At 41.8% G+C, this 576,716-nt stretch overlaps 2 protein-coding genes, 1 long non-coding RNA gene and 2 other non-coding genes across 24 annotated transcripts; 2 read left to right on the top strand and 3 right to left on the bottom strand.

Annotated features, from left to right (window-relative positions):
* Positions 1–91,134: 91,134 nt before the first annotated feature.
* On the top strand, positions 91,135–91,239 carry LOC115030914 (U6 spliceosomal RNA). The gene has a single exon (XR_003836515.1). It is a non-coding gene; the product is annotated as a U6 spliceosomal RNA (small nuclear RNA).
* A 68,908-nt stretch (positions 91,240–160,147) lies between these two features.
* Positions 160,148–350,477, top strand: Clvs1 (clavesin 1). Its single transcript, XM_021161296.3, has 6 exons — positions 160,148–160,293; positions 172,294–172,921; positions 240,341–240,515; positions 327,230–327,340; positions 332,340–332,575; positions 350,254–350,477. The coding sequence occupies exons 2-6, from the start codon at positions 172,467–172,469 to the stop codon at positions 350,339–350,341; spliced, it is 1,065 nt and encodes a 354-aa protein (XP_021016955.1). The 5' UTR covers positions 160,148–160,293; positions 172,294–172,466; the 3' UTR covers positions 350,342–350,477.
* Positions 330,335–330,475, bottom strand: LOC115030978 (small nucleolar RNA SNORA48). The gene has a single exon (XR_003836571.1). It is a non-coding gene; the product is annotated as a small nucleolar RNA SNORA48 (small nucleolar RNA).
* On the bottom strand, positions 337,154–348,072 carry LOC110293481 (uncharacterized). The gene is made up of 2 exons (XR_002377800.3): positions 348,003–348,072; positions 337,154–337,215 (listed from the first exon to the last, which is right to left on the bottom strand). It is a non-coding gene; the product is annotated as an uncharacterized LOC110293481 (long non-coding RNA).
* A 1,683-nt stretch (positions 350,478–352,160) lies between the features above and the next one.
* Positions 352,161–561,943, bottom strand: Asph (aspartate beta-hydroxylase). Of its 20 annotated transcripts, XM_085839501.1 has the most exons (27): positions 561,401–561,757; positions 531,033–531,182; positions 529,513–529,557; positions 527,748–527,816; positions 522,704–522,883; positions 516,760–516,801; positions 503,228–503,323; positions 500,204–500,278; positions 496,846–496,959; positions 494,768–494,800; positions 493,676–493,732; positions 492,046–492,093; positions 491,588–491,620; positions 488,762–488,800; positions 488,098–488,133; positions 483,567–483,611; positions 441,890–441,975; positions 437,331–437,417; positions 431,513–431,663; positions 429,485–429,621; positions 417,622–417,720; positions 414,477–414,566; positions 408,609–408,746; positions 385,358–385,493; positions 378,636–378,727; positions 378,146–378,279; positions 352,161–354,314 (listed from the first exon to the last, which is right to left on the bottom strand). In XM_085839501.1, exons 1-27 carry the CDS (start codon positions 561,528–561,530, stop codon positions 354,164–354,166), a joined length of 2,493 nt encoding a protein of 830 aa, XP_085695627.1. In that variant the 5' UTR covers positions 561,531–561,757; the 3' UTR covers positions 352,161–354,163. The 20 variants fall into 20 exon arrangements, with proteins under 20 accessions (XP_085695627.1, XP_029332030.1, XP_029332019.1 ...); XM_029476170.2 differs by lacking the exons at positions 522,704–522,883; positions 561,401–561,757 and adding an exon at positions 561,776–561,943; XM_029476159.2 differs by lacking the exon at positions 522,704–522,883.
* Positions 561,944–576,716: the final 14,773 nt, after the last annotated feature.

Genomic DNA, 576,716 nt, shown 5'->3' with positions numbered 1-576,716 from the left:
AAGGGGCTCGAATCCCCAGTGAGCAGAGGTCCACTCGGCTCCACTCTTACAAGTTCTACCACCTTTCAGCAGTGCCACCGGCTGAGGGACAGGCTCCAGTGACCCTTTCCAGGTTCCAGTATCTGATAGTATCTAGCTCTAGTAGGACTGAATGAAGTTTCAGAGATGACCCAGGTAAAGGGAGATAATTTGAGTATGTCCTCTTAATCTGTGTGTCCTCCTAAGGACGGAGCAGAGGAGGCAGAAAGACTGTGGGAGGGACTCTGTCATAAGTTCCTGTCACTCAAAACCACTCACATACACTCATGATTGCCTCATATACAAAGTACTCATCGCCACAGGTACGGCAGGGGAATAAGACCTGTACTCATGGCCCTCAGAGTTGTGGTAAAACCAGATTATTTCGAGGTGCTCAGGCTGGGAGTAGAACTTGCCTGGTTTTATTCCTGCAGCTTAGGGGCCAGCTTTCCAAATTCATCATTCGGCTCCCTTGTATCCTGAATCCTACTTATTATTTCTTACGAGTAAAACCTACTGACACCTGCCCGACTCACACCTGCAACTCCAACCCTAAGAAGTCTGAGTCTTGAGGGCTGTGGCAAGTTTGAGGTCAGTCTGAGCTGCAGAAAGACACCTTAGGTGGGGGTGGGGGTGAGGCAGGGGGGGTGGGAAGAGGAACAAAGAACAGCAAACCAGGAAATGAAAGGCGACGTGAGAGCTTGATCTTATGACTTCTCAGAAGGCGGTGAATGTGATAAGGCTTTCCCACCAGAGGAAGGGGCAGTTCCGAAAGAACATGATTAGATGGTGTTAGTCACCAAGGGAAGGCTCTTGAGAGAAGCCACAGCCCCTCCCCCACATCTGTTGCCCTTTCTGAAAGACTCTGACAGTTCGAAGCACCAAAATGTTACTGTCTTCCCTATTAACATTTGTGGTTTCTTCTAGTTTTATGAGTTTGTCTGCTTTTTAACAAATTAGTAAAAACCAGAGAGATACGTGATGCTTTAAAAAGTTTATAATTCAGACCTTCTTGTCTAGAAAAAGAGAACATTAATTCCACCAGTGATTTTGTAACTTCCTTAAATCTCTTGTTCCTGATACAGAACAAAAGTCATTGACGTTTTAAGACCAGAAAATTGCAACAAATACATTTTTAATTATGGCAAACTAAAAAAATATGAATAGTGATGCTTTAAATTATTCCTCAACCTCTCATTTCTAATGAACAATGTTTCAAAGAAAAATACATTTTAATTCTTAAAAAAGATTTATTTATTTATTTATTTATTAATTTATTTACTTATTGTATATGAGTACACTGCAGCTGTCTTCAGACACACTAGAAAGGGGCATCAGATTCCATTACAGACGGTTGTAAGCCACCATGTGGTTGCTGGGAATTGAACTCAGAACCTCTAGAAGAGCAGTCTTAGCTGCTGAGCCATGTCTCCAGCCCTACATTTTGGTCTTTTTTTAAAAAAAATTCTATGGTTTTGAAATTACTGGAAATAGTCTCTTATTATTAGTTTAACAAGAATCTTTTTACACTCCCAAATTGGCAAAGTATCTGTCAGGGTGATTTTATCATTCCTTTGTAGAGTATTATGGATTTTATTGTTTCATTTTTATTAAAAAAATAAATTTGAATATAATTACATTTCTTCACTTTATCCCTGTCCTCCATGCAATCCCTCCCATTCCCCTCCCACTTCCTCTCAAATTGATGGCCTCTTCATGATTATTATTGTTACATATATATGCATTAATATATAAATATATCCTGCTAAATCCATGGCTTGGATGTATATGTTTTCATGACAGACTCACTTTGTATTGGACAGCCCATTAGGAAGCTGATTGGCCAGAGGCTAATTCCCCCTCTCTCCACAGTCATGAGTTGCCTGGAGTTCTTTGTTTAGGAGGTGAGACACAGATTTCTCCCTTCCACTTACCGGGTCTATTGATATTTACTTTATAGCCATATTGTTGAGGTATCATTACGAAGCGTCCGTGCCTTTTCTAAGAGGCATAAGCTCACAGCAGACTTTCTGGTCCTCTGGATCTAATAATGCCCAGGGATTAAGCCCAACAGAGAACAGTCCAGTGCAAGGCAGCAACCACAGCTGTATTTTGGCCAGCCTGGGATTCTAGCCTTTTGATCCATGTTTACACTAGAGCTTTGCCCCTGTGCTGGAGTGGCCCCATGACCACACCAGACAAAAAGCAAGTTGGAGCAGGGCGGGGTAGATGTGGGGGAGGAGGAGGGTGGGTGTGGGGGTTGGGTTTGGGTGTGGGGGATGGGGGGCAATGGTGTCTTTTTTTCTTCAATCCAAACATAATAAGAAGAAAGAATGGACTTTGGTTTGATTCTCAGAGATGGTTAAAAAAACAAAAAACAAAAAACATCTTGTTCTGATACAACAAAAGCAGAGACAAAAAGACTTACCTTCAGTGCAAATGTTACTTAATCTTAAAAGAAACGGACACAAGGCAGTCATTAAAAACAGGGAGCCAGTAAAATATCTCCAGGGCAAGTAGCTAGCAGGATGGCTTTCCCCTGGAGGCTACCTTTTCACACTTAAATCTTATTAAAGAACAGCACTGGAAAAACCTTTGGTCACTGACTAAGTTTTAAAACAGTGTTTCTAACTAACACAGGAGACAACATTTACATTCAGAGCAGCTCATAGATTACAGGACTTGATGCTGATGTTGCAAGGAACAGGGTGTGCTGTCTGTGTGTAGTCCTCGTCTGACTGGCCATGACTGCTGTACATTGCCTTAAAGACGAGGAACTTCCTTGCTTGTACATGGAACATAATTGTCTTTATCTGTTAAAAATCATTGGTTTTAGCCATTGATCTTTTTTTCCTCTTAAATTTGTCCATTTTCTCTAGGATTCCAGACTCCAGTGAGTTAATTTTGTTCGTGGAGATCCTTCTGTGAACACTCAGACTCTGGCACATAAAATGCCCCACTCGCAAGTAAGCAGGACCTGAACGAGAGGGGCAAGGGGAAAGGGGAGCTCCTGCAAGAGCTGACAGCAAACAGTGGCAGATGTCAGTGGAATGCTGGCTCACTGGGACAGAAGCAGGGTGCCGAACACTTCAGGGACACTTCATCAGAGCTCTCCAGCATGCCTCTCGGCAGCTAAGGCTACTTCTCCAAACTGATGGCAATGTGGATGAGGACGCATACAGAGACGAAGCAAACGTCACAGGGTCATAGGGTCAAAGGACAACCTGGGATAATAGAAAGCCAGGGCTCTCTTCTGCAGCCAGTTCCCTCTGCTGCCTTCTCCTTCCTGAGCCCTATACAAAGCACTCAGTTTAGTATCGAAGTGACCCTTGTGGCTGTCAGGGGTGCTGGGGACAAAGTAGGAGCAGGATATGGCAGCTAGATTCAGAGAGTCACACACAACAAGACTTATGCAGAAAGGGTTCCTCAAAATGACAGGGAGAAAGGCAATAGCTGGGTAGCCCCACATTTTGGCTTGTTTGTTTCAGTTATGTTACTTTCCTCATGAAGTTTTAGTGGAAAGAGACATCACTGAGATTTCCTCGAAAACCCCTTTAAAGTCCAACATCCCATGTTGCCTCAAAATATGGCTCTCAAAACAGAGGCAAAACCCTCTCCTTGTTAGGACGTCTGAAATAAACAGTCAGCAATTTTCTAACACTTGTTTAACTTAGTCCAGAGGGAATTTTTTCTAATGACAAAGGCTTCATTGGCTCACTGTTTTATTTCAGGGTCAGAACAAGAGCCTACTTAGTACCCACAAGGCTTGCTAGGAGGGAATCTTAACAGGGGATATGCAAATACGCCACAGAGATTAATAGTGAGACCCAGCGCTGAGCCACACAGGATGAACTATGGTGACAGATAATATATTTCAGTTTGAATTTTCAACATTATATAAATGTTCTTAATTAATATTAAAACAACAATTAATGATAAATGAAGCAGTGTGTCTTTCAAGGGCATTAGGTTTTTTGTTTTATTGGTTTTTTTTTCTCCCCTCTCTGATTCCAAATGTAATACAGATTAAGATTCAGCCATGGCTTTCAGTCAGTATACAAGGAGTTAGAGATTACCTGCTCTGACACTTCCCTGCATCCTGTGGAGGTTTGCCCTCCCATACTGACAGAGACTACCCTGCATTTCCACTTCCTTTCTCCTTTTCTTCATCCCTTTCTCTTATGAGAGTACACACCATCAGAACATAGGAAATAGTCAATGAATTGTCAACATTGTCCAAACTGTTATGTGCAGCAGCATTTTTTCCAATATCGAGGCCATAGATGATAACTAGTTTTGTGTCCAGTGAAATTGTTTGTTCTTAGAAGCAGTGAAGTGGAGTATAACATATAACAATCATAGAACCTGTATTGATTTTTGTATTATAAGGGCCAGAAACATAACTTCTTCTTCTTTTTTTTTTTATTTTGAAAGAACAGAGTTTGCCATGCACTTCCACATCGCTTTTCATCACTGAAGGAAGTCAGGACCGGAACTCACACAGGGAAGAAATGATGTGGAGGCAGTGGAGGGGTACGGCTTATGCTGCTTACTGACGTGGTCTTCTTGTTTTCCTTAGCCTGCTGTCTTATGGAACTTAGGACTACATTCCAGGGGTGGCCCCAACCACAGAGGATCAGGCCCTCCCATGCCAATAACCAATTAAGAAAATGCCCTACAATCTTACCTGCAGCCAGATTTTTTCCCATTGTTTATTAGATATTTTCTTTATTTACATTTTAAATGTTATCCCCTTTCCTGGTTTCTCCTCTGAAACCCCCCCTGTCCCATCCCCCCTCTCCCTGCTCACCAACCTACCCACTCCCACTTTCCTGTCCTGGCATTTTCAAACACTGGGCCATTGAGCCTTCACAGGACCAAGGGCCTCTCCTCCAAATGATGACCAACAAGACCATCACCTGCTACATATGGGGCTGGAGCCATGGGTCCCTCCATGTGTGCTCTTTAGTTGGTGGTTTAGTCCCTGGGAGCTCTGGAGGTACTCGTTGGTTAATATTGTTGTTCCTCCCATGGGGCTGCAACCTCCTTCAGCTCCTTTGGTCCTTTCTCTACCACCTCCATTGGAGACCTTGTGCTCAGTCCAATGGTTGGCTGAGAGCATCCACCTCTGTATTTGTGAGACACTGGCAGAGTCTCTCAGGAGACAGCTATGTCAGGCTCCTGTCAGCAAACACTTGTTGGCATCCACAACAGTGCCTGGATTTGGTGACTATATATGGGATGGATCCCCAGGAGGGGCAGTTTCTGGATGGCCTTTCCTTTAGTCTCTGCTCCACACTTTGTCTTTGTATCTCCTCTCATGGGTAATTTGTTCCCCCTTCTAAGAAGGACCAACATATCCACACTTTGGTCTTCCTTCTTCTTGAGGTTCTTGTGGTCTGTGAATTATATCTTGGGTATTTCAGGCTTCTGGGATAATATCCACTTATCAGTGAGTGCATACCATGTGTGTTCTTTTGTGACTGGGTTACCTTACTCAGGATGATATTTTCTAGTTCCATCCATTTGCCTAAGAAATTCATGAATTTGTTGTTTTTAATAGCTGAGTAGTACTCCATTGTGTAAATGTACCACATTTTCTATATCCATTCCTCGGTTGAAGGACATCTGGATTCTTTCCAGCTTCTGGCTATTATAAATAAGGCTGCTATGAACATAGTGGAGCATGTGTCCTTATTACAAGTTGGAGCATCTTCTGGATATATGCCCAGGAGTGGTATAGCTGGTCCTCAGAACTCTGTCCAATTTTCTGAGGAACTGCCAGACAGATTTCCAGAGTGGTTGTACCAACTTGCAATCCCACCAACAATGGAGGAGTGTTCCTCTTTCTCCACATCCTTGCCAGCATCTGCTGTTACCTGAGTTTTTGATCTTAACCATTCTGAGAAACTCAACTTAAAACAACTTTATCATGGCCAAGGTCTTGCTGATAGCTATAGCTTGAAGTCCAGAGAAAGGCTCACTCTTCTGCTCATCTGATGCCAGTGGTTAGACCACGACATCACCTCCTACAGCACCCACGACATCACCTCCTACAGCACCCACGACATCACCTCCTACAGCACCCATGACATCACCTCCTACAGCACCCATGACATCACCTCCTACAGCACCCATGACATCACCTCCTACAGCACCCAGGACATCACCTCCTACAGCACCCACGACATCACCATTACCTCCTACAGCACCCCCCCCCCCGTCTGTCTCTTCCTCCCATTCCCATCTCTACTTGCTTCTGTTAGATATCTCTTCCCATGCTTCCTTTTCTCTTCCTCTACATTGCTGAGCAATCTTGGGCTGATAGCTGAGCCTACCAGGATCCAACAAGAGAAGGCGACTTTCTAGCAGCATAGAAAGCTGACTAGCTGAAGTTGCAAGTCTGCTCTGAACTGATTCTGCTTCCTGAGTGTGGCTCTGACATTGGTTGGCGACTCTGTCCTCCTGATGGGTGGGTATGGGGCTGCTGGTGATCCTCCATTTCCTAGCAATGACTTTGCCACAGTAGAGGTTCTTTCCACAGGAATCAAGAGATAAGACTTTCAGGTCCATGGGCTAAACAGTGAACTGTCCCCGAAGAGTTTTCTCCACCAGTTTAAGAGTTTTTCTTAAATGGATTCAATTTAGGATTAAGTCTCAGGTTGACCTGCTTTTATTAAAGAAAGATGTTTATGAAGTGAAGGGAGACAGAATGACTTTTAGTTGTGGAACACTGGCTCTCGTCTAGAATGCTGTCTATGCACTTGACAGTCCACTGATTACTATCAGCTGAGTTGGTAACTCATTGAGCTACGCTACACCGAAGATTTTATGTGCAGTCCAACTGGCTATTTGTTTTCAGAAAGTGCCTTTGCTCAGTTCAGACAACCACAGCTTCTTCTCACCAGCTTTTCTTAAGCCATGGTAGTGGGTGGAAGGGTTATGAAACCTTGCTTGTGGAAGCCTTGTGTCATTTTTTTCCCACAAATGTCCATTGTCCCCATCTGTCCATCGAGCTAGGAGACATTTGTCCCTTAGGATCTCAACCTCAGGGCCAACTGACTGCCCATTGGGAAGGCTTCACTGCCCTTGGAAGAGACAGAAAGAAGCAACAAGGAAAGAATAAAGTCTTGAAGACACTAACCAGCTGCCATGGACCATTCACTCACATGATTGATTTCACTGCGTGTTTTAGAATTCTTATTTAGCAAGTGACACCACTTTTGGTGTCCACATGGCCAATCTTGAGCATTTGGAGTTCCTGCTGCATGACAGTTTAGGTTGAGTGTTCTGAAAGCCGTTCCCAGGTGGTGATACCATAGCTTCAGGAATCAGTGTTCACTTGATGGCCCGGCATGGATGGTCTTTCCTATGCTTTCAAACGGATGATAGGTGCTCCTGGATTTATGGTGGGGTCACGTCCCCAAAGACCCAATGTAAGAGGAAAATATCTTACCTTGAAAAGAAAATATGTTTAGTTTACTTAGTCAACTGTACATCCCGGCTTTGCCTAGCCAGTCTTAAACACTCTCAGAGCACTTTTGCTAGGCAACAGCTAGGCCGAATCACGTGACACAGAGCCTGCATCATAATGAAGTATGACTGTCTTACTCAATTGATTGCTGGACAGAAAGCCGCGTGTTGACCTATGCCATGTGAGGAAGCGTCTGCATTTTATAATCTCTCATAGTTGGAACTGGTTCCCGAGTTTGTTCCAGTTCCCTTTTGTCATCTCTGCCCTGAAAAATCTGTCCCCAGATGAGGCTACTGTTCTGTATCCCCTTTGCCTTAGCTATTGTTACAGTCTGTTGTCGGCTCCTGCAGCAAGAAGCCCTGATCAGTAAGTTGTGGAACATGGCCTGAAATCCAGGGCTCTGGACAAGGTCAGCACAGGCTTCCTGCCAGGGCAGGGGCTGCAGCGGCCGTCTCCATCTGTGTTTCTCAGCCCGTTCCAATGCTGAGGGTAGGATGGACATTTTGAGACTTCACTTAGACACAAATATGCTTTGAGTTTCTCTAACGTGGAGCTTTCTTTTCATTCTCCAGCCCAACCACTGAAAACTGCAATGCCAAACCAGTGCCTTTCCTGTCAAGCTGCTCAGGGCACTCATCTGTTTCCTACTGCAGCGAGTCGGGTTCCTTCTAGAATCATTGCAAAAGGCAGGCCTTTAGTCTTCCCATGCTCCTTTTCTTAGAGACTAAGCCCACAGCTCTCCCATCGGGTTTCTTGTTGTTATTGGTATTTTTGATGCCTTTGAGACTTCTTCTTTCATTGCACTGGTCACGGTTCCAGCCTTTTCCTGAACACTCCTGATCCACCTGTGTTTCTGCACCAAGAAGTTCCCATCTCTGAAGCACATCAGACTTCCTAAGAGTGATGGCCCTCAGCCGATTCATTTGTTGGGAGGCACGCCACAGGCAAGTCATCTGGTGAGATGGAATTGTCTCCAACTAAATGGAACTACACTGGTAGTAACTCATGGTTGTTGTTGCCCAGACACCTTAACAGCCATTTGTCAAGTCAGTCACTCTGTCTTTGAAAAGGAGAGGCAGAGCAGAGTGTTTCCTGTGGGGGAAGAGAATGAAGGCCGGCCACGCAGGCAGGTTGTGCTGTGATTAGCGAGCATTGATTTGTGTGCTTGCTGTGCTGCTGTTCTGTGGAGGACAAAGTACCTCAGATGATCTCTCTCTCTCTCTCTCTCTCTCTCTCTCTCTCTCTCTCTGTTCTGGTCTGGTAGGAATTTGCTGGCCAGAATTGCAGATACTGCTTCTTCCTCCCAATCTGTCTCTCCTTAAAATGCAAGCAGGTTGGAGCCTGCCCGAGCCCATCCAGTTACTACGATAATCTTCCAGACTCAGAATCGAGCGGCTTATAAAGAAACAGAAATGATTTCCTCCCAGTTCTGGAGGCTGTAAGTCAAGGGTCACAGCACCACAGGGTGTGTGCCCTGTGAGCATCTTCATCCACAGGGTGTGTGCCCTGTGAGCGTCTTCATGGACGGAGGGCACTTTTGATCGGCAGCCTTGCTGTCAAAGCCAAACAACACTCCCTGGACATTTTATAGGGCATTAACTCTGTGCACCAAGGTCCCACCCTAGTGACCTCACTTTCTTTCTGAAGGTCCCACTTCTTCCCATCATCCCAGGCACTGGGTTTCAGGATATGACTTTAAGGACAACATAAGCATATAGACCTTAGCATATAGACCTTAGGAGTCTCTCCCTGCTGTGAATATTTTTCTTAGCTTCAAACGTTAAGAAAGGCCCCGTGTTACCTAAGGAGCAAAGAGTATTACCCAGAAAAGAATCGGTCAAACATTAGAAGAGAAAGGTGGGGGGTTTTGTTACAGTTAAGAGAAAACACTTTCTGGCTCAATCCTGATGATCTCCAGGAAGATTCACAGCCCCATGCCCTTCCTGCTCTCTAGTGTAGATTTCCATGTGGTGAGCCACTCCTGAACTTAATGGCCTTTGACAATAATCATCTTATAAGCAATCACCAGCAGTGAAGGTCAAGGTTCAGGATGACTCAGATAAATCTAGCCCAGGGCCCCAGGATCCACTGTAGCCCAAAGCAGGAACAGTGGGGAACTGGAAGGTGGGTGCTGCCAAGGCTGGCCTCTTTTGCCTCTCTCCCTTTGGGCAGTTTCAGAGATTCCCATGTAGCCTTCTCATATAGGCCAGCTTGAATCCCCCCTAGCACAGTGGCTTTTGGGTTGCTAGAATTATTAGCTGGATACTTAGTGTCCCATAGCGAGTGCTCCAGGGGTCACCTAGAATTCCCTGCTTTCTAAGCCTCCTAAGCCCAAGTGCTCTTTTTGCCATAACCTGTTGGCCAGCCATGCAAGGCCACACTGGGTCAGGCTGTAGGGAACTATTTATCACTCACTTCTCAGTTTCAGAAAGATTTGCAGAGATATGTGAAAAGTACCTAATCTCTTTAACACTAACATGCTAATTTGTGTCTTAGTTAGGGTTCCTATTGCTGTGTGAGGAGGAACGGTTTATTTGGCTGACACTTCCATAACATGTTCATCACTGAAGGAAGTCAGGACAGGAACTCAGGCAGGGCAGGATTCTGGAGGCAGGAGCTGAAGCAGAGTCCATGGAGGGCTGCTGCTGCTTACTGGCTTGCTTCCCTGGCTTGTTCAGCCTGCATTCCTATAGAGCCCAGGTTGAGCAGCCCAGGGACAGCACTGCTCACAATGGGCCTCTGTTGATCACTAATTGAGAAATTCCTTGCAGCTGCATCTCATGGAGGGATTTCCTCAACTGAGGCTCCTTGCTCTCTGATGACTGTAATTTACTCCTGTGAAGTACAATAATCTTTATATTTTAATTTAATTTGTGTGTGTGTGTGTGTGTGCGCGCCTGTGCAGGTGTAGATGGGGGTGTCTATGGTGAAGGTGCATATGTGGAGGTCAGAAGAGAGTGCTGGAGAACCTGCTCTCTCCTGCCACCTTGTGGGATACAGGGATTGAACTCAGATCATCAGGCTTGCACTTCCATACTGCGTTGAATACCCACTGAGCCACCTCACTGGCCCCATCCTTCCTATTTTAGTATAAATGCCCACAGCCCTTCCTTTAAAACAGATCCCAGTGGATCAATTGATTCAAAGAGTTAAAAAAATGCTTACCATAAGGTTCCACGTCAGGTTGGTGTGTCGGGGCATGGCATGATATCGCACAGACCCTGCTCCTGTTCCTGTGGACAGTTAGTGGAAAAGTAACCGAGCAAATGAATGAATGAATATATAATGAATAAGTTCAGAAATCTGCCATCAATCAAAGGAGCTTTAAAGCTGAATTGATTAGAAGCCAACAGAATGAATTATAACTTGGCATCTTGGGTGAAAAAATATGTCTCTAAAACATAATTAGTATAGCATTTGTTTTACTTTGTTTTGTTTTATTTGTATATATAATTTAGTTAAAAGACAGCTAAATATACATATTTACGTTACTGTCTGGCTGGATGAGAGACACGAGGGTAGAGAATATTTTCTGAAAAGCATTTGGAGGCTCCCTGGAAGGACCTGGAGTGTGCGGGCTGCTGCTCTCCCACTGTCAGGGAGGGAAGTTTGGAATACTGATGATGCTGTAGGCTTCATGGGGCTCCCCATGGGCTTCTTCCTTCTTTGCAAAATTGATGTCAGAGCTGAGGACTACAGAGTTATTAAATTTCTAGACATATAACGTCCTATTCTCATTGGCCCTAAGGTTCAAAGGGGTTTTAGAGCATCTTTCTTTAGTCTGGCCTCCATTTACACAGTGTTGTCCTGGGTTCTTTTCTACACTGAGGTTATTCTGAGGATTTCCAAGTGGCACACCAGGGAATGCTCTATGTATGCACCAGTCCTGTGTCTGGGCTCCCAATGGCTGGTCCTTACCACCATGTCCCGGTCTTAAGATACCCAACAGTGTTCTCTAGGGATATCTTTCCAACTTTGTTCCCAACTTGGGTTACAGCCCTATATATGAGAAGACTTTGCCACCAAACATGTTTGACCTGAATCTGTGTACATTTCAGGTAAATTTCTCAGAAGCAGTGGGGAAAGCCTAGAGATGGGAGGGATGGTGCATTGTCACTCCAGGTGGAGTCACTGCTGCAGCATCCAGGTGACGTTGGTTCTGTAGGTGGCCAGCAGTGCACATACTCAAGTCTGTGGGACACATTTGAACTGATATCAATTACATGGGGCCAAGGGACAATGCTGGCGAGGAGAGATCTTATATCTGAGAGTGTTTCTCTCTGCGTGGGGCAGAGTGTGGCCAACTGAAACAGACACCAGAGGAAGAATGAAAGTGCTTAGGGAGGGCAGGGCCAAAGGGTTACCTTAAACATTTATTACCAATGGAGAAGAAATGGAGGCTCACAAAGGTGCTTACCCATTGCTAAGAAGTTTCTTTCCTGTGCATCTGAGAAGATTCAGTGTCTGACCATTGTTCTTTGCATAACACGAATGAAGGAGTGCTACTTGTTTAGACCCAGATATGATTCTTTTTAAAAACAGGGTCTCATTGTGCAGCCATGGCTGGCCTAGAGCTCACTATGTAGACTGGGCTGGCTTTGAACACACGAAGTCTTTACTGCCTCTGTCTCACAAGTGCTGGGATTAAAAGTGTGCCCCATCTTACCTGACCTGGTTTTTAAAAAGTTACTTCTTTTATTTTTTGAGATTGTAACATAATTACATCATTCTTTTCTTCCCTTTTCTTCTTTCAAATCCTCTCATCTACCCCTCATTGTTCTCTTTAAAATTCATAGCTTCTTCTAAAAAAAAAAAGAGTTAGTTATTTTATGTATATGAGTACACTGTAGATGTCCTCAAACACATCAGAAGAGGCCATTGGATCCCATTACAGATGGTTGTGAGCCACCATGTGGTTGCTGGGATTTGAACTCAGGACCTCTGGAAGAGCAGTCAGTGCTCTTAACCACTAAACCATCTCTCCAGCTCTCATAGCCTCTTTTAAAATTAATTGTTGTTATATGTATGTGTATATACACATACAAACATACACACATAAATAGGAATATACATGTGTGTGTATGTATATATTTCTACATACAATCTACTCAGTCTGTAGAATGTTTACTGTATTTATGTTTTCAGGGCTAACCCATTTGGTATTGGGTAACCCATTGGTGTGCTCTTCCCTGGGGAAGACTATTTCTCCCACTCTCAGTGCTCCTTAGCTGCCTGCAATTCTTCGTGTAGGATTTTGTGGTTTTTCACCTATGAAAGTTAGCATGATTATTGCTGTTGCTCTTGTTCAGCTTGTGTTTGGGCAGTCATCTTGGCAGACTTTATGGGTGTTGTGTCTGACATTACTAGGAGACACAGTCTTACAGAAAATTCCCTGGTCCACCCTCACTTCCAAAGTGTTCCCTGAGCTCTCGGTGTGGGGGTGTGGTACATGTATACAGTAGGACTGGGCCGCCACGCTGCATTTAGATTGGTTATGGTTGTCTGTACCGACGTCTGTCTGCTGCAAAGAGAAGTTTCCTTTATGAGGGTCGAGGACTGGACTTATTTCTGAGTATAAGGACAAGTATTTAGAATGGGGTTAGGGATTATGCCGGCCGAGTCTAGCAGTGCAGGTTGATTCACTGTCAGGATCTATGACGTCATTAGCCCTGGGTGGTTGGTTGGGTTTCTAACACCAGGCATGGCTTCCCGCTTAGTGAGCAGGTCTTGACTCCATTTAGAGAGCTGCTGGTTACTGCCAAGATGTGAATACTGCTAATGTACCATTGGAGGGCTGTGCTAGGTTGGTTGTTACTGTGGTTCACAGATATCACATCTGGGTAGGGCTGTGAGCTGCTGTCTTCCTTTGGAAGTTTGCACAGTGCCTTTTGGTAACACAGAATCTAGGCCTTAGCAAGGAGACTTTCAGATCAGGTCCGGTTCCTGGGCCTTTGGGCCCTGCTTCAGATGTATATGGTGTCTTCAGCAATAGGGATTTAACTTCTGCCTCTGGGGGGCAATAACAAAGTTTACAATGATTTTAGAAGTCTCTTAGACAACCCACCAAGAACTCAGAAGAAGGCTTCTCATGCCTGGTGCTTTTTTTTTTTTTTTATTAAATAGTCTTTTTCTGGTCCTGATATTTTCCTTTTAAAATGAAGAATTTATAAAGGTGGTGGGGAAGAAATCTAGAAAATGAGTGATTCAACTTCAATAAAATTTTAGTTTTGGAAAATCCTGCTGATTAATCCTCTGATGAACGAATCAGGGCAGAACAGGCGCTGCTTGCAGGCAAAGGCGCCTCTACTGCAGGACAAGTAGAAGGAGATGGGAAGGGTTCTTTTGTTGTGCAGTTGGCTGTTGCCGAGGATAACTAGGGAACGGTGAGTTCAGCCGTGTTGGATGGCGGGTAAGCATTTCTTCTGGCTGCTTGTTACTGGCAGATGAAATGGAGCAAAGACAATAATCCAGAGAAAAACCTTACATTAGTTGTGAAAACCAAATCACTTTAGTTTTGGGAATTGTCACAGCTTATGCAAAGTGGGAGGACTTTATAAACATGATGTGGCCCTGGCTAACAGAACCACCTTAGAAGGTGAGAACAAAGGGAGAAGATAGGACACGAAGAAATTACTTTTCACGGCAGATCAAATTTTGCTCAGCCAGAAGAAACACACATGACTATGACTTGGAGGTCTCCAAACCACGTGGGCTTCCTTTGAAGGAAGGGGACATCCTCTAGCATGCTACAGGCTACCTGGGGAAGTGAGTGAATCATGAGTGTGCCACAGTGACTAGGACCTAGTTACCTTGTCAGCTTATCCTAGATAATAAGTGATCTGGCCACTCATGGAGATCCATTGCATTTGCCAAAAGAGAAAGAACAGGGCAGACTTGACCAAAGGAACTCACCCTTAGGACCATTGCTGGGATCCCTTAAATAATAGAAAGATTTATTGCAAAATTGTTTTTGAATTAGCAAAACTAAGACATGAAAACCCTGAACTGGTCCAATCTTAGGTAATATTCCTTTTCTTGGAGGGCGAGTTTAAAACGTGGTCAGGAAGGAGATTCAGTGTGGGAGAGGGAACACTGCCAATAGTCACTAGAGTGTGTCACCAGGAAACCAGAGAAGATATAGGGCGCAGAATGGTCCTTCAGGGTTGTTAGTACCTGCCCCCAAGATGCAATCCCAAAATTCCACAAAATTGGAAGAGGAACTCTGTCTAATGGCCCCTCTTCAGCCATATATTTCAGCTCCTGTGGCATTTGCCCATCTGTGTCTTGGAGTTCAGGTTTTTTTTTTTTCTCTTTCTTTTCTGTTTTCTTCAGGGGACCAGCCTTTCTCTTGGGACTGGTGAGTGATGAGCCTCGTGTGACTGAGTCATTGCTGCCCTGAAGCCCAAAGCTGTTGAGTCCTGCAGAACCTCAGATGCCCTTAGAACAGGGTGTGGGCTGATTTAGTTGGTGAGTGATGGGGGCTCTGGTGTCCCTACTGGCACCCTGTGGCCAAGTTCATGAGTAAACAATACCAAAGGGATGGGTTAGCATGCACACAGCATGTCTCCGTGTAAGGTGACACTGGGTGCTTGGTTTCATCTGTCTGACAGGACCCAGGCATTAGACTGCTGCTTTGCTGTAACCAGGCATGATATGGAGCCTTTGATGAGGAAGGCCCCACAGGGAGAGCCTTCCCTTATCTGCAAACCTGGCCAATAGTTGTCTCTTCTCTTCATGGTGCTAACCAGCAGGGATCTGGATAGAGGACATTGTGTGACTGTGTCTGAAGTGTGCAAGAACCAGAGTTCTCCCCTGACCCTACTGAGGGCACTTCTCTGAGTTCACAGCTTCCATCATAAACACTCGTCAGAGAAGCATTTTTGAAAGGGCAGGGCTTTGATAACCCTGGGACAAATACCATACATCGTCCTCAAGAGTCTCGTACTGGGAAGGCAGACAGGAGAGAAAACCATTTCAGTGGAGTCAAACACTGAGTTACAATATATAAATTAGATAAATGCAACACACACTCACACATGCACACACACATGCACGCACACATGCATGCGCTTATGTTTACAAAGAATGGAATCATTGCAGAGGAGCTAGGACCAGGGACATGTCCCCATAGTATTCTATTTTTATGGTGCCAGCAATTGAACCTAGGGCCTCATGAATGCTAGAAAAGAGTCCTCCCACTGAGCTGTATCCACAGGCCTTTCCACAGGGTCTTGAAGAATGAGCATAAATTAGCCACATAGGCAATTATCTGCCAAAGTCCAGGAGGAAGCCATGGTGTAGATAACAAAGGATATGGTAGAATAATACTCATCTTGAAGTGGTGAACGTCATGGTACCTTCACACACACAGGTTCCACACACCTGGATGCAACCATTAGGACAAAAAATATTTTAACACATACATCTATACTGAATACATGGAGACTTCCCCCTCCTTAATCAGCACAGTGCAACAGTTGGAATGCATTCACACTGTATTAAACTGTATTATAAATAGCTTGTAGGTGATTGAAAGCCCGTGGGAGGGTGTGTGCAGGTCACTTGAGAACACTATACAGTTTTACATGAGGGCTTGGAGCACCTACAGAGTTGGTGTTTGTGGAGGTTTTGATGCTAACCACCCATGCATAGTGAGAACAACCATAGCTCCTTACAGCTAGACATAGACTGTGAGGATGGAGCTGTAGGACTTGGTCAGCCAAGGATGGCAACATCCTGGGGGACTTTGCTGCCCTGCTAAGCAGCTGGAAACCTCAAAGGCAGCAGGGAAAAGAACAATGTCTGCTAGACCCACAGTAGTGCTAGAGAACGGGTCAGAAAAGTTGGTGATATGGACCTTACAATTTGCAAGGTTGGTTTGGAAGCCACCTCAGTGGACAGTCTCGCTGATGAAGGCAGGCTTGAAGTTCCGGCCACGGGTCTGTGATAACTTGAAGGGTTATAACAGGCTCTCGTGGCCAGTTGTGACATCTGTGAAGAAAAGGCAAAAAGTGGCTTTGAAGCTTTGGAGCCCTGGACCGGCAGCTTCAGCATGACTTGGGAACTGCCCTGAAAGGAGAAGTCTTGTCATGAGGCCCAGCAGTCTGCGGTTTTCTCGGGGCCCCTTTGCGCTGTGCTATGCTCCAAAGCTTGAGAACCACGGCTCTAGGTTGCCGTTTCTGACTATCTCCAGAAAAAGGAAGTATTAATACTATCAATAAAAAAGGCACTATTAACAGGTTTTATTGGATGCTCGTGGAATCTAGGGATTTTGAGATGCAATCTCTCTATTGAAAACTGGAAACATTCATAGTTTTCAGTGCTTGCTTCACCTGAAATTGCAAGAACATGACTCTGTGACATAGGTTAAGATACACTCCCCCTTCTTTTGCCTTGGAAAAGTTAAATCGTCTGTCAGGTCTCCCTAATCACTACGGTGGCACGGTGGGACAGAGCAATGAGGCTCATCCCCCTTGTGCCCGCAGAAGGGGGCGAGGGTGGGGCCTTCTGTGTAGGCTGGGAACAAAGCTCTTTAATTGTGTTTCCCAGTTCTGACTATGACTCAGTGAGGCTGGAAGCTCTAAGGGATTTGGATTCTAGGAGGGTCTCAGTATTAATGCAACATGTTTGAGAGATGGGATGATCCACCAGGACCCCCCAGTGAGGAAGTGCAAGGTCCTTTGTCCATCAGTAGCCACACCCCACCCCTGCTGTCTTTGGATCTCTTTCCACAGCAGAGGAAGCTTTCTAGTGAAGAAACACGAGCAGGGAGAGCAGGGGCATCAGAGGCTGAGTTTGAGTCTTGGGCGTGGGTGTGTTCTCAGGGGCGGGGTCTCAGACACAGGATGAGATTCATCTGAGCCTCTCGCTGTGTTCACACTTAGACGCTGCCTGTCTTTCTACTTTGTCCCGAGGCCTTAGAAGGGATACATGCTAGCTGGACCTTGCCTTCCAAAGGTCCACTGTTGGAAATTCACATCCTAAATTCACATGTGGATATCCTTTAGGTGTGCGGTCTTGGGGCGGGGGTGGGGGTGGGGGACAAAAGGAAGGATCCTGTGCTGGACCGTGTCAGCTGGGAAGATCTTCCAGTGAGCACTATTGCGCTCTTTGGTGTTGAGTTCCTCTACCATGTTGGAAGAGAGACAGCCCCTTGCCAAATGCTGGCACATTTACATTGGAATTCTAGCTTCTATAACTTAAAGAAATGATTTTTTTTCTGTTTATCAATTACCCACTCTGTCCTATTCTGTCATAGCAACAAAATGACTCTGAAGCAGAATGCAAGAAGTTAGCACACAAAATCCACAGTTAAGTTTTCCTTTTCCTGAGCTGTCTATTAACTTCGGCAATATCCTTTTGTTGTGTGCCCAGTGCACTGATGTGGCCCTCCTGGGTCTTCAGTATTGCCGACCTGTCAGCCTGGATCTCTGCCACGTTTCCGAGCCTCTGGAATTGCTTTCTCCCTCTCCTCCAATGATAGCCTCCCTTTTCAGGGCTAAGCTCAGTGCTACCTTGCCATCTAATTAAAGTCTGATGCTCTAGGTGAACCTGACAGGCCAGAGACTTCCAAGTTTAATTGCTTTGCCCCCTCCAACTCCCAGTGGAGCCCAGCAAGCTTCAGCTGGCAGGTGGAAGCAGACGGCTGGGGCTAGTAGGCACATCTGAGACTTCCTGCAACGAGACATCTTCCCCTGCCTTTATTTACTCTAGTGATGAAGATGTAGGGATTACTCAAGTATGACTCATGTTCCGTGCTAGTTCCAGGAGCTATGAAGGTGAATCAGATGGTGCTGACATGCAAGCAGCTCAGAGGAGGAGAGCAGATGGACACATAAACAGACTATTAAGCAGCCCTGCAAAGTTATAACAAAGAAAGGGGTATTTGGGACATGCAGAATAGACATCTAAATCAATGGGACTAGTAGAGAAGATGCTTTGGGGGAAGTCTGAGTCCTGAAAGACAAACTAATATGTGAGGCAAGAGAGGCCCAGCTGTTACCAACAGCAGCAAGTCAGACCCAGGCATATTTTTTGAAACTCAGAAAACCATAATCTGGCCTATTGTTTTGAATGGGAATTTTCCCTGTAGCCTGGGATATTTGAACACTTGGTCCCCAGTAGACAATGCTATTTAGGGAGGTGTAGCCTTGCTGGAGGAAGTATGTCATTGGGGGTGGGTGGTAAGTATTTATAGCTTTGCCCCACTTACAGTTTGCTTTTTCTGGTCCGTGTTCATGGTTGAAAATGTCATCTATCCAGAATGCTGGCCACTTGCAGCCATGCCTCTCCACCATGAAGAACTCGTATCCCTCTGGAACTATATAAGCCAAAACAAACCCTTTTCGTTCATCAGTTTTTTGGTCTTGGTACTTTATCACAGCAACAGAGATCAAGAGTGTGGTGGCTCAAGTCTTTAGTCCCAGCCATTGGGATGCAGATGTAGATAGATCTTCATGAGTTCAAGGCCAGCCTGAAATACAGACAAGGTTCCAGGACAGCCAGGGCTACAACTTGAAACCTTACAGAAGCAAAACAAAACAAAACAAAACAAAACAAGGCATGAGAACAGAAAAATACCTGATTTGTAGAGTTTGGAGAGTGTTTACAGTGAGACTGACTGTAACTCATATAACTCAGAGTCATAATTTTCACTTGTAATTGCTGTCTTCTTCTTTGTTAGACAGGTCTACAACTAGACCAGGCTGGCCTCTAAGTTGCTATGAAATTGTGTCAATCTTGAGTTGTTTCAGGCCTCTACTACCCAAGCTCTGGGATTACAGACGGGTGCCACCATACTCCGTTGACACCTGGTAATTTTAATTAGTTTATGAGGAATACTTAAAAGTACTCACTGAATAACCAGATTTAGTTGAACGTATAAGGCTTTCTTCAATGTCATAATAAGAACAGCCTGTCAGTTCACTTGTTCAACGCAGATCTCTTTGCCATAATGTGGAGGATGGGCCTGAGAAAGCCAGGACTGAAGGCTGGGATGCCTGGCAGCTACCAGATGTGGCTATGATTGGACATGGAATGGAGAGGAAGGGTTGCTGAGACCTTCCCCCAGCCCAGCTCCAATGGAGGCAGAGAGAATAGAGTATACCCTTTAATCATGAAGGGTACATTCTAAGACCCTCAGAGGAAGCCTGAAACTATTCATCATACTGATACATATGTCTTTAGGTATATTTAATATATTTCTACATATACACACCTAGGACAAAATTTAATTTATAAATTAGTAAGTTAAATCTATAAATTAACCTACAACAAGGTTCAGGAAAAGGTTAACAAGACTAGTAAGACAGAAAATTACAACAAACGTTAATAGTCATCTTCTCTTTTTTTCTAAATGTCTTACCGAAAGTGTAGATCTTAACAACGTTACTAGACATTTTGTTCTTTTCTTATTAAGTTTATTATTATAGCACCTTCCCATTTATCAAAAATACTTTACAGCTTGTCTTTGGCACGCCTAAATTTCTAGCATTGCCTGTCTTGCTCGAAGGGGTGGTCGTACAAGTAAATTTGGTTTACTGAGCACAAACTTTACGATACCGTAATAAGCGAGCCACGTAATAAGCGAGGTCACGTGACTAACAGGAAGGTAGCCTATATAGTGTGGATATAGAGAACAAAGGTTCGATTCTCATTCCAGATAGGAAGGGACTGGATACTGTGAAGTGTCATTGCCCCACTTCGAATAGCATTCAATACAAAACGTACAACTTACTTATGTATGGAACTTTCCACGTAACATTTTCAGAACGTGGTTGAAGACAGATAATTGAAACCCGGAAAAGAAAGACTGCTGGAGTGATGTGGGTTGGGCTAGCTGAGTAGTGGGATTGGGTTTCCATTGTGAGGATTTTATGGGGCTGGTGGCATACGTTTGTATTTTATCCTCAGATCCGACCTGTCCACCCTATGCACTGTCGCTCTTTTCAACTTGACCTCATTTGACCTTGTCAGGCATCTTCCACATCCATTAGTCCTTCAGGGAGGAAAGCCTTTGGACACATGGCTTCTTGCCATTGTTGGTGTTCAGACAACTTGAAAATTGGCAGAGGAATCCATGCTAGCGAAAGAGCAGTTGAACGACCCTCAGAAGAGGTCGGGATGCCCTCGGAGGAGGTAGAAAACTTCATGTGTTCCACGCTTCTCACAGCTCGCTGGGCTCCTGTGGCTTCTCAGTGTCTCATTTCCAGGCTATGCCGGTGCTCCATTCGCCAGCAGAGGGCAGCATTGAGACATCAACGAAGGCAGACTTGGGCTCGAGACCGCCGGGAAGCAGAGCCTCAGGATGGCTGCTTGTCGGAAGCTTTAACCTTTTAAGCAATTCTCCGGGGAGCCCTTCCTGTCATGTGTGGGCTGCCCTAAAATGAGCAGGTGATAGAAATGAAATATTAAACAATTCTGTTCTGCAAAATGAAAATGAGTTGTCATTTAGCATTTTTATCAGTCGATGACACATTCTTCCAGCTTCAGAAGGATTTTGTGAAAATGCAGGAGACAGTGAACTCATTTACCACCAAATCCTCAAGGATCACACGTGGGGGTGCTGCCATCAGCGGCAGGGGTGCAGGGAAGGCCAAGGCTGAGCCTGCAGGGCCGAAGGGCTGGGATCTGGGACCTGTGACGCAGGCCAAGGATGCAATTGTCCTGGATAGCAATACGGGGGGAAGCAGGCACATCTCCAGCAAGGCTGTGTGTGGCCAGGCAGAAGGCAAGTCAGCTCACAGAAAAATGAAAGGAGCTGAAGGTGGTGAAGTGAGGGTGGCGGGCTAACTCGCTGGTCGCAGGGATCTCTGCTTCCGTTTATCAGAAGCACCAGCAGCGATGCTGAGCAGGGTTTTGTTTTTGTTTTTGTTTTTGTTTTGTTTTGTCTTTCACTGTCTTGGTGGACCTGGGTGGCCTCCCTGGGGCTCTTGTGTTGGGGCAGAGCCGCTGGAACAGCGGAAAGCTGAGAATGGGCCTGTTCCTTTCTTGTGTGGCCTGAGCAAGGGAAGGAGGGTGTTTTTGTTTTTGTTTTGTGATTTTCACCTAGTGGCTTTGGTGGCAGCGATGTCCACTCTGAGCTCAGGCTGTCAAAAGGGCTCTTTGCAGGAACCTGAGAGGGTCTCCAAGCAGAGCTGCAAGGGAAGGGTGGGCCCCAGCCTTCCCCGGAAGCTCTTCAGCCGATTAAATCATGTCGTCTTTGGTAGAGGATTCCTGGCTGCCACACAAACAGCCCTGCTTCCCCGTTCCCAGTGCGATTTATTTCTCAACAGACGGTATTGATTCTTTCCTCTATCTGATCGCTCCTGGGCCTGTGTAAATGAAAGCCCTCTTGTGTAATAATCATGCCTATAGCTGGGCGATTTGGGCAGGCAGTTGCGTGTTACATGACCCTGTGAGAAGCGATGCATTTTGCTGGATAGGTACAGTCGAAGCAAATGTTTGTAACTCAACTAGCAGCCCAACCTGTATTTACGAAATATTCACCCTGTTTTTTTTTTTTTCCTTTGAGTCAAAACAGCTCAAGAATATTTCTATTATAATATTCATATGAAGGGTCTCACGGCAGAATGAGATTATTATCTGTTGAGCCAGGTGCTGCCCTCTGTGTTACTGAGGGAAACAATCCAGACTTGTGCTCAGTTTGAGTTCATTTGAACTCATCCAGATGGGACAAACAATAATACCTGTTTCAGGTGGATACAGATGCATCTGAAATAAAATGTACACAAAGCATCTGCTCCCTTTGGGTCCTGCATAGTGTGAACCCCATTCTCCATTAGCCCCTCCTTTTCCTCTCCTTTCCTCCTTGGCCTCTCCCTTCGATTCAGTAAAGTGATCTCACTGAGACATTGACGCCAAGAGAGCCTTGACCTCGCTTGGATATTTATTACTTAAGAAAGGTCAGTGCAATCAATAAAGGCATCAAACATATTTCTGGCCTTTTTTTTTTAACTATTTTATTTCTGCATTTATTTATATAGTAGACGTTGACACACACACACACACGCACGCACGCACGCACACACCACATTCTCTTTTCCTCCCCACACCCTCATAGCATGTACTACTGGGTATTTGTTAGCTAGCCACTACCCACACTTGCAAACCTCTTGTGAAGCCAGGTTGTATGAACACTGACTGACATTTTTACCTTTGCTTTTCTGTTTGTACATAGTATCAAGATTAAATGAGATTTTGTTCACTTCTTTCCACATCTGATTTGATAATTTAAACCAAACCAATCCAAACTAAACCATCTACTTGATCCTTGCCTTCCCTCCACAGTAAGGGTGGAAGTCAGCTGCTGATGCAAGGGCAGAGCTCAGCCACTGTGTGATGATAAAAAAAGGTCTTGTTTCGGGCTGAGCTCCTGTGGGCCTTCCCTCACTTTGTAGAATACCGGAGGGTCTGAAGGTGGCCATCTATTTTAGCCGTTTAATTTCATTAGCTATGACTGTTTTTAATGTGTTGGGGCTCCTCACATGTGCCCAGTGTCTCATGTGTCCAGGTCTCCTCTGGGTCATAGACTTGTGTGTTATTTTTGCCAGTTCCCACAGTGCCCATGACATAAGCTTGCCAGGAGGAAAGGACCCAGGAAGAGCCACTGACTGAGAATCATCCCCGGAAGGAAAGGATGGGAAAGATGCCTGGTTCTTGCCTAGCGAATGAGGGTCATAGGTCACCAGGGCACTGTGTTGTCTCTTTCCTCCTGAGTTGTGTCTGGTCCTGGCCTTGTGGGAAGGTATGGGACTACCATCTGCCTTCTCACTTCTAAATTAGAAAATGAAATTTTCATGAGAGGTGAAGAGGTAGGGACCTCTTTAATGTCAGGAAGGCTTGCTTCTCTATGCATGTTTGGATCTAGCAATACTTTCACAAATCAAGTGAATTTATTCTTTAGGTTCTGGACACACTTGTCATTAAAATGAGGGACACGAGGCAGTCTGCTCATGTATGCCACATGGCACTATAACATTTTACTGAAGGACTGCAGTCAGTTTCCTTCTTTATGTGAATACCTAACTAGTTGAGCTAACTGTAGGCTTATATTTTTCTCTAAGCCTACTTTTTTTTAAGGGGTTTTGAATGCTTTAACCTCTCTTTTAGCCCACCGACCAGAGGGGGAAAAGAAGGTTTCTAGGAAAAGGGAGTAGTGGACCTATTTAGAAGTTGTTCTTTGACTTACAAGGGCTGGACCTGGGCCTCCTTGCACATATGTAGCAGATGTGCAGTTTGACCTTCACGTGGGTCCTAAACAACTGAAACAGGGGCTATCCCAAAAGCTGCTGCCTGTATGAGGAATATTTTCTACTAGCTGGGCTGCCTTGTCTGGCGTCAGTGGGAGAGAAAGTGCCTAGCCTTGAAGAGACTTGAAGTTCAAGGCTGAGGGGGGTGGATACCCAGGGGAGCCCCCACCTGATCAAAGGAGAAAGGGAGTGGGGATGGGGGAAGGACTGTGAGGGGGAGTGACCAGGAGGTGGGCAGCAAGCAGGATGTAAAGTGAATAAGTAAAATAAATAAATAAAATTAAAAAGAAAAACCATAGTTCCTTGGGGGCGATTCTACTCTTTGCTGTCAGGATACCAGCAGTCCAGGCCAATAGCAAACAGCAAACATGAATCAGTAGCAGCGGCTCAATCCAGCAGAAACCACAAGGTTCCGCTGATCAGCATGAGTCAGAGGAACTGCGGGAATCCGCCTGAATCCCATGAGAAGTCCCTTAGCATGTTTCCCTCTGTGAAGTGAAGGCCAGCGAAGTGCTGCCAGGTATAGTTGATTTTTTATTTATTTTTATTTTTATTTATTATTATTATTATTTTGGTGTTTGGTTGTTTTTTTTTTTTTTGAGACAGGGTTTCTTTGTGTAACCCTGGCTGTCCTGGAACTCACTCTGTAGACCAGGCTGGCCTTAGAAATTTGCCTGCCTCTGCCTTCCAAGTGCTGGGATTAAAGGTGTGTACCACCATGCCCCATGAAGTTGATTTTCTAAAACAATGGGCGCAGAGCTTCACCTTTGGTGAGTACAAAGATCTACCAACTCTTTGTATTTCAAAGCACTTTTAACATCTGTGGAAAATACAGAGAGCCGTCCCTGCCTTGCTAGTTTGTCAGCGGGCCAGGCAGGTCCTAAGGGGCGTCTCCTAAGAGGCGTTTCTTGCTTCTCCTTTCACCCTTCACTACCTCCTAATGCATCTAGGCTTTTTAGCAATCAGCTTCTTGCCTCAGACACGCCAATAAAATGGCCCCACTCCTAGAAAAAAAAATATTAGTAGATATGTTTAATGTTGTAATTGATGCCTTTTCAAGATGGGGCACTTCACAGACTCTAATGGGGTTTCTTTGTTCTCTTTTGTCTGCTGACACATTTTCCAGTGGATATCCACACTGCTATCCTCTCAAGGTACTGAAGCAGAAAATCCCACAATTCCCAATTCTGTCCAAGGTTGGTGGAGGGGATTTTGATGTAGGTCCAGGTTTTCCCTACCTCACCTGTTTCCTGCGATCGGTTGGTGTCATTGTGAATCCAAACATTCGTTGCCACACTTAATGTAAAGTTTCAATGTTGCTCTGGAGAGGAAGGGATGGGTTGCTTACACACTGGAGGGCATCTTCTGCGAGAGTGTGTCCAAGTTCTTTGCCTCAGAGAACAGAACATGAAACAGAGCAGCAGTAGTGTAGTTTAGTTCCATAAAAGGGTGTAAAAGCAGAGAGTGTACTCCACAGAGCAAGCAGAGAGCGCACTCCACAGAGCCGGGCACAGGCACACCAGTGGCTCAAAGCCCCATTCTTTCCAGACCCAGGATCTTTCAGTTCCAAAAGGAAAGGAGGTGTTTTCCAAAGGCGGGGTTCTTTCTCAGGCTGTGAGGACTTCTCGTTTATTGCAGGCTGTGTACACATTCCTGTGGCGTTCTAGGGCTGTCCAGCCGAAAGTTTTCCTCGGTTGTGGGGCCTCAGAATTAACTTTCCTAGGCACCATGTTCACAGACTCTGTCTTTCCAATTCAAAATGAGTCTGAGGTAGGCCTTCAGGAAAGAGCTTTGGGTGACCTTAGACATTGGAGAGAAAGTTCTTGGAATTGTGAGTTACTTTTTCCCCCCTCCCTGAAATGTGAGTTACTTATGATACACACCCCATATACATGCAAACACACCCTGGACACTCACTCTCTTGCTAGAGAATGTAAACATTCCCAGCTAGGACACCAGAGATCTGTGAGCAGCATTCAAGCGAACCCCACGGCAGTCTGCATAGGACCTTTAATATCAGCTCCTTAGCAGACGGAGGTAGGAGAATTACCAAAAATCATCTCACAGAGGAAAAGGATTATTTCTTCTCACTGTTCTAGTCCATCATCCGGGGAAGTCAGGCAAGAACCCAGGCAGGAATCGGGGAGCAGGAACTGGCACAGAAACCATGGAAGGCGCTGCTTACTGCCCTGTTCTCAGCGTGCTCTTCCAAGCTCCCCAAGAGCAGCCCTGCAAATTCTGAGCCCTCGCTGGTTGATAGTCGCTGACTTAATCACAGCATCAGGAACCTAGTTAAAAGTCTGCCCAGGCTCCAGGGAAATCAAGGTCATTTGGGCAACCTAGTGACATCCCGTCCAAAATAATATACATAAACAGAACTAGACATCTAATTCAGCAATCAAGTTCCTGCATAGAATGTGTGAGATTCAAAAGAATCAAAATGGCAAAAAAAAAAAAAAAAAAGGAAAAAAGACAAGAGAAGAAACATGTGCTATATTCATCTTTAAGTGAGAAAACTCTCCTTGAAGGGCCACAGCTTCAGCAGGTGGAAGGCAAATGGGGTTCTGTGTTTGTTTGCACAAGCACACATGTAATAAATGCTTTTATTATGAAGTATAGAGTTTACATAGATCCTGGCACCTTGGGAACTCACATCTAACCATCAGTATGACTCTGTCTCTGTCTCTGTCTCTGTCTCTGTCTCTGTCTCTGTCTCTGTCTCTGTCTCTGTCTCTGTCTCTGTTTCTCTCTCTCTCTCTCTCTCTCTCTCTCTCTCTCTCTCTCTCTCTCTCTCTCTCTGTGTGTGTGTGTTGAGTAGCTATGGAGTCTTAGGTTTTGAACTAGGAACACTTACCTCACTTGTAAGGTTACTCTTGGGGGATGGGCTTGGTCAGATCATGTTCACAGGAGTCCTGGCCTTCCTGTATCAGAACTAGGACTTTTACTGGAGAGGACCCTCTACAAGATGGAGATCTTATCGTGAAACATGCGAAGAGGAAACAGAAGAGACATTGTAGGTGTGGGTTGGAGTTTCAGCCTAAGACTTGAATGGGATTGTGTCTTCAGTGAAAATCTGTGATCCAGCGTGGGGGGATGCTCTGAGTCTGAGCAAGGGCTTCAGACAGCCACGTGTCCTCTGAAGTTCTCATTCCTGCAGGACTTAGCAGCTGGCAGGCTTTACTTGTCTGAAGAGCAGTTCTATGTCTCAGAAGTCAGAGGGAGGTATCATTGCTGTTGCTGTTGCAAGCCTAGTGCAAGCTGAAAGGGACACGACCTGATAGTCAGAAAACCCAAGAAGAAACCTGTCACCTCAGCTGTGGCAAAGTGTCTGGTCTCGGTATACAGACAAGTGAACTAAGAGACTCAGTTTTTAAAATATTTTAAAATGATAGAAGGTTGGAAGAGAGGGAAGGAGGCAGATCTGATGAATCCTGATGGTATTTGAACCAATACATCTGGAGCCTGCATCTTCTGTTGCTGTTTGTTAATCTTTTTATTTTCCCTCCCTCCCTCCCTCCCTCCCTCCCTCCCTCCCTCCCTCCCTCCCTCCCTCCCTCCCTCCCTCCCTCCCTCCCTCCCACCTTTCTTCCTTCCCTCCCTTTAAAAAGGTTTTTATTGGGTCCTTGTGAGAAGAATCACACTTTTGGGTGCCTTCAGGGGCACTCCAATCCCATTGGTCTTTCTGTCCCTCCATATTCTCTTCCCACCTTTGCAGCTTTCCACCCAGAAAGAAAACAAATATTTGTTGAAGCAGTGTCACACAGTGCCCTTTTGTCTGAACAGCTTTTTTTGAAAGGTTCATTGCAGCGAGTCATTGCCTAGTTTGAAATGGCTGGATTCTGCTATACTCTCAGTTCTAGATCCTCACTGGGACTCCTCTCAGATACACTGTTGTCGTCCTGTGTCTTTGAAATCCTGTAGCTTTGGTTCTGGGGGACTGGCCCTTCACATGTTCTTAGATGGGGTAGATGCTGGGGTGAGCCAATTCAAAGCCCTGGATCTGGGCCTGGGTGGTAGCTGAGTTGGTCAGCCTGACAGATCTCTCATGCTCATGCCATCTGGGCCAGCTCTCTCATGCTTACCCAGCCAAGTGGCAGCTCAAACTAGGGACATCCACATGGCCTTTGGTGCAGGGCCAAGGACCTCACCCCGGCCTCAGATAGCATCACTGGCTACTCATATCAGGCTGTTCCTCACTTCACTGGGGTCTCCAGTCCCATCTCTCCTCACTGTGCGCACACTCTTCTGCTTCTCTCTCCCTTCCATCTCTCCCTTGCTTATCTTAGTGGCACAAGGGCCTCTGGGTATCTTCAGTGTGATGCCAGGTGGGGTCGTCTCTGGGCTTAGCCCGCCCAGGCCAGTTTTGCTTAGTTTTTAAGGCAGAGTCTTATTCTGTAGAGTGCCCATCATACCAGCACAACCCCAGTGCTGGTGGCATTACAGGCATCCCCTGGGTTGCTGGCAGCTCTCTCTACTGCCACCAAATACAACCAAGATAGCCAAAGAGAGTGCTGCAGTTCGAGACTAGACTGAGAAGAGCATCAAATGACCTTTACAGTTTATCATAACCTTGAGCTTAGCCGTACTTCATGTTTCAAATTTCTCTTTCTCCATACAAATTTAGCATGCCACAGTGCACTGGAGCCCTATCAGGAGAAGCCATGTGGACTTGGTGGGGGCTGTTTAGGACGGGGTGTGCTTGCAGGCCGAGGAGAGGTGGGATGGGTTAGGGACCCGTGGCTGCCACACTGCTAATGACTCATTTCTGAGGCACTTAGGGAAAGCCTTTTTACCTTTTTGTTTTTGTTCATATTTTATGGATGCAAACTCTAGCGTCTTCCTTGCAGACACGTTTTTGAGAGCTAATTAAATATTTTCAAAGTATCCCTGTGATCCAAGATAAAAGGTACCTAATACAAGCTCAAATAACCAGAAGCTGAGTGTGGAGGTGCAAGCCTGGAATTGCGGTGCTTAGAAGGCTAAGGCAGGAAGATTGCCAGGAGTTTAAGACTAGCCCAGCCTGGGCATCCAGTGAACAGCAAACCCCTCAGGGTTATGGTGTAAGGCACCTCAAAACAAACAAAAATGCCATATAACCCTGGCATTCTCTTTAATACCTGTCCTGTGATAACTGTCCACATCACTTGCTAATGAATGTGTATTGGTGCGTGGCGCATGTCCCTATGGGAAAAGAGAAGCGGTCTGCTGAGTGAGAGGACCTGGTGGTGACATGGAATTACTTGGAAGACCGGCTTGAGTGTCCAGCATTATACTTCTACTCATCGCGTACCCCAGCAAGCTACGTTTCCCAGCTGGAGAAAGCATGGGCTTTGACCCCAGAAAGCAGCAGATAGGACAAGAGACATGGTCCTATCCAGGCATTAGAGTGGTTTTTGGTGGCTTAACCTCCTTTTCGTGGTTCTATCAGCTCTACCCCCTCATGTTAGACGCTGCCTTTGTCCCCTGCAGTGGCCCACAGTTCGTGGGGAGCATGTGGGCCTTCTGGCCTCATTTGGTTCTATTACCAGCCCAGAGCAGACCTAGGAGCTTGCCAGTTGTACCTCACTGCAGATCTCCAGGGCAGCAAGACCTCTTCAGTGATGCCATTGTGAGGTTGTGCGTGGCTGTGGGTAGGGTTCTGTGCTGACACGGGCATATGCTCTCTTGTCTGTGTGACATCTGCCCTCTGGGACATCAAAACAGCACCTCCTTTTGCTGTGGTACTACGGGAAGCCCCTTCACCACCCAGGTCCACAGGGAAGTGGCTCCGATGTGCCAGTCAGACACACTGTGGAAGCTGTGTTGAGATCACATTGGTCTCTGTTGTCAGTGACTGCTCACTGTGTAAAATCAGCAACTGCTCAGTACACGGCTTGCCCCAGGTGATTCCATTGTGCAAGGAGCATGTCCTCCATTTCGCAATCAGTGTTTTACTCCATTTGAGGACAGAGGACTTTATCTGCGTGGACGTGGGAAGGGCACCATCTGTTTGGTACCATGAAGTATAGATTAATAAATGACTTACTCCTGGGAGTAGAAAGGGTCTCATAAATTCTGTGGGAGAACTGGGACTGCAGGACATGTGGGTGCATTAAAACCATATCAGGAGAAGCAGGCCTGAGAACTGGTGACCATACAGACTGAGGAAAGGAACAAGTCCTTCACCTGAGTCCTATTAGGAGGAGGACACCTAGCACCATGGTGACAACGGCTTCCCTGACCTGCTCTCTGACCACCTGGTGTGTGCATCAAGGAACAGACAGAGAGGAAACTCCAGACTGTCCCAGGAGTTTCAGGTCAGTTGGTTGCTGGTCTTCAAGTGACCCACTTGTGTCTGCTCGCCCTCTTGTTTGTCTGTCTGCTGTCCATCTGTCTGTCCATTCACTTGTCTGCTGTCCCTTTGTCTGCCCATTCATTATCATGCTATCCACCCACCTGCCCATTCAATAGCTTGGATGCAGTGCTGTACTGTTATTTATTCCATGCCTGCAGCTCAGCTTTAGTTCTGCAGCCCAACTAGAAGACCTGCAGCAGCTTCCCCAGCTGGCCGGCTTTGTCATCTTACCCCTTAGACCTCTGTAAAAGTCCAAACTCTTTACCTCTTTAATACCACACTTACACACACACACACACACACACACATACACACACACATTCACACACACACATACTCACACACACCCACACACACATACACTCACACACACACTCACACACATACATTCACACATACACACTCACACACACACATGCACACACACACACACATACACTCACACACACACATACACCACAGATTATAGTAATATGTTACTATATATATTACTATATAGAGTGTATAGTATGTGATTTGAGAATTAATATTAGCAATCAAGATTGAAATAAATAAACCTGTGTTTGCCTCAGCCTTGACTATTAAGGAAAGTGTCTGGCAAACTGCTGACACTGAAGCTGCTGTACCTTGGGAATTTTTAGTTATTCAATAAATTCTGACATTGTAGAAAGACAAACATGTTTGCCTGTTTTGACATCTGCCATGTAGACTTTAAGAGTGACTGCTTCTCTGTGCTGGGAGGATGTGAATCTGGGCTTTCTAGAAGCCCCCTTTTCTGACCATCAGCAAAAAGCTGTCTGTAGAAGGAGAATGAGGCCAGTCCACGGAGGAAGTCAGAAACAAGAAATCAAGGCACAGTGCATGGATATTGTGAGGCGTGCCCTGGACTCTGAGTCATAATCTCAACTGTGAGACTCACTGTGTTGCAGCAATCAGATAGCTGTCACTGGAGAGCAAGGACCCCTGATGGCTGAACTCACTGGTTGCTGCTGGTGGCAGGGATGAACTCTTAAATGTTGATGTAGACAATGGGGGAGGAGCAGCCATGAAACGATGGGAAGTGAGAGGCAGCTTCTGAGAGAACATTTCATAGCCCAGACAGCTTAGAAAAACAACTGCTTGGTGGGGAACAACTGAAGTTATTCTTCAGAAGATGCTGAAGACAAACTAGAGCAACTAGTCTTTAGAACCATGATGTTCTCCCAATGTCCATGTGTTCAGGGCGTGGCCACTAGCTGCTGGTGCCTTGGGGATGTAGAGAACCTTTAAGATTGTGGTCCCTCCTTGGGGTATGATAGGTCTATGGAGTGTGCTCTTGGGGAGACTATAGGAATCCTAGTGCCTTCCTCAATGTTTTGGCTGTCACAAGGAGAGCATCCTTCATCACCACTTGCTTCTACCTGGATGTGCTATGCAGCCCATGCCTGGAGCAACACGGTCAAACAGCCATGGACTGACACCTCCAAAACTCTGAGCCTAAAAAGTTTCCTCTTTTTAAACTGATTTTCTCCCATGTTTTGTCATATCAATGAAAAGTATGTATTAATATTTTACACACACACACACACACATGTATATATATATATATATATATATATATATATATATATATATATATAATCAGAATCTAAATTGTTTACCTGCCCTCTTGTTTGCTTGTCTGGACCTGCTGTCCAGAAGTCCATCCATCTGTCTGCCCATTCATTATTTATTATTATGTTATTTATTCACCTGCTCATTCATTAGCTTGGAGCTAGTGCTGTACTTTGCTTTATTTTATACCTGAAGCTCAGCTTTAACTCTGTGGCCTAATGTGTGTGTGTGTGTGTGTGTGTGTGTGTGTGTGTGTGTGTATTTTTTCTGTGTTTCCACCCCACATCACAGCTGGGGTATCAGAATGCCACTTGGGGAGGCAAAGCACAGAGGTGCCAAGCTACATTCCTTTCTCCTGGTTGGGGCGCCCGGTTTCTGGGATGGCAACACCAGCTCAGGGGAGATGAAACACAGCCTAAGATAGGGGCCCCAGCCCATTTTTCTCCAAGTGTGAAATGGCAGGGGCTGAGGCAGAGGCTATGGTTCTCAAGCTCCTGGGCACCCAGATGCTGCTTGGAACCTTGGAGAGTTGAGAAAGAAGCCCTCAAGCCTGAGGTGAGCTGGGCAGGGGATCTGGCTTAGCTCAGGGTGAGTGCCAGCAGTGTGGAGGTGCCTTCTGTGGGAGACTTAGGCATGGCTCAGTATGAGGAAGGACCCCCACGTTGGCCCTTGATGGGAGGAGACAGTCCTTCCTGTCCAAACTGTGGACCAGAGATTGAACACCTTTGCAGGAAGGGATGCCTGGGAAGGGAAGCTCATTGGTTAAACCCTCCAGCCCATCTAGATACCTCATTAGCAGGGAGAACTCCAGGCTCTCTGCTATGTGACCAGTTTTCATGCCCCTCTTAGTGAGGCATCATAGCCGTGTGCTCCAGGACAGGAATCTGGTCTGGAGCCTGTTCAATCTGCTTGATTTTACCAGATTCTGCCTGGTGACAATGGTTCTACTTGCCTTACAACTCCTTCTTTTTCTTTTTATAAAGGGGAGGTGTCATTGGAATGACTGTCTCTTATGTTATTCGTAGTTAAAATTTTGGGTACAGTGGGTATAAGTATTAAAATAAAACACAACATAAGCCAGAAGGGAAGTGAGGGGTGGGGACTGGGAAGACAAGGGATTATTTAACTTAATTGTTCAGTGGATTGAAATTGAGAGTGATACTATACAGAGTTTGTAAGGTTATTAAAACTGGTCTTAAACAACATTTGATGAATCTACATAGCCATAACGTTTTCCCAACTATCATGCAAGTTCCCCAAGTTTAGTAGCTAGTAGGCTCCACAAAGAGAGTCCATCTGTTGCTGGAAGGACCCAAGGCTGTCAGAGAGAAAAGGGAAGACTTCAAGGCCTGATGTGACTCTCACAGGGCAAAAGGAGTTAATGAGGGGTGATTGCAGTTCTGCATACCCTGGCTTTGAGGCTCCCTGGTAGCTGGCCTAGGGCCTCCTGCAGTATAACTGGTTGTGGAACTCAGTAGCTGCAGGCAGGGGCTGCTTCCCATAGTTCTGGAGATAAGTCCATCAAGCTATGAGTAGGTCGGGTGAGTGAGGGCCTCTTCCTGGCTGTGGATACTAGTCTTCTGAGAGGGAGAGAGGGAGAGAGGGAGAGAGGGAGAGAGGGAGAGAGGGAGAGAGGGAGAGAGGGAGAGAGGGAGAGAGGGGGAGAGGGGGAGAGGGGGAGAGGGGGAGAGGGGGAGAGGGGGAGAGGGGGAGAGGGGGAGAGGGGGAGAGGGGGAGAGGGGGAGAGAGGGGGAGAGAGAGGGGGAGAGAGGGGGAGAGAGGGGGAGAGAGGGGGAGAGAGGGGGAGAGAGGGGGAGAGAGGGGGAGAGAGGGGGAGAGAGGGAGAGAGGGAGGGAGGGAGGGAGGGAGGGAGGGAGGGAGGGAGGGAGGGAGAGAGGGAGAGAGGGAGAGAGGGAGAGAGGGAGAGAGGGAGAGAGGGAGAGAGGGAGAGAGGGAGAGAGGGAGAGAGGGAGAGAGGGAGAGAGGGAGAGAGGGAGAGAGGGAGGGAGGGTCAGCCTCTTTTTCCTTCTATGGGTACTAAATCCATTCTGAAGTCCTCACTCTTAAAGCACTGTCTAAATCTAATCACCTGTGTGCGTCTATAACAAATCATCACAGAACAGGTCATTGCAAATGACAGGAATTCAGATCTCACAGTTCTGAGAACAGGGAGTCTAATATCAAGGTCCCCAGAGAACTCAGGGTATGGTGAAGGGTGATGCTGTTCTCACCCCAGCCCTTCCACACAAGAGGAAGACTCATTCCTCACAAAGTGGGAGGTAGGTAAAGGACTATCTAGGTGGCTCCACCCTTTCATAAGGGGCTGATCCAAGGTGCACAAGGCAATTGCTCCGCAAAGGCCCCTGTCCCTAGTCCTGTTGCCTTGGGATTAAGTTCTGAAGGGAATTTTGAGGCACAGAAGATCTGCAGCATCTCAAAGGCCCCACCTCCACACACAGTCACACCGTGACAGACCTTTTCATACTAACTTTAAAGAGATAGTTTCTTCAGGTAACTGAAAACAGAGGACCAAGATCCAAGATGCGGCTCTCTGCATAGTGTAAGCAAACTTCAAAACGGGCAGTAACAAATTCAGCTCCTGACAGAGGCAGATTTGCATTTTAGAATTGCCAGTTTGAATGCTCAAATTTGAATTTCTGATCCCAAATCAAGGAGCCACACTTAAAATGTGAACTCTCAGCATTCTCAGAACAGCAGTCACAGCGCTGTGTCAAATGGCTGGCTTCAGGGGCTTTCTGACAAGGTTTACAAGCCAGAGGAAGGAAATGGCTTTCCAAGATGTCGATTGCATGCAAGGCATTTCTCCAGGGTCAGAAGGTGTGAAGAGAATCAGGAGTGCTGTTTGGTTTGGTTCGGGCAGTTGGCAAGGTAGATGGAAAATAAAACCCAGGAAGAAGGAGAAGCAAACAGGAGAGTCGGATTGCACCACAGCAGAGAAGCTGGGAGACTGGGCCAAAATGCTGCAGGTCCTCGGGGCTCTCAGGCAGCTCTAACGAAGGTGCCCTGTGGCCTCGGGGCTTTGGAAGGAGCTTGGGGTTGCCTGGAAACCGAGAGCTGCCTACTGCATTCATCTTCCATCTGTCCCTGTAATTCGATGGTTTCATACTTTGTCTTGTGATTCAGGTTACTCTCAAGAATACTGAAAGGAGGGGCACATTCGAGCCTCCTGCCTCGGTCCTGAGACTGGTTCTACAGAACTGCACCTGTACCCATGAGGAGGAGGCCAGGCCAAGAGGCAGAGCTAGATCTTTCTAGGCACTTCTGAAGTCGTTTTTTTTTTTTTTTTTCTTTTCTTTAAAGAGTAAATATCCTGGGAGCCAAAAGACAAATCTATAAATCAAATGTGACTTTCTTCTTCCCCACAAAGCAAAGAAAGCCAAAAAGGCAAAGGGAAGCCAGGAAGGAGCACAGGGTCTCAGCTTTGCTTGTGTTTGCTGTTTTTTCTGCAATTGCGATTTTCTTCCCCCTGCTGTTTTTTTCTGCAATTGCGATTTTCTTCCCCCTGGTCGTCTGTGCTGCAGACCATACTAACATGAAACCAAGGTAATGTTTGCTTTGTTATGGTTTTGTTTCCCAAAGGAACTAGCGCTCCCCCTCCCCCACCCCAGAAATTTATTTTTGTCTGCTCCACTTAAAGGTAAAATCAAAATGGTACCCTTCAATCACAAAATTAAAATCAATGGAAATAACATGTTAAAAAGAAAAACAAAAACATTCCAATTCAAGCAGCACAAATGACCAGGGCAATACACCTGTCTGAAAACTTGTAGCCCCTGCCATTTTGGAAGATGCTCGATCACTTTTGAGAGGGGTGAGGCAGTGGGAGGGGGAAGAAGAATGCTCAGCTTTGCTTAACTTGTGGTTTGAGCTGGCTAAAGGATACAAAGTAGAGAAAAATGTAAAGTCATAGCCCAGAGTTTGCTCTGGAGTCTAGACTGCCGGATCCCAGCAAACCTGCAAGCCTGCAGTCCTCTCTGTGGGAGCTCACAATCGCTTTGCTCCACAGGACATGCTAGAGATGTGGTTGCTGTTCTTCATCTCGCTCCCAGATCCTCTCTTCTGGATGACTGTGAGAACTAAGGTTGTCTTTCTTTAAGAGCCATGACAACACCCAGGCACTAGGCGGACCTCAGGGAATTCTGCAAAAGAGGGCGGGGTGGGGTTGGGGGTGGGGATGGGGGTGGGGAAACCTGGGCCATCAAGGACACTATAAGAAAACCCCTCAGAATCAACTAGCCTGGGCTCATAGGGGATCATAGAGACTGAATGGACAACTAGGAAACCTGCATGGAACTGTCTAAGGCCCTCTGCATATATATGACAGCCATGTACTTTGCTCTTCTTGTAGGACTCCCAGCAGTGAGAGCAGAGGCTATCTCTGACTCGATTAGTATTGGCTTTTGGGACCCTTTCCTCATACAGGGATGTCCACCAAAATATAAACAGGAGATGTGTTCTGTATTGTTTTTGTTTGGAAAGCTACTTCTCACATTACTAAATACTTAACATGCTTTTATAAAGCCCAAACACTATGACTTTGGCAATTAACATTACTTCCAAATCCAAAAATAATAAAATAAAATAAAATACCCCAAAACATCAGAAAGATGTATTTATCATGGATTAAAGAGGTTCTTAAAGACGCTAAAGTGTCAGCTTACATGTGGTAAGAAATTACTTCAGAATTTATGAAGGAGAAATAGAGTAAAAGTTAAAATTAAAAATAAATTCTGTGTGCATTTGCATGGGGGGGGGGAATGTAGGTGTGGGTGCAGTACTTTCAGAGGCCAGAGGGGGCAGTCGTTTCTCTGGAGCTGTAGATATAGATGGTTGTGAGCTACCCAATGTAGGCACTGGGAATTAAACTTGGGTCCCCTGGGAGAGCAGTGTGTGCTCTTATCCACTGGTCCATCTCTCCAGCCCGGCTACTTACTTCTTATTTCAGATGCAGTGCAGTCGTGATGAGGTTTGGAGCAATTCTCTAGAAATGAGTTGGCAGCCCCATATTTCTGATGAGAAGCGCCCATCCTTCAAGCCTCCTCTTTGACAAAGGGGAGAAGACAGTGACCTGCGAGAACCTAACTATGTAAATTCCAATAGCTGTTGGCTTGATTGTTCTCACCAGAGACCTTGGCCACTGTGGAAATCAGGTGTCGGCTGGCTAAGGTCATCTTTGCACCATTACTTTCCTGATTGAGCAGGAAACTGGCCCTTCTTGCTGGCTTCTTCCTTTGGCACCTGAGCTCCCAGTGTTTGTCAGCTTACAGTGGACTAGGCACAGCCCTGTTCCATAGACACATTTTTTCCATGCCTTTGCTCTCTTCACACCTCCACTTGATGGAAGTGGATATCTTTTCCCCATAAAACAACTGAAGTAATGCTAACTCTACAGGCAACATGTACTCCATATACAACCTAGTGATTGTCTTAAAAGGCACAAGGACACTTGCTGGACACAGAAAAAACTGAGTTGAAAGCTTGCTTCTTATTGGCTACATAGTATCCCAAGGAGCTATGCAGGCTGTTAGAGAAGAGCAAGTTATTAACAATCACACTTAGCTGTAGATCCTTTCTGCTACAAAACTTGACCTGCCTGGACCAATATGCCCACTAGTGCAATAGAGGCATAGATATTGTAAGTAATAGCCGACAACTTCTTCATTGAGTTTGAGGCATGCTTCATGGGAGAAAATACACGCCTGATACCATAGATTGGTTGACATCTTATGTGGGGCAGGCAAGATGGCTCAGTTATAATAATAATAATAATACATAAAAAACAAAACCCAAACCAAACCCTCCAGAGCCTATGGCTAAGGAGGTCACAGGCCCTATAGAGATCCCTACTTCTCCAATCAGGCATGTATTAAACTGCCTCCTAAATATTTATATTTATATACACACAGTAGCCTAGATCTCTGACTTGGTCAGAAATCCTCTTGTAGTAGGTGATGGCAAAGCCGAGACTCATAATGGCCAAGTGACAAGAATAAGTGATTGCTGAGTTCTTGGCTCTACACTGGACATCCATGTCATTCTCTCTGAGGCTGCAGGAGCCCAAAGACGTTGAAGAGTGCAGGAGGCACTGTCTTCTGGATACGCCTTGGGTGCTGTAGTGACGAACACACAGGAGCTATGACCTGCAGGTGGGAAAAGGATCCTGGAGGGTGAGTGTGATCACAGTGCCTTGAATAGAAGTATTATATTGTCAAAATGATCCAATTGAAAAAACTCAACAAATTGGTTCATGTACTGCAACATGCATACTCAGAACAAAGAAACCAACTATCTCACATCATCTACAAAAATCATTTGAAGGCAGATCATGGACCCACATAAAATGTAACATGGTAAAGCCACTGGTCTCAACAGAGGGGCATCTTCATTTTAAGATGCATATTTCTTGTACAGGACCCCAGGAGTCACAAATTGCTAGAAAACACACATGGATAAATTAAGCTGTCAAAATAGAGTGAATCAAAAACCATATAAAATTAATATAGGAAATGCAAAGATTTGAAAAATAACCCCACAACTCACAGAGTGACAAATGTTTGGTACTTGGTGTATAAGGAATTTCAGTGTAAAGACCAAGCAGGACCAGAGAGAGAGAGAGAGAGAGAGAGAGAGAATAAATAAATGGGAGAATGACTCAAAGCCTTCTGGAATGAGAGTGTGCTGGTAGCAGTACCTGGCAGGCCGCATAGCATCCTTCAGGGAAGGCAGAGGAATGACACAGACAAACCATACACATGCTGTAGTTCTAGGCAGCTGCAGGAGAGAGCACTGGGCTGGGTATTCTTGCTATAGGGATAGCGGGTTGTGTACCTTGCTTAGCACTTCCGTTTTCTCCCCGTGCTCAGCCTTCTCCCTTTGTTTCTCTTGCTTCCTCTCTTCTTCCTCCTTTTCCTTCACTTCTTGTTTCCTGTTTTGTGAGCTTTTATGACATAGGGTCTCTTTATACAGCCCAGGCTAGCCTCAAACTCACAAAATCATTCTCCTTCTGAATGGTAGAATTGCCAGAATGAGCCAACACATCTGGAATGTTTAGCACATTGCTGGAAGTTTAACATCTGTCAAACCTGTATGATCTAAGTATTTATCCAACAGGAAGGGAAATAAAGTGTTTGTAGGAGCTTTATACAATTTCCCCCAACCTAAAACTTCTTGGGTGTCCATCACTGGAGTAAGTAAAGAAATGGATACAAGGAAATGTTACTCGACAATGAAAAGGAAAAAAAAGCTATTTTTCTTAAAAGCTTCAGAAGGTGGCCCCGGTTTGTAATCTGATACTTTGGAATCCTAAATTCAAGGTCAGCCTGGGTTACTTAAGGATCTGTAGTCTCAAAGTAAAAAGTAAAGAGCCGCGAGGACATGGGCCACAGCTGGATGCTTGTGTGAAGTGTGTCAACCCTGAGTCCTCAGTGCAGCCAACAGATCAACCAAAGAAAGAACCACAACAAAACCAACCAAACAAAACCTTTGCCAAGTGAAACACTACATCTCTTGTTTTTCTTTATCATGTCAATTCTGCTTATGTAAAATTCTACATGAGGCCAGATGGCTTCCATGATAAAAATCAGGTCAGAGGTGGGATCTGGAGGATAGAAGAGGAAGGGACACAGACTTCAGGGCCACGAAAATGTGGCATTTTTTCATATGTGCTCATTAAGACCTACAAGACTTAAGCTAGGAGCCTTCTACTGTAAGCTCAGCCTCAGTAGGAGGCTATGAGTGCTGAAGGATCACTGAGAGGCAACTAGCGAGTTTAGAGAGCTTCTGCACAAGGCTATGTATACCAAAGGAATAAAGACAGATGGCCTGGCTACAGGGCAGTGTCAAGGAGAAAGAAAAATAAAGACAGCGTCCAAAACAGATTTGGGAAGAGTGACTGATGATGCTGTCTTGGTCTGCTTCATGTTGTTATAATAAAATATGTGAGACTGTGTGACTTATAAAAGGTTTGTGTGACTTATGATTCTGGAGCTAAATAGCAAGCATTGGTGTTCGGGCTCATCAGCGTCCCCTGGCTACATCACACTAAGTTAGGAAAGGGGCAAAGGAGCCACATGAAAGCAGAAGCAGCCAAAGTGCAGGGTAGCCTTAACCTATAGAATCTCCTCTCATGGGAAATAACCCATTCATGTAACAGCTGCATTGGTCCTTTCACAAAGGAGGGGTCCCTGTGGCTTTAAACGTCTACCGAACTCCACTTTTAAAGGTTTCACCAAGTTCACGCTACCACACTGGGGATCCAGCTTCTAAGACTTAGGACCTTTGAAAAGATAAACCAATATAGAGGACACTTTGTATCCCATATCATAAGAACATGTTTATACCTCATTTTGTAATGTTGATATCCCTGTGTGTACATACTGTTAACGGTTTGCTTGTTATGAGTTAACCTTTGTGTGGGAGAGTGTGGGTTGTGGTACATGTTGTATGTGGTTGTGTGTGCTTGTACCTTAAGTTATTTTTGACACAGGGCGTCTCCCTGACCCAGAACTCACCAACTGGCTAGTGTCTTAGCATTTCCATTGTTGTAAAGAGACACGATGACCAAGGCCACTTGCAAAGGCAAACATTTAGAGATTCATGGTGAGAATCATGGTGTCCTGCAGGCAGACATGGTGCTAGAGGAGCTGAGAGTTCTACATTTTGATCTGAAGGCATTCAGGAGGAGGCTCTCCTCTGTACTGGAATGAGTTTAAGCACTAGGAGCCCTCAAAGCCCGCCTACACAGTGACACACTTCCCCCAACAAGGCCACACTTCCTAATCGCGCCACTTTCCACGGGCCAAGCATATTCAAACCATCACAGCTAGACAGGCTGGTCAGTAAGACCCTGGGATGCCCTGTCTCTGCTTCCCAGCACTGGATTGGTAGGCTCGCACTGGCCTTTTTACATGGGTTGCAGGGGTTGACCTTAGGCCTTCATTGATATACAGTGAGCGCTTTACCACAGAGCCATCTCCTAAGCTGCTGTGGGCCATGGGAACCTGCCCTATACAGAGAGAAGAAGAGCTGACGGGAAAAGGACAAGCGTCATCAATCTCCAAAGCATGACTGACAAACTAAAGTTTGTCATCACCGATTCCCTTTGCTTTGTCTTCCAGTGTCATCTGCTGGCTGAAGATGACAGGGTGGGTCTTCCATCAAAGGGAAGGAGTTTATTCTAGAGCCAATGGGAATGATCAAGGCCTGGGGACACAGATTCAGGCCATTTCTATGTTCCGAATGCTAACAGTCTCATGAGATTGTTTTTACAGTAACAGAACTGAGAGAAAAATGCAAATCCATGCTTTTTCAGACACAGTAGTGGAACAATCAGGTAGGTGAATTACAGTGAAGCTGGGAAGCCTCTGTTAAAAGCCTATGATACTACCTGATGACACTGTGAGCATTTGACTTGGTCGAAGCTTAGGGTTGGTTTGTACATTCCAAATAACAGACACAAGGGCATCAGTTCACATAAGAAGGTGAGCAAACATGGCCACCAAGAGGGCTAAACATAGCCATGATAACTTTGCCTCCCAATTTGTAACACCCCTACTCTCTATGTCCAATCAGTATTATAGGTGTATTTTTGTTTGAAACTTCAGTTCACACTGGTGAGACATGGCATAAGGATGTCCATCCATTGTCTTCTCAGGCTGCCAGCTGTCTGAATAAAGGACATCGTTAGCATTCAACCGCTCTGGCTGCTCATTGGCTTCTGTGACAGGCTGCATGGACAGAATTTTGGTTTCAAAGTCACATCAAAACCCTATCAGATGATGAGGATACCAAAGAAGCAGTTAATACTGTGTAGCCATGACGTGCTGATAATAGAAACCACTGCTCTGTAGTCCTGGGCTATGCTTACCAATGAATGGTTACCTAGGAGAAGGGGTGCTCTGGTAGCGTCTCTGCTTCCCTTAACCTGCCTTACCCCCTCAAACTCCTACTGGTTTAGTTAGTTCTGGGGCCAGTATGATTAATTCCAAGCTGCAAAGAAATGACAAGGGAGATATTGCTGGCAGACAAGGTTGAAATGAACCCTGCCACAGAGAAGATGCTGAGAGGATGGCTGGGTGTGAGGGAGACTGACTCCTCCCTGGCAAATCATTTGAACAATGGCTTGCTGTCTCCATTAGCCAAATTGCATTTGAACCAGAGAAAAGGACTTTTATTTCCCCAGCCTCCAGAACCATCTAGTCCTTCCCACCAGGCCTCTTCCTGACCAGGCACCTCAGTCATTTGTCATGAAGGAAATAGCTTGCTGAGACTATGAAATGGTGGCAGTCCAGGCTCAGGCCTAAATCAATTAGAGAAAAATTGGGCCTTCATGCCCTTGATTTATTGCCTGGAAGAGAAACAATGACTGGTGTGACATGCCTCTGGGGCTTTGTCTATGCCCAACAGAAAGTGAGCTGTGTCCACAGCAAAACCCAGAAGACACACAAGACCCCTGTCCTCAGAACAGAAGTGCAGGGTCATCAGGGAGCCCCTTGCTTCCCTGTATTTTCTCACAGAACTTACAGTCTTATAGAAGATTGCTGTTCTTGCTTTTTATGTAGACTTAGATTTTCACAGACACCAAGACTGGCTGGGTCTTCCTATCGATTCTCTCTCTCTCTCTCTCTTTCTCTCTCTCTCTCTCTCTCTCCTTTTTTTTTTTTTTTTTTTTTAAAGATTTAGTTTTATGTATGAACATACCGTTGTAGCTCTCTTCAGACACACCAGAAGAGGGCATTAGATCTCATCACAGAGGGTTGTGAGCCACCCTGTGGTTGCTGAAAATTGAACTCAGGACCTCTGGAAGAGCAGTCAGTGCTCTTCACTGCTGAGCCATCTCTCCAGCCCTGTGGATGAACTTTTGATGTATGAATTGGGAAGGGTAGGCACATTTCTTCTTTCTTTCTAGTCTGGGCTGCTAGCTAGAGAGTGTGAAGGACAGACTGAGCATCGGAGCCTGGAGGATTCTGTTGGAATGATTTCCCAGACTCAGCTGGATTGTAGCCTCACTTGTATGTTGATGACGGTTATTAACAGCATGTTCAGAATCGCTATCAATAGTATCAGCCATTAGACCGACAGATGACAGCTTGTGAGAAATGCTTTCTTTTTTAGCTTTTATTTTCTCATTATGATTCCTTCCCATGCAAAGGAATCTACATTTAGTCAACAAATAAAATAAACAACATTCCTAAATAAAAATAATTCAGTATATATCATGAAACTATAGTAACTCAATTAGTATGATACCAGATAAAAGCAGATGTGTATATTAGTGGAACAAAGTACAGAGCATAGAATTAAACCAACATGTTGCCAGTCATGGTGCAGTCATTGAGCGCACACAATGGGACAGGAAGGCTGAAAAGCCAACAGTGGTTAGAAGATGGCATCCCTGTGAGGAAGAACAAAACTGGTCCATATCTTATACTTACATCACCTTTGGAGTGTGGAAGAGTTAAGCCAAGACCAGACATTGAAAAGGGCTCAGAAGAAATGGTAGGGAAAATAATCTTGATCTTATTGTGAGCAGTGTTTTGGTTAGGACCCCTCCCCCTAGGTAAACAAATGAAAAACAAACGAGAGAGTTTCAAACTGAAATGCTTGTGTACAGCAAAGGAGACAGTACACAGAGCAAAGAGACATGCCGCTGTGTGAGTTTGTGTGTTTGTGTGTGTGTGTGTGTGTGTGTGTGTGATTTGTAAGCCAAACATCTGAGAGTGGGTTATTTGAAAAAATGTATGAATAACTCAACTCAATAGTAAGAAATAATAGCCCTATAAAAACACACAGGGACTTCAGTAGACATTACTCCAAAGGGATATTTTAAAAACACCACCAGTGGTATTCAGTATTATTAATTATCACAGAGTGCAAGTCTGTACACAAAGAGACTTCACATATTTAGGTGACTGTCATCAAAACCAGAACAAGTCCTGCTGAGGCTGTGGAGAGGGAGTTCCAGGTATTGTTGGGAAATAATCAGCAGTTTCCTCAGCATCTTAGAAATGGAATTATCACATAATAAAACCATCACAGAGATCATGAAACCAGTGTCCTGAACACATACCTGGTCCATTATTGTCTTGGCAGCATTATTTACAAAGGACAAGATGTGGAATCAACCTTCAAATCCACCAAGAAAACAATCAAGATGAGCTGTATTACCAAATGAAACCTTATTTTGCCCTAAAAGAAGGAAATCCTGCCATTTTCTTTTTCTAAATTAAAAAAAAATTTCTAGTTGTTATATATTTAATTTTAATAATTTAAAATTATGTGTATGTGTGCATGCACACAGGTGTGTGATATGTATGTGATGTGATAGATTCTGTGATTTGTGTGTATGTGTTTGAGTATGTGTGTGTGTATATGCATGTGTAGGGTATCTGCATGGGAGTGGAGGTCATTTTGGAGGCCAGAAGAGTTGGTCCCCCTGGAGATAGAGTTATAGATGGTTGTAAGCCACTCAGTGTAGGTGCGAAGAAGTATTGAATGTGAATCCCTTGTAAGAACAGTATGTGGTTTTAACTGCTGAGCTGTCTCTCCAGCCCATAATTCTGTAATTTAATAACAGATAATTTCGAGAAATATGTTAAGTAAAATAACGCAGGTACCAAAAGACAAACACCATGTGATCTTTCTTACTCATATAAGGAAGCTAAAACAACCATATATATGCCATAGAGTGCAAGAGTAGAATGTTGCTTGCCAGGTGCTTGGAATGGTTGGTGCTGGGTCGTGGAAACATGCCACGTAAAGAGTGTGACATTTATTACTCAATATTAGGTTCTGGACCAGCACTGGGATTATAAATAATTTTACTAATAATTGTGTTTGTAATTTACTAAGAGAGAGGCCAGACTCTGCACACATACCTGCAGAGGTGACTATCTGATGTGCTAGATATGCTAATTCACTTGATGGTGTCCAGCACCTTACTTTGTATACATGCACCAAAACATCAGTTCGCCTTCTGGTTTCTGTCTGCTCTCGGACTCTGTGCCACAGCTCTCCATACCCAAATACTGCTGGGAGAGAGCTGGTCTCCCAGGAGTGCTGACACACCTGAGAGCACAGGTAAGACCACCATTGCTGCTCTGAGGGACCTGCCTGGAGCCCTCAGGACACAGGAACAGAGGAACATCCTGGGACAGGATCCTTTTGGTTTCTGTCAGCACCTAGAGCAGATCCTGTACCATAACTCTCTATACCCAAATACAGCCAGAAGAGAATTGGTCTCCCAGGAAAGCTGATAAACCAAAGATCACTGGCTCACAGGACTGCAGGAGGGACAAGCTCCACTCAGAGACAGCAAGACCAACTACACCAGAGATAACCAGATGGCAAGAGGCAAGGGCAAGAATCTTACCAACAGAAACCAAGGCTTCTTGGCATCATCAGAACCCAGTTCTCCAATTACAACAAGTCCTGGATACCCCAATACATCAGAAAAGCAAGACTCTGATTTAAAATCACATCTCATGTTGATGATAGAGGACTTTAAGAAGGACATAAATAACTCCCTTAAAGAAATACAGGAGAACACTGGTAAGCAGCTAGAAGCCCTTAAGAGGAAACACCTCTACCCAGGAGGAGTAGAAAGCAGGAAATAATCAAGCTCAAGGCTGAAATCAACCAAGTAGAAACTAACAGAACTATGCAAAGAATCAACTAAATGAGGAGCTGGTTCTTTGAGAAAATCAACAAGGTAGATAAACCCTTAGCCAGACTAACCAGAGGGCACAGAGACAGTATTCAAATTAACAAAATCAGAAATGAATAGGGAGATATAACAACAGAAACTGAGGAAATTAAAAAAGTTATCAGGTCCTACTACAAAAGCCTATATTCAACAAAACTGGAAAATCTGGATGAAATGAAGAATTTTCTAGACAGATACCAAATACTAAAGTTAAATCAAGATCAGATAAACCATCTAAACAGTCCCATAGCCCTTAAAGAAATAGGACCAGTCATTAAAAGCCTCCTCCCCCTCCCCCCCAAAACCCACCCCAGGATCAGCTGGGTGTAGCACAGAATTCTATCAGACCTTCAGAGAAGACCTAAACCCAATACTCTTGAAACTATTCCACAAAATAGAAACAGAAGGAACACTGTTCTATGTTCAAATTCATTCTATGAAGCCACAGTTGATACCAAAACCACACAAAGTCCCAACAAAGAATGAGAACCTCAGACCAATTTCCCTTATAAATATAGATGCAAAAATACTCAATATAATTCTAGCAAACTGAATCCAAGAACACATCAAAATGGTCATTCACCACTATCAAGTAGGCTTCATCCCAGGGATGCAAGGATGCTTCAATATATGGAAATCCATCAACATAATCTATTTTATAAGCAAACTCAAAGAAAAAAAGCCACATGATTATCTCATTAGATGGTGAAAAAGCATTTGACAAAACTCAACATCCCTTCATTTTAAAAGTCTTGGAAAGATCAGGAATTCAAGACCCATACCTAAACATAGTAACTGCAATATACAGCAAACCAGTAGCCAACATCAAATTAAATGCAGAGAAACTTGAAGTAATCCCACTAAAATCAGGGATTAGACAAAGGTGCCCTCTCTCTCCCTATCTATTCAGTATAGTACTTGACATTCTAGCTAGAGCAATTAGACAACAAAAGGAGGTCAAAAGGACACAAATTGGAAAGGAAGAAGTCAAAATATCACTATTTGCAGATGATATGATAGCATACTTAAGTGATCCCAAAAACTCCACCAGAGAACTCCTAAACCTGAAAAACAACTTCAGCAAAGGGGGTGGATATAAAATTAACTCAAAAAAAAAAAGTAACCTTCCTATACTCAAAGGATAAACAGGCTGAGAAAGAAATTAGGGAAAGGACATCCTTTACAATAGCTATAAACCATATAAAATATCTTGATGTGACTCTAAGGAAGTGAAAGAACTGTATGATAAGAACTTCAAGTCTTTGAAGAAAGAAACCGAAGAAGACCTCAGAAGATGGAAAGATCTTTCACGCTCCTGGATTGGCAGGATTAATATAGTAAAAATGGCCATCTTTCTGAAAGCAATCTACAGAGTCAATGCAATCCCCATCAAAATTCCAACTCAATTCTTCATAGAGTTAGAAAGAACAACTCTTAAATTCATTTGGAATAACAAAAAACCTAGGATATTGAGATAAAAACTGCCTGGTATTGGTTCAGAGACAGGCAGGTAGATCAATGGAATAGAATTGCAGACCCAGAAATGAACCTACATACCTATGGTCACTTGATCTTTGACAAAGGAGCTAAAACTATCCAGGGGAAAAAAGACAGCCTTTTCAACAAATGGTGCTGGCTCAACAGGCAATCAGCATGTAAAAGAATGCAAATTGATCCATTCTTATCTCCCTGTACAAAGCTCAAGTCTAAGTGGATCAAGGAACTCCACATAAGACCAGAGACACTGAATCTAATAAAAGAGAAAGTAGGGAAAAACTTCGAAAACATGGGCACAGGGGAAATTTTCCTGAACTGAATACCAATGGCTTGTGCGCTAAGATCAAGAATTGACAAATAGGACCTCATAAAATTGCAAAGATTCTGTAATGCAAAGGACACTGTCAATAGAACAAAACAGCAATCAATAGATTGGGAAAAGATCTTTACCAATCCTGATAGAGGGCTAATATCCAATATATACAAAGAACTCAAGCCAGGTAGTAGTGGCACATGCCTTTAATCCCAGCACTCAGGAGGCAGAGGCAGTTGGATTTCTGAGTTCGAGGCTAGCCTGGTCTACAGAGTGAGTTCCAGGACAGCCAGGGCTACACAGAGAAACCTTGTCTTGAAAAACCAAAGAAGAAGGAGAAGGAGAAGGAGGAGGAGGAGGAGGAGGAGGGGGAGGAGGAGGAGGAGGAGGAGGAGGAGGGGGAGGAGGAGGAGGAGGAGGAGGAGAAGGAGAAGGAGAAGGAGAAGGAGAAGGAGAAGGAGGAGAAGGAAGAAGGAAGAAGGAAGAAGGAAGAAGGAAGAAGGAAGAAGGAAGAAGGAAGAAGAAGGAGGAGGAGGAGGAGGAGGAGGAGGAGGAGGAGGAGAAGGAGAAGGAGAAGGAGAAGGAGAAGGAGAAGGAGAAGAAGAAGAAGAAGAAGAAGAAGAAGAAGAAGAAGAAGAAGAAGAAGAAGAAGAAGAAGAAGAAGAAGAAGAAGAAGAAAGAAGAAGAAGAAAGAAGAAGAAGAGAAGAAGAAGCAGCAGCAGCAGCAGCTAGATGCCAGAGAATCAAATAACCCTATTAAAAATGGGGAACAGAGCTAAACAGAGAATTCTTAACTGAGGAATACCAAATGGCTGAGAAGCACCTAAAGAAATTTTCAACATTCTTAGTCATCAGGGAGATGCAATCAAAACAACCCTGTGACCTCACACCAGTCAGAATGGCTAAGATCAAAAACTCAGGTGACAGCAGATGTTGTCGAGGATGTGGAGAAAGAGGAACACTCCTCCATTGCTGGTGGGATTGCAATCTGGTACAACCACTGTGGAAATCAGTCTGGTGATACCTTAGAAAATTAGACATAGCACTACCTGAGGACCCAGATATACCATTCCTGCAAATATAACCTGAAGATGCTTCAACATGTAATAAGGACACATGCTCCACTATGTTCATAGCAACCATATTTATAATAGCCAGATGCTGGAAAGAACCCAGATGTCCCTCAACAGAGGAATGGATACAGAAAATGTGATACATTCACACAATGGAGTACTACTCAGCTATTAAAAATAATGACTTCATGAAAGTCACAGGCAAATGGATGGAACTTGAAAATATCATCCTGAGTGAGTTAACCCAATCGCAAAAGAACACACATGGTATGCACTCACTGATAAGTGGATATTAGCCTCAAATCTCAGAATATGCAATATGCAATTCTCAGGCCATATGAAGCTCAAGAAGAAGGAAGACCCAAGTGTGGATGCTTTAGTTTTTCTTAGAAGGGAGAACAAAATGCTCACAGGAGGAAATATGAAGACAAAGTGTGGAGCAGAGACTGAAGGAAAGGCCATCCAGAGACTGCCCCACCTGGGGATCCATCCCATATACAGTCACCAAACCAGGACGCTATTGTGGATGCCAGGTAGTGCTTGCTGATGGAAGCCTGATATGGTTGTTCCCTGACAGGCTCTGCCAGAGTCTGACAAATACAGAGGCAGATGCTTGCGTCGGACTGAGTGCAGGGTCCCCAGTGGAGGAGTTGGAGAAGGGTCTGAAGGAGCTGAGGGGGTTTGCATCCCCATTGGAGGGAGCAACAGTGTCAACTGGCCAGACTCCTTGGAGCTCCTGGGGAGAGAACCAGGAACTAAAGAGTACACATGGAGGGACCCTTGGCTCAGGCTGCATATGTGGCAGAGGATGGCCTTTCTGGACATCAGTGGGAGGAGCAGCCCTTGGCCTGAGGGGGTTAGGTGCCCCAGTGTAGGGGAATGTCAGGGTGGGTGAATGGGGGAGCACCCCCATAGAGGCAGAGGAGGGGGGGTGGGATCGAGTGTTTCTGCTGTGGAGACCTGGAAAAGGGACAACATTTGAAATGTAAATAAAGAACATATCCAAACATTAGTCCATGCACCTAAAAAGTAGCAAATTCCATTTGCCAGGTACTCCTCAGCAAACCCTGAGAGTCCTGAAAGAAAATAGAATTTTCACAGTCAAAATATCTTTTGATTAAAATAAAAAAGAAAAGATAGGACACAAGTAAGTTAGAGAAGTGAGAAAGAAGGAGGAAAGGAAGGAAAGGGAAAGTGGAGGAGAGAAAGAGGGGAGCAGGGATAGAGGAAAGGGGGAAAGAGGAGGGAGGGAGGAAGGAAAAGGAGAAAGAAGGAGGGGAGAGGGGAAATGGAGATAAACACTGAAGAAATCTTTCAAAATTAGCAAGATTCCTTCATGTGAGCATCTAAGTATTTATTCACTCTGTCCTGTGTGTTTCTTAGTGATGGCTGGGCTCCTGCAGTTCTTACTGTTTTGATAGCTTTATTGATGTATAATGAACACACAACAAACTGCACCCATGAAGAGTGCATTCGTAAATTTTGACATGTGTATACACTCGTGAAATATCTCTACAATCAAGATAATGAGTGTGCCATTGTTCCCTGAAGTAGCTATTATTATTAGCCACATCAATTTTACAGGTAAAATAGTTGCTTTCATTTGTTTGCCATGAAACAGGTGTACAGAGGGACGATGGGGAGGACTTGAAACTGGGTCTTTTACAAGATCAACCAGTGTGTGCCTATTGATCCATTTGTCTGCTCTACCCTATTTTCTCCCACCCTCCCCACTTGTGGCCACCTACTGGATGTTAAAGTACATATATTTGTATTACTCACAACGACTCTCCTAAGCCAATACGAAGACAGCTACAGTGTTTGACAAATCTGTCTCACAAGCTCTTTATATGGAGCTGGACAGAAACAATGTGACTTAAAAATTTGGCCTCTCTGGCATCCTTGCTGGCCAAAGGAGAATAACAACACCAACTCAGAAATGTAAGATCCTTACTGTACAATATACTTATTATAACATTTTACAACAGCTATTGCTCTGAAAGGAGCTACGGAATTGAATGCTTCCTAGCAACTTTTCAAAATGGTGTGTCTCACCAAATGATTTTTTTCTCCTTCAGTGGAGCTGGTGTACATTTGTGTACATGTATGTGCATGTATGTGGGCATTGGCACTAAGAGGTAAATTAATTCATCTCTTTATTAGTTTTAATTTTTGGACAAAATATGACTCCTTATACATTAGTTATTTGATCCAAGAAAAGAGAGAACATGGCCAGCACAGCACTGAGAGTGACCTCCTATCAGACCGAATTACTCATTTCAGAGCCACGGCCATGTTTCAGTGTTACATGTGACTGTTACATGTGACTGTAGGGCACAGTCGTCACTGAGCAGATCAACAAGAAATTACAAGTTTTTTCTTCTGAGTCCTGTGTTCAATACAAAAATCACATTAGTGAACTGTTGGAATCAATAGTGAATTGCAATGATGAGGAGACCATGGGAGAAAAGAATCAGCTCAAAGCCTGCACTGGAGGAGTGCTAACTTACGTGCATCCCCTCCCTCTCCCATCACCTTTCTTCCGTTCCTCCTTCCAACGGAGGAACGATCGCTGCCAGAGTTCCTCATCCCTTTTGGATGTAGCTGAAATGTCATCTTGGAAATGTAGACATGCTGCAGGCACTGCACTATAGGATGTAAATAGCCCTGCTTTGGAGACTTGGTCAGTTGCTGTGTCTTCAACAGAGGAGAGGTTTTAGATGTGAATCCAGTGCCATCTGCTCCTGAAGCTTCCTAGATGCTTCCCAGAGACAGGCGCTTACCTCTACTTCTGTTCTCAAGCAAGCATGCTAAGGAGCAGGAACTGTACTAGACCCCGAGTGCACAAAGGGATGGAGTCCACCTTCTCAGTCTTCCCCAAGCTATGCCGTGCTAACTAGCACATGCCACTTATTAAAGATGAATACTAGTGTGTGGCTGAAGAGAACTATCACATGGAAACCACATGAACACTACGTACGAATAAGAAGCATTTATGTAAGGGAGAGGTTATTTGCATTACCGTCAGGTTGCTGTGGCACGGAAGTTGAGCATAACTTGATAGAAGAGATTGATTTTGAACTTGGCCTAGGGTCAGAATCTGGTTGGTATTCGTGTGAGGAACACTAAAATTGAACATACAGAGAATGAAGGCCTACTTCACACACGAGTTCTTGATGACCAAGCCCTCTGGTCTGCTCTTCTGTGTCATGACTCCTTTCAAGTTACACCCATTCCAGGACAGGAATACTAGATTTCACTCTTTTTCTGACTCCTCAGTGGAATTGTAGGCTTTATGTATTGTTTTTAATTTATAAAAATATTCTTTACATTCTATGAGACTGGAACTTTTGCTGGACCTTACAGCCAGACTTAATAATATACCTTGTGTTATTAAGAATGAAGATGGCTGTCCTCCTCAGCCTCTTTGTGTTTAAGGGAACAATGTAACAGCCAACTTCTCTTGCCTTGGATTTCCCTTGTAATCAGGCTCTACAACCTAAGCTAATGGACAGCTGCTGTCTTAAGTTATGCCTGCCTCCCTTTCCCTGGCACAGACAGCACACATGCGTTCTGATAATCATTTGCTGAAAGCGGCAGCAATAGAGGTTGGAGACAATTTTATAAAACTAACCCACCACAATTGTTGAAAACATCATTTTGATGTTGATTGATAAACAATATTGTTTTTTTTCTACTGTTTATTGATTCCTTGTGAATTATCACATCATGTATCCTAATCCCACCCATCTCCCTGTCCCTTCGGAGCTGCCCTCTGCCCTGTGAGAGCAAAAGAAAATACAAATTAAAAAAAAAAAAGAAAAGAAAAATAAGTAAAAAACCCAAACATCAGTGTGTCAGGGTGTGTCCCACAGTGTTCCCTTTTGTCAAACAGCTTTTTTTTTTTTTTTTTTTTTTTTTTTTTTTTTTTTTTTTTGCAAATGTTCATTTCAGTGAGTCATTGCTCTGGTGCAAGGCCTCTGGCTTCTGCTACATTATCAATACCGAATCCTCACTGGGATTCCTCTCAAATATCCTGCTGTTGCCCTGTGTCAAGGACACAGGGGATATTGCAACTTCATATCTGGATGTGTAGAACTGGCCCTTCATATGCTCCAGCAATTCCTAAGAAGGTATAGATGTTGGGGTGGGCCAACTCAAAACTCCAGGTCTGGGCCTGGGTGGTAGCTGAGTTGATTAGCCTGACAGCTCTTCCATACTCTCACCACCTGGGCCAGCTCTTCAGCATTTCCCAGTTGAGAGATGGGGCCAGCTGTCTCACTCTCCCACACTTGGGCTGGCTTTCCCACACCCATGCCACTAGGGCCAGTTCTACTGTGCTGCTCAGGAAAGGTTCAGGGCCCTCTCCCAAGTGTAGTAGCTGTCAAGGGACGGGGCCAGCTCACCCGCACTTCTCAGGCAAAGAATAAGGCCAGGTCTCCCAAGTGTCACAGAGGGTGAGGAGTGGGGCCAGCTTTGCTCAGTCATCAGACATCAACATGACTTCAGGCAGCAGCCAAGACCAGTGGCATCCACATAGTCTTTGGTGATAACATGGGCTATGGACATAGAGGCAGACCTCTTCTGGTGCAGAGTCATGGACCTATACATGGCAGACTTCACCATGGCCTCAGATGACATCCTAGGCTAGTCACATCAGGCTGTTCCTCACTGACTTCTAGTCTCCACTCTGGTCTCTCTTCATTGTTCTCACACACTTCTGCTTCTCTTTCTCTCCCATCTGTCCACCCCTTACTTGCTCCTCTTAGTGGCACCTGGGGCCTCTGGGTATCTTCCAAGTGTCACTGAGCAGGGGTGTCTCAGGCATGCTCTGCCCCAACCATGATGTTTATAATACTGTTTGTTGTTTGGGTCAGTGACTTCATCTCTTGCAAAGCTCTGTTGAAGATTTCAGTAAAGTATCTCACTCCTTCTCCATGGGATGCTTTCTGTTCTGTTCAATCAATACAGAGCAAATCCCTTTGTTAGACACAGACCACACCCAGCCAACCAGTCACACAGACATACAGGGCTAGACACAGTGACACATTCACAAGATGACCTTTAGGTAGGCACAGACTCACACACATACAACAGATACAAGATGGAAGACAAAGGGAGAAGGAAGTGAAGAATTTAAGTTGGACCTGCTCTTGTTTAAATGACTCCTGGGGAAGTACTTTTACTTCTTTCCTTAGGTGACACCAGTGTATTATTGCTGACTTAGAGTTAGTCAGTAACACTTAACCTATGAACGGGTGTGTGTGATGCAAGTTGTGTAACTACTTAGTTTTACAAGTTTTCTTCTAAAAGTTATCGTGTGTGTGTGTGTGTGTGTGTGTGTGTGTGTGTGTGTGTGTTAGCATTCATGTGGAAGTCAGAGGACAACGGTATGGTGCCAGTTCACTATTTCCATCTTTATGTAGGTGATGGACTCCAAAATCAGGATAACAGGCCTGTACAGTAAGCCTCTCCCAGCTGAGCCATCTTGCTGTCCCCACAAGACTTCCTCCAGTTTATAATCCACACTAAATTTTGGCTGCAAACAGAAATAATGACTCACAAATACAAATGACACTATTTTACAAATATATAAGCCTGCACAAAGTGGTGAGATAAACAAAATGTAAATTTTCTTCAAGGGTCGATGACCTTACAGCAGCTTTTACAATGAATATTTTGCTAATGAATTGATAAGGACGCAGTTACTAGTGAGCAGTATAAGACTGTCCATTTTGAAAAGACATTATAGTTTGTGCTTCCATAATAAGATGAAATTACAAGAAAAGGATTTAGATTCATATGAGAAACTGGATAAAGTGCACAAGCCATCATTAGTGAGATAATAGATTACAGATTGAGTTGTGCCATCCCTTCACATGGTGAAGCTCTTACTGCCACTGTGATATATTTAGGGCTGGCTGTTAAGATTTGATAATTGTGAGGAGAAGGGGTTGTAAAGAAGAATTGGTACCTTTATAATAAGATAAGCATGTTATCTCCTCCTTTACAAACATTCACTGAGGAAAGATATGTGAGGAGACAGTGAGAAGTAAGAAGTTCTAAACTGGAGCTTAGGGCTCACCATAATGTAACCTCACTGAAACTATGGGCTTTTAGCCTTTAGAACTGCATGAAAAGGAGTCAGTGCTGTCTAAGCCATTGGTCTATAGTGTTTTGTTACAACAGCTCAAATAGACTAAACATTGGGCATGAAGACACAGTTGGTTTGCCGTCTGAAAAATGGGAAGCAAGCAAGGGGGGCCCAATGATTGCCACATGTGTTGGCTGCTGCTATGTCAACCTAATACACAGACGAGAGGTATTTGAAAGGAGGGAAACATACTTGAGAAAATGCCTCCATAAAAAGTAGCTATAGGTATCCACACTTTGGTCTTCCTTCTTCTTGAGTTTCATGTGTTTTGCAAATTGTATCTTGGGTATTCTAAGTTTCTGGGCTAATATCCACTCATCAGTGAGTGCATATCATGTGAGTTCTTTTGTGATTGGGTTACCTCACTCAGGATGATACCCTCCAGGTCCATCCATTTGGGTAGGAATTTCATAAATTCATTGTTTTTCTGTATCCATTCCTCTGTTGAGGGACATCTGGGTTCTTTCCAGCTTCTGGCCATTATAAATAAGGCTGCTATGAACATAGTGGAGCATGTGTTCTTATTACCAGTTGGAACATCTTCTGGATATGGAATAAGGAGCAAAATACCCACCGAAGGAGTTACAGAGACAAAGTTTGGAGCTGAGACGAAAGGATGGACCATCCAGAGACTGCCCCACCTGGGGATCCATCCCATAATCAGCCACCAAGTGCAGACACTATTGCATATGCATAAAGATTTTGCTGAAAGGACCTTGATATAGCTGTCTCTTGGGAGGCTATGCCAGTGTCTGGCAAATACAGAAGTGGATGCTCACAGTCATCTGTAGGATGGAACACAGGGCCTCCCAATGGAGGAGCTAGAGAAAGTATCCAAGGAGCTGAAGGGGTCTGCAACCCTATAGGAAAAACAACAATATGAACTAACCAGTACCCCCTGGAGCTGGTGTCTCTGGCTGCATTATGTAGCAGAAGTTGGCCTAGTCGGCCATCATTGGGAAAAGAGGCCCCTTGGTCTTGCAAACTTTATATGCCCCAGTACAGGGGAATAGCAGGGCCAAGAAGTGGGAGTGGGTGGGTAGGGGAGCAGGGTCGGGGGAGGGTATAGGGGACTTTCGGGATAGCATTTGAAATGTAAATGAAGAAAATACCTAATAAAAAATTGGGGGAAAAAAAGCAGCTATAAGGCATTTTCTTAATGAGTGATTGGTTGGGGAGGACCCAGTCCATTGTGGGTGCTTCCATCCCTGGGCTGGGAGTTCTGGGTTCTATAAGAAAGCCAGCTGAGCAAGTCATGGGAAGTAAGGCAGTAAGTAACACCCTTTTATATCTTCTGTCAGGACCACCTTCTGGGGATCCTGCCTTGTCTGAGTTCCTATCCTGACTTCCTTCAATGGTGAACAGTGCTGTGGAAGTGTCAGCTGAGTAAATCCTGATCTCCCCAAGTTATTTGGTCATGGTGTTTTGTCAAAGCAATAGAAATCCCAAGTAAAAGAACCACAGCTCTGGCTTTGAGTGTTTCCTAGTTGTTACCAGGTCAGAAACTGTGTCAAGTGAACCTAAAGGCTTGGAGTTCAGAGGCCAGGCGACCAAACAGTGGAGAATTGGTATAGGGAGGAGAGCCTGCATATCGGGAGAGCATGCCCCAGACTATCCAGCACCATAGCACCAGCACATGTATGTGAGGAAACCACCGGGTCTAGGGACGGACCCAAGAAGACCAGAGGCAACAGCATTTGATGCACACAACTGAAGGCAGCGTCTGTTTCTGCTATCCAAACTAGAAAACCTCAAATCACAGGGCAATGAAGGGTATACATGCAAAGTCTTACTTCTGCACGAGAATAATTAGCCTGCAGAGGTCAAGCTTCAGCTCTTCATGACAAAACATAAAGCGAAATCTCAAATGATCATATGGCCTTCATGAAACTATTTTATTCTGGAGCAAATCTCTAAGATGCTTGGAAGAAAATAAGAATCTAATGCTCAGCATCGTAATAAGTGCATTTTTTAAAATCCAGTAAAAATTTCCCAGGTGGTTGAAAAATCAAGAATATAAGACTTAGTGATATTAAATCTATGAAACTGGCACAAATGTTATATTAATAGGCAAGGAGGTTAAACTACTATTATCATTACTCTGCATGTCCAAAAGCTATGTAAGGGCATGAAAAAATTTAGGACCCAAGTATGACATTGAGGAACAAAGCCGTAACATGTGATGTGGAAGATCCACAGTATAATCAGTGGGGAAGTCTCTCTGCCCAGAGATTGTTCTTGAGGGAATCAAAACGACTCCCTGGCCACTGCAAGGGACCTGGCCTTATTGTAGACTTTGGAGTTGGAGAATACTTAAATCCAGGGACATTAACTTCTCAGTGTGTAAGGCTCCATTTGTATTTACAAATATGAAATTGAACCTGGCTTCATGAACCTACAGTTTGAAAGACTGAACACTATGGGGACAAAGGGGAGACAACTACAGGACCAAGTGATGACATGAACTGAGATGTCTGTCTTCTTATTAGCTTCCCTCCCCGTCACCTGATTGTTTTAGGGGAGTTTGTTGATCAAAAGTTCCACTATTTTCCTAAGGAAATATAATTTCTAACTCTATTCTAAATCCGTATCCTTATTCCTGCACAGAAGTATAGGTCTCACCTCTCACCACGGAAGCTTCTTTTTGTAGTAGATAGTCCATTACAGAGATCCATGACTGGTCAAACTGAAGAGGATTAGTGGCCATAGGCACCCCACCCTACTTACACATCTACAGTGCTCCTCAACCTAACACTGCAGAGACACTGTGGAAAGGGGTATAGGAAGATTGTAAGAGTCAGAAGACCAGAATGAATGCTACTAGACAGTGTCTTCTAGACATGGCAGGGATACTGTATACTTAAACATCTCAAAAATATTGTTGTCTAAACAAGATTCCCATAATGACAACATCAGTAGACATGCCAAAAGGACAAGGGAGTCTTCATAAGGCTCTGCTCTTACAGCAGAAAAAAAGTTCCTGATCAAGAAAATAGGATCTCTGGCCTAGGTGGAGACCTAACACTCCGATTGTGTAGTTTTGGTCACGTTGGCTAAGGGACTACACTTAGGAAGATGGCCTAAGTGTAAGTCATGCAAGACAGCAAAATAAGTCTGTTTTCTTCTTCTTTTTTTAATTTTTAATATATTTTTTTATATTTTTATTACATATTTTCCTCAATTACATTTCCAATGCTATCCCAAAAGTCCCCCATAGCGCCCCCCACTTCCCTACCCACCCATTCCCATTCTTTTGGCCCTGGCATTCCCCTATATTGGGGCATATAAAGTTTGCAAGTCCAATGGGCCTCTCTTTCCATTGATGGCCAACTAGGCCATCTTTCGATACATATGCAGCTAGAGACAAGAGCTCCAGGGTTCTGGTTAGTACATCATGTTGTTCCAACAATAGGGTTGCAGATCCCTTTAGCTCCTTGGGTACTTTCTCTAGCTTCTCCATTGGGAGCCCTGTGATACATCCAATAGCTGACTGTGAACATCCACTCCTGTGTTTGCTAGGCCCTGGCATTGTCTCACAAGAGACAGCTATATTTGGGTCCTTTCAGCAAAATCTTGCTAGTGTATGCAATGGTGTCAGCGTTTAGAAGCTGATTATGGGACGGATCCCTGGATACAGCAGTCTCTAAATGGTCCATCCTTTCATCACAGCTATGAACTTTGTCTCTGTAACTCCTTCCCTGGGTGTTTTGTTCCCAATTCTAAGAAGGTGCACAGTGTCCACACTTTGGTCTTCATTCTTCTTGAGTTTCATGCGTTTATCAAATTGTATCTTATATCTTGGGTATCCTAAGTTTTGGGCTAATATCCACTTAACAATGAATACATATTGTGTGAGTTCTTTTGTGATTGTGTTACTTCACTCAAGATGATGCCCTCCAGGTCCATCCATTTGGCTAGGAATTTCATAAATTCATTCTTTTTAATAGCTGAGTAGTACTCCATTGTGTAAATGTACCATAATTTCTGTATCCATTCCTCTGTTGAGGGACATCTGGGTTCTTTCCAGCTTCTGGCTATTATAAATAGGGCTGCTATGAACATAGTGGAGCATGTGTCCTTTTTACCAGTTGGGACATCTTCTGGATATGTGCCCAGGAGAGGTATTGCTGGATCCTCCGGTAGTACTATGTCCAATTTTCTGAGGAACCGCCAGACTGATTTCCAGAGTGGTTGTACAAGCTTGCAATCCCACCAACAATGGAGGAGTGTTCCTCTTTCTCCACATCCTCGCCAGCATCTGCTGTCACCTGAATTTTTGATCTTAGCCATTCTGACTGGTGTGAGGTGGAATCTCAGGGTTGTTTTGATTTGCATTTCCCTGATGATTAAGGATGTTGAACATTTTTTCAGGTGCTTCTTTGCCATTTGGTATTCCTCAGGTGAGAATTATTTGTTCAGTTCTGAGCCCCATTTTTTAATGGGGTTATTTGACTTTCTGGAGTCCACCTTCTTGAGTTCCTTATATATATTGGATATTAGTCCCTTATCTGATTTAGGATAGGTGAAGATCCTTTCCCAATCTGTTGGTGGTTTTTTTGTCTTATTGATGGTGTCTTTAGCCTTGCAGAAGCTTTGCAGTTTCATGAGGTCCCACTTGTCAATTCTCGATCTTACAGCACAAGCCATTACTGTTCTATTCAAGAATTTTTCCCCTGTGCCCATATCTTCAAGGCTTTTCCCCACTTTCTCCTCTATAAGTTTCAGTGTCTCTGGTTTTATGTGAAGTTCCTTGATCCACTTAGACTTGACCTTAGTACAAGGAGATAGGAATGGATCGATTCCCATTCTTCTATATGTTAACAACCAGTTGTGCCAGCACCATTTGTTGAAAATGCTGTCTTTCTTCCACTGGATGTTTTTAGCTCCCTTGTCGAAGATCAAGTGACCATAGGTGTGTGGGTTCATTTCTGGGTCTTCAATTCTATTCCATTGGTCTATTTGTCAGTCACTATACCAGTACCATGCAGTTTTTATCACAATTGCTCTGTAGTAAAGCTTTAGGTCCGGCATGGTGATTCCACCAGAGGTTCTTTTATCCTTGAGAAGAGTTTTTGCTATCCTAGGTTTTTTGTTATTCCAGATGAATTTGCAGATTGCACTTTCTAATTCGTTGAAGAATTGAGTTGGAATTTTGATGGGGATTGCATTGAATCTGTAGATTGCTTTTGGCAAGATAGCCATTTTTACAATGTTGATCCTGCCAATCCATGAGCATGGGAGATCTTTCCATCTTCTGAGATCTTCTATAATTTCTTTCTTCAGAGACTTGAAGTTTTTATTATACAGATCTTTCACTTCCTTAGTTAGAGTCATGCCAAGATATTTTATATTATTTGTGACTATTGAGAAGGGTGTTGTTTCCCTAATTTCTTTCTCAGCCTGTTTATTCTTTGTGTAGAGAAAGGCCATTGATTTGTTTGAGTTAATTTTATATCCAGCTACTTCACCGAAGCTGTTTATCAGGCTTAGGAGTTCTCTGGTGGAATTTTTAGGGTCACTTATATATACTATCATATCATCTGCAAAAAGTGATATTTTGACTTCATCTTTTCCAATTTGTATCCCTTTGATCTCCTTTTGTTGTCGAATTTCTCTGGCTAGGACTTCAAGTACAATGTTGAATAGGTATGGAGAAAGTGGACAGCCTTGTCTAGTCCCTGATTTTAGAGGGATTGCTTCAAGCTTCTCACCATTTACTTTGATGTTGGCTACTGGTTTGCTGTAGATTGCTTTTATCATGTTTAGGTATGGGCCTTGAATTCCTGATCTTTCCAAGACTTTTATCATGAATGGGTGTTGGATCTTGTCAAATGCTTTTTCTGCATCTAAGGAGATGACCATGTGGTTTTTGTCTTTGAGTTTGTTTATATACTGGATTACGTTGATGGATTTCCGTATATTGAACCATCCCTGCATCCCTGGGATGAAACCTACTTGGTCAGGATGGATGATTGTTTTGATGTGTTCTTGGATTCGGTTAGCAAGAACTTTATTGAGGATTTTTGCATCAATATTCATAAGGGATATTGGTCTGAAGTTTTCTATCTTTGTTGGGTCTTTTTGTGGTTTAGGTATCAGAGTAATTGTGGCTTCATAGAATGAGTTGGGTAGAGTACCTTCTGTTTCTATTTTGTGGAATAGTTTGTGAAGAACTGGGATTAGATCTTCTTTGAAGGTCTGATAGAACTCTGCACTAAACCCATCTGGTCCTGGGCTTTTTTTTAGTTGGGAGACTATTAATGACTGCTTCTATTTCTTTGGGGGATATAGGGCTGTTTAGATCATTAACCTGATCTTGATTCAACTTTGGTACCTGGTATCTGTCTAGGAACTTCTCCATTTCATCCAGGTTCTCCAGTTTTGTTGAGTATAGCCTTTGGTAGAAGGATCTGATGGTGTTTTGGATGTCTTCAGGATCTGTTGTTATGTCTCCTTTTTCATTTCTGATTTTGTTAATTAGGATGCTTTCCCTGTGCCCTCTAGTGAGTCTGGCTAAGGGTTTATCTATCTTGTTGATTTTCTCAAAGAACCAGCTCCTTGATTGGTTGATTCTTTGAATAGAAACACAGGAGTGGATGTTCACAGTCAGCTATTGGATGTATCACAGGGCTCCCAATGGAGAAGCTAGAGAAAGTACCCAAGGAGCTTAAGGGATCTGCAACCCTATTGTTGGAACAACATGATGTACTAACCAGAACCCCGGAGCTCTTGTCTCTAGCTGCATATGTATAGAAAGATGGCCTAGTTGGCCATCAATGGAAAGAGAGGCCCATTGGACTTGCAAACTTTATATGCCCCAATATAGGGGAATGCCAGGGCCAAAAGAATGGGAATGGGTGGGTAGGGAAGTGGGGGGCGCTATGGGGGACTTTTGGGATAGCATTGGAAATGTAATTGAGGAAAATATGTAATAAAAATATTAAAAATTAAAAAAAAAAGAAAATATGGTACATATATACAATGCAATTTTATTCAACCATAAAAAATAAAACCATATCCTTCCTAAGAAAATGAATATAGTTGGAAATTAGTATATTAAGGAGAAAGTGACCCAGATGCAGCAAGAAATATCCCACCCACCTTTTGTGTCATATGTGGATTCTGGGTTTTAATTTTGTGAGTGTGTAGGTGGCTCATAAGACTAGGAGAAGACTATGAAGTGGAGAGGAGTCTTTGGGAGGAGAGGAGAAGCACGGTCACTAGAGTGTATGTTAGAAATGTGGAATGGGATCTAATGGTTAGAGAAAGATAAAGAAAGGTGAAAGAGGGAAGTAAAGAACAATAAAGAAAGCCGGGCGTGGTGGCGCATGCCTTTAATCCCAGCACTTGGGAGGCAGATGCAAGCGGATTTCTGAGTTCAAGTCCAACTTGGTCTACAAAGTGAGTTCCAGGACAGCCAGGACTATACAGAGATACCCTGTCTCGAAAAACCAAAAAAAAAAAAAAAAAAGAACAATAAAGAAAAAGAAGTGTGTATGAAAATGCCAGAGGGAAACCCAACTGTATTGTTATTTAAAACATACGTTTTCAAAGTGCTGCTTGTAGTTACGTTTAACTCAACTGAGAACTGAGGTCAAGAGCGATCTGAGTGATGTAAACTATAATGGAGTTTTGAGATAGACAATAGCATTGCTACAGTACTAGGAAACAGTGCATTGCATAATCCATGCCAAAAACCTTGCTTCCTTACATTACATACCTAGTGTATAATTAATGCATGGAATTACTTGAACTAGGTCACATGTTAAGGATAGTCCATCCTTATGCTCTGCAAATCAGCTGGCTGATTCATCACCAGATGGTTTTACACAGAATAAGGTTCATCTTACCCTATAATCTCTGCTATTGCAGAGAAATAAATAGCTGGCTTCACAATAGGACTATCACTCTTCAGAGTGGAAAGGGCTTTTCTCTAACCTTATTTGATGATAAAATATCATTTGACAACTCTTTTTTCAAGTTACCAGGAAGCATGAGAGATAATGACCTGTAAAGATTTGACTCACTGCCTAGCTGTTTCCAGAGTATGTTTTTCCTAATAAAATATGTGAAACTTTAAACAAAGAGGAATAAAGTGTTGCAGGATATTTGGAAAAAAAAAAAAAAAACTAATGCAGTCTCAGGTCCCGCGCGCAATTGGATTGGAGCAGAAGCTGTGTTCCACTCACCAGAAGTCTTAAGATCCTGTGGTGGGTGTGGTGGGCAGCTGGCGAGTGTCAGCCGACCCTGCGCCCTAGCTACCCTGGCGCTTTTCTGACAGGAAGAGGCTTGTGGCCCTACTCAGGCCGGATTTCTGCCTCCCCAAGCAAAGCAGTCTCAGGTCCCACGTGATTGGACTGGATAAGAAGCTGTGTTCCACTCACCAGCAGTCTCAAAATCCTGTGGCGGGGGTCGTGGGTAGCTGGCGGGTGTCAGTCGACCCTGTGCCCTAGCTACCCAGGTGCTGGTCAGACCCGAAGAGGCCTGTGGCCCTACTCAGGCCGGTTTCTGCTTCCCTAACTAATGCAGTCTCAGGTCCCGCGCGCAATTGGATTGGAGCAGAAGCTGTGTTCCACTCACCAGAAGTCTTAAGATCCTGTGGCGGGTGTTGTGGGTAGCTGGAGGGTGTCAGCCGACCCTGTGCCGTAGCTACCCCGGCGCTTTTCTGACCGGAAGAGGCTGTGGCCCTACTCCTATGTTTTCTTCTTAATGATATAATGTAATTTTTCTTTCCCAGAATCCCTGCCCCCAATGCTACAGATCTCAGCCAGGTAGAGTTGTAAGTCTGTCTCCTTGTCTGAATTTATCAGCAAAGGGTAAATAAAAGTTCCCCTTTCCTCTTTCTATCTCTTTACAAAGCATGCTTTTCCCCACTTTTTACTTTTTCTCTTTAGCTTCTCTCCTATTTTTCGGTTGGTTGTTGGCCCTGTGTCTGAGCTCCATGCCAGCTTACATGGCACGCTGTTGCCCTTTCTCTCCTCCATTCTTTTCCTTGGGCAGGAGTCAAAGTCTAAGCTCTAACAAAACTGTCTTTTTGCTTCCAGGAAATACCAGTTTACATTATTTTATTAATAAGTCTAACCCCTCTGAAGAGGTACTCTAGTTTGCCTGTGTCACAACTGCAACAGGAAGAGGTTCAGGAAATCAGTGGCTACCGAGAGAGGAAGAAACGGTCTTCTCAAGGAACAAGTCCCAAGAGGAGTTACCTAATCCCTAGTGGCCAACTCTGAGCATACGTGCGTATGAGCAGTACTAAACGGACTCAGCAAGTTACACACACACACACGCACATGCAAACACACATGCAAACACACACACACACACACACACACACACACACGCACATGCAAACACACACGCAAACACACACACACACAAACACACACACACGCACATGCAAACACACATGCAAACACACACACACACACACACTTGTAATGCACATGCTAATAATTATAGAATTAAAAAGTCATGAATTTGAGAGGAGTAGGGGAGGGAACAGAAGGAGGTTGAAGATGGTATAAATATTACACGCATCTATGGAATTTTAAAGAAATAAATAAAATCTTCAAATTGTAGAAATAGAACGACCTTCCCTTTTCTGTTTATATGGGATGTTCTTTACATCTCTAGGGCAGAGAAGCAGGAATCAGCACACGACGCTTCACCTTCTCACTCTTGGTTATTCTCTGCTGCTATTGGCTTGTACGTCCTGTTGAACCATTGGTGTCCTATATTGTTTTTGTTCAGTAAACCACAGGCAGATACAGTGGATTGAGTTTTATTTTCCCAAAAAGGCATGCTGAACTCTTATTCTCAGTACCTATGTTATATGGGATGCATATTTCTGCTTCCCCCAAATTTCTATGTTGAAACTTAATCACAAACATAATGGTTATGAAGAAGTAAGACTATTGGGTAGCAATTCTGTCCTCAGGAAGAAGGTCTCATGCAAGGAATCGGTGCTCTTATAAAAGAAACTGTGTTGTCTCTCTACCATCAAGTTACGACACACTTTATATTGCAGAGAAATGTGTCTTTACTATACACTGAATCTATTGGTATCCTTGTTGTAGGTTCTCCAACCTTGAGAACTGAGAAAAATAATTATTTCTCAGAAGCCACTTGTTTTATTTCATTGTTATAGAAGCTTAAATGCACCAGTGCACTATGGCTAGAACTTATTTGGGACCATGATTCTGTAGTTGTCATTAAGTCACTATGGACTGCTTTTGTTACACTGTTCTTAGGGAGGCATGAATGATTATCTACTCATCCCAGATAGGGAACCGTCTTAGTTAGGGTTTTATTGCTGTCAAGAGACACTATGACAAGATACTCTTATAAAGGAAAACATTTAATTGGGGCTAGTTTACAGTTTCAGAGATTTAGTCCATTGCCATCATGGCAGGAAACAAAGTGGTGTCCAGGCAGACATGGTGCAGGAGAAGGAGCTGAGAGTTCTACATCTTGATCAGCAGACAAGTAGCAGGAGACTGTGTACCACACTGAGTGTAGCTTGAGTGTAGGAGACCTCAAAGCCCACCTCCGCAGTGACATACTTCCTCCAATAAGGCCACATGTACTTCAACAAGACCACACCTCCTAATAGTGCTATTCCCTATAGGCCAAGCATTCAAACACATGAGTCTGTGGGGGTCATACCTGTTCCAACCACCATAGGAACCAACAAGAGACTAATGTATAGACACTATCAATGTTCAAGTTGCTAAATCAATGGGTTTATGGAGTGACTTTAACGAACACAGACGACTGAAGGACAGCTGCATCATCACAAGCTCACCCCAGGATGAAAGGTGCACACTGCACAACCAGAGGCATCTCAGGAGGTTAGAGCGTGTCCTTTCCAGTAGCTTAGTTGGTCTGAGACCCTTCCAGGTAGCTAAGCTGGCCACTGCTTCTTGTAGACAGTTTGTCTGGTTTCTGCTTCTCCAGTTTGCTGGTTTGAGCCTCTTGTAGGCAGCTCGGCTTATCTGAACATGTCTCTCAGCAATCCTCATAGCTTGTATATGCTTGGGGAGAGAAACCCTAGTGTATCTGGTCAGTTTCAATGATTTCCTGGAGCCTTCGAATTGTTTACTGTGAGAGCTTAATGAATTTCCCTGTAGGACCGAATGCATCATCTCCCCTTAGAACACCCTGCTGCTCATCTCGACTGACATCCTATGTCTTAACAAGCTTCCCTCCCAGATGGATGAGATGGATGGGTTTTAACCTCAAGAGAAAACTGCTACACAGCATGGGGTCATACTAGATTACAGTGGGTCTTAAACACAATGACAGGAGGCACTGGCCTTGTATGAAGAGATCTCAAGATTCAAGGAACACGATGAAGATGGCTAGCTAAAGGCAGAGGCAGAAATGGGAATTATGCCATAGCAAGTCAAGGCATCCAAGGCTTGTTGAGAGGACCAGAGTGAGAAGCTTTAGCAATGTCTCCTCAGGGCGGCCAGAGGAAGCACAGTCTTAGTGATGTTCTGAGTTCCCTTACTTTGAGCCTCTGGAACTGGGACACAATAAGTTTCTGCTGTAAGTCAGCCAGCTAATGTGACAACTGATCATAATGTTCCTAGAGAAAGCGTCCCATGGAGAACAGTAACAAAATAGTCCCTCAGCTCCTAAGTCCACACTGCTTCTCCAAACTTGGAAGCAGGCAAAGAGTGGGGACTGTGCCTTCCCCACACCTCAGGACTTAACAGCTTTCTCCACATCTTTGGAGAATGATCCCCGTAGCTCCTTCATTCACTGGTGCCCTTTAAAGAGTTCTGTCCTCCTACTAGGTTTGGACTTGCAGGACATTTATGTCATTCTCCCCTCACTGGGTGTGAACAGAGTCAGGGTCTGTTTTGAGCACTCGAGTTTGACTTTCTATTGCCTGGAGCTGATTGCTGTGGAGGAAAACTTCGTTGTCACCCAGAGGGGCTCCTGGGAAATAAGAGTACAGTGTGAGGTGGGTGGGTGGGGTGAAGGGGCTGGGGCAGGGAACAGGAGGCAGCTCAGTTACTCCAGCTGACCATTTTCCAAGCCACTCAACTCCAGGTTGATCTCTAAGCTACTCCTAGACTCATAATCCAGTCTATCTACCCCAGCAGGACGAGGTACACCCTGGACCAGAGGAACTGTTTGATTGACACTAATCTAAGCACAGTTACATTATCTGAATATGTAGATACTGAAAATATAGCTACGATCAAGTGTGATTCTGGGCATTGTTAATTTTTTTAACAGCAAATCCTCACATTAAAAAATTATTTATCCCATGAATTTTCATCATTGGGTCCTTTTAAATTATTATCTTCTATTTTTGATTTTTTAAAATGGAATAGCTTGGAAGTTGCTATGTAGCTCAGGCAGGCCTTGAACTCACACTATTCCTACTTCTGCCTTTCACTATTGGGATTATAGACATGCATCACCGAATTTGCACACATTGGCTATTGGTGGCCACTAATGATACACACACATTCATGTATAAACATACACACCTACACACACACACACACACACACACACACACACACACACACACACACACGTATTTTTGTCAGGATAGTAACGTGCTTTATTGACTATAAACATCCTAAGAGACAAGATGAACAGACACCGTTGGTATAAGCCTTTGGATTGGGGGTGGTTGTTATGTGGTAAGTGCTCTTAACTGACTTAGAAAGGTTGGCAGATTTCAGAGAAGCTACAGCTACCTCCCGCCCCACACAAACACACTGGGGAGACGTATAACTGTTTTATCTCTCTTAGAATCTAGTTCTCCACATTATCAGGGAAGAAAGAGATCTGAATATGACGAAATGTAATTGTATCTAACACCTCTTCTTCCACTAATGAGTAAGTAGGGGTTATGGATGTTAAAACACTTCCTGACACATCTGACAAGTTCAGGCAACCTTTCCTGCACCAGTGTCAGGAACAAGAGAGGATTTGCTAGCAGGGAAATGTGTGTTTTCCTCACATGAGAACATAACATGCTGCTTTCAAGAAGGTCCTGTTCTTTTTAGGGGAATGTGGTTGCTTCACAAACAAATTCTAGACCAGTGGTCCTCAACCTTCCTCGTGCAGAGACCCTTTAATATGGTTACTCATGTTGTGGTGGCCCCCAAGCATAAAATTATTTTTGTTGCTACTTCATAACTATAATTTTGCTATTGTTGTGAATTGTACTGTAAATAGTTTTGAAGACAGAGGTTTTGCCCAAGGGGCCGTGACCCACAGGTTGAGAACCACTGTTTTAAAGGAATGTATCATAATTGCCAAAAGCAGAATTAGGCCTGACTACATCATCTTCTTCCAAATAGTGCAGAGTCTACCTTGTGACCTTTGAATTCGGCAAAAGAGACATGGCATCCAGTCCAAATGTGTGGACCCTAAGTTAGCAGGACATGGGAGGGATGGAGATGGGGCCTCATCCACCTGAGGAGAGGTGGAGTCAAAATACTGAGTGGAAGACACTGAGACTGTGGGAGTGGAACTCTGAGGAAGAGGTTGCTATCCGAAGAGCAGGAGCCTTTGGGAAGATGGCATCATCCTACCTGAAGGTTCTCCTTCCATGTGAAGGTGTGAGGAATGGTATGTAAATTATATGTAAAATATAGGCCAGATCTCACCAAACTGCCTCTGTAGGGCATCTCAAGCACAAAGGTCATTTGGAGAAGGCTTAGAAAAGCTTTCTGTTTATTGTGTGCGATTAGTAGAAGAGGGTGAATCACGGAGTAGCCACAGGTGCTTTGGCCACTAGGCAGTCTCTACTGGAGAGAAGGCTGCAGGGGTTGGGGTGGGCGGGGAGTGCTGGCAAACACCACACTCATGCCCATGCCTATGCAGCTGCCACTGGACATGCCTGGGTGTGAGAAAAAGGAAGAGGTTTGGCAAAGGTAGGTCACCATGTATCTACGGACACCAGTTATAACAGGCCCTTGAAATAAATAATGCGTAATTTTGGCAGTAAAAAAGTGCTCAGCAAGATAGGAGTATTTGGCAAGCATTTGGAAATCAATTTATTTTTGCTTGATAAAATTAAATTAGTGCACATTAAAACTATATCATTTTAAAACTTCACAGAATACTTAAAGATAAAATTTGTAACATTTTCATGAACGTATGTATTTCTTTATTTATATACGCACAAATGTGACAATATTTTCTGTCTTACTTTGAGATGTGCTTGGCACACATTATTAGAAATCGTGTCTACATTTCCAAAATGTTTTCATTTTTATTTAATACACAGCACTCGTTTTTAAATGTCATTTGAGACTAGTGTTAACAGCTCTGAGGTATCTTATATTATGAAATAGCCTAATATTTTACACTATCCTTTATGTTTAAATACCATTTAACTTGTAACTATATCATGTTCTCACGTTACACTTAAAATTCTTGTAGATAAATTTTATACAATTTATGATTTTTTTTTTTTAGAAGAAAGCTGCTGGGAGGTTTACACAGTTGAACAAAGCACATTCATGACTTTCCGGCTTCCATACTTGCCTAGTTATTCTCCAAGTAGGTTGCACTGACCTGAAAGTATAGGTAGGTAAGGTGTGATAATTGGAGAAAAAAGGAGCCCCTCATTAGAAGCCCGGGTTTTAAGCTCACTTGTTTATTTGCAGGGTAGTATCATTTCAGAGTTCTTCAATTTCTCTATTTTCAAGCTGGAACAAATAACAGAAACTAGCTTCTAAAATGGCTGTAATGATTCAATGAGTGCAGACGGAAGCCCTTTGTAAGGTTTTAAAGGCTATCCAAATGTTAGCTGTTTATATTACTGCCATGTTTCCAAATTGTGTTTCCTCTCTAGTTGCCACTTGAAAAAATGACAGCCATAACTTGGTCCTGTGCCCAGCCATAGAGATAAGGACAGAGAAAAGAAAGCCATTCTTTAGTGCTAACAGGAATGGGGGAGGAGGTTTCCAAGCCGTCGCCTGGAAATCTCACTAATGCAAGTTTATATCTCTGACACCTCACACTAACACCGTGCCCCTGTGGGGAAAGGGGTCACAGGGACGCCTAGAGCCAGGCTAACTCATTACCATAAGTGTGCTCAGAATTAGCGGAGAGAATCCAGGAAGGGCAAATGGGATAGAGTCACAGTGCAGCTGGCATTTACCTTCTGTGAGATTAAAGTGCTTAGCTGAAAGGACCCATGCCTCTCTGCAGATGCGCAGAAACTCATAATGAGATGAAAATACAATCAAAGGAAAACTGTTCAGCAGAGGGCAGGGTTCCCCTCTCTGCTCTTTGTTTCCCAGGAACTGTAAACAGGGAGGAAAGCCAAGGCTTCTGCAGCCAGCAGGGCAGGCAGGCAAGGGAGGGGCAGCAGCCACGTCAGGATGGAGGGTGAGGGGTAGGAAGTGTAAAGAGGTAAACCAGATACCGGAAACTAACCAATGAGGAATGAAGGGCAGGAAGAAACAGCACGAGGGTGGGGGTTAAAACCGAGGAGTGTTAAACACATGCCTGGAAACAGTCTTGAGAGTCTGACAATTGAATGTTTTAAAAATGTAAAACTTAAAATGTTTTTATCCAGTTTGAAAATTTCAGGGAGGATTCAGCTGATGTGAGAGGAAGTCTTTTGGCTAGAAAGGGCAGTGGATCTGAGGAAACCGTCTCTGAGACCTTCAGTTTGTCTAAGGTTCTAGAATTTTGAATGGGAATGTCTGTGGGCGTGGAGGTCCAGCTACAACCACCACACAGCCAGACTTTCTTACATAAGCAGCAAGGTGAACCTGAAGCCTGATCCAGAGACCGTGCTTTGAGCATTTTCGCAGAAATGTACCTCACCTCAGAAAATCATCCGCTAGAGCTCCATGCATTCAGTCATTTAATGAGCATTTTAACTGTGATGACATTCCAACTAGTCAAGAAAAGACAAAAATAAACTATGCAAACAGGCAAAAGGAAGCGAGTTGCCTGGTCAAGAGCAGGACGGGCAATTCTGTGTGTATTATAGCTCCTTAATCAGAGTGTTGTGACAAAATCCAGGGCTCCAGGAGCCTAAATAGGCTAGATTTGACCATCTGTCCTCAATAACCAGTTAACAAAAGGTCTGCTCTCAGCGGCCTGGTTTCTTCATTTTCAGTATCCCGCCTGTGCTTCCAGACCCGAACCACCTCTCTTCTCTTCAATATTTGCTTTCAGCTAACATATGGTTATCCCCTAAAGTGACTTGACATGAATAATTTTCTTTAATTATATTCACATTTTCTGTGCCAAATTCAGTGAGATAGTTGCAATATAATTTTATTTTTATACAAACTTTACAACAAGTGGATCTGATAAGTTAACTTGTTTGTCAAAGGCCCGGATTTTGAACCCCTCTTCTGATAGTACCTTTAGACTTTGTTCAGTCCACGTCTTGGAAGGCAGTCTAAGTGACTACAGTGTCTCACTGAAAATGCCTTAAAACTCATACAATACACATTATCCCTCTATGTGATATGTTCATATAACCTATGTCTAAAATATATCTTCATAAATATATTAACTAGCCGGCAAACCAATAATGCAAAAGAACACAGCTCAGAGAAAAATGGCTTGTGCATCTCGGGGCCACTTTTTTCTTGAGATAATTTGCTGAGAATGGTGAATTTAAATTTTGTTTTGGTGGTTTTACAAGATATGAAGATGGGAAATCTAACAAGGTGGTAGAAATAACAGAATAATCTTCCAAAATGAGTGGTGGATATAAATGGCCAGAATCTTATTATTGTAGTATGAAGTAGACCAATGTTCCCAAAGCATTGAAGCCCATGTTTGGCTTGCCTGGCTCTGATGTAGAACTGCATATCTTTTTTTATTAAGGCAGACCTGTTACTTTCCAGGCCCTTGGAAGAGGCAATGTCACATGTTTCACTTCCTAAAGTCTGTTTTTATATTTTCCATTTCTTATCTTATATAAACACACACACACACAGACACACACACACACACACACACACGAACCATTTAAAGTACAATAAACAGAAGCAACAAAGAGCATAATTATAATTGAAAAGCAGCTACTGAAAGGATCTGAAACAGTTCATAACCCAGTTACTGTTACTGTACTTTGAATTAGGACAAGACACAAAACCTATCTCTGATTAAGCAGTCCTGGTGAAGATGGGGTCTTGCTGTCACTGCCTAGTTCTGGTTCTATAGGGTGTTGCAAAGAGTTCTTTATTCCTGTCATCACTTCAGGGGCTCAAGCTGCTCTGAATGTGTATCAGACAAACACAAGCAAGCTAAATAAAGTCAAGGAATTTACATAATTGGAGTAATTTATAAGAGAAACTAAAACATCAGATAAATAGAATTGCTAGAAATAAAAATGAGAATTGCCAAAATTAAAACTTAAGGGGATATTTAACAGTGATTAGTCAATAAAAGAAATCAATGGATTGTAAGCGAAATCAGACAAAATTTCCCTGCACATCATGCAGAGAAATCAGAAGTGGGAACATACACTTAAGGTAAGCGATGCAGGAGACAGGGGAAGGAAGCCTCATTGGGAATGCACTAAAGTAAAGTGTGCACATAGATCCCCTTTTAAGTAGTAAACACACGTGCCATAATGTAATATTTCACTATTCAAACTAGAGAATGATAACGAATTGCATTGCAGAATAGGAGGTGATCTCCAGGAAGGTGAACAACATACATTTAGCTACAGAACTAGTGACAAGGAAAACACTCTCACTCACCCTGCGGTGCTCAGCCTTCCTAGTGCTGAGAGCCTTTAGTACAGTTCCTCAGGTTGTGGTGATCCCCAACCATAACATTATTGTCATCACTACTTCCTAGCTGTAATTTTACTGCTATGAATTGTGTAAACATCTATGTTTTCTGATGGTCTTAGGTGACCCTTGTGAAAGTCTCCTTCGACCCCAAAGGGATCACCAACTACTGCTGTAACCAGGCTTGAAACAGCTATAGTAGACTCACCAGTGAAGAAAGTCAGAGACATAGAAACCCAACAAAAACCTTCCAAATGGGATTGTCCACGAAGGAGGGACTCAAGTACCTCTACTATTCACTGCGGAGCTATATTTCACTTACAGATTCAGGGCAACAGCAATTATGTTCCCACTGAGAACTCCATTAGGCTCCAGCAAGTAGTTTGAATCCAATTGTCACATAGATGGATCTGGTTAAGCCAAATATATCACAAAAACCATGTGGGGGATTCCTGGAAAGGAAGTGTTAAAGAGGGGAGGGTGTCAAGAAATGATTGATAGGTGTGGGAGGGAGATAAGTGAGGGTGGAGGGGAAAATGATCAGAATACTCTATATACATGTATGTATAAAATTAACAACATAACTAATCAATAGAAAGATGAAATAAGACTGTATGTTGACATTTGAAAATTATGTGAAATAAATGCTACTGAAAACCCAGATCGAGGATAATAAAATAGCATAAATGTATATGAATATTTGTATATGTAGTATATGTATGTGTTTAAGATTACATATAAAATCAATAAACCAGTGAATACAAATAATTTTCAAATTATTTACATTTTAATATTTTATTTATTTATTTTCTGATCTTTTAAAATTAATTAATTTATTTTTATTGCTTTACATCCCAATCCCTACCCCATTCCATTCCCCCCTCAGAAAGTCTTCACCCATCTTTTCCCCTTTCCTCTGAGAGGGTAGCTTCCCACCAGCCACATTTCCCTACCCTGTCACATAAAGTCTCTGCAGAGCTAGGTGCATCCTCTCTCACTAAGGCCAGATAAGGCAGTACTGTTGGGAAACGGATACCACAGACAGGCAGCAGCTTTAGGGACAGCTCTTACTCCTGTTGTTGGGGGACAGACATGGAGACTGAGCTGTACATCTGCTACATATGTTATGAAGGTCTCAGCCATCTGTGGGTGTTCTTTCGTTGGTGGCTCAGTCTCTGAGAGCTCCCAAGAGTCCAGGTTAGTTGATTCTGTTGGTCTTATCCCCTTCAGAGTCTTTATTCTTTCGCCCCAACTTTTCCTTAAGAGTTCCCCACCCAGAGATCCATCCCATAAACAACCACCAAACGCAGACACTATTGCATATGCCAGCAAGATTTTGCTGAAAGGACCCTGATATAGCTATCTCTTGTGAGGCTATGCCAGTGCCTGGCAAATACAGAAGTGGATACTCACAGTCATCTGTAGGATGGAACACAGGGCCCTCAATGAAGGAGCTAGAGAAAGTACCCAAGGAGCTAAAGGGATCTGCAACCCTATAGGTGGAACAACAATATGAACTAACCAGTATCCCTAGAGCTCATGTCTCTAGCTGCATATGTAACAGAGGATGGCCTAGTCGGCTATCAATGGAAGGAGAGGCCCTTGGTCTTGCGAAGATTATATGCCCCAGTACAGGGGAATGCCAGGGTCAGGAAGCAGGAGTGGGTGGGTTGGGGAGAAGGGCAGGGGGAGGGTATTGGGGACTTTCGGGATAGCCTTTGAAATGTAAATGAAGAAAATATCTAATAAAAAATTTGAAAAAATAGTATTAATAAAAACAAAACTAAATTTAAAAAAAAAAAAAAGAGTTCCCAACTCCCACCCAATGCTTGGCAGTAGGTGTCTGCATCTGTGTCAGTCAGCCGCTGGGTGGAGCTTCCCAGAGAACAGTTATGCTAGGCTCCTGTCTGCAAGCATAACAGATTATCATTAGCAGTGTTAGGGACTGGGCTTGCCAATGGGATGGGTCTCAAAGTGAACCAGTTATTGGTTGGCCATTCTCTCAGTCTCTGCTCCATATTTGTCTCTATATTTCTTTTAGACAGGACAAAATTTGCCTCCTATGACTATTTGATTCCCCATTTCCAAGTGAGATTTAAGCATCCTCCCTTGGACTTTCCTTCTTGTTTAGTTTCTTTGGGTCTATGCAGTGTATCATGAGTATCCTGTATTTATGACTAATATCTATTTATCAGGTTGATAACCAACTCTTTGGGGTTAGGTGCATCCTCTCCCATTGAGACCAGGCAAGGCAGCCGTGTTGGGGGAACAGATAACACAGAGTGTCCCAAATTTCCTGAACATTTTGTATTAGAAACATTTTTAGATTTGGCATGTTCTTTGACTGATGCACCGAATTCTATATTCTACATCCGAGATTCTATCTTCTATCTCTTATATTCTGTTGGTGATGCTTGTATCTGTAGTTCCTCTTCTCTTTCCTAGGTTTTCCATCTCCAAGGTTGCCTCCATTTGTGTTTTCTTTATTGTTTCTCTTTCCAACTTTAGGTCTTGAACAGTTTTATTCACTTCCTTGTTCTGTTTGTCCTTCTTCTATTTGTCTGTATTTCTTTAAGGGATTTATTTGTTTCTTCATTAAGAGCTTCTACCTGTTTGATTATATTTTCCTGTATTTCTTTAGGAATTTATTTATATCCTCTTTAAAGGCCTCTATCATCTTCATAAGATGAGATTTAAAGTCATAGTCTTGTTCTTCAGGTGTGTTAGGGTATCTAGGGCTTGCCGTAGTAGGAAAGCTGGGTACTGATGGTGCCATGCATACTGCACTTGCTTCTGTTGATTGTGTTCTTGTGCATATGTACCTTTAGCCATCTGGTTGTCTCTGGTATTGGCTGGCCTGGTGTTGGGCAATGGGCTATACACAGACAGTCTGGTCTCCAGTAGAGCTGAGGTGTGGGGTGATGATCCATGATTGCAATTAGAGGTGTACACCAGAAGAAAGATGGATCTCCAACAATATTTGTATTTTTAATATAACTTTTGGCAGATAATCTCACCAACAAATATACAGAATATATTTTAAGTAGAAGAAAGTAGGTCTAGTTAGAAGCAAAGGAAAACTTATTAAATGTTAAACATTTGGGCTAATTTAAATGTTTAGTCAACAGTTGAACTGTTGAGAGGCTACCTTGAGAGGCTATAAAGAATATACAAAGGTAACATGTATAGAAGCAGAAGTGGAAAGCAGGAGATAAAACCAATTTATTTTCAGTTATGTGTTAGAGTGGAAGAGAACAAAGGTATCAATTAATATTAAAATTTGGAAAAGATATGTTGGAAAAGATATGTATGGATGTTTGTGATGCAAAGATAAATACTGAAAAAAATATGTGTTCATTTCAAATGAGGAGGGGACTAACTAAGCAGGGGTGCTCATTCCAAGGAAAGAAAAGGAGGAAGAAAAAAATGACAACTGTGGCCAATGGAAAGAGAAGAATGCATTGGGGAGGGTTCACCACTGCTTCTCCCACCATTATGGACTCTCCCTCTGGAACTATAGGGCACAAAAGAGTCTTTCCACCATAAGTCACTTTTTGTCATTGGTTTTTATCAGAGCAACTGAAAGCGACTAATAGGTAGATGATTAAGAATTGTAGTGGAAGATTTTGACAGACATGTCTAAGAAACTAGAGAAAGCAAAAAATAGAATTAGTACAATTACAGAAGATTTAAGGTAATCCGACAATTGATATTTACTATTAACATTCTTTACTGGTGTGTGTGTGTGTGTGTGTGTGTGTGTATGAACTCACCTTTGCATGTGTGTGTAGATCATAAATTGATGCTGGGTTTCTTTATCTATTGCTCTCTACCGTCTCCCCATCCATTTTAATAATTAATTGAATGTTTTCTGAGTCAGTTCCACACACGTATGTAAAACGCACTGACCGCTCTCACCCCTGCCCTCTTATATCCCATATTACGTCGGTTTCTCCCCTTTCGTCCCTACAAATCTCCTTCTCACATCCATGTCTACTCAGTTTGTTTGTGGTCTACAGAGTTTAACCAGGGATGTCTGTGTGGTCATGGGATTGGGGTTATCTGTTAGAGCCTGGTGGGGGTAGCAATAAGTGTACAACTAAAGATAATTTCTCCTTTCCCCCAAAATATAACAATAATCAAGAGTTCAGCAGTAGGAGATAGGGTTTCACGAATATTTTCCCCACCCTTAGGGAGTAATCAGGGTAGTATTATTTTTTGAGACAGTGTTAATAGGGCTTATTATTATTATTATTATTATTATTATTATTATTATTGAGACAGCAAACAAATTGAGCAGGTCTACACAGGTTACTTTTCTACAGAGGGCACAATAGGTAGATATTCAGGAAGGAAACCGCAGCTCATATGATCACATTATGCTAGGGATGTCTGGCTAGGTTTTCAGGTCTGTGTATACAAGTTGTTTACACTATTAAGAACATAACACATGGAGAGTTTCTCACTACACCTATCCAATTTGACTCTTTTTGTAATAAGCTGTTACATGTAGGAAGAATATAACGAGATCCTCTAAACCTTCCACTGATGGCATTGACTATATTGTTGCCTTATTAAAAAGCAAAGACTCAAGTCCATCTAACAAAATGAATGAGAGGCACCACACAGCTGCCTTCCTATGATGCTGCTCTCTCCATGGAAGGGATGCTAGTTTCATTAAGTTTTCATGAGGTCAAGCAGTCCTGCTAACTGATCACCCACAGAGCTTAGTATTTTCTTTGTTTCTTTCAAGAGCTTCTTGCTGCTAAAAATGACAGAAATGCCAGCCAGTGGAAGCCAAACAGGAACCGCCCACGACTGTTGAATTCAGAAACTACAGCGAGGACATACCCATGTTTTTGAATCTGATCTCCAAGACAAATCAGCGAATTTTCAAAGAAATTCATTGTTCACAGAAGAAAGCTTGGGGAGGGTAGAATTATTTAGCTCCTAGAGACAAATGGACAATCTACCAGATTCAGAATTTATATACAACAAGCAAATTAGACAAGGCATCCTTTCCCAAACTCAGTCAATTAACTCCATATGGGCTTTTACAAAATGTGGCAACAGTAAACGTTTCTGAATGCAGAGTGACGGATCCAGAGGGTCTTCAGCAGTGCCCACCTGGGCTGCATCAGGAGCCTCCACTGTCACTTTATCTTTGCACAGGCAACATGGGCACTTTGCTCTGTGCGTGCAGTCACATCACACAGTGTTAACGATCACTGCCTGGAAGCCCTGTGTCAGGATTGGAGACTACTGTGTGTTATAAGTTGTGTTGACTGCATGTGCAAAGTGTTTGCCCTTACGAAAACGTCTTAGTTTAACTGTAGAAAATAAAGGTGGTCGGTATTTCTCTCCCATCCCTCCGAATGGTAGGCAACGAAGCAGTAGGTGCTCGATAGTTATTGTGCTTGAGTGTTTTTCAAATTTGCTGTTTGAGTTTTTAATAAGTTTAAGAAAAATCAAAGATAATTTTGAGTTGCGATTAGGACAAAGTTTCTGGATATAATTCTGCCATTTTATGCTAAAAGCAGTTGTTCTCATTGTTGGTGATAATAAAGTCACCAGAATAGTGCATGACTCCAAAAATTTTTTGAAAATAAGTTATGTCCTGCAGTATTTAAAATGTCCTGCCAAGATGGAATCCTTCTGCAAAGTAAACAAGTATGCCCACCTCATCAGGAGGCAAATTTGCTTTCATTTTAATAAATGGCAAAATTTCATGTATATCAAAGAACTATTTTAAGATAAAATTTACTATGATTTATCAGTAAATGTTTGACTTGTGTGTGTATTTTATGTACCTGTCATGCCAGATATTGTATACAGATTTCTGAATGAGAAACTGAATTCCAAACGGGAGGACCTGACTTCTCCAAGTATGATGGAGGAGAAGGTTTATTATAGAGATCAGTGAGTCAGAGGCATCTGGAAGGGTCTGGAGTGAACATGACCCTGAGCCAGGTCATGAATTGAGAGTGGTGAGGAGAGAGGGGAGAATGGTTTGTTGGCCAGAGGTGCACAAGGGCCAAATGGACCAGTGCAACTAAAATGGCCGAGTTACACAGGGAAACGCAGATGGGCAGAGGGCAGCTCAGCCCATGGGCTGGAGAGTTCAGGGTAGAGGGCAGGGTATGGCAATAAGGAGGACCCTGTAACAGGTAGGGACTGAAGGATGCTGGGAGAACCTGGCCTAGCTGCCAAGTTCACTTTGCTATGTTAACACACACTTCAGCCATTTGTCCTGGGCTTGAAACAATACTTTCGTTTTCTTTTTTTTAAAATTATTTACTAATACATATGAGTACATTGTAGCTATCTTCAAACACACCAGAAGAGAGCATCAAATACCATTACAGACGGTTGTGAGCCACCATGTGGTTGCTGGGATTTGAACTCAGGACCTCTGGAAGAGAGGTCAGTGCTCTTAACCGCTGAGCCATCTCTCCAGCCTTGAAACTTAATACTTTCTTAGGTAAATAATGTCTTCAAGCTTATCCACGTTGTAGCATGTGTCAGGCTGTCCATCCATCCTTTCGGAAGCTGTATGATACTCCATTGTCTGTACCTGTTCTTCACTGAACATGCAGGCTGTTCCCATGTACACTCCATAGGTATAGGGTTGCTGTGAACGAGACAAATGTTTGTCTCCCTGATGTTGGGGAGATAGCCGGAAGTGGAGCCACTGGACCTTACGGTAATTTTGGGTGTACTTTTTGTTGATTCCTATAGAGATTACATGATCTTATATTTCCACCAGAAAGGAGCAGGCATTCTGACCTCCCTACATTCTTAGCAATATTTTCTCTTTAATGCAAAACCAAAATAAAACAACAACAATAACAATAAAGACCCTTATTCTTGAGTGTGAGGAGGGTTCTTTTTGTTGTTGTTTTTCTTTTGAGACAGGGTTTCTCTGTGTAGCCCTGGCTGTCCTGGAACTCACTCTGTAGACCAGGCTGGCCTCGAACTTAGAAATCTGCCTGCCTCTGCCTCCCAAGTGCTGGGATTAAAGGCCTGTGCCACCACGCCTTGCTGAAGAGTGTTTTAATACTAAAATCTCTGAGTTTTTAAAACCATTTTCTTTTGATGGTCTCTACTTGTCTTAATTCTGCTTATTTTCTTCAGCTGTAGTTTTATATTTTTGGTCTCTCTGTTTAATTAACCTCATTTCTCCCACCTGTCTGTAAGCATAGCATGCACGCAGTGAGTCTAGCTGGCAGATAGTTCAAGCACGAAGTACTTATTAAAGCAGACAATTGATGAATATATAGGCAAGCTAGTTTAATAAGTTAACATGCCAGAATTTTATAATTAAATTGCACTCTAGTTAGAAAATTTTATTATCATTTATTGTTTGCCAGATCTGGGGTTTGATCACATCTCTAGGCTACCATTGACTACCCTTGCTCAGAGATTTTTCCCAGATTCCCTGGCATCACCTTAACCTCCCCATAGGAAATAAAAGCAGCTGAGAAAGTGATGTCCTCACTCAGGTCTCTGACCCAGGAAATGTCTGCTCAGTTCTGGGTATGAACAGCAGGAGATCTGCAGTATGTTATGAGCAGGAGACTGTGAGTGTGTGAGTGTGTGTGTGTGTGTGTGTGTAAGAGAGAGAGAGAGAGAGAGAGAGAGAGAGAGAGAGAGAGAGAGAAAGAGAGAGAGAGTCTATGTGTCTGTGTGTGTGAGTGTGTGTATTTGTGTGTCTATGTGTCTGTGCTTGTATGTCTATGTGTCTGCATGTGTATGTGTGTTTATGTGCCTATGTGTGTGTGAGTGTATGTGTGTGTGTGTGCACATGTGAGTGTGCATGCAGGCTTACAATAGGCAGAGTGACTGGAAACAAGGCTGGCAGCTTTTTCTGCCTGGAGTGCTTGAGAATCTCCATTTTCTATTCATTAATGTATCACTCAGCACTCAGGGTAAATAACTGTCGCATCCACAGAGAAAACCTAGCTTTCCAAGCTAGATTTGGCTTTCATGCACTCTTCCTTGGGGCTCTGGACAGCTCCCTAACCCTGTTGTTAAGTGTCTCTGGCTATTGAATACTTTACTCCCTATGACGGAGCCAGGCTGCACTGTGCTTTATTTGTGGGGGTCTCTGTTCTCTGCACAGTGCCTGTTCTGCACAGTGGGGAATGCTTTGATGAATGAAAGAGCTCATGAGGCATCTTGAACCCCAGGGAGTCTGCTGTCTAATAGCACAGATACAAATGACTTGGTGTCCAACTATTGCCATCAACAAATTGCTGTGCAAGCAAAGAAAAGGAAAATGTGGATCTGAAGGCTTCACAGTGGAAGGTGTTTCTGAGTTGGACTGTAGGTGTGAGTTAAAGTGAATTATGGAGCAGGGTGCACTGTGGGATGTGTGGGATTGGGAGGAGACAATGGATCAATCCAGTCACACACAGTACATGGACAGAGATTTGTAGGGTTAAGGAGACTTCAGCTCTTGGGAATCCTATATTCATTGTGCTGACTCTGCTCTTGTATTAGGCTATCTTTAGTGGTGAGGCTTCTGTTAGTGTTAGAAAAATATTGATTGAGACAGATGATAAATGCTTTCTGAGTCCAATGGCCTTGACCTTATTGGCCTTGACCCATGCAGACGGATGCATCTGCTTCTGAGTATGGGGTTGTCTCAGCTTAACATCGCTATAGATCTACGTTCTGTCTGTGCTAAACAACAGCAGCCGACATGAACATGGCAGTTGATAACTCAATTCTCAAAGAGTAAAATTTCCCTGAGAGGGAATTTCTTTTTAAAGGAGAGTGACACATGTGCCCACCATCCTTGAATCCTGGTCCACGGCACTTTCTATGCCTTTCCTTCACTCTGCCATGTTTGTGAACCAAGTCTTGTGGTTTTCTGTGGCTGAATTATATTCCATGAATTGACCTGCCACAGTCAGCTTGGCCATTAAACATCTTTATTGAAGACATCAGACACTTTCTTCTGGTGGCTGTGAAACCTCAAAGCCCTGCCCTATCTCAGTTCTGTGCCCAGGGATGCTGATATCCCAAGCAGTGGGGTGGGGTGGGGGGCGGAGCTCTGCTTCCCATAGGCTGGTGTGAGAGCTGGCTTACTTGGGTTGGACACTGTGGTGGTTTGAATGAAAATGGCCCCCAAAGGCTCATAGGGAGTGGCACTACTAGGAAGATTGGCTTTGAGGTTTCAAGTGCTCAAGCCAGGCATGGATGTGTTGCCCATGGATCATGACAGATCTCTCGGGTACTCTATAGCACCACATCAGTCTGTGTGCCACCATGACTATCATGAACAATAAGTCAGCCCCTATTAAATGCTTTCCTTTATAAGAGATGTCATGGTTTCTTCAGAACAAAAGAACACTGAGTAAGAAAGAAGTACCCCCAGAGCGCATGTCTCTAGCTGCATATGTAGCAGAAGATGGCCTAGTCAGCCATCATTGGGAAGAGAGACCCCTTGGTATTTCAAACTTTATATGCCCCAGTACCAGTACAGGGGAATGGCAGGGCCAAGAAGTGGGAGTGAGTGGGAAGGGGGGGGGGGAGTATAGGTAACTTTCAGGATAGCATTTGAAATGTATATAAAGAAAATATCTTTAAAAACAAAACAAAACAAAACAAAAACCAAAACACTACAGGTTGCAAAGTCTCCAGTGTGCAGAGACCAAGCCAGGCGACTGGGATCCTAAAATCCCTTCAGTGCTACTGATGCATGTTTAGATCTGAAAGTTACTGATAAATATGTCCTAGAGCCTGGTTCTACCATTGGCCAGGTGTGTGACCCCAGGCCATCTCCTATGGATCCCACCTGTGTATATTGGGGTTTTCCAAGGAAGGCATGGTGATGAAGTAGTTGGTTTGTAATATGGTAACTTGAGGCACTGTTCAGTCACTTGGAACAAATGAAGCAAATGTTTCTTGTAACATTGTCTGCCCTGAGTCCCTGCTTTCCTTCTGTGCATCCCCAGGGAGGTGCTGGAGGAGTGTCTTGCCAGAGAGCTTGTCTATCTGCCTTTAAAATAGAATCTTTCAGCCACTGGGGGTCCTTGAAATTACTCTGCACTGGTGGTTTAAGGAACTTGCTAGCAGTGCAGGTAGGGCAAACCTCCCTGGATGCTGCAAGTAGGTGAGAGCAGAGGAGGCAGGGCTGGGTAGCCACAGGTAGGGCTCCTACCTGAAGTTCCATCCATCCCTTCTCCTTCATCAGGGAGCAGAGGCTCAGGCTTAGCAATGAAACTAACAATGCAAAGCCTGAGAGGAGAAATACCTGAAATATTTTATTGCCTCCTGATAGATGAGGTAATTCCTCTTTGTGCTCCATCTCCTGTACACTTACTGAGAAGGAATATTTATTGGTTTCATGGAATGATAGATTTCTTCCAGGCACACATGCTGATTTAGTTTCAGGCATATGGCAGAATTCCTTAAAGACTCTATTTTTCACGTACTTCGAAAACAAGATATCTAGATCATTAATTTTGAAGAAACCGCTCTGACAAAATAGGAGATAAATCAGCATGCTGTTACAGTCATACCCTTTCCTGGCAGGGGTCTGTGGTGGCTGAAAATACCAGCTTAAGGGAATTGCCAAGCCAAAATGTATTTTCTGTCTTAGTTACTAGGGCATTTTGTAGAGTTTTAATGTGAACATTAACTGGCTGTCAGTGCTATCGGAACACATGTGCCATCCTGGGGGAGCAGGGAGGGGGAGGGGGAGGGGGAGGGGGAGGGAATACTTAGAAACCACCGCTCCAAATAGGTGAGTGTTAGCAACTCTGAGAACAGTGTTGGTGACATCACAGGTCCCGACAAGCCCAATCTTTTGGTCTTTTCCCTTCTATCTTCCTATTATATGGTTTCTAGTATCTTTTCAGAGAGCTTCCAGTGAATTTATGTGAATTCATTCCTGCGCTATGACGTAGGAGTATTCATTCTTAATGGAAGCTCCCATGCTTAGCACACCTAAGCACTGTGTAAATTGTTAGCCATCATAATAGACCCATGAGTTAAGTGCTGAGTTCTGTGAGCTGCTGCAGTGAACTATTGCCCTAAAGTTGAGGCAACTCCAAACCCAGTCAACTTGTGCAGTGGTCACATGAGTTGATGCTCCCCAAAGGTATTTGTGTCCCTCCAAAATTCCCATGTTTAAGTCCTAGCCCAAATATCTCACAATGTAGTTGCATTATAGAAAAATGCTTTAAAGGGATATTTAAAATGAAATGAGGTCATTGGGATGGGTTCTTCTCCAATGTGATGTTTGTCCTTATAAGAAGATATTAGGACAGAATTGTGTATAGAGGGCGGAGCATATGAACACACAGAAGAGATGGCCAGCCATAAGTCAGGGAAGGAGACTCAGAAAAGCAAACTGTTAACACTTTCAACTTCAGCACCATGAGAAAATGAGTTCTTCTGTTTAAGCCTACTAGTCTACACTTCTTTATCATGGCAGCCTGCGACAGGTAATGTTCATTGTCAAGTTGACTGGGCTTAGAGCCACCTAGGAGACACTCCTCTGGGTGGCTTTGTGAGAGCTTTTAGAGAGGTTCAGGAAGGAAGGAACACTGCCTGGAACATGGGTAGCTCTACCCCATGAACTAAGGTCCAGAGTTGAATAAAAGGGAAAATGGAAAAGCCAGTGGAGTGCCTGCATCTACCTTGGTGATGTAGGGCGTATCGGGTAGGGTACTTTCTGATCCACCAAGATGTGAACCTGCAACCTTATATACCTGCAACAAAGCCGCCAGCCATTTTTCATTACTATGCCTTCTGCCATGAAGGCCTGCGTCTTCAAACTGTGAACTGAAAGAAACTTCTCCTTTAAGAAGCTTCTGGCCAAGTCTTTAGCCACAGTGATGAGAAGAGGGAGTAATCGTCCTAGCAAACTAAAGCCCATACCACTCCCCTCACGCGGGCTTTCAAACTCCAGGGGAACCTTCTGACTGGAGTCTGACTTTCCCACAGCACTATCATCATGTGGAAAGATGGCTTCCTGAAACCTCAGTACACTTGCCTGACCTGTTGTGAATTAGTTAGCTGGAATTCTGATTAATGCACCCATCTTTAATATATTTAGGATGGTGCCACCTTTAAATCCTTCTCATATTTGAGAGTGGTGGTAAAATTGAGTTTCTGAACATAAAAGGGCATTATTTTTTCACTTAAAATATTTTTATACTTACTCTAATTGTGTAACATGAAGTGCTCAGGCTTCTTTTTTCTTTTCTTTTCTTTTTTCTTTTTGTTTGTTTGTTTTTAAGAAATGTTTCTTCCTAAGAAATAGGCACAACAGCTGGTCCTGTTCTGTTTCTAGCTCCTTACACTTATGTGGACAAAGGTTGGACAGAGGGAGGGGAGAAGTTAAGATGTAGTATGCAGACATTACATAGTCAAAGAACATCATTAAACACACCTTAGACTTCTTTTTAAAGGGATGTGTTAAAATGGCAGCAGTTCCTTTAAATTGACAGTATAAAAGCAGTAGCATTGAATTGCTTCAACAAGAACCTGTGGTCCAGTCAGTGGGAGTGAACACTAACAGTAGACATGGTAAGTGCGAGAGTTAAACTGTGCACCTGAGCTTGGCAGCTTGTGGGTTAAACCCCTGTACTATGATGGCCTCATGACAAAGCTTGTTTTTCAGTGAGCAAAGGTGAGGCTGAGTCACTGACATTTTAGATTTTTTTCTCCAATTAACACTATGGAGAAAAATCATTTGTATTTGAATTTTCATTTATCTATATATAGGATATTCCAGGCTGGAAAAGATTTGAAACATCATATTTAGCACCCCCCCCTTTATGTCCCAATTGTGCCAAATGCACCCTTTATAGCACTGAGATTGGAATCATGTATATCTCCCATTTTGTTTACACATTCCAAAACTTATAGGTTGCAAGGCTCTGTGGAGGGAGGCGCTGTTAGAAAAGCACTCCTGTCCATCAGCTGTTTTTGCTCCCACACACATTGTCAAGGATGCCATTTGCTAGGCTGGCCCTGGAAAGAAATTCAGTCCTGTGGAGGTGCCTACAGGTAGAGGAATGCAAATGCTGTTTCTCCCCTGGAAACTGACCTTCCATAGAAACTCAGAGTTCTACTGTCAGGGTCTTATGAGTCAGAAAGGAGACTGAGTCACATACTGTGAACAAGACAGGCAAATGTCCTTTAATACAACTTCAGTCTGAGCCAGCTGTCTCCAGCCAAAGCACTGCCCATAGATGACCAGATTACACATATAAGCAGAGGAAGCAACAGGCTTTTATTGATTTTTTTCCCCTAGGGTGACTACAGTTTGGTAATTGTCTGATGGGCACAGGCATTGTTTCCAGAGATATTTTCCTGCTTCTAGAACATTCTGAGCTCCAGGTGTGTGGGCTAGCAGGTGGTGATGGTCATAAGTCAGTGTCTATCGCCGTGATAAATACCATGACCACATGCAACTTAAGGAGAAAATGAGTCTATTTGGCTTAGATATCCCAGGTCACAGTCCATGGAAGGAAGTCAAGGAAAGGACTCAAGGCAGGAATCTGGAGGCAGCTTTCTTACATAACACAGGACTACAGCAGTGACTCAGGAACTGGGTTATATCCTGGTGCTGGTGTAATCATCTTTCATAAATATTCTGGCCTCATGGTTTGGTTTTGGCTTTCTGGAAGGCTGATCTAGGTGCCCGAGCTCCTGAGAAAGCATGGCAAGTATAAGGTACCAACGTGTAAAGGAAGGCAGTTCTGGTCTCCACATGCACATGCACAAGTGAGCACAGCCTCATATTACCCCTGTCCCCAACCCCACACTCACTTACTCAAAGAAAAGTGTATGTGGTTCAAAAGGAAACAGGCCAAGTTAACTCTTTCTTATAGTTTGGACAAAACATTTCTCAAATGAGCAACCTGTCTGCAGGCAGAAGAGAGGAGTATTGGACTCACAGGTTCAGATAGCAAAACATAAAGCCAGCCTTTCATACTCAGTAGTAACTCTTATGGACTGTGAGAAAGAGTCAGTTGTTTTTAGCAAAAGTGACTTCAAGTTTCTGTAAGGAAACCTAGTCAATTGCTCTGTAACCCACTTATCAGGGGTTCTGAGGTCAGGGAAGCCAATAACAGATTTCTCAGCTATGTGACTTCGAATATCAGCTGTATGTAAGAACCGAGTAAGCAAAGCTGAAAGGAGCTATTACGTTTTTCTGCTCAGTAACAATTCCTCTTGGCCCTATTTGTCCCTTGTGTGACCCTATTGACCAATACTTGCCTTAGGTTATGTAAACCCTTACATGAGGGGCTCCTGGTCTTTATGGCAATGGTGCTACCCCCCAGTTCCCACCCTGAGATTCTCATATTGTATTGGATCCTCACAATTACTTATAAGGAAAAACATTCCCATGGCACACTTGACAAGTAAGCTTTTAGCCACAGAGATGGCTGTAGTCACTGACATAGCAAAGGAAAACATCTGACGGTATTCTCAGGTGTCATTTGGTGCTACCATTTGGTGACTGGGGAATATTTTTATTTTCCACATCTGCACCTTCTTTATAATATGGTTTATTTCAATTTTAACTAAAGTATAGTTACACCATTACCCCCTCTTCTTCTCAATCCCCACCCCACCCCATCTCTCAAACTAATGGTCTCTTGTTCCTTTTACCTTTGTTTAACACACACACACACACACACACACACACACACACACACACACACACACATCATGCTAGAGGATTGTTTCTGTCTATTTCACCTGAGTCATTTCCTCATCATTCCCTCCACTTCCTGAGTCCTTCCTGACCTGAGAATACAGGATCTCAGTGGGAAACAGTTATAAAGACCAGATCAGACCAATGTGGTAGAGTGTGAGGGGACACTCACTGTACCCTGACTTTATTTTGTCCTCATCCAGCCTATATTGAGGTTAGACATCTTTGTATACCCAATCATTCTGGATATTGAGTCATCTTACTAAAGAGCTGGTTTGTATACAGGCTTCTATCACAGATTCAACATTAGCACAGGATCCCTAAGCTTTATTGAGACCTCATTGTCACATGGCAGATGGTGGGTGGCATGTGAATAAAACTGAGAGGAAAGAGAGATGATCCCCAAAGCCTATTGATCAAAACCATGTTCTGGAAGCCACAGTTTGCTCTAAGAGGCCTGTTTGAATTTCTTCTACTCTGCCTGCACCCCAATCTCCAGTATACCTGCAGGGACTTGGGTAGCACACTGAATCTTATAATTTCCCCAGAGAGATGGAGGTAAGGCCTGGGAAGCTTGGCTCTGGTTCACAGATGCTGCAACTCCAGTGTGTGTTAATGGAGAAGACGAATTCTCTTTTCAGTATGAAGATATAAGATTCAGATTTTTTTCCCACCTTCAAAGCAGAAGGTTGTAGGTCTTGGTTTAGGAATGATATTTGACCCAAGGTAGTTGAAGACATGTAGACAATCCAAGATCTAAATTCACAGGCCCTGTCTTTACTATGATCTGGTTTTGATCCTTGTTCAGCAGGGGACAGTTTATCTGAGTTTCAGCTCCTGTCTCAGCTTAGCTCTGGCATGGATCTCTGAAGCTTGAACATTTCTCATTCGAATTTTATTTCTTCATTGCATAGCGAACACATGAGTCTATATACACACACAGACACAATTAATGACAAAAAGCACAGATTTTGGTAGGAACTTTTAGATTTTCTCATTTATCTATTATGTAAAATGCCTGCCCCTCCCAAATTGTCTCATCTAAAGCATATCACTTAAAAAAATTAGTTACATTTACTCGTGTGTGTGTGTGTGTGTGTGTGTGCATATTGGGGGAATCAGTTCTCTCCTCCTACTGTGTGAGTCCTGACATACTTTATAGGTTTGTTAGCCATGGGTTTGGTCATTGTGCTAGATAATTTTATGCCAACTTGACATAAGCTAACGTCATCTGAGAGGAGGGAACTTCACCTGATAAAATGCTTACATGGGATTAGGTTGTAGGCAAGTCAGAAATTTAAAAATGCCCTACAGACCATGGTGGGTGGTGCTGTTCCTGGACTGGTGGTCCTGGTCTCTATAAGAAAGCACCTGAGCAAGCCAAGAGGAGCAAGCCAGTAAGCAGCACCCCTCCATGACCTCTGCATCAGCTCCTGCCTCTAGGTTCCTGCCCTGTTTGAAATCCTATCCTGAGTTCTTCAATGATGAGAAGTCTAAACCAAACAAACCCCTTTCTCCACCACTTGCTTTTGGTCCTGATGTTTTATTGAAGCAATAGAAACCTTAACAAGACAGCCATCAATTAACAAAACAAAACAAAACAAAACAAAACAAAACAAAACAAAACAGAAAATGTGGTCAGGTGACTGAGGCCAAGTTTCTCAAAATTGTTACAGGTGAGAGAGATGAATAGGCAGGTAGAAAATGGCACTGGAATGTACCCATGCATTGGAATAATCCAGCTGTCACTGCAGGGAATTTTCTTTACCCCTTTCTTTACATCTTTCTGCAAGGCCATAGATCCTGAGATCATGGCCATTTTGGTCAGAGGACAAAATTCATATAGCAGTCAGGACAAAAGTGGCCCCATCTAAGCTGAGTGTTCATAGTTTAACTCAAACTAAAGTCAAAGATGTCAGGTATGCACCCGGGGCTGATGGCCTGGGTCTGGCATAAAGCCCTGTGTACCACTCTCCTCCAAGGCTGATGGCCCTGGGTCTGGCGTGTAGCCCTGTGTACCACTCTCCTTGTTTGTTTGTCCTTTGAACACTGAAAAATTATGAGAAGAAAATCGGGTAGTCAGGTGCACAACTGGGATTTTGACTCAGGTGGCTTCAGTCAGGTCAGTCTGAATGCATATATATTTGTATTCCACCAAAGTAATTTTATAGTTTTGAATATGGAAATAAAAATATGAGTATAAAGCTTCATTGTCTTTTATGCATGGTATAGTCTTAAAGATTTATTTTACTTTTAGGTGTATATGTAAGTGTGTGTATGTGTTGGTAGTGTGTGTGTCCAAGGAAGCCAGAGACACTGGGTTTCCCTGGAGCTGTAATAAGAGGTAGTTATGAACTGCCTAATACAAGTATTAAGAACTGAATTTTGGGTTTCTAGAAGAAGAACAACCCCTCTTAACCAGTGAGCCATCTCTCTAACCCTCCTGATTGTTGTGACTAATGGTGCTCTTCCTCTGTTTATACTTACCAGATCCTAGGAGATGGTTTCTTTTTAAAGGACCATTTCTATTCTCTCTCTTGGTATGTATGTCTCTTTCTCTGTCTCTCTCTCTCTCCAAGACAGGATCTCTCTATGTAGTCCAAGCTGGCCACACACTTCAGTCTCAGTCTCCCAAGTTTTGGGATTCTAAGTGTGACTTGCCATGCCCATCAATAATCTTAGATTCCTGTCAAGGGAAGTCCTTGGCTGTCTTTCAATGCTCTGGATAGATTCAGATTGGATAATGAGATTTTTTCTCAGAATTCTAAGATCTTGGTGAGCCAGTTTTTATTCCAAAGGATTATTCTAAGTTCTCATCTTTTTTTTTTATAGGAATGGAATAAGACCACGAGACTTGAACCAGAAGCAAAAATTCTTAGGGCTCCTTTTTCCCCCCTACAGAATACAGTGTTCGAACAGTAAGAGGAAAATGCATTCTGACAACAGTCATGTACTCCAGGCTTTGTGTACAGCCTACAGTGATCTGAGCCACTTAGCTGGGCATTGTCCACATTGTAGGACAAAATAATTAGTTAGACTTAAAGGGAACTGGGGCTTCAGCTGAGCCCACAGGCACCTCACACGCTGTGTTAATTTCAAGTTTCCATTTGCTCCTGTGATGGAGTGTCCTCCTGGCTAGGAATTGCTCAATGTAGCATATAGAAAAAGCGATGTCCACTACTTCTAATTATGCTGTGGGATACACTGGCTTCTTTTCAGATTATATAAATCTTTAGTCTTTTACAGTTCCATCAGGAAGCTGAGTGGAGCCACTGAGTCCTGTATGATTCCCACAAGGTCACCTTTCCCTAGTTCTGAAAGCATTTATTTCATGCAGGCTTTCAAGAAGGAAATGAAAAAATCAAAGTCTGAGTTGTAGTTATAGATACAAGGGCAATAGTCACTAACTTTAATTGTGGTGAATATAATCACTAGGTTCATTTCGCCTTCAGAGCATTCAAATGGAGTAGAGATGTTCATTTGGGTAAAATTAATATGTGTCAGAAATTAAGAGGCAGATGTTGGTCATATCAATATAATTACTTTTTGAAACTCATTGAGTCTTTCAAGATAGGAGAGACAATTAGTGAAAAGTAAGTTACTTTCAAAAAGAAACTCTTCCCACCGTTTATTGTTCAAAGGTATTATTAGAAAGTGTATTTTTGAATGGTGAATACATTCTTAGCTTAAAAATAAGACATTTGATTAGGAAAAAAATTACAACAAACCACCAGGTACAGTGATGTGTGCCTGTATCACATGTAGCTATTGGAGAGGTTGAAGAAGTATGGTCACTTGAACCCAGGGGATCAAGTCTGACTTGAACAACATAGTGAGACTTTGTCTTTTCCAAAAAGGATGATTAACTTTTCAAACTTTTGATTGACATGCTGTGTTCACTTGAAACTTGCCATCAAAACAGGATGGCGTGTTTCACATAGAAATGATTTAATTGTGTACACAGCTGAGTTTGAACCACTTGATGTCTTAAGTAACATAAAATGAACAGTAATCCCAGAGGAGTCCTCCTCCTCTTCCTCTCCCTCTTCCTCTTCCTCCTCTTTTTCCTCTTCCTCTTTCTTCTTCTTCTTCTTCTTCTTCTTCTTCTTCTTCTTCTTCTTCTTCTTCTTCTTCTTCTTCTTCTTCTTCTTCTTCTTCTTCTTCTTCTTCTTCCTCCGCTTCTCCTTCCGATTCTTCTTTTTCCTTCTGCTTCTTCCTCCTCCTCCTTCTCCTTCTCCTCCTCTTCATGCTGACTTAAAAAATCAAAATGGGGCACTGTCTCCAGAGCACTTATACTAAAATTAAAACAATGCAGGGAAGATGAGCATGATCCCTGCACAAGGATGGCATGAAATCCACGAAGCATTCCATATTTCAAAAATAAATAAATAATAAATCAAAGTTAACTTCTCTTTAAGATGATGATGATAGATACCCTCTAGCACTGATTTTCACTTTAATATTGAGGGTGGGGCAGAAAGATGATGAAATCTGAGAGTGGGCATGGGAGAGGGTAAGTGGCTTTTCTTTGCAATAGTTGGGTTGGTGCTGGATAAAACCCAGCATCCATGTGGCTAAGATCTGAGATGATAAGGTTAAGCATCCACAGGTGAAGGGGTGAGCAGAATGAATGAACAAGAACTGCTTTCGGAGGATCCAAATCCAGGGTTTTAGAATCACAGGTGTTTGCCTACCATGTTCCACTAATGTGCCTTTCCTTCTTGGGCATCGGTGTTAAACTGAGCTGCTCAAAGGCAGCTCCATATCTGCCTCTCACAGGCTGTTTCTAAATGACAATAGTTTCTGATGATAGTTGGGAGGAATGTTGTGCAAGAAAGGAACTTGTCAACAGGACATCGATGTTTGTGTGTCTTTACCATGTAATCATGCCCTTATCATCCATGAGCATCAAGGCACAGCCCCATGAAACAGGAATCTGTCTGACAATTAGTGCCACACAGTGTTCGTTCTCCTAAAGAGCAAAGTTCACTTGGATAAGTTGGCCTTGCAAGGAGTAGGGGAGAAAGACTGATTGGTCCTTTCTCCTGTGAGGGGCTTTACAGTCCTGATTCACACACAGGTGTAAAATTGGATTATGGGAAGCTGCAAAGTCACATTTCCCAAAAACCTTTGAAACCCTGTACATTGAAACCACACAGTCTCAGTTTCAGGGGAACTTGTCCATATTTAACTCATTATAAGGTTGATTTCCACTGTTGAAGCAACCCCACTTAAGAGACAAAACCTTGAGGGGACAAGAATAAATTTCCTATTATGATTTATGCAATTTATTATTTACATTTTTATAGACTTACCATTTGTACTTATGTTTACCTTTTTGCTCTTTTGATCATATCCAAAGTCAGTGGAAAAAAGCAGAGCTTGCCTATGGCAGACGGCAGTCTCAGAGAGATGAGCTGTGGAGACATTCTGGATTGGAGTAACTGGTACCCAAAGTTGCACCTTCCTAGCTCAAAGGCGTCTAGGTGCCAGCTGGGTGAAGAGGACTTTCCTGAGCACAGAATTTCAGCCCTGGAACTGAGATTCTGGGAATACCAAGGCTCTGGGCCAGCATCGAATAATGCAGTGGGAAGGAGCAAAAGAGAGTGACCATTGTGGAGAGGAGGGATCACCTGTTTGGAAAGAAAAAAGAGAAGTACACGTCAGGAGGAGGGTATATAGAAGCTAAAACCCTCACTTTAGCAGTTCAGTGCCATCCATGTTGTTTTCAAAAAAGTCTGTTTCAAAAGTCCTGAAGGGCTTTTCATATGCTGTTACTTTATTGAATTTGCCTAGTAACTATTTTAGTAACGTAAACTTTCTTTGTATTTAATTTTGAATCTCTCGATGAACAAAATCATAGTATATCGTAGCCTGTGGTATCTTATTTTCATGGATGTACCCTGGAATGACTAAACTTAGGTTCTCGTCTTGTCATTGAGACCTTTTCAGATCTTCCCCTTAAACAACTTGCAAGGCCATGATGTAACTGAAGTTCCTGTGCTGTGCATCGTGCAAGCCAGTTTCTTTCTGGTATCTGATATAACTTTGGTATCTTTTGACTGACATCTCTCCAGTCTCCCTACAGTCCATTTCTTTCTGCTTCTATGAGACCTGTTAGTTTTCAAACACGGTGGATAAAGGTGAGACCACTCGATGTTTGCCTTTTAATGCTTGGTTGCTTTGTCTGATGACTCTTCTATGTACTTATGTTGTTAAAGCTGACAGCTTCCTTTTTGAAAGGCTGAATGATATCCCACTGTATAGTTACACCACACTGTCTATATCTCTTCATCAGCCGCATGGGAACCCCATTTGATTCCGTGTCTCAGCTATTGTGAATAATCATGGGAGTCAGATACCTGGATACATCCAGGGTCAAGACCACTGGATCACTTGATATAGGCCTATGGGAGTGTAGGGTTGTGGATCCCACATCTGGTCTGCCAAAGGACATGGCTACTTGGGGAGGTGGAAAGAGGGACGTTTGACCATACTTACTCTATGCTGACTCAGGTGCTGGGCAGCAGGGAAGCCCCAGGACACCGCTCCAGGGAGAGAAAGCCCAGTCTGCGGTTCGGGCAGTCAGAGCTGTCTCGGGGGTCCCCGGGCCTGAGATGAGGCCAGGGCCATCTGGTTCTCAGGCTCTCAGATATCTGGTCACTGCTGGGAGCCATAGAAGGTGAGAACAGAATGGGGGCCCGCAGGCTGGACTTAGGCCGGGGCCAGGAGAAAGGAGAGAGCTATGGCTGGTCCCACTGTGAGGGTCCTTGTCTCGACAGCAGCTTGGGCTTAGTGGCAGTTGTGTCTGGAAGTGTAGAGAGGCTTTCTATGAGAGATTATACAGCGGCTTCCCTCAGCAGATCCTGATGAAAAGAGACAGTTTTGAGGCGTTTATTGTCATGGCAGAAAGTGGATGAGTAAAACCATCCCCTACTTCTCAGGGTGGGCCTGAAAATAAATACCTTTTGCAAGGAGGGATGTTTGGGAAGGAAAGCTTATTGGCCAAGCCCTCCAGGCCTCTAGGCATCTCACTAGAATGGAGTTCTGTCTTAAGCATATGTGACCTGTGGTCATGTCTCTTTTCTTCATCTAAATGTGGGGGACTTTGGGTGTTGCCCTTACATGACTGATGGCCACAAATCTATCGGGGCTGTGACTAGTGACAGGGCCTGGTGCCTGGGATCAGACAAAGCTCCTATCATCCCTTCAGGGTCTCTGAGGCTTCTAGCCTTAGCTCAACCAGGGACCAGGCTACCTCTCATGGTCCCACATGGGAGGACTGCATTTTTTATTTTTGGAGAAGCATCCCACTGCTTTCCATATGGCCAACTTGCCCCCATCCTCACCAGCAGTTTTGTTTGTCTTACAGTGGAGATTGAACCCAGGATCTCATGCATGCTAGGCAAGCGCTCTACTTCAGAGTGACATTCCCAGTGCCTCATCTTTATATTTATCACCTTTTAATAGCAGTTTTTCTGGTAGGTGTGGATTGATGGCTCATTGTGATTTTAATTTGTGTTTCCCTGGTGATTAGCAATGTGGATCATTTTTTCCCCATGTACCTGCTGGCCACTTGTATGTCTTCTTTTGAGAAATGTCTGTTCATGTCTGAGTTTCCTGAATTTCAATGAACAAGTTAAAGCTTGCAGCTAAGTGATTTGTCTCATCCGTTCACTCATTAATTCATTAAAAAATATTGAGTGTCTGCTCTATGCCAAACACTGTCAGGACAAATATATCCAAGGATGAAGCCGAGTCTCTCTTTTTGTGAGATTTATATTTAAAAGGACAACATTGGCTCTTACTGAGCCTTTGCCTCATGTAAGACAGTTCCCTCGTGTTCTCATTTGCTGCCCACAACTCTATCCAGTTCCCTGTGTGTCCCACTTTCTACATAGAGAATTAGAATTCCATAGAGTACCTTGTCCAAGTCACAGCAACAAATGCAAAAATCTTGAGTCAGAATTCCCAGTGACTCCCTATGTCATGATGGAGGAAGGGCAGTTCCAGTGCCTGAAGCAAAGCCTCAGACATAGGGAAAGCTAAGGAATACATGCCTGTGCTGAGCGCAGCTCTCAGCCTTCATGTGAGTCCTCCTATCTGCTCATGCCAAATGGGAAGATACTGTGCTATCTAACAGGAGCTCTTATGTCCTGGTCAGTTTTTATTGCCTACTTGATATAATACAGAGCCATCTGGGAAGAGGCAACATTAATTGAAGACTTTTCCAGATCATGTTGTCCTGGACAGTCTTGGTTGATGCTTGACCCAGAACGGCCCATCCCACTGATGGTTGTGCCATCCCAAAGGCAGCTGGGCCTGAGCCAAGGAGTCTGCTGGTGAGCATCTTCCTTGTGGTCCTTGATGGATTCCTGCTCTGCAGAATAGTAAGCCCACTTGCCTTCAGGCTCTTGCTGAGCTCCTACCTTGACTCTTCTCAGTGATGACCTATGATCTGGAATTGAAAGATAAAAAACCTTTTTTGGGGCTGGGGGTGGGGATGGCAGTGGGGTTAGGGTTGGGGTGCAGTAGTTTCAAGACAGGGTTTCTCTGTGTAGCCCTGGCTGTCCTGAAACACAGTCTTTAGACCAGACTGGCCTCAAACTCAAGAGATCTATCTGCCACTGCCTCCTGAATGCAGGGACTAAAGGTGTGCACCGCCACTACCCAGCTACCTTTCTAAGTTGCTTTTTAGTCACAGTGTTTCACCACAGTCGGAAAAGTAAACTGTAGACCACTTTCTCTAGGACCTGAGACTCTCTCTGTTGATGAGGATCTTTGAGGACTCAGGTGTGACAACCAAGAGATGATGGGTGAGAAAGGAGAGAACAGCAGCAGCAACAACAGGAGGAGCAGTGATGGGCGAGAATTTCAGGATGACTTGCTGGCCCCCAACACACTCTCTTGTTACCCATTTCTGGTTTTGTTTGTTTGTTTGTTTTTGTTGTTGATGTTGAGTGATCACACAGAATTTAAGAGCCAGATCTGCCCTGTGTGGCCGTGTGGTCTTGAGTCTGTGACTAACCTCTCTGAACATCAATAATGTAACAATATGTAACAATAACAATATCATATCTTTAATCATTAATAGGATATTCCAATGCCACTGAAAGAAACAGAGATAACACCGATAAAAGTCTCTGGCACACAGAATTATTCAATACCAAAGCATATTTTTATTACTTATAAGGCAATTCTCTATTATTTACATGAGCATCAGTATATTATCTAAGCTATAGCGTTTTCCCCATACTTTCTCTCTTGCTTGTCTAGCTGATCAAGCTTTGTGTTAGAGTTGAGAGGATTAGGTCTTTGGCTTAGTCCGTGTCCTAACTGGTTTGCATTGCTGCAACTGGCTCGAGTCGAGTACTACAGACTGAGTAGCTACATACAACAGAACTTTATTTCTAGAGGCTAGAAATTCCTCAATAGAGAGGCCCGCAGATGTGGTTGACGGTGAAGGGTTGTTTCCTGGTTTATAAATGACGGCTTTTGCCAGTATCCTCATGTAGTGCAAAGGGCAAAGCTGTGTAATCTCTGTATCAGGTTAGCAATCCAGTTGGTGAGGATCTCAGAATGAGAATCTAATCATCTCCCCAAGCCACCTCTTCCTGCTTCCCATCAAGAGGTTAAAATAAAACTTATGAAGTGGTCGATACATCTAAGATGTTTCTGAGTGAGAGAAAGCCTGCTACACCCATAGTGTCAGTCTTTTGTGTGCTCTGCTGTGGAAAATTTGACCAAACATCAAGGGAATAAATATCATGGCAACAACCTGGCCATGCCATTGTCTCCTTAAAATAAGCAGGGACACTTGGGTAAACTTGATATTTGCTTAGACTTTATTTTGACATTTTTTTTCACTGAAACTGGCCATCTCTTTAATGATTCACTTCATGTCTGGAATTTTCTTCACATTTAGTCTCAGTTTTCTAGATCAAAGGAGATCTAAATATATAAAGATCACATAAAATAAAGATAATCCCATAGGAGGTAAATATTTTATATTATATGTGAAGAACAGCTTTGCTAATGTAAAACCATTATTTACTAATCAAATGAAGAATTTCTTGATATATGGAGCTCTGCCTACAAGGCCCTTCTGAACTTTTATGAAGAAATCACATAGAAGAGAATTGTACACACTTTTCTGTCTCTCTCTAATAAATGAAAGATAATAGGGAATATTAGCTCAGCTGCTAGACAAGCTAAGTGAGAGCTAGGCAATTTATATTCCAGTAGGCTAAATGAGGATTTGAAGAGGGTGAATATGGTAGCTTGAGTGAGGCTGTCCCTCTAGGCTCATGTATATGATGAGCATTTTGTCTCCAGCTGGTGGTGATGTTAGGGGAGGCTTAGGAGGCATGGCCTTGCTGGAGGAAGTTCATTATAAGAGATGGGTTGAGAGCTTTTAAGGCCTCACCTTACTCCCAACCTTTTCTGTCTGCTTGGAGCTTGAGCTTGAGATATGAGCTCTCAGTTTTCATTTCTTGGCACCATGGCTGCAGCCATGCCATGATTTCTGCCATGATGAGTCTTATCTCTCTGGAACTATAAGCTCACAGAAATCCATTCTTCTATAAGCTGCTCTGGTCATGGGGTTTTATCACAGCAACAGAAAGTTAAGTAATACAATAACCATATCTGAACTTATTGGATTGTAAGGTATACAAGCTAGCTATAAAGACTTGTACATGTAGGATAAGGTATGAAAAAGGAATGGATTAATTTTCTGTTGTTAGTCATTTTCCATCAACTGTCTGTTTCTCAGTCCTTAGTGAAGTCTCAGAAGTGCTTTCTGTAATGTTGTTACTAAAAAGTTCAGGTCAGTCTCGTCTAGTTTATGGACTTAACTTTAGACTCACTACTTTCTCCCTAAATCAGTTCTTTTGTGGTCCTGCTTCTTCTCTGCCTCTTCCATAGGTGTACTCCTCAGTCTCTAGTTGCTGAAGCCACCTCTCCTAGAATCGGAGCGATTGTCTGGACACAGGGAGTGCTCAATTCAAGGAACCATGTGTACCTTTACCCTGTCCACCTATTTGCCACCTGCCTGCCATCTGATGCACAAAGTTAATGTCTACTCATAGCCAATGAACCCCGCCTCTTCTCTGTGTATACACTGTGGGTTGTTTTCTTGTGGACTCTCCTTCATGCATGGCTTAGTCTCTCTGACTTTGGTCCCTAAAGAGAGGACTGTATGATTAGAGGGTGTAAGTGGTCTTTCTTTCTATCCCCATCTTAGTTCAGAATGGATAAGAGAAGGAAGTGACTTCAGAATGGGTATCTGAATTGGACAATCATTTTATAGGAAGCCACGGATAGGGTAACTACGTTGAAAAATGAGGGGAGGGTGTTGTGGGTTTCCCTAGTGCTGTTTGTATTCTGATGTTAATTCTCCTTCATCAAGAGGGGCTGCTCTGATGAGGAGTTGATCGTGTACTCAGATGATTTCATGTGAACCTTCTCCCCATTCTGACTGGTCAAATAAAGGCTAAAGCCTGTGATTGGGCAGTGGAAGGGAAAGGTGGGGCAGAGGTTTTAGAGAGTGGGAGAAGAGAGGGAAGGAGAGAGGAAGAAGATGGAGGAAGAGGAGGTGGAAGGAGATGGAGCAGGACCACATGGCTTGGAGAAGCCACAAGTAGCAAAAGATCTCAGAGCTGGGGAATGGAGCAGTGTAGTGGTCAATCTGCCCAACCTAGGCATGCAGCTTATAAATATTGTAACGGAGTTGTGTTTTTGCACAGGGTTGTTGGGGTTGGAGATTTATTGCAACAGGAGGGTAATAATATCTCTTTGTATTTCCTTTTGGACTCAGCCTCCCTCCTGAGGCAATAGTTAAGGCTGTCTCAGTACATCTCTCATTACCATTGCCCTGGAACACCTCACTCCAGAATCTCACTGCAGACCATGCATCAGGGCACACTATGCCAGGAGTCTGCTTGGGTGAAGGTGTGGAGAACAAGGACGTGTGGCATCTGTCCTTGGCTTGCTGAACAGTGTGCACAAAGTGGTTTGAGGACAGCACCTGGCCTGATTAGCACTTGCTGTGCTTCATTCCACAGTATCTGCTGGAGTGGGTCAGCTTGGCAGAGGAGGCCTGTGTCTGTGCGTAAGTCACTGTGCATAATTATTTCAATGGAAAAGGTGAATTGTCCCTGCCAGGCCCATCTGTACAGGCAGAGCTTGTACATGTCTGTTATCTGAGTCTAGGCAGGCAAAGGCTAACCACATTGGAGCCTTGCTCTCATTGGATGTGGCAGCAGGAGGGAAGGCAGCTTCTCTGCCACCCCACACCCAGTGAGAAGGGACATAGCAATTTAGAAATAAGACTTTCCTGTCAGTGACAAGTCATACAATTCTCCACTGCCTCTGCTCGTGTGGTGACACACTGGCTCCTATCCAGAGCTCTCTGAAGTTTTGACATTTGTGAATCACCTTTTTTTTTTTTTTTCTTTTTTAATGTGGAGTTCGTTTTATGTGCAAATTTTATGCTAGGTGTTCCAAATACAAAGTATAAAGACACAAATTCCTGTTACAAGTGAAGATATTGTGAATCATGTAGTCAGTTACCATATTAATCCTGGGCTATCTAATCAAAATGGGCACACGATATGGGGCACACAGCACGGCATTCTATGGTTTTTCATGCTCTAGCCCAGGTAATAATAGTAACAATATTTGTATGAAAGCATAGAATTAGAGTGTCTCCATCCTTTAGATGACAGCTGAGGCTTAGTCATGATCATATATTGCCCATGACCCAGGAAAGTGACTGCAGCGAGCTAGGGGCCAGTCGGAGACTACCGCTGTTGACAGTTGCTGCTAACCTGCATGTAATGAGCTCTTATCAGACCAGAAGACTTTTTCCAGTAGTTAAATGGGGCATGACTAAGTGTCACCAACCATAGATGGGATGACTTTGGATCTGTTAATAGTGGGCTCTTCAAAAATGACTGAGCCAAAGGGTGTTGTGGTTATTTTCTACCCTAGGTCTCAAAAAGCAGGTGAGTATCTTCACGGGACATGTAATTCTAGGCCATTGCCAAAAGGATTATTGTTACCCTAACCAAAGTAAGATCAGCACACTTCACAAGAGGCTCACTGCACTAAAGGGATGAATTTAGAGGCTACTTAAATGGAAAATCTTTGGAGCTTAGAACACAGAGGCACTGATGGTGTGTGTGTGTGTGTGTGTGTGTGTATCTCAATGATTGGGCTATGCTGTAAGTGATTGCTGCAGAGGCTGTAGAATAAATATTCCAAAAGTCATGACCCAGAATGTGAGCTACACACAAAACTATTCAGCTGCCAAGAGAATGATCTCTGTCCCCAAAGGTGAGATGACTCCATGGCAATGCTTAGGCCCAGAGCACAGAGAACTTCCTCCAGTATCCTACCAGCTGCATGGCTCTGAAATGCCTTAGTAAACCCTGCCTCAAAAGACAAGAGTCTTACATTACAGAGTTGTCCAGTAGAATGTGGTTAGCAATAACTACAAATACCTGAGAAAAAATGGAACGTAGCAGAACACATCTTACATGCTTTCTAAAAAATGATGCCAATGAAGTCTACAACATAATTTTAATTTTTAAAAATTTGGAATGTGATCCCATAGACCAACAATACATTTTGAGGACTGTACAGATTGGAAAAGGAGAGGAGAGTTCCCTGCGTGTACACAACACTTTCTCATCCCCTCTCCAGCTTATATGCAAAGAAAAGGAGTCTTCATTTGTAAGGGCGTGGAAACTCACACGTTTCTGGTGATTTGAATGGAAGGTCAGTATATAAATGTCTTCTTCTCTGGCATATCCTATGTCTAACAGTTAAAACTGCATGTATAAGCCACTTCCTGTTGCTGGAAATATAGATTGTAAGGGCCAAGATTTTCTGAGATTTCACCTCTGTGTTAATTGTCCCCATTTCTAAGCTGAAAACCCAACTGACAAAGGCAATGAATCATTTGGCTCCTAGTCAGGTAGATGGCTCTGGCCCTATCAAGCAAGCAGGTTTCAGAACCATGAAATCAGAAGCTGGGGTCCAACTGAGGCTCGCTATTACTCTCAGGATCCCTTGTGATGCTCCTGGCTTGCTTTCCATAGTGGGCGAGAAAGCAAAGCCTGCTGGTAATGAGTTGGCTGTGCCACATCGCCCTTCCATCTCTTTTGGCTATGCTAACATGATGTTGAAACGAGGCAGCATGCTGCCTGGATGAAGAGGAGACAGCATTGGCCATGTGCTCTGCACTTCTCAAGCTCAACAAGGGGTGAAGGAGAGGAGTGAAGAGTGAGCTTCTGATGTTCACACAGTGGCTCAGGAAGGTGACAGCTGGCAATTAGCAATGAATGTGGGCAACTCCCACCCCACAGGGTCCGCAGTGCAACCTAACAGGCTCCATGTCTGATTTTAGTGGCAGCAAGCCGAGAGGAGGCTTCCTTCCAAAATGTGGCCTGTGGGGGAGTGTGCAGTCCTCCCTCCACAAGTCTCCCTTTCCTCAGGCTTCCCTCTGGGGCTGAGAAATCTGACCCTCAAACAGCTTGGCCCAGAGAGTAAAGCTGTCCAAGCACAGCCGTGTGACACTCTTCCTGGTTGGCACCTTGGCTTTTGGTGAAATCTTATCTCTCCGTCCAGCCTCCACACCTGCTCTGATCTTTAACAGCTCCCTGGGGCCAACCTCCAGCTGGGCTTCATTTAGGAAATCAAGAAGGAGGACAGGTTTCTCCATAGAAATGACAGTAGGGTTCACTTTGTTGATATCATTTTAAAAAATGAAAAATGGTGGCTAACGTTACTTTCCTAGGTCATCCAGCTACTGCATGAAATTAATTTAAAGAAATGGGTCTGTTCTAAGCACCAGGTCAACTGAGCCCACACCTGCATCCCACCATCCATGCCTCCTCAGTGCTCACTCGTGAGTGAACAGAGGGCAATTCACAGGATGGACACAGTGAACTATGTCAATATGGCAGGATGAACAATTTGTCCAAAGACCCCAGGGACACTTTAATTTTGCCTCCAACCCATCGGTTCTTCATATACCTATTAATTCAGAGATCTGCTGGAGAAAAACCAATTCCAGCATTTTGGTCCAAATTTGAAGCAAGATTTATTAAATATTAAACCCTGACCAGAGATGGACTTTGGTCAAGATCACTTCCTAAAATTTCTCAGCTGAGTGGCCCCAAGACTGAAGGGACTGAAGGGGCTTTTATGGAGAATAGCACATAAGCCGCTTCACTTTCCCATTAGTCTGTCTTTGTTATTTTTCCATGAACTACAACTCCCAGCATCCCAGAGGATACCTGGTCCTTGGGCTGGTGGGGCTTACAAGTTAATTTGGGGTCTTACAGTATAGATTGGGAAGAAGCAGACCCATGGGAACATGATCAGGAAGAAAGAAGAAGATAATTTTCTGTTAGCTGGGGCTTGTCTCCAACCTAAGAGAAATCTGTCAGGCTGAATTCAAGTCACAGCATGACTAGTATTTGAACAGAGATCACCTGGATACCTAGTTCTAACACTCAGCAAGCCACTGGCCATAGCAAAAGAGTGAGCTTTAAGGATGTTGTTCATAGTTCTGCAAGGGAGGAAATAGAAAAGGCGGGGATGGTCTGTGGAAAAGACAGATTTGGTATTCTGCCCTTCCACCCCACCAAAACTGGAAGAAGCTTCAAAAGTCATTTCTTGAGTTTCCAATTATTAATTCAAGTCTAAGGGTACAAAGTAAAGACAAATAAGGAGAATTTGCTTACACCCTGACAAAGGTTTAGAACTTGCTGTAGACCCTGGCTCAGCATCCACTCCAGTTGCTGCTCATTTGAATGGATCCTTCAGGGCTCAGAGGTCAACAAAGAAGTGTCGCTCTATTTAAGAACCTACAATATTGTTCTTCCTATGGGATTGCAAACCCCTTTAGCTCCTTCAGTCCTTTCTCTAACAACCTAAATAACCTAATTTAAAAAGGGGGTACAGAGCTAAACAGAATTCTCAACAGAGGAATCTCGAATAACTGAGAAGCACTTAAAGAAATGTTCAAAGTCCTTAGTCTATCGGGGAAATGCCAATCAAAATAACTCTGAGGCTCCATCTTACACACACATGGTGGCTTAAATATGATTGGCCCAAGGAGTAGCACTATTAGGAGATGTGCCCTTGTTGGAGGAAGTATGTCCCTCTGAGAGTAGGCGTTTGAGACCCTTCTCCTAGGCACATGAGAGACAGTCTGCTCCTGGCTTCCTTTGGATGAAGATGTAGAACTCTCAGCGACTCCAGCACCATGTCTGCCTGGACACTGCTGTGCTTCCTCTTATGATGATAATGGACTGAACTCTGAACCTGTAAGCCAGCATCAATTAAATATATAAGAGTTGTCTTGGTCACGGTGTCTGTTTACAGCAGTAAAACCCGAACTAAGAGAACACATCAGAACGGCTAAGATAGAAAAACTCAAGAGATAGCACATGCCTGTGAAGAAGTGGAACAAGGGGAATACTTCTGCATTGCTCATGGGAGTGCAAACTTGTACAACCACTTTGGAAATGAATTTGGCATTTTCTCAGAAAACTAGGAATAGTTCAATCTCAAGACCCAGCTATGCTACTTCTGGGCATATACAAAACAAAACAAAACCAACCAACCAACCAACTAAACAAACAAAAAACCCAACAAACCAAACAAAACCAACCAACCAACCAACCAAACAAACAAACAAAAAACCCAACAAAACAAAACAAAACAATCGCTCCACCATCTCACGGAACCTGAGAATATTGCCCTAAGTGAGGTAACCCAGATCCAAAATGACATTCAGGGTATATGCTTATTTATAAATGGATATTAGCCATAAAATACAGGCACCATGCTATTGCCCGCGCTTTTGTGTTCCCCTGGTAAGAACACGCTCAGGGCAACCGGAATCTTCTGCAGCACAAACTTTATTGCTTACCCCATCAGGAGCCAGTGGAGAAAGGAGCCAGAGAGAGAGCCAGAGAGAGAGCCAGAGAGAGAGAGAGATGGCGGAGCCCCCTCCCTTTTATGGAGGACTGTCCTCCGCCTCGGACGTGTCACTCCCTGATTGGCTGCAGCCCATCAGCCGGAGCTGTCATCACGGGAAAGGCAGAGCACATGGCGTGGAAAGCTACCCCGGCACATGCGCAGCTTGCTTGTTTACTACTTAGAACACGGGTGTCAGTGCCATCAGCGCCATCTTGTAGTGGCGAATGTGAAGGCGGCTCCTTACACCATGCTACATTCCATAGACCCCAAAAAGCTAAACATGAAGGAAGGCTCAAACAAGGAAGCTTGAATATCACTTAGAAGGGGGAATAAAATAGTCATAAGGGACAGATGGAGGAAGGGAACTGGATAGGAGGGGATGTGGGAGGGAATAGGGCAGGGATTCAGGATCAGGTGTAGGGAAGGACAGGCAAGATGGCCATGAAAGTGAACGGAAATAGCCTCTGATGAGGGTGAGGAGGTGGGGACATCTCCAGTACAAGACAGAGACCAGGGATAAAGGACATGCCTAAGAATCAGTGGGGGTGGCCTTAGCTGTTACTCTCTACATTGGGGATACAGAACCAGAAGAGGCCAACTCCTGTAGCCCAGCTGGAACTCCAGGGGTGGAATAGAGACACCAACCCAACTATAAAACTTTCAATCCAAAGTTTATCCTGTCTACAAGATATGCAGGCATGGGGGGGGGGGTGGATCAGAAACTGAGGAAATAAACAGGAAAAAAAAAAACCAAAAAAACAAAAGAAGCTTCAATATTGAGAGACTGAGGCAAATGGGAAACTTACCCCTTGCCAGAGTCATCTAAACTCTGGTAGGCTTTCTGCCATTTTTGTTCCCCTCAATCTCTGCCTATCGAAGAGCTATTGTGAGGAATAGAGACAGGACAGAGCTCTCTGACCCCAAGAATCTACCAAAGTCACATAAACAGGCTAAGCTAGGAAACCACTGCTTGGCCAGAGAGCCAGATCTACTAAGAACCTAAGCATATCTGAGGTTCTTATTTTCATATTTATTCCTCAAGGCCTGAGTTTCTGCAAACCACACGGGCATGTGTGAAGGAACCAAACAGTGAAGAGACCTTTGAGATTAGGCTGTAAATATTTTCAAAAGGGAAACACATTTATACTTTAGACATACAAAAGCAGTCTTCAAACACTTCTTCTCCTCTCCCTACTCCCCTCCCACCTCCATCCTTTCTCCTCTCCTTTGCCTCACCCTATTGTTCTTTCTTCCTTTCTTTTGTTCCTTCCATTTGTCTGTCATAAAAGGGTGTAATGGGGTGCAGAGAAAGTCCTGAGTCATTATGTTCTGGATGAACATGCTGTTGACCAGAGTATGGCCATGTCAAGGACCAAAAGCCAAAGACTTGTGAAAATGGATGGCAAAGCCTTTCTCTGGTCCATGTGTGGATGTTGAGAGTGTGTGCAGAAAAGCCCACCACAGCTATCTCCCCACATCCCCTACCAGCTACTTACAGCCTGGAGACTATTCCTTTAAGAGCCCACTCCTACAGAGATTAGATAAACCTGCCTGTTTGTCCAGCCATATGCAATAATCCTGCCTTTCTGTTCAACTGTATATTGTAAATGTATTCTTCTGATCTCAGGTGTCTCTGATGAAGAAAATCACAGTGCTCATCAGACACCTGATTTCACTGCTTCTCGGGGTGACAGGTAGAGAGAAGGTCAATAAAAAGAGCTCTCAGTTCTGCCTGCAGCCAATTCAGTCTATCAATTGGTATAACGCTGCCTACAATTATATCGTATCATGTGCACTTGCGCAAGTTTTTACATGTTCTTCAAAAGCATGCTTTGAGAATATTCAGTCAACCAAAGATAACATAATTTGTTTAATCAGTCTGCTATTGAGGCCATTTATGTAGTTTCTAATTTTTTAATTCTGATACACATTTTTGTATGCATGGTCAATACCAGCATTATTTCTGTGTAGTAAACTCCCACATGCTGAGAAGGGAGACTTTGATTTAAAGCTACATGTTCTAATGGACTTGATATATTTTGAAGATTGTTTTTCTTAGAAGATGCAAATTAATTCACAGCCTTTCACTGCCAGCAGGGTACATGTCCATCTACAGAGTCCTCAGAATTTTATCTTTCTCGTTTTGATAGTTGAAAAAATACTAGTTTTCATTACAATTTCTTCCCATTTTTTGAGATTGTATTTACATCATTACTACTGCCTTCCCTTTCTTCCCTCTAAACCCTTCCATATACAGCTCCTTGACATATATCAAATTCATGGTTTATCTTTTTATTAATTGTTATTACATGTGTGTATGTGTGTGAACATACATATCCCTAAGTATAAACTGGTCAGTGTGAATAATGTCATTCATATGTATGAGTCCAGGGCTGACCATTTGGTTTTGGGTAACTCGTTGGCATACTCTTCTTGGCAAGATGAGTTTTCCTGCTCTCATGTTCTTTAGCAGCCTGTAGATCTCTGTGAAGGAAGGGTACAGCCCTTACAGACTTTCCCCTTCCTACTAGCCAATTCACCTTTTATAAAAAAAATCCTTTTTTTTTTCTTTTACACTCCAGACTTTATCCCCCTCCAGCTCCACCCTCTACTGTTCCATATCTTATATCTCCCTCCCATCTCCATGTGGATGTCCCCATCCCTCCACTCCACCAGACCTCTCCTCTCCCTGGGGCCTCCAGTCTCTTGAGGGTTAGGTCCATCTTCTCTGATTGAACCAAGACCTGGTAGTCCTGTGCTGTATATGTGTTGGGGGTCTCATATCAGCTGGTGTATGCTGCCTGGTTGGTGGTCCAATGTCTGAGAGATCTCAGGGGTCCAGGTTAATTGAGACTGCTGGTTCTCCTTCAGGGTCGCCCTCCTCCTCAGCTTCTTCCAGCTTTTCCATAATTCAACCACAGGGGTCACCAGCTTCTGTCCATTGGTTGGGTGTAAATATCTGCATCTGACTCTTTCAGCTTCTTGTTGGGTCTTTCAGAAGGCAGTCATGATAGATCCCTTTTTGTGAGTGTTCCATAGCCTCAGTAATGGTGTCAGGTCTTCAGGCCTCTCCTGGAGCTGGATTCCACTTTGGGCCTGTTGCTGGATCTTCTTTTCCTCAGACTCTTCTTCAATTTTGTCCCTGCATAGCCTTCATAGGAACAATTATGGGTCAGAATTTTTGACTGTGGGATGGCAACCCCATCCCTCACTTGATGCCTTCCTGCTGGAGGTGGGCTCTACAAGTTCCCTCTCCCCACTGTAGGGCATTTCATTTAACGTCCCTCCCTTTGAGTCCTGAGAGTCTCTCACCTCTCAGGTTTCTGGTGCATTCTGGAGGGCCCCTCAACCTCCTACATCTCAAGGTTGCCTCTTTCCATTCTATTGGTTGTTGCTCTTTTTTGTGTGGTTGTTTTTCTTGTGTCTTTTTTTTTCTTTTCTATATTTATTTTTTATTTTTATTGAAAATATTGGTTGGACACTCCCATAGATTTTGTGCCACCATTGCCACAGTACATCTTCCAGGCAAGGCAGATTGTAGGAGGAGATTTTGTGGCTGGGTTTGTGTCCAGGTTTCTCCTTCCCTGGCCTGCAGAGTACTTTGTCCTGCCAAGGGTACCAGCTCACTCCATGCAGGTACCAACTTTACCTCAACACATAAAATGTGCTGTATGGATGTTGTCCTCAGCAATGAAGTCCCATTGTCAGTTTTCAGAGAGTGACCTTCTGTTCTAGCATCAGCCTGGGTCATTCAGAGATCTCCACAGGACCCCCTCTGCCAACAGCTCAGCCAAAGCAACCCAGTCCCACCACTGGAAGACTTGCCAGACTACAAAAGATGGCCAGTTCAGACTTCATATCCTCAATTACTAGTAATTCTCACTAGGGTCAGATTAGATTGCTGGAAGTTCCACTGTACTAGGTTTTCACCCCCCAATACTCCCTAATTCCAGTGGTCTGATCTCTCTCACTCTCTCTCTCTCTTTCCATCCATCTCCCCCACCACCTGTCCCCAACCACCCCATGTCCATCTTCTCAGGGAAGTCTGTATGTTTGCGCCTAGAGTTCTCTTTACCTAATGACCTCTCTGGGTTGTAGCCCGATGATTATCTACTTAACCAGCTAGAGCCCACTAATAAGTGAATACATACTACATTTTTAGGGATCTGGGTTACTGTGGGGCAAGTGGACTGTGCCACCAGAGAGAAGACCTGGTAAGGTTGAAGCATGTTAACCCCCCGACCCCCAGGAATTCCCATAATTCAGAACAGTCCTGTAACACATAGCCTGGCATCCCATTGAGAGGGCCATGACAACTGGTCATGTAGCATAAAAACCTAGAGTTCTCCATGCTAAGGAGGTATCTAGATAGACCCCAAGTGTTTAGCCAATGAGCTTCCCTTCCTGGGCAAGGTATTTAATCCCTGGTTCACCCTGAGTAAGACTTAACCCCCTCCCTCATAAATAAAGCAGTTTGGACAAGCAAAGACTGTCTCCTTCATTAAGGATCGCTGCTGGGGGGAGGGCTTTGGCATAAAGAGCTGTGCCTAAATCTCCCGGAGAAGAGCTCTCTTCCTCTATACTTTTGACACTCATTCAGAGCCAAACCGGAGTCTGCCCCACACGGGGCTCCACCATCCCCTTCCTATCTGCTTCTTAGTGGAAGCGGGCCTGAGGCCCACCGTTCTCAACCCCTCGAGGTCCCCAGCAGCATGTGGGTACACAAGAGACTGAGAACCACAGCATCTGTCCCAGGTTTTGTTGTTTCTCACCGAGGGGAAACACGGGTTGGGATCCCCTATCTCGGATTGCATTCTGCAACCTCCCGGCATCGAGGCGGTGAGGCAGAAAGACAGCCCGACAGTTTACCTCACTCAGGATGGTTCTAGTTCTATCCATTTGTCTGTAAATTTCATAATGTCAGCAGCTGAGTAATACTCATTTGTGTAAATGTACCACATTTCCTTATCCATTCTTCTCTTGAGGGACATCTATGCTGTTTCCAGTTTCTGGCTACTAGGGATAGAGCAGCTATGGATATATGTCCAAGAATGGCATAGCTGCATCTTGAGGTAGATCAATTCCCAACTTTCTGAGGAACTGCCATATTGATTTTCAGGGTGGCTGTACAGTTTGCAATCCCACCAGCAATGAATGAGTGCATCCCTTATTCCACATCCTTGCTGGCATGAACTGTCACTTGTGTTATTAATCTTAGCATTCTGACAGGTGTAAAATGGAATCTCAAAGCAGTTTTGATTTGCATTTCCCTGATGGTTAATGATGTAGAACATTTCTTAAAATGTTTTCCTAATTTCTTGAGTTCTTTCTATAGTTTAGATATTAGTCTTCTATTAGATGTGGCGTTATTACAACTCTTTTACCATTCTGTAAGCTGCCTCCTTGTCCAGTGATGGTGTTCATTGCCTTAGAGAAGATTTTCAGTTTCATGAGGTCCCTTTTACTAACTGTTGATCTTAGTGCCTGTACTATCAGTATCAGAAAGTTGTCTCCTGTCTTAATGTATTCAAGGTTGTTCCCCACTTTCTCTTTTAACTTCTAAAATAATCCAGTGTGTCTAGATTTAGGTTGAAGTCTTTAATCCACTTGGACTTGAGTTCTGTGCAGGGTGACAAATAAAGATATATTTGTATTCTTCTACATAAAGACAATTCACTTTGACCACTACCATTTGTAGAAGGTGCTGTCTTTTTTCTAGTGTGTATTTCTGGCTTCTTTCTCCAGTGTTCATGGGCGTGTGGGTTTGTTCATATCTAGGTTTTCAGTCAGATTCCATTGATTAACTTGTCTGGTTTTTGCCAATACCATGCAGATTTTACTACTATTTCTATAGTGCAGCTTGAAATCAGGGATGATTATATGTCCAGCAGTTCTTTTATTGTTCAGGGTTGTTTTAGCTAATCTGGTTTGTTTGTTTGTTTGTTTGTTTTTCCATATGAAGTTGACAATTGTTCTTTTAAGGTCTAGAAAGAGTTGTCTTCGAATTTTGATAAGGATAGCATTGAATCTGTAGATTGCTTTTGTTCCCATGGCCATTTTTACTGAGTCAATCCTACCAATCCAGGAGCATGGGAGATCTTTCTGTCTTCTGATATCTTCTGCAATTTCTTTCATCAAATTCTTGACATTTTTCTCATACAAGTCTTTCACCGGTTGGTTAGAGTGACCCCACGATATTTGATATTATTTGAAGCTACTGTGGAAGGTGTTATTTGCCTGAGTTTTTTACTCAGTCCATTTGTTTTTTGTATGTAGGACGCCTATTGATTTTTTTTTTCTGTGAGATGGATTTTTATTTTTTTATTTTTTTTTTTAGGTTAGGATTTTTTATTTTATTTTTTTTGATTTTTAATATTTTTATTACATATTTTCCTCAATTACATTTCCAATGCTATCCCAAAAGTCCCCCATAGCGCCCCCCACTTCCCTACCCACCCATTCCCATTCTTTTGGCCCTGGCATTCCCCTATATTGGGGCATATAAAGTTTGCAAGTCCAATGGGCCTCTCTTTCCATTGATGGCCGACTAGGCCATCTTTCGATACATATGCAGCTAGAGACAAGAGCTCTGGGGTTCTGGTTAGTACATCATGTTGTTCCAACAATAGGGTTGCAGATCCCTTTAGCTCCTTGGGTACTTTCTCTAGCTTCTCCATTGGGAGCCCTGTGATACATCCAATAGCTGACTGTGAACATCCACTCCTGTGTTTGCTAGGCCCCGGCATCGTCTCACAAGAGACAGCTATATTTGGGTCCTTTCAGCAAAATCTTGCTAGTGTATGCAATGGTGTCAGCGTTTAGAAGCTGATTATGGGATGGATCCCTGGATACGGCAGTCTCTAAATGGTCCATCCTTTCATCACAGCTACGAACTTTGTCTCTGTAACTCCTTCCCTGGGTGTTTTGTTCCCAATTCTAAAGGGCACAGTGTCCACACTTTGGTCTTCATTCTTCTTGAGTTTCATGCGTTTATCAAATTGTATCTTATATCTTGGGTATCCTAAGTTTTGGGCTAATATCCACTTATCAGTGAATACATATTGTGTGAGTTCTTTTGTGATTGTGTTACTTCACTCAAGATGATGCCCTCCAGGTCCATCCATTTGGCTAGGAATTTCATAAATTCATTCTTTTTAATAGCTGAGTAGTACTCCATTGTGTAAATGTACCATAATTTCTGTATCCATTCCTCTGTTGAGGGACATCTGGGTTCTTTCCAGCTTCTGGCTATTATAAATAGGGCTGCTATGAACATAGTGGAGCATGTGTCCTTTTTACCGGTTGGGACATCTTCTGGATATATGCCCAGGAGAGGTATTGCTGGATCCTCCGGTAGTACTATGTCCAATTTTCTGAGGAACCGCCAGACTGATTTCCAGAGTGGTTGTACAAGCTTGCAATCCCACCAACAATGGAGGAGTGTTCCTCTTTCTCCACATCCTCGCCAGCATCTGCTGTCACCTGAATTTTTGATCTTAGCCATTCTGACTGGTGTGAGGTGGAATCTCAGGGTTGTTTTGATTTGAATTTCCCTGATGATTAAGGATGTTGAACATTTTTTCAGGTGTTTCTCTGCCATTCAGTATTCCTCAGGTGAGAATTCTTTGTTCAGTTCTGAGCCCCATTTTTTAATGGGGTTATTTGACTTTCTGGAGTCCACCTTCTTGAGTTCTTTATATATATTGGATATTAGTCCCTTATCTGATTTAGGATAGGTGAAGATCCTTTCCCAATCTGTTGGTGGTTTTTTTGTCTTATTGATGGTGTCTTTAGCCTTGCAGAAGCTTTGTAGTTTCATGAGGTCCCACTTGTCAATTCTCGATCTTACAGCACAAGCCATTACTGTTCTATTCAGGAATTTTTCCCCTGTGCCCATATCTTCAAGGCTTTTCCCCACTTTCTCCTCTATAAGTTTCAGTGTCTCTGGTTTTATGTGAAGTTCCTTGATCCACTTAGACTTGACCTTAGTACAAGGAGATAGGAATGGATCGATTCGCATTCTTCTACATGTTAACAACCAGTTGTGCCAGCACCATTTGTTGAAAATGCTGTCTTTCTTCCACTGGATGTTTTTAGCTCCCTTGTCGAAGATCAAGTGACCGTAGGTGTGTGGGTTCATTTCTGGATCTTCAATTCTATTCCATTGGTCTATTTGTCTGTCACTATACCAGTACCATGCAGTTTTTATCACAATTGCTCTGTAGTAGAGCTTTAGGTCCGGCATGGTGATTCCACCAGAGGTTCTTTTATCCTTGAGAAGAGTTTTTGCTATCCTAGGTTTTTTGTTATTCCAGATGAATTTGCAGATTGCACTTTCTAATTCGTTGAAGAATTGATTTGGAATTTTGATGGGGATTGCATTGAATCTGTAGATTGCTTTTGGCAAGATAGCCATTTTTACAATGTTGATCCTGCCAATCCATGAGCATGGGAGATCTTTCCATCTTCTGAGATCTTCTAGAATTTCTTTCTTCAGAGACTTGAAGTTTTTATTATACAGATCTTTCACTTCCTTAGTTAGAGTCACGCCAAGATATTTTATATTCTTTGTGACTATTGAGAAGTGTGTTGTTTCCCTAATTTCTTTCTCAGCCTGTTTATTCTTTGTGTAGAGAAAGGCCATTGATTTGTTTGAGTTAATTTTATATCCAGCTACTTCACCGAAGCTGTTTATCAGGCTTAGGAGTTCTCTGGTGGAATTTTTAGGGTCACTTATATATACTATCATATCATCTGCAAAGAGTGATATTTTGACTTCATCTTTTCCAATTTGTATCCCTTTGATCTCCTTTTGTTGTCGAATTGCTCTGGCTAGGACTTCAAGTACAATGTTGAATAGGTATGGAGAAAGTGGACAGCCTTGTCTAGTCCCTGATTTTAGAGGGATTGCTTCAAGCTTCTGACCATTTACTTTGATGTTGGCTACTGGTTTGCTGTAGATTGCTTTTATCATGTTTAGGTATGGGCCTTGAATTCCTGATCTTTCCAAGACTTTTATCATGAATGGGTGTTGGATCTTGTCAAATGCTTTTTCCGCATCTAACGAGATGACCATGTGGTTTTTGTCTTTGAGTTTGTTTATATACTGGATTACGTTGATGGATTTCCGTATATTGAACCATCCCTGCATCCCTGGGATGAAACCTACTTGGTCAGGATGGATGATTGTTTTGATGTGTTCTTGGATTCGGTTAGCAAGAACTTTATTGAGGATTTTTGCATCAATATTCATAAGGGATATTGGTCTGAAGTTTTCTATCTTTGTTGGGTCTTTTTGTGGTTTAGGTATCAGAGTAATTGTGGCTTCATAGAATGAGTTGGGTAGAGTACCTTCTGTTTCTATTTTGTGGAATAGTTTGTGAAGAACTGGGATTAGATCTTCTTTGAAGGTCTGATAGAACTCTGCACTAAACCCATCTGGTCCTGGGCTTTTTTTAGTTGGGAGACTATTAATGACTGCTTCTATTTCTTTGGGGGATATAGGGCTGTTTAGATCATTAACCTGATCTTGATTCAACTTTGGTACCTGGTATCTGTCTAGGAACTTCTCCATTTCATCCAGGTTCTCCAGTTTTGTTGAGTATAGCCTTTGGTAGAAGGATCTGATGGTGTTTTGGATGTCTTCAGGATCTGTTGTTATGTCTCCTTTTTCATTTCTGATTTTGTTAATTAGGATGCTTTCCCTGTGCCCTCTAATGAGTCTGGCTAAGGGTTTATCTATCTTGTTGATTTTCTCAAAGAACCAGCTCCTTGATTGGTTGATTCTTTGAATAGTTTTTCTTGTTTCCACTTGGTTGATTTCACCCCTGAGTTTGATTATTTCCTGCCGTCTACTCCTCTTGGGTGAATTTGCTTCCTTTTGTTCTAGTGCTTTTAGGTGTATTGTCAAGCTGCTAATGTGTGCTCTCTCTAGTTTCCTTTTGGAGGCACTCAGAGCTATGAGTTTTCCTCTTAGAAATGCTTTCATTGCGTCCCATAAGTTTGGGTATGTTGTGGCTTCATTTTCATTGAACTCTAAAAAGTCCTTAATTTCTTTCTTTATTCCTTCCTTGACCAAGGTATCATTGAGAAGAGTGTTGTTCAGTTTCCACATGAAGGTTGGCTTTCTATTATTTATTTTGTTATTGAAGATCAGCCTTAGTCCATGGTGATCTGATAGGATGCATGGGACAATTTCAATATTTTTGTATCTGTTGAGGCCTGCTTTGTGACCAATTATGTGGTCAATTTTGGAGAAGGTACCATGAGGTGCTGAGAAGAAGGTATATCCTTTTGTTTTAGGATAGAATGTTCTGTAGATATCTGCCAGATCCATTTGATTCATAATTTCTGTTAGTTTCACTGTGTCCCTGTTTAGTTTCTGTTTCCATGATCTGTCCATTGGTGAAAGTGGTATGTTGAAGTCTCCCACTATTATTGTATGAGGTGCAATGTGTGCTTTGAGTTTTACTAAAGTTTCTTTAATGAATGTGGCTGCCTTTGTATTTGGAGCATAGATATTCAGGATTGATAGTTCCTCTTGGAGGATTTTACCTTTGATGAGTATGAAGTGTCCCTCCCTGTCTTTTTTAATGACTTTGGGTTGGAAGTCAATCTTATCAGATATTAGAATGGCTACTCCAGCTTGTTTCTTCATGCCATTTGCTTGGAAAATTGTTTTCCATCCTTTCATTCTGAGGTAGTGTCTATCCTTTTCTCTGAGATGAGTTTCCTGTAAGCAGCAAAATGTTGGGTCTTGTTTGTGTAGCCAGTTTGTTAGTCTATGTCTTTTTATCGGGGAGTTGAGTCCATTGATATTAAGAGATATTAAGGAAAAGTAATTGTTGTTTCCTGTTATTATTGTTGTTAAAGTTGGCATTTTGTTCTTGTGGCTGTCTTCTTTTAGGTTTGTTGAGGGATTACCTTCTTGTTGTTTCTAGGGCGTGGTTCCTGTCCTTGTATTGGTTTTTTTCTGTTATTATCCTTTGAAGGGCTGGATTCGTGGAGAGATAATGTGTGAATTTGGTTTTGTCGTGGAATACTTTGGTTTCTCCATCTACGTTAATTGAGAGTTTGGCTGGGTATAGTAGCCTGGGCTGGAATTTGTGTTCTTTTAGTGTCTGTATAACATCCGTCCAGGATCTTCTGGCTTTCATAGTCTCTGGTGAAAAATCTGGTGTAATTCTGATAGGCTTGCCTTTATATGTTACTTGGCCTTTTTCTCTTACTGCTTTTAGTATTCTATCTTTATTTAGAGCATTTGTTGTTCTGATTATAATGTGTCGGGAGGTATTTCTTTTCTGGTCCAGTCTATTTGGAGTTCTGTAGGCTTCTTGTATGTTCATGGGCATCTCTTTCTTTAGATTTGGGAAGTTTTCTTCTATAATTTTGTTGAAGATGTTTGCTGGTCCTTTGAGTTGAGAATCTTCATTCTCATCCACTCCTATTATCCGTAGGTTTGGTCTTCTCATTGCGTCCTGTATTTCTTGGATGTTTTGAGTTAGGATCTTTTTGCATTTTACATTTTCCTTGATTGTTGTGCCGATGTTCTCTATGGAATCTTCTGCACCTGAGATTCTCTCTTCCATCTCTTGTATTCTGTTGCTGATGCTGGTATCTATGGTTCCAGATTTCTTTCCTAGGGTTTCTATCTCCAGTGTTGCCTCATTTTGGGTTTTCTTTATTGTGTCTACTTCCCTTTTTAGGTCTAGTATGGTTTTGTTCATTTCCATCATCTGTTTGGATGTGTTTTCCTGTTTTTCTGTAAGGACTTCTACCTGTTTGATTATGTTATCCTGTTTTTCTTTAAGGATTTGTAACTCTTTAGCAGTGTTCTCCTGCAATTCTTTAAGGGATTTTTGTGCTTCCTCTTTATTGTCTTCTGCCTGTTTAGCAGTGTTCTCCTGCATTTCTTTAAGTGTGTTATTAAAGTCCTTCTTGAAGTCCTCTATCATCATCAGGAGATATGCTTTTAAATCCGTGTCTAGCTTTTCCGGTGTGTTGGGGTGCCCTGGACTGGGCGAAGTGGGGGTGCTGGGTTCTGATGATGGTGAGTGGTCTTGGTTTCTGTTAGTAAGATTATTATGTTTACCTTTCGCCATCTGGTAATCTCTGGGGTTAGTTGTTATCGTTGTCACTGTTTAAATATTGGAGCAGAAGCTGTGTTCCACTCACCAGCAGTCCCAAAATCCTGCGGCGGGGGTCGTGGGTAGCTGGCGGGTGTCAGGCAACCCTGCTCTCCCGCTACCCTGGCACTGATCCGGCCGGATGAGGCCTGTGGCCCTACTCAGGCCGGTTTCTGCTTCCCTAACTAATGCAGTCTCAGGTCCTGCGCAATTGGATTGGAGCAGAAGCTGTGCTCCACTCACCAGAAGTCTTAAGATCCTGTGGCGGGTGTTGTGGGTAGCTGGCGAGTGTCAGTCGACCCTGCGCCCCAGCTGCCCCGGTGCTTTTCTCGCCTATTGATTTTTGTTGTTGTTGTTTGTGAAGCTTTCCTCTGCAGGTCCTGTATGCATTCCTAAATTTTTTATTTCCTGAATTTCCTCTGTTTATTTTTTCTTTATTGCTTCGACTTCCATTTTCCAGTCTTGATCAGTTTTATTTGTTTTCTTCAAATGTTTGTTTTTTTCTTGGCTTTCTTTAAGGTATTTATTCATTTCCTCCAATTGTTTGTGTTTTCCTGGCTTTCTTTGAGGGATTTATTTATTTCCTTTTTAAGGACCTCTATAATCTTCACATAGTTTTAAAGTCTTTTTCTTGGGTTTCAGTGATGTTGGAATATTCATGGCCTGCAGTGATAGGATAGACAGGCTCTAGTGAAGACACACTGCCCTGGCTGTTATTTTGTTCTTATGCTGACCTCTTGGCATCTGGGTTTGTGGTGAGTAAAGGTATAGTTGCTGATTTTCTTGGTTTGTCTTTATTGGGTGGGTGTTTTGTTCCTTGTTTTTTGTTTCCTTTCTGGATTAGGCTGTTTGTTGCTTGTTTTACTCACCTGCTCAGCTGGTGTGTTCAAGGGGAATGCGTACTGGTGCTGAGGTTGGGGAAAGGAGAGGCTGGGGAAGATGGTCTCTTGCAGCACTAGGGGTGACCCTTAGAATTGGACCTTGCAGAACACAGAGAGGAGAAGTGTAAGGAGCCGCCCTCATATTCGCCATTACAAGATGGCGCTGATGGCACTGGCACCCGTGTAATCAAACCATCTGTGCATGCGCCGGGGTAGTTTCCCACCCCATGTGCTCTGCCTTCCCCGTGACAACAACTCCGGGCGATGGGCTGCAGCCAATCAGGGAGCGACACGTCCGAGGCAGAGGACAGTCCTCCATAAAAGGGTTTCCGCCATTCTAGGGATCTCTCTCTCTCTCTCTCTCTCTCTCTCTCTCTCTCTCTCTCTGGCGCTCTCTTCTCCACTGGCTCCTGAAGGGGTAAGCAATAAAGCTTGTGCCGCAGAAGATTCCGGTTGCCCTGAGCGTGTTCTTACCAGGGGGAACAAAAGCGCGGGCAATAGAGAAGGTCCATGGGCAGCCTTCCTGGTTATCTGGCAGGCTTGGCCTGTGGTTGAGCAGGGGTTGTCTGCCAGAGTTGGAGCTTGGGACATAGAGATGAGGCAGAGAGAGAAGGCCAGGGTGGGATGGTCTGTGGGACCCGCAGAGGGTGTGGAGGGAGAGGGCTTGAAGCTGCAGTGATGTTCTATTGTAGCACTAGGGACAACCCTGAGAACTGTGTCTAGGGTAAAAGAGTGCTTGTGTCCTTTTTTCTGTCACCTTCTTGTACATTCCTTGACATTAATTTGTAGTTATGCCTCCAGCTTCCAAAAATGTATACTTGACTCATTCTTTTTAAGAGCCCTATATGGTTTGTAATCTCCTTATTTCATCTGTCTGCCCATCTGTCTGTCTATCTATCTATCTATCTATCTATCTATCTATCTATCTATCTATCTATTGTCTATTTCAGTTTTTCAAGATAGGGTTTCCTGTGTAGCTCTTGCTGTCTTAGAAGTCACTCTGTAGACCATGCTGACCTCAAACTTAGAGATCTACCTGCTCTGCCTCCCAAGTGCTGGGATTAAAGGCATGTTTAGTTTTAATTGCTTGTGTGATGAATTGGGAAATATTTATTGGAGTTTGGGCTATTTATCAGTGGCTATATCACTAAAAATAATCACTCCCCCTTTCCAGTAGCCGTTAACAGTACCTCCTGGATGGCCCAGAAGGACTGTAGTCCTGAATTCACTGAACAGTACTTGTACAAGATAAGGCCTATTAGCATTTCATCCTACATGTATGACAGACTCCTGAGACTCACCATTCACTGAAGAACCATGAGGGAAAAAATGTATGCTATCAGCACATAGAATACTTCACACTTTTGAAGGGAGGGGGCAAGTGTCAATAGCAGATTATTTCTGTGGCTAGACTTTTGTGGGGGACAAATTTACCTGCAAGTCATGTTGATTTCTTTTCTTTCAGGAGGAGAGATTTCTGGACATTGGTACATTTAACTATCTTGCTATGAATGCTTTATACTGTGGAAAAATTTTAATTCATATATTTTCTTTTCATTCTACCATCAGTATATATTTAATTTACCCTGAAGACCAAAGACCTGCTCAGCTTCTAAAGTTGGTGTTTCCAGTATATCAGATGATTGAGATTGGGCCCTGACATCATTTTTTTTCTAAGATCAAAGTATATGTATAAGAATGTTATGATGAAACCCAATACTATATGTATACAACGCATGGTATCAAAACCCACAAAAAGATTATGGGCCTTCATATTCATAATATTGCTATTTTTACTTTAGATTCTAGGTCATGGGCTTGTAAAATCTGTTAAACAACATGGTGCATGGAACACATCTGTGTCTGCTCTAAACTGTCCCTGCTTAGAGAACCAAAAGAAGATTTTACTGGATTTTTCAGTAGCCTCCAGATTTTTATATTCCATAAAGAGAGTGTCTGAATGTTGTATACTGTTAATGAGCCTGCAGGAGTGTCATGATTATGAAGATACCTTTAATAAAGCTACATGTAGTTTGTCTTAAGAAAATAACCCCAAATTGGCCTTACTCTAATGATTCATATGCTTTCAAATCTAAATACCACCTTTGGCTTAACAATATGTGGCCCAACTTTCTTTTACATATATTATATACTATTGTTTTGAGAAAAGACTAGCTGACATATTTTCATTTTTAAAACTTTTTATTGACTCTTTGTGAATTTCACATCATGTACCCCAACCCCACTCATCTCCCTGCCCCTCACATCCAACCTCGACCCTTGCAAAATGCCATCCAAAAGAAAAAAAAACTTGATGTGGACACTGTAGTATGTTACAATGTGTCCCACAGTATACTTGTTTGTCTATACTTCTTTGCTTACAAATGTCCACTGCAATGAGTCATTGGTTTGGTTCAAAGCCTATGGCTTCTGCTATACTATCAATACTGGAACCTCCCTGGAACTCCTCTTGCATATCCTGTTGTTGCCCAGTATTATGGAGATCCTGTAGTTCTGGATCTATAGAACTAGCCCTTTCGTGTGCTCCAGTCATTCATCAGTGAGGTCAATGTTGGGGTGGGCCAACTCAAAGTCACCAGTGCTCCCACACTCACACGCTCAGGGTTGGCTCACCTGCAACTCTGCTACCAGAGTCAGCTCTATTGTTCCTGGGTAATATGCTGCTCTCCAGAGAACTACAGCTGATAAGGGGTGAGATCAGCTCTCCCAGGATGCCCAGGGGAGCAGTGGGGCCAGTTCTTCATAGCTATCAGACGTCAATATGGCCCCAGGCAGCAGCCCAGAGAAGGTACATCTGGCCTTTGGTGGTAATAGACCTTCACTGCTGCAGGGCCATGAACCCAGAACAGGCCAGGACTTCACCATGGTCTACTCACATCAGGCTGTTGCTCACTACCCTTGAGTCTCCAATTCTGCCTCTCCTCATTCTGCACAAATCCTTCTGTTTCTTTTTCTTTCATCTCTCCAACACTTGCTTGCTTATCTTAGTGGTGCCTGGGGTCTCTGGGTGTCTGGGGTCATCTTAGAAGTGGTCTCAGGAGTGCAATGTCCAATTCATGCAGTGTGGCACCAGGCATGGGTCATCTCAGGCATGGTCTGCCAGCCCAGGCCTGCACAGCGATGGGCTGGTGGTTGTCTCAGGCTAACTCCTTGTCCAGAGCCCATGGTGCTAGGCTTGGGCTCACTCCCTGCAGCCCCAGGTTGGGGTTGTCTTGTTTAGGGCTCCCTCCTACCCAGGCCGCATGGTCCTAGGCAGGAGTCCCATAGTTCCATTTTTTAACATAGTAAAATACAGCAGACTCAAATTAATTTTTGAGTCTTAAGTATAAAGTGGCCTAGGACATTCCCTCTGTTGAGCAACTGCTCCTGTTGTTACTCTCCAGAACTTTGTGCCCGCCCACACTGAATGGGACCTGTGACACAGTGACTTTCTCTAGCTCCTCACAATAGACTCCAATCTGCTTTCTTTTTTTGAGACAGGTTCTCACTATGCAGCCCTGGTTAGCCTGAAGACTAAACTGGTCTTGAACTCACAGAGATCCACCTGCCTCTGACTTCTGAGTGCTGAGAGCCATTCTATTTTCTATCTCTACGAATTAGCCTATTAGGCACTTTACATATGAAGGCATATGATATATATTAAAATACTGTTTCAAAGCTAAGGACTCACAAGGTATGAAAACACCAGAACGGGCTCTGTTCTGTTATTGACTGTGGTTTTTATGCATCCTGCTGATTAGATTTGAGAGGTGGTTTTAGCGAAGGAGGCGATTTTAGAAAATTTCAAATCAAATAAATCACTGCAGCCTTCTCGTGTCACACAGAGCTTCTAAGTGGATTGAAGAAAGCAAGTTTCACCACCAGGCCTGCTTATCTACTTATACACTGTTGTTATTGATTTCCTAATTGGAAATGTAGGTTTCTAAAGACCTTCAGGGTCTGACATCACATGGCTATGGGGTGATGGTCCTGATGCAGGGACGGTAACTTCCTTGCTGTTCAGCATGTTCTTTCCCCCCTGAACCATCACCAAAATGCATTTGATTGATCCTAACACAGACATTCCAAACTGACCAAAACTGATTACTGCTGCACTATTTGATTTAAACAGAATGCATGTTGTGGGGGCTAATTCCAACAAATGCATTAGCAGTGACACTTTCATTTACTGTCACTGTGCTAAGTGAGCGGAGAGACATTTCCTTTGCTGTTGTGTGCTACACTCTGCAGCAGACAAATATTGATAAAACATCTCTCGTAGTTCTCTCACCCATTAAGTTGATGTTAGGCATGTCTTCAAGGCCTGTAAATTTGATATTTATTCCACAAAGCCCCACAGTTAAGATCTTGATGTTTAAGATTTTATGAGCTTTAAATAATGTCCTAACTCCAGACCATAAATACTTAAATTATATGTGACTTGTATATACATGAAAAAGGTGGCAAAAAATCATTTAGAAGCTTTCATTTCTCTGTCTTCTGAGTAAATCAGCTTTGGAAATAGAAATTTTCCTGTCTGATGGCAAAGTCGGTTGTGGTTTGCTTACCTTAGGGCTCAGGCTTCAAGACCATCAAGATTTCTACCCGTGTCCTAAGGAGATCATAGAACATTGAGTGTATCCTATCAAATTAAAGGGATGAAAGCTGGGTGAAAGAGGAGCGACAAAGGGTAGGAAGAGAAAAATTCTGAGCCAATGAGGCAAAAGGATAACCTAGGCTACAGAATTCTGGTTACAAATCAGCACATCACTTAGATCTGCAGTTGAGAAGTCAAACATGACAGCTCACCATGCACTGCTCACTCCAGAGTCACTGGGTACATTTGATTGTATGTCCCCTTCCTACATCAGCGAGCCTGGGTTTGCATGGCTGTTTAGTGCATATGTACTTATGGTTATTAGCATTAGTGGTGATGATGTAATAAGTCACCAGGTAATAAGTCACCACAAAAGTCAGGAAAAGAAGGCAGGTCAAGACAAAAGGAAGATATGGGTCAGGACCTGGGGCAGAGTGAGAGCAGACACTGGGAGGAGCTTCCCTCGTCCTGAGCATTCTTCTCCAGCTGCACCTCAGTATTGGCAATGCTCAGGACTTTCACTGTTTTAAGTTGGGAATGTATCTCATTTTAACTTCAAAACCCTTAATTCACAGTGAACTCAATAGGGACTACGAAGAAAGATTTTCACCACTTTCTTGATAAGTCAAATGCATAAAAATGCCTCAGCATTTAAGGAGTCAAGACATAGCATTCAACAGTACTGCCTGTGGTTTCCAAAGCACCGGGTGCTTTATATCTTAACATTACAGTGCCTCCCCTTTGTAGACATGACAAAGCACACCACAAACCCTGCAAAAAGAAACTGTGTTACTCACACAGCTGAGCAAGGGTGTGTGACCTGGACACTTTGAGTCAAGCTTTAGCCAGAAGGCAGACAAGGCAGCACAGGGGAGGTAGAGGACCACAAGGCAAGGTGATCTGTGCTGGGAAGAGGAGCCAGCCCTTGCCCTGTGTTAGGGAGGCCCACCCCGGCCTCCAGAACAGACTCTTGTTATTTATTTCCTTCCTTTTCCAAGACAATGAAACCACTTTCACCTGAACCGCTTATTGTCCTTTATAAGCAAATTCCAGACCACCTGTGAGTCTCTGTGGGACAGGAGATGCTGGTGAGTTTCTGTATTATTAAGACAACTCAACTAGTCAATTGATCTCAGGACTAGTATTCTTGTTCCCATAGGTGCTTACTCAGCACAACCACAAGTGGTGTGTGTGGGGAAGGTAATGTCTAATTGTAGTTTCATTTTATACATTATAAGGACAATGCAGAGGGTGATGCGTAGGGTGGGGGTAAAGCCTTTTCTCTAACTCTGTTGTCCCTTTGGTATAAAAAGTTGACAATCTCCTGTGTCTGCAAAATGACATACTGAAGATTATGGCAAGGCCTAGCAAGAGTGTCGCAGCCGAACTATCACAGTTGTCTACTCACAGCCTATGTTATGAGCCACTCAGCAAGTGAGTCAATACACTCTGTTGAAATAAAAAACCCACACAGAATATCATTAGCAAATGGCTTACAAATGAAATACGATTCAATTATGTTGGCATGTGCCTATAACCCCTATACCTGGGAGGCTGAGACAGGAAGATGGTTGTGAGTTCAGGGACAGACTGAGCCACATCGTAAGGTGGAGACCAGTCTGAACTGTGCAGTGAGGTCCCATTTCCAACAAGAAGGAGGGAAGAGGGGAGGGAAGAGGGGAGGGAAGAGGGGAGGGAAGAGGGGGTGAGAAATTAAAGAATCATTGTTAGATTGCTAGGAAATGGAGCTGTCTATCTGGGAAAAAGGATAGCAAGTGTCAATGTCCCTTTCTGTCATCCTTCACAGGGAACTACTTTATCTCAACAGCCTCACAGTACACTCCTTGTAAACTATTTCAGCCGAACATTATAAACTCAGAAAACATAGCCTTTCAGTAACTCCTAAACTGTATGAGCGTTCTATACAATTGGAATATCTATAAAGATCGTTGTCTGGCATGGATATAATTATTTACAAGGCAGCTACCATAGTCACCTGTGGCACTTAGTTCAAAGTGCACAATTAAAAAACAAACAAACAAAAGACAAAGGTCTAGATTTTTGCCTCCCCTTCCCCCCAGTACTGGAGATAGGATCCAGAGCCTCATGCCTGTGCTGTGGGTTCTCCTGAACCAAATCCCTGCCTATCAAAGAATGAGACGATGTACACTGGATGTTGCTCACCTGCCCTGCACGGACAGAGGTTCCAAGACTTAGCACTGTGGAGTCATCATGGCATTCAGTCAAGCCTGGCTTCACTTAGCGAACGATGCATTTGGCTCTCTAGAGTACCAAGTGCCTTGATTAATTCCATGCGTACTCAGGATGAACAGCTGGTACTGAGCAGAGTTGTGCCTGCGCATCAGGCTGCCTGGCTACAGCTGTTGGCAGAGCATTGTGTGTAGAGTGTGCTCCGACCTGGCTCTCCCAGCTGAAGTAGAGCATTTGCTCCACTACCCTGGATCTCCTCGTTGCCCATCCCCAGGGCCCAGCTGTTGCAGAACTTCAGGTTTCCTCCTTTACACAGATGGTCCCTCTGCCTCCAATGTGCGAGTCTCCTTTCAGCTTTCTCCCAGTTTGCTCTCAATTTCAATGTCACACCTTTCTCTGCCCCCTCTCTCATGTAAAGTACAGCCTCTTCTTGGTGTCTTTCATTGTATTCATGTGCTACGTGTTATTGATGTGTCTATCATTCTACTGACTCCCATCTTTTTTATGAACAAAGGTGTTAATGGCCAAATTCCTTAGAGAGGATGCTGGAGGAGGCTCAACTTCATTAACAATGGCAATAGGGCAGGAACATGAGAAAGTATGTTTGACTTCATATTCATCCACCCATTAAATGATGGAGCAAGCACAGTCCATATAAAGAGGCAGCATTTTTTGCTTTCTCCCCCTTTGTCTCTATCTCTAGCAGAGCCTGTCATGGTGTCCCATTTTTCTCATATACCCACAGAGCAAGTGTTTCACTCCTCTCATTGGTCCTGCCAGGGCTCTGTCATTTTGTTCTCTTACTTGCAGCCATGCTGTTGCCTGAGGATGCTGGGCTGAGACTGTAGGGTTCAGGGATCCTTGCATTCACTCAGAGGAGGATGTAAGAAGATGGGCCCTCCCTGGCCCAGGCCAAATATACTGACCCAGGGCCTAGGCCCCGTGTTTGAAACAGTAATTTATCTTTCCATTTCCTGTTATTTGCACTTGATAAGAGTCTGCTCCACACTGGAAGCTTCTCTTCCAGGAAGTGCCAAAGGAGGGAAAGACATCAGTGCTGGAAAATTCCTGGTCAGCGTGATGAAACACAAAAATTTGCAAATAACAACAAAAACAATTCCTCCCCCTTTTCTTCCTCCTCTTCTCTTCTCTTCTCTTCTCTTCTCTTCTCTTCTCTTCTCTTCTCTTCTCTTCTCTTCTCTTCTCTTCTCTTCTCTTCTCTTCTCTTCTTCTGCTCCTCCTCTTCCTCTCCTCCTCCTCTTCCTCGTTCTTCAAAGAGAATTTTAGTACATTACATAAGTCAACCATGAAATAGCAGTCACCTTGCTTTAGCTGGCTGAGATTATAATCTCACTACCATACTCAGGAAGGAACTTTTTAAGATACAAATTCCCAGGCTTTCCTAGTTTCCTGGGTCTCAGATACAACTGAGGGAAGTACTTTACAGGATGCCCTGCTCAATTGTCAGATCAAAACAACAAAAGATCCTACTCCCTCTTGAAGTTGAACTCACTAGGTCTATGCAGTTATAGATCAACCTTGAGATCACAAAAGCAAGTCTATTATCTTTGCCAGTCACAATGGCTACAGCTCTGTGATCGAGTCAGAGTTTCCATAACACAAGTGCTCAGACAGTTTCCCAGAGATGGCGAAATGATCCTGTCCACAAGGCTAGACCTTATTCAGCCTTGCTTATAGACCTTGCTGTGTCTTACAAATGCTATCTTTGATTCTGAAAGTCCTGATGTGAAAGACTAAGTCCAGTCCCCCAGAACCCAAACAGGCCAACTATCCCCTAGAGAGGAATTGCAGAAAAAGGACATAGTCCTCTCACAGTGTCCACAGAACCTGGCGCTCCATGACCCTCACGGATATTCAAATCCTCATATAGTCAAGTTGCTGATAGAAAGTGGCATTGTGCTCACACACAGGCCAATGCTTGAAGTCATCCCTAGAGTACTTAGAGTAATAGATGAATGTGAGTACTGCATAAACTGTGGAAATGCACAGCTTCCTAGGGAATAAATAGCAGCATGACAAATAAATGGCAGACACAATCGTTTTCGATGTTTAGATTTGTAGTTGGTTAGCTTTTCCGACGTTGCGACAGCACTTCTGTGACTTAGATTCAAGGGAGTCCAGCAAGGACCTGTTTCATATCTCCAAACTCCTTGCACATAGAGATACAAAGGCTGGGGTGGGAGTGTAAGCTATAGTCCAGATGGATGCTTGTGCTCCTATTGAGTGTACATTCTGAAATCCTGACCCAAAATGTGATGATAGCCTTAGCTGGCGGAGGAGGCTTTGGGAGGGGATGGATAGGAGAGTGGAGCGTTTGAGCATGGAATCAGTTCTCCAGCATGAAATTCTAGAATGTTCGCTGGGTGTCTTCCACTACATGGAGTTGGGACTACCTGTGAACCCTCCTCAAACATCAAGCATTAACCTTGAATATCCTCTAGGACTGGTAAGGAAGATATTTCTTTTGTTGATGAGCCACTGTGGGAGGACTATGCCCTTTTTCTGCAATTCCTTTCTGGGGAATAGTTGGCCTGTTTGTGTCCTGGGGGACTGAACTTAGGCACCACTCTTTCATATCAGGACTTTCAGAACCAAAGATATTATTTGTAAGACATAACAAAGTATATAAGCAAGGCTGGATAAGGTCTAGCCTTTGGGACAAGTTCATTTAGACATCTCTGGGAAACTATCTGAGCACATGTGATATGGAAACTCTAACTCAGATCACAGAGCTGTAGTCATAGGTGACTGGTGTTTTTGTGACTGGCATAGATAATAGACTGGCTTCTGTGATATCGAGGTAGATTTATAACGGCTAAGATCTAGTGAATTCTACTTTAAGAGGGGGTAGGGTATTTTGCTGTTTTGATGCTGAGGATGGAGAAGATATTGAGGATTGAGCTTATTCCCTCAGCTGAGTAAGGCAATGGAGGACACAGTTCATGTTCTTCACATAAAGGACTCTCCATTCATCTACATTTTGGCAGCAAGAACCATTGCCTTGTATTTTGAAAGTATGCTGTTGGGTGTTTCTTGGTGGTCTAAAGGAACAGTGTTCATGCTTCAAACATTTAGTTTCCTGGCCATACCTGGTAAGAACTTCCTTTCCAGTAGGGAATTGGCACCATTTCAATGAAAGTACAACTAATAAACTTTGATGTCAGTTCCAGAAAGATGAAGATTGGCTTTCCACCAAGCCGGCCAAAACCCAATGTCATGCCCAGTCTCACCCGAGCACTTGGTTTGTCCTTGACACAGACAGAATGCCCTGTCTCCTAAACTGCATTGGCAGAATGTCACCTCTTCACTCCAGCCTCGTTCTCATGGATATGCCAGTTTCTGATGTCAACCTCAAGAGGCTTCGGGTGTACAGCTTTGGATTGATGTAGATACGTAGGCGAAGGCAGGTGTAATGTAATACTTGAGTCTGTGATTGGACAGTGAAAAATGAAGGTGGGGCTAAGAGTTTCAGAGAGAGAGGACAGGGGACAGACAGGGAGAAGGACAGAGAAAGATGGGGGAAGAGGACGAACTGGATCCATGTGGCTTGAAATAACCACAGGTAGCTATGAATATCATAGAAAGGACAGAATAATATAGGACAATTTGTCCAATCTAGGTGGGCAGATTCTATCAATATCAATTGGCTCTGAGTTCATTGTGTGGGCGTTCTGTGGGTAGAGAATTTACTGATATAAATCTGACTGATAAATTACAAGCCTCTGGAGTTTTGATTTTACTGGGGTATGGGGATTTGTGACAGCTAGCAGCAATAAGCAGGTTCTGCAGTAAGCACACCATGAGTTGGGCGGGAGTGGGGACACCACATTACTAGAGTGTAGCCGGCAATAACATGGATTGCTTTTAATATTACACGCAACATATGGCAGCAAAAGGTATGTGTTGCTTTAGAAGCCAGCAAGCAGCACCTGCTATAAGGCTTAGAGGTGTTGGAGTGGGTGGAGCATGCTGTGATTTAAGGCGGGCTCCCTGGAAATTTACATAATCAGCATGGTGTTTGAATGTGTTTTAGTGGTTAAATCCACTGGAATTAAGAAAGGAGAGAAAGATTGAGATCAAGAGATCATTGGGGCACTTTATGGGTGAAAAATGGCCTGGTTAAATGGTCCTTGGCTTAATAGTCAACTCACCTATACAAGATGAATGGCTCATACTTCCCTAGTTTGCCTAAGATTTGTGCTACAACGTTCTCGAGCATACAAAGTAAGACTTGGGTTTCACATATTACTTACTTTTAAACACATGCTCAGTTACTTATTGTCAGAACTGGGACTGGGAAAGGTGGGGTAAAAGCAGAGATGGAGCCCACAAAAATGCTTGGATTTTACTTTCCAGAGACCAGCATCAAGGTGCAGATCTAATTTTACTATTCAGTACAATAATTTACAGGCAACTTCTCAGCTAACAAGCGTGCAGGTTACATAACCAAGGACCAAATGGGACATCAAACTCATTGTCATGTTGAATCTAAGAGGTCCATGACCCCTTTACTGTAGGGGATCAATCGCCCAAAGGTATTTCTGAGGAGACAGAGGAAGTGACCACCACCCTAGACTCCTTGTTCTGTCTCACTTTTATTTTGCTAGGAGCCATTTCAGATAGCAACTGTTTGTGGCTGGATCAAGATTCCACAAGTAAACACAGGAGACCAATGTGGAATTTATTTTGGGTAGGTGGGTGGTGGTGTTTGTTTGTTTTTGCTCTCCATCCCATGTTTTCTTCTCTTAGATTAGTTTCCACACCCCCCCCCACAACTTTTTTGTTTGTTTGTTTGTTTTTTGTTTTTCGAGACAGGGTTTCTCTGTATAGCCTTGGCAGTCCTGGAACTCACTTTGTAGACCAGGCTGGCCTCAAACTCAGAAATCCGCCTGCCTCTGCCTCCCGAGTGCTGGGATTAAAGGCGTGCACCACCATGCCCGACTTCCCCCACAACTTTTAACACTTCAGTTATGCAACTGTGGTCTTAAAAGCAGTTGATTAGTTTTGTTCGACTTTTGGACATAGTTTTGTATTTGCAAAAGAAAGTGGATGAGTTTCATGGTTTGAGAATTTGTGTTTGCAGAGTAGCTCCCATAAGTGTGAGAAATCGTCCAGTTCCTGTCTGACTTTTTCTATGGGCTCTTATCTATAATCCATTTGTCTTGGCATTTTGGCTAGTCAAAGAGATAAGGTTAAGGGATTGTATTTCTACACTTCTCTTGGTAAAAGGAATGGGAGATGCAGACAGCTCTGGAGCACACTGGGGTGCTGAGTGAGCACATCCTAAGATGTAGCTGGAGTCTCAACTGGTCTTGCCACTGTCCAGTTGAAAGCAGGTCATTTAGTGTCACTGAGCACTAAGTCAGTAAAGGGCTCTTGTCAGTATGCTGCGCACTACAGGGATGGTTATAAAGGTCAAACAAATGAAAACACCCAGTAAGTCATAGCGTGCAGCCCTTTATATTTCAGAGTCTGGGGCTCCCACATAAGCAGACATCTCAAGTGGAGAAACTATAATTATCAGAACAATTGAGAAGAAGATTTCTCTATATTCTACAAGGAGAAAATGTGCAGATAGCCGCTACTGTACTCCCCAGGTGCCGTCAGCAATTTCTCTTCATTGTAGTATGGAAATGATTTCTTATGCTTGGAGTTTAAGTGTCCCCAAGGAACATGGGTTGGAGGTTTGGTCACTAGTTTGTCACACTATTGGTTCAGCTTTTAGGAAGTGGGGCCTAGAGGAAGGAAGGTAGTTCACTTGGGGAGTTAACCTTGAAAGACACGTTTGGACCCTAATAACTTTCTCTCTCCCTGTTTCCTGTCAATCATGTGATAAACAGATTTCATTTAATGTGCTTCCATCATACTCTCCCCCTTTACACACCCAGCATGTGGAGAGTGACCCGTAACCCATAAAGCCTCCAAGCAAAGCAAACCATTCTTCCAGTTAATTCATTTTAGGCATCTTATCATAGAAACGGAGAACCAGATCACACAGAAGTGGTCAGAACATACAATCTCATACTGCAGTCAAGAAACCGTAGGGCTGGAGGGTGAAGGCAGGCAGTGTCTCTGCCAAGCCTTGGAGTACCCAGTATATTCCTTGTCTCTTCTTTCCTAGGTGATCTCATTTGGTCACATGCTGTTTAGTGTTGTCTGTATAGCAAACATGCTCTAAGTTACAGGTTCAATTTGAGAATTTCCCTGAGCCCCAGACTATGTCCAATGAGACTCTCAATTCCATCATTTGGATGTTTAGTGGACATTAGAAAATTAATAACGCCATTGTGAGTGGTCACTGTCTCAAATCCACTTTCTACCATACCCTGACTACCTTACCAAATAGTGCTACCATTCATTCCATGCTTCAGATCCACATTATAGGAGCCATTTATGCTAGATTCTGCACTGGGGTCGTTCTTTAATCTCCATGTGTTATAGTTTCCAGAAGAGAGAGAGAACAGTGACATATGTATCTGTCTGCATGGGACTTTGTGAAGACAGTGTGGCACACTGAAGAGCCTCTGAAGGTTTCCTTGCTGGCACGTGTATTTCCTTGTGTCTCAGCAGTATTTGGACAGCTCAGCTCTTAGTCTGTATTAGCTACTTTTTTGTAGTTGTGATTAAAGACATCACCAGAAGCAGTTTCAACAGGGAGCAGAAGCAGGGCGATAGTTGTATGCTGTTAGGATTCCTCTCATCTCAAGACATCAGGATGCGGAGGACAGGGTCCTCTACTAATCCACTTGTTCCAGGTAGGTTTCACATCCTAAAGGTTCCACGATTGCCCCAAATAGTTCATGGGAGACAAGTGCTCAAACAGCAGCCTGTGAGGGATGTCACAGGCAAAGGTCATACTAAATTTATTACTTCTTACCATCCTGATACCACAGTTCTGCTTAGATAGCTTTTGATCGCTATTCAAGTCCTGGACATTTTCTATTCCATCTCCTGTCTTTGCTTTCCCTGACTATAGAACAGCCAGAGCCCAGTTCCTCACAATGCCTTTTCCTGTTTGGTTGTGCCTTCCTTTCATCCTCAATGCTGCTCTCTGTGCTAAGAATAAAACAGGTTGATAGGAACCTGGAGATGTGATTGGTGGACTTGTGACTACAGAAGTCTCCTGGAAGAGGATGCATTTAAGCTGTGGAGTAACTGATGACCAGCATGGCGGCTTAGACCAAGCTGAATAACAGAGAGCTGACAGAGTGCTTGCCAAGCTGACTCTAAGCATCCCATCAACCGCATAATGATACACATCTATAACCCCAGCACTCAGGAGCAGGAGGCAGGAGGAACAGGAGACCAAGATCGTCTTCTGCTACATAGCAAGTTGAGCTAAATGAGCACTGTTTCAAGATAGTGTTTAGAAATTATAGTCAACTTTATGCTCCATGCTCATGAGGGAGACTAGCCTTATGTTACCTAAACCAAAGAAACTAATGGTAGAAGATTAAAGAGATGTGTTAGAGATGATTCTAGTATTTATGGTTATTACATATTGTTATTTCTCTTGGTTTTAACTTAAATACAACCAGAAATATAATATAACTTTATATGCACATCTAAAAATGACAAATCCTGCTTATGTAATAGATTTCCCATTTTTATATTTTTACTAAAGATCTTTGATTTCATGGGGTATTCAGCCTTTTCTAACTATGAAGGCATCCCCTCATGCCCTTTTCATCTCTTTCACTGGGTATGCTATGGCAGATGTAGTGGTAAACATAGGAGATAAAGTTCCAGATAGCCAGAACATGTTTCTTTGCCCTGTAAGTGAATAAACATGAATGAGTTACTTCTTACCTAAGCGACCTATTCTTGGCTGAGTGACAATTTCCCCTGGTTTTCTTCTACCTTTGCTCTCTAGGATCAGCTCTAAGTGAAACTGTCTCTTTGTGGAAGCCACACAATGATGGAAGCCAAACAATCAATATTGGGATTCACCAGCTAGAAGGACTGACATTACATAGCTACAGAATTTTGGTAGAATCTCACATAGCAATCTGCTTTTTCTATATAATAATCACCCATTAGGAACCCATCCATCATGTACCATGCGCTGTTTGGACTCTTTTGAACAGAAATATACCCCATAGTCTTGGGCACTTGAACACTTGTTCCCCAGTTGGTGGTGCTGGCTAGGAAGGTTATTAATTGCACTCTCCCAACTGAGCCACATCCCCAGCCTTAGATAAGGATGACTGTAAAACTTATTATTTCTAATATAAATATAAACAATTAATTAATTGGATGGTTATATTTCTTTACTTTGCTAGTTCCCAGTAACAATACAGAGAAACCAAAACTTATTTAAATCTGTGCTTCAATACCTGGGCAGCTTAGTGATCTACTTTAACCCCCTATGCTAACCTGGTTACCTCCCTGCCCTATCTCCATGATAGAGCTTTAAATATATCTCTGCCTTGTCAGTAAATGCTGATCACCCAATGGCTGGACTGAAGAGCAAATATGGCAGAAACTTCTACCAGTCAGAGGGAGAGAGAGGAAGGAGGAGTTAGCATTGGAGTCACAAGAAGAGGGTCTGAGAAGACAACATGAGGAAAAAAAAAAAAACAGCTGAAGCAGAGAGAGCCAGAACAATGTTCCAATTCCTCCTCCTTCTCTCTCTCCCCCTGGCTGGCAGGAGTTTCTTCCCTATTCTCTCTTCTGCCCAGCCATTGGGTGATCAGCATTTATTATCAAGGCAGAGAATAGATGGTAAGACCTGTTTATACAAACTTGAGACAAGAGATTCTTGACCTAAGCATTACAATGCTGAGTCTGGATTGAAACAAGATATGAGGGCAGAGAAGTCAGCCTTTGAGTAACACAAGGAAAACATTTACACAGTGCAAAAATCATTGTGCCTACAGATGACTTTATAGGAAAAAGTATCTTCAGCCTTAAAAGATAGCAGCTCATATTTCTCATATCCTGTTTAAACAACTCATTAAAAATTATGAATTTCTATCCGAATTTAGCTTTTCCTCTTCTTGTGACTAAGCATCCTTGTCAACCGTACAAAAATTAAATGATGATCATGACTGAGGTGTATAGCTAATTTGCATTTATTGCCTTCTTGTATGGATAACAAATATAAGCCTTCACAGATAGTTTCATTTTATTTCAAGGCCCATAAAATGTGCTCCGATTTATTGTAACTTTATTGTCATTTTAAGTTAATTTACATAGGAAAATTCTGTTCACTGTGATTAAGGAATCTGTCTCAGGACTGAAGATGGAAAGGCCATTAATTAGATCTTTATTGATAGATTGATCAGATGAAAAGACTGTCCTTCACAGGCCTGGGATGACCTAACAGTGGAAAAGTCTTGACGGCAGCAGCTTCAGGACTAGATGGCCATTTTAAATCTGCCAAGACTAGATATGGTTAATTATTCTGTCCACAATCCTTAAAGACAACATTCAGAAGTGTTTTAAATATTCTGACAAACAGCAGGGATGCCACACTAACTCACTGATCAGTGACACTGTACCTGGCCCTATGTTAGAGCTCAGGGGTGATGAAGGAGGAGAGCCTGTTCTCAATTCCCATTCAGGAAAACTGCACTACTTTGTCATTGTCTGCTTAGATTACATTAAATACACTTTGGCTCCATTTCCCCCACATTGTTACCTTATGGCTTACTTATTTCAGGTGAAATTAGCTTTATTTGCCCAAGTCTAAATCTCCTTGATAGTTATTGATAATGCCATTTCTCTACCCTGATGAATCACTTAAGCAAGGACATACTTAATTCTTGAGACTCTCTCCTCCTGTTCTTTTTTTTTTTTTTCATTCTTTCTACTCTTCTATTGTAACCAAACTCTGATTAGTGGGCTTATTGCTTTCTGTGCCTGGATGTCTCTACACACGTAACAAATTTGAGATGTTTCATCAAAGCAGAGAAATTGCTATTTCCCCTTTTCATTATGCTGCAATTGATTTTCAAGCCTCAAGAATTTATCCCCATTTTGGACATGCATCATAACAAATGATGCACACAGTCACTCATTAATTCTAAGTTTGGTTGACTCAAAACACATATCTTTTGTCCAGATTAAGTTGCTTGAAATGAGGTATCACTTTCTTCAATCGATTAACCTCTGCAGTCTCTTCTGTCTTCATAATTAATATATTTCTATTTCTTCAAGTATAAATAGGCCTGTCAGACATCAGTCTGCAATCATTGAGCAATGTATTAATAGAGCCACTGGTGTGTGGCTCTGTTCTGAGGTGATGCAATGAATTAATGACATTATCAAAGGTGCCTAATTTGCAATCAGAGGATACCTTAGGTCCTGAGAAATCAGAGTCATAGAAATAATTCCTATAAAATTATTAGAAATGGAGTGGAAACCAAAGAGTACACATGGGGCAACCCATGGCTCCAGCCACATATGTAGCAGAGGATGGCCTTGTCAGGCATTAATGGGAGGAGAGGCCCTTGGTCCTATGAAGGCTTGATGCCCCAGTGTAGGGGAATGCCAGGGTAGGGAGGCTGGAGTGAGGGGTGGGTGAGGGAGCACCCTCATAGAGGCAGTAGGGGTGAGTGGAATGGAGTAGAGGGTTTCCAGAGGGGAAACTGGAAAGGGGGATAACACTTGAAACACAAATAAAGAAAATATGCAATTAAAAAAAGAGAAAGAAATGGAGTGGAAGTAAAACTTCATCTAACCTGGAGATTACAACCATAAGGCTTGATCTGCTTGCTATACAGACAGCTTGCTTTTCAGTTTTGATTTTGGGTGTCTTTAGGAAACACAAATGAGTGCTAGTTTACTATGCTCCACCATCCACACACACACACACACACACACACACACACACACACACACACCCCTCATTTGCCAGGCACTTGAATCTGAGACTTTGTTAACAGCCTAGGGAATGAGCAGATGATGGCGGACTATTGCCAATCGTGGGGACTGATTAGCAATAGGAGTTTAGCTTGCATGTTGAGAGCTTCTTGAGCCTCAGAGCTGACATCCGCATACGTGAGAAGGCATGTCACACATGGCCTGGTTTCACATCCCGAGCCCTTTCCACCTTGTATACAGTTGCGCTCATCAGAAAAGTTTAAATTCAGAATGGGCTAAAAATCTGGGCCATTAATATAGCATTGATACTTCAAAGGTATTTTAGAAGAACAGCCAACCCAAAGGTAGCAGTACTTTCGCAGTCAGAGATGGACTCAGATGACCAGACTGAGGTGGGAGCTGTGTCTTGAGTCGTGTGTCCAATCCATCTTCTGGGCTGATGTTTTGTTCATTTGCACAGTGATGGTAAAGCCAATAATTACTAATTAAATTTGGCATTTCTTCTTGCAACAGTAAGATCACAGCTTCCAAGGAACACCACACCAAATTAAAACCATTGTGGCAGGTGGAGAAATTATTTTCTTAGCCTCTGTGTTACTTATCAATTATTCCCTTATTTCAATATAAGCTTCTATTTTTAAAAGATTTTTTTGGGGGGGTGGGGAGATCACTCCCTTGGTAACGTTGCATTACAAGTCTGCAGATGAGTTCTATCCCAGCAGCCACATAAGATTTCTAGGAGTCATGGTATGCCTTTAATAATCCCAGCTCTGGGGAGGCAGAGACAAGAAGATAATTGGAAGGGGTTGGTCACTGACCAGACAACATAACTTAATTGATGAATCCCAGACTAATGAGATAACGACCCTCAACAGAGCAGAGGGCATTCCTGTGGATGACAAATGAGAGTGTACTCCAGCCTCTATACATGCACACACACATACACACACACACACACACACACACACACACACACACACACCTCCACCAGACACGCTCAGTGCCTCCCCTCCCCCACCCCAGTGTATATACACACACACACACACTTATAAACCAAAAAGATCATTTGTTTTGACATAAGAAGCAGAGGCATTTCTTAACCCATGCTGCCACTAATATGGTCAACCAAAAGCCCTCCTGCATCTTGAAAGACTGAAAGGAAACCAAGAAGTTTGCATTGGGAACTACTGGATTCCTTGAACTTTCCGATTCAGAGCTAAACAGTATTAAGAAAGTGATGCTTCTGTGAGCTCTGAATGGAACACACCATTAACAACCAGCAGGGAAGGTGACTGACCACAGGATGAAGGACAAAGTGCAGTCTGCTAATGAGAAATGCTCTCTCATAATTCTTGACCCTATGGTGGCATCAATCATATTAGTTTACACTCCATCTCCAGTCTCTTCCCTTCCCTTCTCATTTCTTAGTCACTGTGCAGTTGATGAACTTAGAATTGGTCTCTTCTCGTTCGTCTGTTTTCTCTTCTACAAGGTGATCCTAAAAGCGCCCCAGCAGGAGATGCATACGGGTTAGGAAGATTGCCCAGGAAACCCTTGTGTTTATGTACTGTGAGGTTGTGTTTCCGGCAGTGTGCTCTGGTTTGTTTTAACATCTTCATTAAGCTAGACTCTTGGTGTTTAAACCTCCTCTGTACACTATGTCTTTTCTTCACACCTGTAGTCAGCACTTTTTGATTGCCTTATAATTATTTTCTCACTTATTCAGTGCCTTCATTTGACTCTCCATGCCTCGAGGGTGAAGGATTAGATCTCAATCAGTTTTATATTCTTAACACCTAATGCAGTGTGTGTTAGATTATTGAAAGAAGAAAGAAAGGAATGACTTAATGAAACCTCACAAGGTGAGTATCTGTGAAGAGTCCTAAGTTTAAAAATCTCCAAGTGTTAGTTAATGCATTAAAACAGAAGAGAGACACAATGGTAGACTAGACAGAATCAGAGACGGTGATTTATGCAGGGGCTGGTACCTCCAAGGAAAGGGAAGTTGAGTCCAGGCCGGTGGCCATAGCAGATGAGAAAGCAGAGAGATTGCAGCTGTTCTCTCTGTCAAGTCCCCTCCTTATTCTGTGCCTTGCTCCTTACCCTCTCACCACCTCATTGGGTCTGGGGTGAGCTCTTCAGTTCATTCAGATCTGCCTTTTTCTGGCTCATTATAATACCACCATAAGAAATGTTAGTCTTCTTTATCCACAGGTCTGTTTTGTTCTATTATTTGCTGTTTAGGTTTGTCTGTTCACCTCTTTCTCCCCCATCAACCTGTCTTTCCTTCTTATTCTGTCTCTGTCTTGGTCCCTCTATCTCCCCCCACCCCAACCCCCATCATGAGTTAATTCTAAGCACAGATTTAAAATTGGATACTTAGGCACGGGAAGACTTGAGCACATTATTCTTCTGAGATGTTCCTGTCCCAAGGGATATGTCCAATCAGAATTTGAATCTTCTTTCCATGTTTTGAGGATCCAGCATATAAGAATTTTCTATCTACCCCAGCCGGAGGACAGTGACCTGCCCTGCAGGGAGCGCCATCTTGGCTCCGGGACTCCGCCGAACTTAGTCTGTACAGGTCAGAGTGAGGACCACAGAGGCAGACAGCTTCTGGGACAGTCGGGAGCCACAGAGCCGCTGAGGCAGCACCCTTTTGGGGCCGCAGACATCCGGCACCCTCCCAGCCGGAGGTCAGTGACCTGCCCTGCAGGGAGCGCCATCTTGGCTCCGGGACTCCGCCGAACTTAGTCTGTACAGGTCAGAGTGAGGACCACAGAGGCAGACAGCTTCTGGGACAGGCGGGAGCCACAGAGCTGCTGAGGCAGCACCCTTTTGGGGCCACAGACATCCGGCACCCTCCTAGCTGGAAGACAGTGGTCTGCCCTGCACAGGAGCCCTCTGCCTCAGGAGCAGGGAGCACATCTTGGATCCAGGACTCCACTGAACTTAGGAACTTAGTCTGCACAGCTGAGAGTGTGCACCACAGAAGCCTACAGCTTCTGTGACCTGCCAAAGCAACACAGCATCTGGGAAAGGTCCTGTTTTCTGCCTTCTTCTTCGGCCAGGAGGAGGTCCAAACGCCAGATATCTGTACACCTTCCCTTTAAGTGGAAAGCTTGTCAGCAGGGAGTGCTCTAACCACTGAAAAGCAGAGGAGAGAGCCTGTCTCCCAGCTCTGCTGACAGAGGATACTCAGAATCACCAGAAGAACAACCTCTGAACAGAGACAACTATAACAACTCCAGAGATTACCAGATGGCGAGAGGTAAAGGTAAGAATCTTACTAACAGAAACCAAGACCACTCACCATCATCAGGACCCAGCACTCCCACTTCGCCCAGTCCAGGGCACCCCAACACACCTGAAAAACTAGACCTGGATTTAAAAGCATATCTCATGATGATGGTAGAGGACATCAAGAAGGACTTTAAAGAACTACAGGAGAACATGGCTAAAGAGTAACAAGTCCTTAAAGAAAAACAGGAAAACACAACCAAACTGGTAGAAGTCCTTAAAGAGAAACAGGAAAACACATCCAATCAGATGATGGAAATGAACAAAACCATACTAGACCTAAAAAGGGAAGTAGACACAATAAAGAAAACCCAAAATGAGGCAACACTGGAGATAGAAACCCTAGGAAAGAAATCTGGAACCATAGATACCAGCATCAGCAACAGAATACAAGAGATGGAAGAGAGAATCTCAGGCGCAGAAGATTCCATAGAGAACATCGGCACAACAATCAAGGAAAATGTAAAATGCAAGAAGATCCTAACTCAAAACATCCAAGAAATACAGGACACAATGAGAAGACCAAACCTACGGATAATAGGAGTGGATGAGAATGAAGATTTTCAACTCAAAGGACCAGCAAACATCTTCAACAAAATTATAGAAGAAAACTTCCCAAATCTAAAGAAAGAGATGCCCATGAACATACAAGAAGCCTACAGAACTCCAAATAGACTGGACCAGAAAAGAAATACCTCCCGACACATAATAATCAGAACAACAAATGCTCTAAATAAAGATAGAATACTAAAAGCAGTAAGAGAAAAAGGCCAAGTAACATATAAAGGCAAGCCTATCAGAATTACACCAGATTTTTCACCAGAGACTATGAAAGCCAGAAGATCCTGGACGGATATTATACAGACACTAAAAGAACACAAATTCCAGCCCAGGCTACTATACCCAGCCAAACTCTCAATTAACATAGATGGAGAAACCAAAGTATTCCACGACAAAACCAAATTCACACATTATCTCTCCACGAATCCAGCCCTTCAAAGGATAATAACAGAAAAAAACCAATACAAGGACAGGAACCACGCCCTAGAAACAACAAGAAGGTAATCCCTCAACAAACCTAAAAGAAGACAGCCACAAGAACAAAATGCCAACTTTAACAACAAAAATAACAGGAAACAACAATTACTTTTCCTTAATATCTCTTAATATCAATGGACTCAACTCCCCGATAAAAAGACATAGACTAACAAACTGGCTACACAAACAAGACCCAACATTTTGCTGCTTACAGGAAACTCATCTCAGAGAAAAGGATAGACACTACCTCAGAATGAAAGGCTGGAAAACAATTTTCCAAGCAAATGGCATGAAGAAACAAGCTGGAGTAGCCATTCTAATATCTGATAAGATTGACTTCCAACCCAAAGTCATTAAAAAAGATAGGGAGGGACACTTCATACTCATCAAAGGTAAAATCCTCCAAGAGGAACTATCAATCCTGAATATCTACGCTCCAAATACAAAGGCAGCCACATTCATTAAAGAAACTTTAGTAAATCTCAAAGCACACATTGCACCTCATACAATAATAGTGGGAGACTTCAACACACCACTTTCACCAATGGACAGATCATGGAAACAGAAACTAAACAGGGACACAGAGAAACTAAGAGAAATTATGAATCAAATGGATCTGGCAGATATCTACAGAACATTCTATCCTAAAACAAAAGGATATACCTTCTTCTCAGCACCTCATGGTACCTTCTCCAAAATTGACCACATAATTGGTCACAAAACAGGCCTCAACAGATACAAAAATATTGAAATTGTCCCATGCATCCTATCGGATCACCATGGACTAAGGCTGATCTTCCATAACAAAATAAATAATAGAAAGCCAACCTTCACATGGAAACTGAACAACACTCTTCTCAATGATACCTTGGTCAAGGAAGGAATAAAGAAAGAAATTAAGGACTTTTTAGAGTTCAATGAAAATGAAGCCACAACATACCCAAACTTATGGGACGCAATGAAAGCATTTCTAAGAGGAAAACTCATAGCTCTGAGTGCCTCCAAAAGGAAATTAGAGAGAGCACACATTAGCAGCTTGACAACACACCTAAAAGCACTAGAACAAAAGGAAGCAAATTCACCCAAGAGGAGTAGACCGCAGGAAATAATCAAACTCAGGGGCGAAATCAACCAAGTGGAAACAAGAAAAACTATTCAAAGAATCAACCAATCAAGGAGCTGGTTCTTTGAGAAAATCAACAAGATAGATAAACCCTTAGCCAGACTCACTAGAGGGCACAGGGAAAGCATCCTAATTAACAAAATCAGAAATGAAAAAGGAGACATAACAACAGATCCTGAAGACATCCAAAACACCATCAGATCCTTCTACCAAAGGCTATACTCAACAAAACTGGAGAACCTGGATGAAATGGAGAAGTTCCTAGACAGATACCAGGTACCAAAGTTGAATCAAGATCAGGTTAATGATCTAAACAGCCCTATATCCCCCAAAGAAATAGAAGCAGTCATTAATAGTCTCCCAACTAAAAAAAGCCCAGGACCAGATGGGTTTAGTGCAGAGTTCTATCAGACCTTCAAAGAAGATCTAATCCCAGTTCTTCACAAACTATTCCACAAAATAGAAACAGAAGGTACTCTACCCAACTCATTCTATGAAGCCACAATTACTCTGATATCTAAACCACAAAAAGACCCAACAAAGATAGAAAACTTCAGACCAATATCCTTTATGAATATTGATGCAAAAATCCTCAATAAAGTTCTTGCTAACCGAATCCAAGAACACATCAAAACAATCATCCATCCTGACCAAGTAGGTTTCATCCCAGGGATGCAGGGATGGTTCAATATACGGAAATCCATCAACGTAATCCAGTATATAAACAAACTCAAAGACAAAAACCACATGGTCATCTCGTTAGATGCGGAAAAAGCATTTGACAAGATCCAACACCCATTCATGATAAAAGTCTTGGAAAGATCAGGAATTCAAGGCCCATACCTAAACATGATAAAAGCAATCTACAGCAAACCAGTAGCCAACATCAAAGTAAATGGTGAGAAGCTTGAAGCAATCCCTCTAAAATCAGGGACTAGACAAGGCTGTCCACTTTCTCCATACCTATTCAACATTGTACTTGAAGTCCTAGCCAGAGCAATTCGACAACAAAAGGAGATCAAAGGGATACAAATTGGAAAAGATGAAGTCAAAATATCACTTTTTGCAGATGATATGATAGTATATCTAAGTGACCCTAAAAATTCCACCAAAGAACTCCTAAGCCTGATAAACAGCTTCGGTGAAGTAGCTGGATATAAAATTAACTCAAACAAATCAATGGCCTTTCTCTACACAAAGAATAAACAGGCTGAGAAAGAAATTAGGGAAACAACACCCTTCTCAATAGTCACAAATAATATAAAATATCTTGGCGTGACTCTAACTAAGGAAGTGAAAGATCTGTATAATAAAAACTTCAAGTCTCTGAAGAAAGAAATTATACAAGATCTCAGAAGATGGAAAGATCTCCCATGCTCATGGATTGGCAGGATCAACATTGTAAAAATGGCTATCTTGCCAAAAGCAATCTACAGATTCAATGCAATCCCCATCAAAATTCCAAATCAATTCTTCAACGAATTAGAAAGTGCAATCTGCAAATTCATCTGGAATAACAAAAAACCTAGGATAGCAAAAACTCTTCTCAAGGATAAAAGAACCTCTGGTGGAATCACCATGCCTGACCTAAAGCTCTACTACAGAGCAATTGTGATAAAAACTGCATGGTACTGGTATAGTGACAGACAAATAGACCAATGGAATAGAATTGAAGACCCAGAAATGAACCCACACACCTATGGTCACTTGATCTTCGACAAGGGAGCTAAAAACATCCAGTGGAAGAAAGACAGCATTTTCAACAAATGGTGCTGGCACAACTGGTTGTTAACATGTAGAAGAATGCGAATCGATCCATTCCTGTCTCCTTGTACTAAGGTCAAGTCTAAGTGGATCAAGGAACTTCACATAAAACCAGAGACACTGAAACTTATAGAGGAGAAAGTGGGGAAAAGCCTTGAAGATATGGGCACAGGGGAAAAATTCCTGAATAGAACAGTAATGGCTTGTGCTGTAAGATCGAGAATTGACAAGTGGGACCTCATGAAACTGCAAAGCTTCTGCAAGGCTAAAGACACCATCAATAAGACAAAAAAACCACCAACAGATTGGGAAAGGATCTTCACCTATCCTAAATCAGATAAGGGACTAATATCCAATATATATAAAGAACTCAAGAAGGTGGACTCCAGAAAGTCAAATAACCCCATTAAAAAATGGGGCTCAGAACTGAACAAAGAATTCTCACCTGAGGAATACCGAATGGCAGAGAAGCACCTGAAAAAATGTTCAACATCCTTAATCATCAGGGAAATGCAAATCAAAACAACCCTGAGATTCCACCTCACACCAGTCAGAATGGCTAAGATCAAAAATTCAGGTGACAGCAGATGCTGGCGAGGATGTGGAGAAAGAGGAACACTCCTCCATTGTTGGTGGGATTGCAAGCTTGTACAACCACTCTGGAAATCAGTCTGGCGGTTCCTCAGAAAATTGGACATAGTACTACCGGAGGATCCAGCAATACCTCTCCTGGGCATATATCCAGAAGATGTCCCAACCGGTAAAAAGGACACATGCTCCACTATGTTCATAGCAGCCCTATTTATAATAGCCAGAAGCTGGAAAGAACCCAGATGTCCCTCAACAGAGGAATGGATACAGAAATTATGGTACATTTACACAATGGAGTACTATTCAGCTATTAAAAAGAATGAATTTATGAAATTCCTAGCCAAATGGATGGACCTGGAGGGCATCATCTTGAGTGAAGTAACACAATCACAAAAGAACTCACACAATATGTATTCACTGATAAGTGGATATTAGCCCAAAACTTAGGATACCCAAGATATGAGATACAATTTGCTAAACGCATGAAACTCAAGAAGAATGAAGACCAAAGTGTGGACACTGTGCCCCTTCTTAGAATTGGGAACAAAACACCCAGGGAAGGAGTTACAGAGACAAAGTTCGTAGCTGTGATGAAAGGATGGACCATTTAGAGACTGCCGTATCCAGGGATCCATCCCATAAGCAGCTTCTAAACGCTGACACCATTGCATACACTAGCAAGATTTTGCTAAAAGGACCCAAATATACCTGTCTCTTGTGAGACGATGCCGGGGCCTAGCAAACACAGGAATGGATGTTCACAGTCAGCTATTGGATGTATCACAGGGCTCCCAATGGAGAAGCTAGAGAAAGTACCCAAGGAGCTAAAGGGATCTGCAACCCTATTGTTGGAAAAACATGATGTACTAACCAGAACCCCGGAGCTCTTGTCTCTAGCTGCATATGTATCGAAAGATGGTCTAGTCGGCCATCATTGGAAAGAGAGGCCCATTGGACTTGCAAACTTTATATGCCCCAATATAGGGGAATGCCAGGGCCAAAAGAATGGGAATGGGTGGGTAGGGAAGTGGGGGGCGCTATGGGGGACTTTTGGGATAGCATTGGAAATGTAATTGAGGAAAATATGTAGTAAAAAAAAAAGAAAAAAAAAAGAATTTTCTATCTAAATGGTTTCCAAATCTGTTTAGAGCTTGTGTGGAGTTCTTTCAAAGATGACCCAGTATCTCTGTGCTGTTGGTTAGGGATGAGCTCTGATATGCTTCCCAGTGTGTAGTGCTCATATGCTGGCTTATGTACCCTTCAAAGGTGCTATGGAAGGCAACTTCTGTAGGAGGGGCCAAATGACTGTTTTCATTTTAAAGGTTGGCTTTATTTTTAGTTTTGTGTGTTGGGTGTACCAGTAAGGATACAAGTGTGCTGGGGTCTATGGAGGCCAGAGGCACTCGACTCCCTGAAGCTGGGGTTACACGCTGTTGGAAGCTGCCCAACATGGGTGCTAGGCCACTTCCTGTAGCCAGACAAGACTTCCAGTGGAAGGATGGGAGCATCAACCTACCCACAAAACTTTAAACTCCAAATTTGTCCTGCCTACAAGATACACAGCGATAAAGATGGAGCAGAGACGGAGGGAATAGACCACTAATGATTACCCAACTTGAGACCCATACTGTGTGAGAGAGCCAACTTCTGACACTATTAATAATACTCTTCTATGCTTGTAGACAGAAGCCTAGCATAATTGTCTCTTGAGAGACTGGGTCTAGCAGCAGATAGAAACAGATGCGGAGAAACACAGTCAAACATCAGGTGGAGCTTGGGGAATCTCGTGAGAGATTGGGGATAGAAGTGAATGAGACAGAGAGGTCCAGGACACCAAAAGAAGATTTATAGAATCAACTAACTTGGGACCAGAGGTGGAGGTACTCACAGAGACTGAATCACCAACAAAAGAGCTTGCAAGGGCTGTACCTAGGCCCTCTACATATATATAGCAGATGTGCAGCTTAGTCTTCATGTGGGTCCCCTAACAATTGGATCAGGGGCTATGTCAGAGTCTGTTACCTGCCACTGGATCCCCTTCCCCAAACTGCACTTTGTGTTTCATCCTCAGCGAGAGAGGATGTGACTAGTCCTTCTGGTACTAGATGTCACACTGTGGGATGGTACCTACAGGAGGCTTCCTCTTCGCTTAGGAGAAGGGGAGGGAGCAATGAGTGCAGAGATTTGTGAGGGTGGGACTCTGAGGAGAGAAGGGAGTGGGTGTGCGATTGGGCTGTAAAGTGAATTTTAAAAATAAATTATTGAAAAAAAAAGATGTAGTAAACCTTTTCTTATATTGCTAGGAAATCTTTATGTTCTCCTGCCTCTAAAATTTCAAATGATTCTTGTTTTAGAATAAGTCTTCTTTTTTTTTTGCAACCTTTTAATTGATTCTTCATGAGTTTTACATCATGCACCCCAATTCTACTCTCCTTGTCTCTTCATATCTGCCCCCAGCCCTTGCAACCTCCCCTACAAAAGAAAGTAAAAATTAAAAACAGAAAACTAACTAACTAACTAACTAGCTAGCTAACTAAACAAATAATCAGTCTTGCCATGGAAGGGTGTCCCAACAGTCTACCCTTTTGTGTGAACATCTTTACTGCAGGTGCTTATTTCAGTGAGTCACTGGTTTGGTTCCAGGCCTCTGGCTTCTGCTGCATCATCAGTACTGGATCCTCACCAGGACTCCTCTCCATTATACTGCTGTTACCCTGTGTTATGGAGCCCCTGCAGCTTTGTATCTGCAAGACCAACCCCTTCACAGGCTCCAACGGTTGATAGATGGGGCAGATATTGGAGTAGGCCAACTCAAAGCCCTAGATCTGGTTCTGAGTGGTAGATGAGAGTCTCCCAGCTCTCCTATACCCACACCCCCAGGGCCAGTTCTCTAGCCCTGTCCCAGCTCGCTCACCCAACTACAGGATCCATCATGCAGTGGGCCCAGCTCTCCTGCTCCCATGCCATTGGGCAGGCTCTATTGCTGCCACCACCGAAAGGTAAGCAAGGGATAGAGCCCTCTCTCCAGAATGCTGCAGCCCGTGCAGGGCAGGGCCTTTTCTCCACAGCCCTTGGACATCAACACAGTCTTAACAGCAGGCCCTAGCAGGCATGTCTACAAGGCCTTTGGTGGTAACATGAACCATGGACATTGTCACAGTTTGCTGCTCTGGGGTCATGAACCTAGTCATGGCCTTCAGTGGCAGCATGGGACGAGACTCACCACAGTCCTTGGTTGCAGCACAGGCTAGTCACATCAGACTGTTCCTCACTACCTCAAGTCTCCAGTCTCGCCTCTCTTCAGAGTCCACAAGCTTTTCCAATCCTTTCTCTCCTATCTCTCCACAGCATACTTGCACATCATAAAGGCTACAAGGAATTAGAAAGGTTTGCAGGCATTGCAGCACAGGTGGGCCTCCGGTGCCTAATGGCAGCAGGCAGGCTTCAAAGGATTCTTAACTTTAAAAAAGTGTGTGTGTGTGTGTGTGTGTGTGTGTGTGTGTGTGTGTGTATGTATGTGTGTAAGAGAGGTCAGAAAGCACACAAGAGCCAGGGTGGTGGATAGCTGTAAGGAAACAGTCTCTCTGGACACAGTAGGACAGCTGCATACAAAGCCCCAGCAGTGGTTACAACACACACAGAGCCTGTACAAGCTGGAGGCAGACTTCTAGATGGAGACTCCAGGCTACCAGCATGGAGAAAGAAGTTGGTCATGGAATTCTACCCCCTCTTATGAAGCTATTGGTGGTTTATGGTTGCTGAGAGAAGAAAGGTCAGGTTTTTTTTTTTCCCCAAAAGTGCAGCCCTTAGTAAGTTACCTGCAATCCTGCAAAAAGTCAAGAATGTTTGTGCAGCACAAATTTGTGTTGATGCTTTTTTTAAAGGATGTGTATTTAGGTGGTGGGAAAGCAGGGTTGGTCTGGGAAGGGTTGTGAGGAGCTGATGAATAAGAGCAAAACACACTGACAAAATTCTCAAAGAACTAAGACAATTATTTAAAAATTCCTAAAAAATGTAAAAAAGGTTTATAAATGTATTTTTTTCTTGTGAGCACTATTTCTCTGTTTCCCAAGCAGCTACTTGGAAATCTTCTGATTTACGGCGAAGTTGTGGGATACAACTTTCCAAGCTCTTTGGTGATGTCAATAACAACATTTCATTTGTATTTGGTGCTAGTTGTCATAAGAGATGAAATGTGTGTGTGTGTGTGTGTGTGAGAGTATGTATATGAGATGACATATGTGTGTGTATGAGTATGTCTATGCAGCACACATGTACTATGTGTTATACTTTTCTTTTCAGTGAGGTTATGTACATGTATGTGTGCATATATATACACAATATAATATACACATATACATATTATATATACACATACAGTGTACACAATTACATATTATAGATACACTCATACTACATAAGAGATACATATTATAGGTACATTCATAAATATAAGATATACGTATTATATACATGTGTACAATATGTACATATTGTGTATACATGCATAAAGTACACACAGATACACATTTATTCTTCCAGGACAAAAGAACCTTGAAATCATCTTCTTCCAGCACTCTTCCGGAAGGCAGAGGGGCTTTCTTGCAAAAAGCTCTCATCTTGAAGTCACTAAGGATAACTTTGCTCTGGAATATGGACTAACCGTCTCTTACCCAGTTCCATGATTCAGGGTTCTTCTGGGTCCCCTGGGTCAGGTTGGTGCTGCACACTAGAGCACTAATAGCCCCAGTTTAGTACAGAGACCACAATAGTGAGGCAATATTCTCACTGACTGGAGCTGCAGCCTCTTTGTAGGGTTAGGTCCCATAGATCATGTACGACTGACAGACACACTGGCTGTGGTTTTTTTGTGGATTTTTTGTGGGTTTTTTTGTGTTTTTTTTTTTTTTTTGTGGATTGCAGCTCTAGATTCCAAATACTGGAGACACATCCCTGTATCTAGCATCTGGGGTGTGGGTGCAAGACATGATATGCTTGAAGAAACCCAAAAAGTGTTTCCCAGTTCTTCTCCTTACTTACAACACAATTCTCCTTCTACACTAATGTGGAGAACTTTTGCTTCAGAGCTGGTTCCTCTGTTACACCCCAGCTTCACCTTCCATGTGGCAGGAGATCAAGACCACTCTGTCTAAGAGGCCTTTTCCCCAAGTCTTCATGCAAAATTCCATCTCTCTACTTTCTGTTTTGTCTCCTTTCTCTGCTCCCAGTGACGTTGTCCCTTTGTTTCTAATGGCCTTTTAGAGTAATGACTTGCAAATGACCAATTTAGCAATAAAACTCTTCTAGATGCTGAAATGATCTGCAGAAAAATATTCTACAAGATTTGAATAATAATATTCAAATTCTGCAGAAGCCAGAACATGCAGTGGCTAGAATCACTTAAAGCTAATTTGTGCCTTAATTTCCCAAGCCATAACTCTAAATCCCTGCTATGTTACCCACTGAGCACTCTGGGAGGCTGGAAGGTTGTAAATTTAACCTATATCAAAAGAACATGAATCTGTAATATTGGCCCAATAAGATGTGCATGTAAATTAGTCATTCATGAATATATGTATAGAATATACCCACATATATTATACAGATTTTTAAACCTGTAAGATATGTTGCTCAGGTTCAGAATCTCAGTAATATTTGTGGGAAGATCATTGTGAAACAGAAATGATCATAATAATTTAAACTTAATTTTTTAGTGTAAAGTTTCAATTTAAGTCCTGGGTCTGGGAAAATAGCTCAGTGGGTAAGAGCTCCTGGTATCCAAGCATGAGGACCTGAGTCAGATCCCCAGTCCCTATGTAAAACCATGGCGCCAGACTTCATGGTATATGCCCATAACTTCAGTAGTGTGTGGGGAGGAGGTAGAAGGATCTTTCAGGCTTGCTGGCCTCCAGGCTAGCTCCAGGTTCAGTGAGATACCATATGTCAAGAGAATGAGGTGGGTGGGTGGGTGTATGCGTGTGCGCACCCACACACACACTCACACACACACACACTCACACACACACGCCCCCCATACCCACGCACCAAAAGAAATAGAAAAAAATCTAGTGCGACAATGTTTTTTATGAAGGTATAGTTTTATTATTTACAAGACTTGAAGTTTTGAGGGAGATGGGAGATATGTTGGGAGGTGGGGAAGATGGAATGAGGGAGCAGGAGAATAGTCATGACCAAGATACTTTTCATGCATGTATGGAATTTTCTGAAAGGAATCTACCTGAAAAAAGATGAGTATAAATTATAAATATTTTATTTTTCATATGATAAAAATCAGCATAAACATTTTCCATTTATGTTATCGGTCACACTATTTAAGGAATAAAACAAAAAGTTTAATTTAGGCTGGTAAGCAACAAGCCTAAAGTTCACAATTTCCATAGTTTCTCTTCTATATCAGATAAACATTTCCTCTGGGATCAATTTGATCATTCATTTTAGATTAGAATATTGGCTTATACTGAAATTGAAGGTGAACATGTTTTTGTTTTTTTTTTTTTTTTTTTTTTTATTTATTATATGTAAGTACACTGTAGCTGTCTTCAGACACCCCAGAAGAGGGCGCCAGATCTCATTACGGATGGTTGTTAGCCACCATGTGGTTGCTGGGATTTGAACTCTGGACCTTTGGAAGAGCAGTCGGGTGCTCTTACCCACTGAGCCATCTCACCAGCCCCAAAGGTGAACATGTTAAGAATATTAAATACCTACATTAACATATGACAACAAAGTAGTTTTTAAGAAACCAGGTCTTTTCTTCACCCAACCCCCTAATTTTAAATATAATAGCTCAAAAGAAGGATGAATTCTTAGAGCATCTCTATATTATAGTTCAACACAGTTGGTTACTTATTAGTTCACACGCATACATTTTCATAGTTCTTCCCTCTAAAGGACATTACAATTCACTTGAGAAATGCATGCACTCTTTAGATACGGAGTCAGTAAGAAAAGGTCCTCAAATGGCTGCCATAGGACACATTTGTTGCATTTATTTCGTGTAGATTCTTCCTCTTGAGCAGAATCAACAACAAGCACTTCTTTTTTTCTAGTGTCCAAAAACTCTAGAGGAAATGCTAAGTTCAAAGTCTGTGAAAGACCCAGTATCAAATTTTAAAAAGTTAACAAAGCAGGGAGTGGGAGCTAGGAATCCACTCTATGGTAGAGTGTATGGCCTAGGAATTATAAGGTTAGGAGGTGGACCTCAAGGTCTTTCATTAGTCCTGAAAATGATGACTTGCTCTGAAAAGCTGCATCAACTGATGAGCTGAGTAAGAAGGAGGAGAGTGGATTGAGGGTGTGCTATTTATAACCTAGAAGGTAAGGGGCATTGTGGATTTAACTACATCCCCTCCCAACTGCGTGCTGCATTGCTGTTCCCCAATGTTAGAGTGAGAACAAAAGTCATTATAGTATCTTTAGACAATCAGATCACAGGAGCAAGAGAGGGAGTAGACAGAGCTCAGCGGTGGAGTGCTCGTCCACCTAGAACAAGAGCAGAGGTCCTTGCTTCAGTTATGAACACAGAAAGATGATCACAGAAGCTGTTCTCCAGGAGCCCAGATTGCTTAGTCATGGACATCAGGGGTTGATGGGTAACCACTGTGATTCTTGTGTCCTAAAGCATGGAACTAGACAGAGACACAAACACAGTAGCAAGAGTGATAATATTTTATCTGAAGAAGGACACACAGTCTGCAAGAAGCAGACTGGAGCAAAGATAAACATTTGTAAGTTCAACTATAGTGCTGTTCAAAGCACTGTATAAAAGATGGGAGCCTTCTTTGTAATTTGGATTTTTTGGGAGTGTTGATTATAGCATGGTTATCCTGTACATTATGGCTAACATCCACTTATGAGTGGGTACATTCTATGCATGTCCTTTTGGGTCTGAGTTACCTCACTCAGGATGGTCTTTTCTAGTTTCATCCATTTGTCTGGGAAATTCACTATGTTCTTGTTTTTAATATCTGAGTAGTATTCCATTGTGTAGATATACCATATTTTCTGTATCCATTCTTCAGTTGAGAGAAATCTAGGTTGTTCTCAGTTTCTGGCTGTTACAAATAAAACTGCTATGAACATAGTGGAACATGTGTCCTTATGATATGGTAGAGCATCTTTTGGGTATATGCTTAGGAGTAGTATGGCTAGTTCTTGAGGTAGAACTATATCCAATCTTCTGAGAAACTGCCAAATTGATTTCCAGAGTGGTTGTACAGTCTACACTCACACCAGCAGTGGAAGAATATTGTTCTTGCTCCACAACCTCGCCTGCATGTGCTTTTCTTTGAGCTTTTGATCTTAGCCATTTTGATGAGTGTGAGGTGGAATCTCAGAGTCATTTTGATTTGCATTTTCCTGACGACTAAGGACGTTGAACCCATCCCAAAGGCAAACAGCAATCCCCAACAATATTAATGATATTTTGTTATGCTTGCAGATAATAACCTAGAATAACTGTTCTCTGAGAGGCTCCATCAAGCAGCCAATGGAAAGAGATACTCAAACTCATACCCAAACATTAGATGGTGCACTGGAGTCTAACAGAAGAGTTGGGAGAACGATTGAGGGGCTTGAAGAAGACAGGGACTCCACGGGAAGACCAACACAGTCAACTAACGTGAACCCTTGGGGACTCCCAGAGACTGGATCACCAACCAAAGAGCAAGCACAGGCTGGACCTAGACCCCCAGCACATATGTAGTGGATCTTCATGTGGGTTCCACAAAACTGAAGCAGGGACTGTCCCTGAGCCTGTTGCCTGCCTGCCCCTAAATGGACTATCTTGTCTGGCCTCAGTGGGACAGCATGTGCCTCATCCTGCAGTGACTTGATGTGGGGGTGAGGGTTGCGGGACTGGGGGCATGGGGAGTGGTATTCGTGGGGGTGACACCCATGGGGGCTTTCCCTTCTCAAAAGAGAACAGGAAGGTGGAATGGGGGGAGGACTTCAGTGAGTGAGTACTGGGAGGAGAGGAAGGGCTGATGTTGGGTTGGAAAGTGAATACATAAATTACAAACAAAACAAAACAAAACAAACAAAAAAACCCAACAAAGCAGTGGTTACAAAAAGAGACATCGTTTTGGCAGCTAGATTTGGCAAATTCCTGTAAAGGGACTTACTCATTGTATGTTTATGAAATAGGAGAAAGTACAAGGTGTATTCACTTTAAAAAAAAAGAATACTGTTCTTGGGAACAGACAGTTATGGATTATGACCCCAACTGCCAAATTATTGAGGTATAGTACTTAAATTCCATGACTCAGTTTTCCTAACAAAATGGGAACAATAAAAATACCTGGCTCACGAAACTGCTGTGTGTGTGAAATGAAACAGAGTTTGTAAATTGCTATATAGTTTGTATCTAGGTATTGCTGATAAATTTGAGCTGTTATTATTATGTATTGTTTAACTGTTAAAAAGGGGTTCTATTCAATGAATTAAATAAAAGTCATGTCTGTTTCACATTATCAAAGAAACTAAGACGTATCATAATGCAATAATTCCTCTCTAGAATGTACTTTCATTGGGAGTGGTTTCATGGGAATATAAATTGCAACAGTTGGGTTTTTTTCCCCTCACAATGTAAAATCTTCTTTAATAGAAGTTAGGGTTCCCCAGAGCATGTAGGCAAATCCCAGCAAAGGGTTGGTGGCCGTTGTAGCTCACTGCTCATTTTCTTCTACCAAAGGTAGGCAGCCATTAAGAGGGTCTATTTCCTCAGAGGCAGGGTTGCCTCACAGAAGCAGGCTTTATAGGGAAATCAGAGCCCAATGAATAAAACAATTTCAGAAGTCAGTCAAATGGAGCTAACACATTTCAATATCAGCGACAGAAATACATTTTAAATTAGTGTGATGGGCTGGTTCACATGGCTAGAATAATTAAAGAGCTATAGAAAACAAATCCTTGGGACAGGAGACAAATCCCACAGTAGTGTTCCTAGGTCTCAGAATCGTCTGCTTCCAGCTTTCGTTGTTTACTGTGATGCTCTACTAAAATGAGTGACAGCAGTCTAGGGCCTCTCAGGTCTGGAGAAGATATTTCTTCAAAGGAATATTGGCTAGGTAGGAAGCATGTGCTTGCCATTGTAATTAATTCATCTGGGATCTCTCAGCTAGAAGAGATTTGAAGGAGGGCCATCTCCAGTTTTTATGCTCTGTCCTTACTCTACTGTTATGGATTGCTGAGCCTGTTTGCAGGTTACAGAAGTGATGGTTTTGGTAACTAGAAGTGGTTGGGCTTCCTACTCTGATGCTTTGTGGACATGCAGGACAGACTGGATGACTTTATTCTTTCTTTCTGTAAAGAACTTCCAACCTTTGGCTGTTAGATGCTATACCACGATCCTCTGGGTAGGTATCAGTATATAATGATGCACTATTAATCTGTGTTTCAGCTTCCCCCGAGTGAGCCTGTACGTCCTTCTGAGCCTCTCTTGCATACTGAACCACCTTGCCTATCTCTATGTGCTTAAGAAGAATGCAATGGTTTATTTTGGACAAGATGATACAAGGAGTGGGTGGGAGTTCTCAAGTACCCATTTCTCCCTTCATGATGGCCTTCACAAGCTCTGAGTTTGACTTTGCAGAGTGCAGGACTCTTTCTTCCCCAGCTCTGCCTCCTTTCAAGCTAGCATTGATATTCTAACCTGAAATAATTTTTTTTGGATTAAACTTCTGATATCTTTGGTGTTATTTATTGTTGTAACACAGATATAATGTCTTGAAAATGATTTCTGAAGAAAAAGTCATGTACTGTTGACAGTTGCTAGCAATATGTGCTTAGGAAGTGAACACAGAAAGCAAGTCATTATGCAAAACACTTCATAAAGCTGTCACTCTGGAGCGGAAGAGATGACTGAGCAGTTGGGACTGCTTGTTGGTCATAGCCATCTGTAACCTCAGTTCCAAGGATCTGACACCCTCTTTTGGCCTCTGGAGGCATCAAGTACATACACAGCATACAAACTAATAATCAGACAAAACTCACATAGACAAGAAGGAGGAGGAGGAGGAGGAGGAGGAGAAGGAGAAGAAGGAGGAGGAGGAGGAGGAGGAGGAGAAGAAGAAGAAGAAGAAGAAGAAGAAGAAGAAGAAGAAGAAGAAGAAGAAGAGGAGGAGGAGGAGAACAACAAGAACAATAAGAACGAGAAGAGGAAGGAGAAGAAGAAGAAGAAGAAGAAGAAGAAGAAGAAGAAGAAGAGGAAGAAGAAGAAGAAGAAGAAGAGGAGGAGGAGGAGGAGGAGGAGGGGGAGGAGGAGGACAACAACAAGAACAATAAGAATGAGAAGAAGAAGGACAAGAACAAGATGCAGCAGTAGAAGGTTACAAGAAGCTTTTAAAAATCTTTTACATGCAATATCTTAGGAGTAAGATCGTGTGTTTATAGAGTTTACACAACATCTTAACATGTACTCCATATTATTTACTGCACTTTTCAAGATAACAAAGAAAGAAAATGGTCTGATTCTTGTAAAAAAAAAGACTACAAGCTTCTAGAAATCAAAATTTTGACATGTTGTACAAACCAATTAATTCATGATTTCAAAAATTGAGGTAAATTAAGAAAGCATTTGAAACCTAGCCAATTGCTCAGGCTAGTGAAGATATGAATCTTGGAGAAGAATGTACAAGCATCATTTTATTAAACCTACACAATTCCTAATTATAGTGTATTCTTTGGCCTTACACCACACATAAATGTAGTCCTCCTGTCAAGGACTTTTCACCAGAGACCATCATTGAAAATCACAATCAAAATTCAGAGTTTTGTAGCCCAGTTTCGATGGATTCATCTACAAATTATCTTGCACACCTAAACCTTGGGAACATTGTAGAAGTAAGACTCTGTAAGAGTCAGAGGACGGGGGAATTTTATGTGAGACTGTATCTCTTAACACTATCAGAAGTGACTCATAAACTCTTGCTGACATGACTACATAAACATGAAAAACAAGAATAGACATGCCAAGGTGGATGAAGTAAGAAGCATGAGGCCTCAATCACCCACAAAAAACTACAGGGAATTAAGGGATACTGGGAGTGGGAGAAATAGTCTACCCAAGGGAACAGCACACCAATTAGATATCTGATATCACTGGCTAGCCCTGAAAACATACATGCAGTTAACACAGTTAGTAATCTACAGACTGAGAAAGTCATATTTAGTTAGACATATGTGTGTGTATGTATGTATATATGTATGCATGTAACAACAATTAATGAAAAAAGAGGCCTTAAATTTGGAAGAGAGATGGGAGAGGTTTATGAAAAAACTTGGAGGGAAGAGAGGGAAGGTAGAAATGATGCAAGAATAGTATAATATCAAATATTAATATAAAATATTCAAAAAGAAAGAAAATGCTTGAGAAAAACACCCTTGAAACCCCTACCCTCCATTTTTCCCCAAAAATCATACTTAAGATGCATCATTTCTGGCAACTTAAAACCTCCTGGTAAGCTAGATCATTTCAACAAAATGTGAAATTAATTCGATCTTAAACTTGGTGTCTGCAGATGGGATGGCTTCCTAGGTGGAGCAGTCTCTGGATGGTCTTTCCTTCAGTCTGTGCTCCACTCTTTTTCCCTGCATTTTCTTCAAACAGGAACAATTCTGGGTTAATATTTTTGAGATGAGTGGGTGGACCCATCCTTCAACCAGGGGCCTTGCCTAACTTCGAGATATGGTCTCTACAGGTTCTCTTTCCTCTTTGTTGGATATTTCAGCCAATGTCATTCCAGTTGAGTCCTGGGAGCCTATACCCATGATACCATTCACAGACCATATGAAGCTCAAGAAAAAGGAAGACCAAAGTGTGAATGCTTCAGTCCTACTTAGAAGGGGGATCAAAATAATCATAGGAGGTAGAGGGAGGGAGACACCGGGGACAGGACTAGGTATGGGAGAAGAAGAAGAAGAAGAAGTACAGAGGGTAAGGAAATTGAATAGAGGTGTCTAGCAGTGGGGGATGGGAACATTAACCATTAATGTTGTGTTTCTAGAGAAAATGTTTATTTATTTGTATGTGTACATATTTGCATGAGTACACATTCATTATATGCTTGCATGTGCCTGCAGAAGTCAGGGGAAGGCATTGAACTTCTTGGAACTCGTGTTACAGAAGGTAATGAGCTGCTTGATGTGGGTGCTTAGAACAAACCCAAGTCCTCTCTCTGCAAGAGCAGCAAGTGCTCTTAACCATAAGGCATCTCTCCAGCCCCTAACCATGTAACTGCTGACTATACAGTTCTACTCAAAGAATTTAGTGTTTGCTTTGATCTCAGTTCTACTGCAATTGAAATTCAACTTGGAAACTGGAATTCAGCTGAGGACATTTTACACAATTGCCATTCTATATATGTCTGAGTAGGGTGATGGAAGCCAAAAGATTCTCCCAGACCAAACTGCCATCCATCACAGAGAATAAGTGAACAAACCTCATGGTAATCTTCTCCCACAAAGCTAGTCTTCTAGCCTTCTGCACAGAAAGTCTTCCCTCATACTTCCTGGTGAGATTTCAGAAATGAGAACTCAATGAGATCCAGATGTCTATCTTTTCCTTCTTAGGTTCAAGTATTTATCATCATCTACTATGCCATTGGCTGCTACTGTGTGTTGGTCTGCTATGGAAGGGGGTTGGAGATTATTGGTATTTTTAGATTCTACATCTTTAGAACAGGAAGTTCTACATTTGGGAACAGCAGGCATAAGGCAGTCACATAAAATCCAGAGATCTGGGATTGCAAACGGGTATAGGGGTTGAAGGAATCTTTGGGGATGCATTCAGCATGTTTTCCAACACTTCCTAGCCTCCTTACATGTAGGCAGGCCATTAGACTAATTCTGGTTATATGCCATGTGCAGAAATGGTTTGTGCTGAAGCATAAAAGCAGGTGCAAATTCTGCAGGCATTATTGTTCCCCACTGCAATAATGGCACTTAGGTGACTGTGCAGCTCAGGCCGCTTTCTCCCTTCATGCCTCACCTTTAGTGAGAATAAGAAAGACCCCATTGTTACGGGAAGACACTAGGACTGCAGAGGTAGATTTTACTTTCAGTATCTCCTAGGCCATTGTGACTAGTATACTGGCTTATACACTACATAATAAAAATATCGGTGAGAGATATTATGAGACTATATTGAGATAGGGCACAGAACTATGAATGGAATGAGATACGATCTAGGTAAATTAGAATGTTCTCATTGTCATAATTTGACCTTAGTCCTCATAAGTTCTTTCACCTCTTAAACATTTAAACCAGGCAGATGTCCAGAAACAAATTGCTTGGCCATTGTAATATCATCCTATTATCTCTTTCATACACAGTAGAATTTTTCTGGGTGCTAATCCATTCTTGCACTTTCAACTTCAGGTAGATAAACCTTTAAATATTGCTGACCAACTCGTGTCTAGATCATAGTGCACTGTATCTCATTTGGGGATCCCACATCAAATATCCTGATTACCAGATATTTACATTATGATTCATAACAGTAACAAAATTACAGTTACAAAGTAGCAACATAATAACTTTATGATTGGAGGTCACTACAACATGTGGAACTGTATTAAAAAATTGCAGCATTAGGAAGGCTGAGAGTCACTGGAATAGAGAGATGGGGGTTATAAAAATATAGAGGTAGCAAACAGAGTGAGAAGGGAAAGTATACACTGTTGTTGGCACTTTGGGGAAAAAGCAAATGTTCACATATATCAGGTGCATCTGGTTTAATTATCAGTGTAATTGATATCACTGATACATACCTATAATGCCAGTGCTCAGGAGGCAGAGAGGAAGAATCATGAGTTCAAAGCCATCTTTTGGCACACTAGTAAATTCTAGGATACCCTGTGCTACATGCAACTCTGTCTCCCAAATGAATAGAACCAAAACAAAAGGCCTTTTTACCTTATTTTCAGTGAAACTGAATTTTAAGCTTGCATATTTAAACTTTATGATATATGATTGTACTCTTCTAGCTAGTTTGCATCTCTTTACCATGCATCTCTCTTGATGCACTATGGGGTTATGGTGTCCCCAATAAACAGTATCAGCACTTATATGATCAGCATATTATGATCTCATACATATGATTGTCCCATCACTTAGAATGTATATAAAACCCACCTTTATTATTGATGGTGTCATTCAAATGTCTTTATCAATATGCATCAAAGTACAGGGCAACTTCAAGCAAAACTTTTCTCTTTTTTCAGAACTACACACTTCTGAAATGCCCATGTCTTGGCTTGCATTTCTCTTAGCAGGAATAGAATTGAAAAAGTGAAGTGTGTGTGTGTGTGTGTGTGTGTAGGGGGAAAACAGGTGTCAATAAATATTACACCACAGAAGAAGGGAAAGTGTACAACCCTTTTTAATAAATATATAGTCCAGGCTGGCATTCCATCCCTGTCAGGTTCCTAAGGTATGATGAAATTTTAAGCCTGTGCCACTGCATCCAGTCCACAGAAGTGTTAAGATGGCATAAATCAAGAGCAAATGAACTATTAGAATGGCTATTATTAAGAAAAAAACAAAAACAAAAAATGCTGGCAAGAATTGGGAAAAGAAATCTTTGTGCATTTTGGTGGAATGTAAATTAGTCCAGTTTCTATGAAAATAAACATGTATATTATTCAAAAACCTAGCATAAAGCTACCATGTGATTTAGCATTACCTTCTCAGGAGATAGACCTGAGGGGATCTAAGTCAGCATGCCACAGGAATATCCACACAACCATGTTTATTGCATCATTATTCATGGTAAGCAATATATGCAACTGGCCTAGGTGCCCCTTAGGAGATTAATGGATAAAGAAAATCACATTATTTTAGCCACAAGAAAGAATGAAGTTATGTCATTTGCTGGAAAATGGATGCAACTGGAAATCACCATGTCAAGTAAAATTAGTCAGGGAAGACAATACAAATATTACTTGTTTTTTCTCATATGCCGACTCTAAAATAATGGAAGGAGAATGACATGAAAGAAGACAGGGACTACTCCAGTACAGGAAGTAGATCAGAGGTGGAGAGAGGCAGAGAAATGATTAAAGTATGCATGTACATGACTGAAAACAGCATAATGGGAATTAATTAGGGAAAGTGTTTTCTTTGGACAGGTTCTCCTTTAGTGTATGCACATGTCTACGATGCGCTGAGCTGTGCCTTTGAAGACATCCCTCTAAGTAAGCTTAAGTAATGAAAGCTCACCATTCCCTGCAGGCCATTTTGATGTGCCAAGCCTGTTCAGATCAATTTCTATACAAAATTCATAGCATCATAAAATACTTTAAATACACATATATGTGTTGTGGGTTATGTCACTCATCCATTTACTCTCCCACTCAGGACATTTATTGAAGTACTGTGAAGTTCCAGGCAGCCTTCCATGGCTTACAAGCAGCAGTGGACAAAGTGGAGCTTTCCTCTGCCATGAGAGTTATATATACCACATGTGGGGGGAGGGGAGGGGGTAGGGAGGGGGGAGGAAGAGAGAGAATGCAATAACGTGGGATGTGGGAGCTGGAAGATTAAACATCATGATGAAGTATATAATAGGAATATTGGAAAGAGACCCATCAACGTTAAGTTTTTAAATAGATGTGTCAAGTTTAGGCAAATGTATGGAGGAAGACTGAGTCATGGTAGCAGATTTACTTATGTCTTCATACTACCCAATGCTCCTACCAACCTGAGGAGCAGAGGCTGCGGCTGGATGCTGCATTTGTGTCTTGTCTCCATCCTTTCTGTTTTGCAAACATTTCTCTTTGTCTGTCCTCTTCAGAAATGAGGCTTTTATCAAGAAGATCTTGCAGCCTATATAAAATTAAGTTTATTGTTTTTGATAATTTCTATTATCTTCAATGAAATTTATATGCATAAATACCTACACAAATTGCTGAGTAGAATTAGAAGACTGTATATCATATATATTTTCAGACTCTTGAAGTACATTTTGAAGTGGATCTGTAGGAAGATTATACTTTGTCACTTAATGTCTTAGGATATGGGATACTGTATGGATTTAAATGTTTTTGTCCTAAACCATACATCATTGCTCCTTTATCTTTCTTTCTTTCTCTGTTTCTCTGTCTTTCTTCTTTTAGCATGTCTTTGGTGCTTTATTAAATTATGCATTGCGTTTTAGTGGTAAGCTGACTTTTAAAATGTTTGTTGGATCTTCAGCATTTTATTTTTATTATGAAATAGCTATGCATGAAACACATTTGTTGTGATTTTTTTCAAGTGATAATTTACATGCACAATTCTTGAGATTAAAAATATTTTATGCATTCAAATTTGTTGATCTCTTTCCTGTGATTTCTTTTATTATTCTGCTTACAAAATGTTTCATATCCAGAGATCACTATAGTATACATCTTGTACTTGCTTGTTAAATGTTTTAATTTTCATTGATGTATTTAACTTACCTGTTTTTATTTTGACAAGATAGAGCCTTAATTTGATCCTTTTCCAACAGCCCATTTTCTGAATGTCATGTCATTTGTTAATAAAAATAATTATTTTTCCATAGGCATATGGTGCTTTACCATTTGTTTGAAATTTGAAATAATCTGCCCAAAAGAGCCTGCTTTAAATGTGGAGAGTGGTGGTTTCCAGTACTTTTTGTCCTAGTTATTAAAAGATTACAACAATCCTTAGACTGTATTGCCGGAATGGGTGAGTCCAACCTGCGGAGGCATTTAGGACCCAGGGGAAAGCCAGGCTTGGTACGGAAGGACAGAGTCTCTGGCGCACACGCCTCCTACCCAAATCACAGCCCCATGCAGCCCGGGCTCTCATTCACAGCTTTCTAGAGAAATCTGAGCTCCAACTGCCAGGATAGGGGATCTCACCCACCCAGTTCAGCCGCGAGGACACCTGCAGAAACACATTCTCAAAGCAAGCCTGGGCGGCGGTGTGAAGGTATTTGTTGCCTTTTTCTTCCTTCTGTGTTCGCAGAGCCTCCCCGCCCGTCCCCGCTCTAGCGGTGCCATGGCTGCGGCGTTTCAGCACTTCGGCGCGTGGACAGCTCCCATCTGCAATCCCACTGCACTCCATCCCTTCTGCACCCCACTCTTCACCGCCTCTGCGGTCCATCCTCTTGCCACGCCACACAGCCTGCGCTCCCCAGCCATCAGCACCCCATCTCCACCATCGCCGTCATCATCTCCACCAGCACCGGCGCGGTAACTACAGTCCACACAACTGTGTCTTGTCACTTAGACAAAGCCTGAGGTCAGCAAGATAGAGAGGGAAGAGCTCAAGTTCTCAGGCATAGAAGGGAAAGTTCAGGTGGAGAGACCCCCTGAAAACAAAGAGAGACGCCTGCTCGAGAGAAAGGGGAAGTGGAGGCAGCAGGAAGAGACCCCAGCAAAGGGACAGATGGGGACTTGCCAGACACCAGCAGTTAGCCAGATGCCTTTCAGCAGATTAGAGACTGTTTAGTTCAGGAAATTAACATGGCCTGAGGCATAGTATGATTCCAGGAAGAAATGTTAGCTCAGTCCTGATATTCTGGTTTTCCAATGGAGAGTCACCAGGAAGCAGGGTGGGGGATGATGGGTGACTCACAGCACCCACATGGCTGTTTTTCTTCCTAAGCATTTACCATAGAAACTCTGAAATTAAGTTTTTATTGAACTGTTTTTATAAAATGAGAACCCTAAAGGTTAACTCTGTGGCCAAAATGAAAAATAAAATGACGGTCGTAAGAACCTAACAAATAAGGCTTCCACTAGGAAATTCTATTTGCTCTAACATCTCCTTTTCTTGTCTACTTAGTTCAATTACCCAATCTTAAACCTCTCCTAGAAGGAGAACAGATATACCCCTTGCCCAAATGGCCAAAGTGGTAATGATATTCAGAGCAGATGGCCTGGCTTTGTTCATTACTAGTCAAGGACTGGCTCAGATTTGGAAGGCGAGATTTTTGTGTGCTTTCTCAGTAATCAGGCGATAACACCATTTTCCTATAAATAGTAAAGGGTAATAGAGTGCAGAAATTGAAAAGGCATTTTATGTAACCGTGGTTTGCCTGGCTCTGCTTTGCAGTGCTATCCTTTTCTATCAAAGCTGATGGGGAGTTGGAACATCTTTCAAATAGCCCATTAATTTGGACCTGATGGTCCGGGCCTAGGTCACAGCGCCTATTTGATTTAACCAGGATCGTTTGCTTTATAAGAGCTAACAAAGTACAGCAAACAAGTGCTTTCACCTGTCATAAAGAAGTGTCTGGAAAGGGACTCTTTGAATTGATTTTACCGAACTGCAAAGTATTGTAGTTTCTTTTGCTGCTGTTTTTGTTTTGTATTTTTTTTTATTGTTTTTGTCAACATAAAATTGGAATCTTAATTTCAATGTGTGGTATCTAAGTAGAAATGTTGTTAGGTCATTGGTCACAAGAATATTTAAACTAAAGCATAGAAAGCCCCACTCAACAGTACCCTGGTGTATTTAATCTGTCTCTTGGAGAAGGGACACTGAAGCTAGTTTTGTTCTTGCTTCTCTTTAGAGGCACCACCCAAAAGAATAGAGACTCACAAACAGATATGTTCTGGAAGAAGCTTTGTGCAAAATTTTATGCTCAATAAGCTTTATGGATGAGGACTAGTCATGTCATGACAAAAGTTTGTGTATAGTTACTAATTATATGAACTTAGGCTCAGTTCTATTTCTCTCTAAATTTTATTCACTTTTTAAGCTTAAAGCATGAAAATATTTGGCAAAGCCTATGCATTTAGTCACATAGCTACTGTCCTTAGACTGATAATATGCACAACAACCAGGGACTCTCAAGACTCTGGGAAAGATTTAAAAAAAAAAAAGTCCCTTATCTGTGTGCAAACAATGGTCCAGACCAGGAGGTTGGAAAATGTGTACGTGTGGCCAATTTGAGCTGCTTCACCAGAAACACAGGCCCTGAATGCAAAGCATCCAAAGATGCTGTCTTCCTGTACTTAATGCAATTTCCTGAGGCTGGTGAGATTTCAAAGCAGGGCTGCTTCAGGGGGATTCACAGGCACCTGTCTCAGAAGCAATGCTTCTTTTCCCTATCTGAAATATGCCAAGCTTATTAATTTTTATAGCGTGCTACTGTTGTGGCTTTCACACATTTCTTAGCTAGGTCTGTTTATTTTTCATATTGATAATAACAAAACTTTCTAATTTAAAAATGTATTTAAAGGCAAAAAGAAAGATTTTTTCCCCATGCCTAGTGCCCTTTTTGTGGATGTGTTTATGGAAGGGTACAGAATTTTAGAATCTGAGTGTATAGCTGAGAGGTCCATTTCCTAGAGAATGAAGTCTTGTACTCTGAGAACTGGTTATGTCGGCCTACATATTTGGGCTTGCTACTAGAAACACCCTGTTATCTGAGAATCTGCCCCTGACTTCACAGACTCTGTTGCTGCTGAACCACCCTTCATAAACGGACTCTGGCTGGCTTTGATCTTCTCTCTCTTGTGACACTGTGACTCAGGCAGAGGAGGTGACACACAGCACAGAGATAAAAAGCATGGCAATTGTACAAATATATTAACTCAGAGAACCCCCCCAGGGTCATGGAGATAGCTGGTCCTCCATTCTTACACCCTTCCCCAAACAGTCATTGTTTAGATAATTATCACTCATCCAGATTTCCCGGGAAGGAAGCTTTAAGAGAGGGCCCACAGTGTGAATGACCACAAGTCTGTGACCCTCATTTGCCCAAGTGCTGTGTCTCTTTAGAGAAAGCTGGACTCAATTTCCAATCCAAGTTTTTCTTGGCTTAAAGGAAGTTTCACCTGACCAGCTGGTCAGACACTGCCCTATAAAAAACCTTTATGCATTCAGATATAAGTTCATTATTCCCCCACCTTCTCTTAGTTTTCCCCATCAGGTCACCCTGTGTTGTTTATTTTCTATAGACTTGCTCTATGTCAGGACAAATGGAAAATGCCCTTTTGTGGTAGGCTAATTTCCCAGGTGCTTTTGTTCGGCTTGACTTCTGTTAGAGGAAGAATGTTTCAGGGTGAGGTATTCTGTGTCCTGGGCACTAACAGCTGAATCTCTGATTCTTAGATATCATTCAGATAACTGGCTATCCCTTGCCTATTTCTGTTTCTTAAAATAGCATTGCCTCAATTCAGACTCTATTATTGCTCAAACACTATTACATAAACGTCCATACCTTTATATGTGTCACATGCATAGGTTCCTTGATGTTCTGAATTTTACAGATTTGGAAGAAACAGGAACAAAGCAGTGGGGCATGGGAGAATGGAGGGGCTCAAGTTACAGGCTTTATAGGCAAACTTCTCAAAATGGGGTCAGCTGACATTTTCCCACACTTCCTTTTTTCATTGTCTTTATTTCTCCCCTTTATTTCCCTCCTTCCTTCCCTCTTCCTCTTTCCCTCCCCATCATTCTTCTTTTTCCCCACTTTTGCCTTTCATTGTCTCTTTAGCCCATCCTTTCTTTCTTCCTCTGTTCCTTATTTTTAGGTGCTATATAGTATGCAAGCACACGTGGATGTAATTTATAGGGTGATACAGTAAGCTGCCATGAAAGCCATTGCCCATGTGAACACATATGCTAGTGACATGTTTATTTTTCTATTACTGTGGTACTGATGTCCACAGACATTGTGAAATTTGCTTTGGGACAGGTCATTTATCCCAGCAATTTGAGGTCATTGCTTCTCAGGTCTGATTTTATTGTTCATTCAGTGAGTCAGGGGTACATCTCAGTAGTCTTGTGTTCCCAATAACCTATGACCTTATGAGATTGCTACTGATTAATGGGCTACCTTTGGTGAAATTCTTGATTGATACATAAAATTTACACATATTTGTTGGACACAGGGTGATCTTTCAATGAATGTGTATAATGTGCAGTGACCGAATCAGGTTAATTGTCAATTCCTTGCATTAAGAACCTTCCTACTTTTCTGCTGTTGTTAAGATTTTGTTTAATTTGACTTAATTTGTTAAGTCATTGTAAGCTGTAGTTGACCCACAGTGCTCTGGAATAATGGAGCTTGTTACTCAAGTCCAGTGATGTTCTGGTACTTGTCTCAACTCTCCATTCTTCCTTCCCTTTGCAGCCTCTACTCCTATTCTCTTCTGCCAAATCAATGTGTTTTGTCTCTTATATGTGAGGGAAACCATATTTAGTTTTTCTGTGTCTGGCTTATTTCACTTAACATGGTGAATGGACCTCCCTTGAAAAATGAAGGACTACAGTTATCCTCTTATTTAAATTTTGTACAGCCAGGTGTAATTAGTAATGACCTTTAACTGCAATGAAAGGCAAACCATTCTAACTTCTGAGGCAGTTCCAAGGTCAGTTGAGGGAAAAGAAGTCTGAGTTCTTCTTTCCTCTCATGCAACTCTGGAGCAACTTTCTCCATTCCACGTTTGCCTGGTGGGTTTCTTCATTCTGATCCTTGCTGGGCCCATTGTTGTCCCAACTACATTCATAAGAAGAGTCCCGGTTACTTAGATGTCCTGGAAAAGCCAAGTAAATTACCCCAAATTGGGGTAATTTAATCCCAATTTGGGGAGCCTCATTGCTCATCCACCTCTATATTATTTTTCTCAAACCATGGAGTCTATTTGGGGAAGCATCTTTTTCCTTTGAGACAAAGTAGTTAGGCATTTCCACCTCCTCTCTTCCTCTCCCAGAGATATGCCTACCAAACACAGCTGATCCACTTTGGCTATGGACTGCCAACTGCTTGGGGCTTCTTCATATGGTGATGGAGCAATATCCTAGGATGACATTTCAGTCTAATTTTTAACATGCATGTAACCCTCTCCCCTGTGCACCATTTTCCCCAAGCTTAGAAAGTGAAAAGCACCCTAGTAAAACCCTTGTCCCACCCTAAGCAGTGTGGAGGCAGGAGGAAGAGCTTCTGTCCTCTAGCTTGCCTAGCCTCCTCTTGCCTGGTCAGACAAAACCATCAAAAATGACAAAAGAGTGTTTTAGAACTCAGGAGTCAACAGTTTGCCAAATTGCTCCAATGTACCTGAGGCCTAGTCTATTTTCATTTTGATCAGAAATCTATTTTGGGTAAGAAGTTCTCAGTGTCTCTATGTTGATGGAACTCCTTCCAGTTTCCTTTTAACCTTTCTCCAGAACAGGAGCAAATGGAAGCACATGACTGTGTTTGGTTGCTATTTTAAAAGGATCCAAGGGAGTCTACACAATGAATATTTATGGGGAAGGAGTAAGCCCTGGGTTAGGGCTGAGGTAGAGGTGATGGAATGCTGACAGTGAGCCAGGACTAAATTCTGATCACGCTACACTTTCTGATGATTAAAGGTCTCCACTCTGTCCTTCCAAACTCTTCCCAACCCTGGTATGGAGAATTCCTATCTGAAAGTAGGCAAAATTTGATGAAAGTCAGTGCACACAGCAACATAGGCAAACTCAGGGCTTTGGTCCCTTGGTCTGCATAAAGGAAGAAGTCCCACAAACCATACCAACCCTCCTGACAACCCAACAACTGCAAAGAACCATTTCGAGCACTGACACACTCTGAACGTGTAACTAACAACCCTGAGCTTGAAGTGTGGGTCCCACTAACAATAAGAGAACATGGTAGCGTTCTGGAGAGATCTCAGTTAGAATTGTCCAGAGGAAGAGGCTTTGGTCAGTGTGATTGTAAGCATCGGTCTAGATGGTCCAGTATCATCTACATTGACTTCACTTGGTATAAAAATTTCTTGCACTGAATGTGGTAATGCATATAATGTGAACAATCAAGAAGCTGAGGCAGGAGGATTGTGAACCCGAGGCCATATGGGCTACATAGTAAAACCCCTTCAAAAAAACCCAGAAAATTAACAATAAACCACTAAAAGATAAAACTATCAAAGCAAACAAATTAAAAATCTCTTTGGCATCCCTTGGTGAATATATGTGCAATTTACATAATTGGAATGGAGTTTTAAACAAAATAGTTTTAAATGTTCTTTTGTCCTAGTGGATGAAGTAGTGGATTAGACTTTAATAGATAGGGTTCATAAAGATTCACTTTTTCCTTTCTTTTGTAAAAGAAGAAATCTCACAAAATAAACATGATTTTCTCATTTCATATTTATAGTAATAGGCATGTGAAATTCTACTTATCACTAAGAACACACAGAAGTCACACTAATCTGGTTTTATTTTTTAGTAATTTGTGTCCACATGTCTTAAAGAATATTAAAGTTGTGTGTGTTCTGTTGTTACTGTTTTTTTAGATAGGGTCAAATTTTGTATCCCAAGTTGGCCTCAGATTCATAATCCTTCTGCTTCAGTCTCCTGAATCTTGTGATTACAAGTTTAGTCACTATGCCTGGTGAGGTTTTGTAAACATTATCTGTCTGATCATGATAATGTTCCCTTCTCTCTCCCCACTTCATGCCTGATGTGTGAGTGATTGAGTGAGTGAGTGAGGGTGTGAGTAAATGTGAGTGTGTGTGTATGGATGAGTGTGTAAGTGTGAGTATGTGAGTGTGTGTGAGCAATTAAATGTGAGTGAATGTGTGAATGAGTGAGTATGTAAATGTGTGGGTAAGTTTGTGATTGTGAGAGTGAGTGAACTAGGTGAGTTTTTGATGAGTGCGTAAGTGTGTGAGTGAGAAAACATGAGTGTGTGTGCATGAGTGTGTGCATGAGTGTGTGTGGCATGAGTGTGTGTGTGTGTGTGTGTGTGTGTGTGTATGTGTGTGTGTGTGAATGAGTGTTTGTTAGGATGCAGCTACCAAGAATGTGTTGTTAAAGATGGCAACACCTCAGAGTTAATGGACAGCCATGAATAAAACATGGATGGGTCATTTGTAGTATGAAGGCTTGTTATATGTATATGTGTATATGTGTATACATCCACATTTTGGTCTAAGCTCTCAGTCTCTCCTTTCACCTAATAATTAATAACTTGACTTTAGAGATTGGCTGGAAATTAGATAATGTTATGTTAAGGCCCTTGGCACATAACAAGCAGTCACAAGTATTTGTCTTTTCTCATGCCGCCACTAGCTCATTATTTGACTTTAAGCCCGCCTGGAAGCTACTGTGCATCTCAACATCTTTTATTTATTGAGAGACAACATAATTATGATATTAACAAGAATACCACAGTTAATGGCAAATAGACTCTTTTCATTTCATAAGCATCTTCAGTTGTCTCATTCCACAAGACTTTACCTTGGTGTTTCCTAGGAAATTATCTTTCTTTGGCACACTGAAGGACCTTTGTAACAAAGGAAATGTAACTGATGTAAAATGCTTTGAACAGTTATATATTTTTAGAGGGGACTTTGCTATGATTGTTCTGACCTCTTCCAGGCATTAATATGGGTTTCTGAAGATGATAACAAAATTCATGGGAATAATTGGTGATAAAGGACCTGAAATAAGTTAGACTTGAAAATCTCTGCTTCACTAAGAGGCTTATTATTATTATTATTATTATTATAGATAAAAATATGCTATGCATTTATAAGCCACTTCCTTAAGAATGAATTGTGGATGAGCAAATAAGTACATAGATTTATTTTTGTCTTACTTGAGATGAAATGCTTGTCTGGAATTTAAACTCCTAGCAGTAGAGACTTCCTTTTCTCCTCATTTATACAAAAATAATACAACCCAAATTTATAGCTTATTAGAAAATTTTGTGGATTATAGGCACAAGCATTCTAGCTTGGCATCCCAAGAGATATTCCTCTTTCAGAGTACAAACTCACGAAAAACCCTGTAAGCACCGGGGAGAGCTGCTTTCTGCACCTCCCTTTCTGCTTGGTGAGCAGACCTCACTGTTGATGCCACACTTGGCCTTCTTTGAGGTATGGTAAAGAGTGAGTCTTTCCAAGACAATGGCAGGGTCTTTGATCTGTTATATTGGCAAAGGAAAATATTAAAGAGAAGAACAAATTATTAGTGATAGCTGGAAAGGCACAGCCAACTGAATCCTAAATAGCTTCAGCCATTTCCCAATGTTAAAAAGAGAATAGAGAGGGTAGGTATCTATCTGTAAGGTACAGCACTGTTTAAGGCTGTCTAAGACCACCCAGAGGTAGATTTGGGCTCACAGAAGGGTTAGTATGAAAGAGATATGAGGGACAGAGAGTGGGGGGTCTAGAGCATTGAGAGGAATGTCAATCAGATGCTAAATAGCAAATCCTTAAACCTCTGCTACACAACAGAGTCGAATCCACACATGAATGAAGAACATAGCCCAGAGAGGTTATTTGGATTATCTTCCCATTCCTACCTCTTGGCAAGACATTTAATTTCTTCACATCTCAGATTCTACTCATTTGGTCTAGTCTTTCTAAAGTGTATTATAGTATATAAAGAGAATATGTGTGTGTCTGGGACATAATAAGTACAGCAATAATAAATAATGAATTATAGATATTATTATTGTGAATACTGTCAGGAAAGTAAACCACTCTCACTTATGAGTAGGACATCAAGTCCAATGTAACCTGTTCATAATTCAGAAAAGCCGAGTGAAAACACAAGTCTGTGGTTGACTGAAAATGCCACATTGTGATTAAACATTCTTCATACAGCTTTTCCTGTGCCTTAACTAGCATTGATTGGTGTTATTTAAATAGCAGTTGGTTCAGGATTCCAGTATGAAGAATTTACCTTTAATGACATATATATATATATATATATATATATATATATATATATATATATATGTATGTATGTGTATATATATATATATATATATATGTATGTATGTGTATATATATATATAAAATATTAAGCATGAAATCCAGTGACCCTGGCTGGACTGTTCTCACCAGAAGCCTCTACTGCATGCTGAGCACAGAATAAAGATGTAGATTGGAGCAAATTTATTTCAGATATTATAGATTGGAGGCATAGCTATGTATGGAGGCAGGGCATGAAATATGCGACCTCAATTCTCCCCTTGAACCCACAGTAATTTATCTGGGAAACATTGTTGAGTTCCTTGGACTGTGAGGTAAGTAACTTGCTCCAAAGCAGCTTTAAATCTTCTTCAGGGAACAAGCTGTTGCTATGCGTTGTGCTCCTAGTGCTGTGTTCCTTGGCTTGGAACTGTGAGCATTACCCAGAATGCTTCAGTGAGACTAGGATCTGAAATACAGTGTCCTAGAGGAAATTCTCTAGGGGCAGGAAGTGGGATTCTTTATAGATAAGGGAGGGAATTAAAGGTGAACTGCAAGGCTTTAAGAAAAATTAGCCTGAGCGGGGCGTGGTGGCACACGCCTTTAATCCTAGCACTTGGGAGGCAGAGGCAGGCAGATTTTTGAGTTCGAGGCCCGCCAGGGCTACACAGAGAAACCCTGTCTCAAAAATAAAAAACAAAACCCCCAAACAAACAAACACCCAAAACAAAACAAAACAAAAACAAACAAAAAACCTAACCTGCCCAAGATATGGGAGAACCACTGACTTATTAAAAAATGGCATTTTGACTGCTATTTTTATTGATGCCTTTATAACTGGTAGCACCTGCTGCATCATGTATACTGTCCTAGGCACTGAGAAATGTCAGAGGTCACAATGAACTTCGTTGCTCACAGAGCATATACTGAGGATTCACAGATCAATAACAGACACCCTCCTTTTGTAGGAGATTCTGAATAAAAGGGAGAAGGAAGATGCTAATAAGACATGGTATGGTTAAATGTGTGTGTATCATCTGATTTCTGATTTCAGAAGGTTGAGGAGGGTTTCCTGGGGTGAGTGACTTTCAGAATGAGTCTGAAGAATGGGGAGTTGGAAGCTAATAATGGATGTTAATCACAGTGCAATATGAGTTTATTTCAGTTGTAATACAGAGTAATGGGAATGTAGAAAATAAATTGGCAACAAAGGCCATGGTAGAAAGCCTGTTTCCAGTCTAAACACTGGAGTGGGTGATGGTCTCAGTTATGCCAACAACCGTGGATCTGAAAAGATGGGAAGATTTGAGAGCTAATAAAAATGTGACTGCCCAGTAGTGGATGGAGAAAGAGAGGGTATAATAAGAGATGTCTCTCAGATTTCCAAATGTGAACTTTCATGGAAGTTGTTGTCATTCACTAAGAGATGAAACTGGAGGATCAAATTGAGGATGGGGAACTATGATAGTTCAGTTTGAACATACTATCTTTGTTATACTATCTTTGTATCTGTAGGTTATTTGCAGGAAGATGCTCTGTGGGCAACTGAATAAGGAGCCTGGAGATCAGAAGAAGGCTAGGGACTGGAGTTATTTGCATGCAGGTAGACAGATCATGGGGCAGCATCCTGAAAATTTTGGTATTGGGCTTGCACAGAGGGAGAAGAATGAGCAGGGGAAAGCAAGAAGCAGGGGGCAGGGATGGCCAGGGCCTGTGGACAGAGAAAGGAATGAGGGAAGGAGAAGATGGTCTAAGGAGGAAAAGGTCGGTGTCCAATACTGATGGATGTCACCTAAAATGGAAACTGAAAACTGACTTTTGGATGTAGCAACATGAGTGCCATTCAATACTGTCTAGACAGCTTGGTATCCTTCCAGTTTGTTTGTTCCAACATCATCATTGTTATTATCTATCTTAGCCAGGGTTACTATTGCTGATACTATTGATGAAACACAATGGACAAAAGCAACTTGGGGAAGAAAGGAGAACCACAGTCCATTGAGGGAAACCAAGGCAGGAACTCAAAGAAGGTGTGAACTCAAAGAACGTGTGAACCTGGAGGCAGGAACTGATGTAGAGGCCATGGAAGGGTGCTACTTACTAGATTTCTCCTCATGCTTTGCTCAGTGTGTTTTCTTACAGCACCCAGGACTATCAGCCTAGGTGTGGCACCACCCAAAATGAGCTAGGCCTCCTGCGTCAATTATTAAGGAAATTCCGTATAGACTTGCCTATGGCTTGAGCTTATGAAAGGAGTTTCTCACTTGATGCTCCTCCTTTCAGATGACTGTTGCTTGTGTCATTAGTGCCTATGTTTCTATAACAATGATACATCCATCTTTGGTATGTTGGTGAGAAGATGTTGATCAGGATATCTAGGAGAATGGTGAATGTAGAGATATCTTGGATCAAGTATACAAAGAAAGATTCAAAGAATACAGGTGATTTTCTTCTTTTGTTTATCATTTACAAGGAGAAATGAGATGATAATCAAAACTCTTTTATTTTCCTGTGTAAAACAGTATCTGAGGACAATAGAAAATTTATAGAAAATGGACAGATTTAGAAGTCCATATGGGTGAGGTAGAGAGCAGATTGAGAGCCTGGGGTGCCTGGGGTTTCTTAGCAGGAGAAGAAGAAGTCAAAACAACAAGTTCCACATGAGCCTGCAAACCTTTCTCATGGCTTAAAATGTCCTTCCTGAAGGTCAAGCTTCCAGCCCTGAACTTGTCTGGCATAACCTAGCCTGTGGAAATACGCTTTCTACTAATTAGGCACCTTAGGGTTAGGTTAGGGTGACCTTTAGTAGTCTCAAGCTGCGAAGGGCTGCCTTTAAAAAATGTGAGAGACAGATTTATGTCTGGGATACTTGTGTGAGAAATGAGGCTAATGGGAACCCATCAATTGTATAGCAGCCATAACATCTCTGTTGTATTTAGGCCCATGAACAGCCACATAAGCATGCTTTAGCATCATCAACAACAAAACCATTCATTAATAAAATATCACTCTATCGCTAATCTGACTACAGACCATTATCTTAAGGAGTCACTCACTGTAACTAAAAATTTTGTGAATGTATTTCAAATATTTGTATATTAACTATTCAAGTTGTTAATAATATGGCCAAATGTCCTATCTAAGGATTATATGTGCTTAGTTACAAGGTATATGCTCATCAGACCCACACTTCAGTGAACTCTTCTATCTAGACTTCAGTGAATTTGTCTGGATATTCTCCACTTCATCTCTCTCTCTCTTGTTTCTCCTGTGTGCATCTGTTTTTCAGTAAGCAATGGCTTCGGTTTCCCTCCTCTTTTGGATGGCCACCACCACATAGGGCCTGAATGTCCTGCTGTTCTCCAAGGACAGAAAGAAGACCCTGTTGTACCTGTCTGTTTGGGGAGCAGTCTTGTAGCAGAGCCATCGAATGGGCCACGGATTCAGCACACTTCCATGTGAATGGGACCAGTTTCTGTTCTTCCCACACCTCAGAGCTTAAGCACTTGGGAAGGAGATTTGGCCAAGATGACGCATTTGCAGGCTGGGCTCAGTCCAGACACTATAGAAAAAGCTCGTCTGGAACTGAATGAAAACCCAGATATTTTACATCAGGACATTCAACAAGTCAGAGACATGATCATCACCAGACCAGACATTGGGTTTTTACGTACAGATGATGCCTTCATTCTGCGATTTCTTCGAGCCAGGAAGTTTCACCAAGCCGATGCCTTCAGACTCCTGGCCCAGTACTTTCAGTACCGCCAGCTAAACCTGGACATGTTCAAAAACTTTAAGGCAGATGATCCTGGGATTAAGAGGGCTTTGATCGATGGATTCCCCGGAGTGCTGGAAAATCGTGACCACTATGGCAGGAAGATTCTCTTGCTGTTTGCTGCCAATTGGGATCAGAGTAGGTAAATGTAGATAGCGTCTTTACTTGGCTTTGCTTTGACATAGCATCATCAGTGCATGCTGGGGTTGTATTGCTTCATAGGTCAAAATTCATTCCACATGCCCTCAAGGAGGTTTTAGGACCTTGATGTAATGTCACCCAAAAGCAAAACGACAAGAGGACCATAGCCTCTGAGTTGCCCTGGACTTTAGAAGTAGGCATTTCACTCATCAAATTGGGTCAATTATTTTAATAAATCCCAAGTTGATGTCCCAATCTGTTCTCTTTGACATTATCTCCTTAAGCAGCAACAGCACAAAACCCAGCTTCTTTAGATTGCTTTCCATACAAAATAGTCTTGTGGATGCTCTCTGTAACTTTAATATCCTCCTCTTCTGTATGGCAGATTTTTCACACAAATGAACTCCCTCAATAAATGTCCTTTTTAGAGCCCCAGACTCTACATACCCATATATCTGTCTTCATCTCTCTACCTAGTCCCTCATGCCAAAATATGGGATCATCTTTGGCATTGGTCCCATTATCTGACTTCTTCCCAAATTCCACCCACCTCCACCTTTTCCTTTAAAAATCATTCCCAGTATCTTCACTTCACTGCCCCCATCGCTATCGATCAAGTTTTCGTCCACATTGTTTTGTGAAAACAATTATAACAGAAATGTAAGATCACACTGCTCATCAGATAACCTTTTTTGGTGCTTACCACATTTTCTTTTATTTTCCATTTTTAAAATTTTCATTAGGTATTTTCTTCATTTACATTTCAAATGCTATCCCAAAAGTCCCCCATATCCTACCCACCCACTCCCCTACCCACCCACTCCCACTTCTTGGCCCTGGCGTTCCCCTGTACTGAGGCATATAAAGTTTGCAAGACCAAGGGTCCTCTCTTCCCAATAATGGCTGACTAGGCCAACTTCTGCTACATATGCAGCTAGAGACACTAGCTCTGGGGGTACTGGTTAGTTCATATTGTTGTTCCAGCTATGGGGTTGCAGACCCCTTTAGCTCCTTGGGTACTTTCTCTAGCTCCTCCATTGGGGGCCCTGTGTTCCATCCAATAGCTGACTGTGAGCATCAACTTCTGTGTTTGCCAAGCACTGGCATAGCCTCACAAGAGACAGCTATATCAGCTGTATTTCAGCAAAATCTTGCGGCGTATGCAATGGTGTCAGCGTTTGCTCACCACATTTTCTACTGGGTATTTGTATGATCTCATCTAGCCACCTAATACTTTAGAATTATAAAGGTTACTGCCATTTCCCATACTTCATATTTGATGGCACAAGAATATGAGAAGGTACAGATCTGGATTCACTGTCACATAGCTAGTGAAGCCAGAATGGAAGTTGTGTCCTGGTTATGTGACTTGAGAGCCAGTTGTCATAGCCCAGCTATGCAATGTCACTGTGTGTCATGAGATCAGGGAAGATGGTGCTTTTTGCATGTTTATCTCTTTGCTGGGTAGCACAACTATCAATGTTGATTGGGAAAAATGAAAGGAGCCACTTGCTAGAACGCCCACTGTGGCTGGGACTTTCACAACAATATCATGGATAAAAATTTTATGTTCATAGGAAGACACAGGCTTAATGGGAAAATATACCAAAACCTTACCAATGCCATTTAAAAGAACTTCTGGTCTGCCTTTCTGTTGCCTCATGCCACTGTTTTTTCTAAGAATATCAGAAGTCCAAGGAGGTTTCACGATCATTGGCCATTTCCTGGTTGATAAATCAAGGCAGGGCCATCTGGCTCTGGAAAGTACACAAATGTCTCCACACAATCAGCCTAGACTTGAGTCAGATCTGTACCTGAACCGATAATAGCGATGTGGAATAGAAATCATGTTTATCAAGTTCACATTGCAGTTCATGGTGAGCCTTGCCTTACATTGCTCCACTGATGAGAATGATGGATGGATTTTTGCATCCATCCATCCATCCATCCATCCATCCATCCACCCATCCATCATTTAATCAACAAGCATGTAGAGGTGTGAGTTTGAGTCACTTAAGACCATGATGAGAACATGAGGTCTTCATTAGTGAAGACCCATGTGCAGGTCATGGTCCAATAGATGGTGCAGTACATAAAAGGCTAGATGCTACCCTCTACTGAACAATTACTCCTGAGACACAGGGGACATAGACACAGTGTCTAAATTGAAGGGAACAGTCCGACTTCCAAGAATGGTACACTCACATTTTGGCTCTGGAGCCAGACGGTTTGGATGGTTCTGGAGAACAGCCCTGTTGATGTCATTGTGCTGAATTGCCAGTGTTCTAAGGCTTCCATCTGCTGGGACGGACTGTGTGCTGAGCACCACTGTGCGCTGAGCACCACTGAGCCGTGCTGTTCATATAAAGAAGTGAACCAGAGTACGATGTTTGATTTCGTTTTAAGATTTGGTCTGTATATATCCCCAAATATGCCATGAAGAAATAAGAGGTAACAAATCTCTGAGGAAATAATGAAAATGTTTATAATTATAATAACCTTGGACAAGTTACTTTCTTCTCTGTTCCTTGAATTCCTCATGTGTAAAATAAGATTCTAATTCTAATGACTCATGAGTGAGAAGCCCATTCAGCCTCATCCGATGGATGAGAAGGGATTCTCAGATTCACTTTATAGGCTCCCCATTTGCTCCATTTAAAAAAATAATCTCTCTCCTCTCCTCTTTCTCATAGTCCCATGACCTAATTTTCACTTACTATACAATTTTATCTAAACCATTTTGCTTCTGACCAAGTGATATTGATAAATCTATCCACTTGACATTAAATCAGATGCAAACAAACCAGTTTGAACATGAATGTGACCATCCCACTTGTGGTTATATGCCCTCAGACAAGCAGCCTCCTTCAGACCAATTCCTGTCCTGCGAGGCAGAGGATAAAAGCAATGCCTTTATGTGGAATGGAAGAGAGCAATGTCGCACTGAAGTTCATTGGCATACAACAAGCATTCAGTAGACACCGGCTTCTGGTATTATCACTACTATTTTAAAAATCTGACTTCAAATATAATGGCAGACAGATGGCAAGTAAATTAGAACTGGATCCAGGAGGACACTATTTCAAAGCAAAAGTGGGATTATACATGCAAGAAATCCTCCCACTTGACTAAAGCACCTGCTTGCTTTCCCCAGATACCTGCCACATAGACCCTACCCAGACAAGGTCCAAAAGGCCAGGGAAATTCTCACAGCCTTGCAACGTGATTGCGTTCTCTCTGGGGGTGTCAATGATCATGCAGTGATTTGAATAGCTCATGTGAAAGGTTTCCTGAGATTAAGATGATTGTTAATATTTATGGAAATGATGTAAACTTTCCTCCATCTTGACCTGACACATGTATAAAAGTGAAACAACTGGGAGCAGGTCACAGCAAAGGCATGAGAGCAATTGTCCTACCAGAATTCAAGCTGGTCTTGCTCAGAGATGGAGGCTCCAACAGCAGAAATCTGTGTGGTTTCTGAGTTTTCTGCAGCTGCCAGGCTGAGCTGAATGAGTTAAATACAAAAGAACCACATACTAATTCATAAAGTAAACATGGCCAGCACTTACAGAGCCAGCAGGGTTGTTATACTAGTGTACCAGCTTCATATGCATTGGGACACAAGTTGACACCCTTATTCAGTGATTCCTCTGATCATACCTTACCTTACAGCAGCATTAGCAAGACTTCACAATCTGCCCCTTTAAGATCCCTAAAGAAAATCCATTTCTTGCCTGTTTTTTCTGAGCTGCAAATTTGCATGTGAGTCTTTGCTGTCAGGACTCTGGTGCTGCAGAGAGAAAGACAAGCAGAGAGGCACGTGTGTATTTATTTCTGGATTCCACTTCAGTCAAAACCAAAAGTTAAGCTCGGGTCCCATTGTTTTGCTGTTTGGAGTCCCAGTTTCTCAAGTGGAAACTGTATAAGACATCAGGCCTGTCAGACTGCTGCTAGGACAAACACAATCTTGGTAGAGTCCCAGAGGCAGAAGGGATTGAATGATGAACTCTGAAGTCAGGTGGCCACCTTTAAGCAGCCTCCTGAAAGTCCCATGCCTTAAGATGTAGCTGAAATCCTATCATGCAGTCTCTCACCTGTAAAGTAGGAGTGGTGACCTCAGGGTTACACTGGTTGATGCGCAGAAGTACTTCTTTCTTAAGAATAAATAAGCCAAGCAGGCAAAGAACTGGGCTACCAGGTCAAAAGATACTTTCTAAACACTGAAACCTTTGATCAAGTTATCAACATTTTCCCACTTGGGAAACTGTAAAAACAATAACTGTGACAGATCATAACTCCAAAATTATATTGAGCTGGAAGGCTCTGTTATTCTTATATACCTGGTTTAAAGGCCTCTTCCTATTGTTGGTCATAGGTTGTAAGAACAACAATCAGGGGACTCCTGACACACAAGTCCCGTCACACACCATAATCAGGGGACACACAAGTCCCGTCACACACCATAATCACATCCACAGTACTATGTGCAGACCAGCTCTTTCCACCTCAAATTTTGAATGGGGGACCACAACAGAGGAACTAGTACAAGTCAGAAAGTGTGGAGAGATAGAGAACATTCTTCCGTCAATATCAATACCTCTCACACATCAGATATCAGCAAGCAAGGTTCAGATATCAGCAAGCAAGTTGAAAACTAGACTAAAACATTGTTTCTTCAACAAAGTTGAGGCACTGTAAGAAACACTTAAATTTAGATAACTCCTAAAGAGTAAAGGAGGCTGGTGAGACGCTTGTTTAATGCCTTCAAACATAGGGACAAGAGGAAGGCCAAACATCCAGCGGGCTGCTTCTCCCCACAACATTCGATACAGAACAAAAGGTCTATATTGAAGATTAGCAAGCTTCGGGCAAGGTTTAAGACACAGAGCTGGGGCAAAGCTGAGAAAGTAGAGAAAAATTTAAAGAGGGACCAATAAAACCTCAGTAATTTACTCAAAGTAAATCATATTCCAATGAAATGGCTTAGAAACTCACACTTAAAATAAAAATACAGAGATAATAAAATCAACATTTCTAAAGGTCAGACAGCACGTCTGTTTTGTTCTGGTTTGACTGAGCATGGCTCTGCTCTGACAAGCCAGCTATCTTGGGGAAAGAGCCTTCATTAAGTTGTGTCCTGTTATTTCAGTTTCAGTCCCTACAACAACAACAACAACAACAAACACACACACACACACACACACACACAGAGTGAGAGAGAGAGAGAGAGAGAGAGAGAGAGAGAGAGAGAGAGAGACAGCTGCAAGTGCCTTACTTTTCCAAAGCATTTCCATGAGCATTTTCTCAGTTAGTGCTAAGAGCTGTTGAGGACACAAAGCATCAGTAACTTACTGATGGCAGTGAGAGGGGTTTGGGAGGAGACAGTGCTGTCTTCTCTAGGGAGCAATGTGACTCACCCATGGAAAAGCTGAGGCTCACAGCTTCCATTCCAAGTTAATTCCAATGACATCTGGAACCAATTACTCAGCCTTGGAATTATTAGATGTTTCAAAAATACCATTGGAACTGCTGCAAGGCTCTCTCTCTCTCTCTCTCTCTCTCTCTCTCTCTCTGTGTGTGTGTGTGTGTGTGTGTGTGTGTGTGAGTGAGAGAGAGAGAGCGCGCATGCGTGTATGCAATGTGTGTCAGAGGCCAGCATTGGGGGTTTTCCTGGATCACTCTTCGGGGTCTCTCACTCAGTTTATTCATTCAGTTAGGTTGGCTTCGCCGTGAACTCCATGAATCTGCCCGTCCTCTACTCTCCAGCACCGGGATTATGAAATTGTATTACTATGCCTGGCTTTTATGTGAGCTTTGGGTACTGAACACTGAACCCAGGTTCATAATCTTGTGTCGCATGCACTTCACTGACTGAGCATCTACCCAGCCCCTAGACTTGGTATTCTTTAATGTGATAAGGAAGAATGCATTCTATAGCAACCAGAATAGCGGCGATTGTCTGGCCTGCCGTGCTTCCTGAAGGTCCCAACATGGTCCTCCTGTCCTGGGCTCTGATAAAGCACCACTTCTCACAGCAGTGCCCCAGTCATCCCTCCCCTCCAGCCATGTGTGAGGAAGATGAGTGCTCAGGTGTCAGGTGAGGACATGATATTTCCTCCTGATGGTAGACCCAAACTAAGACACTTGGATCTCTGTCTGTGCTTAGAAATGGTTGCCTCCCAACTCAGTATGGTTTCTGGAAAGGTGTTCAGTTGTTCCTTGTTCCCTGACACTGTGCAGTAGTTTAATCTGGTGAAATTTCTAGAGATAGTCGTGCTCTCAAACCTCACTGGTGATTGCCTACCTGCAACAACCTCTCCAGTGCTAGTGTAGAAAAGGTGCCGAGTTCAGCGGTGTAAGAGGACTAACATCGCTATTGGGAGAAGAGTTTTAAGTCAGTTCTTTCTTCTGATTGAAGTCCTGAGACCATAGGTGAGGCGTACTTCTTAAAACTACAAATAAGCTAGCTGACTGAGGCTCTCCTTTAGCTATTACAAAGGTGTTCAAGGACCTTTTACATCTGGAGAGAGTTCTGTGTCTCATCCAATTTGATTTTCCTGAATGATAGATTGTATTCTCACATATCCATGCTGAACACTTGTGAAAAAGAAAAAAAAAAAAGAGGTGGGGCTGGGGAAGTGGCCGGATATCTCACTGGGGTCAGGCGAACCATGTTCTCCAAATCCCAAAGGCGATTCCAAGGGAGATGGAGCAAAATGCTGGATTCTGTTCCCTCTATTCTTTAAACAGCAACAGCAACTCGGAATTCCTATGGCAGTGGTCAATTCTCCAATTGTTAGGAGTTTGGAGGTGAGCCTGAGAGTGAGAGTAACCAAAATACAAACTAAGCAATGCTGGGTATTTATTAAGTGTTTATCATATGCTAAGAAGAAATGCTCTTGGTAGACACGAGTAATAACTATCTGGCAGGTGATGGAATTAAAGCTCAAAGAAGTGAGATCGTCTATCTGAGGTCTCCAAGCTGCAAAGTGCGGACATGGGCTAAAATCTCAGCCCCAATTCCTTAGGTACAGTAACAGACCATGCAACTTGTCATTGGAATCCTTCTTCCCATTTTGGGGCTGACTAAACAGACATTCAGGAGAGTGCTAAGGAAATTGTGAGGAAGCATTGCTAGTCGCTTCTGCTCTGAGAGGACATGGAAGACCTCGTGATCTACAAAGCAGATCCTTCACCATATTCTACTCTAATTCTATAGAAGCCTGGAAGATCACAGGTTGAAAATCCTTACCAAATATACTAGTTCGATTTTTTTCTTGCTGTGATAAACACCATGACTGAAAGTAACCTTGAGTGTAATGTTCTTGTTTGTTTGCTTTTTTGTTTGTTTTTTGTTTGTTTGTTTGTTTTTTACCTTACTGGTTATTGTCTACCATTGAGGAAAGAAAAGGCAGGAATTCAAGGCAGTAGGCTGAAGGTAGTAATTAAGGAGAAACTGGGGAAGAACATGGCATATTCCCTTGCTTTCGTGGCTTCCTCAGCTATCTTTCTTAAATAGTCCAGGCATACCTTCCTAGGGATGGCATCACCCACAGGAAGTAGGGCCTTCTATGCCAATTAACAAGTAAGAAAATGTTTCAAAGACATGGCCACAGGTCACCTGACCAGGACGAGTCTCTAGCTGATACTCCGTCTACTCAGGTATGTCAAGTTGACTATCAACTTTAGACATCATACCCACTTTCTGCCAATAATACTTGACAAGGTTAACTGTGACAACAGAAAAATAAAACAACTTTCATTTTCAAAAACCCATTGTCCAATAAAGGAAATTTGTTATTACTTGAAAATTATTACAAAACAAAAATGACCTCAATTTGAGCCAACAATAGGGGCCAGCTTTGCCTACCCATTCCTTTGAATTATTAAGTAAGTGTTCTTGTAGATTCTCATTTGACATCAGAATTTCAGCTCTTTGGCTTGCCTGTCTTCGGCCTCAGGAAGCTATACTTGCGATACTTTCTGCTCAGTGTGCTGATTGGAAACAACTGCAAGTGCTCAGCAGAGCTATCAGGGTGAGATAAGGTGCAGGAGGAAGAGTTTCTCACACAGTGCAGCCTTCCTATCTCTTTTCACAGGTAAGAAAGTTTTCTTACGTTGATGTAATTCAGAGCCTCAGGTATCCAGAACAAAATTTCCCACTCAACTGAAAGATAGTAAAATGTGCTATGCAATTCTAAAAGCTACTGATTGATGAAGGGATAAAATTGGAAGGGCTTATAATATGACGTCACTGCCTCTTCTTTAATGTAGCTTGCAATACTAGATGACCAAGCGATTCCCTGTCTCTTTCAGCTCTCTTCCTGCACAAGCACTTGTTCATAGACACAACCCACCACTTTTATTGTAACCAGTCAGCAAATGCTCAGAAGATTCTGCTGTCAACACCTCTATGTCTGGTAGAAGCCATATCTCATATAAACTAATGGATGAGAGAGCCATAGGTCTGAGCTTAGAGATAGTGAGTGCAGTAATCATGCCTGTGCAAGCAGAGTGATACTTCCCAGGGAGGCATTAGTGTCTCATGTCCCATGACAATCACTTACAAAGGCCAGTGGACTTGAGCTTAAGGAGCTATAAAGATTCAGTGAACACAGTTTGATTGACAGAATGTCTTCCTCTGTCACTGCTCCTCCCAAATTCTCACTTTGTAGATAAAATACTCATGAGTGTGGACATAAGAATAACTTCTTCCTTTTTAAGGCAGGATCTGGTGAAGGCAACTTGAGAAAACTTGGTGCCAATTCCTCCATTTGGAATGGTCTACCCTCTGAAAAATGACTTTTGTGAAGCTTGTCTTAATTAGCTTTTCACTGATTTGATGAAACATCAAGACTAAAAGCAACGTGGGTAGGGAAGGGTGTATTTGGCTTATACAGCCCCTCCTGAAAGAAGGCTCAGGCAAGAACCTGGAATGAGGAACCTGGAATAAGAAGCTATTGGGGAACACCCCTTGCTGGCTTGTTCTCTATGGCTTGCTCAGGCTGCTTTATTATATAGCTCAGGACCACCTGACCAGGGGTGACCCTACCACACCTATCATTAATCAAGCAAAATGTTCCACAGTTCTGCCTAAAGACCAATTTGATTGGGGACATTTTTTCCAATGGAACTTCCCTTCTCCTAGATGATCCAAATGTGTCAAACCAAGAAAAAAATGTTAATCAGCACAAGAATATTATTTTTAAATTTTTATTTATATTTGTTTGTGTATTATATAAATGTGTATACTATAGTGTGTGTGTATGCATGTGTGTGAGTGTGTGTGTGTAGATCAGAGAGCTGATTGTGGGAATCAATTTTCGTCTATCATGTAGGTTCTAGGGGACAGGCTCAGCAATCGAAGCCTTTAGCTTAGTCATCTTGTTGATTTCAGTGTTAGCACTAAAAAAAAAAAAAAAAAAAAAAAACAAAAAAAACCTGTCACTAAAAGAGAGCACATAGAAAGAGCATTGCTCATCATGGCATCCTGCATTCACTTGGAGATTTTCCAGGAAGTGTAACAGGCACTTGAATGCATGTGTTGCTCTCTAGTCCTATGTTCAAGTGCTTCAGATTTTCAAGAAACCTGGACAGCATTTTGACCACTTGAAAAAGACAGTGTCAAACTGAAGAAACCCCATGGCACATGCCCAGCCTTAACACCCCATACCGCAGCACTGAACCTCTTCAATATCCAACCGGCAGCTCTCTTGCCCTTTAAATATGGTTCCCAGATAATCACTCCTGAGCGGTGATATACAGAGCCTTAAGCAGCTGCTGGAGATGATTAAGTGGCCATGCTTAGCCGAGGCTGTAAATCAAGCTCAGAAGCCATTTATTGTGAGTGTACAATAAAGCAGCTGAAGTTAGTGCTGCTCTACTGCAAACTGTAACATTAGGCAAGGAAATAAAGAGAGGCTAAATTTTGTTGTGAAGGTTTTAAGGTAATGTGTTCTTCTTCCTTGGTCCATTTTCTTCGTGCTTCCTATCATCTTCTTTGCCTTATTTCTTCCTGGGCACTAATATTCAATGCTGAGTGCATTATGCTGTAATTTAAAGTTCCTCTTGGAATAACAACCAGTGCCAATCTGGGTTGAAGGCACTCGCATCAATGATGGTCTTAGGCCTGTGTGTCTACATGTTCCATTGATTTAGTTAATATTCATGACAGGGTCTGCAGAAGCTGCTATTAGCTTCATTTTATTTGATATTTCTTCCTTTTGTTGAAAATAGATTTTAATGTAATATATTCTGATTATCTTTTTCTATACCCCCTCCCAGTTTTTCTTCACCACCCCTGTCATCTGAATACAGCCCCTTTTGTCTCCAATTAGAAAACCACCAGGCTTCTAAGAGATAATAATGAAATAAAATATAAGATAAAACAAAACCTAACACATGAGAATATGATAAAGCAAATATAAGAAAAATACCCCAAAATGATGCAGAGATGCACAAGAAACAGCTACAGATGCAGAGACTCACTCATTCGCACATTCAGGAATCCCCTAAAAACATTAAACTAGAACCTATAAGGCATACTCAAAGGATCTCTAGGATAAGAGAGAGAAATATACATAGATTAAAAATTAAAATAAGATAAAAAATTTAAAAGTCCTGACATGATATTATTAGACAAGAAAAATCCCCCAAAGATGTCTTTGAGTTTGTTTTCAACAGGGCATCTACTGTTGGGCTTACAACCTGCCCTGAGCAGTAGTTTGTGTTATTAGTGAGAGTCCTTTGGAGAAAATGAAATTTTAACTTGCAAGAGGTTATCAATTGAGGATTGCTTCTGGGTTAGGGATGAGGGACACGTGTCCACTTCTTTCAGTTCTAGGATCCCATGTGTTGCAAGCCTGTTCAGGCCCTGTACATGCTGCTTCAGTCTCTATGAATTCATGCGCTCATTGATCCTGTAGATTTAGAGGGGCTCTGTTTCCTTGGTGTCTTCCAACTTCTCTATCTCTTGCACTCTTTCTGCCTCCTCTTCTGTAGGGTTCCCTGAGCCATGAAGGGAGGAAATTTATGGAGACAACCCCTTTAGGCATGAATGCTTCAAGGTCTCTCATTTTCTCTGCACATTCTCTGGACGTTGGTTCCTATATTTATTCCCATTTACTGTAGCAGGAAGCTTCTCTGATGATGGCTGAGCAAGGCACTAATCTGTGATTATGGTAGAATGCCATTAGGAGTGATTTTATTGCTATGTTTTTAGCAAAACAGTAGGATTAAGACTCTGGGCTATCTAGTGTCCCAGGCAGAGCTGGGTATGGTTTTCATCTCATGGAATGAGCCTTAAGTAAAATTAGATATTGATTAGGCAATATCTATACTGCACAGATCTGAAGTGCTTGGATAACTTTTCCTTGTTACTGATTTCAGTAGAATTGCTTTAAATTTCTTTTCATTTAAATTGATATTGGTTGTGGGTTTGCTGTAAACTGCCTTTATTACATCACTTATGTTCCCAATCTCTCCAGGACTTTAATCATGAAAGGGTGTTAGACATAGTCAAAGTCCTTTTCTGAATCTAATGAAATGATTATGTTGGTTTTTTATTTTAGTTTATTTATATGGTGGATTGCATTTATTACTTTATATGAATTGAACCACTCATCTCTGGGATAAAGGCTATTTGATCATAGTGGATGATCTTCAGATATGTTCTTGGATTCAGTTTTCAAATTTTTTCTTTTTTAGACTTTTTCCAACTATGGTCATAAGGAAAATTATGTATACTTTTCTTTTGGGCCTTTATATGGTTTAAGTATTAGGGTAACTAAGGCAATGTTCCTTTTGTTTCTGTCTTGTAGAATAACTTGAATTAACTCTTTTGGGCATTGACTCTTTTTGAAAGTCTGGTGGAATTCTGCACTAAAACTGTCTAGCCCTGGGTTTTGTTGTTGTTGTTGTAAGATATTTACTGACTGCTTCTATTTCACTAGAGATAATATGTGTTTAAATTGCTTATCTAAAGTGGTATGTATTGAAAACATTTATCTATTTCTTTTAGGTTTTCCAGTTTTGTAGAGTACAAGTTTTTGAAGTATAACCTTACAATTCTCCACATTGCCTCAGCGTGTGGTGTTATGCCCCCCTTTCATTTCTAAGTTTGAATATTTGGACAGCTTTTCAACCACTTAGTTAATTTTAGATAAGAGTTTGCCAGTTTTATTGGTTTTCTCCAAGAACCAACTCTGTTTCATTGACTCCTGGTATTTTGTTTTTATTTTAGTGGCTTCATCCCAGCATCATTTGATTAGTTCTTGCCATCTAATTCGTTTGTGGATAACTTCTTCCTTTTGTTCTAGAGCATTCAGGTGTGTGATTAAGTTGCTAGGACAAGATCACTTCAACTTTTTTTTTTTTAATGGAGTCACTTAGGGCTACAAAATTGCCTCTTGGAACCACCTTCATTGTGTCCTATAAGTTTGGGTATGCTGTGTATTCATTTTTCATTCAATTCTAGAAAGCATTTTGCTTCTTTCTTAATTTCTGTCTTAACCCCCTTTTCATTCAGTAGTGAGTTGTTCAGTTTCTATGAGTGTGGAAGCTTTCTGTTGCTTCTGTTGTTGTCGATATCCAGCTTTAATCCATGCTGATCAGATAGAATTCAGAGTTTTATTTCAACTTTCTTGTATCTGTTACGACTTGTTTATTTGTACCCAGTATATGCTCACATTTGGAGAAAGTTTCACGTGGTACTGAGAAGATACACTCTTTTATGTTTGGGTGAAATGTTTTTGTAAAGAAATGTGTGTTAGCCCCTTTTGATTTACAACATCAGTTAGCTGCAACATTTCTTTGTTTAGATTTTGTCTGGATGGCTTGGCTACTGGCCAGGGTTGGTGCTGAAGTCTCCCACTGTGAGTGTGTGAGGAGCAGTATTAAGTTGTAGTAGTGTTTCTTTTAAAACCTGGGTGCATCGATGTTGGGAATTGCAATGGTAGATTTTTTTCCTTTAATGACTTTTCCTGTTTTGTTTTCTGATTAGTTTTGGTTTAAAGTCTACTTTGTTAGATATGAAATGGCTACACCAGCTTGCTTCTTAGGTCTATTTGCTTGGACTATTTTTTCCCAGCCCTTTATCCTTAGGTAGTGTCTATCCTTGATGTTAAGGTGTGTTTTATGGATGAAGCAGAAGGATAGATTCTGTTCTCCTACCCCATCTGTTAGTCTCTGTCTTTTGTTAGGGAATTGAGACCATTTGTGGTGAGAGGTACCAATGCTCAGTATGTTGATTCATATGATTTTGATGTGGTGCATGTCCCTCCTTTTGACTTGCTGGTACAAGGTTATTTACTCCTTATTTTTACTTGGGGGTGGCTAATCTACTTAGATTAGAATTCTCCTTCTATTCAGCTGGATTTGTACATAGATCTTACCCAAATTTGGTTTCATAGGGAATGTCTTATTTTCTTCATGTACGTCAATCAAAAGTTTTGCTGGGTATAGTGTTCTGAGCTTGCATCTGTGGACTATTAGGGTTTTTAGAACATCTACCCAGGCCCTTCTGGATTTTAAGTCTCAATTGAGAAATCACATGCTAGTCTAATACATCTGCTTTTATATGTTACATGGTCTTTTTTCCTTCATGATTTTACTATTCTTTCTTTGTTCTATATTATACACTATCTACTAAACATATTCTATATGTTTAGTGTTTGATTATTATTTGCAGAGAGGACCTTGTTTTCTGGTTCAGTATATTTGTTATTCAATTCGCTCCTTGCACCTTATTAGGCATCCCCATCTTTAGGTTAGGGGAATTTTCTTCTATGACTTTGTTGAAAATATATTCTGTGCATTTGACCTGTGTTTCTTCTCCTTTTTCCATTCCTATTATTCATAGATTTGGCCTTTTAACATATCCCAGATTTGATGGGTGTTTTGCACTAGGAGTTTTTTAGATTTAACATTTCCTATGACTCAGTATCCATTTCTTCTATCATGTCTTTGATGTCTGAGATTCTCTCTTCCATGCCTTGTATTATGTGGGGGAGGCTTGTCTCTGTGGGTCTTGTTTGAGGTCCTACATTTTTTATTTCCAGATTTTTCTAATTTTTTAATATAATTGATTCTATTTCCACTCTCAGGTTTTGAACTATTTTATTCATTTCCTTCCACTGTTTGTTTGTGTTGTTATAGATCTACTTAAGGTATTTATTAATTGCCTCTTTAAGAACCTCTATGATATTCATAAAGTATATTTTAAGGTCTTGTCTTGTGCTTAAGCTATGTTGTAATTTTCAGAGCCTGCTGTTGTAGTATTGCCGGCCTCTAATGGAGACATATTTCTCTGATTGTAATTGATTGTACTTTTATCCTGGCTCATAGTCATTGTGTTTGGGAAAATTGTAATTCCAGGGACTGATATCTGGTCTTGTGTTTGGGGGTGGGTGGGTGTTTTGTTCCCTGGTTTCTGTTTTCTCTCTGTCCTATGAGGGTGTGGTAACTGTATTGCCTGGTCAGAAATTTCTCTGGGATTTTGCTGGGTGTGGCTACTGAGGGTTCAGGGTAAAATGTGTTTCTCAGTAGCTGGTATCTGACAAGTAGAATTGGGGGTGGCATAGAAGGATGCTGAGTAGTGGTCCACAGGAGGAAGGAAAGCAGGGTGTTCCACTATTTGCTCCTTAGTCTGCTGGGAATGAGGACTAAGACCATGAGGAGAGGCATCTGGGAATGAGACTGGAACATGAGATTTGGAGGTGAAGAGGGAGGGGTGAAGGTCTGCACTTACCCTACCTGGGAACTAAGTGGCCTGTGGATACACAGGAAATGAATGCTGTAGTTGGGAGCTGGGATAAAGGGATTCATGGAGGGGGTAATCTGTGTGATCCACTGGATGTGGGAGGCAGGTGGTCTGCTACATTGTTGGGGTGAGATTTGGGGAAGATCTTCAGGTAGTCTATGTGCCTCCCTTGCTGGAGTCAATTATCTCGACTTTAATCAGAGGATATTTGATCTGGCCCTGATCAATTCTGATTAGAGGTTTGATCTGGAGGATATCTTTTTCCCTCTCTACTTCATCTCATCTCCTAAGTTTGGGATCTGATATTAGGGAATGGGCCACCCAAATCTCTAGATGCTCAAAATGTGCTGTAAACTCTTGATCAGAAATCCATACCACTCCCTAATACAGTTGGTTCAGCCTCAATGTTATACATTTTGCCTTTTGTAATCCGACATCACTTTCCTGATTTAAAGAGCATATTCTGGTTGAGTTCAATGCGCCTCTCTCTCATACTCTGTCTCCTCCCCTCAGTTATTCCCCACTTTGCTTGTATAGTTTCTCCATCTTTGGTCCCATGAGAAGGGCATGGGCCAAGCAGAGAAGAAACACCTCACCCAACTGAGTACATTGGGGCCTCAAAGAGATCTTTCTCTAGAGGTTTTCTAGGTTGAAAGAAAACCAAAAGCAAGCAGGTGAAGGAGGGGAATGCATTGGAGGCCTGCTGGAGACAAAACTGCCCAACACAATGATCCTCAGGAGCAGAGCATGTCAATATAGGAACACCTATACTGGTTCCATGGAGCACAGAAGACCAAGGTTTACCTGGAGAGGGGTGAGGCTTCGGAGCTAAGCTGAAGCCAGGAACAGGAAATCTAGTTTTATGCCAAGGACACATCAACTCCCACCTGTCTTTCAAGTCCCACATCTGCAGTGAGAAGCTTTGATCTTCCAGTGTGTGCCCTGATGATCTTCCTTGTGCACTCCCTAAAGGAAGCTAGTGGAGGATGCTCCTCCCTGGTATCTGTGGCTCAAAAGCATCCTGGCCGGGGCCCAGAAGCATCCTGTTGGCTGCCTGACCTTATGGGAGAGTAATCTGAAACAATGGAAAGTCTGGACGAGTCAGCACATTCTGGGCTCTTCTCAGTAACATCATTGCTAAGGTGATTGTATGTGCAATTGAATTTGAGAATAAAGGAGAAAGAGTGTAGAACACTCATGCAGATCCCCAGGCTTGTGGTCCTCGGCAAAATCCAGTGGACATAAGAGTAGAAGCCACAGCGGGATGAGGGCAGGGGCAGGGAGTGGGTGGAGCAAAGATTGGACAGGCTGTGCGCCATGAGCTCAGTTGCCTCGTTGAGTAATAAAGCTATGGAAGGATATGACGTGATTGTTTCCTTTCAGCTCCTATTTCACACCCACACCCAGTGTCACTGTGTACCACACACATTTAAGCAAAGGCTTCATGTTGTAGATGGCGCCATTGTTAGCGATGCTAAGTATGTCCAGAGACGAGGGCATATGGAAGGCCGGCTCGCTGCCTCGTTCTCAGTGAACAGCTTCCTATTTCTACTCAGCATTCCCTCGCTCTGAAAGGCTTGTGTAAATTCTGGCAAGAACCCACTCCCTCGCGTGTTTTGGAGAGGTTAATCCATCATGTAATTTCATCGCACGCATGCAGATGGGCTAACCGCACCTCCCACGGGCAGAGTGCTGCAGCTGGTATTTGATCTGTGGAATCTTCCCGTACAATGCCTCACTTGCTTTATATCTTTGGAAAGGAAAAGTGTATTCTGGACATACTGAATTTCCAAATAATCAAGGAATGCCTTATTCAATTCACCTCTGTTTAAAGTAAAGAAACCTTGTTACACAGTGCTTTGTGGAAAGCACTGCCTATAAGAACTGTAAACAACCATAATGATGGTCCCTCAGGCGTGGGCTTTGGCCCCTGCTACATTGCCCACCCTACCACACTTTCTGACTAGGCTAATACTTTTAATAATTTCTTCTTTCTTTTTTAGCAGTAGTCATTAGCGGTTCTATTTCAAAACTCTTCTTTCATTTTATTTTCTTCAGTTTGGCAAGTCTGGAAACAAAACCTGCTGAAGTACATGCTTTGGGTGTAGACTGATAGGGAGTCCCATGAATGAAGGAAGTCAGCTGTAGCTGGGCATGGATTTACAGCCTCTCACCTGGATGCCCAGAAGTACAGTCTGCCCAGAGCAGTAATAGGTGGGGCAGGAGACATCCCACACAGCCCCTATATTCTAGACTCTGGATTCTAGAGCCTTGAAGAACCGAGACACTGGCCAGTTTTTCTCCCAGGACTTTTTCATCCTTGCACTTTGCCATCCAGGACAGTTGCCTCTTTCTTCTTTTTAGTCATCTCCCCAGCCTTTCAGAAAGCGATCTATATTTTCATTTAAATCTGGACTAAAGTTCACCCCCACCCCCCCGCCCAAGGTGGTGACTTCCTTTTGTCTCTTCATTTTTAGATTTTTTTTCTCATTTTTAAATATAGGACTTTGTCTCTCAACAAGGCTATATGGGGGAAGAAGGTCACGTTTCTGGCGTTTGGTTTACTGCTGTCACCTCTTTTGTCTCTTCCTTTGGTTCTTCCTCAGAGCTGCCACCACCTCCTCTTTTCTGAGGGTTCATTATGACATATGTGGCTGTGGCCTACCACTGAAATCACACCTTTAATATTGGCACGTTTGTATTTGTACTGCTTTGATCTCTCCAGTATTGAGATATCCACATAGAGAGTCAGAGAGCCCCAGCACAGCATAGAGAGAGATAAACCTGAATGAGGCTTTCTTCCCTGGTACCAGGTGTGGACTGGGTAGCTGACATTTCTGGATAAGTAGAACACTTTAACTTCTTTTTTCCCCCTGTTTGTTTGTTTGTTTGTTTTTTGTTTGTTTTGTTGTGTTATGTATAAGGTAAGGTCTTGATAAATAGCCTATGCCATCCCTGAACTTTGTATCTGCCTGCTTTAGCCTCCTGAGAGCTGGGATTACAGACACACATTATTGTCCTCCGCCTACCCTGTTATTTTTTTCACCCTAGGACACAAAACCTAGGGTCTATAGTTGAACATTGGGAATATATGGATTTCTTGACACTACAGATTCAGATATATCAGTAGAGGAGAAGGTAGTTTGTAGTAGATTCTAATCAAGTCACATCCGAAGAAAGTTTAAGAATCATCATCTATTACCCTACTATTGGTTAATGCAAATGTACAATTCTGTGGTGTTCTGGGGAGACCATTGTTCTATTAGTATTATATGTATTAATTCTATTCTAAAAACAAAGTAATATGTGAGTGTTGAAGTTAAATACTCCCCTGAAGGGAAATTCTGAAAATAGAAAAAGCATTTGGATATTAAAGTTCACCTAAAATCTGGCCACTTTTAGGTAGCCACCGTTTTTATTAAGAACTAAGGTATATTACACAGGAGGGTAGAGGACTTGTGAATCTGAATCCAGACATACCAGCATTGTGGTAAAGACTACCACAATGCAGCAAGATTGTCAAGATTGGGGTCGGGTGGAGCACAGCACCCACACCTCACCTGTCAATGAGAATAAAGTTGTCTTCTGCCTTGAAGAAGGGAGATGGGGAGAGATAAACAGGAAAATGTGACTGAAGAAGGAAAACATTGGCGCTCAATCAATGTCAGTGCTTTTATTCTCCTATTCTTCACTTAAAGCTATAGCAGAGTTACTTTAATAGCTTGCTGAATCTTTGTCTTATTGGACCAGATTTTGGGATTACAACAGAACAGCCAAGCTGGGGTAGCTTATAAAGAGAAGAAACTCATTTCTGCCATGTCTCGGGGAAGGCCAGGATCTAGACAACAGGGTTGTCTGGCAACAGCAACTGCAAGGTGGGGCTTGCGGCCTCATGGTGTGGAAAGAAGATGCACAGTGCCTTTGCATGGTAGAACATGGATGGGCAAATGAGCCGGATCGTAGTGGGGTAGGTTAGTGCTTTTACCTATTCTTTTCATGAAAGAAGGGACTCTTGAGTGCTGGTTGCTTCTAGGACCCATCCCTTTGTTCTGTCACTTTGGCCATTGAGCTTCAACATCTGAATCCAGGAGCAGCTTCAACTACACGAAGCTACAATTAATGCCAGACACAGGCAATCTCCATTTGTTACTTACAAAAGTAATGGTAAGGAACAGCTTAATATGTACGCATTTTCCACCTTTCCAAGGTTTCCTCTATAGAAATTCCAAGAAGTTCAGTTTGTGAACAGAGAAAGCCTTTTGACTTGTGCCACACGTATTTTTTTCTACAATGTTGCTCTGGTCTCTGCTCTCGCGGAAAATGCCCATCTCTTCTTAGCCCTCATAAAGTGTACTCAGCACTTTTATATTGTGTTGCCTTCAGTTCTGTATGTGGAACGAGGGACTTTGTGCAGGGAAGTATTATATCTCAGAGTTACACCTCCAGCCCTAAAATATGGCTTTTTGTGGGTTTGATCACATTGCATTTCTCAACTTTACTTCTACACTTCCAGTTTAGCAATTACTAATTTCTCTGGGTACTTCCAACATTTTAGTGTGGCTGTTTTAACAACATAACTTTTTTTGAAATTAAAAAAATGAGCCGAGCCGGGCAGTGGTGGCGCACGCCTTTAATCCCAGCACTCCGGAGGCAGAGGCAGGCGGATTTCTGAGTTCGAGGCCAGCCTGGTCTACAGAGTGAGTTCCAGGACAGCCAGGGCTACACAGAGAAACCCTGTCTCGAAAAACAAAAACAAACAAACAAACAAAAAAAAAGAGCCAACTTTTATGTTCTCATTCAAAGGAGAGGAGGAGGAGGAAGAGGAGGAGGAGGAGGCGGAGGAGGCGGAGGAGGAGGAGGCGGAGGAGGAGGAGGAGGAGGAGGAGGAGGCGGAGGAGGCGGAGGAGGAGGAGGAGGACACCCCTAGACTTTATTTTAAACTCTGTGACGTCACAGCCCTGGCTGCCGCTGTTCTAGATCTACTGTGTCTTCAGTGGTTGCTATTATTGTTATTGCTGTTATTCAAAATTTGTGCTTGTTCAAGTTTCCCAAGGTTTCCTACCTTTCTTTGCTCACTGTTACATCTGACACCCACAATCCTCTCTATGGGTTGACCTCCCTTATTTCTGAAGTAGGGGCTAAGGCAGCAATTGATAAATTTAACATGTTAGGAGATACAGTTCCTCTTAAATAACGTTAGCAGTGAATATAGTTCTACAGCAAAATGATTTTTTCTTTAACATGTGAAGGTGTTGACTGCGTTTTGGTATGTCTTTACAAAGGGCAGTTAGGGCCTGACTCACGTTTCTGATTTGTTTTTCCTCTTGTGCCTTTAAATCTGCTGCTCTGTGAAGGCGCTCTGTTTATGTTCTACTGCTTCCTGGTGTTCTCTATCCGTCTGTCTCTCTGTCTGTCTATCATCTATCTATCTATCTATCTATCTATCTATCTATCTATCTATCTATCTATCTACCTTTACAAAAGCATTTACTGCATGCTGCATGTTTGCTAGATGCCAGGGAATAGGGCCCACCGAGGGCTCACAGCTGGTTTTAAGGACCTTAAGAATGAGTAGACTCACATTCAGACTTTCAATCTCAGCACCCACAAATCCCTTTAATTTCTCAAATAAATTCTATTATTTCTTCAGCTATTGGATTGTTATTATTTTATCATATTCATTTCAAACTCCCATTAATCTAGTATCAGAAGTTCTCATTATATTTCTATGACATTTAACTTTCCCTTATATTTTCTATATTTCTATCTTTTAAAATCAGATTTATGGAATAGCTTTTTCAGTTCTAGGTTATAGTTTCTTAATGTTTTAAAAGCCACATCAGCTCTGTTTTAACTTGGCATATCTTTTTTTCTTATAATTTCTCTTTCATTTTTCAAATTTGCTTCTCCTCCTCCTCCTCCTCCTCCTCCTCCTCCTCCTCTTCTTCTTTTTGGCTTAGTCTCATTCTGTAGCCCTGGCTAGAACATTTAGTATGTCCTTTAAGGTATCTTTGAATTCAAAGCAACTCCCAAGTACTAGGATTATAGGCATATGGCCACATCTTCCTTTTATCCACTGTATCCCATTCTTGCTTCTGTGAATACTTAACATTTTTTTCTTCTGGATTCAATGAGCTGGAATTTCCAAAAGCTTATTTGGGAATGCAGCCCTTACTCAGGAAAGAACAGCTTATCCCTCAGAATGCAGAGTGAACGGCCTCGCTGTGCCCTCACACGGGGGCACCTGACTGGGTTTGTCCTCATTTGCTAGCTGCCTGGTAGCACTCCTGTTCATAAGGACCCAGAACAAACTGGTTTTGTCACAGACTGCTTTCTGGGTGACCTGGTTGCTAGCTTCTAGATTCTAACACACTCTCTCTTTTGGCTTCTCCTCCCCCCTCCCTCCCCCTCCCTCTCCTCCTCCTCTTGCCAAGTCCTGGGAATTGCTCCCTCTTTGTGCTATTATGACATTTTATTTTCTTGAGACATAATCCACAATAATTTTCTAAGTTGAGCACTTTTCTGTGTCAGGGACGAGCCCCCATATTGTAACTGTTGATTGCTCTCTTGTTCCTTATTATAATAATAGGAGTTTTTTAACAATGAAATTCTGCTTGCCAGGCTGATGTCTTTTTATCAGCTTCTTAACATTCCAAAGATGAAGATGAAATGTTCTTTGTTATTAAAAAGAGAAATTTCATTTTAGTCTCAAATATTGTTTTTTTCCTCATTATGGACTTCCATTAGCTGTTCATTCAATATATCTGATATATTCAATATCTCTGGTATCTCATTCTCAGTGAGGTTTCCCCTGACCACCTACCTTAGCACTACAATGTCTCCTCTGGCATTTACTTTCTGATTCTGTTCTGTGCTTTTCTAAAACACCACCTTTTCATTAGTTTGTTTAATCTCCTCTTTATCATTGTCCTTCCTTTATCCTAATTTCAATGTCACTAAAATATAAACTTCTAGAAGGGGAGTAGAGATCTTTAGATTCAGTTCTCTGTTGGATCACAAGTAGGCAAACAGCCATGGGCAAACTCTATTGGGTGCTCATTAAGGTAATGTTGAGTGAATGATGGAGCTCTCCCGCACGTGGCATGCTCTGCTCATATTTATACAAGCAAATATGCTCTTCTCTAATCTGCAGGTATGGAGGAAGGGGTATGGTATGGATTTTTGGGAAGCCTAGGGTCCTGATCACCTAAGAAGGAGAAACGATGCATTGACTGAGAATTGGAACCATCATCCCAAGGATCCTCACCCTGGGGTAAAGCATGGCAGAGTAACTACTACCTGGGGTCGCCTCCCTTTTGAAAGTCTGCTCTTCTAGGGCAAAGTTTGCATAAACCTTAGGGACTCCCAGAGCCTTCCATTGGTGTCAGTGTCCTCTCATCCCACCTTAACATGACTTTTCTTACCAAAGAGTGAAAACGAAATAAGCTGGAACCAATGGGAAAACAGAGGGTAAGGCAGCTGTTATTTTCTTCTGGGAACAGAAGGACAGACTATTAATTACTATTAATGGAAATATTCATCTCATCTTCACGAGCCAATTCTTCACATTCCAAATAATAAGTGAACTCATGACTATTAATGCTTTTAGTACAGCTTGTCCCTGCAGGTCCCATTGTGGCTGTAGCATGGCACCATTTCAAAGGTGGAGGCTTAGCAAAAGGAAAAGAACTACAGTATAGGTTCTATGTAATGCTGGCCTTACAGAGAGGCTTCATCTTTTCTTATAAGCAAGTTGTGTTAGAGAGGCTACTCCATGTGTTTGATTTCCTCTGTATCCAGCCCTTCTACTTCTACTTTCTACTACTTTCTACTTCTCCACCACCAAGCAAGGTCATTGCAGGGGGCAGTACCATTCTGCTCAGACTGAATGTTTCCACAACTGTGTCAGACAAACCCCTCAATAGCATGAAGACTCAGGTCTTTTGCTAGTGCAGCAACAATAAGGGAATACAACAGTCCTCCATGCTTTCAAAAACATTCTGGATTTCTGCTCATGATTTCCCTAATCTAAATGCTCTTCAAAATTTAATATAAAATTGTCTTTAGGCATTCCTCAATGTTTTTTAGACAAAATTGAGTTATCACTTTGGTCCATTCCACCTTAGTGCTTAATCTGTTACAACACATAGCAAAAGCATCGTTGAATGCATTCTTAAGTGGCCATTTCTCTTTCCTAATACATTTCAAGTATTCAGAGAACAATGGCCATCTCTTCTATTCACTGCTGCATAAAAACCAACAAAAACTTACTGTCTCAAAATATGCTATCTATTAACAATTCTGAGAGCGGACTTCAAGGTTCTTGCATGGATTTATGTGAGCCTGTTCTGACAGATGTATTTAGTTGGAAGCAAGAGGTGTGTCACTTGGTCAGTGGGTTCAGCTGGAATGGGTAAACATTTGGACTTTTGTTTTATGTCAGGTTTCTTCAGGTGGCTGGCTTTTCCAGGGAACTTCCTAAGAGGTCAAAGACAATAGAAACCTTTACTCTCAAGATCTGTGCACTAAAAATGCCATATTCTCTCTCCCTGTTTTTCCATCATCCTGTCATGTAAATAATGCAGTGGACACTTGTAATCAGGACAGGGATGAGATGGTAGTGCAAGGTAATCCATAGACTTCATCAGTCCTGAAACCTCACTGGTCAGAGTATGTATGATCCCTGGCTCTAGAGGCAGAAGGTACTAATTAATATGAACTTATTTCTGATCTGTTAAGTTTATTTCCTCCTTTATTACTCTCTTTGAGATTTTCTCTGTCCCACGGCTCTTGATTCTTTCTTTCTGAGAGACGAGGATTGGAGAGATGGCTTTGTAGTTAAGAGAATTCCATATTCTTGGAGCGGATCCAGGTTCAGTATCCAGCACCCACATCAGCTCCTAGGGTTCTCTGTGTGCACCAGAGACACATGTGGCACACATACATATATGCAAACACTCATACAGATAAAATAAAAATAAAAGTCTAACATGACTGCATTCATCCACTATAGATTAATGAAACTAAAAAATTAAAAATTAGTAATGGGTTGACAAATGAATAGTGTTCTCAGTCTTCTTTTCATCCAGTAATGGAAATGGGTTGGGGCAAGGATCCTCTTCACTTTGAACTTTGTCTATTTTTATCCAATTTATGGTATTTTATCAATACAGAGTTCCTGAAAACCTCTGAGTGCTTTGTGCACCTTCTTACTATTTGTCCTGTGCTTTATCAGCCACATGAACTGTGTTTGAGGAACAGACGTTACCATTAGATAAGTAGCTGCTGTGCGGCAGTAACTTGAGGGTCTCTGTCTACTGAGTATCATTCAAGCATTGCCAGGCTTTTAAGGCAAGCCTCAGAATCATGTCCTTGTTTTGATCTTCAGTCGAGGCCACATTGCACACTGATCATTCATTCGCTTTTGGGACAGATTGGAAGTATGAAACAGTTCAGTTTTCCAACTCAACAAATTCTGGGCCCATTTATCTTTCCTTAAGTTATACTCAAAAGTTGAAATCTTCCTTCTTTAGTTCATCTCTCTCGACATAATTTATCATACACAGCAGAGTGCCAATTGATACTGTCAGCTTTCTGCCAGATCCATGAACTCATTAGGTAACGTTTTTGATGCTCTATGGTGTCTCAGAAAATAGTCTTGTAAATGTTCCATCATTCCATAAATGGATTGCTTTCCCAAAGCTTTTAATGCCAGGCTCCTTCCTACACTTCTACCCTAAAAAGCAGCCTTTCTACTGTCTTTTAGCTTTTGTCCCCACCCCCACCTGAACTAAAGCCAATGCCAGGTGCTTCAAGGCATGGCTAGTCTATGATGAGTCCCTACTTCCTGGTACCAGTGTGCATTTGCCTTGTTGTGGTTTTGGTATCATAAACTCTATCAAAACTGAGTGGCTTATAGGAGCAGTGAGTGAAGATTTCTTGTGATTCTGTAGCTCCATTGGGTGGTTCTTTGCTGGTTTTCAATGGCTTTTTTCACATGGCTGCATTCAAGTATAGTGTTAGCTGTGAGGTGAGCTCAGTGGTAGCAGCTAAAGAGCTGGACCCTGTATCAATGATTTTATCATTGTCTATTTGTTTTGCAAGATCATACTGTGTAGCCACAGGCAGGCTTTAAAATTGCAATTCTCCTGCCGCAGGCTTCTAGGTGCTGGGATTGTGGAGGTATGTCACCACATCGGGCTTTTCTATGCAGTATATCTGGTTTCTTTGTGGAATGATGGCTACATGGTTCTAAGAAAGAAGGAGCAAAATTTACCAGATCGGTTGAGGTCTGGAATCTAGAACTGAGCTGTTCCTTCTAGTATATCCTGTTTATCAATATGCAAGTCACATTGCCAGGTTGGCTGTAGGGAGTGAATGGAGACCATGTTTCTGTGTAGCACAGTCGCATTGGAGGCAGATGTGGCATGAGATGGGAAGGGTTTGCAGCCATTAGATAATGTATTACAGAAGCCAACTGCAATTAATTTTATTCCTTATGTCATGAAGAAGATCATCTGGTATAAATATGCACTATAATAGGTTCTTGTGGAAGAGAAGGAGGAAGAATTGAGGTCAAATCTGATGCTCTATTTACAACAGGCTCAGCTTCCAATACTCTCAACGGCGTTTTCTTCTGGTGATTTAGGGATTTCTCTCCACATAATAAATGCAGCCGGAGAACTGCTGATTTTATCTGTTAATACTTGAAAACCCTAGAAACATGGCTCAGCTGCTAGATTTTGGATTTAACAGCTCTCATGAATATGATATTTGGGTGATTGCCGAGAATGGGATAAAATAGAATTCTAGGGCCAGAGAAAAGGGAGATTTACACACATGTAAATACACCCGCTTTATGCTAGTGTGATTGTAGGGAAATGTAGAGAGAATTCAATATGCACCCTATGATGGGTGATTTTACTTCAACTTGAAACAAGCTCAAGTCGTCTGTGAGGAGGAAAGCTCAGTTGAGAATATGCCTGCATGGGATTGTATCCGGTAGGCAAGCATGTAGGCAATTTTCATAACTGGTAATTGATAAAGGGGGTGCACCCTGGGCTGGTGGTCCTGGGTTCTATAAGAAAGTAGGTTGAGCAAGCCATGAGAGTGAGCCAGTAAGCATCACCCTCCATGCCTTCGGCATCAGCTCCCGCCTCCAGGTTCCTGTCCTGCTTGAACTCCTGTCCTGACTGCCTTCAGTGACGAACACTGATATATGGACGTGTAAACCAAATAAACCCTTTCCTCTCAACTTGCTTTTAGGTCATGGTACTTATCATAGCAATTGAAACCTTAACTAAGACAAACCCTTCAAAGAATAAGACCATTTTGTTCCCTTCAGCAAAGAAACATCACCCATCACACATTAGGTACATTATAGTAAGATTTATCCCGAGGCTTCCTAAGTGATTTGGCAATTATCCATGAACACAACTGTGTAGATGTTGGTGTAGAGCTTTTTTTCTGTCATGACCATGTCTTTATGTTTCACATCAATTACCTTCTTTAACATTTCTGCTCATCAATAAGCAGATCAATAAACAGACAATTTCTTTAGGTTTAGTGGCTCCCTCACCCATCAGAATATAGAGCCAACTAAGTTAGGAGCATGGATTTCTTCTCTCATCAACAGACTCTGGTGTCTTCCTCAATAGATTCTTCAAGAGCTGTGGTGAGAGGCTGTGGAGGGGCTGTAAAGAGGGGGCTGTGATAGAGATGTAAAGGAATAAGTAAATAAATTAATGGAAAATAAAATAATATGGAGACACTTAGAGGCTTATTCTTTTACAGAACTTATGACAAATAGATACTTTCTGCAACAAGAAGTAGTTATAAACAGAAAACCTTGAAAGAATCAAATTTCAGTAGCCTAAGGCTCTCTAGGCTGTGGTAGCCCCAAGAATAACAGTAGCCCTCAGGACAAAAAAAGAAAATTTAGAATTAATTTCACAATTATCAAAACAACCACAGTAGGTAGTAGAGGGGAGGGCTGATGCCATGGTAGGAAGGCTATGACTCCAAGATCTGCAAGGTCTCTGGAAGTGGCTAAATAAGGCTAGAGAGAAGCAAACATGGGAAGGAGAATGAGGGTCTGGCATGGTGACCCAGCACATCAGAGCCTGCTGCTGCGCCTGTGTGGAGGCTGCAACTGTATGCTGGCTTTGCCAGAAACAGAGGCTTAAGGAAAGGCAGAATCTAATCCAGATTTCTTTAACAGGCCTTTTGTTCTGATTCATCTCTGGAGAAAAGCAGCTCATCTAACTATTAATGAGGAAAAGGACAAGCCTTGGAAGGGGCTGCATCCAGCCTGGTTCTTGCTAAGTAAGGGGTTGTCTGTGGGAGTCTTATCCTGAGTTCTCTGGGAAGGAGGTACTTTGCAATCAGCTGGTTCTCAAAACACAAAGACTGGTGGGATTTCTAAATTGCTGCTATTTTTCTAGGATCTTAAGAATCAGGTCAATTGAGCATTGTCAGTGTAAATAGGCAAGATGGCTACGGCTGGAAAGATAAGAGGAGAGGTTATGAAAAGACTGAGGAAAGTATCTCAATATAAGGCAGTTAATGAAAGGACAAATAAACATGCAGGTTGCCGTGGCGATGCGGGGAAGGCGGAGCAGTTGGCCTAGGCTAAGCTAGGTCTTAATGCATGACCATGAATTTACTCAGGTGGAGACTAGGCCATCAGCTCCAAACTAGAATACGGTGAAGGTCATGAAGGCAAATGTGCTTTGTAAACTTGGGGCAACCAGCTTACCTGAGACTTGATGAGGAAGAAAATTGGCTTTGCTGGCTGGTGGAAAATTTCTTTCTCGGGCTGCTACTCCATTTTCTTCACACCAAGAGTGTATTTGTAAATACGTACTAAAAACCCAGGGAATGCATGGGTGTTTATTTTGAGCTTATCTTCCAAAACAAGGCCTTTGCTGTCTCTCTGCAACAAACTCATTGTCTCAAAACTATCAACTCTTGCTTTATCAAAGCAAATATCAGAGCAACACATCACCGAACTCTATTCTTTTTGAGCAACAGACTGCTGTAAAGACAGATTGCCTCTTTATACCGTGGAGGGAGTAAACAGGCCACTTCCCTTTGCTTGCTGTTGAGTGCTGGCTGGAAAGAAACCTATTTGTGTGACCCAGCAGGGGCATCCTATATGGTGGAGAAGGGCACTTTGGGTTCCCCACAGTGTGGGGAATAAAGGAGGGGTCTAGATGGAAAGCTATCCAGGTGGAGGAGCAATCCCTATGGTGATAGGTTTCAAGGAAGAAAATAAAGCAAGTCTGTATTCACTCACCTGCAGGGGCCCTCCTGTCTGCTTTCCCTTATGCACCTGGGTCAGGAGCCTAGTCAGCCGGTGCTATGGTGTCACTCAATTTCTTCCAAGGACACTCACATTTGTCCCCCTTGAGAAGAGCTACATTTTCTCCAACATGAGGCCCATTGCCCAACCTGGTGCTTGGGACTTAATCTTTGTGACACATATGCCATCTTAACATGCACTGTAAGGCTTATGACAAGAGGGAAAAATATCCTCTTTCTTGACAACACTTCAGTGACCTTCCATTTGCTATCATGCCTCTTGGGCACCATGGACATCTTTAGCTCATCACATCACATCAGTGATGTGAGCAGAAACTTCAGTTATCCTGTCTCTATGACTGGGAAGGTGTGTGTGTGTGTGTGTGTGTGTGTGTGCATGTGTGAGTGCATGTGGGTGTGAGTATGGGATGTGGTGTGTGTGTGTGTGTGTGTGTGTGTGTGTGTGTGTGTATGTGGTGTAGGGTTTGGTGTGTGTGTATATGAACAATGAATAAGCAAACAAAAACAGGATATTAGGAGACTTACGGGAGCTAAATATCCACCATCCTAGTAGGAATAACATGCAACAGTGAAGGGAGGAAAGAAACACAACTCCCTAAAAAAAAAGTCAGTAGTAGAGCCCAGAAGAAACCCATTAATATGAAATCTCTCAAGCACTGGTTGAAGTCAGCTCAACAAACTGCAGACCATTAATGAAAGATTAAAGAATGAATGTTATCTACCAGTAGTAAAGAGAACAGAGAAGGCAAAGCAAGCAGAAAAATCCTTCTGGATCTGAAAATATAATGAAAAGAAGATACAAAAGGAAGAGCAGACAGGGAAACAGATGTTCAGTGTCAGCCTTTTCAGAGAATCTGGTTCCAGGGTGAGGGTTACATAGCTTGTGCCACTTCTTTCTCACACTGTGACATCAGTCATTTAGAGTCAGCCTGTCTATGTTTGACATTAGTTAGGAAAGGTGACGGCTTGCTCACACCCTTGTGTGTTGACACAGGACCACAGAGGCTAGGGTACTTAATCCTTATCTACTCCATCCCCCTTGCAGCCCACAGCAGTGAGTGAGACTTGCTCCTCTTCCCTTCAGGTGGGGAAGCTGTGTTGCCCTGCTAGCCACCAGGTTTTCTGCAACTCCTCCTCCCCTTAACACTACAGTGGTCTGACACACTTGGCTCCTCGTTTCTGATTGCTGACACAGGCTCTCTTAGAGCCCTGAACAGTCTTTCTATCCTGTTTCAGATGAAGTCCCCCCTAGATTTCCCATCATTCCAGAACTTCTAAGGCGTCTCCCATCTTTTAGAAATTTCCAGTGCTATGTCCCACTGTTCAGATCTACCTCATCTGACCTAACCAGATGAATTTTCATAATATGTGATGTGTTTGTGTGCAACTTTTTATTTTGGAAAATTAACTTATGAGTTAGAATATTGTTGTCTTTATTTTTTAAAATGAGAGGATCAAAGACTAGACTCATTAAATACATTACTCACCCATGGATAAGAGAGAGAGGCAGGATGGTAGACTGACATCTAGAAATTACATGTGACATCGTCTTCTTAATGGACCCTGCTTGAAGGATGCTCCTGTGCCTTTCCTTTTATAGAACATACCATGGATGCTCAGAAATGCTAGGGGAATTCTTAAGATTACCCAGCTAAATAAGGCAGGTGCCCAGCCCCAAACAGTCTGGTTTCCGAACGATCCCTTCGTTCATTCTCAAATCTGTCTTCCCTCACCACGGGTTCTTTCAGAAGGAGCTCCTTATCAGTGTCTCTGCCTCCTGCCTCTGGTGTGGAATGTACACATGGGTCTCTCTGGCTGAGTACAGGCATAGGAAACATTCCCAGGGTCCTTAGCTAGGAGTTCCTGCTGCCTGTACACTGAGTCGATGCTGGTTGCTTAGCTTCCCAGTGTATTCATGGCCTGTTGCAAAAGAGAGCCAGATAGGGTCTAATTAATTCCCTGTAACATCCCAGCGCTACAGTTAGGGTGGGACTGGTGGTGAGAGGAACTGGCTGCCATTAGTCTGAGGGGGCTGAAATGCTTTGAGGAAAGAAGAGGAGTGTGCCTGCTGTCCTTCGCTGACTCAGGCACACCCAGTGTAAGGTCAGCCCTGCCCATCCCTTAGCCTCTGTAAGTAGAAATGAAGGGATTGTAGAAATCCAGTGAAAACCCTTGTCAAATCTCAGGCCCACGTGCACACCAGCACCTGGCATACATGCCAGAGCTGCATAGACAGAGCTTCAAGGTGCTTGGAATTTTGCTTAAGATGCTAGAGATTAAAAAATAGTAATAATCAAACAACTAAGCCTAGGCAGAGTCAGGCGATTGGTGGTCACTGGCATCCCTTTGTAAGGTGTTCAGAGGTGAATTCCTGAGCTGAGCCAGTGAGCTATGCCCTTAAAGGTCACCACATGTCCCTCAAGGGGTGTGATAACTGAGTCGGTTACTAACCTGTCCTCTGAGGGGACATATTGAGAGTGACTCCTCAATGTGAAGTATTTGGCCACATCTTATCAGTAAACAGACATTCAGAATAGCTAACCCTGAGGCAAGACTGTAAAATATTAAAATGTGAGAGGGAAGATTACCAATTTATATTAGTGTTCTTGAAATGAACTTAACAGAATAAATGCATATATTAAAGCAGATTTATTACACTGGCTTATAGCATATGTCTGGGTAGTACAATGTTGGCTGTCTCACACTGGAGAGGCCCAGAATCCAGTAGGTAGTGACTTAGCTCACGCACAAGGCTAGTGGCATGAGCAGTTCCAGTCTTATGCTTATGGCTCCCCAGAGTCCTGAAGAGCTTCTGGTCTTCAGGGGGCATTGGGAGCCTAAAAAAGCAGGTTCTAATATCAGCTAAGGAGTACCAGAATGAGAAGACGGGTACACTTGACAGTGAGGGTGAGGGCAAGCAGGCAGGAAGCAGGGTCCTTCTTCCATGTCCTCTTACCTGGGCTGCCACCAGAAAGTTCACCTGTGCTCAGGGTGAGTCTTTCCGCTTCTGATGATGTGTTTAAGAAAATCTCGCACCAGAGAGCCCAGAGGCTTGGCTTCAACAGATTATAGATTCAGTCAAGCTGACAACCAAGATTAACAGCCACATCCTCCTAAATTCTGGACTTCCTCCCTTCCTCTGTGGTTATTTTAATTGATGAATTAAAATTGCATGTATTTATGGCAAACAACATGATTTTTTTAAAAAATATGCATACATTACAGGATGGTTAAATCATCTAATTAACATATTCATTATCTCACATACATAGTTTTATGAGATGTAAACACTTAAAATCTAATCTCAGCAATGTTTAAAATTACATTATTTAATTTCAGTCGAGTGATAGTTATTAACTATAGTTATCACAAAATATAACAGACCTCTTATCTAGCTAAAATTTTATAACCTGGACTAACATCTTTCCACCCCTCCTCTCCATTCCCAGCTCCTGGTAACTCCATTCTCCTTGGCTTTTATGTTATGCACATGAGTAAGATGGTATTTACAGGGCTTGTCCTGCATCTAGCACATTTCACTTCATATCATGTTCTACCAGTTCAGTAAACCATGTTGTCAAAATGGATAGGCTTTCTTTCATTCCAGGAACACTTAGAGTCCATTCTCATATACACTGAGCTTAATCCTTTCATCCATTGATGGAGACTAGCTTTGATTCATAGTTTAACTGTTGTAAACAGAGCTATAATAAACATGAGCGTGCAGTGTCTCTTCAGCATGCTGGTCCCTTTGTCTTGATTATATACTCAGAAGTGGGCTTACTAGTCAAATGACATCCCCATTTTTAATACATCTAAGGGATTCCTATACCATGGTGGCTGTCTTATTACTGGGCACGTTTTTAATTTGGATGAATTTCAATATTGTAGTCTTTGGAAGCAAACAAGAATTTTGTTCCTGAATTACCTCCCTGTTTTGAATTGCCTCAATAACTTTAATCTCTGCTGTGGGATGTTTTTGAGTTGGCACTTTGAGGAATGTGAAAACAATTTGATACTGTGGATCTGATATGCTGTGTTTTGAGTCTTAGGTATCCACTCTGTCAGCTCAGTGAAAGAGTTATGGGTAAGATGCAGGCATGAGGACAATAGGCTTAAAGGTATTGATAATAAAAACATATAATTTCAAAATGTACTGAAAAGAATAAACAATGCCTAGTAGGAAAATAATAGAAAAATATCTCCTTTCCAGCTTCAAGTCGCTTTATTGTTAGCCATTTCCAGACACCACAACAAATAAACTCCATCCCACATGTTGCTAAGAGCACTGTTCTGTCTAGAAAAGGCCAGGTTTGCAGATTGCTTCAAGCCTGAAATTGGATGGCAGCATGAAGCCGTTAAAGATAATAGACCTGCGTTAAAATGCACAAATGAGCGTAGTCATCCTCTGGCTTGCCCAAGCAAGCTCTTTGTCATCCATGTACAACGTGTTCACAGCTGGCTGTCCAATCTCTTTCCGAGACCTTTGTGAATATGCATGTTCAAATTATTGCCCTAGCTTCCAGACCAAAAATTCATGTCTATGTGTATTTCCTCCAACATCTATCAGGAGGCTCCTAATCAATTTAGGACTTGCCATCTGGTGTGGTCACTCTGGTGGCCCTCCCTGCTGAGGCTGCACACCCTGCAGACAATCCAGCTTGATTTGTTCTGAGGAGTCACTTGGATGGACAGTTCCCTTGGGGTTGGGAACTTTGTTTGCAACAAAAAGGAGTATACACAAGAGACAGGCTGGCAATGTTTTCTCCCTTTTAAATTAAGGCTGGAGGAAAAAGCCAGTGTTGTACCGGCAGATGGAACAGTGCTACCTGAATCTGATTGATTGCTTTTAAGAGGACTCTGTGAGACCCAGCGTGTGAATGTTCCTGTGTGAACACAGCTGCTGCCTCTTTTCTTTGAATGAACATGGAATCCACTGTCATGGGACATGGGGGATATATATGGGGAGCATTCAGTGCTCAGCAGGTTAAAAAAGTCATGGAGACTTGTTAATTAGTTCTTTCATAGAAAGAAATAGATTTTTTTCAACCTTCAGCAAGCCAGAACCTGTGAGCTTATAGATTTGTTAAGGATATTTGCAAGGCAGATACTTGGTGGCTTGGTGGTGTACCCAAGATCTCTCTGGTAGATCTGAAGGTGCTAATCATGACCATTCTTGCCCCAACCCTTAGGACTTTACTACATGTCCCTGCTTTTCAGAACCCTCTTTTATTTGCTTCCAGTCCAACATTGCTTCATTTTGCCTCTTGACGAAGGGAACAAACATCCCCCAGTGGACCAGCTTAGGATTCTTCTATTTGCTCCATTGGATTGATAGAGAAAGATCTTTATAAAGAGGAGAGAGTTCTTTTCTCCCAAAGAAGGAGAAAGATAGCCTAAGGAAGAGAAGGCTCAGTTCCTACAGTCTTTAGTTAATAATTTTGAATTTGGACACTTGCTGCCTAGATTTCCTCTACCCTTAACTCCCTGAGGAGAAGAATCTGTATGATGTAGCCCATCTCAATAACCACTTGATTTTCCCACCCCAGTGGTGGTGTGTGTTTAATTCTACTCTTTCTGATTGGTGGACTTAAAACCAGACATGATGTTTTCCTCCATTCCCTGGCCTCTCCATCTGACATGGTACTTGGCAAACAGAACCCAGGGACCTCTTGATGGAAACCTGAGTGACAGTTGTCACTCCTTTCAAAGTTTGGTTTTAAGAAGTCATAATGATGCAGTGGTTCATGAAGACTGCTCTATGCATCCAATGGAACCATCTAGGTAGGCACTCTGCCATCCCTCCTAGCGAAGCAAATAATGAAGGGACACTGTCTGTAGATTTCAGCAGTGTGGTGGGCAGATTCTTCTCTAGCCAGACTTCATTATTATATGTTTTTAATTGAACTTTGGAAAGATGGAACAACATCCAAAAGAGCAATGCTGGGTGCCAATATGATCAAAGGACACAATGATTGATAGAAGGGTAAAGAAGCGAGGGAAATGGAGATGCCATATTGTATAGGCCTGAATGTTTTCAAATGTCCATCAAAGTGATCTTAGGTTCTTTACACAGGGGCAAGAGAGACTTCAGTGTTCTACTCAAATAACGAGATCTCAAGTGAATTTCACTAGTGAATCATGGGTCTCTTAAAATACATAAAGATGGGTCTGGGAGATGCCTCAGTTGTCTAAGTGACAGCCATGATGACCTGAGTTCAGATTCCCAATGCCCACCTTAAAAAGTCAGATGTAGTGGTGCTGATTTATAAGCCTTTTATAAGGAGGCAGAAACAGGAGGATTTCTGAACCTGCTGGTCAGTCAGTCTGGCCAAAGCAGTGAGCTTCAGGTATAGAGAAATCTCTAATACAAGGCTGAGAGTGACTGAAGAAGACATGAAAATGGACCCTTGGTCTCCATTTATGTGCACAACACTTCTGAATCTGTACCTTCATGCTTTGTGCAATGTTTGTGCACATATGCACAGTATGGAAGTGCTTTTAGCTGGTTGATTGAATCCATATATATGTGGATTTTATTGGTTTATGGTTTAGCTTTGTATTAACAAATAAAATCTACTATGCTTCTAGGTGGCTAGCAACAAGAATCTTGCTTTTCATAAGATCTAGAGTAGAGGTTATTAAATATTGGCAGGTCTGTTGCTTAACAACAACCAAAATCCTGTGTCAGCCATAGAAGATACAGCCTGATCCATTTCTTGCTTCCTTCCCTGGGCATCATCAGGGCAATGTATGCAGAGACAAAGACAATGTACTGGGTAATGAGAAAATCTGAATGAGCACAGACACCAGAAGCAAGGAATTGAAAACTCAAAATGTGTGCACCTGTGCAAAGGTGTGTCTGGGTCTTGGAGCCAATTTCAGAGTTTAGACCGAGTAAAGTTTTCCATCCCCTTTCCAATTACTCAGTGTCTCCAAAACAAAATTCTCAGAGGTCACTTCACTTCCTAGCCATGACAAATTTCATTTTGGCGATACCCTTCAGGCATGGCCAGCATCCTAGGAGAAAGAAAAGGCTTTTTAAATAAAATTAGACATACATGCTAGTCTCTTCCTCAGTTTACTTCAAATCTCAACAGTAGGGCTGGGGGGGGTCGGGACTAAACAAGTATGCAGTGCTTGCTTTGAAGATCTATAAAACCATGATGTATTACACAGGTTATTAATAAAGTCCACAGTGTGGCAATCTCCAAAAGAACAGCACATACATAATAAAATGCCAACACTCTGTGCATTCTATGCTAGACCCTGCTCTTTAGGTCTTTGAAAGTACTATTTTCTCTACAGTATCCTAGAGACTCGGTTCTATGATCTGAGTATACAAATGCAGAATCTGAAGCACAGAGAAATTCAAGATAATGAAACAGCCCTGGCCATGTAAGAGCTCGTTAAGTCAAATACAATCTTCAGACCCCGTGTTCTGCCCCCAACTGCAACATGTGCTGAAAACGGTCAAAAACCAACCAACCAACCAACCAACCAACCAACCAAAACCTGCCACAATAACCATCCTTCTTCAACCAGCAGAATCAGGCAGGAAATCATGCCCAGTGCACTATCATAGACAGCACCAGGCCAAAAGCAATCCAGTTCCCTAGGATAATCTCCCTCATTTCCACACTGTATGAGCACTTGAAGCATAGACTGGAATTTGCACAGCTGACCTATCTCAGCTGTGTCAGAAGGGAAAGAGAGCCTGGACATAGTCCTTACTATGAAAAAGAATGAATAAGTGAATGTCCACACAGAACCTGAGATATTTTCCCCTACTAGAGGAACCAGTTTTACTCTGCCTTAGTTCCAAAACTTGCTATAACTCTTTGGCTATGAAACTAGCTTCTTTGGCCATTTGGCTCCTTTCCTCACTTCTAACTGTGGTTTAGCAGAAAGTGTATTCAGTGACTAAAATGAAGGGAAACAAAGTAATCTTTCAAAGAGTAGGAATGGATTAAAGTGGAAAATTGCATGTGTCTCCTGCTGTGGTATCAAAAAGGAAATGTGTATTATGTTGGTTGAGGTCTGTGCCTTCCTGGTAGGGCCTCTTTCATGGTAACATGGGTTATTTTCTAAACTGTCCTTATGATCAAAAGAGATTCCTGTGTTGGAGACTGTGTTCCTGTGGATGACAATGATACCAGACTACATCCGCAGCAGTTGAAGGGTAGCAGGTTTAGAGTCATTACTCATGACCCTCTGCCCCTGTGCATGCCTTACTGATTTCCTTTTGCTAGAGTCCTGTGCTAATTACATTTTCCCATTACTGCTAATGGCTCTTAGGGTACAGTCAGTCACTTCCAAATCACATTTGTATTTGCAATTTTGTTCACAAAGTGAGTTAGTATGCATTCTGATATTTGCAGTACCAGGAACATTTTACTAAAGAAATTCCTAGGACACTTTCATAGGTTGAAGCACTGAGAGACACAGAACGGCAACTGACGACCTCTCCTGACAAGTAAGGATGTACCCAGGCACAGAAATGATGCTTAAAGAAGTCCTGGAGAGAGAGAGAGAGAGAGAGACTCTTTTGTTTGCCAGTAGTTTGATACACATTAGGATGCTCTCTATGAAGCCTCCCATCCTTAGTGTGTGCATGTACGTGCCTCTCTCTCTCTCTCTCTCTCTCTCTCTCTCTCTCTCTCTCTCTGTGTGTGTGTGTGTGTGTGTGTGTGTGTGTGTGTACCCTCACTTGGGACTTTGAATGGCATCATGGTATCACAGATGATAAAGAGAGGAGAGGGGAAAGAGAGAGGGAAAGAGAGAGGGAGAGAGACAGAGACAGAGACAGACAGAGAGAAAGGGTACCTTGTTTTCTTAGCAGGCAAGGTGGAAGTTATGAGGGGAAGAATTGGACTTTGTGGCTGGTTTTCTCCTCTAGCTAGACAGGAAGCGGGATTGGCTTGAGTTACAGGGCATTCACTTAAGCAATCCAGGCAGAATCACCAGGGAAGTGACTGAAGGGCTCCAAACATACCTGTACTAAATTGCTGTTTTAGAGGCAATGAAGAGAGAATGCATTTAGATTTCTTCTGATTTAGTTTAAAATGAGGCTTTTGGTTGGTCTAATGGCCTAAACAGTATCTCTTTGTTCATCAGATCTTAACAAAAAATATTGAAATATGAGTATCCATCTAATTTCCCCAGCATAAAACACTCCCTAAAGACATCTTCGCATCTGGTATAAAATACCAGTCAGCATTTCTTTGCTCAGGCAGCTTGAGAGCTCTAAAATGATTTTACCAGTGTATTTGGGGAAGAGACAAGGGAATTTGTATTCTAGAAAACCTTCCTGTATACAAAAGCTGGGCTGAGCTCTACGTCCCTAAGTGGATTCCCTATAGAAAAAGCAGATGAGGAAATGAAACAGTGGAAGAGTACATAACAATAGGAATCTCATGAGTACCCTTAAGGTGTGTATAGATAGATGTGTTATAGACAGGGCAATATAATAAAAATTCCTACCAAACCCTAATGATAATCTTTTGTATGTCCCTAATTAGTTAAAAAGCGGTGCATAATTAATTTCCATTTGGCATCATCTCTCCCTAGGAAACCTACCAATATGGTGCCCTCTGGAAATTTCTGTGTGAATTGATTTTCCTTTTCCCCAGATAATGCATCCATTCATTTGGCCAGCACTGAGTACCTCCCATGTGTAAGGCACAGTGCCAGAACCGAGACAGATGATCGTTCTGTACTCATGGGGTTTCCCTGCTAATAGCAAAGGCAGTCACACAAACAACACTCCATCTGTCCATGCTCTTGCTATTGTGAGGTGAAAACCCAACAGATCTGGCCACTTACTGTATATTGGTTAGAGGAAGATGTAGTCAAGAATGCTCCTTGGATTTCTACATAGGAACCATGTTTGAAGTGGTCCCATCTCCTCCAATGGAGGAAGACCAAAGGAGGTCAGATATTTCAAGGCACACACTAAGAAACTTCATTTAGATTTATTCTCCCTCCCTCACTCCCCATACTCCTCTTTTTCCCTCTCTTCCTGTCCCTGTCCCTCCCTCCTTCTCTTACTCCCGCCCCGTGTGTGTGTGTGTGTGTGTGTGTGTGTGTGTGTGTGTGTGTGTGTGCGTGCAGGCACACACACACATAAATGTTCTGGTTGTTTTGTTTTATTTTGTTTTCCATTACAGCCTCAATCTGAGTGCTGAGAATATTCTCAATTTCCCAACTGGAGTCAGTAAGAAACAATTTCATATGATTTGCAATTTCAGTAATTGATCCCAAGCTCTCCTGGCTTGAAAATGCCAAAGAGAAAAATTATGTAAATAAGCCTAAAGTATTAACGTTACCCACAGGAATGATCATTGTTGGGGAGGAGTAGACTCCAGATTCTAGAGTACTCGCCGGCACAGCACAGCACAGTGGACTATCTATCTACTAGTCACTTCTTAGCCCCAGTCAACCCTAGATCTCATCATTGGTTGATTTGATATGCAAGGAATTTTTTCAGGAAGGTTTGACTTTGTATACTTCATAGACTAATAAATGTGTGGAATAGAAAATTAAGCAGAACTCATTAAGAGGTTGTTCCTATTCTGCTTGTTGCCCCCCTGAGAGTTTTTGATCACCGAGTGACATGTCCCATGCAGGCCATTGCTTACTTCCTTCGCCAGAGCTCTCCTTACCATACTCACCTAGTAATTTTGCTTCAGTTTCTCTATTTCCCCAGAGTGCTATCCTTCTCGAAAGTCCGTACTTGGCGTTATCTGATGCTGTTCTGGAACATATTTTTCTCTGTGTTGAAAAGTACTGTGATAGTGTATCACAAGTGGGAAACCACTTCAATAAACCATTAGAAGCCCATTGCCTCTGAATGGTGGTTTTTATTACTCCAAGGATAAGCTTGTATTGTTATCCACCATCTTGTTAAATGCACGTTTGGAATTGAACAGATTTTATTGAAATAGACTTCAGACTCCAGGCAGTTTAAAAAGGTGTTTTCTTTTCCTGTCTTCTAACTAACTGGTGGTGCACTGAGATCAAGGACAACACACAAATGCACCGCCCCCATGTAGAGGACACAGAACTGAGTGAAGTCTTGAATTCACTGGAGACTTCCAGTCACCCTCACTGTGATGCTGCATTGAGCCCAGCACTGGTTATTTCCTGTGAAGTCATCACACCGCTCTCTCAGGATGTGGATTTGAATAGAAATGTTGCCTCACTCGTCTTAAAAATGTTAGAAGGTTCAGGGGCACTGGAAGAACATGAATGGGATGATTTTGTCTCCCAGGAATATATGACTAATTAATATGTCTATGACAGCATTACCCACATAGAACACACTTAGATACTCATAAATGCTTTGGTAACTGAGTTATTGACTTAGATGAAAGTTCCAGGTTTCTGGATGCTTTCAGTCTCCTTAAACTTGAGAGAGGAAATATCAGGCACACCCAGTAAAAGGGAACAGTCAGGGCAAGCAGCAATGACCAGGAAGCCTTTTTGTACTTGTGGGCCCAAGTTTTGTTTTGTTTTGTTTTGTTTTGTTTTGTTTTGTGCATAAAATACTCTTGTAGTCTTTGAGCAATAATGAGGAAATTCCAACTCGCCTTTCCACCTGGGCAATACAACAGCCTGTGAAAAAATTTTCCCACATAAAATAGGGCAAGCCAGGACCAGTGGGAACTGCAGCCATACCAGGTAACACTGCAAGAGGCTCTGAAGGAAAACTTCTGTTGGGACCACAGGTCAAATTATCAGCATGCTTAACAAGGTGTGACCGCTGGGTGTGGTGGCTCACATGTGTAATTCCATCATTTAGGAGAGTAAGGCAGAAGGCTTCTCATGACTTCCACATCAGTGTGGGCTGCAGAGTGACTTCTTGTCTCACATAATCCTGAGAACAAAATAAAACCAACAGCACTGAAACTTATGCAGGAGATGGAGGTTGCCTGGTAAAATAAATGACTTAATAAGACGTGGAGTCTCATACCATAACAACCAGGATATTATAGCACAAGAAACAAAAAATCTGCGCAAGCTTGTTTTCCAAGGGTGAAAAGGGAGGCACTCCCTGCTGCGACCTTTACAGCGGGTGTAAGGGCTTTTCTAATATGAGAGGACATGCAGATATTCTCAACAAACACAACTGAAACTGCGCTCCTGGCAGCTCTACTCTTAAAAACTGGCTCAAGAAATGTCATCCAACAGAAAGCAAGTGGTAAAGGCGAGAACTGTGAAGTCTCACTAAGATGGGACACAGAGAAGACTGGGGTCTCGTTAATCAATTTTAGAAATCATACTTCATGATTGATGGTGAAAATAACAAGAAGGATTTTGGGCCGATCACATTCATTCCCCTGTTTTATTAAACATAGATTCTTCTCTCGTATAGTATAATCTGAATACAGTTCCCTCCCCCCCTCCTTCCAGTTCCTCCCCACCTTCCCTCCTATCCAGATCCGCCCCTTTCTCATTAGAAAAGAACAGACTTCTAAGAGTTAACAACCAAACATAATGAAATAAATTATAAGAAGATACGACACAAACCATCATATCGAGGTTGGACAAGCCAAGCTAGCAGAAGAATAAAACAGTCCCAAAAGCAGGCACAAGAATCAGAGAACTGCTTGTTCACATACTCAGGAGGCCCATAAAAATACTAAAGTGAAAGTTACAATATATGCAGAGGACCTGGTACTGACCTGCATAGCCCTGTGCTTGCTGTATCAGCCTCTGTGATTTCATATAAGCTATGCTCAGTTGTTCAGAGGGCCTTGTTCTCTTGGGGCCCTCTATTCCTTCTGTCTCCCCTATCTCTTCTGCCTTTTCTGTGGAGTTCCCTAAGACACCTCCTTTAGAGGTGTGTTCCTCCCTCTCCCTTCCCTCCCTCCCTTTTTCCCTCTCTCCCTCTCTTCCTCCCCCTCCCTCCCTCCCTCCCTCCCTCCCTCCCTCCCTCCCTCCCTCCCTCCCTCCTTCTTTTCCTCCTCCTTCATCCTCTCTCTTTCCTCTTCTCTCTCTGTCTCTCTCTCTGTCTCTTCTCGTCTCTCTCTCTGTCTTTCTCTCTCTCCCTCCCCCTCCCCCCATCTCCATATTTATTCCCATCTGCTTCAGGAGAATGCCTCTTTAATTATGGGTGAATAAGGCACCAATCTATGAGTATAGCAGAGTGTCGTTGGGAATCTCTTTTGATATTGAGGGTTTTGATCCAGTTGGACTTGGTTTTCATGCAGGGAGATAAATATGGATCTATTTGTATTTGTCTACAGCAGACATTCACTTTGACAAGCACCATTTGTTGAAGATGCTTTTTTATCCAAAGTGTATTTCTGGCTTCTTTATTTAAAAAAAAGTCAGGTGTCCTTATATGTGTGGACTTAGGTCTGGGTCTTCAATTTTATTTCATGTCTGTTTTATGCTAATACAATGTGGTTTTTATCATTGCACTGTGTAGTACAATGTGAAATTAGGGATAGTGATAGCTCAAGCAGTTCTTTTATTATTCAGGATTGTTATGGCTATCCTGGATTTCTTGTGTTTCTATATGAAGTTGAGACTTTTCCTTTCAAGGTCTGTGAAGAACTGTGTTGAAATTTTAATAGGGGAATTGCATTGACTTTATGTATTACTTTTAGTAGCCATTTTTACTATACTAATCTTACTAGTCCATGAATGTGGGAGATCTTTCCATCTTCTGATTCCTTCTTTAATTTCTTTCTTCAAAGAGTTGAAATTTTTATCAGACAAGAATTTTGCTTTCTTGGTTATAGTTACCCCCAAGGTATTTTACATTATCTGAGGCTATTGTGAAAGGTATTATTTTTCTGATTTCTTTCTCAGTTAGTTTGTCTTTGGAATAGTGACTAGTGATTTTTGTGGGTTTATCTTGTATTCATCCACTTTGCTGAAAATGTTTATCAGCTCTAGGAACTCCCTGGTGGAATTTTAAAGGTGACTTGTGTACACTATCATATTATCTGGAAATAAAGATCCATTGAATTATTTCTTTCCATTTATATCCCCTTGATTTCCTTCAGTTGTCTTACTGTTTTAGCTAGAACTTCAAGTACTGTATTGCATAGATATGGAGAGAGTGGACAGCCTTGTCTTGTTCCTGATTTTTGTAGAATAGTTTTGAGTTTCTCTCCAGTTAATTTGATGTTGGCTATGGGTTGCTCCAAATTGCTTTTATTATGTAAGGTATGTTCCAGGTATCTCTAATCTCTCCAGAACTTTTATAATGAAGGAGTGTTGGATTTTATGGAAGGTTTTTCCTGCATCTAATGAGATGCTTATTTATGTGCTTTGTCTTGTTTGTCAGTTGGGTTGTATGATACTTTACAATGACTGATCTTCATATACTAAACCAGTACTGAATCTCTGTCAGGAAGCCTACTTGATTATGGTGGGTGATCTTCTTGATGTGTTCTTGGATTTGGTTTCTAAATACTTTTGCATCTATGTTCATAAGAGAATTTTGTTTTCGCCAGGTGTGGCCTGTGAATTATTAGGGGGTGCCTGCTTGAGTTGGGGGGTTAGAATAAAGGAACAAGTAGGTTAAGGGAGGTTAGGAGGAGATGATCTTTGAGAACTACAAAAGATGTGGACCAACAAGGGTATCATTATTATGATGTAGATACTGTAATACAGCCACAAACATACAAATACACAAATCATAAAGAAGGACAATGAATTCCACTGTAAGAGAATCAAGATGCAATTCTAAAAGGTATCTAAGAATCTAAGAAGCACAGAGGAAAATAAAAAAAAAGGGAAAACTGAGAAGTGATAACCAGAAAAATAAAACAGAAAACCATAAGTAAAATGACAAGGAAGCACAAATATGCCAATATTTATGTTAAATGTCAGTAGTCTAATGCACTCATTAAAAAATGAAGATTTTTTCACGGGCTGGCAAGATGGCTTAGAGGGTAAGAGCACTGACTGCTCTTCCAAAGCTCCTGAGTTCGATTCCCAGCAATCTCACAACCACCGTAATGAGATCTGATGCCCTCTTCTGGTGTGTCTGAAAACAGCAACAGTGTACTTATTTAATAAATAAATCTTTAAAAAAAAAAAAAAAAGCCAGGTGTGGTGACTCACGCCTTTAATCCCCGCACTCGGGAGGCAGAGGCAGGCAGATTTCTGAATTTGAGGCCAGCCTGGTCTACAAAGTGAGTTCCAGGACAGCCAGGGCTATAGAGAGAAACCCTGTCTCGAAAAACAAAACAAAACAACAACAACAGCAAAAGATGGAGATTTCTCAGTGAATTTTTAAAATGACCTAATATTTTGGTTATAAGAAATTCTCTTGAAATTCAGTCATACTGGTATATTTAAAGAGAAAAGATGAAAAATATGTCATATGAAGATGATTAAAAATTTTTAAATGGCTAAATTAAGATAAATTAGATGAAAGAAAAGGATATTACTGTAAACAAAAGAGAGGTTTCATAATTACAGAAGGATTAATCTATTGGATTATTAATAATTTCAATAGCCTAAGTGTGTGCAAACTGAATAAGCATCTCAGGATACACAAAGCAAAGATTCATAAGCTTAGAGATGTGGATACATCTATAGCTATACGTGGGGATTTCAAAGTCTCTTCCCAGGCAATGCTACAGGTGCGCATGGGACTCCGAACCTCACCGGTATCCAAGGTCTCATTAACAAATGTAACAGGGAACATCTTCCCAACAACGGCATGATACACAGTTCACACATGTATTTTATTTCTAATTACAATATAATTTATATCACTTCTTCCCCATCAGTCGAACTAGAACTGTGTTTCCAATTTTCCCCTAAAATTCATTAATTTTCTTCGTATATAATAAATATATAAGTAGAACTTGCTGAGTCTGTTTAGCATTGCTTGTATGTATGTTCTTAAGGATGACCACTTGGTATTAGAAAACCTATTTCCAAATGTTTATGGGACATTCATCAAGAAAGACTATATGTATGGGCATAAAGTAAGGCTTAACAAACTAAAACCTTATATTGTGTGAGTGTGCTCTTTCACCATGGTATAACTGAACTACAAATAAGTTGAAAGATAATAAAGAAAAAGTTGAAAACATAGAAATTAAGCAACATATTTGTAAGTAGTCCCCAGATCAAAGGGTCAAACTCAAAGAAAATTTAAAAAGTTGCATTCATCCAATAAAAATGAAACAAGACTGTATCTGGTAAGGGGAAAGAGAGTTTCATCTGTTTTTAGGAAAGAAGGTATCCATGGGCAGTTTCAGTATAGGTTCTGATGGGAGGGTTGAGGTTAAGAACAGAGCTAGGAGGAGCCTTTTTCCTGTTCTCTGTCTTCAGGCAATATGGAATTCTATTTATAAAAGGTGGCCAAAGTGACTTATCAATTAAATGTATGCTTCCTAGTACATAGTTCTTATGTGACAATTTTGTTTTATAATACTAGGCAATTTATACCTATTATTCCTGCAATGTGTCAGTGTTTGGATGTGTTCCCCAAAAGGCATGTCCTAGAAATTGAACCCCAATATACCTGTGTTAAAAAATGGGCTTTAATGAGGGATCATTAGTCCTTGAGGGAAAATGGGCAGCCGAACTGGATTAATGACATTATCTACGGAGCTTGCTTGATACAAAAAGAGAACTTCACCTATCTCTCGCATAGCCCATCTACTGTCTTCTCTCTCTCTCTCTCTCTCTCTCTCTCTCTCTCTCTCTCTCTCTCTCTCTCTCTCTCTCTCTCTCTCTCTCTTTCTTTTACTTTTCCCCATGATTTGAGATATCAAGAAGGCCCTTACCAGAGTCTAGTCACTGTAGAATTAAGGTAATGTCCTTAGTTTGTTGTCTTTGAAGAGGAAGCAGACTAGAAAGGGAACCAGATGGGAGGAGGTTGACGAAAGGCAGAATGAAGAGATGAGTGCACTAGCCATGTTTCCCATTCTGTAACAGAACACCTGATAGAAGCAATTTCAGGAAGGAAGGATTTGTTGGCTCATAGTTTGGAGGAGAGTCCACGATGGAGGAGGGGGAGCCATGGCAGAGTTCCAGTTGGTGGGAGAAATTGGCTGGGACTCTTTCCTTTTGGATGAAGCAGAAAGCAGAAAGAGGGAAATTCCAGATCTCAGCTGCTTATCTTTCAAATTTAGATCAACAATCTAGCCTAGGTGGTGGTGCCACCAACATTCAGAGTGAATCTTGTTTCCCAGTTTTCTCTGGAAAAGCCCTCATAGACACATTCAAAGGCACACCTAACTAATACACTAAGCATTTTAAACTTACTCAAGTTGTCAATGACCCTTGACAAAGCAGAGACTCAAGAAGGCAGCATGGCCATTTAGGGGCAAGAATCAAGGAATGGTGTTCATGCAATCCAGAAGGGAGCTATAGGAAGGCTGAAGAACAAGAATCCATAGGTATTTGCCTATGTCTTTTCATGACTCGCCCAGGATGACATTTGGAAGGATGTAGCAGCTTAAACCATTTCTAGATGAAGCCAGTTTTCCCATGTTGTAAAATACGAAAATGTGGAAGAGAGTGATCCATGTTCTGATTCTTAGGAAATCTATGACTAGGCTGGAATTGTCTGGCTAATTTTGGATATTTGTGAAAATAAAGGATAGTATAAGTTATATCTTAAAAAGAAAGAAAGAAAAGAAAATAGACTGTATCCACAAACACAAATAATGCAAAACACTCCTAAGAGAGGGCTGGGGATGTGGCACCTTATACAAGTGCTTGCTGCCAAGCCAGAGGACCTGAGTTAAAATCCCCAGAATTCAAGCAAACCAAAGCCAGATGTAGCCCCACATATGCACCAGTAATCCCAGCACTGAGGAGTCAGCAGCAGGAGGATTGCTTGGGCTTATGGTCATTAGACTAGCTCTAGCTTTAGTGAAAGAGCGTGCCTCAAAGGAATACAGTAGAGTGTGACACTTGACTTCCTCCTCTGACCTCCATGTGTGCAGGAGAACATGCACACACATGTCCTAATATCACACATATGCACATGCAGGCACTGCTGAGAGTCAACCAGCACAATATACTAATGGAAAAATGAGGAAGGATGCAAAGACAAGATTCTAAGTTCCCTCAAGAAAGTAAAGGGGAGAATGGAGTGAAAATAAACCCATGAAAGCAGAAGAGTTATAACAATGAAGAAAACCTCTTGAAATGAAAAGAAGTACAGATAAACCAACACAAAGAGGCAGCTTTAGAAGTTGATGAAATCGGAGTTGGAGAGATGGCTGGGCCATTAAGAGCACTAGCTGTTCTCCCAGGTGACTGAGATTTGATTTCCAACATCTACATCGTGGTTCACAACCAATAATAATTCTAGTTCCAGGGGATCTAGTGTTCTCTTCTGACCCCCAAGGGCAACAGACATGCAATGATGCACAGACATACATGAAGGCAAAACACTCAAACACATAAAATAAAAATAAATGCCACTATAGAGTGTAAGTAAAGATGTCAGTGAGAGAACACTGTTCGTCTATCAGAGGGTCTCAAATAAAATATATTAGGCTGAGGATACAGCTCAGTGTCAGACGCTCCCATCTCTACTTTGAGGACACAGCTCCAAAAAGAAGGAAGGGCAGAGCCAGTGATACATACTGGTGAAAGTGCAACAGAACCAGGGTACATACAGGGAGCTGGAAAATGCTCTCTCAGCTTGGCACTTTCTTAAATGTAACAAACATACAACTATTATAAGGCACAAAAGTTTTACTCTTGAACACACAGCTCAGATAAATTATAACCTATACTTACATTAACCCTGTGTACAATCGGTCAGTTTTGTCTGTAACAATCCCAAATTAAATCATTTCAGTCCCTGTCTATAGGTTTAATGATTCAGCAATAAAAGGAACAATGTTATTACACATGCACCAGCTTGGATGGAATTTAGGAAACAATGCTGACTGCAAGGAAAAGTCAATCTGGAAAGGTTTAATGACATTATTTATATGATATGTCAAGGATAATACCACTTTAGAAATGAAGAACAGCTTAGTAATTACCAGGCTTTATGGGACATAGTATAGATCTGGCAAGTGAATACAAGACGAAGTACAGCTTCATCTTGTACCGGTTGATGCTAAGCTTTGATGCTGCCTTTGACTTTGTTGGTTACAGTTCTTGTACCAATTCCCCACTAGTTGGGGTAGGCAATGAATTCAAATGCTGACATATCACCATCTATACCGAAAACATTTGTCCAGAAAGACTCAACCTGAACAGGTGTTAGCCTCCAGAACCCACTCTAGTTCAAGATGAACAAGCTCAGGAACATCAAGGGAAAACAAGAAGACAATCCAAGCAGAACACACTATGGGGAATATATTGAAAAGGTTGTGCTAGGCAGGGTTTTTGTTCAACTTCCCTTTAGCTGTATCCACACAGCTATGTAGATGCTCATGCAGCATACATCAAGCAGCTCTACAAAATGTTGACAATTTTTTGAATAAAATGCTAACTGTGTTGTTGTACTGTCCTTTCAACTTTTCTGTTTGCCTGCACATTTTCTTAATAAAAAAGTTGGCAAGAATAAACCTTGCTGTCTGCCTAGGGATGATATGATCTTTGCTGTCCCTTCCCATAGCGATATTCAGACGCTGAAGTTCAAATCGTGGCTCTGATATTTATTAGCTGTGTCCTCTGGGTCTTAGCTTTTCTCATGTATAAAGATGAAAGCTTTAGAAGAGCTCTAAAATTCTGTATATCTTAAGGTCACCGGAGAAATTGATTTGAAATCCTTGGGTAACCCATTCACATTATGAATAGCCCTTTGTGACAGTACATTCTTGCTTCCAATCTGTATCTTTCAAATAGTAATTTAATAACTTCCTTCTTTTCAACCCAAAAAGCAAAGGAGGAAGATGAGCAAGTCTTCTTCGAATGCTTGAGAATCAGTCTTCCCTCCCTGCTGCCTGCTTCTCTCCTGAGTCAGTTGTTCACACCCAGCCACATCAATGTGGCATCTCAATTCTGTATGCCAGCCCCATTTGCCTTTTCACTGGCCACGGTCAGCCATATTTTATTTTCCACCATATCTTTTCCAAAGTGTGTCAGACCAAAGTCTGGTTGATCCTAGCTAATTTACTTCCTTTGCTCTGAACTGCCCACTATAAGTTCTCTATTTATAGGTTCATATTTGTTTATGATTCCACGAATCCTAATTTGTTTTTTTTTTCCAAAGCATGATTGTGCAGACTTACACTGAAGAATGTGTTGAGTCTGTATGACAGTAATACTAGAGCCACAGATATTAAAGCCAATGGGAAACAATGGCATAGTATTTACACATGGCCCAAGTCCATCCTTGAAGGTCTTTAAACCATCTCTTAACTGATTATAATACCTAGTGCATGTAAATAGATGACTATTGTATTGTTTAGGGAGCCATGGCAGAACAGGGACAGTTTATTCTCAGTGCCATCCTGTTTGTACTCGTGTGTTCTTATATTCACTCCAGTTGGTGGTTGTGAGCTAATGAAATGGGGTGTGTGGAGCATGGGGTACATGGTACTGGTACATAGAAGGTAATTGTTAGATATTGTCCTTGATCTTTCTTTTAAGGCCCAGCTAAGTGAAGTGAAGTTCACTCAGGATAAAGGTATATCTTGTGCGTATATACTCACTATCTTCTGAGATGGCTGTGCTCTAACATGGTACTTTGCACACTGAAAGAAAAGACCCTGTGTATTTTGTTTCAAAAGTAACCTGGAGAGCAATAGCACTTCTTGGTGGTGGTTTTGCATTAGGTGGAAATAAGAAATATATGCATTGTCTCTTCAAGGTATCTAGTGTGGAACATCAAAATTCTTCCAATGATTCTTGAAAAAGTCTGTGACTTTTTCTTAAATATTAATGCTACAGTTGAGTTTCTCTCAGAGCACCATTCTGGATCCCAGTGATGACCACTAAGTTAGCAAGGCATATGCAGATGAGGAGAAGTGAGTGTGTCCATTTAATGAATGAGGGATAGTACAGGAAAGGCTTGACCCATGTGATGTCCACCTGGCCCTTTATTTCATTCATGTAATCCTAAACTACTCTAGTCAACCAATTTACTCAAAGTATATTCTCTGAAGCTCAAAGAAACTTCGCCTTTTCCTGTCTCAGAGACTCATTTAACTGATGATCTGGGATCTAAACAAGGCTCATTAACACAAACAAATACAACCAATCTTCCTTGGTGTCAGTCCCTGGGGAAAGCTGTTCTGTGTTAATGGCAGACAGAACAACCCAGTCTCTACTGTCTACAGTCTATGAGGGATGCTTTGATGTCACCCGCAGAAAAGAGAACTTCTTTGTCTCAGCCTAGGCCAATTTAGGGATATTTATTCATAAGACTTGTGCCATGGACTCGTCTATTTGATATTAACTTATTGTTCTCTAAAAGAAAAATTATTCACCAGACATTTGTTAAGTGTGGTAAAAACAACAACAACAACAACACACAAAACTACTGCAGTGGGGATCAAGGCTATTATAATAGGAGAGAAAGGTTAAATTTGACTCTAAAAACAAGAAGAGCAAGTGAGCATTTGTACACAGCAGTACAGTGGAAGAATAAATGAACATTTACTAAGAAGAAGTTAGTTAGGAGTTCAAAGATGGAACGAAGGAGAACAGGAATTCAATTATCTATCCACAATGGAAGATTCTCAGGGAATAGCTTTTCAGAATTCTTCATAAAAACTGGTGTTGGAATCAGAGATCACAGGCATAAAGGGGCATCAAGGTGGGATAACTGGTAAATAGAGTGTGAATTCCTGAGTGTAGAAGCCTCCTTAAGAAAATGAAAATTTTCTCAAGACTTACAATGTGATGAGAGTCAGTACTAAGAAAAGAAGAATGTCCTTAAGGGGTGGGCAGAAAGAGAAGAAATGGTCTTGATTCCATGCATTGTTCAGCCTCCTCTTTCAGTTACTATTTCTTCCCTGAATTGTTGTCTGAGACTCAGGAACACCAGACACTAGGCGCCGACGTCATGATCCTTGTTCCAGTTGAGCAATGAATTGTTTCTTATAGTTCCATTGAGTTTATCTGAAACTGGACTTCATAGTGTTATCTAAGATAAAAGTGGGCTGACATTTGGGATCTTTTACTGGTTTTATTGTACTTTGCAGGTTATTATTCATTCCTGACTTCAGCCAAACAAATGCTGGGTACATTCCCAGTATTGTGAAAATCATCAGTGTCCTTTCTCTCTGTGTACAGTAGCAGATGGACCCGAAGTGGGGAAGAAAGGGGAGAGGAAGACAAGGGAGGGGAGAGGAGGAGAGGGAAGGGGAGGGGAGGGAAGCAGAGAGAAGGGGAGTCCAGCTCCTTTTAAAAGTCACTGTAATCATACATTTTTAACTGCTTTATTATATTTTAATTGCAAATCTATTCTGTAAGAACCAATCTTAGTCATGATCCCCAACCTCTGTACTTCCCCAGTCCTTGAGATTTCTATAGTCAGCGATTACTTAGATCATTTATATGTTGTCTCAGGATGCAGAGAGTTATACAGGGGTTGGAGCAATCAATGACTCCTGAATGCAGAAGAGAGACAGAAAAATCTAGTGTGCTCTCTTGGGAATGGACTGTGTGAACAGTTAGGGAATGTATCATTGTGGCTGGATAAACAGATAATTATTTGTCAATGTAAGCATTCACGTATTAAAGCAGGAAAGAAAATTTAAGATAGACTTTTCCGAGGCAGAACATTAACGTTGTCCCTCTTTGGATACTAAACTAGTTATCTTCTAATGTAGGTCCCAAGTTTTTAGTGGTTTCCAGTTGTTATCAATCTCTGATTTTGTAACATGAAGGGATCCAATTTCTTCTATGGAAAAATCCCAAATTGAAAGATACACCTTGTCTTTTTATGAGAATTTAAGATGTAGGTGTACTTATATGCACATGCAATACATTTCCCAAGTTCTGTTTTGCTATTCAGGGTGTGAACTATTTGGAACCTGTTTTGAAGATAAGACAAATGTTGCTGTGTCTTCACAATGTCTCCTACAGAGTAAATGGCAGTAACAAATAAGAACTAGTGGCTCTAGTTGCTTAGAGAACTTTGAAGTGATAGTCTATGATGTAATTAAAGAAACCAATGTTGTCTTTAACCACTCCTATAATATAAGTTCCCAGAGAGGCATCAAAGTTTCCATGGGAAAGTTCCCTGTGGACAAAAGGAGCCCCTCTTCAGTTATGCTGCTTACTTTCTGTTGATAGGTGAGGTGCATTGCCCTATGTCCATTATTTTATATTAGAATTTTGATATTAACATTTAAACATTCTCCTCACCCCCGCTCTTTCTGACTTATAAAAAGACAGGGAAGAAAGCAGGGCCACACAACTCCCAACTCACTGGTTCATGAGACAGTGCAGAGAACCCATATGGTCAACAGTGAGTAGAAGACACCCAAATCTTTCACGATATCTACTGACCTCCTCCACACATGCAACCCTCCCCCCGCACACACAAGAAAGTTAACTGATGAACAAATAGTATACATTTAAAAAATCAAATTGTCACTTTTATTTAATTTGTTTGGCTCAACTGTGTGTAGGGGGTACCTAGGGCTCCTTTTTATGGTAAACCTAAGATCTCCATATGTCTGCCATAATGTAAATACGCAGATCATCTGTGTTTCTGTGTGCCAATTTACTCTCGTAGTTACAGTATTCTGGGCTCTACCCATTTACTGTCTTTCCAGTTTTAAAAAAAATAGCTTCCATTCCTGAAGCGATGGTGGAGTTTGCTGAACACTTTTTTCCTCTGGCCTATGAAAGTACATGCAGTTTGGCTTCAGGGGACAGCCAAGCCATGGGTGACAGTTGTTATTGTGGAACCTTAAGCATAAGAGATGGTCAAGACAAAGAATTCCTTCATTAGATTTGTTTTCTGGCACTGTAACTTGGAAACAGTGTACTCAGTGAGCCACATCGCTCTGAGTCTGCGAGCTGTAAGGTCACACACATCTCGAGGTGTCACTGAGGAGTGTGGTGTCACTGAGGAGTGGCAGCAGGGAGAAAATGGCAACTTAGAAAGCAGCACACAGGTTGCATTCATTATGAAGACTGTGAGGCTAGGCCATGATGTAAGGATAGTAATACTCTCTTGTGGCTTCTCTGTGCTGTCTCATGAACACATCGATTGCTGTTGGTTCCGAGGCTTGTGATTAAGGAGGCCAGATGCCTTAAAAAGGAGACATGACAAACTGACTTTGTAAACTTTATTCAGATGGCAGAGTCTCTAAGTTCAGAGCCTATTTATTCTTACTGGGGGAATTACTCACAGTTTGGAGGGCTCAGATATTTAGTTATAGACAACTAATTTTAGAGCCTGAGTTTCTCTTGATTTTTGGATCGTGTGACTCTTCCAGAATGTATTGATCTCTTTACTGAGGACAAAACTGTGGAGATTCGTTTTCAGTAGGGAATTTTCTGAATCAATTAAAATACTGAGATGGGATACAATAGACTCTCAGCTCATTACTGGTGTGCCTTCCATGACAGTCTGTATTATAGGTCATTTTTCTAGTGTACTATATAACTTGAGTTGCCTTGCACGCTATTTTTAGAATTGGTTACTTGAGAAGCTATTTCCTGATTGCTGATTGCAAGCAACTGCCAAGTGTCATCAAGAGGGAAGGGTCTCAGAGTGCAGAATCACGCGAAGCACCGTGGTACCATCGACAAGTCTTGGCCTCACAAGCCTTCTCGCTCGCTCGTTATCGCGTCTCTTAGCTTGAAAGTGACTTTATGGTTCTGAGTCAGATCAACTCAGGAAAAAGAGTATGCTGCTTTAAGGAATGACCATAAACACAGTACTAGATCTGTACATGAACGCTGAATTCCACCAGTGCCTACACAGGCGGTGATGTTTGTGACCCTGCTCTGGTGAATATGATACTAGCTGTCTATCTAAAGCTCAGTAAAGATTTGTGGAATATCAGTGAAGAAGTACGTGAACATGATGGTGGTGGTGCTAGTGGTGGTGGTGGCTATGGTGGTGGTGGTGTGTGTGTGTATGAGAGAGAGTCAGAGAGACAGAGAGAGACACACAGAGACACGCAAAGACTGACAGAACTCTCTACTGTGAGATCACTCACAGTGATTGTACAGGAAGGCCAAGGAACTTGGAAAGTGGCCCTGTGCTTTTGGATAATAAATGTAGGAAAGTCTTCAGCTGAGAAGCTCTAGTTGGAGGCAGAGTAGCCAGAGCAGAAGAACTAAACGCAGTGCTTATTTAACTATATTAAGTGCTCATTTGCATTCTTGACATCCTTCCCAATTCTTACTTTTATGATATTTCTCATCCAGGGAGTTACCAAAATAGACAAGCATGAAATCAATGTTGCATCCCACTTCAGTATGGATAGAATGCTCACTTCCATGGAAGCTTTTATTTTTTATTTATTTATTTTTTAATTCTCTCTGCTTAATGAATATTGCTGAGTGAGGTCACCCCATCCTTGGTTTCATTTCGGGTGTCATGACGGGGCCTTTGGGGGGACTAGCTCTTTTTCGTCAAACAAAATATTTTGACACACCAGCCTTCTTGTGTATAAAAATGTACAAAGCATTAACTGTTCTATTGTATTGGTTCCTCAGTGACCTCCCACCCAAACCTTGTGAGAATGTAAGTACAGTCATTTTAATCACAATCAAACTCAAGCCAAGTACGGTGGCACTGAGCTACTGAGAGACTGATGTAAGAGGATCTCCTGAATAAAAAGGTTTGAGAACCGCCAAGTGACTTAAGGAAAAGAAAAAAAAAAGACTTGTAAAAAGAAAACAAGCGATGCACACCAGAAAGGCCTGCTTCCTTTCTCCTGCTTGTGCCCCTGGCGCTCAGTAGTACATCACTCTCTGGTAATCTGACCCAGGATCAGAAAAACAATAGAAGGGCATGCATCAGGCGCCAGTGACACACAAGGAAGGCAGTGACCTAGGAGAATGCAGCTGCTGCATTGAATGAGTCCCGCGTGGGATGGCTCTGTCTGCAATGTCTTGAAATACGTGAGCATGCTGCTCGCCTTGCCTTCCTTCCTTCCGTCACTAGCAATTATTTATTGAGCTTCCGCTGTGTGAGAGAACTGGCGATTGCTTAGGACTTAGAGGGAAATACACAAGGCTTCCAACTCCGCTAGAGCTCATGGAGCAGCTCGCCAGGCAGGGATGCTTATGGTACAATAAATCATTTCCCTTGAAGACAGTGCCGACTTACAGTGGCTTTCATCTCCTGTGACAGGAATGCCACCTGGTCACATTAATGCTAAAGTACCATAGTGTGCTGCAGCCGTTCTACTCACTTCCTGCCTTCTGGAGCCCCTCTCGTCCTCGGCAGTACTGCCATGCATCCCTCTGCATGGACAGTCCTGAGGACTGTCTTGGTGGTTTATTTTATTTTATTTTATTTTATTTTATTTTATTTTAATTAATCGTTCCATTTGTCTACATCTCAAATGATATCTCACTTCCTGGTTGGCCCCCCCCAACCCCCCAACCCCCTCATCCCACATCTGCCCTCTCCTCCTTCCTCTTTTCCTCTGAGGATGTTGTTCTCCACCCATCCACCCTCTCCTGCCCCACTGCTCTAGCATCCCCCCTACGCTGGGGCAGCAAACTTCCACAGGACCAAGGGCCTCCCCTCCCATTTATGTCAGACAAGTCCATCGTCTACTACATATATATCCCTCCAGGTACACTCGTTGGTTAATGGTCTAGTCCCTGAGATCACTGGGTGGTCTGACCAGCTGATTTTGTTCTTCCTGTGGGGTTGCAATCCCCCTCAGCTCTTCCAGTCTTTCTGCCAACTCCCTCACTGGGGTCCCTGGGCTCAGTATGATAGTTGGCTGAGAGCATCAACATCTGTATTGGTTGATTGCTAGACAAACCTCCCAAGGAACAGCTACACCAGGTTCCTGTCAGCAAGCACCTGTTGGCAACAGCAACAGCATCAGGTTTGGTGTCTGCAGACAAGATGGATCCCCAGGTAGGGCAGTCCCCAGATGGCTCTTCCTTCAGTCTCTGCTCCATTGTTTTGTCCCTGTTCATCCTTTGGACAGGAACACATCTTGGTGTTTCTTACATCTCCCATTTCCTGTAGTTCTTGTGAGGCAGTCTCCTCCTAACTAGGCTTGTCTCTAGACCCTGCTCCTATCCAAACCCCAGCTGACCATCTGGGTCTCTGTGTGCCCAGCTGCCAGCATTGCCCTTCTCCTTATCACTCACTAAGGACAGTCCCAGAAGGCAGAATGCAGGTGGATCTGAACACACTTCTGGCTCACTTTTAATAAGTGTTTGCCTCATGCCACAGAACTATGTTGTTACAAAGAACAAGGTTTTAACTGGATGCTTGTTCATATAGCTCTTTCTGCCCTTGGCTTTTCAAGTCCAGTGTCTAATCCTTCCCATTCTTCCTGGACCGATTAAAGAATTTCTGAAAACTCTCAGTCTGAAGTGAAGTCTTCTTACCCCAAGCAGATTGTAAACCACTAATACTTCCGGTCTGATCCCATATTTCCTCATGCAAGATTAAAAGTCATCAGAGCACCAGTATCTTCCAAGCGGGAGCCAGCCACTCTATGTTGTTCTCATGTGCTAGGGCATTGGGTGGAGTGCTCTTTCCTCAGAGATGCAGCTAAGTAAGACCGCTCAAGAGTAGCAACCATGACTCGAATCTGAATCCATCAAACTCCAAACATCCTTTAATGACCTTGTTACCCTCCATGCCCAAAGGTTTTCTGATCCTTTATACAGATTGAGTTTTTCCAGTTTTATCAAATACTGCTTTGGTTTGGGCCTTTTTGGGTATTATAGGTAGGTTTTACTTGTATGTTATGGTTTATATAAAACAGATCTTGTGTTTTATGGGTTTAGTGTTTGTTCTTTTGGTGTGTCTGTGTGTGCATCCGTATGAATGTTTCTTCTTCCTTTTTAAAGGCTTCTGGTTTGTTTGGTTTGTTTTTGTTGTTTTCCTGTTTATTTCTTAAAGAGAGATGGAGAAAGGGCATGGAGTTGGGTTGGTAGGAAGGTAGTGAGGATCAGGGAGCAGTTAAGTGAAGGAAAACCATAGTGAGAATGGATGGCATGGAAAACGGTTTTATATGAGGTAAAAGACATTGACTATTCGTGCACTGAACTATTGAATAAGAAGGCTGATGCACTCATTATGCAGTGGACAGACTGCTAAAGTAAGTGGGCAAATGCACTCATTTCTAGGAAATTCTAGGAAGGGTGAGAAGATCCAATGTGACACAATACTGTGTCTTTATTTATTCAACCTGGTCTTCATTTAAACCAAAGGGGCATCAACTATAAGTGAAGTTATTGTGCATGACATGCATGGGCATACCCACCCACCCACACAATTTATATCACTGTTCTGCACACAAATGCAAAGAAGGAAACAGCAGGTTAGAATCACAGTGCTTCATTTCAAATGCTTCTGAGTGGCAGGTATGAAAACTGTGCTTTCTGCTGTCTGTAAGGAGGCAGAGCCTGCCAGGGTGCTCTGCAGAAACTTCTTATGCCCTGCTTTGCATCAGTGAAGAAGCAATTTCTTTACCATTTTCTTTCTTTTTTTTTTTTTTTTTTTTTTTTTTGGTAGCAGAGTTTTGTCATGATATTGCTCAGTATCATTTTATGCCATTTTATGTAAAACTTTAAAAATTAAAACTTTCATTTGTCTTCGTTTGGATTATTGCTGTGAAGAGACACCATGACCAAGCCAATTCTTATAAAGACAAGCATTTAATTGGGGCTGGCTTACAATTTCAGAGATTTAGTCCATTATCATCAAGGTGGGAAGCATGGCAGCATGCAGGCAGACATAGTGCTAGAGAAGGAGCTGAGAGTTCTACATCTTGATCTGAAGGCATCCAGGAGGCCTCAAAGCCCACATGTGGAGTGACACACTTCCTAATAGTGCCACTCCCTATGGCTAAGCACTCAAACACATGAATCTATGAGGGAATTTCTTTTCAAACAACTATAGTATTGAGAATTTCATACTTGAATACTGTGATTATGTAATTACTATCTTTCCCTCTTAACTTCTTGGTCCTCTTCCTCTCTTCCAAATTTATGGCCTTTTAAATAACTGTGTTGCACATGCATACTTTTTTCTTTTCTTTTTTTTTTTTAAAGATTTATTTATTTATTGTATGTAAATACACTGTAGCTGTCTTCAGACATACCAGAAGAGGGCGTCAGATCTCATTTTGGGTGGTTGTGAACCACCATGTGGTTGCTGGGATTTGAACTCTGGACCTTCGGAAGAGCAGTCGGGTGCTCTTACCCACTGAGCCATCTCACCAGCCCACTTTTTTCTCTTTTTATTGAGCTCATTTAGTGTTGCCCTGTGTATGTATGTTTAGAGATGACTACTATGGATTGGATAATCCATCATGAGGTTTGTGTCTGGAGAAGATTGAGTCTCCTGTCAATAGCCATTGACTGCTTGTAGCTCTTCATTTAGGACTGACCTTATGAAATCTTCCCCATCTACAACAGCACGGTAACTGGTGGTGTCATTATTCTGGTCTTGTTTAGGGAACCACAGTGTTGAGATTTTGTGAAAGCACTATCCCTGTCATTCCATTCTCCAATTTCTATCCTACTAGACTTCATGTATGTAGTTTTACATTGAGGTCTTTGATCCACTTGGACTTGAGTTTTGTGCAGGGTGATAAATATGGATCTATTTGCATTATTCAATAACTGGCCCAAATTAAGACCCATCCCATCAGCAAGAACCAAGCGCTGACACTCTTAATGGTACTGTTATGTTTGCAGATAGAAGCCTAGCATAACTGTCCCCTGTAGGCTCCACCCAGCAGCATATGGAAACAGATGTAGAGATTCATAACCAAACATTAGAGTCTTGAGGAAGCACTGGGGTAAGGATTTCAGGACAGGGACTCTACAGAAAGACAAACAGAATCAACTAACTTGGATATTTGAGGGCTCCCAGAGACTGAACTACCAACCAAAGAACAGGCATGTTCTGGATCTAGGCCCCCTGCACATATGTAGCAGATGTGCAGCTAGGTTTTCATGCAGAACCCCCAACAACTGGAGTGGGGACTGTCCCTGAATCTGTTGCCTGCCTGTGAATCCCATTCCCATAACTGTGCTGCCTTGTCTGGCCTCAGTGGGAGAGGATGTACCTAGTCCTGCAGTGATTTGATGTGCTGCAGGTGGGGGATGTGAGATAGCAAAGCAGATGCCTCTCCCTTCTCAGAATAGGAGCAGGGATAAGGGAGATGACTGTGTGAAGAGGCATTGGAAGTAAGAGGGATGTAAAGTGAATTAAAAAAAGAAACAAAGAAATGGGGAAAATGCTTGGTTTTTTGTTGTTGTTGTTGTTTGTTTGCTTGCTTATTTTTGACTTCCTTATAACAGTCAGGAGTTATAGGTATGTGATTGTACTTCTAGGTTTTTTTTATTCAATCCCAGTGATCCACCTGTTTGCCTTTATGCCAATGACATACGTCAGCTTCTAGTATTGCTCTGTAATACAGCTTGAAATAAGGGATGGTGATCTCTCCAGGTGTTTCTTTATTGTACAGAACTGTTTTAGCTGTCCTCAAGTTTTTGTTTGTTCTTTCAAGATCTGCGAAGTATTGTATTGGAACATCGGTGGGGAATGTGTTGAGTCATAGACTACTTTTTGATAGATGACTATGTCATACTGATCTTTACCGATTAGTGGACATGGGACATTTTTCTATTTTCTGATATATCTTCTTTGCTTTTCTTCTTCAAAGACTTGATATTTTAATTATACAAGTCTTTCAGTTGCTTGATTCAAGTTACCACGAGGTATTATCTATTATTTGTAGCTATTGTGAAGGTTGTTGTTTCCTTGACTTCTTTCTCAGCCCCTTTGCCATTTGTTTATAAGAGGGCTACTGATTTTTTTGAGTTGATCTCTTGTCCAGGCATTTCACTAAAGATGTTTATCAGTTATAGGAATTCCTTGGTAGAATTTTTGAGGTCTCTTATGTATACTACCACATTATCTGCAAATGACAATACTTTGACTTCTTCCTTCCCGATTTGACTCCCCTTGATCTCCTTTAGTTGTCTTTTTGTTTGTTTGTTTGTCTATTTTTTTCTCGAGGCAGGGTTTCTCTGTGTAGCCCTGGCTGTCCTGGAACTCACTCTGTAGACCAGGCTGGCCTCGAACTTAGAAATTCGCCTGTCTCTGCCTCCCGAGTGCTGGGATTAAAGGCGTGCACCACCACGCCCGGCACCTTTAGTTGTCTTATTCCTCTAGATAACACTTCAAATACTATACTGAATAGATATGGGGAGAGTGGACAGTCTTGTCTTGTTCCTAGTTTTTGTAAAATTGCTTTGAGTTTCTCTATGTTTAATTTGATGTTGGCTATAGGCCTACTATAAATTGCCTTTATTGTGTTTAGGTATATTCCTTGTATCCCTGATCTCTCCAAGACTTTTATCATGAAAGGATGTTGGGTTTTGTCAAAGTCTTCTTCAGCATCCAATGAGATGATCATGTGTGCTTTTTCTTTCAGTTTGTTTATATGATGGATTGCATTAACACATTGTTATTTCTTAAATCATTCTTGCATTTCTGGGATAAGGCCTATTTATCATGGTAGATGATCTTTGATTTGCAAGTATTTTATTGAGTATTTTTACATCTATGTTCAGGAAGGGAATTGGTTTGTAATTTTCTTTGTTGAATCTTTGTGTGATTTGGGTATTATGGTGACTGTGACTTCATAAAGTGAATTTGGCAAAGTTTTGTCTATATCTATTTTGTGGGATAGTTTGAAGAATATTTGTATTAACTCTTCTTTGAAAATCTGGTATAATTCTGTGCTAAAGCCAACTGCCCCTGGTTTTTTTTGTTTTTTGTTGTTTTGTTTTGTTTTTGGTTGAGAGATCTTTAATAATACCTTGTATTTTCTTGGGTATTATAGGTGGATTTAAATTGTTTATATGAATTTAACTTTGGTAAGTTTTATCTATCAACAAAATTGTCCATTTCTTTTAGATTTTTCATTGAATGGAGTACTGGTTTTTGAAGTATGAGCTAATCATTTTCTGGATTTCCTTAGTGTCTATTGCTATGTCTCCCTTTGTTTTTTATTTTGTTAATTTGCATATTTTCTCTGTGTCTTTTAGTTAGCTTGGAAAATGATTTAGATACACTTTTTTTTTCTAGAAAAAAAACACCAACTCTTTGTTTCACTAACTTTTTCTGTTCTTCTCTTTGTTTCTATTTTATTGATTTCAGCATTTGACTATTTGCTATAGTCTACTCATCTTGGATGTGTTTGCTTCTTTTTGTTCTAGACCTTTCAGGTGCGCTGTTAAGTTGCTAGTATGAGATCTTTTACAACTTCTTTACAAAGGCACCTAGTGCTGTGAACTTTCCTCTTAGCATAGCTTTCATCATATCCCATAAGGGTAGGTATGTTATGCATTCATTTTCATTGAGTTTTAGGAAGTCTTTAATTTCCATCTTTATTTCTGCCTTGACCCAGTAGTCATTCAGTATACCGTTGTTCAGTTTCCATGACTTTGTAGTCTTTCTGTTGTTTCTGTCATTGTTGCAATCCAGCTTTAATCTGCGATGGTCTGATAGGATGCAGCAGGATTTTGGAGAATGGCCCATAAATTACCAAGAAGAAGGTATAGTCTTTTGTGTCTGGGTGGAATGTTTTGTAGATATCTGCTAGGTCCAGTTGGCTCATAACATCTCTTAACTTAATTATTTTTCTGTTTAGCTTTTGTCTTGGTGACTTGTCCACTGGTGAGAGTAGAGTATTAAAGACTCCCACTATTAATATGTGAGATTCAATGTGTGGTTTAAGCTTTAGTAATGTTTCTTTTACAAATGTGGGTATCCTTGCATTTGGGACATAGATGTTGAGAAGTGAGACATCATCTTGGTGGAGTTTTCCTTTGATGAATATAAATTATCTCTCCTCATTTCTTTTCATTAATTTTGTTTTGAAATCTATTTTGTTAGATATTAGAATAGTTCTATCAGCTTGCTTCAAGGGTGCATTTGCTTGGGAAATCTTTTTCCAACCTTTTACTCTGAGGTAATATCTATGTTTGATGTTGAGGTATGCTTCTTGTATGCAGCAGAAGATTGGATCTTGTTTTCAGATCCTTTCTGTTAGTCTGAGTCTTTTTATTGGGAGTTGCATCCATTGATATTGAGAGATATAAATGACCAATGATTGCTAAGTCCTGCTATTTTGTTATATTTATTGATAGTGTGTGTGTGTGTGTGTGTGTGTGTGTGTGTGTGTGTGTGTTTCATTCTTTGGGTTATGTACTGGTATGAGATTATATATTAATTTATTGTCTGTGCTTTCTTGGGTATAGTAAACCATCTTGGGTTGTACTTTTATTTCTAGTACATTCTGTAAGGCTGAATTTGTTGATAGATATGTTTAAACTTGACTTTATTATGGAATATCTTGTTTTCTCCATGTATGGTGACTGTAAGTTTTGTTGTGTATAGTACTCTGGACTGGCATCAGTGGTCTTTTAGAGTCCAGGCCCTTCTGTCTTTTAGATTTTACATTGAAAAGTTGGGCCTAATTCTAATAGATCCATCTTTATATGTTACTTGGCACTTTTCTCTTTCAGCATGCAATATTCTTTCTTCTCTAGTGTTTGGATTATTATGTGGTAAGTGGAATTTCTTTTCTAGTCCAATCTATTCAGTGTCCTATAAGCTTCTTGAGCCTTTATAACATGTCATTTAGTTAGAATATTTTTCTTCTATGATTTTGTTAAAAATATTTTCTGGGTCTTTGAGCTGGCCATGTTCTCCATCTTCTATTTCTATTGTTTCTATGCTGGTCTTTTCATATTTTCATGGATATTTTATGACAGAATTTTTTCAATTTAGCATTTTCTTTGACTGAAGCATCTCCTTTATCTATTGTGTCTTCAGCACCTAAAATTCTTTCTTCCACTCCTTTTACTTGGTTTGCATTGCTTGTTTCTCTAATTCCTGCCCACTTACCCAGAGTTTTCATTTTCAGAATTCCCTCAGTTTGTAGTTTCTTTATTGCTTCAACTTCCATTTTCATATCTTGAATGGTCTTATTCATTTCCTTCAATTGTTTGTTTGTTTTCTTGGCTTCCTTGATATTCTTTATGGGATTTATTAATTTCCTCCAATCTTTGGATTGTCTTTCCCTCGGTATCTTTAATGGATTTATTAATTTTCTCTTTATGTTCCTCTAACATCTTTACAAAGTTGGCTTTAATGTTGTTTACTTGTGATTTAGTTACGTGTTCAGGGCTTGCTGTAGTAAGATGGCTGTCCTCTGGTGGTGAAATATTGACCTGATTGCTGTTCATTAGGTTGTTACACTGATATTTAGTCATTTGGATTTGGGTTGGTTATAGGTCTTGGTGCTGATGTCTCTGGTTGTCTTTGTTGGATGAGTGTTTTCTTCCTTGACTTCTGTTTCTTCCCTTGTCTTCTGGCTGGAGTGACCTGTGATTGAGTAGAGGGCATCTGCCCACATTGGGAGTTAGACTTCTAATGGTCTGTAATGCCTCTGGTCCAGCAGGGGCTTGCTGTCAAAGTTGGGTGATGTACTTGGTTAGAGGTCCTCTAAGATTCAGAATGTTGGCCAGGCTTCTGGTGTGGTAGGAGTTTTCTGCCTGGATTTCAGGGAATTGGCCTGGTCCCTAAAGTTTGGGATGTTAGCCTGGCATCTGGTAGAGTAGGAGACTTCCATCAAGTGTAGGCCAAAATGTGGTGATGAAGAGCAGAGGGGCAGATGGAGTTATGCTGAGTGTTCATGGGTGGGATGGGGAGTGATTTTATCTGGGGTTCATGGCTTTGGCCTGCCCTCCAGTGAGGTAAAAGTGACCTTTAAAATTCTTAAGGAAAACCTTCATATTTAATCACATTGGTAAATATTAGAATTGACATGAGAGCTTTAACTACTAATATTAATGACATCTTACTACAATGGAAAAATTACTACAGGAATATGCACTGTGGATATAAAAATGGCTGAGAACTGTAACATTCTTCTCAAGAACAAGTATTATTTATAATCTCATCATGCTCCTATCCTACATGGTCATCTACTCAAATATGACCTGTTTTTCTTATATAGTACAAGCCTTGGGTTTCAAGTCTTAGAATGAAGTCAAGACAAATGAGTCAGTTCTTAAAAGTTAAACACCAGCTGGGTGGTGTTGGTGCACGCCTTTAATCCCAGCACTTGGGAGGCAGAGGCAGGTGGATTTCTGAGTTCGAGGCCAACCTGGTCTACAAAGTGAGTTCCAGGCCAGCCAGGGCTACACAGAGGAACCCTGTTTCGAAAACCAAAAAAAAAAAAAAAAAAAAAAAAAAAAAAAAAAAAAGGTAACTCCTAGTTTACACCATTTTGTTTCCTACTTGCATTAGATTTTAAAACCATTAAAGGGTCATGTTAAATAACAATAAAACTATAAATACAAGACAAACTTAATCTATATTAATAGTCTCTAGGTAGTCTCAGTAGGATGATGAAAGTTACGCTAAAATCCACTGCAAGTCCTGGTTAATAAAAATCCTCACGGGAAAATTCCAGGTTTCCCTTTTTAGGATAATTTCTTACTTTTCATTGGCAATTTGCAGTCCACATGGTGCTTTCACATGAAGTTAAAGAATCTCACACTAAATTCTGAAATTACAAAAGCTATGCAAATTATAGAGAGAATGGATGAGATGTAAATACCCCCTTTCATCTGTTATCTCATTCTGAGACACATGCTAAGATAGTCTAATCTAATTGTGACTGCAGGCAAAGTGTAGTCTTTTCCCTCCCGATTATTAGAGTTGAACAGCCCACGTCTACATCAGTTCATCTGGTGAAGACTCTGAAAACAGCGTCTGTCCTTCCAACCACAATTGGCCTTAGGTTGAATTGTCAGTGACCACTTTGGTTTGTCTAGACACTGTGTTAAAGCATGTAGACTCATGGCAACAGACTGCAAGGTACAGCAGGTCTATTTAATTAAAAAATGTAATATTTGCAAAAATTTTTGAGTTACAAATTATGGTGAAGATGCCACAGAGACTTACTTGTTGTTCTGCATGAAACTGATTTATCAGGATAAACATCTGAAATTAGTCTATGGTATTTGTCACAACAAAATAAAGTAAGCTACTAATAGTCACTATGTTCCATACATACTTCCAGTCTTCTCGGATATTTTAAAAATTCTGTCTGAGGCTCTCATTCAAGAAACTGTGTTACATTTAGCTGTCCCTGAGATTCCTTCCTTTAAACTATGACAATTGTTCAGAATTCCTCTGTGTTTTGACATAGTTCACAACTGTGAGAAAAAGTGGTCATCTGTTTTGGGGAATGTCCTTCAAGTGAAATGTGTTTAGTGTTTGCCTCACTATTGCTCTGACAATATGATGTGGAGGGAGGACATGTAGAAATAAAGCACCATTTTAAACATCATAGCAAGAAAATACCCTCCATGGTTTCTCCCTAGCGATATCACCTTTGGTCCCCTGGCTCTGGCTGTGTCCCCAGCTTTTCCTACTGAGGGGTGACTCTTCTTCCTACTCTACCCTTTGGAGGGTGTCAACATGCTCAGCCAGTATTTATGGAGTGGGAAGTTACACTCCAAATCTTTCAGAGTGGATTACCTACATAAGTTATTTCGTTTAATTGCTATTTTAATTTTCAAATAGCCAGGAGTGTTTCACAAATGAAGCATATTACCAAAAGGAAAGAGGAAGGGAGTGGGGGGGGGATTTACATGAGGAAGTCAAAGATGCAGGAAATGAAGGATATTATTTCCGCAAAAGATAAGCAGCAAGGCTTCCGTACCAATGAACCCTCATAAAACTTTTTCATCTGGCCTCTCTCTGCCCAGCAGTTCTTCCAGGAAAGTGAAGCACTTAATGTAAGGTTTGCTTATGCTTCACCGCGTTGGCTCCCGGCGGGTTGCACTTGCGCACCTGCCCAGGAGCTATCTTTGAATCTGTGAATGAAACACACATACACACACACACACACACACACACACACACACACACACACACACACACACACACTAGCTTATTTTTTAAATGCCTTGGGTACCTCACACACACACACACACACACACACACACTAGCTTATTTTTTAAATTCCTTGGGTACCTCAAAGGCTGGGCACTCCTAAACCTTCCCTTGCTACCTCAGGCCCAATCGGGGAAGTGGTCAGTGGCCACGTTCCTAAAGTCTTTCGTGGCTGGTTGGCTTTATTTTCTGCCACTTCTGCATCCCACCCTTCTACCCCAAGTCATGGAGATTCTGTCCTGTCCTCTCTATGTCCTTGCCCATGCAACACTAAGTGTGCCGCCTTGTGTCCAACCATTAGCCCTTGGTATCTTTATTGATCAATCAAAAATCAGTGGGGAGTACAAGGATCTACAGTGTCTAGACATGCAGATTCCTGATTGAATCAAAGCCTTAGAATCATTTTCCAACAACCTGAACATTTGGAAGGGAAACCGAGTCTAAGCTTCCTTTACTTTATTTCTCGTGGATCAACTCATGGGTGTAACATTTTTCTTCCTGCTGATGTCTGCTCTAAATTCTGGTTTAGAGGTTTCTAGACAGAATTCCAAGTGCTTCCCTGACCCCATACCTCAGGTCTAATCTAAGTAGGTACACTGAGGGAAGGAACTTTTTAGCTTGTTAATAGGGAAAGAGAACTTGAGATGAATAGCAGAAACAGAGTAAGCTGTTCCTTTTTTATTTTTATTTAGGCCTCTCTTCTGTCCTAAAAGACTTCATTCTCTATTACTTGTGTTACTCATTCAAAGTCTGTTCACTCAAGGTTTATCCCAAACCATTGTCTCTTCATAGACTCTTTCCAAACTGAGGAAGTGGTATCAATCCCTCATATCAACATATAAAGCACATTTCTAGTCCCCTCCAACTATTATCTTTAAAAGTAGAGACAGGGCATACTAATTTATAGCTGCAAGCATGAACTAGAACTCTGAGCTTATAATCGGTGTATACAAAGTCACCGGTCTCCTATTCAATCATGGATACACAAACTCTAGTCTGAAGACATTATGGTTAGGGCTTTAAAACAGACTGATTGATCATCTTAGGAATCCAGCCCTTAGACAGTGAGTTCATATAGCAAAGTTTCTGATTTTAATGAAAGCTTGAAGGAAGTCCTAGAATATATATACACTTGACATCCAGGCTTACATCTTCCAGCTCATCAAAGACCCTGATTATGAAACTCTTGCAACACATTAGATCGGCAGTTAGATCTAACAGTTACATCATTTGCAAGTGTTTCTGTTATCATTTCCTCGTGTCAAAAAACTATAGAAATGAAAGTCAGCCAGTGACTTGGATCAGTGATATGGAGGCTTATGCATAACCCTGGAGAACTATCGTCCTAGTTTGTATTCAAGTCTTCCTGTTGTCATAGTTACTGATGTACTCAAAGTGATTTCCTATTTGAATCACAACCTGTAGACCTTCAGTGAAAATAAGCTGTTTTTCCTTTCTTTCTTCCTTCCTTCCTGTCTTTCTTTCTTTCTTTCTTTCTTTCTTTCTTTCTTTCTTTCTTTCTTTCTTTCTTTCTTTCTTTCTTTCTTCCTTCCTTTCTTCCTTCCTTCCTTCCTTCCTTCCTTCCTGTCTTTCTTTCTTTCTTTCTTTCTTTCTTTCTTTCTTTCTTTCTTTCTTTCTTTCTTTCTTTCTCTCACCCATGAATCAGATCTAAAATCATAGCAACAATAGCATAGGCATTTTTACATTCTCTGCAAGGTTCTAGCATAGAAAAGGAATAAAATATATTTAATCCAAATAAGGATCCATGACTGGGGGTTCACTCCATTTGTTCAATAAAGATTCATTGAGTGCCTGGGTACTGGAGATATTACCTCAGTTTGTAGTACAGCCTCTGCCCTGTGGATATCAGAGTCTGTTTTTGTTTGCTTTTGTTGTTGTTATTGTTTTTTGTGAGTGAGTGTGTGTGTGTGTGCTCGAGAGAGAGCGAGAGCTCCAGATATCTTTCCACAAGGTGTGTACAGTGATGCAGAGGGAGCAGAATATAGAGAGCCATAGAATGCAAAAGAGTAACATCTCATTAAATCGAAGGTACTGTTGTGATCAAATTAAAGGAAGCACCCATCCTGGCCATCTTAAAGCATTGTTTTTGGATGTTCAGAAATAGTACTGTCATTCATTCTGCTTTGAGAACCTTAGTATTACTCCTCATGGAGGATTCATGGGGCAGCAGGGTGGGGCAGCAGAGACGCTGCACACAGTGTGCCATCTCTCAGCTGTGGAGATTCACATTCTCCTTTCTGTTCTGGCTGCAGGAACTCCTTCACAGACATCCTCCGTGCCATTCTCCTGTCCTTGGAAGTCCTGATTGAAGATCCCGAGCTCCAGATAAATGGTTTCATTTTAATTATAGACTGGAGCAACTTTTCCTTCAAGCAAGCATCTAAGCTGACACCCTCGATCCTGAAACTGGCCATTGAAGGGCTGCAGGTACGTTCAAAAACTATGCAATGCAGATGGACCTGACTGTACTTTTGCCTGGTTATTGCAACCAAAGTCTTATCTGTCCTTTGGAGTGGAATAAGGGAACTCGAGTAAAACTCACCCATGCGTGCTCTATATTTTCACTTCAGCCTGAGCTTAAATGTTTGCTGTTTTTTCTTCATTAGCCTTCATTGTTATTAACAATATTAAATTGCTGTTACTCCAGGCACAAATTACCTGCCAGAGCAATAATGACTCAAGTCTGGAGATGTTTGGCTAAGTCCTAGAGTTCACAAAATGACAACTGGGAAGCACCTGCTTCATATTTTTTCCTACAATGGGGGCTGGGTCTCTAGGAGCATTTTTGAGCCCCAGTAATGCACTCTTTGGATCTTTACTTCCCAAGGCGCGCTATGCTGAAGAATTCGTATGAAAGTAGATTGCTTGCCTGTGAACAAAGGCAATCGATGAAGCTCAGCAGGCAGTTGCCAAAACAGGTCCTTTGAAGAAGAGATTTTTTTGTGTTTAGGGCAATTTTCAAGGACCTTCTGCAGCCCTCTCATCTCCCAGAGCAGTGGGTCTTTTAAGGGTCAGTGGTTCTGTGAAAAGTAGCTAACTCAGAAATGTTGCTTGGTACCCTGAGGTGACACATGTTCAAATACAGAATTAAAGGCATGCTTTGAAGTCATTAAAAAATCAACATAGGTAAAGCTCACCTCGCTTCTTAATCTGATAGAAAGATTTACTCAAGGGGGTGACCAGTTCCTTAATGTGTAGCCACACACCAAAACATGGACAGTGAATACTCATGTTCTTCTGAACTCGAGTCCCACTGCCCACAATATCTGCGTTCCACAAGGAGCTACGAATGGTTCCATTTCTTAAGCTGTGGCTTGTTCTCTCACAGGCCTCTGAGGAACATATGCCTATTGAATGGATATTATGACATCAACATGATTTCCTTTTTCTCAGAGGAGTAGAGCTGACATTTCAGAAGAGAAACATCCCATTCACATGGTCCCAGGAACATTGAGCTGTCCTTGTGCTTTGTGGGCACAGCTTAGTTGCTTTTGTATGAAGAGATCGCTCAGCTTAAACTAACAGACTCCATGTTCTTGACCATCAGTTCCTTGCCTATAACACCATTCCTTATCTCTTCTCTTTTCAGTACTTGAATACAGCTATACAGCTTATTTCTCTAACCTTTTGTTAAGAGACATTTTAAGATTCTCATGCTCATAATTAGGTTGATCATTATTTCTAGGAATTTCTTCACAGGTTTCTATATTTTCTTTTTTAAAGGATGATTTTTAAATATGAAAGTTGCTATGAATTAGCTTATAATATATATTTTTCCAGAAAAAAATAGCCCTTTAGTCAATCCTGTGTTTCAATTTTTATTTCTGAAAAATGTGTGGATTATATAACAGGCCCTTCTAACTCTGCTAAGTAGATGCACGTCTTCCTGTATTAGTGAAGGCAGGTGTGTTTTAAAGGTGAAGCTATGAACAGAGCTGAGCTATTGTTACAGGAAATACCAGATGGCAGGTCATGATGGGTCTCATTTAGGCCTTCATGTTCCATGTGTTGGGATCCAAGGCTTGTGAGACCAGAGTCAGAGGTGGTAAAGGTATGTGCTTCCCTGATCTCCAGAGCGGTGGGATTCCTGCTACAGAGCTGCTCTGATTGTAAGAAGGCATCAGGCCCTCCTGTATTCTGACTGTCTAAATAGTTACAGCTCTGTCTCTTCAGGCTTCTGGATCCTTAGAAAGCAATGGTTACCACCTGCATGGGGCAGGAAAGTCATGACCAAAAGGAAGTTAGTATAAGATCTCTTCCTAACCCTGAGACCCTTTCATGCAGTTAGTTTCTTGTCTTGTGATGACTCCCAACCATAAAATTATTTTTGGTGCTACCTCATAACTGTAATCTTGCTATGTTATGCATTTCGATGTAAGTATCTGATATGCGACCCCCAAATGGGTCATGACCTGGAGGCTGAGAACTGTTCATCTAGGATATGGATTGTCCAATACTGTACTTTTAAAATGCATGCTATCTTGGGCATGAAGAAGTTACTAAGGCAACCATAGGCAATTCTGCTCTTGCCCTACAGTAGCCGTTCTATCTAGAAACTCAACCACTTTTCATACCAGGCTCTCCTCTCTCTGACTTTGGGATCATTTAGATACTGTTACCACTATCTTTTCTAGGGATCTTTCTTTATCACAGGGATTATGCTCATCTCCAGGTGACTATGAACCCTTCTGATACCTTGAAAAGGTTATAAGTAGGACCAAACAGAATTCATTCATTTTTAGTCAATGTTGCTATACAGCAACAATTCTACATAGGTTTCTAATTGTTGCCTACAATGGCTCAAGAAAAATTACACAATAGTGTTACAGTGGATACAAGAAAAGCTACACAAGGCTACCATCAGCAGAGAAGCCACATGTTGCCTTCTTTCCATTCACCTTGAAAGATGCTTGAAGAGACCCAGGTATCTGCTGGACCCTCAGGAGCTTGTAGAAGGAAAAGCCTCCATTCCAACATACAAAGCTTGCACTGTCTGCCCTCTTGCCTAGGGTCAGTGTGAGAATGGCCTTCTCAATGGAATGTCCAGACCCCTGTGGAGCTTGAAGATCTGGTTTGGGATTTCAGCTGTTTATAAGATAAATCTAGAATTTCCTGCTGTTCCACACCTCAAGAGTTTAAGGCCCTGGCATGTGATGCTGTACCTACATACATAGGCAATGAATGCAGTAATTCCAACAGAAAGAAAAAATGGGTTGACTCAGATAGTTCACTCTTGAGGCAATGAGAACTTGTCATCAATTTTGTCAGTCTTGTATCTTATATTCCAACCTAGTTCAAGGGGCCTGGGGTTTTGTTTTGTTTAATTCTCTATAAAGAGGTATTTAAAAAGATTGTTGGTTATTCCAGGTTTGGCTCTTTTGGCATGAAAGACTATGATGTGGTGCTTATTATGAAAGGAAGTCAAGGGGCAATGCTTTCTGGTCAGCACACAAAAGGGAAGTCGAAAGACTTACAGCAGGTTTAAATTACTTTTATTGAAGGTCTCATCTGAACCTGGATGATCTCTTAGTGTCATCCTCACATTGGACTCAAGGACCAGGGTATTAACATTTCTGTATTGTCTGCTTATTGTGTGCTGGCTGCCTGAGACAGAGCTGCAACCTTGTATCTCCATTCTGAGGCTGAGAGGCAGCTGACATCCAAATGTATCCATCTCAGTGTCTGCGCATGTGCAAAATATCCTGCAGTAGGACAACAAAGAGTGTTGCTCTTTCTGGATCTTTAATTGGTTACCTCAAGTCCCAGCTATGTCAAAGTGTAGGTGGTGCACTTTAGAAGCAATGGGACTGGGCTAGCAATTTGATGTCACTGTTTGAGGAAGGGGGCTTTTAGTTGTATTTCTATAAGGTAATTAATTTGTCTTTGGATATAATTCAAAATCCAGCATATGCATAAGATTTTTGTTATGTACTTCATAGGTGAAATAATTATGGTAACCATACAGAATATTGTGTTTTAAATCTTCTCACCTTTGTTCGTTTATGTGGTGTGTGTGTGTGTGTTGCATTTACCATAGCAATAGGACAATTTATGGGAATTGTTTCCCTTCTACTGTGTAAGTCTTAGAGCTCAAACTCAGATCATCAAGCTTAGCAGGAAGCATTTTTATCCACTGAGACATCTTGACAGTCCAAAGATTGTTTAAAGGGTCATGTTCTGCCATCAGAAGTTACTCTGCATAAGCTTATTGCAGGATGTCTGTAGAACTCTCCAGTGCACTCTTCTCTCAGGAGATACCTTCAAAAGAGCATGTTTTTGAAGCCTCCACATTGTTCCAGTTTACTTAACTATTCTGTGACTGTTTCTCAAAGAATTTTAGTTAAAACACAATTTTTCAGAAATCATTTCTTTTATACATGATTTTTTTTTTTACTGAAAAACTTATAGTTTCCCCCCTGCTCAAATCATTCCAGATCTTTTCTTCTGCCCCACCGACCAACTCCATCCTTTTTTCTCTCTTTATTTGCCCTGGTCTCTAAATGTGGTCAATACTGTCTATCACTCTAAAACAATCAATGCATCTACTCATTTAAACAGCTTTACATCTTAGTCAAATTCAAAGTAATATGAATGTGACCATTTTCACACATCTCAGTAAGACTCTTAGTGACTTTGGGAATTCTGCCCGTTTTCTCACATCATACTATGACTCTTAGTGACTTTGGGAATTCTGCCCGTTTTCTCACATCACAGTATGACTCTTAGTGACTTTGGGAATTCTTGCAGAAGTCACACATCCAAGTGCTGCTCCTGAGTTTTGTAATATGTTCAGAATCAAGTTTTGGTGTTCTTTCTTGTCAATCACCTCAGCACAACTCTTACAATCAATGCCTGGTGTTTCTCAATGTGTAGTCAACTCAGAAAGCTCACAGTGTTTGATTGATGGAGAGGTATAGGGGGTTATTTACAAAATGTCTTGTCTTGAATTCAAATATTTGTTGTGGGTTTAGAGAATCCTGTTCTTCATTCAATAGAAGAAACCCAAAAAAATGTTTGGCTTTTTGCTCCATTCTATTTTTTTTCTTTTATTTGTTTTTTCTCTCTCATTTTCATATTCATATCATTATTTCTTACTAATTTTGAAAGTTTATCAAGTCATTATCTCTTTATTTATTCATGGATTTAGGTACTTGTGCTTGAAGGCAATTACTTTATCACAGTGAGGTACCTTCTCAGCTCTTTCCTTGAAGTTTCTTAACAATAGCTTTTCAAGTTTTAACCCAGGTAGTAGTAGAAGATTTGGAGCAATGCTCATAATCTTGGACAAGTCAAACTATCGCTCTCCTCACAGTATGTTTTGTTATAGCCACCCAATCCTGCCACATTCTCTATGTGTTCCTTTCTAATTTTCATCCCCTTTTACAAAACATGTATTTACTTGATCTGGGGAACCCAAAGTGCCTTATTCAATTGAAAAGAATAGTCTGTTTGAAAGTCTGTCATGTCATGGGCAATGTGACAGTTCCTAAATGTAAATGAATAGACCATGCTATGCTTGGAAATTTGGAAAAGCATCTGTACATTACAGTCATCGTAAGCTGTCTCCAGTTTGTGATCCACATGCTAGATGTGTAGATATCCTGACTCATGTATACTTCAACACAAAAAGTGGGTCAGATACTCTAATAATAGGATTGCAGGAGATGACAAAGCTAACCTGGCTTCAAGGAACACTCTATTGACATGTAGCTTCTGAGCCTATCCTTTATGTGGTTTTCACACACTCAGGCGGGGTGCTATAACATGGTGCTACAACATAAAGTACATGATTTTGACATTATGTCATCATACTCACCTGTTGTCCAAGTTACCCCAAATCACTGTACCCTCTATCAGACTTCCTCATCTCTTCATAAAGGGGCACAGACTGAAAGTTGACCCTTCATAAGCAGTTTTAGGTGCTGATGCTGCTGGTATGACCACACTTTGGTGTGGGTAAGAGCATAGTCAACAATCTGGGCTCTGATTTTGATTCTGCACCTGACAGGCTACTCTCTTTCTGGGTTCTAGTTCTCCATCTGTACAGCGTAGTATTGCAACAATACCTAAAATAGCAAAAATGAAATGAAAAGTGTTTTTATATAGCCAGCTCTTCATAAATGCCCACGTGGTATTAAAAGGATGAAGGGGCCTGGTCTGTAGACTCATTTGGCTTTTGTGCACTTGTGTAAATAAAATCTACATTGCCTGGCTCTATAAGCCTGGATTTCTGAGCACTGACCCTCGACAGCTTCGTCACCACTAAACAAGGAAGTTCCTTATCTATCTATGTTACCATGACTCAGGAGCAGATGGTGTCACCTGCCTGCTCACTGTCACCTTCCTTTCTATTCTTGTGGTGTGATCTTTTCAATTATCACCCAGTAGTGGCAGAGCAAGTCCAGTCCCAGTATCTTGACACTGGGGATGGGTAGAGACGTATAAACAAATGCACCTTCACCCTGTAAGACTCTTGCTGCAGCAGTGTCTGCAGCATCTTTGACTCTGTTTTCTAAAGCATGCTAGGAACTGAATGAAGAAAAATGATAGTTTGCATTTTGGACAAAGAAGCTAATGAATTTGTGTCTTCTAAAGTTTTCATGTATGCTCCAAGAAAAATGTTTCCTCTAAGCAAACTGTTTTACCTTTTCACGCCATGAAGCAGTAATTCTGCATTTGCAGTTAGTGCAATCTGTTATTATGGAAATCATAGAGAAATTAAACATCTCATCAAAAGCTCTACCTCATTAAGTGTCAACTAAACTCAGGAAGATAATCAAGGCTGATGACACCCTGGTGATTCTGATACAAATAGTGTGACTCATTTAAAATGGTTCCAATAAATAGGTCTATCTCTGGCATATTTTTGATACATAGTCTTTCAGACTCTTGTGTTTTATAAACCTATCCAGTCTTATAATTCAGTTCAATCCATCAATCTCTCAGTTTTTACTTCTAGTTTAATCACAAAGGTAAAGAGGCGCAGCCTCTGGCACTGGGAAGGCTGTGCTTCAAAGCAAGGCCAGACTTATGAACAAATGGGAAAAAAAAACCTAACATTCAAACACGTTGGATTCCCAGATGAAGAAAATAATGCGGGAGCAGAAGAGGATGGTTTCCTGGGCAACACCACCACTCCAGCTAATTCTTAGCAGATGAATGTTGAACAGGGAAATAAAGGCTGAAGGGAAGGGATTTTAGGCAATGGGAAAACTATAGTCAAACACACAGAGACCTGTTGTACATCAGTAGAAGAGAAAATTAGAATTCATTTTATAGTCTGCAGCTCACAGGCACCAAGATGGACTATGGTGCATCCATGGTAATCTGAAAAACGAGGTGACCTTAGAATATGTTGCTGATGAAATGTGGCAGATTTATGTTTCCCATGGTGATCGCTCAGAGCTTTTGAGCAAGGAAGGTGTTTTAGTTACTTTCTTCATCATTATGATCAAAATGGCCAACAGAAACAACTGAAGGGAAGAAACATTTATTTTGGCCCATTATTCCCAAATGAGTCATCTATTGTGGCAGGGATGGTGTGGCCAGGGTTGGCCCCATCTATAAAATGTAAGCAGCTGGCTCTTCCCTATATAATCCAGACGTTTTGCCCCACCTCTTCTTGTCTGTCTCGCCTCATCCTCTTCCTCTTCCTCCTTCTCCTCATCTCTGTGCATGCTCCCTTTCTGTCTTTCTCCCCCTCCCCATGATCTCACCAGAGAGAAGCTTCCCAATAAACCTGTCTTTAATATAATCTAAAAAAATAGTTGAAAACAGGCAATGGCTGCTTATAACATCTTTGCTTCAGAAAGCAGAGTAGGAGTGGACGCTGTGCTGTGCTATGCTGTAATCTTCAAAGGTCTGCTTTATTTCTCACATGTTCACTGCCTCCATCACTCATTCCTTATCACCTAATGGTCCAAATATGTCTTTATAAATATGTTGTGTTATATGTAATATTACATGTTGCCTATTATATATGTATTGCATATTATGTATTAAGTATTACATATTATATTCTATTTCATATAGTATATATCACACATCACACATCATATATCATATATTATAAACCATATATTATATATTATATACAATATATACATATACTCACACATACATTATAATTAAAAGATGAGATCCTCATGTTAGGAAAACATACATTTCTGAGATTGTGTGACATCACATCATTTAATATACATTCTAAGTTCATCCATTTTCCTGAAAATTTTGTGATTTTCTAGATTTCACAGTACCTGAAATTCCAGAAAAGATAATATTCAGGCAAAACTAAGGAATGGGAGGCAGTGACTGAGGGAATAATTCAAGAGAAGAAAGAGAAGCATCAGCTCAGATGAGGAGCAGCCACAGGGGAAGGCAGGCAAGATGTCCAGGGAGCTATAAGGATGAATGCAAGTGCTGAGAGTCGGGCTGCACGGAGGGACTTGGTGCCAGCTAGAAGCTTTGGGTTGAGAGAGGAAGATACACATCCCATTGTCAGTAAACACATCTCACCAGACTACAGTCTCAGAGACATGGAAGAAACCAAAGCAGAGGAAACATGAAGATGGTAGTGGAGGAAATGCTCAGGGTCATTTTTCTGCTGAAAGAGGAGAGCCACTGGAGGAAAGCATCGGGTCCTTCATACCCCAGCAAGAGTTCAGTCTGGACAAAGTGTCAGCTTCTGTGAATTCTTTAGTTATAGAATAATATTTTTCAAAGAGTCAAAGAAAAGAACTCTGCCTCTTGTGATTATGAAATGAAGTCTGGAGTGTCTGTCCAGGGATTCTGTTCTGAATATGTCATTGTAATACATCTGCAGGAAGACGACATTACAGATTTCTAATTTGGTTTATGTCCTGGGGGAACCCAGCATCAAGTCCAAGCAACACTTGGCATTCCTAAAGGGCCTTTCCCTGCATAACCCACATTCTCATGAACCATGTGTAGAAAATAAGAGCCCTTGCAAGCATCACCTAGAGTTTTCTGTTTCTAAGGGCTAGAAAACCAACTGATGTCAAAGCCAAGCAGAGTAGAAATGAAGGAAGGATTTACACAGAGGGACAATTCTGAGCTATGCTGTCCTCTACACTCAGCCAGACCTGGCCTTACAAGGGGAAGGGTGCCTAGAGATTCAGTCTGCCTTTCCCTTCCCACTTGTCAGTCTCTGGACCAGTTTCCTTTCGAAGTGCTTTTCCATGAGATGCTGTAGATGTCTGACAGTTCCCTGTATAAGTAAGAGCCCCGTGGCATCTTCATCCCTTGCAAGACTGAAGAGATAAAGGGGGTTTTCCCAAGGTGCTACATCGGAAGCATAGCAAGCCCTTCAAGATAAAACATGTAGAATATGGTTGGGATAATAACTCAGGCAGCCTTTATGAATGAGACTTTAGTTTCCATGGAGACCAACTAACGATCTCACACTTGTCTCTGTGTCTTACCACGGGAGAAAGTCTTCTTTGGGGGAATAAACATGTGAGTTCATTTTGTGAAAATGGAAGCATTTGTTTCTAAATATCCACTAAACATTGCTAACCCATGTTTAGTTAGTGCAGAGAAAAAAATCAAAATGCAGTTTCTTTTTTTTTTTATATTAGAACGATCTGGGTTTGTATGTGGAAATATTAATATATAAGTTACATTCACAAAATGTAATTTCAGGTAAATTTTTAGAAACTGAAAGTAGCTTGGTAAATAATGGAAGAACAAAAAAAAAATCAGATCTTGTGACCTAGTGGTCCTGTGTATTAAAAATTAACAACAAAGGTTGCCACTTTCCTGACTTTAAAACCACAAATTGGTTCTTGTAGTGTACAGTCTATCTCCCAGCCAAAAAACAAAACAAAAACAAAAACAAAAGCAAAAAAAAAAAACCCAAAAAACAAAAAGCAAATGAAACTAATGCCCAGTTGTTTCTATCTCAGCCAGTCAGGCTCCACGATCCTGGGGCCTGTCTTGAATGTGTTACTTTCATAACTGATCTAACACTCATAGTGTCTCTATGTAGCATTAGATTCGAGAATAGAACAGACATTTTGGAGACACAGATATGCAGTGCCACGTCCTTAAGGAGTGTAAGTGTGACTGTATCACATAGAACAGAGAATATGTAGAATCACAGCATTACAAAACCACTGCCATCAGTTTCCAGCTGATAGCCAGAGGAGCAGCACAAATAGTGTAAAATGTTACTGTCCAACCTGGAAACCACAGAATCCAGACTGGTTTATGTAGATGCTACTATTCAACTGTGCCCCGAGGGAATCGGTGTATCATAGCATCAGATCCAATGTGCACAGCTGTGACCCTAAGCAATCTGGAAGAGTCTCTGTCACACTCAATCAGGACTACCAAAAGAAAGATGCATGCAGACTATCAGAGAGCTTTTTGTCTACAATAGTTGCAGTGCCATATAAAATGTTTACAGCTCACCTTAGTTCTGTGTATATCTTAAGTGTTATAGAGCCAATTAAAAATTCACTGTTTCCAAGAACCTCTTTAAAGGTTCTCGGAAATGGCAGAGCAGTTGGATACTTAAGTTATACATATGCAATAATAAAAATAAAGCAAAACTGGAATAATAATATCCAATACCATATAGATTCAAATTCCTCTCAAAACCACCCATTACATCTTCAATCACTATGCACAAGGTCCTGGGATCATCTTCAGAAAAGGGAAGGAAAAGAAGAAAGAAGGAATGGGGGAGGGAGGAAGGAAGGGGGGAGGAATTCCCCAACAGTGTCCAACACTCTGCTTTGTAAACCAAAACATTCCTGGACACTGGAAGAAGTGATTGATATGTGATGATGTATCCTCCACACAGCTCCTTGTGTTCAGTGCTATGAGCACAATGATTCCTAGTGAGATGGCACAATTTTTCATATGTTTATTAAATATTGTATTCACGCTTCTGCGTCTGACTTGATAATAGGTACCAGCCATTTGGGCTGGGAGTTAAAATCTTGCCTTACTAATGGCTTATAATCATTTTTAACCCTTCACCTCATGTCATAAAAGGGTTTATGCAATTTACACTAATATTTAATAGTGTTTCTCTTATTTCAAAAGGTTGCAAAAGGTTTTATGAAAAGTCTGTTAAGTGCCTTTGTTTAGACTTATCCTGTCATCATTTTTTCTAAATGTTAAATAAAGTTTACTAGCACCTTCTAGACTTGGATCCTTTTTAATCCATTGTTTTATTGAATCTGGGATTTGGGCTTAAACGCTGTGAGGAAGAACTCTAACTTGATTGTGTTTCAACATGTCCTGGTGCCTGTCATTGAAGAGTCCATCCCAGAGTGCACTTTAGATGGCAGATAAACAAACGTCAAGGGAATATTAAGACAGCTCAGGTAGAGCTCGAGTCCTGTCTGCTGTCTCTGAGGAGTCTGACCTAATATCTGATAAACAGTAGCTCCCTTCATGTCAGAAACTATTTACTCCTAGCAGGAGTGGCTTCCCATCAGGTCAAAGACTGGATGAAGTGCTTCTTTGGGACCATCCCTTAAAAAAAAAAAAAAGCAAGCAAGCAAGCAAACAAGCAGGCAGGCAAACAAGCAAAGACACTGGTCAGTTAGAGATGCAAGGCAATTATTGTAAGGCCCAAACACTATTCTAAAGAGTTTTCAAAATACTCCTCACCATTGAGGAATTCCAGAATAAGAGTTACAAGAGTAATTTATCTTGCCTTAATAATAGACTTTAAAGAAACTTTTGTTGAGAATATTAAGAATATGAAAAAAAAAAACCCAAACCCCAAGAAGCTAAGTTAATGCCAGCTCAGCTGAAATGTCATTAGCTGAAGAGTAATTCCTAATGCCCTAAGCTGCAGACTCATTAGGCTTTGGAAGGAATTATGAATTTCCTTTTCCATTAACTTGAAAGAGGTTTTGACAAAGATAGCACTGGAAAAGCAATAGTATAGGGCAGCATTAAAGTGGATTTAAAGTCATTGCAAAGGAAGAAGTCAATTCTGAAAGAGAGTCTACCCAAGATTCAACATAAGCTCCCAGGTATCTTTACATGAAGGCATGAACCTGTTCCCAGCTGCTGTCCTAGGATGGGCACAGGGGCCTCTTCCCAGCTGCTGTCCTAGGATGGGCACAGGGGCCTCTTCCCAGCTGCTGTCCTAGGATGGGCACAGGGGCCTCTTCCCAGCTGCTGTCCTAGGATGGGCACAGGGGCCTCTTCCCAGCTGCTGTCCACGTAAGCATGCCTTCACCTTGCTACAGAACTCTGTTCTTGACTGCTCTTGCAGTTTCAAATGTGTGCTTCTTAATTTTTTTTTAATTTATTTTTTAATTAGGTATTTTCCTCGTTTACATTTTCAATGCTATCCCAAAAGTCCCCCATACCCACACCCCCAATCCCCTACCCACCCACTCCCCCTTTTTGGCACTGGGGTTCCCCTGTACTGGAGCATATAAAGTTTGCAAGTCCAATGGGCCTCTCTTTGCAGTGATGGGCGACTAGGCCATCTTTTGATACATATGCAGCTAGAGACAAGACCTCCGGGGTACTGGTTAGTTCATATTGTTGTTCCACCTATAGCGTTGCAGTTCCCTTTAGCTCCTTGGGTAATTTCTCTAGGTCCTCCATTGGAGGCCCTGTAATCCATCCAATAGCTGACTGTGATCATCCACTTCTGTGTTTGTTAGGCCCCGGCATAGTCTCACAAGAGACAGCTATATCTGGGTTCTTTCAGCAAAATCTTGCTAGTGTATGCAATGGTGTCAGCGTTTGGAATCTGATTATGGGATGGATCCCTGCATATGGCAATCACTAGATGGTCCATCCTTTCGTCACAGCTCCAAATTTTGTCTCTGTAACTCCTTCCATGGGTGTTTTGTTCCCATTTCTTTTTTTTTATATATATTTTTATTACATATTTTCCTCAATTACATTTCCAATACTATCCCAAAAGTCCCCCATAGCGCCCCCCACTTCCCTACCCACCCATTCCCATTCTTTTGGCCCTGGCATTCCCCTATATTGGGGCATATAAAGTTTGCAAGTCCAATGGGCCTCTCTTTCCATTGATGGCCGACTAGGCCATCTTTCGATACATATGCAGCTAGAGACAAGCGCTCCAGGGTTCTGGTTAGTACATCATGTTGTTCCAACAATAGGGTTGCAGATCCCTTTAGCTCCTTGGGTACTTTCTCTAGCTTCTCCATTGGGAGCCCTGTGATACATCCAATAGCTGACTGTGAACATCCACTCCTGTGTTTGCTAGGCCCCGGCATCATCTCACAAGAGACAGCTATATTTGGGTCCTTTCAGCAAAATCTTGCTAGTGTATGCAATGGTGTCAGCGTTTAGAAGCTGATTATGGGACGGATCCCTGGATACAGCAGTCTCTAAATGGTCCATCCTTTCATCACAGCTACGAACTTTGTCTCTGTAACTCCTTCCCTGGGTGTTTTGTTCCCAATTCTAAGAAGGTGCACAGTGTCCACACTTTGGTCTTCATTCTTCTTGAGTTTCATGCGTTTATCAAATTGTATCTTATATCTTGGGTATCCTAAGTTTTGGGCTAATATCCACTTATCAATGAATATATATTGTGTGAGTTCTTTTGTGATTGTGTTACTTCACTCAAGATGATGCCCTCCAGGTCCATCCATTTGGCTAGGAATTTCATAAATTCATTCTTTTTAATAGCTGAGTAGTACTCCATTGTGTAAATGTACCATAATTTCTGTATCCATTCCTCTGTTGAGGGACATCTGGGTTCTTTCCAGCTTCTGGCTATTATAAATAGGGCTGCTATGAACATAGTGGAGCATGTGTCCTTTTTACCGGTTGGGACATCTTCTGGATATATGCCCAGGAGAGGTATTGCTGGATCCTCCGGTAGTACTATGTCCAATTTTCTGAGGAACCGCCAGACTGATTTCCAGAGTGGTTGTACAAGCTTGCAATCCCACCAACAATGGAGGAGTGTTCCTCTTTCTCCACATCCTCGCCAGCATCTGCTGTCACCTGAATTTTTGATCTTAGCCATTCTGACTGGTGTGAGGTGGAATCTCAGGGTTGTTTTGATTTGCATTTCCCTGATGTTTAAGGATGTTGAACATTTTTTCAGGTGCTTCTCTGCCATTCGGTATTCCTCAGGTGAGAATTCTTTGTTCAGTTCTGAGCCCCATTTTTTAATGGGGTTATTTGACTTTCTGGAGTCCACCTTCTTGAGTTCTTTATATATATTGGATATTAGTCCCTTATCTGATTTAGGATAGGTGAAGATCCTTTCCCAATCTGTTGGTGGTTTTTTTGTCTTATTGATGGTGTCTTTAGCCTTGCAGAAGCTTTGTAGTTTCATGAGGTCCCACTTGTCAATTCTCGATCTTACAGCACAAGCCATTACTGTTCTATTCAGGAATTTTTCCCCTGTGCCCATATCTTCAAGGCTTTTCCCCACTTTCTCCTCTATAAGTTTCAGGGTCTCTGGTTTTATGTGAAGTTCCTTGATCCACTTAGACTTGACCTTAGTACAAGGAGATAGGAATGGATCGATTCGCATTCTTCTACATGTTAACAACCAGTTGTGCCAGCACCATTTGTTGAAAATGCTGTCTTTCTTCCACTGGATGTTTTTAGCTCCCTTGTCGAAGATCAAGTGACCATAGGTGTGTGGGTTCATTTCTGGGTCTTCAATTCTATTCCATTGGTCTATTTGTCTGTCACTATACCAGTACCATGCAGTTTTTATCACAATTGCTCTGTAGTAGAGCTTTAGGTCCGGCATGGTGATTCCACCAGAGGTTCTTTTATCCTTAGAAGAGTTTTTGCTATCCTAGGTTTTTTGTTATTCCAGATGAATTTGCAGATTGCACTTTCTAATTCGTTGAAGAATTGATTTGGAATTTTGATGGGGATTGCATTGAATCTGTAGATTGCTTTTGGCAAGATAGCCATTTTTACAATGTTGATCCTGCCAATCCATGAGCATGGGAGATCTTTCCATCTTCTGAGATCTTCTAGAATTTCTTTCTTCAGAGACTTGAAGTTTTTATTATACAGATCTTTCACTTCCTTAGTTAGAGTCACGCCAAGATATTTTATATTATTTGTGACTATTGAGAAGGGTGTTGTTTCCCTAATTTCTTTCTCAGCCTGTTTATTCTTTGTGTAGAGAAAGGCCATTGATTTGTTTGAGTTAATTTTATATCCAGCTACTTCACCGAAGCTGTTTATCAGGCTTAGGAGTTCTCTGGTGGAATTTTTAGGGTCACTTATATATACTATCATATCATCTGCAAAAAGTGATATTTTGACTTCATCTTTTCCAATTTGTATCCCTTTGATCTCCTTTTGTTGTCGAATTGCTCTGGCTAGGACTTCAAGTACAATGTTGAATAGGTATGGAGAAAGTGGACAGCCTTGTCTAGTCCCTGATTTTAGAGGGATTGCTTCAAGCTTCTCACCATTTACTTTGATGTTGGCTACTGGTTTGCTGTAGATTGCTTTTATCATGTTTAGGTATGGGCCTTGAATTCCTGATCTTTCCAAGACTTTTATCATGAATGGGTGTTGGATCTTGTCAAATGCTTTTTCCGCATCTAAGGAGATGACCAAGTGGTTTTTGTCTTTGAGTTTGTTTATATACTGGATTACGTTGATGGATTTCCGTATATTGAACCATCCCTGCATCCCTGGGATGAAACCTACTTGGTCAGGATGGATGATTGTTTTGATGTGTTCTTGGATTCGGTTAGCAAGAACTTTATTGAGGATTTTTGCATCAATATTCATAAGGGATATTGGTCTGAAGTTTTCTATCTTTGTTGGGTCTTTTTGTGGTTTAGGTATCAGAGTAATTGTGGCTTCATAGAATGAGTTGGGTAGAGTACCTTCTGTTTCTATTTTGTGGAATAGTTTGTGAAGAACTGGGATTAGATCTTCTTTGAAGGTCTGATAGAACTCTGCACTAAACCCATCTGGTCCTGGGCTTTTTTTAGTTGGGAGACTATTAATGACTGCTTCTATTTCTTTGGGGGATATAGGGCTGTTTAGATCATTAACCTGATCTTGATTCAACTTTGGTACCTGGTATCTGTCTAGGAACTTCTCCATTTCATCCAGGTTCTCCAGTTTTGTTGAGTATAGCCTTTGGTAGAAGGATCTGATGGTGTTTTGGATGTCTTCAGGATCTGTTGTTATGTCTCCTTTTTCATTTCTGATTTTGTTAATTAGGATGCTTTCCCTGTGCCCTCTAGTGAGTCTGGCTAAGGGTTTATCTATCTTGTTGATTTTCTCAAAGAACCAGCTCCTTGATTGGTTGATTCTTTGAATAGTTTTTCTTGTTTCCACTTGGTTGATTTCACCCCTGAGTTTGATTATTTCCTGCCGTCTACTCCTCTTGGGTGAATTTGCTTCCTTTTGTTCTAGTGCTTTTAGGTGTGTTGTCAAGCTGCTAATGTGTGCTCTCTCTAGTTTCCTTTTGGAGGCACTCAGAGCTATGAGTTTTCCTCTTAGAAATGCTTTCATTGCGTCCCATAAGTTTGGGTATGTTGTGGCTTCATTTTCATTGAACTCTAAAAAGTCCTTAATTTCTTTCTTTATTCCTTCCTTGACCAAGGTATCATTGAGAAGAGTGTTGTTCAGTTTCCACGTGAAGGTTGGCTTTCTATTATTTATTTTGTTATTGAAGATCAGCCTTAGGCCATGGTGATCTGATAGGATGCATGGGACAATTTCAATATTTTTATATCTGTTGAGGCCTGCTTTGTGACCAATTATGTGGTCAATTTTGGAGAAGGTACCATGAGGTGCTGAGAAGAAGGTATATCCTTTTGTTTTAGGATAGAATGTTCTGTAGATATCTGCCAGATCCATTTGATTCATAATTTCTCTTAGTTTCACTGTGTCCCTGTTTAGTTTCTGTTTCCATGATCTGTCCATTGGTGAAAGTGGTGTGTTGAAGTCTCCCACTATTATTGTATGAGGTGCAATGTGTGCTTTGAGCTTTACTAAAGTTTCTTTAATGAATGTGGCTGCCTTTGTATTTGGAGCATAGATATTCAGGATTGATAGTTCCTCTTGGAGGATTTTACCTTTGATGAGTATGAAGTGTCCCTCCCTGTCTTTTTTAATGACTTTGGGTTGGAAGTCAATCTTATCAGATATTAGAATGGCTACTCCAGCTTGTTTCTTCATGCCATTTGCTTGGAAAATTGTTTTCCAGCCTTTCATTCTGAGGTAGTGTCTATCCTTTTCTCTGAGATGAGTTTCCTGTAAGCAGCAAAATGTTGGGTCTTGTTTGTGTAGCCAGTTTGTTAGTCTATGTCTTTTTATCGGGGAGTTGAGTCCATTGATATTAAGAGATATTAAGGAAAAGTAATTGTTGTTTCCTGTTATTTTTGTTGTTAAAGTTGGCATTTTGTTCTTGTGGCTGTCTTCTTTTAGGTTTGTTGAGGGATTACCTTCTTGTTGTTTCTAGGGCGTGGTTCCTGTCCTTGTATTGGTTTTTTTCTGTTATTATCCTTTGAAGGGCTGGATTCGTGGAGAGATAATGTGTGAATTTGGTTTTGTCGTGGAATACTTTGGTTTCTCCATCTATGTTAATTGAGAGTTTGGCTGGGTATAGTAGCCTGGGCTGGAATTTGTGTTCTTTTAGTGTCTGTATAACATCCGTCCAGGATCTTCTGGCTTTCATAGTCTCTGGTGAAAAATCTGGTGTAATTCTGATAGGCTTGCCTTTATATGTTACTTGGCCTTTTTCTCTTACTGCTTTTAGTATTCTATCTTTATTTAGAGCATTTGTTGCTGTGATTATTATGTGTCGGGAGGTATTTCTTTTCTGGTCCAGTCTATTTGGAGTTCTGTAGGCTTCTTGTATGTTCATGGGCATCTCTTTCTTTAGATTTGGGAAGTTTTCTTCTATAATTTTGTTGAAGATGTTTGCTGGTCCTTTGAGTTGAAAATCTTCATTCTCATCCACTCCTATTATCCGTAGGTTTGGTCTTCTCATTGCGTCCTGTATTTCTTGGATGTTTTGAGTTAGGATCTTTTTGCATTTTACATTTTCCTTGATTGTTGTGCCGATGTTCTCTATGGAATCTTCTGCACCTGAGATTCTCTCTTCCATCTCTTGTATTCTGTTGCTGATGCTCGTATCTATGGTTCCAGATTTCTTTCCTAGGGTTTCTATCTCCAGTGTTGCCTCATTTTGGGTTTTCTTTATTGTGTCTACTTCCCTTTTTAGGTCTAGTATGGTTTTGTTCATTTCCATCATCTGTTTGGATGTGTTTTCCTGTTTTTCTGTAAGGACTTCTACCTGTTTGATTATGTTATCGTGTTTTTCTTTAAGGATTTGTAACTCTTTAGCAGTGTTCTCCTGCAATTCTTTAAGGGATTTTTGTGCTTTCTCTTTATTGTCTTCTGCCTGTTTAGCAGTGTTCTCCTGCATTTCTTTAAGTGTGTTATTAAAGTCCTTCTTGAAGTTCTCTATCATCATCAGGAGATATGCTTTTAAATCCGTGTCTAGCTTTTCTGGTGTGTTGGGGTGCCCTGGACTGGGCGAAGTGGGGGTGCTGGGTTCTGATGATGGTGAGTGGTCTTGGTTTCTGTTAGTAAGATTATTACGTTTACCTTTCGCCATCTGGTAATCTCTGGGGTTAGTTGTTATCGTTGTCACTGTTTAAAGATTGGAGCAGAAGCTGTGTTCCACTCACCAGCAGTCTCTAAATCCTGTGGCGGGGGTCGTGGGTAGCTGACGGTACCCCGGTGCTGGTCCAGCCGGAAGAGGCCTGTGGTCCTACACAGGCCGTTTTTCTGCTTCCCTAACTAATGCAGTCTCTGGTCCCGCGTGCAATTGGATTGGAGCAGAAGCTGTGTTCCACTCTCCAGAAGTCTTAAGATCCTGTGGTGGGTGTTGTGGGTAGCTGGTGAGTGTCAGCCGACCCTCGCCCCAGCTGCCCTTGTGCTTTTCTGACCGGAAGAGGGTTGTGGCCCTATGTAGGCCGGATTTCTCTCTCCCCAACCAGAGCAGTCTCAGGTCCCGCGTGATTGGACTGGAGCATAAGCTGTGTTCCACTCACCAGCAGTCCCAAAATCCTGCGGCGGGGGTCGTGGGTAGCTGGCGGGTGTCAGGCAACCCTGCGCTCCTGCTACCCCGGCGCTGATCCGGCCGGATGTGGCCTGTGGCCCTACTCAGGCCGGTTTCTGCTTCCCTAACTAATGCAGTCTCAGGTCCCGCGCAATTGGATTGGAGCTGAAGCTGTGTTCCACTCACCAGCAGTCCCAAAATCCTGCGGCGGGGGTCGTGGGTAGCTGGCAGGTGTCAGGCAACCCTGCGCTCCCGCTACCCCGGCGCTGATCCCGCTTCTTAATTTTTAAAACTTCACTATATGTGATAATTATTTTAATCCCCCAAATAATAAATCATAAATACATAGAGAGCACAGCAGCTAGTATTCTGTGTCTGAGACTGTCCTTCCTACTCAACCATGTCTACTCATCAGAGCTCCCCAACACCACCTCCTTTTCTGCCCATGCCATGAGTTTCTTCTCAGATGATGATTAAACTGCATACCTCCCACCTTGGCAATCTCTCTGGTACCTTGGTCTGTAATGTTGCAAACCCCTTTACCCTTTCGTCTAGAATTTTCCCCATCCCTATGATGAGTGTTGTTGCAGACTGATAGATCGAGTGTCAGCACCTTAGATTTCCTCTGGTTGCTTGGATCCTCCGTGAACTTTTCAGCTCATAATTACTGTTTTAGATCTAAGTGGGGATCTTGGGACTGTTATACACCATTGTGACCCAAACAGACATGCTTTGGAGCCTACAGAAGAATTTTAATGATAAAAATGTGGTGCAGGGGAGATGGCTCAGTGAGTAAGAGCTCTTGACACGAGGACCTGCAAAAGCCACACATGGCCATACATGTGTCTCTAATCCTGACGCTGTGAGGGTAGTGGTTGCACAATGCAGAACAGTCTGATGTGAGCAGACACGTATAAACATGCATGTGCACACATAAACATGTAGTGTATATACATATACATACTTTCATGTTTATACATATAAGTACTTTCCTAAATACACACATACACACACACACCATCCCATATACAACATCACACTCCCCCAAACACACATACATATACCACACAACAAGAACACATACACCACACACAGACACAGACACAGACACACAGACACAGACACACACACACACACACACAATGATTGCTCACCTCTTAGAATTTGCACTTCAATGGGGCTGAGTAGGAACTGAGAATATGTATATCTGAACAGAAGCACACATAATGCTAACACTTGTGGTCCCAGCAGCACTTTTAGAGAATCATTTCTTTATAGCATTCTCTTATAAAAATAAGGAATCAAGAAACAGACAGACTGCTCAGTGTTCCAAAGCCAGCTAATGACACATTCGGGTAGCTCACTATACCTTCAAGGCCAGGTATCAGGTCAGAAATCTTAACTGTCTCCTTAAACAAAAACAAGCTTTGAATTAAAATATCTATTTTTTCAATGTTCAAATATTTTAAGATCATAAAATCTTTTCCTGTTCATTTATTTGTCCCAAATAGCAACACTGATAGAATTCATAAATCTCTTGTTTTTTTCTGGGTACATAATTGGTCTCTAATCGTAAGTGACTTTATTTAATGTTTCACATATTTTTTGCTGTTTTCTCTCCCTCCCTAGAGCTGCTGCTTTGGTCGAGAGCTCAGCAGCACTCTCCCAGAGAACAGAAGCATTTTCTAACTTTATTTGTGCTTTGATCTAAGCAGGGTTTAACACACTTATATACTGCCCAGTTGTCTTTTGAAAAGAAATTATGCCTTTAGTACACATCATTTGCTTTTAATTTGAATAAGTGAAATTTTAGGTTTAAAAATAAATGATAAAAATGCATTGGAGCATCTTGGAGAATTTCCAAAAATATAAGGAAAATCAAAATCTACCACAGTTCTGCTTCACATTGTGTTATTCCTCCTTTTCTCACTCAGGTATATTTTTAAACTGAAAATTAATTTTTATTAAACTGCTTTATTGAGATTCAACTTACATATTACATAATCCATCCATTCCAAATGTGCAATTGGTGGGTTTTAGTCTACAGAGGTGTGCAATCATTGCTACAACCTAATTTTTTAAATATTTTTTATTACGTAATTTTCCTCAATTACATTTCCATTGCTATCCCAAAAGTCCCCCATAACCTCCCCCCCACTCCCCTACCCACCCATTCCCACTTTTTGGCCCTGGCGTTCCCCTGTACTGGGGCATATAAAGTTTGCGTGTACAATGGGCCTCTCTTTCCAGTGATGGCTTACTAGACCATCTTTTGATACATATGCAGCTAGAGTAATTTTTAAAGACATTTATTCAGAACTGAGGTTGTAGTGTAGTCTAAACATATTTGTCTTGAGTGTACAAAGTCCTGAGTTTGAACTCCAGGAGCAAATGAATGAGGTGTGGCAATACATACCTGTCATACATACCTGTCATACATACCTGTCAATCTAATACTTTGAAGGTAGAGGTAGACAGAAGTTTGTGGCTGTCCTCAGCTCCACAGCCAGTTCAAGGGCAGCTTGAGAAGTTCAAGTTCCTGCCTCAACTACTTTACTTTTCCATCCAAAGCAATTCAGTTGCTATTAGCAATTAGCAACTCAGTCATTACTTTCTCCACACCTCCTAGAGCTGCAAGCCAACAGAACACTTTCTGTGCAGATACAGTTTTTGATTCCCACTATCTATGAAAAAAGCATACAATGTACAGTCCTTTGTGCCTGACCACTCTCACTTAACATGTTTGCCAGGGTCATTTGCATGGGAGCTTGTGCCATCATTTGGTTCCTTTATGTTATTGAATGACATCCCACTGTATGTTGACACCACCATTTAATCTGCTTCCCTGTTGCCTGACATTTGTGTGCTTTGTACTTTGAACAAGTATGAGTAATACTGTTATGATCACCTATATCGAAGGTTTTAATTTTTGCTTCATGTGTGTGCATGCATATGCATACCATAGCTCGTGCATGGAGATCAGACAATATCTTGTGGGAGCCTCAACCTCCCTCCACCATGTGGGTCCCAGAAGTTGAACTCAGGCTGTCAGGCATCAGCAGGCATCTTTACTGGCTGAGCCATCTTGCTGGCATGTAATACTCTTGTAAGGACATATGCCTACAATATATGTCTAGGAATAAAATGCTGGGTCAATAGATAATTCTACATTAAACATTTTGGAAAGCTATTGAATTATTTTCTAAAGTTGTTGAATCATTTAATATTCCCACTTTCCAGAGATCGGGGTCCCAGTTTCTTCATGTCTTCAATTATTCACTTACTTGAGGATTTTGTTATTGGGTTTTACATTAAAGCCATGGTTGTTAGAGAGCAATGTCTTGCAGTGACTCTGCATTTTGCTAAGAACGGATGATATTGAGAACCGTTTCCTGTACTTGTTACCCATGTGTCTTTGTGGTGAAATATGCATTAGGTCCTTCGTCAACTTTCAATTGACTTGTCTTTACTTTACTGAACTGTGTAAGATATGAGTATAATTCTGGATATGATCTCTTTGACATCTAAAACTTTTCTCTATTCGGTCGTTGATTTTCACTTTTCCAACAGAAATCTACAAATCATAAAGGTTTCCATTTTGATCAAGTCCCATTTATCATCTCTTTTCTGTCAATTCATATGCTTTTGGTTTCATACCCAAGAAAGTGTTACTAACCAAAGCCAGGTGACCTACCCCTAGGTTTTTACTAAAACATTTACACTGAGATGTGTGTTCCAAATCAAGGCTTTTTGGTGTACATGGCATGAGGCATGCCCAACATCCCCTCCCATTAAGGTTGTCCCAGCATTACTGTTAAACACTGTTCCTCCTTCTTGAATGGTCCTGTTTCCCTGATGGAAACCAACTAACCATGGGTCATTCGTTTCTGGATTTTATCCCATTGTCTGACACGTTTCTAGGCTGTGAGATTGTCTCAGCTATAGTAGGTTTATAGTGATGATTTGTGATGACAAAGGAAATGTGAGGTGCCCAGCTTCATTTTCTTTGTCAAGATTGCTTGTGCTATTGAAGATTTTCTACACTTTCATATCAATCTCAGAGTACATTTGTCAAATTTGTCAAAACGAATCAGCCAAACAATGCCAAAAACAACCCTGAGCTTGGAATTTGAAAGATAAATTTTAATCATCAGATCAAGATCAGTCTGGGATAAACTGTCACCATATCAAGTGTTCAAAGCATGGGATGTTTTCCCATTTCTTTATCTTTAAGATAGGGTTTTTAAAGTTGATTGCTATTATTTTATGTGCATTGGCATTTTACCCCCATGTATATCTGTGTGAATATGCCAGATCATCTGGAGCTGAAGTTAGAGTGATGAGCTGCCATATGGATGCTGGGAATTGAACCTGGGTCCTCTGGAGGAGTAGGGGGTGCTCTTATCCACTGAGTCATCTCTCCAGACCCTCTAGTTGTTTGCTTTTTGTTTTCAAGGATATCTTGGGGTTTTCTGCATACTGAAAACAGAAACAGTTTTACATTTTATTTTCTTTTTCAGTGCTGAATAGATACGATAAAAGGAGATATCCTGCCTTTTGACTTAGGTAAATAGCATTCAATCTTTTATTATTAGGTATAAGCTACATTATAGATGTCTTATTAATTATTATTAAATGTACACAGTTTATTAGATTAATGAAGCTTCCATTATTCTTGGTATGCTCAATCACCACCATCACATTATCTAAAACAATTTTTATTTTCTTCTCAATTGTAGTTTATGCTTTGTAGCCTGTTGAGAGATCATTGTATACCTGCCCCCAGTCTAACTTCCAGGCTACATCTGTTGGCCCCATCCCTGCAATTACCTCTTTCAGCCTCACCTCCAACAGCCTATGCTCTAGCCACATAGGAAACCACACAGAGCATGCTATATTCCATGTTGCCTGTGTCTCTCTATTTTCTCCTTCCCTTATCCTGAATAATCGCTTGATTGATCTTCAATGCACAGATCAATGCTACTAACTTCAAAACTTTCTGGCTGAACTGGAGCTACCTTAGCTGTGCTTCTTTTGGATACTCATAACAAAGTCTTCATATTTCTACATTAGAATATAATGTGGGTTTCTGCCTTTTCAATTTAAATTTCTGCCTGTCCATTCAGGATAGGATTCTCAAAGTCATAAGCTATATCAGACATCTTTCACATACAGGACCTGGATTCCACCATGCTGATGGCAGATCATGCATGCATAACGAGATTTATGCCATTTTTTATATTTCACCTTCATAAATTAGTAAAAAGATTCACATAATTCTATAAAAAGCAAGAGGCCCTACAGGCAAATGCAGCTATTGTTCTAAGGCCTTGGAATATAAAAAGAAAAATGACTAGCAAATAAAAAGACATAAACAGCAAAAATGTATTAGAAGCTTGAGTTTCCAGAACTTTTTCTCTGTTTCTACAAATAGTGCTCCGTATGACATTTCACCTATGGATGCCATTCTCCACCTCTCCTACTCCTTACCCATGATCTTCAAAATAAATTATTCTATAGTCTATTCCACCGAAGAATTATGGCAGTACTTACATTAGTCGGCCACATTCACGTACAAAAGGATCAATGGCTGTCACCTGTGATTGCCATTAAAGCAAGCTTCACCAAGTGACTAACATTCAAACCAGAGTTGGTGAAAAATAAAAGTCCTCTAATAATTATGAGAATGAGTAGGACATACATGAGTTATGTCTTTTTACTGTCATGAAAAATTCCTTGGAAGGTGAGGCTCATTTGCCCACAATTATTGATTGTGTAGTAATATTCAGTTGTTTGGCTGAATAGTGAGTGAAGAATGCTGGATGGCTCAGATCTGTGTATTCGGGGAATCTGTGCTTCAGTGAAGACCAATGCCCCGGAACACACTGCCTATTATCCGCTCTGTGAATGTTTATTGAAAGCCATCATAGATATAACCTAGGAGTGCCTGGGATACATCAGTGAACATTATACTGAGAAGGGCAGGCAGTAAACAGTAACCACAGCATGTCTGTGTGTGAATACACACATATAAATAAGATGCTGAACATGATGAGTACCACGGAAAAGAGAAGAGCCAGTGAGGATGCTTGAGACTAGCGAGCATATATCAATACAGTGAAAAGAGGACTCTTCTGAGGGCTGCCTCTCACTATGATGAACATTAAATGAGGTGTCTTAGTCAGGGTTTCTATTCCTGCACAAACATCATGACCAAGAAGCAAGTTGGGGAGGAAAGGGTTTATTTGGCTTACACTTCCATGCTGCTGTTCATCACCAAAGGAAGTCAGGACTGGAACTCAAGCAGGTCAGGGAGCAGGAGCTGATGCAGAGACCATGGAGGCATGTTCTTTACTGGCTTGCCTCCCCTGGCTTGCTCAGCCTCCTCCCTTATAGAACCAAGACTACCAGCCCAGAGACGGTCCCACCCACAAGGGGCCTTTCCCCCTTGATCACTAATTGAGGAAATGCCTTACAGTTGGATCTCATGGAGGCATTTCCTCAACTGAAGCTCCTTTCTCTGTGGTAACTCCAGCTGTGTCAAGTTGACACAAAACTAGCCAGTACATGAGGCACATATGTTTTAAATTATTTTAAAATATTACACAATGTATATGTATATTCAAAGTCACATGGAATTTCATAAACATGCTTTTCATATTTTATGTACCAGTAACTTTTTAAAAGGAGTTTAAAAAATGTAAAAGATAATTAAATTTAAATTTAAAGATGAAACATGCCAGGACTTATGAATGGCTTTTTTTGGGAACAGTCTTGAAGGAAGTAAAGTTATTGGCCGCACAGCTACTGGGTAAGATGTTCCAGTCATAGCAAGGGTAAAGACAATGCCCTGAGATGCCAGGGCTTGAAGAGTCCATAGCATAATAGTTGCTCCAGTTTTGGTCAGGTTCTTGTGCACAGTGGTAGAATATTAGTCAAAAAGGTGGAGTATCTTGTCAACTTGAACAAATTTTAGACTTAATAAAACAGGGAGCAATTGTAAGGTTTTGAGCATAAGAGTGATTCAACCTAATTTATATTTTAAGCATATTACATACAATCCCCAATTTCCAATGTTTTCTTTCTTTCACTCTATAGTGGCACAACAGCAAAACGCACCATATTCTATTTAGAGAATGATCTAATACAGTCATACATCTGGTTTGAAATGAATGAGTCAATTAAGCACAAGGCAAGCAGAAGCAAAAGAACAAATATCAAGGAGCAGATAGACAACATAATAGAAAATGGAACGTACCAAAACCAGTAGAAATGAGTGGGGAAGCCCTGCTCAGTCATGCTGGAATCCCTGATTGAGAGGTTTCCCTGGGTGGGCGTCCAGCTTTTTGTTTCCACCATAAGCATTTTGATACTGTGGGGTAAACAATAACCACCTTTAAATAATGGTCTACATTTTAGCTGTTTTCTAGGGTACAATGTTTTGCTGTTCTCCTTCCTCCTTATTACAGAGTCAGGGGGCCAACCTGACCCAGAACAGGGAGTCTTGGAGGACATTTGAAATAAATTATTGAATCTGATACAATGCACCCTGTCTCTTGTTCTCAGTAAATTCTCTGTAGGCACAAAGAGCACATAAAAATTTATTGATATAATTTGTATTGCAGTTCAGTTGAAACTATTTCAAATTAAGCTGTGTTCTAGGCTCAGGCTAAGGATAGGTGGTCTTAACCTCTCTTTTCCTGAAGGCCAGCAGAGTGATCCTGAGCCACAGCCACAGAGCAACCACAAGATTAGGAGACCCAGCCACTGCACAGCAGGCTGTGTTGTGGAGCTATGTTCAGCATCTTAGATATGCAAAATGGGTTTTGGACATAAGGTACTTTCATCCTATGATCAACCTTTCAGAATATAGCCTATAATTCTGGAGAGTGTCTGTACTCTCTTTTATTCTGGAAAATAGACTTAGATTTCAAGGACAGGTGTAAAGAAACTAACTTAGAAACTATTAGTATAATTTAAACTTGAGGGATTTGGGGTTTTTGTGTGGCTGAAACTAGAATATAAACAATAGAAATGCTAGGTGATTTCAGATTCATGTATTTATTAATAACATAATTATAATAACACAATTAGTATATTTAAATATTTAAACTTAAGGTAGCAGATAGACTTAAATTTAAGGTTAGCAGAATAGGGCATGTCATGTGGGACAAAGAGGGGTGTTAAAGATGCCTTTAGTGTTTTGGAAAAGTCCTCTCCTTAAGAAGACAGGGAAGGATGCAGAAGAACTCAGGTGAAAATGCCTAAGATAGGATCAGAGAGGGAGAAAAGGAGAGAGAGAGAGAGAGAGAGAGAGAGAGAGAGAGAGAGAGAAGCCCAACTTTGTATACTGTTCATGAACTCTCCTTAGAAAAGCCACCATGGAAGCAATTCTATCAGCAAGTACTGAGACAGATGTTAGTGTGGGGGACTGTAAGAAAGGGCTCTATACCCATGTGGGATTCCTAGAGAAATGAGAAGCGCTGTCCCTGGAGAGGAACAGACTGGTAGTGTGGTCTGGAAGGGCTGGAGACGTGAAGTGGGCACTAGACAATAGAGACGTAATAGTAAGAGCATTGCACACCCTTTGATAGGAGCAAGCCAGGAGTTTCCGAGAATAGCAGAGAGCCGGCCAAACATGGACATGTATGAAAATGCTGAGGACACATGGACAGGTAACTTAGGGACAAATCTCACTTACTTATGGGGCTTTAAAGGCCAGGCTCCCTCAAAAGCACCACTCCAGGCCCATTGTCAGAGCTTGCTCCCAAGTCCTGCATGTCTACTGTCTACATTTTTATCTTGGAACCATTCCAGAGTATTATAGGAATATTCACTTTTATCTCAGGCTCTGAGATTCAAATTATTTGAGAACAAAGACTTCACATTTTTCTTGCTTTTTTTAAACCACAATGGTTTATTCAGAGAAGCCAAATCAGTGCTTGCTCAAACAGTAACATATTTTACCATGCTGTTCCTTATTCTATCTTACTTCAATGCCTACCTAAACATTTTTACTTAAAAATAAAAATGTCTTTATTGAATAGTAACAGGCCCACTACTAACAAGAGCCCACTTTGAAAGAATTAACACAGAGAAAAGTTGCAAATATCAGTTTTCTTAAGACAATGACAGAGAACACCAAAGTCCCCAAGGTTGTGTTAATATAGAAACTTTAGAAACTTGACAGTAAGCAAAAGACTAGGTTGTCACGAATTCATAAGTGAGTTAGGTGACTGGCGAGGATTTTCATAGACCAGTTTGACAGGTTTCCATCACTGAGACAGCATACTGCAGATAGTCAGGTTTAAAAGCAGATTGACTTATTTGGGCTCATGGTTTCAGAAGCATGTTTGAGGCATGTGGCAACTTGGTGCACCACACGCAAGAAATTTTGCACCTCACTGAGGATGGGAAACATGAAAATACAAGAAGCAACACCCATCCCAAGGGCATACCCTGGTAACCTAACATCTTTCCGTCAGATCCTATCTTATGAAGGCCATCTCCCAATACTGCCACAGGATGGGGACCAAGCCTTTAACACGGGGACTTCTGAGGGTCAACCTAGTACTAGTTGTACATTTATAAGGATGAACATTTTGAAGCACTTCTGCAGGTTGGTGACAAGGACTGGGGCAGTTAGTACTCATCCCATCTGAGACCTGAAACTGAGAGCAAGGCTCAGCATCCTCCAAGAGCCTCTGAAATATCCTCCAAGCTGATAGAGCAGGGAAGTCAATCCCAATCTCAACCTTCATCGCCAGAAGAGAAACAGACTTGCCATGGCTAAAGAGCTGTAAGCTTCTACTAACTAAGGATTAGCTACAGGAAATAAATCAAGGGACCTGCTGAACACAGGCTGGGCAGAGCAGCAGATGCTTGAATCCCAGGGGAATGCTCCTGGGTGTGTCTGAATGTTCCCAAGAACTCTCTGTGGGCAGTTAATACGCATACATGCTTATCCTAAAATAAAACCTTATTAGTCATTGCATCTCGCTCTTTAGGAGCTCAGTAGCAGCTCAGTAGTAGCTCCTCTGGCTCACAGGCTCATATATGTGTTAGCCAATGGCTCACAGGCTCATATATGTGTTAGCCAATGACTCACAGGCTCATATATGTGTTAGCCAATTTACAAACACTACTACTTGTTTTCTTCTGGAGCACAGGGTCACACCCATCATTTTGAAGAAAATTCATGCTTCAAACTCATGTCTAAATATTTGTAATTTGTCTTTCAGTGATTCTTTTATATAAAGGATGCTCCATCTAGGGTAGACGGTTCACTCAGCCCACTCTCAGAGACTAACCACACAGAACACAGATTCTAGTCTGCTGGAGGATTACCACACCCCCAGAACGTTAATGCTGTGTGTTTGAGGGTCAAGATTAAATAACTCCACTAACTTTTGCTGTTTCATCAATGATTCCTTCTGGTGAAACTGACACATTTAACTCCAAGGGCATGGCAGTGTGGGGGCAATAATTTTGAGTATACATCGTGACACTCTGTATTCCTGTTCTGTCATTGATGCAAATGACAATGCAGTGAAATAAGCTGAAGATGCTAATATTATTATTTAAAATAACTTTGACTATTTTGTTCTTCTGAAAACATATCAAGGACCTCCAGTGGATGCTGCTTCTCTAAATATCCCTTTTTGTGCCTTGAAATTCTAGCATCAAATCTTTAACAATTTTAGGTGCCTGATAATATTAGCTGATGGCAATGTAAACATACTCCACTAAAGTCTACAGAGCTACTTTTTCTGACTGGCCTGCTTAAGAATTCAGGCAGCGTTTGGAGGCTGATTATGGGATTGGATCCCTGGGTATGGCAGTCTCTAGATGGTCCATCCTTTTGTCTCAGCTCCAAACTTTGTCTCTGTAACTCCTTCCATGGGTGTTTTGTTCCCAATTCTAAGAAGGGGAAAAGTGTTCACACTTTGGTCTTCGTTCTTCTTGAGTTTCATGTGTTTTACAAATTGTATCTTATATCTTGGGTATTCTAAGTTTCTGGGCTAATATCCACTTATCAGTGAGTACATATCATGTGAGTTCTTTTGTGATTGGGTTACCTCACTCAGAATGATGTCCTCCAGGTCCATCCATTTGCCTAGGAATTTCATAAATTCATTCTTTTTAATAACTGAGTAGTACTCCATTGTGTAAATGTACCACATTTTCTGTATCCATTCCTCTGTTGAGGGGCATCTGGGTTCTACAGGGGAATGCCAGGGCCAAGAAGTGGGAGTGCGGGGGGAGAGTGGGGAGTATGGGGGATTTTTGGGATAGCATTGGAAATGTAAATGAAGAAAATACCTAATAAAAAAAAAGAAAAAAGAATTCAGGCAGCAACTCATTACAATTCTGTCTTGTTGCAGATAGAGATAGTAATTTATTTTTAATTTTCTGTGCTTTTCCCAACTCAAATATCTCTATTTGGTGGATTGTTGATGTAAACTCCAACCAACTTCTTATACCTGCCCCAACAGATTTGTAAATTTAGAAAAGAGAGTCAAGAACATGTGTTCCAAGAAAATTTTTCTATTCTAGTGACTTACTACACAGACATCAGCCTTCAGCAGGGCTGCAATTCCATTTATTTTAACATGTGATTTTATCCACACTTTCAATGTGACAAAATTCTACCACAACTATACTTAGTTTGTAATTACAGAAATGGAAAGAAATAGAAGACAGTGTCTTGTTAATTCATATGATTACAGGAAGATTGACATAAAAATCCGTCAAACCAAATTTAATACCAAAACACTCTAAGAATGATAAGATTCTGTAGTCTTAGGGATTTTATACTATAGTGAATGGCATTATGATTAGTGTTAAACTTAATAAAAGTAAGATTTACATTGGTCTCATATCAAAGGTGCCTAGTCACCAAGAGATGGCTTCAGGATGCAGACAGCATGAAGCAGAATAGTTACATGACCGAATTAGTCACATGTTGAAGTTCCCCCAAAGCTTGAGGCAGTTGGCAAACACCTTTGGAGGTTATGTTGTCAGTCCCCAGTACGTGAAAGACATCTAACATCTTGTCTGGAACATGTCTAAACATTTAAGAGGGCTGTCCATTTCCCTCCAAAGCCTGGTGACCGTTTGTAACTTCCTCCCTCAGGAAAGAGTGCCTTCGAAGGGCAAATCGTTCTTCCTAAAAGGAGCTGTCAGTCTCCTGAAAACCCATGTGCCAGTACTTCTCACTGTTCCTAATAACACTTAATATTTAGCACTAGTGTTTTCAATGTGCTGTGTTACAGCTAACACTCATTAAGCCAATGCTACCCTACATGCTTATAAAATTAAAACATCTATTTTTGTGTCTATAAAAATGACATTTGAAATTGAAATCAAATCGTTTGGGGCTCTTCTCCTTCTGTTGGCTTGGCTTGTCCAACTTATATGATGGGTTATGGTTTATCTTATGGTATTTTATTGTGTTATGTTTTGCTGTTATTTCTTTTTTTTTTTAAAGATTTATTTATTTATTATATGTAAGTACACTGTAGCTGTCTTCAGACACTCCAGAAGAGGGCGCCAGATCTTGTTACAGATGGTTGTGAGCCACCATGTGGTTGCTGGGATTTGAACTCTGGACCTTTGGAAGAGCAGTCGGGTGCTCTTACCCACTGAGCCATCTCACCAGCCCCCTTGCTGTTATTTCTTAGAAGCCTGTTCTTTTCTAATGAGAGAAGGAAAGTGCATCTCTGGAGAGGAGAGAAGGGGAGGTGAGGAAAAACTGGGAGGAGCAGAGGGAGGGAAAACTATGTTCAAATTATATTGTATAAGAAAAGAAGCTATGTTTAATAAGAGGGCAGGGAATTATCACTCTTGGGAAAAAATAGACTTCTCCAGGGAAAAGAATACCAATTGCTTATCCAATATTGACAGCCCTGAAAGCATACAGGACTGTAACATTATCAGACAGGGCAGTGTGTTTGTGTGTGTGTGTGTGTGTATGTGTGTGTGTGTGTGCGCACGTGTGTATGCATGAGAGAGAGAGAGACATGGGGAGGAATGATGCTGTAAATTTGACAGCAAAGGGGGAATGTGGGAAGTTGAGGAAGAAAAGAAAGGGGGAGAAATGATGTAATTAGAATATCAGAAACAAAAGAAATTAAAAAGGAAAAAGTGATAAAAGTAAAACAAAATAAAGAAAAGAAACTGTAATGAAGTGCCTAAGGAAAAATTTCATTATCATTAACAGAGTCTTGTACAATTGTCTTAGTTAGGTTTTCTATTGCTGTGAAAAGACACCATGATCACAGCAATTCTTATAAAGGAAAACATGTAATTGGGACTGGCTTACAGGTAAAGAGGTTTATTCTATTATCATGGCAGGAAGCGTGACAGCACACAGGCAGACTGGAGAGGCAACTGAGAGTTCTACATCTGGATCCCAAGGCAGCGGCAGAAGACTGTGTGACACAGTGGGTGTAGCCTGAGCATAGGAGACCTCAAATCTCATTCTCACAGTGACACACTTCCTCCAACAAGTCCATAACTACTACATCAAGGCCACATTTCCTAACAGTGTCACTCCCTTGGGGACCAAGCGTTCAAATCTACAAGCCTTTGGGGACCATTCCTATTTAAACCATTGCAATTTACTTTTAAATCAGTTATTGGCGAAAAACATAAATTGACTTTGTACAGTATCTATGGATCCTCACGAAAGTGCATGTTGAATAAATGAGTCTTGTCTTAATTTAAAATGAGAACTTTTAAATTTAAATATGTCTTCAAATTCAGTTAACATTCTTAGCTCCAATACACTGAAGTTTTAAACAAATCATATGAAAAAACTATTTTTATCCAGATTTGAAAGAGCTTAAACTTTCTGTACACGGGGCTGGAAAGATCTGCCAGTGCTTAAGAGCACTCGTTGTTCTTGCAGAGAACCCTAGTTCAGTTTCTAGCACCCACGTGGTGTCTCACAGCATCCTTAATGCCAGTTCCAGGGGAATTAGCAGCCTCTTCTAACCTGTGTGGATTAGACATGCGGTACACATGCATACATGCAGGCAATCCAACTGATGTACATGAAATGAAATAAATAAATGATCTATAAATTGAATTTATATAGTTCAACATTTAATTGATTTATATGTTTTATATGATTTATAAACTTGTATATTATGAATAAATTATAAATCTAAAAATGATTTATAAATTGCTGCCTGCTAGAAAAGAGTAATCATTGAACATGAAAGAGTGAAGCCTCCTTTTCCATGCCAGTCTGAGTGTCAAAAGAGAGCAGAAATGTCTAATGTCAGCATTACTTAAATGGATTTATTCACAAAATACACCTTTTTTTTTTTTTTGGTTTTTCGAGACAGAGTTTCTCTGTATAGCTTTAGCCATCCTGGAACTCACTCTGTAGACCAGGCTGGCCTCAAACTCAGAAATTTGCCTGCCTCTGCCTCCCAAGTGCTGGGATTAAAGGCGTGCGCCACCACTGCCTGGCCCAGAATACAAATTTGTTAAAGCCGCTTTTCATTTGCTAGATATTTGTGTTTAAAATAAAACCACACCATTTGACTTGGGCCCTGATTGTCCACTGATTCAGGCAAGTATTTTTGTGAGGCCCTCCTGTGGATCAGATACAACAGTGTATCTGATCCTGAAATATCAGGCACAAGAGTATTCTGGAAAGCAAAGGAGACATGGTTCCTACTCTCCTGGAGTTCACAGAGGTGAGGAGAAGAACAATACATGGTAAAAATTAGTCAATAAAGACCACTCAGGACAACCCTCTTCCGGTCAGAAAAGCACCGGGGCAGCTGGGGCGCAGGGTCTGCTGACACTCGCCAGCTACCCACAACACCCGCCACAGGATCTTAAGACTTCTGGTGAGTGGAGCACAGCTTCTGCTCCAATCCAATTGCGCGGGACCTGAGACTGCATTAGTTAGGGAAGCATAAACCTGCCTGAGTAGGGCCACAGGCCTCATCCGGCCCGATCAGCGCCTGGGTAGCAGGAGAGCAGGGTTGCCTGACACCCGCCAGCTACCCACGACCCCCGCCACAGGATTTTGGGACTGCTGGTGAGTGGAACACAGCTTCTGCTCCAATCTTTAAACAGTGACAACGATAACGACTAACCCCAGAGATTACCAGATGGCGAAAGGTAAACGTAATAATCTTACTAACAGAAACCAAGACCACTCACCATCATCAGAACCCAGCACCCCCACTTCGCCCAGTCCAGGGCACCCCAACACACCGGAAAAGCTAGACACGGATTTAAAAGCATATCTCCTGATGATGATAGAGGACTTCAAGAAGGACTTTAATAACACACTTAAAGAAATGCAGGAGAACACTGCTAAACAGGCAGAAGACAATAAAGAGGAAGCACAAAAATCCCTTAAAGAATTGCAGGAGAACACTGCTAAAGAGTTACAAATCCTTAAAGAAAAACAGGATAACATAATCAAACAGGTAGAAGTCCTTACAGAAAAACAGGAAAACACATCCAAACAGATGATGGAAATGAACAAAACCATACTAGACCTAAAAAGGGAAGTAGACACAATAAAGAAAACCCAAAATGAGGCAACACTGGAGATAGAAACCCTAGGAAAGAAATCTGGAACCATAGATACGAGCATCAGCAACAGAATACAAGAGATGGAAGAGAGAATCTCAGGTGCAGAAGATTCCATAGAGAACATCGGCACAACAATCAAGGAAAATGTAAAATGCAAAAAGATCCTAACTCAAAACATCCAAGAAATACAGGACGCAATGAGAAGACCAAACCTACGGATAATAGGAGTGGATGAGAATGAAGATTTTCAACTCAAAGGACCAGCAAACATCTTCAACAAAATTATAGAAGAAAACTTCCCAAATCTAAAGAAAGAGATGCCCATGAACATACAAGAAGCCTACAGAACTCCAAATAGACTGGACCAGAAAAGAAATACCTCCCGACACATTATAATCAGAACAACAAATGCTCTAAATAAAGATAGAATACTAAAAGCAGTAAGAGAAAAAGGCCAAGTAACATATAAAGGCAAGCCTATCAGAATTACACCAGATTTTTCACCAGAGACTATGAAAGCCAGAAGATCCTGGACGGATGTTATACAGACACTAAAAGAACACAAATTCCAGCCCAGGCTACTATACCCAGCCAAACTCTCAATTAACATAGATGGAGAAACCAAAGTATTCCACAACAAAACCAAATTCACACATTATCTCTCCACGAATCCAGCCCTTCAAAGGATAATAACAGAAAAAAACCAATACAAGGACAGGAACCACGCCCTAGAAACAACAAGAAGGTAATCCCTCAACAAACCTAAAAGAAGACAGCCACAAGAACAAAATGCCAACTTTAACAACAATAATAACAGGAAACAACAATTACTTTTCCTTAATATCTCTTAATATCAATGGACTCAACTCCCCGATAAAAAGACATAGACTAACAAACTGGCTACACAAACAAGACCCAACATTTTGCTGCTTACAGGAAACTCATCTCAGAGAAAAGGATAGACACTACCTCAGAATGAAAGGCTGGAAAACAATTTTCCAAGCAAATGGCATGAAGAAACAAGCTGGAGTAGCCATTCTAATATCTGATAAGATTGACTTCCAACCCAAAGTCATTAAAAAAGACAGGGAGGGACACTTCATACTCATCAAAGGTAAAATCCTCCAAGAGGAACTATCAATCCTGAATATCTATGCTCCAAATACAAAGGCAGCCACATTCATTAAAGAAACTTTAGTAAAGCTCAAAGCACACATTGCACCTCATACAATAATAGTGGGAGACTTCAACACACCACTTTCACCAATGGACAGATCATGGAAACAGAAACTAAACAGGGACACAGTGAAACTAAGAGAAATTATGAATCAAATGGATCTGGCAGATATCTACAGAATATTCTATCCTAAAACAAAAGGATATACCTTCTTCTCAGCACCTCATGGTACCTTCTCCAAAATCGACCACATAATTGGTCACAAAGCAGGCCTCAACAGATACAAAAATATTGAAATTGTCCCATGCATCCTATCAGATCACCATGGACTAAGGCTGATCTTCAATAACAAAATAAATAATAGAAAGCCAACCTTCACGTGGAAACTGAACAACACTCTTCTCAATGATACCTTGGTCAAGGAAGGAATAAAGAAAGAAATTAAGGACTTTTTAGAGTTCAATGAAAATGAAGCCACAACATACCCAAACTTATGGGACGCAATGAAAGCATTTCTAAGAGGAAAACTCATAGCTCTGAGTGCCTCCAAAAGGAAACTAGAGAGAGCACACATTAGCAGCTTGACAACACACCTAAAAGCACTAGAACAAAAGGAAGCAAATTCACCCAAGAGGAGTAGACGGCAGGAAATAATCAAACTCAGGGGTGAAATCAACCAAGTGGAAACAAGAAAAACTATTCAAAGAATCAACCAATCAAGGAGCTGGTTCTTTGAGAAAATCAACAAGATAGATAAACCCTTAGCCAGACTCACTAGAGGGCACAGGGAAAGCATCCTAATTAACAAAATCAGAAATGAAAAAGGAGACATAACAACAGATCCTGAAGACATCCAAAACACCATCAGATCCTTCTACCAAAGGCTATACTCAACAAAACTGGAGAACCTGGATGAAATGGAGAAGTTCCTAGACAGATACCAGGTACCAAAGTTGAATCAAGATCAGGTTAATGATCTAAACAGCCCTATATCCCCCAAAGAAATAGAAGCAGTCATTAATAGTCTCCCAACTAAAAAAAGCCCAGGACCAGATGGGTTTAGTGCAGAGTTCTATCAGACCTTCAAAGAAGATCTAATCCCAGTTCTTCACAAACTATTCCACAAAATAGAAACAGAAGGTACTCTACCCAACTCATTCTATGAAGCCACAATTACTCTGATACCTAAACCACAAAAAGACCCAACAAAGATAGAAAACTTCAGACCAATATCCCTTATGAATATTGATGCAAAAATCCTCAATAAAGTTCTTGCTAACCGAATCCAAGAACACATCAAAACAATCATCCATCCTGACCAAGTAGGTTTCATCCCAGGGATGCAGGGATGGTTCAATATACGGAAATCCATCAACGTAATCCAGTATATAAACAAACTCAAAGACAAAAACCACATGGTCATCTCCTTAGATGCGGAAAAAGCATTTGACAAGATCCAACACCCATTCATGATAAAAGTCTTGGAAAGATCAGGAATTCAAGGCCCATACCTAAACATGATGAAAGCAATCTACAGCAAACCAGTAGCCAACATCAAAGTAAATGGTGAGAAGCTTGAAGCAATCCCTCTAAAATCAGGGACTAGACAAGGCTGTCCACTTTCTCCATACCTATTCAACATTGTACTTGAAGTCCTAGCCAGAGCAATTCGACAACAAAAGGAGATCAAAGGGATACAAATTGGAAAAGATGAAGTCAAAATATCACTTTTTGCAGATGATATGATAGTATATATAAGTGACCCTAAAAATTCCACCAGAGAACTCCTAAGCCTGATAAACAGCTTCGGTGAAGTAGCTGGATATAAAATTAACTCAAACAAATCAATGGCCTTTCTCTACACAAAGAATAAACAGGCTGAGAAAGAAATTAGGGAAACAACACCCTTCTCAATAGTCACAAATAATATAAAATATCTTGGCGTGACTCTAACTAAGGAAGTGAAAGATCTGTATAATAAAAACTTCAAGTCTCTGAAGAAAGAAATTCTAGAAGATCTCAGAAGATGGAAAGATCTCCCATGCTCATGGATTGGCAGGATCAACATTGTAAAAATGGCTATCTTGCCAAAAGCAATCTACAGATTCAATGCAATCCCCATCAAAATTCCAAATCAATTCTTCAACGAATTAGAAAGTGCAATCTGCAAATTCATCTGGAATAACAAAAAACCTAGGATAGCAAAAACTCTTCTCAAGGATAAAAGAACCTCTGGTGGAATCACCATGCCGGACCTAAAGCTCTACTACAGAGCAATTGTGATAAAAACTGCATGGTACTGGTATAGTGACAGACAAATAGACCAATGGAATAGAATTGAAGACCCAGAAATGAACCCACACACCTATGGTCACTTGATCTTCGACAAGGGAGCTAAAAACATCCAGTGGAAGAAAGACAGCATTTTCAACAAATGGTGCTGGCACAACTGGTTGTTAACATGTAGAAGAATGCGAATCGATCCATTCCTATCTCCTTGTACTAAGGTCAAGTCTAAGTGGATCAAGGAACTTCACATAAAACCAGAGACACTGAAACTTATAGAGGAGAAAGTGGGGAAAAGCCTTGAAGATATGGGCACAGGGGAAAAATTCCTGAATAGAACAGTAATGGCTTGTGCTGTAAGATCGAGAATTGACAAGTGGGACCTCATGAAACTACAAAGCTTCTGCAAGGCTAAAGACACCATCAATAAGACAAAAAAACCACCAACAGATTGGGAAAGGATCTTCACCTATCCTAAATCAGATAAGGGACTAATATCCAATATATATAAAGAACTCAAGAAGGTGGACTCCAGAAAGTCAAATAACCCCATTAAAAAATGGGGCTCAGAACTGAACAAAGAATTCTCACCTGAGGAATACCGAATGGCAGAGAAGCACCTGAAAAAATGTTCAACATCCTTAATCATCAGGGAAATGCAAATCAAAACAACCCTGAGATTCCACCTCACACCAGTCAGAATGGCTAAGATCAAAAATTCAGGTGACAGCAGATGCTGGCGAGGATGTGGAGAAAGAGGAACACTCCTCCATTGTTGGTGGGATTGCAAGCTTGTACAACCACTCTGGAAATCAGTCTGGCGGTTCCTCAGAAAATTGGACATAGTACTACCGGAGGATCCAGCAATACCTCTCCTGGGCATATATCCAGAAGATGTCCCAACCGGTAAAAAGGACACATGCTCCACTATGTTCATAGCAGCCCTATTTATAATAGCCAGAAGCTGGAAAGAACCCAGATGTCCCTCAACAGAGGAATGGATACAGAAATTATGGTACATTTACACAATGGAGTACTACTCAGCTATTAAAAAGAATGAATTTATGAAATTCCTAGCCAAATGGATGGACCTGGAGGGCATCATCTTGAGTGAAGTAACACAATCACAAAAGAACTCACACAATATGTATTCACTGATAAGTGGATATTAGCCCAAAACTTAGGATACCCAAGATATAAGATACAATTTGATAAACGCATGAAACTCAAGAAGAATGAAGACCAAAGTGTGGACACTGTGCACCTTCTTAGAATTGGGAACAAAACACCCAGGGAAGGAGTTACAGAGACAAAGTTCGTAGCTGTGATGAAAGGATGGACCATTTAGAGACTGCCGTATCCAGGGATCCATCCCATAATCAGCTTCTAAACGCTGACACCATTGCATACACTAGCAAGATTTTGCTGAAAGGACCCAAATATAGCTGTCTCTTGTGAGACGATGCCGGGGCCTAGCAAACACAGGAGTGGATGTTCACAGTCAGCTATTGGATGTATCACAGGGCTCCCAATGGAGAAGCTAGAGAAAGTACCCAAGGAGCTAAAGGGATCTGCAACCCTATTGTTGGAACAACATGATGTACTAACCAGAACCCCGGAGCTCTTGTCTCTAGCTGCATATGTATCGAAAGATGGCCTAGTCGGCCATCAATGGAAAGAGAGGCCCATTGGACTTGCAAACTTTATATGCCCCAATATAGGGGAATGCCAGGGCCAAAAGAATGGGAATGGGTGGGTAGGGAAGTGGGGGGCGGTATGGGGGACTTTTGGGATAGCATTGGAAATGTAATTGAGGAAAATATGTAATAAAAATATTAAAAATCAAAAAAAAAAGACCACTCAGACAGTGGCTTGGCTCTGTTGAGAAAATATATTCAGAGGATGGGAAGAAGACCGTAGACCTATATCCCAAGAAATAAAATTTGAGCCCAGACCTAAAGGAGAAGGTGAAGGACAACATTCAAAGAACCAGGGTAAAATCTTCCAATCAGAGGCAGCAACTAAAGGTGCCAAGACTGTTCAAGAGGATTGTTGAAGAGGATCAACTTGTAAGGCAAGAGTTCGGCAGCAGCTAACAGTATTGAACACTCTTCCAGGGAGCCATGGTTGATTCCCAGCAGCCATAAGGTGCCAAAATCCACCTGAAAGCCAGCTCCTGGGTTTCTGATGCCCTTTCCTGGTCTCTGAAGTCAGGTCACATGTGTGACATACTGACATACATGTACCAATGAAACCAAACAACAACAACAAAACAACAAAGGCAAGCCAGGCAGCGAGTGGTGGTACACACCTTTTATCTCAGCCCTGTGGAAGCAAAGGCAGGTGGATCTCTGAGGTTGGGGCTACTCTGATCTGTAGAGTTCCAGCACACCCAAGGCTACACTGAGAAACCCTGCCCCACACCCTCCAACCAATAAAATAAAAGGTTAACTTCACCTGATGACCTACTTTCTTCTAACCTAGAAACTGACCCACCAGCCTGGAGACTGGCTTCAGGGCTTCAGATGGCCTACAGCAACTTACTTACAGACTTAATGGCATTTCATCTATGTTTCAATTTCAAGATGTTTGCATTTTCTGAAAGCATTATCAATCATTATGTTTTAAATTAAGAGGCTTGTAAAAGCAGTGACAGTCAGGGACAAAAGGACCGTGATGTTACTCATCACAGTGCAACAGCTTGCGCCAGTCGCTCTTAGCTTAAACTGGCAGCTGCTGCTGTCTTTGGTGTTGTTAGATGACTGGTAACAGTGACCTATATATACAGAGTTAAACACTCAGTGCATTAAGAAAAGCTGGTGTCGGGGAGACAGGTGCCCAGCATTAATAGTGAATAGACAGTCTCCACATTGTTGACAGAAGACCCCAAGCCCTCAGGGCACTCATCATCATGGGCATTTATTTTCCGCCTCAAGTCAAAGGATGAAATATATCAGGTTTAAAGGACATAGTGGGGACAGACACAGCACAGAAAGATGGGGTAACTTGTACAGGATAGTTTTGAGTGTTGTTTTGATTTCCTTAAAAGGATTATCTGGTAAATGATTAAAATTGGATATACTTCAGTGTGACTGACATATGCAGTACCTAAGAAATTTTAAAAAGATGATCCATTCACACTGCATGTAAATAAAAACAATATAAGCAGACATATTAAGGCATTTCCACCCCATTCCATTGCTCATTCCCACTAGGGTAGACTCCTGTTAGGTTTGGATTTTGGAGGGGTATCTTTTTATCTTTTAGTATGTTACACAACAGGAGTAAATACTTTTCTCTTATATTTGTTCTATGTACTTAAGAGTTTTGCCTACATGTATGTAGGTGCACTGTGTGTGTGCCTCGTGCCCATGAGGTCAGTAGAGGATATCAGATCCCCTGGAACTGAAACTAGAGTGACATATGACTGTGAGCTGTCATGTGGATACCAAACCTAGCTCCACTACAAGAGCAAAAAGGCATCGCTCCAATCCCAGAAGCACATATACAAGTATGTGTTCCTGTAAACTGAAAGCATAGTGCTGTCTGTGAGATTCTCCCATTGACAAATCGAGTGCATCTTTTCAGCTATCAGAGCACAGAAAATCCCTATGTTCTCTCACTGGTGCCCGGTCTCAATTATGTGGACATACCATTACCTGTAAACATATTCCTCTATTATAAATATCTATTCTAATTCTAAGATTTTGGTATGCAGACTGTGCAGTTGTGTGTAAGGTTCTATATTGCATCTTTTTGTACTGGGGCAATTATATCTGCAAAATAAGTTTTCCAGAGTGGAATTTTTGTATAAGCTAAAAATTATCTATTTGCTATTGGGGTAGTAACATGGGGTGGGGTGTGCTATGATGGCCATTATTGGCAATAATGCCGGAGGACACCTATCTCTCTGATGAACACACCCTCCATGCCTGGGAATGCCTACCTCTCTGATGAACACATCCTCCCACTTTCAAAGTTCTCATTTGACCAAAATGTCTCAATGAGTTGTTATTTTGCAGTTTTTGGATCATGAATTGATATGAAGCATCTTTTTTGTGTATTTGAATGGAATTCCTTTCTATTCCACTCATATTCCTTCCTTATTTTTAGTATGGTGGTTTACTCACAGTGTGATTTTGATTAGGGAGATTAGCTTTCTGTAATTATAAATAACATATTTCTCACAGTTTTCATTAATTACCTTTTGACTTTTTACCTGTAGAACATTTTTTGTTTGGTAGGAGGACTTTTTATTGTAGTGTTAATCAATTTTATATGGCTTGTGAATTTTCTTCAAAAACTTGAAGGCTTTTATTTAATTTACCTTTTCTTTGTCTTGAGACAGGGTACTGCTATATATTCCAAGCTGGTCTCTTGTCTGAGACTGGTGAGTCCTGTGGTTACTTGCCTGTTCATGCACAGCTGGCATAAGATGTAAATTTTCCATCCATCTGCAGTTTATCCTCTGTACCAAGGGAGGTGTCTTTGTATATTGTTTGTTTCCTAGAAGGATGACTGCCATTCCTACACAATTTTCAGAAGGTTTCATTTTGCCTCTTCTGATTACACTTTCCATTTTCATTAAATGCCACATATACTTGAATCTATTCATGCAGAGATACCACACTGTTTTAATTATTGAGACTTAAAAATAAGTTTTGCATCCAATCACTCTGGTTCCTTTCAGTAATTCTATATAATATAAATTTATCTGCTGTGAATAGAAATAGAGCTGACTGTCCAAAGCTAAATGTATGGTTTCTGAGATCAGAGTCACAGAGGGTCCATGAGAGCAACCATCCCCTTCCATTTATATTCCCAGCAAAGCCACACCTCCTTCACCCCACAGGCCTCATCATTAGAACTGATGTTTGTGGAAATGGTAAGCTTCCTCCTCCATCCATTGTGCTTTCCAGGGCCTCCCAGATTCCCACACATGAGGAGCCCTTTATCTGCATTCCAGACTACTGACCCAAATCCTAAATGTTTTTCTAGAGACATATAATCATTAACTTTTTATAGAGTCAATATAGAAATACGTGTGCCCCAAAATGGAATGTAAGCCAATTAAACAAACAACAACAACAACAAAAAGCAATGAGGGGGAAAAGAGTATTTTCCAGGCTTTTATGGTTGTTTCTTGGCTCCCAGAAAGGCATTGAATATCTGTCTCCTGAGCAGCTTCAGTCCATGGTCATTCCACCTGCAGGCCGAGAGGACAGGTGACCTCCTGAAAGAAGAGAGAGAATAGCAGAGATCAAGCCCCTCAGTAGAAGGCTCAGAGAACAGGGCAGAAGAGAAGGTAGAAAGAATCTAAGATCTGGAGTATGGGGTAGAGTCTATGAAGTGCTGCTTGCTAGAAGTGACATGGCTATCACACTCGTGAACTCATGGCAGCTGTGGTTACTACCCAAAATTGTGCAGCATCAAGCCATTTAAAACTTAGCATAGAGCCGGGCGTGGTGGCGCACGCCTTTAATCCCAGCACTCGGGAGGCAGAGGCAGGCGGATTTCTGAGTTCGAGGCCAGCTTGGTCTACAAAGTGAGTTCCAGAACAGCCAGAGCTACACAGAGAAACCCTGTCTCGAAAAACCACAAAAAAAAAAAAAAAATAAAAAATAAAACTTAGCATAGATAGGAGTGGAGCTCTCCAGGTTACAGCCTTTACTGAGGAGGAGCTATTGGCTATTGATAGCCTCTGGAGACAGAAAATAATTCTGGGGATGTGTTAGGTTTCTCATAGTCAACTGCATGCTCCCACATTCATGTACACGTGGACGGCGCTAAGATGAAGTGAGGAGCAGGACATGTTTGGTAGGATATGGGGGAATTAAATGATGAAAATGAAGCTTTGTACGATTATATTTCACTGCAAACATGGATGAAATTATTAAGAATACAGCATAAAAATTTAAAAATATAAAAGAGGGAGAAGGGGAGAGCAAGAGGCGAACAAAGGACCAGAGAACTTGAAGGAAGAATAGTATATCCAGAACTAACACTGGAGTCATTGTTGAGAACATTTAACATTGACATTTTTGTTGTTGGTTCTAAAAAAAGATTAGCCTACAATATAGGTCAAAGAAATTGAGACCCCATATAACTCCTATCATTGGAAGCCTAGCTTCTCCATCTCAGCCATCCATAATGGAGTCTCCCTCTCTTCACCGTTCCCAGTTAACTGCTCTCCTGAAGTGGAGACCTAGAGTTTGAAACTGACCAGGGTGTATGGGACAGAAGATGCAAGTACAGGGCCCACTGTTACCCTCTTAGCATGACCATGGTGTCAGTGTGAATCTCCACTGTTGGCTCCAAGGATCGCTCGTCTCCAGTTATATCACTCAAAATACACAGAGGTGGGCCAACATTGGGAAGCAGGCTCAGGCAGCAGGGAAGATGTATGACGGGGTGCAGAGGGACTCAGTGTGGAACAGGGGGTTCCTGCCCTTCCAAGAGGTTCAGGGCTCTCTTGTCTCCCCTATCAAGGCCCTGCTCTTACTAGACTGGCTCCCCATTCTCTCCTTGTTCTGCTGTCTGTCTGGACCAGCCAACTCTGCTCTCATCAATCACCCTCAGCCCCGAGGAAACCATCCCAACATGGGAGCCATATGCTTCTCCTGCACCTGTGCATACACATGCATTCTGACATGCATCTGCCTCATACTCTGCTGTCTCACAGTCAGTCACAGACCCTCTCACACATACATGCTTGGAGCCCTTCTTTAGTTCACTCACCTCACATACCCACACCCTCCTCCTCTCACACACGTGTGCAATTGCTTGTATCTGCTCCCCTCACACTGGGTTCCACAGTCATCCCCACTCTTGCATCCATTCACAGTCTCACCCCATGTTTTGTCCCAGCTTATACCCACCCCTGCACACACTCTCTCCTCACTGCCATTCATCTAGTCACTGTCACTCGCTCTTACTCAGTCACTCATCCATCCTTCATGCCCATCTTCTTTCAAGTGTTTCCTTCTTTCTTCAGAACAAAAGAATCCCATGCTAATCATACTTCACCGACAAGGAAGCACACAGTGAATCCATGTGCTTCAAGGGAATGAAGGCTCTGTAGCTGAAGTCAAGTCTACAGGGGACTTTTAACCGTGCACAGACAGTAAAAGATGAAGAACAATGGAGTACTCTAGCCTCATTTGGAACTTACCGGAAACTTTTACCTGTTTTCTTTAAACATTTTTTGTTTGTTTGTTTGTTTGTTTGTTTTGGGGGGGTTGGTATTTTTGTGTTGGGGTTGAGATTTTTAATATTCTTATTAATTTGTGTGTATGTACATTACACATGTTTATATGGGGCATACTTGCCTTGGCACATGTGTAGAGGTCAAATGACAACTTTGAAGATTCATTCTCTTCTTCCACTGCTACATGGGTTCCAAGGAATGAACTCAGGTCTCCAGGCTTACAAGGCAAACACTCTACCCACTGAGCCATCCCAGAGATTGGGATGTGTCTGTGTGTGTGTGTGTGTGTGCGTGACACAAAGCAAGAACAAAATAGATATTTTAATAGACATGCTTCCATAATGTGACAGGACTTTGAATGTTTCCCAAAAGCTTGAGAATGTCTCTTTATTTTCTGACATTAGAGTCTACCTGCAGAGAGACTGACAGAACCAGCTAGCCTGAAATTAACCGAGAAGCTCTAAGGAAAGGATAAGAGTAGAGAGGAAGAGAAGAGAAACCCACCAAGATGCCGAGAGTCCATAGGATTAAAATGGCCCTCCACTGTCTTCTATAGTCACCGGCTCCCCCATGACTATCTAGATGGATAAGGATGAGGCTCTCACCCTCATGCTTTATGTCTTTGCTCTAAGTCTGCAATCTAACAATACCCTCCCCTGTTGAAATTGGGCCATTTGTCAGCATATATTGTAGATTCACAAGGTATAACCCTTATTCTTTATCCATTGTAAGCCCAGGGAGTGGCAGAAGGTGGCCTTCATCTGCTGGTTAAAATATGGGATAGTAGACAGTGGCATTCCCAACCCAAGGACAGAGAAAGTGGAAGAGTGCTCTGGGGGAAGGATCAAGGCTGTGCTGGCTCCTGCCTTATCTGGCTTTTGACAGCTTCCTCCTAAACATTCTATCTGCGTGTCCCTGCTCTCATCTCCTTTGCCATTTCACAAATTCTGCTTATTAGCAATTCCTTGATGACAAAGTGAAGGGTGTGAGCCTCTGAGCAGCACCTAGGTATCACCAGCCAGGCCTTGTGCACACAGCCCTGTGTTATGGAGCCCCCAGCACTGAGGGATGAGATCAGCCTCCTTATATCTATCTTTATTTTTCTGTAATAAACTGTGGCTGGAACCTTGCCTAGTAGCACACAGTGAATCTATAAGAAGAAAAATGGCCCCATATGAAGCTTTCATTTGTCTTTCTAAAATGACATATTTCAGCTGTCTGAAGGCACAGAACTTTGTTCAAAATATCAAAATAACTCAGTGCTCTATAGTCTAACCTCATGTTCATCAAGCTGTTGGTGGAGGCACAGTCACAGGAAGGACAGCAGATCAGCATAATCTCAGGGACCCCAAAGACCATCAGGACCTCCAGGTGTGCTGCTCCATGTGTTCCATTCCCCAGGAATGTAAAATATGTCCGAAGAGTGCCCTCTTCCTCAAGGAGATGAAGTCCATGCATTGTAATTATGAAGGAACCACACAATAAGGACCCCAAAGGCTATGCAAGATGAGCCAGTGTGTATAGATTACTTCCTATCTTCACGGATTTCACCTTGCCTTCAATTTATACATAAATATACACCATCCCAAAAGCTTGGAGGCTTCCGAGAAAAACTCTGATGACCACACACACCACAAAGCCTGATGTATCGCCTGCCTCACTCATCCCAAGTTCAGAGGTAGATGCTGTGTTCTGTGACGAGGCTGAGTCCCAGGCACCACTTGTTTAGGGTAGAGAGGAGCCTTGCCAACCTGCAGATGTGGGAGCATACACACAGATAACAAGGCCATGGGACATGCAAAAGAAGAAAATAAGGAATGAATGAGATGAAAACACTTATCAAAAACCACGGAGCCATGTGGCTGAACCCAGAATCAGAAGTCCCTGTCGGATTCCCACTGTGCACACACGTGCACTGTGATCTGAGGAACATGCTGTGCTCCTGGATTATTTAGGCTATGTTTTCTGTTGACACATGAAGTTCTAGGCTTATTTTAGCATTAGGTTACTAAACTTTATGGTTATCTGGTAGGTTTGCCCCAAGTACCTGGATTATTCTGCTTGCTTATTTTCTCAACTCTAGGTGGTGTTAATTTATTTGGCCATTGTGGTATGTAGCCACTGAAACATCCCCCTCCTCACACCTTTTAAGAGGTTTTGTGGGAGAGATAAAGAAATACCAGTCTATAAATTAATTATTTTTACTGATGTCAAACATGAAAATTGACATTTTAAAGAAATGTTTGGTAGAAAAATAAGCTAAGGCATTATCAATTAAATACTAAGAACTCCCAATTTATGCCTAGATTTTAAAGTCATCCTGAATCTTGTTCCTAATGCCAGAGCTGAAGACTCAAGAGCCATTTTAGGTTAAAGAGTTAGGAGCTATCAGTGGGTGTCTAGATTTAGAAGGGGAAGGCTCAGAAACATTGACGACCCCCATGTAGTACATCTTTCTGATAGATGACATCATACCCAAAGCCTAGCATTAATGCCTCAGTCAAAGGTGTCCAATTCCTCAGGATTGAAGAGTTTTATTTTACTTTGGCAAAACTGTCTTAAATCCTATGTTGTCCTATGCTTTTTCTATGGAGAACAAGTATGTACCATGAGCAAAAATCTCACCATCTTCCCAAACAGAATATTTAAAATGGAGCCTGGGTCTGTCTGTTCCTGAGGCCACTACTAGAACAGACCCATGCCTACTCCAGACTTGATGTCTTTGACTGTAAGTGTGAATAATAGTTATTCTCAACCACATAAAATTTTCTGTATTTGTTCTTAATGTGAAATTTCATGCACTAATCCCTTCTGTGTCCCCCTTGCATTCTAAGGCAAACGCTGCCACCAATATCCTTCCTCTTATCCCTTATTCTTTGCTCATACAAACTTCATAAATAAGCATAGGGTTTTTCTTTGTACCAAAGCATATATCATTACACACACACACACACACACACACACACACACACACACACGTGTATGACACACACACATATGAGAGAAAGAGATCAATCTGTAGTTGGAGTCTCTTTATTCACTCAATTGTTGTTTTTGATGAGACCTAGGAAAGAACTTGGTGCGAGGTAATCAACACACTTCCAGGCAGGAAACACCACAGGTACTTTGGAATTTGATTAATCTCCTTAGCTAGCATCAGGGGGTGAGCGACGGAATCAGTAGCAGGATGAGTTTATGAGACACAGATGGACTTAGGAACTGTGTTCCATAGAGTAGAGTTGTCCCAGATACCTGTTCAGGACCAGGTATAATTGATGGAAGGTTCTTAGTGGGACCCAGAGGCTGGACAAGACCACTACATGCACAGTTGCCCATAGAAATAGGGTCTTGTCAGAGTAGTCAATCATAAAACGGGGATGAGAAAAGAGACATCAAGTGACCCACAGTATAAATCAGTGCATTTTAAAATGAAACAAAGAAGGGTAGAAAGATGACTCATTATAGGAGCCCAACAACCTGAATGTGATTCAGGGAGCCCACATGGTGGGAAGGAGAGAACCAACTCCCACATGCCACGTTATTTTCTGACTTGCACATAACTTCCCATTGTACACCTGTGCACACAGACACACAGAGCGTAAATAAGTAAATGTAGTAAGAGAACACATAAAGTGCAAAGAAGACCGCAGACTGAGTCCATTTATTTAAGCAGTGTGAGGGTGAAAACAGGGAAGGATGTGTGGGAAAATAGCAAATTTTCCTCTAAGAGATTTGAAATTACATTTGAAGAAGCAATGAAAAAATTTGCCAACACCCTGAAGGCTGACAGCGGGGGCCTGCATTCACCAGCCACGGGGGCTCCAGAGCAGAACTGGAGGTCAGGCTTCACTTTCACCTCGTACGTTAATAGAATTCCGCATCATTCTGTGGACCTTTCCATGGAGAATATGGCCCCTGGAAGCATCTGACCCCAGAGCTAAGCATACTTCTTAATTTTCTCTAGGTGTCCACAGAGTCTCGGGGCTTCTGGGCATAGCATACGGATCGTAGATGTTTCTGAACTCCACATTTGGAATTTGACTGTACATCTACAAATCTGTTAATGATACCTAATGTCCAAGGGGCCCAATGTGAACTTCTAAATTAGTTTCCAGGACCCATTTTCTGATCCTTTGATATTTGCCTATTACATATACTGGCTTGATAAGACAAGAAGTGAAGAACTTGCCTATAATTTCTACAAGTCTGGAATCTTAAAAATCAGGTTATTATTTTTTAATACCTTTCTCCTTTATACTTTTTTTTGCATGGTGTGCGTGTGTGTGTGTGTGTGTGTGTGTGTGTGTGTAGATACACATAATGGAAGGGAAGAATCAACCCCTGCAAGTAGTTCTCTGACTTTCCTGCTGCAAGTGCATACACACACCAAACACCCAGAAAGTAAAAAGTAAGAAAGATGAATTTTCTTTCATGTACTTTGTCCATATTCACCCGGCCCCTCCCTCCTTGCTCTCCATTACCCTACCTTCTCCCAGACAACCTTGTTCCTATCTTCATGTCATGATGCAAATGATTCTGTGTATCTATATAAATACCTAAACTCTCTACACAACTGATAATATGTGTCATTTCTCTTTCCGAGTCTGGGTTATATTGTCTAACACATTGATCTCCCCTCTTTACGAACAATATAATTTCATAAATTCCAGCCTGTATGTATACGGATTTTCATTTAGTTTTTAACTTTTTATTTATTCTTTGTGAGTTTTACACATACACCCCAGTCCCGCTTATCTCTCTGCCCCCTTGTATCTGGCCTCCACCCTTGCAAACTCCCCTACAAAGGAAAATAAAAAACACAAGAGCAGAACAAAGCATAGAAAACATCTCATCGTAGAAACTATGGTGTGTCATATTGTGTCCCACAGCAAATCACTCTGTCCAATTTGTAAATATTCATTGTAATGAGTCATTGGTCTGGTTCAAGGTATCTGGCTTCTGTAACATCATCAATACTGGATGATCACCAGGACTCCTGCCAGTTATTTAGTTGTTGCCCTGTTTCTTAGAAATAATGAAGCCTTGGGTCAACAGGACTGGCCCATTTCACATGTGCCAACAGTTCACAGATGATGTAGGTGTTGGGGTGGGCCACTCAAAGCTCTGAATCTTGGCCTGGGTGGTAGCTGAACTGGTCTACCTGCCATCTTTTCCACATCTGCACCACCAAGGTGAGTGAGCTCTTCAGCACTTCTCTAGCTAGGCCACCCAATGCCACCAGCAGCAGGAGGCAGAGTTCCTGCTTTCCTGCTTTCCTGACCATGCCACCAAAGCTAGCTCCATTGTGTTGTCCAGTCAAGGTGCAGGGCCACTCTCCCAAGTGCTACAGCCCATGAGGGGCAGGGCTACTTCTCCAGCTCTCATGACCTCCCAGCTTTCCGAACTGCCACAGGTGGTGAAGGACAAGTCAGGGAGGGCATCACCCCTGTACCCAAACCATCTATTTTCAGAGGAGTGCGGGGTCAGCTCACCTGCAATCCTACCACCAAGGACAGCTCTCTGTTGCACTACCCAGGTTGAGGTGCAGGGGCCATATTGAAGTGCTGCAGCAGACAAGTGATGCCAGAGATGGCAAGAGTTGGGGGCCTCACCTCTGTTCCTGTGCCACCCCACTGTAGACAAATGGCAGGGTCATCACTCCCACACAAATGGCTTTAGGGCCAGCTCTCCCATGCCCTGCTACCAGGCAGGACTGGTTCTGCTGTGCTGCCCTGGCAAGGTGCAGGGCCTGACCACCTGAGTGCTGTTGCTGGTGAGATGACTCTCCAGAGTGCCACAGGCCGTGAGGGGCAGGGGCAGTTCTGCACAGTCCTAGGACACCTATGTGGCTCCAGGCAGCTGACCAGACCAGGGACATTTCCATGGTCACTAGTGGTAATATGAGCCACAGACATCAACACCAACCCTTGGCACTGCTTAGTTATGGACTTGGATATGGCCTTCAGTGATGTCATGGGCTGGGACTTCATGGCCTCAGGTAGCATGGTGGGCTACTCACTGCAGGCTATTCCTCTCCACCCGTGCACCTCTAGCTCCACGTCTCTTCCTTAGAGCTCAGGCTGTTCTGCTTCTCTTTCTCTCACATCTGTCCACCACACATGTGTACGTTGTAGCGGCTCCTACTATAGGCAGGCCACAAGGCTGGTTGTCCCCTGGGTAATCTCTGCCTACACACTGCATGGTGTGGTAGCAAGTAGGAAGTCTATAGCTTGCCTGTGTGGCAAGGTGGCAGGCAAGTCTACGGATGTCTTTTTTTTTTCTCCAGTATATTCATTGCAGGCAGGTCTCTGGGGACATAGTAGGCAGGTCTCTGGATGTCTTTCTCCTCCTGTACTGTGTGGCATGGTGGTAGACAGGCTTCCCTGTGTCCTCTGCTCTCCCATACCTCTTAGTATAGGAAGACAGGGCTCTGTGTGTCTACAGCTGGAGCCATGTGGTAGAAAGCAGATTTCTAGGGATCTTTCCCTGCCAGCCCCAGGTGGCATGGCCACACCACATTTTCTTTATTCACACATAAAGAAAATCAGTGCTGGTCCCATTATTAGTTACTACGGATTTATAAGGCAGTAATCATAGATGTGCGGGTATCTCTGCGGTATGCTGACTTAGAGTCCTTCAGATGTAAATCCAGAGGTGGCGCAGCTGGGTCAAACGGCACTTCTATTTTTAGTTTCTTGAAGAGCATCCACAGCAATTTTCATAGTGTCTGTGCTAATTTACATACTCACCAACAGTAGAATTCCATTTTCTGTGAATCCTTGACATTTGTCCTTATTTGTTTTTGTGACAAATATTAGTTCTGACTGGGGTGTGATAAATCTCAATGTAATTTTAAGTTGCATTTCCCTAATTGACTAAAGATATTAAACATCTTCTTCTTAAGCTTATTGACCACTTACAGTTCATCTTTTAAGAGTTGTCAGTTGCTCATTTACTGATTGAGGTTGGGGGGTGTTATTTGAGTGGTTCTTTTTTGTTGCTGTTGTCCTTTTTGTATTCTAGACATCAATCCTCTGAGACACGCATCATTAGCAAAGACTGCCTTCAGCTGTAGGTTGTATCTTCCTTCACTGTCTAAAGAGTTGTAAGCTAATGCAGTCTCCTTTATCAACTCTTGGCTACATCTCCTTTATATAGAGAGAACCATTTCAGAAAGTCTACACCTATATCCACACCCTGAGTGAAGTATGTCCTTAAACAGTTCCGGAGATCCAGGGGTTCTAAAGATTCTTGATGCATTTGTGACCGATGTTCATGCTGGCTGCCCTAAGGGCTGTGTTTCAGTTTCCTACAAGTGGATAGAACCCTCCCACCACTGGTTCTCTAAAGGTTGTGTGTTTCACAATATATGCCTTATTTTCATTTAAAAACCCAGGTGGCTGTAGTTGAGAGCTTTTATTTCTGGCCATCTATTCTATTCCCAGCTTCTTGAGCTATGGATGGTGACCCCTGACAAGAGTCACGTAATGGAATTGGGAAACGGTAAACATTTGTCAACAGTAAAAGATTTCTGAATGATCAGTGGCCAGAAGTTAACTCAAATCGAGCATACGGTGACTCGAGGTCTTTGTGGTGTACACCTGTGCTGCACATGGGACTCCCCCACAGCGTTGGTTCTGAGCTCATTTTTGCATTTTTCTCTGTGGCAGCTGGACTCCACCTAACATCAGGGGCACTGCCGGAAACAGTTTGGCATGGATAAGAGACCACTGTTTGCGAAGAATTACAGTGCTTTACTGTGTGTATGAAGTGTTCAGTATTTACAGAAACAGCCCTCAACTGCAGAAAACACTTTAAATATTTTCCTACCAGCATTCCTTTGCATGTAAATAACAAAACTTTATATCTGGGTTGTATTGTATTGCTGTGTTTAGTGGTTTTTTAAAATGTTGTTTGACTTGATGGTGACTCTAATTTTTAAAAAATGCTAACTTAATTTTGGCTTGGGATCAAGATAGAATTTCCAATGATTTCTTAAATGGCCCTGAATACACTTCTGCAGTTTTGTTCTGTACATTAGATGAAGTTGTGCTCTTAGCGTTGATGATAAGATAAAGTCATCAATCAGTAGAGCAAAAACCCTCCATGTTCTGCAACATAAATATTCAGCCAAAATTTAATTCCTTATATAAATATAGATCAGTGTCTCCATCTCATTAATATGCAAATTTGCTTTAAGCTTTTACAAACAGTGCATTTGTGTCATTCTAAAGAGTTGCTTTAAAATAAATCCTTGTGATTTACTATCAGTAAATGTTTTATTTGTGTGCCTATTTCATGTGACTATGTAACCAAGGCCACCTTATGACTCGGATGAAAGCGGGGACATGAATGAAAACCTGTGAGAAGCCATGCTGTGCTGTCTTCTACGGTCTGTGTTTCTATTTTTGTTCTGTATCATGCTGGTTTTGTTACAACAGATCAGAAATATGACTTCAAATCTTGCCGTATCTCCCGCAGTGTTCTTTTTGTTTAGGGTTGTTTGACTGAGTCTTTTGTGTTTCCTTGTGAATTCGAGAATCAATGTTTCTAGTTTGGCAAAATATTTTATGAAATTTTGATGGGGATTGCATTAAATTTGTACACCAATTTTGGTAACAGCCATCTTTATAATATTTATTGTACCAGTCCATGAGCTTGGGAGGCCTGTCTGTCTTCTCGTGTCTTTTTCAATAGCTTTATTTGGTGTTTTAACATTTTCATTGCAGAGGTCTTTTGCTTCTGTGGTTAGCTTTGTGCTGAAGAATGTTATTTTGTTTGTCTATTTATTTGAAGCGAAGTATTTTTCTGCTCTCTTTCTCAGAATGTACATTAACAGCTTATCATAAAGTATTTGATTTTTTCCATGTATTCGTGTATATGGTATGTGTGTGTGTATTGATTGAGTATGGGTACTGTGTTTATACAGATGTGCATCATGTGTGTGCACATGTCTGTGGAAGCCAGAGGTTGATGATAGGAGGTATTCCTCAACCATTCTCTACCTGATCCATTGAGGCACAGTCTCTCAATTAAAATCAAAGCTCGTTGGCGTGGCTATTCAGGCTAGCCAAACTGATGCATGGATCTCTCTGTTGAAATCTGTCAGGCAGCACACTGTTCCTTTCATGTGTATTCTAAACTCCATCATCATCCTTGCATAGCAGTGGCTCTAACCCTTAAACTCTCTTACCAGCCTTCCTGATTTATTCTGTGTTGACTTTTAATCCTGTTTTGTTTTGTTTCTGAAAATTTGGTTTCTTGGGTTCTAAAGTTTTGTAGTGGAGTGTCTAGAATCTGTATATGTATAAACATAACATCTGCAAATAAGGATATTTTTATTTCTTCCTTTCCTGTCTCTATCTCTTTGATTCTTTCTCTTCTCTTATGGCTCTAGCTAAGAGTCTGAGCATTATATTGAAAAAGGAGAAAATGGATACCTTTTTCTCCTTTCTGATGTTAATGGAAATGCCTCCAGTTTTCCCCATTTCTGTTGGCTATAGGCTTATCAAAATAGTCTTCATTGGATGTGGAAGTATATTCCATCTCTTACTAACTTTTAGGAGTTTTGAATCGTGGACTTTGTCAAGGTCTCTGCATCTGCTGAGGTGATCATGTGATTCTGTCTCTGAGTCTACTAATGTGAAGTGTTACTGATGTATTTGTTGATTCCTGTATGATGAATGTCATTGCACCCATGTTTGAAGCCACTAATGATAAATGATTTTATGTGATCTTAAACCCAGTTTGCAAGTATTTTTAAAAGATTTATTGTAAAATGATTACTATATTAATATTGATTCATAAAATTAGTACAGTGGAAGTTATTCTTTAACCTTTGCAAGTGAGCTCCCCAATAATCACACGGAGAGACTAAGATTTATTAAAATTGCCTTGAGCCAAACAGTGAGCAATTCTTAGTCTAATCATATCTGCACTTTCCCCTCTTTCTGGAATTCCATCTCGCTTCTGGGATTTTCCTCAGCCTTGGCTTGCCCTTGCAGCCCCCTTCTGGTTCCTGGCTCTCTCCACTCTCCTAGATGCGGAAGTCCCCGCTATTCTTTCTGAAGCTCTGTACTGGCTCTTTGGCTTTTACTAGAAAGACAGAGAATGAGTGTGGAACAAACTTGAGACAGGAGCTTATAAGAATAAACATGACAAGGCCATGTCAGAATTGAAACAAGATATGAGGGCAGATAAATCAGCATTTCAATAACAAGGATAACCTTTGCAAAATGCACAAAAACTTCATGCCTCCAATTATTTATTTTTATTGTACATATATTTATGTTTTGCCCACATAACTGTATGTACACCATACAAGCCTGGTGCCTAAAAAGGGCCAGACAAGGGCATGAGATTTCTTTGAACTGGAGTCACAGGTGATTGTAAACCTCCATGTGGGTGCTGGAAACCAAACTCATATCCTCTGGAAGAGCAGCAATTGCTCTTAATAGCTGAGCCATCTCTCTAGTCTCAAGTTTACAACTATTTTATTGCAAATTTTAGCTTTTTTTGGGGGGGGGTGATCTATTATTTTGTTTGTTGTGTCCTGGTCTGGTTCTGGTATTAGGGTAAGATTGGCTGAGAAAATGTTTCGGTAGCATCCGTTCCCTTCTATTTTATGGGACAGCTTGAGGATCATTCCAGAAGATCTGGCAGGAAAGACCTAGAAGTCAAGCAGTGACTCCATCTGGGTTGAGGCTGTTCTTAGATGGAAAACTTTCCTCACTGCTCAGTCTTGTTGCTTATTATACATGTGTTTTACTTGTTCATATCCCCTTGGTTTTATTTTAGTATGTGTCTAGAAATTTTTCTGTTTTTTTGTTAGAGTTTCAAATGTTTTGGAATATAAGTTTTCAAAATACAACCTAGTGATGCTTCTGAGCTGCATAGCGATCTGCTCCTTTATCTCTCCTTTCAGCTCTGATTTTATTAACAGAGACGCTCTCTTTAATTTGGCTAGTTTGGCTGAAGCTTGTCAAAATGATCCATCTTTTCAAAGAACCAAATCTTTTATATTGATTTCCTTCCATTTTTAAAGTTACATTCTGTCCATTTCTGTCTTCGACTTTATCCATATACTGACACAAATATCAGTATATATATATATATATATATATATATACATATACTGATCTTGCATTTGCTTTTGCTTGATTTTCCTAAGACTTAAAGGTGTATTATTGAGTAATTTACTTGAGATCACTCTGATCTTTTTAATATAAGCATCTATAGCCATTAGGACTCATTTCAAATCATCCTACAGTTTCTAGTAAGTTGTGTTTTAATTTTAATTTGATTTTATGAGTTTGCTTAAGTTTCCCTCCTGATTTCTTTCATGACCCTTTCATTATTTAGTTGTGCATTGTTCAGGCTCCCTGAGTTTTTATATTTCCTATAGTTTCTCTTGCTATTTATTTCCAATTTTATTCCAGCATGATCAGACAGAAAATAAGAAATCATTTTAATTTTCATAAATTTCTTAATGTATTACTCTGGGTCCTAAAACATGGTCCACTTTACCTTAGAAGTCCACAGGATTCTACTGAAAAGAAAGTATATTCTTATAGCTTTGGTGTGTCTTTGTTGACCTTTTGTCTGATGACCAGTCCATTGGCTTGAGTGGGTAACTAAATAATATACTATTATTGTGTTGAGGTGTGTGTCTGTACCTTACATTCTACAATGTTTGTTTATGAAATATGGGACATCAATATTGGATGGGTATATGTTTATAATTATTATCTTCTTTTAATAGATTGGCTCCTGTCTTAATCAGGGTTTCTATTCCTGTACAAACATCATGACCAAGAAGCAGTTGGGGAGGAAAGGGTTTATTCAGCTTACATTTCCACATTGCTGTTCATCACTGAAAGAAGTCGGGATTGGAACTCAAGCAGGTCAGGAAGCAGGAGCTGATGCAGAGGCCATGGAGGGATGTTCATTACTGGCTTGCTTCCTCTGGCTTGCTCAGCCTGCTCTCTCATAGAACCAAGACTACCAGCCCAGAGATGGTCCCACCCACAAGGGGTCTTTCCCCTTGATCACTAATTGAGAAAATGCCTTACAGTTGGATCTCATGGAGGCATTTCCTCAACTGAAGCTCCTTTCTCTGTGATAACTCCAGCTGTTATCACACAAATTGACACAAAACTAGCCAGTACAGTTCCTTAACCAACACAAAGTTACCTTATTTATAATAATCCTTGTTTGAAATCTATTTTATCTGATATTTATATAATTAGCATGCCTACTTGGTTGCCGATTCTTTTTACTTGGAATGTCATTTCTTCATAGGGCTATTTGTCTTTGTCAGTGACATATGTTTTACATGGGTAATATTAGGTGGACTCTTGTTTTTTAATATAGTCTCACGGTTTGTAACTTTTATTTAATTGGATAATTGAGATCATTTAGATTCTAATTTATTATTAAAAAGAATATATTCATTCCTATTTCTTCATTGTTTTTTTAATATCTGGTAGTTCCTTAATTCTCATTTACTCAGCTGTTATAATGAAATTTATTTTTTTCCTGTGACCTTATAGTTGTGTTTATCTTTCTCTTTTCAGGTATTTTTTTAATGCTTGCTTAGAGGTAATGAATTTTTTTTAGTTTGTGTTTTCTTTCTTTTTCGTTTGTGAAGGATAGCTTTTCTCAGTATATGCTAACCTGCATTGGCACTTACTGTCTTTTAAAGCATAAGCACATGATTCCATGTGGATTGTGTGAATAGAGAAATCTGCTATTATTTTGAGGAGTATGTTTCATGTATAAGTTGTTACTCTTTCAGCTTCAATAGACTTTTGATGTTGTTTTATATACACTGTGTTTTCATTATATTGTGACTCAGGGACGCTCTTTCAGCTTCTTTATTTTTTTGTGTCTAACTATTTATTTGAATCTGGATAATCATATTTTCCCCTAGATTTGAGAAAATTCTGCCATGACCTTATCGTATATTTCTATGGCTTTAACTTGTACTTTTCCTTCTATACTCATAATTCATAAATTTAATTTTCTATTTTTTAATAGACCTTAAATGTTCTATTTTTACCTTGTATTTTTATTATGATCTGAATTTTATGACTCATCTATCTCTTGCCTTCAAGCTCTGATACTGTATGTAGGGAGTAGGTCTGATACTAAGGTCCTATTCCCCAATTGGTTTTTGATTGATCAATAAAGACACCACTGGCCAATTGCAGGGTGAAAGGAAAAAGGCAGGACTTTCTGGTCCTTGTAGGAAGGCTAGGAGGTGCAAAAAGAGAAAGCGATATTTTTACCATGCTTCAGAAGGACAAAAGGTGAGCAGCCATGTGAGCTCTCTGGTGGAGTGGTCATGGGCTGCTTCCCCAGGTGGAAGATTAGAAACATAATAAACTGAGGGCGGATTTAGGGTGTTGAGCTGGGACTAAAGGTAACTGCGTAACTAAAGTTGAGGGCAGATTTACGGTGCTGAGCTACGAGTATTGGGAATGGCATGCTAGCTGCAGAAGTCTAGAAGTGCCCAGAAATTGAGTCAATAAGGCAGGTTGGAAATAAGTTAATGTGTGTGTGTGTGTGTGTGTGTGTGTGTGTGTGTGTGTGTGTGTGTGTGTGTGGTGTTTTATCTGTGGATCCAGGGAATTTGTGTGGTGTTTGGTCTGCCTGGATTTTAAAGCAGGGTGGTAAGAACAACACAATACAGTTGTATCTTCTCTTTACTTTATCCTACTTGTAAAAGATTCCATTAAATTTTACAAAAGTTTCCCAGTGTTTTTATTTAGTCATTGAATTCCTCCTTAATTTCTTAGGAGTTTCTTATTTATCCAGCTGTTTACTTATATATTTTTCAATTCATTTGAGACTTGGTGACCTTCCGGTTTGGTTGAACATGCTTATATTTATTCCTTTGAGCTCTTGCCTGGGATTCACTGAATTAATCTTTATTAGACTCTATTACTGTGGAACTGGTATGTTTTGGAGGAAACATATGGCCTTGATGTTGTTTTTTTATGTTTCTTGTGCTTCTATATGAGAGTTTTACATCTGGGATTAGGTTGTTGGCTAGATATTTCTACCTGTATCCTTCCACTGAAGTATTTACAATGTTCAAAATGAGATTAAATTGTAATAGATTTAAAGTGCTGTTCTTTTTCAATGGCCTAGTAGCAACTACATCTGATGCAGATGTCTGTCCAAAACCACAGTGACAACCAGTTAAAGCAAATTTTCCCTTCAATTGTAATAACTTTGGGGAAATAAAGATACAAAAGTAGTACAGTACATACTAAAATATTAGTTGGTAACAAGAAAATAAGCTAAAACTAATAATTTGTATTAAAACAATAGAAAAAGTACAAGAAGAAAGAGGAAACAGAAGGGAGGAATAATGAAAACAAAAAGGCAATTGAGCAGCTCCAGTTAAAGGCAGAGTATAAACAAAAAGGTAAAGAATTGCAATAACACAGTCTGCAAACAACCCCAGCACTTGGGAAGCAGAGGCAGCGAGAGCCCATGCCTAGGTCTTTCATGTTTCCGTTGAAAGAACCTATCTCAAAATGGGTTAGCAAGAAGTGTGCAAGAAGCAGCCCATGAATCTACTATTTGATATTAAATTGTGCCTTTTTTTATGCAGATGCCCACCTGAGTTCAGGTGCAGACTGTTCTATATGGTCACTTGCCTAGTAGGTGCGGAGCCTGTCTCTACACCATCTTAATTTTCCTTCTTTGATCTTTTGGGTTGGTGTGTTTCAATGAATGTGGAATATTATATATATTATACATCCTGTGTTGATCATGGTGTTCTTTGCCTTACAATCAGATGGTATGGCCCATGGGTCAGGAAATGGACATTATAAATAGCTTTCCACTGGAGTGCCTGAGAGCCCAGGACTTTTAAGCTGTTGCTGTTACTTGTCCTTCTAGGGAACTAGGGGGACTCACTGTATGAATCAGACAAGAATCTCACAACATGTATTACTGCACAGGTCTAATCCAAAGCTTTCCCCCCTCCCTAGCAAAAGGTGTTCTTCAGGCCAGGACTTAGAAAATAATTCACTAACCCTTGTCCTGAGTTTCTGGAGAGGGTTATGTAGTTACCAACTCAGCATGGGTCTATTAAAAAGCGAGGTCTTGCTGCTTCTCCAACCCTGGAAAGAGATGGTTTCAGCACATATATGGTGTGTGAACACCAAGATCATCTGTGTAATTGGGTGGCAAATCTGTTCAATGATGTAGTTAGTGGCAGCTGTGCATTCTTAGTGTCTAGGGGTTTTGTTCTGTCTCGTTTTTCTTTATTTTCCATCTTTCTTTTTTTGTCCCATGTACCACTTCCCCTCCTGCTTCCTTTCTTACTTTACCTCTCCTTCTGCCCCACTCCATCTCTCTCTCTCTCTCTCTCTCTCTCTGTCTCTCTCTCTCTCTCTCTCACACACACACACACACACACACACACACACACATACACACACACACACACACACACACACACACACACACACATCTCTATCTCCTTTAAAGGCTATCTGTTACTGAAGCAGCACTTTTCCCCTGAGGCTCTCTTTGTGATTCCCAACCTCTGAATTTGCATTCTCTGTACAATGAAAGCGGGGTGCTCTCCAAGTGGGGCGAGCTCCCCCAGAATAAACCATCATCCTCTCCTGCTTTCTAGAGTTTCTTTCTTTTCTTTTTTGGTATTGAAACTAGTTTTTCTTTTTCTATTCCTGGTTTATGCCCCTGAAGACTCCAGTTGTCTATTTACGAGTGCTGTCCAGCATCTCTGTCTTACAAGCATGGTTTTGTAAACAAATAAACAAGTAATTATTATTTAGAGAATTATGTCTTTATTACCCATTAACTTTTCTATTAAATTCTCAAAAGTAGGTAACTGAGTACCCAGTACATCAGCAGCCCGCAGGAGTATTTTCGTGTGTGAGAAACAGAAATTACAAACCAACATGCAATATGCCATTGACTTTGTCCATTTGTTTAAACTGTTGGTGTTTGGAGACAGGTTCTTTGAAGTATTGAAAATAATTAGATTCTAGAATGATGCCTAGGGCTGCCTCTCTTGGCGTATCTCAGCTGGTTATTCCTGCTAAACCATGCACTAAGAACTGCAAATACCAACTAATATGTTATAGTGACGTGGGAGAGTGGTATGATTTGGGGGTTGGGAGTGAGTGGTACAAAGAAGACTCCATGGAATGAAGACATAAGTACGTCAGACGTCACTCAGCCTCTACTCTCAGAGTCTGTGAGAATACTGGTAGGGACTGGAGAATATAGGATGTTTCCTGGACATGATACCCTAGCACTTTAAAAGATCCTGGCCTTTCTCAGTTCACATCAGCCGAGCAGAAACCATTTCCATGCCCAGAACAGGTAGATCCAACTCCAGAGGATCCGATTTCAGCAGAACAGGAGGCCTAATTAGTCCCAGTTCAGATCACTCAGCATACCTTTTTTGGTTTTTGGTTTTTTCCTTCTGGAACCACAGCGTTGCTGTCTTCATGCTGTAATGAGATGTAAGAATGCAGCCTACTGCTGGATCTCTTTGCTGTGGTTCTACCACTCAGGCAGAGGAGTAAGAGGACTCAGGTAATTTGGTTAAGGACCTTACCATGCTTTCTGTTGGGAGCATGCAGAACAAAAGTCTATATCAGTCTCAGGAAAGGCTTGAATCTGTTGGAGATATTCAGGTATTGAAAGTGTTCTTTTGTTTGTTTGTTTGTTTTTTACTTTGACATTTTTATTTTGAGGAAGATAGGGTTGCTGAAGATCTAACCCAGTGCCCAGGTCTACAAGGCAAGTGCTGTTCTACAAGCAAGCTAAGCTCCACCTGCCACCCACAGGAATAGTTTCTCATTTGAGACATGCCATGTATGTGTGAGCTGTCCTCAGTTCTGGCTACAGGATTATTTTTCCCAGCTTGGCTTTTTGTTTTCTTTTGAGAGGCCTTTTAGTCAGATTTTAAGGTCTCCAAAAATATAGAAGTTTATGGTCAATATTCTAACTAAAAGTTAAGTGAAACAAACAAACAAACAAACAAAAAAAACCCAAGAAAACCCAAGCAAATAATGCCCCACCCACCAGACCCTTAAGGGTCTTCTAACAGTGTTATTGAATCTCACTGAGAATGCGCCTCTGCACATGGAGCTCACCTGCCAGAATGACAGGAATCAGGGGGCAGTACTGAGTGGCTACTGTGGGCCTCACATTGAACTGTGTGATGCTTTTGCAGAGTGTAAAATTCGTGTGATCTATTGTCAGAGGAATTGGGTGTCCAGAGGAGATGAAAGCATGGATTTAATAGATGTGCAACTGAAAATTACATTAAGCATGTTAAAGAAAAGAATGCAAACAGTACACTTTGATATATACTTTTTAATTGCCTTAACTGCTTTTAGTCTGTTAGTTGTTTGGACTAATGCTTCAACTACTTCCTTTCTAAGACCTAACGCTTAGCTTTTCACCTTAAAACATAATGTACAGACGTTCTTCTGAAGAGATGTCACCTTACATAGAAACAGGGTATATATGGGATAAAAATAAAACCCTGTAACAATCACATAGTGAGTTCAAAGACTGGAGAGAGAGAAAGAGACAGAGACAGAGAGAATATTGCTCTGTAGCCTTGGTTATACATTCAGAAGTGAGCAATACCTTTAAAGACCCTGTCCGACTGTCCTCAGTCCGTAGGACAAGCAGACTGAAAGCAGAGTGGGGTTCTGGGCCCTGGCTCTGGCATACTCACACACATTCACTGAAGCAAAAGGCAGCATTCGAGCAAAGGAAATTGAGAGGACAAAACTGGTTACTGGAGTCTAATTATCTCTCATCCCTTCCATGGTTGCACCCTGTGGTGGTGAATGGCCCCCGTTGGATAGCTGGGTAACTAGAAGGGCACTCCATGACATCAGTCCTGGCAGCTTTTCCTGGCCTTCAACAACACTGATTATCCTTGTGGGAAAACCATTTCCATAGGGGTTATAACAAAGCGCCATGCCTCACACGGGTCTTCCCTTTTTCCTGGCCCCAGCCTATAGTGGAATTCACCTACTGACCCAGTCTCTGATTCCGCATCCCAGGCTGTGCCAGGAAACAGGCACGTATATCACTATTAACTAAGGTCATCCCGACTCTCAAACTCATCTGATGAGTTACCTTCAGTAGTAATATACATCCTTAAGGCCAAGCCACATAGAGCACCAGAGAATTCACAGAGCATTTTAAACTAAGGATGCTTACTAGCTTACTCAAAACAAGTTAGTTAGAACTTTTCTAGGGCAGTACAAGCATAGAAACACTCTAAAGGGACTTCTCCATTCAGAGGGTATCTGCTTTCTCTTTGCACTTACTTGGAAAGCATCACTCCAAATGTCATCTGGACAGTGTTATGTAATAGTGCTCAAATTGTTTACTCATTGAAGGAATGACTGCTAATGAAGAGTGTGTCCTAATTCACACTAGTGACATGTTAGAAAATATGTGAATAATTTGGGAGTGGGCAAATCTTTAAATGAAATGCTGCCTACTATCTGCAAGGTTTTGAGGACCACATACACAAGCGCACACACACACACACACACGCCACACATACCAATACATATACATATCACACAATGTCACACAAACACACAAACACACCCCATACTACACACACATGCACATAAGTACACATACCACTACACATACTACACACATACCTCAAATATACATCATATCCACCCAAACACCATACACACACACACACACACACACACACACATGTCTACAGTTTTAAACCATTTGAAGACAAATTATCTGTCCTCCAAGTTTCATAAAATGATAATTTTTCTAATGTGTATACAGATTGTATATAGGTTCTTAATCTATTATCAATTCAACACACACACATAAACACACACCAAAACAAAAATCAAATATCTCTCAGATAAGTATGAACTGAACTGAGATAAGAATGTAAATGAGCAAATATCTAGGTATTAGTTAATTTCTAAATATACAAATACACAAATAACTATTTATGCATATAGTAAAGGCACCTAGCTTATCCAGAGATATGAAAGAATATCACTGTCCAGGATTGTATATGTTATGCGAGTCTCTAGGACAGATCATTTGGTTTTATTTCTTTTCCTTTCCCTTCCCTTCCCTTCCCCTCTCCTCTCCTCTCCTCTCCTCTCCTCTCCTCTCCTCTCCTCTCCTCTCCTCTCCTCTCCTCTCCTCTCTCTCTCTCTCTCTACACACACACACACACACACACACACACACACACATACACACACACACACACACACATTCTGCATAAAGATACCCATGATACTGTGTTACACATAGATAACCTTGCAGAGCTGATAATCATAACTGAGAAGACCTACTAGGAATTCTTTGTGGCTTCCACTTTCCCCACCAAAGTTGTCAGTGGTGAACATTCATCTGCTTTCCCAGACTGTTTGACATCACTATTTTTTTTAAAGCTGTGGCTCTCAATGAATGTATTGGTTGACAAAGGTCTTCCACACCTTTGTTGGGCAAAGTCTAACGACTAAGTTATAACTAGCATATAAGTTGTTTTCTGTCATGTGACATGTTATTAACTATTCAATAGTGTGGACAAAGCTTCTTTAAATTATTTACCAATCTATATGTGTACTTACTCATAAATCCACTAGCATATAAATATCACAATCACAACATGTAGACCATTGCTTTACTTTTCTTGTGACTTTCCCCATTAAATGATTGTTTCTCAAGAGAAGGTTGGTCACAATATCTTTACATATTTAATATCCCTAAATACAGTGGGTCTTATGGGATAAAGAGAAACTAAGAATTTTATGCACATTATCAGTTATTCTGACAAAATTTGGGTTTTCTTTAATTAGGACTATTCACACAAAGGAAATGAATGTAGACCATTAAGATAATATCTTTTATGTAATGCAAATGTAATTATCTATTTCTCCTTGCTGAGACTATTTTATCCAAAGCATATTAAAAAGGAGAGTTTGAAAATGACTTCTTTATGTGGGCAAAGGGCTCCAGCAGATTTTAATCCGCCTACTTTTTCTGGCTCAGCGCCACAATCATCTAATTGTTCCAGTATGACATGACATCAATTCCTTTAGCTTTGTGCAAGGACCAGGCCTCACTTTCTCCCGGTACAATCCACCTTCCATCAGCTTTGATTCACTTTCAAGACAGAAGTATTGATTATAAAGTGATGTTAAAGTTTCAGAATGATTGAAAAGGTGTAAGTGAGTAACATCACCATCTACAGCCCGACTCTCAGTGCTTCTCCCTTTTATGACAAGCTATAAAATCTTGGTTGGGGGTTCTTGCCTTTCCTCTGTCTTCATGCATCTTGATTTTCATTGTCACCTTCTCACGGCCAGACTCTTGGACAGTGACCTGATCCTCCTTTGTCACCCATCCTAAAGGAAAGGACAGGCTAAGGGGGCTTGTTTGTAGACAAAGAAAAGGTGTACTTTACCTAATGTATCTTAGATGTTATCATTTTAATATACAGTTAATATTAAAAACTGTTAAAACACTTTAATGCTTTTAACATTTATTTTGAGATCATAATAATTTTAATGATAAAATAATAATTATATTATAATAATGTAATTTCAGCATTTTCCATTTCCCTCTCCAAACTCACCTTCCCCTCCAAACCCTAACATATATTCCTGCCCTCTTCATCAAATTAATTTCATTCTATTTTCACTAATTGTTATTAAATACATGTATATACATGTATATGTATACACATATATATTCCTAAATTTAAACTGTTTGGTCCATATAATAATGTATGTATTCAGGACTGACCATTTGGTATTGGACAGCCAATTAGTGTGTTCTTCCCTGGGGAAGACCAAATATCCCACTTCCCAGTTGCCTACAGTTTTTTGTGTAAGATTCAGATCTTGGGCTATTTCCTTATCTACTTTGGCATGTCCATCGGTGGCCTTGTTCAGTTCATATAAATGTTATTATGATCATGAGACTTTAAGTGTAGCTGTTGACCATTTCTAGAAGACACAACTTCATGGCAAAATTCCTGATCCTCTAGTTTTTAGTTTTTCTGCCTGCTCGTCTACAATCTTCCCCATGCCTTAGGTGTAAGATTATTTTGTAGCTATATCCATTGGTACTGGACTCCATAACTCTGCATTTTGATTGTTTGTGGTATTCTATAGTGGTCTTCATCTGTTGTAAAGAGATGCATCCTTGGTGAGGGGTAAAGTCTACACTTATATAAGGATAACTGTTTGTATTCTTAACCCAAGTTTTCAAAATACCATGGCTACTGGACACTTACAACACCTTTCCATTTAGACAGAGCAGATTTCAAATGCTCATTAGCCACTTGTGTCTGCTAACTTCTTTACTAGACAGTGCAGGCTTATAGTCATCAGCTGCTACCAGTCACTAGCTACAGAAGTGTAGACTAAAGGCTGCACAGAGAACGGATAGAGTTCTGCACCAAACATGTAAGTCACTCTGCCAGGGAAGAGCTTCCATCTTTCTGTGGTAGACGTACCAAGAGTTGTGTTCAAATGAACCCGTGTCTGTGTTCATTGTATAAACTCTGCCTGGGCTTTCCATCTGTGGGATGCAAAAGTCATCGTGTGGTAGAGAATGGATCTAAGTAACCTGGTAGTACTTTTAAGTGGCCTTAGAGAAGGCTAACCTTTCCAGTGCTCCATTATTCAACTACTGATGGCATTGGTTTTCAATAAATATAGAAAAAGTGCAGGCTGGAGAGGTAGCCCAGCAGTTAAGAAAGGGTGCTGCTCTAGCAGAGGACCTGAGTTCAGTTTCTAGCACCCATGCTGGGCAGCTCACAATCTCACCACAAGATGATGTAATGCCCTTAGCCTCTGAGGGTAATCACTTGTACCTATGCACAGATACACACATAGGAACACAAAATTAAAAATAAAAAAATCTTAAAAAGAAGCAATATAGAAAATATAAAAAGTACAAATCAGGCTTCTAAAAAAAAATATGTGTTGTGTTAAAGATCAAATTAAGCAGTAGCCCACTGCCAGTTCTCTGTTGAGAAAAATATCTTCAACTCCAGGTTACAGCGCCCACGCTCATTTGCATGCTGATATTCTGCTGAAATGGCTTTCACAATTCAAAAGAATAAATTTTATCTCAGTCCAAGGTCATTATTTGCATTGGATTATAATATAAATCCTCTTGCTTTCAATAATAGGGCTAATTTATTGCACTGTGCACAGTACTTTGGTTCTTATGAGTTATAATGTATCTTGTTGAGACTGTCCATGGTGATTTTTTTTAAGTTAACTTCATTACTATGTGATCCATATGCAACAAAATACCTTTCAAGTGCACAAATCCGTGGACTTTGGCAAATTTAAAGTTGTGCAACTGTGGACACTATCTAACTTCCAAGTATGTTTATCACCCCAGTGAGAAACTTCTTGACCATGAACATTCACTCCATGCCACCTTTCCCCAAAATAGCTACCCTGCAACTGGAAAGACATTTCAATGCAAAGCTTGAAGGTTCTGTAATTAGGCAGCAAACAATTAGAATGTTGTTTTATATTGTCCGCAAAGCACGTGCTTCCTCCTCTGCTCTGTAAATATCTATTGAACAGTGTTGCTGTGCTACGACAGAGGAGCACAGATAGTTTTGTCTTTGCAGTGTGCATAGGTTGCATCTCGTTTGTGTGCTTCGTGGCTGTAAAATCAACCACAGCACCATTTTGCATGACGTTTATTTTAAGTTACCAAAATGCCATCATCTTCTCTCCCTGACCCTAAAGAACTGAGAGCAAACGTTCTAGGGGATGTGCGATAAGACCTATGGCTTCCAGATCTACTCAGATAGAATTTGCCTCCCACTGCAGGGACTATAGAGTGGTTATATGGGTGTTTGGCTACTTCTGTCTCACATTCTCTCCCTAATTCTGTCCTAGTCTCTATTCTGTTCTATTCCTCTCTGGAACCAACCTGGGTATGGCCTTAACTACCTTTCCTCATTCTTACACACATGTGCCTCTAATGGGTGGTATACAATATCATAGCATTCCCATAATATTATTTCTACTATTTGTCCCTGTCATATATTCATATGTATAGGAAAGGTTTACCTAGTAGATGATTCTGACAGTCCACGGGTACTTCCAGGTCCTGATTTGTTTGTTTTTACTTCATTGTATATGGATCATATTGTTTGATACTTATGTCATGTTTATATTGCCTTTCCCAAATATAGTGATGCTTCCTTAAGGATAGAGACCTCACGGGGTTGGGAATTAGCTCAGTATCCTTGTTGTAAAGGTCTTGCCTAGCATACTTAAGGCCCTAGGCTTGATTCCCAGTGCTGCAAGAAAGAAAATAAGAGACTACAAAGGTACAGTCCATTTTTGTCTCTGTCCCTGCCAGCCCAGCCCAGCCCAGCCCAGCCCAGCCCAGCCCATCTGAATATAACATGATTCTTTGCCATAAAAGCATAATAGTTGATGGACCTAGTATAGCTGACAGGTAGAAACATTGAGTATTAATCACCTTTTTCTAATGACCTACTTTTTTCCACTCATTTTTAATTAAAATATATCCATTTTCCTCTTTCCGTTATTTCCTTTCTCTAAATCCTCCCTTTCTCTCCTTTCTCCTGTTCAAATTCCTAGTTCTTTTTATTTAATTGGTGTGTATGTGTGTCACATAAATATATAAATAAATACAACCTGTAAAGTATGTTTAGTATTGCTATGTGTATATGATTTTAGAGATGACCACTTGGTATGAAACAATCAATTTGTGGCTCATCCTTAGGAAAGACTACTCCTTCTGCTTTCAGTATCCCTTACTCGCCTGTAGTTCTTTGTCTAGGGAGAGGCCCATACGATTTCCCGTCCTGTGGTAACATGTCTGTTGGTGCTTTCCATGCTCAGATCTTGTTTAGGTAGTTATAATGTTGAAGGTGAAGCTTCCCTGTTATTGCTAGGAGACACAGTGGCCTATCAGATTGTCTGGTCCTCTGTCTCTTACAATCTTCCCACCCAGTCTTTCAAGATCCTCTCTAAGCCTTAGGTGCAGGACTTGCGTTTTCAATTTATTCACTGGGGCTAGTACCCCAGAATTGGTTGTTCTCGGTGCTTTGAACACTTGTGGTTTTCTGTGGCGGATACTATCTGCTGCAAAGCAAAGCTTCTTAGGGTTGCAAAGGTTGGGAGTTACACTTAATGTGGATATAAGGACAAGCATTTAGAATGCATTTGGGAATTGTGCTTGTTTATTAAGGTGGAGATAGTAGATCCTGCTCCAAGAACCATGACCTCACTAACCCTGACACAGCTGGCTAGGTTTCCAATACCAGTCATAGCATCTCTCCTGTTGAGTGAGTCTGAAGATTAATTGGATAGCTGTTGGTTAGTGTCAAAATAAGAGTGCCACTACTACATTTCAATGTTGTTTTATAGTACTAGAGAACTGGATTCCTGCAGCATATGTTGCTGTCTCTCCACATTTGTTCTGTAGCCCTACTACTTTCTATTGCTGGATTTCTCTGTTCTTTGGACTCTGATTTTGTGACTGGATCTGTAGAACATGTTTAAATCACATTCCTTGTGTGTTCTCCTCTCCTCTCCTCATTTCCACCACCACATTAAGTATATACAATAAGAGATGTTAGCTTCTCCATCTTCCTCTATAGGTGGTGGACTTCCATAGGCTGTGTGCCACTTTTGTGGGCAGGGTAGAACCTTACACACTACCTGGTACATAGTAGGCCATTCATCAATGTTTATTCCATAAATTAACAAACAAACAAACAAAATTTAACAGTGTTCTAGAACCTTCCTGACTGCTTATAAAGACAACATTTTTTAAGCAATGAAGCAAGAATCTAACATCATTTAGGTGTTAATTACATAAACTGGACACTCTGTAAACCCACAAGCTTTAGGAACCCATACAGCACAGAGCTGGCGGAAGGAAATCTTTATGTACAAGTCATCCTGCATCACTCATCACATGGAGACTGGGCTACTATGCATCTCTTTCAGCAGTTAAAGGAGACGTCATTGACAGCCCAGACACACTTCATGCTATGCCCTTTTGGTCCTCAATCCTCCCATTTCCTGTAATACTCTGAAACCTGCCACCCTTTACCCCGTGGCCCTTTTCCACATATGGCTGTACCTACTTTCTGGATGTCTCCCAGCATTTCCCATCAGTACACATACACACACACACACACACACACACACACACACATGCATACACACACACATGCATACACAGACACAGACACACATGCATACACAGACACACACACACACACACACACACACACACACAGACACAGCCTTGTTTGAGTCTCCTGTTTCCAGTATAACATATTTCTGCTATAGGCGGTGGACTTCCATAGGCATTTTCTGTACCATAAAAAAAAAAAAAAAAAAAAAAAAGCCTGAAATCAACCCAGGATCCAGAGACTCCTTCCCTCCAGGAAGTAGCTGGGTAAAGGGATGGCTGCATGGAGGAGCTATGGACAGTGCTATGATCTTAGAACAAGTACACTAAGAATAGGAAATGGAAGGACCCTGCTTGGAGTTGGTCAGGAGCCTTGCTGTCTGTCAGGTCATGCCCTGGCAATGTGTATGCATGACAAGGAGCACACAGAAGCTGCAGATGACCATGAAGCTTGGGACAAAGCAGGATCTGTATGGGAGGCATTTCTGGGGCATGGTGCTTTGTGCTCCTTTTGTGGGAGTTTCATTTTCTGATCAAGTATAATCTACATCTGGTATACACAGAAGTCCTACCTAAGCAGACCTTGCCTTTGTCTTCTTTCTGTTCACATGAACAGCTGTGGTCGTCTGACTCTTGACACCAAGCTGATCATTTAAGGCTTTATAGTCATTTGTCCAAAAAGTCTAAGGATGCAACCTTTTGCATTATATAGCTTGAGCTTCCTATCTGGATACTAAAGTGTGGTACTTATGGAAACACAGCATCTCTGCCTCAGTTAGGGGAAAATTAATATTTAAACAGAAATTATCTTGCTTAATACAAGGAACCTGCTAGACTGGCATGGTGATTGGATACCTGAGATGCCAAACAGTGGTACTGATGCAAGCTAGAAGACGGGGAAGCAGAGAGCTGGAAGCAGAGCTAACAGGGGTCCTGGGACTCTATTTCATAGGCCTATGCTTAGGAATACCCCAGAGCATGACTTGCCACTAACAGAGAGCCCACCCAAGTAGAACCACATGAGGAGAGCTTCTGCCTTTGTTCCCACATCCAATAATAGCTTCTATGGGCCATAGACAAAGAACCATGAATGCTGTGGGTAAGAGAAGAAGGGTCCCTCCAACCCAGAGGGAAGAAGGGACATTAAAAGAACAGGCCTGATAGACATAGGCTATGGTATACATGGTCTGTTGGGTATTACTAATGGCACAGTCAAGACACTTTAACATCGTGGTGGAGAGCTGGCTTGGCCATATGTTCATATTGAGATGAACTTCTAACAAGGAGGGAGAATAAAGGCTTAGAAGAGAAAAATGCCTGGCAAAGTCCAGTCCCCAGATACCAGTTTACACTACTGAACAGTCACAATAACCTGAAGAATTGTAAGGAAGAAAGTGTATACACACTGGTTTAGTAATGTGCTGAAAGACTCCTTTAAGGGCCCGAAAAGCTTTTGTGTCATATTCTTAAAGGTCATAAACACATATATGCATTGAATCCTAGATTAGGATGACCATCTAAAATTAAGAGAATTTTTTCCATATACTCTGTAATGACGTCATTCAGCAGAAGGGTGTGTGTGTGTGTGTGTGTGTGTGTGTGATAGTTTAATAAAACTCTTTAAAAAGATAATATCAAGTTCTGAACAAACTAATTATCAATAGAATAGCTTAGTGGTATCACATTCAGCAAGTTCAATGTTTACCACTAGTATAAAATATAAAGTTTTTATGAGAATTTGTATAACTAATAAAAAAGCAGGAAAGCCACAATGCCCGGGGTACATTATAAGAGTGCTGGTACATTTTTAATGGAAAATTTCTTAATTTTATTAGTTATAATCTCCTCTCTCTCAGCCGTTGGGTTTCCCAAGGTTCACATAGCTGAGTTAAAAGCACAGACAGTGGAATTCAGAATGTAATGGGTGTTACAGGTGAGCTATTCCTTTCTCCCTAGTCATTTCTAAAGTATTTAGCTCTATTTGTTTATGTCAATAGATCCTGCTTTTTTTCATGATGAAAGTACTCGAGCATGTATAACAGTTGGCATGTACCAAGAAACTAATTGTGCTTTTTATGTTGTGGCCTTGAAAGAGCACTCAGACCTATGCAGCACATAAATTAATGTGTCAAGGCTGTTGTAAATTCTACATTCCCATCATTTCTTTAGATGTTTTTAGACATAGAAATATATCTACTCTTTATTCATGTCTAAATCAAGTTTTATATTTCCTGAAAGCATGTATGTAGTGAGATAACAGTCAGAGTCTTCTCTGGACAATGGGGTTGTCAGGCATTAGTTTAGGCCCCGACTCACAACTGCAGACTGATGACCAGAAAGAAGGGATGAATGAGATACCGTTTTAAACAGCGTAGATTGACGTCTAGCTGCTTGTGAGCTCCAGGGGATTTAATACATTCCCTCAATGTACTGAACGATTTCAGGGGAGTAATTAATATCTGTTCCAGCCATGACACCTTTCTAAAGAAGAGGGAATAAAATTCCTCTCAAGTCATTTACTGGCATCTGCCTTCAGCACATATATATGTTTCAACACCCAACAAAATAGCAAAGTCACATGGAGGCTGCAAAAACGGAATATATTGCTACTATATTGTAATATAATACAATATATCTATTGTGTGCTGAGCCATCTGACAATTCACATCTCACAATGCAAACGTGATAGCGACTCTTGTCTTAGTGGGGGTGTTGGCACTGGGTCTGCTGAACCCTACTGTCTCTTCTGAGTGGACCCAGGTCCCAGTTGCCAGCACATATCCCTATAGGTTCTGTTAGTGTTGTCATCTTGCTCTTAAAATGACACCAACTCCATTTTTCACATATATATCATAGATGAGGTGGAATATAACTTATTAATACATTTGTTTGACTCACATGATTCAAATAATTCTTATGCACAGGTGTGTGTGTGTGTGTGTGTGTGTGTGTACTTGTGTGTGTGTATTCATAGGTGTATGCGGGTGCAGTTATCCCTCTGTGCACAGATTGAGGCCAGAAGTTGATATCAGTTGTCTTCCTCTAGAACTTTCACCTTGTCTTCTGGGTAAGATTCCCCACTGAACCCAGATCTCACTGTTTGGTCTAGACTGGCCAGAGAGCCTCAGATTTCCACCTATTTCTCTATCTGTGCCTTCCTTCACATGGGATTACACATGTGAACCCTACTGACCAGCTTTTACATGGGCCCTGTAGATCCAAGCAACGGCTTCCATTCCTGTGCAGTGGGCACTTTACCCACTGAGCCATCTTCCCAGCCCACGAATAATTCACTACTAACTAGTACCATTTTCTGTGTTTCCTCTTTAAGTTGTATCTATTATGATTGAAGTATTCCTGGACTTGCTGGTTACAAAATTATATACAGACCAAAAGGACAAGTCACTGATTAGAAATCCAGCATTTGCAAATGTCTTAGACTGGATGACCTCTGTGATCTTTCTGCCGAGCTCCCTTCTCACAGGGGCATCAGGACTTGGGAGCTTAAGCACTAACTGGCAGGGTGAATCACATAAAGCAAGTTGTCTCTGCTGGCATCGATTTCCTCTGTGAAGCAGCCATTCGAAGGGAGCTGGGTTTTTCTGCGAATTGGCTTTTAAATAACGAGCAGCAATCATCTATTTACCACTTACAGGTCCTTGGGGAAACTTGAATGAAGATGAAGTATTGTGTAATAACCATAATGTATTTGCTATCTAATAGTCAAATATAACCCCTCCTTCGGGTCAGTGTGGTTTGAAAAGCTGGACGTGATCTTTATAGCAAATTAAGTTTCCAGTGCTTGGGTTCAGTTCTGCTGATGCAGAATGATTAGGTGGATGGACTTATATTGTGTCCCTTCTCTCCGAGTCCTAGCAGAGGTCACCTCTCTGGTCATCTTGTCTGGCCATCAGTGAGATTGGCAGAGCTAGCAAAGTAGGTAGCTCTCCTATGTGGAGCTTTATTAAGTAAGAAATAAAGGAAGCAATTGATACGGATATCCTGTTTGGACTGAACACTCTGTCTCGTCCTCAGAATTTTGACCAGTTATGTACCTCTGCATTGACCTTTACCCACTGCAAAGTGAAGCTTCTAGACCAAGACTGAAAGCAGCCAAAAGTCTATGAGCAAAAGCTAAATATTTAGAAGGCAACTTGACAGCATGCAAAACAACAGTAGCAGGTCCAACCCTAGAGCTAGCTTTTGCCCAACCAGGGTTACAGTACCAGGTATACAGTTCCTTCCTGTGATGAGGCCTCAAATCCAATCAGAACGTGTTTCCTTTTCCCATAACAGCTGTGCCATTATTGCACCACATGAACATCTTGCCTGCAGATCAATAAGACAGCATTGGTTTTCCTGTACTAAATGATGTCCCTCAGACACAAGGCAGGTGTCATCAAGACAGTCTCTAAATTTACAGTCAGTTTTCTCCTACCTTACTGAAAATTCAACACAGACACATCAACTCATGTTTTTTTCTCAGTTATTCTTTCTTCTCTCATTTTATTTCTTCATCTTGCTCCTCATTTTTCCATCAGTATAATATTGTCAGTGTGCTCTTGGGAAAATGATGGAAGTAAAATGTAGGAGTTCCAACTGGCTAATTAGGTCCTAAAGACTGTCAAATACAGGCACATGCTTTTGTTCTTCACATAAGCTTTGTTTATCTCCTTGATGGCTATAGTGTTTAGCTGTATTTTATGATTATAGAGGAAAATATAACTGAATATGTAGGATTCTACTTTAAATTCTTATTTGCTTTTTACCTCATCTAGTTTAATTTTTGTAATAAAAATAAATTATATCACTTACCCATCTCTCCAACTCTCCTTATCTGCCCTCCCTCTCAAAATTCATGTTATTTTCCTAATTATTATTGTTATATATTCATACATAGAACATATTATATATTATATACATGAATGTACACACATATAAATACAACCTGTTGAGTATGTTTAATATATTATATAATATATATTCCATATTAATATATAATATTAACATGTTAATATTATATACTATTATATTATATATTACAATTATCTGTGTGTGTGTGTGTGTGTGTGATTTTAAGGCTGACTACTTGTTACTGGATAACAAATTAGGGTCACATTCCTTTCTTGGCATAATTATGTACCTGTATTCTTTGAATAGGTGTAGGGACCCATGAGATTTCCCTCTTCCATGTTAGCATGTCCATTGGTGCTATCATTGTTCAGGTATAATTTAGTCACTCATACTGATGAGGTATCACAGGAGTTGCTTCCCTGTCATTCTAGAAGGCATAATACAGCAGGATTTCCTCTCCCCTGACTCTCACAATCTTTCAGGCCCTCTTCCGTAAAGATCCCCGGGCCTTACCCCACTCAGAAGGGCTAAGACCAACAAAACAAGTAACAAAAATGCTGGATGTGGAGCCCTCATTCATTGTTTGTGTGATTGCAGCCACTCTAAAAATAATGTGGACAACTGAACTGGAAACTAAGGATTCTTTGGAACGTCAGTTGTGTTGGGTGGTGTTTTTCTGGGCAAACATATGAAGGAGTGTTTTCCTGAAGTGGACACATGTGAAAGGATTGTTCTGCTAAAACAAGCACATGAAAGGACACATGATGAATGAGTCGTTGCTAACGACTCACGTGTATTAGTCCACCTTACAGTGCGTAGTTGAGCTGTGTTTGTTGGGACTTCATAGAGAGAAATGCACTGAAATACTTCTGGTACTGTGCAGCAGTTTCTTACCATTTCTGCAAACTCAGCTGATTGGCAGGGCGATGCCTTCTGAGTCAGGCATATGTGCTGAGGCAAAACACATGCTGAGACAAGACCCATGAAGGACACATGATGTTTGCTGGCATATAAAAAGGACTCACTGGACTGTGACAGGGCCTGAGCTTGGCTTGCTGGTACAGCTTGCTGTGCAATGCTTGTTGGTCTCGAGTCTTCACTGGTCTTCACTTTGCTGAGAGAGGCACAGCTAATAACCTCTCATTCCTGGCGTTCCTCTGCGTCCCTCGTGTTGACTCATGCTGAGGCTGAGGCCTGGCTGTCCCTGCTAGGTCCCACCTCGGCTGCTCCATGACTATTGCTATCCTGACTCTGTCAAACTGGACTGCTGATGTATCTGTGAAGTGTTTGTGAGTGGATCGAGCTGCCGCCGCTGACTTGTGAATTGAACTGCTGATTTCCAGACAGCATACATGGGAGTTGCTCTAAAGAACCTTTCTAAACAGGTTCACTTTTCACAGTATCCTTTCTTTTCCACTGCAGGGATACAAGGGAGGTTAAAGAGTTTAAGAACTATCATTAATAAATCTACTCTATGGTCCAGCTATACAGCTCCTTGGCATAGGCCTGAATGATTGGACATTTTACTTCATAGACACTTCCTCAGTCATGTTCACTACAGCCCTATTTACAATAGCTAAGAAATGAAAACAACCCGAAGGTCTTTCAACAGATGAATGGATCATGAAAATGTGGTAGGAAACATGATATCATAACTACTGCTGGCAAATGGATGAAACTCTATTGGGTGAACTAACTCAACCCTGAAGGACAACACCACATATACCCTCTTGTCTGTGGCTCCTAGCACCAAATTTTCAAGTGTAGTTCATAGCCTGGAGTAATGAGAGAAACCAAGAAAGTGAGAGGTAGAGAATGGTGGAGAGGAAATAGCAGGATACCAGTGATAAGGAGAAAATAGGAGAAGGGAGGGAACTTAACTGAAAAGAAGGAAGGAGGTAAAGACAGAAGGAGAGGCATGGAGGAGGGATAAATAATAAATATAAAAATAAATGTGTATACATATTTTTCAATGGCTGATTATATTCTTTTCACAAGAACCATAGAGTATCTGGCAGAAGCCACAGTGTTAGGCATGAGAATCCTTCTTCCAGGTTGTTGGTTGGAGGAGTCTAGGAGACTCCAAACCAATATAGGTCACCACTATTGCCCTTTGTTGTCTCCCAGAAGGCGAAGGTAAGTCCTTATTGCTGAAGACACCATGCATTTTAGACAGAGGACTTTACAGTTTGAGCTGGCTCTGATCTGAAATCCTCCTTCCTGAGGAGTAACTTTCCTAGTACTTGAAGGTGTTATTAAAGTTGCCAGTGAAGAGAAGCGATCAATACCTGAAGCCAGCCATGATACACATGAACTACAACAAAGACCAGCATGACAAAATGTCCCTAACTGTGTAATAGCAGAAATTATATATTGGTAAAAACTAAACATTGTCTAATTGGATTTAAGGCCTAGGAACGGAAACCTAAGCAACTGTCCGGGGCTTGTGGGATTATGAATCTTGTGGAAGAGCCTACTATTACCACTTCACAAAACTAGTATCGTTTTTCCTAACTGCAATAAGTCTAGCTGTGACCATTCCACCAAAAGCATTTTACAGATTCACAATAATCCCAATAAAAATCACCACATTGGTCACAGAAATAGAAAAAAAAAACATCTTTAAATATGGAATCAGAAAAGAATGCTGAAGGGACTACTATTTCACATTTCAAGATATATTATAAAACTGTAGTAATAAAAACAGTGTGGTACTGACACAAAAACACACCCTGAACAGAACTGACAGACCAAATAGTATGTGCAACTACAAACACCCGATATTTGGGGAAGCAGTCAAAAGCATAAAGTTTAAAGAAAAGATAGCATCTTCAATAAATTTTGTTGGGAAAACTGGGTGTCCATATGGTGAAGAATGAAATTAGACCCATAAGTATTACCCTGCAAAAAATAACTCTAACTTGTTCACGCCAATCCTGAAATACTAAATCTGCTTTAAGAAAGAAAGCCGGGCCTCAGGTGGCGCACGCCTTTAATCCCAGCACTTGGGAGGCAGAGGCAGGTGGATTTCTGAGTTCAAGGCCAGCCTGGTCTACAGAGTGAGTTCCAGGACAGCCAGGGCTATACAGAGAAACCCTGTCTCAAAAAAACAAAAAAAAAAAAAAAAAAAAAAAAAGAAAGAAAGAAAGAAAGAAAGAAAGAAAGAAAGAAAGAAAGAAAGAAAGAAAGAAAGAAAGCAGTCATTACCCTACAAGATAAAGGTGCAGAAAAGGACCTTCGGAACAAGATTCCATTTGTGTAGGAATAAAGGCCAGCAACTGACAACTGGGACCTCACAAAACTAAAAAGCATCTGTTCAGCCTGGGAAATAGTGAAGCTAGAAGGAAACCCATTTGTTATATGAAAGAGGACCTTTAACAGCTATACATCCAACATAATTAATATCCATTATGCATAAAGAACTTAAGAGAGATTCAAGAAAACAAATGGGCCATTTAGAAATTGGCTATGGATCTCATAGTTAATGTGTAATGGAAATCTAGCTAATAGAAGTATCAGAACTGACTGCAATCAAATATATTTAAAATGCTTATCATGTTTAACAATTAAAATGCAAATCAAAATAACTTTGAAATTTCATGTTACTGCAATCAGAATATTTCAAATTTTGGATTCCAACTTTTTCTCTATAGCTCAGGCTGACCATGTAATCCTCCTGCTTTTGTCTCGTAAATGCTAGGATTGTAGGTGTGCACCACCATGCCTGGCCTGGCTGGGTCATTTATATAAGGCACTTTTTTTTTTTTAATTTGGCTATAGCAGGACATGAACATCCTCCTATCTTTATGTTTAGTTATTGACTGTTTAAATTCTCCTCACCGGAGAGCACCTGAAAAGCATGGCCTCTGAGCCCAAGGCCATATCTTCCCTTCACAGAAGGCACTGTCACTTCTGGTTCTTCCTGGACAGTGTTGGTCTTACTAAAGGGATGTCTGTGGTATACCCTGAACCTTCTACCTTTGCCTTTGTAAGGGACTTTAACATTTCTTCCTAAACTGGAGATCCACAAGCAATTGAAAAATGAAGGTCCAGGTATGTTAAGTTGTAACCTAAACTTCATCAGCTGGCCTAACTTGTTTGGCAGAGGGAAGTTTTGCTCATTGGGAGAGACATTTTTTATTCAGACGTAGAAGAAACTACCTGTAACACATACTGATCTCAGTATACAGAAATAGCCTTTTCCCCTTGGAATCCAAGACAACACTGAGTTGATAGAGCTACTTGGAGGTTAGCACTGCCCCCCAGAAGAACCTGAGACCAGCCACACTTTGTGGTCAGATACATCATTGCCCGCATTCTTCCTGCTGAGCAGGTTGTCTGCTCTCTCACACTGACTAGTGATATGCAGATTACTCTCATGCACAGGTTTTGCATGAGTTCTTCGTTTCTTTGCAAGCACATGCATAGTTATTTCTACACTAATGATTGCTATGTGGCATGATAGAAATCCATCATCATGCAATATGGCATATCTACAGGCTCCGTTGCATCAATGAAGCCAATTTACATTGCTAAAGAGGTTTTTCTCCTCCTGCTTTCAAGTGAGAAATAGATGTCATTGGTAGGGCATGCATGAGGGGAATAAATGAAATCTAAGTGCAGGCTGTGTCCTTGCTGTGCCTGTAGAACTCCATATGTGCAACCACATGAATGAAGATCAGGCCCAGAAGACACTTGGGCCTGATTTCTACAAAAGGAAGGAGACCGTAGTCAGAGGACTTCAGTGGGGTCCCTCTCTGTTTTACATTTATATTCTAGTGGCATCTTAAGCAATGAGGTGAGTTGTCAGTTTTCTGAATTTTAGTAGTCCTGTTAATAGTTTTGCTATGAAAGCATGAGGAAGAGACTCAGGCAGCTGAGAGCTAGAGAGTGTAGCTCCCTAGGCTTCCCAAGGCTGAGTGATTCTGGGGCTTAGATGTGTTTCTGAATCATGTTGTAAAGTACCTTAGCCTACAGGCCTTACAAATCTTACTAACAGCTCCTGTAAGTGCTACACTGTCCACCAGCAAAGGTAACTCACAGCCATAAGGAACAACAATATTTGATCATCGGTGAAAGAGAAACGAAATGCTTTGGCCTATACTGTGGTGCCCCTAAATTTTGATCAAACACACAGCAAGGCAGCTAAGTGACATTTGAACAACGATGCCAGTGTGGAAGTAAAGTGTGGCCAGTGTGACCATTAAAAATGGTGGGCACACTAAGAGAGGGCAAGGACCACTGAACTCCATCTATGATGCCCAGGGAAAATACAAGACCCTGGAATCAGGGCTTTACTTGGACTTTGTTCATTGTTAATATTCTATGCAGGCAGAAACAACCATCTTTCTTTTGTAGTTAAAATTATTAGGGCATCCCATTACCATAAGGACTATTCAAGTTCCCTTTTCCAAGCCACTACTACCCCTAGCCCTCTATCCACCTCTTAAGTTTTACATTTCAATAATACCACAAAAATAGAATCCTGCAGTATATAACTTCAGAGAATTTTTTTTGAGACAAGAGTTTCACTATATAACTCAGGCGAACACTGTGCAGACTAAGCTGGCCTTGAACTCACATATGTTGCCTACATATATTGCCTCCTAAATGCTTGGATTAAAGATGTACACCACCATGTTTAACACACACACACACACACACACACACACACACACACACACACACACACACACCTGAGCAACTTGGGTTATTGCATATAGTACTAATTTTACCTTTTGTTGGTGATTGGTGTCCCATGGTACGGACACAATAGTTGAGTCACTTATTTGTGTTGGTTGTGTTCACTCTGACTACCACAAATAAGGCTTCTAGGCACATATCAGGCTTTTTTGTGGAAATAAGTCTTAGTTTCTCTGGACTAAATTATTATAAAATATTTGGTTGGTGATATAACAAGTGATTCTGAAAATTGGCAAATTTTTCTATTCCCTATTAATAAATGACTAAATTCATACCTCTTGATCTTTATCAGCATTGAGAATTGGATATATATATATATATATATATATATATATATATATATATATATAATTTACATGTATATGGTGTGGTGGTTTGCTGTATGTATGATATATGTGTGCATATATGTACACATCTGTGAATGACTACTTGCCTACATGAAAAGGCTAGAAGAAGATATTAAATGCCTTGTTCTGTCACAGTCTATGTTATTCCTTGAGGCAGGGTCTCTCCCTGAATCTGAAGCTCTTTGAGTAGAACCACAGGCCAGTAACATCAGCAATTCTCCTGTCTCTGCCCTCCACACTACCAAGTTTACAGGATCATGTACAGCTCTATGTGACATTTTATGTGGGTGCCGCTCACTTGAACATGAGTTCTTATGCTTGTGCAGCAAGCTGTCTCATCATTGGGACAGCTTGTTAGCCCCCAAAGTGGTCATTAGTTTTAACTCCATTCTGACAGGTTTGGACTGTGGTGCTCTGGTGCAGTTTGCTCATGATTAATGGTGTAGAACATGTCTCTTGTGCTTATTTGACATCTGTATGTTTTCTTTAGTAGAGTGTTCCTTCAAGTCTTTTATACATGTACTTATTGGGTTATATATTTGTGTTTTTCTAGTACTAATGTGTTTCAGTGAGTGTGTATGTGTGTGTGTGTGTGTGTGAGTGTGTGTGTATTCTATATACTAGTCCTCTGTTTCCGATGTTGTATGGATCATGATTTTGAGTTAAGTCTACTAGTCAAGTCTAGTTTCTTTATCTGGTCCTACCTCTTGAATATAGACACTTTTGTTTTCTAAAAATGACAGAAGGCTTAGACACAGGATGCGTTTTTCATAGTAAAGAATGATTAAGGAAGAGAAAGGAGCCTAAAGTGGCTTAAGATTAGTTAGTTAGAATAGTTTCAAGGACTCCCCGGTGTGGGGGCTTCACCAGTCCAGCAGACTTGGTTCTGAACCTGGACTGCTATGTGCAAAGACCAGCAGCAGAGTTGAAGGGCCTGAGAAAGAGGTCAGTCGACATGTGGTCGAGATGGGGTGACCCATCCACCTGTGAGAAGACAGCTCCCAAGTTCCTCATTTGCCTTCTCTTAACTGCAACATCCCCTCTCTGGACAGGAAGACCCCATACGCCAAAGTACCAGATATAAAAGCTAGAAGATGTTAGTAAAATTATGACTGAGTTTGAAATTGTGCCAGACTTGTAGGGTAGAGTAAATCCTATTTAGTCATAATGTATGTAGTTCTTTGCATAAATTGCTAAGTCCCACTTACCAATGTACTATGAAGAATTTTTCATTTGCACTCAGGATGAATAGTTTAAATAGTGGATGGTGGTTTGATTTGTTAGCGTCATTCTTGTGTAATCTTGACATATTCATGAGTGAATTGGGATGTCCCTTTTATTTTCTGAAAGAAAACATATGGAATTGGATTTTTAAAAACATGAGACCACATATGCCTAAAGAATATTTTTTGACAATTTTAATTTCCTTAGTAATTGGAGGGCTATTCGAATTACCTGTTTCCTGATGAGCTGTGGCAACTTGGAAATTCAAGAGTGATTCCTGTCCTCTAAGTTGCCACATCCCCATGTGGGACTGTATTTCTGTCCCCTGACTCTCCTTTTGAAGCTGTGCGACAGACACAGTTTTGTTGCTGACATTGGTATTTTGTTATATCCCTCTTTGTCAGTCTTGATAAAAGGCTGAATAGTTTTATATACCTTCTCAGTGAACCAAGTCCTGGTTTCATTGATTTTCTTGGCCATTTTTCCATTTTAAACACCATTGATTTCTGTTCTTGTTTTTGTTGTTTCCTTTCCTGGCTGTGGCTTTGTTTTCGTCTCCAAACTCCAGTAGGCTTCACATTATTGATTTGAAGCCCCTCTTCTTTTGTTCAACACACGTTCAGTTTGGCAGATCTCTCCATGAGCAGTAGGCTAGCTGTATCCTGTGTATTTTGATGGGCTGTGTTTTCATTTTCATTCAGTGACACATATTTTTATTTTTTTTTCCCCTGAGACATCCTTTGATCCTTGTATACATTGTTTAGAATCTTGTGGTTTTCTTCCAATTCTTTGAGATTTTTCTGTTTTTTTTTTTTGTTATTGTTCTTGTTTTTGTTTTGTTTTGTTGGTTTGAGTCCCTTTTCAGTTTTGAATATGGCTTTGTGACTACATTTATTTAACTTTAGTTTAGATTTTTTTTTCTGGCCTGAGTTGCTCTCTCTTGGTGTATTCCCCATGCAAATGTGTAAAGAAAATGTATTCTCCTGTTGGGTGGAATATTTTATAAATATATAAATAGAAGTTCCCAGTGGGGAATGAAAAGGAGCCATCATGTTTGATGCAAGTTTGGGGGAAGACCTGACTCTCCAGATGGTCTCCATAGAGATTATCATCATCTACATCCTAGGCATTGGTGATGGAGTTGCTGACCATGGCAATGAAGGTTCTGAATCTCCGGGAATTTTACAGCATGCCCCATGCCCAAATGCTTCTTATTTAGTTTTAGCTTCACTAGGCTGACAGTTTAGGCTGCCTTTGCTAACGTGGTAAGGGAAACAGGTAATACTGAAGTTATAGGAGGCAAACAGACTTTGGCAACTCACTTTTAAGGCAAGGACAGTTTACATAATGCAGCCCAGTGTTTGATATAATGGACACACAGAAGTACATGCTAAATGATGATAGGCAATGAATGGACTAATTGAACCAAGGCTAACCCACTTGAGATCTGTTCTAGGCATGCACCTCCACAAAAATCCCTGAGGATTGTGGGAGATGCCTAAGTGTACAGTTGGCTAATGTGATCAGCCAAGAGGGCCACACAGGCAGGGGCTAACTGAAAGCGTCATATTTGTCATTTCCTCGTCATTACAGTGTTGCGACAGAAATCCTGCCAGAACATCATGGAAGGAGGAATTCATTTCACTAACAGGTTCAGAGAAAACACTCAAGGCTTAGGGGTTGGATCAGGTTGGAGCGTGGTAGCCAAAGATTGACAGATTTAGATATCATCTTCCAAAGCAGAAGTGAGGCTGGTCTGTATTCTTCTAAGGCCCTCCCCTAATATTCTATTCACAATTCCACAACCCTCCAAAACATCCCTGTGACCTGAGAGAATCGGGGGTCAAAACATGAGACCATGGAACACATTTCAGATTCAAACTGCAGCAATGGGTGTCTTCATTTTAACATTCTCTTTCTGTGCCTCACCCTACAGATAATGCACAGCCAGTCTCTACTGAGAACATTTGTATATGGCATTCACCAAACAGGAAGACCTCCTATTTACACGTTATGGGAGGGACCTGAAGAAAAATGGCCGTTTCTACTTGAACCCAAGCTCAAAAATTTCAAGGCTTGGGTCCGTGTGGTTATGTTTGCATGTTTTCACTAGCTGGTTTGTGTGAGGGCAGTAAAAGCCTGCACCGTCTCGCAGGCACATACATGACTCTGAGTCACATTAGCACTTACAGTAGCTGAGAGAGAACGCTTCTTTTCAACCTCCCTTGGTATAGACAGAGGCCGTTTTTTGATGTCTTTGATGATTGAGGTTTTGTAGGCAAAAACTAAATGTCTCCAGGTATTTTGAAAAGTTAATATTGTCATTATGATTTTCCTACTGTCTCTCAAGTACATTTTAGCATTTTCTTCCAATTTAGTAACTTAAAAATATAGAATGCAAAAGACTACCAGAAGAAATATAAATATTCTTATTAGTTACAGTAAAACACACACACACACACTCACAGAGTAAAGTTTGGTTTTTATAAATAAATGCTCTATTCTCGTTCTTTTTCTATCACCTCTCAACTCACATTCATCATGTAAGCTATGTCTCTGAAGAGGAGATCAAAAGGACCATAAAGAAGGAACCTGAGGTGTAGCCCTTCTTAGAAAGGAAGAGCTTGGAGGGACAGTTTCTTGTTTTTCAGGAACCAAAAACATTGCTAGCCCTTGGACTAGACATAAAAGGACAGCATTGGCGAGGGAGTAGCTTGTTCACATAGAGTTTGCCTAGCCTGAGCAAGGCCCTGTGTTCAAAGCTTAGTACAAGCAAAACCCCAATTCACACACACACACACACACACACACACACACACACACACACACACACACACACCTTATTCACAGCTTGGATCTTTCTGAAATCAAAGTAAGTGGAGTAAGACCACCAACCACTGTTCATGAACTTCCTGTGAGACAAGCGTCCATTCTCCCCAGACATTTCCAAGAAACAATCTTACCCAAGTCTAGCTTGACGAGTGTGCGTGAGAACATGCTCACACATGCAGGAGAGAAGATTGGCTGTTCTATAGTGAAGGGAACTACCCTCACTGAGCCTTACTGAGCACTGAGTGGCAGCCAGGCCTCCCTGTAGTACAGTTTCCTATGCCCCTCTCACTCTACTTCACAGGAGAAAAATGAATCTACACGAGATCTCCTTTGTTAATCACATCTGTGGAGAATTCAAGAGGGCAACAGCCATGCCATGTTTGGAGAAAATCACTCATGGCAAATACTTATCCAATCCCTTTATTCAGTGGTGGTTCCATTGGGATTTTACAAATCCCGATTAAAGAAAGTGAATAAATAAACTGAACTTCTCTAGTTTAGCCCTCAAAATATTTCATTATTTCCTATTTTGTAAAATGTCTAGGTAGAAGTAAAAGTTATTTTTAAGATTTTCAAATGTCAGCCTTTAAGTTCAGTTCCATATACTTTCATTGAATCTAGGTCACCTTGTGGCAGATGCAGAGGCATCCTGAAGACACGGAGCATTCTGGGGAAAGTTAATAGCCCTCTTTGTTTGTTATTATACTAAAAGTGAGCCAGGCGAGGCATTTCATACACCCACGGAGAGTGCTTAGCTGCCCTTCTTCTCTTGCTAACATTTTACAAGATGTTTGTTGCAATAAACCTCACTGACAGCAAGCATGGCAGCACAAATAGCACTTAGGTGTTTCCCCTTTTAAATCCCATCAGACGAGACAAATCCAATCTGCTGAAACCACACTTCAAGACTTCTTCGCCAAGATCCCTCCCCGTGGGACGTACTAGCTTAGGAGTCACAGGCTCCTGCTCTGGCCTGGATTCCAAACTAAGAGCCGTTTTAAAAATGCCTTTTCAGCCTGATATTTGCGAACTCTGCAGAGGAAGGGGCTCTTGATCTGTCAGGGTGGTCAACCAGCCCTCACACAACATTATCTTTTCCTGAGGGGTTGCATCCAGGGTGGAGTGGACAGGTAGCTCCAGAAAGTGACCAACAGCCCAGGTTGCCAGACCAGGGTCTCTGAGAGAACCTCATCTTAGATTCTTTGGGGTCCTTGTGCAGCCCTTTCTTTGTGAAACTTACCTGGCAAGTTCAAGTTCTGGGCTATTGTCAAATTGGTACAATATTATTGAGAGAAAATGGAGGGAGAGCAGAAACTGAGAGCTGGACTCAGAACCATCAGGAATTGAAGCGTGGTTATACAATGCCATGAAAAATTCTGACTTCTAATGGTCTGGGTTCCACGTACTTCTGTGCACCTCGATAAGTCAGTCACTGCCCTTTGGGAAGACTAGCCTGGCCACTGCGCACATTAGGCTGTGGAGGAGGAGGAGGAATGAGAGAGGAAGGCAGGAGAAGGTAACCAGGCGAAGAGCTGGGCATCCGAGCCCTTTCTTTCCCTGGAAGTGGGACTTCTGCTAGAGGACCCTTGGGTGCGGCTGTCACCCAGAGTGTCAGTCAGTAACTGATGTGCTCTCTCACGCTTTGTATTTCTTTCCTAGGACAGCTTTCCTGCTCGCTTTGGAGGCGTCCATTTTGTCAACCAGCCCTGGTACATCCACGCCCTGTACACACTCATCAAGCCATTCCTTAAAGACAAGACAAGAAAACGGGTAATGAAAAAGAAGTGTCTTTTCACTTCTAAGTGGGGGAGAGAGGGTCCCCGGAGTGTCTGTGACAATTACAGTGCTGTTCTGTGTGTGCACTTTTTAGCCCCTGCTTTTACCATGGTTTTGCAACTTTTACCATGGTTTTGCAACTTTTGAACATTTGTACTTTAGCAGGAGTTTGCAAATAACTTGTATTTAATCAATAATTCTGTAGAATGGGTTCTCTTCAGAGCACCAGACAAACCAAAAGAAACTTTGAAGGCACACAAATACCAGATACCAATTTTGCTATAAATGCCTATATAAATAGTTTATGAAGCCACTTCCTGCTCCTATTTGATTTGCTTTTTATGTGGGATATGTTTGTTTGTTTGTTTGGGGAGGGTGAGGGAAGATCTTATTATGTAATGCAGACTAGCCCCAAATTCTTTTTTAAAGATTTATTTATTTTTATTTTATGTATATCATTGATTTGCCTGAATGTATGTATGGATATGTGCCACGAGCATACAGTGAACATGATGACCCAGAGAGGAATTAGATACCATGAGACCTGAGTTACAGACAATTATGAGCTACTATGTGGGTACTGGCAGTAGAACCTGGGTCTTCTGCAGTAGCATCAAGTCCTCTTTTGTGCTCAGCCATCTCTCTATCGCCTACGCTTGGATTCTTAGTCCTCCTATCTCTGTGTCTGGAGTTCTGGGATTATAAGCATTCACCTAGTTGCTACTTCTTCTTCATGGACTATGTCAGCAGTTAGCATTTCGCCCTGTATCAGCACCATGAAAACTGGTTCTTTATGCTTTTTTTTTTCCTCTCATAGACCATGGTAATTGTCAGATCCATCATCTGTAAGGTTGAAAACATTGTTTGTTGAATGCAAAAATCTTAAAAATAAAGCTTGATATAATAATGACATTAGTCAGCATTTGAGAAGCCAGCGTCTTTCATCAGAGCAGGGATAGCATGGCATGCTCTACAGCTGAGAAATATGTGCCCATTAGCTCTCTGAATCTGACTGTTTTTGTTTGTTACGTGCGAAAACTCACCCCTATACCACAGACTCTTTGGAGCAATTTAATGAGACAGCATAAAAACATCTTCACAATGCCATTCGTGCCATTCACAATGCCAGACACTTGATGGCTTTTACTGCTCTTTACCCTTTACCGTTCTTCCCCACCAGCTTTATTAAAACATACTTGACAAGTGAACATTGTATGTGTTTAAGGATCACAGTGCATCCATTTAATATCTGAATACATAGCAACATGATTACCCCAATCATATCTATAGTTATGTGACTGATGATATGTAATTGTATGGACACACACACACAATCAATCAATCAAACAACAGCAAAACCAAGAAGCATAGAAAACACCCATGGTGGAAGCTATAGCGTGTCACAGTGCGCCCTGCAGTCTACCCCTCTGTCCACTCTTCATTTGCAAATGCTCATTGCAATGAGTCATTATTCTGGTTCAAGAGCTCTGGCTTCTGTGATGCCATCAATTGGATCCTTATTGGGACTCCTTCCAGTTTTCCTGTCGTTGCCCTGTGTCATGGAGATCCTGCAGCTTTGAATCAGCAGGACTGGCCCTGTCACGAGTCCCAAGCATTCATAGAGGATTTGGGATGAACCATCTCTGAGACCCGGACCTGGGCCTGGGTGATAGCAGAGCTGCACAGCTCTGGCTAGACCACCCAATGCTACCATCAGCAGGAGGCAGGGTCAGCTCTCTTGCTCTCATTCCCTTGGATCCAGATCTTCTGATTATCACAGGTGGCAAGGGGCAGGAGGAGTAAAGCATCACCCCCACACCCATGCCACTTTATGAAAATCAAGTGATGGGGCCAGATCTTTCCAGCTCTTACCTTGAAGGCTGGCTCACCTGTGCCATCTTCACCAGGGGCAGCTCTACTGTGTGCTACATCTGATGAGGGACAGGGGCAGACTATCTGCTCTCATGACCCCAGGGCCAGCTCTCTGGACTGCTGCAAATGATGAGGGGTGAAACACACACACACACACACACACACACACACACACACACACCACTACCACCACCTCTGAGCAGAGGAACAGCAGAGCCAGGTGCCACCCCAGTCCTCACTCAGGACTGGCTCACCTGTGTCCCTACCACCAGGGTCAGCTCTGCTGTGCTGTCCAGGGGAGGTTCGGGGCCTGCTCTCCCAAGTGTTATAGCAGGGCTATCTCTCCAGAGCTCATCCTGTAGCCAGCTTTCCCAGCTGCCAGAGGTGGTGAGGCACAGGGGGTGGGGATATGTCACCTGTGTGCCTATGCTACCCAGTGGCAGATAAATGGCACAGTCAGCTCTACTATACTTGTGCCTTCAGGGATAACTCACCCACACCCAAAACCATACCCCTGCCATTAGGGCCAGCTCCACCTTCCTTCTGGGTGCTGCTAGCAGTGAGCACTGCATCCAATGTGGGACAGTGTCAGTTCTGCAAAGCTCCTGGACATCCAGCTAGTCCTCAGCAGCTGTCCTGACCAGTGACATTCTCAAGTTCTCTGTGGTAATATAAGCCCCAGATGTCTACACCAACTACTGCCATTGCATAGCCTAGCCACAGACTCAGACATCACCCTCAGCCATAGCTTGGGCAGTGACCTCAGCATGATCCCAGGTGGCAGGGCTCGCCACTCACAACAGGCTACTCCTCCCCACCCTGGAGTCTCCAGTTCCATCTCTCTCTATAACGCTCAAGCTTCTCTGTCTCTCCCATCTGACCATGACATACTTGCACACTTTGGTGGCTCTAGCTGCATGCTGGCCACATGGCAGGCAAGCCCCTGGTGACATCCTCCATCCACGATGCCTGGCATGTCAGCAAGCAGGAGTTTATAGCCCATCAGTGCCATGCACTGGAGGGCAGGTCTGTAGATGGCATGGCAGTGTGCAGTTCTCTGTCTGTCTTCCTTCCTTCATGTTATGCTGCCTGGATTTGATTGCCATGGTTTGGTTTTTATGAGTCCTAGGCATAAAATAGCTTTGGCTCCCAAAATAGGCAACAAACTAGGATGAACAAGGGACTGTGTTCGGCTCTCTCCCTGTATGATATAAGAATACCACTAATAAGGTATCCCTTTGCCCATTGCCAGGGGGTGAGGATTCTTAATTCTTAAGCCTTGAACACACCTTGGTTTTTAGAGGACATTATCATGGACTATTGGAGAAGGACAAGCTCCTGTTCCCAAACAAGGACAGAACTTAGAACTGGACATCGCCAGCACCAAGAAGCAGGGGACTTACAAGACATTCTATAGTCTACTCAGGACAGTACCAGGAACCACATGCCCAACATTGTTTGCAACAAGGCTTCAGACTTCCCAGAGCTTGCATTTTCTACCTAGTAGGGGATGGTGGGAATTCCTCCCACAGTAGACACAGTCAATGAAACAGAGCAGGGAGGTTCTGGAGCTCCTAATCCAGGGCAAGTGGGTCCAGCCTTCTACATCTGTGTTCCTCTCCAATGGACTACAGGATCAGGAGGGTTCCCAGAACAGAGTCAACTTCAGCAGCACATCCTGTCCTTTAAGGCCTGATTCTGTGGGCTGTGTGATTATAGATGCTTAGAGTAGAGACCAGAGCAAGACTTGGTGTGCTTCTGATACTCCAGCAGCCACTCTAGAGTGTGTTTCATAGAAGCCAGAAGATCTTAGCTGATTCACAACAAATCTTTTTTTATATTAACTTTCAGCCATGTCCAATAGCAATGTCAAAAGTGCACATTGCTTTCCCAGGCACTGAAATGCCCAGAAAAGCTCCACACTTACCTTCTTCCCACTTCTATCTTTATGGTGGTGTTTACAGTACAGGCTCAGTGAACACAGGAGAAAGTGTGGGAGTTTGTTGCTGACATCCAAATATGGATACTTTAAAACTCATATTTACATTTCATCATTGCCAGCTGTGGCATGCATGTCCAGGCGTAATTGATGGTGTTCCACTTGAGTACCACTTACTTACTCCATATAGTTAATTGTGTGTAACTTATGCATTGCATGTAATTATTTTACGCCTGCAATGTGTATAATAACTGACATTATTATAGATGTAGTTTAAATCAACTCTCAAGGTCAGTTTCTAAATTGTAGTCCGTGACAATTATCTACTTATTACATATGGTTTGTGGATTTATCTAAAAATAGCAGAAAAGTGAAGCTTTTCCCCTTCTCATTTTGGCCACTTTGCATCATTCTACACTGTGTGCTCAGAAAACACAAAGTTGCTTGGATATCAGTGCTCTGTGTAGGTGAGAAGGGAAAACTGCTACAAAGGACTTCCTACAACACATCCTCAGGTCATGGTTCTACACTGAGAAGGAACTAATTGAGCATCTACCTAATACACTCACACCATCCTGTAACTAGGGGGTAAAATATCAGCATCATCTCACTCTCCCGAAGACCCAACGGAATGAGTTGGGACAGACCTAGAAGCATCAGGTATAGAGTTCACAGTAGGGACAGCATGCAGAGTCAGCAAGGGCAAAGTCTGGGACTGAGTTAGGCAGGAGAAGCAGAATGGACAAAGACTCAGAATCTTTTCAGTGAGAGGTTGTTCTTGGTTGGGCCTGAGAAGATGGTTGTAACTAGAGAGGTTATGGGGACCAGAGTTCTCAGAGAGATGAGGGGGTACTCAAAACAATTTTGAAGCAATTGGTATCCCTGTTCCATTCTTAGTAGGAATAAGTAGGAGATGACTGTACGTGCAAATCTGCATGGTGGGCAAACAAAGTCAAATCTATTCTTAAATTTGATTTCTAAAAAAATGACTATCAATGCAGCCCATTTTCTAAGCAATAAAATATCCTTTTATAATGACTAAGCCGTGGGCACAACATAATTGCCTCTTTGAACACCATGGCCACCAGAGGCATTTCCAATTTGTCTTTGCTAAATTGTGTAATAGATTAAACAGTTGGTCATGTTTTAAATTTTTGTGTTGGTTATTTTTTTCCTTTCCAGATTTTCCTACATGGAAACAATCTAAACAGTCTTCACCAGCTAATACACCCCGAGTTTCTGCCCTCTGAATTTGGAGGAACCCTTCCTCCTTACGACATGGGCACTTGGGCCCGGACATTACTTGGCCCTGACTACAGCGATGAAAATGACTATACCCACACTTCCTACAATGCCATGCATGTGAAACACACCTGCTCCAACCTGGAGAGAGAGTGCTCACCCAAGCCCATGAAAAGGTAAGGCCTGCCAGAAGGCATGAGAGGCTCTAGTTAGATCTTACTGTGGCTTAAAGAGTTGAAAACTCTGTGGGCACAGAACTGAATAAAATAATTTTAATTAGAGTTTACAGAAAATGGGTCTTGGCTGACCCCCCCTTTACATAGTTTAAGGGACAAACTTTATGTCATGATTACAAACCGACTCTTAAACTGCAAGAGTCTGTGAAAATACAGATGACACGCTAGGCCTTTGAGAGACACTGATGACAAAATAATCCAGTGGAGAGAACATGCCTGTTGTTCATCTTTTTGGAACCAAAGACACATTTTTTTTTTTTTTGGCTGCAGCACCATAAGGCATTAGGGTCATCAATATAAATAAGATCATGGTGGTGTCCCTCTAGAAACTACACCAAAAATGACTTTGAGCATGCTTATAAAGTGGGTCGTCTTGGAGCTCCACTTGAAGGGTAGAACCTCAGGAATTCTGTTAAAAGGGAGATGAACCTTACAAAGATGGGGGTGCTGTGACATGCAGCTTGAAAGTGTACAGAGGGTTTTGGGCATCCAGTAAACTCCCCAGAGAGGTTTAGACTCAACCGGTACAGCGTGCTGCATGGGTGCTTGTGACAACGCCATGGAAGAAGATTGCTCGTAGTCTTTCTTTCTTTCTATGCTGTTTTTTCTCTCCCTTCTTTTTTACCCTCTCCTTGACTGCTTGTATTTTTTTTTTTTGACATTTCAGAGGAAGAGTCAGAGCTTTGTTTGTGCTAGCTCAGACAGTGACCTACATGCCTAGACTGAGCGTGGCTTTTGAAATTTGCTACACAAATGATCTTGGTATACTCACAATCCTTTGCTTTTAAGGCTAAAATCCCCATTAGTCACCATCTCAGTCCCAAGTCCAATCTCTCTCCATCTATGACAAAGAGTAGGCCCTTCCACTTGATTTTTCATGGATTATATGGACTATATGTTCACACCTAGTAGTTTTCTGACATCTGATAGTGAGGATTCATTGTCTGCAGTTACTATGATGAATAACCAAGGCAGTCTGGGCTCCTTAAACATCAGGAGCATCTTTGCTCACAGGTCTGGGACAGAGCGAGCTAACATCAAGGTCTCAGGACAGTCACCATCTTTTCAGAGTCTCTTCCGGCCATGCAGACGGTTGTCTTTCCCCCTTGTCCTCACAGACCTTTCTCCTGCTTATGTTTGAGTCCTAATTTCTTCTTACGAGAACATCAGAAATGTTGGCTTAGAGCCCACTCTGACCACATTTTACCTTAATGACTCCTTTAAAAAAATTCATCTTCAAATGCAGACATAACCAGAGGGACTGGTGTGAGAACTCCAGTCTGGAAGTTTAGCAAGAGACGAAGAGCGTGATGATTTGACAGCATCTGTCTGTGTCCTACAGATATAGTTTATATATCTACCTAATGTGGCCTGGGAGTCTAGAACACTGACAGATCATTGCAGCCATTACTTTGTTAGTGAGTATTTATTTAGGCTGTTGTTCAGTTTGTTTGTTTGTTTTTTCTCTATTTTGAACAATTATTTTCTCTGTTTGTCCTTAGCTTGTCTTTCCATTTCCCAGGAAGGTTTGTCTGGGAAGCCTCAGATCCCTTCCATTGCTGGGCCAGAGATGCTTGTCCTCTTTAGGTTTCAACCCATACTGCTCAAGGGTGTCCACAGAGGCAGTTTTACCAACAGTGATTAAAAATCAACTTTCCCCAGACCTAGACACCTCACTGATGCAAGAACAAAACTCGACATTCATGATATCTCTGCACCTCTTGGAACTTGCAGAATGCAAGAAAATTCAAAACAGACCTAGGGGAAAGCGTCAATATAAACTCCTCTGGTCTCCCACTTATTATTAGATGGATCTTTTACTCAAGTCCTAGTTTTTTAGGAAGCTTCATTTTGCAGTGAACAGATTCAGACAGGCAGTGATGGAGTAGCGCAGCCCTGCTGCATGGCCAAGTCAGAGTTCTGGATTGATGACCCTGGAAGAGTACTGTGAGCTCCAGTGGGCATGCACAGGTTTTCGGCTCCTCCATGGTTCTCGTCATTCGTCCAGTCCATTTGGAGTGAAGTGGTTTTTTTGTGGACTGATCACTTTCTATAATGAGGCTTCTGAGCATATATGGCCCTGAGTCCCGAGGTGATCACTGCTTTCTCAATGGAATAGTTAGCAGTAAAATGAGAGACAACTGGTTCTCTCCCCAAATGAATGACTGTAACAGGTGCTGCCTCCTTGTTCCTTGGTAACTGTGATTCTGCCTTTAATCAGAAGAGATATTAATTACTACTTTAATGGAATTTTCTTTAAACAGATCATTTCAGGGTTTTCTTTAAGCCAGTGAATATCCGGTAAGAGTTTGAGGTATTCTCTGCTCCAGTATTTTAAACTTTCTGGGATTTCCTGAACTTTTCATGTGTGTGTGTATGTGTGTGTGTGTGTGTGTGTGTGTGGTGTCCACAGTGAGTGTGTATGCACGAGTATGTGTGTGTGTGACACGTTTGCTACAGGGCATGTGTGGAAGTCAGAGTCACTCTAACATGCTGGTTCTTACTTTGTATTTTGTTAAGATGGGGTTTCCTCTTTTGCTCATGCATGGCCATGTCAGAGCTCTGGATTGATGACCTTATTACTACTGAGTATGCCAGACTCACTGACCCGTGGGCTTGGCCCATCTCTCCCTCCCATCTCATGTTTGAACATTGGAATCTCAGCTACGTGCTCCCAGATTTGGCTTTAGATGGGCTCTAGGGATTAGAATTTATATGACAAGCATTTTATCCACCGAGCCCTCTCCCAGCTAATCATTTCTGGGGTATTTTAATTATTATTATTTTCTTAGGAGCCCTCTTTCTCTCTCCCAGTCCATTACCTGTTTCATAAAGGTTAAGTGTAAAATAGCCCATTTCTTCCTTCCTAACTCATTATTTCAGTGTGTCTGAAGAGCCTGTGGCCAAATCTGTACAGTTTTTTTTTTTTAAATCAGCAATGATAATTTTTGTTGTCAATGAGACAAAATCTCAACTGCCTTAATTAGGAAGGGAAGTTCCTCATTTTGCATAATGACATAACGTGCCACATTTTTGTGACTGCAGGAGTGCAATAAGAGAAGTTTAGTGCTGACACCGAACCCACGTTCTCGCCACCACGTCTGACACAACTGTGAGATTCCCAAGCTCACTGCCCTGACTTGTGTGGGAAAATCATACCCAGACAAAGGGTCTTTGTTAGCTGGACAGGAGGAGGGAGGGCTTGGGGCTGGAAACCAACTGTCCTGATGTAGGCTTAGTTAGACGTGTAAGACTGAAATTTCTTTCCCATGAAGTAATTGCATGACTTCTAAATCCACATCCAGGTTTTGTGCCCTCTCTTCTAGTCATTAGGCCATATTTATTAATTATTTTCTGATTCTAGCTTTTCTCACTGGCAAAGTAATTAAGATGGCTATAGATATGGTAAAAACCTAACATACCCACAGGGTCAATGTCTTGAAGTAAATGCTGGTGAATGACTAGTCATTTTATGAGAGTTTTACATACATGCATACATACATACTTAATACATGCATATGTGAATGCACACATAATACATAGATGCATACATACATGCATGCATGCATATAGACATACATGCACAATACACATATTCAAATATGTGCCCATATATTTGTATTGATTAGGAGATTATTGATAAATTTCATTAACTTTTTCTCTTAGCTTCATTTGGGCTTGGGAATTTGAGCTAAAATTCCCAAAAAGCTGGAGCCATCTGACGACAGGCACTTGGTACAGAGGAGGGTGTCTAGGAAGGAGCTTGGCTTCCAGGCAATATTGAGAAGGGGCCTTCAGGGCTGGCAGCTTGCACCATGCCAGAGATCACAAATGGCTTTTGGGTTTCATTGTTTTGTTTTTCTTCTAATTTTCTTCTACCCTGAGGCAGCTATTGACCCTGCAGCAGATGATCTCAAGATAATCAAGAGCATCTTTCTTTCTTGGTTTTGCTGAACACAAATGAAAGGGAGGTCTTTGAAAAGCCAGGATTTGTGTTACCCTCTGGACCTGTCACTGTGCACAGAGAAAAGACACATCTGATTTGCAGGATTAGGCCACGAGGTTATCCAGTAAAGGGTAGGGGATAGATCTGAACTACACAAGACTGTTATAGAAGGCAGACGGTTCTTAAATGAGCATGGACCAGAACTGCATCCCCACTATAGCAATGCAGGTCAAACCTTCCAGGGCCGGCAAGAGAAAGCATAGATTTTTAACATATTCTCTTGTTGAACTTGAGCAAGCTCCTTCTCCACTGTATCTGAATGCACATCTATTTATAGATGAATGTTCCCTGAACAGTATATAAAAATACATTTTGTGGGAGGTTGATATAGGAAAATTATGAGGTCAAGGCTAACCTGAGTTACACAGCAAGACTCTATCTCAAAAGAGAGGGAGGGAGGAGGAGAGGGGGGAAAGAGGGAGAGAAAGAGAGAGGAGAGGAGAGGAGAGGAGAGGAGAGGAGAGGAGAGGAGAGGAGAGGAGAGGAGAGGAGAGGAGAGGAGAGGCACTCACCTTTCTTTGTATTAATAGAGATTTATGACACTTCAGATCCAGAAGAGGTCCTTAGGGGTCATCTACAAGACACCAGGTTTGCACCATTAAAGTTCTTTCCCATTATCCACCACATGCTTATGGCTATGCATGGTCTAAATGACTTCTGAGGATGTCACTTTTACTGAGCAATCATAAACTTGTATTTCTGTAATATAGCCATGACTGTTTTATAAACTTTTAATAATATATTAAAGCAGATTTGCTTGACACTTTTTAATTTCTTACATGTACAAAATGCCCACCATTTAATGTAATATGAAAGAGGATGTAAAAGCATTTCCTTCACCGCTTTGCCCACTGCTGCTCATGAGCAATAACTGGGCCTGAAGCGTGAGTCTTCTGACTTTAGGCTTCAGGGATTTTCCTCTGCTATTCTCAATTTCCTTTGTAAGCATTTTGATGTTTTTTGCCCCCGCTCATGATCTACACAAACATAATATTTTAATGTAAAAAATACAAGTGCATACACTTTCTCTTTTTATATTGTCATTAAAGTTATACAATGTTTCCTTCTCCATGGCCAAGATCATGAGACCTCATGCAAGGGAGCAGAGAGAATTCTCTATCAACAAAACTGTTTTCTCCATGTAGAGTGGCTTCGTGTCTTACTGTACACTTCTCTCCTCATGCTTCCATGGAAGTACACTTCAGTGATTGGAGTTGAGAGTGTATGGAAGCCCAACGTGGAGGAACTTTGACTGACCATTAAGCTCCACATCCCCTCATAAGCCTCTGCTTTCCAATTCCCATAGTCGGGGACCCCTGCTGTACAAGGAGGGGGATTGCTCTTTTTTTTGCCAGATTTGGGTGCATTTTCCTGCAATTACAGCATTTGTCAACCTGAGGCAGGAGAACTGTAAATTTTAGGGCAGCCTGGGATGCACAGAAAGACTTTATGTCAAAAACAAACAAGCAGCGGGCTAGAGAGATGGTTCAGCAGTTAAGAACACTGACTACTCTTCCAAAAGTCGTGAGTTCAATTCCTAGCAACCACATAGTCCTGAGTTCAATTTCTAGCGACCACAACTGTCTGTAATGGGATCTGATGCCCTCTACTGGTGTGTCTGAAGACAGCTACAGTGTACTCATATACTTAAATACTTAAACTAAATGTTCTTTAAAAAAAATAAGAAAGCTTTCATTTAAAACAAACTAACTAGCAAACACCAAACAAAGAAACAAACAATAATCATACCATTATCCCAGCTTTGTTCAACTCAAGGACTTCATTTATATCTTGGCAACAAAAAGAAAGGCTTGAGCCTAATGATCCTGAAGCCACCACGCCCTTCTCAGCAGCCCAAAGTGACAACAGGAAAGAAGCATTCTTTGCTTGGCAGAGTCCATTTGAGAAGGGGCTAATGTAGACTAAGAGGAACCCTGAGAAGAGGTGATTCATCCAGGATTCAAATACCAGGCAAAGAACCAGGACTGTCCACCCCCCCCCCCCATCCCCAGTCTCAGCAAGTATTCAAAGAGCATGTCCATGGGTCTGAAGTCACAGGTCTGTCTGTCATGGAGTAGAAAGACTAATGTCAGCCTAGAACTAGTACACATAACACACACACGACACAGCTGCCTCAGTCATGAGGTAGATAATGAATGTAACACTTTTGCTTATTAGCACTAAGCTAATGTTTCAAACTGATATAACATGCCATGGCTCCCTTTTGGTGTGTGTTTAATTAAAATATACACCAAACTTTTTATTGCTGGGCTCTAATATTTTTGTTCAAAAGGTAGTAAGAGTTATTTACAAAAATTCAAACTCAACTCCAGTAATTTCTAAAGTAAGTGTTCGGTGCAGTATGTTTATAGATAAAGTTAAACATTCAGTACTTGCTGGGGATCTTACAGTGATCAGGGGCATTAAACATAGAATGGCTCTCCAGCTTGTTGCTATTATGAGACAGTAGAACTTTAAGAGGTGGGAGATCTTGGTCATTGGAGACACGTTGTGTCTACCTGTTTCTGTTTCCCTTCCAAACCACAAAAGGAGCAGTTTTCCTTTGCTCTGTGCTCCTAGCAGGATGTGTTGGGTAACCATAGGCCTAAAAGCAGTGGAGCTAATCAATTTTGAAACGGAATTGCTGAAAGCATAAGTCAAAATAGGTCTTTTCTCTTTACCTTTAGACTATCTCTTACATTAAGACAGTTGAAGGAATCCTGTGAACACAGGTGCAGAAAGCCTCACAGAAGAGGAAGTCTAAAAGACCTCACCTGTGACCTCAATCACAATGAAAGAATAACCACTGTTTTAGAGAAACTTTTGGTCCAGCTTTGTGGTCCTCATCAGCTATGCTATAAATAGTCTACTTTTTTTTCTTTTGACTAAACATCTTCATCCTCGTATTCCTAGAACACCTTGCTGGATTGTGCATAAAGGTGAGAAGGTGGCATAAAGACACTGTGAGCCACCTGATTTGGGTGGCTGAGCAGAAGGTCTCTTTGATTACGTTCAAATTTCTGAGCAGGAAAGATCTACAGATTAGAGTCTCCTCTCTTCAGTAACCCTGACTACCTATATTTATATAATCCTAATGATTGGGGCGGGGGCTTGTGAATCTAGTAATTTTCAGTAACTTCCTGAGACTCCTGAGTTATTTCATGAGTTTTAAAGAGCTTACTCTAGGAACTTCCTAAGTCTTAAGAAGCCTCACACCAGGATGAAATGTTTCAACTATGAAAAAATTGTTCCAACCCCTCTCTATCTCTCTGTCTCTGCCTCTCTGTTTTTCTGTCCTTCTCTCTTCCCCTCTTCTCCCCTTTTCTCTCCTTCCTTTCTTTTGTGTATACTTGTGTGTAAATGCATGTGTGTACAGATGCACATGTATGTATATATGTGCATAAGTGTAATGCATATGGAAGGCACAGTTCAACTTTGGGTGTCAGTCCTCTATTATTATCTACTGTTTGTTTTTATTTGAGATGGAGTCTCTTACTGACCTAAAGCCCACTAAGGCTGGCTGGCCTGTAAGCCTCAGACATCTGCCTGTCTGATTCTGCAGTGTTGGGATTACAAGCATACACCACTGTGCCCAGATTATCTGTGTAGATTCTAGAGATCAAACTCTGGTTCTTGTACTTCTGTTCAGGCGCTCTACTAAACCATCTCCTCAGCAACTACCCTGCTTTTATAGTCTGAGTTCATGTTTGCTGGATAACTATTCATTTCCAGCAGAGTTAATAGATCATGTGAAAGAGTGACAAATGGCAATGTGAGCACAGAAGGACTTTGCCTTTGGAGCAGGGCAAGGGGTCTTGAAGTAAAGAAAAAATGATCCACACAGCTACTGACATCATCTCTTAATGAACAGAACATAGTCTCTACTGTCCCCCAGTTGCCTGGAGTCTAGTGTTCAGCTTAAGTAAGGTTAAACACTTTAGATTTGGGGTGTCATTGCTACTCAAATAGATGAAGCTTAATTGCTATAGCTTCTTGATATAAAAGACTTCTAAGGAAACCATATAGCTCCAATATTTATGCAGTTTTCTAGATACTGGAGTAGTCTAAACATGTTAACAGAAATTTGTTAACATTTGTGTGTGTGTGTGTGTGTGTGTGTGTGAATGTATGTATGTATGTATGTATGTATGTATGTATATGTGTGTGTGTGTGTGTTTTTACTTGCTTGCTTGTTTTGAGACAGGATTTCACCATGTAGTCATTTGCTCTGTAGACCAGGTTTGCCTGGAACTCATAGAAATTTGCCTGCGTCTGCGTCTGCCTCTGCCTCTGCCTCTCTCTCTGCCTCTCTGCCTCTCTGCCTCTCTGCCTCTCTGCCTCTCTGCCTCTCTGCCTCTCTGCCTCTCTGCCTCTCTGCCTCTCTGCCTCTGCCTCTCTGCCTCTCTGCCTCTGCCTCTCTGCCTCTGCCTCTCTGCCTCTGCCTCTCTGCCTCTCTGCCTCTGCCTCTCTGCCTCTGCCTCTCTGCCTCTGCCTCTCTGCCTCTGCCTCTCTGCCTCTGCCTCTGCCTCTGCCTCTGCCTCTGCCTCTGCCTCTGCCTCTGCCTCTGCCTCTGCCTCCCAAGTACTGGAATTTGAGTTATGCACCACCACTGGCTATTGCTAGCATTTTTTTTTTTAAGAATAAGAAAATAGGTATCTAGCATCCTCCTTGGTTGGGCATTTGACACAGTCAGACACGCAGCTTTTATCTTTCTTCTCTGAGGCATAAGTGAAGGTGAAGGGAGCCATCTCTTCCAACTACATCCTGTGTAACCATGGATCAGTGGAGTTAGAGAAAATCTGTATGATGGATTTGTTGGTATAAAATGAATAGGGCTAGTTAGAGCCTGTGTGTAGAGGCATGTTTTCTCTCTTTTTAAAGACTGACATGAAGAATTATGAATAAAGATTTCTAAGCCACTGACAAAGCAAAGAAATAGGGTTGAACTAGAAGGTAATGAACAGATGTGGAACACTGCCTGGATAGAAGCACAACAATCTGTGATCGCTCACAGTACATGCTCTGAGGTCTGTTTGCAGGAACACCATGCACAGATGCAACCTCTCAGAAAGGGAGCCACAGCCCAGACAAGAATAATTTCTCATGGCACATACTGATAAATAAACACTTGGCTGATTCCAATTAAGTCAGAGCTGTTGTCCTCAACAGTCAGCCAACAGCAAACCTCTTCTAACCTTTGATGATCACATGAACAAAGCCAAATATTTGACAGATTCTGTGAGAGGAAGCACATTTGGGTTCCTCACACCGTGGCAATGAGCACAATAGGGCTTTCATTTTGCTCTGGGCTTTTCCTCGTGGATCTCTATCCACCTCACTGCACCATGAGATTATCATGCTCGCTTCAGTCCTGTGACCTTTTGAAACTTTCTTTCTATTGATTCTTTGTGAATTTCACATCATGCACCCCAATCCCATCCATCTCCCTGACCCTCCATATCTCACCTCTGCCCCTGTGACCTTCCCAAAGGAAAGAACATAACATAAAACAAAGCCAAAAAAGTCTTGTCATTGAAAGCTGCAGTGTGTCAGGTTGTCTCCCTCAGTATATAACCTTTTGCCAAAACAGCTTTTCTTGCAAGTGTTCATTTTAATGACTCATTGGTTTGATTTGAGGCCTCTGGCTTCAGCTACACTATCAATACTGGATCCTCATGGGGACTCCTCTTGGATGTCCTGCTGTTTCCCTGTGTCGTGGAGATCCTGCAGCTTTGGATCTTCTGAACCAGCCCCTTCCTTCACAGGCTCCGGCAGTTCATAGGTGGGGCACACAGTGGGGTGGGCCTACTCAAAGCCCTGAATCTGGGACTGAGTTACCTGAGTTGGTCTGCCCACCAGCTCTCCCGAATCTAGGCCACAGGGCTAGCTCTCTGTGATTTGAGCTATGGGTACACTTTATTTTCCTCTTTCTTTATTTATATTTCCCAGTCTGGTCACTTTCTTTCTCTACTTAATTGCATAGAGTCTCTGTTTCTTCAGCTACAAAATTTGTGTAATATTTTGCATGGCCTTGCCTGTTGCTGCTAAGGTCAAAGGACAGCGGGTGACAAGGTGAGCTGTAGAGCACTGTAGAAGAATGGTATTCGGTATAGTGATGCCTTCCCAGCATCACACACAAGGACTTACAGAGAAACAGGGAAGGATCAGGCCTCCAGAAAGATGTTTTTAGTTCCTGACCAGAAATCAGGTTTCTAGTGGCCATCTTTCTCTTCTTTAAATGCATTTATATATAAAGCCAATCTATATTTTTTTGTACCTTTCATATCTTGCACTCAGTATTTGGCCGGACATGGTTGGTATAGAACAGATAAAGTAAGACACACACACACACACACACACACATACAGGTATAAAACAGATACAGTAAGCCACGCATACACACATACAGGCATAGAATAAATAAGGCAACACACACACACACACACACACACACACACACACACACACACAGAGAGAGAGAGAGAGAGAGAGAGAGAGAGAGAGAGAGAGAGAGAAGTTGACAGTACCCTACCTGTTTCCCTCCTTCTCTCCCTGTCTGCAAAGGAGCCTTGTTCCCACAGGACCCTCAGTTTTGTTCAGCACCCTTTCCCAGCCAGAGCCTGTCCTCTGGCCTGGGTAGCAATTCTGTCTGTATTGGTCTTAGCAGTGTTGATGCCTCCTCTGTCCCTTCTCATCGAAACTGTTGTCACCTATGTACCTCCAGACTCTCTCTCTCTCTCTCTCTCTCTCTCTCTCTCCCCTTTTTAGTCTTCTCTGACTACCAGCCTCTGCCTTTATCTAAGAGTTCCTCCCTACCACCCATGGCATGCTCACCCTCACCTCTCATGTAGTGTCAGGACTGCAGACCTTTGGTTCACAGTGATTCCTCAGTCCTCACATCTGCGTTACACTGTCACATCCCCGAAGGCAGTCCTCCAGCCTCCTTGTCTCAACAAGCCATCACTGAATTGCTGTATATTTATGGAGTTTGCTACATTTCAAGTCACACTTCTATAGTTTGAACACTCTCCAAGGGCAGAGAATGCATGGCTCCCCACTATTAGGTGACCTTGTCTCACATGATCTTAGCGTAGAAGGGGTTCTCAGGGTACCTTCATGAAGGGCAGGTGGGAGAGTAGAACAGAGATGGGAGAAAACAGCAAAGGAAGAGAACAGCAAAGGAAGTGACTGCATGATAGTAAAGGCTGTTGTAGATACTCTATGAAGTGAGGAACAAAACACTGCTCACAGTCTGCAGTGGAGTGAACCGTAACATAGCCTTTGTAATCAGTATTTGATTAGGATTTGAAATCATCTCTAAGATGTCATATGATTCCTCCTAGATTCTGAAATTCCATTAACAGCTTACATTTACAGCACCTATTTTGTTTTTAGAACAATCATTCATCTGTTCATTAAAATTTCTACTAAGTGCCAGCTCACAGAACAGGATAAAGGGCCATTAAGAGAATGGGATGTGGATCCCAATCCTATGAGCTCACAATAGCTGTGTGCCTGAGCAGCTATCAATCTGTGAGTTAGTTTTCCTCTGCCTGAGATGAACAGCAATTAGTTACCTTATTACTAGGCTGTGCAGATTAAATGAAGGGTAAATAGTAGAATTGGATGCTGAAGGCTGCCCTATAAGCAGCTTCAAGATGCTCCTGAACGTACAGAAATCTGTGGCCTATGTAGAAGACAGAGTTGCTGGACAAGTCTTGCGGATGTACCAGCATCAGGGCTCCTAATTCAGTCTCACAGAAAAATGTGCTTTGAAGACGTTGGTCTTCCACTATCACGTAGGACTCCAAGGTTGTATGTTGTATGTCCTCTGGCCTCCACATTCCCTATGTACACACACACACACACACACACACACACACACAAAGGGAAACCCATTTCATTTGCTTTTCTTCCACTTAAAGCCTTGATTCAATTCTCCATTGGCTCCGGACAAAGTCCAGCACACTTATTGTTATGCCCCATTCGCTGTGTCTGAAGTCTCCAGAATACATACCCAGACATTCTGCTCCTTGTATACTGATCTGCAACTTTTTAACTTAAAAGGGGAAAACCAGTAATTGACTGAATGTAAGATATTGCAGTTGTACAATAAATCCTGTTTGTGTAGCGTTTAACACGATGAACCATGCCCATCACTGCCAGGAACCAGCTTGGTCTTCCTAAGCACTAGGCATTTGATGCCATCTCCATCCTCATTGTTGCCTGAGAAACTGTCCCAGCTAAGCAATCTTTCTTGCTATTTATTTACTTATTTATATATTTATAAGCAGAGTCTCAGTTAATATGTAGCTGGGTCTAGGCTGAAATTTACTAAATAGTCCAGACTAGCTCCAAAATCACAGTCTTCCTGCCTCAGCTTGCTGAATGCTGGAATTCTAGCTGTGTACCAGTATGCTAGGCTATAAATTTATCAAGACCTCAGGGAGCAAAATCTTTTGTTTTATTTTCTCCTTTCCAAACAAAATGTTATCTCCTTTACCATATGTCAAATCCTTTGCCATTTCATTCTCCACTTTGTCCATCCAGCCATTCATCCTTCACCCCTTTTCCCACTCATTCTTCAGGTCTATTCACTGGGCTTTCACTTAGCATCTGTTGCTGTCATGGTTGTGTGTTACCACCATGCCAGCCCTGAGTCTACCCGCCATACATACAGTCGCCCACTCTGCAAGTTACATTCGGAGTAGGATGGATGTGGGTAATCAGAGGCCTGATGTTCACACTGATCTAATAACACCAGACAAGTTCCATCAATGTACTCTCATTTGATTAAACACCAGAGCTATGAAAGGGCTCTGTTATGAAGAGTACTAGCCATTCTTCTCCAAGCTGTCCCAGGGGTGGAATGAGTCACCAGCATTGATTGCCTCAGCTGTTGGCAGCCTCCACCGTTCTGCCTTTTCAGAACACCACATCCCAGTCCTGCTGTGGTGATGTCACCGGGCTCACACCACTGATTCTGGAGGGAGAGAAAGAAGTGTGGACGGAGAGGCTGACTCACGGCTCTCTGAGCTGGTCTAGTCCTACAGAAACCTGACTGCTCCGAGGAGGCAGTGTGAACGCCTGCAGTCATTTTCTACACTGTTATTTTAAGTTCTGATTTGATAGCTGATAAGAATGTCCACAAATATCTATGTGCTCAAAATCTACATGTCTTGTGCTTCTGTGGACCACCTCCCACATCTGAGCTCGCTTTCAAAGTGTGTTAGCAAAAGCACTATAAACACTCAATGCTCACACCTCGGCGCTCACAAACCTACACCCCCCAAATGTTGAATGACTGCAGAGATGAGGCTCTTTCAAACACAGAAATCCCTCTAGGCCTCACTTCAGCATCTGCTATTCCTCATAATATAGGCATTATTTTTATCTCCAATTTACAAAGGAGAAGGCAGAGTTAACCTGAGGACATAAAGTTCCTGTTGGCATTCTAATCTAGCAGGGAGCCCCTTGGGAGGAACTTCTTCTGTACTTGAGGTTATTGGAGAAAAATGCCATGAAGATTGCTTAGGATCCTTTAAATATACGCAGTGCGTGCGGTGTGTGTGCACGTGTGTGTGTGTGTGTGTGTTGCATATGCACATTTTTTTGTATGGGTGAATGTTTACATGGTGTGCATATACATGTGTGCACATTTGTGTGGGGGTCAGAGGATAACTTTAGACCTCATTTCTCAAGTGTTGTTTACCTTGATTGGTTTTTGTTTTTTTTTTAAACCAGTTTCTCCCACCGGCTTTGAGTAGTCTACGAAGACTGGCAGAAAGTTCCCAAGGCTCTCTCTATCTCTCTTCTCCAACACTAGGATTGCAAGCATGTCTTTGTTTATTTATATGTTTTTTAAATGTGAGTTCTGGGACTTCCAGTCTGGTCTTGATGTTTGTGCCTCAAGCACTTTACTGACTGAGCTATTTCCTCAGACCCAAATATATTTTCAATTTATTCTTGGAGAATTTCAAACATGAATACAATGTGCTTTGGTCAAATCCACCCTCTACCTTCAGCAGAAATTTCTATTCCTGGAGGGAAGTGCTACAGGCTAAGGTGTCAGAGAGTTCTGAGTTCTTCCACAAAACTAAACCTCCTGTTAACTTGGAAAATTAAAATGACTTTTGTGGGGTTCTCCCTGATGAAATGCAGAGATCGATTCTCAAAAAACAAATGGTTAACACCTAACTCAAGGGAGAGCCTAGCCAAACCACCTCTGTAGCACCTTTTGGCCCGGGCATTGTGATTCCTGGTATCTACTCCATGTAAAGGACAGAGCAGTCGGGTCCTTATGGGGCTCCTCCATAGCTCAGATAGCTCCATAGCAATGGAGGACAACTAATAAGAACACAGACCAAGCAGAGAACAGCAGGAACGCATCCTCTGGGTATAAAGACAGGTGAAACCTTGTAGGGATTGCCTTCTCCACCACTGAGATCACTCAGCACCCTCTGCATGAGGTTAGCTGGTATTCTGCATTAAAAAGAGGAGAAATACAGATGTTTATTTTAGCACAAGAACTTGGTTTCTCAGGAGTAGACAGAGCCACTAAATGGTCTTATCTACTGTGCTGGACTGAGCACAGCCTGAGCATGCTGACCAGAGGGAGACATTTTCATCAGTGAGCAATTGATTTGACTTTCAGAGGCAATCTTTATTTAGCTAACTCACTAAGGGCAAGATTCAAGAAGGATCCCAAAGAAATGGGATTTTCCTCCAGGAATCTCATCGATCCTAGGAAGAGGGGGCCCGGAGAGGGAGCATGTCTCCTGAAAAGAGATTTCAAACAATTCTAACAAGTTGTCTGACAGCATGAGACTGAAATCCCAATAAGGATGGGTCAAGGATACTTGAGACCACGCCTTGACCACTTGAGGGATTTGTGGATGCCTTTGTCTCTCTTCCCAGTGTGCTTGCATTGAATAAATCTCATTCTAATCCTTTCCATTACAAAAACAAGAGTTTGCTATACTTTTTCAGTGATTTTCAAATATTTCATGACATAGTGAGTCACTGACGTCGAGTTTTAATATTAAATGTCTCTTGTGTGACTAGGTAAATATAATTCTATCATGTCAAAAGTTAAGAAGCCATGTTCTCAATTAGGGGACATATAAACCTGGGGCAAGATCCTGCTTGCTTCCTTATTCTCAATATCTTGGAGCAGGCCTGTTGTCCCTTATCAATCAACCAAGACACATTCTATTGGGTAAGACATTCCGGGTCATTGCTGTCAATGTATCTACTGAAAGAAATAACACAGGTCCCAATTGCATCTCAGGAGGGGAGAGTGAACAGTGTCCATCTGAATAAGAAGGGCAAATGAGACTAGTGTGTGAGCAGTAGATTTACCCTTCTGTCTTCCCTTCTTTCCATGTTCTCTTCTCAATCATCTGTCTTCTCTGCCTGGGCAATGGGGCATCTGCACAGGTCTACAACATTCTAGTTTGGATCTCTGTACCTGGTGACTTAACAATGAAGGTTTCTGCATATTTGCTCATAGAGATTGGTATAGAGCAAAGCTTCACAAACATCAATTAGCCTCAGTCAGCAGGTTTGAAAACATTGAGAGCTACCTGATTTTCACTAATCATAATGTGAGATAGGAAAGTTTAAAAATAAATCCAATAGTCATTAAAGTCAGAGGTAATAACTTGGACTGCCTAAATATTTTAAGATCTAAAAGAATGGAGACAAGTTGGATACATGAAGCAAGTTTAAAAAGATGACATTTGTTTCTCAACCTGAAGGTTTTTGAATAGAACTTTCAAGGCAGGAAGGAACTGGGTGAACAGCATCATTTTAAAGAATAGTCTGCTGTACACTGATGCCAGGAAGGGGCTCTTGATAACCCCAACCGACAGATAATCATTTCACTCAAGGTCACACCATGAATACTGTGAATAACCACCTGGCTGATGGTGGAAAAATCTAGAAATCTTGGCCCAACTGGAGTAGTTAGGGAGGAAGACCTTGCACTAAAGCAAGGCTTCAAAGCACACTCCTGAAGGGACTGTGTCTGCTCAGCCCTCCACAGACAGAGGTTATACATTGGAGATCCAACCAATGAATGGGCTCACTTCACTTCTTGTAGTAATTCCCTAAATAATAAAATATGTACCTTATATTAGGCATTATAGTTTAAAGGAGAGTGAGCACTGATTCTATGCAGATACTGCACCCTAATATAAGGAACTTGAACTTCTGCTGATTCTGATATCTAGAAGGGCCCAGGAACCCAACCCCACAGGCAGAGAGGGAAATGGCAGGATCCTGTAGCTCTGGGAGAAGGAACCAAAGACAGGACACATGTGTCTTTAAAACCAGGTTTGAGTTCAATGTGAAAAACGATCCTTGAAAGGTTGATCTTTTGGGTCACAGAGGAGCAAGCTTCTCAAGTTGGCCGTCTTCAAGAAGAGGTGCATGAACAATGCCGGTGAGACCTAGACCTCACCCCGACTCCGGGCAAGGGGCCACTTTGTGTAATAAAGTTGGTTTATCTGTCAGGAAGAAGTGCAGCTTAAACTTTCAATAGTTGATGGCTACCAGGCTCTTTTATTTCCACAGAATCCTTAGTGCAAAGCAATTATGCAGTGGTTTAAGAATCTGGAGGGAGTCGCTGTGTGTGGGTAGCCATACAGCTGTGGTCTGGTCTGTTTGCTTTCTTTCAATTTTTATATAGCACCTCAAAATATAGCTCAGCCTGGCTTGAACCCACACGCCTCTAGCCTCAGCTTCCCAAATGCTGGTTTTACCAGTTTGTCTTGTTATCTTCTGAGGTTTCTGATTTTTCAGAAATGTAGTGATCCCTCCCCACCCCCGTAGGATCATTATGCAACTCAGGCTGGTCTGGAGCTCACTATACTGCCCAGACAGGCCTCGACATTGACCCTCCTGCTTCTTTCTCCGCAGAGCTGGTATTACTTGAATATACCCTCCCTGCTCAGCACTATTTACTTCTTAAGTCTTGTGCTTTCTGAGCTACATACATATTATGAAAGAGGCTCAGAACCTTAGGCTGCAAGCCATTCTCCTAGTGAAGTGTTAGGATCAGCACGGCAAGGCGGCCCTGCAGCCCCAGACCTTCTGGGGGAAAGCTGCTCATGGAAAGATCCTGCTCTCCGCCTGTCATATTGCTTTTGTCCTAAGTTATTTCTCTGTTGAACCCTTAATTTGTTTTTGGCACTTAAAAATGGAGACTGTAGATGCATTTCCCAGAGTTGCAAATGGGGTAAGTCATACATGTGAAGAACCCTTAGACAACCACCAAGCATACACAAAACACTCAGTGTTTTTTGCATCTTTCGAATTACCTTTATTTTTATTTGAAACATGAACAAAATGTTACACTCATAGGACTTATTACAGCAAAAAGATATGGATCAAATTCAGCAGAAAAAAAAAAAAGAATCTCAGAATGACCAGATTCAATCTTCAGAAAAACAAAAAGAAGGAAAAAAGAAATAAAGTGGTGTGTGGAAAACAGAGGCCAGAAAGGAAGCACTAAGTAGCTATTTTACATGCTTTGATTCTCTAGGTGAATAGCAAGCATCACCAGTATGGACTGTCTGTGACTGTGTGTGTCTCCTTCCTCTCTTGTTAGATCTCAGTCTGTGGTAGAAGCTGGGACCTTGAAACATGAAGAGAAAGGAGAAAATGAGAACACCCAGCCACTACTGGCTCTGGACTGAGCCAGTCAGCATCATGTGACATCTCCAGTGGAGCAACCGTCCAGCAAGCCTGTGCAACTGACCTACAGACATGTGTGCTCTGCTTGACATGAGGTCCTCCATCCCAATCCCAGCCATGACTGTCAGCAACATTGGTCTGGGTAGCCCACACTGGACAAAGATCTGAGAGACGCTTTTAAAATTTAACTAATTAATTTATGTTTTAGTGAGGGATGGTGAGGGGGATAAAGAAAGGCATTTATGTAAAAAGGATTCTCCCTCCCCTCATATTTTTGGCAGCAAATATACTTCAAAAGGGAAAAGAGAACCCTAAATTAGTCGCATATACATCACTCTAAAGACTCACACAGGAACCCTCTCCAGGTTTTGCAAATTAAGATGAAATGCATTCCGAAATAAATACAGCAGAGTTAAAATGTGCAGACACATCAGCAAGTTTAATGTAATGCTGAACCCCAGCAGCAGTAGCTACAATAATTTCCAGTTGTATTGACTTATTTCCTGACCTCATCACCAGCATCTAAGTATTCAGCCTAAGAGTGTGATCTCGCACGTCTGGCTATTTGCAAAGTTTTTCATTTAAATCTCTCTCCTACAAGAATGATTTGGACATCACATTGCTTGTCAGACCATCAGCCGACTTTCATGAATTGCTTTTTAAGAAGACAAAGAGGCAGTTTGAAAAAAAAAAAAAAAGAGGCTGCTTCATCATAGCAAAGTGATTTCCTGTTGGCGAATGCCTACAGAGAGGGGGCAATTCATTGGAACACACACACACACACACACACACACACACACACACTGGTGACTGATTAGCCCATTTAAGTTAATTCTTGGGTTACTACAGCAAAAAAGTGCTATCAAATAAGTCCCTTTGTCCCAATGTTCCTATTACCTGTGGAGAAAGGCCCTGAGGGGGCAGGCATTCAAATCTCACAGAAAGACCCTTAAGGATGGACCAGCATGTAAGTACCAAGCTAAAGAGGACCAAGAATGCAAGATGAAATGCCAAAGACCAGCCTACTTCCTTATCCATTCTCCTTAGAAATGGATCCCAGCCCCCATGCATAGGAAGTCAGACAGAGAACAGCAAAGGGTAGGATATTTTATCTGTGCCATGTTTCCCGAGACCAGCTGAGTATATGTAGATATCTTATTCCCTAGCATCTGTATGACACAGACACTTACTAATATGACCAGAGTGATAATGTCAAAAATTTTAATTGCTGACACTTATTAAAATACTTTACATTTTAAGCACTTGGTAGGGTGATTTACTAGCTGAACAGCCTAAAGAAAAGAGGAAACCAATTCAACTTACTTCCAGCCATAAACACCAAACAACATTACTAACTATGGCCACTTCCCTCTCTCCATCTCTCTCTTTCCCTATTCCTTCCCACTTTTCTCCTCCTTACACTCCTCTCCTTTTCCTTTGTCTTTCTTTCTCTGTCTTCCTGTTACCCTCTCTTCTCTGTCTCCCTCCAATGTTGACGATCAAACCCAGGGCCTAACCCCTGAGCCCTGAGATACAGACTAGATGTATACTCCTCGGTTGATCTACTGTTTTATTATTTTTTTCTACTGGCAGAGAATAGTAACAGAAGCTATTTTTATGTTCCAACCTTGAAGAAGCAAAATTGAAACAGAATTTTAAAATATTTCCCAAACAATTGCATCATAGTATATTAAAAAAAAAACACCCCTACCAATTCATTTTGTATAGACCTTTAGAATTGTAAAATAGTAACCTTGAAAAATGTTTACCAAGACCTGGATGGTAATTCTTTTCTTATGACACAAGTAAGAGTGAGGAAAATTAAAGTGAATTAGAAAATCTTTTATTGCTTGTGTTTATACGATCAACGTGGGATCCAAGTACTTAAAATGCTGTCGGAGTGCACCACCGCCAACACTTGCAAAAGTAATGGTACTGCTGGCTTTTCACAAGGCAAGATTTAGAATCCTACTGTAATGACCATATTTTAAAAAACATGTTATATTTACTAAGTTAACAGCTAATTTTCACTCATTTCCTCCATTTTATTCCATGGCTGTAAGGTGATAGTTTAACAATGAGAACACATGGTTTGCATTTCGCTATGTGTATGTAGTATAGAGGAGAACTAAACGCAGCAGGTAACCGAGGGTTACTACATGAACACTGGATTGTATTGCCTTTGTCAGTAAGTTCCTCTGTTTAATAAATACTGAAGAACACAAATAACTTTCTGTTGTCTGAGAGTTTGTTTCCTTTTCTAGAATTTGGTAAGGATTTGATATTTCCCCTCATGCCTTTGCCATCTGTTTTAGAGGAATTTTTGAACACTGGCAAAGGAAGGGACAAGTACCTATTTTAAGAATGGACACATATTTTGTAAACTTTCCTACGAAGAGCTAATGTCCTTAAGCGAAAAGGGAAAGGATCAAGCTCAATGAATTGCTCTTTAAATGAGGTACAGAAAGCTGCTTTTTTGGACATTGCTTAAAAGGCACACATCTCTATCTTTTCTATCTGTGTAGCTGGAATACCAGCCATTTCTGCAGCAATGTTGTTCGACTGGCTTAGAGATAAGTGCATGAATGTCATTACATTCTAGGGCTTGAGTTAGCTTTAATTTTAAAATAGAAAATAAAATGCAGCAATGCTTTACTAATGATCATCTCGAGGAGCAAGATGGTTTTCTACTGCTCTTTCTCAGCCGTGGGTAGCACTCAAACCCAACATGCCTGTCAACGCTGTTTCAGGATAAAATGAGATGGCTGACATTATTGTGAGGGGAGGAAGATGGAAAAGCACTGCAAATTCATAATCAAGGATGCTTGACCACCTAGGATGCTAGCATCCCTGGGCACTTTCTATGCTGCTATTCCTACATGGATAAAATAGTGAAGAGACTCTCAGAGACCAAGGAGGCCTTCTTTTTGACACGCAAGTGGATCTCCAGCAGGCAGGAACTGCAGATTCCAGGCCTTGGGTATAGAAGGCAAAGAGGCCAGGCTACCTGGGTCCCTGATCCTGAGCAGGAAGTTTCACTTCCATGTGATATTTTCTCTCCAAGCTCCATTATCTGTGGTATTTTCCTATCACAATATAAAATGTTTCTATGGCTCTGCTCAGTGTAATTAAAAAAAAATGTTGCTCTTAAAAATAAGAATTTTCTACTATTAGCACAGAGAAAGGGGGAGACACTGAGTCTAAATGAGGATACACAGGTAGACCCAAGGGCAAGTGTTGGCACAATTCATGCATCCTGGCATGACTTCCAATTTATGTTAGGAAAACAAAGTTCTTTTTTTTCACATGTGATATCTTCTTTCTAAAAAAGAGATGTCTGAATTTACCAGGAAAATTACTATTTAACAGTTAGAAGTAAAGAATTTATACTTCTTGTCATTAAAGTCATCGAAAACATGGGGGTAGATGGTGACAGAACAGTTTAGCTACTTAGAAAAATATAACTGCATAGAAAAATTACAAACTAAAGTGACTCATTCACAGTTTCTCTATATAGTATATCCTCCATGTACATTGATGTAGACACTATTCTATGTAGAAAAATATCTTTGGCCAGCCATGTAGACAACACAACCAAGTTTTCTGCCCCTTAAATCCAGGCACCAGTTCTGTGCTGTCATGGGTGACATGAAGCAAGAGGCCTCCTAAATGAGTTGCAGGAAGGCAAATGTTCCCTCCAGTGAGGTCTCCAGCTGCATGGCCCCGGGATGAAGAATCCTGGCACTTGGACTTCTATCTCCACACCCAAAAGGAACCAGAAAGGCAGCCTCCCTGGAGAGCAACCAAGTCTGTGTCAGTGCCTTTCAGATTGCGGGAAGGCTGCGTCTCTGCTGAGGGGTCAGCTCAGGGTGCCACACATCCACGATGAATATCAGCCGGAAAGACGAGGCATCCTGCCAAACCTCGTGCTCAAAAGAGTCATCAAAGATGAGCACCTTGCCTTCTTCCCACGTCCTGGAAGAGAAAGACGTGCATTTGTCAGAACGGCTTTGGAGTTTCCAGGCCCGAGGACCAGTTTCTGTCCATGGACAGGAGGCCCCTTTTGTGACCTCCTTTGGGATATGACTGTAACACCAAGTCTTAAAATAGTCTTCCATTAATAATTAAGAACTTCAGGCTTCTTTCTTATTAGGGACAGCAATGTTCTCATTCTGCACTAAAGATATGCAAAGGACATGAACTTGTGATGAGGACATACTGTCAGTATTCATACTCTCCATTTAGTCTGCCTCCAGCCTTAAAACGGCTGTTTAGTCGAGTAAGTATCTAGAACAGCGGTTTTCAACCCTCCTAAGGCTGCGACCCGACCCTTTAATACCTTGTGTTGTGGTGACCCCAACCATAAAATTATTTAATCGCTACCTTATAACTGTAATTTCACTACTGTTAGGAATCATAATGCATTTATGATATGCAGGATATCTGATAGGTGTCCCCCATGAAAAGGTTGTTAGATCCTCAAAAGGGTTGCAGATGACAGGGCTGAGAACCGCTGACATAGATGTGTGCCCTGGTAGCTCATGCATGGGACAAGTTCCAGGGCGCAACAACTCCACAGCTGTCCCATTTGTCATTTCAGAGACTGGCTTAGGCTTCTGGGTGGTGAGAGCCAAAGTTTCCTCCCCCAGATCCCACACAAAAGGAAGACACATAGATAGCACCAGCACCTATAATTCTAGTGTTCCTATGGGGAGATGGGAAGCTGGAAGACAGACAAAAGAATCTCTGGAAGCTTGTTGGCTGGCCAGCCTGGTGTACGCAGTGCTGAAGAACAAGTAAGACCCTGTCTCAAACAAGGCAGAGGGTGGGGAGCCACACACGTGGCTGTCTCTGAGCTTCGCATAGCTGCAGTGGTATACACAATGTGCCTACATTTACCCTCACACAAATGTGTGTACACACACACATGCAGGATCCTATTGCCCCATCCGCATGCATCCCCATACAAAATAAAATGGCAGGCAGGTGAGTTCCAGCATCACTACAGCTTCTTCCTGTTTCCAGGCCGAGTGTGCTGTTGTGTGCTGCTGGGTGCTTCCTCCAGTTCAGTGTATCCTCATTCACCTAGACATTTGGGTTGCTCCCACATTTTGTCCCTTGTGACTTTGCTGCTGTGAGTGGAGGCATTGACTCTTTTCAGGCACTTGCCATCTTTTCCTTCTATCTATCCTGTAGTTTGTTCCTTACAGCCACTGACATTGTTCAATTTCTCTGATAACTCTAAGATCAAGAAAATGACTGTCTCTCTGTTTAAGGTATTTAAAAAGAGGGGAGTTAGTTGATTCTCCCTTTTTCTTTGTTTTTGGTTTGTTCTTTTCTTAGTTTTCTTTTCATGTTTGATTTTGCATGGTAATAAATACCTATTCTGTCATTTGGTGCCCACTCTAAGTTTCTGTCCTTTGTAAACCTTAGAGTGGAAACTCTATTCCCTATATTCAGAGGAATTGTATAACACCACTAAGCAACACATTTGCTGAATGCAAGATAGAGGCATGCAGTAGAGGGAAGGGGCCAGTAGGTGGTTAATAGAGAAGAGAGATTGAGCTTTTAAAAATATTAGTTAGTTTTATCAGTTTATTAATATAGAAATGTTATGGTTAGATCTCTCCAGTATGTCAGTTATTCTCTGGAGTGACTTTGCCTCCCCTAAATCCACCCCTACATTTGTTTTTTGTTTGTTTGTTTGGTTTTTATTTTATTTTAATTAGGTATTTTCTTCCTTTACATTTCCAATGCTATCCCAAAAGTCCCCCATACCCTCCCCCACCCACTCCCCTACCCACCCACTCCCGCTTCTTGGCCCTGGCATTTCCCTGTATTGAGGCATATAAAGTTTGCAAGACCAATGGGCCTCTCTTTCCACTGATGGCTGACTAGGCCATCTTCTGATACATATGCAGCTAGAGACACGAGCTCTGGGGGGTACTGGTTAGTTCATATTGTTGTTCCACCTATAGGGTTGCAGACCCCTTCAGCTGCTTGGGTACTTTCTCTAGCTCCTCCATTGGGGCCCTGTGATCCAACCAATAGATGACTGTGAGCATCCACTTCTGTGTTTGCTAGGCCCCAGCATAGCCTCAAGAAGGAAAGATCTCCCATGCTCATGGATGGGCAGGATCAATATAGTAAAAATGGCTATTTTGCCAAAAGCAATCTACATATTCAATGCAATCCCCATCAAAATTCCAATTCAATTCTTCAACGAATTAGAAAGGGCAATCTGCAAATTCATCTGGAATAACAAAAAACCTAGGATAGCAAAAACTCTTCTCAAAGATAAAAGAACCTCTGGTGGAATCACCATGCCTGACCTAAAGCTTTACTACAGAGCAATTGTGATAAAAACTACATGGTACTGGTATAGTGACAGACAAGTAGATCAATGGAATAGAATTGAAGATCCAGAAATGAACCCACACACCTATGGTCACTTGATCTTTGACAAGGGAGCTAAAACCATCCAGTGGAAAAAAGACAGCATTTTCAACAAATGGTGCTGGCACAACTGGCGGTTATCATGTAGAAGAATGCGAATCGATTCATTCCTATCTCCTTGTAGTAAGGTCAAATCTAAGTGGATCAAGATGTTCCACATAAAACCAGAGACAGTGAAACTTATAGAGGAGAAAGTCGGGAAAAGCCTCGAAGATGTGGGCACAGGGTAAAAATTCCTGAATAGAACAGCAATGGCTTATGCTGTAAGATTGAGAATCGACAAATGGGACCTCATAAAATTGCAAAGCTTCTGTAAGGCAAAAGCTTCAATAAGACAAAAAGGCCACCAACAGATTGGGAAAGGATCTTTACGGATCCTAAATTAGATAGGGTACTAACACCCCTACATTGGGAAACTCCTAAAAATATTTCTCATTGTTATAGAGGTGTGGAGCATAGCACTGCCCTCTAGTGGCCAGAGGCCAGGGATCCAGCTGAAGATAATGCACAGGACCATCTGAGGCAGATGGCCACAGTGCCGGGGCCTGCAGTGCATAGGATGTAAAATGACATCAACCATGTTCTCATGGAACCTGTCCTGGTGATGATACGGTAACCAGCTAGCATCGCTCCTGCTACACTGTAAGTCTTTGCTAAGTTACAATATAAAATTGTAAATACTTAGTGGAATTTTAATATTTTTTAAAAAAGTCCTAGTGAAAATTTTCTTTAAAAGTTAACAGCACTTAGCACATTAGTATCACTTAACATGTATCTTCACGCTAATATCTACATACAGACAGGAGCACTAACTCTGCCCACAACCGTTGGTGGGTTAAAAAAAGCACTACACAGCCACCACCTGCAGGTTTCTCTCCTGGTGCTTCATTTAGACTACCATTCTAGAGTTTGTTTCTCAAACACTCTCTCCTAGGGTTCTGCTGGAGGCCCTGTAGAGTCCTTTGCAGTACTGATTTAAGATATTCCATGTATAACCCACTTACATAGCAGATGAAGCTAAGAATATAAACAAGATTAATTTCCAATCTGTCTGCTTTCCTAAGATAGAATACAACTTAGGAAACACCTAGTCTGGTTTTCTGGTCACTGGATGTAAGACTCATTTTTTTTTCCCATAAAATGGATCTTCAACAAATCGACTGAGCTGGAAGTGAAATTATTTGGATGCTGTGTCAGGTGTCCTCCTAAAAGATGTGACCACAAGGACTTTTATCCAGGTAGCCATCTCCCCAACCCAACATGTCTCTAATGGGCATTATGCTAAGTGAATCAAGGTAGTCACTAAAGACCAGACTCTCTGTGTTCTGCTTGTGTAAGGTCCTGGAGTAGTCGAGATCAGAGACTAAAGAGAAGTGGAAGCTGTCAGGCTTAGATGGGGAAGCAGTATAGACTTAGTACTCACCCATCCAGTCTGGACTATTCTGGACCTAGGTGATGGCAATGGCTGTAACAGTGTGAGTGAATGCTAACCAACTACGTGTTTTAAAATGGTTAACATATTTTACTTTATGATGTGTATTTAACCATGATTAAATAAAGAAGGAAAAAGAGGAAAGTCAACAGGGACACATGAGAGAAAAGAGTAAAAAAGTATCAGGACACAGCAGGACACCAAGTCCTTTAAAGGGAGCAGAATATAACATTTCATTCTGGCATTTGACACTTGTGTGATCTGGGGCAAGTTATTGATAATTCTTTATCAAGGATAAATCCATTATGCCCTCATAAATCCATCATGAATCAAAAGTCACAGGCATTGCTGATGTATACAATACACTATCCAGTCTGAATATGCCAGCCAGCCTATGGGATACATGTTCTGAATGTTGACATTAGCCTATAGTTGGGCAAGGTCATCTAATGCAAAGCGTACTGAACAGTAATGTGTGGAATTGCTAACATTACTTATCAGAAACCAATAGCCAACAAATTATAGTGACATAGCACCCAGTAGCAACTTGGCTGGTGGTTCAAGTGATGGAGTGGCTGACAGAAGCTGTGCTGCTAAGTTCCAGCATCACTAGAAGGTGTTACTAAACACATACTGCTGACCCAAGAAGAAAGTAACAATTACAAGTTCAGTTTCTAGTAAACGGGTTTCATTCTTCACAACCATAAGGTTGAAATACTGCAGGTAGAGCTATTATCATATTAAGCATTGGGGTAGGTCTGAACTTAGCACATTTACACTTGTTTCCACCTGCAGGCTTGATAAGAAGATATGGTAGACATTCAACTTCATAGTGAAAATTATGAAACAGACATGGGAAGAAAACAAGAAGTATGGAGAAGACAATAGATTACCAAGAGTATACTTGATGTCACTCCTTATGAAATCTGATTTCATTTGCGAAGACTGAAAATATATCTTGGATACCAATGACAAAAGGCTCTTGAAGTTATTTGAGCACCAGAGAATCTGGAAGCTATTTAAAAGTCTACATGTAATTCAAATTAAATACAAAAATCTCCATTGCACAAAGTGACATTTTCCAGGATATTTTGATTGGTGTAATGAAATCAAAGATTTTGGCATATTTAAAAAACATAATCATTCCATTCATTAACTTACATTTCTTGTGAACTAGGAAGAGTGATCCCCAGGGAGCACTGACTTCTACATAGGATTTCAGAACCACTGTTTAGGGATTTTCTAGTAATTCTAAGTCAAATGTGTGTCCTTCTTGCAACCTGTGGGTCACATATGTCCCAGGATAGTTATGAATATAGCCTAAAACAAAATCTTCAACGTACTTAAAACATTGAGGATTTTTTTTTTGATAACTGGAACTAATGGTTCTTGAACATAAACTCTGTAGGTAACAACATGGTAACAACATAGTCTTGCAATGTGGAAAGGCTAGATATGCCAGAACCAACCAGTCCTCAACCAGTTTTTAAAAAGATAAACCTAAAAGTTCAAGGGCGCTTTCATGGATTGTACACTGAATTTTTCTTTAACAAAATTCATTTTAAAATATTTTATTGACATATGACATGTGTGTGTATGCGTGCATGTGCTTGTGAGCATCTCTCAGCTGCATGTGGGGCGGTGGGGATGCAGGAGATGGTTATCTCACATTATGTGCACCTCTGGGGCTGAGCTAAGGTTATGGGATTTGGAGGCAGGCACCTTTACTCGCTGATCCATCTCATCAGCACCTGATAGAGTTTACTAAGTCTTTAAAAGACTCTGCAGAGCTTGAGGAAGTATGATCATGAGTTCAAATGGTCTATATGGTAAACATGAGGCCAGCCTGGGCTATCCGATTAGACCCTGTATCAGTAAGTAAGCATGTCCTTGAATTTTCTGTTTCCACAGAACACTGCAGTTTTAATTACTTAGTTTAGATCCTTTCCTTAAAAACACAGTCCTCTGTCTTTTCACTTGTTTTCAGAGACAGGAAAAGTAAAACTTCAGTTTCAATTATCCCAAAGAGGCAAAGGATAGCACCAAGCCACATCTCAACCCAAACTGACACAGGGTTAACCTCAACAGGTATCACCAGCCTGGGAAAGATCAAGTGTTTGCCATTACGAAGAGATGGGGCATGCAGTTGTCAAAGGGCTGAGAATCCCTGAATCTGAATGAAAGACAAGGCAGCAGTGGCACAAAAGAGTTCCCAGAACACCTGCGTTTCGAGAAAAGCTCCAACAACTGTGACTACGTTGTGAGCAAATTGTGATACAGGCAGCTAGAAGAGCAGCAAAGCTTTCTGGGTGCCTTGGCAGGCAGCCTCTTGGAGCTGGTCCCAAAGCCCTCCTGTGAGGGCTCATGATACAGGGTTAGAGGTGGTAGGGGCTGGATAAATATGCTGCTTACTGTCTGAATATCTGACCATTGAGAAGGGAAGGCCTTATGCCTCGTATGCCAAAAGATGTAAGAATATCCAGTAACAAGATAAAGCAATACTGCATAATCCCTCGACTTCTCAAATTATTATAATTATAACTAATGATAATGGTATAATGGTGGAAAGGCGTACTTAATATCTATAATTTTGTCATACAATTGCCACCAATATTAATAAGGCCAGTGGTGACTCTACATGCTTACAGACTTCTACCTAAAACTACAGATAAAAATGTCAGTGAGCTTTGCGAGAATGCTTTCCAATCGGTGAAAAGTCATGGCATGGTTATAATTTTTATCCAAAGGAACTTCATGAGGACAAGTTCAGCTCACTCAAGACAAGCTGATTGTGGAGAAGCTGTGGAAATAAATCCCTTAGGTTTGCTGTTACAGCCGTTACTCAAGATCATGCTGGGGCAAAGTCTTGGTATCAGAGGATGCCATGCTGATGGGACCTATAAGACATTTAATCTGGCTGAGTGGAACACAGGAAAAGGAGGTCCCAGAAACAATAAAACCCAAACCAACCCTTATATCTTCTTATCTATTGCAGTCTCCTAGTTTGGAGATTCTGGTGCAGGCTCTCAAAAATGTGAAATCGCATCATCATGCTCCTCTGTCCCCTTTTCCTCAAAATACACACTGACAGAAATCCTCTCCTCCCCTCCAGCCAGGGTACTTGTGTTTTTGGTACAATGGCTGCTAACCAGCTTTGACTACAATGAAGCGTTTCACGTATCCATTTGCATAATGTCTGAAAATGGATAAGATGGACTCACGGTCTCCTTTCAGCACAAAAGGTCTCTTAATTCTTTGAGTGAAACTTATGATTATGGTGAGTTTATTATTTCAATGACAAGGTCCAGCAAGCAGACTTTTATCTAAGACATGGGCGGTGTTTTCTAGTTTGCTTAACCATGAGTTCACTAAAAATGGCTTGACTTCACAGAGAACCTCTTCCAATTAGGATTAAACCATGCACTCCCTGGCACACTAGGCCTTGTTGCCTCTTCCCTTGTGGGGAGAACCCTCCAGCTGGCCTACCAGAGGAATTCCTCACCTGATCACATCAAATTAGTCCTGTGTCCTCCTCTGTGCCAATCTTCTTGCCATTTCTACCTTCCTTTCCTTGGTTCTAGGCTATCAATATCAGAAGGGGCCATGACACAGATAAATAGCTAAGAACACTGTCCGAGGAGGAATGGAATGGGAGGGTAAACCAGCCTGTGTTGGTTAGTGTATGTCAATGGCTCAAACAAGAGTTACCCAGGAAGAAGGGGCACCGATTGAGCCACTGTCCTAATCAGTTCGGCCTGCAGGCAGGTCTTTGGGACATTTTCTTGATTAATGCTTGATCTGGAAAGGCCCAGCCCATTGTTGGTGGTGTTAACCCTGAGCTAATACCTGGGTTGTATATGAAGGCAAGCTGAGCAAGCCATGGAGAGCAGACACATGTCAGAGGTGTTCCTCCACAGCCTCTTCTTCAGTTCCTGCTCTGACTCTCTAGACTGCAAAGTGTGGGATGAAATAAACCCTTTGCTCCTGAGTTGATTATAATCAATGTTTTACTACATATAGAAATAGAACAGAGACACTGGGTGAGATGACGACTTGAACCCAATCTCTGGTATCAGGGCTGGTCCAGGAGAATGGTGAGAAATACATGCTGGGGAGAGCATTGTGCTAAAGCAGCAGGGCCACACATACTATACTGATATCTTTAACTTGGACATTTACTTAGATATAAACTGTTACTATTCTGCAATAGGCAAACCTTGGGAAAACTACTCATGCCTACTCCCTCAAATCCCACTTCCCATGTGTGCCATGCCTTCATCAGCCATAGGCCAACACACCTTCCAGACATTTACTCATCATTTCCTGCCTCCTTAAAGCCCCTGAGTTTGTACTCTAGGTGACAATAACCATCACTTATGTTACAGGAGTGCCGGGCTCACTCTGCCGAATCTACAGAACAGATGAACTCCTTCTGCAGCAGCTAGACACAAGGGTAACAACAACTCAAATATATGGAGTACATGTACCACATTGAACTCTCAGTGCATTGTGAGTGCATTTATTCCTATGGATGGCTTTAATACTCAGATTATGAATGCATAGGCATTCATTATTCCCATTTTACAGATGAGGAAAGTCCGGTTTAATGAATGTGATGGCTTGAATAAAAATGGCCCCCATAGGCACACATATTTGCATGTTTAATCAGAATGAAGCAGCACTATTTGAGAAGGATTAGGAGGTATGGCCTTGTTAGGGTAGAGTGTGACCTTGCTACAAAATTATGCTACTGGGAGTGGAGTCTGAGGTTTCAAAAGCTCATGCTAGCCTAGTCTCAGTCTCTTAGTCTCTCTCCCTCACCCTCCCTCTTCCTCTTGCTGTACCCTCTTGACTAGCAGATCAGGATGTAGCTCTCAGCGACTGCTCCAGTGTCTGCCTGCAGTTGCCATATTCTCCAATGTGATAACAGTGAACTAACCTCTGAGTCTGTAAGCAAAGCCCCAATTAAATACTTTTCTCTTGTAAGAGTTGCCTTGGTCATGGTGTCTTTTCACAGCAGCATAACAGTGACTAAGGATGCCAAGTTGTCTACAGTCACACCAACTAAGAAAGCAAGAATTTGAATTCAGGTCGTGTTAGTTCAGTGTTTGAGACCCGCTTTCATGAAAACACATAATGCTAGAATCTAAAGACCCCAGGATGTATCTCCCCCGCACAGTTACTTCTCAAATCCTATTAGAAAGACTGTGGTTTGTGAAGCTTTTGGAGGCTGACCCCAGCAGCTTCCACATCATTTACTACTACAGGAAAATGATTTCTAACTTCTCAACAATTCTTTCAACAATCAAATGCTTACACAATCCATTTTCTCCACAGGTATTTCAGTTTCCTGTGGCGAGGAGCTACACACATGTGTGCATTCTATCTAGCTGAGTGTAGGAAGAACTGTAGATATAGCCTGTGCTGAACCGACTGGGTCACACACAGTATACTAATGCCTTCAACTTACCAAGTTGTTTAGGTGCAAAATGCTATTATTTAACAGCAAGAAGAGCTCAGGAAAAACATCCTACTGGTTAAAAGTGTTCTTATATGACCCTAGAAAAATAGGCTCTGGCGGCTATCTGAATATAGTCTCACTGCAATGCAAATGGAACACAGACTAATTTTGTGAGACAGATCTATGATTCTGGTGGAGAGAAAAGAGAGTGGGTAAAAAATTCAGCTGCAAGTGATTTAAAATTCACAGCTCTCCTAATGTAAAAATCTTAAGACTTAATACACCTTCTAAGATACCTGCTTTAAAAAAAAAAGCAAAATAAAAAGTAGTATGAACTTGTGGCAGATTAAAAATTAATTTTCTCCTAATTAATTTTTCTATATAAACCTTGGAGCCTTGGGAGATTCAGAAGGACACATGCTATAAAACATACTGTTCATTTGTACAGCAGTATATTGACAAAGTGGATGGCTACATACCTATTTGCCTTTACTGGTCACTAATGCCAGACTGCACTTTCCTGACTAAGGTCACTGCTGTTTCAGGTTCAGGCAGTGATGCTGGTCTTCAAGAGAATTATGAGGTCATAGGCTCTTAGCATAGTTCCAGTGTGGTTTAAAATGACTTCTTAGAAATGTGGAATAATCCTCAAAGCCCATACAATTCAGCCACTCCCTGGTGTGCTGTACAAATGAACTAATTTCCACTTGCTGGTAGCATGCATATCTACCAGTTCAAGTTTATTTAGCTTTGGACCAAAGTTGTTATTGAGCTAACTTACAGCCCTAAAATAGGACCTGCCGCAGATGATCTCAGATTTCCTAGCTTCTGTCATTTGAAATTATTACCTTGAAAGTACTTTTCAACCTGTGGATAGAGACCCATTTGCCAGGTTGAATGACCCTTTCATAGGGGTCACCTAAGGTGATCAGAAAATATTTGAATTATGGTTCATAACACTAGCAAAATTACAGTTATGAGGTAGCAAGAAAAAAAATTTGTGCTTTTGGAGCAGGTGAGGGAGCCATCTTGGGTCCCGGGTTCCTCAGAGACCAGTCTGCACAGGTCAGCTCACGGACTATAAAGGGTGAGCGAGCAGACTGCAGAAGCAACACAGCTTCTGGGACAGGCAGAAGCAACACAGCTTTTGGGACAGACCCCGTTTCGGGCTCAAAACATGCGGCACCTTCCCTGCCAGAGGAGAGGTGTCCGCCCAGAAGGGCTCTTTCAGAGCAGGTGATGGAGCCATCTTGGGTCCCGAATCCCTCAGAGTCTAGTCTGCACAGGTGAGAGTGCAGAATACAGAAGCTACACAGCTTCTGGGACAGGCAGAAGTGAAACAGGTTCTGGGACAGACCCCATTTCGAGCTCCAGACATCTGGGCATCTTCCTCACCAGGAGAGGTGTCTGCCCGGGAGGGCTCTGACCGCCAGAGCAGGTGAGGGAGCCATCTTGTGTCCCATTTCCCTTGGAGACCAGTCTGTGCAGGTGAGCATGCAGACTGCAGAGACAACACATACTTCAGCCAGGATGCAGGTCTGAACACCAGATATCTGTGCACCTTCCCTGCAAGAGGAGAGCTTGCCTGCAGAGAGAACTCTGACCACTGAGACTCAGGAGAGAGCTAGACTCCCAGGAATGCTGACAGAGGGTAGCAGAATCACAGAAGGAATAAGCTTCAACCAGAGACAACTAGAACAACTGACTCCAGAGATTATCAGATGGTAAAAGGCAAATGTAAGAATCTTACTAACAGAAACTAAAACCACTCGCCATCATCAGAACCCAGCACTCCCACCTCAGCCAGTCCTGGATACCCCAACACACCCGAAAAGCAAGACTTGGATTTAAAATCATATCTCATGATGCTGGTAGAGGACATCAAGAAGGGCTTTAATAACTCACTTAAAGATATACAGGAGAACACTGCTAAAGAGGTAGAAGTCCTTAAAGAATTACATGAAGACAAAACCAAACAGGTGATGGAATTGAACAAAACCATCCAAGATCTAAAAAGGGAAGTAGAAACAATAAAGAAAACACAAAGTGAGACAATGCTGGAGATAGAAACCCTAGGAAAGAAATCTGGAACCATAGATGCGAGCATCAGAAACAGAATACAAGAGATGGAAGAGAGAATCTCAGGTGCAGAAGATTCCATAGAGAACATGGGCACAACAATCAAAGAAAATGCAAAATGAGAAAAGATCCTAACTCAAAACATCCAGGAAATCCAGGACACAAAAGAAGACCAAACCTACGGATAATAGGAGTAGATGAGAATGAAGATGTTCAACTTAAAGGGCCAGCAAATATCTTCAACAAAATTATAGAAGAAAACTTCCCAATCCTAAGGAAAGAAATGTCCATGAACATACAAGAAGCCTACAGAATTCCAAATAGACTGGATCAGAAAAGAAATTCCTCCCGACACATAATAATCAGAACAGCAAATGCACTATATAAAGATAGAATAGTAAAAGTAGTAAGGGAAAAAGGTCAAGTAACATGTAAAGGCAAGCCTATCAGAATTACACCAGATTTTTCACCAGAGACTATGAAAGCCAGAAGATCCTGGACAGATGTTATACAGACACAAAGAGAACACAAATGCCAGCCCAGGCTACTATACCCATTAAAACTCTCAATTACCATAGATGGAGAAACAAAAGTATTCCATGATAAAATCAAATTCACAAAATATGTTCCCACGAATCCAGCCCTTCAAAGGATAATAAAGGGAAAACATCAACACAAGAACAGAAACTACACCCTAGAAAAAGCAAGAAAGCAATCCTTCAACAAACCTAAAAGAAGACAGCCACAAGAACAGAATTCCAACTTTAACAACAAAAATAACAGGAAGCAACAATTAGTTTTACTTAATTTCTCTTAACATCAATGGACTCAATTCCCCAATAAAACGACATAGACTAATAGACTGGCTACACAAACAGGACCCAACATTTTGTTGCTGGCAGGAAACCCACCTCAGGGAAAAGGACAGACACTACTTCAGAGTGAAAGGCTGGAAAACAATTTTCCAAGCAAATGGTCCCAAGAAACATGCTGAAGTAGCCATTCTAATATCGAATAAAATTGACTTCCAACCCAAAGTTATCAAAAAAGACAAGGAGGGGCACTTCATACTCATCAAAGGTAAAATCTACCAAGATGAACTCTCAATTCTGAATATCTATGCTCCAAATACAAGGGCAGCCACATTCATTAAAGAAACTTTAGTAAAGCTCAAAGCACACATTGCATCTCACACAATAATAGTGGGAGACTTCAACATCCCACTCTCAACAATGGACAGATCCTGGAAACAGAAAGTAAACAGAGACACATGGACAATAACAGAAGTTATAAAACAAATGGATTTAATAGATATCTGCAGAACATTTTATCCTAAAACAAAAGGATATACCTTCTTCTCAGCACCACATGGTACCTCTTCCAAAACTGACCATATAATTGGTCACAAAACAGGTCTCCACAGATACAAAAATATTGAAATTATCCCATGCATCCTTTCTGATCACCATGGACTAAGGCTGATCTTCAATAACAACATGAATAATACAAAGCCAACATTCACGTGGAAACTGAACAACACTCTACTCAATGATTCCTTGGTCAAGGAAGAAATAAAGAAAGAAATTAAAGACTTTTTAGAGTTTAATGAAAATGAAGCCACAACATACCCAAACTTATGGGACACAATGAAGGCAGTCCTAAGAGGAAAACTCATAGCCCTGAGTGCCTCCAAAAAGAAACTAGAGAGAGCATACACTAGTAGCCTGACAGCACACCTAAAAGCTCTAGAACTAAAGGAAGGAAATTTACCCAAGAGGAGTAGACAGAAGGAAATAATCAAACTCGGGGCTGAAATCAACCAAGTGGAAACAAAAAGAGCTATTCAAAGATTCAACCAAACCAGGAGCTGGTTCTTTGAGAAAATCAACAAGATAGATAAACCCTTAGCCAGACTCACTAGAGGGCACAGGGACAGTATCCTAATTAACAAAATCAGAAATGAAAAGGGAGACATAGCAACAGAACCTGAGGAAATCAAAAACATTGTAAGATCCTACTACAGAAGGCTATATTCAACAAAACTGGAAAACCTGGAAGAAATGGACAACTTCCTAGACAGATACCAGGTACCAAAGTTAAATCAGGATCAGATCAACAAGGTAAGCAGTCCCATATCCCCTAAAGAAATAGAAGCAGTCACCAATAGTCTTCCAACCAAAAACAGCCCAGGACCAGATTGGTTTAGTGCGTAGTTCTATCAGACCTTCAAAGAAGACCTAATTCCAACTCTTTTCAAACTATTTCACAAAATAAAAACAGAAGGTACTCTACCCAATTCATTCTATGAAGCCACAATTACTCTGATACCTAAACCACACAAAGATCCAACAAAGAAAGGAAACTTCAGACCAATTTCCCTTATGAATATCAATGCAAAAATACTCAATAAAATTCTTGCAAAACGAATCTGAGAACACATCAAAAACTATCATCATGACCAAGTAGGCTTCATCCCAGGGATGCAGGGATGGTTTAATATATGGAAATCCCTAAATGTAATCTATTATATAAACAAACTCAAAGACAAAAATCACATGATCATCTTGTTAGATGCTGAGAAAGCATTTGACAAAATCCAACACCCCTTCATGATAAAAGTCTGGAAAGAACAAGAATTCAAGGCCCATTCCTAAACATAATATAACCAATATACAGCAAACCAGTAGCCAACATCAAAGTAAATGGAGAGAAGCTGGAAGTAATCCCACTAAAATCAGGGACTAGACAAGGCTGTCCACTTTCTCCCTACCTATTCAACATAGTATTTAAAGTTCTAGACAGAGCAATCCGACAACAAAAGGAGATCAAGGGGATACAAATTGGAAAGGAGGAAGTCAAAATATCACTATTTGTAGATGAGATGATAGTATATATAAATGACCCCAAAAACTCCACAAGAGAACTCCTATACCTGATAAACACCTTCAGTGCAGTAGCTAGATATAAAATTAACTCAAATAAATCAATGGCCTTTCTCTACACAAAGGAAAAATGGGCTGAGAAAGAAATTAGGGAAACAACACCCTTCACAATAGTCACAAATAATATAAAATACCTTGGTGTGACTCTAACTAAGGAAGTGAAAGATCTGTATGATGAGAACTTCAACTCTCTGAAGAAAGAAATTGAAGACAATCTCAAGATGGAAAGATCTCCCATGCTCATGGATTGGCAGCATTAATATAGTCAAAATGGCTATTCTGCCAAAAGCAATCTACAGATTCAATGCAATCCCCATCAAAATTCCAACTCAATTCTTCACTGAGATAGAAAGGACAATTTGCAAATTCATCTGGAATAATAAAAAACCTAGGATAGCAAAAACTATTCTCAACAATAAAAGAACCTCTGGTGGAATCACCATGCCTGACATTAAGCTGTACTACAGAGCAATTGTGATAAAAAACTGTATGTTACTGTTACAGTGACAGACAGGTAGATCGATGGAATAGAATTGAAGACCCAGAAATGAATCCACACACCTATGGTCACATGATCTTTGACAAGGGCGTTAAAACCATCCAGTGGAAAAAAATGACAGCATTTTCAACAAATGGTGCTGGCACAACTGGTGGTTATCATGTAGAAGAATGCGAATTGATCCATTTTTATCTCCTTGTACAAAGTTCAAGTTTAAGTGGATCAAAGACCTCCACATAAGACCAGAGACACTGAAATTAATAGAGGAGAAATTGGTGAAAATCCTCGAAGATATGGGCACAGGGAAAAAATTCCTAAACAGAACAGCAATGACTTGTGCTCTAAGATCAAGAATTAACAAATGGGACTTCATAAAAATGCAAAGCTTTTGTAAGGCAAAAGACACTGTCAATAAGACAAAAAGGCCACCAACAGATTGGGAAAGGATTTTTACCAATCCTAAATCTGATAGGGGATTAATATCCAACATATTTAAAGAGCTCAAGAAGTTAGACTCCAGAAATTCAAATAACCCCATTAAAAATGGGGTACAGAGCTAAAATAGAATTCTCAACTGAGGAATACCAAATGGCTGAGAAGCACATGAAAAAAAAAATGTTCAACATCCTTAATCATCAGGGAAAAGCAAATCAAAACAACCTTAAGATTCCATCTCACACCAGTCAGAATGGCTAAGATCAAAAATTCAGGTGACAGCAGACGCTGGTGAGGATGTGGAGAAAGAGGCACACTCCTCCATTGCTGGTGGAATTGCAAGCTTGTACAACCACTCTGGAAGTCAGTTTGGAGGTTCCTCAGAAAAGTGGACATAATACTACTGGAAGATCCAGCAATACCTCTCCTGGGCATATACCCAGAAGATATTCCAACTGGTAATAAGAACACATGCCCTACTATGTTCATAGCAGCCTTATTTATAATAGCCAGAAGCTGGAAAGAACCCAGATATCCCTCAACAGAAGAATGGGTACAGAAAATGTGGTACATTTACACAATGGAGTACTACTCAGCTATTAAAAACAATGGATTTATGAAATTCTTGGACAAATGGATGTATCTGGAGGATATCATCCTTAGTGAGGTAGCCCAATCACAAAAGAAGTCATTATATATGCACTCACTGATACATGGATATTAGCCCAGAAACATAGAACACCCAAGATACAATTTGCAAAACACAAGACAATCAAGAAGAGGGAAGACCAATGGATGGATACTTCATTCCTCCTTAGAATAGGGAACAAAATACCCATGAAAGGAGTTACAGAGACAAAGTTTGGAGCTAAGACGAAAGGATGGACTATCCAGAGACTACCCCACCCGGGGATCCATCCCATAATCAGCCACCAAACCCAGACACTATTGGGCCAGCAAGATTTTGCTGAAGGGACCATGGTATAGCTGTCTTGTATGAGGCTATGCCAGTGCTTGGCAAAAACAGAAGTGGATGCTCACAGTCATCTATAAGATGGAACATGGGGCCCCCAATGGAGAAGCTAAAGAAAGCACCCAAGGAGGAGGTGAAGGGGTCTGCAACCCCATAGGTGGAACAAAAATATGAACTAACCAGTACCCCCAGAGTTCATGTCTCTAGCTGCATATGAAGCAGAAGATGGCCTAGTCGGCCATTGTTGGGAAGAGAGGCCCCTTGGTATTGCAAACTTTATATGCCCAGGTACAGGGGAACGCCAGGGCCAAGAAGTGGGAATGGGTGGGTAGCGGAGTGGGGGGAGGGTATGGGGGACTTTTGGGATAGCATTTGAAATGTAAATGAAGAAAATACCCAATAAAAATATATTAAAAATTTTAAAAAAACAAAAAAAATTAAAAAGAAAATAAAACAATAAAAAATTATTTTTTGTACAACCCTGAGATTCCACCTCACACCAGTCAGAATGGCTAAGATCAAAAATTCAGGTGACAGCAGATGCTGGCGAGGATGTGGAGAAAGAGGAACACTCCTCCATTGTTGGTGGGATTGCAAGCTTGTACAACCACTCTGGAAATCAGTCTGGCGGTTCCTTAGAAAATTGGACATAGTACTACTGGAGGATCCAGCAATACCTCTCCTGGGCATATATCCAGAAGATGTCCCAACCGGTAAGAAGGACACATGCTCCACTATGTTCATAGCAGCCTTATTTATAATAGCCAGAAGCTAGAAAGAACCCAGATGCCCCTCAACAGAGGAATGGATACAAAAAATGTGGTACATTTACACAATGGAGTACTACTCAGCTATTAAAAAGAATGAATTTATGAAATTCATAGCCAAATGGATGGACCTGGAGGGCATCATCCTGAGTGAGGTAACACAATCACAAAGGAACTCACACAATATGTACTCACTGATAAGTGGATATTAGCCCAAAACTTAGGATACCCAAGATATAAGATACAGTTTGCTAAACACATGAAACTCAAGAAGAATGATGAATGAAGTGTGGACACTATGCCCCTCCTTAGAATTGGGAACAGAATACCCATGGAAGGAGTTACAGAAACAAAGTTTGGAGCTGTGATGAAAGGATGGACCATCTAGAGACTGCCATATCCAGAGATCCATCCCATGATCAGCATCCAAACGCTGACACCATTGCATTCACTAGCAAGATTTTGCTGAAAGGACCCAGATATAGCTATCTCTTGTGAGACTATGCCGGGGCCTGGCAAACACAGAAGTGGATTCTCACAGTCAGCTAGTGGATGGATCACAGGGCCCCCAATGGAGGAGCTGGAGAAAGTACCCAAGGAGCTGAAGGGATCCGCAATCCTATGGGTGGAACAACATTATGAACTAACCAGTACCCCGGAGCTCTTGACTCTAGCTGCATATGTATCAAAAGATGGCCTAGTCGGCCATCACTGGAAAGAGAGGCCCATTGGACATGCAAACTTTATATGCCCCAGTACAGGGGAATGCCAGGGCCAAAAAAATGGGAATGGGTGGGTAGGGAAGTGGCGGGGAGGGTATGGGGGACTTTTGGGATAGCATTGGAAATGTAATTGAGGAAAAGATGTAATAAAAAAAATTATTTTTTGTGGTTGTGGGTTACCACAAGAAGAAGAACTGCATCAAAGGGTCTTATCATTAGGAAAACTGAGAGCCACTGAGCTAGTTTTCCGGGAAGAACCTTGAGAAAATGCCTCCATCTGATTACCTGGAAACAAGTAATTGATGTGGCTATAGTTAGCTGTATTGCCAATCAACTGACTGAGGGTCTGGTCGGCTGTCCAGATACACAGTGTAAGTAGACAAGGGAGTTCTCTGAGTGCTGGCCTTTGGCGGCTCATTTCCCTCCAAGGTTGGCAGTGATAAGAAGCAACAGCAAGCAGAAAGGAACAAGAAGCCCTGTTACCTCCTGCCGCAGGCCTCTGGGATCAGGACTCCTTGCCCTGGACCTGTTGAGCTTTTTAGGCAGGTCTAGGAAGCCAGGATTCCTGAACCTTTGCTTGCAGCTGCTGTTGCAGCCTCTAGGCTGATCTAGTATATCTCCATTCTTCAGGCCTTGACAGTAGCTAGTGTCACAGCTCTGCCCAGGCCTAGAAAGTAGGTTCCTTAGCTCATAACACTGCCAGTGTCATAATCCAGATCTGAGACCCTTGGCCTTACACACTTAGCTCTCTGGTGACAAAGGCCTGCAGGTTCTCTGTCCCATCTCCTTGAAGCATCTGGTTCTTCTTCACTGTCAGCTCTCCACTCTTTCTTGCTGTCTCTCTACTACTCTACTTCAGCCACCTTTCTTTTTGCTGCTCTGGCTAACTTTGAACTGTCCAGCAGCTTCAGAGGCCTGAGATTTGGCTAGCTCTACCTTCCTCAACCTGGCTTGTCCCCAGCAATCACTGCTACTGCCCTGTGTCTGCTGTCTTCTGTTGTTTCTGAGCTGTTGTTACCAGCTCAGCATACATTACTAAGTATAGTCAAGGAAAGGCTATTTTTTTTTAATGGACTTGATATTACAATACTAGGTAAAGCACAGAGAAGTATATTCCAGTTCGCTTTATTAACCAAAGAGCCTTGCTTAGGTTTGGCCCAATCACAGCCGAGCACCAGTCAGTGCTGTCTTGCTGCACACAGCCAGGGAAGAGCTCCCTTCAGTGATCTGAATGCATATGGTTGCAGGGACACCCGGAGCTCATTTAAGCTTGAGATAGCAAAGACTAGTACAAAGTTCAGCTTTCAGAGGCTGAGTTAATCAGCTATGATCAGCACTTAGCTTTGCGAAGATATGTAAGTAGGGTTGCACACAGATGGGATTGGTAAAAGTGCTCCCAGCTGGTTATATGATAGACCTTTTGCTGAAGATAGCTGTGGCAGGACAACTGTCCAATAAATGTCATGTAGGGAGTCACATGATCCATCCCCACCATCTTTGCTTATTTATAGGTAAGTGGATACTAGGAGTACTTACAGTAACAACTTAGTGAATGTGTCATTAATATTGATAGTAACTTTAACAGATTTTAACAGTGCGTTGCTGGTGCCTGATACTTGCCCAGTGACACAGGAAGAAATGCCTCCTCTGCCCCCCACCCATGTTTCTTCTCATCAAGGCTGTGAAGTTGGGCCTAGGAATATAGTTCAAGCCACATTGCTTAGGATTGAGCCTACTTCTGACTACATGTTAATACAAAAAAAACCATTTTAGATAGAATAGAGATCTATGCAGATGTCAAGTGTATGCTTTTGAAATGGTATCAGCCCTAAACAATATTAGGGTCCCTAAGTCCAACAGTGTCAGTGTCAAAGAATAAATAAGAAGATACAGGAAGCAGGAGGTGAAGGTAGAGGAAGAGCCTGGAATTAAGTATCTACTAGCCAAGGAACACAAAGGCTAAGAAGCAGCCCCAGAATGATAGGAGAGGTACAAATGGCCTCTTTGAGTCTCTGAAGGAGCCAGCCCTGCAAACACCTGGATCTCACACTCTGACAGAATAATGAACTTCTGTTGCCTTATATCATCTAGCATGTAGCCATTTATAAATTCCCAAAGAAGCTAATACAAATAGGCAGTTTGTTTTTATAGCTTAGTCTTCTGGGTTGTAACACAGGGATTTTAATAAGCCTGATTACCTGGAATTACTGTTAAGAATGATGTTGTACCTAATGTGCTTAGAAGTGGCGGCGTCGCAGCTGTGTCACTGGCATTAATAACACACTCGTGACAGTACCGAGAAGCATCTGGATAATACCGCTGAGTGACAGGATCAAAGACAGTCCTTTACGTCATTTTTCTCTGTGTCTTATAAATTATTTCCAAGGGACACACAATCTCATCTTACAATCAGAAGGCATTAGTAAATGTGAGATGATATTTTAAGGTGTAAGGCTACATGTCTTGCAAGCTCAATATCAGAGAAAAAAATCAATGTTGTGTTTTGTGTTGTAGTGATGGTATGTTTACAGGACTCACACCCTGGCAGGAATCCCATGGTTCCAGGGAAGCAGGAATCTGATTATCAAGATCTGAGAACTACAGCAAACAAACTGCCGTGGGTAACCTACTCTTTCAGCAGGCCAGGTGTCAGGCTCTGAAAAAAAAAAAAAAATCGCTGCCTGGCACCCAGCACAAGGAAGCCCGACTTCTTTCCTGGTATGCTTGTTTTGACACTTGGTCCTTGCACGATGTATCACAGAATGAAGCTTGCGTATTTGGTTTGAAAGCCTTTGTATTCTAAATCTTTACAGACTATAGGCTATTCAGTTTCCCCAGTATATGCACTTTAAACAGTATATAGAACGTAGGTAACTCAACCCATTTCTTTTATGAAAAGCACTATTCTGTCAATGAAATGCTAAACCCATTCTAAGCACCACTGAGTTAAGGATTAAGGATGAGAATGCACCCCTGACAGCAGGGATGAAGAAGGACTGCTGACAGGCAGCCATGGTGAGGAGCAACACTCTCCATGCTCCCAGCTCCTCTGCAGAATCAACTCAGTGCCTCGTAATAGGCAAATGGGTGGAGAGCACTTTTTAAAAATGACTGTGAATTTGCAAAATAGACAGCCTGCAAATTACTGTTGTTAGTAGCTCTTTAGTGTCACATGAACTAGAGTGTATTTTAGCTCAGCAGACACTGATAGTCTGCAAGTTAATATCCCATTGAGAGTCCTCTAGGTGAGCTGTTTGACCTCTGGTGAGAATCTAGGGTGGGTGGTTTAAAATTCATGGAGGCGATAGCAGTGGCTTGCATCCTCAAGTGTGACCATGAGACACACTGATGCAAAGGTACATCCAAATGGCCAGTTCCAGGAAAGATCAATGGTGGTTTGAATGTGCTTAGCCCAAAGGAAGTGGTACTAATAGGAAGTGTGGCCTTGTTGGAATAGGTGTGGCCTTGTTCAAGGAAGTGTGTCACTGTGTAGGTGGGCTTTGAGGTCTCCCAGTGCCCAAGCTCCAGCCATTGTGGAAGAGACCCATCCTCTACATGCCTTTGGGTCAAGATGTAGAACTCTCAGCTCTTCCAGAACCATCCTTCCCACCATGATGATAATGGGCTGAACCTCTGAGACTGCAAGCCAGCCCTAATGAAATGTTTTCCATTATAAGAGTTGCTGTGGTCATGATGTCTCTTCACAGCAATAAAATCCTAACTAAGACAGTCACCTACTATTCTGAGCTCTCAGAGTCTTTGTGGTTATACCTCTGGCTCTACTCACCCACTCTCCTGCCTGCCTGCACATCTGCCTGCCTGCCTGCCTGCCTGCCTGCCTGCCTGCCTGCCTGCCTGCCTGCCTGCCTGCCCGCCTGTCTGCCTGCCTGCCTGCCTGCCATGACCATCCTTCTAGCTGAGCTTGATTCTTCATCCTCAGGTCTCTGAAGTCAAGGATCAGTTCCACACTTTCCTACCTATGCCTAAAGGGATGCTTAACTGAGTAATTTGGTTATAAGTATGTAAGAAGGAAGGAGGGACTAAAGGAAGGAAAAGAGGAAGAGAGGGGGAGAGAGAGGGACAAAAGAGGGAGTAAGAGACAAAACATGCATGGAAATGGTTGAAAGCCACCAAACAAGTTCTAGATACTATCCTGTATTCAGGAAGGAGAACTGGAAGATTCTATCCACTTTCTTCCCATAACACCCCCTCTCCATAACTGTCATCTCAGTTATCAGTCAAGCTGCCCCTCAGAGCTCCTGCCAAGTTCCACTCGCAAACCTCTGTCTTCAGACTCGACTTTATCCTAGTTCTAACCAGCTCTTTGATAGTTCCTCTCTGTTCCAATAGCAATGTAAATAAAATAGGTATAAGCACTAAATTCATTTTCCTTTCCATTAACTTGCCTCATATATTTCCAGTTGTCAATGTGTCCGGGCACCAGCATCTTCCTGCTGAAGACTGAACAAGGAGAGCTATCTTGGACTTCTTCTGTTACCACACTCTGAGGAGTTCCCTGAGCCCACCCTCTCATATCTCCTGCTTCTTTAGTCTCCATCTCGTTCCAGCATCCAGGTTTTACTCTGCTTCACCTTGGAACATTTCACTGTGTCAATTACTGAGGATGCTCTCATCTCTCCCTTCAGACAACAGACCCTGACAAGGAGCGGAGCCATAAGTTTGGCATCAGAAGCTTCCTTCCTAGGAACTGGCCATGGCCGTACTCCCTTCCTTATCCTCCTCCTCATGTGCTCTCACTCTTGGCTGCTGAACCACAAAGTGTTGCTCAGATTCAGCATCCTTATTTTTGTAGGTATTTCAGAGTGTTTTCCTCTCAGTTTTCAATACCCATAACCCTCTTGTATAAAAACAAATACACAAGAAAACTGCAAGAACAAAACAAAACACTACCCCAGATTCCCAAACCTCAGGGACAAGTGACCCATTTGTAACTTTGACTTGTGCTCCCCTCGGGCTCATGTAGTACCAGTTCTCTTACAATCTTCCTGATCATGTATGTCTAGGCGAGGGGGGTCCCTTGTGGTCCGACGGTGAGTGTCCCATAACATTTGTTGTCCTTTCTATTCTATCCCCTCTCATAGACAATAAGGGCTGTAGAAGATAACTTCCTGATTTCTCATGTCTAGGAGCTTCCATTTCAGCATGATCGGCAGGCTAACAGACATTAACAGCAATGATGGCTGGCCAGAACAACCACTGAGACACACAGCACTGAGCACATAGCTCAAGATGGCAAAGGGCGGGCCTTATTTTTATGAACTGAAATTGGATCCTAGTAATTGGTATACTTCGAATACATAAAACAACTATCTAGATAACTCCTCAAAAAGACCAGAGCTTATGAGGCTTGTTCAGTGTGTCTTGAGCCAAGTGTGCCTTGTTCACAAGAGGGCAAATCAGCTGCTGTGATTAGAAGAGGAGAAAGCACGATGTGAGGTGAGTCCTACCATTTACCATGGCCTTGCTGATCTCAGGAAGAGGATCAAGTGCCTCTTAGGATTGTACACTTTACCATCATACAACCCTGAAGAGTCAGTATTGTTGCCACATTTTATAAGCAGGAAGCTGAGATTTAAGGAGATTAACTGACTAGTCAAAGTTACATAGTGGTAGTCACTCACAGAACCATGTTGCTGCCTCTAGAGCAAAATGCAAATGCCCACTGGGTGATGTCTTCAAGGAGCAAGACTTCCTATACATATACATAACTCAATCTGTGGGAGCTTAAGGCAAGTGAATTGACTCTGAATGCAAGGCTGTCCACCTTGAAGAACCAAGGCAGCTGGGCAGGCAGATGAGTGCTCTGGGGGTAAATGGCAGACCTGCTCTGACTGTGGATGACATCTCTCCAACCAGGAAGCACAAAGAAGGTCACAAAGTAAAGTCTGGATGCAAATGACGTCATTCTTGTATACTACAGTGACCAAGAAAGGGACATGAGCCCATGGACCACAGACTTTCTATAAGGACATCTGCTGTTGAGGGATGGGTACAAAAGAAACTGACAAAGGAAACATACCTGGTCTCATTGGCACACCGGATCTTGCAGCCTTCCTTGGGGATCACTAACCCCAGATGCATTCGGAGCCTGCAGTTTGTGGGTCCTGTATGAGGCCACACATGAGTTCCAGGGTGCATGATGGAATATTTGATCTGTATCGAAAGTATGACACCCAATCATCATTAAACAAGGCGTGGAGAGGCAGCAGAATCAAGATCAATTCATATGAGAGTCTTTGTAACCCTTGGGACTTATATTCATATCTTATTTGAAGTGAAGGAGCCAAAAAACAAGCAGTCTAATTTCCCACAAAGTGACATAATACTCAACATTTTCGACCTTCAAATTTTGACATCAACCACATGAAATTATGTTTCATTAAAAAGCGAATGGGAAAAGAGACATCCATTGTGCCAAGGGAAATAACTGTGATTTTTTTAAAGGTCAGCTCTGCCTCTTTCCTGACAACAAACTGTCTTCTTCCCATCTCTGAAAACACCCTTGGTACCTGTCCTCTTCTGCATCCTGTTGTTTCGGAAAACTTTTCTAGTAAAGTACAGGTCTTAGGAGCTCCTTTACAGGCGTTCTCATTCTTCCTTCCTAGAACAAAACATGATAAAACTACTGAGAGAAGCAAATCCCAGTTGTCATGGTGCATCTGTGCTCTCAGCTATTCTGCAATTTAACTAGGAGGATTACTTGAGCCTAGGAGTTCAAGATCAACCTGATCACATAATGAGATACTACTGAAACACACACACACACACACACACACCACACACAACCAAACTGCAGTAAAACTTTTTCTCATCTTATTTGAGCCAGTGTACTTGTATGATCACCTTTGCTGTTGGAATGTGAAGGCCAAGAGAAAGACAGTTAAAGGTCAATGTCATTGTAGGGTTCTTATATGTGTAAAAGTGAGAGAAATGAGTGTATAATTCAGATTATAAGGAGACAGATCATCCATTTCTTGTTTTAGAGATGGATAAGGGACACAAAGGCCACGGGCAAATACTAGAATCTGAAGTCTGTTGAAGGATAATGACTTGGTTTTAGCAAGTGAAACCCACTGAAGACCTCTGAGCTATGCCTTCATGTCACTAGTTTGTCAAATTATTGTAGTACACAGAAATTAATACAGTCTCTAAGAAAGGAGAATACTTTATGCTCTATGCCTAACGTGAAATGCATTTCTAAGAGATAGCAAAACATTTTTCATTGGAATTTAGTGTATTTTTCAATATATTAAGAATCATATGTTGCTAAAGTGACATTTAAAAAACATTATAAAGCGACATGAAGAACATCAGGATCTTTAAGCAAAAAGTATTTTTTATGAGTAATTATATCAAGAACAGATTCTAAGACTTCATCTTCAGCATCTTGGACCATGTAAACTTTCTCCACACTCTTCTTGAGAAGATGTGCTCAGAATGTATACAGTACCACTAGCTTTCACGGAGGAGGAAAACAACAGGATTTTGTTTTGTTTTGTTTTTTAAAGAAAGAGAATTTTGTTTTTCTATTCAAAATTCCTATAAAAGAAATTACATCTAAAGATGAGTTTGACTTTAATGTTCATGTTCACTAAGATAATCTTATGCTGAGAACAAAATGAGTTCTAAGAGATATAGCACCATGGCTTTCTGCCTCTGTCAAGTGGATCACTAAACTTAGGAAATGGTTTCTACCATTTCATTAGCTCTTTGCAGATGAACTTTTTGCTTTTAAATCAAGTACATTGCTATGTGCTCTTTTTAGTTAGTAATATTGTGCCCTAATGAGCCAAACAATGTAAGCCAGCTTGAAAGAGTAGCAAACAAATGTATAAACCATCATAATGGACTCTTTAGCCCTGGTTTTCCAGGGCATCTATAAGCAAGGTTTTAGGAGGGCTAGTAGGGGACTAGGCTGCTCAAGTTGAAGCTGGGTGAAGTCTGGTAGCTTGAAGCCACCGGAGCAGCTGGGTTCTCCTCCACCCATTGGTAGGGCCTGAGCTTGTGTAACACCTGATTGGTCAGTTGTGCCAAGACTACCAAATCGATCCTGTCACCAGGACTTCCTCTGGTGAGGTCTGAGTTTTAACCTTTAGGGACGTAAAAAGTGAGGATCCCTAATTTACATATCCATAAGCTGAAACTAACTGAGCTTTCTGGCTTTCTGGTATAGTGTTCAAGTGACCTCAGGTCTAGACCATGCTTTGATCATAAACACTCAACTGACAAAGTCCATGCCCTTATTCCCAGGTCAGAAAACCTTGGAAGCCTGAACTATTTCTGACCAGACATAGTTGATCTCAAGCATCAGGGAACCAACCAGCTTGTATATCTCGTGTAGTCCTAAGGTATAGAGTCTCTTTCAGGAGAAGGTTGGCAGTAGTGGTTCAACATCCACAGCTTGCAACCCATTGTTTTTAGTATCCACATGTGACTGGAAAGACGCACTCAACACACAATTCCCATATTGCTCACTACGGTCAGACCAGACGCTTAGAGTGATGTATGATGTTCACTGTAGCCAGGAAGGAGGTTACTCAGGTCTTGTTATGCAGAGGACAAACCAACACACAGAGAGGTACCACACTTAATGGGAGAGCAGAGAGTTAGCAATTACAGTGCACCTGTCATAGATGCAACATCTAGGCTTTTAGATAGGCCTTGTGGTGAGCACATCTGTGAGGGAATTTTTGCTTAATTAAATCATTTGAAATGGGAAGGATCCACTTCTAATCTGGATCGTTGAGGTGGGGAGTCACCTCTTTAGTCCAGATTTTTTGAGGTGGGAAGACACATCTCTAATCTGGGCCACATTTCTGCTGGAAGCCTATTTAAAGGACTTGGAAGAAGGCAGCTTCTCTCATTATCTTCTGGCTCTTGACCTCACTAGCAAGTCCATTTCTTCAGTGGCATTAGAGCCTACTTCTTCAGGATTCCCACTTATACTGAAGACCAACTGAGCCATCCAGCCTCATGGACTGAACAACTCTTGTATTCTTGCATCTTCTTTCCATAGGCAGCCATTGTTGGATTAGCAGGACTACAGCCTATAAGTCATTCTAATCAATCCTTTCTCTCTCTCTCTCTCTCTATATATATATATATCTATATATAGATATAGATATAGATATAGATATAGATATAGATATAGATATAGATAGATAGATATAGATTCATTTTATAAGTTCTTTTATTCTAGAGAACCATGACTAACCCAGGCCTCAGCACTGCCTCTTTGTTGCCCTTTACTAATGAGTTCCTGTTACACTGCAACCCTGCAGAGTCACTGGCATATACTGAATACTCTTCTTCCAGTATTCACTGGTAGTGGGAATCACTCTATACTCGACGCACCTACTTTCTTTACTCTTTTCAAGGAGATTCAGGGCATGCCCACACGTAGATCAAGAGAGAATACATTCAGGACTGTAAACAAGGACCATGATTTCCAAATCCTCAAGAACACATCCTCATTTTGTTACATCACAGGTTACAAGGCAGGAGGCATTCAGTTAAGTCTGTGATTGCATAAGGAATGCCCAGTGTTGCTAACAGTGAATTTGCTTGTGCTTTTTATTATTTGTCACCAAAGTTAATTCTTAACAAGCAGCAAACTTGGCTTTTTTGGGACAATGGCTCTGGCAAGAGATCTAACAGTCAATACAGATATAAAAGAATAATGCTCCACTTGCATATGACTTTATCAGGTATATTCATGGAGCTAGAGATGTGGGTATATTCTTCTTAATATTCAGAGAAGAGAAATTTCATTTTACATGACAACTCTGATCAATGCTAGTGGCTGCTCAACACAACACTGTAAACTAAGCTTGTTGTTTCCAAGCCCTGTGCATTAAAATACAGTTTCCAATCACATTCTATCCTTGCTGCAAGCAGACTGCAGAGGAGGACTTAAAGCTTCAGTCATCCTGAAGTGGTGAGAATTGTTAGTACCATTTGCCCTAGGCTCTAGAATAAAGATGTGTGATATGCGTTTCCTTTGTACTTTAGTCATGGTTGGCAATATTTTTTAATTTGTGAGTCACACATATTTAACAGTAGTCACATAGTAATTTGTTAGACTTCTAGCAAGCAAGCCCAGGGTCTCGTACAACCCAGGCTAGAGCTCTAACACTGACTCAGGCCCTTAGCACTGTAGGGATCCATGTTACAAACTTATTGGTGAAGAAAATATATGGTATCTGTCAGTTCTATCATTCTTCAGAGTTAGAAAATTGATCTTTCTTATATTTCTGGCTTTGAGTCTAGCCTTTAACTGCTGAGCCACATCATAATTTGGACAAAGTGGCAGCCTATAGAATGGGGAAAGATTTTAACCAACTACACATCTGGTAGAGGGCTAATATCCAAAATATTTAAGGAACTCAAACAATTAGTATCAAGAAAACAACCCAATTATAAAATGGGGTACATATCTAAATAGAGAATTCTCAACAGAGAAATCTCAAATGGCTGAGAAGAAATGTTCAGCATCCTTAGCCATTAGGGAAATGCAAACCAAAACTGCTTTGAGATTCCATATAACTAATGTCAGAATGGCTACCATCAACAAAAGAAGTGACAGCTCATGCTGGAGAGGATGTGGAATAAAGGGAACACTCATCCATTGCTGATGGGAGTTTAGGCTCGTACAGTCACTATGGAAATCAGTGTGGCAGTCCCACAGGAAGATGGGAATCAATCTACCTCAAGATCCAGCTATACCACTCTTTGGCACATACACAAAGTATCCTACCACAGAGAAAATTGCTCAACTGTGCTCATTACTGATCTATTCATAATTGCCAGAAACTGGAAACAACCTACATGCACCGCAACTGAAGAATGGATAAAGAAAATATGGTATATTTACAGAATGGAGAATTACTCAGCTGTTTAAAAAAAGAGCCCATGAAATTTTCGGGTAAATTGATGGAACCAAAACCAAACCAAACCAAACCAAACCATTACACAAATGCATCCTGAGTGAAGTATCCCAGACTAGGAAAGACAAAATATTATTTGATAATTGAATTATAAGAGCATATCTAGTGTTAAGTCAATGATTACCAAACTACAAGCCATAGACCAACAGAGGGTAGGAATAGCATAAGGGACGAGATGGAACAGATAGATCTGATAAGGAAAGGGAAAAGGAATAAATACATAATGAGGGATGTATGGGAGGGAATACATAAAGCAACTGCTAAAACTGAAGGGCGTTTGAGGGGTAGTATGGAAATCTAATACAGTAGAAGCCTCCTAAAATATATACAAATAATGGAGACATCAAGTCCCAAGTGGTCATCTCTTGTCACCAATGAACCATAATTAGTTACATCTATTAGTTACTGGCCAAAGGGTCCCCACAGGACTCTTCAAACAACTCAGGCAGTTACCAAGACTATAGATTGCTCTCCACAAACTGACAGCAAGACCCCATGCTTGAAATAACACCTATACAATTCATTGAACATTTGAACTGGTGCCTATATAGAACCTTTACCCCCCACTTGCTAGTATCTTTGGCACAGAATGATACTCTCCACATTACAGAAATAAAAATGTAAACACCACATGAACCATGAACCCTTTATCTGCAACAATGTACTGCTTGCAAGACATGCTAGTGCAGTGGTGGCACAAACCATATGTTGGGAGTAACCAACAAATATCTGATTTGATACAAGTTTAAATACAAACTCAATACTTCCTGGGTGACAAAGAACCTGAGACTAGATACCCCAGGGACCTAGGGTAGAAGCCAAGTAATACTGGTCTAAAGAAAAAAAAAATGTAGCAATAAAATGATTCCTAATGATACTCTGCTATTCTCATAGATCAGTGCCTTGTTCAGTCATCATCAGATAAGCTTCATTCTGCACCAGATAGGAACAAACACAGAGACCCATAGATAGACACTGCAGAGTGAGAGACCTTGGAACACTCAGCACTAAATAGGATGTCTCCATCAAATCCCTTTTCTCAGAACTCAGGGAACCCCATGAAAGAGGAAGCAGAGAGAATCTAAGAGACAGAGTGGATGGTCAAAAGAAAACAAGGCCCTCTAAATCAATATGAGCAAAACTTAAACGAACTCACATATACAGAAGCAGCATGCATGGGGCCAGCATAGGCCTGCACCAGGTCCTCTGTGTTTATATTATGGTTTCCATAATTTAGTGATTTTTTTTAAAAAGGAGATTTCTGAAGGTGCAAATGAGTGAGTCTCTGATTCTTGTGCTTTCTCTTGGGCTCTTTTTTTTTTTTTTAAAACTCCTGTTGGTTTGTCTTGTTCAACTTCAATGTGATTGTTTCTGTTTTATCTTATTATATTTAATTTGTTGTATTTTTTTTTAAATGTAATGAATAAATGAAAAAATAAAAACCTACCCACTAGGGTAAAGGTTAACACATGAACTGTCATTTATACCTGTGGGGAGAGGGAAATTCGGTTTTTCCCAATAAAATGACACTGGGTATACATCAGCCAGTCCAGGGCAGGGCTCATGTTCAGGAGTAGCTGACCAACCCATAATAGACTCTGTAGTTTTTGTTGTTGTTGTGTTGTTGTTTGTTTGTGTGTGTCTGTGTGTGTGTGCACGTGTGTGTGTATGGTGCTCTCACGTGCTTTTGTGTGGTTACAATTTGTTGTCGAAGGAGGGCTGTAGGTTTATTTTGTTCTCCTTGGGAGGTTTTGTTGCTTTGGGGTTTATGCTTGGTTTTTGAGAAAGAACTTAAAGTTGGGTGGGTAGGAGTGGGAAAGCACCAATATACTTAAAGCTTATGAATGAGGAAGTAGAAAACAGTCGTAACAAAGCACACCACTGCCACTGCCACCACTACCACCACCACTGCCATCACCACTACTGCTGCCACCAGCTTCAGCCTCTGCAGTGGCTCCCACCGTGCTGTTGCCATTTTGTCCCCTCAGCCTAATCTGCACTTTACAGCAGTGAACACAGCTCAGAGATACTCCCTTCTGAGACAGTGACAGACGTGCTGGGCTCTCCAGCTACTCGTACACTGCAGAGGTACAGAGAACAGAGCACTCTTTAATTGAAAGCACTTGTGTATTTATCCACATACATATATGTATACAGACAAGCAGATGCACATGTTTAAAGACAGTGCGGGCAGATCATATGCCACAGGAAGCTGTCAGTAGAAGACTACTCACTTATCATCTGGCCTGTGCATGAGGAAGATAATCTAGAAGACAAGAGCTCACCTTGCTGCCACAGTGTGAACTGGCTCCAGTCGCCCTTCTCCCGAAGGTTTTCATCCTCAGGCAGGAAGAGACCCTTGGCTTTATCCATCACCATGAGGCCTTCATCACGGATCAACTTCCAGTTTCTCTCTAAAGACTTCAAAGAATATTTTAGTTTCACTGAGATGAAAAATATTTTGTGCAAAACATCTCATAGTGACTCAGTTGCTTTGTTTAAGAAAGAAAGGAAACTAAACTACCAACCAAAGAGTACACATGGATGGGTCCATGGCTCCAGCTGCATATGTAGCAGAGGATGGCCTTATCTGGCATCAATGGGAGGAGAAGTCCTTGGTTCTGTGGAGGCTTGATACCCCAGTGTAGGGGGATGCTAGAGAGGCGAGGCAGGAGTGGGTAGGTGGAGGAGTACCCTCTTAGAGACAAAGGGGGTGGAGAATAGAGGTTTTGTGGATGGGAGATCAGGAAGGGGGACACCATTTGAAATGTAAATAAATAAAATAACCAATAAGCAAACAAACAAACAAAAAAACATCTTGACTAAAAGCAAAAATAAGAAAGAACGAAAGAAAATTCTTGCTTTCATATAGATGCTTATTTTAGTTTCTTTGGAACCTAAAGAAACTCAAGTATATTGAGAGAAGGGGCTGGGGAGGGAGGAAGGGAGGAAGGAATGGAGAGGGAAGGAGGGAGGGAGGAAGGAAGGGAGAGGGAAGGTGGGAAGGCAGAAGGGGGGGGTAAAGAGAAAATTCAGATCAGAAGGCAGCTTATTATTGGTTAAGAGTTCTTGCTAGCTACTTTTGCAGAGGAACAGGGTTTGGTTTTGTGAACCCATAAGGTGGCTCTTTAACTCCAGTTCCAGGATTTTCCATGTCCTCTGTGGGCATCAGGCAGATATGTGGTGCACATGCATTCAGGTAGGGAATATGTACACATAAGATAAAAATGAAAAAAATAAACTCATAATCTATGAAAAGCTTTCTTGCTATAATTATTTGTATTATAACATGTTTAAAGTTTCTCTCTTTATTCTCACCCCTTCCTTTCTTTGTCTCTGTTTGTCTCTCTCTCTGTCCCTCTATCTCTCTGTCTCTTTCCCTCTCTCTCCCTCCTTCCCTGTCTCCCCTCTTGGTCCTCTTTCCCCCTCCAATCTAACAAGAACACCCGTTTTGCTAACGGTGCAATGACCAAGTTCCATGTGACTCCAGCATCCACACTGGAACTCAGATCACAGATTTAATTTCAATAGTGTTCCTTACAGTGACACCATTCCAACAAGATAGACAGTAGTTAAACTTTCAAAGGTTTTGGGAAATCAGCCACTGGGGCAGGATACATTATAAAGTTAATAACAAAAGGAAAAAAATGTTTAGAGTTCAATCAAATAAACAAGCCCTTGACTTATTCTGTATAAGGTTGCTCTAGCCTCAGCTGGGGCTTCATGTGGGCAGATTTAGTCCTTGTCCCATTGCACTGTGGTGTCCCTCAGGAGTAGGAAGGCTGGTGGGAGCAATGGGTCGAAGCAGACAGGGGTGAGTCTACAGAGCATTAAGGAGGTACAGAGTGAAACCGGGGTTTGGGAAACCCCGTTTTACCCATGCTCCAGCAAACCATCTGGAATAACAGGGCCGGGGATCAGAGCAGGACCGCACTAACTGGATTTCAACATAAATCAGGGATCAGGATCTTGGCTCCGGGACTCCGCCGAGCTTAGTCTCTACAGGTCAGAGTGGGGACCACGGGGGCAGACGGCTTCTGGGACAGGCAGGAGCCACAGAGCCGCTGAAGCAGCACCCTTTTGGGGCCGCAGACATCCGGCACCCTCCCAGTCGGAGGACAGTGACCTGCCCTGCAGGGAACGCCATCTTGGCTCCGGGACTCCGCCGAGCTTAGTCTCTACAGGTCAGAGTGGGGACCACGGGGGCAGACGGCTTCTGGGACAGGCAGGAGCCACAAAGCCGCTGAGGCAGCACCCTTTTGGGGCCGCAGAATTCCGGCACCCTCCCAGCCGGAGGACAGAGACCTGCCCTGCAGAGAGCGCCATCTTGGCTCCGGGACTCCGCCGAACTTAGTCTACAGGTTAGAGTGAGGACCACAGAGGCAGACAGCTTCTGGGACAGGCGGGAGCCACAGAGCTGCTGAGGCAGCACCCTTTTGGGGCCGCAGACATCCGGCACCCTCCCAGTCGGAGGACAGTGACCTGCCCTACAGGGAGCGCCATCTTGGCTCCGGGACTCCGCCTAACTTAGTCTCTACAGGTCAGAGTGAGGACCACAGAGGCAGACAGCTTCTGGGACAGGCGGGAGCCACAGAACCGCTGAGGCAACACCCTTTTGGGGCCGCAGACATCCAACACCCTCCCAGCCGGAGAACAGTGACCTGCCCTGCAGGGAGCGCCATCTTGGCTCCGGGACTCCGCCGAACTTAGTCTGTACAGGTCTGCTGACAGAGGATACTCAGAATCCCCAGAAGAACAACCTCTGAACAGAGACAACTATAACAACTCCAGAGATTACCAGATGGCGAGAGGTAAAGGTAAGAATCTTACTAACAGAAACCAAGACCACTCACCATCATCAGGACCCAGCACTCCCACTTCGCCCAGTCCAGGGCACCCCAACACACCTGAAAAACTAGACCTGGATTTAAAAGCATATCTCATGATGATGGTAGAGGACATCAAGAAGGACTTTAAAGAACTACAGGAGAACATGGCTAAAGAGTTACAAGTCCTTAAAGAAAAACAGGAAAACACAACCAAACTGGTAGAAGTCCTTAAAGAGAAACAGGAAAACACATCCAATCAGATGATGGAAATGAACAAAACCATACTAGACCTAAAAAGGGAAGTAGACACAATAAAGAAAACCCAAAATGAGGCAACACTGGAGATAGAAACCCTAGGAAAGAAATCTGGAACCATAGATGCAAGCATCAGCAACAGAATACAAGAGATGGAAGAGAGAATCTCAGGTGCAGAAGATTCCATAGAGAACATGGGCACAACAATCAAGGAAAATGGAAAATGCAAAAAGATCCTAACTCAAAACATCCAGGAAATACAGGACACAATGAGAAGACCAAACCTACGGATAATAGGAGTGGATGAGAATGAAGATTTTCAACTCAAAGGACCAGCAAACATCTTCAACAAAATTATAGAAAAAAACTTCCCAAATCTAAAGAAAGGGATGCCCATGAACATACAAGAAGCCTACAGAACTCCAAATAGGCTGGACCAGAAAAGAAATACCTCCCGACACATAATAATCAGAACAACAAATGCACTAAATAAAGATAGAATACTAAAAGCAGTAAGAGAAAAAGGCCAAGTAACATATAAAGGCAAGCCTATCAGAATTACACCAGATTTTTCACCAGAGACTATGAAAGCCAGAAGATCCTGGACAGATGTTATACAGACACTAAAAGAACACAAATTCCAGCCCAAGCTACTATACCCAGCCAAACTCTCAATTAACATAGATGGAGAAACCAAAGTATTCCACGACAAAGCCAAATTCACACATTATCTCTCCACGAATCCAGCCCTTCAAAGGATAATAACAGAAAAAAAACAATACAAGGACAGGAACCACGCCCTAGAAACAACAAGAAGGTAATCCCTCAACAAACCTAAAAGAAGACAGCCACAAGAACAGAATGCCAACTTTAACAACAAAAATAACAGGAAACAACAATTACTTTTCCTTAATATCTCTTAATATCAATGGACTCAACTCCCCGATAAAAAGACATAGACTAACAAACTGGCTACACAAACAAGACCCAACATTTTGCTGCTTACAAGAAACTCATCTCAGAGAAAAAGATAGACACTACCTCAGAATGAAAGGCTGGAAAACAATTTTCCAAGCAAATGGTCTGAAGAAACAAGCTGGAGTAGCCATTCTAATATCAGATAAGATTGACTTCCAACCCAAAGTCATCAAAAAAGACAGGGAGGGGCACTTCATACTCATCAAAGGTAAAATCCTCCAAGAGGAACTATCAATCCTGAATATCTATGCTCCAAATACAAAGGCAGCCTCATTCATTAAAGAAACTTTAGTAAATCTCAAAGCACACATTGCACCTCATACAATAATAGTGGGAGACTTCAACACACCACTTTCACCAATGGACAGATCATGGAAACAGAAACTAAACAGGGACACAGTGAAACTAACAGAAGTTATGGATCAAATGGATCTGGCAGATATCTACAGAACATTTTACCCTAAAACAAAAGGATACACCTTCTTCTCAGCACCTCATGGTACCTTCTCCAAAATTGACCACGTAATTGGGCACAAAACAGGACTCAACAGATACAAAAACATTGAAATTGTCCCATGCATCCTATCAGATCACCATGGACTAAGGCTGATCTTCAATAACAAAATAAATAGAAAGCCAACCTTCACGTGGAAACTGAACAACACTCTTCTCAATGATACCTTGGTCAAGGAAGGAATAAAGAAAGAAATTAAGGACTTTTTAGAGTTCAATGAAAATGAAGCCACAACATACCCAAACTTATGGGACGCAATGAAAGCATTTCTAAGAGGAAAACTCGTAGCTCTGAGTGCCTCCAAAAGGAAACTAGAAAGAGCACACATTAGCAGCTTGACAACACACCTAAAAGCACTAGAACAAAAGGAAGCAAATTCACCCAAGAGGAGTAGACGGCAGGAAATAATCAAACTCAGGGGTGAAATCAACCAAGTGGAAACAAGAAAAACTATTCAAAGAATCAACCAATCAAGGAGCTGGTTCTTTGAGAAAATCAACAAGATAGATAAACCCTTAGCCAGACTCACTAGAGGGCACAGGGAAAGCATCCTAATTAACAAAATCAAAAATGAAAAAGGAGACATAACAACAGATCCTGAAGACATCCAAAACACCATCAGATCCTTCTACCAAAGGCTATACTCAACAAAACTGGAGAACCTAGATGAAATGGAGAACTTCCTAGACAGATACCAGGTACCAAAGTTGAATCAAGATCAGGTTAATGATCTAAACAGCCCTATATCCCCCAAAGAAATAGAAGCAGTCATTAATAGTCGCCCAACCAAAAAAAGCCCAGGACCAGATGGGTTTAGTGCAGAGTTCTATCAGACCTTCAAAGAAGATCTAATCCCAGTTCTTCACAAACTATTCCACAAAATAGAAACAGAAGGTACTCTACCCAACTCATTCTATGAAGCCACAATTACTCTGATACCTAAACCACAAAAAGACCCAACAAAGATAGAAAACTTCAGACCAATATCCCTTATGAATATTGATGCAAAAATCCTCAATAAAATTCTTGCTAACCGAATCCAAGAACACATCAAAACAATCATCCATCCTGACCAAGTAGGTTTCATCACAGGGATGCAGGGATGGTTCAATATACGGAAATCCATCAACGTAATCCAGTATATAAACAAACTCAAAGACAAAAACCACATGGTCATCTCGTTAGATGCGGAAAAAGCATTTGACAAGATCCAACACCCATTCATGATAAAAGTCTTGGAAAGATCAGGAATTCAAGGCCCATACCTAAACATGATAAAAGCAATCTACAGCAAACCAGTAGCCAACATCAAAGTAAATGGTGAGAAGCTTGAAGCAATCCCTCTAAAATCAGGGACTAGACAAGGCTGTCCACTTTCTCCATACCTATTCAACATTGTACTTGAAGTCCTAGCCAGAGCAATTCGACAACAAAAGGAGATCAAAGGGATACAAATTGGAAAAGATGAAGTCAAAATATCACTTTTTGCAGATGATATGATAGTATATATAAGTGACCCTAAAAATTCCACCAGAGAACTCCTAAGCCTGATAAACAGCTTCGGTGAAGTAGCTGGATATAAAATTAACTCAAACAAATCAATGGCCTTTCTCTACACAAAGAATAAACAGGCTGAGAAAGAAATTAGGGAAACAACACCCTTCTCAATAGTCACAAATAATATAAAATACCTTGGCGTGACTCTAACTAAGGAAGTGAAAGATCTGTATAATAAAAACTTCAAGTCTCTGAAGAAAGAAATTCTAGAAGATCTCAGAAGATGGAAAGATCTCCCATGCTCATGGATTGGCAGGATCAACATTGTAAAAATGGCTATCTTGCCAAAAGCAATCTACAGATTCAATGCAATCCCCATCAAAATTCCAAATCAATTCTTCAACGAATTAGAAAGTGCAATCTGCAAATTCATCTGGAATAACAAAAAACCTAGGATAGCAAAAACTCTTCTCAAGGATAAAAGAACCTCTGGTGGAATCACCATGCCGGACCTAAAGCTCTACTACAGAGCAATTGTGATAAAAACTGCATGGTACTGGTATAGTGACAGACAAATAGACCAATGGAATAGAATTGAAGACCCAGAAATGAACCCACACACCTATGGTCACTTGATCTTCGACAAGGGAGCTAAAAACATCCAGTGGAAGAAAGACAGCATTTTCAACAAATGGTGCTGGCACAACTGGTTGTTAACATGTAGAAGAATGCGAATCGATCCATTCCTATCTCCTTGTACTAAGGTCAAGTCTAAGTGGATCAAGGAACTTCACATAAAACCAGAGACACTGAAACTTATAGAGGAGAAAGTGGGGAAAAGCCTTGAAGATATGGGCACAGGGGAAAAATTCCTGAATAGAACAGTAATGGCTTGTGCTGTAAGATCGAGAATTGACAAGTGGGACCTCATGAAACTACAAAGCTTCTGCAAGGCTAAAGACACCATCAATAAGACAAAAAAACCACCAACAGATTGGGAAAGGATCTTCACCTATCCTAAATCAGATAAGGGACTAATATCCAATATATATAAAGAACTCAAGAAGGTGGACTCCAGAAAGTCAAATAACCCCATTAAAAAATGGGGCTCAGAACTGAACAAAGAATTCTCGCCTGAGGAATACCGAATGGCAGAGAAACACCTGAAAAAATGTTCAACATCCTTAATCATCAGGGAAATGCAAATCAAAACAACCCTGAGATTCCACCTCACACCAGTCAGAATGGCTAAGATCAAAAATTCAGGTGACAGCAGATGCTGGCGAGGATGTGGAGAAAGAGGAACACTCCTCCATTGTTGGTGGGATTGCAAGCTTGTACAACCACTCTGGAAATCAGTCTGGCGGTTCCTCAGAAAATTGGACATAGTACTACCGGAGGATCCAGCAATACCTCTCCTGGGCATATATCCAGAAGATGTCCCAACCGGTAAAAAGGACACATGTTCCACTATGTTCATAGCAGCCCTATTTATAATAGCCAGAAGCTGGAAAGAACCCAGATGTCCCTCAACAGAGGAATGGATACAGAAATTATGGTACATTTACACAATGGAGTACTACTCAGCTATTAAAAAGAATGAATTTATGAAATTCCTAGCCAAATGGATGGACCTGGAGGGCATCATCTTGAGTGAAGTAACACAATCACAAAAGAACTCACACAATATGTATTCACTGATAAGTGGATATTAGCCCAAAACTTAGGATACCCAAGATTTAAGATACAATTTGCTAAACGCATGAAACTCAAGAAGAATGAAGACCAAAGTGTGGACACTGTGCACCTTCTCAGAATTGGGAACAAAACACCCAGGGAAGGAGTTACAGAGACAAAGTTCGTAGCGGTGATGAAAGAATGGACCATTTAGAGACTGCCGTACCCAGGGATCCATCCCATAATCAACTTCTAAACGCTGACACCATTGCATACACTAGCAAGATTTTGCTGAAAGGACCCAAATATAGCTGTCTCTTGTGAGACGATGCTGGGGCCTAGCAAACACAGGAGTGGATGTTCACAGTCAGCTATTGGATGTATCACAGGGCTCCCAATGGAGAAGCTAGAGTAAGTACCCAAGGAGCTAAAGGGATCTGCAACCCTATTGTTGGAACAACATGATGTACTAACTAGAACCCCGGAGCTCTTGTCTCTAGCTGCATATGTATCGAAAGATGGCCTAGTCAGCCATCAATGGAAAGAGAGGCCCATTGGACTTGCAAACTTTATATGCCCCAATATAGGGGAATGCCAGGGCCAAAAGAATGGGAATGGGTGGATAGGGAAGTGGGGGGGCGCTATGGGGGACTTTTGGGATAGCATTGGAAACGTAATTGAGGAAAATATGTAATAAAAATATTAAAAAAAAAAATAAATCAGGGATCAGGTACAGCTGATGAAAAGCATGTTATAATACAAATAATTATAGCAAGAAAGCTTTTCTTCTGCTGTGGGTGGCATAATAGACATGGGACACTGGAAGTAACTGCACAATAGCAGTATTTCAATGCACAGCATAGAAACAGTGAGAGCATTGTGAGAGTGAGATGCCTTGTGAACATCATTCTACCTTGGGGTAAAAAGAGGCACGCGACAGAATGAAAGCGTTTTTGGTGTCATTTTGTTTTGACCAACCTATTTTCCATGGACTTATGATTTAATGTAGGAAAAGAAAACCTGGTTAAATCAAAAGGACTGCACAGGTGGCAGACTCCCCAAATCAGACATTTCCAGCTTTGTGTGGGAACTATACCGACCCAGCATGAATCTGCTACCTCATACAGAATTTCAAATTTCCTCAAGCATTGCCCCATAGAGTGTGCACTGAAACTTGATATGTATCCAGGTTGTAACCTACTCTGGGAGCAAGTAGGTGAATCTCAGCCAATTGCCAGATGCCAACTGTTAAACCAAGGTCAAATAGGACAGACCCAAGCAGCAACCAACTCTGCCTTGCTAACATTTTTTTGTTGTTGTTGTTTTAAATTCCCTTCCTTTTCTCTGGCTATGAATACAATCTGCTCCTAGGGCACAGAATCCTGAGACAATACATGCAGACTGCTCCCCAATTCTGGAATCACATATAAGACCAATTAAGGTCTTAGGAGGTTATATTTGTCATCCTTGCTTTTAAAACCAGGGGACATTTTTATATCATGTGAAAACACAGGAGCTCTGACTACTGCAGGGCACAGGGTTTGATTAGAGAATGCTTTGGTAATTCTGTTCCTATGAAGCCCACCATTGCCTTCCTTGCAACCCCTGTGCCTCCTCCTCCCGTGTGGAGGCCTGCCAATCACTGGTCCTTGTTCAACGTCGTCCAACAACCGCAGTCCCTCTTCAGTCATCCTAAGCTGGCAGGTTATAGCTAGGAAGAGCAAGAGCTCATGCCAACAAAGGGAGGCTCAAAAGTCCTTGCTAGGTGACGTCCCGGGAGTGAGAGAACTAGAGGATTTCGTTAAGGTTTCAAGATTATGAGGAAGAGGAAAAAGTGCACGCCGCAATCTTGCAGTGTGCTCCTCACTAGTGCTTCTAAATTGCCACAGTACTCAGTGTTATTGTAGCTTGGTCAAGTTGCTGGATAAATCTGTTAGATTCTTGTGAGTCTGTCACACAGACAAGGAGAGAATTACCTCTCTAACACGTGAAATTACTTTCCAAATGAGGTTATCGGAGCCTTATAAGGGCAAGCTTTGCCTTCCCCCACCCCCAGCCTTTTAGAAATCCCTTTTATTTCTTTTGAAAGCTGATTTTAAGGGCATAGTTGGGAACAGCTGATCTTTTTGTTACTAAAATAGGGCACAAAGTCCTAGGAGAAAATGTTAAAGTGATTGCATCACTCAATATAATTTAAATTTCTACTTAAGAACAGGCTGTCTTTTTATATGAAATGTCAGTCCTGCACCCTTCACCCTCAGCCTTTCTGGAAGTGTTGCCAAGGTACTTTTCCATGGTAGTAATCATCCCCCCCCCATGTGTGTATGTAATTAATTAATGACTTTCACTGTTGTAGGGGCACATATGTGTCACAGTATGCATTAGAAGCTTAGAAAATGATTTGAAGGAGTCATTTCTCTCCTCCCATGTAGGCCTTGGAAATCAAATTCAAGTCTCAGGCTTGGCAGCAATCTCCTTTATGTGCTGAGCCATGTAGCCTACCTGGATTTTGTTTTAAAGTCTTTTGTTCCCCTGTGTGTGTTAGTTGAGCTGGGTGACAGCTGAAGCCCAGACATCACACATCAGTGCAGAGGGGTCCCAGTGCCTGACTCTAAACACATGGGCTCAAACGCCATGCATGATCCCCATCTTACTTGCCATGGCTGATCTTGGTTGTCAACCTTAGTGGACTTCGAGATGCCTAGAAAACTAAAATAGCACAGTCCTAGGGGCATCTGTGTAGATGATTCCAGAGACGTGTGGCAGGAGGGCTGGAGAAGTGAGCAGGGAAGATGCACTCTGAACATGCGTGGTATCAGCTCATCATCTGGGAGCCTGGATGGAACTAGAAACAGTGCAGGGAGAAGCTGGTATATGATGGATCTCTCTCTCTCTCTCTCTCTCTCTCTCTCTCTCTCTCTCTCTCTCTCTCTCTCTCCCTCCCTCCCTCCCTCCCTTCTTCCTTCCTTCCTTCCTTCCTTCCTTCCTTCCTTCCTTCCTTCCTTCCTTCCTTCCTGTCTTTCTTTCTTTCTTTCTTTCTTTCTTTCTTTCTTTCTTTCTTTCTTTCTTTCTTTCTTTCTTTCTGAAACTAATCCCTGTTTAGTATCTGAGACTTTCTGCTGCCACCACTGTCAGAGGACATCCAACTCCAGCCTTTGACTTTATTTCCCTAGCAATCTGACTCAGGACTGAGACCCATAGCCTCCCAGGACAGCTGCATCTTTCAGCTTCTAGCACTGAGCAGGCCTATTGCTTTCCTCGGCCCTCCAGCCACTTTGAAACTAACCAGGCTCTGGTCTTCTAACCAATCATGTTCTAAGCTTATGCATATTCTTTTGATTGTGTTCCTTTGTAGACTACCATGACTAACCAAGAGCTACAGAGATTTCTATTTATGTCCATAGTAAACCATCAACTTGTTATTTTTCTCTTTTGAGTTCAATACTCTGTCATAGAAATTGATGGCTGGAAGGATCTGTACTGTTGCTCTAGGGGGTAGCATTTCTCCTCAGGAAACACAAAATGACTCTTGGGAGTGGTTATTAAGCCCACAGCCCACAGGCCTGTGGCCAGCAGATTTAGCAACAGAAAGCCACTCTTCTATCCCCTCCTCAACCATTCCTAAGGTATCCATGGAAAGAAAGAGAGTCACACCTTGGCCCAGAGACTATATACTGCGGTGGGCATTAGAGTGATTCCCCCCGAGTTCTCACAAATTGGGGTTCACACAGGCATGCTCAGGTCAGCTCCCACCCATGACAAGTGTCAGAACTGAGTGAATCACAAGATGACACAGGTAAGCCTGGTGCAGACAAAGGTAAACTCAGGTATACACTAAGCACAACCATGTAAGTTTTGATGGAAACATCTTTTAACCACACTAATGACTCTGGGATGTCTCATCTTTGGAATGATATAACAGAGCATTAGGAAGAACCATGGGAAGGGCCTGAGAATATTTTTTAACTATATGTTAAAAAATAAATAAATTATACAAAATTCAAACTTAATTACACTGTGAGTGTGTGTGTGTGCTTAGCTAGTATGGCCCATGGCACTGACTGGGTGGGTGGCTTATGAACAAATTTCTAGCCACTTATGACCCAGATCAAGAAATTGGAAGCTCTGGTGTCTGTCGAAGAGCTGTTTTACTTTGGTGCTTTCCCCTAACAACTCACAAGCATTGCATGGGGAAGACATGAGAGTCGTAAGCGCCCAGCCTAATGAGCCAGTCTCCTCTCAAAAGTCCCACATCTGACTGCCTTCATCATGGGAGTCAGGGACTCAACACAAGGACATGGCAGGGACACAGCGTCCAGACTCCAGCAGAATGTGTCTGTCTGATTGTCTGTCTGTCTGTCTGGGTGGGTGGGTAGGAATGCAAAGTAAGAGGGTAACAGAAATAATATGCATGTTCTCCACAGTTGTCTGAGATGCATTGAATGCCCTTTTAAAAATGATAACAGCAACCTGGACACAGAGTGAGCAACGCCTACACATTTTTCAAACCTTCATTTGAAATTGGATCTCTTTGGTCCTTAATGCATCCATTTGATAAGACCAGAAAGAGAGATTAAGCCATCTGAATATCTGGGCCAGTTTCTAGGAAGTCAGTGCCTTTAGATGGATGTTGCTTCTGGTGGCTACATGGATTTCTAAGTCCAGAGGACTGCCATTCCAGAGCTACATGGCCCATCAATGGCTGCCCACACTTGCCTGTAAAGCTCAGCTGTATCCATCTCTCTCATTATCTACAAACAGACTTCGAATCCAAGTACTTGTGATAGAGTGTGCCAGCTTTACCTCCACCGAGACCCTGGCCTGTCACAGTGGCTTCCTCATCCGCCCCTCTGCCTGATCCACCAACCTGACAGGCCTTTCCAACATCCAATTGTTTTTAAGTCTTTTTCCTTACAGCCCTTCAATCTTGAGCTCTGCGAAGGCTTTTGTATTTTTTTTAAAATTTTTTTTGTTTTAAGCCAGTGGCAAGAACCATGGGTTATATACCTGGGACTCCCCCCCACCTCAAAAATATTGTTCTTTTGAGGACAAACTAAAGCCAAACTCACTTTCACCAGTCTCTTTTCTAACTTTTCTCTTAATGAAAAAGAAGTCTGTGTTTAATACGTAACCATTATGACAGGTCTTATAATGAACACAGTGGTCTCTACCCACTCTTCTCTAACCATAACCCCACTCACAGCTCATTCTTTTAAATGTTTCTCTGCCTGCTTCTATCTAAATAAGATGTGTATATTACTATTCTTGACTATGAACTATAGACACTATCACTCACCTAGGAGGGATGGTTAGCAACTTAAAATTTGATGGCTTTCTCTTTTTCATCTTGGTGATCGCTAACTTCCCAAGTCTATCACACACCTGAGTAAATTCACATTCCGATTTTATAATATTATGACAATGAAGTATCACTCATCCTTGAGTTGTGAGATCACACTGCATTTCTTGCAGAGCTGGTAGACATTCTCTCCCTGTTGGAGACTTAGTTTTCTAACACATGCCTTTATTGTCTTTGGAAAAAAGTTACAACATGATCCCTTGATGGCACAGGTTGAATGTGCCTACACCAAACACCTGAAAACCCAAACCCTTCAAATCCAGGAACTTTATGAGCAGTGACAGTTAGAAAACAACATACCACAAAACCTATTTCATGTGCAAAATTATGCAAAATAGTGTAAAAAGTTACTTTCAGCCTATGGCTAAAAAGTGCATCTGAAACAGAAATGAACTTTGTGCTCTTACCAGCTCATATCCCCAAGACATCTTTACAATAACCCCTAAAAGGCCACTCTGAAACATTTCTATCCTCAGGCATTTTGGGTGCAGAATTCTACATTTCATTAAAAAAAAATCCTCATATAATTTGTTTCTCCTTTTCCAAGGTAATAATAACACAAGCCACCTGTTTGGGGCTTTTCATACCAACTGCTGTCCAGGCTCCGTGACCTTGCTTGACCTGGGCCCACTATTGATCAGTCCATTATTCCCAGACTAGTGCTCTTGAGAGAACATACACCAGTAAAACTACATGTCGAAGACCATCCAGGGTGTGCTTACCCTTGCTCAAAGCTTAGCCTATGTACAATGAGTGCTGCATTAGCCCTGTTTAAAGGCTACTCATCACTGCCTTCTACAGTTTGTCTTCTTCTCCAGCATGATCAGACTCTCACCTTTATCTTGCCATACTCCATCGACAAAGCCTAGGTAGATCAGTGTGTCCAGTATGACAGTTTTTATTTGTGTATTTTGTGAAGATTATGATGTCCACACTCAGATTCATAACTACATCCATCATCCCCACGCTGCAGGCTACCGCTATAAGTTGCTCCTCTTGTAACTCAGAGTTCACGCCATCCGGGCCAACATCCCCCATTCTCTCCACCCTTTAACTCATGTGCCACTCTGTGCCACTGTGCCACTCTTGACTACTACAGCTTTGACTCTGTCAGATTTCACATACATGTAATGTCACCCAGAATTTATCTTTCTAGGTCTGACTTATATCCTTCAGAGCCAGATGTTGTTGCAAATGAAAATGGCTCCTTTTCTAAAGGCCATGTAGCATCTTCTTGGGCATATGTACTATGCTCTTTATCCATGTTCCTGCTGGTGGGTACACAGAGCATTGTCATGGATTGGAATATTATGAATAATGTTAAAATGGATTGGGGTAGGACTTGGGGGAGCTCACAATTTGATATCATTTTCCATAGATATATTATATATATTCTATATTATAGAATTATATATATCTATATTATATGTTATATATGATATTTTATATTTTGATTTACCTGCTTTGTAAAGAATATCTATCTATATCTATATCTATAGATATATATATATATATAAATATACATATGTATATATACATATCCCCAAAAACGTGATTGCTGGACCAAATTATAGCGCTGCTAATTGTTTAGTGAAGAAGTCTCCCACTATTTTGCATAATGGATAATTTATATTCCCACTGTCCATGCCTGGGAGGTCTTTCCTCCACATCCTTATTAATACTTACGTTCTCCTCTTTATAAGGTGCAAAACCATGGTTTCGACTTGTATTTCCTTGGCCATTTTTCACACATCCATTGGTCATTTGTTCATATTCTGTAGAATGCCCTAGCCATTTTAAGTCAGAAATTTGCCTTTGAGGTGCACACGTCCTCATATATTTTAGATATGAAATCTTAATTTTATGTTTACTTTGCAAATATGTTCTCGAATTCTGTAGGTCATCTTTTCACTTTATAGATTGCATCCACATGCAGAAGTTAGATCAACTCCACTGGTCTATTTTTTGCTTTGGGGGGTTTGTGATTTTTAAGTCATTCCACAAAATCGTCGCTAAGACCAATGTCTTTTTATAACTTTAAAAGCATCCCTGCCTTAAGCTGTTTTACTGTTACTCTTGGGCACCTGATGCCTTTTTGACCTCTACCTCCTCCCCCTTCTCTTTCCCCTCCTCCCCCTTCCTCTTTTCCCTCCTCTCCCCTTCTTTGCCCTCCTCCCTATCCTCTTCTCTTCCTTCTCCTCCCTCTCCTTCTGTTTCTCAGATAGACTGCTTACTTTGCACATATGATTCCGCCCCCTATCAGTGTGATTCTGGGTAAGTTACTTAAATTACTTAATCAGTTACCCTAGGTTCCTCATTTTAAATGCTTCCTTCAAAAAGTCTCTGAGAGGGGTATAGGAAGGGGCAATTAATACTAAAGGCCTCTTGAAAAGCCACATGGAAACCTTCTATTCTATCTTCTCATTGGAGCCCCACATGGCCTGTCTTCTGAAGGAGTGCATCTCTGGGTTCTATGGGTTTAAATCCCATGCTCTGAGAAGGGCTCCAGGTAGACTGGGAAAGGGTTCTCCTCAGTGGCTTGCTTTTAATTTACTCACCTTTGCAAAGGTCCTATCTTCAATTATCATCACGTTGTGAGGTGCTATTGGTTGGCACTTCAAGACAAGGATTGGGGAGAGAGAGATGATTCAGCTATCACAGAAGAACATGTCCAAGTAGGGAACATGCTCTAGCTAAGAAAGGGAATAGAAGATGGAAGGTCCTCAATAATTCTCTATCAACAAGAAGATGAGTAAATTCATACAAATAAAAGCAATGGAGAAGGGGGAGAAAGATTATATTTTGCAGTGTGTGCCAATGCACGTTCAGTCCCATGACTGCAGAGGTAGAAGCAGGAAGGTTTCTGAGTTCCAGGCCAGACTAGTGTACATAATGAGATCCCTCTCTAGAAGCAATAAAGAATTATGGTTTTAATCTGCAGAGAAACATAATACAGGAACTCATAGGGCTCAGGATCATCTAAGTGAGATGCTCTGATGATTGCTGACTAGTAGTTTGAAATAAAACCCTGAGATTGCATATAAGCAGTTGAGAATGTTCTAGTGATACCAAGGACCTCAACAAGAACTGGTAGTAAACTAAATGAAGGGATGTGGTCAAAGGAATGTGTAGGCAACAGCATGGAATTAGAATGGACTGACCCCCATAGTGCATAAATACATATATCCAATCTTAGTTAATGTCCTAGGAATAATTCTAGGGTTTATACTAGGAATTACATATCTTCTTTTGGAAATAGTGATCATTTTATCTTATTTCAGGAGTTATCTACCTTTTTAGAGATAAAATCAGTTGTCTTAAACCTTGGCATGGTAATGTGCTAGGCTTTAGAAACAGCAGTAACACGGAGGCATTGCCCCCCTCTTAGTGGGGGTGGGGCACAGCTGAGCAAGTAGAGCAGAGCACAGGCCACACCGAGTAGAGTCTCAGAGCAAATTCTCTGTGCAGTAATTTTAATAAAACCTCTGCAGATCAAAGGAAAAATTTCTTGCTAGCCCTGATGCATTCTGACCAGCTCTGTTTTTCCAAGCTTGAATATAAAGATGAAAGAAAAATAGCTATCATTTCTTATTGTGAAAATAAAACAAGACCAGTCAAATAAGAACAACAGAAGCCATTTATTCTGAGCTTGGAGGGAGTCAGGCTTAGCCTGAAGTGGAACTATTTAGGCAAGGTGGGGGTGGGGTGAGGAGTCAAGGGACAACTGGGAAACATCTGACAAGGAGGGTGTCTGCTAGGGCTAAGTTAGACGTGCCTTCTTGGCTTTTTCTGGTTGTTAGAACTATAGACAAAACCCAGGAAAGGTGTTATTTGTGAATCAGATCTCTGTGATTAGGGCTAATATTACAGATGTCACTCACTGCCAAGTGTTCTAGATTATTGCTGAACATGGGAGTGTGGTCTTCTGCAAGCCTAATTTATACTGAGCTGCTCTCATTGGCTGGTTACTTTAGTGAGGCTGGTTTGCCAGGCAGGCTCTTGTTAGGCCTCAGGATCGCAGCTATACTGGTATGGAGTTTAGTCTTTGGGCCTTTGTATTTGACAGAGGGCTATAGGGACTTCGAGGGTAAATGAGACATCCGAACATATGCATGGGCATATGTACATTCAAGATATTGATCTTTACATATGTATATCAAGCCATAGAGCATGAACTTCTGGCTTAGGCATTTTTAAGCCTAAAATGAAATAGGAACCATAGACAATCATTCTGAAACATAAACGCTGCACTGCGTTCCTCAAATGCACTTTTTCCCCCTCATAAAGCTATTCTCCCCATGTTGACAAATACTGAAAACTCACTTTACTTTGTGAAAGAAATGTTGCCTTTTGGTTTAAAATAACCCAAAGGTGATGCAATCAATATTTTTTTCGTTGCCAGACTTGGTTTAAATATGATGATCTTAAAGGGGCCATTGGAAGCAGCTTTAGCTGAAAAGACTGCCCACTTCGGCCTTGAAGGCAACTGAAGGCAGGATAAAAGGCAGGGAGTTTGCTTTACACTGGGCCACCGCTTACATCTACACATAGGTATGTAAGTCACTCAATAAACATCTACCTAAGCTCATGTCAGCACCCCAAGGATAAAACCTGGAGACCCCAGACCCTTTTTCCGTTCTTCTTCCCAATGCGTGTAGATGAGATCTCTCTGTACCTCATCCTTAGTTGGCTCTTTAGCTGGGGTGTTAGCTGTGGTTGAGCCTAGCCCTCTGTGACTTTTGCAGGTTGGCCTTTTTGGTGTACAGCTCCAGTTAGTCTTAGGACAGAGGGGCATCTAAACTGCACTAGGGACATTCTAGGCCGTGGGTTTCCTTGTTTTATGTTTTGAGTCTCAACCAAACCTTGCAAGAAAGGAGTAGTTATTTTGAATTTAGAGATAAAGCAGTCTTGGCTGAATGCAGTTACTTCTCTGGAGTGCCAAAGACCAAACATTTCTCTGTCTCTAACAGGGGGTCTCCTCCTACAAGGCTCACTTTGTCCTACAAAGCACATGGCTCTCAGTCATTCACCTCATCTTTGTTCTACTGCCATTTTTAGTGAAGATATCACCGTGGTCCAAAAGGTTAGAAGTGTGCCTTAAAACAGTAAGATTACACTCATATGCAAAGCTTAAGGAATTGCTTTTGTTGCTCCTCCACATTGCAGCCTTCACTTATATGTAAAACTGCTAATCCTCTTCATTTGTGCCTTAATTCCACACTAAATCTGACATTCTTTTTTTCCTTCCTAAATCCATTTCCTTTCAAAGCAAGTTCAAGCTCCTTGAGACTGTTCAAATATTTAATCACGGAGAGAGAAATGTGGGAGCCCTAACATAATAATTACTGTGTAATTCCTTGTTCTGCCCAGGTGAGGTCATTCATTCATGATGGAGTACTTTAAAAGAGCAACATCGAATGGAACAGGACTGAGTTTCACTATAATCATTCCTGTGCGCTGGGTCACACCACTGGCACAGTGCTCCTGGGAACAATACAGTGCTCCTGGGAACTGCACAGTGCTCCCGGGAACGGCACAGTGCTCCCGGAAAGGGCACAGTGCTCTCAGGAATGGCACAATGCCCCGGGAACGGCACAGTGCTCTCCTGGGGGTGGCACAGTGCTCCTGGGAATGGCACAGTGTTCCCGGGAATGGCACAGTGCTCTTTGGAACAGCACAGTGCTCCCAGGAACTTCTCCAACTGAGATAAAACCACACTGGGAAGAAAAGCAAACTTCCCCCAAGTGCTGTTTGTTGAAGCTCAGAGAGGAATGCAAGAGGTTTTTTGTTTTTGTTTTTCCTAGTGCTGAATGCAAGGAGGTGTGTGTGTGTGTGTGTGTGTGTGTGTGTGTGTGTGTGTGTGTGTGGTGTGTTGGGGGGGGGGTGACAGAGGGTTATTTTAACCTACAGCTTCAGCTGCTCTTGGCTGCTGGGTTTGGAATGTGCTAATATAACTTCTATTCATGGGTGTTTACATCTAAACTGGCCATGATCAAACTGCTAATCTCAACAAGCTGCTAATCTCAGAGAATGGGGTACAAGTAATGTTTTCTATTTTCAACCTACCAAAGGGATTATTAGTCCATTTTTATATAAATTTTTAAGCTAAATGTCTCTCAGGAATTTGGCACTCTGATATTTCTGAACAATATGCAACAACCTGCCAACTTTAATGGAAATGTATCCCAAATAGAAAATACTGTTGTTAACACTTTCTTTGCTTCTTCCATCTAGGTTTATAAACCCAGTGTCAGAGCTCCTGAATTATATATAGGCTCCACAGTAAGGGTCGACGAGTCAACAAAATGGGGCTGTAACTCAGGGCTGCACTTCCCTTCACTTCATCTCAACCAGCAAGAAAATGTTCCTCTGTCTCTGAGCACTGAGGAGCCTGACTGAAGACAGGCAGTTAAAGGCAAGTCACTCAAAGGACTTAGAGACACTCTAAGAAATTATTTTGGAAGCATTTTGGTCAAATGTGACAGCCACCATATCTGGAAGATTTCTATTTCCAGATATCAATGGCTGGGTGACTCGGGATATGGCAGATCATCTTGATGCTTGTTTGGCGACTGAAGAGTGATGTTATTCCTTAGACTAGTCGTCACTGGCAGCACTTTAAAACTGTTTTCATTTTAAAAGGTCACTCCATTTATGATATTCATATTTCTGCAAGCTAAGGTAGCAAGGTGAAATAGTTTCACATCGAACTGAGCTACGAGACGTCACCCATGCTGAGATTCTATGCTGCTGGACTAACACCCAAGCTCTACATTCCTTCTTTAAAGAAAGAGCTGAGCTTGAAACAGATCAAGTGGTAAACCTCGGAAGGTCAGTTACATGTGATTATGAAATGAGTACTGAACTAGCAAAAGAAGATCATGTGACCTGAGAGCAAAGGTCAACGCTTCTGAAGACCATCATAGGGCTCACGGGAGGACATGGACTTACGTGGATTCAAATCTCAGTTCTGCCACCACTAGAGATGAGAACTTAGGCAAGCGTCTTAACTTCTCTCAGCCTTATGTCATTCATATACGTGTCAGTAATAATCTTTTAGAGCTGCTATAAAAATTAGATTAGAAATATTACATAAAAGTGCTCAGCACATTGATGGTTGGTAGGCAGCATTTAATGGATGTTAATTATTACATTATTATTCCAATAATAGAGGATACTTCAAAATAACTTTATAGTTGCTTTTAGAGATGCTCAGAATCACATAATTATGATTACAACCACCATAGTACTAATAACCAATGTTTATTGAGCATTTCTACTTATGAAATCTTCAGTACCCAAGCAGAGTGAATGCCACGTCCCGCATTCTCTCAGATACAGAATCTTGAAAACTAGGTCTGTGTTGCCTCCAAGACATTCTGTTTGTGGGATTTTGTTATAACATCAGAAATAAACCAAGACCCTGGCTAAAACCATCAAGTTAGAAAGGTATAGGAAACGGGTTTACATGGTACGCAAGTCTTCATAGGGAATGATAACGTTCAGAGGGGTAAGTGTTTTGGTAGTATAGCTTTAGTCAATATTTTCATAGAAGATAAACCCAAAACAGTGAAAATAGCTTTAAAAATTAATGGCAAAAATGAAAGAAAAGAACAGAGAAAAAATATTTGGGTGCAAGTGTATGCCAACAGACAAGGGTATCCAACTCTGTAGGCTACCTTCCTAGATATACCCGGGCTCTGTTAGGGTGCCCATCTCCCCCAGATAAGCCACTCATTTCAGAAGAAGTCCTCTGGATGTATTTATTGGGGATTTGGGACAACTTCACATGTCTTTGCCCTTCACAGTAGCTCAGTCAGACTGGAAGGACAGACCAGTGCTCTGGGTAAAGCTTCTCCTGGAAGCCAGGAAGCTAGCTACTCTGTGTCTCATGCTGCCTTGTCCGGGGAGTGCCCATCTGCCATGTTGTTACCAACAGGAACGGCTCTTCCCAGAAGTCTCTAGTGTTTGTGTGGTGGCCCAATGGTGCTTTTACTCTTCTCAGCTCCAGTCCGAGTGCTGCTGCCAACTATCTCACACTGAGGACAGAGCTGAGCAAGGAGGAAGGGTAGGGGCCAAGAAACCATCTTCCTAACTGCTGCTCTCCCCCCCCCCCCTCCCCGAGACATCTGTTCTAATGCCAGGCTTTCAGCTATGGCAATCAACCAGGCTCCCTGATGTTAAAGCAATCTTTGAGTTTTATTTCTGTCACTTGAAATCTCCAGCAGGTCCCCCAACTTTCAGAGTCCGGGACGTGTGAATGATACAGGAGATCTGCAGAGCTCAGTGAGTGCTCGGGGGGGAAGATGGAGTTTGATGAGGAAACAAATGGGAGACAGCACCAAGAGCTGAGGATTCACAGAGATGTTCCTGTGCTCTTCCTGCTCAGGGGTGGGGCCTCTTAAAGCCTCCCGTGGCATGGCCAGACTTTTTTCTGACTGACCAAGTGTTTAAAGCATGAGGAAGGGAAGCTGGCTTTAACACTGGAGAACATGATTATAAGCTATGCAGTTATATGAAATAAGAACAAACCATCAAATAAGGCCTGTCTCCTAAGTACATTGGAAGAGTATTGTAGCTCTTCCTCCTAGGCAGACCAGAGGCATCAATAAAGTCTAGGAGATCTTAAAGACATTTTGTTCCAGGTGTTTTTTCTACAAACATGTGACTAGCAGTCAGATCTCTGAGTTCAAGTTCTACAGAGCAAGCTCCAGGGATAGACAGAGAAACCCTGTCTTGAAAAAACAACAAGAAAAAACAAAGCAAAGCAAAACAAAACAAAACCAGTGATTAATTTAAAACATACATGCAACAGTAAAAGGAAAGGGGCATGGAGCTTCTCCACGCCCATCATCCAGATTCTAGAATTAGCAATATTTGTCACCCTGTCTGTTTCCTCCTACAAAAGATCCATAGTTATTGGAAAACCAGAAAGTACCATCATCTACAAACTGATGAAGGCCATCTGACCAATGACACACATCTTTCCCATTTGAAATGTAAAACAAATTGTTAGTAAATCAACAACCCAGTCCCATTTTATTAATGAGCCTAAGAACACATTTACTTTAAGCAAACATAAGCTCGCCAATTGCTAACAAAATCACACAGAATCTTTGCATTTAGATTCAATCTCCTGATGTAAAACATTCCCGTGTTTTATAGCTCTTAAGTTGTTAGAAGAACTTTGCTTCTGTTTTCCAGTTGTTATCGTTTATAAAATATTTATAACTGCTTTCTTGTTCTGTAGCCTCAAATCTAAAAGTTCTCAAAATTCAGTCCAGCAATACCTGAGATGCTGAACCCGTCAGGAATTTGAAAGGCCCAAACGATTTTGTAGATAATACAGAGGAACATGTACCTTTTTGCATGTTCACTTGGGCTCAGGCACATAGAGGAATTTCCAAGGGTTGTGTGATCTCTAACAACACCACTCTAGAAAATGTCATAATTTCAATCTCATTACATTTTCTATTTTGATTCTATATGAAAATGATTCTACATCTAAATGAAGATCATTCCATATGAAAATATAATCATTTGTATTGCCATATAATGAGGTTACTTTTAAAGAATTAATACATAGACCTGAAATATTTCAATTTTGCCTTGTGATTATTCTATAGAAAGGAATAGCCCCACTTCCCACCCAAAGAAAAATCCCCACAAAGCTCAACAATTTTTAAGAATACAAAGGGTACCAAGACTGAGAAGTCTGAGAACTGTTAATCCACACAAAGTTCCTTCCTTGTCATCTAATATCCCAAGGGCTATTTTTTGTCAAAACTCTGAGTTAGAGTCACTTGGAAAGAGGAATCCATAATTGAAGATTTGCGCCCATGAGCAGATTGATGGGTGACATTATTATTATTATTATCTTTGATTAATGATTTATGAAGGGGATCTAGCTGACTATGGACAGTGCCACCCTGGACAGGCAGTCCGAGAATGAGGAGCAGTGCAGCCAGCAGCACTGCTCTGTGGTCTCTGCTTTAGTTTCTGCCTCCAGGTTCCCGCCTTGAGCTCCTGCCCTGGCTTCCCTTGTTGATGGACTACAACCTATAAGTTGAAATAACTCTTTCCTCCCCAAGTTGTTTTTTGGTCAGTGTTTTATCACAGCCAACAAAGGCAAAATAGGCAGACATTGGTACCAGAAACGGGCTATTGCTGTGATGAAGATGACTGTGCTGTATTGGGAAGGACAGTGGCAGGATTTTGGAGTTTAAGGTTAGGAAAGGTCTGTGAGTGCTCAGAACATAATGAGCTAGCATTGGAAAGACAGAAATGGACAGATGAGGGTAGCAAGGGTCAGAAGGCTTCAGTTAGAAGATTTTCTTACTAGAAATAAAATACCTTTTCTCTTAACATTCCTTCCTCACCTGTGGTTTCAGTAGGTTGGATGGGTTGCTGTGGAAGTTAACACTCACCTTCACTAGCTCTGTGTAGCCAGTCTCCCTGGGTGTCCACCACGGCTGAGCCTTCAGACCATTCACATTGTAGAGGGAACGCTGCCAGACAGAGGCAAAATGTCCTCTCTTGTGCCCAAGTTCATACCACTTATATGCCTGAAAGAATAGAAAGGCTGCTTCATATTGCTCTTTTCCAGAAAACATTTTTGTTTCAAAATTGAAGGACATCACATAAGCTAGTACAGATGTTCCTTGAGATGTAGCCTGGCCACCATGCAGACCCATTGTAAATATTCTACAGTGAAAATCTACTTCCCCTAAGGCACAGCACATCTGTCTTCAGCATCAGCGCTCTTGCAGAGGGCCCTCTGGTTCCCCCTGTGATGTATGTCTGACAGGGCCACAGATCAGCATCACTGCCCAGCAGCACAGAGCTCAAAAGTCAAAATTTGAAGTGTCATTTCTATTGAATGCAGACTGAGTTCACACCCTACAGATCTGAAAAGCCTCAAACAACTATGACCTTTGTTAATTCAGCGACTAACTGTACCTTGAGATAATTAAATCAAGATCTTCCCTGATGATAGCTGGTGAAACTTCTGGTTTTTAACTGAGCTTCTGTAAGCTGTTGGGATAAGTGAATGCTAGTATTTATCTTCACTCTCAGGCCACCAGCTCTGTGGTTCTGGTGAAAGAAAATTAAAATTCAAGGCCCATGACTCATACAGCTTGCAAGTTAGGAGGGCTTTTTGGGCCCAGAGCAAAGAACAAAGGCTATAAAGTCATCCCAGGAACCAACTAGCCATAAAGATAGGGAAGACATACAAGAATGTCCGGACTGGACTGGCGCCTCCCTATCTCCTGCCCTTCTGACATGGGTTAAATGTTAACCAGATGCTCTGCTGTTATCTTGATCTGCACGTACAGTTTGCTGATGTTTAAACTGTCCAATTGTGTGAAGCCATGCCAATTCTTCCCCTACCCCCACTCTTTTCCTATATAAACCCCTAACTTTTGAGCCTCGTGGTCGACACCTCTGTCTCCTGTGTGAGATACATGTCAGCCCGGAGCTCCATCATTAAACTACCTCGTATGTTTGCATCAAGATGGTCTCTCATGATTCTTTGGGTGCATGCTATCTCATGCATGACTCGGGTGGGGGTATCCCCATGGAGGTCTTTCTCTGGACCCATGCCTCACCTAGTTTGGTTTCCACACATCTAAGCCAGTTTAAAACGTAATTTGTTGTGTATACACACAGTGTTAGACACCAAAGGAGGTCATGCTTGTACTTAGCTTTCATTTTGTGAGTTCCATGTTTATATTTTCTCTAAAAGGAGTGGATTGTGATTTAAACAATTTCAAATACATTCACTATTTACTGAAACAGGCTGCAAAAACCAACCAAGAGTAAATTTATTTTCCTAGTAACTTTCTTTGATTTTCCACGATGACAGAACAGATAAAAAGGAAATATTATTCTGAGCTGGCAATAAATAGCATGGCAGTTACAGCTATGATATACATTGTACAGTATAGCAGGCTTTTTAACAGAAAACTTTTGTTCATGGAGTGTGTACATTTTCTGCAATAAGGGACAACACTCATGGCTTCACGTTGGCTCTCATAATACGACTGGCATTAAGACTAGCTTTTTGGGGGGATGGGGGGCTATCTTCCATATGGCTGGTCCAAACGAGGATACACCATATGCCCATAGGTGGCCCTGCTCTCATGCTGCCTGCCCTACATGCCCATTGTCTTTGGAGAGAAGAGTTTTTTAGTAGCACACTGAGTGTCATCTCTTCCACTGCTAGGTCTAATCTACCAATTGCTCTTTTGAGAACTGATTTTGAAAAACTGTGCAGCCCTCCCCATGTCATATACAGTGTCTCCTTCTATAGGTCAGGGTAACCTCCAACGTGCAATCCTCCTGCCTTGGCTTCCTGTCTGGGGAGATTATAGGCATGTGCTATCACACCTGATTGAATGAATATGTCTTGATCAATAAAGAGAATTTCATGTTAACTTAAATACTTTCTTTGTAAAACTCCAGATATAATAATTTAAACATAGAAAATACCAGCTTCTTTAAATTTTATTATGAAAAACACTTGGCAGTAAATAAACTCATAGCTTAATGTATGAAATTATTAACCTTTGAAAGTGTTTAACAATCATGCTGCAAATTTTTCTTGCTCAGGACAGTAAAGGGTGTGTAGATGGCCCTCTTATTTTCCACAGCACTCCACAATTGGCCTTTGACATAAATGACCTCACCAGAGCTTTCTAGCAGCCCGGATCTCTCCCTTCTGTAAACTGCTGAAAATGAGAGTTATAATGCCTCCATTCTTGGAACTAGAATTCAAGGCCCCTCAAAACCAGCTACACACTCTTTCTCTTTTTGTAATATTTCTTGAAACCATTAAAAAATTCTTAATTATCTTTCTCATTAAAATCTCAAACAGCATACATACTAATACTTCTTATATATTTTCCTTGAAAAACATGTAAGTTGGGTCCAGAGTTTTTTTAAAGCGCAGAAAGTTAAAATGGCCAACTGATGTCAGGGGGAAAAAAAGAAAGAAAGAAAAAGAAAAGAAAAAAGACCCATCTTTGAAATAATTTGATCATTATGGTGTTAGCCAATTTGAATTTAAGACTTTATTTCCTGAACCTTCTGCTATTTAGCTGAACACCATTAATTATAACATATGATTCTTTTTGTCTTTTTAAAGTCTGGTAGTTCATTAATTTTTGAATCATTAGTAATTCATTGGAAAGACTAGCCATATTGACGGAATAGTGTGTAAAATAGTAATTATAGGACAACCCAACCAGCAGGCAGTGTAGCTCCTGCTGCAGCCTCCAGGGTCTTACATCTGGGCTGTGCGTTGCTGCGTGCTGGGGCGAGGTGGGTTCTTAGGGTACCTGGTCACAGTCTGTGCAGCCTGGTCACAGTTCTGTGCCTGTGTGGACTGAGGCGCAGTAAGCACCATGCACTCAACAACAGCCTTGAATTGGCACTCACCCCGTCATGTTAATCAGAAATAAAATCCTCACAGTGATAGATAAGGAACGTAAAAATCGCTTCTATTGGTACAATATAGAATAGATTCAACAAATTAGGCTAGATTATTTTTTAAAACCACACACATAAAATGACAACAAAAATTTCTAAAAAAAAATTCTGTCAAATAAGAAACTTGTGAATGTGATGTATACTCTTTTTTAATTTTTTTTTTTCCTTTTGAGACAGGGCCATGAAGCCCAGGTGGGTCTCAGACTTGCTGTGTAGCTGAAGATGACCTTGAATTTCTGATCCTCCTGCCTTTCCTTTCAGAGCGATAGTACTATGGGATGTTCTACCACACCCACATCATGTGGAACTGGGGACAGGGACACTAGGCAGGTAATCGAGGAACTGTGCTACATCCTAGTCTTCTTAAATGTATTTTACATCAATGCCATTTCTATTTTTGTCAAATTATTGCTATGTGTCCTTTATGCAGATACACAAAGTCACCGACAGACACTGACATACACACACACACACACACACACACACACACACACACAGAGGCACACAATGAAAGCTTCTAATTCTGAAATCTGTGTGATAGATCTGTCCTGAGAGGCGCAGCTTGGGCTGGCCTGTGTGGAGTGTTGGGACATTGTGGCTGGAACATTTTGGGTCTAACACTGGGTTACAAGTTACCTGTGTTGAACTATAAATGACATTGCATAGAAATGGGGCTTTGTTTTATTTCGAATCACAGATGTTTTGAGAATAAGGTGGCTGGACAGAAAGTGTAACTAACGTAAGAAACAACAGTGGGGTGCTTACAAGTTACTGAGGTGGCTGATGAGAAACTGGAATTAACATGCCCTGAAGAAAGGGGGGCTACTAATGAGCCCAGGAATTCTGATCCTTGGAACTTGCCCTCAGGAAGGGAGGAAAAGAGGGAGGAGCTAAGGTTGACCCCAATTTTGATTCAGGAGTTGGCAATAAAGGAACCCAAGACCATCTCAAAGAAAAATGGCGGAGAGGAGAAGGGAGCTTGCTGTGCGAGCATGTATGCAGTGCCCTTGGACTGGCTGGAGATGTGTGAACATGCCTGTGGAGAGTGAGACCAGAGCTGAAGACAATGTGGACTCGTTATGGAGCCTCTGAAGCTTGGCTGCTCGGGGGCTGCCATGGGTTGTCTTCCTCTTTCTCCTCCATACTACCAGAAATAGTCACAGAGATCCATTTTCTCAGCAGCCTTTGTGGCAGAGGCTGTGCGTTTGCCTCCCAGTTGTGTGCGTCCTCTCTCAGACCAGCAATGAGCTCCGCAGAGGGCGGCTGCTTCCCAGTGGGTAAGCTCTGACGCAGACTCCACACTTAGTATTGGGTTACACTAACATGGGGCATCTATGGGCTTGATTCTGTTCTGTGTAAGCATGAATCCTTATGAACTTTCCAAATTCAGGAACTGTGCCGTTCTTTGCATATTAATGATAATTATGCTGGTATAACAGCCCCTTAGGCTTAAACACCAGGCTCATAAAAAGTGTTCAGTAGTGAATTCATTGTCCTTGAAGTAAGAGCTGTTTTCATCTAAGATATGAGATAAAGTAGATTTCTTTTATCTGTCTTTGCCCTGTACCATGGTATGTTCAAAGACAAATTAATTAGTGACAATTATATTTACAGAAATTGATTACAGACTTTTCCCTAGTGTTGGCTACTGTGGCAGACATCTTCTTGCCCTCCTCATCCAAAGGAGGGTTCTTTTTACAGCAGGAAGGTACAGAATAATGACTATCGCCAGCAACGCCTCCCCTCCTCTTCACTTCTGGTGTCGTTCTATTTTAGTCAGATGATTGGTAGGTTAAAGGGGGAAGCTACACACGAATAGAAAGGTAGAAAGAAAACAGTGTCGATCATCCAAAGCTCTGCCACTCTGAATAACTCGTTCTTGCAGGAGACTGTGCAGTCACACTGCTTCTCTGAGCTCCTAGCCGCCGCCCAGAGGGTCTTATATTCTTATGGAATTTGGAAATTTGAAGCTGCATTGTCCTTAGATGTCACATATGAAGGGCAGTGGTTACAAAGGGTCACTGTTGTATTGGTGTTTTTATCTGCAGACTCTGAAGACAGCTGAGGAAGAATTTCTACAGTGGTATAGGGTGGAAGAGGTAGGACTTGTTTATCGCCATGCAAATCACGGGGGTCATAAAAGGGCTAGAAATTTGTGGTACACGATCTCACAACTGATGTCATGTTTACACAAGCTGACAATTGTACACAGGAAAAAGGTAATGATCAGGAAGAAAATTCACTTGTTTCAGTTACTGCTTCCATGCATGTGTGCATGCATGTTTGATTTGGTACCTGTCCCTGCCCTAGCTATAAATGTTCAGCTTAAATTGAAAATGAAAAGTACACAGTTAAACGTTAAGACCACTATGCTAAGGATTAGTCAAATAGTTGGTTCTAAAAATGACTACTGCAGAAATTCCAAAGTAAAACATTAAATATGTAAATGTTTTTAAAAATTAAATCAATTTTAGAGAACTCTGTATTTCTTGATTTCAACTATACTTTTCAAAGGCAATTATCTTTTTCTATACACATAGATACACTCACTCAGATGCACACACAGACACACACACAAACACAGATACACACAAATACACACACACACCCCAAAAGAGGCACTTTTCAGATTACACATCTGAAAAAAATAAACTGTAAAATCCAAATTCCAAAGATCTTGTAAGAACATTGGCTTCATAAGTTATGCTAAGAACGTTTGTAGAGTTCTGATTCCTAGCAGTAAAAGTCCCCACCCCCTAGTTGATCATCTATTGGAATAAAGTCACAAACCCAGTCAGTCGTACCTCTTTGTTCCCGACCCTCTGCATGGCATCCCCCAAGTGGAAGTAAAACCGGCCATCATCCGTGCCAGGGTCCCCAGATTCGATTCCTTCCTGGAAAAGGACAGTGTTACCATCTGTGAAGGGTGATATTTGGGGGTCTCATTCCTTGACTTCTGTAGATTTTCCTTATTTATGAACAAAAATATCTCATAGGAAAACATAAGACCTTGAAAATTTTGTCTCATTATTAAAAGTAGATGATGAGTTTGATCCACATTTTACATGTAAACATAAAATGAGATAATCTAAATTTAATGACAAGGTTATCATTAACCAATAGTGGACTAGCCCATGAATTAGCAAGCACGCTATACTTTCACAGTGGGAGCTATCATATTCCAGTGCTGCAGATGGTTTCCCTGGCTGGGTATTTTCACATTGATTTTGCTCTCCAAGTCTGACCATATGCCACCTACAGTCTTTTATTCCTGAACCCAAACACTGTTTTGCTTGTATTTCAAGGGATGACAGTGTGAGTGTACGTGACAGTCCTTTCTACCCTAAACAAATGTGCCACAGGCAGCTAATGAAACTTCTTACTAACATTTACAGGATTCAAGCCAACACCAACTGGAATCTTGACACAGGTAATGTTTACTGAACAGCTTCTATTATGAATTTCTCTGTTCTTCCCTCTCTCCATAAAAGCACTGAAAATGAGATTTTTATTATAAAACGGGAAGAGAAAATACTGAGACTGAATATGGAAAAGAAAAAAAAAGACAAAAATGTGAAATAGTTTAATGGCAAGGACTTCTTTTCATAAACGACATCTTTGAGGCTGCCCCAGGAAAGGCTGGCAAGATGGCTCAGTGGGTGAGGGCACTTGCTGCCAAGCTTGATGACCTGATTTTCATCTCCAGGTCCCAAATATTGCAAAGAGAGAGCCAGGTCCTATAAGTCATCCTCTGACCTCTATGTACATGATGTGGATGCACATACACATGAGTCACATACCCATGGTTATATATATACGTATATGTGTATATATACATATATGTGTGTGTGTGTGTGTGTGTATGTGTGTATAGATATCTATTTTATCTCACAAATGACATTTCTTCTGAGAGAAGATAATGACCATATATGTTTTCTATTCTTTCATATATATACATATCTGTGAACATTACATATTATATATAATATTTCATATATAATATTATATCATTACTATTAATTATTTAATTAATATGATATTAATAAAATCATTAATATTGCAATAGCATTAATATTAATAGTATAATGTTGTACTTTATGATATTATATATACTATATCATTAAAATTGTATATTTAATTAACATTAATTAGTATTATTAATATTGTCATATTATTAGTATTAATAAAACAATATTGTATTATATTTACATATTATAATATTAAGATTAATAATATAGTGTTGTATGTATAAAATGCAATATATAACATATCATGTTCATATATATATATATATATATATATGAAAGAATAGAAAACATATATGATCATTATCTTCTCTCAGAAGAACTGCTATTTGTACAGTCTTGGAAAATAGCCTCTAACATAACAGACTGACAGCCGGGTGTGGTGTCTCACGCCTTTAATCCCAGCACTTGGGAGGCAGAGGCAAGTGGATTTCTGAGTTCGAGGCCAGCCTGGTCTACAAAGTGAGTTCCAGGACAGCCAGGGCTATACAGAGAAACCCTGTCTCGAAAAACCAAAAAAACCAACAACAACAAAACAAAAAACAAAAAAAAACAAAACAAACAAACAAAAAAACCAACCCAAACAAACAAACAAAAACAGACTGACTGGTGTAGAGCATCCTTGTTTGTTAAATGTCTGCCCTAGCTCTTGCTTGCTCGCCCACTGTTGTACCTAGAAGAATACTATCAGGCCTCCAGAATTGAAGACGATGTGAGCACACTTTAAGCCAGACCAATGCACATGCCCACACAGCCCTGGTAAAATGGAAAGGTCTGCAGTGTCTGATGACAGGCAGGGCAGATGGGAATATAAGCCATCTAGAGGGGCATCATGCTCAACGCTATGCCCCAGGGTTGTGGGCCAGATAGGAAGCTAGAAGTGTGCCTGACCACATACAGTGTGGGAATTCTTAAGACAGGCAGCAATGGCAACAAAAAGCTCTGTTTGAAGAAGTCACAGAAGCCAGCCATACTGCTATCATAAAGGGGGTTCAAAACTCTCATGCATACATGAGCTATGTATACAGCAGCTCTCCTTTACAGTGGGTCAAACTCTTAGCCATCATATTGTTACTACTCAAACAAAAACAAACTAAACTTAAAATAAACTTTAATTCCCTTCCTCAGTTACAGTAGCCATGGTTTAGATAATCAGTGTGTGAACAATAAATATAAGTGATCTTTCTTTCTTTTCTCTTTGCTTCCTCTCTCTCTCTCTCTCTCTCTCTCTCTCTCTCTCTCTCTCTCTCTCTCTCTCTCTCTCTCTCTCTTTCTCTTTCTCTCTCTCTTTCTGGTGAACTATCCACACTGCTGTTTAATATGGTAGAAAATGCAATAATATATTTTAAGATTTTGAGTCATTAGCCCTAAGGTGTTTTTCAAATACTGTCTCCTCATGTTATTGTAGGCTGAAGTGTCTCCTGCATGCCTCTGTGCTTCGGTCTCCAGCATGAGGTACTGTTTTGGGAGTTTGTAGAACATTGCTTGCAGAACTCTGTCACCCGGGGTGGGCCTTGATGGTTACTCTGCTCTACCCCCCACTCATGGTCTTTCATTAGTGCTCATAGACCAGAATTGAACAATCTACTGTCAAATGTTCCTGCCACTTCTAGCTCTGCTGTGCCATCCCCACAATGAAACACAGCACCTCCCAGAAACTAAGAGCCCAAACCAACCTTTCCTTACACAGTTTCTGTTGAGAATTTTGGCAACCATGATACCAAAGTAGCTCATGCAGTTGGTGTCTCTCCATGACATTCAGTCAGGTGGAGGTATGAACTGCCTGAGATGCATGCACTCCTAGGCTAGGAAGACTCAGTGATTCATGCCAATCAGTTAGACGCCATAACTGAAAGCCACAACCAAAGGAGACCTCAAAGGACTCCAGGAAGAGAGTATATGGGAAGGAGACCATGGCAGCTACCTTTAAGTAGGGAATGCTCTCAGATATCTTGTTCTGTGCCTTCAGGATGAAGCCGTAATGCACTTTAGCGAAGCCATCATTTGGTGTCACATTTAGCACCTGTATTCAAAGAAAGCAAAGAGTGACTGCGCTAGAGAAGAGACTGTAGAAGTGACTGTCAAAACAAATCCTAGTTAGTTCTGCCATACTCGGGATGGATCAGGATGTTACAGCTTCAAACACTGTAGGAGCATCTTGTCTCACCGCTATCATTAAACGAAACAAACCCATGGCCGACCAACTCAAGATGCCCTTCACACTTGCTTCCTGAGTACAGCTGTGAATGAGAATGTAGTTATTGCTGGAGCATGGCTGTGACCACATACTGACCACTGATAGACTTCAAGGTTGTTTAGGCATTAGAGAAAACCACTCTGAATTTCTTTGTGCTTCAAGACGACCCTGAAGGGCTATCTCACATTGCTTTACGTACATGCTTCAACATATTAGGATCTTCTCATGCACTAAAACATTCATCCATGGTCACTAAAGTTAGTGGCAGAGTGGGACATGAAAACATTCTTGAGTTAACTGTTACAGATGCATGGTGACCATAAAGATAACTCTAAGAGCATTACGGGGACATTGCCATCACCATGGAAAGGACATCTATCATAGTACAGATCCTATTCACCTATCACTGCAGAGGACACAGCACTGCTCCCCAGGCTACCATATTGAATGATAAAGAAGTACCTGGCAGCTAAGCAAACAGCGGCCTGCTTTTTTCCATAGGTATTTAAGTGAGAACTACCAGAGGAAGTGTTCCAGGCTGATGTGTCAAGCCCTGGGGAGTCTTAAATGGTCAGAACCTGAGTATTGGCCTAGTGAGCTACCAGATGCTAATTCTTTAACTCTGTGTTGGGGCTGAATGCAGAATGGCTAGGGACCCGAGAATATAACTTATGTCCTACTTGAGTAAGTTTTTGGAAATCTGAGATTATTTCAAAATAACAAGCTTTTAAAAATTATGAATGAAAATAAGTTCCTGGGAGTGCAATGATTTTAAGTGCTGAATATAAAGTTGGTGAAAATAATCCTACTCTATGTGATAAAAACCCAGGTGGCTACTTCATATAAGCTGGTCCATTGTTTATCACTGCATGCATTTATTATGAATTAAACATGAATTATGCAAAATCAGCCCTAAATTAAATATGAACAGTGAGAAATCAACACAAAAGCATTAGACTAGTGAAGCTGCTTAGGAAATGGATTTCTTGAACAAAGAAGAAGATGGAGAAGGTGTGAGTGGTACTTTCAGGGAGAAGATGCCTGAGTGCCTCTGCTCTCTATCCCTGACCCAATTAGGGAAAGTGAAGTCACAGCTACCAAGGGCGCTTTACAGAGGAAGAACAAGCTATCTAGCAAGAAGTTACCATGACTGCATTGGACTTAGTGCCTATTTAAGGTCTATTTAGAAGGGTACCACTCAGCATGCTACCCACTACTGCACTGGACCAAACTCCTCTTTCACTCCCTCTTGCATAACCCCTCAGTGGCTGATACTCCCCTGCTATTCATTTTCCATATGGGACTCCCAGGCAAACCATTTAAATTGGGGGTCAGACCTGATCCTTCCTCAAGTTTGTTTTTACTCAGTATTAACGATTACATTCAAGGAACCACTTCTGTAGCCTCCACCTATCCAGCTCTGCTCTTGCCCCTCCCAGTCATCCCTTTGAGGCACATTGGACTCCTTGCTATTTATAGCAAACCAAAGGCACCTTTTCTACAAAATGTCATCCTCACAATACTCCTTTGGCTCACTCTTTCCTAGGGCATCCAAGTAGGTCATCTCTTTCCTTGTGGGAGAAGGATTGTGTGCACACTATTCCAGTGCATTCCTTCCCTGTTTATCTCCCAATCTGAAAACCAACGCCACCCCCAGCGCTAAGTGCCCTCTCCAAGATATCTATCCAGACTGTGTTTCACAGGACCTATCACCATCTGACCCGTTTGGATGTTTTGTTCCTTTGTAACAGGTAAGCTCTACAGGGACTTTGCTTCACTCAGATCTCATCCCTTGAGATGAGCCTGGTGATGGGGAAGTCTCAGTAAATTGTGATAAAGGCATGGACTGGTGCATGCTGGGCTCTCCTTCCTAGAAGAATCTCTGTAAGCTTGGGCTCTGTTTCTTCAGCTGACAGGCCCTAAACCAGACCTTGGGCTGAGAACGGACCTCCAGGACTGAGGAGAATCAGTGTTGATCATGGTTCTGCCTGAGCTGCTACAAACAAGTCATTATAATTACTACACTTCACTGATGATACCCCTGCCTACTGCAGTCACACAGACATCATCTCAAGTAGCTATCAAATGTAAGCATTTTCTAGGATTTCAAAACCCATCAAATTCCTCTAGGTCCCAGATATGAAACAGGAATGAGATATTCTTCTCTCTCAAAGGGCTCTCAATCTAGTACAGGAGATGCATGTTCAGTAGACACTGATGTCACAAGAGCTTCCAGAAACAAGCAGAGGCATGTTTGTCCCAGGGGAGGAACACCCAACACACTCATGATGAGTGTGATTAGAAGAAAGGTCCTAGAGACATCTGGGAGGGTGGAGATCACCAGTGAAAGGAAAAGCAGGGACCAACGGGGCAAAGACACTCAAGGCAAAAGAGAATAAGAAAACATAAAAAGGCATGTGGGGCGAGGGATGCAAAGATACCTCAGTGGTTAAGAACATTTGCTGATTAATCATGACAGCCAGAGTTCAGGTCCTAGTGTCCATGTAACAAGCTGGGTATGGTGCTCTGAATAAGAAATGCCCACAAAGGCTCACCTGTTTGCATAATTCATCCCGTTGTGGCTATCAATCCTTCAGCAAGATGTCAAGCCTATAGAGGAAGTATATTTCTGAGGAGAGGGTTTGAGGGTTTACAGCCTTGTCTCAATTCCTATTCTCATTCTGCTTCCTATGTGTAGATGAAATCATGACAAGACAGCTTCTTGCCACAGTGCTTTCTTAGACCACAGCATGCTATCACATCATGATGGACTCTCCATCTGGAACTGCAAGCTAAACTACATGAACTTTGGGGCTCTCTCATTCATTCCACCGCAGCCAACGTGCTACTTAAGTTGTTTTTATTGTGGTATTTTATCACAGCCAAGAGAAAAATAACAAATACACTGGAAATCTCTAAAATGTCTATAGGTAACTCCGGCCTTGGGGGATACAATATCTTCTTCTGGCCTCCACAACACTGGCAACCCCCTCAACCCCCCCCCTATTCATACAAACACACATGTACACACACACATAGGAAAAGGGAATGCTGTGAAATACAAACAAGACAATAGGTAAAGAAATTGGAGAAGAGGACAGGCGCTATCACAAAACAATTCTGTTTAAGGACACAAGAAGAAATTGCAACCACTTCTGCTCTGAAATATACTAAGACGAGATTCATAGTGCCATGGTCATTTGCAGGTGGACAGTCAGCAATCATGTCTGGTACATAGGATTAGAAGGATGGGCAGGGCTCAGGCGCTAGAGTGGCTGACAGTGCTGTCCCCACTGGTTTCTTTAAATTTAGGCACCACACTTTTGAAATTTTTTGATACATGTGCAGCAAGTTTACAGGATTAATAAACCCACACATGAAGATACACATTGGTTTACAGGAAACCAGGACTGAGAGTAAAATGATATTAAAAAGGTTTGTATTTATCTATTATTACCATTATCTATCTATCTATCTATCTATCTATCTATTGATCTATCTTTCTAATTACCTATCTAGTTATTACATATACATTTTTACCCACAGCAAAAACTCTTTCAAGGTACATTTTAAGAATTTTAAAATACCACCTATTTCCTTTATCCAAAACTTCATTTTCTACAGTAAGTTATGATGCAAATATATTAAATGGAAAATTCCAGAAATAAAAAAAATCCATGTTTTATAGTCACCATGCCCCAACCCACATGTCCTGTGGAACTATCCTACCCCATCAGAGGTTAGGCCAGCATCCTGAACCTCAGGTAAGACTGCCCCTGCACCCTGGTAGCACCTGCCCAGCATAACTCTAGCTGTTCCAGACTGTCACTCTATCTCTGGCCACATTTCTGACACAAGCCTCCTACACTACCAGAAGCCAGGCCAACATCCTGAAACCCAGAGGGCCTTCAACCAGATCAGAGGCCACACATCACCAGAACTCCAGCCTCCAACTTGGGAGGCAACTCCTATTGGAACAAGGCTATTGATGCCATTAGAAGTCTAGCTCTTAATGGGAGCAGAAGCCTTCTACTCAACTACAGGCCATTCCAGTGAGATCAGAGAAGGAACAGAAACCAATGAAGAAAACACCTATCTAAAAAAGACAAACCCAGAAATTGGCACCTAGCCCTATGATGACCCGAAATACAGATGTCTTAACATCAGTACAAGAACACAACCAACAACAAACCGGGCAATATGTCACCACCAGAGCCCACCCAACCCACTAGAGCAAGCCCTGATTATTTCAACAGAGCTAAAACACAAGAAAAGGTTAAAACTAACTTAATGAAGATGATAGAGTTCCTTAAAGAGGAAATTAATAAATCTTTAAAAGAAATTGAGAAAAAGACAATAAAAAAATTGGAGGAAATCAATAAGTCCCTTAGAGAATGTCAAGAAAGCCAAGAAAAATACAAACAGTTGAAGAAAATGAATAGAACTGTTCAGGTCTTGAAAATAGATATAGAAGCAACAAAGAAAGCACAAACTGAGGGAATTCTGGAAATGGAAAATCTAGGTAAATGAATAAAAACTATAGACACAGGTATCACTAACAGAATATGAGATATGGAAGAAAGACTCTCTGTTGTAGATACAATAGAAGAAATAAGGCCGGGCAGTGGTGGTGCATACCTCTAATCCCAGTACTTGGGAGGCAGAGGCAGGTGGATTTCTGAGTTCCAGGCCAGCCTGGTCTACAAAGTGAGTTCCAGGACAGCCAGGACTGCACAGAGAAACCCTGTCTCGAAAAACCAAAAAAAGAAAAAGAAAAAAAGAAAAAAAAAAGAAGAAGAAATAGGTCAGTTAAAGAAAGTGTTAAATCTAAAAAGTCTCTAACATAAAACACACAGGAAATCTGGGACACTATGAAAAGACAAAATTTAAGAATAATAGAAATAGAGGAAGAAGATTCCCACTTCAAAGGCCCACACAATATTTTTAACAAAATCATACAAGAAAAAATTTCTAAACCTAAGGAAGGACATATCTATAAAGGTACAAGAAGCTTACAGAACACCAAATAGATTGGACCAGAAAAGAAAGCCCCCAGCCACATAATAATCAAAACACTAAACACAGACAACAAAGAAAGACTATTAAAAGCTGCAAGAGAAAAAGGTTAAGTGACATATAAAGGCAGACAGTTAGAATTACACCCAGTTTTTCAACTCTGACACTAAAAGCCAGAAGGGCCTGAGCAGATGTCTTGCAGTCTTAAGAGACCAATGATGCCAGCCAGTACACCCAATAAAAGTTATAATCACCATAGGTACAGAAAACAAGATATTGCATGATAAAGTCAAATTTAAACAATTCAGCTCTACAGAATGTACTAGAAGGAAAACTCTAATACAAGGCAGTTAACTACATAAAAACAAGTATAACTCAAAGAAAGAAACACAGAAACACAGAAACACACATACACACACACAATACTACTACTACTATGACGACGACGACAACTACTACTACTAACAACTACAGCAAAATAACAGGAATTAACAGTCATTGGTCATTGATATCTCTCAATATCAGTGGATTAAAAACACATACGCTAACAGAATGGATATGAAAACAAGATTCATCCTTCTGCTGCATACAAAAAAAAAAAAAACAAACAAACACATCTTAATATCAAAGATAGACACTACCTCAGAGTAAAAAGTTGGAAGAAAAATTTCCAAGCAAATGGACCCAAGAGGAAAGCTGGTATTCTCGTATCTAGCAAAATAGATTTCAAACCACAATTAATCAAAAGAAATGGGGAAGAACACTCCACATACATTAAAGAAAAAAATCCATCAAGATTACATCTCAATTCTCAACATCTACACCCAAATGCAAGGGCACCCACATCTGTAAAAGAACATTACTAAAGCTTAAATTACACATCAACTTTCACACATTGATAGTGGGAGACTTCAACACCCTACTCTCAGCAACAGATAGGTCATCCAGGTCTAAGCTAAACAGAGAAATAGTGGAGCTCACAGATGTTAGGAACCAAATGGACCCAACCTACAAAACATTACACCAAACACAAAAGCCTGTATCTTCTCCTCATCACCTCATGGAACATTCTCCAAAATTGACAACATACTCCATCACAAAGCAAGTCTCAACACATACAAGAAAATTGAACTAACATCTTGTATCCTATCAAACCACAATGGATTAAATCTGGATTTCAACAATGACAAAAACAACAGAAAGAATCTAAACTCATGGAAACTGAACAATTCTAAACAGAATGACTACTGCATCAAGGCAGAAATGAAGGATATTAAACACTTCCTAGAATTCAATGAAAATGAATCCACAATATACCCAAACTTTTTAAATACAAATCAAATAACTTCAAAACAACAAAGATGAAAAACACAATTAACAGCTCATGCTGGCAAGGATGCTGAACAAGGGGAACACTCCTCCATTGTTGGTGGGAGTGCAAGCTTGTACAGCCAATTGGAAATCAATATGACAATATCTAAAAAATTTGGAAATTAATCTGCCTTCAGACTCAGCCAAACCATTCTTGGGTATATACCCAGAGGGTATTCCATCCACTATAAGGGCACTTGCTCAATTCTATTCATAGAAACTTTAGTCATAATAGCCAGAAACTGGAAACAACCTATATATCCCACATTGATGAATGGATTTAAAAAAAAAAAAGTGGTACATTTACACAATGGGGTATTACTAAGTTGTTAAAACAATGACACCATGATATTTGCAGCTAAATGAATGGAACTAGAAGAAATCCTGAGTGAGGTAACCCAGACGCAGAAAGGTAAACACAGCATGTAAGTGGATATTAGCTGTAAAGGATAATCATGCTACAATCTACAGACACAGAGAGGCTAAATAATAAGGAGAGCTTAAGGTGTAATGCAAAGATCTTCCAGGGAAGGGGAAATACAATTGTTTCCTTGAGTAGTCTTGGGGCTGATGGAGATGGAAATAGGAAGAACCAGGTGTTAGTGTGGGCATGAAGGGAGGGAGTACTGGGAGAGACGACTGGACTTGGGGGGCACTTTGGGAGCTAGGTAGAAACCTGGTACAATGAAAACTCCATGAAATCTACAGGGGTGACATTAATAAAGAGTCCTAGTAATGGGGGCAAAAAGTCTGAGCTGGCCATCCTCTGTAACCAGGCAAGGCCTCAAGTGGAGGTATTGGGACACCTACCCACCATAAAACCTCTGACCTACAGCTTGTCATTTCTGCATAATGTGCTGAGACAGAAGCCTAGCATAATCATCAGAGAGATCAGAGAGACTGCATCTAGCAACTGATGGGGACAGATGCAGAATCCAACAGGCAAATATTAGGCAAAGTTCAGGGAGTCCTGTGGAGGAGGTTAGGAAGGACTGCAGGAGCCCGAGGGGCCAAGAATAACACCACAAGAACAAGGCACACAGAATCAACTGACTGGGACTCAAATGGGCTCACAGAGATCAGGGAGCCTGGATGGGTCTAAGGTAGGTCATTTGCATATATGTTATGGTTGTATAGCTTGGTGTTTTTGTGGGATTCCTAACAGTGGGAGCAGGGCTGTAGAAGAGTCACTCTTGGGGTGAGCCAAGATAAACACATTACTGTTGTTGAGCAAAAAAATGCTGTGTGATCAAAAGTAAAATATTCTAGAAAAAGATGACAAGGAGTTGAGGGATAGGTGGATATGGGAGGAGCTGGGAGCAAATACGGTCACAATACATTGTGTGAATATTTCAAAGAATTTCTTAAGGAAATCATCCTGAAGCCAGGTATGGTGGGACAATCCTATAATCCCAGCTCTCCTGGGAAGGTGGATACAGTACAGACACAAGTTCAAGGTTAGCCTCAGAGACAAGGCACGTTTGAAGCTAGCCTGAGCTAGAGGCCCTAGCTACCAAAAAAAAAAAAAAAAAAAAAAGGACACATTTTTTTTCAGCCTCCTGATATGACTCATTCTTTCAAAGAAAAAGTTTAAGTAATTCACTATGGACAAGAAATATGCTGACAGGCACAGATCACTGTTACAGGAGAGGCTAAACCACAGGCAACTAAATTAGAATATTCTGAGTACGATTCATAATTGAACTTCTCAGAGGGAAAGAAAAAGAAAACACCTCAAAAAGACAAAATCTAAAGTTCTAATAGTAGGCAGATATTTCAAGAGTCCTCTGTCCAAAACAGGTCACATGACTGTGTAAGATCATATGCCTATTTTCAGACCAGGAAAAAGAAATCAAGTGTTCTGTCTTGTAGGGGATCTTTTACCTGCATGATTACAGAGGATAATAAGAGCTGGATACAAGCATAGAAGGTAAGCCAGGCTTAGTGGTGCAAACCTTTAATCCCAGCACTTGGGAGGCAGAGGCAGGCAGAGCTCTGTGAGTTCCAGGACAGGAAAAGCTACCAGGGCACCACAGAGAAAGCCTGTGTCAAAAAAAGAAAATCTTTCCCTGGCTCCCATTTTCAAATAATTTTGGCTTGTTTTGTAAAACAAACAACCAATCAACAAACAACAACAATAAAAGAATCCATGGTTTAAAGTATTATCACTGTGAGTAGCATGAGGGAATGTTACATTGTGCTCTCTCTGGCCTGGGATGTGAGCCACTGACTTTTCAGCCTGTTGATACTGTAAATGCTACCTGACTTTGCTGTCAGCATTTGTCTCTATTACCAAACTGACGGATCCAAGGACTACAGAGCTCACGTTCCAATATCCCCGGCTCATTTAGTAATGGCTCAAGGCAACACTGAGGTGTAACACACCTGCAGTGTTCAGTGCTATCTTCATCTTTAGGCATCTATGTGGGTCTTAGAATGTATCCATCATGGATGCAAGGATACTACCAAACCATGAGTAGCACTTCCCAGTAATCAGACTGAAATAGCAACATTTTACTAAGAGTAAAAGAATTTTTGTCAGTTCAGTAAAATTTGAGAAGCACTCTAAATGTTTCATTTGAGCTGAAAATCCTATTTGGAGGGCGTGTACTTTTTCTTTTTAATCAAGTGTGTACCACACTATGGTGCATATATAAATAGACAACACTTGAATCTAAAAACAACTACAAATATCAGATCGCACACTTTTGACTGGAAGGGTACAGCAGAAAGGGTATTTAAAGAACACGGCGGCAGGAAGCCTGGCAGGCTTGACGCTAAGAGCGGGAAGCCATGGTCACGTGGTGCCTGGGGTACATGGAGGTCAGAGGGCAGCAATCCTATAGAGGGATCTGGATCAGTTCAAGCCAAAGGTGATCAGTGTCTTGTGAAAGCATTGGGAAGATGGATCTACTTGGAAAACAAAATGAACTAGTGACTAGGCCCCAGACTGTAAGCTCCGTGAAGACAGAAAGGTAAATTCTGTGTCACTTCAAAAAGCTCAGGTGCTGAGCTTTTTGCTGTGCGTGCATTTAATAAATGTGCACTGACTGCGTGATGTAGCTGCATAAGGTGTGTGGGGCTGCAAAGATGATGCTGAGCTGGGATCCCAAACTGGTGGCAGAGCTTTGAGAAGGAGATGTGGGAGGAGCCTTTAAAAACTACAGATGTGAGCAGCTTCTACCTAACCTCTGTAAAGCTAGTCTCTGGGCTTAAAACGGAACAGAAAACAAACAAACAAACAAACAAACAAAGCCCTAAAACTAAAAATAGGATCATGAACTGATTTTCACATATGTACTCAAAAATCAATGTGAAGCCTTGGCATTAGTTTCTGAAATGACCTTGGGAAAAGAGATAAACACAACAGGCCAAACTTTGGTTAGGGAAACATAGCTCATTAGTTTACAAGTAAGAGGCAAAACCAGAGGAGCACTGCACATTACTTTCAATGTATGAATGCTCCTTTTAAAAGAAAACCAATCAATTGTGTGGTAGGGCAATATCTAAAGCTCTGTGCATCCTGGTACGCTCACCCAAGTGAGAATGCAGTCCTCAGTGAATAAACAACAACATAATATTGGTTTTCAAGGTGAAGAAAAACATTCCATGTTTCTGAGATGGGATGAGTGCACTTGAGGAAGATTTTTAGAAGGTAGGAGAGGGAAATGCAGTTAGATGCTGGTCAAAATGTGCTCGAAGCCTGTTGAAACCTGCGACCTTGCTTGTGCTTGGCTCCCAGGATGGACTTTACTGCGCTCTTTAGACTGAAATGGGGGATGAGAGAAGGATACTGGAAGGAAGGAAAAGAAAGAGTTGGAAAACAAGAGTGAATTTTACAAGGAGAAGAAAGAAGGCAGTGAGGGAAGGACGGGACATACACGTAGGAAGGATCCCTAGACTTCCGTCTTGTGTCTCCAATGGTTTGTTCATTTTTATATTCACCTGATCCTAAATCACTATGACATATAATGTTTCTTTTAACCAAATCCTGCAGGACAGGGGCCACTGGGTATGTTAGCCGACACCCTGTCCCACAGGGACTACGTTATAGCCTAGTGCAGGTCTTTTCTATACAATACACATTTGCAATGCTGTAGTGTCAGTCCACCATGCATGTATTAATGATGTCATAAAAAGCCAAGGTCAAACTTCTGATCTCCCCAAAACAATCAAAATTATGACAAAGGTAGAAAGACAATAGCTTCAAAATTCAATGACATTACAGTTAAGCACCAAGAGCAACAGAGTCAAGTGCCTCTTTGTGAGCAGGCTGAGGGGGAAGCTGCTACTGTTGACGATGTTTCCAACACAGAAGAGACCCTTCTGTTACACATCCTAGCTCACTGAAGTAGCATTTAATGTAAAGTCGGCAGCTTGGAAACCACTGATCCAGAGGCTCAAGTTAAAGAACGAGGACCCTCGCCTGTCTTTGTTTTACAGAGGGGTTAGCTTTTTCCTGCTTCAAAGTGCATTCGACATACTGTTTGCTTTACACCAAATAAACTCCCTTGTTGCCTAAAGGAACCAGTTTTCTAGGCTTTGTGATTTTGAGCTTATCTATTAAAATGTTCACTATAATGCAGAAATCCTTTGAAAGCCATCTTGGCCAGAATATGGGAATATCAATGGTATAATCTACTACTTTTGCCTGAGAGTCTCATACTGCAACACTTGAAAATAGTATATTATTTACATTTATTAACCTCATCATTGACTTCATTCTTTTTCCTATCACAACAAAAACCCTTAAAAACTTGACAATACAGACTGATAAAAATGAAGCTCAAATAAAAATTAATTAAAATTTAAATCTTTGTTTAATCAAGATATAGGGTAAATATGGTCAATATACTTGAATAGTCTTTATGGGACCCATTGCTCTGTACAATAGAGGCATGACACTAAAGAAAAGCAAAGTAAGAAAAATCGGTTATGGTGGCAGTTGAAAGGCTGAAGGTGAAAGATTACCATGAGTTTGAAGCCAGCCTGTGCTAGCTGTGACTTTTGGGCTCCAACAGGGAGTGAAGGACAGAGAAAGCAATGGGAGAGCTAAGTCCAGATTGTTAGCCATAATCATGTACATGCTGTTTCATTCAAGATAAAGAGGACAGAACACAGTGTATATTACATGTCATTTTCAATCAGCACTTAGAGTTGTCTACAGATAACTCAGTGCAGCTCAAAATACACCAGTGCTTACCTCTTCGTAAACCTTCTTGGCACTGTCGTTGTCTCCCAACAAGAGGTATCCTACGCCAAGGTCATTTTTTAAGGTAGTATCACTAGGGAACAGCTGAACTAGTCTCTGGAGGGTAAGTAGAGAACCTCTCATGTGACCTAGTGTTGGAAAATGATGAATAAGATTAAAAGTATTATGAATAGAGACCACAAGAGAGGATTCAGCAGATCCTGAAGAACAGCTTACATCTGAGATCCTCTATGAACAGATCAGTGAGTCCCAAGTAGCATAGCTATAATGCTATCTGTAATTGTTCTATGTAGATACTAAATACGAGATCCATCATAAATTGTAAAGACACAGTATTTTCTGAGTCAATTCACATTTACATTTTTTTTATCTTAGGTTCTTGAGAAAATGTCTGTTACCAATTCAGGTGAAACATTTTTGTTTTATTAGCTTTGAAATTTTAGATGGAGTATAGATAATAGAAAGCCTGAGTTTGGGTTGAGCCGTCAGTATGGGCACCGAGGGCCGTGGCACCAGTTTCACTGTGCATGCCTTCTCTAACAGAGGAGGCAGAGACAGAGCAGAGGAGACATTTTCCAGTACTATGGGAGCCTCTGGTGGACAACAGGCTATGGTGCACTACATGGCTCAGGAAAGCCCAGCTGCTGTTCACTTGGAGGCTTAGACAGAAACAGTCTGAGCCCACTGTCACTGCTCATTGTCACAATTGCAAATTGGAAACACAAACTGCAAATGGGGGCGGGGCTGTGCTAAGAAGACTAGCATTTGCAATAAGTAAGTAAGTAAATAAATAAATAAATGAATAAGAGAAAAACCTACCGTGCAGAGATTAATGCCTGCAAAGGGGACTATGAGGAGGCAGGTGCAGATTCAGTCAGGGAACACAGCTACTGCTTAGCTAACATAAGCAAATCTGGCCTGTTCACTCTGGGGTCTGTGTCCCATTGCTGGGTAATGCTATTCCAAACAGGACTCCGAGTGGTTTGCCCAGGCAGTGCTTCCCTCTCTGGTGCAGACAGCAATGGTGCCAATGGTGCAGGCACCTCCTGCAGACACCTGCTGCTGTTCCTCCACATCTTATCTGGATCTCCTGTTGTACTGTGAGGAAACTCCATAACTCTGCAATTTCAGGATCTCTGTCCAGTTGCCTCAGAGCCTTCTTACGTTACCCTGTCTCATTCTCACCTCAGCCGAAGAGACTATACTAAAAACTAAAGGATTTCCGTGGAAGGTGAGACATCTTCACAAGATCAAGAGACCTTGATCTCGGGCTGGGAGGCAAGAGAATCTTTCGGTATAAAAATTAAGAGGGAACCAAAGACAATCCCTTTAACTCTAAGTTGAATAATTATTTTAACAAATTCTCAAAAAAAAAAAACTCCCAAAATTAATGTAAAAATCCACAGTGACTTTGTATGCATTTATATGCATGTGTGGGTGTGTGAACAGAGACTAGAAGATAACACTGAGTGTCTTCCTCAGGAGCTGTGAGCTTATATGCTTGTCTGAGAAAAGCTCAATGACTGGAAGGCAGGCCAGCCTTGTGAGCATGAAGACATGTGATACCCAGAAACCAAGCATAAAGGCCACACATGCTGGCACAGGCATGTAATCCCAGTGCTTTCGAGGCAGCGACTCATAGCTTTGGGACTAGAAAGCCAGCCAGTGTAGGCTATGTGAAGTGCTCCAGGCCAGTGAAGATCCTGTCTTTAAAAATAAGGAGAAACGGCATCTAGGTTTTCCTCTGGCCTAGACATTCATAGATGTTTGCTTCTGTACATGTATGAGTGCACTTGTGTGTGAACAGACAGACACACCCATACACAACCGCCCCATATACACACACATGAGGGTGCACACAGTTACTGAAGCTCGGATTGGTTAAATAAAGAGAAGTTGTATTTAAGTCAGACAAGGCAAAAGGCAGGCTTCTTCTCAGGCACCTTGACATTGAGAAGGCACCATGTGGCTGCCACTGAAGGCAGTCATGTTTCCCCATCACCAAGTTCAGCTTCTCACCTAGAAACTGCTGCCGTTCTGACCTTCGCTTCAAGCTCAGCTTCACCAGGTCTGTAGGGGCATCAGGCAGGTCGGCTGCCTCCTGGTAGGTCTCGATGGCCCTGCGCAGAACCTCATTGCTTCTCTGCTTCTCTGCCAAGTCATCTTCACACTAGAGGTGGCCCCCAGATGGATCAATATGCCATTACCTCAATGCTTGTCATTTCCCCCAGAGATCCAATAACAGAGATCTTTTAGACATGCTTTTTAAAAAGACAACTGACCTTTTCTTTATCAAATGATACAAACAAAAGAAAGCAGGACAAGTGTTGTTTCAATAACAGGAAGAAAAGTCTGCTGCTAAGTTACAGATGAGGAAGAAGACTATACAATCAAAACAATAGGGCTGATGGGGACAGACATTTGGGAACATTAGACATACAGGACTCTAATCTATGGTCTGTTTTTCAATTTGTGTGTCCAGTGACTCATTCATTTCACCCATTAATTAATTCATTTAACAGCTCTTTTCAGAGGGCCAGACCATTCTACCTATGTGTCACCCTAATTCAATAGATCAGGGTGAGATCTTTTCTCGTCGTTCTTTGATTTAGTAAGGGACAAAATGACAAATACAAACAAAAGTGTTGTGCATAGAAACAGCAGGTTGATGCATGGCAGGTGCAGAATGGGGAAATTAGCAGTCTAGTCAAGACAATTGGGGAACTTCAGAAGAGGGGCCAGGGCATGTTTAGTATAAGAGACAGAAAGAGAGAAGATGACTTCAGGGTATGGTGTGAGTGCCTACCTGACTGAGCTGTCCTCCCCTGGGAATGCAAAGAAAGAACAGAGACAGGTCTGATAAAGCATGGAATCAGGAGTTCAGTCTTTGGTATACTAAGCCAAATGCCAAGGGGAGATAAACACTCAGAAGGTGCACTTCTGGGTGTGGAGTTGGGGAAAAGTTGATTGCTAAGAACACACACATAGGAGCTGTCAAGGATGGAAGTGGTATTTAAAGTTGGCAAGCTAGAAGAGTCATGAGTGTAGACTCAGGAGAGTTCCAAGAACTAAATCTTAAAATTATCCAATGTTTCAAGCTCATTAGAGGTTAGGAAGGCATATTTTCTCCCACAGGAAAATGGGATATGGAATGAGTTACATGGGAGGAAAACAACAACTCAGCAATGTCCCAGAGGCAAGTCTAGATACAAAGGTTGTAAGAGGAAGAGAAGTATGCTCTGAGTGGCCACCAAGTCAGACAAGAGGAGGATTGAGAAGAGAAGGTAATGGCCTTGTGGAGCCTCGATGGCCTAGCCATCACTGTTTCCATGAGATTGTTGAACAAACTGGAGCAGTGTCAAAAGAACATGGGAAGGATGTGGAGGGGCTAGCTTTAACAGGAGCCAGAACACGTGTGAGCAGGTGAGGGGGATGAGAGCCCAGCATCATAAGGATGAGAGAGCACATCAGGTTTCTCAGTGGATGCAAAATACCCACCAGAAAGGGGATATCCAAAGACAAAAGAGAGCATGCAAACACAAGATGTCGTCCAGTAGGTGAGAAGGCAGGGGCATAGAACAGTTCACACCTGCCAATGGACGACTGCAAGGTATCATGGCAACTGTGTGAGAGCGCAGAGTCTCTGGATACTTTTATTTTCCTAACAAAATGCCCCCAAATTCATAACTTGAAACTAAGAATTGGGAAGGAAAGACCAGAGACAGAAAAGTAGGGAGGATGTGTAAGATGGTCCTCAGTAGCTCATCAGAGTTTACAGACTTTCATTTAAAGAAAACTAATAGCAGTTCCATGCTGAACGTATTCTATGAAATTTTTAATCAGGATATGTAAACGTAATCACTATTTAACATAAACTGTATGCTGGGTTAATGTATAAAGTCTGAGAACTTTGGTAAGAAAAAAAATCCTCAAAGCTCTTCCCTCAAGTGACAAATACTTTGTAAAAGCCAACATCTGTTGATAAAGTCATTTGTGAGAAAGTTCTCAGAAAACAGCACATCTATAATGTAACATGTTAACACACATTCATTAGGATAAGGCGCTCAGGATGACAAGGGCTCAGTGGAACCAGTGAGTAAAGGTGGGATCATTAGGGAGAAAAATTAATGACACAAATTCATCCTTCCTTTATGGAAAGTCACATCAGACCATTCAACTACCTTTTGGAATCCACAGTAAGCTCACTGAGCAGATTCAGCAACCAGGACAGGAAATCCCATGTCAATAATCTCTCCTAGCTACACATTGTCCACCAGCTATTTGTAGCCAGCGTTTCTGCTTCTTTTTGGCTATAGTGAATTAACTTCCAAGATCACGAATATTGATAGATGACTGAACAGAAACAATGCCCCTGAGCTAGGGAGTTCTACGGACACCACCAGGTGAAACCTTGCCGCTTGGGGTCTGCAGAGCTACCCAACAGACCTGAAGACTCTGCAAGATTAGTGGAAGGACAATGCTGGTCTCATTAATCCTTAGAGACAGGCATCCAATCTCTTAAAGTCAGATTGGAAAGAGAGAGACATGCAATCCATGTGTCCAGGACAGCTCTGTCACACAAACTTTTGTGGATGGACTAATTCACTCAAACTTCCTAGGGGGCAATGTCACTTTGTACCTCAGAGCCACGAATGGCTTGTGAAAGATAATAAAATGAATTCAGTTTATAATTTAAGACTTCTGTGTTCACTGTTTAGGGAACTTGCACAAAAGTGATTTTTAGAAGGATATATTAATAATGATGTAATCAGTGGTAGTTGAAGGATACACACATTATAGTTTTATTGGATTTCATGCTGACTATTTAGTATCTCTTGAGAAACTGCAAAGAAATTGGTTAATTTGCTAACTGAGAATGGGGAAAGTCAGAATGTAGTCTTCCCTAAGAAAATCTGCCTACATTTATTTTTGAAAACTCTGACAAATTTAGTTTCCTTTAAATTACTCGATTAAAATTTAATTTATCATGCTTAACTTTTGTTTTATGCCACATTAGTGTTAATATCAATAACATCTGTAGCATAATAGCTTAGAGATTAAAAAAAAATACTGCCTGAGGCCCACATCTCAAATTGCTCCTGTGAAAGAAGGCACACATACAGCGACCACCACACTCCAGAGGCTCCTGGAACAATGATTACAATCTCGTACAGAGAAAACTTGGAAAGTACAAAACATTTATGCCATAATTAACATCTGCACAACCATTCTCTCCTGTTAGTGGGCTTTCCGTAAGCAAAGGACTTGATATTAGTGACAAAGCACATCACTTGTCTGCACATTCTGGATCTTAGCTATGTAGTTTCCAAAAGTTAGAGGTGTATGGCCCAATTCGTTTACCAAAACCACACAGTTGCTAAGCAATAAACCCGGTAGGTATCAAGAACAAGGGAAATTTATTTGTATTAAATGTCTTACAAATTTAATTTATGTATATTTAATTAATGAAAATTTAATGAATTAGTCCCCAATGGGATAAAAAGAATCTGAGCATCTTCCTTCAATTCAGAACAAGGCCCACTGCCTCCCTGCAGATGTTTTACTACCTGTGAGGGTCACACACAAGGGAATACCACCTGCTTCTCCTTGCTCCACTAACTTCTGTAGCTCTCTCCCATTGCTGCCCTGTGACTGGTCATCTCCTTCTTCCCCAAGGGCGACTGCAGGAGCTTCACACCTTGACAGATTGAAGCACCAGCTCTGGCTTTACTCTTGAATTCCAAATTTCACAAACCCAGTGGGCTCCTTGATACAATCACACAGATATCTGAAAACCACTATAACTGCAAACTTCAGATCAAAAGCAGACTGCCGATTTCAGCCTCTCTTCAAACTCACTGTTGCACTTGGTCAGTTAGCTGGCATCATCTTCTCAGCTGTTCCCAACACCAGGCACTGGTCGACTCTTCTCCCGTGACCCTTCCATCTAGAGTCCTTTTAATCTGTCTCTGCCTTGCCTGCTCCATGGCCAGCCCACAGTCCACACCACAGTCTACCAGCTCCCATGCACACAACATTGTGACTGCCTCCTACTTCGCAAGCATCCGATTCTGCTCTCACAATCCATTTCCAACTGGCAGTCAAAGCAATCTTTCCAAAAGCCCACCAGGCAGTCAGTCACCTACACATGTAACAGCCTGCAAAGGTTTCCTCAGGCACAGAGAACAAGAGCTGTGAGGTGCCTCCTGTGTCCCCGGCTGCCCCACATTCCCAGCATGCACCTCTTTCTGTTCCACTTTCTGACGCCAAGACAGCTGTCTATCGGCTTCCTCTACCTGGACAGTTCCTTCCACAACCCTGACACATCTCAGCTACTAGCTCTTGTTACTGTCACTCATATCACCTGTAACCACAGTTTTTAATAAGTATGCTCTTAGAACCCTGCTGCCTTTTTCTTTTGCCTACAGAATGCGTTGTTAGGTATAATGACCTAATATATTTATTCATTTTTAATACTTTCTAAGATTCAACAATATATTCATTTATAAAATTTTCCAAGGCTTTACTTAAATATTACCTTTCTGATGACCCTTTCTGGTAGTCCCCTCACATATCTACTGGCTGTTCCCTATTTCCTTTATTCCCTATCTGCTGACAGTCACCACTTGCAAGTGTACACATGGTACTGCCTTACCTTACCCAACCTCTTTCCTTCACACTGGAACTTTGTGAGTACATTTTTGCTGAGGAACATATCTCCAATACCCAGCAGAGCCTGACACACAGTGGGCTCTCACTACATTTCCTCAGTGTAAGTCGTCCTCAGGTGTTCCTTCTGCTATATTGGGAACTTTTTAAAATTGACTGTTTTATAACAGTCAGCACCTCAGAACATTTCTAAAGCTTGCTGTCTGAGAGAGGGCAAAACAGCAAACAAGCCCTTATAATACAATCCCTGCAGCCCAGAGTCTGGCCTCCTCACTCTGGCCCACAGCATAGGAGGCCACACCCTTTGCCTTCCTCATGCCAGGGTCAGATGCTCAGCAACTAGAAGCCATTCCTGTGGCCCAGGCTTGCCTGTGTTGTTCAAACCAGGCAATCCCACGCTGGGCACTGCACCTCCCCTTACTTTTCTCACGGCCAGCCCCAAAGAATCATGTGAAACCTTCCTTCCAGGTTTGCCTTCCTTCCTGCCATCTTTCCTGTGGCAGTGTGCAGGGACCCCACTTCCTATCTTTAGGTCAGGAATAGAATAAGTCATTTTATTTTGAGTCATATCTATATCCTCTTTTGTGACCATATCTGACTATCACACACATGCAAACTAGACATTGCCACACAGGTGGGTTCGTGAAGTTGCAGGTAAGTGTGGCAAGCCTTGTGACAAGAGTTGGAAGATGACAAAACACAGACGAGGAGGTGATGGCGAAAGAAAGGAGGAGGGAGGTGGCTGGTAAGACATGAGTCACACCAAAGAAACTGCCAAGAAACAAAGTGCTGTCCATGTCACATTTCAAAAGGTCTCTCCAAGGCAGATTTACACTCTTTAGTCACACAACAGTGTCTAAAAGCTCCAAGGAGCCTGAAATCAAAACCATAAGGAAATTCATAGAAGGGAGATACACTGACACAGGACCAATGGCAAGGTAAGTCATCTGGGTGTTACGAGACTCATTAGCACACAGTATTGAAAACAACCTTAAATAAAACGGCACTCCCAACTCTGGGGATGTATGTATACACTTGGGAAACTGATATAAAGAAATTATAAGAAGAGCAGAAGAAAAAATAAAAGCAATACAAAAGATTGAAAAATCTGATTATATAAAACATGTGAATGCCAGAACAGTGTTCTGATGAGATGGGCCTAGTGTACCTGCGCTTTGCCATATCTTGCTCGTGGGCTCTGAGGGTACTTTCGAACCAATTCTTCAAATGCGTTCACTGCTTCCTCAATTTTACCCTGTTAGGGAGGTACAACTGCATAAATACAATGCCACGGAATAACGATACTTAAATTTGTTATTTAATAAGTCACCAAAGAATTGTTTAGCGTTCTTTTTGAGTGCCAAACAGAGTAGCCCACTTAAAAAGAAAGAAAAACCCCGAGCTATGTTAAGTAACAAACATAAAACTGTAATAAGTGTTATAACCTTAATTTTTAAAATGATGTGTGCTGATAATGATGAAAAATGAATTTTGTTGAAGATGACCACGTTTTTCTCAATCTACAGAGTCTGCACACTTCTTTAATGAAGATGTTTACACTTTATGTGGGGGCAAACACTACTAGCAGGAGGATCCCTTGGGCCTGTCAGAGGGAACAAGGCATCACCTTAGGTTTGAAGTGTCTGGAAAGCAGGAAGAATAAACAAGGAGTCTGTGAGGGCCACTTGGCCACGCCACCGCGCACTGGTGGAAGTCAGGGTCAGTATGGCTCGTCTGGCTGAGTGGGACACATGGCTGCCTCTGTGACATGCATGAGCTCTTAAGTGCCTTCTCTGAGGTTCTTTAAAGATAAATACCATCAATGTCCTATGGAGGTAGGGTGTAACACATCACTGCTAATTTCCTGAGTGGAGAAATGAAGGCTGAAAATGGGTTTGTGATGTTGGAAGCAAGGTGTGAGAAAGAAAGGTTCCAGGGAGACTGCTCATGCCAAGCAAGCTCCCAAAGCTGTCAGCATTCCTTGGCCCACAGCTACATTGCTCTAATCCCTTCTTCTGTCTCCACAAGGGCTTCCTTTGTATCTGGCTGTCTTTACTTCTGTCTGGACCAAATCTCTGTTTACCTTTCAGGAAATGATACATTAGGGCCGTTCCCAGATAGCCCATGAAAATCTCACCTAGAAAGACCCATTTTTAAGATGTTTCCAAGGTAACATTTACAGGTCCCAGGAAAACAGGATTATCTCTTGAGGAGATCATTTTTGAGTCTACCAGTGTGGGCTTAGCTACCCATGCATGCAGGACCATACCAGCATAAATCTGGTGCCTTAAAACAAGAAAACGTTGTTCTTTCACAATTCTGGGCAAGTGGATGTCAAAATGTTTTCTCCAGAGTCCCCAGGGGAAGTCCAGACCTTTCTACTTGCCAGTGTTCATTGGCCCCAACATTCCTACTGCCATCAAATTGTCTCTGTGTGTCTCATTCTATAGCAAGTTTTCCTCTCTTAAGCAAACATGACTATACTTAGGGACTAAATAGAGACTCCAGTATAATCTTGACCTCTAGATCTTTAAGTCAATCACATTTGAAGGACCTTTTCTCCGAGGAATGAAACCTGTACAGAGTCCAGTTTGGTCATCTTTTGGTGGACTCTCTTCAGCTTACTCCATATCCAGCATTAATCGCCAAGCCACTTTCATGGCCACTGTGTTACTAACAGACCCCAAACCAGAAGTACCAGATTCATAACAGATTTTACAGCATATTGTTCTTCTTTGGCAAAAGTAGCATCCCATTTTGGCTCTCCTAGGCATCCTTTGGATCATCTCAAGCCATGGGGTGTGTGGCTGCCATTGAGAATCACCATAGCTGCTCACACGTGCATTGACTGTAATGTTGATGTGTCTGTTTTCAGTCAGCTTATTTTCCTTCAAGATCTTTTCTAGCTACTAACACTGCTACTCAATACATATTCTGATTTTTAAAAGCACACATTATTTATAATGAATTGCCTAAAAATGATCTGTCCCTTAATGTAGCTTACTTATACATAGACAGTTCACTGGAGTGATGCATACATGAGCCATGCTGTTTTGGCATGAAGCCAGATGGATGGCAGAATCCACTGGAGAGATGTGGGAAGTGTGGGATGAAGACCAGTTACTATGTATCCAGACATACAACAGAGCATTGCATTATGGGCTTGGTGAAGATGGCCATTACTCTGAACATATATTCTAGTCACTTCTGTTTCTCTCATTCTGCCTGAAAAGAAGTGGAGGTGTCTTTGTCTGTAGCATGATTCAAAGTTTGTGGTGTGGGCGACCTTTCCTATTTTTATTTTAGTATGGTTTTGTTATATTTTCTTACACCCCCACCTCCTATAAAACAAACAAACAAACAACCACCACTAACAACAACAACAAAAACAAAGGAGAGTAAATAACCTACCTCCTCCCTTAAAAACCTTCATTCATATTACCCCTATAATAATAATTTCATTACAATAAAATACCATTATAAAAAATAATTCCAAAAAAATGAATTTATTTCATTAGGTTATATCAACCCCTGTGTGTGTTAGGGGTAGGGATAAAGGAAACTCTTAAATAACACATTATTTTTAACAATTTGATGATTCAGGGACAACAAGATGATTCAGTAAGCTAAGGCACTTGCCACTAGGCCTGACAATCCAAATTCGATGCTAGCAAGTTGTCCTCAGATCTTCATAGTTTGTGCCTTCAGGGTAGGCCCATGTACATGTGTGCACACACACAAATGTATATGCACACAATCAATGAATAAATAAATGTGCCTTTAAGGCTTTAAATTTGATTATTCAAATGTGATGTGATTTTAATCCATTTTTGGATGAAACATAAAAAGCAAGCATATGCTTCCCCTAGGGAGGAATGTGGATGTATGACATAAATGAGGCTGTACTAGCTGTCTGGGACACCTTTGCTCAGCCCTCAACGATTCTTGTGTACTGAGTTGTAGCCTTTGAAAATGCTAGCTATAGCCAGGCAGTGGTGGCGCACGCCTTTAATCCCAGCACTTGGGAGGCAGAGGCAGGTGGATTTCTGAGTTCCAGGACAGCCTGGTCTACAAAGTGAGTTCCAGGACAGCCAGGGCTACACAGGGAAACCCTGTTTCCAAAAAAAAAAAAAAAAAAAAGAAAGAAAATAAAATACTAGCTATAAAAACAATCATAAACAAGATTTAATTATTCTGATGGTTTTGTCACAACACATCTGGAGAGAAGGTCACATGTGGCTGCTCTTCCTGCCTCTTTAATGTGCCCTGTTACAAGCTCACAGAGCTCCTACAGGAAAACACCATCATTTCTCCAAATGAGCAAGACTGGAGGACACCCTGTGGACCAGGCCAGTACTTTAAATCCCTGTGATTCATGAGCTCCTTAGTAACTCAGCCCACGTTTTTCACTCATTATAACCACAGAAAACTCCTTCTTTAAAATCCTTTACTGATGTTTTAGCTCCCAAGATACCTGTACCACCAGCCTCCTGCATGTTTGCATGCGTAATCTGTCTGAAGCAGAGAAGGTGAAGGAAACACACCAAGAGAAGTGTGAATCCACACCCCCAGTCACCTCCCCCCAAACACACACACACACACACACACACACACACACACACACACACAAAACAAACAACAACAAAAGCCATAGATGGTTTTGCTTTATGAAGTGAAACAAAATAAATGCAGAAATCATTCTATTGACAAAACTCTAGGTACAGTGACTCCTCACTGTCGACAGCATCCTCTTGAGTTGGTGTTTCTATGTGCTGGTGACCAGGGTTGGCCAAAGCTCATCTGTGAAGTCCTGTCCAATGCTGGTCAGGAGCCTTTTGCTCCTGCTACCTCTAGTAAACAGGTAAGAAGTGAAAACGTATCCCACTTCTGTCCCTGACTTGTGTACTCCTGTCACTGCTATCTCCTGGCTTGCTTACTTTCTGGCCACCTCTTTGTAGCTAATGGCTGTTCAATAGAAGTGCACAGGCCAGGAAAACTGATGACCAGTACATACCCTAAACTGAAATAAAATCAAAAGAAATTTTTAAGAAAAGCAAGCAGATAATTAAAGATCCTAACTACAGTATAATAAATATATTGTGGTCATTCTTATAATATATTATATGACTATGTCAATTCATTGTTTTCAAAAGCCGGACCATCTGGCAAGAAACGAGAACATTGCAATTACTTGGTGACAGAGCAGAGTTGTCACGAGCTCTCTTTACCTAAGTGAGGAGAACACTAGACCTGTGAGTTTCACAGCCACAGGTGCTGGAGAAGACTCTGGGTTTGCACTGGCAGGCTACAGAATTAGCTGCTTGTAGGAATACAACAACACAAATGTCTTCTAATTTGAGCTTTACAAAAAGCAAGAGGGATTTAGGACTACTCCCATCATTTCACTTGTTTAAACGAGGAAACTGAAGCCCACAGTGGCCAAGTGGTTATGGAATCCATGTAATTAGCACTCGATGGGAGGGGGGGGGCTGACACCAGGCCAGAGGTCCTGTGGTTCATTCTCTTCCTCTGTGGCCCCTGGGTGCAGTTCTGTTCCACATGACCCGGTTCACATAGAACTGTGTTGAGGTGCTGGGAGAGCCACAGATGGTTTCTTTCACATTTACTATTGTTGTTGCCATCGTTATTATACTTCTCACAGTCCTGCAGTTCCCAGGTTTGTAACAAGAAAACCATCGTACACTCTTGTGAAAAATAGCAACCTACCCTTTTCCGGAGCTTTTCTGCAGCATCCAGCTCAGCCTTAATTGTTTTATCAAATTTGTTCAGAAGTTTAGGCTTCTTCTTCTTAACTGAAAGGAGAGAGAGGGGGAGAGAGAGAGAGAGAGAGAGAGAGAGAGAGAGAGAGAGAGAGAGAGAGAGAGAGAGAGAGAGAGAGAGAGAGAGAGAGAGGATTTCCATTTAATTTGCTTTTTGTCAATGCAGTTATTTAGAATAAGGCTGAGAAGCCAGGTTTTGCTGTCCAGCATGTAGGTGCGGTAACAAGAGTCTACCAATTCACCTTCAACCAGTCAGCACAGAGTGGGTAACCCCTAGGAAGATGACGCCATCTTGCAGGCTATCCTATACTACATGGCACAGAAATTCCTTGTACAAACAGAATGTGGCCACCATTTTGACAGTCAGTAGGTGAACCTTTCTAAGAGTGTGTACTCACTGGCTGATTAAAATCTTAACACTGTCAGACCCGTTCTGGTGATTTGTAGGCAGCGATCTTCGTCCTTCTGTTGTCCTTGCCTTGGGATGACAAGAGCCATACTCATACTTGACAGGAAAATCTATCACAGAAAGCCACAACTACCCCGCAGATTCTATGTTTCTGCTAAATGAGAATACCGCAGGCTTCGTTCTTCTTATTCTTAGCACTATTTCTTATGCCAATTTCTACATAAAACATCTTTTCTTATGTTCCTCAGCTGAAAATACTGCTATGCTTTCATTCAAAGCCATGTGACTGATAAAGGATTCCATACTGCTCAGCTTGGGAGCTCTCTCCCCATCTCTTCCTTCTTCCTGAGGCTTCTGTCTTCGTCCCTGCCCCTTCTCTCCTCCACCATGCACATGTCTTTGATGATCTCTCCCCCATAGAACTTCTAGCATCCTAGTCATCTCTGTGCTTACTAAGCCCAAATCATAAACTCCTGCAGGGACTCACTATGTCTTAAACCAAAGCTGAGGTTTATCCTTTACTTACTGCATCGCTTGGGGTGCTGTGTAAACCCAAGAAAGCCCTTCTCCTAAGGGCATGGCACTCTGCAAGCATGAGGGCAGGCCTGCTGGGGCACACTTGCCTGCACCCCTGGAAAACTCAGGCACAGAGAATTCCCTGAGAGCCCAGCTTGCCAAAGACAGAAGCTTGAAGGATAAAGCAGAAAGTTCCAGATAGAGAAGGGACTCGCACCTGGAAATGCTACACACTAGGATAAAAGAGAACAACCCAAAGATGAACATTCTTTTCACATTAAACTTACAAACCTGTTAACCTTCACCTTATTCTGGGACAAAGAAGGGAGACTGTTTCCCAAGGGCCCGTGTATACACTCACATCCCTCCTCCTCTGCCTGGGAAATCAACCTCCTCTGTGTATCACTTGCCAGCTTGTCGTGGGCTCCATCAGCATTTAAGGATGCTAAACTCCCTGTCCCTTTACAGCAGACAGACCAACCATCCAAACCAAGCCTATCCATTTCCGCTCACCCTCCTCTTTCCAGTCCCCTCATGATGGCACTTCACCAGCTACCCTCTCAGTCCTCTGGCTTCCTCGCCTACCACATGGGCAAACACAGGCCTTCACGGCTGGCTCTGCAGATTTCCCCACTGTGTTCTCGGTGTCACCAGGCATGAAGCTCAGGTTAATATGAGATTTATTTAGAAAAAATAAATTATTAACAGTCTGGGGCACCCAGAACAGTCTACAGATAGATAAAATGCCCACTAAAGAGTCACATGTAAGCACCCTAGTCACACAATATTTCCATAACAGCACAAACATGGAGAAAATATTAAAACCTTATGGCACCTACCACGAAGAATATCCTCTGCCCCAGATTTCATACTGAAATTCAAGTTTTAGCCTATCATGGTTAGTTTTATTTTTAAATATTTATAAGCACGGGGAAGTTTTCTCAGTTGTGGAAGTTCACCCTATGCTGATTATGGAGGCAAATGAACAAGCTGCAGGGATGAGGGTTCTGGTTCCTGTCAGGACAAGACGCAGCAAACCTTCTCTTGCTCTCTGTACCTCAAGATTCTCATCTACAAAGGAGAGCTTCTGCTGGGTCTCCTAAGGTCTCTTCAGTCCCAGAAAGCCCCTGTGTCTGATTTTCTTCAATTTAATCATGTTACTCAAGTTCTTCCCCATCCCCATGGCCTAGGGATTGAGCCCCAAGTCTAACACATGCTAGAAATGTGCTCTGTCACTGACCTGTATTCCTTTCTTCTTGCTTTCGATGTCTTTAAATTCCCCAAAGACAGATTTGAACTCATTCTACATCCCAGGCAAGTCTTGAAGTTGTAGTCCTCCTTCTTCAGCTGTCTGAATACCTCAGAGTATAGACCTGCACCCCAGGCCCAGCCACCGAGCCTTTCAAAGTAGTTGCATAAAGAACTGGGGAGAGGGATGGTTATTTTTGTTGAATTTGGATCACTTAAGGTAGTTTGGGAAGACTGTCAATATTATAGCAGAGACGTCTATTTTCCTATTGCTGTCAGCACAGGTCTCTTTCCAGAAGTACAAAGAAAATGAGCCTGCTGCACTTCAAATCTTTGCTTCCTTTACTATGCTGTAGTTGGGGTATCAAGACAAATATAATGAAAAAGAACAGCAGAAGGCGTGGGCGAAGCATTAACATTAAATACTCAGTCTGCATAAAAATTAGTCATGGCCCAGCAATGGTGGAGGCAGGTAGATCTCTGAGTTTGAGGTGAGTTTGGTTTGGTTTGAGTTTGGTTTGAGTTTCAGGTCTATGGAATGAGTTTCAGGACAGCCCAGAAACAGTTTCACAGAGAAACCCTGTCTCAAAAATCAGCCTGGTCTACACAGTTGAGTCACAGGACAATCAGGACTGATACACGAGAAAACTTATCTCAAAAAAAAATTAATCATGATTTTCCCCCCATTTCACTTTAGGTCATAGAAAATGTTTCTGAGTGTGCTTCATGGCAGAAGCTGGCCACCTAAGAAGACTTAGAATCTTCACACTTTACATGAACTGCTTCACCCAAGACAGCATGCAAAACAATGTCTCCAACAAAAACAAATTAAAAATTAGGTTTTCTACCCATTTTCTATGCCTACAGTGTCATACTGTTCTGAGGACCTTTCTGAAACATGGGTGGTTCATGCTACTGCATTATTCAAAGTAATCTTGTTGATCCCAGAATATCCAAATCAAAGCCCAAATTCCTTCAAATGTCCTGTGCTTTGAATGATATGCATCACATCAGACATCAGATTTTCTGCTTATGGAATTCTATCAATATACAAAATTGTTTTGGATTCTGCAGCATTTTTATTTAATTTTTTATTAGGTATTTTCCTCATTTACATTTCCAATGCTATCCCAAAAGTCCCCCATACCCTCCCCCACCCACTCCCACTTCTTGGCCCTGGTGTTGCCCTGTACTGAGACATATAAAGTTTGCAAGACCAATGGGCCTCTCTTTCCAGTGATGGCTGACTAGGCCATCTTCTGATTCATATGCAGCTAGAGACACGAGCTCTGGGGGGTACTGGTTAGTTCATATTGTTGTTCCTCCTATAGGGTTGCAGATCCCTTTAGCTCCTTGGGTACTTTCTCTAGCTCCTCCATTGGGGGTCCTGTGATCCATCCAATAGCTGACTGTGAGCATCCACTTCTGTGTTTGCTAGGCCCCGGCCTAGTCTCACAAGAGACAGCTATATCAGGGTCCTTTCAGCAAAATCTTGCTAGTGTATGCAATGGTGTCAGCGGATTAGTGATATTCAGCCTATAATTGTACATGGTAGGTTAGGAGTAATATCTGGGAAGAAGTGGAATGGTCCTGGAATAATGGGAACCATAGCTATCCCCAGGCAAGGGTAGCCATCTAGGCAGTGGAAGAAGCAGTTGCTCTGTAACTCAGGCACAGCTGTTGGGAAAGGGGGGCTGATGGCACATGTGCTTTATTTACTGCAGATGGAGTGTGCCTTGCTCCTATTCCTGTGACAAGCCCCACAATGATGGACTTCTACCTTGAACTGTGAGCTGAAACAACCCCATTTCCCCCTTAGGCTGCTTTTGTCAAAACATTTTATCCCCACTACAAGACAGGAAATTAAAGCAGTCTGTAAGTGGTACCTCTGTTTTATATTATAAGCGAAAGGACAGACATATTCTAAGGTCTGGTGCCACAACTTACCAATTCTTGTTATTAGTAAAACATGAATTTTCTAGACTTCTGGTGGGCTGAAGGGGTGATGCTGCTCAGGGCCTACAGGCTCTGACCTGCCATCTGCCTGTGCAAAGATGGAACCTACTGATGCCAAGCTTGCTACAAGAGCCAACAGAGTCCGGCGCATGCACTCAAATGATCATAACGTTTGCAAAGGAAGAACACAAACTATAGCACAAAAGACCAGCGCAATGATAAGACCTAGGCATTGCCGCCCTGACAAAGGATTCTACAGGTAAATAGAAGCCACACAGAGGCACAGAATCTGCTTCTGTCTGGGGCTGCCACTTTGACACACTTTGATTACTAATTAAACACAGACATTGATTTCACTGTGTGACTGTCTCCCACAAACCCACTTGAAACACTGGGCTTATTCTAGGGAACTGTATTTACCTTGAGCTTCTCTGCTGTTGTGCTTCCTGGAACCAGCAGTCCTGCCTTTTCCAAGATGGCCTAGCTCTATTTTCATCCCCCAACACTTACTTGTGAAGTTTACATTTCCTGTATGAAGCCTTCAAAATGTGCTTCAAAATGTTCAGTCGACCATAACCGGAAGGACAGAAGAGGAAGACAAGAAAAAGAAGCATGCTCAAATGATTTCCTATAGAACATCCCAAGGAGAGCACTGTATTTCCCATGTCTTACTTCAAGTTTTTAGTGAATTTAGTAGACCTGTACAGATAAGACAGAATATAGGCACAGCTAAGCAGGAGCTTCTAGCTTTGTAAAGTTCAGCTATTTTTAGTGGGATATCAAAACTTCATAACACAGCTGGCTTGCTAGCTTTTCTCTCTTCTCTTCTCTTCTCTTCTCTTCTCTTCTCTTCTCTTCTCTTCTCTTCTCTTCTCTTCTCTTCTCTTCTCTTCTCTTCTCTCTTACTCCCTCCCTCCCTCCCTCCCTCCCTCCCTCCCTCCCTTCCTCCCTCTCACCCTCCATCCTTTCCTTCCTCTCTCTTTCCTTCCCTTCCTCTCCCTCTGTATGGACACTGTCTCTCATGTAGCCCCAGATGGCCTTGACTTCACCATGAATCTGAAAATGACCTTGAACATCTGATCCTCCCGCCTCCATTACAGGCATGATTATAGACATGAGTCACCATGCCAGATTTTAAGAAGTGCAGGGATCAAGACTGAACCCAGGATTTTCTGAATGTTTTAGGTAAGCACTCTACCAACTGAGCTATATTCTTGGCTTCTCAAAATTCTTTTTTTGGTTTGTTTATGAAACAAAGGTCATACTGTGTTACTTAGACTGGCCTTGAACCCACTATCTCAGGTGATTTTCCTACCTCAGCATCCCAAGTCCCTGGGTTTATGGGTATCAGTTACCACCAGGGAAATTCATTGTTGATATATAGTTGTCATTTACTGAGTGCTTAAAAAGTTAAACATGTGCCTGTTACCTAGGACACATATTTCAAAAACAGCAGAACCCAAGACTGGGTCTCAGGTTGCCCCAAGAAGACTGCAATGCCAACAGCCTTTACAACTGCTTCCTATCTCTGGCATCTGGCCCAGACATTGAGAAAGTGGGTTGTTCATAGCTTTAATCATGATGGCAGAGTGGAATTAAGTATTAGTGTAAGTAGTACATTGTACGAAGGAACTACCAACTTTGTATTACTGTCTCTAAAGATAAAGGTAGTTTTATAAAACCATAGTAATTTTCCTTTATTTTGTGTCTTAAGCACCCAGCTACACTGAACAAGCACACCCTAGCTTAGTAGAAAGATGAGGATGTGAGTTTCAGGGATGCCAGTTGTAGGTGGTTTGAAATAGCTGGCTAAGCTGCTGCTACCATCACTGCGATGGAGGTATCTGACCCTGACTGCCAGCCATGAAGGACGGTCATGGGCATCAAGCCCCACAACACTAGTTACACTTTTTCCACATGGCATCTTAATGTGCTCTAGACGTCTGCTGTTTTAATTCCATGGGAAATCTGTATTAGCCATCTTATTAGTAAATGTGTACGTTCTTCTTTTTTGTTTTAATTTGACAGTTGCTCTATGGTTAAACACTTCCTTGGTAGAGGTGTGAGTGACTCTTTTGACCCACACTATTCCTATGCAGCCACACTGCACTCCTCTTGCTCCCCAAACTTTATTACACCTTGAGAATCTCTAAACCAAAATCCTGGTCTGAGCAAATAAGATGGCCCACTGAGTGAGGGCCCTTGCTACTTGGAGTGATGATCTGAGTTTGAGGCATAGAATTCACATGATGGGAGAAGAGAAATGGCTCCTGCAAACTGTCTTCTCTATGTGTGCATGACACCTTCCCCTAATGAAAAGAAAAAAAAAAAGGAAAGGAAGAGGGGGAGGGAGGGAGGGAGGGAAGGAGGAAAGAAAAAAGGAGAGAGAGAGAGAGAGAGGGAGAGAGAGAACCAACAGACTCTGAAATGCTCTGTTGTACAGGGCTATCCTCCTAGCCAAACTGCTGCAATTTTCTATAGTCCAGGTAGGCTTCCTCAACAAAGATCATCACAGCTGGGTTTGTTGACCTTTCCTCTTGGAAGGAAGGGACGAGACAGGCTGGGTCATAGAACCCTCTCACTCCCACCCCCACACACCCACCAACACAACAAATTGTATGCAATTCTACATTCGTTGCATGTGGCCATAGGATCTTTGGCAGGAACAAGAGGATATAGGTGGGGAAGTATGGTGGTTTGAATATGCTTGGGCTAGGGAGTGACACTATTAGGAGGTGTGGCCTTGTTGGAGGAAGTATGTCATTGTGGGGGTGGACTTTGAGACCCTCCTGCTAGCCATGTGGGAGCCAGTCTGCTCCTGGCTTCCTCTGGATGAAGATGTAGAACTCTCAGCTCCTCCAGCCCCATATCTGCCTGGACTCTGCCATGCTCCCACCTTGATGATAATGGACGAACCTCTAAACCTGTAAGCCAGCCCCAATTAAATATTGTCCTTATAAGAGTTGCTTTGGTCATGGTGTCTGTTCACAGCAGTAAAACCCAAACTAAGACAGGAAGGATGAGTGGAATGGATTCCATCTACACAGGCAGCCATCATTCCTGTTGTGTATATACCTTCCAGTGTGGATTCTCTAGGGTCATCCATGCTCTTGAATGAATGTAATGCCCCACCCATTATTCTAAGAAAGCCCAAATATCTCATTAGCTCCCTCAGGTGAACTCTAGTGAAATCCCAACTTGGTTTATGTTAGGACCTTACAAGGATACTAGCCAGGTGTGGTGGCGCACGCCTTTAATCCCAGCACTTGGGAGGCAGAGGCAGGTGGATTTCTGAATTCGAGGTCAGCCTGGTCTACAAAGTGAGTTCCAGGACAGCCAGGGCTATACAGAGAAATCCTGTCTAAAAAAAAAAAAAGGATACTGGTTGTTCTATTTTCAAGTAAAGGAAATTTAGTAACATGCCCAGAAGTCTGATGCCCAGAGTAACACATGTTACAAATCTGATACTTCAATGCATACAAACTTTGTTTCATGCAAAAAATTAAATATGTATGTCTTACCTTCTCTGTTAGTATGATAAGATATCCTGACAAAATCAAAGATGAAGAGGTTCATTTTGAGTCACAGTTTCGGGTTTCATCATGGCAGAGAAGGACCATGGCAGGGTGTTAGAGGTTGAGGCTATAACTGCACCCACCTCAAGGAAACAAAGAGTGAAGAATCGCTGTGCTCAGATCACTTTTCCCCTTTTCATATAGTCTAGGAAATTGGCTTAGGGAATGGTGCCACCTATGGGTGAGTCTTCCAATATTAATTAAAGTAATCAAGATAAAGCCCCTGAGGCTTATATCCCAGGTGATTTTATATCTCATAGTGGTGACAATTGAGATTAACCATCAGAATATAAAAAATAACTTCAGTCTATATGAATCAAGTATATATGAAATATAAGTGTTGTATGTCAAGACTTGTGTCTCATCCTCAAGGCATCTCACTGTGCATATGCAAATATCCCAAAACTTTGGAAATCAAAAACATTTCTAATTCCAAATATTTCAAGAAAAGGATACTCAACTTCTACAGCTATCCCTCAGAAATATGAAAAATACAAATGACTGGCTTTTATTACAGTAGTTATCCAAGGTAGAATCTGATGCAAATTCAACAAGTTAAATTAATTAATTTAGGGGAAAGAAATATGAGATTATATTATAGTACCCAAGGAAAGTGTGCTTCCCGCCTAAGATGCAGGATGAAGCTAGCAGTCATATAAAGCAATTTTACTACAGTAATCTTGGTAAATATCAATTAAGACAAATTCTAATATACATATTAATCTTCCTGACTTAAAATCAGAAGTTACATTTGATGTAAAACAAAATCACTGATAAATTTCAGCAAAAGGTAAACATGAAGACAAGTCAGAAGAAAGAGTAAACAACCGAGTATGCCCGTACAGAGTCCTACATTCAGATTTCTGATGGAAATCTCTCTGCCGAGCATGGGACAAGCACGCTTGTGCCTACACTGGAGTGTTCCTAGGAGAGCAGCAGGGAATGTGGGCCTGAATAGGGAACCAGAGGATGAAGATTGTCAGAACGGAGTCTGGAGTTAAGCCAGGGTTGAGCTCTTCCCTCCTGACCGGTGCCCACGGAGATAGCATTCATAATGACTGTGTAAGAGTATGGACTGCTTAGGCACTGATGGGGTTTCTCTTACATCTTAAAAGCCATTTTCTCTTTCATTTAAAGGTGGGAATTGTGCAAGGTCTTCCCTACTGCTAAGCATCCCACTGGTTCTGCAATCAGTTTGCTAGTAAATTGAGAGACAGACGCGTTCTCTGCTGTTGAGAAACCCAATCAGCAGCCAGACATGGAAGTGCTTCCGGCAGGAGCTGTTTTCTGTATTATTGCTATGTGAGAAAGGAAAATTAATGTACTTGATCCAAAAGTAACCCCTTGCAGGGATTCACTCTCCAAGACTACACACTTCATAAGGAGTGGGAGAAGGGGTACATTTGGACCACTCTGGGGAGATGCTCTGTCTAAGCTGCCAGCCTTCGGGGAGCAGTGAGCTGGGAAGGGTAGACAGTGCCTCCTTCCTGGCCTCCTACAGCTGAGGAAAAATGGACCTTTGTTCTCCTCAGAATTAAATATCAACTACAAACCAGCAGGAGTCCAATATTCAAAGCTTACACTGAACAGGGAACATAAATATTTCTTTAGCTAAGAGACACTAACTAATCCAACACAGTAAACATTCTATAAAGGGCAATTGTTTTCCTCTGCCCCCTTGATGGAAATACTGTGAGATGCAGCTGGGAGCCTTCCATGGAGGCGGCAAGTATTTCAGTTCATTAAATGGAGTTGGCTGTCTCCCCATAGGGTTACTTTAATAAATTATACATCATTCCCCTTCTAGAGTAATAATCCTTTAACAGATGTGACCCCATATGTTAAATTAGAAATTTTAGACACTAAGTAATGCGGCTTTTAAGATGTAAGAGAAACCCCATCAGTGCCTAAGCAGTCCATACTCTTACACAGTCATTATGAATGCTATCTCCGTGGGCACCGGTCAGGAGGGAAGAGCTCAACCCTGGCTTAACTCCAGACTCCGTTCTGACAATCTTCATCCTCTGGTTCCCTAACCATTAACTGAGTATCTAAGCAACACAAGCCAGGAGCTGGAAGTGCAGCCCTAGGGCAGATCACGTGCTCAGCACAGGCAAGGTGTGGGCGCCATCCGAAGCAAATGAATGGGTAAGGGTAAAGGTGGCTGGACAGGGACACACTCAGCAGCAAACACAAACCAACACAGGCAAGGTAGGGAAGGCAGAAAAGCCAGCCGAACAAGCAGGAGCTCAAAAAGCATCAGGTGTGGCTAAAATGCATGGGGCTGCCCATATTAACAACCCCCAAAGCATTACTGCTCAATACAGTAACTAACTGGTGGTCATTAATATGAGATTTGTAGTCTCTAATCACCAGCCATGAAATTCTGTAAAACCCTCACCTTCAAAGACATATGTCAGAAAATTATCTTCCAAACTATTAATTTTGTTTAAATGGTGCTTAAAGGTACTTGAATTCTTCCTTAAAAGCTTTGTTTCTGTGAAAGGGATTTCCCATTAATGTCAAAACAATGCCCTTCATATAATCTCCAAGCCTGGCTTTGCACCAGCATCTCTGAGAGAACCTAAAATGAATAGGGACTCCCAAACCCCGATGATGGGTAAGCAGCAAGTGACTCTGAGGTACAGCATCTCTTGATACATCTACACACAGAGAGGAATGTATGTCATGGTAATGTCTTAGGGATTTGCAAGAGTTCTTGGTGCTTAATTTTCACTGAATTTCCTAGTTCTCAAAAGGTTCTGTAGGCCTGATAAGTGTTTAACACATAGTAGTGACTTTCTTCAATAATTATGTATTTTAAGACAGAAGGTGTATGGGATTATATATATATATAATATATAATATATATATATATAATATAATATATATATATAATATATATATCACTATCAAGCTCTAAAACAAATATGATCAGAATAAGAGATATCTCAATGGAGCCCTTCAGATTTGTCCCTGAAACAAAAATGAACATCTGATGTTACAGAAGTTATTATGTATCTTAGCTTTTAGGAGCGACGGTTGATAGAAGATGACCAACCACAGACTTCTGGCAAGCAACCCAACTGTGACTATCTTGGTCTCCATAGAATGAGAAATGCTTACCCTTAGTCAGGCAACAGAAAAGGGATAAAACTATTTCTGATATGTCAACAAATAGGGGAAAGTTATGTGTTTAACTGGTACATTTCTCATTATACACATACATGATTTTAATTTATATTAGAATGAGACTAATACAAGACTTAAATCTATAAGTTGATATAATGTAGAAGCAAGCTATTGCCACTCTAGACAGAGGTGACAAAAAGAGCATAGAGCAGAAGGTGATACTTCCTTCAAATACTAAAGCTATGGTCAAATATGATGACGTCTTAAATATTTTATATAGCTCATGAGACAATGGTTCCTGGAAACTGTACATATGACAACAGAAGGCAGTGACTGTGAGGGGACACAAATCAAGTTTCTCAATCCTAAAAGCAGAATGGCCAGGTCCTATTCAAGGAAACAAAAATAATGATGAAGAGCAAATTTCAACCAGAAGAAAATGGAAGGAGATGTGAATGGATCATAAGACAGGGACAAACAATGTTATGTGAATGAATTAAGGAAACCAGAACAAATGAACCAAGTCTTTGAAGTCACAAACTTAAAAAAGTAAGTCAAAAAGAATGAAACTAAATATATATGTCAATTCAAGAAATTGAACTTGTGGTTCAAAATCTTCCCACAGAGAAAATTCTAGGCCCGATAACCTCGACTGGAGAATTTTCCTAAGTATTTGAGGAAGAGGGGAGCATAGAAACCCTTGAAGAAAACAGATTGTTTCTCAACTTACGCCATGAGCCAGCATTACTCCTGAGACCAAGAACAAACAAAGACATTACATAAAAACAACACTAAAAACTGGTGTGCTTTATTAACACAACAAACATTGGCAGGGCCAATCCAACAAGGAAACCATACAGTAAGGCTTAACTCTGGACTGTACATTGTGAGTCTAACATTTGAAAATCAACCAATGCTATTTATCATACTAATACAAGATATATGAAAAATGGGAGAAAACATTTGCAAGACCTGTATTCTACATTTTAAAAATACAATGACATACTCTCCAAACTCAAGATTAAAAAACAAGCATACCAATAAAAAAAAAAAAAAGAAAAAGGCAAGATTTGAAGAAACACTTCTTCCAAGAAGAGATAACATAAGAAAGCTCAACAAAAGATGTTCAAAACCATTTGTCATAAGAAAAATGAAAGTTAAAACCAAATGAGAAGTAAACACAGACCTTCAAAATGGCTGCAATGGCCAGCAGCTGCTGTGGTGTAACAAATGTTGGCAAAGATGGCGAAGAACTCCGTGTGATCAAGAGAGTATGAAAGTAATTTATACATCCATTAGCAATAGGTTAGGAATGTCTTCAGAAGTTGAAGATATACCGTATAAACACCCTTTCTACTCCTATACATCTCAAGGAAAATGAATGTACATGTCTTCACATCGACTTGTACATGGATATTCTTAATAGCTTTGCCATGGCCCAAAGCTGGAACTAATCTGAATGCCTGTAAGTGGATTGATGAACAAATTTTGGTGTAACAATAAAATTCGAAGTACTTGTCAATAAAAATTAGGTATTACTTCATGCTGTTACACAAATCTCAGAATAAAACTCTACCTTCAGGCTGGAGAGATGGCTCAGCAGTTAAGAGCACTGACAGTTCTTCCAAAGGTCCTGAGTTCAATTCCCAGCAACCACATGGTGGCTCAAAACCATCAGTAATGGGGTCCAATGCCCTCTTCTGGTGTGTCTGAAGACACCAACAGTGTACTCACATACATAGAATAAATAAATAAATAAATAAATAAATAAATAAATAAATAAATAAATAAATCTTTAACTACAACAACAACAAAAACCCCCTCTAACTTCAAATATTGTACATTGAATAATTCCACTAACTCAGAGTCCTGGAAGAGGAAGGTAAATGCCCAGGAACCTGGGTTTATTGGTGACTATATAGTGTGTGCCAGGGACAGAAGATGGGATGGAGAGAGTACAGGGAACTTCTGAGTCCCTGGGCGTGAGTATTATCTTCATGGTGATAACTTCTTTGCTGGGACACACGTCAAACCCTCAGATTGTGTTGACCGAAGTTTATCCTGCCTTTATCCAATAAAAGTATTACAATAAACATGTACAACATAATTACAATAGATTCTATTTTTAAAAACTCAGAATAATTCTGAAGGCCAGGAGACATGGCTCAACAGTTAAGAGCACATTCGGCTCTTAGAACTGCAGCTCCGGGTATCCAATGCTCTCTTCTTCCCTCCATGGGAACCTGCACTCATGTACACACACACACACACACACACACACACACACACACACACACACACATTTGTTGTTCTGAAGTGGAATCTAAAAAGTCCAAAGGCCGTGATGCTGGGTCTGTCTGAAATGTCAAAACTCCTCACACAATCCCGTCAGACATGACTGAATCTCCAAATCACTTTCAACAACTGTAGCCATTGCTATGTGGTGGGAAACTCCAATACAGGATATGGCAGTATCCCTGAGCCATGGTAAGAGCAGCTCCCATGCTCACTGAGGCCTCTCCTCAGGCCAGGTAGGGTAACAGACTCAAAACCAGGCCAAATATAAATACAAACCCAAATGCCTTAGATAATGGAGAAGTCCATAATGAGTAGAACAAGCTGAAACACCCAGTCATAATAGGAATTATAGTATGATCACATAAACAGCTGCTTCTACTTGTGCCAGTGAGAAAGGAAATTTAGACAAATCCAATGTTTGGAGCCTTTAAAACACAGATCTAATTTGGGGTGTGTGAGGGAGGAAAGTTGATTCCAAAGTGAAAGGGAAGTGTGAACCCAGGAATAGAAAGGAAGTAACTTCCAGGATTCAGAGAGACCATGGGGCGGTTTCCAGGGTGAGGGCCAAGATTGCACGGTGGCCTGAAGCCAGACGACCTGTTCCTCTGACGATGTTCCGGAGACTCTGCTCTGCAGACAGTGTAGTGTTGCTATGGCTTTAATGGTGAAGATGGCGGATCAGCTTGAAGCTTTTTGGGCACATACATAAGCAGAAATAACGTAGTAGTGGGCAGATCCTTTGAGATACAATGACCACAGGGCCAAAAGGATGCAGCAAAGGGAGAGGAGTTATTTAAATTTCTGTCATAAATGAATGACCAGATGTTAAGAGAGGAAAAAAGGATTGAAAATAAAACTTGATTTCCTATTCTTATACGTGGTCATGTTGCTTTTCATAATACATTTCTGAACATGCCACCACTTAGAGAGAATGTGGCGACATTCCAAAGTATCACAAATTATTGTCATCCCCCAAGATATACTATACTGTAATCCTTTATATGAATAATGTGTGGTTTATTTTTATGCAACAGCACGCCACATGTTTTGGTTTTTAACAGATGGCAAACTCTTTATACCACGGTTTTAAGCTTGCACACTGGGAATGAAAACTATTTATACAGTAAACACTTTAGCTGATCCTATCTTTGGACAAGTTTAATTAAAGAATGAGATACCAATTGCACAATCAAGGAGACTCATGGGAGGAAGCAAGAACTTGCTTCTTTGCTGAATACATTATTTTACTCCAGCAATTTAAAGCATACATGGAAATTAATGGCACTATTGAGTCTTACCATAAATCCCTTAAGCATTTAGTTTTTTCTGTTGGCTGTTTTCAAACTCCACGTTAACACCCAAGGTGGGAAGAAAACTTCACTTGCTGTTTATTTAATGAGATGCCATCACAAGCATCCCACTAATGGCTCCCCAACATGCCTGCACCTCATTCAGCTTGTTGATGTTCACTTTCCATAAATACACACTTCACAGAGAACCAGCCCTGGAGAATTGGCGTCCTTCTCTTGTAATTAAGACATTAAGAACACTAGGCTGTCATGTCAGTAATTTATTGTGTTCATCCATAGCCTTGTGCAGCAGGAACAAATGCAGATTATAGATCTCTTTTCTAAAATACTTAAATTTGGAGATCATGTAAATTTTACTTAAACTACATTTTGGGTTTATTCTCTTATGAGGCTGGATCTGTCATAGCCCTGGTGGTCTGAAACTCTATATAGAGCCAAAGAGTGATCTTGAACTCAGGACACTCCTATCTCTCTCTATCTTTAAGGTTCTGGGATTCAAGATATTCACCACTGTGCCAGATCACTAGATTTCTTTTTTTTTTGTTTTGTTTCATTTTGTTTGTCTTTAATCCATCACAGGGAGAGGGACGGTAAGAGTTAGTCATATCTGCCCTGCAAGGCACCAGGAGCAAAGCCACGCAATCATGCTCAGTAGGCAGAAACTGCAGGAATGTGAGAATATGCATCATTTTAGAAGTGAAGAAAGAAAAGTTCCCTGGGCCCAAGTGATGTGTTCAGAGTCAAAGGACAAACAGGAAGTGGTAGACCAGAGATTCTGGCTCCACTCAAGGATCCTTTGTGTTTCAGGAAATCGATTCTCTAGCTTAAAATAAGTGATTTCACACAAATAGCAGGAAAGAACATGATCATGGGGGGGGGGGACACATGGACTATGGTAAAGGCTGAACAGGTTAATGTTCTCAAATTTTCTGCGCTCTCAGTGACGCTTGCAACATCCAAAGTCACGTTCAGACTCACCCCTGATCCTAAAAACTCAACAGGACTTAGTCCTGGTGCCTGAGAAAGCAGAAATGAGTACCCACCCACTGCGATGCACTAACCGTGCATGATGCTGTTAATCTGAGATGTAATTTAAAGCTGCTTCTCTCTCTCTTTTTTGCTTTCCAACAAGTTTCTTCACTTGTATTTTATAATCACTGAGAAATACTGAAGGAAGCACACTGTCAAGCTATTATCATACTTCTCAGGGGGTAAAAGACAATCTGCCTCTGGCCTCCTTCCTCTGGAGGCACAGAGGTATGCAATTAATGGCACAACAACACATACCCTGCTGGGTCCTATACTGCTTGACTCTCGCAACTGTCTGCAAATGCCATGAAAAAAATATACTGCAGAGAAATGCATGTGGGGTTCATGGCAGCAGTTAAAAAGCAAGATGCAGTATGAATCAAAGTGACAGGGCACAGAAATTAAATGCTCACCCAAGTTCATTGGTTTTATGTTCAGGCTATAATTTGCAATTAATGCTATGTCCAGTCTCTGGCTCACTGAATAACACTAGTAATAACATTGCCAATACGTCGGTACACACACCGGAAGCCAGTGGTCTTTAGGGGGAGAGGAGCCAAATTTCTAGGAAGCATAAAAATTAAGGTTTATTACCTGAAGCACAACTTTATTAAACACTGGCTTTTACATAAAGGGTAACAACTGAAGGAGCCATGCTGGATAAACATTTAATCTGAGTTCGGTTTTCAGAGTGCTCTGCACATGTGAACAGGGTTAGGACGGTAGTAACCTAGTTAACTAGGCTCCATACATTGAATACTTAGTCTTAAAGAGGGGGAATGCTAACAAAACCCAGCACATGAACCAGAACAGGACAGACAGATGGCATTCCCATCAGTGCAGTGAGGACTCAGAGTAGAGAAAGTAAGTAGCACGCTATACACTGGAAGAAAGACGTGGTGCTTGCCTTCCTAGGAGTCTGGCCACCAGGGCTGAGGGACTGTACCCTGGAGAAACTGCTTTGCAGAGAGCACTGTTCCTCATGTTTCAGTAGTGATGTTCTTTGCAATAGAGATGGGTTTGCTGTGTGCAAGAACTCCTACAGTTCCTTGCTGTATCAACCTACTACCTGGCCATTAAAAATAAGAGGTTATCAGAATGCACAGAACTTTTACATGACTATAACCCCTGTTGGATACTTGAGGAGCAGCCCTCAAGGCAATGCCGAGCAAGAATGGCTGTGGTCCCAAGACACAGTGACAGGAAAATGTTAGAATGCATAAAAGTTCTTCTCTTAATTCCTTTCCCTGCACGTACAGATGTCTTCTGAGGAAGAGAGAAAGAGAGAGAGAGAGAGAGAGAGAGACAGAGAGACAGAGAGACAGAGAGAGACAGAGAGACAGAAAGACAGAGACACAGAGACACAGACACAGAGAGAGACAGAGAGATTAACTCAAAAGTAAGCAACTAAGTAAATAAATAAATCCTATATTCTCTGCTTCAATCATAGCCAAATGGACAAATGCATAAACTCATAACATAACTGTACCTGTGTACACATTTGCCTTAAATGGTCAATATATCTATTAGTGAATAGAAGAGAACCATGAAAGATACTTTAACCATCTTGGTTATTTTTATTTATTAATTTTTGGTTATTTTGATACCAACCTGTCCTGGAACTTGCTATACAAATCAGGCTGGCGTCAAACTTGTGACAATTGCCCTTGCCCCTGCCCCTACCCCTACCCTGATAGAGCTGAGATTACAGGTGTGTGCCACTGTGCCAGCTCCTTGGTTGTGTTTTCTTGCTATTTCAGTATGTTAACAAACAAACCAAAGTTTTCTCTGGAAACACAAAGCTGGTCTATCCTAGCATCCAGTTGAAGCTACCTACCGTCTGAGGTTAGAGGACATGAGGACAGCAGCTGGGAATTTCTCAAACCATTCTCCCTTTCTTCTGGTACAGTTTTGAGAGGCACAGGAAAGGAAGAGAAAGGGTGAAATCTGTAGGTGAGACAGATGAAGGGCCAAAGAGGTGCGGAAAGAAGTGTTGTCCTAATAAAAGGATGTGTGCTCGACATTCCACGGTGTTGCAGAAGGTGGCAGACAGGTTTCTCCCCAGGAAGAATGAAATAGAATGCCCAGAGCAGAACAGCCAGCATCATATGTATTTTGTCAATGATTGGAGTGATTAGCATGACCTTACCAACAGGGGATACATCCCAGCAGATGCCCGAAGCTGCAGACACAGCTAACCCCATAGAGAATGTTTTGTCTGTCTGTGAACTTCCATTTTTGAGTGTAACTCACAAACACTCACACTAATGGGCTACCAAAGAGGACAATGAAACAGAGCAAGTATAGCCATGTATTATTATAGATCTTATGGCAATGGGCTTTTTCTCTTTCTCTCTTTACCAAAATATCTTAGCGTGCTACACTGTTCTCGGGATGATGTGCGCTGAGCTGGTACCCATGTGATGAGCTGAAGTGAGGTGCACTTGGTGCACAGTGACCTTCAGACGGCAGTGATTTATGCATCTCTGGCATCACTGACCGTGAGTATGCAAAACCACAGATAAAAGTAGACTGTGCACTGTCTAGTGTAAATAAAATTTTTATGTTTAAGGGAAATATAAAATTATATGGTAAGAATTAGTTACTATAAATGCCATCAGAAGCTACCTGTAGAACCATAAAATAGAAAACACTACGGGAAAAAGCCAATGGAAGGCTGAATAAAGTAATTCTCACTGTCCCTTTTGAACTAACGTTAACGCTGCTAATTCTACATCTTATTTAAATAAACTACCCATCATTCTATTTACAGCACATTTTCTTACAAGTTTAATTTTAAGTTAGTCTAGGCATACATAACTAATATGTTAGCCTTTAATTGACTAAATATACTGATAGAATGTTGATAAAGTCATGTGAGTTATTCTGGTTTAGCATGTCACAATTCTCATCGATTTAAAAAAAAAAAATCAAAGCCGGGCATGGTGGCGCACGCCTTTAATCCTAGCACTCGGGAGGCAGAGGCAGGCGGATTTCTGAGTTCGAGGCCAGCCTGGTCTACAAAGTGAGTGCCAGGACAGCCAGGGCTACACAGAGAAACCCTGTCTCAAAAAAAAACAAAAATAAAAATAAAAATAAAAAAATAAAAATAAATAAATAAAAAATAAATCAAGATGCTAACAGACCATTTAAAATACCCTAACGTTTTCTTTCTCTCCCCTTCGGAAGCCTGTTTTCCTTTCCTGCCCACATTGTCACAATCATTACACAAATTAGTCTTGGCAAATGTAGAGAGCTCACTGGGAAACACTGGAATGGGATTTTAATGATAAGGAGGAAGTTGCTATTACAGTCCTGCAGAGTGCTTGACAGAGGCGGCAGCACTCTGGTGGAAACAGGTGTCCTGGCTCATCACGTGACCTACAGTAGTGCTAAAATCCTGCGATGAAAACTAAAAACAAAGCTAATGCGTATTTCAACACAGCTGAAAAACCTCTACTATGCTCGCTGAGACTGGTAATATATGCTGAGCTTATTTAAATCACAGAAATTGCTGTAATTAAACTTCTCTCTAAATCAGTTATGTAAGATTCAGAAATCTCCTATAATTAACTTATCGGTAGAAGTAATCAGACAATAACGGCCGATGTATTTTAGGAGCCGCTGACACCACTGTAGCTGTCGAGCGTAATGACGATAATAAATCTTGCATGGCAGTGATCTCAGACCCTCTTTTCGAAGCTGCAGGCTGGTATCCAGATTACTTTTCAAAGCTTTCAGACTGAGTTGGTTTAAACGCGCTACTTCTACCTTACTCTTCTGTAATATGGGGAGATCACTCAGACCAAGGGATGTGGTCTGAACTGAAGCACCAGGCAGCACAAGGAATCCCAGAATGGATGCAGGCACTAATAATGAAGAGTACCTTGTAGTTTTGGACTACTAGAGACAGTGAGCGAGAGCATGTCGTGAGCAGCTAAACCACGTAGAGCTGACAGTGTGTCCCTTCAGGGCAGAGAGGCCTTGACTGAGCTCATGCATACAAGGTGAAGGATCCACATAGGTGGGCTGATTGCCCCTTCGTGACTGGTAACTTCATAGCCAAGTGTGCGTTCTTGTCTCCATAGGTGATTACAAAGGGAAGTACCACACTTCTCACTCCCATGCTTCCTAGCTCATCAAGCCTGTTAGTATCTTCGTGTATACTCTGTTGCTATGGAATAGAGAAGTATGTGATAGACTTAGACGCCCAGTCTAAGTTCTCTAGTGCAGTAGAGAATGCATTTGCTTCTTGTACACATGCATCTGTGTACTGACCTTATACAAACACTTCATCTTTGGGGCATCATACATGAAGGTGATATGTAAAGAAAAAAAATCAGGGAAAGACACCGCACAATGTCAAAACCCAGTGAGGAGCTATTATCAACATCACTAAAATCAACAAGAAAAGCTAGTCCGGTGGTTCAAGGAAAAGTGAGTAAAAACACACGGGTGAGGGACTCAGCCAGGGAAGCTCACATTTGCGATGCTCAGCCTGCTAAATACTAAATGTATTGGGATAAACACTTCATTAAACTGATGGAATGTCAATATTTTTAAACGGCTTTTGAAGGCAGCAGGGAAGGAGCAAGGGCAGGCAGAGACTGGCAGGTGCTGCTCTTAGAAGGCTCTTACTGCTCCAAGGTGGAGTGTTCCAGCCATACATGCCGCAGTGGAAAGCCCAGTGAACTTAAAGATACTGTAGAAACAGCAGTCTAAAGGGCAAAGAAAATGGTAGCAAGAACTAAAACTCAGAGACTAGTGAGATATTAACCCAAAGTCTAGCATACATGTAACATAGGCATATGCATCTGCAACCCATTACCCATAAAATCCCCCCCACACACACATGCACACACACACACACACACACACACACACACACACTCACACACACACACTCACCCACACACACTTGCACACACACTCTCTCACACACACACACGCACACTCACACTCACACACTCGTGCACACACTCACACACACTCACACACACACACACCCCTGGCCACACACACACACACATACTCACACACACACTCACACACATACACACACACACACACAATCTCAGAAGCAGAAGCCAGCAGCACGAGGCTTGGTTCTTCTTCCTGTCAGCTTTAATTCTCCTTCCCTTTATCCAGAAGAGCAGAAACTCTCCACAAAAGGTTCCAATTGTGCCAAACTACCACAACTTAGCTGCCTCAGCCTTTTCGTTAAGCTGCATTACAAATGTGATTTTTTTTTTTGGTAGCAAAAATATGACTTATTTTCTACTGCCATCTGGTGTTTTGCTGGAGTGCTGTTTATTCTTAAAATACTATAAAGAGAGAAAACTTCTAAATGCCTTTTTAGAAGCCTTCACAATATATACTGTTAAAACACATCACTAATTGTGCATAACTATATAATGAGTATTGTTATATACACATATATATTAAATATATACACATATTAAATATGTATACATATACATAATTGAGTATTGGTTTAAATCGAAGGAATTACAGACATGCCCATGATGAAAACACCATTTTATTTAACAATACATACTCTCACTCCCTCCCTGGCCCTTTAACTTCCTTGCTAATCCTGGTCGTTGTTGGCCACTTGGATGTCTGCAGTAGTCTCCTAATTGCTTTCCCAGCTTCTGTCTTTACTCCCTTGGCCAAACTAAGGCTCTGAAAGCAGAGCCGATCCCTTGGTTTCCCCTCTTACTGGAGATCAGACAGAAGTCCTAGCTGTGACCTTCAAAGCTCTCTGTGAACTCTCAACTGCTCTGATCTTACCCACTCCAACACTGCCCCCCTCCTCACATTCTTCAGCGGTAAATATCTCTAACCAATACTCAAGGGCATTGAGCACTTATGCCTTTCGGCCTCAGAGTATTCTCTGTGAGCCTCAGACTTTCCTTCAACATGAAGGAACAAAACTCCCTCTCTGAGGTCTTCTAATCTCTACTGACTTGTCAGTAAGAAGGAAGAAAAAAACAATGTTTTTTCCTGTTATATACCTCCCCCTCATGTGTGTGTGTGTGTGTGTGTGTGTGTGTGTGTGTGTGTGATGCATATATCTGCTGTTTTGCACAGAGTAGAGCTTGGCAGCAGATTCTGAATAAGTGTTGGACGAATGGAGGAATAAAAAGTCATTTGAGTGACATCCAGTCAACTGTCTGCACTGCTTTGGTTTGTAGCTCTCACTTGATTTAGGCTCTGGAATATGAATATGTGGAGAAAGATGACATCCAGTGGAGAGAGACTGATATAGCAATTCTATCTAAAGCAGACACATAATTTGATTCCATTTTAAATTTGGGCATCTCAGGGTTGGGGAGACAGTCTGAGGGTAAAGTGCTTGGTTGGCAGACTACAGACATGGGGTTAGATACCTAGCAATCATACAAAAGCAGCCCATGCCTGCAACCCCAGCGCTGTGGACAGACAGGCAGATCCCAGGGACTTGCTGGTCAGCCAGACTAGCCCATTTTGTGACCTCCAGATTTCAGAGGAGACCAAAGTATGGATACTTTGATCCTTCTTAGAAGGGGGAACAAAATACCCATAGAAGGAGTTACAGAGACAAAGTTCGGAGCAGAGACTGAAGGAATGACCATCCAGACACTGCCCCACCTAGGGATCCATCCCATATACAATCATCAAACCCAGACACTATTGTGGATGCTAACAAGTGCTTGCTGACAGGAGCCTGATATAGCTGTCTCCTGAGAGGCTCTGCCAGTGCCTGACAAATACACAAGTGGATACTCGCAGCCATCCATTGGACTGAGCACAGGGTCCCCAATGGAGGAGCTAGAGAAGGACCCAAGGAGCTGAAGGAGGTTTTAGTCCCATAGGAGGAACAACAATATGAACCAATCAGTATTCCCAGAGCTCCCAGGGACTAAACCACCAACCAAAGAGTACATATGGTAGGACTCATGGTTCCAGCTGCATATGTAGCAGAGGATGGCCTACTGGGTTATCAATGGGAGGAGAGGCCCTTGGTCTTGTAAAGGCTCTATGCCTCAGTGTAGGGGACTGCTAGGACCAGGAAGTGGGAGTAGGTGGGTTGGTGAGAGGGGGAGTGGGGAGGGGATAGGGGATTTTCAGAGGAGAAACCAGGAAAGGGGATAATATTTGAAATGTAAATAAAGAAAATATCTAATTAAAAAAAAGAAAGTAATCAAAGTAGAAGTCAGTATCATTATCATCCTATAACATTTTACTTTGAAAAAAATAAGGTAAAAACCGATAGAAGACATCTGACATCAACCACTGGCCTCTACACACAGAACAGGCAAGTGTGAGCACACACAAGCGAAGCATGTGAGCACACAAAAGCGAAGCGTGCACTCACAACTAAAAATAAGATTTGATTTCCTAACACGGTCACAGAATTACAAGTTCCAAGTAAAACAGTCCTTTTCTTGTTCCTATTAGTACTTTTTTTGTCATTTGTCTATTTTTTTTGTTTGTTTGTTTGTTTGTTCATTTGGGAGACAGGATCTTACTATGCTACCTAGGCTGGCCTCAACCTCATGATAGCTCTGCCTCAGTCACCTGGGTGCTGGAATTACAGGTATGACCCACAGTTGATAGCCATTAATCTTCCAGTGTGGGATAATGTGCACGGAAAACCAGTGAACCTGATAAATCACTCTAAGACAAAGCCATTTTAATGCTGTTGGCTTTTATTAAAGGTGAAGACTTCTTGGATTTTGAGTTTTGTTTTCATCAGTGACACTCTCTAATGATTCCTGTATCTCACGTCATGCATGGCATAGTAGAAGTGCCCGTAAAAAGTGTAACTACTGCTGTTACTGTCTGAATCCAGTCAACTATTGTTATCCAGAGACATGGACTATGGGTTACTTCAATCACAATTTACTTGGCATGGAGGTCTAAATTAGCTGCTTAGCGGGCTAATGTAGCTAAGAGGGTCTTTTAAAGATCCATATCTATCACAGAGACACAAAGGTGTTTTAGCCCCTGATATAAAACATATGTCAGAATAAAGGAAAATTTAAAAATTGAATAAGTTTAGCTTTATGAGAGAGTGTCTGATGTGATCCACATTGTTCAGGATTGGCCATGTCCTTAAGAGACCGAGGGCAAAGGTGGATGCCTGTAACTGTCAATACTGAGTCAGCCAAGCCGCCCTGCTCAAGAGGACCTGGAGAGTGGGGAACAGAAAACACCCTTGTCTTTATCCCTTATCTCCAGTTTGCAAACCTCCATCCTTAGGATAAAGGTCTGGAGCAATCCTAGTTTCACTTTTTTTTTTTTTTTTAAACTAGCTCCCTAAGCTGTGTCATCCCACATCTCCATGAACTGGGTGATATATCACAATCAGACCCATCCTGGGTATCACAACATTCCTATAGCAGTTAGATCCAGTTATGGGTAATTTAAAAACTTCAAATTCCAATGACTTAAATGTTTACGTTATGCACGTGACCATTCTAGCATCTCCTAGGGACTTAGTGTCTTTTTTACTATTCAGCCATCATTTTTCAGCCATTGAAACCACACCTATGTAAGGAGAAAGAGGCTTGGAAAAAAACAGCTTTCTTAGAAGCGCTGCATTTAACTGACAAAATTTGTTAAAGGGATGCTGTTCCAGAAGGAGGAGGAGAAGGAATTTAAATATTGAGAATAAATGACAGTTAGCAGCTGTGGGCAGTATCTTACTCATTTTGTCTCCAGTTGACACTCAACATCCATCAGTTAAGACCATGGCTAAGACCGGATGAGAAGCAGTTCACCGGGTGTATTAGTGATCTTTCCTGCTGCTGCGAGAGAACAATCTGACAAAGGCAATGCAGGTAAGAAAAGGCTCAGCGTTCAAGGGTACACACCATCATCGCAGAAAAGTCAAGGGCGTGGGAGCTTGACCCAACCAGTCATGTTGGCCTTTCAGCCTGGAGAAGGAGAGCACTGAAGGGTCTGTGCTCAGCCAGTTTCTTCCTTATGCTGTCTAGGACCGAAGCCCAGAGACTGGTCCCACACTGCTTTAAGGTGGACCTTCCCAAATCAATGTACGCCCCATGGACATGCCCACATGTTAACTTGCTCTAAGTAACCCCTCATAACTGTGCATAGAAATTTGTCCCCTACATGATTTCAGATTCTGCCAAGTTGACAGTCGTCACTAGCATCACAGTAGGTAGGCCACTGAAGTGTCTGTTCTTATAAAGATACCCACTTGGCATGCTTTGTCTTCCTAAATATCTGTGTGCCATTTCTATGAAGAGGATGCTGCTGAGAGCAGACAGCAGTGAGGCACTGTCTAGGAATTGCCTCCCACAAGCAGTTCAAAGGAGAGCTGAAACCAGTTCTCTGAGACATGGTAGGAGTGGGCTGTCAGGTATGAGAGAGGCAGGTCCCTGAGCCTGCACTGGTCCTGAGAAGCAAAGGAAGGCCCTTGAAACTGAGAACTCTGAGCAAACCGAGACTTAGAGATGGGCAGCTAGAGAAAGTCCAAGGCCAGAGCCTGGTAGCAAGAACACTTTAGTCCATGAGTGAGATGCTATTCCTGCCCCAGGCCTCTCTCCTCCACACGAGTGTGTGCTTTTAGGAAGTCCCCCATTGTACTTATACAGAGGAAGAACATGAGAGGTGAGAGTGTGGTGGCGGTGGCTTCTTGTAGATATAGAAGAATATCTGGAAATCCATAGCTCAACACTGGGGTGAGCCTTGCTGTCCCACACACCCTAGCTCTAGTTTCACCCTTGCCTTCCATCCATACAGTCCTGTGTGTACTGCACAAGTCCATCCCTCAAGGGCTGTAAGTCCTAAAGGGGTCATCTCAGGGAGTGTGAGACCTGGTGTCTCTGGAGCTGCAGACAGGACAATGCAGCAGCTTTTGGTGCCTATTTCAGCACCTTCCATTTCATTGGCAGCAGAGGCCCAGTCTGAGGGCTCCACATCTGTAGTACTGTTCAGCTGCTTGGGGAGAGTGGGAGAGGCAAGGATCAGAAGTTCAAGACCAGCCTGATCTATGAAAACCCTATCTCAAAAAAAAAAAAAATCAAAATTAAGTAAAATTGGAGCTGAGGTCACTGCCAACCAAACAATGCTTGTAAGTAAAGCTTACCATTAGGAGGGAGAACAGGAGTAGCCATGATTTAAAGAAATGGTAAACATATCCTCTTCTGAAAAAGGTGGTAAGGGAATTGTGGGGAAAGGGAAAAGTCTTTCTGTTTTTCCCCATAGCTTTGAAAACTAACACACTTCCTGAGGACTGTCCAGTAATACTAAACATTAGGTAACCACATGTCTTGGAAAACCTAACTATACAAACTGATTTAATAGTTAAGCGCTCAAGACAACATTTCACAAAAATTGCATCAATTGCCTGAGAAATCAAATGCTAACAGATATGAATACAATCTTCAAAACCTGTCTTTTGGGGGGAACATCAACCATCAACATTATACAGGAATCCAAAGGACTAAGGTCTCCTGTGACATAATGCCAGTTCAGCTAGTCTCATGTCTCGGCTGTTCACGAGGAGGGTGCCAGTCGGGTGGCTGCACTGGGTAGCTAGACTTTAACAACAGACTCGACAGGTAGTCTCACCCCAATCCACATTCCAGCTCACCCCCAACCTGTAGTCTCTCTGGTTGCCTGCAGGAGTTGCACCATGCTAAGAGCTGATTTTAATGTTTGCCTCCTTATTAAGATCATAGAGTCCTTGATTCTTCAGCAAGTTTCTTTGGTTTCTTAGCGTCTCTCCCATTGGACACAGTCTTCAAAAATGCTTTCCTAGATATTAGTCCCTATTCTTGTACAAAAGATTTACTTCCTGCTTGCATTTCTCTCTCAGATTCTAAATCTCTTTTCTTTCTCTATTCCTCAACATTGAAGTAAACTTCTCCTACCCCCCAAGAAGTATAATTAGGATATCGGAATTGGGATACTGGCAGATATCATATGGTCATGAGGTTGAATAGGCCACTAGTTATAGACCGTATGCTAGTAAAGGCCTGTGGTGTACATCTGCAGAGTGATCTTTAAACAACAAAAGCATCCCTGCTCTGCCCACTGCTTCCCACACCTGAAGTCTCATGTTTCCCACCAACTGTTATTATTGAAGCACAGACCTCAAGAGCAGCTAAAACCTCTGTAGCAGTAAGCAGGATTTAAAAAGAACAGTGTCTCCAGTAAGGATGCATTTAAAGAGACAGGTGGACACCACGGCCGTGGCCACCAGGTGCCAGGACACAAGCTTCCTCCTCTTACCCTCAACTTCCAGTTTGAAAGTTGGTGTGACGGTGGCAGGTGCCACACTGAGACGTCTCAGCAAGCACTCCTTCCTGGTTAGTAGTCTGTTCCTTGCATTATTTTTTCCCAAGATCGAAATGTCCCATGTCATATAACTAGTAGTAATCACATACAGGATTAAAAGACCAATCAGTCAGGAAAGCATCATTCTTCCCATAAAGCCTTTGTAGGAGTGGAGATTAAAGCTGTAGCCATCGTGTACAAATGTTGAAGAAAATCCAGCAAAGGCAATCCTAGCATCATGCACACCAAGTACATAAAGCTACCTTAAAGCCAATGGCAACAGCAAACATGATAGCCAGCTGCGTCTCTCTGCTGGCCTTGTGATTCATAGGATGGTTTTCTCTTTAGTTCATGGTTGTAGTTGTTCCACAAAGCATCTTCAGGTCCTTGCACTGGGAAGTGAGCTAACTACAGATGTGTTTATTCGTTTGTTTGTTTGTTGACTTAAAATGTGCTCTTCATCATGTTTCTCCACTTTTCCCCCACTGAAATGAGCATCCTTTTAACTTCTGAGGATGAAGGATCAAGAAATTCTGGACTTCTCTCCCATTAGCAATTCACTCCCCTTTAGCTCTTTGACAGACTTACTCTCTGACCAGTCCATGATCCCCTGGTCCTACACACAGAGTTCATGTTCCTTCGGCTCCAGTCTGTTCTCCAGCTGTGAGAACAAGCTCTCAGTCTCACCCGCATGTCCCGCAGCTTTCATTTATTCAGCACAATGCTGGGATCCAGCATGCAGGAGTTCTTTATGCAGGTCTGCTGTTGGAATTCTCAGAAAGTCAAAGGCAATGCTTTAACATCCCTGCAAGGGTGCTATTCCTCAGAGTAATGATATGGAGTCTGCCTTCTCTCATTTTTCCAGAAGCATTATTTTAAGTTACAAGCTCTAAATGAAGGTTAGAGACAGATCAACAGGTAATGTGCTTGCTATACAAGGATGAGGGCATGAGTTCCCATCCCCAGAACCACAAAAATGCCAGACTTTGTAGCATAATGCATGTATGTTCATTATGTACTTGCACACACACACACACACACACACACACACACACACACACGGGTGCGCGAGTGCACGGGTGCAGTCAGTTGAGATAGGGATTAACACACACAACTCATAACAAGCAGCCTAGTGACCATATACCCAATTTCTCAATACCGGACATTCTGTTCACTTTTTTCAGGTGTGCCAGCAATGTTTCCATAATGATTTGATATTCTAGCTAGTTCAAAGTCTTCAAGTGTAGCATTTTGATTGCCATCCAAGAAGACACTGGCTCCCTTCAGATGCTGAAGCAGCACCATATAACCGCCAGCACTTGATCTGTGACAGCATCAACTAAGGTACCACCCAAAGGACATATTCTTCACTCACGTATTGTCCAAATTGTTCCCCCTCTGTAATGACTCTAGCTTTCCTTCACAATATTCCATTAAAATGTACAGGGTTGTATGTATAGAACAATAGGTTCATCATGAGAATGGACAACGGTTTGGATGCTGCAGTTCATGAACCAAAGGCACTTCTAGTACAAACATCTGTTTCTCACTGCGCATCACAGACCATAGGTTCATACCAACCTATTATCTTGCCATGGATATCTTGACACTGGCCAAAGGAGTGCAGTCCAATGCTCTAGCAAAGGGCAGCCTCGTCCTCTCCCTGGGTCACACATCTTGCTAAAGCTCAATTACCTATACTGCACTGAGATTGCCCCATTGCCAAAAACAACAGCCACTGGTCAACCAACATTCAAGCCTAACTATCCAGTACCTAACATCTACTGCCTAACTACCAACTATCAACGTCCAACAGACATCAGTGAACAGGCAAAACCAAGCCCTGGCCCTAGCCAACCATGAAGTTCTAAGCATACACTTAACTTGTCATTGGAGCCTTAGCTCTTAAATGTTTATGTAGAGTATAAATAAATATTTGTTGATAAAATGATTAAAACAACAAAACAAAAGACCCAGTGCCATTTTCTTTCAATTTATGGCACAAAATAAAATTTTGTTATTCTTGAATTAAGATATGACTTTTTCTATATATATTTTTATAGGCCACTTATTAGACAATTTCATATGTTCTCTTTACTCTGTATCACATCTGCCTTTCTATTTGTTTCACTAAATTAAAGACAGAACAAATGAAGCACTGAGCAAGTCACTATTCTATATCCCAAAACACGTGACTATGTATTTCAATAAAGTCCAGTGAGTGTAATTTAAGAAAATTATTTCCAGTCACATGATTCAATTTTCCTAAGTGCTGAATTCTTCACATTCAAACCTCATTACAGAATACCAAGATTTGGGTTCCTATGAATCATTTTGATGTCACTGAACAATGACTAGGTATCAGATGTCAGGCTAAGCATTCCTTATGGATGGAGATAGTAGTGTAGGCAACACTGATCAACACTAAGTATGCCTGTGGGTGACAGACATCCACTCCAAGGAGAAACTAAGGTGGTGAGATACAATTACCAAAGCTCATTCACTATTTGCATTGTCTCGGAAAACCCCGACTACTTTGATAAGAGCCAGAGCATGTTTGAAAAGAATGTTGCATGGCACACTTCTTGGATATGATTCTCCTTCCTCCAAGAACTTGAAGCATATGCCGATGACTCCTTGGAGGTGCCTACGTTGGATCCCAGATGTATATTTGCAACTACTAAGAGGTTTAAGATGAACCCAAAGTCTTTCTGTGTCAGTCTCACAAACAGCAACTCTCAGAAATGAGGAGCGTAAACCCACCAGGTGCCTGGAATACTAGATCAATGCTACCTCTCCCATGGACAACAAGAACCACCTACTGTAATGTTGTTTATGTAATACAGCCTGAGAGCAGGCATATTTATCTAATAAAAACCTGAAGCAACCAGTTCTCAAGGTAGATTAGGTTGATTACTATAGACACTCATTTTGGTTATCTCTGGAATTATGTGTGCATACATATGTGTTGACCTAGTAATGAGGTGGAGTGGGCAATAGATACGAAGTCTGAGATGCCATCCTCTCCCTATGGCAGACATCAGAGAGTGTATAGGTAGAACTAATGCTGTAATCCAGAGTATAGTCACATGGATCACTTAACTTGCGAGTTCTGCATATCTAAGATTCAGTCACAGAATACATTCCAATATGGAAAGGTAAAAATAAATGAGACGGGGCTTTGAACAGGAAAGAACATTTTATAGGACAGTAGTGGTTCTGCGTCTTTGAGACCTGAAGTACAGGAAAAAAAACCTGATTTTGAAATGTAGGGTGTCAAGTTGGGCACTATCTACAAATCATGGCTCCCATAGTCTTGCCTCCTGATACCCGATCACAAAGGTGTCTGCGTGCAAAAGAAGCAGAGAGTGAGTGATCACAGTTTTCCCAGCCATAGCGACCGACAGTTTACAGAATCCCAGGCCATTCTGCTCTGCTCCTTTGCACCTTTCATTGAAAGAGATATGAAAGGACAGAGGGGCACGGGTCTTCACTCTTGCTAAGAGTAGCTATAATAATGCTGACTTGCTGCATATTACTCTCGGTAAATCTACAAGATGCATTCAAGATAAATGAGAAGAAGGGGTACAGTGTTTCTTAGATTCCTGTTGAGTGTCCCAGAACTTCGGAGCTAATTGACCAATAACATCCTTAAAACTAGGCAGCTGCACAGACAATTCACTCAGTAGCTAGAACATTTTTTTGCAGTATATGTGTGGTTCCTACATACAGACACATGCAAATGCACATGTGCACATGCATGTGAAAGCTTGAGGTCAGCACTGGGTGTATTCCACAGTCTGTCTTCACCTTAGTTTTTTGAGGCAGAGTCTCTCAATGAACCTATAGCACACTGACTTGACTATACCAGAGCCAGAGATCCATCCATCTCTACCTGCACTAGTGCCAGAGGCATTAACACATGTCATTGTGTCAGGGTTTTACACAGGTGCTAGGGATTCGAACTCAGGTCCTTTACTGACGCTGCCATCTCCCCAGGCCCAACAGTACACACCAACTGGGCAGAATAGCTGCCTGGTATCTTAGTAGATAATAAGGATACAACAAAGAAGAAAAACATAAATTTCTATCCCCACATTACTCTCTTGTATGGGGTCCATAGTACTCCAAGGAACCCACAACACTAAATCCTAGAGCCATCGCACTGGGTTAAAGTGACTTGAAAAGCCACACACAGAGAACACACACATATCAATCAGGTGGGTACTGGTTATGAAGGGGTCTCTCCACCCCTAGAGAAAAACTATAGACAGGATTTTACATCCTCAATACAAGTAGAAGGTGCTAATCCCATATGGGCATGCTGTGGGCCACAATATCAGGTCCCCATAGGTTCCTCAGGCTCTGAGAAGGCAAGTATGACTGGACTAATGCCAGAAACTAGGTCACCATCTTTCTCAAGTAGCACCTAGGATGGAATGGTAAGAGACCTAATTTCCACCCAAATCTACCAGGCCCCAGCGGGAAAGTCCCTTTCTCAACAAGCTGAGTTCTGAGGCTCCAGTTAGGAGTGGAGAAAATGTAAGAATATTTCAGCTATATTCATTTTAGTGCTTAACGAGTTTCCTAGGAGACCCAACTCACCTTGTAGCCTCCTGTTATCGCATTCTCTGTCCTATGCATCCATCGATAAGGACCCTAGACGGACCTTTCTATCCCAAAGAAGAAAAGAGCTTGGTGAGCACTTACAGTTCTCTGGACACTACTCTCAGCACTGTGCAGGCTACCCCCCCCCCCATTAACTCTCTTATCAGCTCTGAGTGCAGGGTGCTGAGGCATAAAGTACGTAAGGAATCCCATTCAGGGTAAACTAACGCCAATGATCAACTTCAGAGTCCATCTTCTCACATTATGACTTTATTCATATAATAATGAACATTCCAGTAGCAAGGACGATGACCTTGGGTCCCCCTGAAAGCTGATAACCCTGACACTTAAGTGTTTACATTCTCTTGTCCAACAATGATGTTATGCATTCCTCATCTGTCCTGATTATTTTCTTGTTTCCTCTGTTACATTATTTTATCACCATGAAGAAATATTAAATGGAATGAAATCTTGATCTTTACAGTTTTTTTCTGCAATCATGACAGGGAGCCACTCATAGACTGGGATATTCTATACCCTGCCATATTCCGTGTGTGTGTGTGTGTGTGTGTGTGTGTGTGTGTGAATAATGTCCCTACCAAGGAGATCTGTTAAACCCAGCAGTCAAAACTGAACTTGCTCCAGGCCCACCTGCTCACTCAAGAGCCTCACCGCAGGCACTTGTTCATTCTGAAACACTGGACCAAGTCTGTTTCTTCCTGAGCTCCTAGGCTGCCCATCTGTAAGTCCCACCCTTCATCATGGCATCTGTCTTTACTCACACTGCCTCAGTTCAAGCTGAAACACAGCACCATCACCTTTGCCTTGACAGTTCCCTACCTGGTCTCCTGTTCACTCAATGGCTTCCCCTCACCATGTCTACCTTCCACCTGCTACCTGCATGCTTACTCTGGAACCAAGCCACAGGCTAGGAGGCATTCCCAGCCCTCTGGTTCTACGTTTATTATATAGAAGCAGGGATAATACCCAGCCACATAGAAAAGCTTGACTTCCTAAGCTATGCAAAGCAGCAGCAGAATGGGTTAGGCTCACTCAAAGATGCTCTGTCGCTTAAAAGGCAGATCTACTTTATGGTTTCTTCTGAACATTACAAGGGAAAACCACCTTCCTCGAGCCCATGGAGATGTTCCTTGCTTATCTGACATGGTAAAGAATTACCTGTTGGGAAACAAAGACTGAAAATGGGAAGAACAAAGATCCAGCCACACGACCCTGACAAGTGTTCCCCAGTGAGGTCTGTAAGATCATGGTCTGGTGGTCACCAGAGTTAAGAGTAAGACTCTGCACAGGAAATACACAGCTTCCCAGTGCAGGGCAAACACCTAACCAGGACAAAAGCAAGAGCAGGCTTGGTCCTTGAACTCTGTTTTCTAGCAATGTAGCACAGTAGGATGTGTACAAACAAACTTGCCCCACTTCATGGAACCTAGATTAAAAACAGAGAGTGACGTTGTTCCCCCTTGTAGTCCCAGATACTTGCAAGGCTAACACAGGAAGTTACAAGTTCAAAACTAGCCTGGGCTATACAGAAATTTTGAGACTAGCCTACACAACCTAAAAGAGTCCTTGTCTCAAGTAACTAAAGGACTTGAAATGAGTGTGTGTGTGTTATGCAGTAGAACAGTCACAGGTCCTGATATTGACTCTTAGTACTGCAGGCAAAAAATTCATAGGTTAAGAAAAGAGGATGAAGGTGTGCGTTTCTTTATGATTTTGGACAATAAGTTTGTGGTAATTTTAAATAACATATGCTAATTATATCATGCAAAGTTTTAAAATAGCTCAAAATAATGACAATCTAGAGAAGAATTCATCTCCATTTTATTGCTCTTAAGCAACATTGCACAAAAGACATATTTTCAGACAACCCACCCCTGTTGCATAGCATGGCACACATTTGTAGAGACAAGGCTCATTAATTAATTCACATATTATTTTTTATCAAAGTGTCTGAAGTTGGCCACAATGAACCCTCACTTCCCAGAGTTCTGAAAAAGATTATATACAGAAGTTCAGAGAAACTGATTTCAGCCATTTACCAGTAACATGTCACTTCTAAGTCACACTAAAAAAATATGGCTTTATAAAAAGTAGTGTTCTACAACTTGCAATATGAAGAGCTTTAATATAATTCAGTTTAGGCTCTATAGCATACATATCACAGCTTTAAAAATTATTGCTTATTGACTTAACTGAGGTGCCAGCAGGTGGACATCAGTGCACTGTGGTCACAATGTTCAATCATAAAACTTACTCTGATTTTATCCTTGAGAAAGGGGAAAAATCACTTTACCTTAAAACAGTGTTACCATAATCAAGAGCTACCCCTGGCCCACAAAAGAAATAGCCTTATGGCGTTGTGTAAATGGCCAGTGGCTCTCCTCAAACCACATGTCAGTTAGCTGTCTTCTTTGCTAACAAATCAAATTTTCATCACAACACTATTTCTTAGCCACAAACCGCACTACTAATATAATAAAACCACCAGTGTATAAAGGAAGAGGCTCATCCCTTGGACCCAGCAGCAAACTCTGGGCTCAGTGACTGTTTCTCATACCCCTGAATTCCCTCAACCTGAGGGGATCATGGACTTCACCTCGTGAGAGCCCTGAGCAGACACCAGGGCTAAGCGAGTGGTACTCATTTAGACCAATGCAGGGCAGTCCTTAAGCTATAGGACAGTAATCTACAACGTTGTCAGGATGTAAATAGATTCTGACCAGACTACAGTTGTTATATGATTGATCTAGCTGAAGCATGAGGTCGTGTATGTATTGCAGGCTACTGTTTACCCTGTGTCCCCACAAGGAGTTTAATTTTCTCCTTACTTTGAAAAGCATATTACTGATCATTTGCATCATGAACCAAAATATTAAGTTTTCAAATAAACCATCTAAAAACTACAAAAAAAAAAAAAAAATCAAAGCCAGTGCTATAACATGTCCACATGAAGCTAATGTGAACAATCTTGATAAGAATATCAGTACAGATATGCACAACTCCTACCCTCTCAGCATACCAAGGCCTCGCTTACAGAAGTCACAGTGCTAATTAATACAAGGTGCCCACAATGGCTTCAAGTCCCCATTAACAGTGCCCATATACATCAGTTCAACACAGTTAATTCCAATTACTAATAACATATTAAAACCCTGTCAGGTCAGTTTTTGCTACATTATCAATGTAATTACCAAGTCTTCTCTGAAAAATACACATAAACATAGAAAAACTAAAGCTGTACCACAAACAAAAAAGAAACCCAACTGAGCCACAGATGCTGTCAAATCAGGACAAGCAGGAATGCAAGGTAACATGTGATTTCAAAAGAAAAAGAAAAAAAAGATTCACTAAAACGCCACTGTAATTCACTGTAAACATCTTTAGCGTTCATTTGCAAAGATCTTGATTTGCCAGTAACTACAGCACAAGATCTATCACAGCCATCTTTTGGAGCGTATGATTAGTCTGGTCCTCCTGTGGTAGTGGGGGCAGTCTTTTTGAAGCTTTAAGTATCTGTAAAAATAAGGGGAAATCTAAATTAAAGGACCAGTCAGGCAGCCCATGAAACTGCTTCATTTTCATACTACTAAACACACACACCCATACAAACAAAAGAGACCACACACACACAAACACACACACCAGCTGAAGGAAATGATAGCATCTCTTTTTAAGGCTAACGTGGAAAGAGAATAGTTTAACAACCCAGAAGCCTCTGGGCCTTGCTTGACACAGCTGTTGACTGAGGTCTGGGACTCTTGAGACTATCTCCTAACACCAAATGGAGGAATCTCAGGGAAGGGAAACATGAGTATTAAAGTGCTTTCTCCTACCAATGACTTTAAAGACATACAAAGCAGAGTTGGTATTTGAAAATCACGAACATGAAGAATTTTCAAAGATGTTTATGTGGTATCTAATATGCAGGCTAAGGAGCTGGCTCAGGTTTAAGAGAGTTCTTGCTTTTCTTCCAGGGACACACGTGTTTAGTTCCCAGCACCCATGTAGGGCAGCTCACAACCTCCTGCAATTCCAGCTCCAGGGGATCTGCTGCCCTCTTCTGGCCTCCCCAGGCATCTGCACATATACACAGAAATATTTTTTAATCATTAAAAATCAAGAGTAACTTTATGTTAATCTTCAGTACTGTTGACAAGTGTAATGTATTTTACAGCATGCAAAATCCATTAGTATCCAACTTTAGATATATATCTTTGCTCCATATTTTAGTGTGTGGTTTGTTTCACTAAATAATGCTGGGTCCATATACAATACTGGGTAAGAAAGAGGGCGGCTACTTCTAATGGCCCAGGCAAATGCTGATACAGCTTCTAAAGAGAGAGTACCGTTGATGCTTGGGTATGCTTCCTATAAACCCATGTGTCTGAAATTTAATATAAAGTCATATATACTGTGGTTTTCAGAGACAGGCCACTGTAGAAGAGGTCAGCAGGTCAGGGACCTCTGACAGAATTGGTGTCATTTGAAAACAAGGAGAGAGAGCCACACTCTAAGGCTTTCCTAGACTTACACATGATCTCTTCAACTCTGACAGGAAGTAGTGAAATGGTCGTCACCAGAGGCCATGCACATGCTGATACCATGTGCATGAACATTCTGCAGGACTATGAGCTAAATGCATGTTCTTTAAAAAATTAGTAAGATATTTTATGACTATGCCATTATCTGTGCTGGTTGGGTTTTGTCAACTTGACAGGAACCTAGAAATAGATTGAGAGAAGGAATCTTAAGTGAAAATCCATCCAAAAGCTTGGCCTGTAGGCACATACGTATTGTCTTGAAAGTGGGAAGGCCCAGCCTGTGGTGGCCAGTGCCATCCCTGCGCATGTGGGCCTGCAGTGAATAAGAAAATGGACAGAGCAAGCCATGGGAATCAAGCCAGCAGGCAGCACTCATTATCTGCTTCTGTTGTGTCTCTAGTTTGCATCTTGTCTTGCCTGGATGATGGACTGTAATGGGTAAAGGGAAATAAACCCATTTCCTCTCCAAGTTGCTTTTGGTCATAACGGTTTATCACAGCAACAGAAATGCTATTACTGACCGACCATCTACCCAGGTAACTATTAATCTATCCATGTATTATCTATCTCTATTTAGCCAAAACAAAACCCAAACCACTGTAAGCAAGAACTGTTATTATTCATTTAGAGCACCTAAAAAGTATATGTGTACCTTTATATATCCAACAAAACTCAGTGTTTAATAAACACTGAAAAACACATACAAGAATAGAGCTGCCTCCTTTATAGTAGCCAAAAAAGTAGAAATAATTATTATATCTGTCAAACTCAAAATAATAAAAACATTATATGCTCATAGAAAACACATGGTGGGACTCATGGCTCTAGTTGCATATGTAGCAGAGGATGGCCTAGTCAGTCATCAATGGGAGGAGAGGCCCTTGGTCCTGTGAAAGGTTCTATGCCCCAGTATAGGGGAATGCCAGGGACAGGAATGGGAGTGGGTGGGTTGGTGAGCACGGGAAGGGGGACAGGATAGGGGGATTTGAGGGGAAACTAGGAAAGAGGATAACATTTGAAATGCAAATAAAGAAAATATCTAATAAATAAACAAAACTAAATATCAAAGGAAAAAAGATTAAATTACTAGACTTTAAAACAAAGTAATTGAAGCTCACAGATGTTATACTAAACAGAAACCAATCACAAAAACCTCTCTCTCTCTCTCTCTCTCTCTCTCTCTGTCTCTGTCTCTCTCTCTCTCCTTTCCTCTCCTCTCCTCTCCCTCCCTATTTGTGTGTGTGTGTGTGTGTGTGTGTGTGTGTGTGTGTGTGTGTGTGTGTGTGATTATACTAAATTCAAAAGAAGACAAAACCAGTCTAGATGCTGTATCAGAACACCAGTTTTCAAGATTGCTGACAAAAAATAGAGTTTGGAGGTGCAAGAGGTTTTCTAGAATACGGTCTGTTTACATGTAAAATCTCAACATTTTAGCACTTCTCAGTATGCAAATTATACTTCAATAGGAATGTTTAAAAACATCAACTTGACTGCATGCTCTAATTTAGAATTTAACAACTAGCTAGACTTTGAGAAAATTATATTTGAATTATACTGAGACAATAGGAAGTTGATCAGAGTTTACAGTATATACTCATTAAATCATAGTAAGGGGTCTTCAGAGAAGGCTTAGCAGTTACAAGTGCTTGTTGTTCCTGCAGAGGAGCCAAGCTTCGTTTCCAGCAGTGACGTTGGCTCACAAATGCCCAGAACTCTAACTCTAGGAGATCGGCTGCTCTCTTGTGACCTCCCTGGCATCTGCACACACTTGCACACTCTCCTACGTATGCACACATATATACAAATAACTAAAAATAAAATAAATCTTTTAAAACACCCTAAAACTGCCAATGCAATCTCCACAATATAAGTATGGGCGCACTCACATGTGCGTCACTAAGGTGCAAATATGCTCCCTCACACACAAAGCTAGTCTCTGTCCCTGCTGCCTTCATCCCTCCTGTCCTATGCATCCATCGAGTCCTTCACCCACAGGACCACCCTGTGCCATCCCAATGGCTTGTTTATTGCTACCTCTAGCTTCTGTAACATTGATGCCTTCCTTTCAGTCACTCCACCCAGCCCAGCCTCACCATTTCAGACTGAGTTGAACTCACTTTTCCCTAACACATCTCCACTTTCTTACTGCACGGACCCTTACAAATCTGAACTTGATCCCATAAATTCTCTATTTGAAAAAAAAAATGTAGTGGTCTTTTAGCTATTCTGGGCTCCAAGTATAAATTTTCAAAGACCATATAAAAGACAGAAAGCAGAAAGGTGCCTGTCTGCTTTCCACCGTGTCTTCTGATATCCTGGGTGACACACTGTCTTAGCCTTTGTCAGGCAGCACTTGCCTCTACCTCCATACCACCTGCCAATGCACAATGACCAGTTGGGGGCGAACCCTCTCTGTGTATAGTCTTTGGAAGTCAAGAAAATTACCCACCCTCACTGAGAGCCATCTTTCACACCACTCAGAAGTTAATGCTGTCACGTTTGTTTGATCACACGATACTCCTATTAGATTCTAGCCCCGGTCAGGCCAAGGATGACTGACCAGTGCACATCTGTGTCATAGTAATTATTCAACATATGATTTGTGAATGAATGATCAATAACAATGATAACAAAAAACTATGAAGTGATTTTTTAAACACTGCCTACTATGAACATGAAATCAAACTCTTCTACAGCTGCCGGAGTTTAATGTGCTGGGAAGGCTGGCTGGATGTAGTTGAGGGGAACTATGTCTACTGATGGACTATTCCACAGTGGGCTGAGCCAAGAGCATGATCCCCAGTTGTAGACAGCCAAGAGTAGAAGAATCCCTCAGAAAACACAGCACCCCCATAGCTCTCTTCTGAGTGCAGTGATTCTCAGAATAAGGGGTGTGCTTTTACTCTTTCGTGCGCACTTTGAGACAGAAACTTTATGGGTCACTTAATTCACAAAACCTTAAGTATTGTTTGGCAAAAATGTTACCCTAAGGAACTTTATAAATGACCCCTTCACAAGCCATTCTATTGGTGCTAGGTGGATATGTGGATCCACATTCTGAAGTGACTAGGAATATGCCGGATGACTTCAAATAAAAATATGAGTTTAACGAGAAAGGTTAAAAGTTGTGGAAAAAAAGTAAATATTTTAATAAATCAATTAAAAATATCTGGCACTCAAAATCTAATATCAGAGTGATAATTTCTTAAGACTGATTTTCATACACTACAAAGCACCAACACATTTACAAAGGAAGAGAAAATTAACATTATTAAGACAACTTTGCTTTATGCCACAATCATGACCCAGTCTTTCACATCCCCAGTCCTAAATGACAAAGGAAGACTGAGAAAAGCATGTAGGAACAGTTAGTCTAGTTTATCACACTCAAAAAGCTCGAGACACTGCCGTCAGCTCCATGACCTTCATTTATTTGAAATGTGCTAGAAGACATGGGGACTGTAGGTTCTAGAATCACCCTGTGATGGTCAATTGCACGTCTACTAGTCACCTCCACAGCCTGGGGAAGGCCACTGCCTTGCCATACCCCAGCATCCTCCCATGTGAAATGGACACACCAGCAAATCTAGCTTCTTCAGTGTTGTTAGCTATTAGGTTAGTCCATGAAATGTCCTAAAAATCCACCAATCTAAGGCACGATGAGTGGTTTCCTACCTCGTGACTGTTTATATGGCAGTAAAGTCTCATGAGATTAACACGATGTGTCACCATGAACGTTAGTAAGCAAGACTGCATAACCTAGTCTTAGAATGACCAAGGAAGGAAAACACAACATTCTGCAGAAGACCTCCAACTCAGTTTTCCCTAGAAGGGTTCTAGTGTGGGGTCAGGCCTGATGGCTGGCTATGTTGCCACAGTTCCTTCCATCAGACAAGCAACACTTTGGCAAAAGCAATCAACTGACAGAACCAAGATATCACTAATATAGGTTGATTATTTCCCTGTACAGTTACACAATACAAACTGTAATAGGAAGTAATACTAAGTATCAGGTACAGGAGATGAGAAAGCCAAGTGTGAAGGCTCGGCATGGCCACTGTTGACTCTGAGCCTCACACTTTCTTGTAGCAGAGTCCGATCACAGCCATGCAGAGGGTCTAGGGAGCTTTTAGGAAACCCACGTACAGAACTTGATTAGTTCATTCAGAGCTCCAGCTCCTCTTGCTCCACCTCACACATCAAGCTAATTAATCCCTGAACAGAAACAGCTACATCCACCATTAACGGAGACGTCACATCCTTCTGGGAACTCTGTCATGGATCGCATCTTTAGTTCTATGTGCTTTACTGAGATTGATAAATATCTTTACAAGTCACTTTATTCCACTACCCTGGTAACCACTGGGTATTTTATGTTTATGTGCCAAAATAATTAGGGCATCCGTTTGTCGGACACTGAAATAAAAGCACAGACATTTATAGGCCCAATTCCTTTCACTGTGGTTAGGTCAATAATAAATTAAAAGGTATAGATGACAACTAGAAAAATACTCTTTGAAAATTCATTTCTAAGACTATTCCCCAAATACTTTTCTTTAAAGTATTTGTCTATAATCATCAAAATGCTGATTTTATAGTCTGCTCTGTCTGCCAGTGTCGAGTAGCATTCAACAAGAAGCAGAAAACCAGCAAAAGTTGAAGCTTCACTTGCCAAGCCTGCTGTTCTGAAAATCAGAATCTACGCCATTCTGCACTCATCATGTCAGCTCCTTCCTTCGTACTGTGATGCCCACGATGTGCATCTCTAAAGTAAATGTTTCTGCATGTTAATTAACATACATGAACAAGGTATGAACACTGCCAAAACCTAAAACATCCCATCCACCATACAAAGACATACACTGGCTATTCCTTATTCTGAAAGTCAGTATTGAATTCTTTTTGGCAGGTTCAATTACTCCCAACAAAATCTATGGCTATTATTCACATCACTGCTAAAGATCTGGACTACACTCAATCTGAAGGAGTAAAACAGAATCAAGAAGACACAAATAGAAAAACAATAAAATACAGAACTTATCAGAAATGTGAATGGAGAAGAGATGTAAGGAAAAATCTGGTAAAAACATTTTCCCCCTGCCTATGCCAGTCTGACCACCATAGTTTCTGTCACCTCTGAAAAGCCCCTGACAGCAGCAGTCTTGGCTCAAGGGCCACCCCCACTCTCCCAATTCACTGTTGACAGGGGACTATGGGAACAAAGAAGAATGTGGGCAGGGGGCTCCATGCAGTGGCTAAGGAAAGATGGGGTCCTGAGCAGCCCTGAACAGGCTGTCGAGACACTGCTGCCACTCTCAAGAAGGCTGGGCAGACGGAAGACCAGGGATAATGTCATAACATACACACTATTTCACTTTCACCCGAGACAACCATTTCTATATCCACCATCAAACACCCTGACAATCAAAGAGGGAAAAAGGAAAGGCCACATGTCCCTAACTTATGTTTCCACCACCATCTGCAATGGTAAGCTCACGCTGAACACGGGGTGTGTTTTCCATGACTCTGCCACACCATTAAAACACAAATGTCTTTTTTTTAAGTACAGAAATCATCTGCCAATATCTTAGTCACTGTAGTTTTGTTTCACAAAGCCAGTTTAACACCAACAGTATTTTAAATTTAAACAAAAAAAGCAAAACGCACTAGATCTAGGGAAATGTCATACCTGGTGGTGTGTCTTGCTGTTCTTCAACAGAGGCAACATTTATTTCTAAAATTAGACAAAGGAACAATCCATTATATGTGGCAGATTATGGCTGAGCTAATCATTTGTAGAGAATTCACCTATGATTGTAATAAGTGTATTAGGTTTTGGTACCATGACAACAAAAGAATTAGCTACAGTTGATCAAGGCGGCATACTTCTCAGTCATTTGCAATGCAGGCTTCAGTCAGAGATGGGCACTATAACTTTGCTTTTCCCCACAGTATTGCATCAGACTCAATAAGCAAGTGGCGGGAAGACCAGCTGGGCACCTTGTTTCTTTTATAGAGCATTCGCCACTAAAGCTCTGTCATTCCTCACTTTGGAGCAGGGGACAGAATCAGGAACTTGAGTGTATGCATGGACTCTCCCTACCACTGCTGAATGGCACTCTACCTGGTTCTGCTTAAAAACTCTTCTTGTCTCATAGTTGTAACACTACATAACATTTTATAAAAATTAAGTTGTAAATGAATGTTGAAATCAAACACCATGCTCAGAAAAGCTGTTTTGGAAAAAAATAATCTTTAAGATGAATCTGCATTTTATTTTTATGTTTTAGGTGCTATGTGCTGTATAGAGTAAAAGGTCCAAGGCCACTTCTGGGTTTGAAAACTCAACAAAACCTTCCAATCCATGGGCCCCCCAAATCTACCAGTCCCTGAGCTAAAATCGTACCAATCCCTGGGCAGGAAAACTCATCACTCTCTTGTGAGAGGCTGGCTGTGAAATGCGACTTGTGGCATTCCTTGGGTCCTGACTGCCAAGTTCCCTTTCCCCAAGAGCTCTGAACCACTTCCATTAGAGAACGCCTTCCCCTGTGAGCTTTAACAGTCAGAACACTGAATCGGAACCCTGCACTCCAGCATGAGCTAGCACTGAATCCTCAGATGTCCTACTCTGACTTGAAGCTGTAGATGTGAACTTTAGCTGGCTTTCTTTCCTTTGCTGCTTCAGTTCCTAGAGAGCTAGAGAGGCTGCAGCCATCACCAGCCAATCAGAATCACTCTATAAATTACCTCAAATACTAGTTTCATCAGACCCAGCAAGCCACTCAACACTACCTTACATGAGATTGTTAGCTCTGTTCCTTAGGAACTGTAAGAGGACAGATGTCAATGGCACACAGCTTTGATTCTAGTACTGGGAAGGCAGAGGCAGGAGGATCTCTGTGACTTGAGGCCAGCCTAGTTTATACGGCAAGTTCCAGAACAGCAAGGGTTATATAGAGAGACCATGTTTCCAAAAACAAACAAAATAAGCAATAATAATAATAATAATAATAAAAGGGGGAGATTAATTTTTAAGTTTTTCTAACTAATGTTCAAAATATTGATATGCCTTCTTTATTCATTTTTGTGCTTGGTGTAACTTATTTTTAATTATACAAATTATGCTCAAGATAGAATATTAAATCTATTTTACATAAAAGGAAACAGAAGGCTGGATGTAATCCCAAACCCCGGCACTCTTCCTTCCTGCAGGAAGCTCGCCACAAGTTCCAGGCCAGCCTGGGCTACAGAGAAAAATCCATGCTTAAAAGTAAATAAGGAAGTCTAACACACTCCACCCCCTTTAAGTAAGATAAAGTGAAATGTATAAAGTAAACATGGGCTGGAGAGAGAATTCAGCAGTGGACAGATGGGTCATCAGTTAAGAATACTTGGTGCTGCTCCCAGAGGAAGCGTCTTTAGTTCTCAACACCCAAACAGAGGCTCACAACTGTCTGTAACTCTAGTGCTAGGACGTCCAGCATCCTCCTTTGGCTTCTGTTGGGGGGCCGGCCAGGAGAGAGGTTGGAGACTGTACTGTTGAAAGGGCAAGCCCTTCACTGCTTCCCACCCAAAATAAAAAAGCCAATTGGCCTTGTACTACGGAGCCAGTCGTCATACCCCTTCTCCCTGTTTCCCCGCCTGTCATCCAAAAATGCGGAGGAAATTCAACTCAGTGTTATTCTTAATAAAGTGTATTTCAAATTTGTTCAGTCAAACTTAGCCAGGGTTCCAACGCCCTTCTTAAAATGCAACCAGGAAGTTACCTATTCAGCACTAATTAACATTATAAAGTCAGAGCCTACAGCTCAGCGCTATTCTGTTAGTGGTTTACTAGGACAATAAAGACAGTCTTTGACAGATACAGTTTACCATATGAAAAGTTAGGGAATCCCACGGAAACAGGTCTTTTCTTTAGCCCTAAGAACTCAGGCAGAACTATTGAGCATAGATAATTTTTTTTTTTTTTTTTGCCTCAAGCCAGCCTTTTCTTTTTTTTCTTTTTTTGTTATCAAATGGGAGGAGATGTAGCCTCCCCACTGCCAGCCTGGAACCTGCTGGCTCAGGGGTGGAGTTTCCTGCTCATTCGTTCTGCCACGCCCACTGCTGGACCCTGTCCCTTTGCTGCTTGGAGCCACACACGTGTTCACCCTGCTACTGGACCCCGAGACCATTCAGCGGGAATCGGGTTCCCTTCCCCTTCCTTTATAACTGGATGTCGGTACTAGTAAAATTGGGCTTTGAACAAGATGAACTTGTCTTGGCCTCGTTTCTTCTTCCTCCCCGTCTAGCTTCCTCTCTTTTCAGCTCGGAGCTGCCATCTCAGTTGAACCGTTCACATTGCGGGCTGCTGGCTGGCCCCCAACAGGCTTCCACAGCAGCAGGTACATGTGCACTGCACATATATGCATGCAGGGACACTCCCATACAAATAAAATTAAATGTAAAAATCTAAAGATAAAAAGAAAATAACAACCAAAATCAAGCACACTCCTATCCAGTACAATCAATGCACTCATGTCTCCTTGTCACCTGATCACTGTCGTCCACCATCACAGTGTCACTACTCCTAGTTAACTTAAACTTTCAGCTAATTATATTTTGGAAAAACAGTAAAAGTGCATCCAACAAACTCATCAGAAAATTTTATCAAAATATCATGTGTTTGGGTTTGTGATTTTAAATATAAAACCCCTACTTTGCTGTTACAGTCCAGCAAGAGCCACAGACAAGGTTCTCAGCCCCGCTAACTACCAGAAAGAATTAGTAGTTTAGCATATTCTCAAAATGTCTGAAACTTCTTAGAAATGAACCATGTCTCCAAGCTTGGAACTGTGTGGTCAAATCATGTATGGTGACTACGACGGTTACTCATGATTGACCACAAGTGTTCATCCCACATCAATCATGGCAGGGCTATGGGTGTGGTGGCAGGGCTATGGGTGTGATTAACCCAGGCAGGATTAAACGAGCTTGATTTGGCAGAATCTGTGGAAGTGTAATCTGAGGAAATGTGTGTGCAGGGCTGGTGACTGGGTTTACTTTCCTGTGCAGATACAATGTAGAGATGCCTGCCTGCACAGGCCCTGTGTACCTTCTGTATTCAGATTGGAGTTGTCTTCAGGTAACAGTAATGGTTACATTGAGAATTCCTCTCTTCCCTTCAGTATCTTGAATATCTCGGAATCAATAAGCATTAGAAAATGAACACAGTGCATCTCAGCCATAATATGCTTACCCATGCCCAGGGCTCTATTTCCAGCCTGACAGAAAATGTAAATTACAAACTCTAAGAGGAATTGTGCAAGGAGACATCTGCTATGGTAGGCCTCTGATGAGAACACAAGCATGCCCACACAGGAAACTTAAAGACCCTGGAGAGAAGGGCTGTGAGCCGTTTACGTCTGCGGAACCAGGATCATGCAGAACCAAACTCCTTTGTTAAAAAAAAAAAAAAATGTACGAACACCTTTGCCCTGTCTCCTCCTCAGTGTCTACTGTGAGAACCAACAGAAACAACCCAAGTGAAACATTCTTTTAACATAATTCTGAAATTATCAGATCTGTTCTACTGAAATACTGCTACTTCACAAAGTCTAATTTTACTTTTCAGAAAAAATCTTTCCTTTCCAAGAAAATCTACCAAACAAGCAATAATGCATTTTTTTCTTCTCAGCATCTCAATAATATCACAAACCATGCAACTGCCAGCCCATCTCCACCCACAGGAACCCTTTCTCATCAGGTTGCCTTCTCTGAAGTGGTAGCTTACTCATAAACAAGGGTGGCCTTGCACCCACACCCATTTCTCTCACAGCAGCCTGTTTCCATCACCATCTTTGAACTCTTCCTTTATTATGTCTGGCCACTGGATGTCAGCCTCATAGAAAAGAGCCCTGTTACTTTATCCACCCCAGCACTGCCTGCCCAAACCCTGGGTAAACACACAGATCAGGACACAGAATTTGAGTAAACTGATCTACTTCAATGTAGAATATACGATTATCTCTAAAATATAACCTACCAGCCAGGCATGGTGGTGCACACCTTTAATTCCATCACTCAGGAGGCAGAGACAGGCAGATATCTGTGAGCAAGACCAGCCTGCTCTTCGAAGCAAGTTCCAGGACAGTCAGTTTTACACAGAGAAACTCTACCTCAAGAACAAACTAACAAACAAACATAAACAATAACAAAAGAAAACAAGAAAAAAACCTTACCTTCTGAGATTATGCTGGAATCATCTATGGTGTTATCTAGGAAAATAAATGAAGACACCAACCACATTACATTAACTCGTCCTCCACTTAGATCAGTGACTCTCAGCCTCCCCAGTGCTATGACCCTTGAATATAACCCATGTCGCCATGACCCCCAACCACAGAAGTATTTTCATTGATACTTCTCAACTGTAATTTTGCTACTAGAATGAATTATTTCTGATGGTTTACAATGACCCCTTGAAAGGGTCATTTGACACACAAGGGAGTCACAAACCACAGGTTGAGAACCAATGACTTAGATACCTAAAGTGGCTAATATCCACTCAGAAAGTGTTATCTAGGCTGGATCTCCTTCTGGGAGACTCCCATAAAGAGTCTTTATTTATTCCACAAAATCCACTTTAATGCTAAATTGTATTCAAAAGTTTAATCTTACTCCTGCTGATATAAAATAAATATTGAATAAATATAAAATGTATAGTTCATTACTGGTTGCAAATGCTGTGCTGTTTTATGCAAGGGCCTAGAGTATCTTTGGATTTTGATATCTGTTGGCCATCCTAGCAGCAACTTCATGGCAGAAACCATGTTTGACAACTCCTAAATACTTATTCTTATATCTCTGTTCCACAGCTATGCAGTTACTATAGGAAAAACTCACCTGAAATCTCTACCCCTTCGTGCTCTGAAGGTTCATATACTATGAAGTAAATAGAAAACAGAAATCATGCAGCACTGAGTAACAATAAGAACAGACAGTGTACTACAGGTTTGCATTATTTCATTTATAAACATTTTAAGCCTCAGGCTTACTCACTAACAATGTAGATTACAGGGCAGGGACAGGAGTATTTGGCTAAATGCTATAAAACAAACCATCTGGGCTCACATTTTAGCTACTGGGTAGCCATGGGAGATGGAAATTTCATGTTCTCCTTCCCTTACAGGGGCAAGTATAAGTTCCTCCCATAATCACTGTTAGCAAGATTCGCTGACGAATTAACAGGGAGTCTCCTTTTCTGGTTTTCCAGTGTGTGTGCGCTCTCCCCTGCTAATTATCCCAGGATCCCAGGCTTCCCAGGCAGTCTTTAGTTTGCACAGTGATTGGGTTGGAGACAAACACCCCTGCTGGTACCCTCTCAGCAGGAACTGGCTGACAGGACCTTTAATTTACCATGGTAACCAGGGCCCAAGGGACTGGAGTTTCTGTGCTCTGATGCAAAGGCTGGTGTCCCATGGCTCTCTCCCACAACCCCACAGCCCCACACTGAGCGGCAGGAAATCTCCTTAGTCAACTGACCTTCAAAAATGCTTCCAGTATTTGGTACACCAGAACCAAACCTTCTGGCCCGCCTCCGTGGTAATACATCTTACCAAAATGTATTATAACACAATGATACATTAACAAAGAACTGTTTTTGAATATTGACGATCTTTTAGACATTATTCTTGGTATTAAGAGTACAATCATGTCACTGGGCCATTAGCATTAAACATGTACAAATAAACCTCCCTTGGCAGACCCCAGAAGCAAACTGACACTCCTTTCCTCTCCTCAACCCACACATCTGCCTGAAAAGGAGCCCAGGAGAAGGGCAGGGACAAGCCTTACCCAGGCAGGGTACTCCTAAGCTCAGCCTTCCGGGTTCTCAGCAGCAGGTCTCTCTCCGCCCCTGCCCTGGGTGTTCAGGACTCCCTTTCTTCTTCCTCAGTCTTCCCCATTGGCCAGTTCTTTTTTCAGCAGGCAGCAGAAATGTGCCCTCAGACTCAGGACCTATCCCCGACCCCTGACCCCTGACCCCTGACCTCACCGTCCTCTCCTTACAAGATTCACAGTCTGGCTCCAATTACCTGCTAGCACCCAGGAGTCCCATGGAGCCCTGGACTCCACTGCAAGCTGAACACCAACAAATTGCTTCTCTGGTCTCACCTCTTGGGTGGCTCAAAGCACCCCCACTACCAGTTTGTAAGAAACTGGGTCCAAGGTCTCTCTGCCTCCCAGTTTCTCTTTTCTTAGAGGAAAAAAATCTAACATCCATTAAGCCTGCAGGAGTCAGAGTTGCCGGCATCTTGTTCTCCCACTCGCTTTCCACAGAAATGCAGCAAACCCTAACAATTTAACAGACACCTTCGCCACCCTCCACCTTTGCTGGCAATACCCTGGTTTCCTGGCATAAACTGCCACCATTGCCATCCAATCCGTCCACTGAAACACTCATTAAACTATGAAGAATGCAGACTTGACTTCACAGTGCCCCTGTGTGGCACCCCAAGATGAAGATAATGCCCTTGACTTCGCCTACACATGGATCAAAGGGTCTTTTTAGCTCCATTCCTCTTTCTCCCCAGAGAATCCATAAACAGGTGTTACCAAGCACCCTCATCTCCAGGTATTTAGTCCACACGCCAGCATGCATCGATTATTAAAGACTTGCCACACAATAAACTGGCTCTCACAAGCACCTGTCAAAGTAGCAGAAGGCTGCACTGGAATGATGGCCTGACTCCTTCTTCCTGCTATATTATAGAGTCCATAAGGACGCCAAACACATGGCCCTTCATTCCAGCTACAGCAGTCATCTGTCCTGGACACAGAGAGATAACGGATACATAAACACCCCAGTGGGATAACAAAGCTGTGTCATCACTTCTTAGGGTGTGCCCTGTAGGCTTGATGCTTTGAGGACCTCTGTGAGGTAACAAGGCAGCTCTTGTTCTGTCAAATCACGTGTTCACCAGATTCTGGAGTTTGATGGAAAATGTGCATCATGTTCTCCCAAGGTTTCTACCTGCTAGAGCCTCACTTCTATACAGCAAGGTGACACAAAGTTTCCTACCAGATCCTGATGTCCCTTTAGGTCAGGTTACTGTCAGCTGACTTCTGTCTTCACACAGTGGTCCTGAAGTTGTTCCAAGACAACACATCACAGACTCTGCTTCTTACTCATAAAGTCCCGAGCAACTTACCTACCTTCCCCAACCTTACTGCTTTTGCCCGGAAAACAGGGAAAACATAATCTAGACTGGAATTTAAGAACCCATGCTGGAGATGCCTGGAGCCAAGAGCAGTATAGTCACTAAAGGCCAACCTGCTCCATCCCTACCCAGCCTGCAACATGACTTGCAGCCAGAAACCAGCTTTAGGTCTTCCCCAACAGGACAAAATGCCATGGCAAGTCGTGAGAGGAGTGATTTGTAGAAAGGAACCCTGACAGAAGACGCTGGCCATTTATATTTTAGCCAAGAGGAATAGCTACAAAATGATATCAATGCTTTAAATAGCTTGCAATTGCAACTTGCAGAAAATAAAAGAAGGTATTATTTAGACAATGGCCAGATCCACAAGTGAATTCCTTTAAGATGGTTGGTCTTTTGGATGATGCATGATAATTACAGCTTAAAATACAATTCTCCATATTATATATTTAAAAGTATGGATACATTTTTAAACAAATGAGTGGCTTAGGGCTAGGAAGTATTTACAAACCTGGTTCATCATAGTCTTGGTGTCTTATTTCCTCTGCAAAAAAAAAAAAAAAAGAAAATAGAAATTTAAAACAAAGTAAATATTAAACAAAACATTAAAGCTATATAACTAAAGAAAAAACAAATACTAAAAGAAAAAGACCTTTTCTTAAATACAGAACTCTAATCAACATTACAGTTGCAAATGTTTGTCTTTGTCCAAAAGGATGAATATAAAAGAAGGAAAATCATTTTCATAAAATTCCTCCTATTAATCTATAAAATGCTAGCATTAGGAGTTAGTGGCTTGCTCTGTTAGTGGGGCTTCCAGTAGGAGATGAGACAGAAGCTCATAACAATCTTCTAATACACAAAAAACCCCACTAAAGCTGCATCTATGAAAGAAAAAAGTCACCAAATAAAGACAGTGACCTGAAGAGCGCCCATGATTTAGCAGTGACTGACAATGCTCTGTAATACCTGCATGGGGCAGCAGCATATCTGCATCTGTCACTGCTTCACTGGGATCTAAAAGGAAAGGAAGAGGGACTTGGCAAACCGCACACAGCATGCGCATCACAGACACCACTCTAAGAGTCAAGAATGAATTCTAAGAGAAATACTGCTGTGGTTTCTATCTCAAATGTCCGCAAAGGCTCCTGCATTGAAAGCTTTGGCCCCAGTCAGTGGCACTATTGACTGTTAATTGTTAATTGTTAACCCATCAATGAATTAATCCATCAGTGCATTCATAGCTGAATGGTGTTTGGTGGGGACTTCTTGGAGGAAATGTGTCATTGTATCACTGCAGGGTAAGTCTCTGAACACACCTTGCTGTCCCCTCCTGAGCTTGTTGCTTCCTGGCTACCATGATGTAAGCAGCCTCACTCTGCCTTCAGATCCTGCCACATAATATGCTGCTCTGCCTTGGGTTCAAAGCAGTGGCACTAGCAAACCCAAAACACATATATGGTTCTGGGCTAGGAAGTAGTATCATGGTAGAATGTTTGCGGTTCAAACCCCAGCATCACCACTAAAAATAACAACAATAAAAATTGTATTCTATGAGCTAAGAGAAGTCTCCTGTCCTCGGTTGGATCCTGCTATCCCACTCCAGGATATACACCTTAGGGGATCTAAGTCTGTATACAATAGAGTCACCTGCACGCTTATGTATGCTGTTACTTGCTTTACAACAGCTAAGTCATGGAATCAGCCTGGGTGTCCTCCAACAAATGATTAGATGCCAACAGTGTGGTATCAATAAAAACTGATGCTTTACTTAGCCATACAGAACAAAACTATGTCATTTGAGATGGATTGAAGTGAAGATCATCAGGTGAAGTAAGCTAGAGTTGGAAAGCCAACCATGATCCTCTCATATGGACACTCTATTTTAAAAGGGAGGAAGGGGAGGAGAAGGCGAGGGAAAGAAAGGAAAAGAAAAGAGAAAAGACAAAACACAAACGTAGAAGAAGACTACTTGGAAAAAAGGAAAGGAAGCAGCAATGGTGGGGAAGCTGGAGAAAGATGGTGGAGTGAATACAAAGCGTATTCAAAAGCAAATGCATGAAAGCGTTACAAAGAAAGCTGCCAACGCTCCAAAACTGAAAACCTCTCATCCCTCAAAAAGTGCCTCTCTCTTACTTTTTCACCGCAATAAAAACTAACACACATTAACACCATTTTCTTTTAATAAAATGTACCATGGGAAAGGTCCCACATGCTATGGTCTAGGTGCCAGATGGTAAGGAGCAGGGGTGAAGGCTTGTAGCTTCCTGACTGTAGGACATCACACTAGCTTCCATTTCTAGACTCCTTACAACAAAGCAAAGGCTTGTACCTTCCTGACTATATGACATCACACTCGCTTCTGCTTCTAGTACTCCTTATAACAAACAGATAATGCCAGTCATGGTTTAAGAGAGACATCCTTTTCTCGTTTACCTTGTCATGTTAAATGATATCCATAAAACTCTGTGGTCTAGGGAATATAAACAACTGTAAGAATTATGAAGTGACCTCCGTGGGAATCAGAGTAAACTATTTACCCTGACTTAGTCACAGCGTCCAACAGAAATATACAATGATAATTTTATTATTTACATACCTGAGTTTTCCTGTTCATTCGTCATCTCTTCCATGTCATTTGGATGGTTCTGCGATGCTATAAGTTAGGAAAGGGGACATTTAAAATGTCTCTTAATAAGCTTACATATCATATCTATAATCTACCATGTCCACCCATGCATGAACTGTACTTAATCCCAAATGTAGATAATGTAGCTTCCAGCATAGCTGCATTTAGAATCTAGGCACAAAGGAGCAAAGCCATGGTCTCATGTGGCAAATTCAACTAGTCAGCCATTCAAACCACACAGGGCAGAGCACCACTGAACAGCACAGATCGGCCGGCACTGGCTAGTGCCAAGCTTTCTGGGGTTTATGCCATACAGCAACACAAGATAAGGAGTGTCACTGGCTTCATAACCTAAGGCTATAAAGCATGCATGTGCACTTTGTTTTTGCTTATTTTTCTTTCTCTTTCTTTTGTTTTGAGACAGGTCTTGGTTTATAGTCCAGGCTGGCTTCAAATGCATGACAATTCTCTTGCCTCTGCCTGCCAGTTACTGGGGTACTGGGATTATAGGTGTGGGGTACAGTGCCCACCTTGCTTTTCTTATTGTTGTTGGCGGTGGTGGTGGTAGTAGCAGGGTGTGTGTGTGTGTGTGTGTTTTGACAAGGCCTCACTATATAACCCAGGGGAGTTTTGAACTATGTAAGTCTGAAATTAAAGGTATATACCATCAAAACCCAATACAGCCGAGCATTGGTGGCACACACCTTTAATCCCAGCACTTGGGAGGCAGAGGCAGGTGGATTTCTGAATTCGAATCCAGCCTGGTCTACAGAGTGAGTTCCAAGACAGCCAGGGCTACACAGAGAAACCCTGTCTCGGAAAAAGCAAACAAAACAAAACAAAAGCCAATACATTTCCCTTGCATATTTTGACAGAGTAATTCCACTACTAGGGATTTTTATTCAGGAAATTAATATATACAAAACACAAATAACATTATTAGCTATATGTCATATGATATATATGCATATTAAGTATTTTTAAAAATTAATAAACAGTATTTTATCTCATGACGTTGTTAGAAGGTTCACTCTAATTAATAAAGACTAATAAAAATCTCACCTGTGTCTTCCACATGGTAACTATCCTCGATTTCTGAAGGAAAAAAAAAGCATTGGCTGATATTACTACTCTCATATATAGTATATGGGTAGGTAATGTGTCTATATGTATATTTTGAATGATAATTCAGGTAAGTCCAATGCTTTTCATTGATTTTAATATGAAACTTTTAAAATAAAGATGGAAATGCCAATATATCTATCAGTTTATTGCTGCACTTTACACCACAAGATTCTCTTACTGTATCCACTCAACAATGCTACAATGTTGACACAGCAAAGCCTCTGCGACAGAGGGAGAAGGCACTTCATGCAGTGGCCCACAGGGACGAGGGCTGAACCCAGGAGCTGCCCATGCCTAATCCACTTCCCATGCCTCTGTGGTATTCTATTCACTAGCTCAGTCCCACTACCCTCTAAAGTGAAAACTGCATGACTACAGATGAAAACATAGACAAGAAAGGGGGGGGGCGGGTTACCTCTGCAGAGAAAAACAAAGGATATCTTTTTGGTTTTGGTTTAATTGGCTGCTGGTTGGTTTTGTTACTTTATTTTCAAACAAGGTCTCACTAGATGGCTACTGCTGGTGCGAACTCTCTATAGAGACCAGGATGGCTTAGAATCATAGAGAGCCTCCTCCTGCCTCTGCCTCCTGAGTGCTGGGACTAAAAGCATGTGCCACACGCCTGCATGGAAAATGCCCAGGTCACTGAGGTCACATATGCAGACAATAGAAATGCCACCATTCGCTCCTCACCAATGTGACCTTTGAGTACTTAGTTTCCCTTTGACAATTTTGTGCATGTACATAATGTGTTCTGATCACCTTCGCCCTCTGTCACCCTTTCTCTGTCCCCTGAAGTCCCTCTGGACCTCTTCCTTCCAGCACGTCTACTCCATACTTCCTCACTGTTTTTCATGATTTAACGCTTGTATATTTTATTTAACAGATATAGAAGGTTAAAATATTTTAATCTCCAGAGACTTTTAATGATAAAACTTTTTGGTCCATATTTAATCTGTTTTATCAAAGATTATATTAGACAATAAGGTGTTTTACAACTTCTTGAAAGTGTCTCTTCCTGCCCAGAGCTGAATCTCCTAACCTTATTGGTTTTAAGTCCTCCCAGCTTCCTGTGGATTGCAATTTGCTGGATAAACAGCACGTCAGTAAAAACTCTGAACCACTGTACACCATGCTGAGCCATCTTAGCCAAAGGCAAAGGGATAAGCATGATACCTGAAAACAGAGACACTGACGCTTGAACATCTTTACTCAGATATTAGAAATATGTCCGTGTAGAAATGGTAAGTTTGAGAGCATACTACATGGATTACTGATACCGCTGATTGCTGGGACACCACTACCCAGCAATGCTACCATGTTTTCCATGAAGAATGCCTTTCCTGCTCTAAGTAGACTTGAATAATAGCTTCTAAAAACTCACACTCACAAATGAGGACCTGCCTACTACTTAAAAGACATTTCCCAGCATATTATGTCAGACATCCACATGCTTGCATGCTCTGTGACTTGTTATTTTTACAACTATGTATTAGCTGGTTTTGTAGATAGAGGTTCATGGAAACACAGCCATGTTTATACTCAGTTAATGACAGTTGATGACTGTCTTTGCATTGCAATAGTAGCTAAGTGTTCTAGAAGCTAGGGAGTTCTCCTCTGATGAGAACACTTGATCCCTAACTATGTAAGAAGACTGTCTGGGGGCATGCTATGGAAGCTACAGATTGTGCAGTAGGGGAGACAGCGCTGCTGGAACAAAAGCCAGGGCCAGAGTTCAAGTGCAGTTCATCATGACTTGAACTTCATATAACACACAGCACCGAGGTGGAGGAATACAGGAAAAAAGTCTGCACTTACTATTATCAGAAACCCACTTATTAATGAAACAAATCAGGTATCAGTTTGCTTTAGAGAACACTTTATTCACTTTGAAGCATTCAGCTTCATCTTCAAAATATTTAGATAAAGTTAAATATTGCTCTTAAAGGAATTTTAGGAAATTTTTAATAATTACACTATAAATGACCAACTAGTCTAAAACAAATGTGTTCTACCTTCATGAACTGTCCCGGGTTCCAGGTCCTCAAATCTGTCATCACTGTCAGTCACTGTGAGGAAGTCCTCAACCTCCGGCTGTGGTTCTCCTGCCGGCCCATCTGCTTCAAGGTCTTCAACAAGGAGAAATACAGTGACCAAGGAGCCACATTGACATCCTACCTAGACAGATTCATCCACAGCCACCCATGAACCCCTGCCACTGTCCCCTCTAAAGCTATTTTCTCACTCTGGCCAGTGCCAGTCTGCCTGAAAGTCACTTCTTATTACAATGTGACCTCCTGGAGGACAGGTATCTCACCATGCAGCTCACACTGAATACTGAGCAGGGAGGAGCCTGACGAGCCAATAGAGGTCTCCTAAATACGATGAACAGATAAGTAGTTTATAATTATTAATACACACATCAGGTTATATCAAGACCTTTTATTGAGAACTATCAAATTCCAAGTCGCAACTCCAAATGCTTTAATGTGGAGAGCAACTGGCTGTGTTCTCAGTCACATTGCCACACCGCACACTGTTCATTCAAGCCAACCTAGGCTTAGCATTTTAGTCAGCAGATATGTAAAGTTAATTGCTGATTTTTTTATTTTTTAGGATATACTGAGTGAGTCTGTTACTTCATTCCATTTCAATATAGTTTGGACTACAATCTTGCCCTAAAATTACCTCACAATGACATGGCTTCTGGCAGATTTACTTTTGCAAACCGTGCTTCAGTTGAAGAACCTGCGTGAGTTGGACTGGGCTGTATTAGGGAGTCTGGAGACTCAGAAGGCAGCAGGATTTAGGCTTTTTACACCAGCTGTTTCAGTGTAGACAAATGACCTATGCCATGCTTGAGATTCCCTCCCATAAAATTGGAATAATAATGATCTATTCATAGCCATTGATAAGAGGATGAAAATAGTTGGAAATATGCCTGGCCCATCAGAAATATCTCCCTGTGGTCATTACCACTACAATTACTATAGGAATAGTAGGATTCTGTCTACTGCTATTGAACCACCCTCATGATGACAAGAAGCCCTCTAGTTATTCTGTATAGAATAGCATGGTAGTGCTCGGCTTCACTGAGTCATACTGATTGATTTTTGTAGATACTTTCATAGAAGTTGCCCCTCATCTATAGTTTTGCTTTTTTGCAGTTTCACTTGTCTGAGGCTAACCATAATATGAGACCTTAAAATACCAGGAATAAACAGGTCATAAGTTTTGAAATATGTTTTCAACTCCTATTTATGAAATCCCTCTTCATCTCGCTCCATCATACTAGGGATATGAGTCACCCTCTGGTCCAGGCTCATCAGCACTGTATCAACAGCCTGCCTATTTGACATCTAGCAGCCATGTGTCATCAGATTTAATGGCACTTACCATATTTATGGTACAAGAACCTCTACGTAACTTAATAATGGAACAAAAGCACAAGAACAGTGATATTGACTATACCAAAAAATAATATCCATACTGGGTTTTTATAACTGATTTTTTTAAAAAGAAAAAAAGAAGGAAGACAGAAAGGGAGTGAGGGAGGGAGGGAAGGAAAGAGAGCGAGAGAGCGAGAAAGCGAGAGAGAGAGACAGAGAGAGAGAGAGATTGATTTGAGATAGCTATAAAATCTTCATGTTGAGGAAGAATGGTGCTCATTTTGTTATTGTACTTCTAGCAGAACACATTGCAGCCGCGGTATATGATAGAAATGCAATAGGGTGGGGTTCGGTACTGCTTTTGTTTTTGCAGATTGCAAGGGTTCTCAGAGAGCTGCAGGAGGAGGCACAGGGACTGCTTCCCATCTCTCATCACCAGCTGCTCTGGAGTCTCTCCTCCTTTCAGATCTGCTGCTCAGCAAACTGCCCACCAAGTGCAACTGCTGGGAATGGTGGGACTCTACTGAGTGCAGCGCTCTTCCCTTCTCCCTTCACCCCATCTAAAAAAGCTCATCACTAACAGTCAGCACTGCTGTTCAATGGACATGTCACTGTTCCCAGGAGAGAAACCATGAAAGCACTGTCCAGTGGCTTTCAGTCTACTGTTGACAGTATCAGCCACGTGTGAGGAAAAGAAATCACATCCTGGACTCACTCCACTAGGCACTGCCAGCCCTCTGTGCATTTCCCCAGTGCTGCTACACAACTCTAAAACAGGAGCGACTGTGCTCAAGCCACACTGCTACTACATGGCAGATGCAGTACAGCAATGAGCTGTGTGACAAGGAGCCCAAGCTCAGCTGATGAGGTGTGAAGATGAGGTAGGAATGAGAAACACCCAAGCAGATGACACAGCAGATGCAAAGGCCCCTGGACAGATAAGATGAAATTATTATGAGAGACTGTGTGAAGACGCCTAACCAATAAAGCCACAGCCGACACAGCATAGAGAAGAGAAAACAGAAATACACCTAGGCAAATGCCACTGCAGGGCCATGACAAGCAGTAACAGACACAGTTATGAAACAAGAGTCAGAATGTAAGAGCAACTTGGACAGGACTTGCAGCTAGAAGAGCAAAGAAACCATAGAAAGCGCATGGAGTTTAACCTTGAGCCACTACAGACCTGGCAAAGTCATTAACGAGCAAGCATATAAAAAGCTCAAGTGAGAGCAACTGGCATGGGGAAGGGCTAACGAGGAGCTGAGAGACCGCATGGGAAGGAAAGCCTGTGCTGGGCACAGCTGCAATCCGAGTCACCCACAGCATCCCCAAATGGAGCTGTAACTGGGTATATTAAGACTTCTAAAGAGTCATTGGTGACATGTACAGGAGTAGCAACACTTAAATGATGTCTGAAGCCACGGACCACCTATGTAACCATCTATGCAGAAAATCTCTCTAAGGACATAACACAGAACCAAGAAAGTGAGGCAGGGAACTTGGCTCCAGGATGGATCCTCTCCTCTCTGGTTAGCTGTTCATCACTTGTGCCTTAGCCCCTGAGCCAGTGCGACAAGTACCTGCTGGACTTTCCACTCTTCTGCACCCCCATCCTTGTAGAGCTGACTTTCATGAGCCATCTGACTTTAAATTTGGTCTCTCTGATGCACACAGGCATGCATGATGGCTCCCAAAGATGGAGGACCACTCTAAGACAAGCAGTCAGAAGCCACTGGCCTGTGTTCGTCACTCCACTCTGACTCTCCACTTATTCTTGATAAAACCCAGGATTTTTTTTAGGTTCATTTATTTATATGATTTTTAAATTAAATATGTCCATAAGACTCCTTCACAGTGAGGGGGGATTTTGAAAAGTATACCCAGTGTTCCCCCTAGAAGTAATAGTCTATGGTTGCTTGGGATGTAGTTATAGAGACCAAACTACTTTAGAAACTTGTGTAAAACAGAACGGAATTCATACCATGGTCCGTGTGTACTGATTCCTGAAGAAGGGACTGAATTTGTTCTTTTACTTCATCTTCAATATTCTGGATGTCTAAAATAATTACAAATCATAAATAAATAAATAAATAAATAATGCTGAAGTATTAATAGGAAATTCCAACACTTAAATATGGCAAGCACACACATACCGCAATGACTACATCTGTCTGAGAGGCTCTGTATTTTCCTGTTCACATGCTATTCACTCCCCTACATCAGGAAACGTAATACTTAAAATTCGCCTTATTTGTTCAGTAGGTTTAAACGTTAAGAAACTTTCCAAAAGACTTTTAAAGAAAGAGACTAATTTAGGCGTAAAGGTTTTCCTTTAAGAAATAGCCATAGAGGGGCTGGAGAGATGGCTCAGTGGTTAAGGGCACTGGCTGCTCTTCCAGAGGTCCTGAGTTCAATTCCCAGCAACCACATGGTGGCTCACAACCATCTGTAATGAGATCTGACGTCCTTTTCTGGTGTGTCTGAAGACAGCAACAGTGTACTCACATACATAAAATAAACAAATCTTTAAAAAAAAAAAAAAGAAATAGTCATAGAGAAAACGCTGTCAACTTTTAACTAATAAAATTTCCATTCATGTTAGAAGCAAACTTTTCATAAACAGGGGTACTGGAAAAGACCAAATTTAATACACACTAAACAATGTGACTACCTTTGACCTCCTGACTGGAATAGGCCACTCTTGGAGGCGTGAGGACGCTAGTGAGTAGGGCCGGGCCACACAAAAATGAAGCTTACGTGATAATGAACTCCGTATCAGCTTCAGAACAAGTCTGGAGAAGTGTGGAGGACCTCATTTGCAGCTCTCAACAATGTGTCTGAAAGCCAGATCCCCAGACTCAAACAATAATGACTTATAAAGTGGCCATTAATGATGAGATTCCCACAGCACCGTAGCACTTACCTGATTGTAAGATACACCCCAACATTACACAGCAAGCTGTTTCTACAACAACACTTGCAGGCTAGTGGATGACAGTGCTGGACTTAATCCTGGTATCACCAGTGGCTTGTGCAGGATAATGCCAATGATGGCAGCTACAAAGCACAGCTCTCCAGTGACAGACCGAACAAATTCAAAGTTGAGACAGGGAGATGGTTTAACACTCTATGCTAGTCACTTACTAAAACCTTTCGAAAGCATAAAGATTTTCTATATCTGCTTCACTAGTCATTCATGTTGATGCCCTGATGTAATTATATACAGGACCCTAATCTCTGCTCTTCCTTCACTGTCTCCCAGTGTTTGTGCTGGCCTCCTCACCGGGCCATTTCACCAATGCCGAGAAAGCATCCAGGGCATCACAGGAAGGTCTCCAGCCAAGTCGTGGGGATGCTCTGCTACTATGGGATACAGGAAGGTCTCTAGCTAAAGCAGGGGGATGCTCTGCTCCTATGGGATACAGAAAGGTCTCCAGCCAAGTCGTGGGGATGCTCTACTCCTATGGGATACAGGAAGGTCTCTAGCCAAGTCATGGGGATGCTCTGCTCCTATACTTGGCTCCTTACTGGCTCTGATGCCACCATGGATTGAGAACTACAAATGAGGTCCTCCACACTTTTCCAGACTCATCTGTTACCAGTGCCTGTTTTGAACTAGGTAAGCACTCCCTGCCAATTCATTTCTGACTCTATACATGACTTTTTTCTCCCTTGAAGATGGGACAGAGCCAGAAGCTGGGCTACAACATGTTAAAGAATGAACAGAAAATAAAGTAAAAAAGGCAATGCTGCACAGTGCGCTCTGTCAAGTGTGGTCACGACAGTGAAGAGGCGAAGTCGGGGGAGGTAGTGTTAGGAGGGCATCCAGGGCTTCATTTTACTGCATTTTATGAGAGATAATAAGTAGCTGTAATAGTCAAACAAGCGAAAGAAGGCAGAGAAGGAAAAGAAGAACTAACGTGTCAACAAGAGAACAGCTGAGAGAGCCGAATGTAACCTGGAAGGGACATTGCCAAGAGGTTAAAAAGAATGGAGGCTAACAGCTCACTGGAGTTAGCAATCATCTGCAAAGAATATGAATGATTCTAATAACCAAAGGGAAGAATATGGAATGTGGCACATCTCAGACCCAATACTTGCTCAAGAACTGATTTTTTAACCACAATTTTATTTAGTAAAAAGTAAAATATTATGTGTTAAATTCAAATATTTAAAAAAACCTTTTTAAAAAGTATTATGGATTCTGGAGGCATGCACTAATCCCACAGTCATAGGAGGGATAGAGTAAGTTCTCATGAAGTTCTTAAATAGACACATAATACAACTTAGACTAATGTTATTCCTTAAAGGAACAAAGCAAAGAAAATCAAATAGTATTCACCAGCACAACTTGGGGCCATGTATTGTTTCCAATAAAGTGTCATATCCAGCACTTCCAATAGGTGGCGCAGTGAAACCAATTTTCTTAAGTATTGCGACAAAGTACAGAAGCTAATTACATTTTTATGTGCCAATTTGTTAAAATACGTCAGCATGCCCAGTCTATGCGTCAAAATCCCTTTATGGAAATAATATGAACTGATCTACGAAGCCACCAGAGACAGAAAGAGCGTGCGTAACAAGAACGTCTACAGAGGCTATTGCTTTGGGCATAGATGGGAAGGGGGCAGGGGATGCTTAGCTCTTCATTCCTGGTGGAATCGTGCATGGGGCAGACAGCAAACAGGCTGTGTACAGTCTGAGCCTGTCCCTACTTTGGATATAATAAGGAAAGAGTGCTGGAGTTAAAGTCAGGACGCATTTGGCTTCTGTCTTTCCCAACTGCATGGTCATGGGCAATGGACAACAATAAGCTGTGCCTTGGAATTTTGATTAAAATAACCCTAGACACATCTTCACTACAAGCGTATTTATTATAATTCCAGAAGAGAACAAATGGTAGCTCGTTTTATAAATGATGTGAGCAATGGGGAGAGACATGAGTTGGTAACTGAAAAGATACCTGCAGGCCAAGCAGCCTTGCAGAGTGTTCAGGGACACTTACCTGCCCCCTCAGGGGCATGCTCCTCCAGCTCAGCCTGAGTCTCTGCCTCCTCCTCCGGTGGAAAGGTCCTCTCAGAAGGATATCTTTCTTTAAGGCCTGCATTTTTTATTCACAGTGTTAACTAAGACTTCTTTAAAAATCACCTTTATACTTTAAATCAGAAAAAGTAACTTTCAAACATGTGATTGGTGGGACAAGACACTCGGGCTTCCCAGTACTGTGTTTAAAACCGGGGAAAGGTCTTTCATCTCACAAGGGTCTTCCGTGTACTTAAGACTTTTTAAAAGGGATTGATAAATATTCACAGCATAGACTAACCATGTCTAGCCTTGCCAAAAGAAGAGGAGTGGGAGTCCAGGCTCCTCTCTTGTTTAAGAGGATGAGTAAGGACCGTGTAAGCCAGAGCTCAGTGCCCAGCAGAAGGAACCGTATGACACTCATGATCTGGGCTGTGCACACGCCAGACCTGAATTCACTTCTCATGTGTAATGTTTGATTAGGGAATACCAGAGTTTTAAATAAATCATATGTAACGCACTACAAGTTTCACAAAGTACCACCTGTAAGCAACCATATTGTTTTTCTAGAGCTAAAAGGTATCAAAAAATCTGTTTAAAAAGTAAGGAAAGCTGAGCTGGGGGGCGGGGGGGCAATACCTTAAATCCCAGCACTTGGGAGGCAGAGGCAGGTGGATTTCTATGAGTTTAAAGTTAGCCTGGTCTACAGAGCAATCCCTGGACAGGAAAGGCTACACAGAGAAACCCGCCTCAAAAACAAAACAAAACAGTAATAAAAAATAAGGCAGGCATGAGCCACATAAACACCAAGGTAGTGCTTTGATGTGTTGCATGTGGAGCGGAACATTAGATAAATCCTTAATACAGCTGTTCAGGAAACCAAGGCAGGACTAAGAGTCCAATTCTGTTTGCTGAGTAGATCTTCTTTGCCCTCACTGAGAGCTGGATGAGGGTGACATCTGGGAAGATGGGCACAGTGGCCCTTGGAGAAAAGGTCAAGCCAGCTCTCACATTCTGTAGACTGTAGGTACCACTGTACAGCTAATGCCCACACTCCCCTTATGTCAACTCAAGCATTTTACTTGTTTATTCTTTGTCTGGTCTCTTATTCTTGTTTCTGCCAGAGGCCACTTCTGTACTCTTACAGAGACTGCAAAAGCAGCAGGCTGGCTTGGCAATCTTCTATTTCCTCAATTTCAATACTCCCTGTACACACCACCACCACACACCGCTTTGTTCTACACATCAGTGTAATCTAACTATAAAAGAGATTTCAAACTAGTTCACTTGCTCAGTGTGGGTAGGATTGGAAATCCTTACAGCACCTCACATCTACTTGAAAACTACAAAGCTCTTTCTCACTGATGTAACTCACCCTTTTACCTCTTGACTGGCAGTAGGTGAGTTGTGCTCAGTCAATCAGGAGAGGCTTAGGATTCCATAGACTCATGTGCTTTGTTCCGCATTCAGTATGTCAGTCAGCAGTTGGCCAAAGCAATTGCTACAGAAATGCCTACTTCAGGGCTAGGGCATGCAGTGGGACCCACTCTGCCAGTCCACTGCTACAGAGGCTCACTGCAGGGTCAAAGAGCCTTAGATATGCCTGGTTGGCACAGGGATGTCGGTGGAGAAACAAGGATTGCAACAATCTTGCTCTTACAGCTTACAAGGGGTTCCTAACAGGAATGCACAATCTTGCTGCTACTGTTTTCAAGAGCTTTGACTGTGTCCACGATTTCTCTATAATGTGTCTAGATTTCCCCAGGTGGCATCAGTATGTGCCTAGTGTTGTGCAACAGTAATGATATATAAGTGTCTCAGTGTGAATGAAAGGCTACAACATCACCCTTCACTAACATACACTCAACTGTCTTCCAAACTGGTCTGCATTTAAAGTGTTTTCAACAATAGTTCCATCCAATGGCAGATGCAAGTGCCTGAAACTCCATTCTTACCAAACCTAGAAAAGTCCATTTCATTTGAAAAAGGAAGAAATGATGTAAGTATTTAAAAGGTACCAGTCTAAGTCTTCAGACAGAATACACAAAGAGCTAGCTTTCTGTAACTCAACTGGGAGTCATTTATCTTTACAATCCAAAGGATAAAAAGAACTGGAAAATGTATCAAAAGACAATGCTAACCAGCTTAATTTCCACCCAAACCATCAGTCAAATGACACACTTACAGACAGCTATGCAGTGCTATATCCAGAGGGGACATTTGCAGAAATAAATTTTATTATAAATTTCAAAGCAGTGAAACCATATTTATGCATCTCCTTTACTGGGCCCCTACAAACTTTTAACAAAAGAAGCCACACTGAAATGGCTTTAATAACCCAGGGAGAAGCCCTGGCCATCCCTGTACAGTAACTCCTGTTATACAAAACCAACATAAATAACACATGTGACCAATTCAGACTAAGAGGAAAAAGGTTTTTTGTTGTTTGTTTGTGTTAAAGCTTGATTCATTTATTGAAAAGTACAAATGACAATGGGTTATGGCTGGAACTTGAAATGAATATTTAAAGTTACATTATAAAATGCAATCCATTTGTGGTCTAGTCCCTGTGCATGCATACAATGAAATTAAAGGGTACCAGTTTAAGTTTTCAGACACAATACACAAAGAGGCAGCTTTCTGTAACACAACTGGGAATCGTTTATCATTACAATCCAAAGAATAAAAAACATGGAAAATATCACAAAAGACAATACTGCACAGCTTCATTTCCACCCAAACTATCAGTCAAATGACACACTTACAGACAGCTGCTCAGCGCTACATCCAGGCTATATCCAGATTCGCACTAGCTTGAGTTTCTCTGTCTCTCTCTCTCTCTCTCTCTCTCTCTCTCTCTGTGTGTGTGTGTGTGTGTGTGTCTGTCTGTCTGTCTGTCTGTCTCTGTCTCTCTGTCTCTCTTTCTACCATCTAACTTAATTGGTAGAGAAGTTGCAGGCTGACTTAATTGGTAGAGAAGTTCCAGCCCCTACAGCCTCAGACAACAACTCAGCTCCCAGAGGCAAAGGCAAGCCTCTTCCAGATGAGATATTCAGAAGCAAAGGGACCTCTGCCTGGCTGCTCCAGACTTCTGGTGGCCTCTTCCTGCCATGCTGCACTCCACTGCAGCTGCTTACTGACACTGCTGAGCTTTAAATGTCATCAGGCAATGACAATAGTGGGATAAAATTTAAAACTTTTTCTTACAACATCTTGGTTTTTGTTCTGTAGATTCATTACACAAGTTAGAAGGCTTTTTAAAATTTACATTTATAAATATCTGTTTCTTTCATTTTAATTAAAAATGCAAGAAGCTACCAAATATAAATGAAGCCAGGATTTAAGCCATTCACAGTATCCTTGGCACTGAGCACAATTCTCTTGGGCCCATGAATGATAAGCTTTACAGGATTCAAGACTACCCAACCATACCCACCAGAATGAGAACAAAATGGTATAATCTACCTCTATAAACGTAACAGCTTCACACTTCATAAATGTGTTATTTATTTACATATTCATTTACATCAAGCAATTTGTCAAACAAATATCCATCAGCTGTTATGTAAGGAACTTGTCCATAGTGACTGAGCATGTGCAGTGCAAGCCGCCTTCCAGAGGAACAAGTTAAAGCCCAGGAAGCAGAAGCCACACAGGTTACTCACTAGGTGCGACATATGTTACAGAGAAGCTGTGTCAAGAGGACAACCTAAACAAAAGTGCTTGGCAACTGGATCTCAATAGACTTCTAAAGGTCAGAAGGGCAGGGCCATGAGCCACACTACAATCTGCAGGCAGCGGAAGAGCAAACTTAGAAGCCTGAGTCAATGGGGCAGGAAAGGCAGGCAGGGTGTAAACACAGAAATGCCCTAGGATACTAGGTCTCTCCTGTCCAGGAAGAATGAATCGCCTTTCCCAAGAATTACACTGTTCTTCAGTTTTCACAGAGGATTAGATCGAGGGCCTCCAAGATAAAAAAGCCAAAGATGTCCAAGCCCCTTTTAGAAACTGGACACTGTCTACAATCTCCTATGCATGTCCCCTGCACACTTCCTGTCATCTCTAGTTGCTAACCATATCCAACACAATAGAAATGCTGCATAAATGTAAAACTTAAGACTTCTTTAAGAATTACTTAGTCTTCAGTGTACTGATACTATGGTGTGAGGCTAGGTGAAAGTTGATCTTACCCCCTCCAGATTCCTCTTGCTATTGTCACTTTTGCAGAATTGATGCCAAGACAAGCAGCTGTTCCCATGCATATGGCCTAACAATACAAATTAATACATCCTGAGAAAAGGTCTAACAAGCACATGAAACCTAACAGATATTCCGAGAGCTCAATACACCAAAATGACATAGATGCTGATCGACCATGCTGAAGTTTCTTCTCGTTCCTGCCCTGTGTAGTCGGTAAATACGTATCTTATTAGTACACCAATAATCTCAGAACTAAGCAAGAGTCTGAGATCACCAGAACCAAATACTGCCCCCTTGATAAAAATAGGAGTGCTCTTTATTCAAGGGACCTTTACTGGATCCAGGAAAGACAAAAATTCAGAAAGAGGAAATGCATGCCACTGTACAGATTCTGACAATAAGGCTCCTCTCTAACAGCCTGAATTCAGGACCAGAAAGGAGACCCCACGAGGACTGGACAGTGTCCTCTCCTTACCATCATGGGAACAGGAGCTAAGGGAGTTCTGAGTGCCCAGGATGGATGAGCTCTGTGGCCTGCATGAGCAGGGTGCATCTGTAACTGGCACTCAATACATCTTTGATTTCCACCAAGAAAAAAAGGGGAAACACCTGCATCCCTTCAGTAAAGATAGATCATTTAGACCCAGTAAAATTGTGGGGGGGTGCCCCAATTTACTTTTTCATTTATTCAAAAATCAAATCTGCCCCACCCCTTGCACACATAGCAATCGGCACAGTTAAAAATTGCAGTTACTCAAGTTTTTCTTTGCTTTTCTTTTAGAAAGCTAATGTTTCTCTTCCAAAGGTCCCCAATTGTCGTAAAAGACCCAGAACCTTCCAGCTTGTCTAGCGTGCATATTCCCCATTCAACAAGCAAACACTGGCTGTAGACTGATGGTTACTGGCCAGCTACTGCGCAAATCACAGACTGAGAGCAAGGGTGAACAGGAGCTGGGCACTGCGGCTGTGGCACCCAGCCCAGCCTCCCAGGTAAGTCACATGCCACACCATAGGTGCCAATGTGCCAGGGGGCTGGGTATTCTCGGCAGGGGGAACTGCCACAGGAGCATGGCCTGTACTTTGTCTTTCTACCTCAGCCCTTTGTTACCACACAGCATTTCACTGGAGGGACTGTCTACCTGACAGCCCATCTCTGAGTCCCCATCAAGTCAGTGACACACTGCAGATTCTCCAGGGGCGTGGGGGGAGGGGGCAAGTGAGAGTGAGTCAGCAAGTGAGAAATACTGCTGCAGCATTTAGAAAACACCACTATCACAAATAGCAAAAGCTTTAAATAGACTTTACAAATGTAAAACCTCTTGCAGAAATTGATGTCTGTGAAAAGAAAACCAAGCCAAATAAAAAACAAAAATCTGGTTTATGTGGCTATATCCTTGGGCAAGCAGGATATGGGAATGCAGTTTACTACAGAGGATTTTTTTTTTCTCCAATTTTTTCATGAAACCTTGTGTAGTGGGGCATGGCTATAATCTCAGAAGGTTAAGATTAGATTAGGAAGATGCAAGATCAAGGCCAGCCTGAGGTACAGGTGACAGCCAGCACGACAACTTACTGAGAGTCTGTCTCAAAATAAGAACAAAAGGAATTAAGGAATAGCCTTTGTTTAAGTATTGGTAGGGTCTGCATTCAATCCCCAATACCCTGAAAAAAAAAAAAAAGTTTGTGTGAAACTATAACTGCCAAATAATACTTACCCTTCAGCTTCCTAATGATAGAAATGTTCTCTTCAGATACACCAGGAAGAAACTGAAAACTCACAATAAAGCAAGCCTAGCTGTACTTATTATTACATTGTCATTCCACCATGTTCTCTCATTGTCTACAATTCCTGCAGGCCGAGGGTCAGGATGGGATCACTGTCCCGTGGCTTCTCACAGTAAAATATCCATTCTGACCACTCATGTTCAACTCTCTATACTGGGGCAGATAAAAGGAGAGGAGGAGAAAAGAATTGGAAACCAACACAGAGCCTGCCAGCCTGGAGCGCAGTGGACTGTGTGGCATCACTGTCTGCCTGCTCCTCGCCTGTCTCCCTGAGGGAGAGGAACTTCCTTCCAGGGAAGCCATGTTCCTTCACCCACACTGTAACAGTGGACACTGTTCACAGCTCATGTCTCATCGACTGCAGCAATCCTAGACCCATCCATATAGTTTCACCTGACCAGGAGTGCATGACCATCTGAGAAGCAAGAAAACGTTGAGGAAGGGCCCAGAGATGAGCAAAGAGGCCCAAGATTTTAGTACTGAGATCTAGAATAACCACCTAACCTCATTGTCCTCGCCCTCACAATGGTATGAAATATCAAAGCTATCTATGTAATCTAACTGAAATGGACTTACCCATGTAACCAAGAGAATCCAGGAGTCTAGCCCTACGTAATGGCAAATACCCAAGGTTGCTGAAGAACAATAGCAAATATTTCATGGTAACACAGTAACTGACATATGCTGAAGCAGGCATTTGTGATTATGTCTTCATTGACAGCCCCTAAAAAGCATGGAGTTGCTTGGTGGAGTGTTCCGAGTATAAAACTTAGATTTTCTTTCTTACATGCAGCTGACTGAAGGTCAACTCTTTCAAATCCTGTTTCTGTGTTACAGTCACAGACGCAGAGACCAGAACATTCTTAGGCCTCACAGGTGTGGTATTCGCTAGTATTTTCTCTAGCCCTTAGCTCAGGAAAAAATATGATTTCAGCTGAACCCTTCGTGAAGACATGTGCATGCACAGTACAAAAGATTGAGAACTTAGGCACTTGTCTCACACCATGTCCACAGGAGTAAGAATGAACCATTGTTCCGATCCCACACCTCTCTCTTTAGCCCCTCATGGGATTCCACGGGTCCATTACCATCAATGTTCTTCAGGAGTGAAGGAACCTGAGGAGCCAAGAATGTTGACGGCTCACACATGTGCAGCCTACATGGGCTCTTGAAGCCACTCTGACACAGGTGTCACAACCTACCAACAAATGAGAAAAACTACAAGTGCCAACATGGATATGTTGTGTTGCAATAATTCACGGCATCAATTTTGAGAACGTTTCCAAATGGCATTAGCAGATGAGGAGAGGCAACACACCCAGCATATGGAAAAATGATTACAGATAACATAAGATAATAAATCATTATTGTTTATTCCCTTTCATTCTGTCAATGGAAACACCTAAGGGGGATCCTTATCCCCCACAGGAGCTACAGAGGCTGAAAACCTGGGGAGCAAAGCGGTTCGCCCATAGCATGTTCCCTGTGAACTTTGAGAATTCACTCAGCTCTGCAGAGTGGTACAAGCAGCTACGTCTCCTAATGTGTGTCTCATGAGACCATGTATACCAAGCCCCAAGTCAGACTCCAGACACTGACCATACATGAGGTGACATTAAACATACTGAAATTCACAAGGAACATGATCAGGCAGGGAAATGCCAACAGGAGAGAGCAGATGCTGATAATACAATGCTTTGAGACAGTGTCATCTGAAGGTCAGACGATGAGAAAACAGAGATTCTTAGAAACACTGACAGGCTAGAAAACATTTTTAGAAAGCAATCTTTAAGGATATCTGCTCCTTAATTGTAATGGATCTCCAAGGTCTAAATAAATTTAATGCAATGTCATTATTTAAAAAGTTTACAGCATTACCTCAGAAAATATAAATGTTACAGATGTGACAAAAACTTGCAAATTTACTTTTCCTTTTCAAATGTATCCTGGAAGTCTTGTTTGCTAGCTACAAAGAATCACAGATCGTGTTTAGCTGAGAATTATCCTCAGATAGCAGTTACCCTGAATTAGAACTACCACATGAATGAACCTGAGTAAGTCTGGGAATGGCCCAGCATCGTCAACCTCAGTCACCACCCAGGTTTATCTCGCTCTTTCGGCTCACCTGTGCTCTTTTAACTAAAATCTGGATGCTAAGATACTGGATCTTGAGACAATGCCAAAAGACCGAGTGTAACCATCTGTAGCCTAGAGAGAAAGGAGAGACTGGCTGGGGAAAGGAGAGAAAGGGAGAATAAATCCAGTCCCGACTCACGGACATCCCCCAAAATGTGAAGTGCCTAGTAACAGGTCAGCATTTCTGCTGGGTGCTATGAGCTACTTCTGTGACTGCCCATGGACCCCGAGTTCTCTTTCAATTCCTGGGTGATGCTGTTCAGAGGGGGAAGTACCTCTAGATCTAGAGAAGCTTACAGCATCTTCCCAAAGGCCAAGCGATGCTCACCTTCTTATGCCGGTGCTGTTCCTAAAGCCCTCTCATTGCCTAGAACTGAGCACTTCTAGACTTTAAACTCCCTGGCCACTGAACTTCAAACCAAGGTAAACTTAATAAAAATGCCTCCACTAAAGTTGTGTCCTTCTATGGCAGATGGGGGGAGGGGAAATTGCCTGTAGGAGAAACATTATTAAATCTCTTGCAAGTACTTTTTTTTTTTTTTAAATTAAATCCTGTATCTCGCAGTAAAATCAGAATACATTTTGAAGATACTGAAACTGTCCTGCCAGTTTGCTGTTTTTCAGTTATCCTTGAAGGTCTCTGATGTCCCAGACGTCCATTTATGAATGGAAAATGCCAAAACACTTTGGCACTCATTCACGTCCCACCCCAAATCCGTTTCAAAAACCAATAATCTAAAAAGAATGTTCAACAGATTCTCCCAGGGAGTTTGCTCCACCAGAACCCTCCAGAAAAATAAGGCAATGTCTCTGAGGCCTGCCGAAGTCTCCTTTCGTACCACATGGTTGTATCTTGCAAGGAATAAAACGGACCAAATTGCCGGGTGGTGGTGGTGCATGCCTTTAATCCCAGCACTTGGGAGGCAGAGGCAGGCAGATTTCTGAGTTCGAGGCCAGCCTGCTCTACAGAGTGAATTCCAGGACAGCCAGGGCTACAGAAAGAAACCCTGTCTCGGAAAACAAAAACAACAACAAAAGTAAACCAAAGAAAACAAAACAAAACAAACAAACAAACAAACAAAAAAAACGGACCAAATTAGCATGACCAGGATTTTGGAAACTGAACTCGGAGGAACTTCTCATCACAGACCTGAAATGCGGAAGCCATCAATCTGAAGCTACAGTCACAGACCCCTGGTTTTAGTGTATGTGGTCTGGTATTTGATGAAAAAAAATTACAAAATATCCTGACTAACCAACAGAGAATCAAGTCATCACATAGTGTAATTTCTTTGGGCCAGGAATATAATAGAGATCTTGGTATATGTACAAAAAGTCTCCTTTGGTGATTCCTTTAAGTGGGCTGGGATTTAGTTGTTTATAAGCAGAAAAGAAAGAGAGAGAGAGAGAGAGAAAGAAAGAAAGAAAGAAAGAAAGAAAGAAAGAAAGAAAGAAAGAAAGAAAGAGAGAGAGATGTTTGTTCTACATTTAAGTTTACTTATATTTGGTTTTAGTGCCTTTTAACTAGGCCAAAAAAAATTTCTATTTCAAATCTCATCATAGAAAAGCTAAAAAGTTATTTTTAAAATTTAAAGCCTTCCTGATAAAATGTTTTGTTCTATTATCAAGTTACTTTTATTATTGGGGTGTGTGTGTGAGAGAGAAAGAGAGAGCGATTGAGAGAGAGAGAGATACTTTTATTATTGGTGTGTGTGTGTGTGAGAGAGAGAGAGAGAGAGAGAGTGCACGCGTGTGCACGGTGCCTGAGACAGGATCTTGACATAGCCCAGACAGGCTTCTGTCTGTAGCCAAGGAGGAACTCAAACTCATGGCCCTCCTACCTCCATCTCTCAGGGTTGGGATTACAGGCACAAGGCACCCACCGTACCCTGGTCAGACTTTTTAATTAACATGTAACCTAAAGGTAAGTTAAAGCACCATGCACAGACCAGCACACATTTGTAGAAATGTCCCCCTCAATGATATTTATTTTATTGTTTGTGATGGGCTAAGAAGTTTGATCTCAAATCTGCGGTAGTCTGGAAATGATAAATAATCATTATACAAACATAAGAATATATGCCATCTAACCACAACAACTGAAAACAGTGAACCATACAAGTACCGCCGTGAAGCCAACGTCTTTGGAAGATTCACAGTTCATAAAGCTAACATAAATAAAAGCACTTGGAAATGTTCTCCTAAATAAAACTCTTTAATTCTTGACAATACATAGAATTCAGAAAGATGTGTCCGGTATGTGCTGAACAGACTCTCTGTTTATCCCTGTTGTTGTTTATGTAATGAAAGGAAGGTGTGAAAACAGGAAGTTGGGTAAGAAGAGGAAGGACCCTAAGGGTACAGGAAGGTAAGAGATAAGGCATGAGGCAGGAGCTGAACCTGGACAAATGGAGGTAGAAGGGAAAGCAAGCTTGGGAGGAGCCTAAAGGGCAAAGACCGAACAAATGAGGAAGGAGGTGACAGCCTGGGGCTGCCATGGGCAAGCTGGGAGCTGGGGAGAGCCAGGCAAGACAAGCAGGAAGGGAGGAGACAGGGAAGACCCTGCCTGGCAGAGTACCTCGATGCACATTAATACTTCTCATGCTCTCCAGATTCTTTCTAACTTACCTCAATACAGGACTTAATAAAGGATTAAAACTATTACAATTCATACTATGCACATAGCAATAAAAACTGGTCATTACATTTTATATCACAAACTTTCATTTTTTTTTTTTTGAAACTGAGAAGATGACAAAGTATACTTGATTCACAGAATTTACTTATTGAGCACCAATAAACACATCCAGTGGCTAATATGGATCATTTCCCCAGTCGGAACAATCCCAGATTTCCTCTGCCCTTTAGCAGCAACTGGAGTCACGAAGGTCACCCACTGCTGACAGGCCTTCAGTTCTTTCTCTTCTGGCCATTTTCCTTGGCTACGTGAGCATGCCCAGAGGAGCTTCTTCCTCGCCTGTCTTTGTCTCTGGAAGCCACTTTACTAGGAACAGCCTTTGTCTCTACGGCTTTCTTCCAGCTTTCCTTAGACTTGGAGCTCTTGTCAGAGCTGGCTTTCTCCTTGTCTCTGTCTCTCTTCCCTGCAGGGGATGCTTTCTGGGATGTGTCTGAGTCGGTCTTCTTCCTCCCCTTCCCTCTATCCTCCTGCTCCTTCTTCCCCCGCCTTCGCTCTTCATTCTTGCTAGGCACAGCTTTCCCTCTCTCCTTCTTCAGCTCTTCTTTGATGGGTTCTTTAGCTTTCAGGTTTTCCAATCAAAGGAAAAAATGTTTACTGACCACACCTCTTAAATCATGGCAGGGCACATTAGATGCCCTTGTTAGATGCACTGCCCTGTTCCCACCCACACGGACATGGAACTCTCTCCTTCAGGCATTAGTCTACTAGTTCAAACGTTGAGTAAAAAGAGATATAAACCTCTATAAAGTATTAGCTATGAAATAAATTCTAGGACTATTTCATCCTATTTTCCAGCTTAAAATATGGCTTGACTTGTGTTAACACAGGCTGGCATTCAACATTAACAAGGTAAGCCCATCCGTTAGGGCAGTGAAGAGTTAACTCCTAACTATAATGTCATAAGTAAAGGAATACAGGCACTATGAAAACAAACTTTAACTTGTTTTTAAACAATAATTTAAAACTTTCAGCTTCAACATTCTGTTATGCCCTTAACCGTTATGTTTACAGGACTTCAGAATAAAGGTATACAGGTAAGTTAAATACCACGTAATTCTTCATAACACACAAAAAAAAATCCACATATAAAAATTTTTAATTTTGTTTTCTGTAACATTTTAATAGCAATTTTATGAATTTTTTTATGCTTACGTCAACTTCATAAAATCAGTATCCTTTTCTTTAAGTACATTTCCCTGGTAATTTTTGGAAGGCCACATAAGCCAATGCTCACATCCTCCACATCTCTTAGGATTCGAGAAAGCAGTTAAGTGGGAAGTCCAGGTACTTCCAAGCCTCAGATAAAACACTGTTTTCACATTACATTCTATAAAGTTTAACTGAGCAGTTAGCAAAAGTTTCACATTACACTTTCTGCTCTCACCAGGACATTATAAAAGATTCTCACTGCATAAGACAGCAAGTAAACAGCCACAAACAAAATGAAAGATCTAACAAAATGTGAACGATGTCTACCCTAACACAGTGTGTCTAAGATCCATGGAACACTAGGACCTTCAGGGTGAACTCTGCACATGTGGTACTCACAAAAGACAGTACCTGTCTTTCTACGCGGTCTACTGAAAGTCGATTAGCAAAAACTCACTAAACTTCTATAAAATACTGATTCAAACCCAGACAGGACCATCTGCAAGTCTGTATCCTCCTCAGGGCTGCCCGCAGAGCAACAGAAAATAGCAAAGCAAACTGTAAGACACTTGCACACTGCTGTCAGGCCTTATTCTGTTCTGTATTTTTAAAATTATCTCCTTAATGCTTAAATTGTATCAACAGAACATGAGGCAGGATTATAATTTACTGGCAATTTAGTTCAAAACTGCTTATATAAAAATAAAATGATTAAAAAATGATTTTCTTCTTGGGAATTATTTTGGTGAGATACTAGTTAGAAATTTAAGTTTTCACAACCTACAACCGAAAATGAAAACTAAAACTCCCGCATATCCCAGAGTAAAAGTCTTATATATTAATGATTTTAGCACACAAGAAATTACAAATGCGCCAAGTACTTACATACACAAAAACTGTCCTAAGATTGTGAAAGAAAGTCATGCATGTCTTCTGTGCATCCCCCTGAAGAGCACTAGTGCTTACATGTAAAGATATACAGGCTGTAATAATGCAATGTTAGTGTACATATACCATCACACAGGTATAGCAATTATAATGCATTAGAATATCAAACACAGCATACCCTGTATCAACAATTCAGAGCTCTAGGTTATAAACCTAACCTTCAGTGTAAGAGCACACTGGCTTTTATTATGCTTTAGGAAAGCGTCCCCACAGCCTTGGGAGAAATAAAATCAATTGCTGATGGACTCGCCATTGTAAAAATCAGACCATAAAAGGTTTTAGGAAGCAAGAGAAAATGTGCATATGTAATTTAACAAACACAGTCCAATAAACATAGACAGGTATGTTGATAAACTCTTAATGTACAGGCTGTTAGAAAGGTCTGGTAACAAGGAAGGGAAATTTATTAAAATTACAGACTAGCTAGAAGAAGCAAAAGTCTATAATTTAGTCTTTTAAAAGCTTTTCATAACACAGAGCGCCCAAATCAAAAAGCAGTACTGTTAACTGTGGCTGCATCTCCATCAGAAACAACATGCGCCGTCGTCAAGCATGAACTTCACTCACTCGAGGCTGCTTGACAACACAGAAAATAATACCTTTGGCCTTAGTTTTCCTCTTGGCTAACCCACCAGGTCCTTCTGTTGGTATTTACAAGATAAAAAGAGGTTATGAAGACATGCTGAGGAAGTTAAAATTCAGTACCTATAAATTAATTTAAACTGATAATGCTATAAAACGAATTAAAGTGCTTTAGGCTTACCATTTAAAGGACAGTAAACATCAATCAGAAATACAACCTTAGGTCTTCAGTAAACATAGTCTTAAGAGGAACACATTATAACTAACCTGAGAACCAGTCAGCACCATAATTCACCTTAGACTTTCAAGATTTTTGTGCGTAATTTGCATTAGACCTCCATGGCTTTGCAACTGCCGTGGCCTTTCTCTTGGGCAGTAGACTTCTCAAGCCACAGGCGATCCGCAGAGGACTGGGACCCTTGCTTCCCTTCTGCTTCACACTGCTAACCACACGTATTCCCATAGAATTATAATCTTTGAGCACACATGGCTTTTCTCTATCATTTCAAATTCAATGTTTTAAAGTTCCATAAGCAAACAATACATTATTATATCAGTCATGCTTGTTACTGTAAAAACTTTGTAATTGCTTTGTACTTTCACTCTTGGAAAATCAAAGTCGTGATAAAGGGTTTGGGATTTTGTTTGTTTGTTTGTTGTTTTTGTTTTTAACCCTGTAACCTAACAAACATCAACACCATATTCTTTCAACAACAGGGGTGTACTTACATCTCAGTCAATTGATTTTCTTTTTCTATTTCCCACTCTCATAAAGGTTATTTTATATTCACATACTGTTAGGCTTTCTCAAGTGGTGTTCTAAGCTGCCAATCCAATTCTGGGCTATATCAGGTAGGAGCCTGAGTTTTTACCATGGGAGAATAAGAATTTACAAATGGTTAACCAACAGCTAAGTTTGGGAATTATCAGACAGGAGCCCTAAATCTGAGGTTTACCATACTACAAACTACAAGGGCCATTGTTTCCCCACACTCCAGTCACAACCCCACTTCTGGAATGAGGTGTGCTCCTGTTAGTTTTCTTGCTCACATCCTCCATCTTTAACCTCTACTGTAGTCAACTGTGTCCATCAAACAAGATAGCGCATCTGAGATGGTCATTTATTAGTCACTTGAAGTCTTATGATCATCTTTCTGGAGATGGAAAGTCTGAGAATGCCAGGCCATCAAGAGAAGGGGGCGGGGAAAAGGAAAGGGTAGTAGTGATTAGCTGCCGGCTCTCTGTGGGAGACCTAACGACAGCATCAGAAGAACAATTACTTTCTAAGGCAAAAACAGTGTATCACTGTGCAACAAATACTGTCAGCACTGCCAAACAAGTTTAATTAATTCAGAATAAAATACCAATCCTACTTCTGTAACACTAACCTTTAAATTCATGAGCACTTTTTAAAGTATAAAAGGAATGAGATTATAGCATCTATACTTTAGGACCTTGGATGCCCACTTCCATTGCTATATCGTTTCCATGGCAGCCTAGACTCCCACTAAAATGAAAGGTAGGGGGAAAAAAAAAAATCAATCAACTCCCCACACTAACTCACTAGAACCCAAATGAGCTGCACTACCGCCAGGATAGTAAAACATTAAGAAAGAATGTTGCACTTAAAACTTTAGATTTGGTGAAAGGCATCAAAGTGAAACAAATTATCCAAGTGCAGCAAACATCCAGCGGTTCTAAGCATCCCCTTAATCTACTTTTTTTCTGGGGGAAAAAAAATTAATTACTTTAAAAAAATCTAAAAATCTACAGTGACTTTGGAGGAATGTTTTCAATGAGAAGACCAGGGCAGCCCAGTAACTGACAATTATCCTACTTAGTTTCTAAGGGGAGAAAATGGACAGGAAAGATCCAAGCCCTTGCGAGATAAGAAATAAACACCCGAGCACCCCAGAACAGAGGAAGAGCAGGACCAGGAAAATTGGGTTCTAAAAGTCACAACAGGACAGGAGGGAAGCCTGCATGCTGTTAAGAAATGTTTCTTGTCGCCTGAGCTTCCTCGAGTTGGTTTTCCCAGCAGAAGGGACAATGGCACTGAGAAAGGCAAATCCTGAGATGCAACTTGCTCAGGAGTGGCAGGAAAAGTGATACAGCAGGCAGTCCAGGCAGTCCTCAGGTTGAAGCAGACTGGGAACAGAGCACCGGTGAAGTGCCTATCCAAAGCCGCTGGATTTGAGGAGCAGAGCATGTAACAGAAATGGCTGCAGGGAAGGGGGAGCCGAGGTACTGGGAGAGGAAAGATGGAGAGACAGGCTGGGGTAGACTGAGGGAAGGCTTGGGTTTAAAACCAGCATACTATAAAAAAGGCCTGGAAGAGAAGAAGCAATGGCTGGGAAGAAATTCTGTGATGGAAAGAAAGCAAGCCAGGGGTCAGTGGAACCAAAGCCAGGGTCCAACAACAACAAAAGCATCAAAGAGTCACCTCTCCAGAGGAATGCAAAGATGGTGGATGGCAGGAGAGCTTGGCTAGTGTTTACAGCACTACAGGAAATAGAGGTGGTCATGAAGGCCACACCGATACTGCCTCTGGCTGCTGTGGATTCACAGTGACAGACACATCAACAAACACACCTTCACTTCCTTCTTTTCTCTCTTTACTAGTGCCCCAGAGACAAAAGGAATCCCATTAAACAATAAAAGATACTGCACTGCCATTTATAACTGTAAATAGTTCCCAAGCACTGTTGGGAAAAGTTCTATCCAGTGGGAAAGGGAACCTCTGGCTACCTGTAGTCCACCCGGATGTCAGTACTGACAGAGGATGTCCCAGTTTAAGGCAGTCTTGATGGAAACAGTAAGTGAATGTAAAAGAAAAAGAAAAAGCAATAACAACAAAAGGAAGCCAGATTTACTTTTTACTTCAGCAAATATAAGAAAACTATGCCATGCCTGCCCTATCAACTAACATATGAACATAGAGTCACTGAATTCCTTGTTCAGTGTTCCAATATACATCATGATTAATGAAAATTCCACAGCCCACACCATAGAAAGTTTGTGTCACATTACAGAGCTAAGCCAGAGTCTTAAGAAAGGGTTGTTAGTACCAATCTCTGTGAGACACTGCCCAGCAGTCAGATAGGCAGCAGAGCAGTGAACTCTCTCTGCTTCCACAGTCCTTTAAAGTTGCCAATATTAAGAGAGCTAAAAACAAACAAACAAACCCCCCCCCAAAAAAAAAAACCACTGTAGTTAGAATAACTAAGGGTAAACACATCTCAGCCCAGGATCAAATACAGGAAAGGCTTTTCTTACATGTCTGCCAGGGCTATGGAAGGCAAGTGTGAGATGAGCAAGCAGGACTAGCCAGCACTCCCTCCCGTGTGTGGCTTCTGCAGGATCCACAGGCAGCACACTGACGGCCAGGCTTCTGAGTTAGTGAGGGCAGCTCCTGGAAAACCCTCTAGCTTACACAGCATCATTCAACATTCCAAGTGAAAGAACAGCGGAAAGTAGCCAAAGAACCACACACAACCTCCAGCTCCCCTTCCCAATTTAACTGAACTTGAAACCAGAAAAGTGGCCCAGTACATGAGCAGGCCGGACAGCCACTTTGGGAGCCAGTGCTGCATAGACGGCACAGCGCAGGTCAGTTTTTTAGATGATGAAAACTGAAAAGGCAGAGTTAGCACAGTGATTTACAACTCTGTAACTAATTGAACACTCATATACACAGCATACAAAGTGGTCTTTCAAAGTCAGCCCATGAAGTAAGACATGAAGTAAGACAATTCCTATGAAACAAAATTACAAAACAAATTCACAACTTCAGTACATGTAATCAATAACACTTAAGAAAAGTTACATTTGCTTTAGACCACAGTTTTGCCAATAACTTTATTCTTTCTCATACACACACAAATAAGCCTCAGACACAAGTTGAAGGAAGTCAAAGAAGTCAGGGGTTCATCAGCTGCCTGTATTTTATCATCACTTAGGGTTTTTTAGATGCACTAATCGGAGGTGGTATAAAATTGTTGGCAAGTTACCACGTTTGCTTTACAGTTGGGAAGATGGGCATAATTAATTTCTGTACATATAATGTGCATTAGTATCATGACGATACAAAACCTGATGAGAAATTAATTACAAACGTTTTTAATACAGAAATTTAATTATTCATTCCTGACTAAAACCATCCACAGTTAGTAGTCATGACACACAAACAAAACTGTTTTGAAAACCGTTTCTCAGCCAGTTGGGTAAGTGACTTTTATTGTGTTTAGGACCTAAGGTTGTAAATTTAAAACTAACAACCATTGATTATTTCACAGCATTCAAATTCCAAATGAGTTTAGTCCTGAGTGTGAGAACTAGAATGGCTCTGAGAAGATGACTAAAGACTCCTCAGTCACGACATTGCTAAGGCCTGAGCTGAAGTGCCTGTACCCTTAAGTGAAAGCAGCTTCTGGCCAAGTCCTCAGTGACAGAGTAAAACACTCGCTGAACACAAGAAGGAGAAAAACTCCTAACAACCATTTAAGCTTGGGAAGCCCTGGCCCACGAGTGGCACATGTAACCATGTACAAGAGTAGTGACATTAGAGAGAGAACTGCTGTGTTCTGATTTCAGGAACTCTACTTCAGCTGGCATTTCGTCATCCCAGAGCAAATGGCTGATGAAGGTAACTATGTAAAAAACAGAGAATATCTGGGAATGATACTTAAATAAAACTGTCTGAAACTCCAGTGTATTCTGGTTTAAAACACATGAAGACCCAAAGCTGAGCAGAATTTTAGAGGCTCTCAACTGGAGCTAGACAATTTCAGAGTCATTCGAAGGGCAGCAATAAACCTGTCAGGTGGCACACCGCTCAGTCACAAGGGTAGTCACTAACACGTCCTTTCAGAGATGGATTCATATAGAGCTAATAACTGATTTTGTATTACTGAGGTGAACTCAGTTTCAAAAAGCTAAGACAAAGCTACTGCCATGTTCATAGTTTGGGAAAGAAATTTTTCTCCTAAAAATGAAGGACCACTTCAATAAATTTAATTTATAATTCTACACATTATATTATACATAACTCACAAATCAACAGGTAATAAGTTAGTAAAAAATGGAAAAGCCTAGTTCAGGAAAGATAGTTTTAATATGTACAACATTCTGCAAGACGCACATTCACACTCTCCCTCTTTTATAATAGGGTGACCCAAAAAAAAGTTACAAATTACCTTCTCTAGATTTATATTTGAAAATAAAATTGAAAACAAATTCTGATTTCAGAAATGGACATATTCAGACCTATTAGTGTCTGAACTCAGAAACTTCACTGCCCTAAGGCAAAAACATGGGATTTTTAAATTATGTCAAAAGCACCATTAATACAGAGCTTTAACAAGATTGTAGGGACTTATATGACTAGTCAGTTAACCTAGAGAAATTACAGGTTCAAAAGTACCAGCTTTTAAAGAGCCATCACTGTACAGCAGGCAGGTTAAAGGTCAACAGAGAGCATTCGCTGCTGATTAGACATGCCAGAAATGGTTTTAGAATCACTCCCATTAGGATTATCATTAAAAGTATGAGAAAGACAAGCATCAAGGGTTAAGTACAACACAATTTCCAACTTAGTTCAGTGAATACATAAGTTGAGATAAGATGATACAGAAACCAATTATACTACCAAGAACATCGTTTCCAATGCACTTTGTGAACAGCTACAGGAGTGAGGAATGCCACTTCCTTTGTGGGTGTGGAGGGAGCCAAGCGAGGGGCTAGCTAAGTGGCTGTGCTGGGCAGGATCAGGATCATATGGGTGGCATTTATCTGAAGTCACCACTGCCCCACTGCACGTTGAGCCCTGCGTAAGCAAAGGAAGAGGAGGAGGCTGCTCCGTTTTACAACCCACTGCTTCTCAGTCCCTGAGTCCAAGTTACTGATTATGCAAATCCAAAATGACACAGGTCTTTCCCTGAACCCCTTCATTCTGTGACGTACCATCAACACCATCTGCAGTTTCGCTTTCTTCTTCCTCTTCTTCTAGCATTTCAAAAGGAGTCATTATGTCATAGAGAAATGAGAGGAAACCATAAAACCAGTCTGAACTCTCCTCCGCTAAAATATTAAGCACTTCCTCAAGAGAGTCAATATTCTCATTACTGCCATCTTTGCTCAGGCCTACATAGAATAAGGGAGAGAGAAAGAGAGAACAAGAAGAGCAGTTAGGTGGAAAACTTAAGCTTAGGCAGAGTGATCTCAAAAGGGGGACGTATCATGGTCACAGGTTTACAAAAAGGTAATGCGGAGAATAAAGAAACCGGTACAAAGCACACCTCCAAGTCAGGCTTCAATCCACCCAGCAAACCTCACGCTCCGCCCAGCTCATGAGCAGATCATCTTTTTCCCACTACAGCCTTGGGCAGGAAACCCGGCCAAGAGCATCAGCACACTCTGCAGACAGTGATAGGAGAAAGTGATACAGAGGGCAAAGCAAACGCTTCCGACAGCCTCCCAATCTGCACACAGATGAACCAGACCTGATCACACGCCCTGGAGTAAACTGCAGGTGCACCGGAGCACGTAAGCCAGCGTGCAGCATCTCATCTGGTATCCAGACACTCAAATATGGTCATTCATATAAAACACCTAACTCAGTTAGTGCTATACACTCTTACAACTTGTTCATGGCCTTGTAAGTTAGAATGAGCTGGTAAGTCCTCTCTGCCTACCTAGAAGAACCCCGAGGAAGGCTGAGAAGGCTCTAGCAGCCACTGGCAGGGGGGTAGGGATAGGGGGCAACCCTGACCCCTCTTCCTCTTGCCCATGAAAGAAGGCATTCTTACTGCAAAGATTCTTGTTCTCTGCTGTTTTCTAAGCACTGCTCCCAAACAGGACCCTCTGAATAGAAGAAATAAAGATGTAAATTATTATGACCATCTCCAGTGGGAAATGGCCCAGAGTAGGGAAAGACCCTTGAGATGTAAAGTCAGTTCCCCATATACCGAAGGCCCCAGAATTTGAGGAAGAAAAGCAGGTGGTAGTTATGACAGGAAGAAATATGTACATCAGAGTCTCCAGCGCCTTCGTAACCAAAGCTGGGTCACTTCAGGTCATTTACAACACAACTTCTCCATGTTCCACAACTACCAGCAATACCGACGACATACAAGAGATAACAGAATCCTGGCTACCTGTAAAGCGTACAGTGAACTTCTCTGCTATTGTCAACTGAAGAACTAGACCCTGTCAGTTTCCACATGTGAGGGCAGAGGAAAGACACAAACTGCAGTCAGTATTTAATCAGTTTTTGACAAGTCCCAGGTTTTTTCATTTAACTTGACTCTCCCAATGCTATGAACAGAGATCTGCATTTCCACCCAAGACCTGTGAGAAGAATACTTCTCCCCACCCTAAATGCTACCACCGTGTATTTAGAGAAAACCCTTGTTGTATTTCATTATCCTCTGTGCTCTAAGTGCTTCATATTACTACATATAAAATAAGAAACTTCCGTGCTTCAGCATGGCAAGTGGCACTGAGCAGCAAATATTTGGACAATGACAACAATGAGAGTTGTGTGTGTCCTGTATATGGACGTATATATTTGTGTACATCACATACTTGTGTGTGTGCATATGTGGTCGTCAGAAGTTTCTGTCAAGCATCTTCTTCATGACCCGGCACTGAGCCTGGAAGGCCTTGAGGTTCACAGTGAGTTTGCCTTGACTGTGGGAGCCCGGGTAGGTGCCGAGTGAAGCAGCACAGGGTATCTCCCTAAAGGAGATCACTGAGTAGGCTAGAGGAGCTGGGCAGCAAGTCCTGAGGGATTCTCCTGTCCCCACTGCCTGAGGAGAAATGAACTGTTGCACTGTAAGAATCCAGATTTGGGTCCTCAGGCTTGGGCAACAAGGGTTTTACCAACCACTCCATCTCTAGAGCTGTATCTGTAGTTCTTAAAACAGGAATGCCAGGCTGACACGAAAAATAATCCTGGGCACAGACGTCCGCTGAACTGAGTCCACCTCAAATGAACAACACTAAACGCTGGGCGAGCTCCATGCTCCTCATATGGCCTCACAGTCTTTTCCAGTCTTTGCTTAGGCTGAGTGCCTCCGCTTGGTGCTGCAGCCACACCTGACTGACAGGGGTCAGCTACATGCTAGCTGTACAACAGAGGGGCAGGCTTGCATCTTCCGCCGAGGCTATTATAAGACGTTACTTCTAGAACTGAGTCCTGGGCATTCCTGCTGACAGTATGTGGGGAACAAATTTTATTTCTTTATTTTATTTTATTTAGATTATGAATCAATTGCATCACTTTGCCCTTCCCAGTTGGTCTTTCCTCCAAACCCTCCTGTTGCAGCTCTAGCCAGTGCTTGCTGTCTCTCCAGTTCACTGCCTCTTTCTAATTGTGGTTGCATATGCATGTGTCTATAGGTTTCATTAACACACTGAAACCAAAATCACTTGCATTTCAGACAATTTGGCCTAAACAATAGGAAAGTCTATGTCCAAGGGCAGGGCATTTTCAAAGTACATCAGGATACTTAGAATTGGTAGGATCAGTAGGAGCTATGGGTCTTGAGGAAAATCTAAAAAGAAAAGCAGCATGTAGACTTTCCACAAATTAGTATGATTTAGAGTTAGGCTTCAAATGCCAGGGGAAAAAAAGTATGGCCTGCGTGTCAGGTCTGTGGCCATTTAACACTACATTAATTACTGTGCCTCTCAATAATCTCTGTCCTCTCCCCTCCATTACCTTGCTTCCTGCCTTTACCTAAAACTACGCCCTTAAGGGCCAAGGTCTCATCTCAACGAGGCAGAAAACAAAGGCTGGTGTCAAGTGGGGCATGCTCTGTAGCTCCTCCCCATCGTAACTACCATCGTAGCTACCATCCTAAGGGATTGTTGTTCATGACTTCATTTCTGTCACTTGCCTAAAACTAAGGTCACCTGAAGATTTAATGTAGGTACGGAAACTCTGATTTAGATTGACAATGAGGAAATTAGAGTCAGAAAGCAATTAACATTAAGTCAAGCTATATCATGAAAAATGCACAGTGGACTTCCTACTGTAAATAGGAAACACCACCTCCCACTGTGCCTAGGGAAAAAGCATACACCAAGGTAGGGCTAAGTCAGGAGCTCTGTTACAGCTGAACATAAATAAAACTGCTTCATTCTTAGAATTTGTTTTAAAAGGAAGTAAAATCTAACTATGCAAAGCTGCTAACCTGCTACAATACCTTTCTATTGCTTCATAATCATAAATTCACAAAAACGTTTATTTATCATGCTACTAAACTTAGGGCATATATAATACCAGGCCACAGCTATTGCTTTGCTAAGTAATTCGATCTGAAGCTTTAATCCATATTGCTTCATGCGAAGGAACAGGAAGTGAGCTGCTTAAAACCAGCAAAAACAGGCCAGAGTACACAAAATCTACATATTCAAATCACCACTAGCCTTCCTATTAAGACAGTATTTTAAAACAATGAGGAAATACCAATCTTTATTTAGTTCAAGAAAAACCTAGCTGTTAACATAGTTACAAACACAGAGAGGAATCCATGACTGTCAAAACAGGAAAATGTGATTAAAAACCACATGTATGTTTTCATGTAAACTTAAATACAAATAGGATATTAAAGATATTGTCAGCCATGGTTTTATTTCAAAACTAACTTATGTAAAACTTGAGAAATGTACAGCTTCATCTATGGTCATATCATACTGAACATTTGGCCTTCATTTGGTCTCATTATGTATGCAAAGCAGAGCTGGCCCTAATCAGTATTTGAATGGGAGAAATTTACATCTTACTGTCAGGATTAATGATGTCAAATAGTACTTTAAAAAAAATCTGTTCCTCATTTGAAAACACATGAGGACATTACCTATATCTCTGAACATTAAGTTCAGAATATGAAATGCTTAAATCTGGAAACACAAATGAAGCTATAATTATTAAAATTTGATGTATTAAAAACGACATGCTCTTATAAGAGCAATTTAAAAAGTCACAATGGAAGAGTGCTCATTTAGTATATCAATAAAAATGAAATATTAAGTTGCAAAATATCTTCCATAAAATGTTTACAATTCCCACACCTGAAAGGCCAGGAGAATGAATGGAAATCTGCAGCTGCCAGGCATGGGTGGGGAGGGAGTTAGGGGGTGGAGGAATCTCTAGGAAGTCCCAGAGACCTGGGATGGCGGTGGGTCCCAGGACTCAATGCAGGTGACCTTAGCTGAGATGCCTAAAACCAGTGGGGACATTTAACCTAGAGAGGCCACCTCTTGTAGACAGGCACGACCCCCAGTGAACACCAACACACTCAGAAAACTTTCGATCCAAACTTTGCCCTGTCAAAAAGAGATGCAGGGACAAAGATGGAGCAGAGACTGAAGGAATGGCCAACCAACAACTGCAGATACCAATCTCTGACCATGTTAATGATACTCTGTTATGCTTACAAACAGGAACCTAGCACAACTGTTATTTGAGAGGCTCTACCAGCAGCTGACTGACACAGATGCAGATACTTCCAGCTAAATATTGGATGGAGGCTGGGAACCCCTACGGAAGAGTTAGGGGTAAAACTGAAGGCCCTTAAGGAGATGGCAACCACACAGGAAGACCAACAGGGTCAACTAAGCTGGACTCCTGGGAGCTCCCAGAGACTGAGCTACCAACCCAAGAGCATGCATGGGCTGGATGGAGGCCACAGGTTGCCTCGTTCTGCCTCAGTGGGAGAGGATGTGCTTAATCCTACAGAGACTTGATGTGCCAGGGTAGGGGGATACCCAGAGGGGTCCTACCCTCTCAGAAGTGAAGTGGTGGGGGGAGGGAGGAGGGACCCTGTGAAGGGGGAACCAGGAGGGAGGGCAGCAGTTGGGATGTAAATAAATAAATAAATGAACAAGTCAATAAATAGAAATGTTTACAGTTGCTACAGATAATTATTAAAGCAAAAGTATTCTTCTGACGTCAGTATCTGACTCCTTCTAACAAGAAGAGAGACAGAAGAGTACTTGCCTAGTAAAACTTTGGCATCATCCACATCAAAGTCCCCATCGCCATCCGCATCATAGACTCCTAGTTTTCCTACAACAGGAGAGACATGATAGACACAGGAATAGAAAGAAAACAAATTTAATAATACATCGTCTCTGGCTGCAGTTTTTAGACACCATATATATTACTGATTCCTCTCCACTTACCGCTGCAAAGCCAAACTGTAAGAATATACTATCAAAGGCTGGAGAGATGGCTCAGCCGTTAAAGGCTTGGCTCACAATTAAAACTGTAAGACTACACTATCAGAGCTCACGGGCAGGCACCTACAGACTTAGAACGGTCTTAGCTGCATACTTCCTAAGAGAGGAGTGGTAGGTTTGTCCTAACGATTCAGGAATATTCTAATTCTATCACTTCACAGGAATTTTACTATTCTCTCCAAAATATTTTACATAAATTTTGGGACATATATAAGAAAAATATCAACCCATCTCTAATGGTCTAACAATTGCATATAATTTGAGGTTTCTGAGGTATAAAACTTCACTAAACTATCAACAATCTATGCAACCCAAGCTTCAAATAAAGATCAAATATAAATAAACCAACTAGAGCATAAGTACTTGATACAGGGAAGGATGAATAGTTTGACATTCAACAATAAATTATTTTTAAAAAGCATGCATCAACTTGAGGTGGGGTGGTCAGTTCCAGAAGTAAAGTTGGTGAAACTGGAGGCTTCCTGAAATGGTGAGGGAAAACACCCACTTAAAAATGTCCTTGGCACCAGATATCCATTACTTAAGGGGAAAAAAAAGGAAGGCTTAAAAAGGAACAGTGAGAAGCCAGGCTCCAGGTTCATTTGGCTCTCACTCAACAATTGCTGTTAGCATTGGCTTAGCATTTCAAATGAGTGAGAGAAAATATCTGTGTCTGTATGGATGTGGCACCTGTCAATAATAAAATGGATGGCCTATAGCTTAGGCATGAAAAAGAGGTGGCACATCTGGGAGGCAGAAAGGATTCTGGGAAAATGCCAGGCACAGAAGATTTTCCTGGGAAGATGTGATAGACGCATGGTACCTAAGCACAGGTAACCAGCCAAATGGCAAAACACAAATTAGAATAAATGGATTATTTTAAATTATGAGCTAGTCAGAGAAGAGCCTAGCTATATGGCCAAGGTATTTGTAAGTATATTTTGAGTTGAGTCTTATTTCTAGGAGCGTGGGGCTAGGAAGAAGAATCAAACCAAACTTCAATAGATAAATCTTCTAAGTCCATACCCTAGCAATTATTCTAAAATCAACATTGTTTATAATTCATGACTGAACAAGAACCATGGGGAAAAATCATACTGCACAGCAATATTTTAAAGAGCAAAAGTATACCATGCTTATGAAAAATACATGGCAAAAAATACTATTTCCAGATCTTTAATTCAAAGTACAATTGCAGCAGGAATTTTGGTGCAGAACAGAATTCCCAGATCTAGTTTTGCTATACAAAAGTCTAACTTAGTAAACACACAAGAAAACTGGTAAGAAAGCAGGGATGAAGATGGTATCCTTCCTGCTAAGAAAACCAAAGTAATAACCTGTAATTCAAGGCTATCCATAGTATAGGGCCTTAATACCATTTTAAAGACAGCAAGTGACATTACAAGGGGACCTTGTAAGAATCTTACAAGGGGAGACTGCTTCTACCATTTACATTCTTGCTGTAGATGACTAGGTCTTAGAGACAGATGCAAACCCACTTAAGCTGCATCTCCAGTGCCTACCTTGAAGTACCTCTGATAAGTTATAACGGAAGTCCTTTGCTTTGGCTGCATGTATATAAAAACATGAAAATTGTTATTTATCATTAAAAGTATACAAATTACCTAGCAAGACTGTATGTTAATGAAATCATACTTTTTTCTTTATGATAAAGTAAAACATTTTTTTAATCTACCTATTTGGAGCCACTTCCCTTGAGGCAGTAAGAGGGAGAAACATCAATGAGTGACAGACATATATAAGCATCTTGTGTTATCCTTTGTTTTTCTCTATGACTGCATGAGAGGTCTACTGTAAGAGGGCAGATCTTCAACACAACATTAGCAACTGCGTAGTTTTCTTACTGACATATCTCTGTCATTAACTGGATTAGTAAAGGGGATGGCCATTCGTCATAACTGCCAACAGTGAAAACAAATGATTGTCATCACGGTCTCAGGATAAACAGAGTATAGTCATAGGATAAAGTATTACTCAGGACCTTACATGTATAATGGTGCTAAATGTAAGCAGGCAACTCAAAATGTGACACACACGTAGTACATGCTATGCTCAGAACACCCAAAACAATCACAGAAAGTCAAAATCTCATGGGAGGGAAAGAGTGCACAATAGACACGCTCTAAATTAGATGACAATTGCGCAAAATTGGGAATATATTAAAAATCAGTGAATTTTAGATTTTCAAATGTTTACAGTATTTAAATTATGTGACCTCTCCATTTTTAAAATCATTAAAAGAAAACAAATCATTTTAAAAAACATTAGTGTGGCTGGAGAAATGACCCAGCAGCATCTGAGAGTGCTACCCGCTCGCTCTTCCAGAGCACCCTAACTTCAGTTACCAGAACCCATATCAGGCAGCTCCAAGGGATCCATTGCCCTATTCTGACCCACACACATGCATACACTCACATAGGTGATTATATGAAGAGAACAGGAAGTACCCCCAGGTACTTCCTCAAATGAGGATGGAGATGCCCCCTACCTAACCACGTGGTCCACCCAGAACTCACCCAACCATGCGCACACACTCTTATCTCATCAGACATGGACAGGTAGGTGTTCCTTGAAAACTCTCTCTAGAGAAAGGTTTTGCAAGTCAACCACTGCAGCTCACATCTGTATCCCCAACACTTGGAAGCCAAGGCAGGAGGATCATTGTAGGTTCCAGGCCAACCTGGGCTATACAATAAGATGCTACTTCAGATCTATGCCCACTAAAGGAATCAGGTCACGATCTAGAATTTGTTAAAATTCATAATAAACCTGAACAGAAAATAAAGAGTGCAGAAAATAGCGAAAATGAACTTAACAAAATCTGTTTTGATGGAAGCACCCATATAACCACAATAAATAGAGAGCCTACACAGAAATCTTCAAGATTCAGGTCGCTACTCTGGGGCAGACCTTTGCTTTTTCAAGAGTCAGTGGGAACCAGTCATAACACAAGAGAAGAAATAACAGTCCTTGGATCTTCACTCTAGCAAGCTCACTAGAGAAATCATACCCTAATTCTTACCTAGAACTTCTTCATAATCGACCAAGTCAAACCACACGACAGCCACAGATGTCCAGACGCCGAGCAATGCAATGACCATGAACCATGTGAAAAAGGACCCTCCTGAAATCCCTCCTCTTCGCCCATTCTTGTGTCCTCCGTGCTTTGCCTCTGTGTGGAGAGAGAAAAATGGCATTTGTCATCACAGCGAAAGAAGATACTTGGCTGAACGCCATTTTGACAGTAATTTGATAAATCATTTCAGAAACACGTTTTAACTAAATTCTCAAAGCGCACTACATAAATTAATGACTCTGAACAGGGGAAGTTTCTGCTTACTCAGTCACCATGCTTAAATAATCTTAATTTTGAACACAAGCAAACTCCTGATGGGTTATGCTTTGGTTTTGTTTTTAAATAGGATTCCTTCCAAGTCCTTTGTCAAAACAGTCTGCATGGCAACACTTTTGTGTTCGAATGGCTACATGCCCTGCTAGCAGACACTGGTATGTCATCCGCCTTCCTGAAACTTCAGGTTCTTGCCTTCCTGTACCAAGGAAAATACTGGCCCCGTTTTGATATTTCTCACTGTTGTCTTGTGTTATCCAAAAATGTAAGTTTCCAACTAGCCAAAGCTGTTCAGTTTTCATTTTGCTACAGCATCCAAGTCTTTAGCACGTGGCATGGACATGGGGACAGGCAATCTGTTTTGCCTTCCCCTTCTGTGGCTCTCCATCCTACATGGCTCTCTAATCCCTGAATGGCTGTGCTGATCTTCCTGGTGCCTTGCGGCTCTGCTGGCTCCTTTACTGGAAGCTGCCTTTTCCTGGTGCTGGTGAGTTGCTATTTTCTGATGGAGTGATATCTCTTGTCAACACGCGATCAGAAACCCACCCTAGAACCCTTGAAGTTCAGTATCAATTAAATGAAATCAAGAGGTGCCTATGGATCTTTTTCCATATCCTATTTACATTGTACACAGCCCTGAGTCATAACCGCCACAGAAGAAAACAATCCCCTCTAAAATTATGCAATATTGGGAAAGGTGAGAGAGAGGAGGTACAGAAACAGAAATCACAGACAAATAGAAGCAATCCAGTCCAGTTCCACCTCCCTCCTTTAGGAGACCCAGTAGGGCGTGGGAAGGCAGGAAGCAGGCCTTGCCAACTGGACTCAATGCAGGAAACAGCTCTGTAAACTGCTGTTCACCAAGTGTCGTTTATCACATTTGCAATGTTTTATGTGCCTTATAATCCTCCAGAAATATTCTTCTAATGGTCAAATAAACAGCAGTCACTGGTCACTACTAAAAAAAAAAATCAATACTTTTTTTTTAAAATTAGCATCATATTCACTTTAAAAAGAATGTTATATTCCACAATTATAAACAAATATACTTAGAAGGTTATATCATATCCCCAGAAGGACAATGCCAGGTATGAGTGGCACTGTGGGCTCTTCCCACAGCACTGGCCTGAGCACTGCTACATACATCTTGCCCTCATGGCAACTTGCCCACATTTCTGCTAAAGGTGTTTCTAGAGGCTTAAGCAGGACATTGTTCATTCTGTGCAACTATTTCTCACGTGGTACAACATCCAACATGCTGAGTTTCCCCAGCCCAAAGGCAGATGGGTCCCAGGATTATTCACCAGTATCCCTAAGCATCCCTTGCATGGGGCATTTCCTGCCTAGAAACCCCTGAATTCTCAAGGGCAGGAATCTTCACCCTCATCAGCACTGCAAAGCTCAGGAAATGACCTCTGCGGTCCTAAGTCCTCAGTGTCTAAAGAGGGCTGACCTGCATGACTCACATCTCCATCCGCTGTTACTCAGAACCCACCTTCTACCTCCAGACATGCTACTAAAAGAACTAGCGGCTTCAGGAGGTTAAATACTTCCACTGCAGTACTCAGAAAGAAAACTGAAACTGTTTGTTAAAAGGATATTCTTTTCTTAGATTTGTTTTATGCATTGAGTATTTTGTGCATCATATGAGTGCTGGGTGCCTATAAGGTCAGAAGAGGTCATCCGGAACTGGAGCCATGGCAGGTTGTAAGCTACTATGTGGGTGTGCTGAAACTGAGCCCCGGGCTTCTGCAAGAGCCACCTCTGCTCTCACCAACTGAGCCAGTGTTCCAATCCCAAGAATATTCATGTTTTAAACCCATTAGTAGATCAAAACCTCAAGAGATCAAAAGACTAACTCAGTCTTAGTGTGTGTACACACTCAAACACATGTGTATACTTAAGTATATTCCTGTAACTACATTTATAAAATGTAGTTTTATGACTAAATACGATCTTTTATTGTTGGAGAACATGGTTTCCAATATTTTTATAAGTCATAAATAATCACATTGTAAAATTTAATAAATCATTAAAATAATACAAAATACGCTATCTCTGAAATGTTTCAAAATAAGGGAAGAAATGGCTAAGTCCTCTGGGGCAGGAGGACACCATCAATAGCAGTGTTCAGGGTTTAGTTTACTACACGTTTATAAACAGGAAGACATCTTCCTAAGCCATAAGAAAAGGCCCTTCTTAATCTTATATAACATCCCGAGAAGTCCATGATGGAGACATGGCCCGGCGATCGAGTGTGCACCGCTCTCATGTTCACTTCCCAGGACCCACAGCAGTGGCTCACACCAGCCTGTAACTCCAGCTTCAGTGGATTCCAAGGCCGCCAGCCTCTGTGTGAACCTGTCATGTATGCACACCCATAACTAAAAAACAAAACTAAATGTTTCTTAAAAATGAAATACATTCAGTTAAAATCAATGATAAAACTACAATAAACTGGGTTCTTGGCTTATCTGTTCTTGGCTATTCCGCCACACACCACCTTTTCCTACTGTTCCTCATTAACTAAAATAGCAAATTGTTAAAAATACTTCATCCCTTTACAAAGTCAATCAGTGTGTTACTCCAGCATCATTAACCTTATTACTATTAATACTTGTTAGTTCCATAAAGGAGAAGAGCATTACATCATAGGAAAATCTTTCTATCAGCACCTCAAAGTCTTTCCTTTAAACATGCTGATGAGAAACGCTAAGCTAAGCATGTGCGGGGCGGTCCCTTTGTGAATGTGCTGTGCCTAGTCCCCAAGGGCAGCAGAGCTGGTTTCTGACTCAAGAGAACTGTGGTAAAGCAAATACTTGAGTTTCAAACTCCACGAACAAACTCAAAACCAGGATGTTGTCACAAGAATATTCTGGAAGAACACCAGCAGCTGATGCTATTTTCTCAGATGAAAATAAATCTTGAGTCAGTCTTCATCTTGTTCTCTGGCTCTATATCCAAGCTACAGTCCTAGGGACACTATGGTCACCAGGGTTTTGTAGAGCTAAGAATATCGCAATTCATTTTCTGAAATGAAAATGAAATGGAATTCATTTTATCCAAGCTGACTCATCAAAATGATGTCCACATTAGAAAATGTTTGCACATGGTACTGGACAGAACCTTACTATGGAGAGTGACAGTTCCAACAATCAGGAGAGAAGACTCCAAAGTGAAGCCTGGGCTAGGGACAAAGGGCCACTGTACGCTGGCGGAGGAAAGGGTAAACAGAAGGGTCAAGTCATTCATTTGCCATTAAGTAAACTGCACACCATTCACGGACAACTGTTAGTGGGCTTGGTACCTGCCATTTCACACCGATTCTAAACAGAGCATCTGAAACATTCAAACAACAATCCCTTACACGGAGTTTCAATACACCTAACCGATGCACATGCTTTTAACTTTTTTTTTTTAACAAAGACAATCTTTGCTTATAAAAAAAAATAAAAGATATAGACAAAACAGTAAATTCAACACATTAAGGGAATGAAAGTATCCATTTAAGAAACAAAATTCTAGTGTCTCCTATTTTGTTTTTCATTTACCCTCTGCTGCACATGAAGTAGGTCAATTTCCATATTAGGCAAGCCTGCTCGAACCAAGCACACTCACTGATACAAGACTGGACTTACATAGCCCTTACGTTCCCTATCCTTTTATATGAACTCTGAACACAGAATTCTCTAGGTCCATTGTAACAGACATACCAGACTATGGAAGTTTATACAATGTGGTTTACAGTAGTAGAATATAATAAAAGATAGTTTAGGACACCAATGCCTATTCAGATTAAAGACAGATCATTCCATGAAAACCCAGCCACTGTGAACACTGGATCTCTCCAGAAATTTAGGACAGAAAATGTGGAAGGCTAAAAGCACTCAGCCAAAAAGCCTCTGAAGGGAGCACAGCTGAAATGAAGCAACAAGCTGGCAGCTAGGTCCAGGCCCCATTCATGCCAAACAACAGAAATATACCTTTATCTTCAGCCATTTTGATTTCTTCAATCCATGCACAAAATACACAGAAGGGAAAAAACTAAGGCGTCCCCGGGAGGTATGGGGCACCCAGTGGTTCTTCCCTGCAAGAACTGTGGCTACCAGTACTGCCAGGACAAGGGCTCCAGGGCTGAAACTGGACCTGACTGCACACTGCTCACCAGCTATTTTTAGAGACCACTTACTTCCCTGTGGCCACATGCTGCTAATCGCTCAGGCAGGCAGACTGCACTCCTGACAATCTGCGCCCTTCCCACTCAGTATGGATGCCTTGCTTGGCTTGTCCCTACCTCTTCCAACTCCAGGCTCCAAATGAAGAAGCAGCTGGACAGAACACACAAGGAAACAAACTGTACCACCAGTTTGTGTTTCTTCCAAACAGGCTTCCAGAGCCTCAGCTTCCACACCAAACCACTGTGTAATTAAAGGAGCCCACATGTGGCCCCAAGACCAGAGGCAGCAAGAGTCAACCCTCCAGAATGTCAATCAAAAGTCTGCAGGACTAGTTAGCCAGTTTGCTTACAGGAAGACAGATGATCATGAAAAGCAATGAGTGAACGCCCAGAATCCTGATCCGCAACACTATCATCCCAGGGACGGCAAAATTCAAGCCAGGGTATGAAGACATTTCACTGGAAAACAAGAGAGGACTGGGGGCCACTGAAGGAAAGAAACAAAGGGGAGGGAATGGTAGGAAGGTTAAGAAGGGAGGAAAAGTTCCCCAAAACTGGTCCTGGACAGAGATTACGCAATCCAACATCAAAGGGTTCCCTTCTGGGAAATGAAATTGGCCCAATTTTAATACCATTTTTTCACTGTTCTAAGATTAGCAGTTTATAGAATTCATTCTAGCTCTAATTAATACATGAAATTAATTTAGAGCAAGGGGAATCTAGAGCAAGCAGCAACCTTTCAAAGCTGCTTATTCTTCATCTTTCGATTTCTTCAGTCCAACTTAAGTATTCATAAGCAAATGAAACATTTAAACATTTTGAAGAGAAGTCAGTAACTTAAAATATGACAGTCCAGATACAAGACAGAGTGAAGAAAGTACCAGAGGCAACTGAAAAATCTGTGTCTTGGTTTCCAAGGATGGAGTTAAAGATGACCTTCTGGTAGCTAATAAAATATTGTGAATATAATAGGACAGTATCATACAATGCTCTATAACAGTGAATTATAATAAGTAAATATTTTGGAAGCTTTTCTTGAGGGTGCTAGGATGGTAAGGAGCACGCCATGGGACCACATACCACAGCTGACTCACAGAGTGGCCACACTTCTGGGGCTGTGGCCTGGTATGGATTTGAAATGGATTATCAGTGTCTCCATCATCCCAGGCAGTCAGCATACCTCAGGATATCAATTTCCTGCTTACGTACACACCAGGCATGCACATATTTGCCAAAACCATCCACATCCCGCATTTTCTGGAATCACTCAGAACTACTGCAAAAAAATCTGCTTGTACGTTCTCAGTTCACCTATTTTAATACTCCCAGCTATCCCCAACGCGATCAATGCCAACATGCTCCCAGCTATCCCCAACGTGACCAGTGCCAACATGCTCCTGAGCTCTTGGCCAGCCTGTGCTGGGCCAGCCTCGTTAAAAAATTCCAAGACAGTAGCCATTTCATTGAAGTAAGAATCATGGCCATTAAATTGGGGCCAATGTAAGCCTCGGGCTTCTTCAGTACAGAGCTGGCTATTCCTTGTGTGTATCTTAGCCATGGCCATATGGACGCTACTGTTAATGTGCTGGACAGCTTCAGGTCAACTTGATACAAACTAGAGTCATCTGAGAGGAGGGAGCCTCAGTTAAGAGAATCACTCCATAAGATCAAGCTGTAGGCAAGGCTGACTAGTGACTGATGGAGGAGGACCTTGCCCATTGTTGGTGGAGCCACTGCTGGGCTGATGGTCCTGGGTTCTGTAGGAAAACAAGCTAAGCAAGCTCGGAAAAAGCTAGTAAGCAGCCCTCCTCCATGGCTTCCGCATGAGCTCCTGCCTCCAGGTCCCTGTCCTGCATGAGTTCCTGTCCTGACTTCCTCCAATGATGCATTATGATCTGGAAGTGCAAGCCAAATAAGCCTTTGCTCCCCAACTTGCTTTTTGGTCAGTCATAGTGATTCAATGCAGCAAAAGAAAAAGCTAAGAGAGTTAACCTGTTCCTTCTTCTATATTCTTCAATAATGAAATAAGCATTGTTATGTCTTTCTTGCCTAATTTTGCAAAGGTGGCAGACCACCTGTGCCGCGGGGTAAAGAGAGAAAATGGCTGAGATACCACTTTAAGTCATTCATGTATTCATTGCAGGGAAAGTAAGTTGTGAATTTCAAGAAAGCGCCCATAATGATAATAACTTTTTTGATAAGGAAGAATTCTTCTAAAGTTTTTTAAAAATAAACTAGATTTGTATATGCCAAATCAACACCATGGCAAACACTGACAGCCACTATCAAAGTACCAGCTGCTGGAGCTAAGAACCAGCCCTGGGTACAGGCAGGGAACAAACCTGTAATGTGAACTCACAAACTATTAATATCAACCTGATATGACCCGAGACCACAAGAGCCAAGACCTACATCCACTGAGCCACCGGCTGCACCTGTCTCCAAACACCTGCCAGGTGAAAATCTATGCACCCTCTCTGTCCAGTGCTGGCCTTTTCCTTTCCTTGGTCCCCAGCCACTCATTTTCTGCAACAGCATCCCTAACTTAGCCTGGGGCTTCTTAATCTCTTCCTCCCAAGCCTGCATTCCTGAAGGTCTGTACAGCAGGGTCCCTGGTGATTGGATGCTGGTCAGGGGGGCACACCAGCACCGCTGCTAAGAGCCTCAATGTGGAAGAGTGACCAACAGCAGCCGGGAAGCAGGGATTTGAAGGCTGGATTTGATGAGTACACACTATATCCAAGTTCTAGAACATCACAGAGAACCCATGAATATATATGATAGTATGATAATGTATACATATGAACAAATAAGCAGTCCTATATAAGCTCTCATAGTCTCAGTCTCAAGAAGGAAAAAGCAGCTCTGTTTTGACAACTGCAACATTATCAGTATCTTGCACCTCCATCCCCAAAAGCCTAGCAACAAGAACCCCACTCCTCCAGTGTTCCTGGCATGCGATTACACACCCCTGCTCCTGCCACATGCTCTGTGGCCTGCCCAGCACCTCAATCTTACTGTAACCAAATGGACTCAACAGCCAGCCCTGGGTCAAGATGACAGATTCTCTCCCTCTTTTCTTCATACCCGGAAGCCTTGCTCCCTATCTACCTAACAGTGTGCTGTGACCTCAACCTAATTCACTGTCTTAGGCACATCTTCATTCTTGCTGAAATACTTCTGCAGCCCTCTGGGCAGCCATTCACAGAATCTAAAACCCTACTGAAAGGGTTGAAAGTGCTCTGCTTATTTAGCTCCATTATGATGACAGCAGGGCACCCCACTATTTAAACCAACACACATACCCCAAAAAGGAGCTTCCCTCCATACACTGACAGTACCTCAACACACATGAGCAAGCAGTATCATTCTAAACCTAATATAAGCAGCCAAGGATACCACCAAAGTAACCAAGGCAAAGCTGCAGACACCAAGAAAACATATTCCCACTGACTCCTCCCCCAGCCATGACCTCTGCCCCAGGGAACAGAATGAGAACACACAAGCTATTCTTGGAGCTTGTCTAGTTACTGATTTCTCTACAGATCCTGCAGCTCTCTCCCTTCTCCCTCTCCACCACCCCCCCTCCACCCCCACAAGCTTGCTGTTTATATTTTAATATGGGCCTTATCTCCTAAGTGATCCCTGACTCCAGTGTAATGCTGAGAGGAGGTGGGGCCTCCAGGAAGTGCTCCTTAGGTTAGTGGGGTAACCCTCAAAAAAGGGCACCCACCTCCCTCTCAGTTTTCCTGACTCATAAAGGAAGCCAGCGGCTTGCTCTACCATGTGCCTCCATGATCGGCTGCTCTCCCCAGAGGCTCAGAGTGATGCAAATGCCCAACCTCGAGACAGACTTCCTAGAACCATTAGGACAAACGTTACCTCTTTATAGGTTTAATTAGCTAAGGTGTTCATAACATGAATTGATGAAGACACCCCCCTCTCTCCACACCCAAGCTGGAGAACACAGCTTGCCATCCAAGTCCTCTCCTGCCACGCTGGCCACTTTTGCTACTCGGTCATCTCACAGCACTGGGCTGACATGAAGGCCTCCTCGGTCCTCCTCCCTGAGCATAGCCGACCTCTCAACAGCGGTACTATGTCCATTACAGCTTCCCAGTGTCCACAAACACTGCTTCAAACTTCTCTGCCCTGAAATGCATTCTACCAGGTTCAAGATTCCCCTAACCTTACTAGAATCAGAGAGAACCTAAAAGTGAGAGCAAGGAACTATCTTGAGAGCCTACACCACCCACGCCTGCTGCACTCCTCCCAGCTTTCTGCCTGCTCTCCCTGTGGCTCACCACTTTCGCTCCTCTCCTCACAGGCACAATCCTTCAAAAGCACTTTGTTTGTTTATTTATGTATTTATGTATTTATGTATTTATATATTTATGTATTTATATATTTATATATATATATATATTTATTTATTTAATTATTTGCATGTAAGTGTTTTGCCTCTGTATATGACTATGCGGTGTGTCATGTACTTGCCTGCTGCCCGCAGAGAATGAGAGGGCATTGGATCCCCTGAGACAAGAGTTACAGAGAGCTGTGAACGGTCTGGTCTGTAGAGAGCGAGTACTAGCAATTTGAGCCTGGGTCCTCTAGAAGCATAGTCAGTGTTCATAACCGCTGAGTCTGCACAGGTACAATTCTTCACAGAGTTCTTATGTCACTTTTACCTTCCCACTCACAACTTAGAAACTCTACACTGGCCTCTACTTCAGCACACCCGAGAGCAGGATCTCCAAGGTCACTCTCGTGAGTCTAGTATCATAGTCACATGGAAAGCCTTCTGCACCATCTTCTTTGACCTCTCATCAGGATTCTCTCCCATTCCGTTTCCTCCTCCTTTGCCTTCTGAATGAAGTCAGGTCATGAAATCTTCAAGGGCATGGCTGTTCCCTCTTTCAAGCTTGAAAGGGGAAAGGTTTCATTAATCCTATACTATCTATCCAGCGAGGGAGAAGGAAGTAGTCATGGAGGGGCCACGGGTTTCCTAGAGGGAGATGCAGTGAAGTGTCCCTTTCCCCTCCCTCTGTACCACAGACTCCTCTGTTATTTCCATCAGCTCCTGGCCTTTCTCACTTTCAGTCTGCCTTCTTGGGTCAATCTCCTCTATGTGACTTTGGAGATTGACAAATTCCTAAGCTTGGTCCTCTGCCATTTCCTGCTCTCTTGAGCCACTCTCAGCAGTCAAATGCATCTCTCCTTTGGCTACAAACCCTACATGTCCTGTATGGATGCTTGACCTGCACACGCGTTTCTGACATCCCTCACTCCCCCCTGCAAGGGCAGAGTCACACATCACTTCCCAGAAGCCAGTTGCTTAAGCCAAAAATCGTGGCATTTACACCCCACCCCACCCCACCCCTTTTCCTTCACTTCAGACTATTTCCCCACTGTGGGCAGGGGCTAATTATGCAAGGATGTGTATGCAAGAATGTGGGCTCCCTCCACACCGGGGTATCCTTGACAATTAAAATCAGAGTGCCCCAGCATGCCTATGGAGGCCAAAGGATAACCTCAGAGAATCTGTTTTATTTTTCCTTCACCCTTGTATGGTTTCTGGTCATTCGCAAGCACTTCACCCACTGACCCATTTCACAGGCCCCTGATCAACTGTTTCAGTGACCTTTCTTACGATTTGTGTTTGTTATGAAAGGAAAGGGTAGGCAAATCTGTTTGCTCTCATTCTGCCTTTTGAGTATAACTTACTATCCAAACCCAAGTTCTCTTCCACTATTCCACCGCAACATAACTTCTCTGCTTTCCACGGCCACGGTAGTGCTTCAATCAGATTACACTGTAAGATTTTAAAAACAATAATAATCCTTAATGTCTCATACTACTCTCAAGATAAAACAGAAAACCTTCAAGATGGAAAGGGGAATAGAGTTGGCTCCGGGGAATAGAGTTGGGAATAGAATAGCTCCGGCTGGCTGCTCAAACCTCAGCTTTCACTTCCCCTGAGCTATTTAAAATCTACACACACACACACACACACACACACACACACACACACTCTTCTTGTCTGTACCCCTATTTATGCTCTCTGCCCAGCCAGCAGAAATGTTCCAACGCTCAATGCTCCCACCACCACATACAGTCACTGCTCTGCCCCCTGCCTCACTATTTCCTGTTCACTCTGATACACCTCCTCCCCAAAGAAGCGTTCCCAGTTTATAAATGCTCTGACAGCAATCTGCATGCCACTGAGGATTAGACAGCTTAAGACAATGGATATTTAATCTTCTGCCTCCAGAATGTAAGTTTCACTAAGCCAGGTACAGAAGAATAGATCTCTTCATTGGTGAATACTTCCACTGCCCCCCCTCCATGACTACTTTTGAAAACACTGAATGACTTACTTTTCCCACACTGGATAATACAGGATTAATCAAACTCTTCCCTGTTTAAGCTTAAAAGAGGGAACAGCCATGTCCTTGAAGACTTCTTGACCTTAATTCATTCAGAAGGCAAAAGATCCGTAGCCTGGTTCCCTACCACTGCCTATGTTTTAATACCAAAAAGTAAAAATCAATTAATTCAACATTTAAGCATTTCATGTATTTAAGTTAGGAGGGAAGTATACCTGAAAAACTGCCAAATTAGTTCAAGTTCCCAAATCTCCATCAATGTAAGGCTCACAGTAGAAAGCGGCCTGTAAACTGTGAAGGACAGAACAATGAAGCCAAGCGATTGCTAAGCTCAGCTTAGGGACTCCATCCATCCACTGTCAATCTTCCAGTTTGGAGAAACTACATTATGATGTTCAGTAAAAAATCAAAAAGAAAAAAAAAAAGAAAAACAAAAAGAAAAATTGTTAGAATTAAGTTCTCCCATTTATTTATTTTCACTAAAATTAGTAACAGATAAAAGAAGGAAGGAGGGGCTGGAGAGATGGCTCAGCAGTTAAGAGCATGGACTGCTCTTCCAGAGGACCCAGGTTCAATTCCCAGCACCTACCAAGCAGCTCACAACTGTTTGTAACTCCAAGATTGACACCCTCACACAGGCATACATGCAAGAAAAGTGCCAATGCACATAAAATTAAAGAAAGAAAGAAAGAAAGAAAGAAAGACAGACAGACAGACAGAAACTGAAAACATGGCTACTCATTTAACTCTTAATGCAGACACAGTGGTTGTGAGGACAACAGGGGCTGCCAATGCTGATCTTCAATTGTATGCTTGAAAGCTTCTTGATTTTAATTCATTCAGAAGGCAAAAAGGTCCACAGCCCACCTAAATAAATAAATAAATAAATGTGCAACATTTACATTTAACATAAATGTAAGAATAAGAATACATAGGAATACATAAAGCTTAAAGACTACGTGAAATAATAAAGCATGCCATGTCTTAGAATCAAAATATTTGAAAATTAAAATAAAAATATAATAAAAATGGTAGATGCAATTGTGACCAAGTCACATTACCATATAAATTAGTAACGATGAAGGTGTCTTAGTCAGGTTGTACCCCTGCACAAAGCATCAGGACAAAGAAGCAAGTCAGGGTTTACTCAGCTTACACTGCCACATCACCAAATGAAGTCAGGACAGGAACTCACACAGGGCAGGAACATGGAGACAGGAGCTGATGCAGAGGCCATGGAAGGGTGCCTCTTACTGGATTGCTTCTCCTGGCTTGCCTAGCCTGCTTTCTTATAGAGCCCAGGGATGGCACCACCCACCATGGGCTGGGCCCTCCCACCTTGATCACTAATTGAGAAAATGCCTTACAGCTGGGTCTCACGGAAGCATTTCCTCAAGGGGGGGATCCTTTCTCTGTGATAACTCCAGCTTGTGTCAAGCTGACACAAAACCAGCCAGTACAGAAGGTAACTGCAAAGCAAGAAGGCTATAACCAGAAATTATAGAGCAGGGCTAGGGAGACAGTTTTATCAAGGAAATGAGGACACACAAACATGGGGACTTGAGTTTATCCCTGACAGCCATGTTAAAAAAAAAAAAAAAAGCCTGGCTATGGTTGTACAGCACAAGAACCCACACACAGACTTGCATCCACATGAAAATGCACTTAAAACAACTGTAAGAATTATACACCAAGAACTGCCTCTATATAGAGATACCCTACTCGACAGGCAGCGTATCTAAGGTAGTGATTCTCAACTTGTGGGTCACAACCCCTTTGGGAAGTCACATATCAAATATTTACATTACAATTCATAATAGTAGCATAATTACAGTTACAAAGTAGCAACAAAATAATTTTACAGTTTGGGGTGTGGAGGTTTGAATAGGTATGGCCCCATAGACTTATGTGTTTGAATGCTTGACCCATAGGGGGGACACTATTAGAAGTTATACTCTTGTTGGAGGAAGTATGTCACTGTGGGGGTGGGCTTTGAGGTCTCCTACACTCAAGGTATGCCTGTGTAACATACAGTCCCCTTTTGCTGCAGATCAAGATGCAGAACTCTCAGCTCCTTTGTCAGCACCATGTCTGCCTACAAACTGCCATGCTTCCCACCATGACAATAATGGACTGAACCTCTGGGCTGTAAGCCAGTCACACATTAAATGTTTTCCTTTATAAGAGTTGCCATGGCCACAGTGTCTCCTGCAAAAACTAAGTAGACAGGGGTCACCACAACATGAGGAACTGTATGAAAGGGTCGCAGCATTAGGAAGGGCGAGAAGCACTGCTCTAAGGACTCTAGAGAGCCTCCCAGCGTGAGTTATAAGGGAAGCTTTGGGCCACACAATTATCAGTTCTCATCTTGGAAGTATTCAACTAAATGAAGCTTGTAAGCAACTTCTACAAACCCTGGACACCAAAGGCTGGATGAGCCCCCACACGGTAATACATCATATGGAATTTGTTGCTTTGTGTGCGCCCTCGATTAACTGACTCTACGTCTCACCTTTTCACTGTAATAACACAGTGTTGATAAATCCAGCACTTTGCTGAGTTTTGCCATTCATTCTAGTGAATTACAGAATACATGGTGGCTGTAGGGGCCCTCAGACTTGTGGTCAGCTAGTCTGAACTCAGGGCCCTCAGGAGGCCCCAAGCCATGGCTAGTGTCTGAAGTGAGACCGATCTTGCAGAGATTTTCCCTCAGGCTTCAGAGCTTGCCTCACTCCTGGTGCCCTTCTCTTAACCCACAAGAACTGCAAATTTTCTTACATACTTCTGGTTCAGGAAAATTTTACAGCTTTGCCAAAAGCTGGAAAGCACACTTCTATAGAATGGTAAACTGGGTTTTCAAAAATTCTTACCACATTACAACAATAAACACAGCAAAGAACTTAATAACATACATGAACTCCCAAATCGCCATTTAATGCTAAATGAGAGCAAGGGACTGGGAGAATTACAGGCAAACGGTAAAGCTTCCTGGAAGAGACTCTCATTCCACAACGGGACACACATTCAAGCAGTGGGTGAAAGAGAGCACTCTGCCTCTGAGTGACAGAACAGGGAGAAATGTGAAGCAAAGGCTACAGGGAAAGGGTCACACACTGCAGCCTGAGCTCCTGGGAAGGTGCAGCTTTCCCTGGATGATAGGGGCAACAAGGAAGTAGCAAGTATGCACCACCTTGTAGTTCACTCCTAAAGAGCTGACTCCCCACACAACTCCTTGTCGTTCTGTTTGCCGGTGAAGGTCCCCACCTGGCCTTCCAAAGAACTGAGGTGGCACTTGGCACCTATCTCTTGTGAGCAGCCTGCCAGCCAATCTTACCAACTGGCAGAGGAGACACCGCTAGGAGCCTGTGAGGACAGAGGCTTTTCAGTCTCACCACCACCACCACCACCACACACACACACACACACACACACACCCCTGCCTGGGAGCTCCTGAGATGCAAAATCCTTGATTAGGCACTTAAGGACAGGGCCAAAAGATACATCATGGGAGGCACTCAGCAGTCCTTGCCCCCTGCAGGTCCTTCTGCTGCCTGCAACAGACAGAACTTGGCACTGAAGATGAGATCAGTGCTAAACCAGTCAGACTTAAATACAGAAGGTGACTGGGATGTTGAGGAATCTGTCACACGATGGAAGACAGCCTGTGCTCCCTAGAGGAAATGAGGGATTAATCCTGCCCAACTAAGCACAATGACTAGGGGAGATGAAGGACTTCCACTAGTACCCTGGCAAACAGAGATGCAGAAGATAAATGTCTACACAATGAAAATTAGCCAGTAAAAACGACTGGGGTACTGCTTAAATGTGAGTGTGTTCTCAATGTTTAATTCAATTCCAAAATACACAATTCAATCTGAAATAATTTTATAATGAATATTGCAGATTCTATTGTGAAGAATTTACTGAACTCATTAATCCATTTTCACCTTTTAATCAAGCTCATTTGTACAAAACACTTCAAAGTAAACTGTTGACATCAGTACCCGTCACATCAGTTTGTATGGCACATAGCTCTTAGTGTAAAGTCCACATGAAATGAAGAGCATTAGTCCTAAGTCGCTATCTCCTGAGTTTTAACGAATTTGTGTGCTCTGCTACCGCTAACTAGACTAGAACAAGAACCCTTCCTATTAAACTAATGGTGGTTCCCGAGCTTGTCTCACCCTATCCCCCTTGCCAATGGCTCTGCTGCTCTGTTGGATGCTATCCTGTTTAATTTTCTTACGGCATATTAGGTCTACCTGTTCTTAAGAGTCCTATGAAAATGGCACCATATAACGTGTCTTTCATGTGTTTGCTCTATCTAGCTAACCAAGGAGTAGTTTCAGTGTCTGCATACATAAGTATGTAAGAGTGAACAAACAGAGTCTATCCATTCTGCTACTAGTAGAGAACTAGGCATTCCCCACACTGCACTACTGTGAACCAAAATTACTAAAAAAACTCTCAAACAAGATTACTGTTTGAGATTACAGCAGTTTTCCATACTTGAAGGCTCTGCATCCATGGATTCAATCAACAGTAAATGGAAAATGTATCTAGGCCCATGATTCTTACATTTGTACTTAATGTGTACAGACATTTACTCCTTGTTAATATCCCCTGAACCCTGTAGTATAAACCACTTGCATAGCCCTTGCATTGAATTAGATATTTAGGCTAGATAGCTTTATGTCAAATTGACACAAACTACAGTCACCTGAGAGGGATGAATCTCAGTTGAGAATGCCTCCAATGGCATGGATCTGTAGGCAAGCCTGTAGGGAATTTTCTTAATTGTTGATCAATGGGGAGGGCCCAGCCCATTTTAGGTACACACACACACACACACACACACACACACACACACACACACACACCACGGGTGGTCCTGGGTTTTACAGGAAAGCAGGCTAAGCAAGCTATGAGGAACAAGCCAGTAAGCAGCATCCCTCCTCGGCCTCTGCATCAGCTCCTGCCTCCAAGTTCCTGCCCTAATTGCGTTCCTGTCCTGAACAGCGATAAAGTGCAAGCCAATTAAGCACTTTTTTCTAAGTTGCTTTGGTCATGGTGTTTCCTGACAAAAATAGTAAGCCTAACTAGGACAGTACTAGAATTAATCTGGAGATGATTTGAAGAATAGCGGGGGGGGGGGGGGGGAGATATGCATAGTTTACATGCGCATACAACACTGGTTTGCATACAGTTCCTGTGTGAGAATGAGGTTCTTAGAACCAATCTTCAGATAAGGAGGGATAATTATGTATGACTACATATTATTGCTTTAGATAAATATTCAGAACTGCTGGGTCCCAAGGCATAAACACATTGGGTATTATGAGAAATGGACTGATCACTCACAAAGTAATCCCACCATTTAATGTACTCATTAAGTACCACTTACCACTCTGTCAGTCAGGATTTTGTCTTTTTACGTTTAGCGATTCTAACGAGTGCATCAGGGACCCTACAGTGGGTTTCACATATGCTCTCCTGAGAATTAATCATGCAGAGCACACATTTCAAATAATGGTAGCTATAACTTCACTCAGTTGGTGAAGCAATTGCTCAAACCTTTTACACATCGGCTTCTGATTTGAACAGACTTTCAAGAGATTTCCCTGACATGTGTCCATCATCGTTCACAACCTGTTCCCCCTGGTCTGTTTGCTCAGCTCCTCAATGACCTCTTCAGATCGGCAGTGTGCAGTACTGATGATGCAGAATGCATCAGTATCACCCAATATCATCATCAACAACATCATCAACACACCAAGGGTGAAGAGTTACAGAGTTCCTTGCTTCACCGTGAGATGTGACACCTATTTCAGGACACGTCTTGCAAATCACAGGCTCTAAGAAACGCAGACACTAGACTAGCAGAATCCTCCTTATGGGCAGAAACTATGCACTGGTGAGGTGGTCTGAAACCGGGATCAGAATATTAACATTTATTTGTGGCTCTCACCATGAGTGAAAGTAAAACACAAGTGATGGTTTTGAGGGTTTTTCATTTTCTTCACTAGCTAAGTTATGAAAAACCAGGTCACCATTCCATCAAATGCAACTAAGTCTGACTTCTGTGCCCTCCAGTAGCCAAGCAACACTTTGGTCCTCTCACTTTCTACAAGAACAACCCTATCTGTGTTCTGAGAGAGGGGGCTATTTTAGTAATAAAGATTTAAAAAACAAATCTTTATAAAAGACCTATCAACAATTCAAGGATAAGCCAGGCTTGGTGGCATCTATCCTCCCAGGTCTCCGGAGGCTGAGAAAGTATCATACAGGACAAACAGCAGGCAGGCTGGAGGATATTGTTAGGATAAAGTGGGAAAGTCTGAATTGTATTAGCATTACCTGAACAGTCTTCTTGAAGTTCCTACCGGGGTTCCACAAATCACCTGTCCTTCATACAGTACATGTGACTAGTGGAGATCACCTTTGACCTCAGGGCATTCCCAAAATGCTGTGAACCTCAGCAAAGCTTGGAAATAACAAGACTGAATCAGAACAATGTGCAATGCCTACCAAACATGAAACAAAATCATCTTCAGCAGCCTGGACTTGATAAACAAAGTGTCTCCAGATGTTTACAGATGCCTTTCTGGGCACTTCAGAATACTGTTTACAGACAGAATTCATGGAGGATTACTTTGAAATTAATCAGTTTACAGTTGTTCTGAATCTACCTCTCTTTTCCTTTAGCAGAAGTGGAAATTGTGTCCCTTTAGCTTCCCTGACTTCTAGATTCTCAATGATGAAATGCTCAGGAATTGTTGGTTGCAGTCAGTTCTGAGACTTTAAAAAAAAGCCTTTGGTTCTCAACCTTCCTAGTGCTCTAAAACAGCTCCTCATTTTGTAGAGACCCCAACCATAAAACTATTTTGTTGCTGCTTTATATCTAATTTGTCACTGTTATGAATCATAATGGAAGAATCTGATATGCAGAGTATCCAATATGACCTGCTAAGGCTTTAGCCCTTTCTGGGCCTGATTCCTTAAACCTCACTGCACAGTTCACCTTATTTCCAAAAACCTAAAGGAGAATACAAATAAATTTTGTCCCAGTACAATGACATTTGCAGAGTTATCTGAAAGAGAAAACATGCACACAGTCGTGACTGTTTATCTCACACATACGTCTCTGTGTGTTCCCGTCACAGTGTATCCCGGTCACAGAGTTATGACCAACACCACTACCATGTTCAGAGATGTCCCACAAGTCTTACCTCACTAACTTGTTTGGCTCTAACCTTCACTGTAGGAGCATGTGACCCTAAAATGTTTGATCTGCTGCAATTCTTTAGGCTTTCTACAAAATTCACACATGCTAATGCTCAGGCAGAAAGCCAAGCACAGTCATAGAGCTTAAATATGACAACTCTGACTTAAAATACTGTTTTACACGAAAAGTTTTGGGTCGCCAGCAAATTCAGATTGGCAATACAGATTAGCTCTGTAAGTTAGCATGGATTGTAGGACATAAACATAACTCTTAGGAGGGCAAATTTTAAATGGTTTCCCTAGATTTTTTTTTCATCAGATAAATTCATTCATTTATGCAGCAAATATGCTAAATCTCTGCCCTATCCCACATCAGTGAATCAGAAAGGCAACTTAACTTACAATCCAGTGAAGAGAAGCTAGAAAGGGCAGTAAAATTCATACCACCCAGATAAAAGCTGGACAGGGTAACAAACAGGATAGAGTCATTTGGAAAAATTAGACTGTTGAATTTCAAATGTGCTAATTCAGGTGCTAACTGTTGCAAAACACTCTATAAATAACTGGTCTACTTTATAATTTGGTATTGTTTAATGAAAATTGGCAAATCTTAGTTTTAAAGAGGAAACAGTCATAATTATACAAGGGAATTTCAAACTATGAAACCCAAAAAGGAGAAGAAAAATTCAGCAGATGACTCCATACTTCAGTATTTACAGAGTAATTTTAGCCCATTCTTTTGAGTCATGTTTAAAAATAAAAAGGAAAATTGAAACCTTGCAAATAAGTAAAGCTTCTCTAAATACTGCATGTGTACACAGGCACGCACACACGTGCACACACACACACACATGGAGGGGGAGTAGGAAGTGGAGGGAGACAGAGAGATAGAGAGAGAACAAAGGAACTGACTGGTGGTACCCAAGAAGATGAGGAGGAACCTGTAGCATCCTATCTACTGTATCTAACACCAGATGGACTTGATCTATCTGAACAATACTCTATAGCCATGAAGTACATATGTTCTTAGAATTCTTCTCAGCTCTATTGCTTATCAATAGGATTTCTGTCTTCTTAGCACAAACCTAAGAAATCCCATGAAAGAGGTCATCTCTGAGAACTTAGAAACACACACACATACATACATACACATATACACACACACACACACACACACACACACACTCACACACACACACACACACACACACACACGGACCTAGTTAGTCAGGCAGCTGCTATAAAACAGGAGATACAAAGACAACAAAATCACGTTATCTACAGTACAACAACCCCTAGCCTCTGCAGTGTTCTAAATAAGAATAAAACTATGGCCAAGGTCCCAAGTTTCAGGGTTTGGTTTTGGTTTTGGTTTGGGGATTTGTTTGTTCAGGTTTGGGGATGATCCAGGCACTACGCATGGTTTTAGATTGAGAACAGCTGAAAAGAAATCAGAGAAGAAACTTCAATCATGTCTTGGATCCACACCAGGTATTCTAGGCCTCTCTGGGTACTAGTTACAAACAGACTAGTCAGCCAAACGCCAAAAGAAATCTTAAAAGTTCAAGAAAATAAATTTTGTTTCACTCATGAAGAAATAAGTTCAACTTGGACAAAATAATTTCCCTAGTTCAAGTCATGTCTCATGAATAGGAAGGACAGGTGACCACACGGAGTCAACCGAAGTGCATGTCTGGTAGTAAATAGCCTAGCTTCTCACAGGCACCTGCAAATAGTCAGAGTCCTACAGAGGAGAATACAGTTCACACAAGAACCTCAAAAAGCATTCCTAGCTTAACAAATAATAAGCTTAACAAATCTTAAACCTTAATACTTACTGACTTAGCTTTTTTATTGTTGAGTGCTAGGTATAGAATAGTTACATTTTGTTTACAAGACGAACAATTAAAGTCACTGTGCTGGCTAGCTTTATGTCAACTAGACACAAGTTACAGTCATTTAGGAAGAAGGAACCTCGATTGAGAAAGTCGTCCACCAAATTCATTCACCCCATCCTATGGTCCATTTTCTTGAGTGATGATTGATGTGGGAGAGCCCAGTTTACTGTGGGTGATGCACAAGTGGCCACTCCTGGGTTCTAGGAGAAAGCAGGCTGAGCCAGGCTTTAGAGGCAAGACAGTAAGTGGGATTCCTCCGAGCTCCTGCCTCCAGGTCCCTGTCCTTGCTTAAGTTCCTGCCCTGACGTCCTTCAGTGATGGACTGTCACCTGACAGTAATCTGAATAAATCCTTCCCTCCCTAACCTGCCTCTGCTCAGGATATATTATCATAACAACAGAACACTAACTAAAGCAACCACACATGAAGTGTTTTCCAAAACTGTTTAAAAGCTAGAAAGGATTTTAACTCACAAGAAAAGTGTAACACCCACACTGAACAGGGAAAGGTGATGGCAAACCTCTGGAGAGGCCGCCTTAGACCCAGATTTAAAGGATGTTGGTGCACATGTGTGTGGGTTCGCATAAGAATGACCCCCCCCCCCCCCCCGTATGCTCATATAGTTGGATGCGTAGTCCTCAGGGAGTGGCACCACTTAAAGGATTGGGGGGTGGGGCTTTGTTGGAAGAACTCTCTCATAGGGGGTGGGCTTTGAAGCTTGAGAATCCCAAGCCAAGCCCATCCACGCTCAGTGCGCTCGCCTCGCCCTCGCCCTCTCCCTGTTGCCTGAGGATGCAGATGTAGAGCTCTCAGCTCCTTTCCAGCACTATGTCTGCCTATTCCATCATGTCCCCCACCATGATCACTGTGGACTAAACCTCTGAAACTAAGTCAGCCCCAATTAAATGCTTTCCGTTATAAGAGCCGCTGTGGACAATGTATGTCTTCACCACAAAGGAACATTGACTAAGACAATAAATAATATGATAATATTATAAATATTATAAATAATATGATTAGAGTCCCTCATCATGGTGGTGATGGGAAGGAAATACACTTTACAACCACTCTACTAAGGAGCTCACCAGTGTTTAATAAAAATTAAAACCACAGCAGTCCTATAATACAGCAACTACTCTTGGTTTTCCTCAAAAACATAAATACATACTTCTTACAGATCTTATATGTTTATAGATTGTTCTTCAAAACATTCTACACAACTAGAAATTGCTCAGGGATCTATCAGGAAGAGAGATCAACAAATTGTGCTCTGCTCACACAACAAAAACTAGCAGAAAAGGAGCAACAAGAAGAAAAGGAGCAGCAGTGGGGTAGTATTGTGTGCAAAAATGCACGTGAATCCCAAAAATATCCCACTAGGTCAAAGAAGCCATTTCACACAAAGTATTTACAAGACAGATTCCAAAACAGACAGGATTAATACGGATCTGTAGCTTCACCTGGTAGTAGGGAGATTAAAGAGAACTTTCCAGAGTAGTTGAACAGGTTGGCAAATTACATAGGTAGGTAATGTATTTATCTAAATTCCTTAAATTGTACACTAAAAATTGTATAATTCATTGTATGAAATTTTTAATTTTACCACAAAGGGAAATAAGACTATAAATGCAGAGTAAGTTCTCGATAATGGCAAGGAAGCAGAATGTCTGAGGGGAGTATCCTGACGTCTTCTTGACAAGTACATGACATGAAGCTCATATGCTAAATACCACTGCAGAGTCTAGGTAACAGTGTCAACTGTAACCTACAGTACCTACTGTAATTACTATAAGTCTACCCTCTTCTGACCTCTGGGCACCATACACCATACATACAATGCACACACATACATGTAAGCAAAATATTCATACAGATACAATAAATCTAAATAAGAATTTTAAAATACTTTGAAAATTATAAAGCATCACCAGAAATGGAGGTACCTGCCTATAATCTTGAAAATTCTGGAGACAAAAGCAAATGATCATGGACAGGAAGCATGGGCTACATGTCCAGCAAGTTTCAGGACAATATGAGCAATGAGACTGTGATAATAATAATAATAGTAATAATAGTAATAATAATAATAACAATAATTTCAAACCAGACAGGCAGTGGTGATATATACCTTTAATCCCAACACTCAGGAGGCAGAGGAAGGTAGACCTCTGAGTTAGGTGTTCAAAGCAAGTTCCAGGACAGGACAGTCAGGACTACAAAGCTAAACCCTGTCTCGAAAAAAAAGAAACACACACACACACACATAAAACCATCTCTAACAAAAGATATTTGTAACTTTTGGATAAAACTAAAAAAATTAAAAACAATATTTATATTAATCTCAGATACAAGACTCAATATTATAAAGATATAACTTGTCCCAAATTGTTCTATAAATTCAATATATTCTACCCAAAATTCTAAAAACAAATAATATTTATAAAACCTTGAGAAGGATGTTCTCTAGTGTAGAAAAAGGTGGAACACGGTAAGAACAGCAGTGAAAGGCTGTGTGACCTGTCCTTTCAGACACGGAGCCATCCTACACAGCTAGAGAGTACTCAGTGACATGGTCCTTCCCTCCTGGAACATGGCTCCAGGCTTATAAAAAGGTAAGACCGGTTCTACAAAGTCTGTATAAATACTAACTAAGGAATACATCCGTATTCATAAATACGGATGTATACATATCTATTTAAGAAAAAAAATATATTTAAAATAGCTCCTCCCCACCCCGCACTTGAACAGTGCATACACAATAAGTCAGTGCCTACTGCTCTTGAGATCCAAACACAAAAGAACAAAATTTCAGATATTTTATGATCTTACTTAAAAGGAATGTTACCCTCTCGGCCACAAACAATGTCATAAAACACAAACGCCCAAACCGTAAGTAAAAAAGAGTAAAATTCTATCATTGCTATAGAAAAAGTATCAAATTCTGTTGAGTAAAACATAGCACAGGAAATGGCAGCATAAACAATCAACAATGGAATACAGAAGTTCTTGACCTGCCACTCGAGCAAACAAAAGGCTTGGGTTGTGAAACACACTCTACAGTCAATACATGCACACACCAAAAGTAAAAACACCAGGGGATACGTATGAACAAGAAAGTCACAGAAGAAACAAAAACATCTCATCTTACTAGTACCCAGGAAAATGCAAACGTTATCCATGTAGGAGGGCAGGAAGCTGACAAACATTCAACTTTACCAAGAGTAGCAGCTAGAAAGAAAACTACTGTAATTCATTGCAGGTAAGATATTAATTCATATGAACACTTTGGGTTTAATAAAACACTCAATACCCAAAAAGGTTAATTCATGCTATGACTGAAACAATTCCAATCTAATTTCATAGCACAGGAAAATATTCAGACACATATAGAAAGGAGCAAACAGGTTTCAGTTTGGAAGGCGGAATGCAAAGGCACAGCAATCTCAGCCAGCCTGCTCGGCAGAAAGAGGCACACATACACAGTGAGGGATTGAGGACATGGCAATGAAGAGCACCGTAACCTGAGCAAGAACTACGTCACAAACATGTTTACTGCATGTTAAACAAGCACATGTAAAGCCTCTAAAGGCAGGCTTCTCAAGCAGTTTTTATCCATAATGCTAGCAATAAAATATTTCACATTTGGTGCTAGAGAGATAGCTCTTCCTGCACTTCCATGGGACTTGAGTTTGGTTCCCAAGACCAATGCCAGGCTGCTCCCCAGCTCCCACGGAGCTGATGCCCTCTTCTGACCTCTAAGGGCACATGCACTCATGTGCACATACACACAAACACAACACATACAGATAAGTAAAGGGAAAGTAACGCTTGGGCTGGAAAGACAGGTGGCTCAATGGTTAAGAGCACTGGTTGCTCTTCTAAAAGCCAGGATCAATTCTCAGCATCCACATGGTGGCTTACAACTGTTTGTAATCCTAGTCCCAAGTGATTTGATGCCCTCTACTGGCCTCCACAGGCACCAGGCATGAATATGGTGCACAGACATACATGCAAGCAAGCACTTGTACACATAAAATATTTTTAAATTTTAAATTGATCTAAAAACATATCTTTAATAGTAAATATATTTTAATCATATGTACATATATAAATATGGTACATGGGTATTTAGCAAGTATTGTGCAACATAACATTTTATAGGTTACATATATAGATTATATTAGCATGTATGAGACTGAATAGCAAAAATGTATAAGAATGGCTAGGAAGTGATCCCACAGAAGAAAATCCACAAGGTGGGAATGATTTACTCCTCAACATGTAGAGTGGGTACTGTTAAAGTAACATTTCAATAGATCCAGATCTAAAAGTACACACGTGTTTTATTTATGAGGTGAAAAGTGGTAGTTTCAAAAACACAAGTACTTGACACAATTTTAAAAATTAAGCCAGAAACATCTTATTAAAACTCATTTCAAAGCTGGGCAGTGGTGGTGCACGCCTTTAATCCCAGCACTTGGAAGGCAGAGGCAGGCAAATTTCTGAGTTCAAGGCCAGCCTGGTCTACAGAGTGAGTTCCAGGACAGTCGGGGCTACACAGCGAAACTCTATCTCGAAAAAAAAAGAAAGAAAGAAAGAAAGAAAGAAAGAAAGAAAGAAAGAAAGAAAGAAAGAAAGAAAGAAAGAAAACTCATTTCGACTCAAAGACTAAACTTCAACACTAGGTTTTGTTCAAGTAAAAGAAATGAACTACTCCCAGATAAGATTTGCATGGGAACCTAAAGTTTAAGAGGCTTGCAATATGCCGTTTTAGAATAACTAGAATTCAAACAGACACTGGAAGTTAACACTCTGCATATGGGCAGACATGACCTGAGAGATACAATAGCTGTAACATATTAACAATGACTGCCTGGCAGGGCAGCAACAGTTGTCAAGCCTATGGCAAACAGGGGTAAAAGCAAAGATAACAAGGTTGGTTATGGATTAAATTTATTTTATCAAACAATATTCTTCCACTTTAAAAACAAGGCAACCCTGGCTGCCTTCCATAATGAATGAGTCACTGGGTTTGATCTGTGGACATACACATAGGAAAAGAGTCAACATTTCTCCAAATTCAGCAAGAGCTCTGTCTATTGTTAAGGTTCTCCTCTGTAAGTGGTCAACACCTACATCCCCTTCCCCTTTCATACTAATCTCTGCTTGGACGCATAGAAACTACCTACATCAGGTGGTGGCACTTGTAAGATGAGCCAAGAGAATCTCAAGGGCAAAGGATACCCTGCATCCTTCAGCAGCTTTCCTGTAACTCTTCCCTTTAAAAGCTCGTGGGCCAAGGGAGCTTAAAAATCTCTCAGTCGAATGAGTTCTAACTTGCTTGTCTTCAGTCATCATGAATTTGCTTAGAATTAGTTCCATTCAATGGCTTGCTGTGAAAAGATAGGAACAGCAGCCGAAAGGAACCGTATCACATCCCTGAAATGCAAATGCCAACTGCACACACATGATCCAACACCCTAACACCAGAGGAACAGAAAATAAAGGTAAAATTACTTATAGCATCTGATAAACCACCGCCCAGGCTCCCCGAAGTACCAGCAGAGCTCATGAACTGGATCCCAGAATACACAGCTGCAGTGGGACACAGGGAGTGACCATCTCATCTCTAGCCTTCTCTTTCTGTTTCCGAATGGCAAAAATCTACCCATGAGTACAGTGTTGAACAGCTAGACACTGGGGCAGCAGATGGAGCCAGCCAGGCACCACAGGTTTAGGGACAGACAGCTGAAGCTTTCCTCAAATTATCCTGGGAAATTATAAATGGCTTTAAGTAATTTTTTAACTGACAGAGAAAAAATATACATATTAATTGAGTAACTTACAATGTTTCACCATGTACAATATGCAAATCAGGTAAAATATTCTATCTTCAAATATGATTTTTATAATGCAATTTTTGAAAATAATCTTATCTTGAAACACACTATATATTACTAGGAACTCTAGATACCCTATTATGCTAAATCACACTAGAATATCTTGGCCTTATCTAGCCATGCATACAGTTTTTCCTAAATGGGATTTCTCTAACAGCCTTTTGGACTCTGTTCTTGCTGGGGATGCAGAAGCAGCATATTGAAGATCCAGGCCAAGTCCTTCTCAGGACATTAAATCAGTATCTGGAAGAGCATCAAAAGAGCACATTGTATCTGAGCTTTACTAAGATACAGAATGATACAAAACGCTAAGAGATCAGCTGGCAAATAGCAACAGGAAGGCGGCTACACAAATGAAACACTTACAAAAATGTATCTAGTGCTTCAGAAAGTTACAATAGAATCTCCTGCAAAAGGAATCCTATATTTGAAACAAACATGTTACAGAGTAACAGTAGTACAGATTGTCAAGCAAGATGGATACTTTGTATTCTCTCAGGTTTTTCACTCTCTCTCACCATCAGCATGGACACGTGTACAATTTGATATGCATCGAGGCATATCAAATTGTCTTAGGCTATCAGAATCAGGAAGCAAAACAGAGAGTAAATGGATTGAGATTAGCGATGTCAGAGAGACTTGCCACATGGTTCTAAAACAAACAGAGGCCTGGGCTGTCAGATTCTTTGTTCCAAACTGCACTGCCTTTCATGAGAAAAACGGTATTTGTTGTTCCCTCTTGGGATCAGTGCACATTAACAAAATATCTAATACAAACTAGAAACAAAGAAGTTAGCCCACATAACCATGGTACTACTATTAACTAGCAGAAAATGTAAACCTTATCTATTTATTTTCGAATAATCTCCCAGCCCATGGTATGGTTGCAAAGAATTCCCTCCGAGTATCTTAAAGAACTTGTTTTCATATGATCTGGCCAAGCTAGAAAAACAGTGCTACCAACACAACAAACACATACAATTCTTGTAGTGAGCAAATTATGGGCTTCCTAGTTTTCCATCCTTAATTGGCTGGTAGAGTATTAAGTCACTGGCCCTGATTGATCCCCTTGGTTAAGTAGAAAAAAACTGTGACTGGGCCCCCTTCTTTCAAGAAAGCCAGGACACATTCAGCAGCACACTGTATACATTAGCAACCTAAGAGACACAGAAAGATTATGGAGGCTGGGGAATGATAAATTCGGAAGTGTGTTTCCCAATGACCAAAATGCATCAAATGATTGTGTGAATTTATATTACCAAATGTATACGGACATATTTCATTCTCTATAAGTCTTAAGATTGTTCCACACAAAGGCTTATTATTAAATTTCTTGATCTGTTAGATATCTTGAGAGAATTGAACACCAGTAGATAAGAGTTCCTGGGTAAGTACAGACTGATTAAAATAGTTTTAAGATCTAATTGCCATTATATAACTTGAAGCTTCAAATTCGGAGGAGAAACATGTTCTACAGCGACACCCACTGGTAAGTGGCAGAATAAAAGCAAGCCACAGCCAAAAGAGGCAGTAAGACACTGGCCACAATGGTGATACACTGCACAGACTCCTCTGTACTGTATCAGAAACCCAAAGACAACCATGTCCCTCTTCCTCAAACACTTTCCCAATCAGTAAATGTGAGAAAGACTTTTCACTGGCCAAGTAATAGTGAAGCACACTCTATGAATGAAATACCTGTGTTCAAAACCCCGGCCAGGTAAACCACATTTTATGTGCACGTTAAACGTAAAATGTCCAACTCCTTTCTTCTGTATTCTAAGGAGCAAATTGAAAAATGTAAAATGAAATTCTACTTTATCATTTCTCAGCTGAGCTGAAGAAAGTGGAAAGCAGACACATGCTTTAAAATATTTTCTCTATAGGTGAGCTTTATAGGTCTACCATCCCCCATAATACTTTTATATAATAACCTTAGTACTAAAGAGATGAGTTGTGAGGCCAATGTCACCACTGATATCAGATCCTCAATGTTAAAAACTTAGTGTGTACACTTTTCAAAGTATGATTTTTAAACGTGCTACTTTAACCATATAACCTTTTAATCAAAGGCCTATTAGTTAGACAAAAGCACAAATTTCTGCAATGACTGTAACTCTACCTGGGACATGCCAGAAGAAAGCTTGATAAACTACTTCAACTCCCAACCCCTATAAGATCTGACGTGTTCTATTTAAGAACCCACAATTCAAACAGTGCAGTGTAATGATGAGCAACAGAAAACCTGGCTTTTAGTTGATGCTCTTCTGTCCTACCTGGGTTTCCACAGGCCAAGCAAGACCTTTAAGCATTAATTTTCTCACCTTATGTAACTAGAAGACACTAAATGTCACAGCAATGTAACTGCAGCTACGGACTCCCCAGCAGTTAGAGTTGGTTTGCATGTCCATGTCCCTACCTCAGTGGCCACATACAGTAACTTTGCTTTCAGTACCCTGTTTATCTTTCAGGTGTACCCTGCTGTAAGAAAGCAATAAACAGAACCATGCTTCCCATTATAACGGTAACTGTTTAGCACAAAGGAAGGAAGAGTTTTGGTTCCCACCTGGGGTGCCTTCTCTTTCACCCAATCAGAACTCAGTAGTTACTGAAATAGTTATTTCAAATAATGGCCTAGGAAGAATCATGCACTCTGTGTACTTTAGGCTTGAATTTGGGGGTGGGGTTTAGAACACAGGTGTTTCATTCATTATGAATGAAATTGTGCTCCATTATAGTTATGTCACTCTGAAATGTGGGCAAATGATAGAATAAGGTACTATACACCCTAATGATAGAATAAGGTACCATACATCCTAATGATAGAATAAGGCACTACATATACATCCTAAGAATACAGTAAGGTACTATACATCCTGGGTTTCCCAACCCTATCAGCTGACTGTAACACTGGTTCATTTATCGAGGGACGGTGCACACTCTCTGTGCTGACAGGCCTCATAAGAGACTTCCCTGGACACAATCAGTTGTCTACTCAAGGGTGTAAAGGAGAGTGATGAAAGACTAGGATGTAGCTCAGTGGCTAAAGCACTTCCCCAGCACACACAAAGCTCCCAGGATAGCAGCAGACGCATTTCACTAGGCAATAGCTACAGAAAACATTAAAATCTTGCTCATTAGCTTTCTCCTCAACATTCAGTAGGCTCTGCTCATTCACATACTTCAAATCTATGCTCCAACCACAAAGCAAGGGCCCTGCCGATGTCAGATTAGCTGATTTAGGAGCCAGAGAGCCAGAATGTCCTTTTTACCGGTATTGAGGTGAATTAATTACTACAGTGGCCTTGGACCTCAAACTGTGTACATAGAGTTCTTTCCATTAAGAATACAAACAGCTCTCAGAATGTTAATGTGTACAATGGATTTAACTGCCTAACTTTCCCCATTTACATTTATTCATTCATTTTCTAATCAAATATTTACTGCACAGCTATTAAGGAAAAGAACGATTCTAGTTGATAATGGGAAATAGAAGAAAGTGAAACAAAGACAATATACATGAAGACAGAATATACATGAAGACAGTAAGTGCTATGAAGAAAAACCATACTTGGCTCATCTATCTTCCTGACATATACTAATAAAACCATAATCATCCAATCTATATATGACATATAATAATGAGCTGCCCATAGACCAAAGCACAGAATCTAAATCATTTCCAGTGATATTGAGAGCTCACATTCAATACACATGTGTGTTCCAGTTCCAATATTCTAAATATGAGTCAAAGGAAATATAAAAGAAACCGAGAACCGGTGAAATCTGACACGAAACAGATTTAAAACATCTGTTCTCCACTCTGCTGGCTAAGCACATGGAGAAGAAAGGTGAATAACCAGTAGGGTTTTTTGTTTGTGGGTTTTGGGTTTTTTGTTTGTTTGGTTTGTTTTTTGGTTTTTTTGTTTTGTTTGTTTTGTTTTTGAGAAAAGAAAAAGGAGGCACAGAGAAAATCCCTATAGTACTTTATGATAGCCCTTTGTATTTTAAAAGGCAAACGCAATACATATTAAGAAAACTAAACAAAACTCCTTAAAATAACTTGCAAGAACGATGCATCAAGTCTCATCCCGGCCCTTGAATACACTCCTCCAAGCCGTTCCTCAACGCTGCTGGTCAGGCTGAAACTTTCTCTGACTTTGGCTCAGGGTCAAGCGCCCCGAAATCTGCAAAAAGATAAAGGGCCCTCTACACCCAGCTTCCATCAGGAAAGGCAAGAAAGGACCGGCCAATGCTCGGGCAGGCTGGTGCTAGGGGTCCCCCTCCGGCCGATTCTGCTCCCCCGCCTCCCCGCCCGGTGAGCGCGGCCTCGCCCCGCGCACACAGGAGCCTCGCCTAAGGATGGAGAGGAGCGGCGGACGTAGGATCAGACCAGACCTGCAGCGCCCACCCGGCTCCCGCCCGCAGCCAGGGCCTGGCCTGCGGGGACTCTGACCTCTCCGAGCCCCGGGGCTACTGCTGCTACCGCTGCTACCGGTGCTCGGGCTACCGCTGCCCGAGCCGCTGCCGCTGCCGCTGCTGCTGCTGTTGCCGCCGCCGCCCTTGGCGTTCTTGCGCGGGGCCATCGCGAGCTGCTCCGGGGACTGCAGAGAACCGGGGCCTTGCTGAGTGCACTAGGGACACCGGGGCTCCGAGACTCCTGCAGCAGCGCCTTAGCGTCCACTGCGCTCGCCGCGCCTCGGACGACTTGCACCAGCGTGCAGCCGCGCGGTTAGCCTCGCGTGCGCCCAGCCTGCGACTCCTTAGGCTGCCAAGAGCGCTCAGCTCTCCCCGGCCTCGGCCCCGCCCACGCCAGCCTCTGCCCACCCACCAGATCTGAAAGACGCCAACACGAGCCAATCCCGAGGACCGCTGGCAGGGGGCGGGGCAGACTACGCTCCCCTGCCCTCCTCAGGCCAAAGCTTGTCTTTTGCTGCGCAGTGGCTGCAAAGCCCCAGCGGCTTGTGGCTTTCTAGTCTGCCTTGATCCTCTGGAACGTGGCAAACGTGGAAGCCGGCAGGACTCTCGCGAGCGTTGGTGTTCTGGCTCCAACGGGATGGGGCGGGTATGAGGGCGGTGCCACCTCTTGGCTTCTTGGGAATTTGGTTCCGGTGCCTAAGTACGACCAAGGGTGCAAGCCCTCTCTTCGAAAAGGATTTGCCACAGTTCCGCCAGTACACTGATTGTTGATCCTTCCAGTGTCAAAAATAAGGATTTGTGCCAGCAGTATTTTTGGAGAACCTTTAGTTAAGACATTAAAATGTTAACATGACTCAAAAACCCTATTTTCTTAACCATGCAGGACACTCTCACCACACTAATACCTAGAATTTCTTCATGTCCCCAGCCATGGATCTCCTATGCTTGTGCAGTGTACAGCGTCGGGATTGAGAACTGAGTATTCAAAATAAAAATGGCAACAGCTGGATGAACCAGCCAAGGTCCAACAGAGACCATGATCATTTGTTACCAACTGCCCACGTGGTGTCTGTGGGTAACAAAAAAAAAAAAAAAAATACATTGCTGTCAATGTCGAGATCTTCGAGGAGTTCTTGGAAGCAGCCCCTTGCAGAAGACCCAGAGTGGCCACTGCTGTGGGACGACCCCTTCTGAGGCTGCAGTTTCCTCAGCCACCACTGACCATTGTTAGTGTCCACTGGCCTCTGCCTTGTCAGCTGCGAATGCTGGGTACCGCCCGGGGAAAGAGTGGAACCCATTGAGGGCAGCCTCACAGAACAGGGAAAAAGAGGGCCTCGTTTTCACACAGCTATGAAGGTGGGTGCTGCAGTCCATTTTGCATTTCTTTATCTCTGAGCCTCCTCTGCATCCAGGAGTTCTCTCCCTTGAATACAACTTCTAGCCCACAGAGGACATTCTTTCAGCAGGAAACAATGATGGGAATGGGGAGAGGCGGAGAGGCAAATCTGATCCATATCACTTAATGTAAGATGCTGATATCTACACTACAATAGATAAATAACTCTCCATCCCCAAGATAAAAATTTTAATTACTCACAAAACACTATTATAGAGTTGATGCTTTAGAGGTTCATTCAACCTTAACTAGCTTCCACAAATGTTTTAATCCCTTGTACTGGCTGGTTTTGTGTGTCAACGTGGCACAAGCTGGAGTCATCACAGAGAAAGGAGCTTCAGTTGAGGAAATGCCTCCATGAGATCCAGCTGTAAAGCATTTTCTCAGTTAGTGATCAAGAGGGAAGGGCCCAGCCCATTGTGGGTGGTGGCATCTCTGGGCTGGTAGTTTTGGGTTCTATAAGAGAGCAAGTTGAGCAAGCCAGGGGAAGCAAACCAGTAAGTAACATTCCTCCACGGCCTCTGCATCAGCTCCTGCTTCCTGACCTGCTTGAGTTCCAGTCATGACTTCCTTTGGTGAGGAACCAGCAGTGTGAAAGTCTAAGGTGAATAAACCCTTCCTCCCCACACCCCAACTTGTTTCTTGGGCATGATGTTTTGTGCAGAAATAGAAACCCTGACTAAGACACCCCTTATTCCCAGTTGGTGGTGCTGGTTTGGGGAGCTGGGGAATCCTCAGGAAGTATGACCTGGCTGCCCAAAGAGGCCACTAGGAGCAGACCTTTGAAGGTTATTTTATTAGTCCAGGCCCTGCTCTCCTGCTGCCATGGGTTCACATTGCCTCTGACAGTGGGGGCTGATGTTATGCCTTCTCTGGTCTGGAATGTGAGCCTTAGTAAACCTTTCCACTCTTAAGTGATTTCCTTTGGGTATTTTAGTCACAGCAATGCTAAAGTAATGAATGTCCCAGAGTTGGTGATAGAGAGGGGATGTGAACTCAGACTGCATGCAGAATTACCTCCAAATTATCCTTCCTAGAAAAGATCTACTGTTCAGTTGAGAATATCTTACTTGATGCCCCTGTCCTGCAGCAGAGGCTTCTGGGATCATCTATACCCTCCCTGCAAAGACAGACCGAGGCCTGAGTGTGGACACTTTTCATAGGTCACAGTTTAGGGAAGTTAGATTTTACTTTTTTGAACAGCTGTCTCCAAGGAAAAGTGAGGCTTTGTTCCTTCAGTCCAGAAACTAAGTCTGGTATGGCTAGCAATAGGGACATAGTCACATCTCCACTCCATTCTTCCAGGACTCTGAAGAGTTTGTTCCCCTTTCCTTGAGAAACCTTCATTCAAGCAAAACCAGGATTTGTGGCTGCCCTACAGAAAAGAGTTTCACAGTGATCCAATAAGAAACCGAGTTGGAGATTTTATTAAAAGGGGCTTTAATATAGATCTTAAGTAGGGGGCTTATTAGAAAAAATGATGCTGCGGAGAGAGAAAGATTAAGTACCCGCAACAGGACAAGTACAGACTTCTCAAAGGAAAGCTGCAACTGGGGTTTTTTTCACAATGGGTGTGTATGGGATGTGGGTTATAAGCCAAGTTACATCTAGAGGTTGCTAAGAAACAATTTCCTTCTTTCTAATATTGTCTAAAAGCCATAAGTCACAATTGTGTTAAAAGTTAAAGATTTTGTCTCAGTAACAAAGTTGTACAGTGCGCTTTCATGAATGACATCATCTAAGTCTAGGAGAGGGGGTACTAGGAACATAAAGGTACCCATCACTTCAGCCCTAAGTAGCACAGCCTAACTCCTGCCACATGCTTGACTATGAGGACTCCAGGAATGCATCACTGGGACCTAAGTGAGCATCCTTGATAAGATGCCTTTTGGTGAGCTGGAGAGATAGCTCAGCAGTTTAGAGCACTAAACTGCTTTGGCAGAGGTCCTGTGTTCAGTTTCCAGCAATCGCATGGTGGCTCACAAGTGTCTATGATGGGATCTGATGCCCTCTTCTGTCATGCAGACATACATGCAAATAGAGCACTCATGCACAAATAAATAAATCTCAAGGGCAACAACAAAAGATGCCTTTTGGAAAATATGCATTGTCTCATTGAGATAGGATGTCGACTGCCCGATGCGATGTTGTCTTACAGGAACAACCATAGCTCCTGTAAGTTCAAGAACACAGAGGTCTCATGTCCAGCAGACTTTGTTTTGTTCCGGTCCCTAAGACCATTGTTTCTTGCAAACCTTCTGCCTCCTCTTCCTGTGTGTTTGCCCTATGGTTGTATGGATGAGATAGATGTCCCATGTAGGGGTTAACATTCAATAGACACTTATTTTCTGCACTTTGACTGTTGTTTCTACACTAACCACACAAAGAAACTTCTCTGATGGATTTCTGAGAGGTGAACCAAATACAGGTATAAACAAGAAAGTTTTAAAGCTTTCTCTACTGACAGTATTCTCCCCAAAAACAGTTTCTCTCAAATCAGTTATAGTTAAATAAATTAGTAAACTGGCATTTGGAACAAAAACCTGTTTCACTTACTACAGACAAGATAAGCTTCTAAATAACTTCCTTATGAAAAACATTGAAGTAATGGCTATTGCTAGGTAATCAATAAAATTAACATACTATTCTTAAGCCTTGAAGGTAAAGCTAAATAGTCTTACACATAGGCAGAAAGCCAAATGTTAAAGAGTAACAGTTAATTTCAACCCCAGTCATATGAGATATATAGAAGGAGATACTCTGGCTATTTAGCTGGAGTTGTTAAAAAGTAACTCAGATGTAGAGAATAATGTGGAGAAACTCAAGAATTCGATTTGTAAGATCATTTTACTCAAAATATACAGTTCCTGTAGATCTAGTGAGTCCCCTCTTCTCTCCGCTTCTCTCTCTCTCTCCCTCTCTATCTTTCTCTCCCTGTGTGTGCGTGTGCGTGTGTATGTGTACGTGTAGTATGTATGTTCATGAAAACACCATCCTCTGAGACAGGCCTCCTATGCAGAAGGGAGTATCCTGAAACTAGCATCAGTGATCTTCCACTTTCACAAAGTCCAACTGCATAAAGAAGCTGAATTTCCCTTACAATTAAAACTGTTATTGCAGTCGACCTGAATCCTTCATAAGTTACATGGAATTCATATTAGCTCACCCCCACCCTTTTTGTTTTGCAACAATATTATGCTAACTTAAATCTATTCTGAAAGTTCATGAGCACATGACAAACTATTGAGCCTGTACCAAAACAAAATTCTAGGGAACAGTGCCAAAGGTCCTGGCAGTGTGAAACTAACAGGGAACATCAGTCCTCCACAGGATAATAAGATTTCATTACTCTAAAGATATCTATTAATATACATGAAATACCACTTATTTTCACTTTAGGGAATGCATCATTATAAATTTTATATTGTAAATATGAGGTAGTATTTCTGAATATTTTTGTCCTTCATGGAATTGTTCTAGTGCTTTTCATTTCTCTCTCAGCAGATTTTCTGGAGTTAGAGATAGTTATAGCCTAGATGATCCCCAAAGCTGCCTCTGCTGGGGCCAGAGAGCACATTAATCTGTGAAAGTTCAGTAGAAATAGTCTCTGAGCAGCTGCCTCACAAATAATAGAAGGTGGTGGGTATTTTCCCCTCTGTTTCTCTAAGTAATCACATTGCACTTAATTTTTCTAGCTATAAAACAAACAAAAACTGAGGAATGCAGTTACAGAAACATACGCATGTAAAAGCAGTTGTATAAGAGTCTTTGTATAGGTGCATCCAAAGAGATTTTTTAAACACCATTTTCTTCCAAAAGTTTGAGAAAATTGAAGTGAAAAATAGCTTGAGATGGCCCTTAGGCCTAACTAAAGGCAATCTGGGTTACAAACAGTAATGAAGACATGATAGAGTCTAACCACAGCCCACGAGGGAGGCCGGTTGCCATGTTTACCGAGCTGTGGTTAAGACATTGTCCAGAACACAGCACAGCTGGCAGCAATGGCTCTATGCTGTGCCTTTTGTATTTACCTTCTTTCTGGCTGAGGATAGCTTTCCCCAGGGCCCAGGGCCACACTTCCTTTCCCTTGTTAGCTCAAGCTATGCAGTATCTCCCAAGCTGAACACTCTATCCATGCTGAGCCATCTATGTAAAGGTTAAAAGCATTGTCCACGAAACACAGTGAAGCTGACATGAGAGCTGACATTTGACATTGACCTCATAGAATAAAATATCATTCGACAGAAAACGTCTTTGCAAACAGCTCTCAAGTTGAGAGCTTGCATAAGCACTACTGACATAACTCACTGATCCATTCCTGAACTGTGGGCAGCCACAAATAAGCTGTAATGAGAAATTAAAAGGCAAGCATGGGAAGAGAATGAAACCAGTGTGTAGCAACCACTCAAGACCTAGAGGAGCCTCTGAGAACAAGCTGTATTCAAGGGATTCCTACCGAAAATGGGAGATCTGACTCATTAGAAACACATAAACTGCCAACTCTTTGCAGTTAGAGTGAGTGCCTCACAGCAGTGCTGCTGTTCCCAATCAGACCAGCGCACAGCAAAGAAGATAATCTATGACTGGCATAACACAGAGTAGGAAGCAAAAGGCTTATCTGGGCTAAGTGTTTGCCTGGTAGTTGTTCTGTTATTGTTGTTTACCTGTTAACTCTTTCAAATTAGAAAATTAGTCCAACATTGAACTCTACTATTGTACTGGCTGGTTTTGTGTGTCAACTTGACACAGCTGGAGTTATCACAGAGAAAGGAGCTTCAGTTGAGGAAATGCCTCCATGAGATCCAACTGTAAGGCATTTTCTCAATTAGTGATCAAGGGGGAAAGGCCCCTTGTGGGTGGGACCATCCCTGGGCTGGTAGTCTTGGGTTCTATAAGAGAGTAGGCTGAGCAAGCCAGAGGAGGCAAGCCAGTAAAGAACAGCCCCCCATGGCCTCTGCATCAGCTCCTGCTTTCTGACCTGCTTGAGTTCCAGTCCTGACTTCCTTTGGTGATGAACAGCAGTATGGAAGTGTAAGCCGAATAAACCCTTTCCTCCCCAACTTGCTTCTTGGTCATGATGTTTGTGCAGGAATAGAAACCCTGACTAAGACAACTATTTAGAGTTGGTTGGGGATATGTGTTTGCATTGAAAGCTTGGTAAATGTCACATACGTTATTGTATACTAACAGTTCATATTTCATTCCGAGGAGAGCTGTCCAGTAGAAAAAAAGGATCGCTTCATGTACTAAAAGATGTTGGACTGTCTCTTCAGTGTGAGGTCAAGTCTCAGGATAAACACTTCTCAGGAGTAGAGACTGTAAGCTACAATGTTCCCTGACTGTGCTTCCTTGAGCACATGTGTATTAGAAGTCTCACAGCACGGCTGACATGGGATTCACATGATCAGCACCGAGTGCCAATGCTTCAGGCTTCTATCACCTGTGCCTCAAAGCCTCCAGGATAACTGCCTGGATGACTCATGCCCCTTTCCTCTGCTATTTTCTAGTGGTTTCTCCTTCTTAACTAGTCCTGAATATAGCCTGTATTTGCATTCTGGCACATACAGGGAACGCAATGAAAAGGGTCTCAGAGCACAGTGCTCCCCACTCCACTGAAGCCCCTCATGTTTTTTACCCCTTTCCTCTGCCCTGCCATCAGTGCACTGGGAGCTAAAAGGACTTTTCTTGGTTGATCTGGTAAGCAGGTTAGAGGTTCTGTAATTTCAGGCATCCACCTCTTTCAGCTAACAGGAAGCCTCTTTGATCCTACAGCCACCCCCAGAACTCACTGTCAAGGTGTAGATTGCTGGGTTGGAAAGACCTGAGGTTCAGCATGACTGGTAGAAATTTTCCTAGCTCTGATCGTACAACTTATAGCTCTGCAGTAAGGCCATGCCAGAGATCCAAGCCAAGAAAACATTGGCAACTGGGAACTGGGACTGGAGAGTTTAGTAATAGGTGGTAGAGCAAGGCACTTGAGGCAAGGAATCCCATCACTCTCAAACCCATGCTTTCCTCAGAGCAAACGCATCACCATGCCTCATCTCCATTGTTTTCTAGCAGGAGGACAGACACTTCACCATCACCTGCTGACAGTCAGCAGGGTTTAAAGTGATTAAGGAAAGAGCCCAGGCTTTCTTCTTTGCTTCCTCTCCTATCCATTTTATAGGTGGGACCTTGGTCTAGTGAGAGCAAAAGAGCAAGCCTTTGTGCTGTCTCTTCTTATACTGGTCAGTTCCCAAAGCATTTTGGACTGAGGGAGGACTCAGTTCCATTATCATTTTGTGATTGCTGGGAACACACACCCATTATATTCTGGTTGACTGGACAATAATCAAAAAAAAAAAAAAAGAGGAAGTGCCATTTTTCATACTTCCCATGGTCCTGTGATATCATTCTAGTGACTAGGACGAAGGGTCAGTTGCTTTATCATGTTTCTAACTCTTCCTATCCTACTTCTCGTACATATCTTACTTCCTAATGGCCAACTCATCCCACAGATACCGGAAATATAATTCAAAGCACTTCTGAGAAGGTTTGCAGAAGTTCTTGACTTACCATATGGCTCTATTGGGCACTGACACCACAGGTCCTTCTTTCCAAAGCACCACACAGCAGGACCACAGGCTCGGGGCACTGCACTGAGCTGCACTTCCGGAATCCCCAGCAAACCCTCACAAGTCTCTCTCTACTCCGTCTCTTCTCTGCACTGGAGATTTGGGAAGGTTTTTCTCTAACACTTGGAAGGCTTCATTGGTTGCCTAGGAATCACAGAGCATGTGTTCACTGACTTTGCTTAAACAGTCAAGTTGGATCCCTTTTTACTCAGGTCCAAAGTATTTCCTGATAATGTAAGACAAAAATAGGCGCTGTGTGTGTGTGTGTGTGTGTGTGTGTGTGTGTGTGTGTGTACACGTGCATGCATGTGTGCATGTTATTGTTGCTTGTGAGATTTGAGCCATGGTTACTAACCATGTAGCTATGATATTGTCAGGGTTTTAACTTTTTTGTATAATGACCCTTGTCTTTAAGAGCTAGATGTTTATTTTACTTTTGAATATATGTGAGATTATATACTATATATATGTATATATATATATATATATATATATATATATATATATATATATATATATGTATGTATATACATAGGCATTACTATAGCCCTTTATATGAACTTGCCCTACTTGTATTACTGTTACTATGTAAGGACATTTCCTGTTTTAGCTTCTTAACATACAAGGTAATAAATTCATTACAGCATTTTACTATATAGTTTGTTTCTCCTAATGGTCTTCCTCCCTCATCTCTCCCATTTCCCTGCCCCTAACATTAGTACCCTTCCACCCCAATATAATGGATTTTTTTATTTTCATTGTATTTATGTATGATGAGGATACCCATTGTGTATGAGAGTAGGTGTGTGTGTGTGGGGGGGTGCTCATGGGTATGTTCATGTGCATTAGAGACAAGAGGACAACTTTGAGTTGCCTTAAGCATCATTTATATTTTTCTTGGGTAGAGGAGTGGGAGAGTGGAGAAGTGGGGGTTGTGGGTGAGGGGTGGGAGGGTAGGGAGGCTGGGGGTGTGCAGCACCCCTCACTGACCTGGAACTCAACAAGTTGACTAAACTGTCTCTCTGTCCCCAGTGCTAGGATTAACAGCACACACTATCATGTCTGATTTTTATGTGGAGAAATATCTGAGTATCTATGTCTAAAGATTTGAGCAGAGAAGTAGCAAGAAAGAAGAGTTCAAATGTTGTTTGTTTAAGTCAAATACTGGTATTTTTCTATTTCTGCCCCATTTAACTGTTTAATCATTTATTCAGGGGTTATAGTCTTGCTAGTAACTACCATTGAGAAGAGATCTTTCCCACATGGTTTTAGGGAATTCTCACATACAAAAATGAAGAGATTTTATTCTAAATCATTTCAGTCGTATTTCTTATATAGTCACTGATAACTTTTTAGCACGGATGCCTTTAGAACATTTTAGTTTTGGTTTTTAGAGAATTGCTGATTAGCTTTTTCAGACTCTTATCACTGCTTTTTTAAAAAACTATGAATTAAGGCTGTTTTGAGCCACAAATTAGATTTTTTTTTTCCTCAATGTCTTTACGCTTAGATAATATCTGTTGTCTAGCCATGTACAAGGAATGGAATGCACATATTAGTCTATAATCATGCAGTATTTCAGTTCAATTCAAACTTTCTCTGTGTAAAAATGACTCATCTTCTGAGCTTCAGGGGAAATTGAATAATTACACTCATGCCACCTCATCCAGTTAAACACTTATGCTCAGGCTAAGCGTGGAAGGCACCTGAAAGTCTATTTTTCATATTCTAACATACAAATGGATATAACTATTCCCTGATTACATTTTTAAAAATCCTTGGCTCACAGCTAAGGCAGCCCCCATTGATTCTTGGATGCCTCCCTCAACCCAGGCCTCTATCTTGTCCTGGAGATGCTCCCACCTGCTCGTTCCCATCAGTTGTAGATTTCCATTTGTTTTCATGACCATCTGGCCCTCTCTCCTGCCCTTCCCTACACCTGATCCTGAAACCCCCATTCCCCTCACCACCCCTGCCCTCCTTGTTCCTTGCTTCCATCTGCCTCTTATGACTATTTTATTCCCCCTTCTAATTCAAGCTTCTTTGATTGTGCCTTACTTCTTGTTTAGCTTCTCTGAGTCTATGGAGTGTAATGTGGTACTTATAAATATGGCTAATATCTACTTATAAGTGAGTACATGCCATACATGTCTTTTGGAACTGGGTTAGCTTACTCAGATGACATTATAAGGTTCTATTCATTTGCCTGCAGAACTCATGATATCATTGTTTTTTAATAGCTGAATAGTATTCCATTGTGTAGATGTACCACATTTTCTTTATTTTTCTTCAGTTGAGGGACATCTAGGTTCTTCTCAGTTTCTGGCAATTACAAATAAAGCTGCTATTAACATAGTTGAGCAAGTGTCCTTGTAAGACATTAGAGTATCTTTTTAGCATGTGCCCAGGAGTGGTATAGCTAGATCTTGAGCTAGAACTATTCTCAGTTTTCTGGGAAACCACCAAACTGATCTCCAGAGTGCTTGTACAAGTTTGTACTCCCACCAGCAATGAGGAAGTGTTTCTCTTACTCCACACCCTCACCAGTATGTGCTACCTGCAACTGACCGGGATAAGGAAATGGGGAGGGGCACCTCCAGGATAAGACAGAGATCTGGGAAAAGGGAATCACCCAAGAATCAATGTAGCTGTAACTGACTACATTGCGGATATGGAACCTGAAGAGGCTACCTCCTATAGCCAGGCAGGAACCCCAGTGGAGGGATAGAGACACCAACCTACCCACAAAATTTTCAACCCAAAATTTATCCAGTCTATAAGAAATGCAGGCACAGAAGATGGAGCAGTGGCTGAAGGAATGGCTAACCAAAAACTGGCCCAATGTGAGACCCATCCATGGACAAGCACCAATTCCTAACACTATTAATGATACTCGGTTATGCTTGCAGACAGGAGCAAGTTGTCCTCTGAGAGGCTCCACCTAGCAGCTGACTCAGACAGATATAGACACCCACAAACAGGACTAACCAGGACCCTTGGGGCTCTCAGAATCTGAACCACCAACCAAAGAACATACACAGAATGAATATAGGCCTCCATGCACATATGTAGCAGATGTGAAACTTGGTCTTCATGTGGGTCCTAGAAAGCTGGAATAGGGGCCTGTATGTAGTGTATGCTCTAGCTGGGCTGCCTTGTGTGGCCTCAGTGGGAAAGGAAGCACCTAGCCTCACAGAGACTTTAAGTACCAGGGTGAGGGGATACCCAGGGGCCCCACCTGCTCAGAGGAGAAGGGGAGATGGGATGGGGAAGGGATTGTGGGATCGAGTGAACAGAAGGGGGGCCCAGTGAGTAGGATGTAAAATGAATAAGTAAAATTAAATTAAATTAAATTAAAAGTTCTTCCCTCAGATGGAGTTCCAGCACTGAGAGATGAAGTACACCCAGGCCCCTATCCCTAACCCAGAATCTAGCTCCAATTGATAACAGCTCACAAAGGAAAACTTAGTTTTCTCCAACAAAGACTCACTTTTAAGGGCAGGCTCCATGTCCAGCAGTAGACGACCAACAAGAAATTAACTCAATGGCATTTTGGGAGGTTCCTGACTCAAAATGATTTGTCTGGGCATTATTTTTTTGTTCTTTCTTTCCTTTTTTAAATTCATTCATCCATTTATTCTTTCTTTCTTTCTTTCTTTCTTTCTTTCTTTCTTTCTTTCTTTCTTTTTTCCTTTGCTTATTTCTTCTTTTGGTCTTTGATAATCTAAAAGCTCTTGACTTATAACAAGAAAGGATCTTATCAGCCATAATGTTGTCTATTCATGGATGATTTTAGAGACTCACATATCCAGTGTTAAGAATATTACACCAAAACCATTTACTCCTTGCTTTCCAAGATGTTAAGTCTGCATAACTGCCACTAGGGACAATGTCTTGAATTTCTGAATCTGATCCCAGATTGCCTGAGGGTCTGATATCTATAGTTTGGATATTGTTTAAGTATGTGTCCCAAGGCTTCATAAACTGAAAGCTTGCTGCTTCCTCACAGTGGTCTTTTTCCATTGTTGTGATATAATAATAATCCAGAAAAAGCACCTTAATGGAGAAAGGGTTTGTCTTGGATTATAATTACAAAGGGATGCCATGGTAGTTTAAATGAAAATAGAACCCATAGACTCATATATTTGAATGATTGCTCTCTAGTTGGTAGAAATGGCTAGAAGGTATGGCCATATTGGAAGAGGTGTCTCACTGGGGATAGGCTTTGAAGTTTTAAAACCTCACACTGTGCTCAAAATGTGCCCCCCATGTGTGTGTGCATGTATGTGTATGCATGTGTGTGTATCTGTGTGTGTATGTATGTATGTATGTATGTGTATATGTGTATATGTGTATATGTGTCTGTCCACCTCCCTCTCTCTCCCTCCATTCATTCTCTCTCTCTCTCTCTCTCTCTCTCTCTCTCTCTCTCTCTGCCTCATTCATGCTTGTGGTTGAAATATAAGCTCTCAGCTACTACTCCAGTGTCACACCTGACGGCCTGCTGCCATGCTCTTGGCGATGATGGTAATGGACTACTCTCTGGAACCAGAAGCCCACAATCAAACGCTCGATTTTATAAGTTGCCTTGGTTATGATGTCTCTTTGCAGCCATAGAAAAGTAAGACAGATGTGTCATGGGGGAAGATGAGGCAACAGGAAGGAAAAGCTTGGTGGCGGAAACAGGAGGCTGGCAGGTCACATTTTGGTCACTCTCAGGAAACAGAGAGAGTTAGCAGAAAATAGACCCAAGCTCCAAAGCCACAAAGCCCACACCATGAACCCACTTCCTTCAGAGAGGTTCCACCCCCTAAGTGTTGCACAATTTTCCAGATAGTACAACTAGTTGGGGAGCTAGTGTTCAAATACATGAGTCTATGTGAGGACATTTGCCATTCAAGCCATAGTAATTGTGATATCAGGAGACAGAGTGAGTGGTGTAGTGAAACTTTTAAGATGTGAAGTTTAGCCGGGCATGGTGGTGCATGCCTTTAATCCCAGCACTCAGGAGGCAGAGACAGGCGGATTTCTGAGTTCGAGGCCAGCCTGGTCTACAAAGTGAATTCCAGGACAGCCAGGGCTATACAGAGAAACCCTGTCTCGAAAAACCAAAAAAAAACCAAAAAAAAAAAAAACAAAAAAAAAGTGAAGTTCAATGTAACATGACTATGTCATTGAGGACATTACCTTTCAAGAGATTAAGGAGTTCTTTTGGACCCCAGCTTGTTCCCATAGAGTTGTTAATGAAACAGCTCTGATCTTTCTGGATCTCTGTCTCAGCATCTCTTCTATAGATTCTCACATGATGCTCTCCACCATAATGTGATGCAGTATGGGCAGGGAGCAGGCCTTCAATAGAGTTAGCACCATGCTCTTTGCACTTTTGGTATCCAGGTATTCAGCCCAAGGTATCTTCTCACTGCAATGGAGAAATGAACCATTATAAGTGGTGAATGAGTTTTCTTGTATTCAATGTGACTTTGAGTATTATCAGTTAGGGTCTGAAGACAGTCCCTGAGATCATTACATAAAATACAAATATAGCATGACCCAGCAGTGAATCAAACTATTTGCTTATGTGAACTGAATTTTACACATTATGAAACAATGAGAAAATTAATGATAAAGTACACCAGACAGTAAGGTGCTTTCTAAATGTAAAGAAGTGTTTTATAATTTTAAATGGTAGCATATCCACTGACTCAAATCATACCTAACACAAGTCTTTACTTGTTGACGTTTTAGACACTGCCCTGTGAGTTACTGCCTACAGTAAGGTTTCATTTTGCTTCACAATACATTATGCTATAAAGTTGCTGTGCAGAAGGTCTAACTGTGGCAATATTATAAACTTTAATGAAGAAGTATAGTTTATAGTATGCTCAGGAAACTTTAATGAAATCTCTACTTCCTGCAAGCACTGTTCTTGGTTCTTAAGGAATTCCTGCTGTTTTGGAAGGAGAAAGATGAGCATACAGCAGAGCGTGCTACCTCCTGCATTTGCCAACAAATGTTGAGGACAGGGATTCAGTCACCATGGTGCCATGTGCACCATATGAGTCAAAGAGTCCATGTTTGCAAAGGCATGCTAATGAGGATGTTGCTCAACCTCGTTGTTTCACACATGAGAGTAAGAGTGATTTGATGCTGTCTTTCTTCCACTGGATGGTTTTAGCTCCCTTGTCAAAGATCAAGTGACCATAGGTGTGTGGGTTCATTTCTGGGTCTTCAATTCTATTCCATTGGTCTACTTGTCTGTCACTATACCAGTACCATGCAGTTTTTATCACAATTGCTCTGTAGTACAGCTTTAGGTCAGGCATGGTGATTCCACCAGAGGTTCTTTTATCTTTGTGAAGAGTTTTTGCTATCCTAGGTTTTTTGTTATTCCAGATGAATCTGCAGATTGTCCTTTCTAATTCGTTGAAGAATTGAGTTGGAATTTTGATGGGAATTGCATTGAATCTGTAGATTGCTTTTTCAACAAATGGTGCTGGTACAACTGGTGGTTATCATGTAGAAGAATGCGAATTGATCCATTCCTATCTCCTTGTACTAAGGTCAAATCTAAGTGGATCAAGGAACTCTACATAAAACCAGAGACAGTGAAACTTATAGAGGAGAAAGTGGGGAAAAGCCTCAAAGATATGGGCTCAGGGGAAAAATTCCTGAATAGAACAGCAATGGTTTGTGCTGTAAGATTGATAATTGACAAATGGGACCTCATAAAATTGCAAAGCTTCTGTAAAGCAAAAGACACCGTCAATAAGACAAAAAGACCACCAACAGATTGGGAAAGGATCTTTACCTATCCTAAATCAGATAGGGGACTAATATCCAATATATATAAAGAACTCAAGAAGGTAGACTCCAGAAAATCAAATAACCCCATTAAAAAATGGGGCTCAGAGCTAAACAAAGAATTCTCACCTGAGGAATATGGAATGGCTAAGAAGCACCTGAAAAAAATGTTCAGTCTCCTTAATCATCAGGGAAATGCAAATCAAAACAACCCTGAGATTCCACCTCACACCAGTCAGAATGGCTAAGATCAAAAATTCAGGTGACAGCAGATGCTGGCGAGGATGTGGAGAAAGAGGAACACTCCTCCATTGTTGGTGGGATTGCAAGCTTGTACAGCCACTCTGGAAATCAGTCTGGCAGTTCCTCAGAAAACTGGACATAGTACTACCGGAGGATCCAGCAACATCTCTCCTGGGCATATACCCAGAAGATGTTCCAACTAGTAAGAAGGACACATGCTCCACTATGTTCATAGCAGCCTTATTTATAATAGCCAGAAGCTGGAAAGAACCCAGATGCCCCTCAACAGAGGAATG

This window comes from Mus caroli, unplaced genomic scaffold, assembly GCF_978045245.1.
Source record: "Mus caroli unplaced genomic scaffold, Mus_caroli_1 scaffold_6, whole genome shotgun sequence".
NCBI classification, from domain to species: Eukaryota; Metazoa; Chordata; class Mammalia; order Rodentia; family Muridae; genus Mus; species Mus caroli.
Note: the sequence above shows the minus strand (reverse complement) of the source record. Positions and strands in the feature narration are given on the sequence as shown.

Excerpts from the sequence above, each read along its gene's own strand:
- Clvs1 (XM_021161296.3), top strand. The coding sequence starts at position 172,467 with ATGGGACCAGTTTCTGTTCTTCCCACACCTCAGAGCTTAAGCACTTGG. Across the intron at positions 172,922-240,340 it reads GCCAATTGGGATCAGAGTAG|GAACTCCTTCACAGACATCC; the intron begins GTAAATGTAGAT and ends TTCTGGCTGCAG. Across the intron at positions 332,576-350,253 it reads TCACCCAAGCCCATGAAAAG|ATCTCAGTCTGTGGTAGAAG; the intron begins GTAAGGCCTGCC and ends CTCTCTTGTTAG.
- Asph (XM_085839501.1), bottom strand. The coding sequence starts at position 561,530 with ATGGCCCCGCGCAAGAACGCCAAGGGCGGCGGCGGCAACAGCAGCAGC. Across the intron at positions 529,558-531,032 it reads CGATTATGAAGAAGTTCTAG|CCAAAGCAAAGGACTTCCGT; the intron begins GTAAGAATTAGG and ends ATATACATGCAG. Across the intron at positions 516,802-522,703 it reads AACTGCAGATGGTGTTGATG|AAGGACCTGGTGGGTTAGCC; the intron begins GTACGTCACAGA and ends AAATACCAACAG.